The 565,890-nt window shown below is 41.1% G+C and overlaps 14 protein-coding genes and 5 long non-coding RNA genes across 52 annotated transcripts; 10 read left to right on the top strand and 9 right to left on the bottom strand.

The window, feature by feature from the left end:
* Positions 1-10,449: 10,449 nt before the first annotated feature.
* Positions 10,450-10,898, bottom strand: LOC148684422 (uncharacterized). The gene is made up of 2 exons (XR_015946228.1): positions 10,757-10,898; positions 10,450-10,658 (listed from the first exon to the last, which is right to left on the bottom strand). It is a non-coding gene; the product is annotated as an uncharacterized LOC148684422 (long non-coding RNA).
* Positions 10,899-11,084: 186 nt separating this feature from the next.
* MARVELD2 (MARVEL domain containing 2) lies at positions 11,085-18,595 on the bottom strand. 4 transcript variants are annotated; one of them, XM_035099552.3, is made up of 7 exons: positions 18,318-18,595; positions 16,220-17,392; positions 14,820-14,855; positions 14,446-14,579; positions 13,088-13,259; positions 12,523-12,573; positions 11,085-11,849 (listed from the first exon to the last, which is right to left on the bottom strand). In XM_035099552.3, the coding sequence occupies exons 2-7, from the start codon at positions 17,375-17,377 to the stop codon at positions 11,739-11,741; spliced, it is 1,662 nt and encodes a 553-aa protein (XP_034955443.2). In that variant the 5' UTR covers positions 17,378-17,392; positions 18,318-18,595; the 3' UTR covers positions 11,085-11,738. The 4 variants fall into 4 exon arrangements, with proteins under 4 accessions (XP_034955443.2, XP_034955444.2, XP_088509409.1 ...); XM_035099553.3 differs by having other exon boundaries at positions 18,035-18,543; XM_088653283.1 differs by having other exon boundaries at positions 17,974-18,540.
* A 379-nt stretch (positions 18,596-18,974) lies between these two features.
* On the bottom strand, positions 18,975-34,695 carry RAD17 (RAD17 checkpoint clamp loader component). 4 transcript variants are annotated; one of them, XM_088653281.1, is made up of 17 exons: positions 34,622-34,695; positions 32,999-33,100; positions 32,248-32,508; positions 31,281-31,364; positions 29,304-29,460; positions 28,527-28,663; positions 27,942-27,994; positions 27,538-27,663; positions 27,383-27,452; positions 26,690-26,801; positions 24,791-24,952; positions 24,228-24,337; positions 23,923-24,069; positions 22,774-22,920; positions 21,858-21,978; positions 20,597-20,654; positions 18,975-19,726 (listed from the first exon to the last, which is right to left on the bottom strand). In XM_088653281.1, the coding sequence occupies exons 2-17, from the start codon at positions 33,041-33,043 to the stop codon at positions 19,456-19,458; spliced, it is 2,061 nt and encodes a 686-aa protein (XP_088509407.1). In that variant the 5' UTR covers positions 33,044-33,100; positions 34,622-34,695; the 3' UTR covers positions 18,975-19,455. The 4 variants fall into 4 exon arrangements, with proteins under 4 accessions (XP_088509407.1, XP_088509408.1, XP_088509406.1 ...); XM_088653282.1 differs by having other exon boundaries at positions 24,228-24,313; positions 34,622-34,693; XM_088653280.1 differs by lacking the exon at positions 34,622-34,695 and adding an exon at positions 34,246-34,477.
* A 46-nt stretch (positions 34,696-34,741) lies between these two features.
* AK6 (adenylate kinase 6) lies at positions 34,742-37,552 on the top strand. The gene is made up of 5 exons (XM_035099556.3): positions 34,742-34,816; positions 35,416-35,508; positions 36,062-36,120; positions 36,214-36,359; positions 36,507-37,552. Exons 1-5 carry the CDS (start codon positions 34,789-34,791, stop codon positions 36,694-36,696), a joined length of 516 nt encoding a protein of 171 aa, XP_034955447.2. The 5' UTR covers positions 34,742-34,788; the 3' UTR covers positions 36,697-37,552.
* A 3,315-nt stretch (positions 37,553-40,867) lies between these two features.
* On the top strand, positions 40,868-54,237 carry CCDC125 (coiled-coil domain containing 125). 5 transcript variants are annotated; one of them, XM_088653288.1, is made up of 14 exons: positions 40,918-41,019; positions 41,338-41,419; positions 43,221-43,251; positions 43,616-43,848; positions 46,388-46,446; positions 47,236-47,322; positions 47,668-47,745; positions 48,644-48,729; positions 48,827-48,909; positions 49,584-49,699; positions 50,344-50,451; positions 51,893-52,067; positions 53,339-53,472; positions 53,579-54,237. In XM_088653288.1, the coding sequence occupies exons 4-14, from the start codon at positions 43,704-43,706 to the stop codon at positions 53,921-53,923; spliced, it is 1,416 nt and encodes a 471-aa protein (XP_088509414.1). In that variant the 5' UTR covers positions 40,918-41,019; positions 41,338-41,419; positions 43,221-43,251; positions 43,616-43,703; the 3' UTR covers positions 53,924-54,237. The 5 variants fall into 5 exon arrangements, with proteins under 5 accessions (XP_034955989.2, XP_088509413.1, XP_088509414.1 ...); XM_088653286.1 differs by having other exon boundaries at positions 43,616-44,025; XM_088653285.1 differs by lacking the exon at positions 43,221-43,251 and having other exon boundaries at positions 43,616-44,025.
* Positions 49,018-59,100, bottom strand: LOC148684421 (uncharacterized). The gene is made up of 2 exons (XR_015946229.1): positions 58,899-59,100; positions 49,018-52,017 (listed from the first exon to the last, which is right to left on the bottom strand). It is a non-coding gene; the product is annotated as an uncharacterized LOC148684421 (long non-coding RNA).
* Positions 59,101-59,168: 68 nt separating this feature from the next.
* On the top strand, positions 59,169-84,718 carry ZFYVE16 (zinc finger FYVE-type containing 16). Of its 4 annotated transcripts, none has more exons than XM_035099890.3 (18): positions 59,169-59,379; positions 61,599-61,704; positions 62,118-64,276; positions 67,126-67,222; positions 68,079-68,180; positions 69,638-69,759; positions 70,126-70,507; positions 71,248-71,364; positions 72,606-72,761; positions 73,803-74,027; positions 76,515-76,597; positions 78,816-78,920; positions 79,722-79,872; positions 80,086-80,166; positions 80,901-81,063; positions 82,280-82,385; positions 83,740-83,901; positions 84,156-84,718. In XM_035099890.3, the coding sequence occupies exons 2-18, from the start codon at positions 61,635-61,637 to the stop codon at positions 84,318-84,320; spliced, it is 4,446 nt and encodes a 1,481-aa protein (XP_034955781.2). In that variant the 5' UTR covers positions 59,169-59,379; positions 61,599-61,634; the 3' UTR covers positions 84,321-84,718. The 4 variants fall into 4 exon arrangements, with proteins under 4 accessions (XP_034955781.2, XP_034955780.2, XP_088509405.1 ...); XM_035099889.3 differs by having other exon boundaries at positions 62,055-64,276; XM_088653279.1 differs by lacking the exon at positions 68,079-68,180.
* Positions 68,506-90,292, bottom strand: LOC148684420 (uncharacterized). Its single transcript, XR_015946232.1, has 2 exons — positions 90,039-90,292; positions 68,506-68,875 (listed from the first exon to the last, which is right to left on the bottom strand). It is a non-coding gene; the product is annotated as an uncharacterized LOC148684420 (long non-coding RNA).
* On the top strand, positions 87,897-102,349 carry FAM151B (family with sequence similarity 151 member B). Of its 3 annotated transcripts, none has more exons than XM_035100081.3 (6): positions 87,897-88,106; positions 93,309-93,434; positions 96,057-96,219; positions 98,369-98,580; positions 99,257-99,392; positions 100,166-102,349. In XM_035100081.3, exons 1-6 carry the CDS (start codon positions 88,088-88,090, stop codon positions 100,323-100,325), a joined length of 816 nt encoding a protein of 271 aa, XP_034955972.2. In that variant the 5' UTR covers positions 87,897-88,087; the 3' UTR covers positions 100,326-102,349. The 3 variants fall into 3 exon arrangements, with proteins under 3 accessions (XP_034955972.2, XP_088509418.1, XP_034955971.2); XM_088653292.1 differs by having other exon boundaries at positions 88,034-88,111; XM_035100080.3 differs by lacking the exon at positions 87,897-88,106 and adding an exon at positions 88,561-89,346.
* Positions 102,350-103,130: 781 nt separating this feature from the next.
* On the top strand, positions 103,131-108,265 carry LOC148684419 (uncharacterized). The gene is made up of 2 exons (XR_015946230.1): positions 103,131-104,667; positions 107,757-108,265. It is a non-coding gene; the product is annotated as an uncharacterized LOC148684419 (long non-coding RNA).
* Positions 108,266-109,387: 1,122 nt separating this feature from the next.
* Positions 109,388-115,369, bottom strand: ANKRD34B (ankyrin repeat domain 34B). Its single transcript, XM_035100079.3, has 2 exons — positions 114,760-115,369; positions 109,388-112,516 (listed from the first exon to the last, which is right to left on the bottom strand). The coding sequence occupies exon 2, from the start codon at positions 112,474-112,476 to the stop codon at positions 110,938-110,940; it is 1,539 nt and encodes a 512-aa protein (XP_034955970.2). The 5' UTR covers positions 112,477-112,516; positions 114,760-115,369; the 3' UTR covers positions 109,388-110,937.
* A 13,203-nt stretch (positions 115,370-128,572) lies between these two features.
* Positions 128,573-145,264, bottom strand: DHFR (dihydrofolate reductase). Of its 2 annotated transcripts, XM_035099789.3 has the most exons (5): positions 144,981-145,264; positions 141,625-141,730; positions 140,595-140,721; positions 129,334-129,449; positions 128,573-129,103 (listed from the first exon to the last, which is right to left on the bottom strand). In XM_035099789.3, exons 2-5 carry the CDS (start codon positions 141,708-141,710, stop codon positions 129,025-129,027), a joined length of 408 nt encoding a protein of 135 aa, XP_034955680.2. In that variant the 5' UTR covers positions 141,711-141,730; positions 144,981-145,264; the 3' UTR covers positions 128,573-129,024. The 2 variants fall into 2 exon arrangements, with proteins under 2 accessions (XP_034955680.2, XP_060136201.1); XM_060280218.2 differs by lacking the exon at positions 141,625-141,730 and having other exon boundaries at positions 144,981-145,262.
* MSH3 (mutS homolog 3) lies at positions 145,264-198,270 on the top strand. The gene is made up of 24 exons (XM_088653272.1): positions 145,264-145,541; positions 148,497-148,620; positions 150,441-150,649; positions 152,225-152,437; positions 153,230-153,346; positions 154,481-154,600; positions 155,534-155,677; positions 155,807-155,973; positions 164,396-164,508; positions 165,862-165,976; positions 167,734-167,818; positions 169,651-169,760; positions 177,837-177,969; positions 179,059-179,246; positions 180,060-180,228; positions 181,912-181,976; positions 185,508-185,624; positions 189,791-189,898; positions 190,179-190,293; positions 191,322-191,479; positions 193,843-194,029; positions 194,677-194,806; positions 195,058-195,232; positions 196,815-198,270. The coding sequence occupies exons 1-24, from the start codon at positions 145,401-145,403 to the stop codon at positions 196,918-196,920; spliced, it is 3,309 nt and encodes a 1,102-aa protein (XP_088509398.1). The 5' UTR covers positions 145,264-145,400; the 3' UTR covers positions 196,921-198,270.
* Positions 198,271-223,144: 24,874 nt separating this feature from the next.
* RASGRF2 (Ras protein specific guanine nucleotide releasing factor 2) lies at positions 223,145-321,052 on the top strand. The gene is made up of 27 exons (XM_035099765.3): positions 223,145-224,530; positions 256,308-256,414; positions 259,111-259,258; positions 260,258-260,347; positions 261,694-261,947; positions 262,598-262,677; positions 263,029-263,222; positions 266,583-266,692; positions 267,800-267,918; positions 275,099-275,259; positions 276,132-276,198; positions 277,635-277,771; positions 279,312-279,394; positions 281,087-281,335; positions 282,179-282,567; positions 286,287-286,415; positions 288,166-288,255; positions 300,714-300,820; positions 310,824-310,936; positions 311,437-311,497; positions 313,095-313,198; positions 314,093-314,177; positions 314,654-314,851; positions 315,160-315,239; positions 316,597-316,714; positions 317,946-318,014; positions 320,694-321,052. The coding sequence occupies exons 1-27, from the start codon at positions 224,246-224,248 to the stop codon at positions 320,784-320,786; spliced, it is 3,720 nt and encodes a 1,239-aa protein (XP_034955656.2). The 5' UTR covers positions 223,145-224,245; the 3' UTR covers positions 320,787-321,052.
* Positions 321,053-325,403: 4,351 nt separating this feature from the next.
* On the top strand, positions 325,404-352,728 carry CKMT2 (creatine kinase, mitochondrial 2). 4 transcript variants are annotated; one of them, XM_035099772.3, is made up of 11 exons: positions 325,547-325,663; positions 337,552-337,727; positions 338,028-338,222; positions 341,234-341,432; positions 343,772-343,867; positions 344,268-344,489; positions 346,712-346,797; positions 349,102-349,225; positions 350,483-350,617; positions 350,794-350,919; positions 352,446-352,728. In XM_035099772.3, the coding sequence occupies exons 3-11, from the start codon at positions 338,071-338,073 to the stop codon at positions 352,563-352,565; spliced, it is 1,260 nt and encodes a 419-aa protein (XP_034955663.1). In that variant the 5' UTR covers positions 325,547-325,663; positions 337,552-337,727; positions 338,028-338,070; the 3' UTR covers positions 352,566-352,728. The 4 variants fall into 4 exon arrangements, with proteins under 4 accessions (XP_034955661.1, XP_034955665.1, XP_034955663.1 ...); XM_035099770.3 differs by lacking the exon at positions 337,552-337,727 and having other exon boundaries at positions 325,404-325,663; XM_035099774.3 differs by lacking the exon at positions 337,552-337,727 and having other exon boundaries at positions 325,544-325,663; positions 338,040-338,222.
* A 10,567-nt stretch (positions 352,729-363,295) lies between these two features.
* On the top strand, positions 363,296-370,467 carry ZCCHC9 (zinc finger CCHC-type containing 9). Of its 7 annotated transcripts, none has more exons than XM_088653277.1 (7): positions 363,296-363,364; positions 363,949-363,977; positions 364,872-365,237; positions 367,236-367,386; positions 367,580-367,672; positions 368,832-368,900; positions 369,732-370,467. In XM_088653277.1, exons 3-7 carry the CDS (start codon positions 364,878-364,880, stop codon positions 369,848-369,850), a joined length of 792 nt encoding a protein of 263 aa, XP_088509403.1. In that variant the 5' UTR covers positions 363,296-363,364; positions 363,949-363,977; positions 364,872-364,877; the 3' UTR covers positions 369,851-370,467. The 7 variants fall into 7 exon arrangements, with proteins under 7 accessions (XP_088509403.1, XP_088509401.1, XP_088509400.1 ...); XM_088653275.1 differs by having other exon boundaries at positions 363,949-364,178; XM_088653274.1 differs by having other exon boundaries at positions 363,949-364,178; positions 364,864-365,237.
* A 563-nt stretch (positions 370,468-371,030) lies between these two features.
* On the bottom strand, positions 371,031-402,769 carry ACOT12 (acyl-CoA thioesterase 12). 2 transcript variants are annotated; one of them, XM_035099974.3, is made up of 16 exons: positions 402,290-402,769; positions 397,278-397,347; positions 392,793-392,853; positions 390,687-390,788; positions 389,601-389,736; positions 386,478-386,634; positions 383,773-383,892; positions 382,724-382,874; positions 382,176-382,231; positions 380,078-380,141; positions 378,912-378,998; positions 377,659-377,790; positions 376,783-376,916; positions 374,932-375,060; positions 373,889-374,012; positions 371,031-372,054 (listed from the first exon to the last, which is right to left on the bottom strand). In XM_035099974.3, exons 1-16 carry the CDS (start codon positions 402,405-402,407, stop codon positions 371,911-371,913), a joined length of 1,785 nt encoding a protein of 594 aa, XP_034955865.1. In that variant the 5' UTR covers positions 402,408-402,769; the 3' UTR covers positions 371,031-371,910. The 2 variants fall into 2 exon arrangements, with proteins under 2 accessions (XP_034955865.1, XP_034955866.1); XM_035099975.3 differs by lacking the exon at positions 377,659-377,790 and having other exon boundaries at positions 402,290-402,555.
* Positions 402,770-409,721: 6,952 nt separating this feature from the next.
* Positions 409,722-416,009, top strand: LOC148684418 (uncharacterized). The gene is made up of 2 exons (XR_015946226.1): positions 409,722-411,520; positions 411,574-416,009. It is a non-coding gene; the product is annotated as an uncharacterized LOC148684418 (long non-coding RNA).
* Positions 416,010-421,151: 5,142 nt separating this feature from the next.
* Positions 421,152-543,157, bottom strand: SSBP2 (single stranded DNA binding protein 2). 8 transcript variants are annotated; one of them, XM_088653271.1, is made up of 18 exons: positions 543,093-543,157; positions 506,566-506,638; positions 504,263-504,324; positions 502,793-502,877; positions 470,653-470,742; positions 446,723-446,806; positions 443,789-443,848; positions 442,665-442,731; positions 441,593-441,663; positions 438,798-438,889; positions 437,041-437,089; positions 435,659-435,694; positions 433,778-433,832; positions 432,878-432,948; positions 432,361-432,439; positions 430,084-430,112; positions 429,285-429,383; positions 421,152-423,306 (listed from the first exon to the last, which is right to left on the bottom strand). In XM_088653271.1, exons 1-18 carry the CDS (start codon positions 543,149-543,151, stop codon positions 423,277-423,279), a joined length of 1,191 nt encoding a protein of 396 aa, XP_088509397.1. In that variant the 5' UTR covers positions 543,152-543,157; the 3' UTR covers positions 421,152-423,276. The 8 variants fall into 8 exon arrangements, with proteins under 8 accessions (XP_088509397.1, XP_088509392.1, XP_034956162.1 ...); XM_088653266.1 differs by lacking the exon at positions 446,723-446,806; XM_035100271.3 differs by lacking the exon at positions 446,723-446,806 and having other exon boundaries at positions 438,798-438,865.
* Between the last annotated feature and the right edge of the window lie 22,733 nt (positions 543,158-565,890).

The raw sequence follows: 565,890 nt of genomic DNA, 5'->3' as shown, positions 1-565,890 counted from the left end.
ACTAGGGTTTGGTTTCCTTGGAATGAGGGACAGTGGAGACTGTTGTTTTTATTATATATGTTTGTTTACACATATATACAACCTGAACCCATGATGGAGGGGTTCAAAGCATTAACACCGCAAGAAAGTCTTGCTTCTCCCAGCAGAGACCAGGCAAGTCTTCTTTCTCTTTCTCTTTCTCTCTCCCTTTCCAGTTTGCAGCTTTTCTTCCAGCTTCTAGCTCACATAACTCAACTCTCCACTTTGGGCTTTTTTCTTTCTAACTAATAGACAATTGAAGGAGGCACAGAGCCACTTCCTTTGTTCCCTTAAGGACCCATACTTAGCAGGTTTTCCCAAGAATTAGAAGAGGGGCCCAAGCAATAGAAGGGTCTCCATTTACAGCCCACCCCCACCCCAAACTCATAACATTATGTTGTTTTTCAGAACTTACAGAATCGACAGTGTGTGTGGTTAAATGAGCCCGAGTGTAGAAAGAGGAAGTTATGTATAATTGTTACCCAGTGATTCCATGAGATAAGTTATCAGTTAAAGTGTTCCTGTCTCAGCGATAGATGTAATATGTTTTGGGACTAGAGAACTACAGAGTTTTCTAGAGATGTTTATTTCCATGATGCGCCAAAGATGATGATGAGCCAGCCACTTATGTATATGTTGCTGAATGCCTTGCTTTGTTGACAGAAGTGTTGTTTTTCTCATTGAAAAGCACTCATACACTACGTAGTTGGTGGGAAGGGCTTGGCATACAACCACAAAACCAACATGCTAAAATGTTTAGAAAGTCTGCAGAATGAGAGAAATCTGCACATTTTGAAGATTCAGTACAAATCTGCTGGGGGTATAGAGAGGTAGAGAGATATAGAGAGGAACATGGGAAGCTCCATTGTGCACTCATACAGACCAAAGAGCCATCCCGTTCAATCTTGTTTACATAACTTTTCCCCATCCTGGAGGCTCCTGAAGTTTTGGACTCCAATTCCCTTCAGACACAGAGAGTGAAATACTTTTTGTTTTTGCCAAGCAGCCAAAACAAAGCAGCCAGGACACACAACAAGGGTAGCCACAGACACATACTGATAGCAGCAACTTTTAATGTTTCACTGAATGGGCATGAAGTTGGGGATCAGGAAATGGGAGTTTGAGCTCCACCAGGGAGACATGGGCAATATGGCTACACTCATCTTTTGCATGCCATGCCCATTAAAAAGTCCTGTCTATTATGCAAAATCTTCAGAAAAGCAATTTTTCTGGTGTTATAAAAATTATATGGGGGGGGCAGGACACCATTATTAATGAACAGAGAGGGGTGACAGAATTTGACAGCTGCAACTACCCAGAATCCTGTTCAATGCCATCTTCCCCGTCTCCTCACCCCTCCCGCTAGGACCCTGCCTGAAGGAACGCTTAAGGCAGTGTTTCTCAACCTTTTTTGGGCCACGGCACACTTGTTCCGTGAAAAAAATCACGAGGCACACCACCATTAAAAAAGTTTAAAAATTTAACTCTGTGCCGCCCTATATTATAATTATTACTGTAAGAAACACTTGCCAAATATTGCTTTCCGGCGGGTCAGTGTTGTTTATTGGCGGCTGCCAGGCTCGTTTGCACTGAGCTTTGGGAAAGAGGAGGAGAAATATTGCTTTCCGGTGGGTTAGTGTTGTGTATTGGCGGCCGCCAGGCACATGACAATGCAAATCGCCCTTCTCGTCGCCGCACGTCGCGGCACACCAGCCAGCATCTCGCGGCACACTAGTGTGCCGCGGAACAGTGGTTGAGAAACGCTGGCTTAAGGATCTGCATATGCACACATCTCAATGTTAGCAGAAGCTCACACATTTCCCTTCTCCACCTTCCCCTCCGCCCCAGACTCCTTTAGATTATCACTACAGAACCTTTTGCCTTAAGTTATGCTAGATTCTCTCTGTATTAGAATTGCTGTCTTATTCATGACGCATGCTAGGATCTCTCTGTATTAGAATTGCTGTTTTATGTCTCAGAACCTTTATATATCAGGACTACTGTACTACCTTTTGCATAGAATTCTCTGTATTAGATATGTCTCCTGTAAAAGGAAATGCTGCATAACCCGTGCATGACCCCAGCCCACCTGAACCTTGCCCCATCGCCTCCCTGATTCAAAAGACACCCATGGACAAAGATGGATTAACTGGGACAGTTTATTCAAACCTCCAGAAGTGTCACCTTTTACATAATCCCAGGGATCATCTTTGCTTGACCTGGGGGAAAACACCTGCCGGATGGACCCCAACCCCATGGCAATCGCCAGGAATGGCTCCACCTCAACTCCCATCTAGACTGATCAAACAAAGGGAAACCCATCAGCAACGGAGGAGAACAATTGACAATGAAGAAATAGTCGTATCAACACCCAGTGTGCATGCACACGAAAGCTCATACCAAAATAAAAACTTAGTTGGTCTTAAGGTGCTACTGAAGGAATTTTTTTATTTTTGTATCAACACCCAGTTAATCCCATCAGCACCCATTTTCCTTGTCTTTCCTGTCCCTCCCAGTCCAGAGAATTCCATGTGCGGCCAGAAAGGCATAAAAGGGAGATGCACCATTTCCCGGGGTTCCTTCCTACATTATTTGAGGCAGGGACCCTACAGCTGTAGTTCTTTCTATTCTGTAATAAAAGGATTAGTTTGTTTTTCCTGACAGCATCGTGAGGAGGGTGGTTTTATTTATCTATTTATTTAAATATATGCAATATTGTGTGTTGTAGCCAACATTGCTGTTCTGATCACTCACACACTGGAACTCTCCTCTCCTGTGCAGCCCTCTGCACATGCTCAAAATCTGCCCCAGAGAGTTGGGTGATCCTCCAGAGCAGATTTTGTAGACCTGTGAGGAGAGGAAAGGGAAGTTCCACTGCATGAGTTGGAAGGTTTGGATACAACCTTTACCCTAATGAAATCTAAACTTATCTTAGTTTTAACAGCATAAACAGTATTTTTTATGGCTTAATTAGCATGTATAATCATATTTTGCATATTTATAAACATTACAGAACAATCTGGTGCAAGCCTACTTCGAAGTAAAACACATTCTGTTTAGTAGAGTTTATTCCCAGTTCAGTAAACAGACTGTCAGTGCTTTCATTTAGAAGGGAGAGGAGAAAAGGTCAGCCTCAAGGGAGTGTCTCCAAACTAGATCAAAGGTCTCCAGAAGAAGGAAAAGTTTTTTTTAAATTAAAAAAAATTAAATACTTTTTATTGGGTTACAAAAGTATGTACGGCATCTCTGCTTTCAGTTCATTGAGTTATTTCTACAGATAATTCATATTCCGTGTGAGACACTGGTGTTAGACAGTACAGTATAAAGTTCGAGGAGAAGAGAGGTGGGGAGAGAGAACAGGGTGGGGGGAGAGCTTTCATTCTTCTACATAGTGTATGTGTAAGGTTTTTGTGTCAGTGTCACATGTGTAGGTTCTATTTCTATTCATTTATTTGTTTTTGTTGGCAATGAGAGACATTGGGGGGGGCAGGGCATGATTTGTTGCCTATACAGTAGTTGACTGCAGTGAGTTTTGTCTGAGTGTGTGATGGGGGAGGGGGTTGCTGGGTCAACTTAGCCATATTGATTCATATACTGTTGGTGGGTTCCTGTTGTTGTCTTGTTGGGCTGTGTATGTAATAAAGGGGAGCCACACTAGGGTGAAGTTGTCCTCTTTTGTTTGTTCCCTTGCTAAGAGGACAGCAAAGCTGAGGTTCACATTTAAATGTAGAAATGTATCTTGGATTGGTGTGTTATGCATATACAATATACATAGAAATTTGAATTCTGTATTGTCTCACACAAAAATCTTTAAACTACGCAGTTTGAGTTGGTTGAGTCAGCATTTCTCATATATATATATTCCAGTGGTTCCCCCCCCAATTTTCAATTTTCATGGGCCTTCACATCTCTAGTCAGGGGCTAAGGAGAGCGAGTTCCCAGAACTCAAACCTACACTGTAAATGTCACAGAGCAGGCTAGTTTCAGCAAGCCATTGTCATAACTATGGTCTGAAGGTGACTTGCTTTGAAACCAACCCTAATTCTGGGTTCCACAATTCTTGTGGACATCCCATGAAGCTGGATGTTGGAAGATTCAGGAGAGATAAAAGAAAGTACCATACTTCTACACACAAGCATAGTTAAAATGTGGAACTCACTTCCACAGGGGGCAGTGATGGCCATCAAACTTTGAGATCTTCAAGAGAGGATTAGACAAATTCATGGAGGAGAGTGACATTAGTGGCTACTAACCATAACCTCTGCCTCACTTCTGGAAATGGTGGTTCTTCTGAAAACCAGTGGCTGGAAACCACAAGACGGGATAATACCCTTGTGTTCATGTCCTGTCTGTGGTTTCCTACAAATATCTGGGTAGCCACAGTGAGAACAAGATACAGTACTGGACTAGATCGGCCATTGGCCTGATTCAACAGGCTCTTCTTATGTTCTTAGGTTCAGAAGCATAAAGACAAAAAGCTTCTAAGCTCCCATCTCCTCCCACCATGTGGCTGAAAAGAGAGGAGGGGGAAAGCACACAAGCCCAGGAAGGAGGCATGGATATATAATTCACATAGCAGCTAAACAATGGTTTGGTGTTACAACTAAAGGCAGCCAGAGACGATTCTGCAGTTTAGGTGATTGCATACATTCCACTTAAAATGCTTCGCTTCAGTGATGTATCATTGCAGGATAATGAATGAATTTGCTTCATTGTTGGGTTATTTATTTATTATTATATTTACTCATTACCTGCCCTTCACCCGAAGGTCCTAGGGTGTGTTACAGCAATATAAAATAAAACATTAAAACCAGTTTAAAACAAATTTAGTTACTTCTATTTTGGAATAGGAAATAAATCAATCCATCTGCTTTTGATGAAAACTAAACTGGCACGCTGTCCCTCAGCTGAAGAGTCTGGTAGCAAAATATTGAATAAAACATTGCTAGGAATACCTGGCCATGTGCTAAACTGATCACCTGCTGGAACAGTTTAACAAATTTCCTCGACATGGTTATAAATGAGTAGGCTTATTGCATAAATACATATGTATTTGTGTAGATTTAGCAATTAGGAAACTCTTTCGTTCATCTCATGATTCATGTGCTCACAAACAAGTAATTAAAGAGTTTGACAAATCCTAATGATTAAGCATGGATAAGTTCAGCTATAATAAGAGTTGCATCGTTCTATTGAAATATTTTCCCTTTACCTTAGGCTTTCATTTCCTCTTTCTTCCATAATGCTTTGAATCGTGACATAATAATTTCCCTGGCAGCCTTCTCTGACATAATTATATTGAAAAAGAGGATATGAAGCATTAAAGTGAATAGGGAATATACAGATTAAGTTTTGACAGATGTTGGATCCAAAGAGAAAGCTTCTACATGAGGATAAAAACCTCAAGGATGTGCAACACACAGTGGGATTAAAATGTATAGAAATGTTTAATTCAGCAGAAATTATTGCAATATAAGCATTTCTAAACACCTGCCACTTATTGACTTCCAAAGCAGCAAAGCATGGGTTCAGTATGATAAACAAACTGATATTGTTTATATATCATACTAATAAAAGGCAACACATTAAATACTTCCTTGCACAATGTACACTTAACACCAGGAAGTCACTGCCCCAATATTTATTTTATAGTATTTATATGCCGCCTTTCTGAATAAAAATTCATCTAGGCCAGATTATGTTTAATTATTTATCTATAAATTACCTGTCCTTTACCCTAAGGTCAAAGGGCGGGTTACAGCATTAAACACAATATTAACAACAAATTAAAACAAATTGCAACCATAAAAATAACATGGGTCAAAAAATAAAGCATTCACGAAAAGCTATATTGAAGATACCAGATGCAGTTCTGTGGAGAGGCTGTTCCACAGCTTAGGGCCATCACCCACCCATCCCCACCAGCTCTGAGGACAGAGGAACTACCAAGAGGGCCCCCACTGTGCTCCCTTACTTTAAAACAATAGTGTATTAACTAACATAATAAAATACCTTCCAGAAAACCTCCTAAAGAACAATAAAATAACAATTTCTAGTTCATAAATGCATGGTTCATAACAATATTGGTCAAAATCCAAAGAGCCATTTTAGGAGCTGTTAAGAGCTTCTCATGGCCACTGCCATTTTTGACTGCTTTCCCTTTGTCTAGCAAAACCTATCATTCCATACCGCAAACTTTTTCTAACAGGTTCAAAAGCACTTTGTCATGTGACATGAAGGACAATTGCTTCTGTCCAACAAACACTGGTTCAAACCTCCCAATGGAGTAAAAAGTAAGTTTCAGAGAGCTTTAGATCCTAACTATTGCATGTAGTCGCTTTTTCATCTCAACAGGAACAAAACAAAACAAAAAGCATGGAAACAAAAGGAAACACTAAACATTCTTCATGGTTGAAGTATTAAGACGCAAGTTTTTTTGTCTTTTTAAAATACCGTATTTTTCGGTGTATAAGATGCCCCCGTGTATAAGACTCCTATTTTGGGGGACTCAAAATTAAGAAAATGAACTATGCACTGTGTATAAGACGACCCCTTATTTTAAACTTCAAAAATTTAGGAAAAAATATAGTCTTATACATGGGAAAATACGGTACATTCATATGCATATTAGCAACTCTTCGCATTTGCAACATTAAAATAATAATGAAAATACGAGTTTCTACATTGTATCAATGCCATAAGTTTTTAACATGTTCTATATTTACTTCCCTACTGCCACTGTAAAAAAGAAGCTGAGCCATCTTATCCAGAAGCTTGTACTTCTTCCTTCTGTACATCTAATGCAATACTTTAGTTTCAAAATAATAAAGATTACCTTTTTATATTAGCTTTAAATATTATTCTGCAGACAGAAAAACAATCATTCCTAGATGTCCAAACTCTTTTCATTATGTCTAAAAGAACTATCATTGAATTGTATAACTCACCATGAATGACTTTCTTAATAGCATTCTTTAAAAAATACTACCACCACCACTGGGCATAGCCACCATGTGATCCTTTATGCAAGGGATTTTCCATCCTTCATAAAACTGGTCAAGTTAATGTTTGCTTTTCAAGAGAGGTCATAATGTATTGCTGAAGCCAAACAATTCAACATTGTGATTTATTTATTCCTCCCAAAACAATAATGGGTTGCTGAGTAACGCAATACAACAAAGGCTAATTAGGTGTCCCAGGCAATAGTTTTCCATTCTGAATGTGCCTATTCTTGCTCAAAAGCTGTTTCTCATACTTTAGGTGTTTATGCAAGTGTTCCTGGATGACACTGAATATCTGGAGCCACTTCAATCTGGGTTTAGACCTGCTTTCAGGACTGAATTGGACTTTGTCAGCCTAATGAATCATCGAGAGAGGGACAGGAGGAGTACAACCTTGTTACTCTTACTTGATTTATCATCAATTTTTGATACCACTTACCTGGTCATGGTATCCTTCTGGATCAAGTGATTAGAATGGGTACCAGAGGCACTGTACTACAATAGTTCTGTTCCTACCTGTATAGTTGAGTCCAGAGAGTAGTGTTTGGGGAGTGCTCTGGAGTTCGGCAGGGCATAATTTTGTCCCCAGTGTTATTTAACATCTATGTGAAGCTGCTGGGAGCCAGGGTGGATAAAAATCAATGATTAAAAAATATATTTTAAAAAATCAGATATATATATATATACCTGTACATATATTTTAATCAGTTTTTTTAAAATAAAAAAAGCTTTTGTAGGAAAAATCTTTCTAAAGATAGTTTTCTATTTAAGTTACATTATAGTCCAAAGGCTATTCATCAGGAAATAAGGATTTGTTTTAAGTTTTTCATGTGTGCTAAAACTCATGTCGATAAGTTTTTTATTAAAAAAAGTTTAACCAAATCAGTTAACAAACATGGATACATATGCTATAATGTTATTGTTTTAGTTAAATAGATTGTTTAAATTGTTATTAAGGAAATGTTTATTTTTCTCCTTCCAATAAAGTACAGCAGAAAAGTGGTCCAAATATAAACAGTTAAATTATTAAACCTGGCTGTATATGAATTGAGATAACAATGGGCTTATACCAAACCAAGCAATTATCTATAATTTATTCTCATGTTTTATACATAATTCTATATGAAATGTAATAAATTAAAATACAATCTATGGCAGGCATCCCCAAACTTCGGCTCTCCAGATGTTTTAGACTACAATTCCCATCATCCCTGACCACTGGTCCCGTTAGCTAGGGATCATGGGAGTTGTAGGCCAAAACGTCTGGAGGGCCGCAGTTTGGGGATGCCTGATCTATGGCCTTTTAAACTGTCTATGTGGGTTATTGTTTTTGTTCGCTTATTACGCTAAATATTTTTGTGTTTTTATATTGCAAACGACCCATTATCTTCGGATGAAGGGCGGTATAGAAATTTAATAACAATTTTTCACTGATGGGCTTCTCAGTTTCTCTTCTGCTACAGTTTCTGCAATGATCTGTGCCCCTCAGCAAGGTTTTAGGTGAGAAAAAAAGGAATTACTGCAGGAGAACCTGTAACTTTAAACAAGTCTGTATATGATGGGCAGCAACAGCATTGCTTTGTGAGAGAGAAATCATACTTACCACATAGCTGCCAAGTTTTCCCTTTTCTCACGAGGAAGCCTATTCAGCATAAGGGAAAATCCCTTTAAAAAAGGGATAACTTGGCAGCTATGACTTACCATGGTGGCTGTTTCTTAACTTTGTGTTATGCCACACTCTTCATGCAGGAATTTTGTGTTATGCCATGCCTCTCGTGGCCCATTCTGTGACTAGTGCCCCTAGCACACACTCAAAATTCCAAATGTGTACACTAGTCCAAAAGGTTGGTATTTCAATAAACTAATGAATTTTGTTCTAATTATTAACCGAAGTCCACATGCAGTCTTATTAGCTTATCATTGCAGAAATCATTAATATAGGCCAAAGGACAGAAGTATTTAAATGTTATATTTAGCATACAGCATATGACAATTGGTTGTTCTTAATTTTTGACACCTCACATTTTATAAAGTTCATATAATATAAGAAGAAGTAATGTGATACAAATGACACCATGGTTCTTTCTGGATGTTGGAAACAAAAACCTAGATTTATAAAATAAACAAGGAAAACTTATAAAAATATAGTTTCTGTCAAACAATTTGCTAACACCACAATGAGCTCTGCAATATGTACTATAATATGTTTCTATGTTGACATTTTATGGGATGTAAAAACATGTTTCAGAATAAAGATTGAACAGGGTTATTTTTTCAGCAAAGAAGAAAACTGTTTCACTGCCCTTTTTATTAGAAAAATATTTTGTAAAATCAGTACAAAAGATTAGAAGTTGATTGTCAACAGCTAGAAATTTTCTTTAAAGATCAGGATAATAGAGTGTATAAATACTAACGTTTGAAACATGCAAATGTTTGCCATAAGGCGCAGTGTAGACAGCCACACAATGTTTACCAAAGGATTCCCTCCTCCTGTTCAGGTGGGAACAGATGTTTCTATTTATAAATAGTCACCTTTATCCAGCAGCAGCAATTTATGCACTGAACACAATCTGCAACATATGGATCTGCTGTTACATTGGATAGTAAGCTGTTGTGTGAGCAATGAAAGATTGAAATGAACCCCCTTTCCACCTGAGATTATTAGTGTTATCAGCAGTTCAGTGCTAAATATTTGGTAAGGATACATTTCACCAAGAAAAAGATATCAGCACCAATTTTCAAACCAAAATAACAAACCTCAATGAAAACGTTGCTTCATTTGCATTAGCACTCCAGTTTCATGTCATACCTAGCCTGGCTGACTATAAACCTTTTAATGAGGCTGTAGCCACTTCCTTTCCCAAAGGTAAGGAAACTAATCTTTTTCTTCTACAATTAAGCACAAACAATGTAATATTTTGGGGAAAAGAAATGACTATTGTCTGAACAAGAGGTTATGGTGCACTTCAGCTTCTTCCTTTCATATATTCTGCATCACATTCATAAGGGCAGTTGTCACTATAAAAATCATTTCTGTGCTTGAGTGAGATAACTTGAGAGCTCCCCATAGCAGAGAACAGTGCTTTCTGAATTTAAGCATTATAAAATTGTAGAATTGTAGATTTGGAAGGGACCACAAAAGTTATCAGATCAATCCTCTGCAATGAATCTTTTGCCCAATGTTGGGTTCAAACCCATGGCCCTGAGATGAAGAGTCTCATGCTCTACCGACTGAGGTTTCCCAGCAGTCATTCATAAATTTTTGAAGGATGTGGCACAATTAGACAGGGGTTTGATCCATCAACTTTACTAATTCGATAATTTTGCTGCAAGGCAAAAGTAGGCCCTTGAATGACTGCTTCAATTATTTAAATGTTCCGTGATTAAGAGCTACAGAGAAAGTTTCTGAAAAAGGCAGTAGACAGAAAAGTTAGTATCTTTAAATCGGAAAAAATGTATTTACTGGTTTGTGAAACTGACCCAGAGGATTGTAACAACAGAAAGAACTGGGCAAGGAGGAGGAGCTGCTCAAACATGGAACCTGGCAAGCAGAACTTTGGGCAACAGGTTTCTGTTTCCAAATCCCATTGCACAAAAATGGTGCCCAATACAAAGGAATGAAAATTTCTCTACTTTGCACTTGGTGCTGAACATAGCTGCCAAGTTATCCCTTTTTTAAAGGGATTTTCCCTTATGCTGAATAGGCTTCCTCGCGAGAAAAGGGAAAACTTGGCCACTATGGTGCTGAATTTAAGAGTTGCCAGCACTTCACTGGGAACAATGTTCACAGAGAACTGGGAAATCAGCACTCTTAGCCTTAAGAGCATTACTTACTTGGGAAATAAGAGTGACTCTTCAGTCTTTCAAATGGGGAATCAGCCTAACCAACAGTACGGATAATTTGTTGGGCAGTTAGAAATGTGTGTGTTGTGTGCACACACAAGCAGGCAGGCAGGCTGTTACATAAACCTAATTATCACATACTTTCAGACACAACAGATTCACATTTACAAGAAACCAACATTCAAATTAAAAGCAAAAAATAATAATCCAGCAGCAAAAGGAAACACTCAAATTAAATTGTATTCATATATGATCAAGGAGCAGGAACATGAAGTACAAAATTTACATAAATGAAGTAAAACCTTAAAATTTGTTCAAGATAATGGCCTGTCTCACACATAACACTAAACCATGTGGAAAAAAGGAAGGAGTCCAAGCCTTGGGTTTAAGCACTCATTCTACCCTTCCTGTCCTATGGGGCTGAAAGAAGGAAATATGCTAGCATGTACCTTTCATTTCCATTAACCCAGGCTTGTTGTTAATAGCAAATGAGAAACTGTTGCTTAAAATGCTGGTTAAACATGCCAGCTTCATAATGGTTTGAAGATGGCTCATTTCGAAAACTTAGCATAGTTTGTTTTAATGCACAGTCTCTGGTTCCAAATGGCAAACCCAGATTAGCTGGAAACCAAAGTCCCCTCAGCTGCATGAGAAGGGGGGAGCACAAAAAGCCAAGGCTTTGCTCAGTCTTCTTCCAGCTTGTGCAGATAGCAGTAAACCATGGTTTAGCGTTATGCGCCAGTCAGCCCAGTATGTAAGGCATTTATAAAATTTCACAAGAGTTAAAATTTCATTTCACAGCAGAATGTTTATACAGTTATGGCAATAAATAAATATAAAAAACCACTGAACTGAAACCTTGCAAGTAAAGTCCCCCTAAGCATTCCAATTCATAACTTTGTCATAATCCTGAATTCTCTGTTTTATGTGAGAAAGCTTTTTCTTTAGATATTCACAACGTTCTTTTTTCTCAAGAAATGAGGGATCCTGCAACACAGAAAATAAACAGATCAGTAATTTATTTTGTGGAGGCCTGCAGAAGTAGGTGGGTCAAGTCACAAAGGGTAATTTCAATAAATCTAACGATGTATTATTTTGTTTTGCTGAGTTTCTTTTATATTTTGTCAGCAAACCTTAACATTTGAGGTGGGGAAGCAATACACTTAAATGTATACATGCAATGAATATTTTTTTTTAAAAAAACAAACAAATCCAATGCCAGAATAATGAAAACTTAAATCTAGGGTAAGTTCTTATCCTGGAAGGTCATGTTACCACATTTGAATGGAAACTCACTACTTATGCCTTTCAGCCTTATCAATGGAACTGCCTGCTAGAACTGAGTGATACCACCCCTTTTTCTTATGCCCCTTCTTCAAATTCTCTCTCAAAATCCACCTTTTATGTGAAGACTTTTAAGCAAAGTCCTCATCTCCAACCCAAACAAAGCTGAATACGTGCAACTAAAATGGAGACATGTTCTTCCTGTTGACCCTCCCCTTCATTCTTATTCCCTACCTCTCTGCCCTTTGCCTTCCGTGTGCCAAAATTTGCTATGTAAATCAACTCAGGGCAGGGGTATTTTTGTTACTGCTCTGTTAAAACATTATGCAACATTAACAATCAGTAATTACATAAATAAGTAGATATGAGAACTCACATTCTTTTTCTTTCTATACTGTTGCAAAACATTTGCAATTCTGTCATGTTCCTGTAGAGGGGGGGGGAAACAGCATTTCAAAATCTCATGTCTATTATATCCACAAATGATATATTAATTTTCTTCTGTCCTAATATTTTTAATGTAACCATAGTATAAGTTCAGAGTACCATTCCTAGAGAGGTCATCTGCTTTGCTAGGGTTGAAACTGCAGGGGCTGAACAACAGCAAAACCCTATTACAACTAAGCTATATTAATCCTGAATATTGCTACTTCAGTTCAAAAATTGGTGGTCCTTCTGGTTCTGAAGGGAATGGGAGAAAAGGGAGCATGTGGTAGTTACTAGTAATCTAATAATATCACAGCTAGGCAACTGACAGTAAACTACCAAGTGCTTTTCTGCTGCTACCTCAAGCAACAATTTTCTGCAGCAACTAAACTAAAATGTATTTGGCTTGCTAAATGTAAAGGTTAGTGGTGAGCCAATGTCTAGGTTGCCATGTGACTCCAGCCAAAACAGCTTATAAATGCCATTTTTAAATCCATGCTCAATTAAGTACTTACAAGAGTGTTTCCAGGCTGCTGAGGAAGCTTCTGCATCAAGGCATCTAGCTCATCAAATTTCTTTAAGACTGCATGAACCTCAGCAGAGAGCTCTTTATATTCAGAAAACTGATCGTTAAACACAGCTTTATATCGGTCTCTTTCCTCATCTGTCCGAATTGCTGGGTATTTCCTATAAGAAACTATAATCAGTCCTACAGGATCAACCATCTATGTAAGCATCAAATGTATGCATTACGGATTTTCGAAAAGAAAAGAAAAACTTGTAAAAGTGTATTGCCACAGGAAAATTGTGACTCAAATTAGAAAAGACTACAACAATCTTAGATTACCTCCCACCCTCTGTAGAGTACAACTTGGTTTATTTAGTCAAATCAATTGTTTCCCAAACAATTTCATTGGTTATAACCTGGATGGCAGGCTACTTGGAGACTCTGCTTTAGAATAGAAGTTTGGGCTTGGCAATATGTCAACAATAAAATTGTCATTGGCACTTGATACTAAGTGATTCAAACTCAAAAGTTTAAAGAGAACATTTTTTAAATTAACAGAAATCAATATGGGAAGTCTCCTTTGCGTGATGTAATTTGAAATGCTTTATAGCTAAAAACTATGCACTCAAAATCATTATCTGTAGGAACAGAATGGAACCACTGCTGTGCAAGGCATTGATTTCCTGATATAGTTCTAATATGAAAATATAGTTAGGTGATTAAAAGTCAGCAATAATATAGAAACAAACCCTTTTCCACCAAGCACAAAGCCACCTGGTTTAAGCCATGGTTAAACCAAAAAGTCCCTAATTATACATGATTTCCTGTTTCATCCAAACTGGAAAATGATGGTTACCAGCTTCAGAACAACAACAACAACAACAACAACAACAACAACAACTTATTATTATTATTTGTACCCTGCCCATCCGACTGGGTTTCCCCAGCCACTCTGGGCGGCTTCCAACAAAGATTAAAATACATTAAAATGTCACAAATTAAAAACTTCCCTAAACAGGGCTGCCTTCAGATATTTTCTAAATGTCAGGTAGTTGTTTATCTCTTTGATATCTGATGGGAGAGCGTTCCACAAGCCATGTTATCACACCAACTTCAAACCAATGTTTAATATCGTGACTTGTTCCAAAGTAAGTAAATGTAATTCTCTAGTTTGGATGAAATGAGAAATTATGACTAGCTGAAGACTTCATGGTTTGTTTGCTAATGCTGTGAAGGTAGGAGCAAAAGGCTCACATCTCCATTCATTCATATATTATTAAGTCAAGATGTGATCATCTGTAGTCGGTCACTGGGATTTATCACTCCAAGAGAAAGCTTCAAAAGGAAAGTAGCAGAGACACTCACGCTAAGTAGTCTGGCATCACTATAGGTTTCGGAATATGTCCTGCAGGTATATGGCCATTGAGTAGTTCAGGTTTCAGTTCCACAGACTTGAATTTCTTTGCATTTGTTGCTACTTTGGGACTGCCGTCTTCATACTATGTAAAATTGATATTAACAGTCAATAACAGTCAGTAAATCTATAATAGTGCAATTCTATCACATACACCTCACCCCCATGTTGTTGGGAGAGGATTATGATAGGTGGCCTCTGGTGGCCTCTGTTGTCAATGTGTCTCAACCTTTACCTATTTTATCCCAATACTTGTTGAAACTAAAGTAGTCCAGGCCCTGCAAGTACTCAGCATTTGAATATAGAAAAAAAATGTTGTTCTTACCATCCTTTTTGGTACAAAAGATTGTGTCGTTGTCATCTAATAAAAAACCAAAACATCATCATTAAGTGTGCAAATGTAGACAATAAAAGCCTTAACATGCAGACAACATCTGGGGCAAAAAAACAGCAAAAAGAGATTGCGCTTCTCCCTAAATCCTTGGAACCTCACTGGTAGTATCTGCTGATATAGTTCCTCTTCATCTTTCTTTGAAAATGTCCCAGCTATTCTGGATTTTCAGGAAAAAGGAAGGAGAAGCAGCTCTGTCCTGCTCTTATTTCCCCTCTGACAGAATTAGGGAAGGAGAAAGGACCAAAGGATTCCCCTGTTTTTTGGTGCTAGGCCATCTGGAAGCAGCAATGGTATATTTGGACTCTTCTCTGAAAGTAGGAAGCAGAGAAACTTGGGAGGAGGAGGTGCTCTCAGATGCTGGAATGTTGCAAGGCAGCACAGTTTAATCTCTGGTCAAAAGCACTAATATGTGTCTCCCCAAGACAATGTAGTATCAGTGTAGTTAACATTGCTGAAGGTATGCCAACAAGTATTGATTTTTATTAGGTGCATTCGCAAGCAAACTCCACCTATTATACTGGCATTCTGTGGTCACATACACAAAACCTCAACAAAGTATATATTACTTGAACTCAATTCTGTTTAGGCAAAATTCTTCATAGACTCACAGAATTGTAGAGTTGGAAGGGACCAGGAGGGTCATCTAGTCCAACACCCTGCAGGGATCTTTTTGCCTATGGGGCTTAAACCTACAACCCTGAGATTAAGAGTCTCATGTTCTACCAAGTGAGGCTCATCCTTGCATGAAAAATATTCACTTCAGAATTATATGCAAACCTAATCTATAAGACTCCAAAGGCCTCAAATCAGGTCCTTAGTTTAGTGATGCAACTGTTACAGAAGCAAGTACAACAGTTAAGAGACATAACATCTACATAGTGGGCTGGCTCAGATGTATTTATCTTAGCTGATTAAGCCAAATTCTGCACAAGCCTTGTGCCTGGGTGCTCTGTTTCATGTTGCCCCTTCCTTCCTCCTTTTTTTGGCATGCCATAATTCAACACTCCCTGGATTAATGAACTATGGTTTCCTTTGCTTTCCAATGGTTATTGAGATTAGAAGCAGGCAGTTTATTTCAGTCCTAGTTATCGAAGTTTCCTGCTTATAATGAGTTTTTTTTGTTAATTAACCAAGGATATGAATAACTGGTTACTTACACGAAGGAGGGATGGGGTAGCAAGGGGACAAAAGACACAAGCACATGGTTTTAGGACACATTGGCTTTAGTAAATTGAGATTTATATGTCTGATCCAGGCCAGTGAATAAATGACAGCAACTATTTTACAAAACTAAATTTATGGTAGGAACAACTGTTTTCTACAGAACTTACCTCTTGTTGCATAAGCTCTCGCTGTTTCCGTGCACTTTCATGCCTCCACAGTTTTAGGCAAACGATTGCACCAATAAGATAGATCATCATTGTTACAAACAAGAAGATAATTCCAGCTGTCTGCCCCCCTTCTATACGGCAAAATGATGCATTCATTGGTGTATTAAATAATGGGTAGTAGCAAAGTCCTCCTCTGTTAGCATCATTCACATAGACTATAGCAGCTGACATATACAAAATAAACAAGGCAACATTAATTCCAAACTCGGTTAAAGGCCACCAGTGGGAATCTAGAAGAATTGTCCTGTAATACATGGACATACCAAGTACTAGAATTATAATAGTCACTATCCAAACAAGTGCTGCAATAACAAGAACAAAAGGGGTTTTAGGCCCACTGTAGTAATAGCCTCCATACATGCTTCCCCCTCCATACATGCCGCTTGCCCCATAACCATGTGGCTGAGAGTAGCCATACATGTTGTACCACTCATTGTCCTTGTGAATGTAAGCTGTAATACAGGCAAACACAACTGCACCCAACAGCAATTCGGCAACTCCCAGGATCCTGAGCAAGCCGGCCCAAGATTTCATGTAAGAGTATCTCAAATTAAAGGCTTCTACTTTCTCACTGTATGCTAGAACAGTTTGTGTATGCCTGTCTAGGGAGCCATAGGGATCCTGTGGGAGCATGGCTTCAGCTTCTTTCCGTGAATTGTAGGTTCCCCCAGATCCTCCATAAGGATCCTGGTAAGAGCTTGGAACTGAAATATTGCCTGGCTTCACCGGAGTAAGTGTTGGAGATGATGGTGGAGAGCATTCAGCTCCACCAGAAATCGCAGCTACTGGCTTATTCCATTCAGGGCCGTCTCTTTTCCCTTTGAAGAAGTTTTTCCATGAGTCTGGAATGAATTTTCTCACTGGTTTGAGATCGGAGGCTCCAGCAGTTTCTTCACTGTCACTTGGATAAAATTCAGGCCCAAAGGGTGGCTGTAGTGGAAGAGGTGGTGGCAAGGGATCTGTGTTAAGTATCTGTCCAGCATCTTGCAAATCCCTTTCAGCATCTTCTGAAAAAGAATCCACATTCACTTCATCATAATGGACTGACCGACTGTGTTGTCCTGGTTTGCGCTCTGATGATGCATTCCTTGAAGACATTTGTGGTCCTTTATCCTGTTTCAGAAATCAAAAGAGTGAAAATATTACTTTTCCTTTCCTGGTTTCACATATACTGTGCTTGACAAAAGGAAAAGCAAATTGAATTCCTGCTTTGAGAGTCTGCAAACAAACAAACATCTTCTAAAGTCCTAAAATCTTCTAAAGAAAACATTTTTCTTCTATCATTCCAATTTTTAAAAAACAAACCAAGCCTTTTAATCAGTTTTTGACAGGACTTCTGAACCAAGACAAAGGCATGTGAATCTATTAGCAGAGTACATTTGAATATATGAAGAATGCTGGCACTGTACACGGGATTAAGAGTTAAGGCTTCCCGAGCAGAGGGTAAAACGTTAACTATACTCACAGCTCTACCATTTTACAGAAAATCATAAATATGTGTGCACAGGAAACAAGAGTCAGGCACATAACGGGTATCAGTGTCAAGCCACCTAAGAAAACAATGGCTAGCTAGTCGGTTACACCATCACCCCACCCCTTTCCCTTGTTTTCCCTCTACACAAGGAGGCCCAGCTTCGCCAGAAACTTTGCTACGTGCAGTCTAGAGAAAACTACGCCCCGCGTTTCTCACCTACGTTTATTAGGGTCGCAGTCTTAAAGCTGCGCTTCCGCGATTGCAGTTCGGCGCCCACTTACTTGGGAGTAAGTCTCAGCGGCTTCAACAAGGGGACTTCTTTCTGAGAGCGCACTGGATGCCTCTCAGAAATGGGAACTCCCGGACTCTTCCAGTGCCTCTTTTCGCCCGGGCACTTTTCTCCCAAGGCTCAACAACCACAACCACAGCACCTTCCTTCCTTCCTGCCGCCGCCGCCTCACTCGCGACCACACCTCGCGGGCGCCCTGCGCTCCCACAACCACCGGGAGCGGAACCAAGCAAGCGCCTTTCCTTTCTCGCGCAGCGCAGCCTCACCACGCTCACCCTTTCTCGACGCAGCTTTCCTGCTCACTGGAAGCTCGCTTCAGGCGGGGAGGGAATGCACAAAAATCCCGGGAATGACGAGGTTCCTTCTTCCGCCTTCCCGGCGAGGTTTCTTTCCCTCAGCGGCTCTGCCAAAGAGAACCGTCCCCTCCCGCGCGTCATGCGCTCATGTCCTCGCAGTGAGGCGCAGCCTACCTGCCCGCCCGCCCGCTCCAGGTAGAGTGGCTCTCCTGCTAGGCTGCCCCCACCGGCTGAAAGGGTTGCTGCTTCCGCTTGACGAAGATTTTGATCCACGCGAGAGGCGCCTCCCCCCTCATATTTTTTTGTATCCCCCACTCACCGCATGGAAGGTGAGTGGGCCCTCAACGCAAGTCTCCAACCTGTTAACCCGTACAAAGTTGAAGTCAATTCATTGACCAGCTGGGCGAATTTATGGGAGAGTAAATACCACAGTTTTGTTTAGACTTGCAGATTATGCAAGTGGGCAAAGAAGCAGGCATTATATGGTGGGGGCAGGGAGACAGCCTTTTAAAGGTCATTTGGGCCAGTTGCACTTTTTAGATGCAGTTGAAATGACATGTGGCCCAAAGGCAAGATTATCTAACACAAGCTGTACCTGCTTCGGTTTTATAAACATCTATCTAAAATCACAAAGCATACAAGGAATCCAGAAATTTATTTACATCTTAAATAATACACAGCCCAGAACTTAAATGCTTTATACAAGTTTTCTATCACCGCGGGTAAGGGTTACGTTTGTGAAATTTTAACAAAACTATTGACACTGTCCCTCCAAGAGGCATGTAAATCGATGCATTTGTCTCATAAAACTGATTTCCATACCACCTCTCGGACTGGAGCCAAAATTTTGAACTGAGGTGCACACCGTTGAAGCTTTACAGTGTAGAGTCAAATAGTACTGGGGAAAGCCAGTACTCATATATCTTGTGTAGCATTTGTCTCTCTGGAAATAAAGCTGTGTGAAACTGTGGCAAAGTAATAATAGCCCAAAGAAATAAGTTGAGGTTATCAGTAGTAGCACTCTCAGTACAGTTGGCTAAGATTGCTTATAGAATATTAAACCTAAAATTATTATGTTAAACACTATCACAGCTTTGGAGTTGCCATTTCACACCTTCTAGTCACTATCATATTCCTCTATGATTAGTTCATTTTCCTCCATGATTGCTTGTGCTACAATAGGCTGAGATTGACTGGCTGGTAGTTCATTTCCACTAGATTGGCTGGAAGGAAGAGGACTTTCATATGGTTCATTTTTCTCACTGGTTTTGTTTTTCTCCATTTGGGTAAGCACATTTGTGGACTGCATCTCAGCAAAATCCCCTTCATCGTCACTGTCTAGGTCCTGTATTGCTGAGTCTTTATCAGTAAGAGTTTCAAGCTTCAACCTGTTGTGGAACGACAGTAATAAAAGTTCAGAAGCATTTTATGCTCTTGCAGAGAACTACTGAGGAATTCAGATATGCAAATAACAGATAAAAGTAGCATCTATATCTCCTTTTCTCTCATTGACTTTCAAAGTTAAGCTTATAAAGCTGCATTCTTAAAGTGGGCAACAGGTAGGTGTGTGGACACACACGAGAAGAAAATAGTTTTGTATGCCTAGTTTGTAATACGCCTAAAAACCTTTACAGTCCAGATTTCCAAACTGTGTGTATTGGCAGCAGATTACATGATTTGCTGTACCACTTTCCAACCGTTGAATTTCACCACTGATTGTGACCCCTTAAAAACTACTGAAAAGGAGAAGAGATTGCAAATGCCTAGTTGTCATTAGCCCAGTTTTTGCATTTAAACACAGAAAGCACAGTTAGCTGCTTTCAGCCTTATATGACAAATCTCGCAGTGTATAACTGTAAATTTAAAACTAACATGAGATTTTACATTTCTTAGTGATATCTTATATATGTAGACTATTCCCTCTCCCAACTTATCCCAGGGCATGGTCCTGAAGACGTATGAGGCCTCCACTTTGCTGAAGGCAAGCAGGTCTGGGCAGTGTATGGATGGGAGACTGCCTGAGAACCATACATACTCTGGCTTGGGTTCCATGTAGAAAGGTAGGATATAAATACAAGAATAAATAATAAAACACAGAGTCCTTGATATGGTCAGAGTGGCATATCAAGTTGATTGTTACTTTCCCCACCTTACAGACTGAGAATTAACCAATGTAGTCAAAGTGCTATATGAAAGTATATACTGATATTCAGAGCAAACATATTCCAATTTGCAAAAGAACCACAGCAGGTGTTTACCTTCCAAAGTGTTTCTTTAAAGGAAGCCTTCCAACGTCCTGAATAAAAGTAATCTGAGCTGAGAAAGCACACACAAAAATTATTGCTCAGAATTGTGTTGGAACTTGAATTTGTTGTGTATCCGGTGTACACAGTCCCATTTTAAGCTAAGAATGTTTTGCAATACTTCCTCCACTCCTGATTTAGACCAGATAACTGTATTTATATATTTTAAAATCCAATACTGCAATAAGTGACAATAAATAATTCATATATACGTACAAGTGGCTTTGTCATGCTGGCCACATGACCTGGAAGCTATACGCCAACTCCCTCGGCCAATAATGCGAGAGGAGCATGCAACCCCAGAGTCGGTCACGACTGGACCTAATGGTCAGGGGTCCCTTTACCTTTATATATATATATATTTAACATACCATCTAGGGGTTGGTTATCATTACATTATTTTCCATGGCCAAGGGCTTTTCTGCTCTAAAGCTTCACCCTCCATATCCCAATCAATACATTTGTCATGCTGCTATAGGAAAAATAGAATAAGTGCAATTTTAGCAACTGCTCTTGCTCCTAAAAATGAGCATCTATAGAAACCCTTTGGCCCAAGCTACAGGCAGCACAATGAGAAAACAAACAATGTTGCAGCAATAGGGGAAACCATCAGATGCAGATGTGCTGACACAAACGCTTAGAGAATTCACTTTTCAGAGCACAATCAACATTTCCCAAGTGGTGTTAAAACCAAGGTTAAGAATAATAGAATCATAGAGTTGGAAGAGACCACAAGGGCCATCCAGTCCAACCCCCTGCCAAGCAGGAAACACCATCAACGCATTCCTGACAGGTGGCTGTCAAGCCTCCGCTTAAAGACCTCCAAAGAAGGAGACTCCACCACACTCCTTGGCAGCAAATTCCACTGTCGACAGCTCTTACTGTCAGGAAGTTCTTCCTAATGTTTAGGTGGAATCTTCTTTCTTGTAGTTTGAATCCATTGCTCCATGTCTGCTTCTCTGGAGCAGCAAAAAACAACCTTTCTCCCTCCTCTATATGGCATCCTTTAATATATTTGAACATGGCTATCATATCACCCCTTAACCTTCTCTTCTCCAGGCTAAATCCCAGCTCCCTAAGCCGTTCCTCATAAGGCATCGTAAGAGTAAATTACCAGTTACTAATTTCAATACTAACTGCTTACTATCAGAGTTTGACTAAGAACTTCCAAGACATTTTCTGAGAAAAGGGTTTTTGTTTTGTTTTTAAAAAGTACCTTGGTTTCTCATTGGATTTGTCAGCATGGCAAGATAAGGTAACAGCTGGGTCTGAAGGCACAGCGGTGGTAAACAGAAACTTGAAAAGAGGGATTTTGCAGCAATGCAGTTTTCCTGATACTATAAGGAGGCAGAACAAAGGAGTCTAATAGTAAAATATATTATCTACAGTTAAACCACAAAATTTCTCTTCTGACTCTCTACCAATTATAAATATTAGGAGGTTATTTTGCCAGAACTTCCATGCCTTAGAAACCCAACATTAAAACAAGCATACAACACTATCCAGAAAATAACTATTGAGACGTGGTGTGATACGTCGCCTAGACAGCTGCAGGAGCTTAAAGCATCAAGTTATTTCTTTCCATTTTGATTTTCCTATTTAATTTTTCTGGAGATAGCATAACTTGAAGGTTCCAAAATAGGCCTGTCCATTTTTACTCGAAGCTGCCACACTAACAATCCAAGAGGTACACTTCGTTATTCCTAACCATGTTACAGAGTATGTTGAAATGTATTTCCCCCCAGACCAAATGCTATTTTGTGGTAGCCTCTAAATATATTTCTTCTTGGGTTGTTTGTGTAGTCAAGCTAGTCCTAGATTACACTGCAGGAATGATTCATCTAAAATATTTTCCTTGGCTAGATGGCACAAGGCAATCCTTTAATTAAAACTTAAACTGAAACCTAAATCTTACTAAATAACTCTTTAATCTTGTAATGAATATGCTTATCACAAACATGCGAGCTAAGGCAGTCTTACAGCATTATTAACCTACATCACATATCAGATGAGAATGATAGTAAGAAAGCTGAACTTAATTTACTGTTTCTATTTTAGGTTATGATTTGCAATAAATGTAAAACGTTTTACAATAAATGTTGAAATAAAGAATATCATTTCAAAATAATTACCTTTTTGTTTATTAGGAACCACTGTGGTTTATGAAGGGGTCGAAAGCCCATTCCTCCTTTGCTTTGAGCAGAGGCTCTGGATCTGTTTGAATGCATTACACCCCTTGTGGCTATGGATGCACTATATTCCCGGAGTGTAGGTCTAGCCTATAGGAGATGATAAAAACAAGATCAAAGTGAAAGGAGGAACATTTCTGGCAGTCAATTTTTCACCTATTTGCAACTGAGCATTTGTTTGAGGTAAGTATTTTAAATTCCCAGGTTTTTCTGGATTGGTAGCAATGCACCCTCTCACACTTGCAACAGCTGGTATTTTTCCCATAGCTGCCAAGTTATCCCTTTTTTTCAGGGATTTTCCATTATGCTGAATAGGCTTCCTCGCGAGAAAAGGGAAAACTTAGCAGCTATGATTTTTCCATGCCATGTAGTCTGTTGGTTCAAACACATGAGAGCAAATTTAAAAGCTGTCTGTTGAATTGTGTCATGCATATCCATTACTGCTTCCTCTCCTCCACCCATAGCCACTCACAACTCCAAGACAGACTCTAGGCGTCCCCCATTCTTTGGGATGTGCATGGGAGGCAATAGGGATGAGGAAAGGGAGTCCAGCTGGGTGTAATCTTAAAAAAAAGTATCTGAGACATGACAACTTTATCCAGACTATAGAAAGACTAGCTAGAAAATGGCACATGCTTTCTTCAGAACAATTGTTTGATAAGGCAAAACATGAACAGTAAGCTTTAAAGTTACATAAAACACACTGTCATACAAGAAAACAAGTCTAAGGGAGTAGACTAGGTAAATCCTGAGGTCTGTTACAATTCTAAGCAGGGAGGGGGATTATTGGTTTGTCTTTATTTTATTATGCATTTTGTTTTCATTTTGCGTTTTTATGTTGTGAACTGCCCCATGACCTTCAGATGAAGGGCGGTATACAAATTTAATTAATAATAAATAATAATAAGCAGAAACAGTTATGTTAATATATAAAATACAGAACCTACAAATTTAGCACACCCACTGGGGAATGGTGAAGCCATTCACTTTCCTTGGTTCAAAATGTTTATTTTCCTCCTCTGACACTTATTCTGAAGCCTTCATATTTCTATGTTTTGTTACTTTAAGCTATTGTTACATTTTAAAACTTACATCCCAGTTACTGCAAAGGAAGTCAGCAGTACTCAAATATTCACTGGCTCTCACAAGATCATCTATATCAGAGAAAAAGTCAATGTAGTTTTGATGAAGGTATAAATTAAATAAGTCCCCAGGCATGTGTGACTTTTCTATGACATCCTAAATAAAGGAGAATATACATAATTAATGTTATGCATCGGGAGGAAATGAGTTAGCATTATGACATATTAAGAATATCACTCTTACATCTACCACTTACATAAGATAACTAGCAATAAATTTTCACTCAATTAATAGTAAACAGTAAATGTATTTACCTCAGGATGAACAAGCAAGGGATTTCGTTCATATTCTGTTAAATGAACAGGTAATCGAGGAAACTCCAAGTCTGTTGCTGGTTCTCCTGTAAGAATAACACACTCTACAGCTACATAGAAGTTTGCATTAAATATGAGAAGCATAGAGTATTTGGATATGGAGACAGGTTACTGACCAGAGATGAGGGGATTGTCTACAACTCAAACTTGGCTAGTACTGGTTCACACGGCTTACAGCACACATAGACTTCCATGTGGCCAAGGCTCCTGGTAGTAGGTGCAGGTTTTAATTGCATGGAAGCCTGCGCATGAATTGATACTCGTGTTCAGTTTATGCCAAGGCATGCATCTATAGGACAGGGCTTGCTCCCAGTAATTGTGAAGGGGGCTACAGTGACAGATTCCAGTTAGGAAAAACAATAGCTACCGATTCTTTATATCGTCTTAAAAGAGTGAGAAAAGTAAATCAGTTGTAGGCAAATATAGAAGCTGTCAATAATTGACATGATAATTCATCCCCTCACACAAATAGAATTAAGAATAATAGGTTAACGTGTTCTTACTTTTGCAGTAAAGTATTTTCCCCAAGGCATGGAACAGAAAGATGGAGGAATCTTTGGCACCAACAGCTTGTAACTCCTGGTTACCAAATTTCTCTTTCTTCTTTACTTTAGATAATGTATCATATTTTAATGTGGAATTCCCCTTTTTCTGCGATGAGTAGTCTGGTAAGCAAAAAGCAAAAAAGAACAAAGTGGTAGACTGTAAAACATGAACTCCAGAATTTTTTATTCAATAGAAAAATAAGGTATGCTCATCAGGTCAAAGATTATCTAATTATAAACAAGCTTTATAATTTTATTGCATTCAATAAAATGGGGAAATACACATTACTCTTCAGGCCAAAAAGACAAACTAGTCAGAAGGTAGCAAACATTAAGCACAATATAAAAGTTTTAAAGTGCTGGTATTAAAATCTGTAGAGAGGAACTGACTCAGACCTGAATTTTTGCCCTTATTCACAAAAAGCTTAAAATTAGGTTCTTTGTTCCTGTTCACAAAATTTGTTTGATGATTTTGATGGAATAAGGGTCTTGCAATAAAACATGAGTTCATAACTTTCTGTACACATATAGTGAGGAATGGAGCATTTACAATGCTCAAAGTGAATAAAAAAACAATGTCAATATATTTTTGTAGTAGTTTGCCACCATTAGTATCTGGTCTATGTCCCCCCGGTTCCAATACTGGAAATTCAGAACAAGTCTATAACAAACCATAGCCATCCATATTTCAGCCGGCAAATGTTAAGCAGCATAATGTTGGGAACATTCTGGAAGCCCACAGTGAAGGAATTTGATTTAAAAATACTGTAAATAACAGAATAAAACAAAAACTTTCTTTCCAGATTCTCAAGGAAGCTTTTTTGTCAAGAATAAGAAAGGAGGGTTATCCTGCTCTAAATACTCATCTAGTATCAGTAAAATATGTTATAAATACACTTGGTTGGATCCAGACAAAGTTAGATCTGATTGAAATGAACATGAAAAGTTAGTACAGTGGTGCCTCGCTAGAGTCTAGACTAATGCCCTGCTAGACGAAAATTCCGCTTAACGAAAGGATTTTCTGATCGGAGGTTGCCTCACTGTACGACGAGATTTTCTATGGCCACTGCTTCGTCTTGCGAAGCGTGGCCATAAAAACCTCTGATCAGAAAATAAGGGCATTCATCTAGCGAAAGGGGAACCATCTGTAGCAAGGGAAGAAGGCAAAGGAAGCTCAGCTGAGAGGCGCTGACAGCTGTCACCGCCTCTCAGCTGATCTCCCTTTGCCTTCTTTCCCTGCTGCAGCTGGTTCCCCTTTGTGTAATTGACTTTTAATGCATTCCTATGGGAAACGGTGCCTCGCTAGACGAAATTTTCGTAGGACGAATTGAGTCCTGGAACGAATTAATTTTGTCTAGCGAGGCACCACTGTAATAACTAATTTAAGTCCCATTAATTTAAATGGGAACTAAGTATGGCTAGTTCAACCCCCCAATACTGCACAAACTCAAGGAATAGATCCACATCATACATTTAAAGCACATGATTTCCCCCAAATAATCCTGGTAACTCTAGTTTTTCACACACAGAGCTACAGACTTGCTCCAACATTTTGTGCACACTATGAAAATAATTTCACTATTGTCCTTTCTGGCAATGCTGATGTCCTGTGGAGGGGAAGAACGGCACTGCTAGCTGTGAAAGGACTGAGGATCTATTTCACAAGCGGAGAGTTGTCTTTGCTTGTTCATCTTTGGATCAGTGCCACAGTATAAAAGTCCCATTTAACAACCAAGAGACATTCAGTTCCTGCCTCGCATTGATAAGAGTTTCCGCAAGGCTACCCCAAGAGTGTTAAAATAAAAATGATTTTCAAAAACCACAAACTTATTTAAGCAGAAGTTGTTCCATACTTACCCCTTAAAGAAGAAAACTGAAGGTTATTTATTGCACTCCTAATATCACCTGAACATCCTTTGCAAATCAAGTCTAATGAAGATATGTCAGGGACATCGGTTTTTTCTCCATTCTGCAAAGAAAAGCAAAAGTATCTGTAAGGTCTTTAGTCTGCACAACAAAACAAGACTGCTGTTAGTTTGTAGATAAACACTGGCCATAAGCTTTATATGATTTTATTGAACTGATGTTTGCAGCATCAAGTAACCTAAGAGTGTACCTAAGAGTATTAGTGATACTCTGAACACATTCACGGGTTTCCCTACTCAATGGTGGAACAATGCTGCATATGATATTTTTATTTACATTTCCAAGTCACCTATTAACTGAGCATAAACACATATTCATACACTGCTAAACACCTACAGCTCCTCTGATAGTGAAATAAATTACAAGTGCTATGTGTGTGGAAGCCATTTGTATACATCCATGCATTTCTGAGTCTCTTTTTGTTTTATTTTACCTGTACTTCCTCGAATGCTGACAGACCTCAGTCATTTGGCAGCCACTTCTCAAATAAAAGCCACTTGTTAAAAATTATTCTATTTTTTTAGGAAGGAGCAGACTAAATAACTCTCTCAATTGATACATTCAGCTAACTTTCACAATATGACCATATTGCAACGGTCCCAGCGCTGCTTTAATTTGACCTACCGTCTTGAACTCTGCTCCAGCTATTCGATTTAGAACTTTCATCATCATCGTTGGAGCCACGGGGTTAAAACTGAGAAAATTAATGAGGCAGATGGTCAATATACATTTAATAATGAATCCTCGGTTGTGACCAATGCACTTAATGATCCTTTTACCTAATATTATCTATATGTAGCTCTTCCTGAATCTCCTTTGGAAATAGAGACCTTTGGTTGCTGGCTCCACTGAAGGCATCTGATATTATAAACACAAGAGGACATCTGCTTGTCCGCACAAACCTTCTAAAATGAAAAATGAAGAGAGAAAGTCCCAAGTTTAAAGGCAAGTGTTATCAATCTGTAGGAGTCTATACTAGCAATAAGCAACTAGAAGCCTCTGGCCCAAGAATGCCTCCCACCTCAAAATGTTTACATTCCACCCCCACACACCAAAAATTCAGAATAAATTGAATAATGTGAAGGTTTCCATTTGTATTCATGGAATTTTATAGCACATCAGCCGTATTCCTCAAAGTGGCCCTTTGATAAAAACAAATTGCTAACCATGGCTTTATACTCACCTCAAGATTTCATGTAAACAGCTATGGTCACGGTAAAAATAGTTTGGCATATCCTATAAAAACCAAATATAATACTGTTATTCCAGCTTTTTTCCCATTATCATTGGAGCTACACTGTTCAAACAGAGAAAATTGTCAAGAGATGGTCAAGAGAAGTCTTATGTCACGACAAATGCAGTTAATCATCTCCTTGCCTAATATTAGCTCTTCACAATATTCTTATTTTAGCATCTCTGTAGCATTAATATTGTGGATGGCCATTAAGACTATAATATGAGTCATCTGCTTATTTTACTTGACATTTATAATAACAAACTGTTTAGATTCAAAGTGCTACTTTAGATAAACCCAAATGTTCCCGTGCTCTTAGTAGGCTCACTGTGACAAAATTTTCAAATCATCCCGGGAATCACCCCTTACGATTATGGTAACTCCTATCTTGCATTATTTACATATTTATTATATTTATACACTGCTTAACATTCAAAATCCCTAAGCAGTTTACATAAAAGTGTCCTTTAAAATATAAGAAAAAAGAATATAAGATTTTAACTTGAATTAGTTAACTACTGTATTTTTACTTACTTCCACAAGAATAAGTCTTTTGTCAGTTTCCATGGATTGTCCAACCATCTGAAGACTGGCATATTTGTTTGCTCTTAATAGAAACTCTTGAAAGAGAGCTGTCTGGCTCTGATAAGGAAGTATCTGAAAATCAGACTCTGAACAGGAGAGTTTATTTTACAGTGTATACCTTATAAATAACAATAACATGAACATGAAGATTCAGTATCCTAGGACCCATCTGCTTTGAATTTGGTGTTTTAGAGCAAAAAGCCATTTTTTGCCTGCTGCCAAATAGCACAGGCTAAAATCCACCAAAGGTGTAGATTATGGGAACTGGATGGGTGGTACAAGTATATCACATCTTTGAAGAAAAGGAATGCAGATACTATCTTTATAGTTTCTACTTTCCATCAGCAGATAAAGATATCTGCCTTAACTTAGAAATCCCATCCACCTTCATTTTAAGAGCTTTAGTTGTTGTACAAACCAGTATACTTAAGAACCAATTTATTTGGGGGGGGGGGTGCCGGCCTCACTGTTCCCTTCCCATTACTGCAAAACATATCAGTTTTGAAATGTGAAAATGTTTGAAACCATGGGGTGAAAAGAGGGTCTACTAGTAAAGATCTGAGTATGAATCTAAAGTATCACACTATTAAGTAGAAGTGAGTCTCGTTAATTCCAATGAAACTTTCAACAATTTGATGGGCATCAGATTGGGATATTATGACAAATACACAAACCTACCAAATATATTCTAACTGCTTGACTCAAAGTCTTCAATTAAATGCTTACCATAGCTCAAAGAATCTATGACATCATCTTTCTTGAAGTCTAGTGATACAGGATTTATCCATTCTTGCACTTGAATGCCAAGATCTTTGGCTAATATTTCCACAGTTGCAGACTTGCCACATCCAGGAGGACCAGTTAATAATAAAATAGAACCTTCCTACAAGACATCATATAATAAACCAACTCGCTATATTAGAAGGAAAGAGCATGATAAAAATTTAATGGACTTTTATTAATTTCCCCCCCTTCTCCCCACACTTTCTGTTAGCACAATTTCTGTTGTTAAATTACAAATTACAATCCCAATGATTCAATATTTCACCACACTTATACAAGTGTAAAATTAATTGCTTATTAGGTAATCATATATATTACAAGGAATTGGAAAATGAAGCAGCAATAAAATGCTGCCAAAACAAAATATTTGACAAATTCTGTTACTACCCTAATACTAATTATTATTTGAATTAGGATGGCAAAAAAAAGCTCCCATCCATATCCGCCACACACACACACACACACACACACACACACACACACACACACACAAACTGTGTGGAAGAGAACTTGCCAGCAATGCTCTTCTAAAAACACTTGTGCAAGAGGAAGAATATATGCATACTTTTCTCATGCAATGATTTAGCTCCAAGTATAACACTGCAGTTCGAAAGCACATCAAAGTGCAAGTACTGTAGATAAATAGGTACTGCTCCAGTGGGAAGGTAAACGGCGTTTCCGTGCGCTGCTCTGGTTCGCCAGAAGTAACTTAGTCATGCTGGCCACATGACCCAGAAGCTGTACGCCGGCTCCCTCGGCCAATAAAGCGAGATGAGCGCCACAACCCCAGAGTCGGTCACGACTGGACCTAATGGTCAAGGGTCCCTTTACCTTTACCTTTATAGCACTGCAAACATCAGCACCTTTTAATTCATCCCTGTATGCCCCTCTGTTAACATACCACAGCATTTCTCGGGTCACAATGCAGCAACGTTCACCAGGCAATATGGAAAAACTTAACATGCATGCAGAAGAACTTTTTTGAGTGACATGCAACTAGTTTTCATTTGGAGCAGACCCATTTAAATTATTGAACATGGCTAAGTTACATCCAAAATTTTCAGTGGGCCTGCTCTGAGCCAAGCTTACTCGTTGCCATTTACTCCTCTCAGAAGAAGTTGTAGCTCAGTGGTAAAGCATTGGCTTTGCATGAAGCAGCTCCCAGGTTCAATAACCGGCATCTCCAGGTAGAGCTGGGAATATCAGCTCCCTCAAAATCAGGAGAACTGCTGCCAACAGACAGTACTGAGCTACATGGAAAACCAATTGTCTGATTGGTATAAAAGATCTTCCTATGTTCCTCTCCCCAGGTTGCAAAGAAGCAAACAGTGAAATGCATATCTACCGTGTTTCTCCAAAAATAAGACACCATATTATATTTATTTTTCCTCCAAAAAAAAAAAAAACACCACAGTGGCTTATTTTCAGGGGATGTCTTTTTTTTATTTTTTATTAAGTATGGTACAGTTTAACCTACAAGGTTAAACTGCCTATCACTATGGCTTATTTTCGGAGTATGGCTTATTTTCGGAGAAACACGGCAGCAGTTCAGAAAAGGAAGGGGAAATGCAATCAAATGATGCCTATTTCCCTATGGTATGTCAGTCCAGGTGTCAAAAAGCTACAGTTTATGTTAACTTTATTTTCAAGTGAACCGTATTATTTTTCCTAAGAATTTATTTTGCTGCTACAAACTTCTAGAAAATTACTGTGCCAAATGTCAAAAGCAGATTACTGCATGAAATACTGTAACAAATACTGCTGCAAAATGAAATATCATGCAGGATTTGTGTTGCTTTCTCACCTCATTTCTGATGAAAATATAATCTGCTGAACATTTCCCAGAAGGTGTCTTAAGTTACACAAAGCCTTCAAAACAAACTTAGTGACAGGTAAAGCTACTAGGTAAATATATGCTACCTGTCTGGGTGGCCTTTGAAATGTGTGATCTTTTAACCATGCTTCAACTTCTTCAATTTTCTTCTTGTGTATGGCAAGCTCATTCTAATGAGAAAAATAATTAATAATATATAGTTCAGGCAAATAATTTTACAGTAGAATTAAATACTGCGAAAGAACACTGTTGTAGCATATTCTCTTGGTACCTGTAACAAGTTAATTATTAGTGTAAGCAAAATATAAATAGTTCTATTTTTACTGTGTTTCCGTAACTGGCCTGGCTCAGTTCGTCTGGGATCCATTTTGGCCAGAATTCAGGCCATTAGGGTTCCAACTATCTGGTATCCATCTCCAAGCCCCAAAGTGTGGAGATTACATCACACACAGCAGAGTTCAGGGCCTGAGATTCAGCAGCAGCCTTCAGACTGCAAATAGTTCCACAGCGTACTAAACTAGCTAAAATAAGGGGCATCTGCATGAAGGCTCCATTTACAGTCTGAAAGCTACCACAAGACCTCTGTCCTAATGAACTGGAATGTGATTACATAATGCCACACACCAGAGCCAAGGGACTAGATTTGCATTAATTTTCAAGGCATTCAAAGGACATCCAACATATTTCTAGAAATGACTATACATGGACAGAAGTCTTCCTCACATCTTTGTTTATTAAGCTGAAAGATGATCATCTAGAGGACATAGTTAATATCATTACTCAATAACAAGTGCAAACATATTCCATTGCTAGTGCATAATATTCCAAACACTTGCTGACCATTTAAAAATATATATTTAAAATGAACAAATTTCCAAATGCACTTCAAATCAAAACATATATCTTATACTTTTCTGTTAACCAAGTATACCTATGTTCTATCAACGTAATAAATCTATGAAACACTGTAACTACTTTTCCTTTTGGGCACACCACTTCAACAACACACAAAGCTATTTGTTGTTTTTAAAGGAATTTTAAACTAAACTTTACCTGAGTTTTCGGTTTGTATTTATCCACCCAAGATTTGTTTTGGCTATGGTTTTGTTTTGAGAGTTTATATTTATATTGCTCATCTGTAGAAGGTGGCTTTCTTTTTTTCCCTTCAGTCTTACAACTTTCTATCGGAGAGCAACACTCTTTTTTCTTCCGACTGTGTTTGGTATCTGTTGATGGCTTCTTATGAAGAATGTCAGATGATAGAATTGTATCCTTACAGAAATCACTAAAAGATGGCTCCACCCAATCAGTCACCTGACAAAATATAAGTAAACAAAAGTTATTGCATGGTAGAAATGATTAATTCTTAAACCAACTACTATTTTACAGTAGAATAGTCAAAGGTCTTAATAACAACAACTTTGTCATACTATTGGAAAGCCCCCTTTCAACTTTTAAGCTCTACTTAATTGAACATTCAGTAACTTTGTTTTAATACAAGAAAGGGAGTCTGAAATCAGCATGAAATTATGAAAATACTATGTCTTAAGTATATATATATATATATATATATATATATATATATATATATATAAGCATTTAGCCACGGTGTGTCCAACAGTTCTTATTTCCAGTAATTATACTTGGTCTGGAACATTTAACTGTGATTTCCAAACTACTATTGGCTGATGTTGTGAAAAGCGATAATAAAGGAAGCAATCCTTCTCTACATGAGTATAACAACTGTGCATTAAAGAATAATACAATCCAAAGTCTTTAATATCTTAAAGTTGTAATCACTCACTTTGACTGCAGCAATCTTTCTTTTTGAATGTTTTTTTGACATCATCAACCTTTGTAGTTTCCATCCGAAGCATATGACCAGTAGCCCTTTAAATTATATGACCTAAAAAAGTGTAAAATACTTATGTAAACAAACTTTGCACAGATAGAATTTTAAAACGTCCAGCTAGGCAAAACATCCAACCAGGCCTGCCTTGCAAATAATTAGATGAAGGGATAGCCCCAGGGAAGGGAGAAATCACACTCCAGCTGCTATTTTCTTCCAAATGTGCTGTTTTTCCAAGTAAAGGTTCATTCCTAACCCTGGCTGTATGGAATGCCAGGCTTCACACAGGGCCTTTTTGGTCTTCCAGCTGGATTTCACTGGCAGAGATCCTACCGGCGGCATACCGTACCCACTCACCATTTGGTGATCTGAACAGGGAGGTTCATACCAATGAAGTAATGTTGGCATCACTCTGCAGGCAGTGGGCAGGGTGGAGAGACTTCCACTTTATCCACCACCTTTCCATAGTGGTGCAAAAGGGGTTGGGATTGTTTCTACCAACTCATGGTTGTGGAGAAAAACCTCCACAGAAACTATTTAGCAGCATGATTGTGTAACATATTCCTGAAATAATTTTTAAATACTGTATACTAGTACATCAGGCAGTAGTAGGCAGAATTCAGTAACCTGTCACAGACAACTATAGGTTTCATCTATACAGCAGGCGAAAACTTCAGAACTGGATATTCAGTTACAAATTTAAGTTGTCATACCACCCCGTCACAAATGTCAGTAGTTGTCATACCATCCCCAAAGGCTAGGCAATATAAAGAGTACACTCACAGACTGAGACAGTTGTCCAAAAATATAAGCACGGTGGTGTTTGAGTTAAAACTATGCTCAAGGCGGCTTATGACATGACAAGATTTGCATAATTACAAACATAACGAAAGTCATAAATAATGTACACAACCAAATTAAAACAATTCCCACATGAATCATAACATGATCTAGAAATAAATATTAAAAAATCAGCATCCGTATTATTATTATTATTATTTATTCAACTTATACAGTACGAGCAACCAAAGAAACCTCCAAACACTACCCCAGCCGAAGAGTCTGTTCAGCAACTTTTGTAGCTGGGATCAGTCAGGGACCCGCCCACGCAGGCCAGGTGGGAAAATATCGGCCAACAAGGCAGGGAGGCAGATCTTCCAGGGCGAAGGGAAGGCAGCCCAGCCGAACTCAGCGGGACTTACTTCTGACCGGACATGCTTCGTTCAGTTATGCCCGTGCGGGGGTCCACCCGCCCGAGGGACTTGCGGAGCGGCTCTGCCCGCCTGTGTTGCGCTGACCCTTCTCCGCCGCTTCTGTAGCCCAGGCAGCGCCTTACTCGCTCTTCTCCATCACCATAGAGATCTGCCGCTGTCTCGTAATACCCGCCGGAGGCGCCTTTCTCCTCATGGCACCTAGGCTGCCTCCATTCAGGCTGGGGGCTTCCCACGCAGCTGGGCGCCCAGCTGATGGCGAAACGCTAAGGCGTCACCCTCTGGCCCTAGACTGCAGGGAAAAGCCAAACGCTCGCCGAAACCGTTATATGTTTGTTTGTTTGTATGTATGTGAGGTGGTTCTTACCTTACAGCGTCCCTTTTCTATCTACCAGGAGACGGGCGGAAGAATGGGGCCGCTGTGACGCTGTTATTATGCGCTGACTCGGGCAGGGTTGGGAAAGGTCCCTGCGAAGGATGAACACGTGTCTTCGTGACGTGTTTCAAGGCACTTGGATCGTCAGCCAAGCGAACATGAGGAGACCAAATATTCTTCTCACGGGTAAGAGCAAAACGGGTTGAAGAGGGGGGTTGTGTCTGTATCTCATGAAAGTGCTTTAGAAACATAAGGTCCCGGATCCAGTTTCTAGTGTCCTCAGATGAAGGCAACCCAACAACAAGGCTGGGAAGGAAATAGTCTGAAATGCTATCCTGGAAAGCAGTGTGTTTGGTCGACTCGGTGCGAGGCAGCTTCATTGGTTTTACCTGATTGTGTGCCTCGGTAAATGTCACTTTCACCCTCCTATTTGTACTTCAAAAATGAGGCCTGGGCTAACGTGCAAGCAAACTATGTGATCGAATGGGTTATAACATTGTTTTGAATGCTGCTCCGTGTTTGTTTTATATAACATGCAAATACAAAACTTACTCTTTGCCATATGCCATACAAGCTGATTGTAGACAATTTTTAATACAGAGAAACATTCAAAGTGTGATGCACACGCCTGCAGGGTTTTTTTTTTTTAATGGAAAGTCTTTGGCTGTCTTTGCTTGAACTAGGCCTGTCTGGGCCTTTAGTAGCAGTTTTCATGTGGAGTTTATTATGTGTTATTATTTGCTACTATTGATTACTGTTTTGTTATGACATATGCTGCTTTGTAGGTACGCCTGGTGTTGGGAAAACTACCCTAGGCAAAGAGATCGCTGCAAGAACAGATTTTACTTACATTAATGTGGGTGATGTGGCCAAAGAAGGTGAGTTTTTATTTTACAGAACTTAACACTTGAAAGTTAATGTAGAATTCGTATTTAAGTGATATAGTGGTAAGTAGGTACAGTACTGTAGTTTAGATATATGTGGTGGAGTTCAATGTTGCGCTATTATGAACATTCTGCCTATTTCAGCTCATCATGGGAAACCCCCCCCCCCGACTCTCCCTGCCCCCTCCTGCCCAAACCAATTCTGGGAGGCGTCCAGTGGGAGGAGAGGGAGAAAGCTCCATTGCATAAGCAGTACTCCTCGCACAGAGTTTCTGCTGACAGGATGCCTAGATGAATCCCATCCATAGTTATAATGCTAAAAGGAATAAAATCTGTTTATAGACATGCTTGTTAAAAAAGCTTTTAAACATATGTCTAAAATGCATAGTGTAAGCCTCATTGGACTTATGGAACTTATTTCTGAATAGAAACCCATAATATTGGGCTGTGCAAAGGTTTTTGAGAGACATATCTTAAAAAAGCAATTGATAGCAAACTATTGGAAACATTTTTTTTGTATTGTTACCATTTCTTCCTCATTAAACAGGGGAGCTATACGAAGGATTTAATGAGGAATATGAATGTCCAGTTTTAGATGAAGACAGGGTAAGTTTACATTTAAAAACTAGCACAGTTGTGGGTTTTATTTTGTTACTAAGAATACATTTATAAAATTATTTTGTATGAATTCTCTTTTAGGTAGTTGATGAACTGGAAGAGAAGATGAGTGATGGTGGTGTAATAGTTGATTATCACAGCTGTGACTTCTTTCCTGAACGATGGTTTAATATAGTATTTGTGCTTCGAACTGAAAACTCAGTCTTGTATAACAGATTGGAAAACAGGTAAAATCAGTGCTACAAAATAAATGCAGTACCAGATTTGGCTTAGGATGAAGCCTCTTGTTAGTACATAGTCTTGTCTCTGTTTTTTAACCTAAAATATGCTCCCAAATTATCTTGTGTTTTTGTCTTATCTTAATTTTTTTAAAGAGGATACAAAGGAAAAAAGCTTCAAGACAACCTTCAATGTGAAATTTTTCAGATCATTTATGAAGAAGCCATGTCATCGTATAAGGAAGACATTGTCCATCAGTTGCCCAGCAACATTCCAGAGGACATGGAGAAAAACTTAGATCAGATTATACAATGGATCGAACAGTGGATGAAAGACAATAACTAGCATTTTAATATACAGTATAATATTAATAGACAAAACAGTCATATAAATAACTTAATTCAGCAGCACTGGCTGACTGGTTCTTGTATAGTAAGTTAAACTTGCTGTTTCTTTCATTGAGGAAACAGTAACAGTTACTTTTCTGAGAAAATGAAAATGGAGATAAATGAAATTCAGCATACATCAAGCACTGATGTTTTCTTTTCTGGAACTAAGAAGGTTTAAAGATACGGTATTCTTGAATAGGAGCCGCCTTCTTTAAGAATAGGAGACTTCTACTGAATTTAAGCATATAGTAACTTAAATGTAGTATCAGTACTTAAGATACTCCTAGCTGCCCATTCTATGGTATAATGTAAATTACACAGTCATTCAGTGTATATAGTACGACTAACACTTCTTATGGGGGATACCCATTGTCATGGCATTGTCATCCTCTGCACACTTGCAAAATCTATTCCAGAGGGTTCCCCAATTGTCCAAAGTAGATTTGGGGGGGCATCAGTGTACAGGACAGGGGAAAACTCCCATTGCACAAGTGGCTGTCACTGTTGGATGTTGCCCTATCCATGGAGCATTTGACTTGTGCCTCTTATAACGTCAGTGTGTGTGTGTTTTGTATATATGAAAATGAAAATCCTCCAGTTTGCCATTTTCCTAGCTAAGCTACTTTGTTTTGAAACTTTTATTATTTACTAATTAACTATTGGAAATGACTTTGTACTTAATATAATTTTGATTTATGGGGAAATGGGTCTATAGTTTTGTAAGTTTCTTAATAAAGAGGAGTGCATTTAATGGTAAACATTTAGCTTTGCATTTATATACAAGTATGTCTAATAAAGTGCCTTCTATGATATGCTGTTAGTAATTTCTTTTAATGAATGTTTAAATACGATGTTTCTATTCAACTTTTGTAGTAGCTCTTGCTGTGTTCAATAAATTTGCTTGTATTGATGACCAGTTAAGAAAACCATTTAACTTCAGACCTGTATTGCAGCTAAATCTATATCTCACTCATCCTTTCCTGTTTGTCAAATCTTAATAATCCTGTAGTGCAATAGAGGATTTTGACATGTACGGTAGTAGCTACCTATGTATGTGGGAAGACCCTTCATGAAGTGGTAGAGCTCATACTTCGTTTAAGGTCAGAGGTTTAATAAAAAGGTTCCACGGTTGTAGCATCCCTGTGGGTGGCAGGTCATCTTAAAGGTAAAGGGACCCCTGACCATTAGGTCCAGTCGTGACCGACTCTGGGGTTGCGCGCTCATCTCGCATTATTGGCCGAGGGAGCCGGCGTATAGCTTCCAGGTCATGTGGCCAGCATGACAAAGCCGCTTCTGGCAAACCAGAGCAGCACATGGAAATGCCGTTTACCTTCCCGCTATAGCGGTTCCTATTTATCTACTTGCATTTTGATGTGCTTTCGAACTGCTAGGTTGGCAGGAGCTGGGACCAAGCAACGGGAGCTCACCCCGTCACAGGGATTCGAACCGCCAACCTTCTGATCAGCAAGCCCTAGGCTCAGTGGTTTAGCCCACAGCGCCACCTGGGTCCCTGGCAGGTCATCTATCTATAAATTTATACTTTTTCTAAGAAAATAAAAATAATTGTACAACATTTTCCAATTAACATTCAATTACTGTAGTACCGGTATTAGACTTCCCCTCCACCACTCCATTGTTTTCCCAAGTTTTGTAATATTGATGCATATTCTAATTATTCTATACCTTATCTCCTCCATAATATTCTCCTATATGTATTTTACTGCTGTTATTACTCCAAACCTACTTACATTTTAACATGTTTACAATAATTATTTTAATAAGCTGCAAACATGTTCCAATCCTTTAAAAACTCATCTTGATCTCTAATTTTACTAGTTAAGCTTGCTAGTTGATTATATTCCTTCAGTTTCAACTGCCAATCTTCTAGGTCGTTTATAAAATCTTGACCTGTTGTCACTATGTACTGATCTAGATAATGACCTAATAGTGTAAGGCAGCTTCATACGATTAGTTGCCTGAATTTAGATAATCTCCCTTAATTTTTTTTGCATGAGACTGCATTGTATGCACCTTTCAAATGCTTATTCGGAACCACGTTCAACGCACAACGTGCAGATGAAAATGCCTGATAAAAAGCTCTTGGGGTGCACTCTAGATATTGAAGCCTCTGACTCCCATCAGCCCCAGCTAGCATTTCCTGTAAGGGATGCTAAGAATTGCAGGATTGCACTGTACAGTGGTACCTCTGGTTATGAACTTAATTCGTTCCGGAGGTCCATTCTTAACTTGTAACCGTTCTTAACTTGCGCTTTCGCTAATGGGGCCTCCCGCTGCGTATGCGCCTCGTACACGATTTCCGTTCGCATCCTGGGGTAAAGTTCGCAACCAGGGGCAGCTATTTCTGGGTTAGCAGCACTTGTAACCCAGGGGTAGGCAACCTAAGGCCCATGGGCCACAAGCAGCCCACGAAGGTGATTTAACCGGCCCATGAGCCGCCCTGAACTGAGCTGCCCACTTGGCGAGTCCCCGCATGCTGCGCTAAAGTGGCGCAACGCAGTGTGGGGACTCGCTTCTGCAGCACCAGAAATCGCATCTGCGCAGGCGCTGGAAATTGCAGTCGCGCGCACTCATGCACACCTGCAATCCAGCCCACGGAGGGATCTCCACTGGACTGAACCAGCCCAGGTGTCAGGGGGGGGCCCTGGGGGGAGGGGGCGAGGCGGAGGGAAACTCAACTACAAAATGGATCACCTTTGGATGGTCACCTCTCATGGGTATCCCTAGTGGCAGGAGGGGGCCTGTGGGGAGGGGGCACGAAAAAGGTGGAAATTGTTGGATAATTTGATTAAAGAATAAGATTTGAATTTAAGAGTAAGAAACCCGCTAGGATTAATATTAGGAAATTATGAAAACCAGGAAGAAGGGATTTGAGGAAGTAATTAAAATAATGTTTAACAATGTAAGAGATTGAAAAATGAGATATTTTAATTGCTTGTTTGTTTTTCCTTTTTGTGTTTTATGTTTTTCTTTTTTCTTTTTCTTCTTCTTTTTTATATAAATAGCTGGGGGGACACCAACCCGTATCTCTCCTTGTCATCCTAGGGCTTCTTGGTGGCAGGGGGAGGCTCTGGGGGAAAGGAGGGGGGGTGAGGACAAACCCATCTATAAAATGGACTACATTCGACTCTCATCGTCCACGGGATTCTCTTGTGGCAGAAGGGGACTTGTGGAGGGAGGGAGAGAAGCTGGATGGATATGTTCTGTATGCTTTTGTTTTTTTGTGTTATTATATAAAACCAATAAAAAAATTTTTTAAAAAAAAGAACCAGCCCAGGTGAGGTAAAGCGTTCATAACCACAGGTACCACTGTATTGGCACCAGTGCCAGATTTATGTATAAGCTAAACAAGCTATAGCTTAGGGTCCCACTCTCTTGGGGGGCCCCCAAAAAATTAAAGGAAAAAACCTGGATGTACCAGTACATTTCCAAAATATAAGATAAAAAACTAAACTAAAACCTACACACAGCAACAGTGTTTTGTGTTGTGTAGGTCCATAAATTACCATATAGCATATATTCAGCACAAAAACAGCAACAATTTGTTGTTGACAAAGGACAGTGGGACATATTAAGGACCCCATTACCTTCAGTAGCTTAGGGCCTCATCAAACCTAAATTTGACCCTGATTGGCACTGTATTTGGACAGGAACATAGACACCAAATATATTCCATTAGAGCCTTCCAGGTAAACCACTTGCTGTTGGACTATGACCTGGGAGGCTGGGGTTCAAATCCCCACTCAGCCATGAAGCCCACTAGGGCTGACCTTGGGCCAGTCGCTGTCTCTCAGCCTAACCTATTTCACAGGGTGTTGTGAGTATAAAATGGGGAGAACCTCGTATGCCCTCTTGAGCTCCTTGTAGGAAAAAAGTATATAAATGCAAAGAAATAAATAATCCACACACACACACACCCAAAAAAACACCACTGCCTTGCAGCAGACCGGTATGGTAGTATCAGGTACCTTCCCATTTCTTCCTGCTGCAACGACACAGAGGCTTGTGGGTGGCAGCTTAGAAACTAATGGGCCAGTTAGATTTATATTTGCAACAAGCTTTTTATATTACCGTGCCCACTCTTGACTCTGCAGGTTCCTCCTCTAGCTGCGGGGAAGGGAGGGCTCGGGGTAGGCGGGCAGGTGAAGCCCTGCCCTGGAGGGAGGGACGGAGGCCGGGAGGAACAGAGGGGCGGACCGGGAAGGGCGACGGACGGCTGGACTGGAGGGAAGGAGGAAGCCCTGCTCGCCTCGCCTGCCAGGTGGGTCTGCGGCGGGCTTGGCTTGCGCGCGGAGACCCGCAGCTCCGGAAAGCTCGGCCCCTGGGGGGGGGGGAGAGGGAAAGGGGGTCCGAGGAGGGACCGAGCCGTGGGGCGTCGGGGTTCTGTGCACGTGGCGCGGAGGGAAGCCCGGGAGGCTCGTGCGCGTTCTTTCGTGAAAGTGGAAATAAATAAATAAAACCTAAAAAAAATTGTCCAGTAGGCAGTAGCTCCTTAGAGATAAACTAGGTTTGTTCTGGGTATAAGCTTTCGTGTGCATGCACACTTCTTCCTAAAATTGCTTCGCGTTCTCTTTTTTAGCCAGAATTCGCGTGCGCTCAGCTCACACGCTCTCTGAGATTTTGCGTTGCCCGTGCAACGAGGACGGGGAGCTTTCCTTGCCGTACGTACCGTACTTTCCTGTACCTTTTAATACAGTATTGGTGGCAAAGGGAGACATTCAGCAGACAGACCACAGTTTTGCCCTGTATGGAGACGCCAGTAGTGCTCCAAGCTGCACCTGTTGAATGTTGGTTGGACATGCAGCTTTTTAAAGAAATTGGGGGGGGGGGGCAGAAGAGAAAGCCCTGCTTAAGGTGCTGTCATAATTGATAGATAGAATCACAGAGTTGCAAGGGACCCTGAGGATCATCTAGTTCTAGTCTAACCCCCTGCAATGCAGAAATATGCAGCTTTCCCTTGGGACCCGCAACCTTGACATTGTCAGCATCACACTCTAGTCAGCTGAGCTACCCATGAAAGAGATAATTAGAGGATAAGTTCTTTATTCTGGGAAGCCCTTAAATAAGTAAAAGGGACCGATTGTATGATTCTGCAGCGATAAGGTATGTTCTGTAATCTCGGGTCAATGCATTTTTTGTTTTTATGCCAGCTACACCTGTACATAAATATGAAGAATCTTATAACTGTGTACATTATAAATATAAAATGCTTGTTGCTGTATAGTTATGCAGCAATAAGGGATGTTTTGTAATACTGGATCCACCGTGGAATGTTAAGACATCAGGAAACTGCCTTATAGTGAGTCAGACCATGGGTCCATCTAGCTCAGGCATCCCCAAACTTCGGCCCTCCAGATATTTTGGGCTACAATTCCCATCTTCCCCAACCACTGGTCCTGTTAGCTAGGAATCATGGGAGTTGTAGGCCAAAACATCTGGAGGGGCGCAGTTTGGGGGTGCCTGATCTAGCTCAACATTGTCTGCACTGAGTGGGAGCAGTTCAGGATTTCAAACAAGCCTCTCTCCCAGCCCTACGTAGAGATGCTGGGAATGGAGCCTGGGATCTTTTGCATGGAAAGCAGATGCTCTATCACTGAGCTACAGCCACTCACCTGCTAGCTATACCTGCAGATAAATATGTTTTTGCTCATTGTATACTTGATAAATATAAAATGCTTGTTGTTTCAAATATACTGTAAAACTAAAAGTGTGTCATTCTAATGAGAAATGAGCAGTGGGTAATGCTTCTTGTTGATACAAGTGTGGTGCTGATAACCCCAAGGTTGCAGGTTTGATCCCTGTATGGGACAGCTGCATATTCCAGCACTGCAGGGGGTTGGACTGGATGATCCTCTAGGTCCCTTCCAACTCTATGGTTCTATGTTTCTAGATTCAGGTAGGTAGCTGTGTTGGTCTGAGGCAGGCAAAATAAATTAATTTTTTTTAAAAAAACAACATGTCCAGTAGCACCTTAGAGACCAACTAAGACTACATGTTAACGAAGCAGCCTCCTCCCCTGGCACCCCAATTAAGCGTGCCTAAATTGTAAACATTATGGGAGAATGTATACACAATGTTACTCATGACCTTGGTTCATATTTACATGGACGTGCAGAAGACAAGCTCTTCCCGTTACTGTATTTAGGTCTAAATCAGTCTCTAAAGGGTAGGTGAACAGAAGTTCCATTTTATTTTCTTAAAAACAAGCAGCACACATTCAAAATGGTTTACTAAAATTAAAATATCTGTGTGCAAAAACAGCATAAGAAGACATTTTGAATGAAGAGAGGGTTTTCTATAAATGCTTCCTCTTAACATTATCTGCTTTAAAAAAATATCAGCCAAGTATTCAGAGTTCCTTTGTGAGGATGTTATAAATGGGTGGATTCTATTAAAGAGAACTAGGAAAGCAACAACATAGTGTAATATGCACGTCTCATACAATAACTCTATTCCACATAGGTCTTGATGTGACTTTTGCAGTTGTTGGATTGTAAGTTAAACAATGCTTTCTTTTTTTAATTACATTTTAAAGTAAACAAAGTGGCTGGGTGTGTTTATGGTCCTGCCAGCACGGCATAAGATTACACTGATATGCTTTTAAGTTCTTGGAATCTTATTTTGCAGTCGTGCTTAGAAATCAGTAGTAACAAAACATGTGTTTAATTTGCAGGAAATGCTTCCTGTAATTAATAATCTTTTTGACAAGAAGCATGGGTTATTTAGGAAAATCTTAGTACAGTGTAAAAAAAATATTTGCTGCCATCTAGAAATGCCAGAAGTGCCTGTTAAAGAAACGGAGACATCTTTAGTTTTGTTATAACATAATTATTCGTTTTTATTAATTTATTTTCCAGCACAACTTTCCCTGACGTGTTTAAACAAAGCTTTTGTATTTGAACAAAGGCACCTCTAGCTTGAAATAAGAAGCTATTTGTGTTGCCAATGAGTGAAGCAGTGTCATTGCAGAACAAACTGGATATGACCTCAGAAGGTGAAGATGATGACATGGCATGTGGAGACTTGGGAAATGGACTCATTAGAAGACAAAGTGATATGTATGAACCTGAAAGCTTCAGCGTACACCCAGGTATGCCTAGAAGAGGTTCAGGAAGGAAAATCTTCAGTCCATTTATGCTGCCAAAAAAAGGAGAAGAATGTGATGCAACAGTTTTTCGTTGCTCAAGGTGTAACAGCTTGAATGACACGTCGGTCAAAAAAATGGGAATCAATGCATTTCGTAGCTGCAACCGACAAAACAGCTCTGGTAAGGTTTTAGTTCAATCCAAACTTTTGGACCTTGTATACCTGTATACCTGAAGGAGCGTCTCCATCCCCATCATCCAGCCCGGACACTGAGGTCCAGTGCCGTGGGCCTTCTGGCGGTTCCCTCACTGCGAGAAGTCAGGTTACAGGGAACCAGCAGAGGGCCTTCTTGGTAGTGGCACCTGCCCTGTGGAATGCCCTCCCAGCAGATGTCAAGGCAATAAGCAACTATTTTACTTTTAAGAGACAACTGAAGGCGGCCCTGTTTAGGGAAGTTTTTAATGTTTGATGCTGTATTGTTTTTAATATTCAGTTGGAAGCTGCCCAGAGTGGCTGGGGAAACCCAGCCAGATGGGTGGGGTATAAATAATAAATTATTATTATTATTCATACAGCTAGTAAATGTTGCTATTAAGATACTTAATTCATAAACATCTCCAAAAGCAGAAGTTTTTTTAGCCATGTGAGTACCACAGAACAACAAATATAGAGCAGCAGGTGAAACAGTTTATTGCACCACCTAAAATGCTGGCTTCAAATTTTCAGTTATACTGAGCTTTTCACCTCTGCAGGTGAAACTCGGAAAATTAGAATATCGTCGAAAAGTGCATTTATTTCAGTAACGCAACTTAAAAGGTAAAACCAATATATGAGATAGATGCATGACATGCAAAACAAGATATGTCAAGCCTTTATTTGTTGTAATTGTAATTATTTGTTGTTAGGTGGGTCAATTATAAATGGAATGTAATTAATGAAATGTAATAGCGATGCTTGTTTTTGTTTGTTTTTGTATTATTGTAATTATTTGTTCTATTACTGTGGAATTTCCAAAAGAAAGCATTTGTAAAAATTAAAATTAAAATAAAAAAATAATAAGTTGCATTACTGAAATAAATGCACTTTTTGACGATATTCTAATTTTCCGAGTGTGACCTGTAGGTGTTCAAAACAAAAATAAGGAATGTAAGATATATGTATGATGGATAGTGTTGACCCAGTGGTGTGTGCTTAAGCATGTTGACTTAAATAGAAGCTATAATAACTGAATTTAGAATGTTAGACCTTGCATCAGTTAAGACATACTGTTTTACAAGTTTTCCTGTAAAAAATTAAGGTTCCAATGGAACACAAGAGAGGAGAGGGGGCAGTATTTAAGGGTTTATATAAGTTGTAAACAATGCTGTACAGGGGACTGGCATATCAGTCAGCACACTAAGCCCTTATTTGTTGACTCAGCCATTTGGGTGCTAGGCTTCTAATGATGTAGCCCAGCTTGTAGATTCCAAGCATGAAAGAGATTAATGTAGTCTCATTTATCTCTGAGGCCACAGTGTAGGCCTACAGTAGTGTCTCAGTGTATAGTAACATGAGTGAGAGTCCATTTTGGGGACATCGACTCATTTTTCAAATATTCAAAACAATAACTGGATGTTGCTGAGGAAATACAATTTCCTTCTCGCAGAAAACTATTGCTTCCAGCGCAAGTTGGAGTTCTGTATGGATTGTGACTGTGGCAAGTGTTGCAGGCAGTTATTTTGAAATTTGTTCTTTGAGTATTGCATCCCTCCCCCCTTGTTCCTTTTTAAAAGAGAGCAGCTGCTCTCTGATGTTTCACTTTCTTGCTTTGCCTTTTGGAGAACTCAGTTTTACTTCTTTCTTTTTAAGGAATCTCCAGTAGAGTTCCACGTGTCCCAAGTTTTTATTTTATTTATACTTCTCTTGAGACATAGCTCCATACATGCATGGAGACATGGGTGGCCCATTCCTTTTTGCCACCTGAGGTAAACCGGGAATTGCTGCCTCCTGCCCCATCTGCCGCTGTGCTCAGCACTCATCACTTCTGCTGCCAGAACACTGCAGCTCTCACTAAAGTTGGTGGGAGCCAGACCGTTCCGCAAAGCATTCTCTGCACACCAGAATGCCTCCCTCTTGCCAGCGGGGTGTGTGTGTGTTCTGGAAGCAGTAGTGTGGACAGAGTGCCATCTCTTTTATCTCCATTGCCTGAGTCGGGTGCTGGACCTCATGTGCTGGACAGCTCAGCATGGAGACAAACAAATTTGTGGTTAGCCATTAAATAAGTTAGTGTTGATTTAACTTTACCTTTTGATCTAAAGATCTTTTGCATCTCCCCCCCCTCCACCATTGGGATACGCCCAATGTGTCCCCCCCCCTCTTTTCCAAAAATCAGATGCTATTTATTGAAACTTAAGAAGTGGTGTATTAAATGCTTAAAAGTGCGAGGGGAGGGCAAATGATCAAACACAGTTTTGAGAAACAGCTGATGCATTTTAAGTTAGAAATATGCGTGCCATCCTATTAGTTTCAAACCAGGACGCTTTTTCTATTATGAATGCACACAGAATCTAACTCGGAGGCCTCAAATGAAGAATTAATACAACACCTTCAAGAAGCTGAAGAGGTAAGTGCCTATCTTGGTAAGACTTAATTTGGAACCTTATTTTTCTCACTAATAGGGTGTCCCTAGAACCAGAAGCGCAGGTGGTGCTGTGGTCTAAACCACAGAGCCTAGGGCTTGCCGAGCAGAAGGTTGGTGGTTCGAATCCCTGCGACGGGGTGAGCTCCCGTTGCTCGGTCCCAGCTCCTGCCCACCTAGCAGTTTGAAAGTATGTCAAAGTGCAAGTAGATAAATAGGTACCGCTCCGGCGGGAAGGTAAACGGCGTTTCCGTGCGCTGCTCTGGTTCACCAGAAGCGGCTTAGTCATGCTGGCCACATGACCCGGAAGTTGTCTGTGGACAAATGTCGACTCCCTCGGCCTATAGAGCGAGATGAGCGCCACAACCCCAGAGTCATTCGCAACTGGACCTAACGGTCAGGGGTTCCTTTACCCTTTACCTAGACCCAGAAGCAATAGCAAATATGGGGCAAGGTGTTGAGAGAGTAGTAGAAGTCCAGCTTCACCCATATTTGAAGGAAGTGGATTTTCTGGATCCATTTCGGTCTGGCTTTAGGCCAAGTTATGGCACTGAAGACGACTTGGTTGCCTTGGTTGATGGTTTAAGCAGGAGCCTCTCCTGCTGGCCAGGGAACCCTCCAGAACAGTGTGGGATATGGTGTGGAGATGGGGCTGCAGCCTGAGGGAGAAATTCTTCCAATCGCACAAGCAGGTGTACCATCCACTCATAACAGGAAGTCTCTGTGTGATGCCCAATATTTTTGTTTACTCAACATGACTTTATTTGTACCCAGGAAATAGAAGTTTTAAGAGTTGAATTGGAAGCATCTCAAAGACAACTTGAAGGCAAAGAGCAAGCACTAAAAATTCTGCAGAGCATGGTAACTTACTAATACATATGAATTTACATGAAATTTGTAATGTAGCATTTTTCAAATTGTACATATACTGTTATGCAAATGAGACAGCTGTTCTTCACTGTTATGGTTTTATTACTTATGTTGGTGACCAGTTCCTTAATTGATGCAGAGGCAGTTTTAGGGTAGCGCGACAAGTTCAGATGCTGCAGGGGGCGCCATAACAATGTTGTAGAACAGTGTGAGAGGCAGGTGGGAGCCTCTGAAATTTGAGAGTTCAAAGTCTGCCACTGATTGATGCATATGTTTTCACTTTTAGTATGATCTGCGAGACATAATAGTTCAGCTTTTTAAATTTTTATTTCACAGGCTGTGCTGGATAAAGCCACTTGTCATACTAAAGCGGTATTTAAAAAAACAGAGCAGCAGAAGAGAGCTTTGGAAAAGGTAAGACTATACCTTATTCTTTCTCTGAAGAGGGGCAAAAATAGCTGAGGTGTGTATGGGATTGCAGCCCTAAAGCAAAAATCTGAAACATGCTTCAACTAATTCATTTCAATAGACTAAGCATACTTAAGACTGCAATCCTTACTGGGCAAAAAGATCCACTGAACACTGCAATTTACTTCTCAGTGAATATTCATGGTGCTGCACTGCACATCTTTGTTGATTTGTCTTTTATTTACAATATTTTATTTAGTACAGTTGTAATAGTTTGCTGGAATACTTATTGGAAAAAATGAGTCTGGATAATTAGGAGATTTCAGACCACAGAGTTTTTATTCCATGGGAAGAACTGTTTGATTCTTATCTTTTAGCGAACACTGTGCCCACAGATTTTCAAGTTTTTCTCCACAATAGTGAAAACTAGAAAATTGATTTTCAAATTAATGCAGTAGACTGATTGTATGAATGTGTGGATACCTAGAACATTCCTAGAGATTTTGTCTTTCTTCAGTAGTTATCTAAAGTTGCTGACTCAGTATTTTTAGGCAAACAATTGACTGTAATCCTAGATTTCAACAGGAAAAGTGAACAGGAGAGCAGTAAGTGCACAGTCAGAGGTGTTTAGAATGTACTTACTGCCCAGCAGAACAGGCAAGCTGGCTTGTGGTTGGCTTTTTGAACCAGGTGATTACTTGTAATAAATTATTTCCAAACATTGCCAGTTGTGCACTGGCTGCTTCTTGCCAAGCTAAGGCAAAATTTTATGAATAAATCTGAGCAGTGTGGTTATGGGATGGAGGAGGGAATTTGATCCATCTTCACTACACTAAGAGTATAATGTTCAACTTATGGAATATTGTCCCGCTTTCTTCTAATATTAACATTTTACTGTTTATAGGAAATAAATGTTCTACAGTGGGAAATCAAAATTAATCAGGAGAAATTTAAAAATACAGAAGAGTCTTGGGCAGAAAAATATGACAGGTATACATACCAAAGTAATACCTCAGTTTTACAATATATAGAAGCATATGTTTGAGGTATGATTTAAAAACATGTCATTTGTTGCCATTGCCAACAGAATTTATTGTGAAAATGCTGCACTTAAGGAAACACTGAAATTGAAAACTGATGAAGTTAAAACACTCAAGTCTGAAAATGAATGTAAGTATGCTCCACCTTTTTCAGTTCTTTGCCTTTTAAAGAAATTGTGTTTCTCACCTTCATCTTAGATGCAAAAAACCAAAGACTAATCTTTTTTGAAAAGTGTACTGTGTTCAGTTTAACTTTCTATGATGCAGAATATAGAGTCACAATTCAAGAATAGAGTCACAATACAAGAGTGAGTTAAACTAATTCCAAGAGTAAGTTAAACAAAGGTATTTTCAAAAATGCAAGTTGTTAAAACATATAATTGTAAAGTTCATCAAATCATTTAGGCATAATGTCTTAGTCTTAAACTTTTGTTTAAGTGTCTGGCAACACTTATTGACACATAATTTCAGCATAGTTTAGTAAACCACAGCTTCAAACTTGCTTCAGATGCAGAGTTTTCAGTCCATAATATATGACATAATAAAACTAGTGCTGTGTAAAGAGCCTTTTCCTCCCAAGTGTGTGATCTCAACCGATTCCACAAAATCTGAGACTAGGGAAGCTTCCAACACAAACTTGTAGGCGAAATTAAGCTCCTTTATTTTGTGTATACCCCCCAAAAAAAGGTAAATGAAGAATCAAACCCTATTAAATTTGAAAACTACATAAGCGAGGATTTGAAGCAGCAGAAGCCGATTGGAAATTTCGCAAACTGTTTCCTTGCTCAATATTGAATTTTACAGTTTTGGAACGACAGCACTTGGAGATTCTCGCTGTCCTAGATGTCAAACAGCGGAAGATTGTTCAGGAGAACATGTCCCTTAGCAAGAGTGGTTTTACAGAGATAACAGGACTTGAGGTGAGTATATTAAAATTGCTTTGTTTGAGTCTTTTGCTGATACCAGTTGCTTTGAGAATGAAGTGGAAGGGCAGAAGCTTCAGTTCTTTTGGCTACTATATTCCCTCCTCCATTGGGACTTGGGATCTTATCCAGTTCATGAAACACCATTGCTCGCTCCCTCTTTCTTCCTAGACCAGTCTGCCCCAAGTTGATCTTTTACAACTCTTTTTGAGCTGTGAAATGGAGAAATTAAAAATAGAAAAGCCCAAGAGTTCATAATGAGTTTGATACTGATTCTAGTTACAGTAATGGAATGTTGGGGGTGGGTGGGGGATAGGTGAGAGGTGATTTTTCGTTGATCACCCCTACACTACTTGAATATCTTCCCATGAGAGTTGAAGGGTACTCTGGAACAAGGTGCATGAGGCAGAAGGGGAATCAGAGAAAGTCGTCTCTACCTTTCATGAGTGGGAGCTTCTATTAGATTGCAGTAACTTCTGGAAATGGAAGCTGCCCTTCTGTTCTAAAGGGCCACTCTGGATCCAACTAGTAATATAACTTGAATGAAGATGTATAAGTCCACCCTTATTCTGGGTTTTTTAAAAAAATAAAAAAACAAAACAAAAAAATCAATAATGGATGGTGTGCATTTGAATTTAAAGCTGGCAGTACTTGGAGCTTGCACTTGCAGTGGTCTTGACGGAGAGCCATGCTCCTGTGCAAAAATGTCAGCGGTGACTCGAAAACAACTGCTTCAGCTCAAACAAGAGGTATTTATGCTTGGACTGAAATGCTTGTTGTCCCTTTTAATGAAGATGTGTAGAAGGCACTTGCCATGTGTGAAATTGTTCAAAATGATGTAAGCTTAAAAATACAGTGTTTAGGCAGCTGATATGTCAATGCTGATGACAGATATCTAAAACTTGTATTATTATATTATATTATATTATATTATTATATATACCGTATGTACAGTATACATATTAGCAGCCCAATGCATAAGAGTATATTTAGACAAGGGTAGCCTATGAAAACAACTGGGATGGATCCAAAGATGAATCTTTCTTGCTATAATGCAGGGGTCAGCAAACTTTTTCAGCAGGGAGCCGGTCCACTGTCCCTCAGACCTTGTGGGGGCGCAGACTACATTTTTTTGAGGGGGGGAATGATGCAAGAACACCACGAGCCCTGGTAGCTGCTTACCTGTGTCTTGCAAGTGGCAGGGGCTTGCGGCGGCGGCAGAGGGACGATGAGCGGCATGTGAAAGGGCTTTGGAGAGGGACTGCGTAAAATGGCAGCCGCTCAACTGCTGCTGCTGCTGGTGGTGGTGGTGGCACCAACATAGCCCAGCCCCCTTCCTCCTCTAGGCAGGGTGGGGAGAAGCCAGGAGGAGGGAGGGAGGGAGGAGGCGGAGGCGCCGTGTGAGGGAGAGGGAAGGAGAGTGAAAGAACGGCGCACGCTGGCGATCCATGCAGCAATTCCCGGACCATCCACGGGCTGGATCCTGAAGGCAATTGGGCCTGATCTGGCCTGCAGGCCTTAGTTTGCCTATCCATGCTCTAATGGAAGAAGTTTCTTCTGAATCAATGCCATTTTCTTGTAGGCACATCTCATTATCTTTGTGCAGCCCTCTTTAGGCTAAATGATGAAATCCATTCATGCAACTAGGAGAGCAGATTCTGGATGAGTCCCAAAAAGTTTCCTAGGTTTGGTAGCTAATAATTGTTTCTAGAAGTCTGTCTGTCTCTGCTTTCTTGGTTGCTGTTCCACACAAAGAAAAATGTGGGGGTGTTTGCTGCCTAAACAGGATGATTTTATAGGGAGCAGTAGTAGGTGATACTTATTTTTGTAGCAACTCTAACACTCTTTACCATTGATTCTGCGTCCTAGCACAAGGCGTAGCCCAGTTCCATGATAAACGAAGAACAAAGTGCCTCCCTGTGTGGACAGCCACTTTTATTATTGTTTTTGTTGTTGAATGTCAATCCTGTGGCAGAGTATACTAGAGGTTTTCCCAGTCAATTGTTAGAATTAAATTTCCTGGTCACCTAGTGACTGTGTGTGTGTATAGCTCTACTTCATTTGGGGAAGCAGTTGCCATACCAATGTACTGGGACTGAATGACTAAAAAAGCTCCAAAATGTGGATTCATTCACTCTTTTTTTGAACGTCATCTGAACCTTCTCTCAATCTTAAAAAACAACAACATAGTTTGAGCTTCTGAAGAAGAGTAAAGAAGAAGCATATATTATGGCAGATGCCTTCAGAATTGCATTTGAGCAACAGCTGATGCGGAGGAAGGACCAGGCTCTGGGACTCACACAGATGAATAAGATCTGCAGAAAAGAAAAGAAACGATTCAACTGGAAAAACATAAAAGACGATGGTAATTTTATCCATGCTGCATGATTTTCAGTGGTACTGAAAGTAGCCCAGAATTTGCAGTTTTTGTTTTGTATAAAACCTATTCGAATAAACCTAAAACCTACTGTTTGACATCATACATTTGCTGACCTGAATATCATAGCAGCTAACAGAGTAGCAAAGCAGTCCCTACCAAGAGAATTTAAGGCTGGTTCATGCATGTTAATTGCTTGATTACTGCTCATCTCAGGAAGAGCAGTATATCAGTGAGCCATCACAGATAACATCATCAAAGAGAGAACTTTTATATATTACCTCAAAACACAATGGTCTTGTTCAAACATCACAGCCAAAGTTCAGGATATCTTATTTGAAACCTTCTGAATCTCACTTATTCATTATCTGGGAAAAGGTGTTTACATGGAGACAGCTATGAGAAATTATGGAATAATCTCTCCATACTGGTGGCATTATATATGCTGGATTATGTCCAATAATATAAATGTCAAGTTAAAAGACCATAGGAAGCATTTTTCTGGCACATGTATAATTTGCATGTGGGTGATAATATGATAAAAGTGTGATCCTGTGATTGCAATCTGCTTTTAAAAAAATATATGTGTATTTGGAATGATGGGAGAGGATTCATCCACCAGCGAGTGAACTAAAGTAATAAACAGTTCATATCCGTTTTGGAGTTCACATAATTTTACTCCCAAATTATTGCAATTTCTCCTCCCTCTTTCAAGCACCTGCATACATTTCTTCTTTTCTCACCCCTGTATTATTGCCTTTCTGGTGCTGATAGGATATTGGAGCTTAATAGAAGAGCAGGGATAGCCAACCTTTGGCCTTTGGTTTTACCAACTGGAATTGATGGGAGTCCGAGCCCAACAACGTTTGGAGGGCACTGCATTGGCTATTCCTGTAATAGACTATGAATAACTACTTTATTTTAAAATGAGGATTCAAAACACGTTATCTAAGATCAGCATATTTTGGCCTCCATTACTAGCACTTTATTCACTTTAACGGCAGAACATTTTGCTCTATTCTTTTTGTTCTATCTGTGCTGGTTATTATTTTGTCTGTGTAGCAGTCACCACCAAAAGCATGTGTACTTTTGGAAGCTGGATTAGATGTATGCAGTTTATTTTCATTTGGTAACAGCCTGAGTTTTCCAGTTGTATATTTGTTTTAGGCTTAATTTTATTTGGACTTTAAAAAGGTGATTGTTGTTTAGAATATCTCAAAGATCAGGACTTAAATGTGAATGTTATTTTTTCCCCTCAGGTGCTTTCACATTTCAAGGGAATAGGAAAAGCTTGGGGCGAAAGTTGATGGGCATGCTTGTTTCTGGCGCCGACAGCAAGAAAATAGAAGAATTGGATAATCCACAAGAAATCATTAGGATGCTGATAGACTCGGTTGGTAACTTGTATGGCTTCATAGAGGGCATATTAATGGTGTTCTTTTATCTCTGTAAAAATAAATATACACTGTTTATTTTTATTTTTTTATTGATTTTTACAGCTGAATGATAAGGAGGAAGCTTTGGCCCATCAAAGAAAAGTTAGTTATATGCTTGCTCGTGCCCTGGAAGAGAAAGAAGATAGTTTGCAGCAGAATAAGGAAAGCAAATTTTCAGAAGAAGAGCTTGCTCTTAGCAGTAATCAGTGCAAAGATGATTCAGAGCCCCCAAAGTCAGCTCTTCCTGTGTGTTTGAGTTGCCAGACGTGCAGTGCTCAAGATTGCGCCTGCTCTGTTTCCCACACATCTCCCACTAGAATGCTGAACTGTACGTCTAAAAGTTCTTGTTCCCCAACACCTGAAGAAAATTATGTGCATTCAACAGAGGAAACAGCTGATCAAAACTGAAAATACTGACTGCTCTGTAGGGGAGGGTAGAGCCTAGAAAGGAGGGGGGTGACAGAGGCAATGCACCTCTTTAATGCTCAAGGAGACTGATTTAAGATTCATATGTGCTTGCGTGTGTGGGCTTTCTATTGACTTCCAGGTCTTTCATCACTGTGATACATAGAAGTCAACATGCAGAAGTTATTGCATGCCAACAGAGCCCCTGGTTTGGGCTGTAGTCCTGTCATCATACTTCAGGGAACCTTTTTATTAGAGTGATTTTAAGCATTTTTCACCAATTTAATTAAAATAATTAAAATAACTGCAGAAAACAACTGAATGTGTTTTATTTTTTAGACACTTAATGTAGATATTTGTAAATAGTTTGCTTGTACGTGATGCCTGTGCATTTTATGCTATGATGGAATTGGGGGCAGATGTATTTTTGAAAGCACTATTTCACGATCAAATGAACGAACGTCTATGCTATGGGAATAGTTAACTTTAAGATAAAGAGATTCTGAGTTGTGTATCCACACATTTAGGGACTAGATCCTCTAAAACCAGTAGACTTTTAAGTCCATTAATTTCAGTGGGTCAGTTCTGATGTATGATTTAGCAAGTTGGGTACAACTTTTTTCTCTGCTGATCATAAATTAATGGATTCTCTGCTGTTTTAAAAATTAAGTAATGTCATTTATAATTTAACAGTGTGTCAAAACTATGGGCAGTATTCAACTAAATAAAAATGCAAATGCAAGGATTAGCACTAGTGTAAGGAGACGACTCCCTTCATGTACATCCCACTGCCCCCCAAATTTACTTTGGAGGCTTGGGGAACCTTCAGAACAGATTGGGGGGCAGAGGAGGGGGGAAATTTTGTTGTACAAGGATACATCCTGTGCTGACGGAAGTCTCCTTAGCGTTCATACATCCCTCATTTTGACATAGTCACATGTATTAGGGTTACCAAATCCCTCCCCCAATTGGGGAAGGGTAACAGTTTTGCATGCCAGGGACTTTAAAGTTGCCTTAATTTAAGATATTGGCTACAATGTTAAATCAACCACACATTTAGATAACAAAACACATTTAGCATTTCAGAATGGATAAACCCACAGCTTTTGGCAGTTGTACCAATCAGGTTTTTTAAGCCAATTTTCACCATAAAAGCTGCTGCATGCTCCCTTAATTTTGAAGCTAGATTCCTGTAAGACCAATTGAAGTCGTTAACAGTCGTCAACAGGTTTACCACACCTATCAGCCAATCACCCATTCCCACCACCCTTCTGAGTAATACCCCTCCCCACCCTCTCACTATATACTGTACAGTATAAGGGTCTGGTGACTTCTGTTTCAGTGTATCTGAAGAAGTGTGCTTGCACATGAAAGCTCATACCAATGACAAACTTAGTGGGTCTCTAAGGTGCTACTGGAAGGATTTTTTTTTTTATTTTTTTTCAAGCACATTAAGATGTAATTAGAGCAGCTGTAGATCTTAAAGGCAAGGACCGGTTCCAATTTGTCCCTGTAACTGTGACAAATAAACCACAGGGAAAGCTCTTCAGCAGCAGCCAAATGTTGTGAACTAAACAAAATGTCTTGTTTGTCTTCACTCATTATTTGTATGTGCTGAGAAGATATAAAGGGGGGGAGAATACTCTTCTTATTGCTGGCGAGTGTGAAAACTTATAGAGGATTTCTCAAAAAATAGCAGGTGTCTGCATAAATTACTTGTATAATGAAAAGCGAATGGTGATGCTCTCCCTTTCAGGGCCCATCTGCTGCAAACTGTGATGCAACAACAGAAACAAAGGCCACGTTCTTACAAACAGGAGCAACCTGTTCCTCCACTTAATCACTTCAGGCTGGGGGGGGGAGGGAGGGGCCCATAATAACTTAACTGTTCTGCAATGTTTCTAAGGAGGGACAATCAGCCATATGCATCTGTAGAGGCACAGGGTGCTGCCAGAATATTAGTATTTCGCAGAAGGGATTTAAGTGCAGACTTGGTTACCATTCAAAATTCATAGAATCGTGGAGTTGGAAGGGACCCTGGGGGTCATCTAGTCTCCCTTGCAGTGCAGGAATGCCAGCTAAATGACAGATGGCCATCTAACGTCTTATTAAAAACCTCCAAGGAAGGAGAGTCCACCACCTCTTCTGGGAGTCTGTTTCCACTGCTAAACAGCTCTTACTGTCAGAAAGTTCTTTCAGCTCTCAAGTGGGGCAATTCCACTTTCTCCTAAATCATTTGGCTTTAAAATAAAAAAATTGTTTAAAAATCCCTGCTCTGCAGTCCCTGTTGCCTTAGATAGGCACTCTAGTAATCTAAACCCCCTAATTTTCAGCTCCTGTACTTTATTACAATCTTCAGACTCCATGGCCTAACACCTTCAGTTTATCAATATGTATTGATTTGCACTCTACTGTACCCACTTAAACATTTTTATTTAGGCAAGCCTATCCAAATGTTGATGTGTTTTACTGTTAATTTTAATTATTTTTAAATGTTTTAAATTGTTTACATGTATTATTTATAATTTTAATATTTATTGTCTTTACGGCAATCAAACTATATATTTTTTGTTAAATAAATAAATAAGTAAATTTGAATTATTAACATATATATTAACATATATTTTCTGGCAATTAAAACTAATGATGACCTTGAAATACTGCACTGTGCATCTTAAAAACAAAATATTGCACATGAGTGTAACCTGCAAACAGATGGTTTCTTCATTGTCTGATGTTATTTTACCAAAAGCCATTAAAAGCAAATAAATATTTTCACAAGCTTTGACATGATTCTAACTATTAGATTATATTATCAAGCCTGAAGGCTTAGGATGTGCTCCTGTAAACAAAAACAATTATTTGGGAGAAGTGATTAAGTAATTAGGCATGACTCCCTTTCAACACTTCAGTCACATAGAAGTGCAAACAATTAAAGCCAAATATTAATGAATTATATTTACACTCCCAAGCTGAGAGTTTGCCTAAATATTTTGTAACACTTTGGTATGTTGAAGAAGTAATATTTGCTATAGTTTGTTCAGAACACAATGCATTTATTTATAATTATGTTTTGCAGCACTGAACATAAGAGCCTGCTGGATCAGGCCAATGGCCCATCTAGTGCAGCATCCTGTTCTCAAAGTGGCCAACCATATGCCTATGGGAAACCCACAAAGACCCAAGTTTAACAGGATTCTGCCTACTTGTGGTTCTTATCACCTGCTACTACTGTATTGAGACATAGTTTCCCCCCCCCCCAAAGTGGATGCAGAACATAGTCATCATGGCTAGTAGCTCTTGATAACCTTATTCTCTGTGCATTTTTCTAATCCTATTTTTGTGGGAGCAAATTCCATAGTGCTATGTCCCAAATCTTCCAACATTCAGCTTAACATGGGTGATCAAGGTAATTAATGGGGTGTGTCTTCAGCATAGGAGGACACCTATACAACAAAGATGCCAGGAATACCGATGTGAGGAGGAAATATAATAAGCCTGCAACTTATGTGCATTTAACTTGTGCACATTAAGCTCCAATACTTTGGCCACCTCATGAGAAGAGAAGAATCCTTGGAAAAGACCCTGATGTTGGGAAAGATTGAGGACACTAGGAGAAGGGGACGACAGAGGACGAGATGGTTGGACACTGTTCTCGAAGCTATGAACATGAGTTTGACCAAACTGCGGGAGGCAGTGCAAGACAGGAGTGCCTGGTGTGCTATGGTCCATGGCAGGCTTCCCCAAACTTCGGCCCTCCAGATGTTTTGGACTACAATTCCCATCTTCCCCGACCACTGGTCCTGTTAGCTAGGGAACATGGGAGTTGTAGGCCAAAACATATGGAGGGCCGCAGTTTGAGGATGCCTGGTCCATGGGGTCACGAAGAGTCGGACACGACTAAATGACTAAACAACAACAACATTAAGCCTTATGTGTGTAGCCAAAAATAAAAAGGGGGCGGGGTTCCAAGAAAAATGACTGTCAATTTCACCCACCATTGAACCCAATGTGTTTTGACTATGCACGGTTTTGGCTTTAGGCGTGGCATGCAAGCCCCACGAAAGTTGCAAGCTTACTTTACCTCCTCAGTTTAGTGGCTGCCTCAGAAAAAGTCCACTCCTTAGCTATCAGGCTTATGCTGATATGAGGATAGTGATTATGTTGCTTATATATATTTAAGAGGACACAGGGAAATGATGCATTTTGATTGACAGCTAATAAATGTAGTTATAAAACAAATATATGTCTATAGCTCAGCAGCCACTTAAATTAAAGTCCAACTCTAATTTGCAAGAACGGCTGGAGTTTTTGAGTGGTCAGCTACGTGTAGTACTACTCTGCACATTCTCAAAGGAACTTTCCCCTTTAAAATAGCTCCATGCAATCCCGGGCGTCCAAAGGACCTTCAAATCCGCACTTTCTGATCGCTCCTGCTTCTCTTAAGAGCTCGACGTTTCACCGCCGGATACCAAAGTCCATTTAAAAGATTAAAAAGGATCACAACAGGGAAGGGCAAGGACCTTGAAGGGAGGACAGTAGACGGAGGCGCCCTGTACTACTGCTTTAATTATAGTAACGTTCCCCAAATTTGGCATCTCTACATAAAAATGAAGCCTATTCAAACGTTATAGGGACCCAGGTGGCGCTGTGGTTAAACCACTGAGCCTAGGGCTTGCTGATCATAAGGTTGGCGGTTCGAATCCCTGTGACGGGGTGAGCTCCCGTTGCTTGGTCCCAGCTCCTGCCAACCTAGCAGTTCGAAAGCACGTCAAAATGCAAGTAGATAAATAGGAACCGCTACAGCGGGAAGGTAAACGGCGTTTCCATGTGCTGCTCTGGTTTGCCAGAAGCGGCTTTGTCATGCTGGCCACATGACCTGGAAGCTATACGCCGGCTCCCTCGGCCAATAATGCGAGATGAGCGCGCAACCCCAGAGTCGGTCACGACTGGACCTAATGGTCAGGGGTCCCTTTACCTTTTTATTCAAACGTTATGTAAAAACCAAGCGTCCTCTTCCCTTCTCCTTTTTCGGTGCAACTTTACCTCCCAAGCAGAGGAAATGCAAGCGGCTACTCCCTCAATCAGGATGATCCTGATTGAGGGGATGCCTAACCACCACTTTTGACGCACCGATCCGCCGCCCGGGTCTGGGGAATCACCCGAACCTTTTGACTTGACCTCCGAAGCGCGAAGGAGGAGGAGGGAAGAAAAACAGCCTAGCAACTGCGCAAGCGCACTTGGCTCCATCCCGGAGATTGGTAGCCGAAGACTTGAGGGAAGGCGGAGAGGGGGAGAGAGAAGCAGAGCGCGAGGTCGGCGCATGCGCACGTAGACCTGAAGAAGAAGAAGAAAGAGGAGACCCCCCTTTCTCGGGGAAAGGCAAAAAAAAAAAGTCTGCACAAAAGTCCCGCCGCGCTTCGCGGGGCTCGTATTAAGCTGGCGGGAGCGCCCATGAGGTGAGCGGTGTGTGTGTGTAGGGGGGGTGTTGTTGCTTCCTGGTGTGGGGGCGTGTCTGCTCCGGGTTTCGGCCTCAAGAGAGGGTCCGGCGCCCAATTTTTTTTTTTGTCCCTCAGATGTGGGGGCGCCTGTGGTGTAAAGGCCTCCATTTCTCTCAGGTATTCTGTGACGAGGGACACTGTTTGGGTTCCGGTGTGGACGAGGCATCTCTTCAAGTAATGCTCTGGCTGCTCGCCACCCCACACATTTCCCCCTCTCCCCGTTTAGGGGTCGGTGGAGGGCAGGAGCGAGGGGGGCTGAAGCGGTGGGTAGGAAAGACCCGCCTGCTCTACTATCTTATAAAGGGAAGGACCGGCACCCCGGGGTGTCCTGCCTTCCCTGGGGCGAGCGAGTTGGTTCCTCTCTCCTCCTGCAAACCTCCCACCCCCTTCCTTGCTTGACATCTTCACGATTTGTTGCCTCTCAAAAGAGTTTCAGGCTCCAGTTTCCGTCTGGCGCCTGGAGAGATCGGAAACCTCAACATCAAACACCCCACCCCCATGCTTTCTCCCCCGCCCCGGTCTTGGTTGGAATAATCCCGTGCGATTATAATAAATCTCCAGAAGTTTTGTCCGCCCCGGTGTGCTTTTTATGGTTTGTGGAGCCATTGTAGTAAACAAAACGGCGCAGGAGGTTGAAACTGGCTCAAGGTTGAAATGCCAATATAATGCAATAGAATTCGCATGTGTGTGTTTCTTTCCCCGCTGCTATATCTGAAGGAAGATAATCATGTGAGAAGTCAAGCTGATATGACGACACCATAGCGAGCGAGGGTGGGTTTGTTGCACCAAAATCTGTGTTTTTCCGTGTGCAGGGACGTTCTCAGAGCACAAGCAAGTGAAGCTCCTGGGTGTCTCCCTAGCTTGTCTGTGCACTTAAAGAGTTAGGAACGTTTTCTTCCCAGTTCAAAAATGATTTGACTTCTTGCAACTAAGTCTATACAAGCTGCAGCATTTTTACCCCATGCTTTAAGTTTAGCTGACATGAGATCAGCAACAAGACAGAAATATTTAGATCGGGTCAGCAAACTTTTTCAGCAGGGGGCCGGTCCACTGTCCCTCAGGCCTTGTGGGGGGCCGGACTATATTTTGAAAAAAAATATGAACGAATTCCTGTGCCCCACAAATAACCCAGAGATGCATTTTAAATAAAAGGATACATTCTACTCATGTAAAAACACCAGGCAGGCCCCACGAATAACCCAGGGATGCATTTTAAATAAAAGGACACATTCTACTCATGTAAAAACATGCTGATTCCCGGACTGTCCACGGGCCGGATTTAGAAGGTGATTGGGCCTCATCTGGCCCCCGGGCCTTAGTTTGGGAACCCCTGATTTAGAATGTTAATGATCTTTATGTGCTGTATACTTGGCAGTTTTGTCATAGGTTGCTTTAGGATTAGCTATCTTATCAAGAATTTCAAAGTGCTTACCAGGTACTTGGTTTGCAAGTCATGGTTTGTCTTATGATTTTGAGTGATCAAATTGACAGTGTTGGTCCACAGCTTGTTTTTCATTACTGTTCATGTCTTAATGAACCATCTTAAAAGACTTTTTTGGGTTAGATACTGACTAATTATGTTATCAGGCTGAGCTCTTTTGGCCTTCCCTCAATGTTTGTAGCATCGGGGTTCAGGAAGCCAAGTGTGTCTTTCCTGGCCAGCTCATTCTCCTCCTGTTGTAGAAGGCTGCTGAGTGCTTCTCATGAAACATCATGTGACATTGCCGTTGCACACATGACACACACCTAGTCTTAGGCACAAGCTGGCACCTTTGCTTGGGATTGTGACTTTATGCAAGTTTTTAATGTGGGTAGTCAGATACACCATGGTTAAGGAAGAGTGCTCAGTTCACCTATAATGCCAAGCCATAGTTAAAACAAGTTTATAAGCAAAAAAAACCCTATGGCTTCAGATAATAGTTTGTTAGCAGTAAAAGCAAACCAAAACATAGTTAAGCTGTTGGACTCGCACAACTCTAAGCCACAGTTTAATTAATCATCGGTTTAATCAGGCCTTGACTTCTTCTTTTTCAGCAGCCTAATTTGATAGAAGCATACAACTTTTTAGTGTTGCTATTTCAAAGAATTGTTAGTCAGAAATTTCTTACAATCTACTACAAATTGTTCAAGATCTACCGGTAGACCTGCCCTTGCTTAATTCAGTGTATTCTACATAGGCGCAAGAGGAGAATCTTACCAGATTCAGCCTTAGAATGGACAGTTACTTCAAAGCAGCAGTCTCAGACTTGGACAAGCTACTTGATGAATTTGAGCAGAATGCAGGTTAGTTTTTACTTCATGCTTCTATTTTGTGTGAGAGAACAGCATGCTTAAAGTGGATTATAATGAAGGACACCTCCAGTGTATATGGTGCTTTCCAGGGCCTCATTCACCTTATTACTGTGTTCCTGCTCCCAAGGAGGTTACAATCTAAAACAGACAATGGGGAGGCATGGGGAGACAAAGGACAGGAATAATGTGGGCAAAAAATAGCCTTTTATTAATATTTGTTTTTGATGCCATAGGAATGAGTGAGCTTGTGTTTGTATCTGTATGTGTGTGTGAGAAAGAGAGGGGGGGAGAGAGGGTGTGTGTGTGTAATGAATTTCTAACAATTTTTATTTTAATTTCAGATGAACTTGAAAACAACAAAATTGTAAATCCACATGATTCCAAATCTCACTTTCTTTCTTCAGAATTAGGTTACCAGCAACCAAAATTCCTGGGACCAAATGTGCAAGAAAATATTGGTAGTTGTACCACATCAACTGAGCTCTCATTGTCTAGTCAGACTACAAATGTAGCAAACTTTGAACTGAACACTGAACAGAATGAGAAAAATGTCACTGGGTTAGATCTTCTGTCTATGGTGGATGGTGGTTCTTCAGATAAAAATCAATCTTCTTGCCTTGGGCGATGTAGCATACCCATCTGTGATCTTATCAGTGACACAGGTAATTTGAGCCATGTGAAAAGTAATTTGGAGTGCATTCAAAAGTTGCAACCAGGTGACTTTCAGACCAATACAAACTCTCTTACTGGTTTTGATTTATCATTGGTAACAGCCACTGCTTGTAACTTGTCTGTTAATTATAGTGTGGGTTCTGGCACACATCAACAGACTGATGAAGATACAGCACTGTATAATAAGGAAGATAGCACAACTGAAAAACAGAGCCAAGTGGCACTAAAGACAGACAGCCTTTCTGAAGCAAGTGAAGTGGAATCTTGTGGGGCTCAAGAAAAGACGGAAACTTTGGATAACAATGAAGTAGTTGATCAGATAGAACAAACTACAGGCCTGGAGAGGATATCAGCTTTAATATCCCAACTAACGCCAACTGTACAAAGTTCCAAAGATGAGCTAATGTGTGAAAAACTGCCTTGTGAGTTGTTAGTAGATGAAAATAGTGCAGAAAGTGAAACGATACATGGAGAAAGTGGCAAGCAAGCTATTTCAAAAGAAGATAAGATTGAATCTGAAGCCTCTAACCTGCCAAAGACACGTGGGTTGAATAACACCAGCTTAATATTGCCTAAAGAAGAGACTTTATGTGCCTCCTCACTTCAAATTGATAATACGTTGGTATTGGATAAAACACCCACCCCTGAGGAAAATATCTCTAGTGCAGAAGAGAAAACCAATGCAACTGCAAAGATAGTTTCAACATCGGAGGCCTCTGAAGATGTACAGACTTCATTGTCCTGTCTTCCACTTGCTGTTTCTATATGTGGATCACTAGTTTCAACTGATGACACAAGTGGAAAAACTGCTCAGAGTGAAGCAGCAGATGTCATTAGTGATGTAACTGTGCACACAGAAAAATATAACAATGGCCTTCCTAAAGAAGAATTGTTTAACAGAATAGAAGCTTCTGAACAAGATGGAAATCTAAACAAACCCATCCAGTGCTGCCTAGAGAAGCCTTTCTTTACAGATAGCGAGAATGTGGGTTTTGACAACATTACTAGTAAATGTGATCTTTTCCAATACCAAGATTCTGCTGCTACTTCTAGTAGTTCTTTGGTTACTGAAACATGCAGCAATGTTTTGCCCACTGACATTGGTGATAGAGCTTCAATTGATCTAGCTATAGAAGAAGACATTATTGGAAGTGATATGCTAATTAGTGATGCTGAACTTGATGCCTTCTTAACTGAGCATTGTTCTGAAGTGATCCATTCAAAGCCTCTGGAAGAAGATACTGATGATGGACTGTCGGAATCTGATGTGATTTATGATAACTTAATAGATGCTAACAAACTGAATGTCAGAAGTGATAGATTACAAGTAGAAACGGAATTTAAGAAGAGGGAAGCTTCCGTTGATAACAATTGTATAGTTTCCAATTCTGAACCTAGATTGGGGATTCTGGGGGGGAAAGGAACACGGCAGGTTCAACAAGAGACTTCAGATCACATAAGTGAAACTGCAAATGAAATTTCAGACCTCGCAAGCAGCCAACAGATGGTGCACAGTGGAGGTGCAAGGCCAAAACAGTTGCAAAACTTTTCACCAAAATCCAAACTCTCTTCTGAGCTTAGTAGTCCAAATAAACTTGAGAGTGAGCCCCAAGTGATAAATTCCACAATCTCAAATACCTCTCTCTCAGATACTAAAATCAGTTCTGATTCAAACTTCAGATTTAATAATGGTGACACACAAAGCTGCTTGGAAAACAAAGGTAGTGTCTCACCTGTGATCTCAGAACCTGTTCAAGTAGTAGAACAAGCTGTAGTCCCAGGGGACAAGCAGCCATCCTGGGTTCCTGATTCAGAAGCACCAAACTGCATGAATTGTCAAGCCAAGTTCACATTTACAAAAAGAAGACACCATTGCCGTGCTTGTGGGAAAGTAAGTAATCTAAACCCATTTTAAAATATCTATCATAGTCCATATGTCTCCTCATCATAGAAGTTAGGAAGAAGTATTTATCCTTCTATTTCTTAAGGTTAGCGTTTGCTTTTATTAACACCATTCCCACCCTCCCCCAAAGCTGGCTTAGTTGGGATGGAAACAGGCAGTATTAAGTGTTATCAGCCTAAAGTTTTACTGATTGAAAATGCAGTCAAACAGGCTTCAGATCCTGGTAACTGAACAAATAATATATATCGTGGATTCTGGAAGGAAAGAAAGACACAATCTGTATTCTAGATAAAATAAAAAAATTCCTTCAGTAGCACCTTAAAGACCAACTAAGTTTATATTTTGGTATGAGCTTTCGTGTGCATGCACACTTCTTATGTATTCTAGATAATCATTAAGTTTTGCACACAATCTTCAGTTTGCTAGTAAAAGTGGGAAATGTTGATCAAAAGCAGGATATAAATGTCCCAGTACTTGCTACCCAGTGCAGTATTGAAAATCCAGCCTGTGCTGGGGAGAGAAAAAGCTATGTTATCTGAGCACAGCTTGCCCTGCCATATATTAAAAGCTAAATGCGGAGGGAGACCATAGATTGGTGAAAACATAAGAAGATCCCTGCTGGATCAGGCCAAGTGCCCCATCTAGTCCAACACACTGTTCTCACAGTGGCCAACCAGTGGTCTGGTATCCAAGATTCTGTAGGATTTCAAGACTTCTGTCTCTTATGACTTCTGTCTCTTATGTAATCTTTGACCACCACCTCCAGTACTCCCTTCAATATCCTTCCTATAAAGTTTGCATCCAGAAATGAGTGTCTCATTGGTTGTTTTCATTCCACCAAGTTTCTGTTATACCCAGTATATCTGTCCTCTCAAACCAAGCACAGTTTCTCTCCCAACATTATCTGTGGCACTTGCATTTTAGTCTGTGTTCCTTTGTGCTCTCTGAATTGCTGTTAGGTGCCCCTACACTCTTGATCCCTAGTTCTATACTCCTCCATTTAAATGATCACAAACCTTTTCACCTTCATCCTGGGGGAAAGTTGGTTCCGAACCTGACCCTCCTTGGCTCCTGTCAGTTTCACCCCACAATCAGTTTGAAAACTGTTCTTGATTTTAACAGCTTGGTTGCATCCTGGTTAAGTGGAGCCCGTCCAGGTTTGATTTGTCCCAAAAGTTCCCTACTGTTTAACAAATCCAAACCCCTCCTCCTGACACTACTGTCTCATTCATGCATTGAGATTACACACAACGGTGCCTGTCTAGCTGCCCCTGTGTGTGGCACAGGTATTCTTTCAGACAAAACTACTTTGAAGTTCCTGGCTTTCAGCATTCTACCTACCAACTTCAATTTTGCTTCCAGGACCTGTCAACTACATTTCCCTATGTCATTGGTGCTAGCATGCAGCATTACTGCTGACCCCTCCCCAGCACTATATAGCAAGCTGACTAGATGACAATGACTGCTCTCCACATCAAAAGGGGGGCGCCCTGGGGACGCCCTTTGTGTGCCTGCATGCAGCACCCCCCCCCAATCCTACATGACTCCTGGCAGAGCGCTCCTGGACCATCTCCCCAAGTTGCGAACCTTGAGGTTCCCACCAAACCTCAGTTCAAATAACCAATCGCAACTGGGGAGGCGGAGCCAGGGGAGCGGACCAAGTAAGAGTAGGGCCAAGTAAGAGTAGGGTTCACTCTTTAAGCATAAAAGGGGGTGGAGCCTACCTGGGAGCTCTCAGTCTGCTCCATGCTTCCTGCATGCAATTCTCCCTATTGTCTGCATGCCCATCACAGACTCAGCTATGTTCTTAATGATTACATCACCCAGATCCAAAATCATTCTCACCCCAGCCCTCCAGGATGAGTGTCCTCAGCACAAGAAAACTTCTTAAAAAGTAATCCCCATTCATTCTTGGCCTGGCTTTTGAAAGTTGGATGAAAATGGAGCTGAGCTTTCAAAATGAAGTGTGACCAAGCCCATTGAATGACTTTCTCAGAGTTAGGAAATCCTATATTCTGACTACAGATGTATGAAATGCGGTGTAGTATTTGATAATGATTAGGCACTATGAACTTGCTCAAGGCAATTCATTATCTTTGAAAATATATTAGGAAGTTGAACCTAGGCAGATTTTAGGTAACTTGTTCATAGTACAGTACAGCATTCCTCTTGGTGCACTACAGTGATTCAAAATTCTTCACAGATCAGAATAAGGCAACTCATGCTTCAGTTTTTGTTTGTTTCTCCTATATTTTTCACACACACACGCACCCAGAAATAAATCAATTTTATTAGCAGTAATTGTGTGAGTTGGGCATAAATAGATTCTAGGTTTGTTGATTTTTTTTTAAAAAAAACCTTTTCTCCACTAGATGTCAGTATTGTACTATAGAGTTAATTTATTGTGATCTATGTTGCAAAAACTGCACTTTGGAAAACAGGTACAGTACTAAAACTGCAAAATAAGATTGTTCATATAGTTTTAATTCCCCCACCTGTTTGTGTCTTGTCTAACTACCGTAGTAATACAGTGGTACCTCCATTTGCGCACGGGATCCATTCCAGTGCTCCAATTGGATCCTGAGGTGTGCGTATCCGGAGGCGCTGCTTCTGCACATGTGCGCGGCGTGGTTTAGCGCTTCTGCACATGCGTGTGGCTCTTAGAGCACTTCTGCACATGCTCGCGTGGCGAAACCCAGAAAAATACTTCCGGGTTTGCCGTGCACGTATCCTGAAGGATATGTAACCGGAGGTGAACGTAAGTAGAGGTACCACTGTATATTATTTTAACTATTTTTTAGATTCATAATATTAATTTAGCTGCCGTTCTAATCTAGGTTTTTTGTACAGCCTGTTGTAATCGGAAATGCAAACTTCAGTATCTGGATAAAGAAGCAAGAGTCTGCATAAGCTGCTATGAGTCCATTAACAAAGGTAAAAATGATTTAAGAGAATTAGGAGAAAGAGACTCCTAACTCCTGAGTATTGAAACAGTCTTCCCAATATGAACAATATTTCTATTATAAATTGTGCTCATAAACATTTGTAATACATCTGGACACTGCATGGGATGGATTTAACAGGAGTTGCATTCATATGTTATATTTAGAAACTTTTTAAAGAAATAATTTTTAAGAGTGATTAATATATTGGTCATACAGCCTCTTAGAACATAAGAATAATTATACTTGATGAGGCAGTTATCTATCTGGTTTGGTATTCTGACAATGGTCAACCAGGTGTCCTATGGAATTTCCCAAGGGGGAAATTCTGTTGCTTTTGTCTGGCTGCTGATAGTTGGAGAGAGAATGTGTCCATATACTTTTCTTTCCTTCTCTGTCCCCCCCCCCCAACCTCATACATTGCTGATACTGATGTCCTTGACTTTGCTTTCTATAGCAGTTTGCCACTGTATTGACTAGTCTGCATAGGTCTCATTCATGTGCTCTGTAGGCCTTATTGGAATGATCTATGCAATTTAACATGTTGGGCTGTACACATAGAGACCTCCCTATGTAAATATTTGAGTATAAGACACCAACATCAAGAAGGGTAGTTTGATACAAATAAATTCCTATGTGTGGTGAGGAAATAACCTATATAGAACTACTGGCTGTGCTTTTTCAAATCCAGTTTTTGTTATAGTCCTAGTTAAAATGAAACTGGGTGTGATCCTGAACTCACCTTGGGGTACCTCTCAGTACCCCTCAAGCCTGTGTGTGAGAAAAAGGGAGAAAGGAGAAATATCCTACATTTGTGACATTTAAACTTTTTAAATTTTGTTTGTTAGCACAGGCACTAGAAAGGATGATGAGCCCAACAGGTCTTGTGCCCAATTCTGGTACCTCTGAATATTCAACTGTTTCACCTCTGCAGGAAGCGCAGACAACCGGTACACCTAATTTTCCTTCTGTTTCATTACCCACGTCTGTATTTAAACAGCCAAATGGTGATGGTAACCTGAAGGACTAAATTTACTATCGGGGCCTCTCTAGACAATTATAGGATAGCACAACAAACTTGCAGGTGTTCACTTGTGTGGGATACGCATACTCTTGGTTTGGTTTTCATTTTCTCAACACTCAAACCATGATATGTTTGGGGCTGAGGGGCAGGAAGCAGGAAATGAAATTTCTTTATAGCAGTGTTGCTGCAATTTGGAGTGAAGTCAGCGAAGTGGTGACTAATATTGTAGATAAAGAGTGACCCATGCTATGTTTTAACCTGAACTTGCAGAGGAGAGAATTTTTATTTTGAGACAAAAATGTCAATAAACCCCTTGTTGGATTATCTCACATCTTTAACACAATGTCTCCAGACTTTGCCTTGAGACATAAGCTGGAAAAGGTGAAGAGAGCTCCTCTAGGCTAGTCTTGAGATAAGTCTTCCATGCAAGTCTCTTTATTTGCACACCTGTGTACATCTTTCTCTAGATAGTTTTGTGCATCAATAGTTAAATTTACTAACTGCAGAAACCTCATGTCTTGGTATATTTGTGTTGAGATGTACAACTATTCATCTGATCTTTTCTTCTTCTTCCTCCTCCTCTTCTTCTTCTTCATAATAATAACCAGAATAAAATGAAACCTAGAAGACACAAAGATCTCACTCAACCCACCTCACTAAAAATAAGCAAGGAAGATGCCACATATATACCTAATACCTTCCAAATTAAGTGTCACTTGCCTGGGTAAAAATAAACCTTCCTTCTTGCTAGCTAAAGTAGATAAAGGTGGTGCCAGGCATGCCTCTCTGGGGAGATGATTCCACAAGCAGGTAACCATCACTGAAACAGCCAGTACTTGTGTTCCTCCACTACACGTCTCCCTTGGAGTGGACATATGGAGAAGGACTTCAGATGGCAATTGCAGAGTCTGGCTTGCTTCATGTGGGGAGAGGCAGTCCTTGAGATACTGGGTGAAAACCAGCATCTTGAATTGAGCCCATAAACTAATTGGTAGCCAATGCAGTCATGGTAGCATTGGTTTTATATGTTCAGACTGTCTCATGGAAGGCACTTTGTGCTACTGAGGCCACTTGAGCCTCGCCTCAAGTGACAGTAATGGATCCAGAAGTACCCACAAGCTACACACCTCCTTCAGAGTGTACCCCTACCCAGAACAGGCCAGTTCCCATCCAACTGGTCTAGAAAACTGCCTGGATAAACTTTCAGTTTATTGACTTTCATTCAGTCTCCTTTCCATTATCGAGGAACGCTATGCGTTGTAGTAACACTTCTAAGTGGACTGCTATTGTGGGCAGGGCAAGGCTTTTTTGGAAGTGTTAGGTGGTTTTGTTTTAGAAAAAAATAAGTAAAGGATCCTCATTAATTTCTCCTCCTCCTTTTAGGGTTGTGCCCTAAAGAACAGAAAAGAGTTTGGTTTGCAGATGGTATTTTGCCTAATGGGGAAGTTGCTGACACAACAAAATTGTCATCTGGAGTCAGAAGATCCCCACAGGAACCATATCCTGTAAGCCACAATTTATCATAAATTGCTACTATGTGTTCTTAAAAATAAGAAGCGGACATTTTCCATCCTGGTTTCTGCATATTAGAATTCCCTTCCCTCTGCCCTATATGAAGTATCATCCGTCAATTGCTTCAAATGTCTTGTAAGAAGAATGCACCCTGTTATTACTGAATTCCTGTTTTATTATACTATTTTACTGATTTTCAAGATGATTCCCTGTTTCATAACACTTTTATTGTGATGTTTTATTGCTAAATGGCTATGTAACAATGCTTTTTTCATTTTTTTCTGTTTGAAATGCTTGTACAGATTTCACACTGTTGAATTAAGTGGATTTTAGATCTAATTGAATAACGTTTTTCATAGGTTGGAAGTTCAACAAATGACACTGTCTGTGCAACTGATATCAAACCAAAGGATGAAATGCATATTGCTGGACAAACTGAGAACTTCAGTTCTCCTACTTCTTTTGATCCAGAAGAAGATATCCTGTCCCCCGTAGGACAACCTGAGTTGTCATGTAATTCTGACTGTCCGATTCCTGCTATTGCTGAATTCCCCACTATTGTTGAACCAGTAAAGCATCTTGTTCCTGCCACAACTAATGAAGCTAGTGATGTAACTGCTAGTCCATTAGATTACAGGATGCTTTGTGGTATTGAAAACTGTGTTAGCAAGGAGATCAGCCTTATTCCTGAGGATAATGGGTTGCCTCCTCTTCTGCTTGCAAGAGGAGAAAAGGGAGAAGGTGAGTTTCCTCTGCCCAAGTAGAGTTTTTCTGGGAAACGTGTAAAAATGGGAATGTTTCTCAGTGTAATGTGCTACATTGCATTGATTTTGCAGTTCAGAAGTGTATAATGATATTGGGAATCATAAGATAAATCATTTAAAAGGTAAATGCATAACATTGAAATTAAAATATAAAGAAATAATATTGTCCTTATTGGCACATAATACTAAGCCAGATCATGGCTTAGTGAGAATGAGGAAAAGGTGGAGCTTTCTGGAGAGGAGATTGTAGCTGCTTTGCTGCTCTGTTGTTCCGCTGTTGTGCTGAGCTAAATCATGGTTTTAGCTTAGCATGTCATCAGAACCGGGGCTTGTTGCTTAGCTCTTCAGACAAATCACGAACTATAAAACATGGGACAAACTTTAGTCTGCAGCTCGTTTTACTGGAGAAAGCTAAGCCACAAGCCCAGACTAGGACAAACCATGGCTTCTCACAGCACAGCTGCAGGATGAATGGGGAGAAACAGAGAATCTGCAATCTCTTATTTGAGAGCTTGCATGGCTGCTTGTTTACAGTAAGCCGTTGTCTGTCTTGGCATTGTGTGCTGACGGTGCCATCAAATCCAAATATGCTCACATCTACTGCTGGACTGTTTTTCTGATTAAAGTGTTGTATTTTGCAATGAGAAATTGCTTTCCTCCTGCTCACTGTAAGAAAATATCCTCTATTGGACAAATAATGTTCTAAATTTTATTTAGAATCCTTAATAGAAGAACATCCTTCTCATAAGCAAGTCACTTTACTACTTGAAGAACCTAATCCACTAACATTCATCCTGAATGCAAATCTTCTTGTGAATGTCAAGATACTGCCTTGTAAGTAGTATACAAAGAAAATGGCATGTAAATGTGTTTGTTTGCTGCTATAAAATATGAACCAATCTGTAGGCTTTAATCTTTAGTTTTACTTGAGGTTTTTCTCCCTTTACCCTTGCCTTCTACCTTTTAAAGGAAATATGTATCACAAACCTCTTTCTTTTTTTCTTTTTTATGGGGGCATGACCTCTGGACATATTTTATTGTCCTGAAATGAATAACACTTGCACAGGGGCATCTCATGTATAATTCTGAAGTGTTCTAGGCATTATTGGTAGGAATACATTGAATTGGTAGTGATACATTGAATTAAACAAATATTGGTTGAAGTTGGAGTATACTACCTTTCAAATTCTTCATTAGGCTGAAGTAAGATTCTTAGGTGTATAGAAAGTCAGATGATGTCCAATAATGAATTACAATGTTCCCTATAATCCCTTAATTCTTAATTATCACATCAATAAAAGGTATCACCTTTTAAATTTTTAAAAATCTTATAAAAGTCAAGTAAATAGTGCAATAAAGATGGTGCTATACAACTGTCATACTCAGAAAAGACCCATTGAAATAAATGGAAATAGTTTAGTGAGTTTACACTTCCCTAACATTAAATATAGCCTTTACTTCCTAACGTTAATGTCTTAGTTTGTTGTTGTTTAGTCGTGTTCGACTCTTCGTAACCCCATGGACCATAGCACGCCAGGCACTCCTGTCTTCCACTGCCTCCCGCAGTTTGGTCAAACTCATGTTCATAGCTTCGAGAACACTGTCCAACCATCTCATCCTCTGTCGTCCCCTTCTCCTAGTGCCCTCCATCTTTCCCAACATCAGGGTCTTTTCCAGGGAGTCTTCTCTTCTCATGAGGAGGCCAAAGTATTGGAGCCTCAGCTTCGGGATCTGTCCTTCCAATGAGCACTCAGGGCTGATTTCTTTCAGAATGGATAGGTTTGATCTTGCAGTCCATGGGACTCTCAAGAGTCTCCTCCAGCACCATAATTCAAAAGCATCAATTCTTCAGCGATCAGCCTTCTTTATGGTCCAGCTCTCACTTCCATACATCACTACTGGGAAAACCATAGTTTTAACTATACGAACCTTTGTAGGCAAGGTGATGTCTCTGCTTTTTAAGATGCTGTCTAGGTTTGTCTTAGTTACTATGCAGAAATATATATGTATTTAATATCCTGCATTTAACAATAAAATATTCTACTGCTTAATTTTATTTTATTTTTCTCAATAAGATTCTTCAGAAAGGTGCTGGTACTTCTCAACTAATGGACTGCATGGTTTGGGGCAGGCAGAAATTATTATACTGTTACCTTGTTTGCCAAATGAAGATGATGTTCCTGAAGAAATATTCAAATTATTTATTAATATATATAAGGATGCCACGAAAGGTATGAAACTTTGCTATAATTTGAAAGCAGTACATACTTCATGAAATACTTCCTTTTCAGTACAGTCGTATTTTGGTTCTTGAATTTAATCCATTTGAGGAGTCCTTTCGACTCCTGAAATGTTTCGAAAACCGAAGCGTGGCTTCTGATTGGCTGTAGGAGCTTCCTGCAGCCAATCGGAAGCTGCGTCGGACGTTTTGGCTTCCAAAAAACATTCACAAACCAGAACACTCACTTCTGGATTTGTGATGTTCGGAAGCCGATTTGTTTGACAATTAAGGCGTTTGACTACCACTGTATTCATCTTAATGGTGTTATATTGTTCAAATAATAAGAACTGACTCAATGTTCTTTGCTGGGCTGCTCAAAAAATGACAGGCATTTCAGGGAAATTTTCCACCCTTAGTTGCTGATCTCATGTTGGGGAGTCTCTTTTCCCCCTCTCTATTTCCATTAATAATCCATTTCTGTTGCAGCCCCTGACAGCTGTTCAGGATGGTCCCCTAATTCTCATGAATGACTTGTTCAGATGTGTTATGTCATGGTGCTATAGGTGGTGGGGGCAGTAGTGTCAGGAATCCAAGCACAATCATGCTTATCGGGATTCACCATATGGTCCTTATAATAAGAAATTGATATTATTATTACCCACCTTTCACCATAATATTAATTACAGTCAAAATAACACAGGGTGAGTCCTGAAAATATGTATCTCGGGTGTCAAAGGCTAGGGTAAAGACATGTGACTCCAGCACACGACAGAAACTATATAATGAAGATGGCAGGCACATCTCGGGATGGAATTCCTCAACTGAGGAACAGCCATTGAGAGTGCCCCCTCCCAGGCCACCACCATCCCAGATTTCCGAGGCTGATGGAACTACAAAGAGCTCCCCTTCTGCTGATTTTAACGCCGTATGAAAGGAGGTGGCCAGAGTCATTTATCTTATTTTTTCCTAGAAGCTAGGATTATATCCATGGCTGCATGCATCAGGAGTGTGCTTTTATGATGATTTTGACTATATGTATTCTTTTAACCAGGAAAATTCATAGGAAATTTGGAAAATATTACTTTCACTGAAGGCTTTCTTGGAAGCAAGGAGAATGGTGGATTCCTATTTATTACACCAACTTTTCAGAAACTGGATGATCTTGTACTACCCAAAAATCCTTTTTTATGTGGTATTCTTATTCAGAAGCAAGAGGTGCCATGGGCAAAAGTGTTTCCAATTCGCTTAATGTTGAGATTAGGAGCAGAATATGGAGGTGAGTTTCATTCACATATTATTTCATATACTTAGATCAGTACTTTCATCTGATCCATTGTGTATTAACATCGTCTTTGACCTCAATGTGGTTGCAATTGTCAGTTTCATTTATTCGTCCTCTTATGGGTCTTTTTGGTAGCACATTTCAATATTATATGAGTAAAGATGTAAAGCAGGGGTCCCCAAACTACGGCCCCCGGGCCGGATGCGGCCCAATCGGCCTTCCAATCCGGCCCGCGACGACCCCCGCCGCCCGCTGCCGCCGCCCGCTCTCACAGCGCGCGGCGCAGCGACGATCTAAAAAATCGGCAAAAAATCGCCGAAAATCCTTTGTGCGCATGCGTACGGGCCTCTCCCGACCCGGAAGAGGTCATTTCTGGTGCACTTCCGGGTCGGGGGAGGCCCATACGCATGCGCACAAGCGATTTTCGGCGATTTTTTTTCCGCCCGTGTGCGCATGCGCACGGGCGCGCACTCCCCCGCCCTCCGGCCCGCTGCGCGCGCACTCCCCTGCCCTCCGGCCCGCCGCACGGTAAGTCTGGGGACCCCTGATGTAAAGGCTATCCCGGGGGGGGGGGGATTAAGAGGAAAATGCAAGGACTATTTTCCAGTGGAAAAACTGGAAATTTGAGGAACCACTGAAGAAACCTTATGAAGTACAGGAGTACAGGATCAGGTTTAAGGTGCTGGTTTTGACCTTTAAAGCCCTATGCGACTTGGGACCCTCGTACCTACGGGACCGCCTCTCCTGGTATGCCCCACGGAGGACCTTAAGGTCCACAAATAATAATATTCTGGAGATCCCGAGTCATAAGATGGCTAGATTGGCCTCTACTAGAGCCAGGGCCTTTTCAGTACTGGCCCCAACCTGGTGGAACGCTCTTTCCCAGGAGACCAGGGCCCTGCAGGATCTGTCATCTTTCCGCAGGGCCTGCAAGACAGAGCTGTTCCGCCTGGCCTTTGGGTTAGACTCAGCCTGACCCCTGTGTTTTCCTCCCTCATGGCTTGGATTTATGGCCTACTTGAAATGAGGCTGCACTTTAAATTTTAATACTGTATTTTAATCTGTATTTTAATTAATTGTTTTTATGTTTTATTGTAATTCTGTTGGTGTCAGCCGCCCTGAGCCCGGTTTTTGACTGGGGAGGGCGGGGTATAAATAAAAATTTATTATTATTATTATTATTATTATTATTATTATTATTATGAAATATTTTCTCTTTTGGAATGAATGAAGTGCTTTCCGCTCACTGAAAATGTGCGATATGAAAGTTTCTATGTAGTACAAATCTATAACATTGGTTAGTGATGACTGCTGTGTAATCCACAGACATACACAACACAATCTAAAATACACTTCTGCACCTAGAATGTGCTGCCATCTTCATAACAAGAATGTGCTGCTTGCCACCTCCCGGTGACTTTTGAATCTACTTCATAGATATTACATATAAATGTCCTGCATCTGCTATCTTGGTCATTCTATTATGTTCTTTGTTTTCTCTTTTGATATTTCTTCAGCTAATTCAGTACAGGATCTTATAGTTCTCTAAGAGAAGAGTATTAATGATATATGTCAGGGGTCAGCAAACCTTTTCAGCAGGGGGCCGGTCCACTGTCCCTCAGACCTTGTTGGGGGCCGGACTATATTTTGAAAAAAATATATGAACGAATTCCTATGCCCCACAAGTAACCCAGAGATGCATTTTAAATAAAAGGACACATTCTACTCATGTAAAAACACATTGATTTCCGGACTGTCTGCGGGCCGGATTGAGAAGGCGATTGGGCCGCATCCGGCCCCCGGGCCTTAGTTTGGAGACCCCTGATATATGTGATGTCAATTTCCATTTTAATGGGTTAAGTTTAAAAAGACATGCCAGAAAGATTGAGGCAATCTCTTTCTGAAACTAAAGAAATTCATTGCCAAGGCTTATAGTACAAATCTATATGCCCCTATTTATTATTTCTTTTACTAATTCTCTCCCGTCACCATTTTGCACTTCAGTTACATTTGGAAGTACATGTGAACTGCTGGGGGCAGTTATAGCTGTAAGCTTCATATATGAATCATTTATTTTTTAAATAGCATACTTTCCCTGCTCATAAATGCAACTTGGGAGTTCCACTGATCACCACCGCCGCATTGAGGGACTTGTCACATCCACCCCCGTCTTCATCTGTTTTGCAAACAATCCCAGGTAGAACACCTCCATGTTGTATTACAAACCAGTTTTGAAACTATCCTCAATTTCAAAATGGTTTGCTGTATAACATTAGAGGCTGCTGTTTGAAAACAAAAGACAAAACACCCATGAGTATATTGGACTACCTTTGCAGTGTTTTGGATCCCAGCAATTATATATATATAAATTATAAATACCTGTTCCAACAACCATAATGTGTCAACTTCTAAAGTGATTGGGTTGTTTAGAAATTATTCTGTTCTGCATGTTTCTTGCTTTTCCCCCTTTTCTCTTGCTAGTGTACCCAACTCCTTTGACAAGTATTAGACATAGGAAGTCATTGTTTGGAGAAATAGGACACACAGTCATGAATTTACTTGTTGTGAGTATATGCTTTGGCTTGTATTTCATTCTTGCCCTGTTGCTGATACTAAAATTGCATCGTCAGAAATGAAATCAAGATCTCTGTATTAATTAATGCTGCCTAAGTATCTGTTATGCGGATGGCGCTGTGGTCTAAACCACAGAGCCTAGGGCTTGCCGATAAGAAGGTCAGTGGTTTGAATCCCTGCGACGGGGTGAGCTCCCGTTGCTCAGTCCCTGCTCCTGCCAACCTAGCAGTTCGAAAGCACGAACTGCAAGTAGATAAACAGCGGGAAGGTAAACGGTGTTTCCGTGCGCTGCTCTGGTTCACCAGAAGCGGCTTAGTCATGCTGGCCACATGACCCGGAAGCTGTACGCCGGCTCCCTCAGCCAGTAAAGCGAGATGAGCGCCGCAACCTCAGAGTCGTCCGCGACTGGACCTAATGGTCAGGGGTCCTTTTACCTTTAAGTATCTGTTGAAAGTTAACTATAGGAAACTATCAGTAAGATAAATTTCAGAATCTAGAATTAGATGATACCTTTTTTAGAACAACCAAGATGTCAAAAAATAATGAGAAAATTATAATTCTCCCTAAGTTCATCAGGCTAAATGTTAAGTGAAGCAGTGGGGCAAGATTGGGAGAACTACAGCATTGTTATTAAAACTATAAAGTCTTCATTGGCTTAAGATGGAGTATTGGAAGATATAGCAGGCTTTTAACAGATTAAGCTCTTCTAGGCCACTAAGCTTTGCAGGTTTCAGGTTACACCTAAGAATGCTTGGATGAAGAAACATACAATGGTAGATTTTTCATTTTTGAAAATATAATCCAGCAGTTCACTAGGTCTGTCATTAGCCTTAATCAAAACAATCAAGTTCCTTGTTGTAGTGAACAGCAGTAAAGTTTAAAAAAGACCATTTGTATACTAGCTAACCACATTTTGGGTGGTTTGCTAGGTAAACAAACAAACAACAGTGAGGAGCTGAATTGAATAGATTTATTTGGTAGCCAAAGGAAATGTGCCTTCAAAGGATCAAATTCCTCCTTCAGATGGTCGTCTGTCAGTGTCAGCGAGATGAACAAGGCAAAACTGAAGTGTCACACACACACACACACACACACACACACACACACACTTCTCCCACTTGGAGTTCTGGGTCCATGTTCCCATGACAAATGTGTATCAGGAACTATTGCAGAGGCAATTGTTAATCACATTTCCTGTCCATCACTTACCCCTTGTGTTTAGTTCCTCCTGTCACTGTTTTCAGTGGAAATGGGGTCTACTGGCTTGAGCTGTAAACAGAATGTGTCATTCTGCCCTATGAAAGTTACATGTTAATTAAATGTTGGAAGTATAACATAGAAGGGTATCTGGTGGCTTTATTCACACTTGGTGGGCATGTGAGTATTAATTATTCTGTAACTTTACAAAAAGTGTAATTTTATGCATCTGCCTAGTTGTATACAAGTTGTATACTGCACAACTTGTATACAAAAATACAGAATGGGTTAAAAAGGTAAAGGTCCCCCTGACCATTAGGTCCAGTCGTGACCGACTCTGGAGTTGCGGCGCTCATCTCGCATTATTGGTTGGCAGGAGCTGGGACTGAGCAACGGGAGCTCACCCCGTCGCGGGGATTCGAACCGCCAACCTTCTGATCAGCAAGCCCTAGGCTCAGTGGTTTAGACCACAGCGTCAGCTGACTATAATTAGAAGATAATATGTTCTCTAACTTTGTTTTCTCAAACTGGTTCAATTTACCTTGTGAGTGACTGGTTATTGTAATAAGTGAGTCAAAGAAGATAATAGTTCACATTTAATATATTTTTTGGTATACAGTGGAACCTTGACTTACATCCGCATCTTTTCGCGGATGTTACAAGTTGCGACTGTGGCAAACCCAGAAGTAAACGCCAGGTTTGCCATGATTCGCGCATGCACGGAAGTGGCCTCTATCATCTGCACGTGCGCACAAGCGGCTGCCGCCATCTACGCATGTGCAGAAGTTGCTGCCGCTGAATGCACAATGGCGCCTCTACTAGCGTTCGGTTTCACCCAGGGGACGGGCCTCCAGAATGGATTATAAGTAGAGGTTGTACTGTATATATTTTATAGAGAGCTTGGTACTAGATTTTGGGTAATTCTTTTTTATTCTACAGTCAGTAGTCATGAGACATACATACCGTTGAAAATTAAATGTATAAATTAATCAACTTTCTATTGCGTTGCAGGATCTTCGGAATTATCAATATACATTGCATACAATAGATAATTTATTTATTCATATGGAAATGGGTAGAAGCTACATTAAAATACCTCTGAGGAGATATAATGAGGTAAGAACAATTTGTCGTAAGGGCTGGTGCAGATGTAATCAAAAATTGGCAAAAATTTATATACAGACTACATAGTACCAGTGTGGCATCATGACTAATGTTGGATTTAACTACAGAGGACCAGGTTCAAATCTCCACTTAGCCATGAAGGTTGCTGAGTGATTTTGGGGTAGTAATTAAATCCTAACTATAATGCATTGCCATCTTTAGGGAAAGGGCAGGATAAAATAGAGTAAAGCATGTAAATGTTTTGTCCTGCGAAGTTATTAACATCTTAATATGTAAGAATTAGTTGTTTGAATAAGAAACGTTTGTAGGCCCTGTAATAGGATTTTATCCATTTACATGTGTTGTACTCTGGGTCCTAAACAATATTTTTCCAGGTTTTGTGAGGCTAAACTAATGTGCTCTATAGCCAAACTCACAGCCATTGTAGGAAAAGGGGCTTGTGGGTAGGACATTATACAAAGTATTAAAGTGGCAGCTTTGGCCTTCTGAAGCAGCTGTAGTGTGCTAAGGAGGAAGTGCTGAGTTTGAGAGAGATGCAGAATGGTCAGGGTTATGTGAAGGTCGGTAACATCAGAATCTCACTTCTAGCCTGATCCTATCCATGTAAGTTCTATGGTGTTCAACTGGACTTATTCTAGATATGTGTCTATACTTAGGGACATAGCTTAAGCCTTGGAGTTAAAAGCATCAGCAATTATTCATACTCTCTCTCTCTCTCTCTCTCTCTCTCTCTCTCTCTCCCACACACACACACACACACACACACACTTAATGACATTTCTGTAATTACAGGTGATGAAAGTCATAAATACTTCTAATGAGCATGTCATTAGCATTGGAGCCAGTTTTAGTCCTGAAGCAGATTCTCATTTAGTTTGTATACAGAATGATGATGGAGCCTATCAGACACAAGCAAACAGTGCTACTGGACAGCCTAGGAAAAGTAAGTGTCTTCCACGGTATTGTGTCCATTGGAGCATGTGGTCAGTTTTTTTGGCTGGTATGTGAGTGTCGCGGACTGGCTGGCCACTGTTTTTCTAGAACTTCATAAGTTGTGTGCATTTCTAGTATAACACAGAATGTAATACCTACTCAAATTATGTTTAAAATGCTTGTAAGTTTGTATGAGCAATTGACGTATATGATGTTTGTTTAGTTACAGGTGCAAGCTTTGTTGTGTTCAATGGAGCCCTAAAAACATCTTCTGGATTCCTTGCTAAATCTAGTATTGTTGAAGGTACGTGGTGTTTGTTTGTTTGTTGGTTGGTTGGTTGGTTGGTTGGTTGATTGTTTTTTTGCAGTCATGTCAGAGGTGAAGGAGGAGTCTCTGAGACAGAGATGTATCAGCATTGTACTCATGTTCCCAAGAGTGTTGTATGGCTAAGTTGTTTTTTGCAAAAGTTCTGTAGCTCCATTGTATTTCTCACTAAAGTTGCCCTTGTGAGTTTAGTATGCATGACAAAAAACCAGAGTCCTATGCAGCATATTCTATCCTCTGCACTTTTTTTTTCTCCAATTCCCCTCTTCTGCTGAAGTTGTGGGGGAATTGTTTGTGCCAGGTGTCATGCTGGAGCAGAGATGCAGTGAGGGCACAATAGTGAATTATAATCCTAAAAGGTACTCCCAAAGGTCTAGTCCAGGCCTCCTTTGGATGCAGAAAAGCCACTACTATAGCAGTCCAGCCTCCTTGAATTGGTGTGGGATACAGCTGAAGTGTGCTCCTTCCCTGTGCCACTCACAACTCTGCTCCTTTTTCAGCTGTTCCACAGGTGTTTCTTGGCCAGCAGAATGGCTCTGCTGAAACATGTTCTGCAAGTGTACTGTATCATTATTGTGGTCGTGTATTTGGTGTCCGACCATCAGCTGAATCTTATACCATGATGGATCTCAGGCACAGGATTTTGCCCATTGCTGTAATAAAATAATTTGGTTTTGTCATGTGTTTATTAAAGTAATTGTTTTTCTTTATAGATGGAATAATGGTTCAAATAACTCCAGAGATTATGGATGGCTTGCGTCAAGCTTTAAGGGAAAAAAAGGACTTTAGAATTACGTGTGGCAAAGTTGACTCTGGAGATCTGAGGGAATATGTAGAAATTTGTTGGGTAGAAAATGAAGAAAAAACAAATGTGAGGTATGATATTTTTACCAAAGTCAAAATGTGTGTTAATATTTTTCTGCAAAATGTCATCAGTTTTTTAAAAATAAAAGGTCTGGTATTGACAACTATTTGCATAATCCTCCTATATTGTATACAGAATTTTTTCCTAACATCTTTTGGCCATGCTTTATTAAAAAAATTAATTTATCTGAAGGTCTGTAGATTAGTCAGCCTCTCAGAGCTGCGTTATGAACATTTTAAATATTTTATGAATTTAGATACCGGTATTATGGACATTTATTCTTTTTTGTGGAAGCAAACATAAATAAGGTGGAAGAGAAATATAGAGAATGTTAAGCTGCACAATGAGACTGCATGTTTAGCAAAAGTGCTGTGTAGGAAATTTGGGTGATGACACAGTACTATTGCAACAGCCCTAGAACATGCACACATAACTGGTCATGTGCTGCAGATCAGAGGAACCATCCAGGAATCCAGTTTGAACAAGGTGAATTCAGTACAGTGGTACCTCGACCTACGAGTGCCTCGACTTCCGAAGGTTTTGACTTCTGAAGTCCGCAAACCCGGATGTATTTTCGCCGCATGCGCGTTCTGCGCAAAATCACACTTTGCACATGCACAAAATGGACGCTTTGACTTCCGAAGTTTTCGACTTCCGAAGAGCGCCGTGGAACGGATCGCCTTCGTAAGTCGAAGTACCACTGTATTTGACGTTTTTCACTTGCAACATTTTGTGGATTCAGAATTGGTGGTAAACAGTGACTTGAATTAAGTTTATTATTAAATATATTTCTATGTTGCCGCAGAAATGAAGTTCTCTAGGTAGCCTACGTAAAAAATTGTAAAAAGCCTGAAAGAATAAAAAAAGACAATTGCCTTTGCTCTTGTGTATTTGGATCCTTCTTGCAAGTTTTCCATAGGTATCTGGTTGGCCACTGTGGGAACAGGATACTGGACTAGATGGGCCTTTGGCCTGAACCAGCAGCCTCTTCTGAATTCAACATTCCACTCAGCTAGTGCTTAAGCAGCTGCTTGGATTTCAGACTTACATTTTTGGTCCATCCAATCTCAAATTCAGGATGGTTGACAGTAATAGATACAATTCTATATAATGTGACATGCTACATTAATTTCTATTTGGGCTGGCTTCCAGTAACACATTATGTAGGGAAAGAAACTAGCAGAGTCTGACTAGCGCAATTAATGCATTATTAACCTTGCTTCATAGAGTTACAAGCCCAATAGATGGGAAATCAATGGAAGGAGTTCCAAGTGAAAAAATTGTCCAAGAAGAATATTTTGAAATGGACAATAAACTTGTAAAGTGTACAGAAGTAAGTTAATGCTGCTGTTCTCAAAATAACAGATATTTGCTACAATATTAAATGAAGCTTTTGAAACATTGAAAAGGTATCTGGGTGTGAGAGATACAAAATTGCTGAATTCTTCACACTACATTTCCTTACCCCCAGTTCCCACCAGTGTTTCAAATGTTGGTTATTTCTTTACTTTCGAAAGCTGTAAGAATATTTATGAAACATTGCTCTCTTTCGTACTTAGTCCAGTTAAGTTACAGTTTATTTTCTGTATAAAATACCCTTATTAATCTTTATTAAAATAGTAATACATTAGTTTACTAATACATGAGATTTGTTATGTTTTTGCAGTTACTCAGGAAAGCACCAGATTATTACTTGGCCATGAGACATGGAAGTTGAAACTTTTTTCAGCCACTAGTATTTTGACTCATGAAAGGCAGCACACCTGCCTTTTCACGTTGTTCTGGAAGAACATATGCAAGGGATCCCCCAGGCTTGTCTCACCAGGCACGAAGAGATCATTTTGTAGTGATCTCTACCTACCTCATATGGAAGTGGATACCCAGGCAGGTTCTTCAGTATGATAGAGTATGTGGTGTATGTAAAGAAAGACCAACTGTTATTGGTATTGCTTTTCTTTATGGTTGTAAATCAGAAAATTTATTTTAAAAAAGAAAAAAGATTCTACCATAAAACAACAGCTGTTGGAAGGATATTTTATCCATGCACTCCTTCAGAGACATTTTTACTTGTCTATTCTCAGGTTTGAGTACTTAAGAAGTGAGTAGAGGTTGGGTCTGGGATATTTTTTTAAAAAAACACCACTCTAGAATCTTCCATCTGCATCCTACTTTGTAGGATAAGGATCACTTAGGTTCAGACATTGAATTCTTTTAGACTTATATTCCCTTTCAGCCCAATACTTTGGTTTATACTGGCTTTGCATCTACTCCATTGTTAGGCAAACTCTTGCTATTAGCAGCATAAATGTCTGGGTTAGGGAATGGGACAGATAAGTCTGGGAATTAGGGGTTGGGAGGAAGTACGACTGAGAGCTAACAGTTGGAAGTGGCCTTTTGGGAAAGGCATTTGTTTCTGCTTCCATATTTCAGAATGTTAACCTGCATTTTGAATACATTTTTCTTCTCCAATAGTTGGATGATTTCACACATTTTGTTTTGTTTTGTTTTGTTTTTTAAATTCCTGCATCTATCTTGTCCCTTTGCAAATTCTAGCGAACACCATTGATCCAACATGCCTATCATTGAATGTTATCACTGCTGCAGTAGTCATTTTAATTTTAGCAAGAAAAAGTCTACTATTTAGGGAAGAAATCACTATAGCTAACTGTTCTTTAATTACCTTTCAGGTGTTCTATCTCTTAAAGGCCAGTGACGTATTCAGTCATGCTCAACAATTTGCTAAAGAAATTGCATTGGCTTCTTGTATGGCCCTTCGCCAACATCTCAAAACCCTGAAAAGTCATGGAATGAACAAGATAGGCCTGAGAGTCTCCATGGATACCGATAGGGTAACTTTTTAAAAGCTGCAGCTATATATCCATATGTGTGATGCTCATATAGACATTTGGGAACACTGTATTGAATATGCCGTATATGAACTTGGGGGAAATGGAACAAAAGTGGTAAAAAATGTCTTCATGTAATTTAATATCAGTTCTTATATACATAACTCACCAGCATTCATTTGGATGAGATTTAAAACAGTCAAGTTCTTGCTGTACAAAAACACTTGTTGCCTCAACACGTTTTTATTTTATTTTAGGTGGAATACCAGGCAGGATCTGGAGGCAAGCTTCTACCCCAGCATTACCTAAATGATCTGGATAGTGCTTTGATCCCAGTGATTCATGGTGGGACATCAAATGCTACAAATCTACCAATGGAAATGGAATTAATATTTTTCATCACTGAATCTCTTTTAATATAACAGGCGTGTATGTTATACTGCAGTGGACTGAATTGCTAGCACTGACCAATACCAAAGCAGTTAGATGGATGGAATATTCAGGTTTTATTTTTTTTAAAAGCCAATGATTTAGTAACATATCTTTAATAACATTTTACCTTTTTAAAATGTGAGCATGTTCCTCCTTAATGTCAACATGAAATATCATTTTAAAAACTTGACCATTATCTAACGTTCTGAAAGTTTACACTTAATACAGCCCAGTAAAAGGCAAGAAAGGATTAAAACTAGCTTGTGCGTGCAAAATACTGAAGGATATCCATCTATCATTTACAGATGTTTTAGGTGGTTTTTTAAATTAGATGCAAGTCTGATAGGCTATTCTTAAATAGTTTTGGGTTTGTTTGTTTGTTTTGTTTGTTTGTTTTAAAAAAGATAAGTGTAAGTGAAACAAAACAGTTTCCAGCTCTTAGTAGTTGAGATTCAAGTATAAAAAGCTATTACTGAAAGTGTTTGGGAGATGTTTGAACAGATCAATATTACCTAGAAACACAGCATGTTTCTTACCATTGCGATAATTTTATAAGACTCTTGATTTTTTTTTAATGGTATGTTTTTGAAGTGTATAATGATGCACTTTTGCAAAATTTGACAGCTCTCATGGAATTACTTTTTGAATGGCTAACTTTGTTATATGTTTATAATGGATTTATTGAACACAAAAGATGAATACCCTTTATATTAAATACCTAATATTTTTTCTTCTATGCTCAGATGTACAGTTTCTTGGTTTTTCCAAGAATGAGTAAGAAGCCAGATGACCCTTAAAGTAGTCATCCTGTAGCAGTAAATCAGGCATGAAGCCTGTCTGTGCTCCATTCTCTGATTTTTGAGACATCTTGGTATCCCTGTTTATTTTCAGGGAGAACAATGTATTAAGTGTGAATTTTCACGAACGGTTTCCTGTATACAGTACTTATTTTTATACTGGGGTATTTGCATTAAATAAGCATTTATATATGAGGATAATTGATATTAGTACCTGAGAACTCTAAATACATTTTGATAATGCCTGCATAATGTTCCTGTTTGTTATGCACAGAAGTAAATTGTGTGTGCCTATGTGTCTGTTTGATTAAAGTATTAGACTGAATTTATTGCATTCTAATTGTATCTAGATGCCTTCTTACATTCACTGGGGTATATTTATGTTTTATCAAAATACAGCTTATAAACGAAAATGTTTGCCAGTTTATGTTACGGTGGCATAGGATTTTTGGAGACGTTGAGAAATTGCTGGCCATTAGACTATTATCATTGGACCTATGCACTCCTTTCTATTCAGAATTAAAATTCTGTGGACAAGCTAAAGTTTACAGTAACATTCATTACAATACCATATCTAGGTTCTTGTATCGGTGAACAGAGGAAGACAGCTGCAGCAAAGAATGCTAAGTGTTTCAAATATTGACCCATCATATGTAACCATGGCTTGTACAACATTGTATTGTGTAAAAGCAATTGTAACCCATTTTGTCATAATAGCTTTATGTTCTCTTGGAAATCGATCCTTTCAGTTTATAGATAACAAGTAGCGTTTTATAAACACTTGTTTTAGAACAATATTATTAGGCCTTATAAAATGTATAAATATTATTAAAATCTTCATGAATGAAGCTGACAAGTACTTAACAAATGACACAATAACATTTTAAAAGCCATGAAACATTGCTTAAAGGTCCCCTTCTTTCTGTTGCTTACTTAAATTGAACTTTATCGGTTCCCAAATCTATTTGAGGTTCCTCAGAGTAACCATGAAGATTTCTGCCTCTGTTTTAAAAGTGAACATGTTAAGCTTATTGACTTTGGTACATTCTGGCCATAAAAATTGTCTCTGGTCTTATTTATAGTATTACAGACCATGTACTTAAGATACAACTCGCTAAATAACCTGCTATAAGAAACCTGATTTTCAGTGTTCTTAAACGCACAGTAGAGAAATAAAGACTGGGATTCCAAGAACTCATGTGTGCCTAACTACTACTATGTATGTGTTTCTCAGACAATATTCTCATGCTACATAGCAAGTTGCTTAGAGGCAAATTGTGGGGGTTGAAAAAAAGACAAGTAAAAATACCGCTGAGAATGCCAGGTGCTTGGATATGCACGAAGTAGTTCTTTAGATAACCGCAAAATATGTGTGTTTCACATATTGAACAAATTGTCAATTGAGAAGGAAACTGGAGGTTTTCTGGTCCTGTTAGTCTTTAAGGGTTATCTGTACAGTATTTCTAGAATAAAACACAGAAGTATTTTAAAATGTATGTTGTGACACTTTACTAAAATTAAGTTGAACTACTTGTCTTTTATGTTGAACTGCTTGTCTTTTATGGGACGCGGATGGCGCTGTGGTCTAAACCACAGAGCCTAGGGCTTGCCAATCAGAAGGTTGGCAGTTCAAATCCCCGTGATGGGGTGAGCTCCCATTGCTCGGTCCCTGCTCCTGCCCACCTAGCAGTTTGAAAGCACGTCAAAGTGCAAGTAGATAAATAGGTACCGCTCCAGTGGGAAGGTAAACAGCATTTCCGTGTGCTGCTCTGGTTCGCCAGAAGCGGCTTAGTCATGCTGGCCACATGACCTAGAAGCTGTATGCCGGCTCCCTCGGCCAGTAAAGCGAGATGAGCGCCGCAACCCCAGAGTCATCCACGACTGGACCTAACGCTCAGGGGTCCCTTTACCTTTACTTGTCTTTTTATTATAATATCCAGCCACAGACCTGAAGGGGAAACAATATATATATATGGTGAAGGTGCATGTGTATTATTCCCCACTTTTCTCCCAAAGCACTTACCCGATTGTCCTAAAATTTGGCCACAACCTCAAAGTCGTATGCGACTTTTGAGGTTGCTTAATTGTTCCATATAATTTGTTCAAAACCATTGGTTTTTCATGTAAATTATCAACATGTTTTACCTTAAATAAATATTGCGGAAAATAACAGTATGCAACTATTATTGCTCTATATAAAACCTAAAATTTATGTTTATTAGTTCACAATTTAACATACTGAGAATAAATGAGTCAAATTCCTATGTTTTCATCACTTGTAGTGAGGCAAAATTTCAATCTGTAGGAGCAGGGTCTAAATATTAACCGATTTGTCCCAAATTTGAAATTTGAATTTACTTACAGCTCTATGAGCAGCATTTTAAGGAGAAACATGGGATATATACTTTAAATACATTTGCTGCACCAAAGGTATTTGTGGGACACACTCATAGGTGCTTGCATGGGTGTAGCCAGGATTTTTGTTGGGGGTGGGGGTCATGCATTTTGTTAGGGGGGGGGTAACCTGTTTGCTATTGATTTTTATTCATTGGGGGGGGCAACTGCCCCTCCCTGCTCCCCCTTGGTGCTTTGGGCTCCAAATATAGTGTTATATTTGTTCCAGAGATCTTAACGTAGCACACAGCTTGCCCACTTAGAAAGACACCACACTTTGCCCCTTTTGTGCGCCCTACCCCCTCTGCACATATGGACCGCCCAACCTCCGTTCCAATGCATTATTAAAACCAAGAGGGGCAGTATCGAGGCGTCAGTGGAGCGCGAGATTGAAAGATTTAATCCCAAAGCGGCAGATTCAGAGGGCATCCTAAACTGGGACTCTCTCTCCCGTCCGCTCGGCGGAAGGATATGTTGGCGCTGCTTCGAACGGCGCGTGCTCGACGTAGGCGCGCTCGAGGCCTGGGAGTATCTTGGCAGCTTCCCTTCTCCCGCTTCGGCCGAACATGGAAGCGCGCGAGCCGGGTAAGGTCCGTTCGCCGCCCCTCGTGGAGAGTCTTCCGCGCTCGCTGGAGCTGAGTGGGGGGCGGGGGGCGGAGAGAGAGAGGCTCCAGCCCCTTCTTCCTTCCTCATAGCCGGGTTGGTTCCGCTCGGTTGAGCGCAGGCAGGCTGCCATCTGGCTCCCAATTATTTAATAACAACTAAAATCACCCTCCTTTCCATTTTACTGATGAAATTTTCTGGGGGAAAGCGCGGCCGAGGAAGGGAGGGGGAGGGGGCGTTGTAGCCAGAAACCTTTACTGTATTTCTGTATGGAAAAAACTCCCAAGGTCCTCAGTGGGAAGTGCAAGTATTTCGGATTTTGAGGGGGTTTCTAGTAGGGGGGGGGAAGCCAAAGGAGATTCCCAAAGGTCTGACCTCCGCACACCCATGATGTACAAAGTAAAGTAAAGCATTCGCATCCGGTACAAAAAGAAACAGCATGAAGCCCCTGAGAGAGAAGGGAAGCAACGGCTGATGGTGTCCATTTTGAAACATGAAAAAAGCCATAGTAATGAGGGTTGAACTAGGGCAGTCTTTCCTCCTGCTTGTTAACCTGCAGGTATTCTGGACGCAGATTTCCATTAGGCCCAGCAAACGTAAAATAGGTATATAGGGGAGGCAGTGTGGTATAGTTAGGTATATAGGGGAGACAGAGTGGTATAGTGGTTAGAGCGCTGGGCCAGGACCCAGGAGATCAGGGTTCAAATTCTGACTGGGCGATTGAAGTTCACTGGGCGACCTTGGGGCCACTCTGTCTGAGCCTGATAAAATGGGGAGGATAAGTATGTATGTCGCCTTGAGCTCCTTGGACAAAAGGTGGGATATAAATAAAGCCAAGGTCAGACACCTGATCTATCCAGTACTACTGACTGGTGCTCTAGGGTTTCAGACAGGACATTCCCAGGATTGAACCTGGAACTTGCCAGTGAGCTATGGCACTTCCCCAAAGTGATGTTGAGGGTTATAGTCCAATAACATTTGGAGGGCAGCAGATTGGGAAAGGCTGAAATAGAAACTTATAAATGTTTTTGAGTGAAGATTTCCTTCCAGCCACCATGCATTGTGGTTTCTCTTTCTCCTTTTTTTGCATGCACATGCTTGGTTGGTTGCTTCTTGGGTGCACCTGCTAGAATGACAAGCAGGGCAGGTGTGCTGGTGCAAATATTAACCTTTTGTTCTCCATACCTAAATCACTGCTCACCTCTGTGGTCAACTTGTGTGGGTAAGTGTAACATCTGTTGTGGAGATTTGACTGGAAGACTGAAAAAATGCTATTTCAATTATTAGAGAGGAATAAATCAAGAGGATGCTGTTTTTCTAATCAGAGAAGCAATTGCTGCAATGTTACATACAAGACCCCGTGTCAGATAGTTTAATTGAAACACAGGCAGAGAAAGAAATGGAGTGTCTTCAGAAATGAAACACATTACCACCTCTTAAAATTATTGACTTGTTTTGAGGGCTATGTTGCTAATGCTCTTGCAGCTTTTTTATTATATGAAACTGAAGAGCAGGTATGACTGAAGAGCAATTTTGTTTCAGAAAAAGAAATCCTTAAAGCAGATATTTTCAACCTTTTTGAGTCCACGGCTCCCTTGACCAACTACATACTTTCTGTGGTGTCCCTGTGGGGTTCAGAAGCCCAGTTACCGGTATGTCACCCCTTGCCTGCAGAGCTGGCAGCTCTGACACTTTTTCGAACACCCTCCTTTGTGGACTATTCCCTCAGCTTCCTCTCCTTGGGAGTCCTCTGGGCAGCCACTGCTGTCACCCCTGGTCTCTGAGCTGCCCCCCCCCCGTTCCGAAGAGAGGTGCCTCCTCACACTGTTCCACAGCAGCCTGGGAAGAGGATGCCCCCATCCTTAGTGGCCCAGTGGAGACTGGCCAAAGTTGAATATGAGATCAGCATCTTACCTTGGGAGGTAGCAGTGGCAGCAGCAGGCATTGCCAGGCATGCATGGTGGAAAGGCTCTCCTTCAGCACTGGATACTAAGCTCCCAGGTAGGCCTTGCACACGGCAAGCACAAAAAAGGCCAAACACACTGCCTGCTTGCCTGCCTGCCTGGCCTTCCACTGGTCTGTCCATTTCCAACAACAAGGGCTGGCAAACTGTCTGGCTGCTGTCCCTTGCTCGCTTGCTTGCTCACTCCAAGGCTGCCTCAGCTCCTGGCAACCAGCACCCCCTGGCCAGCTCCAGAGGCACCATTCACCTGTAGAGCTTGTAGCCAGGGCTGCTGTAACAAACAACTGTGCAAGCCTTTGGGAGGCAGAGACATGATAGGGCATCAGAGGAAGGAGGGAGAGAAATAAAGAAAAGAAAGAAAGAAAGAAAGAAAGAAAGAAAGAAAGAAAGAAAGAGGGGCAGAGGCCAGTGTTGCCCAGGGCACTCCTAATCATTCAAAGTACCCCAGGGTGCCACAGCACATGGGTTGAAAACCACTGCCTTAAAGCATAACCCGATTCCATTTGTTGACAAACCCATGCCTCTCTCCACAAAAGCAAAACCTACCACTTACTGGATTAGATTAATCTCTTACAACTTCTGATCTGGATGGCTGATGGATCTCTTGTTCCATGCACACATACCTCATGTAGTGCTACACTGGGCCTTCTAGGTAGTGGTGCCCACCAAGGGCGTACCCACCACGGGGCAAGTTAGGGCAGCTGCCCTACTCTAGAAGCAGGGCTGGTGGGCAGAGGCGGAGCACAGCCCGGCGGAGCGCGAGTTCGCCATTCCCGCCGCGCCGCACCCTCCCTCCAGCTCCCCAGCGCGCCCTCAGGCAAGGCCAAGCGCGGCGGGGAACCAGGGAGCGCGGCGCGGTGGGCGGGAACGCCGAACTCGGGCTCCGCTGGGCTGGGCTCCGCCTCTGCCCACCAGCCCTGCTTCTAGGGAGGGGCACAGCCCGGCGGAGCGCGAGTTCACCGTTCCCGCCCGCCGCGCTGCACCCTCCCTCCAGCTCCCCGTCGCGCCCTCAGGCAAGGCCAAGCGCGGCGGGGAACCAGAGAGCGTGGCGCGGCGGGCGGGAACGCTGAACTCGCGCTCCTCTGGGCTGGGCTCCGCCTCCGCCCACCAGCCCTGCTTCTAGGGAGGGGCACAGCCCGGCGGAGCGCGAGTTCGCCGTTCCCGCCCACTTTGTGGCCCCTCCCCTTCCGTGCCTTGGCCCCTCCCCTTGCCCCCCCTAGTTTTGATCCTGGGTACGCCCATGGTGCCCACCCTATGGAATGCTCTCCCATCAGATTTAAAGGAGTTAAATAACTATACAACTTTTAGAAGACATCTGAAGGCAACCCTGTAAAGTATAGGGAAGTTTTTATATCCCAGATGGAAGGGGTATAAATTTGATGATGATGATGTTTGATGTTTTATTATGCTTTTATATAGGTTGGAAGCCGCCCAGAGTGGTTGGGGAAACTCAGTAAGATGAGTGGGGTACAAATAATAACTACTTCTTGTTGTTGTTAATTTCCACACATTGGGACATCTCAGTATCATCTACACTGACTAGCATACGGTTACCAGTTTTATTTTGTTTTTTCAATTAATCCGGGGACACTTTAAACCAGGGTCCCCAAACTAAGGCCCGGGGGCCAGATGCGGCCCAATCACCTTCTAAATCTGACCCACGGATGGCCCGGGAATCAGCATGTTTTTACATGAGTAGAATGTGTCCTTTTATTGAAAATGCATCTCTGGGTTATTTGGGGGCATAGGAATTCATATATATTTTTCGAAATATAGTCCGGCCCCCTACAAGTTCTGAGGGACAGGGGACCGGCCCCCTGCTAAAAAAGTTTGCTGACCCCTGCTTTAAACAAACAAACAAATACACATTCGGACATTGATGCTGCAGCGATGGCGGTGGCAGAGGGTGGCCGCCGCCTTGACCTCAACCGCCACGTTTCCCCTTCCTCCGAGGCTTCTATCTCCTTTCTCCATGAGCCTGGGCAGCCCCTGAGATGTTGCTTCTTTGGTGGTGGGGAAGCAGTGGGCGGTGGGCAGCCCCAATCCCACTCCTACTTGCATGCAAGCAAGAAGGGGTGGGGATCCCTCAGATGGGAAGCGAGGTTTCACACTGCCTTTCAGAGCAGCCCCAATCCCATTCCTACTTGCGGGAGGGGACAGGGATCCCTCGGCTGGGAAGGGAGGCTTCCCGGTTGCCTAACTGAGAGATCCCTGCCTCCTCCTGCTTGCACACAAGCTCTGATAGGCAGCATGAAGCCTCCCTTCACAGCTGAGAGATCCCTGCCCCGCACCTGCTTGCACACAAGTAGGAGTTGGGAGGCTGCTCCGATAGGCAGCGTGAATCCTCCCTTCACAGCTTAGTTGCTGGGGTCAGGGAAGGTGGAGGCAGCCTGGAAGCTGCAGCTTAGAGCCCCTGCACCACCATCATATGGGGACTTCCGAGCAGCTCCTGAAGCCAGCCAGAGCCAACTGCTCTGGGCTGCTGAGACTGCCGCTGCTGCATTTCCTGGGGACATTAAATGAAATCTGAGGACATTCTGGGGATGGAATTTGTCCGGGGACTTATTCGCAAATCCAGGGACCATCCCCAGGAAACGGGGACATCTGCTAACCCTAGACTAGCAGTAACTCTCTAATACTTTAGGCATGGCACTCTACCTGGAGATGCCAAGGATTACACCTGGGACCTTCTGCATGCAAAGCAGATGCTGTGCACTGAGCTGTAGCCCTTCCCCTTCAGAAGTTCCACTTGACTGTGATTCCTAGAAGACCCTGCTCTCTGCCTTGCAGGTCTTTCCCCACTTGGCCTGGGAGGGCGAGGCCCTGACTGACTACAAAAGCTGCTGAATTCTTGGGCTGGCATAGTGTTTAGGGGCTTTCATTGAGGTGTGGGGTAGTTGCTGCTATTGATGTTATTTTTTATATTGTTTACAACTACTGTTGTTTGTAATTATGTGGTTTTTTAATATGTTGTAAGCAGCCTTGAGTGTGGTTTTAAGTTTGGAAAGGTGACATACAAATAAAATGAAGGACTGACTGATTAGCATTTGTGTTCAAATCTTCCCTGTATTGTCAGTAATAGCTTATTTTATTCCTACTTTAATGCTAGATATTATTTCTGTTTCACATTAGTTGTCTCTATTCCCACACACACATGGCTTAATAAGCTTTTGTAAGCTGTCTAACATTGACATTTATTCCCTCCAATGTTCTCAACATAGGGTCTTGGAGTGAAAATATATTGGATTATTTCCTGAATGCCAAACAAATTAAAACAAGAGATGGAGCTGAAATCATCTGGTACCATAGAGCAAATAATAAGTTACAAATGACAGAGGCGATGCAGAGTAAGTATTTGCTGGACAATACAGTATTTGAAAACAGACCAACTGTTAACTGAGAATATGATAAAAGCGGTTTATTTTAGTTTTACAATGTAACATGGAAGCACTTCTGAGGCCAGAGTTGAACTACCAGAGCATTGCATGTGGTTTGTTAGAAGAATAGTTTGTTTCTTTTGTAATCATCAAATCAGAGAGCTACTCAGTTGCCTGGTAGTCATGCCACTTCAGAAATGCATTTCTAGCCCTTACGTTTGGAGACAATATGTGAAAATATGAGTGCATCATAAGCTTTATGACACATTTCCCAAAGGCATTCCATTGTGGCTGCAATTATTTATTATATATCACCCTTTAAGCAAATTTCCAAGATGGGAAAGGCAGAGAACCTTATGGCATGAGCCCATCCTAAACAGCGAAGAAGAGACTGCATGGAGTGATAGTGGTAAAATATATGAACCCCCAGTCTAGGTATGTGACAGCAGTGGTGGAAAACTAATGTCCTTCAAGATGTTGCTAGAGTATACCTCTTGTCATCCCATTGGCCATGGTAACTGGGGCTGATGGGAGCTGAAGTCCAGCAACATTAAGAAGGGGCCACAGGTATCCTACCAGCTCGGCTATAGGTAGAGGCGTACCTAGGTTCCCTTGAGCCCTTGGCAAGGAGATATATTGGTGCCCCCATCTCCAGAAAGAAAGCATGATGTAATTAAATAATCACAATTATTAAACTGGGGGCTTAACAGCAAATCTTATAAATGTCTACTCACAAGTAGACTACCAAGTTCAATGGGGCTTACTCTGAGGAAACTGGGTACACAGGACTGCAGCCTAAATCTGGCACGCCAGAGGCAGGAACTTCTGAGAATACCTCACTTCCCTTTTCATTACTCTGACAAGGTGCCAGCAGAAAGTGTAACTTGGAGGTTACACACTTTACTCAGAAGTAAGCAGCACTTACGTCAATGGCTTTTGCTCTCTGGGATAAACATGCAGCAGCGCACACACTGGAAATTGGTTAAGGTGAGAAAGAAACCAGGGATATTAGATATTTGAAGATGGCTAGCATATCTTCTCTAAGTCCCTCTTTACCAGGCTAAACATACCAAATGGCCTCAACCATTTTTCATTATGCTTGGTTTCCAAGCACTTCAACATCTTGGTTGCCCTGATCTGGACATGTTCTAGCTTGTCAATATCCTCCTTAAATTGTGGCTCCAATAACTGGACACAGTACTCCAGGTGTGTGACCAAGGCAGAATAGAGCGGGACTATTACTTCCCTTGATCAGGACACTGTAACTGTTATTGCCAATAATAGCAATAGCTTTTTTGCTGCTACATCACACTGTGGACTCATGTTAAGTTTGGGGCCTACTAAAACCCCTAGATCATTTTCACATGCAAACCAGGTGCGCCCCATCTTATCTGGCTCTTCCTGCCCAAGTGTAGAACCTTGTATTTGTCCCTTAGTTTGGGCCAATCTGTTAAGCTCATTTTGAATCCTGATTCTGTCCTGCAACATTAGTTACCCCTCCCATTTTGGTGTTATCTGCATATTTGATTAGCATCCCCTCAATACCTTCATCCAAGTCATTTATAAAGATGTTGAAGAACAACGCACCCAGGACAGAACCCTGCAGCACCTCACTTGTCACTTTTCCCAGGATGTTGAGGAACCAGTAGTGAGCACTTTCTGGGTTTGGTCAGTCAACCAGCTCCAAGTCCACCTAGCAGTTACCTTGTCCAATCCACATTTTGCCACCTTCTCCACAATAATATAATGGGAGACTTTGTGCGAGAGATGAAATAAGTTTGGAATAGGTGCAAGTCTCTTCTTGTCCTGCCCTACTTCAGAACTCCCTTTTTGTGGGGACTTATACCATTTTAAATTACACCAGTTTAAGTTCTGGCTGAGTCCCAGTTGAGCAAGGTTGAGGGACTTGCTCCAGCATAGCCCCAGCTGCATTCAAGATTTGCCAAATCCAAATTTGTTCATTTTGGCAGATCCTGGGTTGGAATTGTACTGTAAGTCTATAACCCTAATCCCATTTACCTGGGACTAGGCCCCATTTATTCCAATGGGATTTGCTTCGGAGTAGATATTGATAGAACTGGAGCCTATGTTGTTTGCCTTAAAAAGCACAAACATGAGAAATTAATTAAGTAGCTTCTGTGGAGTACAAAATAAGGAGAAGAATGCAATTAGTGTGCCTTTCAATTTACTGCCCACTCACAAATTAACTTGTCAACTGTTCTTTAAAGCAAATATTCTTAAGCTTCATGTTTTAAGCTAGATACTTCTATTCCAGCAAACAACCCTGCTCTACAGTGTGATTAGGAAATATGTGTATTTATGAATATATTTAAAATAACACTGACAAGTCTATCTAGGTGAATGCAATAGTCCTGGTTTCCCCAAGCCTCCCAGATGAGCTTTGTGAGCAGAGATATGATGAATCTATGTTTCCACTGTCTGTGTCTAGTGATCTTCTTCAAGCGGATTAAACTGACTCTTAAGTGATCTAACATAAATGTTGGATAGCAATACAATTTATCCATGACAAATTTAAATGTCACAACACTTATTGTTTTACCTTTTTCTGTTCATATTTTTGTAAACAAACAGGTCCAGCTCACATGATAGAGGCTGATGTCCTTCTCTGTGAAGAAGAGGGAAGTGGTGAGCCCATCATGGCTCATCCACCTGAAACCAGTAGTGATAACACATTAAAGGAATGGCTGAATGAAATTAAAAACACTAGCAAGGGCATCAAGCTTGATTTTAAAAGGTATTTGGAATATATATAGATAAATGTTTGCAAGATTAAGGGTGCTGTCCTAAATGCACACATGCTTACTAAGAAGTAAGTTCCATTGAGCTTAGTGAGACTTAGTGAGACTGTCTTCCCAGTAAACTATGAGTACAATTCTACAGTTCTGTCTTAACAGTAATTACCGGTATAACATTAGATATAGGCAAGAGCAAACCTGTTATTATCTCTAAGTTTTAAAGCATTTTAGGATACAATAAAAGAAAGCATTTTGCTTAGGTTAAACATTTCCCCCTGAAAAATTCCTCAGTTCCCGCCTTTCCCACTTTCATGTGATCTACAACCTTAGGATTGTTGTTGTTGTTTAGTCGTTTAGTCGTGTCCGACTCTTCGTGACCCCATGGACCAGAGCACGCCTGTCTTGCACTGCCTCCCGCAGTTTGGTCAAACTCATGTTCGTAGTTTAGAGAACACTGTCCAACCATCTCGTCCTCTGTCGTCCCCTTCTCCTAGTGCCCTCAATCTTTCCCAACATCAGGGTCTTTTCCAGGGAGTCTTCTCTTCTCATGAGGTGGCCAAAGTATTGGAGCCTCAGCTTCACGATCTGTCCTTCCAGTGAGCACTCAGGGCTGATTTCCTTAAGAATGGATAGGTTTGATCTTCTTGCAGTCCATGGGACTCTCAAGAGTCTCCTCCAGCACCATAATTCAAAAGCATCAATTCTTCGGCGATCAGCCTTCTTTATGGTCCAGCTCTCACTTCCATACATCACTACTGGGAAAACCATAGCTTTAACTATACGGACCTTTGTAGGCAAGGTGATGTCTCTGCTTTTTAAGATGCTGTCTAGGTTTGTCATTGCTTTTCTCCCAAGAAGCAGGCGTCTTTTAATTTCGTGACTGCTGTCACCATCTGCAGTGATCAAGGAGCCCAAGAAAGTAAAATCTCTCACTGCCTCCATTTCTTCCCCTTCTATTTGCCAGGAGCTGATGGGACCAGTGGCCATGATCTTGGTTTTTTTGATGTTGAGCTTCAGACCATATTTTGCGCTCTCCTCTTTCACCCTCATTAAAAGGTTCTTTAATTCCTCCTCACTTTCTGCCATCAAGGTTGTGTCATCTGCATATCTGAGGTTGTTGATATTTCTTCCGGCAATCTTAATTCCTGCTTGGGATTCATCTAGTCCAGCCTTTCGCATGATGAATTCTGCGTATACAGTAAGTTAAATAAACAGGGAGACAATATACAACCTTGTCGTACTCCTTTCCCAATTTTAAACCAATCAGTTGTTCCATATCCAGTTCTAACTGTAGCTTCTTGTCCCCCATAGAGATTTCTCAGGAGACAGATGAGGTGATCAGGCACTCCCATTTCTGATCACAGATGAGGTGATCAGGCACTCCCATTTCCATAGTTTGCTGTGGTCGACACAGTCAAAGGCTTTTGCATAGCCAATGAAGCAGAAGTAGACGTTTTTCTGGAGCTCTCTAGCTTTCTCCATAATCCAGCGCATGTTTGCTATTTGGTCTCTGGTTCCTCTGCCCCTTCAAAATCCAGCTTGCACTTCTGGGAGTTCTCAGTCCACATACTGCCTAAGCCTGCCTTGTAGAATTTTAAGCATAACCTTGCTAGCGTGTGAAATGAATGCAATTGTGCGGTAGTTGCAGCATTCTTTGGCACTGCCCTTCTTTGGAATTGGGATATAGACTGATCTTCTCCAATCCTCTGGCCATTGCTGAGTTTTAGGATTAGTCCATTGCATTTTCTTTTAATATAATTTATACCTTATCCTGCTTCTTCAATACAGTACAACAAGGCAGCTTACAAAAACTAAAATTAGAGATAAAAGCAAGATCAACAAAACATTAAGAAATGGTCACATGCAGCTAAAATATATGATGTTGCAATGCAGCTGTTATAGATATTAGAATAGAGCTCGAACCATAAAGCATCACACTATTTAATGATGTTTAATTTAACATGTATGTGGTACAAAAGTATTAATCACTTTACAGTCTGTGTTATCATGGTTAATTTGCTGAGCTGGAATTTCATGGTGTAAGAATCTTTAGAAGCTGACAATAAAGAGCATTATATTAATCAATCCAAGTGTTACAGATAAGACTAGGAAGATGTTATCAGGTTACTTGTTGTTCTGTCTTTACAGCCTAGCAGCTGTTAATCCATCAATGAAGCTTCTTGGAGACATAAAACTCAGGCAACCGGTTTGGATTAATGCAGACATTCTTCTTGGACCAAATGGAAGTAATTGTGTAGTAGATGCAAAGGGGTTTCTAGACACTGTGATATCATTTTTTCCAGATGTAACTTTGTCATTAGGATGGACAACGGGGGGGATTAATCTAAAATGCAATAAAGGTAAGAATAAATATTGGAATGCTATGCAAGAATTAATCCACCTAATACTATTGCAAGATACAATATCATGCAGTTAATTTACCTAACAGTATGCATTCTAGGAAATTATGTCAAGCTGTTATCATTGCCATAGTTTATATTTTAAATTTAAATTTGTGTTTCTTTGTATTTGGTCATCCTAGTTGTCTATCTGCTTCTTTCAGGTTTGGGACCTCTGATGCTGTGATTCTTTTCCCCCATTAAATAAAATTAGGAAAGCTGCTCTGTGTGTACAAAAGAATGAGCATGCAGAGCTGCCCACTTCAATTAAGTGAAAGAAACTTATTGTGAATTACTGTAACATGTGAAGTGTGCCTGGGTCATGTTAAAATCCAGGACCCTTATCTTCCATATGCCTGTGCACACAGCACATTATGAAACCTGTTTTCCCAGCTATTTGAAAATAAATGTTCTAGGTTTGTATGCTCCAAAGCCAACAGGAATTTGAGTTTGACTTTAAGATTTCTGATCCCTTTCCACAGCTTGGTGCTCATTGTCTCTTCCCCTGGTGCCTAGTTCCTGAAAAATGATTTCTGATCATTAATATTTTGTGGTTGTAACTTTAAAAAACCCACACATGCTGCTGAGATGGCAGAATAAGTGCTTGAATGAATTATGTGTTTTGTTATTTTTTTAGGCTATAGTTTAGCAATGGTGCAAGAGATGGCCAAGATATGTAGAGATCTTACTCAGCCAATAACATTTCCTGTTCGAGCTGCTTTGGTTCGTCAGTCAATAACAGAACTACTGTGGTTATTACAGCAATCAAACAGGTATAGTTAACATCAGTCAGTTGATTTGGAGATTGGAGACCAACTGGTAGATTGGGATGGCATGTAACAGGATGTTCATTGTCCATTGAGCATTTCTCCATCATAGAACTGAATGGAAAGCCTCTGCACAACAATAGCTTAGCATTAATGCTAGTTAAGTACCCATTCATTTTTAAATCAGTGTGTCAGGTATATAGTCCAGCATTTAAGTATTAAAGAGAAGGGCCGTGGCTCAGTTGTAGAGCATCTGCTTTGCATGCAGAAGGTCTTGGGTTCAACCCCTGGTTTCTCAAGGTAGAGCTGAAAATTGCCCCCATCCGAAACCCTGGAGAGTGAGTGTAGACAGTAGGCTAGATGGACGAAGGGGCAGACTTGGCATAAGGCAGCTTCTTGTGTTGGTATTACTAAAGATGGACATACTTGAGAAAAAAGCAATGAGCTTGTGCACATATGCTTAAAAACTGTTGACAGAATGGAATGATTGTATAAGGCAACTTCAATAAATGCCAAAAAATACCTGGTATATTTTTCTGACATTGTTGGAATTCCCCAGTTTGGACATAAAAAGGAACTTGGACTTAATGCACGTCAACTAAGATGCTGGTGTGCTAGAGGAAGGAGCTGTGCAATGATGTTGAGAAAATATTAGCAGAGACACTTATATCATTTTAATGGATTCTGCCTATCTTAAATTTTAATATTAATGTTATTTGCTTAAGTTTTATGTAGACGTCTATAAAATTAAACTGAAGTTTTGTTGACTTTCATTCCAGATACACTCTGACAATTTGGACAGGAAAACATGATGACTATTCCGTAGAAGATCTGCTCTTCATCAGAGATAGCTTTGATAAAAGTAGAGTTTTTTATGATATCTTAGAACCACAAAAGTCTGAATTTAGAAAGGCCATAGGAATGCAAATTGTGACATAAAGAGAACAGACTGTGATCAGAGTTCATGTTTATGGAATGGGGCTTTTCCATATTCCGCTTCTCTTTGCAGTGCTCCTTGCTCACCCAATCTGCTTCTGGGGGTTGGGAATTCTTGGGATGGTATGGGAGTTGAGAGAGTTACACCTGAGCATTAAATAGAACTTTTACTATGTCTTTCCAAAAGTAGTTGTACTCTAACTCCCATATTACCTGACCACTGGTCATGCTTGCTGCGCTGAAGGGAATTGGAAATCAAACAAAATATTTGGAGGACCACAAGTTCCCCATCTCTGACCTAATCTATGCAAAAATGTTACCGTTCTGGATACCATAGTGCCACTATCCCATGGACACACGAAGGTGTAATATACTGGAAATCCACTGACTGCTATACTTCCCTTCATGTTAACTCTCATTGTATATATGATCCATTGCCTAAAGTGGAACGCTATAATATACCCATGTAGGTTCTCACCCATGGAAACACACCTGAAGGTCTTACAGCCAGCATTGTTAATTCTGCAATACTCACCTAGTGCACTGAAAAGAGTGATGGAGCAGGTAGAACTACTATAGTGCAAGCCTATTTCGTCAGATTAATAAAATTAACTGATGAATAAAACTCTTACTCACCCCATAAAAGCCCCTCTAAAGCAACATAAGGTAGTCTATTTGTCATTCAGTTTATCAAGCACATGTGGGAAATTATTGCCTGGTCTCCCTCGCCCCCGAAAGATACATTTTTCTTCCTAACTTTGCTGTTGGCTGCTGTCAGGAAAGGGGATAGTTACAGCATTGACTAACATTTAAGAAAGTGGATCTGTTCAGTTAAACAGAGAAATGATTCCTACCTCTCAAAAATAATTAAGATATCCAGGATTTTAGAGTAGCTATGATTGGGCAGTAGCATTTCTTACTCATAAAAGCAAAAGGTATATTTTTTTGACCTGAGTGCGGAAACATTTTAAAAATCACCCTGCGAGTGTCAATGCAAGTCTATCTGCATTTGAATCAAGAGTTGGCATACTTAATCTCTTACATACTAGGCTGCAGCATTTGATAAACATCATACAGTGGTACCTTGGTTTGTGACCGCAATCCGTTCCGTGGAGGCGGTCGCTCCCCGAATTGGTCGTTCGCCGAAGGCACGCTTCTGCGCATGTGCAGAGCACTTCTGCGCGCGCACACGCTGCGCAGATCGCTTCTGCGCATCCGAGCACCGTGGAACCCGGATGTAAACACTTCCAGGTCCGTGGTGGTCGGAAACCGAAGTGGTCGCAAACAGAGGTGGTCGCAAACTGAGGTTTGACTTAGCATTACAATGAAACTACAACAAGTATTTTTATTCATTCTATTATTTATTTCAGAGTTTTTGTACCCAGCTCTTCCGACTGGAGCAAAGGGCAGTTTACAGCACAACATACAGTATAAACAGTACTATAATCTAAAAACAAAACAAAATCATACATCCATTATAAAAACAGCAGCACTTAGCCTCAACTCCAACTAGCAGCAACATCATCTGGTTTTAGTTTGATTCTGCTTCAAATTATGTTTCATTGAAAGCAACTGCCACTTCAGTACATACGGTAATTCTTAAGTATGTATTCCCTTTTAGTCTTCAACGCTCAGGTTCCATGCTTTTTATATTTTTACAGAAGGCAAATTAACATCCATCCACTTAAAATGCCATATTTTTTTCTTACCTGGATGTTAAGCTTATTGTGTTTTCTTCATTATCCATCTATTTGTAATCACAGAGCCTTTGGTTACAGTTTGAGTAGATTTATTTCTGTACTTTCCATAAACCTACTTTATGTTATCTCAAAGAGCTCCCATACAAAGCTGGGCTGTTGTGCTTGGAAACTGAAGAATGTTATCCTTATGGGTGCATGTTATTTGCTTTATATTACTAGCATTTGTGTGCACTAGAAAATACATAAATGAAACTGTAATCGTTCTAAAATGATTTGATGTTGCAGAAATCTCTTTCCTCAGACTCAATAAAACTGTTTTTGAAATTACCAGTATGTCTTCGATACAGTTTCTCCTACATTGTTAAAAGACAGCTACTTATTTCTGTAATAACTTTATTAACATTTAAAGCAAAATTATACAAATAACTTGTGGGAGTTAGATTTAGAAAGTTTGGCTGTTACTTTGATAAGCTGACAAATGCAAGAAAGCTTCCCAACACAAGACTTTTAGAAGCTAAGTTCTGTGGAACTTCATAGACTAGTAAACTAATCATGGCATAAGCTTTGGAGGATAAGAGTTCACTTTATCAGAAGTAGATTCTAATTCATGAACATTTAAGGATCTTTAAGTAAAGAATAACCTTTCAAAATTCATATTAGGGCAATACCTTTTTTTAGGCTAACCAAAATGTCACCAAACAGTGTGCAAGCTTTCAAATTATTCTGACCTCTTTTTCAGGTCGTTGTAAACAAATGGAGATGGCTGAGAGAAATTGGCTGGTGGTGGAGCCATAGAATCTGTGTCCAGTCACAGACTCAAGACAGAATGCAGGCAGAACTGTGCCCAAGGAACGGTGCTGGGGTTTTTCCTTAGGGACAACCACCTAATGCCCCGCATTCCCCTCCCCCCACACCCAACACCTGCAACGATGGCCAGCAGCTCAGTTCCTGACTGGCCCTTCTAATTCCCACCCCAGAAAGCTCTCCACCTCCTTTCCTGGAGCATGGCAGGGAGGGTAAAGGTAAAGGGACCCCTGACCATTAGGTCCAGTCGTGACCGACTCTGGGGTTGCAGCGCTCATCTCGCGTTATTGGCCGAGGGAGCCAGTGCAGGTGCACAAAAAGAAAGAAAGAAATGAGCCAGTGAGGAGAGGAAGGGGAGAAGCTGTCACCACTAAAGCAGCAGCATAATGAGGAAAAGCCAGGGTGGTGGTGGTAGGAGGAGGGCCACCACGTCTATTGTCACATAGAGAAAGTGGGCAGAGACAGTGGGGAGATGAAGGCAATGGGATGGGGCGCACACTGATTTGGCCCAGGTCCCATTGGACAGCCGTGGTGGTTGGAGGAGGTAGCAGATATTATGATTAGGCTCTGCTAGGTGCAATGCAGGTTTTAGGTTGGCCCAAAGGCTTCTGGGAAGAATGAACATACAATGATCCCACCAAACTTGGGAAGATATTTTTAAAATATTACTGTAAGTAGGCAAATCACACCAGCTCTTTGGTAGGTGGAAAACGGGAAATTGTTTTTGTCACAGTCCGCTGTAAATAGAAAACTAAAATGTATCTCATGTCTGTAGAATATATCATTTCATAAAAAGTTACAAGTTACAACCTAAGGCATAGAGGAGTATAACAAAAGCTTAGAGAAATTGCCAGACTGCACAAAGAAATGGTTGTACAGTGGTACCTCGGTTTACGAACTTTATCCATTCCGGAATCCGTTCTTAAACCGAAACTGTTGTTAAATTGAGGCACGCTTTCCGTAACGAGTCCTCTCGCCACCAGTGCCCTTCCACCGTTCGGCTTCTGTTTGCAAACCAAGGTAAAGTTTGCAAACCAGGACACTACTGGTTTTGCGGAGTTCGTAAACCAAAAAGTTTGTAAACAAGGCTGTTCTTTAACCGAGTTACCACTGTAGTGGGAAATAGTTTTGCAGTGGAAGCAACACCACTGTTGCTTTGTTTTCAACCTATGAATTAATTCAGTGCATTTTGGATTCTATATTGGCAGGATTGCCAATACATCAGCTTCTGTGAGAAGTCATTACATTTTGCTTAAACTGGTATGACATCAACTATCTGATTCTATGAGGATAAAATCAGATAGATGATAGATTGATAGATAGATTATAGCTGTAACATGTATAGAACTAAATCTTGCCAGATTAGCATCATGCTCAGGTCATCAAGGAAAACCATTCCAAAAGATCTAGTTTTGAATCTTTGTTTGTCTCAATAGTCGCATTCTTTCCATATATTGCTCAGCTTGCCTGTATACAATGTAAGGAAATCCACAGTGTGAGCATTAAGGAATATGCTAAACTAATTCCCCATTACATTTTAAAATTCTGGATGGGTTTTGAAGCTTAGACTCAATCACAACTGAAAAGGGAACTCATACTGTTTCATTTTGAAATGCATTTGATAAATTCTGTGGCAATTTCCAAACTACATTTGCTTCACTGCAAGGTGAATTTCTCTTTCTTTCACTGTCTTTTTATGACAGTGGTTTTGATATTGGAAAACTCATTATTCCCTTAATCCTTTTTCTTGTAACCTGAAATGTCAAACCCTTGGATGACATTGAACTGCCCACATTTGCATTTGTTTACAGTGTTCAGGGAGCAGACTGGAATGAGTCAAGGTAAGCTCTTTTCTCTTAAACATATACCTATCCATTTGAAATGCACATACGTCTACATAAATGTGGGGGGCGGGGCGGTGGTTAGGCAGTAGAGAACCCATGTATGAATTCGTATTACCCTGTTTCTCCGAAAATAAGACGTAGCCATAAAATAAGCCATAGCAGGATTTTTAAGCATTCAAGGAATATAAGCCATTGTAGGTTAAACCTACAATAAGCCTTGTAGGTTAAACTGTACCATACTTAATTAAAAAAGATAAGACATCCCCTGAAAATAAGCCATAGTGGGGGCTTTTGAGGAAAAATAAATATAAGACGGTGTCTTATTTTCAGAGAAACACGGTAGATACATGATTTACATGTGGAATTACAGGTTTATCCCAAAACATCAAACAATTCAAAAGGATATACAATTTTCAATTTATAAAAAAATTAATTACATACTCATAAATAAAAGCATGAGAAGGTTTCCTGAAGGCTACTGGTACTACATTTCAGTCTCTGTAAGGAAGTTATTTTACAAAATTTATCAGATACAAGTATATAAATATTGTACAATATGGGGGGGACCGACCAAAGAGATGTTTACTTCAAGCACTCTATGATACGTTCATGAAGGGGAAAGGTAAAGTTGCCCCATTGTCCACACATTCAGCAGACCATTTTAAAAGGAGCCCATGTGCTGTAGTTGTACACATGTCAGGTCCTTGCTCAAATAAAACCCTAATCAGGTAGTCTCCGTTGCAACAATCTACTCAACATGTGGACACCAGGGGTAAGATTGCCTATCTACACATATTGTGCATCTGGAGAACTTGCAGGATAGCAGCCCTCAAATGAGGCAACTGGTATGACATGAAAACATTTACTTATCATGATTAGATCAACGTGATCTATTCTATTAGTGAGAGAAAAAACACAAACTACAAATGGAGTAATTATTTAAGACTGCTTCACATATAAAATAACTTCCCAAACAAAAATAAATTTCTGTGCATATGTTCCTACCTTGATTATGAAAAATATAGATTATAACAAAGATGTTCATTTTGAGGAGGGTACTGTTTTGTGTGTTTGCAAGGCAACTTAGGGGGCCTGGTCAATATTTTCTCAGAATCCTGTTTCTTGGAAAGCTTGGGCTGCATATTCCAAAACCAAGTAGGTGCAACAGAAATGATCTCAAGTCTATATTCATCTTTCTGAGATGTAATATGGAACTTACCAGGTGAATGTAAAAATTAAGTTGCTAAATTTTAAGAGGGGTTATGAGACTCTACTGAGTTTTCCTCCCAGACCAAATGCTTTTATTTGGGTTGGGCACCGGGTTTGGTGGTACACCCCTTATGGAAAATTCTTGCTCAATGTCAGAAGTTTCACTAGCTTCCTAGTACAGTACCATTCTTATTCTATCTGCTCATGGTAGCTACCGCTTTTATCTATTACTTACTGATTTTCAACTGTGGGTGCCATGCACTAGGGCAGGCATGTCAAACCTGTGGCCCTCCAGATGTTTTGGCCTACAACTCCCTTGATCCCTAGCTAGCAGGACCAGTGGTTGGGGAAGATGGGAATTGTAGTCCAAAACATCTGGAGGGCCGCAGGTTTGACATGCCTGCACTAGGGTGTCCTTATAAATGTTGGTGGCAAATGCAGGTATCTATGAGGTCTGGCATTATTTGTATGTTTTTGTGCTGTGAGTAGCTTCTCAAGCCCAGCATGCAAACAGCTATACAAGTGTGTCATCAGCAGTCATAGGGCTGCCTCAGCCCATGACACCCACAGCTGGAAGTCAAGACAGATTGACTCACATCTGTGGCTGCATAATGGGGCAAATGTCAGTGAACAAATATTAACGCACCATGGAAGAACAGTCAGCCTAACTGAAATTAATGGCTGTGGGTGTCATTTTCCAATCTCAGTAGTTTCCAAAAAATACCCGTTGAAGCTTATGATTTGCATATGTCATTTCATAATATATCAGGAGTCAACAGTTATTTTAATATACCCAATTTCATCTTTTTTATAAAAAAGGGGGGGCATTATTGAGCCGTGATATCTGTTATAACCTTGTTTTCAAAGTAAGAACACAGAATGCAGTGTTTTAAAAAGTGCACACAGTAACTAGACATCTTAGCTACACTCAAGTCTTGCTATGTTTTGGGTCATATGGATGCAGTGGAAGGGTTGTCAGAGGTAATCCAGTGCTTCCACTGTTACACCCGCACCATCCCAGCTCAGCCCTAGTCCCATGTAGCAGCACTAATGATGGTGTCAGGAGGACAGCTCCCCCCCCCATCACACACGCTGCTACGGCTTTTATTTACGCTGAACCCATATTGTTTAATTGGTTGTTATTATTTAAATTAAATTTCTGACACACCCTTCCTTCTAAACGAACCTAGGGCAGCAAAGTAGCAAAGCAATACATTTACAGATAATTTTAAAAAAAATTTAAACAATTAAAACTGTCTTAATTAGTGCAATAAAGGCTCAAATTAGAATTTGCAGCCCTATCTCTGACAGCTGCTTTGCTTTAAAATTTGCCTCAAATACTTAGGAAAGTTAATACAATTTTTACTATCTTCTATTTGGGTAGTACCAGTTGATATTTGACGGTTCAACTCCCCTTTATTGCTTAGCCAAAGGCAATTGCCAATCATTCAGGAGTACAATGGGGGGAGGGCAGAACCCTGCTCAAAATATTATAAACATCACAATGCATTGCACTATCACATCTTTTCCAATAATAAAAAACTATTAAACTCATTAGAGAAACGAGTAATAATTATAAATGCTCATTTATAATTCATTCAGCACTACTATCTGGAATGCTTTACTCTACTTTATTAGGAAGGAAAGGAAGCAGATTTGTCTGGGATAAGAAGCCCCACTAACCTTACAACCTCCCCCATTTTGTTTAATAGTGCTGTTGTTTTCTGCTATGGGTTCTATGGAGACCAGGGGTGGAGGTTCATTCATGGCTTCCCTCCTCAGATCACCCTGTTCTTCTTGAGGTGGCAGACATGGGGGAAAATATATACCTGAACCTTTTTTGAATATTAATTCCCACAATAACTCCTCGTCTACAGGAAGTAAGAAAACAGAATGGTGGTGAGGTTGGAAGACAAGAACATGAAATAGCATGGGATTCTGGGTAAAGCACCGTTTTGGAGATACCCTTGGAGTTGGTGGAAATAACAGGTGAAGAGTCTAAGTGAGAACCTGGATACTGATGAGAATCTGCTTGTAACAGAAACATTGTATAGCTGCATATTAATTAGTATAGAATAGCTGTCTTATTTACTATGGATCTACTGTCTTAGTATAAGCGAGTAAGCCAAAGCACTACTAGCTACCCTGAACAGAATATTGTTAATTATTCAGGGCCTTCAGTCAATAACATTTGTTTTCTGATTAGATCAGAAATAACCGAAAGATTAAAGCTACAAAACATTTTAAAGTAACAACATAGTGCCAGTTATCAGCGATCACAGAAATCTGATAAATGTTTCACAGGAGCTGTTCCAGTACAAAACACTAATGCTGACATTTACAATATCAGCACTCATTCCCACTCCAATAAAATGCAAGTAAACAACAGAGCTGCTTTTCATAGCAAATGTCTGTAGGACGTGAAAGATGTGGAGCAAATATAAAAAAACACTTGCCCCAATTTAGCAAGGTCTATGCTGCACGAGGAGGAAGAAGAGGAAGAGGAAGAGGAAGAGGAAGAGGAAGAGGAAGAGGAAGAGGAAGAGGAAGAAGAAGAAGAAGAAGAAGAAGAAGAAGAAGAAGAAGAAGAAGAAGAAGAAGAAGAAGAAGACGACTTTATTACTTATACCCCACCCTTCTGGCTGGGCACCTCCTCCCAACATAACATAAAAAAACACAGTGTGACATCAAACACTAAAAACTTCCCAATACAGGGCCATCTTCAGAAAGCCATGTAATTATTTCTTAGACATCTGATGGGAGGGTGTTCACAGGGCAGGTGCCACTACCAAGAAGACCCTCTGTCTGGTTCCCTGTAACTTTACTGCAGTGAGGGAACCACCAGAAGGCCCTCAGAACTGGACCTCAGTGTCCAGGCTGAATGATGGGGGTGGAGACACTCTTTTAGGTATGTTGAATTGGATTTGTATTTTAATGCACATCCCCATTTAGAGGCACCAGAAGCTACATAAACCAGAACTGGGGGCAGGCGGGCTGTGTAACTGCATTCAAAGGGGAGAGAAGTGAGATTATTATGCTTTTATCAGACTTGAATGGTAACAGTAACTACTGGAGGTCTATAGCCAGTGTTTTTGCTAGTTTTTTCTAACACACTCCCATCCCCAAAGCCAGTCCACCCATGAGGCAAGGTGAGGCAACCACCTCGATGGTAGGATCCAGAAGTGATGTAGTTCTTTATTCTCCACTTGTTCCTGATGTTGATCCTCACTTCCCTCTTCTTCCCTGGCAGGGAGGGGAAGCGCCATTTAACGATTTGCCTCAGGTGCCAAAATGTCTTGGACGAGCCCTCCCTGCCCCACAATGGATCGTGGGAGGAATCTCTCCCACAGCCTCAAACAAATACTGCCTCTCTCACCATTTTTCTATTACCTTCTGACTCGTCTCTACCCTAGCTGACATTTTGGTGGCAGCTTTTTCATAATCCCAGAGTACATAAGTCCCTGCCAATGTGCACATCAAAGAAACTTGTCTGCCAGGCACTCCATGATAAGGCCCAATTTTGCCAAGATCCTGTTTTAATTATCCATACATGCACACACAAATACACACAGTTGGAGAGAAGTCACATGAGAATTGATTGCATACAATCAGTTGTCATTGCAAAGAGCAGCTTGCTAGGTAATTCGGAGGAGGTAGACGACAGCAGCAAAGGTAATGGGGAGGGGACTCACCTTCCCTCCTTTGTCTCATGCTGTTGCTGCTTCTCTCTGTCTTCCCCAGTGCCTTTGAGACTTTAAGGGAGAAAAGAAAGGACAGAACAAATGCAAGACTTGGTGGAGGAGATACCTCTAAGTGCACAAAACAATACATTTAACAGGCTCAATATGTTTTGATTAAAATCTGTGTAAGGGATACAGTAAAACAATAATGCTTTATGTTCTCAAAAAACACTTTGAGAACACTTTCTGATTGCAGCACCCTGAAAAAGATTTTAATGGAAACATATTAAGTATAATGAATTACTGTTTGGTGCACGTAGAGTTCCCTTTCTTCCCACTTTCCTTCTCATAGTGAATCCTCACCCTAACAACTATATTATTTAAGCATCTATCACAAAAGATTCCCACAATCCATCGAATCCTATACAGTAAATTCAAGAATGTGGCCAGAGGGAAAGAAAGTGTTTGGGGATTTAAAAAACCAAAAAAGCAGCAAAAGCTAGAGTTTAATGCAGTAAAATTACACCAGTATATCTTCATTACTTCCATGGTTGCTCCTCTGCCCCAAAATGTATTCAATAAATACTCAAGAGGGACAAACAACAAAAGCTTCCAAAATTTAAACAGAAAAATATTCACTCTACAAAACTGGAGACGTTTGTTGGATTTTACAGCAGCTCTTCCATCTGTTATAAATTGGATACAATACTTTTCTAAAATGTTGTGTTTTCTATTGTCCGTACGTGTCCTGCCTCCCCCGCTAGTTGTTGCTAAAGCTTTATATTTTTCCTTAATTCAATTCATTCACTTCACATTAGATGTTTGCAACCTTTCAAGAGAGGATAAATTAATGTAAGAATAATAGACACTAGACATAATCCAGCACAGAATTTGGCATGACAAAACCTATTGAAATCAATGGGCTTGAACACATTCCTACTATGTACCGGGTTGTTTTCCATTGTATAGCTGAACTGTCTGTTGCACAATATAGGATTTAATTCTGTAACAGCTGTTTAAAAATAGTCACACACTGTAGATAAGGCATTACTAAACTTGCTGTAAGAGACTGGGCCTAGTATTTGCGAACCCTAGAAGGCCTCATCTGAAAATTCTGGTTTGTATTATCTATGCAGACAATGGAGAACCATATTCATTGTTTTCTTTTATTATAGAGCTACAATGAAGGTAACAATATTTTGCAATTGCTGTATTCCTCTGCAACTAACCAGAAAATTTTTTGCAGCTCAACCTCAAGGCTGATGTTCAATGAAGAGTTGGGGGTGGTGTTGCTACAGTCCAGTCCAGCCACTCTCACATTCCAAAATAATACTTGTTAGTGTGTACAGGTTGTATGCCACTGTTCCCCAGTAATCAACTAAAAATTTACCAGCTGTTTGATCTGTTCGGTTTGTAATGATTGCCTCCTTGTCAAGAGTGTTCTACTTTTGAAGTCTTTGGGGTAAATGGGTGCTGTTGGAATTAGGGTTTTTTGTCCACAAGAAACCACTGTATTAATCTTACAGATATCAGGGATTGTGGGCTGAGGGTTCACATTTAAAGGGGGAAGAAAACAGGGTCTGGTCAGGGCAGTGTGATCTGAACCCCGCCTCTCTAAAATGGCATGATTTCTCCTGCTCAAGAAACTGGGAGGCATGTTTTCTATCAGTTCTCTGGAACTCAGTGACAACGATGGAGATGGGGAGAGAAGCTTTTTCTTCCCTAGAAGTGATTTGCTGTCTTCAGTAAGAGGGCTTAAGCTAGTTGTTAGCTGTGAATCGGAACTGTAGTGATTTGCCCCCAGATTTCTTCTTTGAACAATGTTTTTCAAGGTGGAAACAAAGGTCATTTGGGCGGAATCTGGACTCTGGTCTACAGGAGCTTCACTCTGATCTGCTGCAGCTTCACTCCTATTATGGTAAGTCTCACCAAAGAGTGACTGAGAATTTATCTCATCATACGACATTTTTCTTGAGGCAGTTTGCTCAAAGTTTTTCAAGAAATTAAGAGTATCCTTTATATCAATGCTGTGGTGTCTGGTGATAAATCTCTTGGACAGGGCCAGGCTGTTGATTTTAAAACACAATTCTTCCTCTGGAGTTATGTCCTGAAGCTCTTCTTGTAAAGGGGATATTTGATTCTGATCGAAAAGTGAGGAGGAAGGCTTTGTCCAAGGTTCAGAATATACGTGCTGCATCTGAGGTCCTGTGTGTGCCAAGTTGGGTTTTCTTGAAGGAGAATGTGGTTCAGGGGCATCTTCCTTTCTTCCAGGATGATTAGGTTCTTTAAAGTTAAAGAGACCCTTTTCTGTCTCCTTTGAGTTTGACTGTGGTGAGGGAGATGTTTTGATTTCTACATCTGATGGGGAAGTGCAAGAACTTGAAGAATGAGCTTCATCAGTGTCAGGAGGAACATTTAAGTACTGCTTAATTCTCTGCCTCCCAGATGGAGACCTGTCTTTCGTAATGATTATGACTTCTTTCCCTCTTGCTTTGCAAGCATCTAGGAGAACTTTGAGGGTTTCCTTGTCCTCTGAATTCACCGAGTAAACAAGAACTGAATTGCCAGAATGGTCTTGCAGACTTATGTCTGCTCCACTTTTAAGCAGTAAAGAAACCACTTCAGGGCCAGCCTTCTGCAAGCAAGCATGCATTAAGGCTGTCTTCCCAGTTTTGTCCTGTATGTTTGGATCTGCCTTATTCTCCAGGAGGTACTTCACCATTTTGACTTTGCTAACACTCTGGTGGTCCACATGCTTTGTCTTGCAAGCAATCATTAAAGGGGTTTCACCACGGTCATTACTTTCATTAATGTAGGCCCCACCTTCTAACAAAAGCCTTGTGAGACGAAGTCTGCTTTGATAGACCGCTTTTATCAGAGAGTTTCCATCAGGTGAAAGCTCTATGACTTCTTCCATCTTCTCTGTTTTTGAAGACTGCAGCTGTTGGAAATGTTGCCTAATTTGGAGACAAACAGGAAAGATAATTAAGAATCTAATATATATTTTCATTTAGTAACAGGAAGATGAAAAATGGGAGCCTCTATTAAACAGAACATTCTAATTTTGCAATATATACACGCACACACACACACCTGTCTGCATGAAACAGTGCATTCCTCAAGTTGACCTGGCACTAAAGGCTGAAATAATGCATTTTATGTACTTAACAAAACTTTGGCAGCTTAGGAATATATTTATTTATTTAGACTGGACAAGTATCAGGAAGGAGGTCGCTTAAATCTCTCTCTACCTGATACTTTCCCATTGCAACTCCAGCTCTCATACTAAAAAATGAATATATAAATTAGTACTTCACTTTGGCCTGAGTCATACCCAGAGTTTGCTTTCTTATCTGATAATTGTTTCCATAAGTCTCATGAATTATGTTAAAATTGACAGGAAGGCACAGAAGAATAAGGAACTCAGAGAGGATGCATTGAGTGTTTATAGAATGTTTGTTAATGGCCAGCAAGTTGCCTACTAGAGGACCACCTACCAGTTCTTGAACAACAGGTTCTCATTGTAATTACTACCACATACCTCTTGGTTGGCAACTAGAAAGCAGCCTAGGATGCATCCTTACTGTTTTGTGAGGCTTCAGTCCTATCTAAGAGTAAGCCCAACTGAAACCAGAGAACATACTTCTGTAAAGCATAGGTTGAGAGAAGCTGAGTAGTGGTCAGTGTTGGACTAGGACTTGGGAGACCACTCAGCCATAGGTGTTCATAGGAATATAAGAAACCACCTTATACCCAGTCAGCTCATTTGTCTATTGAGCTCGGCATCATCTCACTGACTAGCTGCTCTCCAGCATTTCCAACCCTTCCTGGAGATTGGAGCTGGGACCTTTGTTATGTGAAGCAGGTGCTCTCCCACCGAACTACAGCCCTTCCTAAGCTCATTGGGTTACCTTGGGTCAGTCATTGCCTCTCTGCCTGGCCTATGCCACATGCAGGGTTGTTATGAGGATAAAATGAGGAGGGAGAACTTTGAGCTCCTTGGAGGAAAGGTGGGACAGAAATGTAATAAATAAATATGCCCAGTGTGCTCTAAGGCACACATACCAGGGAGTAAGTCCCATCAAATATGCAGCCCAAATCTATGCATACTTACAGTGGTGCCAACATGAATAAAATATTGAGGAGGGGGCAGGTAAGCCCTGTCCTGCATAATCGACACAGCACATGGTGAGTGACCCCCTCTAATATTTTATTGGGCAGCTGAAGGGACCTCCTATCTAAGTGGGGCTTACTCCCAGGTGAGTGTGCATAATATTGCAGCCTTCCTGGAGCTTCCTTATCAATACTGTAAATACATATCACTACTATGCTGTGTGCACCATACAATGTTTTTTTTAAATAGCACTGATCTTTCTATTTTATTAGGAAATAAAAATTCAGAGGCACTCTTTTACAGAAAATTAATTCTCCACTCCACCCAATTTGTAACCTGGAAAACAGTCAACCCTGCTCAGTACCACACAACAGTCTGCTCCATTTCACCGCTGCATCCCATAGCAATTAAAAGTAATAAAAGTAATTTCGTTTTAAACTGCTAATTGGAACACTGCAATTTGTATGTTCTTCTGCATGTCAGTGTGACCGCAGTCGCGCGGTACAAAAAACAACCACCCAGCAACACTCCGAAGTAACTCCATTCGTTTTAGTACAGTACAGAGTATTTGCGATTTTTAAATATTTCGGAAGTGCGTGGTTGCAAAAACGGAACTGGGAACCCGAACACGGCTACTAAAGAAACGGTGTCGGGCTGCACACTTTTGCAAGCCAGCAGCGAGCTTATTCCAGACTATGTCTATATGCCTATTTAGGAGCCAGCACTACTGAAGTCAATGGGTGGTGCTTCCAAATAAGTGAGCCTAGGTGAACAGCCCGCAGGCAATATACGAAGACACGGATTGCACCCACTACTCCCTGTTGCCTGCCCCCTTTGCACGCCCTCGGGAGACCCCTCACTCTCGCGCACGGCCGTCCAAACGCGAAGACTCTCGAAGGGCGCGTCGCTGGCGGGAAAAATTCGCCCGGGGCGACATCGCTGTGCGGAGTCGCCAGGAGCGCTCGCCATAACGCAGCAGCGGCGCCACCATGCCAAGGTGAGGCAAGTTGTTCTGCCCTCAGGTAGGAAGGCAAGCGGCCCGGGATCCACCCACCGCTCTCCAAGTCTCCCCTCCGCCCGCTTTACCTGCTTGAGGAGCCGGCAGTTGAGGGACGCCGAGTGAGAGAGAGAGCTGCCTTCTCTTGCGCGGGGCTCCTCTCTGCGCAGGAATTCAGGTCTTCTTAGTTCTCCAGTAGCGGCGGCTGCTGGAGGCAACAGCGGGGAGTGAGGGGGAAGAAATGCCTCCGCTCGGCTGGCAGGCAGGCAGCGCCCCTGCTCTGGAGAGGCGGCTGTCAGCAGCGCTGGGGCGGCTTCACCCACCTCTTGGGCGCGCCACCCACGCGCTGCTGAGCTCGGGCTCTAAGGTCCCGCTTCCTCGCTGCTCTCTCTGGTTGGGCAAGGGCGTCTGTTGCCTGCTCGCCAGGGCGGAACTAGCCAACTGCCGGGCTGCAAGGTGGGCTTGCTCGTTGCTCTTGCAGAAGGCGGGAAGCCAGCGGAGGCGGCGGTAGCGCGCGCGCGCTCTGTCCCTCCGCAGGGAAGCTCGCGAGGCAGAGTCTACTCCACGCATCCAGTCGGATTTGCGGCGTGCAGCAGCCAACGCCTACGTTTGCTGGAAAGCGGGTCTCCCTGGAGTCAGTGGAGAGCGCACTCCCGAGGAAACGTGTATAATAAGACTGCGGTTTGACATCTCCCTTCCCCACCCCCGGCCCCAGAGGTCCTTTAAGAGCTGCGCGCCAGGCAGAAGTTCAACAGGTGCAGACTTCCCCTCCTACGCAGAGATGGCGAGAAGATACAGTAGTTGCATCTGTTGAATTGCTGCAGGGCAGAAAACTATCAAAGGCATCTTCTCCCACTTTGGATGTCTTTGCCTTTTTAGTTTGTAAGGTTGGTGGCAGGTCCTGTCTCCTTCCTTTTCCCCATTGTTGTGAGACAGTTTGAGAGACAACCTTTGTTTGGAAAGTGGGATAAAACACATAGATAATAAAGTACTACCAATAAAGCTTTCGTCAAGAAAAAGCTGGCCATTGTGCTCTGCTTTGGACCACTTGCCCAAACATTAAAAGTCATGGGTTAGATCAGAACATGGAGACAGACCTCTGCTGAAATCATCACTTTACCGACACACACACACCAACCACGAGCCCAGCATTTGTAAATGGATGGGGTTTTGTGTATGAGACAGGGTGGGTGGGTGGGTACTTTTCTTACCATTTGTATGCTGCAGCCAGCACTCCCCCCCCCCAAGAATAAGGTTTTCACCCCATGCTAGAAGTGCAGCTGCCTAGTGATATTTCGTCCAGTCTTCCATTAAGTGGTTATAAGATTGACAGGTGCATAATGCAGTCCTCTCACAGGAGGGATAACTACTTCGGAATGCATGGTTGGGTGGGAAACACTTGTTGGAAAAGTGTCCTCATGGCAAAATCCCTCTGTGTATGTAAAGCTATCATATTTGGTAAAGGTGACACATCTTGCCAGTATGTGATATCCCTGCATTGATCGTTACAGTACAATCTTCTCCTTTCCTTGCTTATTGAAATGTCTGAATCATTCTTGAAATATACAAGAGAGATGAAAGGTTACTCAGCAGATGCTCACAAGCTGCCTGGTGTGCAGGCAATAGGATAGTTACAGATATCTGTGTCTGTACAAAAAAGGGCTCCGACCTGACTTGAAAACCACCTTTCTAAATTAAGGATCATTAATGTGGTTGCCTGTCTCCCCTGTCCTGTCTATGGTGTTTGTGGATATGGTGTAATCTTTTAAGCTTCCAGCTAGAGACTCTTTGTTTAGTAGTTTCTGCTTTTGCTGCTGGGGACAGACTATCACCAGCATATAACTTCCATGTTTAAAAGCCTGCACTGACTGTCCACACACGACTGGTCTAGGTTCAAGTTTACTGTATTAATTTACAAGGTTCTTAAAAACTTGGGGTCCAGGATAGCTTAGCAACTGCCTGATGCCTTATATCTCTACCCGATCACTGAGGTCTTTGGGGAAGTTGCTGTAGTAGCCTCTCATGGCTTGGATGCATGATTTGCATCCACCAAGGGATGTGTGTTCAGTATTGTGGGCCCAATTTCATGGAACTCCCATCCAGCTGAGATCAGACCCCCACTCTGTTGGATGTCTGGTGCCTATTGAAGACTGTTTTATTGCAGCAGACTTTCAAAGTCATTTCTGATTGCATAGTTAAGTTTTTAACTGATTTTATCTATATTGTATTTGCTGAGCTATCACTTAAGGGACAGTTTTAATTAAGTGGCATATAAATTGTCTAAATATCCCCTCTTGTCTCTTATTCTGCTCTCCGACCTGCAGAATAAGGTGGCCGGATTTGCAAAACAATTTCTTGTGTACAAAGAAGCATAAAGTACTCACGTTGAATTGCCAACCCAAGCTCTTCCTAAAGCCCAAAATCAGATAGGCATACCATTTCAGTAGGCTTATTTATTAGTAATCACCTGAGTAAACAAGAGTTGTGCCTGCAACCTCCAGGAAATCAGAATCAGGGAAACATCAGGCATGACTCAAGGAGGCCTAGAGATAATAGAGAACGGCCAATTATAGCAGAGCTTAATATTCCAAGTCACTATGTATGCTACTGTATTTCTCCGAAAATAAGACACCATCTTATAATTATTTTCTCTAAAAAACACACACGGTGGCTTATTTTCAGGGGATGTCTTATTTTCGGGGTGCCAATGCTTAGAAATCCTGTTATGGCTTATTTTATGGGTATGACTTATTTTAGAAGAAACAGGGTAAGAGGAAGGAGCCTCCAGGTCTGGTCTTCACCGGATGGATACTGGAATCAGCAAGGGATACCCACACAACCTGAAGGTACTGCTGTGCAATGCCAGGTCAATGATTCATAAGACCACTGCCATCCATGACTTGACCGTGGATGGAGGACTTGACCTGGCATGTGTGACAGAGACTTGGTTGGATGAGGCAGATGGGCCTGTATTAGCTGCTGCTTGTCCACCAGGTTTCTCTTACGCACAGCAACCCAGGCCTTGTGGGCGGGGAGGGGGGGTTGCAGTGATTTTTAGGAAGTCATTAGTTTGCACCAGGCGTCCTATTGGGAAGACCCAGTTCTCTGAGTGCATGTTCTGAAAGTTGGGCAATAGGGGCAGTACAGGATTCCTTCTGGTGTACCGACCTCCTCGCTGCACCAAGGATTCCCTGCCCGAGCTGCTTCAGGTCGTGGAGGACGTTCTCCTGGAGACACCTAGTTTGGTTGTCCTAGGGGATTTTAATATCCATGCCGACACAACCTTACAAGGGGCCGCTCGGGACTTTGTGGAAAGCATGGCCTCCATGGGGCTGTCCCTGAATAAGTCTGGCCCAACTCATAGCCGCGGACATGCCTTGGACTTGGTGTTTACCTCTATGGATGTTGGTGATCTGACACTAAGTAAAAGTGAAACTAAATAAGTGCCATGGTCAGATCACTACCTGATGCAACTGGACTTCTCCGCAACCCTTCCCCTCTGCAGGGAGGTGGGACCAATTCGGATGGTCCGCCCCTGCCACTTAATGGATCCAAATGGTTTCCAGAGAGTGGTAGGGGATGTTTTATCCCATGTTGATGGCCTTTCAGCCGATTCCCTGGTGGCCCGCTGGAATGTGGAGTTAACCAGGGCTACTGACTGTTTGGCTCCGAAGCGCCCTCTCTGATTGCATGGAGCCCGGACAGCCCCATGGTTTTCCACGGATCTGAGGGCAATGAAACAATCGTTGAGACGGCTGGAGCGCCGGTGGCGGAGAACTCATTCTGAAGCTGACCGGACACGGGTTAGAGCTCAATGTCTAGCCTACCAAGTGGCGGTAGCGACGGCGAAAAAGTCTTTCTTCACCGCCTCTATTGCATCTGCAGAAAACAGAAGCAGGAGACTTTTTCAGGTGGTTTGCAGTTTAGTGGAACCACCTGCTCCATCGGGGCCCAGTATTGGCCGCATGATCTCCTGCAACGATTTTGCAAAGTTTTTTTGCAGATAAAGTCACTCAGCTTCGGGAAGAGGTAGACTCCACCATGGGAGCAGGGCCAGGGTGGGAGAGTGCTAGAGTCCTGTCTAGTCCAGTTGTGTGGGATCAATTCCAATCTGTTACCTCTGAGGATGTGGACAGGCTGCTTGGACGAGTGAAACCAACAACCTGTCTCCTTGATCCTTGCCCATCCTGGCTTATAAAAGCTAGCCGGGAAGGGCTGGGCGATGGGCTTCGCGGGTTGGTGAATGCTTCGCTCTGTGAGGGAGCCTTCCCAGACCCGCTGAAAGAGGCAGTTATTAAACCGCTTCTTAAAAAACCATCTTTAGATGCGGCCAATATGGCCAACTATTGCCCAGTCTCAAATCTTCCATTCTTGGGCAAGGTGATTGAGCGGGTGGTTGCTGAACAACTCCAGGCATGCCTGGAAGAAGCGGACCATTTGGATCCCTTCCAGTCGGGATTCAGGCCTCATCATGGGACTGAAACTGCCTTGGTCGCACTGGTTGATGATCTCCGGCAGGCTAGGGACAAAGGTGAGAGCTGTTTCCTAGTTCTGTGACTTTTGACACCATCGACCATAACATCCTTCTGGACCGTCTAGAGGGGTTGGGAGCTGGGGGCACTGGGGGCACTCTCACTTGTGGGATGCCTCATGGTTCTGTCCTCTCCCCCATGCTTTTTAACATCTACATGCAGCCGCTGGGAGAGATCATCAGGGGGTTTAGGCTGGGTGTTCATCAGTATGCGGATGATACCCAGCTCTACCTCTCTTTCAAATCAGAGCCAGTGAAGGCGGTGAAGGTCCTGTGTGAGTGCCTGGAGGCTGTTGGAGGATGGATGGCGGCTAACAGATTGAGGTTGAATCCTGACAAGACAGAAGTACTGTTTGTGGGGGGACAGGAGGCAGGCAGGTGTGGAGGACTCCCTGGTCCTGAATGGGGTAACTGTGCCCCTGAAGGACCAGGTGCGCAGCCTGGGAGTCATTCTGGACTCACAGCTGTCCATGAAGGCACAGGTCAATTCTGTGTCCAGGGCAGCTGTCTATCAGCTCCAGCTGGTACGCAGGCTGAGACCCTACCTGCCTGCAGATTGTCTCGCCAGAGTGGTGCATGCTCTAGTTATCTCCCGCCTGGACTGCTGCAATGCGCTCTACGTAGGGCTACCTTTGAAGGTGACCCGGAAACCACAACTAATCCAGAATGCAGCTAGAGTGGTGACTGGGAGCGGCCGCCAAGACCACGTAACACCGGTCTTGAAAGATCTACATTGGCTCCCAGTACGTTTTCGAGCACAGTTCAAAGTGTTGGTGCTGACCTTTAAAGCCCTAAACAGCCTCGGTCCAGTATACCTAAAGGAGAGTCTCCACCCCCATCGTTCTGCCCGGACACTGAGGTCCAGCTCCGAGGGCCTTCTGGCAGTTCCCTCATTGCGAGAAGCCAAGTTGCAGGGAACCAGGCAGAGGGCCTTCTCGGTGGTGGCGCCTGCCCTATGGAACGCCCTCCCATCAGATGTCAAAAAGGAAAACAGCTACCAGATTTTTAGAAGACATCTGAAGGCAGCCCTGTTTAGGGAGGCTTTTAATGTTTGAGAAATTAGTATATTTTAATGTTTCTGTTGGAAGCCGCTCAGAGTGGCTGGGGAAACCCAGCCAGATGGGCGGGGTATAGATAATAATTATTATTATTATTATTATTATTATTATTATTATTATTATTATTATTATTATTATCATCCCAGCTGCTGGATGAAGCAGGCAATTTTCTCAACTGTTCAGAGTAATCCCTGTTCTGTATGCTTTGCCTGGGTCTTTAGAATCTCCACAACTAACAGTATTCTCTGATTTACTATTCTTGCACTGTGGTGATTGATTCCAATAAAATCTGTTGGAGAGTGAGGCAATATGAGGTGCTACTGTGTTGGACTAACAGTGGGTGAGCGCCACTGAAATAAATCACTACTCCCCTTTGCCCACACTGCAGAGCACCATGCATGCAAAAGAGAGCTTGCCCTCTAATAAACATCTCTTGTTATTTTCATCTATCTTCTCCAATTCCTCAGTATTCTTTTTTTCTCTAGTGCTGCCACTGGGCCTTGATGCAGAAGCTGATAATTTCTGTTTGGAACGGTGTGTCATTATTAGTCATCTGTTTCCTGCAATGAAAGAAGTTAGCTTGCCCCTCAGCATGATGTTGCATGATCAATGTAACAAAATAAGTCTTCACTTCCAACTTGCCCATCTACCCAGAGAATCTTCATTATTTAACCCTATCCAGCTATAGTTTATTTCACCTACCAATGACAATTCACCGTTTACTATGGCCTGTGCAACCACATTTCTCTTGCAACATACTGAACTACTGTGGAACAATGATATGCACCAGCTCATGCTCTATTTACCGGTGTGGCTTACTAGGTTACTCTGTGTGTGCCTCTCACTGGCTGTCAGGGACTGGACAGAGGAGGAGTGGTAGAGACCGCCTTCCCAGCCTGAACCTTCCAGAAAAGAGGAAGACAATATAGATTTACAACAGTGGTTTGCGGGAGGTTGTAGCTCAGAGGCAGATGAAGAACAAAGTTGGGAAATAATGGGTGAGGAGGAGGAGGAGGCAGAGCCGGAGTAGCTGGCTGACACTTTATCACTCCAACCCCCCCCCTTCTCCCACAACCTGGTGGGCATTGAAAGTAGGAGAGCAAAGGGCTCGGAGACAAATGACCCTAAGCGGCCATCATAAGGTGAGTGGTGCTGTTGATGATTTAGGAAGTGGAGCGGGGGGTGGAGATTTACTCGGAGCAACACCATTACTCCAAGAGGCTGCATTTCTAAGTCTCTCTCTGTGAATATTGAATAAAAGACATTGGTAAGAACTTTCCTTGTCTCATCTATTCCTGGCACCTACCATGGGGGGATCGGATTCCCTGATGCCTGACACTGGCTGGAGAAACAGTGGAATCTCTTTTCTTGTAACTTGAAGCCACTGTTTAGTGTCCTGCCTTCCAGAGCAGAAGAAAACAAGCCTGCTCCATCTTGCACGTGGCAGCCCTTAAGATATTTGAAGATGGCTATCATATCTCCTCTCAGTCTCCTCTTTACCAGGCTAAATATACACAGCTCCTTCACCCATTCCTCACAAGGCTTGGCTTCCAGACTGTCTACCATATTGGTTGCCCTCCTCTGCACACATCCCAGCTTGTCAACACCCTTCTTAAATTGTGGGCTTCCCACAGGCATCTGGTCAGCCACTGTGAGAACAGGATGCTGGATTAGTTGGGCCACTGGCCTGATCTAGGAGGGCTTTTCCTATCTTATCAGTAATTTTAAAGGTGTCTGACATTTTCTGCATACTTTTATCCAAAAACCCAGTTTCTCAGGACCCTAATTCTGTAGCTTGTGAATATAATGCTTAACTCAGCCCTAACAGTTCAATAATTGTTACAAAAAAAAATAGTTTGAAGGCAAATCATACCATGTTACCATGACTCTGAGCTCACTACCTGAATAAGGCAGATATAAACAAAGATAACAAAGAAGTCCACAGTATGAAAACATCCAAGGACACTTATGCCATCTCATCCTCTGTCTCGCTTCCTCCTTTCTTCACATACCACCCACATTACTAATACTGTTTCTTTATTGAACAGCCTGGGAAATGAATACGCAATACACCCACTCTTTTGGAAAGGTTACCACTCTTCTTTGGCCTGTTGTTGCTGGGATTATGTAAGGCATGTAGGTGGCATATACACTTCTGGATATTTTATCAAGGTTGCTGGTGGGGACAGCATTGCTACCATGGAATAAAGTAGCTCTCCTACACATTTGCTTAATCTGCCTGCCATATTTATGCCACACTAATTAAATAATGGGAGAAGCTTCAGAGAAGCTGACGAGAAGGTTTTTGTATGAAGGAGACATCTGTGAAACAATGCCTTAATATGCTGCAGATTCCCAATTTTAAAAGTGATGGGAGCAACTGATTGCTCAGATTGAAAATGCCAGTCATTCTCTCTCTTTGAGCATTTTGGCAGTACCAGTAGTTCTGCATTGCCACCCAGGCTTAGTTATTGGTAAAGTCGTCCTTAAAAACCAGAAAGTGTTCAACATGACAGAATAGCTAGACTCGCAGGGGTCAGCAAACATTTTCAGCAGGGGTCCGGTCCACTGTCCCTCAGACCTTGTGGGGGGCCGGACTATTTTTTTTGGGGGGGGGGGAATGAACAAATTCTTATGCCCTACAAATAACCCAGAGATGCATTTTAAATAAAAGGACACATTCTACTCATGTAAAAACACGCTGATTCCTGGACCGTCCGTGGGCCGGATTTAGAAGATGATTGGGCCAGATCCAGCCCCTGGGCCTTAGTTTGCCTACCCATGAGCTAGAGGGCATCATGCTACACAAACAGTTGCCCATGTTGCCATCACATATTTGTGTGCTTACATGGAACAGGACTATAGTGAAATTGGTCCTTTAGTGCTACCCATTTAGAAAATATACTGTACATGCACAGAATAAGTTATAAAGCTTCTTTTTAATTGCAGAAGTGAATGCAATGCCAATATTAAGATGTTTTAACTGCCTATAGCAAACCCCTCCTATAGGCAGAAATAATCTATTCAGATTTCCTACCTTCAACAATGGGTTCAAATCGTGGCTGACACATAGCAGTGTGCATATTTAACGTAACAGAAAAGTTAAGAAGTTGGAAGGTGTTTTCATTAGTATTTCATCTTGGATGGACAGACATTTTAAGTGTTTTATTTTTATTAGCCTCACTTTATCCTTTTGGACTGTGTGCACTGTAGTACTGCTACTAAATAATGTTGAAGACTAAAATATTAGATACCACAGCACTGGGCAGCTCATTTTAATCAATGATAGGAGAAAATGCTGCGCCACGTTACAAAACACCCCACTCTGTGTGATTGCTTGTCCTTTTAGTTTTTTAAGTTAAAGATAAAACTACACATGTGTCAATACTTTTAAGATTACCATCTGTTTTGAGAGGCTTGTATTTTAAACCCACCTAAGAGCATATGCTCAAGTTTTAATGCCAGAAATGTTTTTACAGCAGTATTCAATCAGAGAAGCCATGGTCTGGAACAGTAAACAAGGAACAATTATTTCTTTTATCTGCAGGAATATGAAATACTGAATTTAGGAACGAGATAGCAAATGTGTTGTTGTCTCTACTTATGGTATGTAGCCAGAGAGTTTAAAGGAAATTTGATCTACAATACTTTATGTTCTCAGTTATTTATGTTCTCAGTGAGAAGTTCAGATAAACTTTTTATACCACAATTTTAAACTCACATTAGGCTTGGACCAAAGACATTTCCACCAGTACACTAGCAGAACAGGCACCGTATCCAGTGCATGATCAGTCAAGGAGAGGAGGAGAAAAACAAAGCACAGAGCCAGAAACTACAGTGTAAAACAGTGTAAAAATAGTAGACATGCCCCCAGCATCCTTGAAAACTGCCAGTGCACACCAGTCACAAGACTGCTGGACCACAGATAGGATGTTCATACATGTATGCGGTCAAATGAACTCGTAGCAATGGAGACATCCCCTAGCACCTACTACTGCATCACCATGGACACAACATGCAAGGCAATGCCACAGAACCCCATTCCATCCCAGCCAGCATAACCCAATTATGTTAAGTCCCCAAATGCACTAACAGGCAGGAGTTCAAATTCCCTTACGTTCCTTACAGCCCGTTTTGGAGCACAGCACACAAAGGGGAGGAAGGAGAGCCTACACCACACAGCAGAGTTTGAAAAGGAAATACATGCATGCAAAGGCTGCCAGCTCACTGGGGCTCCTATGCCTTGGACTTTGTAAATAGCAGGGTAGCATGTGTAGTGAACATTGTGGCACCAAATCCATGTTAGGAACACCTTTACCTGTTACATAGCTGTCTCTCTCTTGGAGCTTGCTAGGGTACAGGGAACTGATTGGAAAAAGGTCAACAACTCCACGGGGGGGGGGGGAGAGACCAGGAGCATGGATGAGTGATGAATCCTGTATTTGTGGGAGATAAGCTTGGGGAAAGCGAAGAGACACATCCAGCAAGAATAAATAGTTAGCTAGAGCACATAGTTGTTACCATCTCTGTGTTATCATATCATCTGCACATATATAATAAAGGTGCACCCAAATGACACGTTGATATTTAACCAAGGGTCATGGTGTGGCATGGCAAATGTATGGTTTTCCAACAGAAGGAATTGGGAACAAGAGAAACTTTAGAGAATTAAAATATGTGGTTTATTACAGAAATAGGTTGATTAACTACAGAGGAAACGTTCGGTTTGAACCACTAATAATAAAGCCAAATAATAAACACTTAGTACATACCTGGGTTGAAGAAACGCTGCAGATGGCTTTCTACAGAAAGGAATTGTGCCCTCCTTCAGTATGCTTTTCTAATTGATCTTGATATGCCTGTAAGACTAGTGGCAACCAGCTTGGAGTGAATCACACCCCCTGTGATTACCCCCCCCCCTTTTCACTGAATATGCACTTAGCTGCTTAGTGACCTCTTTCTGGATCTGAGATGGGATCGATCCCTCAAAAGCGCATGCCACAAATATTTGTCGGTTTACAATGTTACGTTTTCTCGAACCATAAATCTATCACTCCTTCATCTAGGCTACACTTATCCATTATGTCGAGTTGGTATGTCATGCTACTTAGTGGTGGTGGTGCAATGTGTGATACCTAATAATAATAATAATAATAATTTATTATTTATACCCTGCCCATCTAGCTGGGTTTCCCCAACCACTCTGGCCAGCTTCCAGCAAAATATTAAAATACAATGAATTTCTTGCATGTTTTCAGAAGCTGTAGGATTTCAGATAAATATACATTTACTGTTTATGTCTTCCACTTGCGGCCTGGAAGTCCCCCATCCCCAATGGAGCTGTAGCCATTCCTGTCGGGTGTAGATGTAGCGGTTTTAACTATAGCAGCAAACTCTCTTGTTTTGCTGATTATGTTGGTATTGTTAAAACACTGCACCTAACCTATGGAGAGTCACTTCACCCAAATGGAACACTTTTTAAAGAGCAACAGTTCTACACAGAGCAAAAAAACAGTAAAAACAACAACCCTGTTAAGTAAAATGTACAAGTTAGTGGAGAATAGTCAAAAATTAATACTCCTAATACATCAGAACACAAATGAAGTTTTCCAAAACACTTAAAAATATATTCACTTGTTCTATATACAGTACCTCAATTTGAGGAAATGGGAAATTATTCATCTTCAGAATGTTGCCCTTTTTTTTCTCACAAGTAGCCCCACGGGCATCAGTTAGATACTTCAAAAGTAGCTTTGAGTCAGCTTCTTGTTGTAGAACAGGAAAAATAAAACCATTTCCCCAGTTCTCTGTGCAGCTAAGTGCAGTGAATAGCATGCCACAATGAGTGACAATATAATCACCAGTCACTAAGTATAATACAGATATAATTTAATCCCCCTCATTCATGATTCCCTGGGAACAAAGTGTTCTAAACAACTTAAAAATTAAATATTGTTTAATTGTAGAAATAGCAAGAAAGCTGAAACCAGCTGGTCTGCATTACAGTTCCAAAAGTAGACTGGTGATTCAACTAAAATATGCCAGCCTTCAGCAAAATTTTGGGGAGTTTAATTAGCACATTGCTTTTCCCTATGCACAGTGGTGGCCGTTTAATAGGTAACTGTAGCCTCCCCCCCCCGATGTTGCCACTGTCATACCTTCATGCACACATATAACAGGCTTTCTCTTGTGTCTATATATGAAATCAAATAACTGATCACCCCTACCTCGAATATCCCTAACAAGAATAGCAGTTCAATGGCTGGGAAAGGTTGGAACAGCAGCAGTAGTGAGTGTAAAGGTAAAGGGACCCCTGACCATTAGGTCCAGTTGTGACCAACTCTGGGGTTGCGCACTCATCTCGCATTATTGGCCGAGGGAGCCGGCGTACAGCTTCCAGGTCATGTGGCCAGCATGACAAAGCCGCTTCTGGCAAACCAGAGCAGCACATGGAAACGCCGTTTACCTTCCCGCTGTAGCGGTTCCTATTTATCTACTTGCATTTTGACGTGCTTTCGAACTGCTAGGTTGGCAGGAGCTGGGACCAAGCAACGGGAACTCACCCCGTCACAGGGATTCGAACCGCCGACCTTCTGATAAGCAAGTCCTAGGCTCAGTGGTTTAACCCACAGCGCCACCTGCGTCCCAGGTAGTGAGTGTAGTAAAGAGCTAATTTAGGTCCCTATAAAATATATTCCTGTTCCTAAAAGCAGCCCACATAAAGTGCATTGCATTCTTGAACAATGTACAGGAGCTGAAACAATTCATTGTGCCATAATGCCATTGTGCCATTCTTTTCGTGTCATGTAGTTGGGAGTCTTAGAGGAAATGGTAATAGGGATTGTGCATACATTCCTTAGCGATGCGGGTGCCGCTGTGGGTTAAACCACTGAGCCTAGGGCTTGCCGATCAGGAGGTTGGTGGTTTGAATCCCCGTGATGGGGTGAGCTCCCATTGTTCGGTCCCTGCTCCTTCCAACCTAGCAATTCAAAAGCACAAAGTGCAAGTAGATAAATAGGTACTGCTCCGGTGGGAAGGTAAATGGTGTTTCCATGTGCTGCTCTGGTTTGCCAGAAGTGGCTGTTATGCTGGCTGTACGCCGGTTCCCTCAGCCAGTAAAGCGAGATGAGCGCCACAACCCGAGTCATCCATGACTGGACCTAACGGTCAGGGGTCCCTTTACCTTTATACATTCCTTACATTGCTATGGCATGTACTTTAGAAAGCTACTAGTTTTGTAATAGCTTCAGGCCTATAGGCATTATTATTCAATGTGATGTATACAGAACAATGAGAGGCCAGGCTCATCCATGATATGATCAAACCAGCTGTTTAGCTCACCAGGAACAGAGGCAGATTTGGGGGCTGCCACAACTATGATTTAGAATGGAGCACCATAGGCAGAGGGGCACTGGATTTTACTGTTGCACAGGGTGTCACTGAAATTTGAGACCCCAAGATCCACCACTGCAAGGAAAAGTGACAGTGGAGCAGAAGTGGAGTCAATGGCTTCTAGAACGTCTTAGTTGGGAGAGATTAACACCAAAGGAAAAACTTTTACTCTCAGGCAAAATGCATTTATTTACTTTATTTATCCAAGACATTTCTATATCACCACCTTTGGACTCTGAAGTAAATTGGGATGTTATGGTTGAGTGTAACAAAACACATTTTGTACAACTGGGGATTACACACACACACACACACACACTTTTACATGTTGATATAAGCTCAGCAGCAAACTGAACAAGGGCTTGCTCTAAAATTACAAAAAGAGCACTAAATGGAAGGTGGTACCAGGGTGGAGGAGTAAAAACGTTATAGAAAATAATTTGACTACAGTGTTCTGTTTGAGCAGCTGAGGGGGGGGAAAGACCATGTATCAGATAGTATTATCCAGGGAATGTTTAATACAATTTCACTAATTGCCATTTCCCCCCTATTCTGTAGGATTCTGTGGAGAGATTGACCGACACAAGTTGATCGTAAATTACTCACTTTTAAAATTCTTAATGGAGATTATAGTAACTTCTTAGCACTGGTAATTACTCCAGGCAGTGATTCATAAGCAAAGTGACTGCTGCCTAGCAACATATTTTTTTTCTTGGTTTTCATAAAAAAACTATCAACAGCAGAAAAAAAGCCTCCACTTCAATTTTAAGCATGAAATTGATGAGACCTAAAGTTTGAGCCGTTGCCAGAAAATGGAAATTTTATGTGAGTTAATGGCTGGAAACTAAAACTTATGCATTGATCAGTGGCTGGTTGGGGGCTGATGGGAGTTGTAGTCCAAGAGAGTATTCATACAAAAAATGAAATTCAAAACACACCTTTTTATTTATGAAACAAAAACAAACCCATGATTTATTCTGTAAGCCATAAACATGGAATGCATTTTTCAGTGAACTTATGGAAGTCTCACATACATAAGAGACAACTTTTTCATTGTAGCTTCTACACTGTATTGTGCTTGTTGTGAGGAAGCCTCTCCACCAAATAACTTGCATTAGCCTGAAGAGAGTGAGCCAGAGATGAATACTACATGAAAGAGACGTGGTTCATTTATCAGTGGAGCTTACTCCCATGTAATTTTGGTCTCTGGGAGGGCAAAGGAGAGCCTGGTGTTCCCTGTCTGATTCTCAGCATCTGCAGTTGTCGGGGGGAAGCAACGTGGAGAGCACATGAGGGAGGAGAGCATTTATTCTGCAAAATGGATTAAATTAAGAAGCTTGTTTTGAGCAAAGAGTTGTCACATCATGTGAAGTCTAGATGCTCTTTTCATACACTTCAAATTTGTACTGAATGCCATTCTCTTCTTGAATATCAGCAGGTACACCTGGGAAACTATGTAGAGAGAAAACATTGCTTGTAGTTTGATAAAAAACAATAATTACATATTTGACTAAGCTGAAAGGAACACGAAGAGATTTTTTTTTGTCCTTCACATATTGTTGGTTCTAATATTTCTTTTCAGGTTTTGCATTAGCATAAATTAACTTGGGAAGTATTTTGTTATGCCACTAATAGTAAAGCTTCAGATGAATATGAGAGATTACTGTTCATAGAATACTTACCTAGGTAGAAGCCTGTATTTTTCTAAATCAATTTCTGGAAAGAATGTATCACTTTCAAAGTAATGCAGGATTCTTGTTACAAACAATCGTTGATGAACTGGCTTGTCCATTGCTGCCTTAAAAACCCAGATAAAATGAATGAATATGTGTTTTCTTAATTAGCAAATACTGGGCAGTACATAATTTTTACAGGCAATTTTAATGATATATCATCAATCAATTTACAGACAGTAATAGGGCTCCCATATTCTGAAGAGCAAAAACCCAGGACACCCCACCCCCATCTCTGTGCAAGGCTTGCTGGCCGCTGGGAATGATTCAGGGCTTAGCACGGGTCTGGGAAGGCCGTGCAAGGCTGCCTGATGCGGTGCTTCCTGTTCCAGGGCACAGAGCCTTCTGAGTATGCTCATGCCCCACAAAATAACAATAATAAAAATTTAAAGCCCCCAAACCCAGACAATCCATGAAAAATGCAAAAATCTGCACAGACGGGTGCGCTGGCCTGCCCCAAAAGGACATGTCCAGGAAATCCCGGACATATGGCAACCCTAGACAGTAAGACATTTACTGAACTGTAAACATCTTTAGAAATATTGGAGTTTTGGGAAACCAAAAGGAGCAGACAGATTCTCAAAGGACATCACATGATCACGAGTTACTATTGTTTAATTTGTATCCCAATTCTCCACAAAAAACTGCACCCAAAGTGGTTTGCAGCACAGCAAAACAGAAACTACACACTGTGCCACATAGCAGTGACACTGACATATTAAACAATTTATTAAACAACAAATATTTCAAGAATATTTCATTTCAATAGTGTGTCAAAGAATAAACAATAAAGCCAAAAGCTCAAGACAGTTGCAGAGTGCAAAGATGTAAAGAGTAAATTACATTAGCAAAGCCCTAAATATGGCAGCAATAATATAGTACATAAATATCAAAGTGTAGCTATACAAAAATTCAATTCTGCTAAACATGGGAGCAGCAGAATATTTCCTCAGATCCTCTACCCATTCATATACTGTAATTCATACCAAGAGTTTCCCAACACTTAACATGCAGTGCCCTGTAGCCTGCCTCTTACAAGGGTGGTCCCGTCCCCCGTCCCCCAGCTCTCACACAGGGCATTCTTCTCAATGGTCTCCTCCTCTCATTGATGACTGTGGTAATTATGGTCGTGTTTCTGTGTCTTCTGCTGGATTTTTTTTTTTAAAAGAACTGAAGCTACTTGTGGTTTTCCTTTATATCATCTTAACATAGAAATCAGGTCTGAAAACAAAACTTGGGGCATTACCCACTTGAAAGGACACTACAAGAATCCCTGTGAATACAATAACTGCAGGGCAGAAAGATTATCACAACCATCCCGTTGTTTATTTCCAGACCATAGATATAAAGCAGATATGAAGTAGCAGACAATTTTCACAACTTGCAAACAAATCCAAAACCATTCCTCATAAACACATCTATAGAAACATATGTCACACAAAGATAATTTGACCCAAGAAGATAAAAAGATTTATGTGGGGATTAAAAATTGTGCAAGCTTTTTCAGTAAAATAAAAAATACAATATATTGGCTGCATTTGGACATCATGCTAAACTATAGTTTAGCAAGACATGAATAAACATAGCCTTTTCCTGGTTTCATGCACTCCACCTACTTTCCCCCTGAACACTCAGGAAGAGAAGTTTGATATATTTTCCTTCTGTTTTGATTATCATACCTTGTTGTGCCTTCTAAACCTTACAGACTGTAGTTAATCTTAATTATGGTTAATTTTAAACAAGCCATGTTTAAAAAATGGTTTCTGAAGTTGGCTTGTTAAACTTAACCATAATTAAGATTAACCACAATTATTGAGAAGACAATAAACAGTGGTTAACCTAAAGTTGATGTGAAAGCTTCTAAATTCCTCCTCTCAGGCATCTGAGAGGAGAAGGGAAGACTGAGAGTGTGGGAGGAGGTTAGGTTATGCCAAACCATAGTTTAGAGTGACATCTGAACACAGCCATCCACAACTGTATTAATTTAGCCTGGAATGTGGCAGCCATTTGATTATTATTATTAAAGGACACATAAGGAGAAGCAATCAGTTTTGAAATATTGTGCATTCTGATAAGTGTGGCCTCTTTCTTTAATTTACAGATGCAGGAAACCGCCCCCAGGCCTGCTTATGAAAAGTGCACAACCAGCTACAGCTGTATTGTTACCAACAAAAAGATTTCAAATTCTCTTTCCACTTTTCTCCCACAGAACACTTAATCTTCTAAAGATGATTCACTTAACATTGAGTTGGTAACTGTTGCTTTGACAAACGTCTGTTCATGCAGATCTAATCCAACAATTTAAGTCAGCAGGTGCTGAGGCCACAAATTTATAAAGAAACTGGTTCAGTTTGAATACTTTCAGGTAAAAAGGAGAACACATCAGCGAGATAGAATTCTTTTGGCATTTAGTGACCAAGAAAAGCCAAATTTTTATTTCATTTCTTTATAAGGGGTGCACAGGAATAAAATTATACTATCCGTTGATTGTAATCCTCTCTGTTCCCATTGCCTGGTACCAACTTTTGCAATGTACCCACCACTAAGACCAAATCCATACAAAGGAATGATCAAAACCAGAAACAGATTATAAAGTACTTGGGGCTACATCATTGATGCGGAATCTCTGGGCTAGGGGCCTCCAGGCTTCTCCAGCTGGCCTTCAAAACTCTCACCAGGACACACCCTTCACTGGCCCTGTTTCACAGCCCATGTGTTTTTGCCAGGCTACAATGTGCCCTTGAATTCTGATAATGCTTTTTGGTTGTCTGGGTGGAAGGTACAAAGGTTATGAATGAGTTTTTCAAATTTACAAAGGTAAATTTCACATTAGTTTACTTTGCTCACTTTTATGTCTTTCCCCCACCCACCTCGGGCATATGTACTTCTATTTCCGTGTAAATTCTGCAACAAAAAGTCCACCATTTTGGGTAAGGAGAATTTTTTTGCCAATTAAGCAGTGAAGTTGCTGCCACATGTGGAAAGTAACTTCCAAACTGCATTGTATCCTGCTAGAAAAAAAAGTTTCATATGGAATCTAATACCTAGTGTTTGCTTTAGAATCATCTGTGTACATACTGCAGAGTTTTCAGAGAGGATTCATTCTGCTGATTATATAAAACAAATTTCAAGGAAAAGGAAATACTAAGAAACCACTAAGGATTAGCTCTTGAATTAATCCTTCCATTCTTGCAGTGCCAAATCTTCCCTTGCTAAGCACTTGCAGCTTATCAAAATGAGGGGGGGGGGGAAGAGAAAACCCCACAGTGAATCCCACATACTTCCATCTACTGACACAGGACAGTGGGCAATGTTCAGCTACTAATCTCACACAGTTCTTGTACACAAAAGGAAGGGAAAAGATTCCACTGCAACATTATAAATGTTGTCGGATTTTTAAAGTCACATTGTCAGTTGACATCAACTCTAATATAGTTAAGACATTGCTAAATTTCTTTCAACTAAGTCCTTCCCCCACACCTCTTATTCAGAGCAGAAGTTCAAATCCTCCCACTTCAATCTTAGCAAGCACTTCTAAAAAGGCACTTAAAATACAGAACTGGGATTTAAGTGACTTATGACTCCATCAATGAGTCATGCTCCAACCTTTCTTCAACCCGTCCCCCATTTTATAATTTTCCAAGGAGATGTCAAATCAGCATGTTTCTTTTATATGAATAAGAGTTGACTGCTAATTTTGGATAAATAATTTCGCATTTGTTTTCTATATTAGAACTGTGCACTGCTTCTAGAAAGTGCCAGATCATGTACTACAGTCCTGATGTGGCTGCACTGCCACCATTTGTGATGTTTCCATGATACTAGAGAACCATTCTGCCCTCAGTGTTGATACAGTCCTTGCAATAGCTTTGTACCAACGAGACTATGAGAGCTTACATAGCCCTTTGCTGAATCTTCTCCACAAGCTATGATAGCTTGGTTTTGAATCTTCTTATAGGTTTTTTACCTTTGGATTTAAGCAAAATTGGACTTTTTATTTTGGGTAATTTACCCCTTACTGCCTGGGAGCTTTCAGGTTTCCTTAAGGTTCATAAATCCTCCCCTTATTTTGAATTGTTGAGACGTGACCTTGAGTCTTTACGAATGCAATACATTTCTTTTTCCTTCTGAGGAAACTGATAGATCATTTACAGTGAAACAAGATTTTTAGCCGGCAACTCGTTAATGTTTCTTTGAGTTATTTAAAGGTTTCTTTGAGTTATTTATGTTTCTTTGAGTATTTAATTATGGTTATACATTAGTTAGTTTAACTTCACTATATTTTTCACTTTAATTCTAGATATCTCGTTTTTGGGATCTTTCACGGTGTAGACTCGTTCTGTGCTCAGTGTTAATACAGCAGCCTCCATCATCAACACTACTGAACTGGCAATTGCCTGCAAGCATAGTGTAGATTAGCAAACTCAATTAAGCAGAGCAGTACTGTATAAAGGTAACAATGGGGTTGCAGTGCTCATCTTGCTTTTCAGGCCAAGGGAGCCAGCTTTTGTCCAGAGACAGCTTTCTGGGTCATGTGGCCAGCATGACTAAACTGCTTCTGGCACAACAGGACACTGTGATGGAAGCCAGAGCACACGGAAATGCCATTTACTGTCCCGCTGCAGCAGTACCTATTTATCTACTTGCAGTGGCATGCTTTTGAACTGCTAGGTTGGCAGGAGCTGAGACAGAGTAATGGGAGCTCATCCCGTCATGCGGATTCGAACCGCCAACCTTCCAATCAGCAAGCCCAAGGGGCTCTGTGGTTTAGACCACAGCGCCACTCACTCCCATAAGTACTGTATAAGTATTAGTATATATTATAACATTATTACATTATACTAGCTGGCCCGGGCACACATTGCTGTGCCTGACGCAGGGTCCTTGTTTCCCAGGAAAGGGGAGGATGTGTCCTCCCCCCCTGGACTATGTGGTTCCCCCCCGTGATTACTCCCATCCTGTAGAGACCCATGATGAGGTATCCCGTCCTCCCCTTCCCCCACCCCTGGGTCATCCCTGTGACTCCCCCCACCCTGGGTCAGCCCATGACCTATTCGGGCCCCTCCTCCCCCCACCCAGGGCTCCACTTGGGCTAGTCTGTAAAGTAGAGCCGAGGCCTAGTCTGTAGGCTGTAAAGTGGAGCCAAGGCCTAGTCTGTCGGCCTTGGCTCGGGCTAATATGTATCTTCATTCCTTGGCCCTGGCCTGACTCTGTGGTTTTTTGCGGCTGAGGGTTTGGGCTAGTTGCGTTGATTGTTGTGGGAGCGTTTGCGGGGGAATGTGTTTTTGGGTTGCGGCCTGTGGCTGTGGCTCTGGGTTTGGCCGTTTGCCTTTGTCTGGTAATGGCCGTCTTGGTGGTTTCAGTTGCTCGGGTGATGATGTCATTTTGTGGCTCCACCTTCGTAACCTCAGCTTGTGTCTTCTATTACCCAGCTTCCCCGGCTGTGTGATCTGAGAGTTCCAAATGACCTTGTTTTGGGGGCTTTACGTTGTGGGGGTGCCACATCTGTCTTCGCAATGGGTATGGTGTTACTCAGGCATTCACATTTGACGTCTTGTCCAAATTTGAATGTAATCGGTCAAGCGGTTTTGGCGAAAGGTCAACACACACACGCAGGCCCCCTTTACACACACACACACACACACACACACACATATATATATATATATATATATATATATATATATATATATATTACACATTATTGCATTAGTACTGTATAAGGGTTGTTCCTAGGGAGTCAAGCGAAATGCAAGAAAGCAAAGTGGCTGTCCAATGAGGCCTTACAAACAGAGGGTGAGAGAAGGCAAGCAAAATGTGAGGGGGATAGTGAAAGATACAGGAAATTGAATGCAGACTCAGGGTGGTACTCAACTACATTTTACTCAGAGCAGACCTATTGAAATAAGTGGACCTAACTTCTTGTTGTTGTTTAGTTGTTTCCGACTCTTCGTGACCCCATGGACCAGAGCATGCCAGGCACTCCTGTCTTCCACTGCCTCCCGCAGTTTGGTCAGACTCATGTTGGTGGCTTCGAGAACACTGTCCAACTATCTCGTCCTTTGTCGTCCCCTTCTCCTTGTGCCCTCAATCTTTCCCAACATCAGGGTCTTTTCCAGGGAGTCTTCTCTTCTCATTAGGTGGCCAAAGTATTGGAGCCTAAGCTTCTGGATCTGGGACCTAACTTAGTTATGTTAATTAATTTCAAAGGTCTTCATCACACAAACCCTCTCAAGTAAACCTGAGTAAATAGGAATGTTGCAGTCTCAGAATAACTGGCAAACAGGAAGTGAAAGGTATGCTTCCTCCTGGTTTCTTCCCACTTGCTTGCCCAGGTCCAAGGGTTTGTCTACTTCCCCAATGTAGATTCACTTACTGTCCTAGCACAATGTGTGCACGTGCATGCACCAGCATCACAACATCTTAAACAAACTTTTTAATGAATCCTTTTAGAAAAAAAGAGCTTATTAAACTATTGTGATAACCAACAAGAGTGAGGTATGGGCTGTTAGGGTTAAGGACATACCAGACTTCTTCCCTGTATTGTTTTCACACACATAAAAAAAGTATTCGTAACTTTTTAGCCTACAGAAAAAAGGAAAAACATCCAAGTATTGGTCTACCAAATTACACAGTAATAATATATAAAGCTACTTCCCCCAGAGTTCCGGATAAGTACTTGGCATTTATTTTATTAAAATTAAACTTTTATTATTAAAATGATTTCATAAATGAAATCATGCAAAACATATTGGACTACCTATATTTAGATCTTTGCTGTTTTGTACAACATACTATGTCGTACTCTCACTCCCCCGACATTCTGGCTCTGGGCATCCATTCAATGTGAAGCTTACAGAGTAGCATTTTTAGCAAATCGGTGAGTATGCTGACTGCTTTTGTTGGGAAGTACTCTATTAAAGAGACAGTTTATCTTTTAAACAGATATTTGCTACAGTAATAAAGCGCAAATAAATGATTCTTAATTAATGCAAGGAAAGTAATTGGAAAAAGCTGAAAGCCATGCTAAATACAACAGAATAAAATATGTTCTTTTAAACACTCTGACATTAAATATGGAGCAAAGTATTTTATGAGAGTGCACTGCAAAGGGCTTTCATTTTCCATTGTTCAGTGACTGATAAGCTTAACATTGCCTCCTGTCCTTTTGCCAAATGAGTAATTCTTTACACAATGCTTTAATCAAAAAGCATTCAGGTGACACTGTCCATTCGTGTATAAAACAGCCTCGACTAACAATTTGTTTGCCACTGAAAACTGTTTATGAATCATGGCTCAGAAAATATATTTAAATCTACCAAACAACGGGCACATTTAACTCAGTGCCATTTGCACGTCTGTATAAAATCTGTAGTGGCTATATAAAATTTATCAGTGAGGTGGATTACAGTTGTTGCCAGAACAAACAGAGCACCCTGTTTTCACAGTAGCCAATCAGATACCTGTGGGAAGCCTGCAAGCACATGAGGGCTACAGCACACTCCCAACTCAGCTACAACAGGTAGCACACAGGCACCATATTTCAATCATGGTCTGTAACTCTGATTTTGAAAGTTTGCACTACTAGTATTGACTCTACCATGTTCTTAGTCCATACACCAGATAGCCTGCTGAATATGAAACTTCATGCTGCACTATACCAGTTTCTCTCTAAGGGGCAAACTGTGTGATCCTCAATGTATCATGAAGAATTACATCAATATGTTTAGACAGACAAACAGCACATTTCCCAGTTTTATTAGGACCACGGTACCCAAGGAGGGGAGGTTTATTTCCCTGCACAGTCCTGACAAAAATAGCAACACCAAAGCATTACTATTAGCTTCAGAAAAAGGCTCCCATCAACAGTAATGAGAACAACCTTCCCCCACTCAGATTAATATTGAGTGTGTATTTCAGAAGGACTGCAGCAAAATAGAAATGGTTAAACCTCTTCTGAATGTTGCAGTGCAATGAAAATCAAACTCCCATGCCTGCTGCTGCTGCTGTTTTCTAATGCACTTTGAGGGTCCTTCTAATGACATACTTAGCATCACATGAATAGTTTGGCCCTATGTGGTCTGTTTGAAGGAACAGTACAAGCAGCAGGAAAGAGGAAAGACTAGGACAAATCATATTCAGCATTGAGGATTCAGTATTTGTTTCCCCCCCTCCTGTAGGTATGTACGGTAATAGTTGCACTTACGAAAATCTTTAGCTAGTGCTCCTCTTTGATACTGCCATCTTGTTGAGTAAAATAGAAGGATGAAGACATGCAGAATGACTAGTACTTTGTATTATCCGCATTATCACTCCTCCTGTAATGTAGCTGTAATGGCAAATTTTGTTCCAAAGAGTTCATTATGCCCCGGGCAACACTCTTGGAACCCATACAGAAAGCTTTATGACAATACAGTGGTGCCTCGCTTAACGAATGCCCTGCTTAACAAAATTTCCGCTTAACGAAAGGATTTTTCGAGCAGAGGTTACCTCGCTAGACGAATGCGTTTTATGAAAAATTTGTCTAGCGAATCGCGGTTTCCCATAGGAATGCATTGAAATTCAATTAATGCGTTCCTATGGGCAAAAAAAAAAAAAAATCGAAAAAAATTCAATGCGTTCCTATGGGATTCGCTAGACGAATTTTTCGCTATAAGAAAAGACCCGTGGAATGAATTAATTTCGTCTAGCGAGGCACCACTGTATTCAACACATGAGAAAGGAAGGTGTTTGGAAGAGGATCCAAACGTTGTCAGAAAGCTATGTACAATGGGCAAGAGCCAATGTTAGTCATCCTCAGAGAAGACCCATCGAAATCAGCAGACTTAGTTTGATATCACCCTACGTGCCTTCTTCATTAAAGGTATTTCTGTACAATCACCATGTAGCAATGCTAAGTGTATTCAGTATAATTCACTACATGTGCGCTCACTCTGCTGGGGCGCCCTGCTCCCATCCCCCTCCCATTAGCCCTTTATAACTTTCCTTTCCCACCCTAGGCAACTATGAACTTGCTCTTCACGTTCCCATGCCCCCGCTTGTACACAACCCCACCATCCTGTAACCTCCTGCATCTTCCTCCTCACCCACACGTTGCAACTACGAAGCACCCTTTTCACTTTCTGTCCAGTTATGTGTAGACCACCCCTCATTTACCCAGGGGTTACGTTTTGAGGCAGCACACGCCTCAGTGAAAAGACGTATATTTGAAACACCACTGAGAATGTCTGCAAACACTCAATTCTGCCCCACCCTGCCCCTCTTGGTGACATAAAGTAACATATTTATTATTAATCACAATTCTAACCCCATCATTCTTCCAAGGGGTTTGAGACAGGCATTCTCCTGCCGCTTCAGAGTGCTTCCACAGGTATGTGGAAATTTCAACTCCTCAATCCAAGTCCAACAGTATGATACTTTTAATGGATTTTCATACATACCCTAGAAGTAAAATGATATTTTGAACTGACTAGGATAAAGTGGCAATTTTAATGTATATACTTTCATCCCAAACTTGTATGGCCAGAGTTCTTTGGATTGGGTGAGGCTACAAATTAAACCAAACTAACCTTTCATTGGTAAAGTTATATACCCCACTGCCCCCAACACTGGCTTTGCCTAATGATGTGGTGCAAAAGCTGTTACATTAAAACATGTAACACGGTAATGTCAAAAACAAAGCTTTCAAAAGCAAATTCATGCAACTAATGGATTACATAAAATAAAATGATTCATTTCAATTACCAGCAGATATTCAGTACCCATAGAAAATTTTCTACCCACACACCTGTTCTTATCATTCAGCATACTACATCCCTGATAAATGCACTCAATACTTTGAATTTTTATTGGTGTTCATGTTAATTTAGTCCATTTAAGTAAAACCATAATATCAGCTCAAAAATAAAGCTTTCTCTAGAACCACTTTACTTTCTCCTTGCAGGCTACTTTCTCCTTGTGGCTTTATTACTAGAACTTGAAGTTATAGACAGAATTTACATAAAAATGTTACATTGACTAGTAGAGTAGCATACTCTCTTGAGAAAGACAGCCTGTGGCTATGAAGTTTGCACTATCTTAAATTATATTAACCCACCCACACAAGGAACAATAATAAAAAACAAACAATTAATGCCTGAGTGTTGCAACACTGAATAGCACTACTCTCTTTTAAGTAACAGGAAGTGAAGCAGAAGGCATAACACTTAACTAGGTTAGATATGAAGAATATAAATTATTAACTGAAGTATACATTTTTGGAACACTACAAAAGCAGCTTTATGAAGCGTGCATTTTGACTGTTCAGTTCAATTCAATTGGCTTTTTCTTCTAAATGGAAGATAAACATTACACTCCAGTAGGAGGTAGGTTATTTTAAAATGTATTTCAGGTTCTCCTAATTCTTTAGGTCAGTTCACAACATCCGTTGAAAATGAATGTTATATAATAAACAAACTAAAATGCATAATAATAAAACACTAAATGTCCATATGAGGTTAGAGGCCAAAAGCACAAAAAAGCTTCACTATAGTAACCAGGATAACATATGTATATATTTTATATAAAAAATATCAGTAGAAACTGAGAAGGTAAGAAATGTGGTGAAAATGTGCACCCTTCTTTTTAACAATTCACAAAGGATTGCACTTGTTTAGGCTGCATTTATTTTAATGTGGCTTGCTGGGAAATCCCATCTAAGGACCATTAAAATAAATAAGTAAAAACTGTACTGTTTCTTGGTGGATTGCACCTAGCTGCTCCCTTCCCACTGGTGTGAGATGGAGAGGGAGTGACTGTGCACCCCAGGCGGGAGAATTCTGAGGCTGTGTGAGTTTTTATTTTGCACTGTTGTACAATGTGACTGGCTGGCATTTTGCACCAGCCACTATGGATGGGTGAGTACTATTGGTCGAACAGTATGTATTTTTTTTAATTTATACTTGATTATTAATATATTGTAGTAAATTTCTGTTTTGTATATCACTTTGCAATTCTTTTGAATAGAATTAATAATTTTCTAAAATAAATGTTACTTTGTTACATGAAAAGTACAGCTACATTTGGAGAAAAACCCACTATGCTTTAAATGAGCTGTCTACTTCAATGATTTGAAAATTGTCAGAATGTGAAAATGCCATGCTAAAAGTAGCTATTGTCCATCTTTGATTATTATATTATATTAGAATATTAATCTTGTGTTTGACCCTTACCTTATAAACTGAAGTGCCTCCAACTATCCAAATCATGTCTATTTTACTTGCCAACTCTGGTGATTCCAGAAGATCTAATGCCTGATCTAGACTTTTGGCCAGGTAATGGGCTCCTTCAGGAATTTTCCTAGAACAAATGTCACTGCTTAATATCCAAGCACATTACCCATCCACCCCCTTTATAAAACCATCCCTTGATCATTAGATCTTGTGGTTGATATACAATTAGAATTACAGTGTAAAACCACTTCTGAGAGAAGGTAAAACTACATCCTCATAAGCCAACAGTTTGTACAGGACATTATTTTTTGAACTGCCCTGAGACCCCCAGGGCGGTATATAAATTCAATAAATAAATAAATAAATAAAGGAAATGAAAATAAATTATTACTTTTGCTGTCCTTGAGCGATTTCTACAATTTTAGAAATCAGGCGACATGCTACAGTTCACATACATACATGCATACAGTATATCCATCCTTGAGTATTCCTATCACATTTTCGTAAGCATGCTTCATTGACCATGGTGTAGTGGTTAGTGTTGGAATAGGACTAGGGAGATCCAGGTTCAAGTCCCCACTTAGTTATCAATGTCACTGGGTGACCCTGGAACAGTCATTATCCTCAAGTCTAACTGACTTCATAGGGTTGCTGTCAGGGCAAAAATCAGGGAGAACCATTTCTAACCACTTTGAGCTCTGCGGAGGAAATGTGGAATCTAAAATAGAAGCTATATTTGAGACAAATTGGCAATTTGGAGCCAAAATACCAGTAACCATGCAGGAATTAAAGTTACAGAACAGAAAATGTGTCCTGACGTGGCCCCCAGGTTTTAAAGAGCACATGGAAAAGTCAACACTTTCTACTGGATAGGCATTTTTAGCACTGGGCAGGAGATTAGTTTTAAAAGGTACTATTGCTAACACAGAAACTTTTAAAATGTCACTATAAAACTAATCCCACTGAGCCAGTTAAGTTCAGTAACTGATTTTATATCATCTTCCAATTTTACAAAAAAATGGGTACTTACACCAGTTCCTTGCTAAGTACTATATTAATTCTGCCTTTTAAAGGGCGATTCTTCTCAGGAATGGAAAACCAAGTCCTTTTACCCATTATTACTACATTTTGTTTTCCTGTAAAATATAAAGAACATGCTTGATGTTATTATCTAGTGACATCTAGTGGTGGTGGTATGTCCATGCAACATCTATTTAAGCAGTAGTGCCACAATAAAGGTAAAGGTAAAGCGACTCCTGACCATTAGGTCCAGTCGTGACCGACTCTAGGGTTGCGGCGCTCATCTCACATTATTGGCCGAGGGAGCCAACGTACAGCTTCCAGGTCATGTGGCCAGCATGACTAAGCAGCTTCTGGCGAACCAGAGCAGCACACGGAAATGTAGTTTACCTTCCCGCTGTAGCAGTACCTATTTATCTACTTGCACTTTGACATGCTTTCGAACTCCTAGGTTGGCAAGAGCTGGGACCAAGCAACGGGAGCTCACCCCGTCACGGGGATTCGAACTGCTGACCTTCTGATCGGCAAGCCCTAGGCTGTGATTTAACCCACAGCGCCACCTGCGTCCCATATTTGACTTAATACCATTTGAATTCATAGAATTACAGAATTGTAGAGTTGGAAGGGTCATCTAGTCCAACCCCCTGCAATGCAGGAATATGCAGCTGGCCTGTATGGGGATCAAACCTGCGACCTTGGTATTATCAGCACCATGCTCAAACCAACTGAGTTAACTGAGACAATTTATACCATTTATTTTTACTATTAATATGCCTTGAATTTAAGTCAATGGACCTAGGTTATACCGGTAAGCAGAGTTATGGAAGAAAAAAGACAACATATTTAATTCCAGATTTTAACAGGCAAATAATTCAAGAGTTATTCTCAGTTTTGTCCTTGCAGAACCCAGCAAGAGGATTGGGACAAAATTAGAGTTAGTTGGCTCTGCCTGTCATTGGCTCTGGATCCACGTACTGCTGGTCTTTCTACCTTTCACCCTACCAGTCCTAATGCACACCAGTCATCACAGATTTGCAATACTAGAACAACAACGCTGAAATATCTTGCAGGGTTGTTTTATGGCTCTACCAAGAGCTGTGTGTGGAGAATGAACACTCTAACTTGCTAAATAAATGTACTATTAGTAAATCACCTGTTTAGGATGCAGACTTAGTCTACAATCTTCCATGGAAGGTTTGTGCCACCAACCTCAACTGAACCAGGACTGCAGTCATATAGCACTGCTAGTGATGTTAAATTCTTGAGAATAATCTTTTGGAGAATATTCTCAAGAATATTCTCGATTAATGAGGTGTGTACATTTAAAGCAGCTGTGTAGATGACACAGAATTTACAGTTTGTGGAGAATATTCTCCGGAGAATTTTCTAGCAGAGAATATTCTCACATCACTAAGCACTGCCATAGACTAGAATCATAGAGTTGGAAGAGAACACAAGGGCCATCCAGTCCAACCCCCTGCCAAGCAGGAAACACCATCAAAGCATTCCTGACAGATGGCTGTCAAGCCTCCGCTTAAAGACCTGCAAAAAAGGAGACTCCACCACACGCCTTGGCAGCAAATTCCACTGTCAAACAGCTCTTACTGTCAGGAAGTTCTTCCTAATGTTTAGGTGGAATCTTCTTTCTTGTAGTTTGAATCCATTGCTCCCTGTCCGCTTCTCTGGAGCAGTAGAAAACAACCTTTCACCCTCTTCTATATGACATAATTTTATATATTTGAGCATGGCTATCATATCACCCCTTAACCTTCTCTTCTCCAGGCTAAACATACCCAGCTCCTTAAGCTGTTCCTCATAAGGCATTGTTTCCAGGCCTTTGACCATTTTGGTTGCCCTCCTCTGGACTAAGACACAAGACACCTCTCTTTCTCAGCAACTTGCAGACTTATGGCATGATAACTAGCATTTAGGATCACGAACTTCATTTGTTTAAAATTCTGAAATATGCTTAGATTTGAAGGTCCTTTCACCTGAAAAAATTAATCTGAACCAGAGACACACATTTCCCAAAGTATATAAATGAGAGCTCGTGGTTGAAACAAACAAAACAAGATTATTTAGAAAGACAAGGTTCTAATGTAAACATTTGGCTGTGTCTAGAATGACCTCGTGAATGGAAAAGGGGAAACATATATCTATCTATCAAGATGAAAATAATAATAATAATGAAATACAGATAAAATATGAAATGTGAAAGTGAAGTGCGAGAGTGATGGAAGTCTATTACTACGTATTATTATTTTGTAAAATGGTGTTTATTGTCTTGAAATACAGTATTATACTTTTCTTCGCATTTTCTTTCTTTTCTTCTCCCCTCTTTTTCTTTATATTATTCTTTATGTATGGCTTGGTATTGATGTATTTACTTTGCAATAAAAATTCTTAAAGAAAAAGAAAAAAGGGAAAAAACAAGACCCATGGAAAGTTAACTAACATTACCTTCTTGCGTAGGTGTCACTGTCATTTTCTGAAAATACTTAAACTCATTCCTGTTCAAAAACAAATGAACAATGTTGTAATCATGTCATCCTTGCGATGGCTATCTTTATTCCTGACCTCAAGACTTCAGCAGTTCTTTTGTTAAACCCTAACTTTGTAGCTAACACAACTGTGGATTGGCTTGATTTCACACACCCCTATTTAGGTTATTTGTTTATTTATTTGTGCATGCTGTTGAGCCACCATTACTGTCTCAAAGGCATTGGGATAAAGATTCCCTGATAAATGGTGAGAATGAATGTGATGGGAGTGGTAAGGAAAGAGATTTCCATAGTAAGCCTAAAATTGCTCATTAAAGCAAAACTTGTACCAATCCAGACTTACAGGTATTATTCCTTTATGTGATGCCAATACTTGTTTTTATCACCATCTATTTTCAATGAAGTTGGGTTGTAGACTCAGAAGGTTGCCATTTATGTTTTATGCTATATTTTTGATGGGTTGCTGGCCTGGTTCGGAGCTAGTTCTATGCTGCTGCTTTAGCTTTTAATATTATATATTGTTAGGAGTTTGGTATGCTTTATATTTTTTACACTGATTTTTATAGCATTTCCACCGGCAGCCTTGGAAACGGTTTTCTGTCCTGAAGGGTGCTATAAAAATATCCGGGGGTGGGGGTAGGGAGGAGAGGCTGAATAAGTATGTAAAAGGTAAAGGTATGTATAATTAAACGATTACAATCACTGCCCCTATGACTAGAATACCGTTTCAGAAAAGACACCAACTCCCAGCCTGCTTTGCTCGTCCTCAGCACAATCACCCGTCGTGCAAAGGCAGCAGTGCATGCTGGGATTTGTATTCCGTTTAAAAGCGCGGGATAAAAGATAAGCGAACAAGCATTTTTACCTGAGCGGGGGCCAAGGAAGATTCCCGTTCTTCCCGATGCCCATGTTCAGGGATACAGCAGCAATGGAATTTAATGAGAGAACCATAATGCCTCCCGTGCCTGTGCTGAATCTGCGTTCGATACCGAAGCGCCCTCTGTTAGACTTTGGAATTAAACAGCCCACGTGTCCAGCGAAGGGGCAGGGTGGAGCTCTGCTCCCCTTACGCATGCGTAATGCGGACACACCTCCTCCCACGAGGCTCCGCGACTTAAATAAAACAGCGCCCTCCCCCCCTCCTGTGACGAAATCCAACGTATTCCGCCCCCTTCTATAATCTCCACAATAGGCTTTTTGGCGCGGGAGAGGGGCGGGGCCGAGGAACGGCGCGAGGCCGGTCGCGTGGCTCTCCGAACGGCAACTGCTCAGTCTCGAGCCCGGGATGCCGCGGGGGCGAAGCAGGCCCGGCCCAAGCGGAGGGGCCCGCGGGCAGCCGGTGCTAAGCAAGTTCTTCCAGGCGGCGGGATCCCTCCGGGCAACAGCTTCCTCCTCGGCTGCTGCCTCCGCCTCCGCCGCTGAAGAGGTGCGCGCCTTGACTGTAGTGGGATGGGAAGTGGGTTTGGAAGCGGGTGGCGGTATTTGGGTGCCTGAGCCTGACATGACGTAAAACCTCCTCGAAGCACGTGTCTTTTCTTCGGCTGCTCCTCCACCCCCGCCTTCTAATCTTTCAATCCTATTTCGCGGTGCAGGAAAAAGCGACCCTACAGGCAGCCGCAGTTCGAGCAGGGGCCTCTTCAGTACTTCCAGAACTAGGGTTCCCTCTCAGCCTTGTTCTTTGGGCAGGGCTTGGTTCTCTAGGGTGCTCTGCATTCATGCCCTTGGTGTAGACTTGTAGGCTGATGCAGCTTGACTTGCTCAGAGGGCAGCTAGAAGAAATTCACTGAATGTATTGAAAAGAGTTGCTCGTTTTCCTCGACAATCTGTTAAAGGTTGATGCATTTGTATGCCCCCCCCCAATATAAAATACAGTAGATGGTGTGTGTTGCTATGATTACTTTGTATCCCCTCAGCTCTGTGCTCTGTATAGGGGAACCGGCGCTGGTTGGGAGCATGTAGTAATGAAATTTACACAGCAAACGGATTAAACAAACTCAACAGTTACATTGAAGACTTTTAGCCACGATTGTTAAAAGAAACCTCCAGGTTCAGAGGCAGTATGCTACTGAATACTAGGGAGCAAAAGATGGAATGTGCCTTCAAGCCCTGTTTGTGGTCTTGCCAGAAGCAGCTAGTTGACGCTGCTAAATGTAACTTTGATTTGATCAATTAGGGCTGTTATGTTCCATTAAGGAACTCATAGAGGAAGAAATCCTTTTCTGGTAGCTAATAAGATATGTGTATTAAGCTGTGAATATGTGTGATTGGACAAATGAACTTGATAGTGCCGCAGGGATTTGAACCCAGCTGTTTTGTTCTGATGCAAAACAGGGAGTGTAGGTTGACATCACACTTTTTAGCCCTGTGACTGTTTGAGTCTGGAATACCCAATGTGCCCTGCAGTTACTGTAGAATCATATAATTGCAGTCGGAAGGGACGCAGAGGGTCATCAAGTCCACCTCCTGCAATGCAGAAAGCATCCATGACAGATGGTCATCTAACCTCTGCTTGAAAATCTCCAAGGAAGGAGAGTCTGTGGTGTGGCTACTCTCCAGTGCAGGAGAAAATTAGCTTGCTCCATCTTCCATGTGACAGCCCTTTAGATATTTGAAGATGGTTATCATATAACCTTTCAGCCTTCTCTTTTCCAGGCTAAACATACCCAACTCCCTCAACCATCCCTCAAAAGGCTTGGTTTTCATACCTTTGATCATCTTGGTCACCTGCCTCTGCACATGTTCCAGAACTGGACACAATATTCCAGGTGTGATCTGACCAAGGCAGAATAGAGTGGTACTATTACTTCTCTTGATCTGGAATGAGTAGTATCCACAATTCCTGTATTTCAAGATAATTCGGAGGTCACTACATTGGCTATCTTGGGTTTATGTGATTTTGGCACATCAGGTCTCTTATTTGTAACCAGTCTCAGAGGGTTCTTGAGAATGAATACAAATGAGAAAAACTGCAAACATAAGCATGCTTGTTGAATTAAGTGAGGTTTAAATTAAAGTAAATGTGTTTTTAAGATAGGAACGACAAATTGAAACACATTTTGCACATATAAAATGCTGTAGGAATTATTGTTATATGATCCTTGTGGAATTTGAAGACATTTTTATTTCTCCAGGCCTGTGAAAGGGGACTGATATATTTAGGCACTGTAGTCTTTATAGTTGTCATTTTAGTTATTGTATTTTGTGTATGGTTTTATTTAATTTCATTTTATTACGGCATCCTGGCCACTCTTTGAGGAGGAACGGCAAGATGTATTTTGATAAAACCAATAAAAGTGAAGCTTCAGTTTACTGCTATTTGTCAGGAAGACTGCAGATGTTACTGTTTATTTAGTACATTCCTCTGGCGAGAGGGTGTAAATGTGAGTTTAAGGCTCACTCCTAATAGCATTCTGGATAGACTGTCCCATTCAAAAAAATTCTTGCTTTTTAGTGGTATGATAAAATTAGCTTGGATTTTCATACTGTATCATTGATTTCTGTCATTTTATATGACAATGAAAGATAAAAATCTAATGATTAACATATCTTAGTTGGTAAATAACTATTGTACTGGGGCACACATTGCACTCCAAAGTTAAATAAAATGTGTAGGGTGTAATGGATTGTGTGGTTACTGCATTGAAACCTACCTAACTTTTCATTTCGCCTTGTGGTCTTATCAGAGAGATTTTATTACTACATTTTATTTATATCTCCTTTTTCCCAAGATGCCCAAGAACCCCCTTTTATTCTTACTGCAACCCTGTGAGGTAGGTTAGGCTGATAAACTAATGAGCTTCATTGCTGGGTATGGATTTGAACCTTGGTCTCTTGGGTCCTAATCCAGTACTAACTGTTGCACCACCCTGTCTCTCATAACTGTGACCAGGCTTTTGTCTCAATTACTGACATTTGGGGGTGAGGGCAAAAAGGACTGCCAGTTATGTCCTGGCAGCTGACTATCAGATACAGCCTGCTAGACCTTGATAAACCTTGCACGTTCAACTTTTAAAAGTTTTGGACTCCATTCTATCTTTTGTAAAAAGAAGAAGTGATGATAAAAACTTTAAAAACTTTTAGTTTTAAATGAAAACTAAAATCCATGACTTGTGGGAAAGACTTGTGCATCTTTCACCAGTCAAGTTGTAGAGATACATTGGGTTGTAGCCAACATTAGTCATACTCAGACCTATTGAAATCAAGTTTCAGTGGACCTTCATGAGTATGACTAATGTTGGATTGATTTCATTGGGTCTAATTTCAAATAAATACAGTAAAGAGCTCTTCATGATAGTTTGTTCTGAATCTTTGATTGTTCTCTATCTTCAAACTGATTCCAGAGTCCAAGGAGACTGAAACTATTTGAAATAACATTTTGCAGACTCATGAACCTGATGGGAAAAAGAGAAGAGTTGTTAGAAACCAAGAACATGTGGACAAATGTTCAAAACTTCTGCAGAGTAAAAGAAAAGAAGAGGTCAATAGAGTGAGTACTCTGAACACTGGTAAGTTTTCAGTAAAGTAGCTGATTATAATTAAAAGCAAGAATTAAATAAAGGTAAAGGACCCCTGACAGTTAAGTCCAGTTGCAGACGACTGGGATTGCGGCGCTCATCTCACTTTACAGGCTGAGGGAGCTGGCGTTTGTCCGCAGACAGTTTTTCCGGGTCATGTGGCCAGCATGACTAAGCTACATCTGGCGCAACGGAACACTGAAACCAGAGCAGTGCACAGAAACACCATTTACCTTCCCGCTGGAGTGGTACCTGTTTATCTACTTGCACTTTTTTGGCGTGCTTTCAAACTGCTAGGTTGGCAGGAGCTGGGGCCGAGCAATGGGAGCTCACCCCGTTGCGGGGATTTGAACTGCCGACCTTCTGATTGGCAAGCCCAAGACGCTCAGTGGTTTAGACCACAGTGCCACCCGTGTTCCTTTTTTAATTTTTTAAGAATTAAATAGTGACACATTAAAAAAGCTATTTGAGTGGGATCAGGGACTGAGCTTTTATGTCTTATTCAAGACTACTGAGGCTCTTCCATTCTGTTTGAGCCTTTGTTCCTCATCAAGTAACTGGTGCAGAAGCTAAGGCAGGGTGGATGGCTGGGAACATCTGGAGCTTTAACCACTTCTTTCACTGGGCAATTTAGGAGCAGTACAGGATTAAGTTGCACTGTTAGACTATGTTCTCTTTTAGGGAGAGGAGATCCCCCTAAATGGCAAATTTATTTATTTGTTTAGGAGTCTTAATACCCTTCCTACCCACCAAAGTTCTCAAGTTGTGTGTGTTTTGTCAAATTCTAGTGAGATCATTGTCAAAAGTGGAAGTACTTACGGTAACTATCTGTTCGCAAGGATCACCCTGATGTGCATAAATATGTACACACGTTCCGCTTCATGTGAGCATATACATGATTAAATGCTTGATTTTCATTTATTTATTTGTGTTATCTATGTCCCATACCTTCAACATCATTTTACAATTGGCTAGCCATCTTGGGAACATAAACAAAAGAGTATAATCTAGTAATAAATAAAGCACACAGACTAACATAACAAATGAAAAACAATAGACTGTTCATTAAGATAGTTAAACTGCTTTAAGTTTGAAAATGCTAACATTAGCAGTTCTTAAAAGCCTGGGAAAACCAATGGTTGCTGCCTTGTACCTACGGTAATTGATAATAGCAAGGACTCCATGTGGCTTTGAGGACAACATTCTAGAGGCAAAGATGCAGCACAGAAATCTCTCCCCCACACATTTTTACCTGCTGTATACTTCAGACAGCAGGTTTTTAGATACAGTCATACCTCATGTTGCATCCGCTTCAGGTTATATCTTTTCAAGTTGTGTCCTGCAGCAACCCAGAAGTACCGGAATGGTTACTTCCGGGTTTTGCCGCTTGAGCGTGCGCAGAATAACGCTTCGCACGTGTGCAGACTCGGCACTTCTGAATGCGAACGCTTCGAGTTGTGGATGTGCCTCCAGGACGGATTCCGCAACTCGAGGTTCCACTGTAGTGCATTTGCATCATTCTTGGATACAAAAGAATCTTGCAGTGTTATAAAGGACCATGTATTAGCAATGCTGTAAAGGGAGAAGTGATGCAGCTTCACTGCAGACTGAATATGGAGAACAAGTAAGAGAGAGGAGCCACAGATAATGCCATCTTGTGTGCCTTTTAAACACAGTGGATGGTAATACAGTCCTTAGATAAGGAACACTTATGTGGGGAAGAAGACTTGAGAGGGAATATAAGAAATTTGACCTTGGGCATGTTGAGTTTAAGGTGAAAATCATTTGTTTGTTTATATTTCCTGACAAAGGAGAGCCAAACAAATCTACCAGTTCCCAAATATGTTCAGAAACCTTAGATAAACTGCGAAAGTTCTCTTTCAATTCGGAGCGTCCAAGAAAAAGAATTCATTCAGAGGCTCTTCATGGAAGTCACTCTGTGGATTTAAGCAAGTACCAGCATTCTATGGTTGGAAACAATGGTATAAGTGGCTCTCAACATTCTCATGACATTAACAAGGCAAGTATCCCCACCCTGCCCCACAGTACCTTTACATTCAGTTATTTAAAATATGTTGTTTGTGTGTTTCTTCATGGATTTGGCCACCAGCCCTTCCAAATGCAAGCAGAGGTGAATACTGGCAGCATAATATTTCTAAATCTGGAGACAGGCTGTTCTTTGTTTCAAGTTAGAGGTCAGCAGAAAATATTGAATGGGATGAGACTGGTCACAATACAGAGGAGTCGGTAAGAGAGAGAGAGAGAGAAAGAAAGTTTTGTTTCAACATTCACTCACTTGATCTCAAATTGCTTTTAAGCTCTCCATTTAAAAATATGGGTATGATGGATTAATAAGGAAAATTGCTGATAAAAAAACCCGTGTGTGTGATTTTACATTAACTTTCCTGTTAATTGATTCTGTGGCTGATGGTTCACTAGAGAAGACAATGAGCTGAAAGCCAGTTATTAATGAAGACATTTTAAAGTACATTGCTAGTGGAAAGATAATGCCCTTGTATATTTATCACAATTTATTAATGTGCCAAAAAGCATTATTATAAATCATATAATTGTTAATCATAAAGGTATGTGGTGATTTTCAAATTCAGTTTATGTGGTTGTTAATCCTTCTTGATAGCGGCAGAGTTTCCTTGAAAACAAAGCGAAGGGTAGGCAACCTTTTTCCACCCAGGGGCCACATTTCTTATTGGACAACCTTCTGAGGTCCACATGCCAGTTATGCAAGGGCATAATAAAGCCATATAAAAACATTTAAAGAAATTGCAGAATATGACTGGTGAGGCAAATAGCTTAGGGAGAAGGGGTGTGGCCTAGGGAGAATCGTGAGGACCAGACAGAGGGACCTATAAAGCCACATTCAGGCTCTGGGCCTAAAGTTTTCCACCCCTAGATTAAGCCATTAGTTTTCCAGATTTATAGATTCAGACTGGTAATGTATCAGTTGCATAACTGGTTTTTCTTCTGCTCCTTTATAGAACATCTAACAGACTTTGGGTTGTTCAAATATTTTTTACTTGCAACAGACCCATTAAAATTAATAAACAGGACTAACTTAAGGCTATGAATTTCAGTGGGTCTGCTCTGAATAAAAGTTAGCTTAATACAACCCTTTATGTTGCAATATTTTCACTACACATCTGAAAAATTGCATATTTCAGTCCTCAGGTGATTTCTGAAAATAACCATTTAGGGGACCAGCTTTCATAAACTGGAAAAAGAGTTTTTTGATGTACCAGCATTGAATAACAAAGATACAATATGCAAGCAATGAAGCTGGTAAAAAATGTGTTGTGGGCGAGAACATTTTGTTGAAGTATTTACTGCCTTGTCAAACTTTCTATTTCTGATCTCGTGTTGGAGCCAGACTTGCCACCTTATCACTGTTTATGGCCTGGGAAGGAAGGAAGTTTTGAAGTTAAAATGTTTGTTGGAATTCAAACTTGGGTGGAATTCTAGATTCACTTCTTATTTCTTGCTGGAAAATGTGACATCTAATGAAGTGAATCATACTGTTTTTATTAACTGTGTGTAATTGTGCCTTTCTTCATTCTTGCTTGATCTCTTCTGCTCACAGGAAGAAATGTGTCTAGATAAAAGCCAATTTTCTGCCTCTGATATGAGTTTGGAAAACACTCAATATGCAACTGATACTAGTCTAAAAAGAAGAAGCAAAAGTGTGTATACACCCCTTGAGCTCCAGTTCCTAGAAATTAAAAATAAGTATAAGGATGCTATTTTGTGTGTTGAGTGTGGTTACAAGTACAGATTTTTCGGAGAAGATGCAGAGGTAAAGGACTTCTATCAACCACATTGTTTTACAGTTATACACTGTTGCTATTGCACTGGTACCTTGCTTTAAGTACACAATTGGTTCCAGAAGTCTGTACTTAACCTGAAGTGAACTTTCCCATTGAAAGTAATGGAAAGTGGATTAATCCGTTCCAAACGGGTCCGCGGAGTACTTAAACTGAAAGTACTCAAACCGAAGCGTACTTAAACCGAGGTATGACTGTAACATATTGTGCATGATCTCTGTAAAGTATATGCAGAAGGTGCAATGTGAAGTCAAAAAGCATCCAAACATACTTAAACCTAAGTAGGAACAGCCATGCAAATCTGTTGGAAGAGGGGGAGGTGTGACCACAGCAATTGCATGTGGATTTCAGGGGCCTGGAGGAACTCTGCTGTGCCTAATGCTATGTAAAAGGCTATTTATTGAACAGTATGTCTGTAGTCCAGATCTTTGCAAGTTAGAATGCTGGTACTTCTGCATAATCTTTTAGTTAAAAAAATCACAAAAAATTGCCTAGAACAGAATTTACAAATCATTAAAATTGATTTTAAATTTAGCATGTTTGCCTCCTTTGATCTCATATCTCTCTAAATAAAACTTAATATTGTTAATAGCTAGTAATATGTTAACCAGGTCACATTTTTCTTTCTGTTTTTGGGAGACTTAAAAAAAAAAGTTGACCTGTTAATTTTATGGGTAGCTGCTCATTAAATGCTAAATAGACACAAGTTCAGTGGTAACTATAGGCTGTCATAATAAATTGCTAATAATTGTCATGTTTTATAGATTGCTGCTAAGGAGCTGAACATCTTTTGCCATAAAAATCACAACCTTATGACTGCCAGCATACCAACTCACAGATTATTTGTTCATGTTCGGCGTCTTGTAGCAAAGGGTTATAAGGTTTGGCTCTATAATAATTTATCTAATGCTTTATTTTTATCTGAGCTTTTGTTTCACAGCTATATAATTTCACTTTATTAGTAGAAAAGAAAAAATAGTTTCCAAAATAATTTTCTTCGCCCATTCCATTTTTTTCTATTTCTGTTTTCTTTGTTTGTTTATTTGTGCCTGGGAGTCACAAAGCTGAACCAAACCTGCATGCCTAGTTTTATATGTGTTCTTGAAAACATCAGTATGTGCCTCTCATTTTCATTGATTTTTTATTTTATTTTTGAACCTATGGTCGTTTGGGGGCCCTTTTGTTCTCTTGCTGTTTTTGCTTTTAACATTTTTCACGGTTATGTCCTTGGTCTTGTTTGCCGTTACTTCTCTTTAATTTGATTGGCTGTAACAATCAGTGCCACATGTTTATGGATGTCTATGGCATCTTCACATAAGGTTTCCAGGCAGCTCTGGGGGATTTTCTGGCTGCTATGACTTACACTTCTGTCAAAGCTCTAGCCAACCTCTGCAACATCCAAATACCTAGGGCTGTTGACACAATTGCATCTGAGTGGCCTCTCCCATTTTGTGGAGCATGCTTGGCTTTAATAAGGCCTGGAAACAAGCTGAGAGATAGCTTGAAGGGCTTTATTTTTGTTAAATAAATCATGACTTGGTGTAATATGTCATGTGTTGTTATTCACCTGAGATTTATTCACCTAATTTTAAGATCTGCTAAGGAACAGATTATTGTTATTATGTCCTGATACGAAAAACTACAGAATTCAAAGGTGTACGCTCTTTTTCGCATGACTGTATGTGAGTTTCAGTAACTAGTTCAACTACATGATACGTCCTGATTTTGGATGGCGCATTAAAATTAAAGAATAATTCATTCAGCTGTACTGTATAATTGTGCTGTTTTAGTAGTCTTTTCATATATTCTTACTTTATTCCTCTTTTGATCCTTCTGCATTGAATGTTGAACTGTGTTACTTGAAAAGAGAATTAATCATTGTTCCTTCACTTAAATATGTCATATGTCTTTGTATATTGCATTTCCATACCCATCCACAATGTAACAAAGTTAAAATTTTATGCTTATTTTACTTTCATATTATTTGTTGCTTTAGGTATTTGTTTTTTGTGCAGGTAGGAGTTATAAAACAAATGGAAACAGCTGCTTTGAAGGCTGTTGGAGAAAACAGAAGCTCTCTCTTTAGCAGACAACTAACTGCACTGTATACAAAATCTACAGTTCTTGGAGAAGATATCCTTGTAATTCATAAATCAGGTTGCAATCCAGTACTCACTCACCTGGGAAATAAGGCCCATTGAACTTAATGAAACTTGCTTTCTAGTAGACATGTATAGAATTGTGCAGTAATTCTAATACTCCCTTGGCAGTAGACAATTGATTCTATATTAATGTGCACACTCTTTCTCTTTGCGCCCAAGGTTTCTTGAGTGTTCTCAAATGGCATTGCATTCAATCCACAGTGACACACATTATATAGCTCTGTGATGTGGCCACTTTTGTAATACATTATTATTTATCCATCTCAAAAAGACTGTCATAAAACTAGAGTGAGATAACTAAAATTATCAAAGGGGTGGGGGTTTGAAGTCTTTGTGAAAAGGTTAAAACGTTTGGACCTCTTTAGTTTAGAAAAAAGACAGCCAAAAGAGAGATGTTTATAAAGCAAATTGTGTGGCTAGATAGGTTTTCTCTCTCTTGAACTTTTAGAATTCAGGATAACCCAATGACCTTTATTGAAGTGAAAGCCATGCGCTACAATTTTAAACTTGCTTACCTGGGAGTAACTCGCATTTAATTCAGTAGGTGTTACATGGTTAGGCTTGCACTGCTAGGCATGCTTAGAGTAGACCCACTGAAATCAGTGGACTAACTTAAGTCCCATTAATGTTAGTGCGTATGCTGTAAGCATTGACTATGCCTGGCTTCAATCCAAAAGCATGCTTCACACAGTGAACTAACTCTTAACTAACTATTGTTAAAAAAAGAAGCAAAACTCTGTGTACACCCCTTGAGCTCCAGTTCCTAGAAATTAAAAATCAGTATAAGGATACTATTTTGTGTGTTGAGTGTGGTTACAAGTCCTAGTGTTTTTATTCCTCCTTGGGGTCCTGACACACAACTCCGTGGGGTCTTGACACACTAGATTTCCTTAAGATTTTTTAAATGTGAATCCTCTGCTGATGTTCAACAATGATATGGAAGCTGAAGAAATACCATCTGATGTCTGTGATAATTATCTCCTGTGTGTGTCTGAAAGCAAGGACAGTTTAAGAAATAAGAGCCCGGAAAGTGTTGTCATAGGCATAGTGGTAAGTAACCTTGAATATTTTCTGTAGCCTTTTATACTCTTTGAGACGCATGGGCTTCTGCTTTAATAGCAGTTCAGCTCCATATGTCCAAATAAGTATTTAGTTTTTATTATCTTTACTTTCTTTTAGGCGGCTCAGCCTACTACAGGAGAAGTTATTTATGACAGTTTTCAAGATTCTGTAGGCCGTATAGAGTTGGAAAGTCTAATTTTACGCCTGCAGCCTGTTGAGATTATTCTTCCTGCAGATGTGTCAGATCAAACTGAAAAACTTATCAATACTGTGACTTCTGTAAGGTACGCTTCTATATAACAGATATATTTGATATTTTTATTTGGACACTGGTACCAGGCCTTGAGCTAGACCAAGGCAACAATGGGAAGACAATACAAAAACTTTTTATGCTTATGAAGTATATTATTGGAAGATACATTAAAGCATGCGTGCACCTGAATAATTTGTGGAGACCACTATGGGAATGCGTACACTATGAATTTGAGTCAGTTTTCTAATCTGCTACAGGCATAGGTACTAAATCTATTAAAGAATTTTAAAAGTCATTGTTTATTTTTTTCTAATAGCTGTGAATAATTTGATACTAACAGATGGTGGCCTGCTGTTTAAAAATTACGGTAGTCTGTTGCATTCCGACATGCCAGTCAATGTAGGTGTGAGATGAAATCCACTTTCCCCTGTTTTTCACTTTTCCCTGGTTTTAGCAGTTAGGAGCACCCAAGCATTCACTGTTCTGTGTTTGGTAATCACTGTTTGCATCATGTTCTAACCTTAAATACCTTTTCTAAAAGAAATTAATGTTTTAAAATAATTGTTTTAAATTAAAATGTAAGAATAAATTTTGACATCTCCTTTCTGCCTTTGAGATGACTTCCATATACATTTAGATGGGTTCCTAGAGGAGGAAGTGCAGTAGCAGAGGCAGAGCATGATGTGTGACTGTATGGGTTCACTTCAAGCATATAGTTAATGTTCAATGAATACTCATACTGTACTAATCAATGAATGAAACTGATTTTTATAATCAGTTGTCTGATGTTTATAAACTGATGGCTTCTGTTAAATTATGTTAAAGTTTTATTCAGGGGAATAACATTACAAACCTGTGTTATTTGATAAGCTCCTTACTTATAGTAGCTAGATTTTTTTCACCTCTAGTAGCCCGTAGGAAGGAGTATTAATAGACCAACTTTCAAGGCTAAATGGATGTAATTAATCAGGAATTCAAAATCAGCACCCAAATGCTTTAGTGTTTTGAACAGAAAAGTTACATAACAAACGGGTTTACCATGATAAACTCTTTGCCACTAGAGGGTCCTGTAGGGTTTCATATTCATCAATGCACTCCATAACCCTTGTTCTTTTTCTTTGGAATATTTTCTATAAGAACAATCCCTTCAAAATTAATACATTATTAAGTCACTGGTTTCAACCGAGGAAATGTAAGCATTTATTTATATACAGTAAGGATTACTAGCTTACCCTTTGAAAACTTTCCAGAATGTCTTACACAACATAATAAAACACACACACACACAGTATTATAAAAATATGCAAATAAAAGTAGTTTCAAAATAGCATACAGCTAAAGAGATAAAACTCCCATTTAAAATGCTAGTATATTACACAATTAATTAATTATTTTTACACCCCACCTTTCCTCTGAGGATTCCAAGGTTATGAACATGATTACGTATACCCACCCCCACAACAAGTCTAGGAGGTAGGTTTGACTGAGAGGTGGTGAATGGCTCAAGGTCACCCAATGAATTTCATGGCTGAAGAGATTTTAATACTGGTCTTCCATGTCCTAGTCTGACACTCTGTTATACCACATTGGCTCTTTGTATGCAAAGTTCCATATCTTGAGGATAAAATCATAAAATTGTACAGCTGGAAGGAACCACAAGAGTCATCTAGTTTTGGTCAAATCTTGATGTAGAACTGCTTGGAGCAATGGAAGTGGGATTGCAATCAGTGGCTTATTCATGGGTCATTCTTTTGATGATATAAACATACCTTCTTTTATGTGTCTGGGGCATTAACTTTCTTAGGGGGTTGCTTCCCCAGGTTATTATCCTTTGCTGATCTTCTTTTCTAACTCTGGTAACACAACTAAATGTATGATGATTCCAACTTACTCTTCCATAAGTCAACGACTAGGTTATTGTAATTAAAATGGTTAAAGTAACTTAATGATTTTTATCTCAGTGAATCTTCTAGGTCAGATGATAAACCATAATTTTAGTGCCAGAGAAATTAACCTCCTAAACTTGCTCCTTCTAGAGAGCTACTTTCAAAAGTATTTCTTGTTTTTGTGTGAATGTGCTTCACCATACCTAGTTGGGAATAACTTCAATATGTTCTGAGTGCAAGAAGCCTACACGATTTAAAGTTAGTAGAAGGTTCTTTTGCTCAATCTAAGGTTTATCCCCTTTTTAATCCATTTCAAACTATTTCCTCTAAATTGCCTTTCCTCTTAAGTGCTGACAGTGACTACTCTCACCGCCCTTTTTGTTACTTTTGTGTCCAAGGCCTGTCTTGCTGCAGCATATCCACGATGATTGGATGTCAGTGAATCTCAACATCAATTATTTGTCTGAGAGTCTCTTAATTTGGTTTGCATTTGCACATTCTGCTGTAACCCTGTTTGAGCCTTCAGGGCAGCCCTGTGTTAACGACAGCATTCTTTATTGCAGTGACCTGAAATTGTCTAGCTTCCTCAAGATCTGTTTTTTATACTGTAGGTACAATGCTACAGTTGACATGAGCATCAGGCCATTCAGCATGGCTACAAGCACTGCATATTAAATGTTAGGTATATGTCTTTCCTTTTGCTCTAAAATGTAGGAAATGTTCTAATGCAACTCACTTGCAGTAATTATCTGTGGTCCATGCTTGCCTGTGTAATGTTCTGCAAGTATTTAGGTATCACCCATACTCAAGCAAGGATTGACGTGCTAAGAGCAGGCTGTATGTGTGTGTGTGAGAGGGAATGTATCCTGTAGGGTGGAGCATTTTCTACTATGTTTTTCCATGGAAACAACCATTGTTTTGTAAAATTAGTAAAAGTATAATGAATGCCAGTTAAATTGGGAACTTTCAAAATTGTAATTACCTTTCTTTAGCTGTCTGTCTCTTGGAAGCATGCATGTATTTCTAGTAAAAAATATGTACATAGTTTAGGGGGAATTGTTAAAATCAGTATATTAGCAGTTTTCAGTCCCTTCCTTTTTCTCAGGATTTTAACAGTATTATTTGTATTAGTATTATTTCTTCAATTTATTACACACTCTTCACCATCAGGTCCCAGGGTGGGTTATAACAATTAACATTCAATAGTAAAAACAGTTGAAACATCTTGTAGTTAAAGGAATTGGTTTGGATCTGAAAACACACATTTCAGGTGTAAAAGGCTATGGAAAAGAGTTGTGTCTTCACCTTATGGTGAAAACTGTATAATGAAGGTATCATACACACATCTGTGGAGATGAAATTCCATAACTTAGGAAAATGTTCTCTTCCTGGGCCCCACTCTCTGAACCTCTGAGGATGGTGGAACTGCTAAGAGGCCCCCCTCTGTTGCTTTTAACATGTGAGAGATTCTGTGGACAAGGAGGTAGTCTTATGTGGGGCCTAAGTCATATAGAGTTTTAAGTCATTTGGGGCCCCAGAAGCAAATATAGTTGCTCAAAACAGGTTATATAATGAAGTGGATACTATTGAGTAGTCATTTATTAAAATATTGACAGGTGTTCCTATGAAAAAATATAGCTTTGGAGTACAAGTTACTGATTTCCTTCTAAAACCAACTATTTCAGTTCAACATCCAACTACTTTTGGCTATTGGGAAAAATTTAGAGTGGAGATATACAATGTTGTGCCCTCCCAGATGTAATGGGGGCTACAGCTCCCCTTATCCCTAACTGTTTGCCCCTCCGGCGAAAGTGGAGAGCACCATGTTAGATACTACTGCTTTAAAGACATTGATAGTGCATGTAAAATTGATATGGCAAATAAGGATATACGAGTGTATTACTGGCAGTTGGATAACTCTGTTCTACCTGTGTCAGGAGATAACATCGCTCAAACTAGCAAACTTTCAGTTTGTGTGTGGCTGCCCTATGTGATGAGCAACTGAACTTCATGTTAAGGCATCTGCCTAAGGTGTATCTTCAAGTCCAAAGCTGATCCTGCCCTCCGAGGCTGGTTATTAGATGCTGTGGAACAGGAAAGACTACTGTATAAGAATACTTTCTGCTTGAATTAAATTTTGCCCAAGCAATCACCTAATCATGGTTGGACAGGGCTATGCATTTACCAAGCCCAATTGTTAAGAATATAAGAGCCCCGCTGGATGTGACTGATGGCCCATTTATCCCAGCATCCTTTTCTCACAGTGATCAAACAGATGCCTATGAAAAAGTTCAAGGAGCACATCAGTGCAAAAGCACTCTTTCCACTCGTGATGAAGCTGTATCTCAGTTTCCCAGCACGGGTACACAGAGACATACTGAAGGTGGACCATTACTATCATGCTTGTGTTTTGTCTGTGACTGTCAAGCGCCCCTTGATCCATTTTTCAGAATTTATTAAAATAACTTATTAGCAGTGTGTACACAGTAATTCTTCTAACCCTTAATATAGGAAATGAGGTGACTTAAAGAAAAGCTCTTTAATAAGAGAAGAGTCTGATCAGTTATTTAAATACCTAAAATCCAGATTTGGAGCCTTAATTGATGTGAATTTAACTTTTAATTTTCTAGAGGACTGGAAAAGTTTGGCCTCCTACCAGAGGGAGTTATTTAACAAGCTATAGCAATTTAAACACATGGTAATGTAGGGTGGAGAACTGCATCTGGCTGGTGGAGAACTGCATCTGGCTGATTGTTATTTCCCCCACCCCTGCCAAGTTTGACAGGGAGATCTTTTTTGCCTGCATGGGTCTCCAGAATACCCTTGGAAAGTGCTTTGCAAGGTAGCACTTTTCAGGAGACTTAGCAAGACACAACAACTAGATGATCACCAGATGTTGAGAAGCCCCTTGCAAAATGCTATGTTGCCTTTGGGTTTTGCAGGCACCGCTGATCAGCAGTGCCAGAGAAAAATCCTTTTGGCCGAGCCAAGTTTTTACCTGCCCCACACCTGATACTAAATATGCTATAAGGTGTAAGATAGGTGGGCTTGGCTTAAATGGCCTTACATGCCCAAAGGGAAGGCCTGGTGGGCCTAATTTCCTGCACCTTTTGTAAAGTGTAATATATACAGTATGCAGACTGTGCACAAGAAGAGAAATTGCTATGACCGACTAATTTCATGGTTCACTCTTGGTGTATTTTGCAGTTTTCTTAATGTGTGCTTTGCTGGTCTGGAGTATGCCCTATCCAAATTTAATGGGCTATTTACATTCATCTGGTCTATCATACAGTGTGGTTAGACAATATGTATGTGCTGGACTGGATATTTCTCATGCAGTGTTTTCCCCACCCTTTAAGAACGCTAGCAGTGGAAATATTATTGCTGTAACTGCTGGATGTTTCTGTTTCTTTCTTTCTCATTCCCTATTAAATTCCACTGACGATGCAAACATGTGCTTCCTATATCCTTGCCCTGGCTTCATCTGAACATACGCAACTCCTGGCACTTCACTAGTTGTGACTAGATTAGGCTTCAGAGTTGCTGATACTGGCATTGAAAGAGCTGCTTCGAGGAGCCCATGATGCTGAACTTGCTTCCAGATTCAGAATTGATAGTTATGCATGTATGACTATAAAACAAGAATGGAAAGTGTGATCTGTTATTTGGCTTCACAGAAAACTGAAGAAATAAATAGAGATGAGCTTAAAAATTTTTTTAAGCTGACTTTGATTTCATTGAAACATCATTTACCTCTACTTCTGTTTGAAACAATTGTTACCGGGGGGGGGGGTATAGAAAACAAAAAGCAATACTGACAGCTAGCAACTTTTATTTATGGTCTGCAGTCCTCACATTTTTTTTTAATGAAACCTCCATTCATATATGAATGTAGTAGCTGGGACTGAAATTGTTTCAGAACTACTTCTGAAGCAGGTAGGCACACAGTAAATATGTTAAGTAAGAGATAGTGTTTCCCCATTGAATATGATGCGGTATAGCATTCATAAGACACTTTAAATCATCTTCACTTAAAAACATTCTCGTGCTAACTGTCAGTCTTGGTCAGCAGACAGCCATGCATGGTCCCAGGTAGATTGGGATCATGTTTAGATGAAGAATTGGGGCATATTCAAAGGAGAGTTGTTGCAGAGTCAGAGTTATTGCAGGCCAAGATCTGAGCCAATAGACATTCTTACCAGGCTAAGGTGGGCAGAGAAACAGGAGGAAGAGACATTGTGACAGAAACATGGCGAGAGTTGCCTTGTTGCACATGCAAATACTTATTGCAAGCTAGGAGCATTTATGATCTGTCCAGGAAGAACCAATGGACTGTTTAGGGGTGGAACCATTCTGCAACCTAGGAAGGCAATATTTGTATTTTCTTCCTACACTCTTAAATCCCCATTGTTTGCCATCAAGGGCAATAGGAGACCAAGGAGGAGCTCTCTATTTCAAGTTTTAGTTGAACCTTACACTAAGTTTTTATATGGTTGAAGGTTTTAAAGGAGTTGATGGTAGAAGGGATAATAGGGGTTCATTCCATTGGCCATATACTTTCTTTGAGATGTACATGTTTTTATAATCTGGGTAAGATTTAGTCTGATTTAGTTAGGACTGTTTTATTTTTCCACTTGTAGAGAACAACTTTAGGTAGTAGTTTTGTTAGGATTTGGAATTATATTAGTAGTCTGACTCCCTCAGGAGGTTGCTGACTCTTCTTTGGAGTTTTTAAAGCAGAGGTTGGATGGCCATCTGTCTTGTATGATCTAGTTGAGATTCTTGCATTGCAGGGGGTTTACATGATGACCCTTGGGGTCCCTGACAACTCTACAATTCTATGTTTCTATATGAATGACAAACTAGGTTTAAAATTTCATTTTAAAATACACTGTTTGGAGTGACATGAAACATGTAAACAAAACCACCTTGCAGTGCATAAAGATCATTTTATTGCACTCATAAAATCATAAAATCTCATTTTCACTCTCACACAATGTGTTTTTAGATAAACAGAATAATTGAATATGCTTTCTATGACTTCTGATACAGAAAATGTAAGACACATATAACATTTTCATAAATTGCCAGGAAAGCTTAACATAATTAATTGAAAAATAGAGCAGGGCATTTCCCTTACCCTAATGGCTTCTTAAATCCACACCAGCTTATCAAAGAAAGCATTAATTAGAAGAGTAATTGCAGAGCCAGCTGTCCATTCCTTGCTGTCCAGTACCTTCTGTTGAGGAAACTGTAAGGTATTTTTTGGGGAACTAATTAAAACTCTTGTGTGTTGCAAACTCATAATGTAACATTTTGGGTTACATTACACATCCTACTCTGGATGCATATTTGAAAGTTCACACATGGGTTTTTCCTATGCAGAATGGGGAGTGGTTACATTGCTAGTGTGATGCTTTAAAACATGTTACCAGTTGATTCATGGTGCAAGTTCATGTCCAATACATGATGTTGTTACATCATGCAGAAATAAGGTGTGGTAAAGCTAGAGTGAAGTTGCCAGGAGAAAGGGTAATCACTTGCTTTCTCCCCTCTTTTTTTTTTGGGGGGGGGGTATGGATAGCACCAGTACTGTATTTGGTTGGCTGTATGGAATAGGGCCATAAATATTTACAGCATCCTCAGTTTAAACACTGGACACATCATGATTCCTAAGTCGCCCTTCTGGTCTCAGCAAGTAGGAGGCCATAGCTAAGGTGAGGTACTTCAAGGATCACATGACTTCAGTATTATAAACTGCATACTCGTTTTAAGAAAGGGGCAGGTCTTTTATGGCAGGGCAGAGGAGCTTAATGTCAGAGCCACAAATGCTCCAAGATAGCCCTGGTTGCTAATTAGTCCTTCAGCTAGGTTTATGCATAGCTCCTGTGTTCTAGATGGAATAGTATTTTGAACTCCAGGATCACACATGTTTCAGATGTTGTTGTATGTCCCTGGATTCCCTTACCATGTTTTAATTGGATTTTTGGCACTTACTGCCAAAACTGTGTATTTGTGTGTGTGTGTGTGCTGCTTAGCATGGGAAAACTCCTCCCCCTTCAACTGAGTGAGCACACCCAACTCCCTAAAATGTAGGATTAGAATCAGTGCTGTCCGGAAGGCAGTGGTGTCCTTTCATCACAATGCTGTGAGAATGAATTAGGTAGCAAAATGCTAAACCTGTCCTGAACCTAGAAAGATCCAGGTTATCTATCCAACTAAATAAAGGGCACAATTAATGTAATTAAGGATTTATTAATGCTTCAGGGCTTAGCTAGGGAAAACACAGTAGCAAATAAAATTGGAAGACAGAGCTTTGAAACTACTCTAGAATCTAATTTGTTGAGTTACAAAGTGATTTGATCAATGTGTGCAATGAGAAAAGGGCACACTTTAAAAATCAAATTTCTTTTCAAAGTTTCACTTAATGAAATAGTCTTGTGTCTTGATGTGTTTGCAAACAGTGAAGTAAGACAAATAGATTTTCTGATATTGTGAGTTTTCTTTCAGTTATTTTTGTAAAAATACAGCAAGATTAAACATACGTACTGTACTTCTTATTTCCAGTTTACAGGATGACAGAATTCGGGTAGAGAGGATGGAAAACAAGCATTTTGAGTACAGCAATGCTTTCCAACTGATTACAGACTTCTATGGAGATCGAGTACTTGATAGTAAAGGTAACTGATTCAGAAACTTATTGAAATTTGTCTGAATAGTTTGCATTTGTATTAAATATGATTTTATTATTTTGTAAAAGTTACTTCACGGCATCATATTTTCCTTAATTTACAAGTAAATTTTAATATTCTGAGATTGTGCTTGTTAATATATACTCTAAGGATAATTCAAGAACTAAACTCTTTACTAGTCAATTGAGCAGCAAGTTGGGCCTGGTTTGCTTTTGGAAAGGGAGCCACACAAGGAATCTAGGCAGTGCCTTAGAATATTTGTCTCAGAGGAGATTTGACAAAGTTACAGTTTCCTAATTGATTTCTTGCAATGCAATCCTATACAGTCATACCTCTGGATACGAATGCTGTGGGTTGCGTACAACATGGGTTATGAATGCGCCGAACCCGGAATTAATGGAACGGGTTACTACCGAGTTCGGCGGTTCACGCATGCACAGAAGCGCAGAAGCGCGAACTGTGTGTGTGCAGAAGCACAAACACGGGTTGCGTACTGCTCATGTTGTGAACGGGGCTCTGGAACAGATCCCGTTCGCAACCAGAGGTACCACTGTACATGTCTATTCTTAAGTAAGCTATTCAGAGTTCATTGCTACTTGCTTCTAAGAAATTTTGTATAGATTTTCAGACTTAGGCTGTTTCCATGCAATCAGTTTTTCAAGTAACAAATGCTTAGTTAACTTGTTTCTGTTAAGAAAGGTTTTGATATTATATATGATGATGATGTTAATAATATAAATAATATAATATACTTGCAATGTGTCCTAACCAGGTCATACTCAGTAACTCAACATTTTTTTGGATTCTCATTTTCCTAGTAATAAATTGTTGCTGTGAAAAATATGGTTCTTTTTCTAGCTAGTTTGCGCCATTGCAATGGTAACATAAGCCCCTATTACATAGTACAGTATACAGAACCTTGTAGACTTTCCATTCCTCCTCCTCTCCTCTCCATCTCTGGAATACACAGCCACTATTTCCCGTGCAGCAAAGCTTCTTCCCTTGCCTGAATCCACTATGTCATGCAAAATTTGATAATGCTTTTTGCCCAGTAAGGCATCACAGTTTCCCCCTGTTCCAAGATGCACAAACAAATACAAGCCATTAAATGTGTAGATTGTAAAAATACCACAAATAACCCACTGAAGGAGATATCATTGCTGACAGTCCATAAAAATGAGATAGGCAAAAGAAATATTTGTTGTAGTGATTAGGATGCCAGTTTGGAGTGAGAGCTAAAATATAGTGCAGAACAGGAGCTCCTACACACTGGATTTTATATGTTGCTGTAATAAAAGCTGGTTGTAATACAACTACACAAATTACAATTGTATTTTTAAGGTTCCCAAGCATTGTCAATGGTTTTAAACTTGGATAAGTCAGTGCTATGCTCCCTGGCTGCTGTAATCATGTATCTTAAAGAATTTAATTTAGAAAAGATACTCTACAACCCAAGGTAAGTACTTTTAATTTCAGAAAACCACAATCCTGAAGAAAGAATACTGTGGGGATATTATTTTGCATCTGACCAATTTCCTTTCATAAAATATGTGTACCGTACTTTTTGTGTTATTCCACTTGTAAACATAATGTTCTATAACTAGGCATTGAAAGCTAACAAATGTGGAAAAACTTTAGAAATGTAAAAGTATATGCATGTAGGGTTTGTAAAATTGCTTACCTGGTTATTATACAGCCTAGTTCAGTGATGGCCAAACCTGGCCCTCCAGCTGTTTTGGGACTACAATTCCCATCATCCCTGATCACTGGGTCCTGTTAGCTGTTTGTAGTAATGAACTACTCTAATGCTGAATGCAGAACTACTATGAGAAGAATTTTAAAGCAAATCCTTATTCTATCAAACCACCACTTCTGTTCTGTTTTGTGGGCTAGAGAAATTGTTATAAATGTGTATGTTTGCCATATTTTACAGAATCAATATATTCTCGGGTTATTGTTTATTTGTGAAGCATGTACAGTACAGTGTGGCTACCCTGAACTGTCATTGCTTACCACGGCTGGCTTTTCAATTCTCCTGAACAGGAAGGACTATAAAAGGACTTCCTGTTCCAGTTAAGTCTCGCTTAAGCAAAAATTGATCTCTGGGTCAATTTTCATAAAGCCCTGATTTCTGACTTGCTTTTTAATCTGGGTTTCTACCTTGGTGCTGACTTGTTCTTCAGTCTTGACTACTGACTTGGTCCCAACGATCCTGGTCCCTGGCTTCTATCTTATTGTAGAATGCTTATCTAGCTCTGACAGTGGTTTAGGATTAATTCACTATCAACACCTCTACAGGAAGTAAATCAGATTAATCTGCTCCGCCGGCCGGCGGGGAGGAGTTGCGGTGGATCACGTGACCGCCCCTCCCCTTTACCTTTACAGTGGGCGTGGATGTTGTTCTGTGCCGCCCGGGTGGCCATGTCATTCATCATCGGCCAGTGGCTGGGCCCTGTTTAAGCTGCCACGCAAGCCGAGAGGGGTGTGAATCTTGTCCGAAGTCCGGGGCGGGGCTAGGGCCATGCCACGACCCTTCGGGAACCCAGGGCTGAGCTTGAGTTGGTTTGCATTGACGGGGCTCCCCCTACCAGTGGTTTACCCTACCAGACTACCTGCACAACGGGCAGGAGTCAGATATAGCCTGGTCTATTCAATGCCTAAGCCAATACCACTCACATTCTGTAACCAATAAAGTTGTGGCCTAAATTTGCCTAATAACATTAACCTTATACCCTGTGCCCTAGTGTTTTTATTCCTTCTTGAGGGGATGGTTGCAGGGTCTTGACACGCAAATACTTTGCACTAGCAGACTACTTAAAATTGCAAGGGTAATTTAGTCTAAAAAACATGACAAAATGAGTCGCTAAGCATGAAATCTGTATTGAGGTGCACCTTCCTTCCAACAAAATCAAGCATGGTGAAATAGTCACTATTTTTGTATAATTAATAATAATTTATTATTTATACCCCGCCCATCTAGACTTAAACATAATCTTCTTCTGAGAGAGACAAACATTCGTAGTTGGTTTTAAGTTAGCTTTTGGTAAATGTGAATCATTTTACTATTTCTCCTTCATATGTTTTAAGGTTCTTTCCCCAACAATATACAAAGCCATGATTTTGTTTTAAAGCTTAATAAGCAACTATTTTGTGCCTATGGAACTATTGTGTTCCATAAAAAACTATTCATGGAATAATGTTTTTTTATTTCAGTAATTTTAAGAAGTTTTCAAGTGAAGCTGAATATATGATACTTAATGGGTCTACAGTAAATAATCTTGAAATCTTACAGAATCAGGTAAGAAAGTATGCTTCATCCTGCACATTTCTTTGCTTGGGAAGCAGGTCTTGGCCTAATGCGCATGTCCTTCATCCACTAGTTCTCCCCTAGCTTCCTATGTTTGGTCAGATTTTTCCCAGCTAGGCTCTAACAATGGAAGTAAGTTGAAACAGGAGATCTATGATTCTGTTATTCTTTCTAAGGAATGTATTCAGGGGGGAATAAGCAGTTAGGATTTAGCAGCTAGTCTCCAGTCTCTTGATTTCCCTCTGGGCCTATGTTCACAGTACTTTAGTAAATGCAGTTTTGGGGTACTGGTAATGCATTTACCAAGGTGACATTGTGTTCAGTTCAGTTCAGTTTTACAGTATTACAGCAAAAGCCAGAAATACAAAGTACCATAATTCCAAACAAAAGATCAGCAATAACATCACCAGAAGCAGAACAGTTACACAAAAGGAATATGCAATGTATTATTCAATAGAAGAGATTTATGTTTCTTAATAGCTAAAGTGAAGAATTTGGCCACATCATATGATACTGGACTTGAGGAATCTTCCAGAAGGAATTTTCGTAAGATTTCGGGGGAGAATTCTAAATAATATTGAAAGGGTATAAATTTTGATAAAAGGGGTAAAATAAGTTGAGCTCGTTCTTCACTATAAAATTCACAGCATAAAAGGATGTGAGTGACAGATTCTACCTTATTGGACATGCAAGGGCAAAGGCGCTCATGAATTGGTACCCGCATAAATTTGCCGTATAGCACAGCTTAGGGCATTGCCTCAAAACGGGCTCTAGAAAAGGCCCATCTATAGGCTTTGTTAGTGATGTTATATAAGTAAGGACCAGCTGCAAAGTTAGGGTGGCATTGTATTCATTTATTTGTACCCTGTATTTTTATCAGATAATGTACAATTCTAGAAGGATGCCAGCATAATTTAATACCAATCAAGAAGAAGAACATGATGCAGGGCATGCATGTTCTGAGGGCATATGATGCAGCCAGCTTGTTGAAGTTAAGCAGGTCCAGGTCTAGTCATCTTTAGTTCTATGATGAATGAAAGGCCAGATATAAGACTTCCTTTTAAAAAGTAAAGCTCTTGCCCAACTGAGGAACATAAAAGGCACAAACACTTGGAACACAACTGTACATGGAAAATAAGCCAATGAGAGAAGGAATTTACTGAAGATAAAAAACACCTAGCCACAAAGATCACTGAAGGAGTTATAGAAAGTAAAAGAAAAACTAAACCCCCCCCAGAAGTTCAAGAGATTCATATCTAGATCATTGCATTGATGTTATTAGTATGTATAATGTGGGAAATAAGTTGTAGAACAAACAGACAAAACACAAAGTAATTGGCCACTAGAACCAAATGTTATTTATCAAAGAGTATTAAACAATTTAAATGTGAAATCAAGAGTCATTTTTTAAGAAGTGTAGATATTATTAACATTGATCTTTTTATGGGACAGTTGTGGTAGCCAGTGTAACACCACTTTTCAAAAAAGGGACCCACAGACATTCAAGGAAATGCGAGTTTCTGAGGAAAGTTGTAAACTTATTTTGTTGTGCATTTTTATCATACTTCATTTTATGTTGATGAATTTCTGTATTTTAATGTTTTGTTGGAAGCCGCCCAGAGTGGCTGGGGGAACCTGGCCAGATGGGCGGGGTATAAATAATAAATTATTATTATTATTATTATTATTATTATTATTATTATTATTATTATGAAAAACAGAATATGTTTAAAGACCTAAGATTCTTAAAGTTCAGATTTCCCATATTTTCTTTTGAATTTGTTTTAATTGATTGCATAAAACACACACTGTCATTACTGTAGACTGATAAGAAAAGAAAAGGCAGCCTGTTTTGGGTCTTGGATCATACAAAAACTTCATTTGGCCAACGAAGACTAAAGAAATGGGTGACACAGCCTCTCTTGAAATCCAGGTATTCATTACCAAATAACTTTGCTACCCAATAACTGAGCTGGATATTGATTATTTTAAAGGTATAATTCTTCTGTCTTTCCTTATTTTCCTTTCTGCAGCTTATTTTCTTCTTAGGCTAAATTGAACACTGCTAGCTTGGAAGAATAATTACCAACTTTCAGATCAGCTCTGCTATTAGCTCTTATTCGCCATATAAAATTTAGTGTGTTTTTAGGTTTTGGCTGTTATTCGTTTGCCTGTTTCTGCATCCTTTAAACATGCTGGCAGTGTCATAGCATTACTTGCTATATTTAATGGAACTCCTTCCTGAATAATATACATATAGTTGTCCTTGACTTCTGTCATACTTAGGTATAAAATAAAAACTTTTCATTGGCTAGACGTTGGGATGTAACAGATAGTTTTGTTGATTTTAGCGTTGCTGCTTTGTTCTGATTCTATTTTTAGATTTGATGCAGTGTTTTAACAATATTTTATTTGTTACGATTGTGGTGTTCTGTATTGCTAGCCACCCCGTGCTTCCATTGGGAGGAAGTCCAGAGCAGAAACATAAGGACTACATAACACTAGTCTTACTTACATGTTCATCATAGGAACTATTTTCAGCTATGCAGTGAATGTGACAATTATAGAAGAGTCAGCGTTTGCCCTTGGCAGTACAGTTTGATACAGTTGGAAACAATGGGAGAGACAGTCCCCTGTTATAGAACTTGTGGGGAGTGATCACTGGTAGGCGACAAAATTCTGCTAGCTGGAAGTATGCGGTTGTTTGTTGTTGTCATTTGACTGAATTTCAGAATTTAGAATTTTATGTAAAATCCTCACCAGTCAGCAGTTTTTTTCTTTGCAGTAATATATGAATGGAAGCTGAGAAAACTGATACCGGCTCATGTGCCTCTTTATCTTTTTTCCTAATCAGTTTGCATTCAGAAGCTTCCTCTCCTGACTTACCATGATGAGAGACTGTTGTTGCAATAAAATGTGCTGTAATTGTAGATCACAATTATTTATGATGATTGCAGCTTTTCATTACAGATGCATTCTGCTCAATGGCTCATCTCTCCCTAAGGATGGAATGTGTATGACAAAAGCCTAATTTAGACCCAGTAGTAATTCTGCTTAGAATTGGATTAACATACAGTAAATACTTTGGAACGAAAACTTTATTTTTGAAAATATGGGAGTGGGACATGAGAGAGAGACAGGGACCATTGTATCAGAGATAGAAGTCCTGTGTGAAATGATCTAGCTTGATGTCCCAATATTCGGCTAATTGCTGATAAATTGTTGTTGTTGTTTAGTCGTTTAGTCGTGTCCGACTCTTCGTGACCCCATGGACCATAGCACGCCAGGCACTCCTGTCTTGCACTGCCTCCCGCAGTTTGGTCAAACTCATGTTCGTAGCTTCGAGAACACTGTCCAACCATCTCGTCCTCTGTCGTCCCCTTCTCCTAGTGCCCTCAATCTTTCCCAACATCAGGGTCTTTTCCAAGGATTCTTCTCTTCTCATGAGGTGGCCAAAGTATTGGAGCCTCAGCTTCACGATCTGTCCTTCCAGGGAGCACTCAGGGCTGATTTCCTTAAGAATGGATAGGTTTGATCTTCTAGCAGTCCATGGGACTCTCAAGAGTCTCCTCCAGCACCATAATTCAAAAGCATCAATTCTTCGGCGATCAGCCTTCTTTATGGTCCAGCTCTCACTTCCATACATCACTACTGGGAAAACCATAGCTTTAACTATACGGACCTTTGTCGGTAAGGTGATGTCTCTGCTTTTTAAGATGCTGTCTAGGTTTGTCATTGCTTTTCTCCCAAGAAGCAGGCGTTTTTAATTTCGTGACTGCTGTCACCATCTGCAGTGATCAAGGAGCCCAAGAAAGTAAAATCTCTCACTGCCTCCATTTCTTCCCCTTCTATTTGCCAGGAGGTGATGGGACCAGTGGCCATGATCTTGGTTTTTTTGATGTTGAGCTTCAGACCATATTTTGCGCTCTCCTCTTTCACCCTCATTAAAAGGTTCTTTAATTCCTCCTCGCTTTCTGCCATCAAGGTTGTGTCATCTGCATATCTGAGGTTGTTGATATTTCTTCCGGCAATCTTAATTCCGGCTTGGGATTCATCTAGTCCAGCCTTTCACATGATGAATTCTGCATATAAGTTAAATAAGCAGGGAGACAATATACAACCTTGTCGTACTCCTTTTCCAATTTTGAACCAATCAGTTGTTCCATATCCAGTTCTAACTGTAGCTTCTTGTCCCACATAGAGATTTCTCAGGAGACAGATGAGGTGATCAGGCACTCCCATTTCTTTAAGAACTTGCCATAGTTTGCTGTGGTCGACACAGTCAAAGGCTTTTGCATAGTCAATGAAGCAGAAGTAGACGTTTTTCTGGAACTCTCTAGCTTTCTCCATAATCCAGCGCATGTTTGCTATTTGGTCTCTGGTTCCTCTGCCCTTTCGAAATCCAGCTTGCACTTCTGGGAGTTCTCGGTTCACATACTGCCTAAGCCTGCCTTGTAGAATTTTAAGCATAACCTTGCTAGCATGTGAAATGAGCGCAATTGTGCGGTAGTTGGAGCATTCTTTGGCACTGCCCTTCTTTGGAATTGGGATGTAGACTGATCTTCTCCAATCATCTGGCCATTGCTGAGTTTTCCAAACTTGCTGGCATATTGGGTGTAGCACCTTAACAGCATCATCTTTTAAAATTTTAAATAGTTCAGCTGGAATATCATCACTTCCACTGGCCTTGTTATTAGCAGTGCTTTCTAAGGCCCATTTGACTTCACTCTCCAAGATGTCTGGCTCAACGTCAGCAACCACACTACCTGGGGTGTACGAGACCTCCATATCTTTCTGGTATAATTCCTCTGTGTATTCTTGCCACCTCTTCTTGATGTCTTCTGCTTCTGTTAGGTCCTTACCACTTTTGTCCTTGATTATGGTAATCTTTGTACGAAATGTTCCTTTCATATCTCCAATTTTCTTGAACAGATCTCTGGTTTTCCCCATTCTAATGTTTTCCTCTATTTCTTTGCATTGCTCATTTAAGAAGACCCTCTTGTGTCTCCTTGCTGTTTTTTGGAAATCTGCATTCAGTTTCCTGTATCTTTCCCTATCTCCCTTGCATTTTGCTTGCCTCCTCTCCTCCGCTATTTGTAAGGCCTCGTTGGACAGCCATTTTGCTTTCTTGCATTTCCTTTTCCTTGGGATGGTTTTCGTTGCTGCCTCCTGTATAATGTTACGAGCCTCCATCCATAGTTCTTCAGGCACTCTGTCCACCAAATCTAAATCCTTAAACCTGTTCCTCACTTCCACTGTGTATTCATAAGGGATTTGATTCAGATTGTATCTTACTGGCCTAGTGGTTTTTCCTACTTTCTTCAGTTTAAGCTGGAATTTTGCTATAAGAAGCCGATGATCTGAGTTACAGTCAGCTCCAGGTCTTGTTTTTGCTGACTGTATAGAGCTTCTCCATCTTTGGCTGCAGAGAATATAATCAATCTGATTTCGATGCTGCCCATTTGGTGATATCCATGTGTAGAGTCATCTCTTGTGTTGTTGGAAGAGAGTGTTTGTGATGACCAGCTTGTTCTCTTGACAGAACTCTATTAGCCTTTGCCCTGCTTCATTTTGAACTCCAAGGCCAAACTTGCCAGTTGTTCCTTTTATCTCTTGATTCCCTACTTTAGCATTCCAATCCCCTGTAATGAGAAGAACATCCTTCTTTGGTGTTATTTCTAGAAGGTGTTGTAGGTCTTCATAGAATTGGTCAATTTCACTTTCTTCAGCACCGGTAGTTGGTGCATAAACTTGGATTACTGTGATGTTAAAAGGTCTGCCTTGGATTCGTATCGAGATCATTCTGTCATTTTTGAGATTGCATCCCATTACAGCTTTTGCCACTCTTTTGTTGACTATGAGGGCCACTCCATTTCTTCTACAGGATTCTTGCCCACAGTAGTAGATATGATAGTCACCCGAACTGAATTCGCCCATTCCCTTCCATTTTAGTTCACTGATGCCCAGGATGTCGATATTTATTCTTGTCATCTCATTTTTGACCACATCCAGCTTACCTCCATTCATGGTTCTTACATTCCAGGTTCCTATGCAATATTTTTCTTTACAGCATCGGACTTTCCTTTCGCTTTCATAATGCTATAGAGAATGGCTCCTCTCCTACTACAATTGAGGTATGAATACAACTTTGTATGAAAAAATGATCCTGTCTCTTATGCTAGACACTTAAAGATTATCCACAGCTGCAACTGTTTAATGTGGCAGAGAAAGAGTAAACATATTCCCAGTTGTAGAGAAATGATCTGATTTCAAAGTTTGGACACCCCCCCCCCAGCACCTCTTTGAACTATCGGTCAATCCCCCTTATTCTCATATTATCATATTATCCTGAAGTATCATCCAGTGAGGAAAAAGCGGAGGAAGACTAAGAGCTGCATTTATCCCTCATGGGTAATTGCAACAATTTTAAAAAAAATCCTAATACTTTACACAATTTTGCTTATACAGTCATACCTCATGTTACATCCGCTTCAGGATGCGCCTTTTCGGGATATGGATGTGCTGAACCCGGAAGTCCCGGAATGGGTTACTTCTGGGTTCGGCGTGCGTGCATGCACAGAAATGCTAAATTGTGCTTTGTGCATAAGCGCCAAATTACGTCACATGCCTGCACAGACGTGGCGCTTCAGGATGTGACCTTTTCAGGTTGCAAACGGTCCTCTGGAATGGATCCCGTTTGCAACAAGAGGTACCACTGTACGCTCTATAGCCAGGAACATAACCCTTGCATAAGATTACCTGTATTTGGCAAACATTTAAATCCTTCATTTGTATAAATTTGGTTGTTTCCTTTTTCAAGGTGATTGTTGCTGAAGTTGCATTTTACTTGTGGAAAGCAAAAGCCCTTGATTGCCATTTAACAGATGTGGAGATAGTAGTATGCAGATCTAGTCATCCCTCTATGCATTCATGAATATTTTCACTATTGTTTAGCAAATATGAAGAGAGCTGTGCCATTACACAAAACAAAACAAAACCCCAAAAGGAGCCATTCTAAAACTGCTAGAAATGGGCTATGGGATATGTAGTATGTTTCAAGATGTTTCAAGTTTTTAATGTTTTACTTAGAAAGTTGGGAGAAGAAAAGAAAACTTCATCCTAGTAATAGTTCTGCAGTTCCTTGAAGAGTCAGTCAGGCTCAAAACTTGATGGGTTTTTTGCATGGATTTTTGTTTAACTTTCTCTCACACATTTAGCATGGCCCGTATTGTCCCATCCCCCCTCCACATTGTTGTTCATACTCAGGGGCTTCCTGACAGAAAAAAGACTGTTGCGGCTTTTATGCTAAAAGTATATAGAAAGTTTGATCCATCTATCTCAATTACTATAAATCTAAATAATCTTGTAGCACAATTTGTGTTTGCATAAAATGTTGACAATATACATGATGCAAGTCCTAGTATAGATATAAAAACTAAAAGTCAGATAATACAATCTGAATATTTAGTTTCTCATAATATTTGTTGTACTGTATTTACAACAGATTGTAGTAGAAGCAAAAATGTTTTAAATGGCCCTTTTACAGTGGCATATTTATCCCATACATAATCCTCTATGGAGTCTTATATTTTATTATTCTTGGGAAAGTGTTTAAAAAACGTAGTGAGGTGAAATAAAATAGGTCACTTGATATTGGATGATGTTCTCTTGACCCACTTTTTAAATATTGAGGATTACAGCAGGCAAAGTGTATGCATGCTTCTTTTGTGTTAGATTACTGGAGCTATAGTAGCATAGCCATATGTGAAAATGATTTAAAGTGCAGATTAACCTTTTGAGGGTAGTGTTTCATCTTTCCTGTGTCGTAGTATGTTTACACTTACTGGTTCATGTTGGTATATTATGTATTCATAAATAGAGTTCATAAACATGTTTTTCCAGTCCCAATGTGATATATAGTTATCCCAATGTGATATATAGTTTTAGATGTATTTATGTTCTCTTTTAAATACCCATACAAAAACTAGGAAAAAAATGTTTGAAGCCTTTTGACTCAGAGAATGGTCCTCCATTTGAATCATAACAGTCATAGCTTTTTGAAAAGGCTAGCTCAGGTGGCATGCTATCCATAAATGTAATGTTAGATCCTTCAATTTAGAGAGGCATGTGTGTGTCTTGTATGTTGAATTGGCTCTCCTAATTTCTAGACTGGTACTAAGCTAGCCCCTGATTGCTGGTTTATCCAGACAGATTAGTATAATCAGCTTGACATGGGAGCAAGAAGGGAGAAAAAATGAGAGGGGAAAAGTGTTGGCATAAAAGAGTGCCAGAAATTTGAATAAGGGTGGGGGGAGAGATAAAGAGGAAAACATAGCAGCACAGATTTTAGTAAAGCAGGGATGAAGACACAGAGGAAAATGGTACATAGTTTTAAACAACAACAGAGGTTTGAATAGAGCAGGAGTGGAGTAAATCTGAAGGGGAAAGTGGCAATTTTAAACATGACAGAGCTTTCAGTGGAGCGAGCAGGGGTGACTCTGGGGGTTGGGGAAATGACTGTTTAAAAACAAAGTCTGAGTACCCCAATAAGGGAGTGGGAAAAGGTGTTAGCTGCTGCATTGTACCCATCTCTGCTATTTCTTCTTGTTAAAATTGGTTTGTTTTTAAAAAAACTCTTGAGTGTCTCTACATCCCTGAAGAGAAGAATAGGGCAGGGGGGAAGGAGAGACTGTTTTAATCTCCACCCTCTTCCATTCCCCAGCTGCCTCATGTGTGAGAAATAAAGGATGTGGAGCCCTCAGATATTCCATAATACTGTGCTACAGTATGTTTCACTTCTGGTATCATGTGTTGTCTTCAACATGAGGTTCCAGATTCAGTGTGGGAATTTAGAAGATGTGCATATATGGGTGTTTGCTTGTTAATAAAGTATAACACTCACCAACTGAAAAGTTCTCTAACTAAACAAGATAACTGGCAGGATTGCTCTTCAGAGTCTATTCATCTTAAAGTAACTTATATCATCATGGCATGTGTGCACGCAAAGGGAGCTGCAGAATAGAAGACAGGGCATTGCATGGAAATAGGGGTGCTCTGTGTGCACCCTCTTTCTTTCCCTGATGTTGGGGAAGATTGAGGGCACTAGGAGAAGGGGACGACAGAGGATGAGATGGTTGGACAGTGTTCTCAAAGCTACCACCATGAGTCTGACCAAAATGCAGGAGGCAGTGGAAGACAGGAGTGCCTGGCGTGCTCTGGTCCATGGGGTCACGAAGAGTCGGACACGACTAAGCAACAACAACATGTGCAAAGGAGAGTTGAGAAAAGAGTGTGAAGGTGCAAATGGGTGTGCAAGGGAGGTTGCAAAAAAGGAGAAGGAGGTATGGGGTTGGGGTTAAAGATGAAAGCAGGGCCATGAAAGAATCTGAAGAACAGGAAGGGATGGCCGCTTAAGAATTGGGCAGAAGGTGAAAACAATGCTTCATGGATGCAATGTGATGGAGGAGAAAGATGCAGTAGGCTACCAGTGTGGGTGGGTGGTGGGTGTGCGCAGGGAGGGTGCACAAAAGGAGGAGGAGGCATGGACATGGGGGTGAAGATGGAAATGGGCACAAAGGGGGATTGCAGACTAGAAGAGAGAAGCGGCTTCAGAAATGGGGTTGGGAAAGTGAAATGCAAGCTTAATAGTTGCATGTTATTTTAACGGGAAGCTCTAGGGGTTTAATGCAATTCTCTAGGGGAATTGCAGGGGTGTTGGCAGGCAGAATAAGCAGTGGTACAGCCCCTAGTTAAATAAGGAAGAGTGTCTGTGCTGTGCCCAGTGGGGAATATAAATCCACAGAATAAGCAAAGGCTACTCTGGGTTAAATCTTTTCAATGTAAACTGTTTTCTGATGGTGGTGGTAAAGATCTTTTAAGAAACTTGCCGCTTAATGTAAGTTTGCCTTCTATCTACCCAGCCCACTTAAGAGATCCAGACAGAGATCCTGAAATTCTTATACTGTAGAGAACATTCAATCTGTAGTAAACTTTAATCCTTTTTTAACAGTGAAATTAATTCTCGACTTGATGCTGTGTCTGAGGTTCTCCTATCAGAATCGAGTGTCTTTGGCCAAATAAAGCACCTTCTATATAAGATGCCAGATGTTGAACGAGGACTCTGTAGTATTTATCACAAAAAGGTAAAAAATAAAAAAGTGAGCTACAAATGATTAATACTATATTCTATTATATTAAAATATGGTTTTCAAAAGGCATTTTTTTCTTGAAATTTAGGTTTAAGATTCATACATTGAAAGGAAGGAGATAATTTAACCCTACATTAGTAGAAAAATTAACACTGTAAATCTAGTCCCAGGTTCAAATATATACCTGGAATAAAATACCTGGTGAAAGTTACTAAGCATAATACTACCTGCAAGTAAAAAAAAATGCCTTTATTGAGACCCTCCCTTTTCCAGTAAAAAAGAAGCTACAAACAAGTCATTGGGGTGAAGGAGTACACAACATCTGTTTTCATTTAATTCAGACAAGATGACCCTGAAACTGCATGGTAATTCACACTTCACCGTGGCTGATACGGCTGACTGACCCAAGGTTTTCATTACCCCCCCCCCTGCAGTATGTTTGAATTCCACCATTAAGTGGAGGGTTAAATCATTTTCAATATTAGCAGTGTCTTGAGAAAAGTATTTTGTTCATGTGATTAATGCAAAATATGGATTTCCTTCAGTCTTTGCTGAGTAAGTTGCCTCATAATGCTGTAGGGTAGTAGGCCTACAGTTTCAGGCTATGCATTAAAATATAAATTAAATTATTATTGATATTCTAATTTAAACATTATTAAAACGGCACCAATTTGATTGCAATTTGAGAGCCAGTGTGGTGTAGTGGTTAAGAGCGGTAGACGCGTAATCTGGGGAACCGGGTTCGTGTCTCCATTCCTCCACATACAGCTGCTGCTGGGTGACCTTGGGCTAGTCACACTTCTTTGGAGTCTCTCAGCCTCACTCACCTCACAGAGCGTTTGTTGTGCGGGAGGAAGGGAGAGGAGAATGTTAGCCGCTTTGAGACTCCTTAGGGTAGTGATAAAGCGGGATATCAAATCCAAACTCTTCTTCTTCTTCTTCATCCCAAATATGAAAGTTCCCTTCGCATTGTGATACCAGCAGCAAGTATAATTTCAATGAATGTCCAAAATTGGGAGGAAACTAAGGAACATTAATTTTTAAAAATATTAGCCTTGAAGTTACAATTGTTTCTAATTTCAGTGTTCCATTCAAGAGTTCTATCTGGTAGTCAGCACACTCTCTCGGTTGGAAACAGCAATCACAGCACTGGTTCCAGCTATACGTACTCAGGTTCAAACACCTTTATTACAGAAGAGTCTTTTGGAAATTCCAGAATTGCTTTGTTCAACAAAGAAGTATATAAGCATGCTTAATGAAGCAGCAGCAAAGTAAGTAACAGCACAATCTTTCCATGTTTACTCAAAAATAAGCTGGACTGAATTCAATTGGGCTTATTTCCAGGTTAGGATTGCAGCCTTAATTGTTATATAAGCATGGTACAATATCCTTATGTAATATTAACGAATGGCTCTTACAAAGGTCTTGTAATCCTCTGAGCTGGCCATGCTACCTGGACACCACTACTGCTACCCTGTTGCCCCATGACTTACCCTCAGGCAAAGGTCTTTGAACGCACTAGTTTTGACAGTAGCCACCTACCACAGACACTTAATGTGCAGTTAGTATGGAAAGTGAATACTGTATAGAATAAATTCTGCTGAACTGAAAGATTGTTCAGTTTCTAAGCTGTCCATTCATTTTTAACCTTGAGCACTTAGTTTCCTTGAGTGTTTCTTAATAAGATTTCTTAATCTTCACCATAAGTTCCTGTAGCACGGAACAATAGTTATGCTACCGTAATTGGTTTCTATTTATTATTACATTCTGTACATCAAATGCTATATATCCCAGTTTACAGCATTGCTTTGAAATGTCCTAAAGTTACTTTGACTACAATCCCTGCAAGTGAAACAAAATTGTTTATTTCTTTAGTTTGGTTTATTTATGCACTTAAAATATTGTTCTTAATCTGAAAGGTAATGGAGTTTCTTTTTTTTTACTAACGTGTGTGTTAGTATTACACATATTTGGTAACATAATATTATTATTGTTATGAATATAAATACTTTTTTGTTAGTATTAAGGAATGTGTGTACTTTTTTGGGGGGGTCTATCTTAAATGTTGGATTCTGTATACTTAGAAGTGGAGACAAAACCCAACTGTTCAAGGATCTTGAAGAATTTCCCTTAATAAGAAAGAGGAAGGATGAGATTCAGGAAGTGCACTATCAGATCCAGTTACACCTTCAGGATATACGAAGAATGCTAAATTGTCCCTCTAAGGATTATGTGACAGTGTCAGGACAAGCAGTAAGTTAAATATAAGCTTCATATTTTTTCTTGTTGCCTTTGCCAGCATTTTATGTGTTTCATTGGTCATATTTTGTTGTTCAAGTGTTCATTTGTCAGCAGGCAAAGCTTTAAAGACTAGAACCACCTAAGCTGCTGGGGAATTTGCATTTGTTCCCATTGACCTGGGTTAATCAAAAGGGCCTCCCAAGCACTGCATGAAGAGGCAGATTACCCACAAGTAGAGAGACCAGTTTATATTAAATTGGGATATTACTGCTGCCTCCTTTCAGTCAGAAAGTATACTCCCCTCCAACAATATTGTCCAGTGATCTGACAAATCCAGCCAATCTCTGCCATGTAGCTGTTACCAACTTTCCCAGATAATGGTTGAGAGGGTATTCTCCAAGAATCTTGTTTGCTTCTTCAAGAGAAATTCATTAGACCAATGTAAGAGTAGCATATTGATTACCCAATTAAAGCTTGCTTGAGCACAGATGATAATAAATTATAGTGCAACTGAATTGGTTAATTAGTGAGCCCATACAATATAATAAAGTTTAAAGTTTTGTTGAATAAAGGATTCGGAGACAATAAAAAGACAAAACAAGGGTAAGACTGCCAACCCATCTTCAAAAGTGAGAAAATGATCCTCTTACTCATCTTTAGGTAGGCAGGTTATATGCTATCAGAATAAATAATGCTTCTGCAAGCTAAACAGCTTCGAAGTGTTTTTCCCTGATGTTGTATTGATATGCTATTAAACGAAATGAAGTGCATTTTTTGTGAAAGATCTTTTCGATTTCTTGCTAGTAGAAAGGTTAATCCGTACCACTGTTTATGCTGCTTAAATGTTTTGAATGGAATGCAGATAGAAGCACAGCAGCTAAATAGTTGATACACAATCCTTTTTTTGTCAATTTGACAAAAGATGTGTGATTTGTATGATGACTACCAAATGCCAAATTATAGATAATATTGAATTGGCATATCACTTTGCCAAATTGATTTTCCTAGCTCCATTTCTGAGCCGGACACCTGTTTTCCAACCAATGGGCCGACTTGCAACCAATAGAGCTACATTAACTCAAAATCATTTTTCCTGCTACTGTCATTCTAATCCGAGATATTAGATAAAGTCATATATAAAGAGATTATCTTCTGTTGATAAAGCTTTTTTTCAAGGGTAAGCAAATAACAAGTGAGATAGATATAAGCTCAGCCTCTGGTTTTTGCATTGAGAATCATTTTAAAAAGTAGGTAACAGTTGATACCCACTTTGGTGCCCTGGGCTCCTTTGGAAGGAAGGGTGGGCTATAAATCCAATAAATAAATACACTTTTAGCTATACAACCTGACATTAAAACAGGTAAGTTAAACTATAACATAAGTAGTAACGAGGTATCATGGGAAGAAACTTGACTAGGATACTTTACATAACAATTTGTTGGGCCATCTATTGATGGGTGCAATAATCTCAGTGGCAAGATTTTGGTATTTTGCTGTAAAATATTAGGACTGTGGAAAGTTGTAGTTCAAACAAGAGGGTTTGTAGAATTTAATTTTTCTTTATGTGAATGCATTATATGTTTGTATTTCGCTTTTCCTCCCAGGAGCCCATGGATTGTAAATTGATGAAGGGTGGGATAGAATGGAATAAATAATAACAATGATAACAATAATAGTAATGCAGAGATATTTTAGTTTCAGATTGAAGTCAAGAATTCACTTTTATCTTCTGTACCATATGATTGGATTAAAGTTAGCAGGTATGTAAAGATAATGTAATTCGCAATATGATTACCATTAATTTTATATATGTTAATGATGCAGATAATTTGCATGAAAGCACCTTAAAGTTCTGCATGGCGGAGTTGGATGAATGTTTTTAAATATAACTTTGCAAACTATAAATCAGTATCTAATACTCTTAGGTACAGTAATCAGTCTTGGCATCAGCACATGGCAAAGGGGGCATTTCCAGGTTTCTACACATGCCAGTACAGCCCACCAGGGATGTTGCTTTACCTGGTCCTATGGACACAGAGGTCCCCAGCAGCGGCCAGTCACCACTTCAAGCTAACTTCTTGGTTTGCCTGGCGGTGGTCACTTCACTTGTGGTCACTGTGAGTCAGCCTCATTCCTGCTTGCCTGCTGGCTTACTTGGTGGCAGCAGCCCGTTACAGGATCACCACCATCAGGAAAATCTCTTCTCTGCCCAGTAAGCACTGCATCACAGGGAAGTGGTGAGACAGTTGTCAGCCCCCTGCCATGCTTGGTTTGTGGCCCAGTCAGCACTATAGTGGAGTGCTGCCATGAGGAAGGGTGTAAGATGCAGGAGCCATGGGGAGTCTGTTAAGGACCGCTCAAAAGCTGTAGTCAGGCCTACCAGTAATATATCTTTAGGTGCAGGAATTCCATGTATGTCTGCAGTACTTTACTCAGTCACATAATGTAGTCAGATTCCTTACTAAATTCAGGGCTATTTTCTCATCAAAAGAATCTGACATTTATTTGGACAGCTGTGTTCTCATCATTTATATATAATCTTAGTTAATACATTTTTCTACTTTCGTGGAGCTTCCATTTATAATGTGTGGATGTTCATAATGTAACATAAAGTTTGAGGTCGATAAACTGATTTCCTGCTTCCTTCTATTTTTTATATTGAGAATGCAGTCCTGTCATCTGTTATGTGCAGGTACATCCCATTGACTTTAGTGTGACTTTGCTCACACTAATTCACAGCGAGGAATTAAAATCTTTTATTACTACTTAAATATTTTCCCTTTAAAAATAATATGTACATCTCATAACAAGTTAAACTTTGTAAGCTGAAATGGATCTGATGTTAAAGCAAAAGGTAAATATTATAACATACATGATACCTATTCTTCTGGCTAGTAATTTAATCTAGGACTGAATTAAAGCCTGAGGTATTTCACCCAGTCAAACTATCCTCTGGAATTTTATTCTTGAAATGTTATGCTAGATCACAAGGGCTTTGTTTACTAATGTCATTGGACTTCTTTGCTTAATCAGGGTTACCAAAGAAGGGAAGGAATATGTGTTTTACACAGTGAGCAGTAGAAGCCTATTTCTAAATAATTTTGATTTCTCTAAAGGTCTCAGCATAGAAGTAATTAAATATTTTATTTTTTTAAAAAAAAATGAATCTAGCAGCATGTGCTCATATCAAAAGCTCATCAAAATGATGAGTACTAATCAAGAAACTATCATGAAAAACAAAAAGGTTCTTGATCCATGTGCTGCATGCATTGGGCAATCTTCCCGTTTTGTTTCAGTGTCTTGTGTTTGCTGGTTTTGTGTTTCAGAAGCATATATGTAAGTGTAAGCAGATATAAAGAACTCTTTCAGAAGGAGCCTGGTGAATTGTCTGGGAACACCAAATGCTGTAATTTTAGTGAAGATAAACAAGTGTAGTCTGGATGAGAAACTGCTGCCCATGTAAGAGCAGGGTATACATGTCACAATTAAATAATGGGGGCAGGGAGGGAGCTGTCTCAGGTTCATAACATGCCAGCAATGTGAATATCTGCATTGAGTATTCAAGGCCTGGGTGCCTTGTCACAAGAAATAGGAAATCACTACCTAGTTACTTTCTGTGTCAGTTAGATTTTAGTGCTGTAGAAAGACAGCTCAGTTGGTTAGAGTGTGGTGCTGATAAGACCAAGGTTGCAGGTTTGATCCCCGTATGGGACAGCTGCATATTCTTGCGTTGCAGGGGGTTGGACTAGATGATCCTCAGGGTCTCTTCCAACTCTAGAATTCTATTCTAAGATTCTATGTTGTGTGTTCTGTTACATGTCAACTTGCTAGGACACAGATTGGAGCATTTTTTCGGGGGGGGGGGAATGAGTAGGAACTCATTTCCCTCATACTGATTCAAAATCTAATACATAAGAACAGTTTTTAGCGGTAGCATAATTATTATTTTTCTCAAATAGAACTGTAACTTGGATTAGAGAATCTGTGGAAATAAAAGTAAATGCAAGCTATCTAAATTGCAGCGAGAGACACTATCTTTGGCCTAAAAACAGGTAGATAAAGGTTTAAGTTGTTAGTTTAGAAATACTTGAGATGTCTGAAGGGCCTCACTAAACATTACATACAGATCTGTGCAACTGAACTGGAACAGCTGCTCCTTTTTCATTTTGTTTTTGAAAAAGCAGTTTTTTAAAAGCAACAAGAAATAGAGAAATAGTTGAAGAATGATTATCCTTTCTTTTTTGGGAAGTATTGAAACATATGCAGCACTTACTTTCTTAGCAAAACTAAGCTTGTTTAACTGCTTTTACAACATAAAATGTACATTTTATAGTTTATTTAGAATTTGAGATTGTACTATTTGTACAATTAAGAGGCCATAAAATTACTGAGTCACACTTCTGAAGCAAAAATGTTTTCAGTAGTTGCCTAAATATCAAGAGACTAGGCAGTTGTCTAAATTCAGGCGATAACTGATTCCAGAGGACTGGAAAAGCCCAGATTCTAATACATGCTAAATGCACCCCTGGGGAGTATATGGTACTCTCAGCAGTGCCCAATCTGAGGACCCAAGGCTACATTTACTTGGGCTTACACACTACAGAACTTGGAATTACTTCCATGTAAAAATGTGAAGATTGGGGGGGAGAGGTTCACTTTTTTTCAAGGACTTAAAAAGCAACAACCACCCAAATGAAAACTTGAAAATTTTGGTGATCACTGAAAAAGCGATAATCTAATATTTGGTCATTCTAAATATTGTAGAATGAGTGAAATGCTTTTAATAAGCTCTTATGTAAGAGATTCTACATATGCCTAACCAGGTAGGTAAACAAGATGGACCAATGCTACATCTTTGTCCAGCATCTCTCTCCATGCAGCCTTCAATACGCATTCCTCTTCATTTCTTTTTATCCTGCTTTCCTGAAAACTGTTAATGTACAATTACATTGTGTTTCACAATAGGGAATTGTGACTGCTTCTCACGTTACATTTCGACCATATGAAGGGAACCTCCATGAAGTAAAAGTGTGGTTTTTTGTTGTTGTTTGATGCACAATGGTATGTTTACTGCAAGTAAAGTATTTGAGCAGATATGAGCAGCAGCTGCTTCGTCAAGAACATTTCCCCTTCAGATAGTATGGATCACTCTTTCTTTCTTTCTTTACCTCTGTGCAGAAATTTTTTAATTTGTGTACTGGTCCTAAAAAAAGAACTGGTCTGATTTTTACATATTGCTGCATGACTGATTGCTTAGTAACCTTGATTTCCTATTTGGTTTTCTCTTATAGCACAAAAGCAGTCAGCCGCTTCCACACTCCTTTTATTGTAGAAAATTACAGACATTTGAATCAGCTACGTGAGCAGCTAGTCCTTGACTGCAGTGCTGAATGGCTACGCTTTTTAGAGTGAGTTTACAAATTCAGTTTTTTCTGTTGAAATAAGATTATAAAATATGTTACAAAATATAACTACAGTATAAAGCTTATATTTCATATTATTATTATTATAGAAGCGTCTGATGTGTAGTTTGCCTTGCTTATAGGCTTGCCTGAACTTCGAAAGGTGGTTATATTTAAAATAAAGGCAGTACTTTAGAACTGCCATGACCTATTTGAGTACTTCCATCACATTTTACAGTTTTTATAAAGTAAGTAAAGGGTAGCCTAATTGGTCATAGGAACACCAGAAGCTGCCTTATATGTCAGAGCATTGGTTCATCTAGCCTAGTATTGTCTACATTGACTGACGTATCACCCCTCTAGAATTTCAGGTAGATGATGGAGTTTGAACCTGGAAACTTCTGTATGTGTGAGCTACAGCCCTTCTCCAGATGATCCACCTGAAATAGATGCCAGTGTGCCTCTAGTTATAGCAGTACACTCTAGTATCCTAAGATAATCAACAGAATTACACCAAAATAGGACTCTCCCTAAGGAGTCCAGGATCCAGGGCAAATCACACTATGTGTCCCCCTTCACGTTCTTCTTGTCTCTGCTGTCGTTCTTCTTCATAGTAGTGGGGGATCTCTTCCTCTCCCCAGCTTACTTTTTGCTGATAGTGGAGAGGGTTTGCCACTACTTTAGCAGAGGTGATCTCCCCCTACCCCTTTACATTCTTTTCTCTTGTTGTTGCTGTTGCAGTGGTAGTGCTGGCAAAGCCTTCCACCTCCCCACTTCCTGCTTTGCTTTAGAACGGGCAGAGATGGAGAGCCTTTCCAGGCAGATGGGGGGCAGTGGCACTGTTGGCCATGGGCACTAATTGTAAGGCCAAGAGCAGTTGTCCCTCTTTGCCTCCTGATGAACAACACAATTGTTGTTGTTGTTGTTGTTGTTTAGTCGTTTAGTCGTGTCCGACTCTTCGTGACCCCATGGGCCACAGCACGCCAGGCACTCCTGTCTTGCACCGCCTCCCGCAGCTTGGTCAAACTCATGTTCATAGCTTCGAGAACACTGTCCAACCATCTTGTCCTCTGACGTCCCCTTCTCCTAGTGCCCTCAATCTTTCCCAACATCAGGGTCTTTTCCAAGGATTATTCTCTTCTCATGAGATGGCCAAAGTATTGGAGCCTCAGCTTCACGATCTGTCCTTCCAGGGAGCACTCAGGGCTGATTTCCTTAAGAATGGATAGGTTTGATCTTCTAGCAGTCCATGGGACTCTCAAGAGTCTCCTCCAGCACCATAATTCAAAAGCATCAATTCTTCAGCGATCAGCCTTCTTTATGGTCCAGCTCTCACTTCCATACATCACTACTGGGAAAACCATAGCTTTAACTATACGGACCTTTGTCGGCAAGGTGATGTCTCTGCTTTTTAAGATGCTGTCTAGGTTTGTCATTGCTTTTCTCCCAAGAAGCAGGCGTCTTTTAATTTCGTGACTGCTGTCACCATCTGCAGTGATCAGTGAACAACACAATAGCAAAGTCAAAAGAACTTTCAGCTTAAGAATGTGACATTTCTCTAGCAAAAGACTTTTAGAATGTAATTAAGAAATTAATTATAGTGACAGACTGTTCACCTCTTTCCACCAATGGCAATGTTGTACCCAGACAACTTCTACAACAGTTTAAGAAAAACAGCAGCTATGCCTCAGGACCATCACTCCTGCATTGCTGGTACTGTAACACTTAACATATTCTTCCTCCCTAATGGCAGAGAGGAGTTGCCAGAAGAGCTGGGTAACACAGCTCTACCTTAGCACAGAGTGCTGCAGATCAATATGAGGTAGGTTTTGCTCTTGCACAAAGTCTGCAATGGTACAGAGTCTGTTAGAGAAGAAGCATGAGGCACTGGTATGGTGAGGTGGTACCATTCCAACTGCAGTGTTGCTCCTGCTTACCTGGATTGGGCAAGGTGTGTGTGTCAAGGCTGCAGCTAAGCTAGGGCTGTGTGGGTGTACTGGCAAGAGTGCAGGATTGGCTCCACTGGTGCACCCACACAGCCCTGGCTCAGCCACTGCTTTTGCCAGGTATTCCTACTCCTGCTTTCTTGCCTAACAAATGGAAAGTTTAGGCAATCTTTAGGATGTAAGTCTGCAGGCAGGGCCTGTTGTTACTTTTAGTTTGTGTATAGCGTCTACCACCAATCACTTGGCTTGACATGCTACAGAAGAATGTGTCACCTGATATCACTAATGTCTTGCCGTAGTCTATATATATAAAAATGTAAAAATCGTGAAACTGCGTTCTCCACTTTTCTCCATAACCGCTTGACCGATCGTCCTGAAATTTTGACACAACGATCCAGGCTACACACCTGGGCAGGTACAGACCTGGATTTCCACCAAGTCAAACAGCGCCCTCAAGTGGCGTTATACCCTCCTCCACCCCCTCCCTTCCGGTGAAATCTAAGCCACACCCACAAACCAAATGACATCATCAACCAAGCAACTGAAACCACCAAGTCGGCCATTATCACAGGCCGCAGCATGGCCTCTGTTTTATGTAGGCCCCTGACAGGCCCCCGGGGGGGATAACCCACAGCAACACACTTGGGGCAAGGGGTTTTTACTTTATCATTTAGCACCACTACCCCCCCCCAAAAAAACCACCAGGGTGGCAGAGACCGCAGCACGGCCTTTGATTTATGTAGGATCCTGCACGGCAAGGGGTTTTTACTTTACAATTTAGCACCACTCCCCCCCCCCAAATCCATAATACAAAAATAAATACCATCCTTTAAAACGTCATGAGATATGCCGGTCATGGAGGGGGGGGGAAGACAAACTGAATAGATCATGTATCGGGACACGTGGGGGCAGTCACAGGAATTAGCCACAACAATGTGCCACACCCACAAACCCCACCTCCGCACTTTCTCTCCCCAGATATTTGCAGTGGCCACCCCCCACCCCATTTACAATTCCCTACCTTCCCCTTGCCACTTCCTGGGTTTTTTATGGAACTGAACAACTCGGGTGCTTCAGAATGCGCCTTCTGTTGCCAGGCCCCTGCAGGGCCCGTTCCAGGTAGATAATGTGGCCCTGTTTTTAACCCTTTTGTTACTTTTTTCATTTTAATGATTGTGAATATGCTGACTGAGGCCCCCTTTAGAGTCGGAGGCCCGCGCCAAGTGGCCCATATGACCCCCCTCCTTCTGTCTGGGCCTGTCTGTTGCTACAGGGCTATGGGGCTTCACTATTTGACACCCCCCCCCCCCGGGTTGGGATTCTTTAAGTAGTTCTCTGGGTCCCAGGGCGCATCATCACCCCCGATAGAAATGTTCACGATGCGTGTGCAGGGGCCAATATATGAAGATACAGGGGGGAGGGGACAACAGAGGGCTCAGACAAAAGTAAATACTGGGAAATGGAACCCAGAAACTGACAGCTCCTTCTCCAAGGCTGGGGGCCAAGGTATGGAGATACAGGGGGGAGGGTCCAACACTCCCCAGGGACAACAGAGGGAAGGGTATCCTACCGAAACACAGGGATGAGCCGGGGTGGAGGGAGGAGGGGCAGGATACGTCATGGATCGGGACAGGGTGGGGTGGGGGATCACAGGAAAGAACCACAGCAACGCGTGGCCGGGTCAGCTAGTAATTCATAAAAGGAAAGGAAATACTTATTTTAATGAAATAAATTCTACATCTTTTCAAAGTCCTCATTGCACTGTTAATATACCCTTTCCAGATGGTCTAATTTAGTTTTGTTTGTTCTTTAAAGAATAGTCCCAACTAGGATGTTCTCTCTCTCTCTCTCTCTCTCTCTCTCTCTCTCTCTCTCTCTCTCTCTCTCTCTCTCTCTCTCCCCCTCCCTCCCCCTCTCCCCCCCTCTCTCTGTGTGTGTGTGACACAGGCAGACAGGCAGACAGGCAGGCACAGACAGAGACACACACACATGAGCACTTCTTCGTACAGAGTACCAGCACCTTTTTTCCTCTGCCCATGGCAGCCATTTTTTGCTGACACCCACTGCACATATATGATCACCTCTTTTTTATTTTCAGTTTTTACCAAAAAAGGTGATGGTCCAAACCTTTATATAGGAACTTTATATATGCTGCCACAGAGTTCAACATTTTATTCATATTAATGTTTTATTCATGTCGTTCTCCCCCCCTTTACCTCTGTATAGTGATTTTAACGACCATTACTACACAATATCTAAAGCTGTGGGTCACCTAGCAACCGTGGACTGTATCTTTTCCCTGGTTGAGGTTGCCAAACAAGGAGACTACTGCAGGTAATCACTGTCTAAACAATGGTAGAATATTAAGGTTAGCTTTGTTGATTTTTTTACCAGACTACAAAACGAGTACTGTCAAACATATGTTTGTCATATTTGAGGACACATAGTAATGCTTCAAAAGATTAGACAGTGTAGTTCCTAGCTAGGATAGATTGAATTACATTTCCTGTAGATTGTGGCCTGATCGATTCAGTTTCAAAAAAATCAAGAGTCTTGTTTCAGATGCCTCACCTTGAACTCCATCTAACATGCTGTAACATAATTTTCTTTTCAGACCTGTCATAAAAGATGGAAGGTCAGAGATAATGATAAAAAATGGGAAGCACCCTGTGATTGATGTGTTATTGGGAGAGCAAGAGCAGTATGTTCCAAATGATACACATTTATCAGTAAGTATGGTATATAGGGAATCAAAATGTATCATGACACCATGTTTTTGGTGTGGATTAGCCCCCCCCCCAGTAGACTAAAAAGACCCTGAATGTGGTTTCTTATGTTCATACTATACCTGAACTTTCAAAAAGCTTTTGACAGGGTACCTTACGAAAGACTGCCAAGCAAGCTTAATTGTCATGGAATAAGAGGAGGGGTCCTCCTGTGGGCCAGGAATTGGTTAAGTAGCAGGAAGCAGAGAGTAGGAATAACTGGGCTACAGGCAGCCCGCTGCTTATGCAGGGGTTATGTTCTGAGGCACCACGTGTGTTGGTGAAATTCTGTATAATTGAAACCTATTGAAAAAGCAGATAGTGGATAGCTCAATGAATGCCAGTGTGTGGCAGCTATGAATAAAGCAAATTTCATGCTAGGGATCATTGGGAAAGGAATTAAAAATACAGTAAAGCTGCCAATATCAAAATGCCATTATACAAATTTTGGTGTGGCTGCATTTGGAATACTGTGCACAGTTCTCTAGAGTTGACCATTTACAGTGTGAGAAACTGGAAGTGGCCTGCAGTGATGTGAGAGATAAGTTGCATCATGTCCCTACAGTGAGAATCCAACTTAGCATGGAACTGAACCCTTCCTGGGTGGAGAGGAGGAAGTCATTTTAGTCTCAGGTGGCAGCTGAGGTGTGGGTTGTGCCTGATATTTTTATGCCATAATATGTATGTCTCTCCCAGTTTGCTATCTTTTGACATTGATTGCCAGAAGACCTATTGGTACTACATTATTATGACTGAACAGCTGATCTTGTGTGGAGTGTCTTTATGTCTTCAATATGTATCTGGGATATGTGGAATGGGGATGCCAGGGGTAGCTTGACCACAGTTGTCCATGCATTGGAACGTCAAGGTTGGATTACTGTAGTGTGCTCTGGGTGGGTCTACCCTTGACGTTGGTCCAGAGGTGGCAGTCCTGGAACTGTTAAATTACCTGATTCTGAAAAGTATTTTAATGATAGTTTTCCTTTCTCCAGGAAGACGGTCAAAGGGTAATGATAATTACCGGCCCTAACATGGGTGGAAAGAGCTCTTATATAAAGCAGGTTGCATTGATCACAGTCATGGCACAAATTGGTTCCTATGTACCAGCTGAGGAAGCAAGAATCGGTATTGTGACTGGTATATTTACTAGGTGAGATGTCAAAGCTTCATGTTTTAAAGATAAGTAATCATGTAAATTATAATTTCACTTCATAAGATATTTCTTTTAAAATATCATTTGTGTGTGCTGATTGGCTCAGTGTATAGCTTCATTCTTGAAAAGAAGAGCAAGTTTCTAGCTCTCAAGGTCACTGGAAAAGTTTGGAAATATGAAGGGTTATGCTTAAAGGCTCAGATTCCACATATAAGTTGGGCTGTATATCCTCTACCTACTTAGGGAACACGTTTATTTACTTACTTTGTAATAATGTGTATTACTTTGTAATAATGTGGAAAATCAGCTTGCAGCCAACTTAATTCATTGTTAGAAATTAATTTAACAGTGACAGCTAAAGTGATGTACTTGACACAACTGCCCACCTCATCAGATTCCAGGATGTTTTAATTACATGACATTTCTGTCTGTAATGATCTTAAGGAGTATGCGGGTTCTCTCATGACCAGTGTGCTAAGCAATGCAGACCTGCTTACATTCCCTGCTGTATGATGTAGCAATTTGCTTTGCCACTAGGATTTCCTTAAATGTTGTTTGTTTTCAGAGTTTCAGTTTATGAAGTTGCTCTCATAGAAAATTCATATTAATAATTTAGGGTTATAGCAAGTAATCATTTTCCCCCTTTGTGCTTTGATGTGTCTGTTGAGTGTATTATCTTGTACAGGCTATCTAATCTAAATGTAGAAGTCAATTAAACAATGCTGCCCCTGTTGCACATCATCTAATAGGATCAAAAACATTCTGGAAGCAGTGATATATCTCTTTTGTAACCTTAATAAAAACAAAACACATTTTTATGTCTGATATGTTCAAATAAAAAAATCTGAAAGAATGTGTTTGATTTTTTAAATTGTCTATTGAATTTAAAGTTTGAGAATTGTACAAAATGCTTTATTCTCTGGAATGTGATTTAGTTGGCTCAGGAGTTATTGAATTGTTTCCAGATAGAATTTGCTCTGTGCAGATGAGTCTCTTATCAACACTTGAAATAAGTAATTACATTGGATCTCTTTGCACAATTTGCAATGTGCAACTGTATTGCTGCATGCGTAAGAGTGGGGAGAGATGAATAATTATAATAATTTGGGTGACAAGGGACCTCATCTGCTACATTTATCACTAATTATTGACTAGAGACCTGGAAGAACAACCATAATCTAGGAAAACATACATTATTTTGAAGTAAATTAATACTAGAAAATTCTACTTTTTTTACTTCTTTGGAATTAACTAAAAGAAAAACTATGAAGTACTAACAAATTTGTTGTAGTTGAGTAGCATCCTAACTGAAGACATGCCTGGAATTTGCTGGGGATTGACTTCCTGTGCCTTGTGGTGGTGGAAAATTGGTTTTGTCTTAGCAGCAGTGAACTAACACATGCATCATTTCTGAAGTACCTTTGCCAGCAAAGTTATTTTCAAGTGCTGAGTTTTTTAATGCTTTTAAACACAGAGCAAGTAATAAGAGTAACATTAGTGGATGGCTTAATAGTTTCCTTTTTACATTTTTGATGAGGATTAAATGTATTTATTCTAAATAATATTGTACCTTGGTGTTATATACAATAGATGCCAAAAGCAAGTTCATTTCTTATCTAATGGTTTTTGTGTATCATTTGTACCACTTATCACTGTTGGACCAGAGAGAGTAGAATTGCTATTTATCATGGACAAAAGAGATTTGTTTTTACAGCTGCTCCTGAAAATAGCTAAAAGATAAAGGCCACTTCTGCTAAGGAAGTCCTGGGAAAAAACTTTCCATGAATGTACTGTAATTAGTTTAACAAATGGTTAGGGTGCAACACATACGGCAGTATACATCTGTATTGTTGTCTAGATGTTCATATAGTTTCCAGTGAAGTATCAAGCATAACTAAATATTTTAAACCTTCAGTACGAAAAGTTTGTCAAAACTTATCCTGGCTCAAAAAAGTATTTATTTAACAAAATTTATATGATTGTAAGAAAACTTCCAGGTTGTTTGCAAAAATATAAAATAAAATATTAAAATTAATTGCAGGAAGACAGCATACATCTTGTTTTCTTGCAATAAATATTTGAAGACCATGGGATGATATTCAACTAAATTTTACTCAGAGTAGACCCATTGAAATTAATAAACACTTTTATATTTTGGAGTTCTTTTTTGTGTACTTCAGTAACCAGATATTATTCTTATGTACAGCAGATGCAGCAAAATTACGTAAAAGAAGTTCAGATGATTTTTACTCATCCTTTTTGCATTTTCTTATTTAAAAAAACTGAATAGTGTGTGCTTCCTAGTTTTCTAATTTGTATTATTTTCTAATAATATTGATCAATTTTGTTTTATTTTGCAGAATGGGTGCCACAGACAACATATTCAAAGGTCAAAGCACATTTATGGAAGAACTGACAGAAACAGCTGATATAATTACTAAAGCAACTTCTAATTCACTAGTAATTTTGGATGAACTGGGGAGAGGAACTAGCACACATGATGGAATTGCAATTGCTTATGCTACCCTGGAATACTTTATTAGAGATGTAAGTGCATTATTTGTCCCTTTGAATGATCTTTTCAAACTGTGTGTCGTGACACGTTAGTGTGTAGTGTGAACGCTCCCCATTATCCCCTGGGGCTGGAAAGGGGTTAGTTTAACCTCTGGTTTCCTAGTAAAACTGAATTAATGTGTTGCGAAATGATGCATGTCTACAACATGTGTCACCAACATTAAAAGTTTGGAAAGCTTTAAGCCGGGCATCCCCAAACTACGGCTCTCCAGATGTTTTGGACTACAATTCCCATCTTCCCCGACCACTGGTCCTGCTAGCTAGGAATCATGGGAGTTGTAGGCCAAAACATCTGGAGGGCCGCAGTTTGGGGATGCCGGCTTTAAGCTGTGAAAATGATTTGTCCCCAGATGATTATCTTAGTGCACTTTCCCTTGAAACAGATTCCATGGAACTGGTCCAGGATACAATTGTCAGCAGTAACAAAAGCCACAGAGCGATTGAGAAGGAGCAGGGTTCACACCCCTTGTCCCATTCTTGATAAAGACCACCTGTCAAGACAACTAGGGCTGATTCAGTCAAATGACTAGGACTGAACCCAGTTGCCTCTTCCGCTCCTTCACCTTCTCTAAATAGGAAGTATGCATATTTTAAAGCCTTAATATATTTTATTTCTCTAGGTTGGTTCATTGACACTGTTTGTCACCCATTATCCTCCAGTGTGTGAATTAGAAAGGGCCTACCTGAGACAAGTTGGGAATTACCATATGGCTTTTCTGGTGAATGAAGAGGATCGTGAACAAGAAAGGGGTATGATATATTAAAAAAATTCTCTCTCTCTCTCACTATATATATTATCCTCACCACAACCATGTGGGGTTGGTTAGGCTGTGAAAGGTCATCCAGCGAATGTGACTAGAACGATTGAAAAGCTGGCGCAGTGTGGTGGTTGACTGGAAATAAGATTTCCAGGTTATTGAGATGAATAAAATATAAACCATATTGAACTCAATTATGACATCTTCATACAAATGTTTGTTTTTGTTTTTTTGTTTTCCTAGGATCTGAAGGTGAAGAAAACCCTGAATTTGTCACTTTCCTTTATCAAATAACAAGGGGAGTTGCCACAAAGAGTTATGGGCTAAACGTTGCTAAACTAGCAGATGTTCCTGATGAAATTCTTAAAAAGGCAGCTCGCAAATCAAAAGAACTAGAGAGATTAGAGAATATGAAAAGGTTAGAGAATGGATTGATTGATATCTTAGTAATAAAACTTTCATATATATCATGTGGGAGAGCCATAAGAAGTAGATTTAAAAGATTTTCAAGAGGTGCCTAAATGTTTAATTACATTAACGTCATTACAACCTACAGTCCTAAGGAGCAAAACATGAATTTTATTAATGAAAAAACTTCTTTAGGGAACTGTGTCTTTTTCTTTAACAATTGTGATGACTGCTCATTAATTATAATGGCCTGATGTAGCAAAAATGACCTGATACAACCAAAACCAGTCACGGCATGCCTCAGGGTCCATGCTATCCATGTCAACATGTCACTTTTTCAGCCCTTTAGCACATGACTCAAACAGCTATAGGGGTGTAATATGGAAGTCTGACTTTAAATATAATATTTATATTTTGGATTGAGGATTCAGAAATGTAAATGAAATATTTCTGGGACTGAGGACTCTTCCAGATCTTGTTCATTAAACAGTGATGTGGTATAACCTCCCTGTAAATGTTTGCAAACAATCAAGGTGTGTGCTCCTAGAAGACTTCTAAAAAGTAATGAAAAATAAATTACTAGTGCACCTTAAAAAAGGTCCCAACTGTTCATTACTGCTTTAAAGGGCTAGGGCAAGATGGAACTGTTAAACACATGCTTCATTCGTTCTTTCATACATTTGAAACACTATTTAAATTTGGTCAATGCTTTCTTGACACCCTAAATAACTTGATAGTTTTGGTAATATTTCACTAAAAAAAAGAAGATTAAAATGTTTACCATTTGCAAACTTGAATGGGGTAGAAAATTTAGAATCACAATTTTTATGGCCCTAATGCAGGGGTTGCCAGTTGGGTGCTTATGGGCACATATGTACTCCCGCAAATGCCTTCCCGATTGCCCACATGGCCCCCTCTTTTTGCTGAAATGACGACTTAAAAGAAGCATGCTTTCTAGCCAGTACAATGGGTCGCAGTGTGTGCTTGGTTGTGGGCCAACAGCAGTTTGTTCAGTTTGCAAATGTGTCCATGCATCCAAAAATATTGGCATCTCCTACCATAATGTTTTCAAAAATTTGCTTTTGTCTTCTGAATAACCCCAGGGTAGCATATTGCACTTTATTTTTTTATTGTAGGAATTAGATATTCTAGTATCTTATGTGTGAAAATTCGAAACAAAAAGTGAACATTTAGACCTAAAGACATCATTTCACACAATAGTAGGAAGTGAGGTTAAAATAAATATTTGTCTGGTGTGGGGGATTCCACATTGGCACACATGTATGGGACAGGCTGGATTATGCTTTCACTTTTAGTAATAATACTTTCTGCAGTAAAAAATACAGATACGTGTTTTTAACATAGCTTTCATTTCAGTTAAAGTATTCTAGTGGATTTCCCCCATGTTCTTTTCTTTCCACACCACCATTGTGACATCAAATGTAAATGCATTCATAATGCTTTGTCTAGTTAGAAAAATCGGTCTTGTCATTCTTCTTTATCTAATTCTTCTTTACTGAGATATTTAAATACTAATGAACTGAGCATTTAATGAAGTTCTAACACTGAACTTGGTGTTTGTTTGCTTTTAGAAAAAGGCTGATGACCTTTGTTAAAATATGGAATACTAACGATTCTGGAGAACTGCAAAGATGGAAAAGTATGTGCGAAACAGATAATGATTTCAGCCAACTTTAAAGATTCCTTAAAACCTGCCAACGGAAAATGGAAATAGCCTAAAAGATTTAAATTTATTATACAAAGCTATATATTCATGCAGTGAAATTTCAAATCATAGGTGTGTATACTGAAGAATGTGTGGTTCACATGGTCATTTTTGTCATTTCATTCATGCAAACTGTCTCCAGTGATGTAGTTATGTGGAGCAGGATACTATGTGCCAGATAAGCAGAAGACATCAGGAGATCCATGATTACAACTTCTGTGGTGGTGGTAGCAACTACAGGGCTCAAGAAAGTTAAGTCCGTCTCCACCACGTTCCCAAATTACTCCTCTAAAGTTAGTATTTGTCCAGTGCAGAGAAATAGACAGGTAACCACATAGTACCTGTATGTTTCTTTCCCATGGGATAAAAAAGTATGGCAGGAATTTAGTTTTAGAAAACGCACCTGAGTGGGTGGGTATTAAGCATCATTCTGTGATGCTGTGGCCAGATTCAGTTTGGGATGTGCCTGTAGTTGCTTTTCACTTTAAAATGAAATAACAAAAAAAGCATGGGACATCACTTCATGGGTTTCCTGCCACATTGCCTAGAGATGTGAACTAGCATAGTTCCTGCAGCTGTGAAAATCACTACAAAATGAACCATTTACATGGTTCCTTCTTGACATGATCATGGGCACATAACACGGCCAAAATCATGTAAAGAAAAATCTAGCAGAAATGGGCCATGTGAAATGGTTCATTGATTTAAATCCAGTTGACATTTTGTAAGCTCCAATTGTTTTTTCAAACTGCTGTCTGGTGGGTTTTTCCACTGAAGATGCAAGTTTTTTTTGTTACATTTGCCCATATTATGTTTCCCAAATTTTATCACCATCATCTCCAAACTGTACTTTATTTAAAATACTGAAAAATGCTTTTTATAGTTTGATGATGTTAACTAATTTCAGATGGAAAACATGAAAATCATGTTTATAAATTACAGGAAAACACATTTGTATTAAATAAAATGATGATTTTAAAAGGATACATTGATTTCTATTAATGTTACAATGACTGAACAGTATGATTTAACAGATGTAGAATAATTTTGTTTACTATCAATTCAGTAATACAGAATAATATTTCATGATGCTTATTTTTTTATTGATGTGAGTAGTTTCTTGCTGACATTCGTCCTGACTCATTCCATAGAATATACTGAAAATATTCAATGTATGCGCTTCTTTCTTTATGCTCTTGAAATACCCATGAAATCTTGATAAAAATAGTATTGCTACTACTGCAGATGAGTTTGCAAGCCCAAACAAAACAAGTACATGTCAGTTTGCCAAGCACTCAGTAAGAATAAATTCTCTAACTACAGTGTTGTATTTGTTAACTTCCATTAAGTATACAAAATGAAAACGGACACAGTCGAAAATGCTATGGTAATTCTTTCTGCTTGAAGCTCTTTGATGCTGGTATTGATAGAGTTTAACACTTACTGATGGCATATGATGTTTTGTATGGAGAATATTAGTTTAACCTCCTTGGTTATATAGTTTCAAAATTAATGAATTGGCTCCAAATAATCATTAGTGAAACTTCTGTACATGGAAATCTCTAGCAGAGGCTCTGCTTTTGACTTCTGATACTTTCTCTCTCTCTGCTGCAACTTTAAAAAAGCAATCCAAAAGCAATCCAGAAATTTGGAGAGACTCATCAGAATGCTTCCCATTGCAGCATTAGTTGCTGCAACTAGGCAGAGAAACTTTGAGGAGGATGCCTAAAGTGTTTGGATGCACCAAAGGCTCTCTTTAGTTCACAGGAGCCAACTCCAAGGGGCCGGGGGGTCCTTTGGCCCTCCCAATAAAATATTTGAGGGGCTGCCCCCCAAGTTGATGAACATTGTCATTCAAATGGTGTGCATGCACTGTGTTATGTGATCAATTATGTGGGACGGCGCTTACCTTCCCCCCCCCCCAATATTTTAATCAAGTTGGCACACCTGCTTCAGATACTAGGCTTTATTATATTTGTATATACTTGTCAGCATCAGGGGAGCATCCCAATTTAAACTTTGTAGCATTTTTGAAGCCTTGTCAAAATTAAACATCCTGCAGTGTCTCATAATTATTGACAATTAATGGAAAGGAGCATACACTTGTTGGCATTTTATTTATGCAAACGACTGATATTATTTGCATGTTTATCCAAAACAATGGTGGTTCTTCGTAGTCTCCATGAAGTCTCACATACTGCATCCCTGCACAAAGCATCATTTGCAGTTTTCTAAAGGTAGGTGAAAGTTTTGGAGGAGAGCCCACATCTCAGCCCACACACTCAAAGCGACATGGCTCCTGCTTTCCCACTCAGTTCTTCCTTAACCTCCATAGCTTCAGGAGGAACTTTTGCCATTTTTCATTGAGAAAGCATTTCCTTTTCCTTTATTCCTACAGTGCTCTTCTTTTGTATATTTGTGTTTTGTTGCAGTCCAGTCTGTGCTGGTGGGCATTTCCTCGCTTCTAAATGTGGCACAACAGGCACCTTTTGGGAAGTGTTCTGCTTTGGTATCCAGTTACAACCTTCCTGTTACCTGTTGTTTTCCAGACCACTGGAAATCATAGGACCAGCTTTATTCCATGCAGTAAATTACTAGTTGTTTCCAACTCGGTGCCCACTTCTCCCAGTGCCCACTCATCAGTATCTAGCTACCAGTCCTCGGTATCCTGCCAATCCCTGCTTCATATCTGTGTAGTCATTACTTGGCTTAGTAATTACCATTAATTACTTGTCAGGTTTTGCTATGTTACTTTAAAATTAGAATAGGGAGGAAAATCCTCCCAAGAAGGCATGAAAAACTAAACAATACAAGTTCTTGCTTGGTGTTCAAACACAAAATTAAATTAAAAAGAATTAATATGTCTATCTAAAAATTTTCCATCAGCAGGATCTTCATCTATACATCTTTAGTGGCAAGTCCCAATCTTTGCAGCAGGTACTGTAGTTCATTATGGGTCTCTACTGGAAGTGACCAAAGCAACAACTGTTGCTGCTGTCTTGTCCATTTTAAGGTAAGTCTGGGCACTTTTAGTTCTGCTTCTAAATAGGTAATTGCTGGCAGCCATTTACACTTGGATTGCATGGAAAACAATAGTTTGGAATGTGGGGAGATGCATAAACACCATGAGCCATTTTCCAAATGGCCACTGGCCAGCCTGCAGCACCTATTTCATGAAGTCTGTTTGCCCCTTCTCAGACGGGCGGCTTTGCAGGTGGGCCCTTGGGCTTCCTCTGTGACCCAGCTTATTGCAGGCTGGATCATACTCCTGCCACCAAATTGGTCAATGGCAGCAGGAATTAGAGGGTGTTTCCCTGGGCATGGGACCAACTGACCAATGGTAGCACTTGGCCCCACATCCAGGGCAGGGATAAATTCCTGGCCTGGGCCCTTTGGCCTCTCAGCTCTGGTTCTAAAACATGTTACCTAAATTCACAAACGTTGTCTTAAGTTTAGGGGTGTTTCAATGATTTCAATTATAATACAATATTTTGTGTTATCCAGGTGACTCCCCACTAAGAGGGGGGTTATGATCTGAGGGCTCCCCACACATAAGCTAAATGTGTGTATGTAGGGAGCCTGCAGCAATACAGCTTCCCACCCAATACAGCTGTTCAGTAGGATAATGCAGCAGCAGGGAGCACTCCTGCATGCCATTTTTTTAAAAAAAAGCCTTTTAAACCTTTCTTCCTGGATTTTTAGCTGACCAACGTCCTCTTTGGGCTCTGGGAGGGGTCTCCTTGCGAGCCACGAAAACTTTCCAGCTCTCTGCCATTTCAGGTTTGAATTGAATTAGTGTATTTATTCCCCAGCGCTGCATGTATACATGTGTTGCAGGCGAGTCAACTGCGCGTAAGTGGGTGTGGGTGTGCCTGTATTATACTAATGTCAGTCACAGTCAAAATATCTGTAAATGCATAAGGGACTGGTGGCATGTGCCTCTACAGTAATCCTTGGGCCAGGTATTCTATTTATTTGTCTGATCATCTGCTGGTTTTCATAAAATTATACAAAAAGTAATGTGATAAATAAAATGCTTGGGGGGGGGACCTGCAAAGATTTCTATATATTTTTATCTCCTGGGCTTATGTAACACAAACTAAAGTTTCAGAGTACAGATACTTTTTTCCTGCCTGCATATTAAAATAGATTTTTCTTCCCTAAATATGGAAACTTAAAATTCAGCTATTGTCCAGAAACTGCAAAGCTTCTGAATGTTGAAAAGTGCTTATTTATAGTACCTAGCATGCTGGTAAAATTACATTGCCATGTTATTCTAATAATTGAAGAAAAGGCAAGTAATTTGATCGACATTAAATCAGAATAGTAACTCCTTCAGATGATTTACACCTCTTTTCTCTTTGAAGCAAGTTCCATTGCTTTCAATGTAAATTAGTTCCAAGGAAACCCAAGATATTCTGCATGTAAATCAGTGCTCAGATACTGGTAAAATGATTGCCTATTATTTGGTTGGATCAGATGGTCCAGTGCATCAAGAATAGCCTTGTATAAGTGACCCCCTCCCTTGTGTGAATAAAAGCAATGGCAAAAGTGAAGGTCACTTACTCCCCTGAGACCAACCATGGGGTGGCAGTTTACTAGGGACCAGAGATCAAGGAAGACCAGGCTTCAACCCAGATTTATGAAAGCCCATATCCCTGTCTTTATGTACCAGATCTTGTGAGATTTGTTAGGTGGATTTGTAGCTGGTTGAATCGGTGGTTCTGACTGGCTCTAAATGGCGGGTGGATTGGATTCCATGTGATCTCATAGTATGGCTTCTGAAAACAACAGGAGTTCTTTGAAGAAGGAACTACTTTTTTCAATTGAGTGTAATCATCATCGTTCTTTGTTACTGCTCTAATAAAATCAGTGCTTTAAATGCTTCACTATATTTGACAAACTTTCACCTGTCAGATGAAAAGGTTATGTTTTGGTTTTTACATGTCAAATGGCAGCTCTAAAGCTGACATATGGATGCAGGTGGGTGATGGACACACCACACACAGCTGCAAGAAGCAGATTGCTGGAAGAGAACTGGAAAGTCTCTGGAGACTGGTCCACAGAACACCAACAGCATTTTGTTGAAGCCAAATGAATAATTATCAGTACATGGATTGTATGCTAGATTTTTTACCCCACCATTAGATAACTAATGCTAGGAGGGATCTGTTGTATCGTCTAGTATACTTCTAACATTAAGGAAATCAAATAAAATCTTGGCTATGTCATTTCAATTTCACTTTTTACTTGGGATAGCACAGTGAACCTGTTGCACCAAATGGGAGGTAGGTAAGCTATCATATTTTTGATATTGATGTTACGTAGCTTGTGAAATCTCCATCAAATTTTTAAATAGGAAAAAAGGATACAAAATTCAGTGAGTAGTCTGGGTCACTCAACCCAGCACTTTGAATAAAGCTAACATCTAAACTAACATACTTTCTTACGTACCGTATTGGCCCGAATATAAAAATGGAGGGGGGGGGAGAAAAAAATACTGGAATGTAAGCCACTCCATTCCTCATTGCTCCTGCTGCATACGGGGCGGGGGGCGGGGCGGGGGGAGCCATACTGTGTTGCTGGCAGCTTTCCCCCTTCCTCGCTCTTTCCTTCTTAGTCTTGAGGGGGAGGATGGGGAACTACGTGCGGTGCAGGCGTCACTTTGCCGTGCTCCTGGTGCTGTTTGCCCTGGCTGCATAGCATAAGGTTGCGAACATAAGCCACACTTTAACTTTTCACAGTCGGAATTTGGGGGAAAAGTGAGGCTTATATTCAGGCCAATATGGTATTTTATAAAATTCAATATAGGGAGGAATTCATTTTCTGAATGTAAAAGGCATTTTATTCTAGAAAACTCCAGAAAAGCATTGTTTTAGTGTGTCTTGCATCAGTCAGAATTGGGGAAGTTTTAGAGGCTTGCCTTCATTGAAGCATATTGGAATCATGTCTGAAGCACAAGTGTCTTTTATACTTGGCATCCGCCAGTTAACCAAATTGTCAGATTAACTTTGTCCCTGTCCATTTAAAAGACAAAAGTGAATGCCTATACAATACAGAGATGCACAGTATTTTTTTTCCATATCAAGGCTGTTAGTTTGAAGTGCTGTTATAGACAATATCTTTTCCGGAGCTCAAGGTCTCTGCAGCATCTTGAATGGAACTAGCGATAATACCCATGAAGAGGTGGTTAGTTTGATTGTTGCCAAGGCTGCAGTATTATTATTTTTTTACTCATTCATCAAAAGTCTGATTTGTGCTATAAATTAAATGCATTTCATGAATCTTCTGCTCTGAACTGCCGGTGACCTGCTGCTAGGCTCACAAATAAAGCTTTTATGGAAGCACTGTGCACCGTATCCTTTGCCAAAGTAGAACATTTGTGACACTCACTTGCAATGGGGAGGATGTTATTGCTTCGGTACTGTATGCTCTAGCTTTATAAAAGAAATGCAAGCAGAATCCTTCACCTTGCTTACATGTGGTACAGATACGGTACATCTGTTAATTACCATAGTTATGTTTTAGAAACAGCAGCAATTTCAACTGCAGTGGCGAAAAACTAGAGAGATGCATATTTGTTACAGCATTATATGCATCTTGCCTTTGCATAATGCAGATTTTGATTACCAGATTAATATCCACACCTAAGTGTTGGCGGTGATCTAACACCATGTTGTTCTAGAACAGGAAAGCAGACACGAATGGGTTTGGCACCAGCTTGGCTACAGGAAGGAGGTGTACAAAATGCCATCCAACAGCCTTAGGATCTGTGTAGGGTCTATTCCTTAGCCCTTTCAACTGAAGATATCTGGCAAGGCAGCAGAGACTTAGGATCAGAGTTTTCCTTCTCCTTGATGGGCTGCCTTCCCAGCCTCATCGGCCCTTCACTTCCCTCTACAGCACATATAGAAACTACCTTCTTGACTGTTGGACCCATCTCATCTTCTCAATCTGCCAGAGCCTGTCGTAGCATGCAGGGAAAGTCCCCTAACTTATTGAGAGTTTGAGACCCATTGGTTACAATCACCTGATTTAGGCAGCCAGTCAAAGCCGGGGGACCAAAGGTAGACAAACTACCCCAGAAGGAGCACGACATGTAGATGTACATTAATGAATGGCATCTATATGCTCCCATGGGGAAAGCTATATGGGAAGCTTGCAATAAATATGTAATACGTAAGTATAATGGCAAAGCTCTGGAAATTAGTCTACAGGATTTTTGCTTTCTGACATAAAAGTTCATTAACTTTCAGTATTGCTAGAGGTGAAAGTATGCTGTAACACATATGGCACACCAATGTACATGGGGTTGCCTAATCAGTTCAACAGAGACAACAGTTCACCATATGTATCTGTGAAAGAACCGGAGTGTTTATCAAAGAAACAAAATTACTATATATCGTTTTGTTTGGAATTTTAGGGTTCCTGGAGCCTATGTTGTCTGACAGGTAAAACCTTCAGAAGGTGTTAAAAAAATTAGGTAATGTGTGGATTGCTAGCAGCCTGGTCTAGCTGGAATTAAGACAAATGTATGTAATGTTAGGGACGCGGGTGGCGCTGTGGGTTAAACCACAGAGCCTAGGGCTTGCCGATCAGAAGGTCGGTGGTTTGAATCCCCGTGACGGGGTGTGCTCTCGTTGCTCGGTCCCAGAAAGGAGCCCCGCGATGTAGATCTACTAGAGCTCCTCCTGTGGCCACCGAAGGGGCGTGCCCTACGGCCCAGGCAACTCCAGGCTCAGGACCAAGCGACGCCCCCGGAATCCTTTAACGGAATTACCTCTCCAAATTTGGGCAGCCGTTGACGTAATCTGCCCCTCCTCCTTCTATTGTTATGCAAATTTCCAACGCCTAACCGCCTAAACTAAGTTGTGACGACATGCTACGGGGTAGGCGAAAAACCCATCATGGCTAGCCCAGTATGGGAAAAGTCCTACCCGGCCCGCTGACTAACCAGGCAACCGACTCCCGTCCATAGCAGCGTCCCCTTACCTCTTTTTAAGGGGTGGGTGGGCGGGTGAACTGTTCGCTCCGGCGAACAAAGGAGTAAAGAGGTCGGCTTCCCGCCTGCGGGGAGCTTTAAATCTGCCGGCTCCGCCCCGACCGTTCTGATTGGCTGGTCGGGGATGACGCAGGCGGGAAGCCACCATCGCGTAGGGGCTGAACTCGCAGCCCCTACGCGGTGGTGCAGTCGGTCGGCCCACAACGCCACTTCCGTCGCAGGCGCGGAAGTGGCTTTGTGTGGCAATGTCCCTCCTTCCCACATAATTAAGACTCGTGACACAGAGATTAAGATTTAATTGGGTGGTTAAGGCCACAACTTTATTGATAAGCATGTTGAGCGGAATTGGCTTAGGCGTTGGAACCTAACAGACTATATCCGACTCCAACCCGTGTGTTGGAGTCCTTGAGAAGTTAACCACCAGAAAGGAGCCCCGCGATGTAGATCTACTAGAGCTCCTCCTGTGGCCACCGAAGGGGCGTGCCCTACGGCCCAGGCAACTCCAGGCTCAGGACCAAGCGACGCCCCCGGAATCCTTTAACGGAATTACCTCTCCAAATTTGGGCAGCCGTTGACGTAATCTGCCCCTCCTCCTTCTATTGTTATGCAAATTTCCAACGCCTAACCGCCACTCGAGCCCCCCTAGGCTCGCCGCCAATCCGCTCGCATGCCTTAACCAATAATTTAAGAATAATTGGATTATTTAGGGACTTCCTATACTGTTTTAGGGGCCGTGATCCTCCTCTCTTATTCACCTAATTAAATTCTCTAACACGTAACCAATCTTTGATTCCCATTATAACGTTCCCGAGCCAAACATCATTCCCCCTGGGCGACAGATGAACACCATCGTAACGATAAAGGGCTGCTTCGCTCTGTTTTAAAGTTGGATGCGAAATGGCACGTCCATTCAAAGACAGGACTCTGCGAATCACGAAGGAATTCAGGAGCCGTCTGGCTCTGTTCAGGGCGATAGGGCAACGTCCATCGCGCCAACTGCGCCTCTCGAGCAAGGAGGACCAAAGCAGCGTCATCCTCGGGCAGGCGTCCAAAAGGGTATCAAAGTCTCTGAATATTTGCAATTTTAAGTCCACGGCATTGCGATAGGCAAGGTCATTCTCTCCAAGCTGGACCACCAGTAGGTCAGGGTAGCCGAGCGAAGCAGCCCGATTTTGTATTGCCGGCAGAAACTCGTCCCACAGCATGCCTCTCCTCGCAATCCAAGACACCTGGACGAATTCTGGGAGGCCCAGCCCGTTCCCCAGGCCCACCTCGATGGCCCTTTCCCGAGCCCAATGGACTATGCTATGCCCAGCTATCCAGACCCGCACGATCCGAGAACCTGAAAATAAAGAATGACAACCGGGGATCAGCCAGGCCACCCCGTCGATGCTATGTACGAATATACCTTTTGTACGCATTTGATTTCCACCTCCCCAAGTCCTGAATTCTCTCGGATGAAAGGCCCAAATGCATGGCTGATGTAGCTGCGCCAATCCTAAAAGAGTGAGCAGAGAATTGATTGGGACTATAGCCGCAGGAGGCAATGGCCTTGCGCAGAACCCTGGTAAATTGGTGGCGGGTGAGCCTGGCGCCATCCTGGTGGATAAGCAATGGGCCTGGGCCGGGGGGCCGGAGATAAAGAAACCGTCTGGTATCTTTCACCGGACATGGACCTGGGGAACCAGTGGCGGGGAGCTTAATAGTCGCGCCCCTTCCCCTCTGGTCCGTTTTGGAGCAGCGTATGAGCACCTGCATTTGGGAGTCAGCCAGTGACACGTCCTGCATGAGTATGCCGCGTGTGATGCCCAGTGGGGAGTCCTCGCATACTACCTCGCCCACTCTGAGCGCTCCAAAGTACGCTATAGAAAAAGCTGCGGAGAATAGGCGCGCCTCAAATTTGGACCAACAGAGGGACCTCAACTGCCTGTGTACCTGAGCCAACATGTCAAAGGTAATGGGTCGCCTAGGGTCGCTGGCAGGCGGCTGGAGCCTGCGCCAGCCCTCCATCGCTCTACGCAAATGGAAATTGTCACACGGGTCTGCAAAATAGAGTGATTTTGAAAAGAATGTGATGGCTGCTGTGTGAATGTTGAGGGTCTTTGGTGCGCGCCCCAGGTTCCTCAAGTGCACTACATACTGCATGACCTCCTCCGGGGTCGGTGGGCCCAGAAGGGAAGCAGTGGACTCTTTCTGCCTGAACTTAGTGAAGTCTGACCAAGCCCGTTTATACGAGCTCAGTGTAGACGGGGCAACGGAAGCTAATACTCCCTTTAGGATCTCTCGCTCCCAAGGTTCCATAGGTGTTCCGGGAACGGCTCCGGCGACTGGCTTGCCTCCGGTGCCAACGATCGGAAGCGATCCATCTGGAAGCGAGACAGAGCATCTGCGATGTTATTATTGACCCCTGGCACAAATTTGGCAGAAAAATGCATATTCAACTGCAAACTGAGTAATACGAAGTGGCGTAGGAGGGAAGACACCCTCATCGACCGCGTGGATTGCCGAGTTAGGACGCTGACCACCGCTTGGTTGTCGGTTCTGAAGCAGACCCGTCGGTTCCTGAATTCTTCGGACCATAAGTGCACGGCTACTACTATAGGAAAAAATTCTAAGAATGTTAGGTCGCGTGTGATGTCCGTACCCTGCCACCTGGCCGGCCAACGCTGCGAGCACCATTTACCTCTGAAGTAGACCCCGAAACCTAAAGCACCTGCCGCGTCGGATTGTACTTGGAAATCAGCCCGCAGCAACATGGTGTCCTGCCATAATGACACCCCATTGTAGTTCTCAAGAAACACCAGCCAGGATTCAAGGTCGGCCTTGACCCCGCGGGGGAGTCGCTTCCTATGAAAAGGTTTGGTTAGGCCTACCGTGAGCCTAGCTAAGCGCCGGCAGAATGGGCGACCAGGTGAAATAACCCTGCAGGCAAAGTTGAGGTGTCCTAGCAGTGATTGCATTTGCCTAAGGGTAAGTTTTTTAAGGGGAATGAGTTGCCTGATGGTCTCCTTGAGGGCAAGTAGTTTTTCTGACGGCAGGCGTGAGGTTTGTGCAACCGTGTCCAGTTCTATGCCTAAGTACGTAAGGCATGAGACGGGACCTTCGGTTTTTTCAGCAGCCAATGGTACCCCTAATTCCTCTGCGAGAGCTGAGAAGGCCCGCATAAGGCCTGCACAGTCGGAACTGCGAGCCCCAGCCACGAAGAGAAAGTCATCCAGATAATGCGAGACACCTGGAAGACCTGTCCTAAAGCGCAGGGCCCAGTCCAGGAATGTGCTAAAGGCCTCAAACGCGGCGCATGCCACGGAGCAACCCATCGGCATGGCCTTGTCGATGAAATATGCCTCATTGAATCTGAAACCCAACCATTTATAGTCCCGCGGGTGAACTGGGAGTAAGCGAAATGCTGATTCAATGTCACATTTAGCCATTAACGCCCCTTTGCCAAATTGCCTTACTAACTTCACCGCCTGATCGAATGAGGCATATTTTACCGTGCACAGCTCCTGGGGTATTCCATCATTGACTGACCTGCCTATCGGGTGGGAAAGATTGTGTATGAGCCTGAATTCCCCGGGCGCCTTCTTAGGGACTATTCCCAATGGGGAGATGTGGAGATCAGGTATCGGTGGCGACGCGAACGGGCCAGCCACACGTCCTGCTAAGATTTCCTTGTTAATTTTCTTAATGGCTATATCTGGCCTTTCCCTAATGGATTTTTGATTGGGGGGTTCGCCCGTGCTAGGTGGGGTACGCACAGGAATACGGAAACCTGTTGAAAACCCTTCCCAAAGGTATTTTGCTGCATCTCTATTGGGGTAACAGTCAAGCAATAATTTCAGAGGGTGAAGCTTTACAGGAGAGTGGGCCAGAGCAAGTGATCTATTAATATTTATTAGTCCCCGAGATTGATCCCTGGGGGGCACCTGAGGTATTTCTGGGGCCCTGGTGCGAGTTGCCCCTGGCGCCCCGAAAGGACTGCCTCCCTTTAAAACACGAAACTCCCGGGTGCTGACCCAAACACTTTTCGCATTCGTGGGAGTACTTACAGTTGGGTCGCTGGCAAAGGCCCTTATTATATTCCCAGCAAACCCTGCGTCGCGGGTCTCTCTTGGGTTCAAACCTGGCGGACCTAGGTGGATCCGTCTGCTTCCTTTCTACATATGGGACTACGTGATTGCTCCAAAAATGCTGGTGGCGCTGATCCCACCTGGTTTTTGGGTTCTGCGAAGCATTCCTACGGAAGTCTTCATCGTAATTCAGCGCAGCCGCCTCCCCAGCCATCCTGTAGGCCATCCTAACATCAGCTATGTAGGCCATAAGGTGCATTGCCCTTTTTGGATAAGCAGCTGTTATCACTGCGATCCAAATATGCATTCCATCCAGCCAATTTTCGAAGGTGCGGTCAGCCCGTGGTGTCCTATGTCTGCGCCTGCCATACTCCTTTCTCTTTTCGCCCTTTCCCAGTGTATGGGACAATGGTAAAAGGGTGAAAATGTCTATAAAATCGCCATTCAAGATTTTTTCCCTTGTTTTATTTGATAAATGGGATCCTAGAATGATATCTGTGTCTGAATTGGTAGAATACTTTGAGTCTGGTATCAAGGCACCGTCCCTCCATTCTAACGTCCCCTTGAATCCCTTACGATGGGTGCTGGCTCTCCTCTTATGCACCCACAAAGGAAGACCCATCTGATCCTCCGCAATCCCCCAATAATCTTCCATTGGGATCTCACCATCTGAGTCGGACGTACCTGAGTCATCGGAGTCGTCATCCCTAGTTCTCTTACGCTTGTCGGTTTTCTTCTTCGCCTTTCCGCTCCGATGACGCCCTTCTTCGTCCCGCGACGCCGCTTCGCCACTTCTCGCCGGCCTGGAGTTGTCATCGTCCCCTGATGTATCGGAACCCCCAGCTTCCCGTTGCACCACCGGTTGCGCGGGCTGGGCCCCTTGGAGACCTGTAATAGACTGTGAGGACTGCCCGGGCGAGCCTGCTGCTTGAGCCCCGGCCCCAAGGCTTTGGACGTTGGGGGCATTGGAGCGCGCCTTCTGCCCCCGTGTCCGTGGGGCCTGGCTCGCATAGCTTCCACGCTCGGAGCTAGAGCTGGCAAATAAGGAAGCCGAGGTGCCCGGCGACCCGCCCTCTGAAAAACAAGTGTCTAGGATACAATCCTGAGACTCAGCAGGCTCGACCTGCGACTCACGAGGATCATCCTGTGTGGCCTCAGCGGCGGGGGCCAGAGATTTTGCAATGGCCGCCAGCTGCTTGCAAACATCCAGCTGGGTCTTCTGAAGAGTGGAGACAACACGTACCAAGGCCTCAGTCTTGTCCTGAGCTGCAGGACTCTTGGAGGGGGCCGAACCTCGCACACGCTTGGGTGCCATTATCAGATTGCAGCTAAACCAAGTTATGTATTTAGCTTATCACCTGTACTCTGGGTTATTTATTCCTTTATTATTATTATTATTATTATTATTATTATTATTATTATTATTTGTAATTTGCTTATTTATTTTATTATTATTTCCCTATTTATATATATATATTATTAATTATAATTATTTATTTATTTACTTATTTATTTATTTGTTTGTTTTAAGGCTATATATATATATATATACGGGCTTATAATTGTAAAGTTACCGGTTTATTGCTATTATAGTATATAATTGCTATGCCTCACCACAGTGGGACGAATGAGCTATTTATATAACCAGAAAGTTAAGACCCAAAGCAACTCAGCTCAGCAAAACTTTCAGCCTTCAGCTGAACAGATCACCTCTAATGTCCCAGCACTCAGCTAATGCTTGGCAGCGGGTTGGACTGGATGACCCTTGTGGTCTCTTCCAACTCTATGATTCTATGATCCTAATTAGTTGTTTCTAGATACGCCACTGGCCAGCACTCAGCTAAAGCTTGGTGGGGGGTTGGACTGGATGGCCCCTGTGGTCTCCTCCAACTCTATGATTCTAATTACGCGTTGGCTTGTCCCAGCAGGAGGAACAAAAGAGTTTAGTTATAAACCGCAAATTAATTCCCCACGTAACTCAGGTCACTATAAATTTATCCTGTAATCAACAGCACAATGTAGTTGCAATGACAAATCCCCCTTATTACAGTAAAGCAAGGAAAAAACTTTGGCAAAGCAAACCCTTTTGCAAATGCAGAATGAAATGTCTTTAAAGCAGGAACCCGGGTCTATTTTTATTTTTTATTTTTTATTTTATCTATTATTAATAACTGTGGCGAGTTATTTTTACGTTAAACTGTGACTGTAAGGAAACCTTGGCAAAAGAGACACTTAAACTACAGCAAATAAGAGGCAACGTTTTCAAACAAAGCAAAGCAAACAAAAACAACTGACCTACACAAGATGGCGGCCGCCAGCGGACGCACGTGGCCACACTCAAAATGGCCGCCTGGTAATGTCCCCTCACAAAATGGCCGCCTGGATAATGACGCCAATCAAAAGACCCACTCAAGATGGCCGACGAGGCCACGTGATCAAAACAAACCTCCCCAAAAAGAGCTCTTTACGGCAGAGCAATAAGCAAGGGGGCAGCAATCTAGAATTCTAAGCGGCCGCCGCTAAATTAAGGCACCCAGTGCAAGGAGTTCGAGAACTGCCGCTGAAAAGGCCGAAAACCTTGTTAAGAACACCACCGGGAAGAGGGGGGATGAAATCGGAGGTCGCTCACCCGGTTCTTGCATCGCTCCCTTATCCACAGCTGACTGGCGCTCTTCTCCCGCAAGCGCTCGATGGCCGATATGCTGCTGGGCACCGCTGTGGCCTCGTAAGCGCCGCGGTGGCCTTGGAACCGGCGGCAAAAAACAGCTGGGGGCGGTAGCAGGACACCACGCTATGGCGGAGGTGCTGCTAGTACGTTGCCGAGGCCCTGGAACCGCCGCGGGAGCCTTGGGATCTCCGGCGAAAAAACAGCTGGTGGGCGGTAGGCAGGAACAGCTGATGAGCGGTATCGCTGCTGGCTTCCGCTGCCTCTAATCGAGCGCCCCAAGCCCCGAGAAATTCAGCCAAGTATCCAAGGTACAGCGCTAATAAACGGTGCCCGATTGCTCCTAGCAGGAAAAACAAAGGAAAAGACCCAAAAAACAAAAGGGAACCGCGTTGAAGCTGCAGTGAACTGTTCGCTCCGGCGAACAAAGGAGTAAAGAGGTCGGCTTCCCGCCTGCGGGGAGCTTTAAATCTGCCGGCTCCGCCCCGACCGTTCTGATTGGCTGGTCGGGGATGACGCAGGCGGGAAGCCACCATCGCGTAGGGGCTGAACTCGCAGCCCCTACGCGGTGGTGCAGTCGGTCGGCCCACAACGCCACTTCCGTCGCAGGCGCGGAAGTGGCTTTGTCATGCTGGCCACATGACCTGGAAGCTGTACGCCGGCTCCCTCGGCCAATAACGTGAGATGAGCGCCGCAACCCCAGAGTCGGTCACGACTGGACCTAATGGTCAGGGGTCCCTTTACCTTTTTGTAATGTTAGGGAATACAGATAGGGAGCTGCTTGCATAAATCATGAGGATACACAAGATCTGACCACGAATTTCAAAATTTTGATTTCCCTCCAAACCTGAGCCAAGCTGTTGCAATTGTTTTGCAATGTTGCAAACCCCACATTTGACAGTGCCCCCAAAAGCACAGCAAGTAATACATCAAACCAGAGTCCCAAGTTAATGCCACTGTACCGTAGTTAACAGCACTCAAATTCCCACATTGTCTTATTTAAGTTTTGCAATCGTTTTGCAGTGAAAACCCCATGTTTTGCATCACTTCCCTGAACTGTGACTGACTTGCCCCAGGTGAGGCTCTACTGGTCATCCCAAATCTGATACAAGACGACGACACAGTTTTGGAATGTAATTGTCTTTCAGCATTTTACAGTTCTCCCCCACAAAATACAGAGATAAGTTATACATTGATGTGAGGGTTCCAGTTAATACTATCCAAAATCCACCATTGTCTTATTTACTGCAAACCATTGCCAAAGTTTTGCAATCATTTTGCAGCAACCCAAAAATTGACCTACCATGTGCCTGTAGGAGATTGCTGGACTGGGATACAACTTAGCAAAAAATCTATGCAGAAAAAATGCATATTCAACCGAACCCCATTCAGTTTTTTGGATTATGGAACGATGTGGCTGAATCTACCAAAGTATTTTAAGGGTACCGTATATAGTCATCATGAACAGAATTTAGGTGTCTGTTTATAAATGATCTATTACAACAGTGATGATAAAACCAATTCCTCAGTTCACTGCAATTCATTTTTTGTTTAAAAGCCAACATATCTCTGAATTTTTCCAACAACTTCCCCAACTTGCTCAATCTGAGGTAGAATCCAGAAAATGGCATTGGCAAATGAGCTGCATAAAGTTTGGTTCACTGAAATACCCCCCCCCCCAAAAAAAACCCCACTTCTCTATGCCTTCCACAAACACAACCATTTCCCTCTCTTCACCAAAGAGAGGACCAGCTCTACCGGCTCCCCTTAATAAAATTACAGCTGAATTAGTGTGATTATGAAGGAAAAGATTATAATTTAACAAAATCAGTTAAAATGTGTCAGGCTGATACATTGCAGAAGCCGCTGTCAAAATGCTGAGTTCTGATGTTGCTGCCAAGTTCTAGGCAAAAATAAATCAAAGCCAACACTTTCCTCCCTTGCAATTAACCAAATGAAAACTGCAGCATGTGGCATGGAGACAGACTGTCCCTTTTGCTTATGCAAACAGAGGGAATTCTGTTCTGGCTACTATTGTAACAAGTTATCCCCCCCCCCAAAAAAAACCGCTGACCCATACCCACCTCATAATTATTGACTGCTTTAATGCACTGATCTGGATCAATATCTCATAATTTCCATAGGTGATGCACACATGTAACTCCCTTTTACTTGGGCATTGATGGGTGTTTAAATGGGTCTTTCCAGCATTAGAGCCATTTATAATTGCCAAGAGAGAGAGAGAAAACCTCAGTTTGTGAAAACAACCTTAATTCAGGATAAATCAAATCACACAAACATCACACCAGGAGGAAGAGCATTGCAGGTGACCAAGTACCGTAAGTCCTGGGATCATGTGTAATCACTTTCATGTGCTTGGTCCATAACAGAAAAAAAACAACTCCAAAAGTAGTCCAATATGTTTATTGTGACCAGCCTAACAGGAAGTAACCCAAAAAGTAAAATAGGGAAACCCTCTAAATTAAAAATTAGCCTGGATGTTGAAGATTTCAAATCTGTATTAAGATTCAGTCTGGAGGTATAAATTGCAAATTGAATTTCTGGTAGGTACTACAGCTATGGTTTCAAAAATGCTTGCTTCTAAACATATGGAGGGGAAATACAGTACATTTAGCGGGAAAGAAATGTACCCCAATTCCCTCTCCCTGATTATATTGCTTACAGTCTTTGAGGATTTTGCAGCTTCAGCAGCCCATGCCCATTTGGGTTGATTTCTTCCCGAGAACAGTGAAATTCTCATACAGCCTCTCAGCTTGACACTGATGACATCACTGAGAACAAATGAAGCCAATTCAGATGGAAGGTAATGTTTATGGAATCACATTACCAGCACTCTTACCAATCAGGGATCATGTGCTAAGCATTATAATATCATAGCACTATGAAGCCAATCTGATTGGAGAGCAAATAACTCAATTCAGGGAACACTTTCCGCAAGAAACAGATGTGTGCATGTTGTACGTAAGTTTCAACCCACTCCCATCCAGTCACTAAACAAGGGGTGCTTTTTCCAGGGGCAGAACTGTAAAACAACATAAGTTCAACGTTTAATAGTCCAACTGGGTATTATTATTTTTTACTGTGGACATAACAGTTGAATTGATAGTTGTGCACTACTTCAGCTGTGAAGCACACAATTCTCTTCTCTCTCCCTTTCCCACTGCTGTTTACAACCATTTTTACATTCCTGATAAGTTAGAGTAAAAAAACCACACCTCTCTTAAGAAATAAATACCCTGGGCACATGCACTTTTGTGTTTTAAACTCACTTAAATCATAGCACCATCAACACTATAGAAACAAAAGTGCTGTTTCCTTAGGCTGCTCTTTCCATTTACTTGGAAAGGAGCACCATTTTGTTGTAGAAAAGGATAATACAGTTTTAAAGAAAAATAATGGAATGAGCATCAGTAACCACACACATTTTTGACCATCCCAGACTATTAAATGTGGTTGTTTTAGGATGCTGTGGTAACCAGTCCCAGCAGGCTCATTCATGTCTGCTAAGATGCTGACACTGAGCCTGTTTGTTACTGCTCTCTAAGTGGTCAATTAGGCTCCCTAAGGCTATGGCACACAGGCTCCCAAATCTGTGACCCCAGACATGTTTAATGCCTTGCAATTTGTGAGTGCTAGTTCAAGATATATCTGCTGACACCAATTTATGGTAAGCATAAATGGGTGATAGAAACTTATTTTCCTAACTCAGATTGCAATCCTGAATAGTGAACACACTAACTTGGAAGCAAGCCTTTTCCCTTTGCTGTGCAGCACTGATAAACAGGAGGGAACTATTACTACAGCAATTCTGAAGATGACCTTAATGTAACTGTTGCTTTTTATCATGATGGAATTGAGATGGATTGAACCACAGTGCTCTTAATGAAGTTTCAACAGGTAAACTTAAAATTGAGCCTATTCTGAAATCTGGGGTTCTTATATCTTATCTAAAATACTTGTTTTTTCAGAAAAAGCCTTTTGCTTAAGCACCAATAGTGACATTTTAGAGTTCATTTTCCTTCCTGTGCTAAAACATTTTGCAAAAGTCCAGGGTAAGTGTAAAATATACCCAAATTAAAAATTGTGGAGATTGCCGCCAGGAAAGGAAGCCGGCCGCCAGGCACGTGACAATGCAAATCGCCCTTCTCGTCGCTGCATGACATGGCAAAATTTAGAGTCGGCATCCAGCCGGAGGCCAGAGAGGGCGCCGCCGCCTGGGGAGGAGGAGGCAGGCAGGGAAGGCTGCGCAGGGTTTCCCTTCGCCGGGCCAGAGCGGCGGCGGCGGCCTGGGGCGGCTGGGAGGGAGGCGGCGGCAGCTGCGCGCCCGTGTCTGCCCGCCTGGGGTCTGTGCGTGCCGTCTTTTACGTCTCCCCTCCAAACTAAACTAAATATAGGGCGGCACAGAGTTGGTGTGCCGCGGGATTTTTTTTCATAGAACAAGTGTGCCGTGGCCCCAAAAAGGTTGAGAAACACTGTCTAAGAGCATGACAAGAGTTGAATCCAGGGTGACAGGGTGTTTCTCCCAGGAACACACACACACACACACACACACGTTTATAATTTAGAAATAAATTAATCTTGAGTAATGTTTCCATTTTTAAAAGATAAAAATAGCCCTGATAGAAGGATTCCTATTGAGATTTTCCCAGTGCAACCTCTTTCTACACAATAGCAACCTTTAATCCAGACCCCTCATTTTCCTTCCTCTCAGTTATAGTGCTTGTCAACTTGCATTACAGATGAATAACAGAGAAACATAAAGACATACCCTTGGGTAGAACACTTGCTCAGCTTTGCAGGATGGGAAAGCTTCATCATACAAAATAATTACAGTAGTAAGTGATAATAACTGTAACATTTTACAATCCTGACTGAGCACCATGAGGGTATTTTTTAAAAAATAAAACAATGAACACCGTAGAACTATAATAATGCCCATTTAAAACAAAGAAACTAGAACTATGTGAATTGGTCAAAATTTCTCTGAAGACATCATCCCTTCTGGATAAACACTGCCCAATTCCAGAAACACTGTGCAGCTCACAGACACAGAAGTGCAATTACTGCTAACTATAGTTTATGTCAAGTGAAGAGAACCCTTTCCAGCCCAAGAGCCTTTTTGGGGTCATGTGCTGTTGCTAGACCAGGCCAGAGGCAAAGGTGAGTGTAAAAGTTGATGTGAACTTTATCATTGTACAACAGGTTATCTATCCCTCTAGCAAGTAGCATTGTCAGGGTTCAAGGATGCAGTCCAGCCAGGCAAAAGCACCGAAGGAGGGCCCCAAGCAGGTCTGCTAAGGAGTGTGGCAAGGAAAAAGCTATGGGCTGGGGAGAGTCCCAGGGGTCAGATACAGAAGCCTAGGGCCTCCACTGCCGTAGTCTCATTGCTAAGCAAAAACATGCAGAGCTTAGTGGAGTAGGAGGCCAGCCAACCAAGACACACTGATGTGTACTTGCCTGAATACAGAGTCGGCATCCGAAGTTGGGTCCAGTCCTAGGGTCGAATAAACTGCAATCCATGTGGTCAAATGGACCAGGGGTCAGGGAGTCCAGTGATCAGGCAGCCAAGACAAGCAGGGAACACAAAGGTAGGGCCAGGAACTACAAGCATTCTTACCAGCATCTGACTACTGCTGGAAGCTCTGCTTAAGATGGCTGAAGCCAGATGGTTCTCATCAGTGTCTTATTCTCTGTGTTCTTGAAGGCTGATAGCTGAAGGTGGAGTCACTCAGTTTTCTCCCCCTTCAGGCTGCTATTCCACAGGCCAAGCTGCTACAGCTGTGCCGGTAGCGAAGGCCTGGTGGCAAACAAGTAGGCCCCCCGCCCTCAACTTGCTGATAGTTAGAAAAGGTAAAGGTCAGAGCTGAGTTGCGTGTGTAAGCTGGAGGCTGAAGCTTGCCTTCATGAAGTAGAGAAATGCCTGGTTTCTGCTTGTATACAAGGCTGTGGCTATGGGTGAAGCAATACCTTACTAGAGTGTTAATGTTGTGAACCCCTCCATCATAGACTCAAGTTGTATATATGTGTAAATAAACCATTTGCCACAAAGACACGGCAGTCTTCACTGTACAGTCATACCTCGGTTTAAGTACGCTTCGGTTTGAGTACTTTCCGTTTAAGTACTCCGTGGACCGTCTGGAACAGATTAATCCAATTTCCATTACTTTCAATGGGAAAGTTCACTTCAGGTTAAGTACAGACTTCCGGAACCAATTGTGTACTTAAACCGAGGTACCACTGTACCTCATTCTGAAGGAAACTTGAACTCTGAGTAAGTGCCTGGAACTCCTGGAATCTCACACTGCTCAGAGAGAGGGGTAGCGTGCAACAATATGTAACACTAAGCTGTTTATTTACTATCTTGCTTTCCAGGCAAAGATTGTCTCCCTAAGCAGCTCACGTCAAAAAGAAAAAAAAAATAGACAGGCACTGCCCTGAGGCTTATAAACTAGAAAGTGAAAGACACAAGGAAAAGGAGGTTGAGGTGAATGGTGCAGGAGGGAGATCAGTTTGACATTGCCAGAACAAAGTCGTAAACAGTAAAAAAATCCACATGGATCTTGCTGCTTGTCTTGCTAGAGGTGCTGAAACTGACCCAGCAATCCATGTCCCTCTGGGTAGTGGCAGAGGCTTCCTCTCACTCCTGAAGCCCAAGGGCAAGTGGTAATTGGAGTAAAAGGTGGCAGGAGGTGAGGGAAGTGAGCTACCTGCAGTATCCTCATTCTCATCCTCTGGCAGATGTATGGGGCTAGGTTGGCCTTATTTTTTGACAAGATGTTCATGCTAGAAGGCAGGGGATGCAACCTGCCAGAGATTTTTCTCTCCACAAGATAGTGGAGACCAGAGTGTTTCCCCAGTTCAAGCTATGGTTTAGTAGTGTTACATGAGAATGAAACCACAAGCTCACTATGTGAAGCAATCTTCATGGTGTTTGTTTGTTTTCTAAGTACTGCAACACTTTAAAGTTCAAGGAATAGCAGTAGTAATACTACTAGCAACACTGAAAATGACAAGGACATTGAATAGGATTTCAAATACAATAAAATAGTACATAGAAAATATTTAAATATAGTAGTTTTGAATTAAATCCAGAATTGTACAGTTCCCATATTCTTATCTAAAGTAAAGCCTTCCAGAGATCTTTACAATCAATTATTATTCATCAATTATTTAGTTGACTGCCTCTCAGTGAAGTCACACTTAAAGCTTAAAATAGGGTTAGTTTGAAGTGGATTATACTAGGAAAATACATAAACTTCCACAAGCTATATAAGCCAGTGGAAAATAGTTCCCTGCTATATTTTGGAGAGGTTCAGAACTGCATAACAGATTAAATGTTTATATTCAGGGGACTATAGGGAATGATAGCTACATCTGGTTTATGAACCGTTTCTATTGAAATGATTTTTCAAACTTCTGTAGCAGATGTTTGCAGGCTTTCTAAGAGAATTCATCTGTATTTGTCTCATGGGGTGTTGTGCATTGGCAGTGCATCTACAATGCTTTCTTGCCTTTTCTGTATAACGCCGGCTGTATCAGTTGACAACAGGTCTGTGCGCTTTTCCTTTCTAATGAAGTAAAATTGCCGAGAACATGCTTTCAGAGTATAGTGCTAAAGCGAGCCTTTCTAAATTTTTGAACACTATTTCTTAGTGATGCAGATGTTTTGAATGTCTGCTCTTGGGCAACATTCAAGCTGAATATAAACTATTAGTGGTGAAATTCCACCCTGATATAACATGTTGCTTTAGTGCTAATTTTGTTGCCATAGTTACCAAGTTCCTTTTGATACATTTAGCAATGCCAAACATTTTGCTTGTTGAGTTCTCCTATCAGAACATCTCAGTTGACTCATGTTGGAGAATAATCTGGGTGTTTAAGAATTATGCAATCTCCATCATGATGTACCAGTATCTTTTCCATCATGGAGAGTGAACTTTCTTCCCAAATGTTCTTTGGGAAACACACTGTGGCAAGACCTTTGATGTGCTTAATTGATGAAGATAGGAACATAGGAAGCTACCCAGGAGTTGGGTAAGTTAATATATGATAGCCATCTTCAAATATCTAAAGGGCTGTCACAAAGATGATGGACCTGTTGCTCCAAAGTAGGACTCAGACTATTGGGTTCAAATTTAAAGATCAGAAGGAAGGGTATTTTCACAAAACATTGGGAAGAATGACCTGGTGTTACAAGCTGTTCAACAATGGAACAGACATTATTGGAAGATAAGAGTACCCTATCATAGAATTGTAGAGTTGGACAGGACCCCGAGGGTCATGTAGTCCTACCCCCTGCAATGCAGGAATATGAACTAAGGTATCCATGACAGATGGCCACCCAATCTCTGCTTAAAATCTTCCAATGAAGAAGAGTCCTTTGTTAGACATTTTAAAGTAGATACAGGGTTTCCTGCATCTGGAGGCAGCTGTACTAGTTGACCTCTGAGGTGCCTTTCAATTCTACAAAAAAGCACAAGGCAGGCTCAATAGCACTTTTCAGGGTCATGTAAGAGTCAATACAACATACTGTAGTATGCTTGTAAAACAGGAGTAGAATTCACCTGCAAGTAATGGATCTATGAACACCGTTTACTGGAAATAGAGGATACAAGAATAAATACTACATGTAGCCTCTAAGTGCAATTTCATAGCAAACCAAAATTAAGGTGGGAACGGGAAATATCTGTAGCTACCACCAACTAATTGCTAAAACTCTACAGTTTTGTTGTAGTGGAAATGTGACACTGGCATCTACATGGACTTGCATCTTCTAGTCCAAAAAGCTCCTTATGCAACATCCTGGCTGGATCAGGACACGTAGGCATAGAGTGGGAGTACATTAAGCATGATTTTAAGGGACCCAGGTGGCGCTGTGGTTAAACCACTGAGCCTAGGGCTTGCTGACCAGAAGGTCTGCGGTTCGAATCCCTGTGACGGGGTGAGCTCCCGTTGCTTGGTCCCAGCTCCTGCCAACCTAGCAGTTCGAAAGCACGTCAAAATGCAAGTAGATAAATAGGAACCGCTACAGCGGGAAGGTAAACGGCGTTTCCATGTGCTGCTCTGGTTTGCCAGAAGCGGCTTTGTCATGCTGGCCACATGACCTGGAAGCTATACGCCGGCTCCCTCGGCCAATAATGCGAGATGAGCGCGCAACCCCAGAGTCGGTCACGACTGGACCTAATGGTCAGGGGTCCCTTTACCTTTACCTTTTACAGCAGTTTCAGTGTACAGTACTAGAAATATTTGTGCTTAACTTGCTGATTAATTTACCCCCTTTTTTACTGTAAAAATATTTTGAATACCAGGTTGTTCTTGTTTTTTGAAATGTGTACCATTAGGAAATGCACGAGGTTGCAATAACTTTTAAAAAAAAATAGCTGGAAAACACTCATAAAATAAGATTTTAAGTATTTAGACTACATGGTCATTACTGTATAACCCAACATAAGCCATCTTATGGGTATCGTGCCCCCTTCCACATACACAATTGACTGAACTGCAGTGAGAGATTTTACAGAGAGGGTTTTGTGATATGTTAAGCTGAAAAAGAAGATTCATAAATGTGAAATTATACCATTGTGTATACAGAAAAAGAATTAAATTAATAGAAACCTCCTGTTATAACTTAGTTAGTATATCCTGTTTGCTTTTAAAATGTAGCTATGGTTTTATTGTAGCTGGAAATCCTTTACGGTGATTAGTGCAGAGGGATGTCAATTCTACAGAGATTCTAATGGCAAACAGCTGGAACAGCTGGTCAATTCGGATTTTGCCAATTTGTTTGATCTTGTGGGAGATATCTTGCAAGTTTGAGTGACCTTGCAGCTGAGCTGCTATTGCAGCAAGAGAATATGTCAGCCTTACTTTCACTGAGTTTGATTTTTAGCTCAGCTTGCTGCTCAACGCAAATTAATAATTGCAATAACCTGCTTCTGTATAAATAGTAGAGGGTGGTTACTTTTTAAAAATCTCACCAGGATCAAGTTCATCTGAGCACTATAAATCACTCTAAAGTAGTCTAGGGGAATGAGAAAAATGTCCAGATCACTGCAGAATGGCTTTCATTTCTATTTTATTAAAATGGCCGGAAACAAAGAAAGCATGTTATTCTTTGTAACAGGACTTGGCTTTATGCACATACAAATCTAATTGATGAATTAATTAATAAAGTGATTAACAGTGCAATCCTGCCTACCCAAAAGTAAATCCTTGGAGCTCAATGAGACATCCCTATGAGCAAGTGTCTAAAGTAAATGACTAAAGTAATAAGGTTTTAGTCTTAAACTTATGGGCCAATTGACTGATATTTCATTAATCAAGCAGCTCGTATTTAAATTTAGAAGAACACAGGCATCTAAGCTTTTGTGTTTAGGTGGAAAATGTGTTGTGTTTAGGTGGAAAATGAACTAATGCAGACATCCTGAGAAGCAGGGGTAGGGGAGTGTGAGTGTGGGGAAAGCATATTCACAATAAATTTCTTATTGTAATATTTAACTTCCCTTTCTGGCTACTAGCAGAGTTGAGGAAAGCAACTATATGGCGAGAATAGTGGTCAAGAGGTAATGCCTACTTGAAAGTCACACCTTGCCTTCTTATCCTTCCAAACTGTGTGTGGGCACAGAAAGGCTGCCCCTTTTTTTCTGGCAGGGCTCTAGTGTTTTCAACAACTGCATAACAAGCTTGAAAACACTGGATGCTAGCCAGAAGCTTCTCCTGCTACTACATTTCCAAGCCAGGAAAAAAGGCTTCAGTTGTTTAATTTGTGCCTGCCCTATATTTATTTTCAAAACTTGTACCCTGCCCTTAATCACAAGACACCAGGGTGGGTTACAACAATAAATACTTAGAACAATAAACATAAAACACAGTAAAATATCAGCAATCTGTCAATTTCCTCACATACAGACGAAATCCTCATTGTTAAAAGGAGTGAAGAAAAATGCAGGTACCGGTATTTGGCTGGCATCTAAAGCTAAATGTTAGTGTCAGCTGAACCTTCAAGGGCAGTTTGTTTTACAAGCAGTATGCTATTTCAGACTTCACTCAGCACTGCAAATATCAGCAGGCACTGCCTAGGTTGTTGTTTGTCCCTCATTGCGTCCAGTCACTTGAAGGGATGTAACTCAGCATTAAAAAACATACTCTGCATGCAAAAGGTCCCATGTTCAATTCCTGGTGTCCCCAGGTAAGACAGGGAAAGATTCCTGCCTAAATCCCTGGAGAGCTGCAAGCCTGTCAGTGCAAACAATGCTAAGCCACCAACTCTGAATAAGGAAGGCAGCTTGCTGTGTTCCACGCCTCTGCACTCCTTCATCTTACTCAGATGACAAGGAGAAACTGAGCTGGGTGTCATCAGCGCACTGGAAACACCTTATCCCAAATTCCCTGGTGACCAGCTACTAGTGATGTCAATTCTAAAACAAAGGATTCCTGTTAAGAAGGAAAAGTAGACTGCCTTTATGAACTGGGTGTGGAAAATAGTCTCACTATTATTATTTGCATGCTTGACACCAGGCCTGAACCTTGGCACTAGAAAGGGGTTCTGGAGCTGAACGTTTGCTAAGCCCTGCCGCGTGCCCTGTGAGTATCTGAAGGCATTTTATGATCGCTCTATGCTAGTCTCTCCGTCCAGAAAGCAACGCTAGAGAGCCTAGGAGCGCCCTGAGCCGTTCACTTAACTTCGCCAAGCGTTTTTTTGTTTGTTTCGCGGCTATACCACAGACGTGGACGCGCTGCAGTCTCCCTCTCCCTCTCTCCAGCCGTGGAAATCTGTGCCTGTCTTACTCCTCTCGGCTTCCTTTTTTCACGCTCCCTTCGGCCAGCTCGACTGGCTGGAGATAAACCCCCTGGAGGCGGTGGGGGAGGAGAGAGAGAGAGGGAGCTCAGCTCCGTTCGCGCAGCGAGAGAGGGAGCGAGGTGGAAGCGCGCGCAGTCCCAGGGAGGGGTCGTGCGCTCTGGCAGCGGCGGCGACTTTGCTCTTTAAATTGGTCTCAAAGCCGATTACAGCTGATCTCCCACGTGATATTTCCCCTTCTGGCTCCTGGCGGAGTTTGGGGCGGGGAGGGGGGGGGTTGACACAGCAGCAGGAAGAGGAGCAAGAAGGAGCCGGGGAGCCAGCTCGTGCTGGGAAGAACCCGCGAAAAAGCGCGCCTCGCAGAACTTTTTTTTTTCTGGGCGAAAGGCGCGTAAGGGAAAGTCCTTCGCCAGCAGCTAGGGATGCGTAGGAAGCCCAGGGACAGACCGAGGAACCGGCAGCAGCAGCTCAGGGTCGAAGTGGAGGAGCAATAGCGCCCGGGAAGGAGGCGGAGGCTGCACCACCTGAAGCAGCAGCAGCAGCAGCAGCAGCGCCGGCGCGAGGGTCCTCATTGGCGCGCCACGACGGAGCGTGGCTGGCTCGGGTTGCCCCGCCCCGCCTTGGCCGTCGAGAGAAGCCGCGCTCAGGATGAGACGCTTTCGCTGCTGCTCGATGCCGGGCTCGCTCTGAGGGGGAAGGTTGACCAGGAGGCGCCCGGGACCCGGCGGCGGGTGGAGGCAATATGCAGAAGAGCGTGCGCTACAACGAGGGGCACGCCCTGTACCTGGCGGTGCTGGCTCGCAAGGAGGGCACCAAGCGCGGCTACCTGAGCAAGAAGACGGCGGAGACGAGCCGCTGGCACGACAAGTGGTTCGCGCTCTACCAGAACGTGCTCTTCTACTTCGAGAGCGAGCAGAGCGCCCGGCCCGCGGGCATGTACATGCTGGAAGGCTGCACCTGCGAGAGGGCGCCGGCCCCCAAGGGCGCCTCCGCCGTCAGCGCCAAGGAGGCCGCGCTGGACAAGCAGGTAGCTGCCCTTTCCCCGCCCGAGCCCCGTCCGACGGGGCGCCCTCCGCTCCCACACCTTCGGCTTCCTTCGCGCGCTTCTTCCTCCGGCGTCGCCTTTCAGAGTGTCAGCAAAGGAAGCGGCTCCTCCGGGCAGGGTGGGCTGGGGGTTGCCTGCCCAGAGCGAGGACCCCGGAAAGGGCACTGAATGGGGCAAGCTGGGGCTGGGCGGGTCGGCTATGGACGGCACGCTGTAGCGGAAGTTCTGAACAGGCCGGTGTCCGTCGACCGTCGATGAAGCGTGTGGAGGAGAGGGAGGGAGAGCTCCGTGGGGCTGCCCGCTTTGCAAGCCGCTGGTCCCCAAGCGTGCATGCTCCGAGGTCCCTAGGACAGGGCTAGTGTGCGCCATCCCCTTTGCCTCTTCTGTGTGTGTCCTATGGGGATACAGGTGAGGATGCCATTCTGCACATCGACCCGCGTGTGCAGTAAGGGATGGGATGGGTTTTGTCTGGGTAACTTCGTCTGTGGTGTCGGAAATCCAGCCGTCACCAACACGATGTTGCCATTTTGCCTTCTTTTTAAAGAGGTGGTCAGTTTCTACAAGATTTTGGGCTTTCCAAGTGGAAATTGCACTTGTGAGCCCTTCCCCAGATTTGAGTGACATGAATAAGGGGGAACTGGAATGAGGGATAGTATGTTGCTCCACTTAGCTAATTACGGTAGTCTACCTGTATGGTTGAGCTGCTCCAGCCCTGCCCTTCTGCCATGCTAGATGTGTGTGGGCAAGCTGCAGTTCAATACACTCCAAACGTATTTTGAACCATCTTGTTCTTTATTATTTTTGCTATTGGCACCTTTCTAGGGCAGATACTTGATAAAAAACAGATCCAGATGCTGCTCAAATAGAGTTCCTAGACTTAATATATCAAAAATAGAAATAAAAATTCAGTAGCTCCTTAGAGACCAACTAAGTTTGTCATTGGTATGAGCTTTCGTGTGCATGCACACTTTTTCAATAGTAACTACCGGGTATACATATCCTTAGCTGCTTTGGAGAATTTGTAAGAAGCCACAGTGATATTGATGGGTTCATTACTTTTATTTTTTTTTCTTGCTACTATTTCTTTCTCCACGAGAGACCAAATATTCGACACTACAGGACAGGGGGAAGTGGTGATTAGAAATTCAGCAAGCATAATTCCATATTTGTTAGAAAGGATTTGAAATACTATCCTGTTTTGTTCCTACAGTATAAAGTATTGTGCCTTATGTATGATTTTTTGTTGTTGATGGTGAGCAAATATAGCCTGTGGTACCCACTTCTTGGAAAAAACACACCGTCTGGAATTATCCTAAACAAGCTGGAGTTTCTTGATTGCTTAGAGTGAGATTTTATAAAATATGGTAGTTGGAATATATATACCTTTAAATATTCAGTTTATGGCTTGGCAACAGCTAGTTCTGGTGCTTCTAAGCACTTTAATCCTGAATAAAACAAAAGAGGGTTTTGTTTTGTTTTACGAAAGCATTTATATGCTAACTTATAAAATCTGCTCATAAGCTAAACTAAATGGGTTTAATTTGGTACAAATTGCAAGTAAAACTTGTTTTAGTTTAGTTTCTTTAAACGTAACTCTAATATAAATTGTATATGTGAACTGCAGGTCCAAATTCTCCAGCTGTTTACACAATCATATATAGACCCAAATACTTGAGCAGTAATACTTACGAGAGGCACTACAGCCTCTGAATACAAGGATTCGAAGAATCTAGTCATTACAGTAGGATAGGAGCCACAAGAAAGTCAGGGATTAGCACTGGTTTTAGTTTCTAGTCATTTGGAGATAGAATTGGTAGCCTTAAAGTTCAGTAATGCATGTGCAAATGTATTTTTTCAATTGGTATCTGGAAGCAGGGATATTTTAGACCTACAGATGGATCTGTAAAGTTGAGTGGTGGAACTTGGTTACTGAATTATGTTGTAAATTGCTATGGACTCCTTTCTTGATAAGCTTACAAAATGAGGACAAATTATATTACCCAGATACGTGTGATATGTGTTGGAAAATAATATGAAGAGGCAGTACTAATGGAACAGATATTTGATCCAAGCTTCTTAGGCTGTGTACACATTATTTGCTTAAACAGCAGCTAGGTTTTTCCTTTTCACAGTTTGGATTGAAGTTGGTTTGGGGGCTGGGGGGAAACACATCAAAATGCAGTCTTGCATAAGAAACAGCAGGTTAGATATGAATTGTGGCTAATGTTGTGTGTACACCACACAACCCAAACCAGTGGTGGGAACACATTGGATGTAGACTAAAGGATACTGTTTACAGAGTTTTGGTAAAGCTGTTCTTATTTTATCTACAGGTGGTGTTGGTCTGCCGTAGTAAAATAATAATAATAATAAAAATCCTTCCAGTAGCACCTTAGAGACCAACTAAGTTTGTCATTGGTATGAGCTTTCGTGTGCATGCACACTTCTTCAGATACTTTATTTTATCTGTAAGCCATCTTGAGTCCCTGTCAGGGGTAAAAGTAGGGTGTAAATAAATACATAATAACAAAAATGTTAAAAAGAATTTTTAAAGTTTCTTCTTTTTGTTGTATTTGCTGCAACAGTGTAACATTGCTATATCCCTCTGGAATTTATTGGCCTTGTTATTGCTTTGTTAGAATCAGGAGTTAGATTTGCACCTGGTAGGTATTGACTCACCTGTTTCTGACTTCTGTAATCAAACAGGTGTCAGTTGTTTTGGAAGTGTTTCCCCTCCCCCAAAAAGAGAGAGAGAAAGAGAGAAACCCTTCTCGAACTGTAAGCTTTTGACTTCTTTGTTTTTTACAAGATAAGAATACATTGTTGAACAGCTTCAAAAATCTTCCCATCAATTTAAACAGTAATGGAAAAACAAACGCTTCTAGGAGAGCTACATTGGTAAAGCATCTCACCTGGTTTGACATGTGATTCAGCAACAATCATGTAAGTGCACTTATTGGAAGTTCCACTGAAATCAAGTGGACCTTCAAGTGAATGTTCTTTGGTATTTGTTTTTCTACTTTTGTAACTGTGTTGGGCATAATGATTCCAGATTTAGCTAGCAAGATCTAACAAAAAATAAATAAATCCTTTGGTGGTGCATACTTCATTTTAGTGAGCTGCCAGTCTACACCCACAAGTAAAATTATATCTAATTTTAGGCGTTAATGCTTGCACATTGGGACAGCCAATGCAGAGAGGGAGGTGGCTTTCCTTCTTTCTCAGACAGAACAAACCTTTTACATGCTCTTGATGTGTTCTGCTTTTGCTTAGGAAATAAGGTAGTCCTGAAACATTACTAAAAGATAAATTTGTTCTACATCTTAATCTGAATCGTGATTCATTAGAAATAAGTCCCATGGATTTAAATGGAATGCATTTCTCTATAGCTAGTCCTGCAGGGCAGTTTTATGCATGTTTACCCAGAAATGGCACTGTGGACCCAGGTGGCGCTGTGGGTTAAACCACTGAGCCTAGGGCTTGCTGATCAGAAGGTCGGCGGTTCGAATCCCTGCAACGGGGTGAGCTTCTGTTGCTTGGTCCCAGCTCCTGCCCACCTAGCAGTTCGAAAGCACATCAAAGTGCAAGTAGATAAATAGGGACCGCTCCGGCGGGAAGGTAAACGGCGTTTCCGTGCACTGCTCTGGTTCGCCAGAAGCAGCTTTGTCATGCTGGCCACATGACCCGGAAGCTGTCTGCGGACAAACGCCGGCTCCCTCGGCCTATAGAGCAAGATGAGCGCCACAACCCCAGAGTCGGACACGACTGGACCTGATGGTCAGGGGCCCCTTTACCTTTACCTTTACCCAGAAATAATTCCATTAAGGCTGGTGGAACTTGCTTACATTTAAGTATGCATAGGATTACAGCTTTGGAGACCCAACTCTTTGTCCCCATGCTGCATTCTAGAATGATGTATGGTTTGGAACAGTCCCTATACTGGTTTGAAACCACAATTCATGGCATTGTGCTGGCACCAAAAGCGGTCTACTGACTTTTGCTATAGTTCTGCATCTGCATCTTGTGCGCATCACAGATTAGGATGCTTACACAATAACCCCAGGCTGTTTGGATCCATGGCGGGTCCTCATTGGCCCATAGGTCTTCTGCAACATTGGGCCTGTCACTGCCTTTCATCCCAACCTACTTCACAGGGATGATGTGAGCATAAAATGAACAGGGGAGAGCCATGCTATGCTTCTTTGAGCTCCTTGGACGAAAGGTGGGATATAAATGTAATACTGTAAACATTAAGTAATAATTCACACATTTGACTCTAGTCCACAAAAGCTTATGCCATAATCAATTTACTATCCACAAGGCTCTGCAATAAGTAGATTCTATTGAAATTAAGTAAAGTTCCATTTGAATTAGTAACCCAATTTACTAAATTAGCAAACGTCAGTAAAGTATATCTTTGTGGAGTAGATAGGCATATTTGCTTCTTTATAGAATAGTTAGAATATCAGATTAATTGCATAACATATGTGTTTGTTTGTGTGTGTGTACCTCCCTTTTACCAGTCTCAGTTTGAACTGTTTAATGTAGGGCTTTTAAAAATAGATAAATAAATTATCACTTCCATCACTGAAAGCTGTAGGATGAGAGAGGCAAAATCGCATTGTGATGTACAAACATTTGTTCCCCCTGGCACAAGTTGCTGTCTAGAAACTGAATGTCAGCAAAGCACCATGAGATGTGTGTACCAGATACTAGTACACTAACTACTTAACATTGACATTTTAGTGGTGCCATCAAATGCCCTAAACAGGCAGTGAAGTGGGCACAACTGCATACTTATTTCTTCCTTTCTTAAGAGTTTATTCCTCTTTCAGAATTTATTTTATATGGTGTTTGAGATCGAAAACGTGTAGCTGTAATACACTGAAAAAGAAAGGATTAGAAACTGCCACCAGAGCTGCAATTTGCATCCCACTTACTTCCTAGATATGCTCCCATAAGCACAAACATACAGTGCAGGCCTATACAAATTTTATTGGAAGTTGAGTCCAACTCACACAGTTGGAATTACTCTTGTGCAGACGTGCAGGTAAGTGCAGTCTCACATCACAATCATATTTTTTTCCTTTGGTTGCGATAATTTCTTTTTTTAGAGATGTATTTGCAGACAGCGTAAGAAAGCAATCAATGCAGCCAACCAATGCTGTCTGTCATATTAACCAAGAAATTTAAAACATAGCACTGTATGTTGGTGCCTAAAGGAGTTAGCACTGAGTTTCACTTCTTCACAGAGGATCTCCAAGTGAATTTAAAATCGTTACATTGACATCTAGGCAGTAGGCATTATTTAAAAACAGAAAAATGTAACCCCTGTGGTTCATTGATTGTACCAGGAAAAAATGAACATTTTATGTATTTTTGTAACAGCGAGAATATCAAGTCCTCTGACTAAAAATTTTCTGATTGAGAAAAGAGAGGGATGGAGACCCCGTTTCCCCCTGGATTTTGTTGGACTAAAACTCTGTTGATCCCTGGCTATTGCCTATGTTGGCTGAGGTTGATGGCAGCTGAAGTCCAACAGCACTTGAAGGGCCACAGATTCCTAGACTCAGATTAAGTCAATTCATTAGGGGAGTGTTGCTTGTTAACTGAAACTGTTCTTCTGGGTTTTGTTTTGTTTTTGTATAAAATGAATACATTTGTGAAAATGACATTAAAATGCATTATATTAGTAAAGTTTGATTGCCAGAATATGTACATTAGTCACAACTGCAGACCAAAATTAGGAGAAATTCGCATTAAAATGTTGAAGAATTTTCATGAGGATTTTTTTTAAAAAAGCAAATCACTGCAGAAACATTCAGAACTGAATTTATGACTGGAAAAATTGGAAGCACGATGAAGCAGATCCTTTCATCCCTGGAAGAGGGGGGGGGAAAACCTTTTGCCCTTTATCCCTTTTTAGCTGTAGGAGCTAGTTCTTCATAGACCTAATGGTTTTTATGTTTGTGCTGCTGCAAACATTGCAAATGAAAATTGGAAGGCCTGGGGGAGGGAAGAAGGGAGGCTTATCAAGCTGGTGTCCATCATTGTGGCCCAATAGGTGCAGTGAACTGAGAGAGCTTTTTGATAAGCAATCTCAAAATTACTCCCAAACAATGAAACTATGAAGGTCGCACAACATTTAGTCATATTAAAGCATTTTGTAGACAAATGTTCTTTCCCTAATGCTGTGTTCTCTACTTTGCAGCTTAGTGGCAGCTACCTTGGCTATAGGCCAGAACAAGTAATGGCATAAGTGTGTTTTTATAATAATTTAAAGGACCAATAGAAGAATTAAAATGGAAAGGAAACAGTGTGGACCTTATTAACGGTCTTTTGTCTTGTAAAACAATTGCCTTTGTCCTCGAAGCTTTGCTGAAAGGCAACAGGTAAATAACTTAATTAGTTGTTAAATAAACAAATCTCTGGTTTTTTTAAAAAAGCTCTAATGCAAAACAATTTCAGTTTGTTGGCATTCGGGAAATTGTAATGATGTAAGGAAAGACATTCAATTGCATGCATATCTGATCACTGTTGCTCTGTAAACCTTCTGCTGTCTTGCGCCGAGGTCCAGCGCCGAGGGCCTTCTGGCTGTTTCCTCGCTACGAGAAGCCAAGTTGCAGGGAACCAGGCAGAGGGCCTTCTCGGTAGTGGCACCCACCCTGTGGAATGCCCTCCCACCAGAGGTCAAAGAGAACAACAACTACCAGACCTTTAGAAGGCATCTCAAGGCAGCCCTGTTTAGGGAAGCTTTTAATGTGTGATGGATTTCTGTATGTTAATATTTTGTTGGAAGCCGCCCAGAGTGGCTGGGGGAACCCGGCCAGATGGGCGGGGTATAAATAATAAATTATTATTATTATTATTATTATTATTATTATTATTATTATTGCTTGGTGCAAATTGTAGTCTGAACTGCACAGACTGATCTCCTTTCAGAGCAGCAGAGGTGACCAGTACCATTTCACTGCCTGAGGCAAAACCGCCTGAGGTGCCAACACCACCCTGCCCAAACCTTGTTTACTGGGGTTGCAAGATCTCTCCAGAAGCAATCACTGCAGCCACACAACCCTTGCAGTGGCAGGGGTGGGTGGGGCCCCTGTAGCAGCACTGCCCTGCGGAATTTTGCCTTGTGAGGTGGGCTGCTTCATGGGCAGCCCAGCCATGCAGAACAGGACTCTACACAGGTATTAAGGCACTAGAGGAGGCTTCAGGTTGAGCAGAGGGTGGTGGGAAAGAGGAGATATTCCCCTTTCCAGAATTTCATCTACTAAAAATTGCGCCTCCCCCCCCCATGTGCATTATTCATGAAGCATAAACAAACTATGCAGACCCTCATATAGTTTGGGAAGAAAAGTAGGTTATGAAGGGGCAGTTTTGAACAGTGAAGCAGCTAGGGAGGGGAAAGGAAGAAAACATCACCCACTCCAGTTTTGTCTGATATAAGAAATATTTATATAAGAAAGATGGGGAGGGAACGAAAAAGAGTCTTAATGTGTAGTTTTATCTCCAGCTCTGTAATTCTGTGATTTCCTCACTTCTGGGTGTTCTGCCTTTTGACCAAAGAAGGCTTTGAAAAACCTTTCTTTATACAGTCACAAAACTGGTTTCAGGTTTTATTTATCTTGGAATATATGTATACTTCTTTCTGTACACCTTGAGGGGAAGATCATAACATCTAAGAAACAGGTGGAGAAGCCACATATCAGGAAAAGCCCAATTTCATACACGATGTTAGGAGATGTTGAGTTTGTGCCTCACTTTCTTGGAGTAAATTTCACTACATATCATTTGATTATCATAGTCTCATGCATTCATTGATTGCACATACTGTTAACCTTATCCTAGAATGTTTAGGTTTGATCAGTATTGCGCGGACTATATTCATTTTTCTTTATTTAACAAAATTTATATGCAGCTAGATTGTAAAAACAAAACAGAACCATCTCTAATAGGTTTGCATGAAGTATGAAGGCATTTAATCATCCCCACAAACTTCCTTCATTCTTTGAAATCTTAGCTTTCCTCCCCCCCCCCTGTGTTTTGGTAAGTGTAACCTTCATTGTGGTTTTCTAAACAGTGTTATGGGCAATTAAAGTAAATTGCTGAGCTGAGATTGCTAGACCACTTGGCAATGGACACAGCTCATTTGCAAGCTAATTCATGTAACTTTATTACAGTTGAGCTATAAGATCATTCCAGTCACTCAAATGTTGCTCTCTCTTTCATAATAAGCAACACCTAATTAGTTTTTTTTTTTGCAGAAGGAGATGTGTAGGCTAGAATTTATCAGGCAGAATAATGCCAATTTGTTGTAGTGGTTGACATGTTGTCTCAGGGGAGAGCTGGATTCAGATCCTTGTACATCTATAAAGCATGCTAGGTAGTCACTCTCTTTCCTAGCTTCTGCTACATCACAGTTTTTGAGGATAAAAGGGCAAGGAGGGGAAATAATTATTGCTACCCTAATTTGCTTAGAAGACAGATGGGAGGAAAAACAAATAGTATTAATAATAAATACCATTTACACTTTAAGGACCGTAATATCTGAAGGACCTCTTCTCCCTATATAAACCATTCCAGACTCTGCGTTCATCATCACTGGCCCTTCTTCACGTGCCTCTTCCATGGGAGGTCCGCCCCCCATCTGTACTGGCTCCCCATTTGTGGCATGCTCTCCCCAGAGAGGTTCGTATGGAACCTTCATTATATATTTTTAGATGCCATTCCTCTTCAACCAGGCCTTTGGCTGATTAATATTCTACAGATTTTTAAATGGGTATTGTTTTTCTGCTTTGTTTTACTTATTTTCTTGTTTTTATCCTGTACTTTATTCTGAGATCTTACTATAAAGGTGGCTTCTTCTTCTTCTTCTTGTTATAGCTACTCTAGCTTTTCTCTGGAGAGCAGTTCAAAAGCATGTCAAAGTGCAAGTAGATAAATAGGTATCGCTACAGCGGGAAGGTAAACAGCGTTTCCATGTGCTGCTCTGGTTCGCCAGAAGCGGCTTTGTCATGCTGGCCACATGACCTGGAAGCTATACGCTGGCTCCCTCGGCCAATAATGCGAGATGAGCGTCACAACCCCAGAGTCAGTCACGACTGGACCTAATGGTCAGGGGTCCCTTTACCTTTACTATAGTGTAGATTGAGACTTGGACCTTCTGTACTTAGGGCATGTTTTCAGAGCTGTAGTTGGTCCCCTTCCTAAGAGAACTCCCTGAGATTTGCTCACTGGATTATGGCACCTAAATGAATGTAAAAACTTCATTTTCCTATGGGATACATAATGGAGATTTTAAAGTCAAGGGTCATTGATTTTAAAGTCATTGATTTTAAAGTCAATGGAGATTTTAAAGTCACAAGGGTGCAATTAACTGAGAAGGTTGCCTGTATGGGTTCAGTTGAATGAATAAGCCACTCGCACATGAGATCTGGTTCATGGTGCTCTAAAACTCTCTTTTCAGCGTTTAAAAGTCTAGTGTGAGCAAAGGAGTATTCCTTTGATGTTACACAAGTTTTCCAAAAGAATATTCATTTACAAACTATTTTGGTAAAAACTGGAGTGCAGGTTAGAGGCATGTAGGGATGGGAAATTGCAGGTACAGACTTGTAATATCATGCACACACAGATTGAGGCTGTAGACCTAACTCTGCTTACTTGGAAGTATGGTAGCCCTGGTTGACATACTTCTGAGTAGCCATGGTTAGGATTGCACTGTAAAAAGTTTGTGGTGTTTCCATATTCTGAGTGGTACTGGAAATAATTGTTTTTCTTTTAGTCCATGTGCCTGAACTGCAAGTGCACCTAGCATTTTCATATACATGCCCTGAAGTTTTATCTGACTTCAAGGCTATTTTTATTTGATCCCGAACAGGAAGGATATGGTCAGGGTGGAGTACTGTGAGAAATTTTGCCAGTAAGTGGAGGGAAAACAATGTGAAAGATAGGCAAACAATTCTAAAACAATTTTGCTAAGTGTAACATTTTTGGAAATCATCCCAAAATTTGTTCCTTTGGGTTTTTTTAACGAATATTTTAATGCAATAGATAAGAAAACCAAGAACATGTAAGGAAAAAAACATGCTGCGGTGTATATCAGGAAAAACAGTTAGTGATGTTAATGAGGGTGTACCTTACAAGATTTGTCCCCTGAGATAAATTCTATAATGTGGTGCTCCTAGTTCAAATCGGAGCTTTAGTTCATACATTGGTATGTCCATATTACCGCATTTATTTGTTGTATTAATAGGCATCCAGTAGTGTTCTCTCTCACACACACTCTTTCAGGGTATTGAACAAAGGAGGAGAGGGGAGGAAAGTGATGGTAAAAACAAAAACAAAGAAAGCAGAGTCCAATCAGGTGTGGCTGGGTGCATGCTGAGATGTGGTGTACAACCAGCAGCACTATGTTGACATCATACCTTATTGAAAAAAGAAAATGGAGGAAGAAGAGGGGGAAAGTTAGGAAGCAAAGAAGAGAGTATCTGATGAAGCTGCGGACTTGAGAAAGAAGAAGGAGGCCCCACTGAAGCTGGATAATTTGAGCTTTGTCGAGGTTGTTAATTCGAAGATCTTTGTGATGAGGTGCAACCAAGCTGGTCAAATTCCTAAGGCAAAGGTAATAATGAGTCTTAAGTGAATTTAGGTGGTGATGAAAAACATGGCTCCTGTTCTTGTTCAGCCACTGACAATTAGCTGTGTGCTAATTTTGGAATGGATGAAAACTTGAATGAAAGGGGAATCATTCAGTTTATTTCCCATTCATTTCAAAAACAGTGCATTTTGTAGTCAACTGGTATGAATAGGTTTGATGTTTCATTACATTCATGCAATTTAAGGATGGGAATGGCTTCCTCCAGCAGCAGTGGCTCTTCTTCACCTGTTGGCTTTGTTCTGGCAGCCAATATCTTATTTAGCTGGAATACAGTATTGCATTGTTCTGGACCATTGTAGAGAAATATGACAGGCAGCAGATACATGTATGCATCTGTCAACATGAGCAAGTTCGTGCAAGTTGCAAGGCTTTAAAAGGGGATTTTAAATACACGGAGGGTAAAGCTATCAGTGGCTACTAGCTATGATGTCTATGTTTTACCTCCATTTTCCAGATACCAGTTGCTGGAAACTACAGTGGGAAGAGGGCTCTTGTGCTTGAATCCTGCTTGCAGGTTTCCCACAGGCATCTCATTGGTCTCTGAGAACAGGATACTGAACTAGATGAGCCATTGGCCTGATCCAGCAGGCTCTTCCTATGTTCTTATGCAGTAGTCCCCAACACAATCACCTTGTGTTCATGGAAGCCAGATTTATGCTTCAGACAGGGCTGCAGAGAGGCACTAGGTAAAGGGACCCCTGACCATTAGGTCCAGTCGTGACCGACTCTGGGGTTGCGACGCTCATCTCGCGTTATTGGCCGAGGGAGCCGGCATACAGCTTCCAGGTCATGTGGCCAGCATGACAAAGCCACTTCTGGCGAACCAGAGCAGCACACGGAAACACCGTTTACCTTCCCGCTGTAGCGGTACCTATTTATCTACAGTACTTGCACGTAGACATGTTTTCGAACTGCTAGGTTGGCAGGAGCTGGGACCGAGCAACAGAAGCTCACCCCGTCACAGGGATTCAAACCGCCAACCTTCTGATCAGCAAGCCCTAGGCTCTGTGGTTTAACCCACAGCGCCACCCGTTTCCCACAGAGAGGCATTATTTATACTCAAAATTCAAGAAATGAAGCTTTTTCAAGTGTGGAGATGCAGCAATAGCTTAAAGTCATTACCAAGGAGGCAGGTTTAGTCGTTGTTTGAGGAATATCCCTGCCTCCGGGTCTGGTCTTGACCGGATGGATACTGGAATCAGCAAGGAATACCCACATGAGCTGATGGTGCTGCTGTGCAATGCCAGGTAAATGATTCATAAGACCGCTGGCATCCATGACTTGATCATGGATGGAGGACTTGACCTGGCATGTGTAACACAGACTTGGTTGGATGGAGCAGATGTGCCTGTCCTTGCTGCTGCTTGTCCACCAGGTTTCTCTTACGCACAGCAACCCAGGCCTTGTGGGCGGGGAGGGGGGGTTGCAGTGATTTTTAGGAAGTCATTACAATAGTTTGCACCAGGCGTCATATTGGGAAGACCCAGTTCTCTCAGTGCATGTTCTGGAAGTTGGGCAATTGGGGCAGTACAGGATTCCTTTTGGTATACCGACCTCCCAGCTACACCAAGGATTCCCTGCCTGAGCTGCTTCAGGTCATGGTGGATGTTCTCCTGAAGACACCTAGTTTGGTTGTCCTAGGGGGATTTTCACATCCATGCCGACACGACCTTACATGGGGCTGCTTGAGACGTCGTGAAAAGCATGGCTTACATGGGGCTGTCCCTGAATAAGTCTGGCCCAACTCATAGCCGTGGACATGCCTTAGACCTGGTGTTCACCTCTATGGATATTGGTGATCTGACACTAAGTAAAAGTGAAACTAAAGAAGTGCCATGGGCAGATCATCTCCTGGTGCAACTGGACTTCTCCGCAACCCTTCCCCTCTGCAGGGAGGTAGGACCAATTTGGATGATCTGCCCCCGCCACTTAATGGATCCAAATGGTTTCCAGAGAGCGGTAGGGGATGGATTATCCCATGTTGATGGCCTTTCAGCTGATTCCCTGGTGGCCTGCTGGAATGTGTAGTAGTTAACCAGGGCTATTGACTGTTTGGCTCCGAAGTGCCCCCTCCGATTGCATGGAGCCCGGACAGCCCCATGGTTTTCCATGGATCTGAGGGCAGTGAAACAATCACTGAGACAGCTAGAGCGCTGGTAGTGGATAACTCATTCTGAAGCTGACCGGACACGGGTTAGAGCTCAATGTCAAGCCTGGAAATCAACACTGCAGCAATTGTCTTCATGTGTGTGTATTTGCTTCCCACCTTTAGGTTTTCTGGGGCTTGTTTCATGTGGAGGTAAATTATGTTTAACCGGATGCTTTCTGCGAATAAAGAAAGCCTCTCATTAACAGAAAGTGTACACTTTTCTCTGACCTGTGCAGCCTGGGTGATTTGGAATATGTTTAGAAATTCAGTTAGAATCAAATTAAACATTATGAATTATTGGTTGAGAAACATTATTGCAAGTATTTTGCCAAAAGTCACTAGCAACTTTACCATTGTATTGTTTTCATAAAAAAGGTTGCAATGGTATATAAATTCAGTTTGATAAGGGGGATGCTATTTATTTCTGTAAATGTGCTACTAAGGAATGTTTGGGTTTTGATGGGAGATCTTTTGATCAGTTACCATTGTGTTTACTTGTAATGTTCATATTTATGCCAGATGCAGAGAGATCCAACCAGAAAACCGCCATTAAAATAAATGGTAAGAGAGAAATGAGCAGGGCAGTCTCGAGCAGGTCGGGCGCCCTGGCGCTGAGGCACGGAGATCGCTCCGGCGCCTCCACCCTCGCAGCGCGCAGCATGGCTTCCGTGCGGCTTCGCCGCGCAGCGCCCTGCCTGCTGGCCCAGCACCCTGGCGCCCCGCGCCACCGGGACTATACCTAGAGCCAGCCCTGGAAATGAGACATCTGATTACTAAGCCTCTTTGCTTGCCTAACTCTGGTTTCTCTCATTCCTGAAAATCAGGGGTGGCAGCATGTAATCAAAGGGGTCAGTTTATCCTGGAGAATCTGGGCCATGGACCAGGAATGGTTAACTTCATAATAAGTTGGCACCATAGTATTGCATTAATAAAGTGGAGAAAGTTGGGTTGTTGTTTTTTTACTAGATACTACTCTTTGTCCATTTAGCCCTTTATTGTCTACTCTGGCTGGTAATAGCTTTCTCAGGCATAGTATTTTCCATTAGTTAGCACCTGATCCTTTTAACGGAAGAAGTCAGAGTTTATGAACAAGAGCCCTGCTGGATCAGGCAATAGACTCATCTAGTGCAGCATCCTGTTCTCAGAGAGGCCAACCTGGTTCCTATGGGAAACCTGCAGGCAGGAACTAAATGTTCCCCTCTCTCTTAAAATCATTACAACAAATGACTCCCTGCAAGTAGGAAATCAGCACCACCTATTAAAGCCTCAGTCTGTAATGTGCACCCTGCACCCTTCTGAAGTGGTGCAGCCCATTCTGCCACTTCAGACCCCCCTCAGTGTGCTATATGTGTACAGCAGACATAACTCTGAACTTTTAAAAAACTGAACATGCCATAACTATGTAAAAGTGGGCAAATCACTATCTTTCAGACATGCAATGAGGAAATACACTATTGTAAGCTGCCCTGTACTCTTATGGCAAGGTGAATAATAAATATAAATAAATATCCCAATTCTGCTTCGGTGGTCACCTCTCATAATACTAGAACTCAGGGTCACCAAGTGAAATTAATTGGTAATAGGTTCAAGACAGACAAAGGGAAGCTTTAAACCGCACCTTAACTAACATGAATTTACTGCCACAAGGTACTGTGGTGGCCACTAGCTTATATAAGGTGTGTGTGTGTTTTAAGGATTTGATAAGTCCATTAAAGAGTGATCTAGCCTGCCAGCCATGATAACTAAATCGAATGTCCATATTAGTCAACATAGCTCCAAATAAGCATATGCCAGGGTGACTGACAGCCAAGGGTTGTTGGCAGAAAGAGAATGCTAGATGAGACAGATCTTTGCTCCGATCCAGTAGATTAGTTCTTAAGATAGCACGTGATAGCAGTGTGGAGGCTTCCAGAAACATGGTTTATGCTACAGTTGCTCCACAGAGTGGTTGGATCTCATAGAGTGCCATATCACACATTTGTTGACATGGTGGTATGAGCAGAGGCGTAGCAAGGGGAGGCGGACCACCCCAGGTGTTATTGCTGTGGGGGGTTGCATTTGGTGCCCGCCCGCGACTCCCAAGCCTACCCTGAGCTGTCGATGGGGCTGTCGAAAAGCGGCGTGGCGGGGGTGTGACAAAAAAAATCTGCCCCGGGTACCACCTGGGCTTGCTACGCCTCTGGAACACCCTCCTACCAGATGTCAAAGAGAAAAGCAACTACCAGACTTTTAGAGGACATCTGAAGGCAGCCCTGTTTAGGGAAGCATTTAATGTTTGACAGACTGTATTTTAATATTTTGTTGGAAGCCGCCTAGAGTGACTGGGGAAACCCAGCCAGATGGGCGGGGTATAAATAAAATATTATTATTAATTTATTATTATTATTATTATTATTATTATTATTATTATTATTATTACAACTTTTAGAAGACATTTGAAGACAGCCCTGTATAGGGAAGTTTTTTTAAAATATTTAATGTTTTATTATGTTTTTATGTATGTTGGAAGCTGCCTAGAGTGACTGGGGCAACCCAGTCAGATGAGTGGGGTACAAATATAATGATGATGATGTCGGAAATCCCACAATTTTAAGTCCAGGGGAGATGGTGGCTGCAGGAAATGACCATTTAGCTTTGCAAAGAATTGGTCATCCAGGAAGAAAAGAAAATCCTGATGGAGAAAGAAGCAGAAGAATGAGAGGAAAGAACTGGATACTAAAGGAAGCTGAGGGAGCAAAGTGGAATAAGAAATGGCAGGAATAATCCTGGAGCAATATTAAACCATCACCACCACCATAAAGCTGTTTATTCCCAGGGCATGGTGTAGAACAGGCATCCCCAAACTGCAGCCCTCCAGTTGTTTTGGCCTACAACTCCCATGATCCCTAGCTAACTGGACCAGTGGTCAGGGAAGATGGGAATTGTAGTCCAAAACATCTGGAGGGCCGAGGTTTGGGGATGCCTGGTGTAGAAGAACATGAAGCTGTCACCCAGCAAAAGTTCAGCTGGTCTAGGTCCAGCAGTCCATGGATAGGAGGCCACCTGGTCACCCTGTGGATGCCAGATTGAATTATATTATGGGAAGGCAGGTGGGATATAAATGAATGAAATTAACTGAAGATAAGCACAGAGCCTTTGGGAAGTGTAGATATCACCCCATAACCCCAACTGCATTTGAACCAAGACAGAAAGGGGGATCATTGGATGTGCTGAAAGAATGTATGCGAGTGTCATGCTCTTTAGCCCAGCCATGAATCCAGTTTCCTAGGTCAAAATATGATGCTTTTTATATGCTTTTTATGGTAGTGTTTGGTGGAAGCTTGCATTGCAAGATTACTTTTCAGGGATTCTGAAAAGAATTCTGTTTACCATTAAACAGTAAATGGAATTTGAGCACATCCTATCCTTTAAAATCACAGCAATTATAGGTTTCCCAGTTTTACAGCACACTTGACTTTCAGTTCTTGTTCCTGATGTAAAATGTTATGGCTGTGGCATATTTCCCAGTGTGAGATTCCCGTTTGAGTGCATTTATTTACTGTTATTGTACATTTAGAAAATTACTTCCGAAATGGTAATATAATGAAACTGCTATAAATTCTTACCAGATGTATCAATGCACTCTGTGCAGGTGCAGTTATGCTGCTGGTTAACATTTAGCACACAGTAAAATATTTGCTTTATTTCAATATAACATAATAGAATCATTTATATTAAGAGCATTTAAACTTGATAGAATTATTAAACCAATTGGGGCAGATTTGAGGATGTTATAGTGAGAAACACTATTTCATCCATAAAGATTAAAGGCTTCAGTTCCGTCCACTGCAAGTGTAGCAGCCATGTCAAGAAGGGCCGTCACAGGACAAGGGTGGAGAATCTGTGGCCCACCAGATTTTGTTGGACTCCCATGTCCCATCTGCCCCAGCCAGTCAATGGTTTTGATGGGATTTGTAGTCCTCCAACAACTGGAGGGCCACAGGTTCATCACCCCTGACATATGGCATAATGGGACCCTCCTCCCGTCCCTCACCCACAATGTGTGCAGATAGCTATATGGACAGGCACTGCACCCATGTGCTATTGGGAATGATCAGCCTATTTATGCAAGCCATATTCCTAACTAGCTTGGCCTCTCCACTTGATCAAGGAAGTGAGCATTCATGTTAATAGCCAGTTGGCTGGATGCATGCCCAGCTGCATGGACTGAGGGGCTGGAAGAAGGGGAAAGACCTCCATGGGGTTCTGTGATGATCCCTCTGTGTAGATTTAATCAAAGCTTTGTTCTCTCTCTCCCCTTCCCCATAGGAGCTGGGCACTCGTGTTTCATGTGGTCTTTTGCCAATTATGATGAATTTCCCCTTCTCACATTTAATTGGCAAACTGAAGTTAATTAAGATGATGTTGAGCTAAGCAGTGACTGTATATTGAGAAAGTAATTGGATTCATGACATGTTTGTACAAATAATTAATTTGACATCTGCAAGGCCAAGCTGACCATTGTTAGAAAGGGGAAACGAACACTAAAATTTCATTCTTTTGATAGGATCCGTAATGATTCAGATATATTATAGATCAGGGGTGTCAAACTCAAATTCATCGGGGGCCGCATCAGCAGTTTGGTCACCCTCAAAGGGCCGGTTGTATCTGTAGGACTATGTGTCCACTCTTTATTATCATAAATTATTGTCACTGCATTCAATTATTACTGTTTTTTTGTAATAATGTAAGTAATAACTAGCTCTGAAAGCAGAAACATAGTCAGAATAATGGCAAGTAGATATTCAAATGTACAATTATTGTACAATTTATTGAAAAATGATTTTTGGTAACTGCACTGGGTGGTGGAGGCTCGCTAGGGTTTCATGCAGGACCTTTGCAGAGCTACTAGTACCTGGAGATGCTGGGGTCCTTCTGCATGCAGGACAGATGTTCTGCCAGTGAGCCACCACCCTTCACCAAAGGGACTGGCTGAGGTTGACTCACTGGAGCTGCTCTCCTGGTTCCACGGTTTAAGGGCCAGAAGTATAAAGCAGAATCCTATGTTTCTGAGGAGAGGGAGAGGGAGAGGGAGAGGGAGGGGAGGGGAGGGGAGGGAGTGAGGAAGGAAGGAGGGAGTGGGAGGGAGAGAGGAAGGAAGGAAGGAAAGAGGGGAGAGAAAGAAGAGTAGGAAATAAGGAAGAGAATAAAGAAGGAAAGAAAAAGAAAGAGGGAGAGAAGACAGAAATGGAGAAAGAAGGAAGGAAGTAGAGGGAAAGAAAGAATAAGAATGAGGGAGAGGAAGAAAGTTGGGAAGGACGGAAGGAAGGAAGGAAGGAAGGAAGGAAGGAAAGAGGGAGCAGGAGGGAGAGAGGAAGGAAAGAGGTGAGAGAAAGAAGAGTAGGAAAGAAGGAATAAAGAAGGAAAGAAAAAGAAAGAGGGAGAGAAGACAGAGATAAAGAAGGAAGGAAGGGGAGGGAAAGAAAGAATAAGAACGAGAGAGAGGAAGAAAGAAAGGGAAGGGGGGGGTCGCCGCCTTGATTCAGCGCCAGAAAAGAGCGCGAAGGGACCCAGGGGCAAAAAGCATTTCCCCGGCCCCAGCTGTTTGTCGGCACTTTGTTGGCGCGGCGCTTCAGCAGCAAGGTCCCGCTGGCTGGGGCGCTCGGCGGGCCACATGATGAGGTCTGGCGGGCCGGATTTGGCCCCCGGGCCTTGTGTTTGACACCCGTGTTATAGATGGTAGATAATCAATTCAGAATACAAATTTGTATCATTCATGTTGCACCCACAAAGACAATTTTGTTCTCATGGTTGATTGGCCCAAGTGCAAGCTCCTTCCATGTCCCTCTCCTAGACATGCACTTGCTTGCACTCCTTACTTATTAAACCATAGTTTCCTGTGACATCCAAACTGTTAAACTGACTTCATCACTGCTTTATAATTGATAATCTCCTGGTTTGTAAGCAGCTATAAACCAGTGATTCCTGTTTCAGACGTCATGAGAAACAGTGGTTTAATAAGCCAGGATAGAAGCACTGAAGCTAGAAGTGAGGAGAGAGAATGTAGCCACACAGCTTCTTCAGTCAATAAAATCATGGTTTATTGACTTAAGATTATTATGAAGCAGATCATAGGCTGAAATCTAAAAAGGTAAGACAAATAAATGCAGACTGGCTTTTTCAGTTTTGAAACAGATGACAATAAACATAAGAGTATGGTTGATATTACCAGTGTCAAATAAAAGGATAGGATTTTAACAGATGTTAAAGAACCACAGATTTTTTGTGTACACATCCTGATGCATAAACCAATTTTATGGCTTAAACAAGCAAACCTTCCCCTCCAGCATAGCTTGCATGGAGCAGGAGAAGCTAAGGAATGGCAACAGGGTGCTGGATCATGCAGAGCTCCCTAGGCAGCTGGTATTTGGAAGCACATGATTATTATGTAATACTGGAGGATGCATTTCTGTATACAACTACTAATATCATCAGGAAACCAACTCACCAGTTAGAAAACTCACCAGTTAATTAGGTATTTCCTTTCTTAGTTCATAGTCTTAAACATAATTCTGTCATTCTTCCTATTGTAAGGTTGTCATCCTATGGATGCTTACCAGTGAGGCTGTTTTCTTGATAATAAAGCTAACCTAATGGGCTAATAAATTAAGGCTGAATCATTATAAGGTAGAAGTGCTGGACTTCCGCTTGAGGCGACATGGAAGATGGCTGAAAATCCCATCGCCCTGGCTCCCATGGGGTAATTAGAGGCTGAGATGGGGGTAATCAGCCTCCCAAAATCTTCCTGGGGGGTACGGGAAGACAGTCTCCTCCGCAGATGCCCAACAACCCAGCCCCAAATTCGGAAGGAAGGAGGGGCTGGGGGGCACTGGATGGAAAGCCCCTGAGAGAGTCTGGCTCTCCTGGATGCGTCTCCACAAGCGAATCAAATTCCATTTCTTAAGATGAAAAAATGGATTTAAGTTTTGGACATGCTCTGAGTGAGGAGGGAGGAATTACTCTGCTAATTAACCGAGCCACTGAGGTGCCAAAAGTGACTTGAGTGAAAGAAGGATTAACATCTAAGTTAGTATGTTGGAACGGAATGGAAAGGCGGGGGGGGGGGGAAGCCTCTCTTATTATTGTACTTTGCTTTATTATATTACTTTTTTTTATGCTTAAAATTCTACAAGGCAGGTGTCACAGATGGGGTGTTGGCTACTCCCGAGTAAGCACTCCACACATCCTCTGGATTTTCATAGTTTTATTGTGCATGCTATATACAGTGGTGAGATGTCTCAAATCATGTCTGCTCTGCATGGGGCAGAAGCCCACAATGGCGTCTCGTGGGCTCTGACCCCCCCTTTTAAGACTCCAAACGCCCCTCCTCCTTGCTCTATGGGTCCTCCGTGGTCCCAAACCAGGCTCCTGAGGTGCCGTTCTCTCTCCTCCCTCCTTTCCAGCCCCTGCTGAAGCTAGCTCCTCCCCTGCTTCCCTGCTACCAACCTGGAGCTGAGCCACCAGGACTCTGCAGAGCCCTGGACCCGTCTTAACCCTTCCTGTTCCTGATTTGAACTCCCAGACTTGCTGCTGCTCTCCCATCTGGTGGAAGTAAGCAGAGTGGGCTGCTCTCTGCAAGCCCTCTCTCTTACATCCACCCCCCCTCCAGGCTCCCCCCCCCTTCCTGAGGCCTGGTTTGCCTGGTCTGATGTCTGTAAAGAGGGCTGGAAGCCTGACAGGTCTTCCTCCTCTGTAGTGTGTGTAAAATCCTGTTCCCCGTCGGTGCTGGGTGGCTGGTCCGTGTAGTTCCTTCCGTTGTCATCCTCCTCCTCCCTCTGGAAAATTGCTTCCGATTCCCGGAGGGCTCCTTGGGTCTGCGTCTCCCCTGCTCCCCACCTGGGATCGCCCTCCCCCTCTGTGTTCCCTGTGCTACTGACGTGTGGTGGTTTGGGTCTGTGGGAGAAAGGAGCGTGCAGTTCCAGTGTGCGGTCCTCCCCTTGCATGGTGTGCGTGGTTGCCTCCGCGTTTTGGGAAGCAGGAGTGCCCTGCCTGGCCATCAGACATTTTAACCCCCCCTCCCCCCACCGGGAGCCCGGGCTCGCTGTGGCACTGTAGACCTCCTCCTCTTCCTTTCTTTCTGGAACCTCTTGGCTGCCTTCTCCCTCCACCCTTCTGTCTAGTGTCTTTTGTGTGATTTCCTCCCCCTCCCTCCTGTCAGCGTCTTGTGTTGGATGTGTGTCACGTCCTCTGAACCTTGGGCTTTCCCTAAAGTGTGAGAGCGAAGACCTGTGACCCACGGGATGGACCTTTCTCGCTGTAGGTGCTTCCCCCCTGAAGGTGACAGGGTTGATCTGTGTCAGAACCTTGAAGGGCCCCAGCCTTCTGGGTGCCAGCTTCTTCCCCCTTCCCCCCATGGGAAGGCCTTCTGACCACAGCCAGACCCTGTCCCCTCCGTGGAAGACCTTCTCCATTCCCCTGTGATGGTCTGCCCCCTCCTTGTAAGCCTCATTGCCCCTTGCCACGTCTCCATCCAGTTGTTGGTGTACTGTCTCCCTCCTCTCACCCCATGCCTCAATAGGAGGTCCCCCAATCTCCCCCTCCCCCTGCTCTGGGAAGGCTCTGGGGTTTCGCCCAAGACTGGCCTTACTGGGTGTGAGCCTCGTGAAGACATGTACTGCATGCCCCTCCGTGGGGTTGTCATGATATTGCTTGAGAATCTTCCCTCTGAGGGAGTCCTGGGGCATATACCGGGCATCATTGCTAAAGAGTAACCCCTCTTTCTCGGCAAGCCCTTCCCCTGCCCCCTTTTTCTCCCTCAAGTCCCTCCGTATGTTCTGGGTAAAAGTGTCCTCTTTGGTGAGTTGGCTCAGTTTCTCTTCCTGCATCCCCGCCTCTGCGTCGTTCCATCCGCCTGGGGAGCTGATGTGGTGCGATCCTGAGGATTCTCCTTCTTTCCTGCAGTGCTCCTTGCCGTCTGCATCTCCAAAGGTGAGATCTCCCCGGCGCTGGCTGCCCACAGGGTCATTGTCCATTAAGTCCAAAGCTAGCACTTCTGCGTGCTTGTTCACTGTCATCTTCCGAGAGGGGGTCTGTTGCGTGACCTCACCCTCCTGCAATTCCCGGCCGCCTACGGTCAAGACGCTCATGGGCAGCTCCCTTGGGAAAATGGGAATCTGATCCTGCTTAGCCAAGTCCACCGATAGGAAATCGTCGCTGCTGCCCCTGCGGAGAAGCCCGACTGTCTCCTGGGTCTGGCCTCTTGGCAGCTGCAGACTCACTTCCATCTCTTTGTCGTGCTGTGGGGTGTTACAGGAGGGCTCAGTTGTTGGTGCTCTGCCTGGCCCCTCCCCTCCTGATCTGGCATCCAGGCTTGTGTCTGTGCCTGCCTGCTCTCGCCATTCCTTCCTCTGGGGGCAGTGTTCCACCCAGTGGCTGGGTGCATTGTAAAGGCATCTCCCGCCTTTCTCTTCCCTCTGTTTTCCCGCGTCAGCGTTTGAAAGTACCCGCGCGCGGGCTTTGTCCCTCTGCATCACATCTGGCTGGAGGGGGCTGTGCTGTGCTGCAGCTGCCTCCCCGGGACTGTATGGGAACTTGTGGCCGCTGCCTTTCCCCTCCGTCTGTCCCCTCTGCCCGGACTCGCCTCTCAGCCTCCTGCACTTCCACGCCACCATGCCTCTCAGTCTTAGAGCCAGCTTGTGCTGAGGGTCGCCCTACGAAGTGCTGGCCCGTCCCGAGTGTCCTCTCTGCTTGTCCAGCCTCCGCTCCCCCGGCTTGGCTGTGTTCAGAGCTGCTCGGTTCACTAAGCTTGGCTTCCCCTGTGCCCGGGTGCCTACCTGGTGCTTGAGCCGTTCCATAGTTGCAGGGTGCTGGCAACTCATGCCAATCCTCCCTCGGCATCTCTCTCTTCTGCTTTAGATGCTGCCAACTTCATGCCGGCTGCTCCATTTGCAGCCCTCTTCCCTCGGGGTAGCCATCAAAAGATTGTGGGCTTGCTGTCACAGATGGGGTGTTGGCTACTCCCGAGTAAGCACTCCACACATCCTCTGGATTTTCATAGTTTTATTGTGCATGCTATATACAGTGGTGAGATGTCTCAAATCATGTCTGCTCTGCATGGGGCAGAAGCCCACAATGGCGTCTCGTGGGCTCTGACCCCCCTTTTAAGACTCCAAACGCCCCTCCTCCTTGCTCTATGGGTCCTCCGTGGTCCCAAACCAGGCTCCTGAGGTGCCGTTCTCTCTCCTCCCTCCTTTCCAGCCCCTGCTGAAGCTAGCTCCTCCCCTGCTTCCCTGCTACCAACCTGGAGCTGAGCCACCAGGACTCTGCAGAGCCCTGGACCCGTCTTAACCCTTCCTGTTCCTGATTTGAACTCCCAGACTTGCTGCTGCTCTCCCATCTGGTGGAAGTAAGCAGAGTGGGCTGCTCTCTGCAAGCCCTCTCTCTTACAGCAGGCTTAGGCAGTATGTGGATCGAGAACTCCCAGAAGTGCAAGCTGGATTTCGAAAGGGCAGAGGAACCAGAGACCAAATAGCAAACATGCGCTGGATTATGGAGAAAGCTAGAGAGTTCCAGAAAAACGTCTACTTCTGCTTCATTGACTATGCAAAAGCCTTTGACTGTGTCGACCACAGCAAACTATGGCAAGTTCTTAAAGAAATGGGAGTGCCTGATCACCTCATCTGTCTCCTGAGAAATCTCTATGTGGGACAAGAAGCTACAGTTAGAACTGGATATGGAACAACTGATTGGTTCAAAATTGGGAAAGGAGTACGACAAGGTTGTATATTGTCTCCCTGCTTATTTAACTTATATGCAGAATTCATCATGCGAAAGGCTGGACTAGATGAATCCCAAGCCGGAATTAAGATTGCCGGAAGAAATATCAACAACCTCAGATATGCAGATGACACAACCTTGATGGCAGAAAGTGAGGAGGAATTAAATAACCTTTTAATGAGGGTGAAAGAGGAGAGCGCAAAATATGGTCTGAAGCTCAACATCAAAAAAACCAAGATCATGGCCACTGGTCCCATCACCTCCTGGCAAATAGAAGGGGAAGAAATGGAGGCAGTGAGAGATTTTACTTTCTTGGGCTCCTTGATCACTGCAGATGGTGACAGCAGTCACGAAATTAAAAGATGCCTGCTTCTTGGGAGAAAAGCAATGACAAACCTATACAGCATCTTAAAAAGCAGAGACATCACCTTGCCGACAAAGGTCCGTATAGTTAAAGCTATGGTTTTCCCAGTAGTGATGTATGGAAGTGAGAGCTGGACCATAAAGAAGGCTGATCGCCGAAGAATTGATACTTTTGAATTATGGTGCTGGAGGAGACTCTTGAGAGTCCCATGGACTGCTAGAAGATCAAACCTATCCATTCTTAAGGAAATCAGCCCTGAGTGCTCCCTGGAAGGACAGATCGTGAGACTGAGGCTCCAATACTTTGGCCACCTCATGAGAAGAGAAGAATCCTTGGAAAAGACCCTGATGTTGGGAAAGATTGAGGGCACTAGGAGAAGGGGACGACAGAGGACAAGATGGTTGGACAGTGTTCTCGAAGCTACGAACATGAGTTTGACCAAACTGCGGGAGGCAGTGGAAGACAGGAGTGCCTGGCGTGCTATGGTCCATGGGGTCACGAAGAGTCGGACACGACTAAACGACTAAACAACAACAACAATTACTTGGCAAAAAAAAAAACCACCCCCAGAAGAACCGTTTACATTATCTATAACAAGCGAGACTGGAAAGTTTTGTATTTGTTGTCATAATATGGCTCTAAAATTACAAACTGTGTGGAAATAAAAATATTATATAATTAAGGCTTTTGATCTTTGGTTTGCTTGGAAGAGGATAAAAGATTCTCCAATTTGTTGACATCAGACAGAAGCAGGATCTCATTAGCCGCTTAAGAGTCATTAAAAAACTTTGGACAGTTTCCTGGAATCTATGTGGGAGCCGTGTCACACTTTTAATTTGGAAATCCGCCATATTGGAAGTCAAGATCGGGCTGCAGAATTATAAATAGTCATGGGGGAGGTGAGCCTTTAATATGTCATTACAGTGGTACCTCGGGTTGCGTACTCAATCCGTTTTGGGGTGCCATTCGCACCCCGAAAAGTACGCAGCCCAAGCGGTGATTTAGGACATGCGCAAAGCGTCGATAGAGCACTTCTGCGCACGCGCAAAGCACGCACGATGCTTCTGGGCATGCGTGCATGGCGGAACCTGGAAGTAAACACTTCCGGGTCTGCCACATTCTTAAGCCGAAAGTACGCAACCCACAGCGTACTCAATCTGAGGTATGACTGTATATTTGTATTTCCAGTTTGATTTGGTAAATCTCCCCTGGAAAGGCTAATGTTTGATGCAACCAGTCTGGGAAAATTCCTGAGCAGATGCTTAGACTTGATTTTATCAGAACTATGTGAAGATGGCGGCTGCCAGCAGTGAAAAGACTTTTGGATTGATTCGGCAGAAACACCAGTGTGTGAGGAGATACTGCGAACTTATAGAGGGGAATCATAGACATAAAATCCACACAGAAACACATCATTGTTTTAACTCGCTTGTGTAACAACTCAGAGGCTGTGAAAGAATGAAGGATAACAACAGAAAGAATTAGAGGAACCATCGGAAATGACTATGAAAGGCAGTAGAAGTATGAGATGATCAGAACCCTCCGAACTTGAAGCATGGGAAGGTGATTGGGCCGCATCTGGCCCCCGGGCCTTAGTTTGGGGTGCCCTGAGTTAGACTCTATATTTATATTCTTAAGATTTATTTTATTCTTATGAATATAATGAAAATATACATGTATATAGCTTGCTGGATCAGGCCAATGGCCCATCTGGTCCAGCATCTTGTTCTCACAGTGCCAACCATAATGGCAATTCATGATTAAGTCACATTTTTGTGGAACATGGAATGTCACTTTTAGGGTTTCCTGAGTTTGTTTTTGGTTACACCTTGTGATTAGTAATCTTTGAAACTTGGTTCATAAAACTAAATTGGGGAGGATTATTCTTAGAAAAAAGGTTTCTACATCCGAATAGTTACATGCACGCATTAAAAAATGAAAATAAATAAGAATATGCATCTAGCTGGTCCCATCCAAAGGCTGAGATGGGGGTAATCAGCCTCCCAAAATCTTCCTGGGGGGTACGGGAAGACAGTCTCCTCCGCAGATGCCCAACAACCCAGCCCCAAATTCGGAAGGAAGGAGGGGCTGGGGGGCACTGGATGGAAAGCCCCTGAGAGAGTCTGGCTCTCCTGGATGCGTCTCCACAAGCGAATCAAATTCCATTTCTTAAGATGAAAAAATGGATTTAAGTTTTGGACATGCTCTGAGTGAGGAGGGAGGAATTACTCTGCTAATTAACCGAGCCACTGAGGTGCCAAAAGTGACTTGAGTGAAAGAAGGATTAACATCTAAGTTGGTATGTTGGAACGGAATGGAAAGGCGGGGGGGGGGGGAAGCCTCTCTTATTATTGTACTTTGCTTTATTATATTACTTTTTTTTATGCTTAAAATTCTACAAGGCAGGCTTAGGCAGTATGTGGATCGAGAACTCCCAGAAGTGCAAGCTGGATTTCGAAAGGGCAGAGGAACCAGAGACCAAATAGCAAACATGCGCTGGATTATGGAGAAAGCTAGAGAGTTCCAGAAAAACGTCTACTTCTGCTTCATTGACTATGCAAAAGCCTTTGACTGTGTCGACCACAGCAAACTATGGCAAGTTCTTAAAGAAATGGGAGTGCCTGATCACCTCATCTGTCTCCTGAGAAATCTCTATGTGGGACAAGAAGCTACAGTTAGAACTGGATATGGAACAACTGATTGGTTCAAAATTGGGAAAGGAGTACGACAAGGTTGTATATTGTCTCCCTGCTTATTTAACTTATATGCAGAATTCATCATGCGAAAGGCTGGACTAGATGAATCCCAAGCCGGAATTAAGATTGCCGGAAGAAATATCAACAACCTCAGATATGCAGATGACACAACCTTGATGGCAGAAAGTGAGGAGGAATTAAATAACCTTTTAATGAGGGTGAAAGAGGAGAGCGCAAAATATGGTCTGAAGCTCAACATCAAAAAAACCAAGATCATGGCCACTGGTCCCATCACCTCCTGGCAAATAGAAGGGGAAGAAATGGAGGCAGTGAGAGATTTTACTTTCTTGGGCTCCTTGATCACTGCAGATGGTGACAGCAGTCACGAAATTAAAAGATGCCTGCTTCTTGGGAGAAAAGCAATGACAAACCTATACAGCATCTTAAAAAGCAGAGACATCACCTTGCCGACAAAGGTCCGTATAGTTAAAGCTATGGTTTTCCCAGTAGTGATGTATGGAAGTGAGAGCTGGACCATAAAGAAGGCTGATCGCCGAAGAATTGATACTTTTGAATTATGGTGCTGGAGGAGACTCTTGAGAGTCCCATGGACTGCTAGAAGATCAAACCTATCCATTCTTAAGGAAATCAGCCCTGAGTGCTCCCTGGAAGGACAGATCGTGAGACTGAGGCTCCAATACTTTGGCCACCTCATGAGAAGAGAAGAATCCTTGGAAAAGACCCTGATGTTGGGAAAGATTGAGGGCACTAGGAGAAGGGGACGACAGAGGACAAGATGGTTGGACAGTGTTCTCGAAGCTACGAACATGAGTTTGACCAAACTGCGGGAGGCAGTGGAAGACAGGAGTGCCTGGCGTGCTATGGTCCATGGGGTCACGAAGAGTCGGACACGACTAAACGACTAAACAACAACAACAATTACTTGGCAAAAAAAAAAACCACCCCCAGAAGAACCGTTTACATTATCTATAACAAGCGAGACTGGAAAGTTTTGTATTTGTTGTCATAATATGGCTCTAAAATTACAAACTGTGTGGAAATAAAAATATTATATAATTAAGGCTTTTGATCTTTGGTTTGCTTGGAAGAGGATAAAAGATTCTCCAATTTGTTGACATCAGACAGAAGCAGGATCTCATTAGCCGCTTAAGAGTCATTAAAAAACTTTGGACAGTTTCCTGGAATCTATGTGGGAGCCGTGTCACACTTTTAATTTGGAAATCCGCCATATTGGAAGTCAAGATCGGGCTGCAGAATTATAAATAGTCATGGGGGAGGTGAGCCTTTAATATGTCATTACAGTGGTACCTCGGGTTGCGTACTCAATCCGTTTTGGGGTGCCATTCGCACCCCGAAAAGTACGCAGCCCAAGCGGTGATTTAGGACATGCGCAAAGCGTCGATAGAGCACTTCTGCGCACGCGCAAAGCACGCACGATGCTTCTGGGCATGCGTGCATGGCGGAACCTGGAAGTAAACACTTCCGGGTCTGCCACATTCTTAAGCCGAAAGTACGCAACCCACAGCGTACTCAATCTGAGGTATGACTGTATATTTGTATTTCCAGTTTGATTTGGTAAATCTCCCCTGGAAAGGCTAATGTTTGATGCAACCAGTCTGGGAAAATTCCTGAGCAGATGCTTAGACTTGATTTTATCAGAACTATGTGAAGATGGCGGCTGCCAGCAGTGAAAAGACTTTTGGATTGATTCGGCAGAAACACCAGCGTGTGAGGAGATACTGCGAACTTATAGAGGGGAATCATAGACATAAAATCCACACAGAAACACATCATTGTTTTAACTCGCTTGTGTAACAACTCAGAGGCTGTGAAAGAATGAAGGATAACAACAGAAAGAATTAGAGGAACCATCGGAAATGACTATGAAAGGCAGTAGAAGTATGAGATGATCAGAACCCTCCGAACTTGAAGCATGGGAAGGTGATTGGGCCGCATCTGGCCCCCGGGCCTTAGTTTGGGGTGCCCTGAGTTAGACTCTATATTTATATTCTTAAGATTTATTTTATTCTTATGAATATAATGAAAATATACATGTATATAGCTTGCTGGATCAGGCCAATGGCCCATCTGGTCCAGCATCTTGTTCTCACAGTGCCAACCATAATGGCAATTCATGATTAAGTCACATTTTTGTGGAACATGGAATGTCACTTTTAGGGTTTCCTGAGTTTGTTTTTGGTTACACCTTGTGATTAGTAATCTTTGAAACTTGGTTCATAAAACTAAATTGGGGAGGATTATTCTTAGAAAAAAGGTTTCTACATCCGAATAGTTACATGCACGCATTAAAAAATGAAAATAAATAAGAATATGCATCTAGCTGGTCCCATCCAAATCGGTTCCTATGAGCTAAAATTCTGTTAAGCAAATGTCAGAGTCCTTAGGATCTTATGTTGGTTAGCAAGCTCTTTCTGGTTTTCAATGTACTACCTCAGGTCTGATATTCACTTTCTTCTGAGAACCTCCAATACTTTGTCTTTGCAAGTACCTCTCTAACTGTGACCTTGAGCTATCTTTATACCAAACCACAAACCAACCAACATTAAAAAGTACACTATTGCCTTAATCCCTTTTGCAGACCATGTGCTGAAGCGATTATCCATCAGCCAAGGTTGTGTCTAGGAAGCAAGTTAACCATGTAATTCGCAACCCAAACTTTATACAAGATCATTGTTTCTTTTTAAACAGTCCAATTCTTTCTCACAAGCCAACTTCAAACCATGAGTTATGAACCTGACTTCTTAAACTAAATGTTTGTTTTAAACAAGGATATCTAGTTTGTACATATTTATTTGAAAGCGAAGCTAAATTTGGCAGAAATTATCCCATTAGTCTTATTGGAGGAGCAGAGAGGAGTGAGAGTTGTGTGAGCCTCATTTTTTGCTTGACCTTATGGAGGCTTTGTTATGTACAGTATTCAGTGGTCTGTGTTTGCCTGAGCTTGAGTCTGCACTAAGGATTCTGAGCTCCTGTGTTCTCATTCGATACATGATATCCAATCACAGAACATATCAGGATTTGGGCCTCTGCCATTGGCCCTTAAACTCTGAGTCATGATTTGCAGCTTGGAAGTTTAGACAGCCAATTATGTCGGGAGTGGGAGTGGCCCAGGCCTTCAGGAATGTCTATAAGCAGTTGCTTTGCCCCTGTTCAGTTCTGTTCAATAAATATTATTGCTGTTAACACTGTGTTTAGCCTTGTGGGAACCAACCTACACTTCAGGCTTGTCCTTGTAGCACTAAACAATGGTTTAGCATTCAATGCAAGCCAGGCCATTCTGTTTCTGTGTTGAGGTTTTTAATGGTTTTTCTCCAGTGTTATACATGCTTTCTTTGATATTCTGTGATACAACCCTTTGAGTAATAAATCATTTTTAAAGTGGAGCTTTTATAATATTTTCATTCTTTCTTCCCTGCTCCCTTTCCCACACTTTCTTGAGTGAGCATTGGAGACTTAAGATGGTATCATTGTAATATTTGTTTTATGTACACAACTACTAAGACTGCATCATGCTTTCTAAAGGAAACAAGTGTGTCTCAAAGTGTTTCACCTTTAGTCAACTTTCAGATCTGTTTGCCACTCTATCCGAAGAACAACTGTTCATAACGCCATATCTCTGCATTTCTCACTAGCCATAGCTTGTTATGTTTCAATGGCAGGAGAGAGACAGTGTTTTGGTCATTAGTTCCCATAGAAGGAACATCAGCCGTGACTGTCAGAAAGCAATTAGGTTAATGAAAGATGGTTTCATAGTGGGGTGAATTTTGTCATCTAGGTTGGCATGCACAATTCATTTGGGGTTCACCTTTTAGCATTATAATGACAATATATGCCATTTTGGTTCGCTTTGAGATATGCTAGTTAAGCACCCTTTTAGCATAATTTAGGAAATAATAATTTCAGATACACATGAATCGCTTCATTTTAATACAGTTCATTCACAGAGTCTAATTGGTGTTTCTGATGTTCATTAAAATGTAATAATATAAAGGCAGTAACACAAAGACAGTTGCATATGAAGAACATATCTATTCTAAGCATAAATCTGCTGGTGCTTATGTTCCACTTTCACCCACACCAGCTTGCATGTAACCTCAAAGCTGACAGCCTGTTACAAAACAGTTTTCTTTAGTTTAGTAGTTTATAGATTTTTCAGGGAAACCATGATGTAACAAGAAGGACAGTCGCCGTTCGAAAATCTTCCTGCCTTTATGCTTGATGTGAGAGATGCTGGTGAAGTTTTTACCTTTTACTTTTAGAGAACTCTCTTAGATTGTATTGCTCTTTTTCTGCAATGGCCAGTTAAAGCATGTAAGACAACATAAATCTTTGCAGAAAAAGAGCTATACAATCTAAGAGAGTTCTCTAAAAGTAAAAAGTGAAAGAAAATTTAAAATGCCTTATTTAAGAGAAGGTGAACCAAAATAAATGGGTTTTTGAAAAGCCACTTAAATATTTATAGCACCAAGCACAAATGTACTTCTGTGGGGAAGGAATTTGACAATCTGGGAGCCACCACTGTTTGGGGGGGCAGGGAAAGGCAAGTAAGGAGTGGGCACATGATAGTGGCTTATAAAATTATAAAAAGGTGAGTGAAGGTGAGTGGTAGTGGAAGATTTCAGGGCAGACAAAAAGAAGTATTCACACAGCTTTTGGAATTAGTTACCGCAAGTGATGATGGCCACCAATTTCTGTAGCTTTAAAAATATGATTAGGCAAATTCATGGAGGACAAGTCAGATCACTGGCTACTAATCTTGATAGCTACCTCCCAATCATCAGAGGCACTATGCCTTTGAATACCAGCTGCTGAGAAACAACAGAAGAGAGGACTCTTCCCCTCATGCCCTGCTTGGGGGCTGCCCAAAGGCATCTGACTGGACATTGTAACAGACAGAATGCTCAACTGGTAGGCCTTTCATCTGATCCAGTAGGCCCCTTCCTTAATTTATAATGTTTTAATCCTGAACCAGTGTTCAGTTGTTTGTGTTGGTTAGGTTTTCCAAGTTATTTATTTAACAATAAAACTAAATGTTTATCACTCAGGCACTGTTGTATTTATGACATTCAAAGACTTTCTTTCACGATTCACAGTACTATTTTACCGTCCTCTTTGGTCATGAAGGACAGAAGCCACTTGAGCTCCGTTGTGAGGAGGAAGCAGATGGAGAAGAATGGGTAGAGGCTATTCACCAAGCCAGGTATGAAACCTCCGCTGACAGTCACTACCTAGTCAAGCACTCCTTTTGTTTACTGAGGAAAAATCTACTTCCTTCTCTCTTGTACTATTTGATTTTCTTCCTTCTCCTGATACAAAAAGTCTGGGCTTGTCCTGAGGGTCAAACTACACAGTACAGCCCATGCCTTGCAGGGCAGAGTTTTGTTTTGTTTTTTTACCACTTGCAGGAAGACTGTTCCAGATAGGGACTCTAGCATGGTGGGTTGGAGGATTGCCCCCCATAGCCCTAGTCCTGGCCTTGCAATCTCTTTCAGAAATAAGATCCCATTAAAGCTGATGATTCCCCCCCCCCAATACAAATTACAGGTGCATGGTGGGAGCAATGGGCTAATGCTCTCAACCCACATGGTAGGGCCCCAATCTAGTTCAGGCTTCCACTCTGGAAACCTTTGCTCTTAAAGGCACAGCTATGTAGAAAACGACATGCAGTTTCATCCTCTGGAGACTGTTTATTTCCACCATCACTTATCAGGAAGTATGCAAAACTCTCATTCCTCTGATACTTCTAAATTGCAAGTCACTATACCCTACATATAAGTCCGTAGACACTTACTTCCATACAGTAGTAATCTTCATTTTTTTGCCCCAGTATGATTCACTGCTCTGCCTGGCATGGTAGCTAACGACTTTTGGCTTGAGCTGTGGCACTAATGTGTTAGATGCTATATTAACAGCACATGATGCAAGTAAGATGGCAGGCCAAAGGAGAATGGACTATTTCAGAAGACGAGGTCTTGCCGGTAGTGGAGGGAACTTCTAATGCCTGTAGTGATTTGGAGAAGCATTCTTTATTAAAGAAGTGTGGGATTATTCTTTTAGATCATACTTGACTGGCAACATGATTCAAATGGCTGGAGTTGGAAAGCATTGCTTTGGTCAACATGATGCTTCCAGCCAATCAAATTGCGAGGGAAGAGAGTCTCTTGCACTCCTGAACTTTCAGTCAGGACATGAGAAATGCTGAAAGCATGGACTGTAGCCACTTCTTCCTCTGTAGGCCACTATGAGGTCTTGCTTTGATAGCACAGCCCTTTTGGTGGCCAGCATTTCTTTGAATCTCCTTATACCTCACTGATATCTGGCCATACTGTGGTTCATGTTTAGGTCTGTCTTTTCAGTAAGGGATTAACATGGTTACTGATTTCTCCTGTCCTCCTGTTCCTATACTGTTCTGGTAACATTACAACAATAAGATCATGTGAGAGTTACAGACAACATGGTTATGTGTCATGTCAATGCCTCTCTTCTCTGGGATGTAAAATAAAAGCTGTCTTCACTGAGGGGAAAGGATGTAAGCTCTGGGTTAAATGAGGAGATGATGGGTAGCCCACTGTTTTCATGAGCATGGAAACATAGTGTAGTTTATAAAATGTGGGTGGTGGTGATGATAAGAAATCTCAAGCCGTCCTCTGTTGTCTTCAAACAGCTCACAATGATCTCTTATAATTTAGGTTTAATCTAAGTTTCTTTTCCAAGCCAGCAACCAAATTTAATAGCTGTTCCCAGTTTCTGCCTTAGAGTAGATAGAATACTACTCTATATCATAATAAATAGCTTGTTCATAGTTTTAGAATTATATGGATAGGAATGAGTCAACCTTTTAAAGATCTCAAATCTTTATTATATATCTATAAAATCTATATTATAAAGACAAGCATAAGATTGTACTGTTAATTCGTTGCTTTATATTGCTTTTTCTGGAGCAGAGCTGTTCCTCTCAAGCAGGCAAAAGTGTGAGGAAGTGAAATAATCTGTTGATTGGAAAATAACCCATGCAGAAATAGAATGTATCTGGGCAGAAGGTGATATTGCTCCATCCTACAGTGTTCTGTGTGCACCTTGTCCAACTGCCAGACAAAGGATTTCAGCACTGATTCTACTGAATTGCTCATGTGCCTTAAGAGCACTGCCTTGCCTCAAGAGCAATGTCTTGCATCAGTTCTTAACAACTTGGTTGTGTTTTAGAGCCCCACATGCTAAAAGCCTTCCCATTATTTTCTGCAAGGGGAGCCACCTCACACTTTCACAGGCATTCATTATTGCATGTACTGATATTGTGCCAGTCTTTTAATTAGGAGTTTTGGAGGGAAAGAGAGGTTACCTAATCTATTATTAATTTAAATTAATAGGTGGGATCAGCTACACATACATAACTATTAGAATGAGAGAGTCCCATGAGTGAACTTGCCCCAACTCATGTTTAAAAGCTTGGCAAGAGGGGGTATCAACTGTTGGGACATCACTGTAGCTGCTATTTTGTTATAAACCTCTTGCCTAGGAATCTTGACTTCTGGCAGGACTCTGCTTCGCAGGGGGTTGGACTGGATGGCCCTTGTGGTCTCTTCCAGCTCTATGATTCTATGGACCTTGCTCCTGAGTCTGTTACTAGCTTGAATAAAATACTTCCCTTACTTTTAAGCACAAGTTGCTGTCATTGTGTTTAGTTACGGGAACTTGACACAGATAATCAATTTCCTCCAAGCACACTTTGCTAGAGTAGGAGAGATGTAGTCTGTTTTCCTCTCAGTTTAATGTAATATTTTCAGAAGTACTGTTTTCTTCTTCAATTTAAATGTGCTACCTACCATAATTGACGCACATTGTGACGGGCATTCCGCTAAATGAAACATCAACCCTCCCCCGTTTTCCTCTTCGCAGCTATTCAGATATCCTGATTGAGCGAGAAGTTTTAATGCAAAAATATATTCATCTAGTTCAGATTGTAGAGACAGAAAAGATTTCAGCCAATCAGTTACGACATCAGCTTGAAGATCAAGACACAGAAATTGAAAGGCTTAAATCAGAGGTATGTTCCCATATGATGTGAAGGTTACATTTTATCACTACCTTTATGAGCCAATTTATATATTAGGAATGCAATCTACTTCCCTTTTTAGTCAATGGTTCCCCCTCCAAAAAAACAGCAACCCTTAAATTATTATGTGAATGAATTGAACCCTAGGTTAATTGTGAGGTACAGTGGTACCTCGACTTACGAACGACTCGACAACCGAATTTTTCGACTTGCGAATGGGGTAAATGGCCGCACGCTTACAAATTTCTCAACATCCGAACGGAAACCGCGGCAGTTTTAGATAGGGTTTTTTTGACTTACGAATTATTAGATGGGGTTGCTTCGACTTACAATTTTTTTCGTTTCCAATGCATTCCTATGGGAAATCGTGTTTCAAATGGCGCTTTTCGACTTATGAATTTTTCGACCTACAAAGTTGTCTTCAGAACGGATTAAATTCGTAAGTCGAGGCACCACTGTAATCACCATCGAGTATGTATACTTAGATTTCCTTGCCTGATAATTTTCCTGACTTCATCTGTAATCTTCTTTAATGATGTAGACTTTTAAAACTGCAACAGAATAATGCAATTTTATTTTAGTCCTTGCCATTTTTTTTTTAAACAAATGTCGTGTAGCATGGTATTATATTTCATTTCCCTAAAGCAGGAATTTACATGTTCTTATCTACCAAGCTAAAATGCATCCTACTAGCCACCTGTTGTGGCCTGCTAAGTGCTAAGTCCCGTTTTTACACTCGCAGGCAATCAGAGACCACACACGTCCTGGTGACTGCTATGGTATGTGGGGCTTCGTAGATCACAGGTTGTGCACACCTACCCTAGAGTATACCTACTCTATATGTGATTATGTAACACAAGCCCAAGAAGCCTCAAAGATTTGGAAATTAAGGGTATTGAAGCCTCAAGTTAGATGCCGGAACTGAGAGTTCTGGGTGGAAAACCCTAACCGTTACAGGCTTTTCTTATTTTATGTTATTGCTTTTGACAGATTGTAGCTCTTAACAAAACAAAAGAACGAATGCGACCTTATCAAGGCAACCAAGAAGAAGAAGATCCTGATATTAAGAAAATCAAAAAGGTAAAATTTTGTTTAAATGGAGAAGAGTTTATAAAATAAGTTTATAAAATTGTCCACACTTTTCTTTGAATTAGAAGAAATAATTTATTATGTGTAAAACTCTTCCATTTAGCTCAGTATGTGTTGAATTTTAAAAACTGCAGCAAGATCACATAATATCTGAAGTATATTATTTAGTGAAGCGGGCAGATAATGGTGAATTGGGGTAGATGCATGTTCCTGCCAACCTAGCAGTTCGAAAGCACGTCAAAGTGCAAGTAGATAAATAGGTACCGCTCCGGCGGGAAGGTAAACAGCGTCTCTGTGTGTTGCTCTGGTTCGCTACATGACCTGGCCACATGACCTGGAAGCTGTACGCTGGCTCCCTCGGCCAATAACGCGAGATGAGCGCCGCAACCCCAGAGTAGGTCACAACTGGACCTAATGGTCAGGGGTCCCTTTACCTTTTTATGTACGGTGCATATCATGTTACCCAGTATAAACTGCTTGAAAAAGCTTTACTGACCATTGTGTTTTCAAGCCACTTTAATTAATATTTCTTTTCCTTATGATTTTACTTCATCTAGCCCAGTCCACAGATATGTGTGCATTGCTCTGTATTTGACACTGTAGCTCAGTGAAGAGTAAATGCTTTGCATATGCAAAAAATTCCCAGGTTCAGTCCAAGGAGGGACTGGAAAGGACTCCTGTCTGAACTGCTGGAATCAGTTATCATAGACAGTACTGAACTAAAAGGACTATTGGTTTGACTGTAAGGCAACCATGCCTGCACCAGCATACAGTGAACTGGGGCATATGGAAGCTCTCACAGCACTGCTTCTGTGCCTACTGCTGCTAGTACTCATGCTGGTCACTTGCCCACCCGTGATAATGGTGGTGGTACTCATTGGAGCCTAAGCTCTGCATGCTAATTAATGGCTGATCCCACCTCCCAATGGATGTACATCGGGGTGGGAATAGCATAATTAACCCATCAGCACCAGGGAATTTGTGGATATGCAGCCGATGAGCATTGCTCCTAGGCTGCTCTTTTCACATGGCCTTTTCACGGCTCTAATGAGTACTGCTTTACCCACGGGCCTACAATTACATTGATGGAGAGTTCTACCCAGGGTAGTCTGTCTAGGGCCGAAACTAGGCTTGAAGGTAGCTTCCAATGTTCCCTGTCTCAACAGAGGATGGTTTCACATATAAGCATTTTTTCCATACAAAGGTGTACATGTGTACAAAGTTTACTGCCCAGCTCACAGCAATGTCTGAAGATTGCGGAGGTGCCTTTTCTGCTTCACACACACACACATTTCAAAGGCCATTAAGAATGTGTTCTTCTTTTGTTGAATTATCAGGTTCAGAGTTTTATGCGAGGTTGGTTGTGTAGAAGAAAATGGAAGACAATTGTCCAGGATTACATTTGTTCTCCACATGCAGAAAGTATGCGAAAGAGAAATCAGATCGTTTTCAACATGGTTGAGGCTGAATCTGAATACGTACATCAGCTTTATATCCTTGTGAATTGTTTTCTAAGGCCGTTAAGAATGGCTGCAAGTTCAAAGAAACCACCAATTAGCCATGATGACGTCAGTAGTGTATTCCTCAACAGGTACCCCATGTGTTTATATATATATATATATTTATTTAATTACTTAATTAATTAAAATATGCCCAGACCTCTTTCATCTTCAGATGTGAACGTATACAAAGGGCAGTTTAAAAAAAATGGGTAAAGAGAAATAAAACAAATACAATAAAATTAAAGATAAAGCAGCAGTGTTATAGAATGTAATCACAGTGCAATTGGGTACATCTTTAGAATTGAGTTCAATGAGATTTACTCGCAGATAAGCATGGCTTGGATAAAACAAGTATTTGATATATTTTGTAAATCTTGTTCCATTATGATGGAATGAAGTAAATCCAGCTTTGGCAATTCCCCAAATTTCATCTTCAGAGTATTTCAGTCACAGCTCTTTTTTTTTTTAAGATTCAGGTAGAAGTGTAGATCTTTTGCCTTCTTGAAGGCAAAAAAAAATGTCTCCCCGTCCCCCGGAAATAAAATAGTAATAAATTATGCTACACAGATGAGGTCCAAAAGTTAGTCAGTAACATACTTTTGTTTATTTGATAAAAAATTATAACCCACTTCTTCCAAACGTTTTGAACTATAGCTATTTATGCAGTAATGTTCAAAGAATATCTTCTAATGACAGAGTCCAACTTTTGTTTATTGTTTCAACTTTTATTTCTTCGCAGTGAGACTATAATGTTTCTTCATGAAATATTTCATCAAGGATTAAAAGCAAGAATAGCAAACTGGCCTACTTTAATTTTAGGTAAGTGCTCTTCACTAGGGCCATTATTATTTTTGCATGGCCATGTGGGGATATTAGTAGGATTTGCTTCCTCTTTTTTTGCAGATGCCATGTGTGTTTTTCAGAAGATATAACCATTTTAGGAAGGTGTAGTATGTTTCATTATGCAGAGCGGCCTTTGTATATCAATTCCACTGTTTAAAGCATACAACTTCTGTCAAGAGAGGAAAGGTGGTAACACTATTCCTTGTTAGGATTTTGCAGTTCTGGATGTAGATAATTTGCACTTAATGTTCTATTTTATTTCTAAATGTGACCTATAAAAAAAGGTGGATGGCAGCAGCAATTTATTTTTCTCTTTGTTTTGTATAGCTGATTTATTTGATATCCTGCTACCAATGCTGAATATTTATCAAGAATTTGTTCGGAATCATCAATATAGTCTCCAGGTCCTTGCAAACTGCAAGCAGAACAGAGATTTTGACAAACTCTTGAAGCAGTATGAAGCCAACCCTGCCTGTGAGGGCAGAATGCTTGAGACATTCCTTACTTACCCCATGTTTCAGGTATTTTTGTTGTTATAGTGGTTTCGTGCATGTTATAAACACTATTTGTATCATTTGGTTAGTAATACTAATGGCTGTTGCTCTAGCAGATTGGTTGTTGGTTGTTGCTGGCATCCATCTGTCTTGGGAGACAAAGGAAGAGTGTGCCTTTGGGGGTAAAGTAAAACCATTGGAGAGTTACAGCACCTGCCGTGGCTGTAGAGGCTGATACAGAAGAGACATGTTTTGTTGCAAGTTGGGCCGATACAGAAGGTGTCCTGTTTTGCTGCTACAGGTGCACCATGGCGTTTCTTTTCTCTGCGCTTCTCCCAGCAGTCATTCCTCCTCTGGTTACTGCTGTGGACAACCTGACTGTCTTGTCTCCAGGTACTGTGATCGTCTGCAATGGTTATAACCATATGGCGGGGTTAAGGTTACCAGCCTTTATGTCACATTTGCAGACATTTTGTAACACAGAGTTGGTGTGCCAACAGGCCTAATGCCTGAAGCTTTTGGGGAACTTGCCATCTTCCATTCTGCGTATGTGACCAAACCAGTGTAGGCGTCGCTGAGTCAGGACTGTGAGCAAGATGGGAATGTGGGCTTGGGAGAGCACATCTTTGAGATGTGCTCATACAGCCACGTGATGCACAGAATCGTCCTGGCGCAGCACATGTGGAAAGGCATTGAGGTGGTTGTAAGTTGCCTACAACTCACTTCCATAAAGCAGAGTGCTCAACACATGCCTGATAGACCTTCACCTTGGTATTGGTCATTAGCATCACATTTTTCCTTACCTTTGGGTATGTCTGTCTTGCCAATTCACTTGTCTAGGTCAGATTTGATGGAATGGTTGCTTGTTATGGTGGAACCCAGATAAACAAAATCATCTGCTACTTCAAGTCTGTGGTCACCCGTGCTGATGTGTGGAGTGCTGACAATGTCCTGACCCAGAGTGTTGGTCTTTGTCAGGCTGATGGTGAGGCTGACTTCCATGCAGGCTTGGGCAAAGTGGTTGATGAGTCTCTATAGAGCTTCCTTGGAGTGGGCTGTCAAGGCTGAGTCATCTGCAAACAACATCTCTATAGCTGTATATTTTATCTGGTGGAAGGGCTTTGAGCATAACAACCTTTTATATTACAGTCACAATTTGAAAGTGTTTTTTAATACTTGTTCAATATATTTTTGAAGACATTTTGATTTTTTTAAATTATTGGTTCCCACATCCAGTGGTTGTGTGATCAATGAAATTTTCTGCTATCAAATTAAATTAAATTCTCTTAATTATAACACATACAGTCTAAACGCTGAAAGTGAAGGAAAGGAGTTCCTGCAAATTCAAGTCATGGTGTTTTTTTGAAACATGCACACACTTGTGTTCAACTCCTATCAAGACCTCTGAATCCACCTAGAAACTAGGCACTAGACATGCTCACTGCCCCTCATGCTGTCAATAAACCCTGGTAGCAGAGAGCAGCAGCAGACACAAGTCTTCAGTCTCTGTTGCAAACCATAACAACAACAACAACAACAACAACTTATTTATACCCTGCCCATGTGGCTGAGTTTCCCCAGCCACCCTGGGCAACTCCCAGTCGAGTGTTAAAAAGAATACAGCAATCAAGAAAAATAAGGTGCAAAGACAGGCTCTTCTTGGAGGAACGGAGAATTAGCCTGGGAGAAGGAGCCTGCTGGGTTTCCTGCAGAAATAAGTGTAGAATCAGGGAACTAAAGTGTTTCTTTTATGTTTGGAGGAATATAGGTTTCTATGCTACCTAGTCAGCTTTAAGCAGTAGCAGATGGTGGGGCAGAGCTGTGGGGCTCACCTGACCTCCAGCCAGTGGCATACCAAGATAGAGAGAAATGACGCAGGGGCAAGGTTGGCACAGTACCAGTGGAACAGACTTGATCAGCTCTGCTACTGCATTTGCACCTTGATCTTGTAGCTGCACACACACACACGGAAATGCAGCAGTGAATGTTTCAGTTTTTGAACGCCGAAAACCCGCAAGTAATTGCTTCCGTTTTCAAATGCACCCCGGAGGTCGAACGGCTTCTGAGGCGAGTCTCTTAGTTTTCTCCATTGAAATTGCCGACTGCCTATTGCGCCTTGGTTGTCGAACATTTTGGAAGTCAAAACGGTCTTCCGGAACAGATTATGTTTGACAACTGAGGTTCCACTGTACAGTGGTCCCTCGACTTGCGAATTTAATCCGTTCCGAATGCACATTTGTAAGTCGAAAAAAGCGGTTTCCCATAGGAATGCATTGGAAACTGAAAAATTCGTAAGTCGAGTAAACTGCATCTAAACCGCAATGGTTTTCCTTTCGGATGTCAAAAAAAAAACGTAAGCATGCGGCCATTTTTTTTCATTCGTAACTCGAAATTTCGTAAGTCGAGTACTTCGTAAGTCAAGGGACCACTGTATAAGAATGAACTCCAGTCTTACCTACTGCCCATCTCCTCCTCTAGTGTATCCCCAAGGAAGAGATGGAAGCTTTTTTTTATATTTCAAATTAATTGCAGTTTGTTGTGTCATTGAAATCCAGACAAACTGTGGTTAATCTTAACTATACTTTGCTGAAACAAGACAACTTCAGGCTATACCTTCTGGATCTGGCATGTTTCCATAAATTATTGTTCAGATTAATCACAGATTAGGGTCCAGAAAACATGATGTCTGAATTTAAAGTGAAAGCTTCCAGTCTTCTCCTCAGGGCAGGGAAACAGTGTACAAGCCCAAGGTGCACTGAGGCTTGTTTTCATGATTTAGTCTTCAGCATTAAATCCAAATGCAGCCATTATTTGTTCAACTGTTTAAAATATATGGTATATATTTTACCATTGCCAGCCTAATACAAACCCACACCAGGATTTTCATGTGATAAAGTGTTCTGGTAGCCTGAGATTGATGGGCTTCATGATAGACATATCAGTTTTGCATGTTAAACACATTTAAGACTAGTTCAACAACTGGAAAGGAAGGCCTCTAATCGGTTTGACATCCAGGCAACTAATTCTATGTAAAGACTAAGGGATCTCTAGATAGGACTATGCATCCACATGCACCTCGTGACCGTTAAAGAGGCCTAGGTGAACAGTATGATGTGGATTGGGTGCATCTGCATTCACTGCACATCTGGAAGACAGAATCTCTGCCACTGAATTGGGACCACTAATTGATTTTCAAGTTCCTTATTTAGCCTGAAGATTTCTTCTTAATGTAGAAAACATTTTAGTTGAGTGAGTTTATGCTGATAGAAGAAAATAAATGCAAGGAATTAAACAACAATTTTCTTTTTAAATGTTCATTTTTTTATTTCAAGACCAAGTGTGCTTTTGAATATAAACTTGCTGATAATCCCTTTCACCCATCTTTAGATTCCTAGATATATAATAACCCTCCATGAACTTCTGGCTCACACACCGCATGAGCACGTAGAAAGAAAAAGCCTTGAATTTGCTAAATCTAAGCTAGAAGAGCTTTCAAGGTGAGATTCCTTTTGTTCTATGAATATGAGGCTAAAACAGAAACTGTGGATTACAAAATCAATGTGTTATTTTCAAAAGATTGAATTATGGTATCTTTGGGCACAGCAAAAATAAACATGCAGTGTCTCCAGAGAGCCGAATTTAACTTTTAAGAGACCATTCAAAGGCTAGCATTGCATTGTGTAAACATAGTTGTGCCTAAATTATTGATAGGGATTTTATTTTATTTTATTATTTTGGTCTTGAGCTGAATTTAAATAGTCTTGAGTCTCCTCACATGATTTCCAGCAACTGGCATTCAGAAGCATATTACCTCCAGTGGTGGAAATAGAGCATTGCCTAAGACAATAATGCTATGCAATAAGTAATTCAACAATAAATCCGCCTAAAACACAGTAAGGGACGCGGGTGGCGCTGTGGTCTAAACCACTGAGCCTCTTGGGCTTGCCGATCAGAAGGTTGGCGGTTTGAATCCCCGCGACGGGGTGAGCTCCCATTGTTCTGTCCCAGCTCCTGCCAACCTAGCAGTTCAAAGCATGCCCAAAAGTGCAAGTAGATAAATAGGTACCGCTCCGGCGGGAAGGTAAATGGCGTTTCCGTGTGCTGCTCTGGTTTCGGTGTTCCGTTGCGCCAGAAGCGGCTTAGTCATGCTGGCCACATGACCCGGAAAAACTGTCTGCAGACAAACGCCAGCTCCCTCGGCCTGTAAAGCGAGATGAGCACCACAACCCCAGAGTCATCTGTGACTGGACTTAACTGTCAGGGGTCCTTTACCCTTTTAAAACACAGGAACATTACCAGGCATGCCAAACAAAATTAAACTAGGTGTACAGCATGCCGCAATACAAAGGAAATTTCTATTTTAAAAACCTTTGAGTGGTGCTAAAAGGACACTAGGCAAGCTTCTTTGGAGAAAGCATTTCACATGTAAGTTCCAATGCCAAAAAGACTTTCTAGCCATCACCTAGCTAGCCTCACATGGTGGTGGGACCTGGAAGAGAGTTGTTCATGCTGAAGGTACCTAATAAGGTATGGGTAAGCTATATTTGCTTTATGTATGCACTTCATTTCTTGAAGCTGAACATTCCCTTTTCTCTTTGCAACAGAGTGATGCATGATGAAGTGAGTGACACAGAAAACATACGGAAAAATCTGGCAATAGAAAGAATGATAGTAGAGGGTTGTGATATATTATTGGACACCAGCCAAACTTTTATACGACAAGGTAAGACCATTTTCTTTAGCATGCATTTCTACAGCATTACTGCATTTTACAGTATTAAGATAGCATAGCTGAAAACCAGAGTTAATGTTGGCATCATTGGGAAAAATAAGGGTGTGATTGTCCAGATACAATTCATGAATATTAACCCCACAGTTTGGGCTGCTGCTGAGCCCCACCTCTATGCTGTTTTTTTTCCAGGGGTCATGAAAAACAGCAGCACAATAATAGTAAACCACCCGTGGGAAAGTAACATACACAATAACCGGACTATCGTCTTCAGTGGATCAGAAATTATCTACAGCAACATGGAAAATAGGTCTGTCTGGCCAATAGATGTTGCAGTCCCAGATGATGCCAACATTCGGGCAAAAGCACAAGAGAAACTTGGAGTACTTGAAGCTTTGTCAAATAGTGGAGAGATTGTGAGAAATGAAAACAGCTGTCTTTTGTTTCCGTTCTTCATCTGTGCTTCAGGAACAGCTCAAAATGATACAGTCTGATAATTCCCCCCCCCTTCAGATTGTCTTTTCAGTGCCAGAGCAGGAGAAAAGTTATGAGAGTATTACATTATCTGGTGTACTTGAAATGCCCAGGGACATGCATGTCTTCTGGAAGACCTCTGCTGTGGAAGCTCAGAATTTATGCTACACAACTATGTGCAGTACAGGTTAACATAGTCATATATGTAGGGTATCCATTATCAACTAAATATCTGGCATGAGCCCCCTTTAAGAGAAGTAGCTGTGACCCAGGAAGCCAGCCACTGGAGAGCTAACTCAGAGGTGTTGCCTGGCTGGAGAAGCTTGTTACTCTGTGAAAATAAAGTTCGTTCTCCCATCCACTCAGCTTGTAGTGAGTCTCTACGTAAACAGAATATAATACAATGTACACCAGGGGTGTGTCACCTTCCAGATGTTATTGGATTCCAGTTCTATCAGCTGCAGCCAGCATGGCCCAGTGGTCAGTTATAGGGATGGAAGGATGTCTCCATTTAGGTTCTCATTTTCACCAGTCTAAAATTCAGCTCTCCACATTTGTGGATTAAAAAATTCTCATGAGAATTCATGTGAACTGAATCCAATTTCACCTGGAGGGACAGAGTTTCCTTACCTCTAATACACACTTTTATCAACCTCAGTTGCCCAAGTACCAGTTCTTCTGTAGCCAAAATTTCAAACAGCAGGTTCCAGGGGAACCCAAAGGTTTTCAGAAGTACAAACCAAATCCTTCCAGAACAACTTGATAGAAGGGGAACCTCAAGACAGCCCAGTGAAGTTGAACAGCAGCAGCATTTTGCCCTGCAGTGTTTTGTTGCAGGCGCAGTTTATGATCCATGAATGTTTCCAAGAAGAAAATGAAAAATGAAGCTACTGACACCGGTAGTTAAACACTATTAGGAAAGTCTGTAGCCACTTGCTCAGCTGTTTTCCAGCGACCACACTGAGCAAGCGTCATATACTCAATGAAGCTTACATTTTTGTTGTTGTATTGTTTACAAAAAGAGAGCAGGCAGTGTTTATCTTAAAATTTCACACTGTTCTGATTGAACACAATTCTCTGCTTCATAAGTTTTGAAAGTGAAAGTGTCACAGATTGAAATCATCATCTTGTGGAAGTCATATTGAAAAAGCAACACATGACAAAGAAATGGCAAATCGTTGATCTTGTTATAAATATTATTGATGGCTGGAAGAATTTCACACATCTACAAGTTGATGCTTACGCATTTTAAGTGCTCTTTTTAGCTCTCTGAACAGCTGATACAAAAACAAACAACAGAGACCTCATCTGGTCTCCTAGGAATTTAAAGTGTTCTCTCAGCTGTCAAAGGTTTTCCTCTGATCAGTATTTACCCCAGCATTATCTGCCAATGATCTGGATTTAAAATCTGGATCTGTGGAAGTGACAGGTGTAAGACTTGCCACCGGCACCAACAGTCAGTGTACCTGGCACTAACTCAACCCCTTTTTGATGGTCCTTTGGATCACTGATGCTGCAATTCTACACACAGGTACCAGGGAGAAAGCATCCTCAAAATCAATGGGACTTTCTTCAGCGTACAGTGGTACCTCGGTTTACGAACTTAATCCATTCCGGAAGTCTGTTCTTAAACCGAGACTGTTCTTAAACGGAGTAGCGCTTTCCCTAATGAGGCCTCCCACCGCCGGTGCCCTTCCACCGTTTGGCTTCCGTTCTTTATCATACTTTCCCCCCACAAGATTTATTGCTGCTTGATTGTCATAAAACCTCAAAGCGATTTACAGAAAGAATAGATAAGTATAGTTTTGTACGGTGAGCCTGAGAAACAGATTGTTCTGCAAAATGTACAACTATATAAATTTAAATATTTCTTGTTAGACATTGCATTGCTGGTCTTATAACGTCTCACTTTCATGGTAACACACAACTTTGCTGAAGCTAGGCAGTGTGTTTTTGAATGTATTGTTAAAATTATACTTGAAATGTATAAGACCAGAAAGTTTTACTTTCCTTGTGTGAATTTCCTTGTATGACTTAACTCCATGTTGTAAGCAGAGTGTAAAAACAAAACAAAAAGCAACCTCCATTCTTATGGAATTAATATGTTGTGTGTAAATTCTCTACGCTGTAAATTCTCTGTGTAGTATACCATTCACCTATACTTTTGTGTATTAAAATATTATCACTGAGTAACTGCTCATATCTGTGCCAAAATTGTGCAGAATTCAACACTGCATGAGTGGACTTCTGCTAATGCAGTGGGACATCCCTTCCTCAACCTTCCTGCAACCCCTGAAGCGGAGGAGTGGAAGATGGAATTAGAAGTCCTTTTTGCTCACTCGTGTGTGTGTGTGTGTGTGTGTGTGTGTGTGTGTGTGTAAAGTAGTCTTAAGCATCATATTTACTTGGAAGCAAGTTTCACTGCATTCATTTGGTTTACATTTTTATTTAAAAGAGCTTCTAGGCACATTTTTTTTTTAAAAAAACCAGTCACCTTTACAGAGTCTCATGTGACCTGATGTCATGCTTAAAGCATTTTTATTTGATTGAGTTAGCCTGTGTGTTTAGCCTTTGTGAGCCAGTGAAAGAAATAGCATTGGCATGTAAATCTAGCATGCATGGGTGTTGATGCACATATGATGAATCCATTGGTTGTGGGTCACGTGGAGCCCTGCATTGGGAAGTGCCTTTCGCAATACAGTACCCATCATCTTTAGGCACTTGCTTCCTCATATGTATGTATAGGAATTGAGCCTTAATGCCTCAGTAATGTTTGATTCTGCATTGTGTGTCTACCTAAAATTCTGTGCATTAATAAACTATAATATGACAACATTTTTAATAGTACCTTTTTATTATTATAAAATGAAATACTGCATTCTCAAAGGCACGTATTTTCAGGGCTCTGGACAATGTTATATAAAAAAAGTGAGGGAAAATCACTTCACAGCTACTTTAGAAAAACCAGCTGTTATAGTATTCCTTGTTCAAAACTTGTTTTGATTTCTTTCAAGCTCTTGAGTCCAAATACTAGAGAAAGCTGTTTTCACTCATGAGTTAAGACTGTTAATTTGGACGCAAGGGGTATGAATGAACTTTCCAATAAATATGTTTAAAAACATGCTTGTGCAGGTTCATCTCTGTGTTAATGGATATAGTTTAGGGTTGCAGGTGGCGCTGTGGTCTAAAGCACTGAGCCTCTTGGGCTTGCCGATCGGAAGGTTGGCAGTTCGAATCCCCACGACGGAGGTAACTCCCATTGCTCTGTCCCAGCTCCTGCCTACCTAGCAGTTTGAAAGCACGCCAGTGCAAGTAGATAAATAGGTACCGCTGCTACGGAAAGGTAAATGGTGTTTCCGTGCGCTCTGGTTTCTGTCACGGTGTTCCATTGCGCCAGAAGCGGTTTAGTCATATTGGCCACATGACCCAGAAAGCTGGCTGTGGACAAACCCTGGTTCCCTTGGCCTTTGTTGCCTTTGACTGGACTTCACCATCCAAGGGTCCTTTACCTTTACCTGTATATAGTTTTGGGCCTAAGACTTGATGAACCTTGGTTTAAACTTCCATTCTGCTATGGGACTTTAAGGTCTCTTCACGTTTTTTATTCCTTTGTGGGGTTTTTTAAATTATTTGGAAGATCGTTATCATACCTTTGCAATATATATATATAATCTCCAGTTGGCTTGTAAATTAAAAACAGTAATACAAATTACACATCATGGATAAAATTCTTTGGAGGGGAGGCAGACTTTGCCAGTTGGGCACCACTTTCTCCCTCCATGTTTTAGAGAGACTCCCAATATTATGGAGCAGATTTGCATAGGGCACAATCACTGTTAAGGGAAAGGGTGAGATCAGAAACTGGTAGGAGTGATCCAGCAGAAATGTGGGCCCCAAGTGGCAATCTGATGGTTGTATTAACAGCAGCAGGGTCTCATAAGAAGATCCTAAGCAATTTGCTAGCCTGTATATCAGTGCCATAAATGAGTAAAAAAATTGTTTTGGTACAATGTGGAGACTGTTTGGTGGCTGTTATTGTCCATTTGAACTAAAATAACACACCTTGGGCATATATTTTCAGGGTTCAGGGCAATGGAAGTAAGGTTTCTCATCCCACTGTTGTTGTTGTTGTTTTCTGTGTCTCAATATTGCAATATAATTGCTGTTGTCATGCAGGCTAAGCTGCCTTTCAGCTATTACAGTAGCTGATATTTCATCAAATGGCTCCTTTAAAATGGAAAACCTTTTAAGACCCAACCTGAAAAGGCAGCGGTCCCTGATCAGCGGTTTTCAACAGAATGATGCTGCAGTGGTCCTACCCCACCATAAGCCTTTTCAGCTTTTCAGAATGTACCTGTTTTGACAGAATGGCTGCCTCCATGCCAAACCTACTTATCCCATTATATAATCAAACTGTCACTCTTCTTTGTATTTTATCCCTCTACTTGAAGACATTATGGTTAAATTATTTTTATTCCAATAGCTATAGGAAAAAAGAAAAAGAAAAAAAAGAATCTGTTCAGGGCCCAGTCCTACCATTAAGGAAATGCGGGGATGCAGGGAGCAGCATCTCTGTGTCCTGCACCCCCTAAATCTAGCTTGCTGGCCTCAGGTGTGGCATAGAAAGCTGCTCCTTCACCAGTATTGAAGTAAGATTTAGATGCCACTTCTGTGCATACAAATGGGGAGAATAACTTGGATACCAAAAGATCTGTGTTGCATATTTACTAGGAACCATACCACACTCCATCCTGCTTGATTTTTTTTTAAAAAACTTTCATTGCATTATGAAAGCAGAATTAAAAATATATATAATATAATCCAGACTGCCCCATGTGACAGCTGAAAATGATTCCACTTAAAGAGAATGGATTTTCCCTTTGGTTTCCTACTTCAGCTTTTCTTGCCAGAGGCTCTTGTGCCCTTCAGGAGCAGCTTTTTAGGAGGTGCAAGATGTAAAGTGGGAAAAGTTCTGATACATGCAAATATAATAATAATATTTAGGGAGGCTTTTAATATTTAATAGATTATTTTATTTTATTTTTCTGTTGGAAAATTATTATTATTATATTATATTATATTCTACCTTTTTCTCTGACAGGGACTCGATGTGGCTTTCAGCTAAAACAGAAACAACTGAAAGCCTATATTTAAGAAAGCAATGATTTAAAAACAATTAAACATTAGTATGTATCTGCCAGCAAATTTGTTGATGCTACTATGCCAAACATTGCCAAGCTCTGATGCACCTTTACTTGCAGGCTGGAAAAGAAGGGAAAGCAATTGTAAATTCTCAGCACACACTTTTCAGATTACTGTTTAATGTGGTTTGCTTGTGTGGTTTTCCGGTTCTGTGCAAATCTGAGGGATCAAAATAAAAGGGGGGGAATCATTTTTCAGGAGTGCACCAGAAATAGTTAAGATCACAGCATTAAAGCAATGAGGAAGTAGTGAACACAGAAAGGAGAGCAGCAAATAGTCTGCAACCATCAGTGGAGCAGTTCGGATGGTAATTTTTCCCAATTTATCAGATGGTCCCTGTTATCGGGTAAATCCAAATCTACAGGGGAAAAGCATAAATACTGGTGCTGTCTGAGGGCAATGTCATATGGACTACACAAATAAAAAGGAGAATGTTAACAGCTGCAAACACACAGTAACCTCTGTTGAGGACAAGTCCACAGAATGAGAAAAAAATCCATTTACAAGACTTTGTTGAAAAACAAAGGACTTCAGTAGACATTAAAAAAAACAGTAGAGACATGTAATGGGAGGGACTTCCATTATCAATGTTTTGTCATTATTTTATTTTATTTTATTATTTTAATGTTTCCATTCTTCTGGAAAAGTTTTAGAGATGTATAAAACAAACTTTTAATAATCAGTCCCACTGGTGGTTGCTTTGGGATCAGTGGTTGGAATTACGTTACTTTGTTATCCTGAGTGAAAATAAGTACAGTAATTTTGAATAGCAAAGGCAGATTGAGTTTTGCTATTGCCCAGAGAGTCTAGTTATTGGGTGAATAAGAAATATGAATGAAGTGAATATTTTTTTATTGTTTGCTGAATTTTGTCCTACAGTTGATGATATTCTTTTTGTGTAATTGAAATGCTGTAGCCCTCTGCAGTTTGGTTGCTTAACTTCTGTTGACTTCAATCCTGTGCATAGGCCTTAATCCCTGCACAGGATTACAGTCAAACACTTTCCTGCAGGGTAACCCAGTGTAGTGTTTGTTGCACTACAACTTCTATCATGCCTGACTCCTGGCCATGCTGCCTGGACAAAGAAGGGAGCTGGCCACAACATCTAGAAAACACCACACTGGCTACTCCTGCTTTAGTAAAACCAGTGCAATTTGGATGGTCATCTCTACCAGTGTGGTGTAGTGGTTAAGAGCAGTAGACTTGTAATCTGGGGAACTGGGTTCGCGTCTCCGCTCCTCCACATGCAGCTGCTGGGTGACCTTGGGCTAGTCACACTTCTCTGAAGTCTCTCAGCCACACTCACCTCACAGAGTGTTTGTTGTGGGAGAGGAAGGGAAAGGAGAATGTTAGCCGCTTTGAGACTCCTTCTACTTGCCCCACATGGTGCGCTAAGAGAGATATACATAATATCAAATAGATAATGAGGTATATAATATCAAATAGATAATGAGGTATCTTATATTTACAATGTACCATTTGCTTTTGTAATCACTAGGTACTCTGATACAAGTACCTTCCGTTGAGAGGGGGAAACTTAGTAAAGTTCGCCTGGGATCATTGTCTTTGAAAAAAGAAGGAGAAAGGCAATGTTTTTTATTTACAAAACACTTTTTAATTTGTACAAGGAGCTCTGGAGGAAAGCTGCATCTACTTAAGGTACAGTGTTTTCATAGCTACATCATTTACATTTAGCATGGTGGAATGTAGGGCATAAAGTTCCTAATTCTGGTGTTTCTCACTACGTGTTACATTTCATTACTGCATGGTAGTTTCATTTAGGACATGAAGGATTTTTATGTATTTCAGTAAATTGAGCCACTGAGGCAATGCACAAGAATTGCCTGGAAATGATATCTCAGTACTGTATGGGCAAACTTACAATTTGAACAGAGTGTTAGCTTTTCTAAGCTAATTGTAATTGAAATTGAAATCTGGTCACGGAAATGTTACAGGAACAATTTTATTGCAAGGGACACACCATCCATTGCACGCCTTCATCAACCAGCTGGTTGCATGGTCGGACTGGCCCTGCATATATATATAATGCCGTTTCCAATGATATAGCCTTCTAGTATAACTTTACAGTAAAGTATTTTTCTTGAATTATTCCCCTACATGGATTGAAACTGTAATTTATTCAAATCTGAAAAAAATAGGTCTGCATTAATCTGTTTTTCTGTTTGGGATTCAGTTACCTTATTTATTATATTCACATATTTCTCCCATGGAGTTGCTAGGCTGGTATGAATGAGTGTGCCATGCCATTAATCCTATCAGTAAAATTGATTTTATTTGCTGTTGGTTAATACATTGCGGAATTATTTTAATTGGAAAAAGGAACACATGCAGCTTAAATTTATCTTCATTTTTTGGAATTAATAATGTTCCTGATTTTTGCAAATGTGTTCAGCTTTTGGAACAATCCTTTCTAGGAGACTGTGTAACATTAAATTGCATAATTTTGCATAATTTTAAGTGGGGGAGAGGATAAAATAGATTCCTGAAAAAAGTATTATTTATATCCCTAGGCAGGAGGTGTTCTCTCGTTAATAGAATGCACACTAATTGAGGAGGCTGATACGAGTGATGATGACTGTAAGTTATATCAAACTGTTTCATATAATTATAATGTTTACACAAACATTGGTGTATTTTTCTGTGTATAATGAATACAGTCCCCAGATAACGTGTCTGTCGCAGCTCCCAAGAAAACACAGGAGGGAAATCTACATACCACAAGCCTTTCCTGCCTCTCATAAGTTGGTCAACCTCTACTGCTGCTTCCACCAAACCACTCCCCTCAGTCCACCAGAGGAAGGCAGACTGGAATGATAATAACTGTGCTCCCCTCAACAGCTGTTTGGCAGTATGAGAGGGGTTTGATTGCCAGTGCCAATTGACTGGAGAGCAGGAAGGTGTGCAATAATAATAGTCATAATAATATATTTATACCCCGCCCATCTGGCTGTGCAATAGTATCTCCCCTCTCCCCTTCTCCAGCTGCTTGGTGCAGGGAAGAACGGAGGACTTGTACCCAGTGCCAATCACCTAGAGAATGAAGGGGAGCCCACAAGGGATCACTGAGATTGTATTGCACATCTCTCTGCATGTTTGTGGGTTCACTGTGTTGTGTGTGAGAAAGAGAGAGAGAAAAGAGAAATAAATGTGTATGTCTGAGTGGAACTCCAATACTTACCACTAAATGCAGCTAAAAAAAGGTTGTTCAGCCCTGCAATAAAAGGAATGGGTGTGTGCCTAGTTGTTTCATATGAATAGGTGATTTTTAACTGGGAAGTTGGATCAGTGGAATGTTGGGCAGATTGCGGATTTGGGGGGGGGGGCTGGGCATTGCATCATATCTGATTTGGACCACAATCCAGGGATCGCCAGGAACTAAGGCTGCAGTCTCAACACGTACACCTTCAAGTAGGCCCCATTGAACTCAGTGAGATTTAAACTCTAAGTAGGCATGTATAATATAAAAGATATAAAGGAATTATGCTCTCAGGTTCAAGTTGCAAAACAAGAAACCATATGAGGTTTGGGTGGCTTCCTGAATTGAGAGGAAACTACTTGGTATCTGGGGCAAAAACTGGGGCTCTAAGCTTTCCATTGCTGTAGGTTTTCCCAGTCGTTTCAGTGGAAGGTAGAATTCTCTATGGGTAGTGGGGATGCATCCATGAAAGTTCGTTAAACAAAAATGGGGTATTGAGGGACATGTGGACCAGAATTCGAAGCTGAAGAACATTTTAAACTTGTTTTTCTCAATCAGCAGCTTCCCATGGTACATGGCAAGCCATTTCTGAAATCATAAACATCATAAACAGTTTGTGATATGCCCTGGGAATCCAGTGTTCGAAGTAGAAAAAGTAACTGTGCTAATGAATAGCCCTGGCAGGGGCCTAAATCTTGCCACACTGTAGACAAACAGATGCTGCGTGCAGAACAAATTTATCTGGGTTGTGCCTCGAGTTTTTATGCGCCTCAGATTTCCATCTGTAATTGCTTTGTTCTTCGCTCCCTTTGTGAAGTGAAAGGTTCTGGGCAAGTGTTTGGACATCTTGACTTCAAGATTGTGGTTGAACCAGCAGATGCGCCTCCTTTTACCATTGTCCTGTTAGCCCCTTCACGGCAGGAAAAAGCAGCCTGGACAAGCGACATTAGTCAGGTAATTTCACTTTCTTGGAGATTACATGTTTTGCTCAGCACGTAATAATAATTTCAAGGCTTGACATGTAGGAAATATACTTACTTTGGTATCAGTAACAAAATAGTGCGACCTGGGTTCAAATTTTTTAAAAAAGGTAACTTGCCCATGTTGAACTGGTGCTAGTTCAACAATAAAATAAATAATAAATAAATAGACTTTGATAGTGACGGAGGAAGAAACAGTCAAGAAGAGATACAATGCAAGATTAGGCTACACCAACTGCACGAAATACGTGTACCTCTTCGAAGGGGTGGATGATTTTGGGTTAGGAATGCCATGAAGTGGAGTACGAACCCTTTTTCAAATGAGGGGCAGACCATGGCCCGTTCTCACATGAATACCAGCATCAGACTTCATGAAAAAATGCTAATTGCAAACACAATCAGTTACATTTAGAGTAACTCCTGTAAGGTTGCAAGCCTCATACTAGTTACTCGAGAAGAGTTCAGTTGTGATCTGTAAGCTGCTTGTGAAGCAAGCCAAAAGCAAACAAAGGGACATTCATTTCCCCTCTGCTTTGGTAATGTGATTGGTGCTGCAACCTTTAATCTATTTAACTGGTACATTAATCAACTAAAGCTTTAATCACAGATTAGCATTTTCCTCTGATTAATTGGTGGGACCGAAACTAAAAAGCAAAGTTCCTTCAGGATATGCAGATATACTGGTTTCCCCCTCCTCCTCTTTGTACTGAAATTGATGAGAATTAAACTTACTGATGGCTCCCTCCCACCTCAATTTTTATCATATTAACAAATATTTGGAGTGAATTTGAGTCATGAATTTGCCCTAGAAATAAATTTTTAAAAGCTCAGTATTCATAAAAGAGCAGAAAACTTAATAAATCCCCCCCACATGGTATGCCCTGAAGCAAATACCGGTACTTCACCTTTCTATTAATAAAAAATAAAAATCACTACTGGTTGTTATCACATGTTACAGATACTTGGAAATACAGAATATGTTGAAGAGTATGGCATATGTAGCAGAATGTAGGTTTTAACAAAGCAACAGTAGAATTATTTACCTTACTGAACTCAGCAAATAGCAGGAGAATAATAAATGATTATAACATCTCCAAAGTGCAAGAAAAAGGAACTAGTAACAGTTGTAATCATGGGATTTGGAATGGTAAATGGAGTTCACTGTTATGCCCACTATAAACCTGACCTGACCCAATCAGTCTGCTCAGTCTTCATGCCTGGCTCATAATAAGCTTTATTCAGCACCAGACCTTCTTGGAGAGTCTCCAACACCAGAGTACCCCTTAACATCAAGATCATGACAGGGAGGGAATAGCATTATGGTGGTTGTTAACATGTTCATTCAAAAGACATCCATTGCCAGGAACTCTGGGAGCTCTAGTTTTCTGTTCCTTCTGGCTCAACAGATAGAGCTTTTCATTTACTGTGAGTATTGCAGTTGAGATTTACCAAGATTTTTTTTATAAAAAAAATCACCCTGTATTTCCACCCCCCTTTGTTATTATCTTATACAGTGTGTTGACAACATACGGTGCAACGGTTTAATGACCATAGTATTTGAAGAAAACTCCAAAGTCACTGTGCCACATATGATCAAGTAAGTTTGCTGATTTTGACATGTAGCCATACTGTGGGACTTCTTGCATTATCCTTCAAATGCAAAATTGAAACCTTGCTGTTTTGTTTCACAGGGAAATGCTGCAATATTTGTGTGCCTACCTTGTTTGCTTTTCAAAATTTAGAAAACTATTAGTCTGAATAGGAATATACTAGTTTTTGTTCTTGAAATCATTGTTATAATTTTACATTTAATGTGTGTGCTACTTTATAAGTGTTTGTTTTAAGATTTTCTTTAGACTCTGGTGTTACCCTGGCAGACACAACCAACCTTAGACTCTGTGGGCAGTATCCAGTGAAGTACATCCATTAGCGCAAGGATTTCTGCTTGCACAGTGGAACTTCCCCTCCCTCCCCTCTCCTTGCATGCCCCTTGTGCCCTCCAGAGGGTTGAGGGAAACCCTAGAACAGATTTAGGATGAAGAGGAGGAAAGGGGGAACTTCTGTTGCATAACTAAAAGTCCTTGCACTAGGGTGATACAGTGGTAACTTGGTTCTCAAACTTAATCCATTCCAGAAGTCCATTCCAAAACCAAAGCGATCCAAAACCATGGCACACTTTCCCATAGAAAGTATAGTAATACCTTGGTTTAAGAACAGCTTACTTTATGAACAACTTGGATTAAGAATGCTGCAAACCCGGAAGTGGTGTTTTGGTTTGTGAACTTTGCCCTGGAATAAGAACATGTTTTGCTTCCTGTTGAGTGTTTTCCATTTGTAAATTAAGGCCCCCGCTGCTATGGGAAAGCACACCTTGGCTTAAACCAATGCTTTAGTTTAAGAACGGACTTCCGGAACAGATTAAGTTTGTAAACCAAGGTACCACTGTAATGCAAAATCCGTTCCAGACTTATAAAAACAACCCCTAAAACAGCAATTTAACATGAATTTTTACTATCTAACGAGACCATTGATCCATAAAATGAAAGGAATAAACAATGTACTGCAGTCACACAATCAATCAATCAATCAATCAATCAGTAGCTGAGCTGAGTTCCACACAGTCACAAAAACAAAACAAAAAGAGCCGCAGAAACAAAAACACAAAATAAATAGCAGAAACAGACAGATCTCAGCGTAACATTCAAAACGGAAGTGTGGCAATCAAATTGGAAGCTTAACACTCAAAATTGAGCACATGTGGCTTCCGAAAAAAGTTACTTACTTCCGGGTTTGCAGTGTTTGGGTTCCTAGTTGTTTGAGTACCAAGGCGTTTGAGAACCAAGGTACTGCGCTACCCTATGCCGCATGCAGCAGAATCCCTTTCACTACAAGCGTCTCCACTGCCCCATGTAGAGCTGCAATGCTGCTGAAAGGCCATATATGGTATAGTGGAGGCTGGAAAGTGACAAGCACATTTATTCCTGATTATAAAACCCACTTTGAGTACAGTAATACAAATTAAAAATGAAATACAAAAGCCCCAAGGATTTTGGGATACATCCTACTGCATTCTGCCAGAATAATCATTGGGGCTTTCCCACACATCCCACATTTAACTCTCTTTTTTTTGGGGGGGGGAGGTTTGCATAGGTATGAGTTGCATAAGAGTATAGAAAAGACTGTCTTTTATATTTTTAAAAATGACAGCATCTCTTAAAAAAACAAAAACCCTGAGTACGACTTGCAAAATGATGTTTAATTTTAGTCTTGAAATAATTATATTATGTAGATCTGATGCACGTCTTCACAAAGATGACATTGACATCTGCTTCAGCAAAACACTAAACTCCTGCAAAGTGCCCCAGATTCGTTATGCAAGCGTTGAACGCCTTTTGGAGAGATTAACAGACTTGCGATTTCTCAGTATTGATTTCCTTAATACATTCCTACATACTTATCGCATATTTACTACTGCAGCAGTTGTCTTGGAGAAACTGTCGGATATATACAAAAGGCCTTTCACCTCAATCCCTGTTAGGTGAGTTCCTTTCTACTCATTATGTTCTCGTGAGATCTCCTGTCATAATAAACCCTGCAAAATGCACTGGATAACAATTTTACATATGTTTGTTTTTATGCTTTACATACTGCTTACTCTTTCGGCCATGGGAGAAGGAATAAAATCCAGCTGGGCCTCAAACATCCATCCTGGACTTTGTAATGCCAATCAATTCATACCTCCTCGTATGGTAGATGTTCTATTTTGGAATTTGTCTCTTTTATTTTCCAATATGCACATAACCATATTTCAATATTATATACAGGTAGCTTGCATCTTACGCACATTTATTTATTTAATTTGTATATTGCTCTTCATCTTAAGATCTCGGGGCAGTTCACAGCATAAAAATAAAAACACAAAATACATAATAAAAACAAGAACAAAACAAACCCATAACCCACTCTCCCAACAATTCACACGTGCCATTTCAACTTTACGCGGTTGAATGCCAGCCAGTTGAAATCACACAAATTAAATGCTCCTTCCAAATCTCATTGCTCAAGCTCCAACTCTCCACAAAGTTTGATGCAAGGGCTCCTGGGTTTTCACTTGCAAAGGCTCATGGGATTGCTAGACACTGTTTTTGCACCATTTTTGCTGTTCTCTCACTCTTTTAGCGCCATTTTTGCACTTTTCGTGCCATTTCCAGGTTTGCGGCGATGTGCACGTGCTTTCAATATGCGTAAATGGGGAGTTGCCTGTACATGCCATCTCCAAAATGTTACCGCCACATAAAATACAAGTGACCTGTGTTCCTTTAAGAGTAGTTTTTAACATGCACTGTTCAAAGTCCATTCAGGCCTTTCCTTTCTCTCCTAGATCTTTGGAATTGTTTTTTGCTACTAATCAAAACAACAGAGGAGAACACCTGGCTGACGCAAAATCACCACACCTTTGCCGCAAATTCTCTTCCCCTCCACCTCTATCACTCTCTAGGACTTCCTCGCCTGTCAGAACCAGGAAACTGTCACTAAGTTCTCCACTAAATTCTAGGGTAGGGGCTTTAGATCTGTCTACGTCCTCTCTTGCCAGTAGCCCTACCTCAACATACAGCCCTGCCACTTCACCACCACCCACGCTATCTAAAGTACCATTGGACCTTAGCAAAGGCCCTTCATCTCCAGAACAAAGTCCTGGCTTTGCAGACGAAAACTCAGAGAATCCACGTATTGAGCTTTGCAACAAACTAAGGAGAAGCATCCGAAGAGGTATTATATATACAATATATTGTGTAATTAAAGGTTGTTATTTTGCAAAGAAATGTGGGTGTGCTGGTACAAGGGAGGTGGGCATGCTTATGTTTTGAAAATCATCCATTGCTCGAGTGCACAACTTGAAATCCTCTTACCTTTATGTGCACAAATGGGAAAGGAACAGTGGAGGAATAAAGTGGCCCCTCTTCTTCAAAAGATCAGTGCATAGCTGCCAAGTTATCCCTTTTTTTAAGGGATTTCCCCTTATGCTGAATAGGCTTCCTCGCGAGAAAAGGGAAAACTTGGCAGCTATGGATCAGTGTAAGAAATGTAGAAAGAGGATTTTCTAGAGCTGTAAGATGCAACCCCCCTTAATTTGTGTAGATCCCTTGAGCAATTATTTCAACAAATAATGGCTGGAATTTCTGGTCCTATTCTAGGGTAGCTATAGGACTCCTGCACCTTTAATATCTGCGTAGAAATAAGAATTCCAGCAGGTGTAGCTTACATGACAAGCTGCACCTGCAATTCCCTCTTCAGTGCAACTTTCAGAAAAAAATGTATTCGCAAATAAATCGGCACTAAACTTGTGCAATATTCCGCTATATTTCTGGAAGTCACTTTTATGTTGTGTGAAAATGCAGATATAATGCGGAAATCAACAGTTTGGGAAAAGTTGGGAAATGGAATAAAATGCCACATGAATGCAACCTTAGATGACTTTAAAAAGGGATTGGGCAAATACATGGAGCTTTAGTCTTACCCAGGCATCCCCAAACTGCGGCCCTCCAGATGTTTTGGCCTACAACTCCCATGATCCCTAGCTAACAGGACCAGTGGTCAGGGATGATGGCAATTGTAGTCCAAAACATCTGGAGGGCCGAAGTTTGGGGATGCCTGGTCTTACCCATGTCTATGAGTCGCGATGGCTGTCTACTGCCTCCAGGATACCAGTTTCTGGGAAAGAACAGTAGGAAAGGGCCATTGGCCTCACATCCCACTTGTGGGTTTCCCAGAGGCATCTGGGGAACAGGGTGCTGAACTAGATGGGCCTTGGGGACCTTCACACATCTCTGTGAGCTGTGATGAATGTCCTGGAATTGGACAAAGAGCAGAGAAACATATTTGATGTTTTTATGTAATTTGTTTATCTGTTCTACAAAGGTTTTCCTTGTTAAACATGCAAATTCTAACCAGGAAATTGGTGCTCATGAAAATTTCTATCAGCCTCAGTTTTCTTCTCTTTTTTTTTACTTATATGAGTTGTAGTCCTCCCCCCCCCCAAAAAAAGAGCATAGCCCCTTTTTATTTCTTTGGAGAAACCTGACAAGAATTACAGTAAAACTGAAGAAAGCATAATTCCCTTGAAAAAGATTTTTTTAAAAAAGCTCCCTGCTGAGACTCTTAATACAGTCTTCACCAAAGGATTTGTCACCATAGAAAGTAATATATTGTTTAACAAGAGATCTTTTAAAATGACATTAGTTATAATGTCAGTGGTAATTAGCCCATCATTAATTAAATAAGCTTAAGGAATGGTGTCAGAAATAATATTTCTAGCAAATAAGAAGTTAAGCAAGTTTAGTTCTCATTTGCAGATAAAAAATGCCTCGGTGGCAGATACTATGCCAAAAGTTAGTATCTATTATCATGCATAACAGTTACAGCTGGCTTCCTCTATTAGTCTCTGTTCATTTGTTTGGTACTGAAATGCAGACTACCCTATGTAATAAATTCTACTGTGTTAGCTAATAACTACCGTATGTATGGCCTGAGATAAAACATGTAGTTCAGTCCTCTGTTGACATAATTATTCAGTTTTACAGCAGAATCGCAGTTATATAATCTCAGCAGTGTAAACGGGCATTATGCAGAATGGAAAAGCATAATAATAATAATAATAATAATAATAATAATAATAATAATAAATTAAAATGACATAAGTTCTTCCTAATGCCTAAGCTAGTGACTTCTTGCCTGAATATGCATCAAGAATAAGGCAAATGGAAGGTTAACTGTGTAAATGAAAAGCACCAAAATAAACAGAATTATGCAAAACAAATAGAGACATGCAAGTACAATGAATTTCCATGATTTATTCTGCTGATTTTTATTTTCTTGGTTGACAGACAGAATATATGCAGCCTTAATATTTGTTAAGGTGTGTCTCCTGAGGCAGAAGCATCAGATACAGTGAGGATTTTGATAACACAAGTGAGAGAAGCTCTAAGGTGGAATTAAGAGTTTGATACAGTAGAGACGTACATTGGATAGATAGATATATATAGTTTGAAAACTCTATCCTTCATAATTAAATTCAACCCTCACCAACAAACTAGGAAAATGAATACATGTAAAAATAATTAAATATAATCTGCCTAGTTTTTAGGTGAAGAACTTTGATTTTTGTATGACACAAAAGAAGCTTTGGGTAAGAAAAGACCTTTGAAGCAGAAGTATCAAATCCTATGAGGATTTTGGTAACAAAAGTGAGAAAAACTCAGTAGTAGCATTAGGGTAATACACTGAGAGATTATGTTTTGCATGTAGTTTGACAAATTATGCTTCAGATTTAAACTCTCCAATAAAGGGAGCAAAGGCAACAGGAAAAATAACAGTTGAGAATACTTTTCAGTGCAGCATTTAAACAGGTCTGATACAGCAAACACATGTGAGGACAACATTGAACTGAGGGCAGTCTTGCAGCTAAGAACAACCCGAAATGATGTTGACAATTTTATTTTAAATAATGGCATATGGTACCTAATAGATGTCACCACTGCTTGAACTGTATGGAATTTTTACCACAACACAGAGAGTGGCCATTCATTCTCTTTCACCTCAGTTCTTTTTGAATCCATAAACTCTGCAGTGCTGTTTGTTTTAGATTCTGGTGAATCTAATAGTTGACTTGTTCGTTTCCTGTCTTTAATGTTGTTTCTGAGATTTAGTGTGTACCACTAGACATTGGTCTGAGTAGATGCAAAATCATGAAACGGCTATCTTCATTATTGATAGTACAGCCTATTTTGTTTTAAATTGGTGTCCTCTATTCCCTTATTTATAAGCTTTATACTTACTTGTGTCATTGGTTTCTGTCGGTGTCAACTACCCTGATATTTTATCATTACTATTATTTCCCAAATTTCCTAAAGGGTTGTCTCAGAACATGTTACATGAGCGGCGTAAACTAAAGTTCACTGACAGAACTATAAAATGATGTTGGCTGGTAGAATTAAGTGCTAGTATCCCAAACACCAGGAGCTCCCAATGTACACACAGAACTTCACATGAACATAGATTTTCAGTGATGAAAAAAGTGCATATAAAGCCATCCTTTTTCATGTGCAGAGCTTTCATCAACATTGAACAGAACAAGGAAGACCCCTTGACCAATGTCCTATGATCAATGTCTTAAGAACAATATTACTTTGTTCCGCATATATTTATATTAAAGGTGATTTTATAGTTGACCATTATACAGGGTCTCATTAATTTAAATACATTAGTGGGTTTTTGTTGTTTTCAAACCAAATGTTTCAATCATTTCTTTTAAAAAAATCATTTAAAATGCATCTGTTTTGTTCAGAATCTGCACACTGAAAAAAATAACCTTTTAGTTTTTAGAGTTTAAGAAGGTGTAACATAACTTCATACCAGATATGTGAAATGTTTTATGATTGAATTATAAAGATCACTTGCTATCTCTATATTAAAGTGCATACTTCTTAAAGCAGCGGTTCTGGAATCTGTATCAGTGGATCGCACTATCCCAGAAAGTGCCCCAACTGTGGAGACTCCTGAGCTCTCCCCGTGTAGATCCCCTTCGACTCCACGACATCTACGTTATCGACAGCCAGGGGGTAAGGTTAGAAAAAGCAAAACTTTAATACATTGCATGGTTATATCAGTTTAAGTGACTACAAAAGGACCTTGTAGTGACAATAAATTTCTAAACAATTTGTTTACTGTCTATTTCTGTTCTTTCTGCAAAATGTAAGAAAAGAAGATGTGAATAACACCATTCCAAATGATTAGCATTTGAGCAGCACGAGAACAAAAAGCGTATTTGCGTTAGGATGCGATGAAATGTTCTGCAATATTTTGAACTAGATGTACATTTGTTCGAGAAAAATATTGACTTGAGTCTTATAACTGACAGATTTTCATGAACCAAGCTGAGGGCACATATTGTGCACTGTGTATGGTGATGGGATGTATGATACTGATCACTGTTAGTGGGAAATAAGTCTATTTGTGTGGCACTGAAAATGTACAGATGGTATTCTAATTACTCATTGCAGGATGTGAATAAATTGCTTAACCAGGAGTGAAATTCTTTTGGTAGAGCTCCAGTAAATCGTTAGTCCCACTAACAGATGCTTAAAGGATGCAACATACTGACAACTTGGTCCTGAACCCAACACTTCCATTGCATGAGCCGGAAGTAACTTCTTTCTCCTCGACTCTTTTAATAATAATAATAATAATAATAATAATAATAATAATAATAATAATAATAATAATATATTTATACCCAGCCCATAGTGGAATTTCCATAGTGGAATTTTCACATCTCTCTTGGGAATCAGGCCATGCGGAAGTTAAGTATGATTAGAAATTGAGCGTGGAATCTGATTGGCTTCCCCTCATGGAAATGCTTTTTCATATTTTTTAAAAATAATTTTTCATTACCATGTCTCACATTTCATTGATTATAATCATACATTCAATCACTGACTCCCCTCCCCCCTTCCATGGTTCTATTTATTTATCCATTAAGACTGCATATTCTATTTTCCCCTTATGTTCATATTTCTCTCCCTCCCTATATATTTAATGCTTTATACTGCTGAATTTACATTAACCCTGCTGACATTTCAGCCTGATTAACATGATTCTTCAGATATTCTGCAAACATTTCCCACTCCTCCTTAAATACTCCATCTTCCTATTCTCTTATTCTGTTAGTTAAATTCCCCTCATGGAAATGTTTTTGATCCAACTGATGCCTCTGCCAACAGAAGGTGGGGAGAGGTGATTTTTGCCAGCCCCCTGTCCCAAATGCTGTCCCCTAAAAATGTCTTCTGGAGGGTTGGCTGCCCTTCTGGAACAGCATGGGAAGTGGTAATGGGAGTCTGCAGGGGGAGGTTGGAGTTGACCAAAATATATACAGTGGTACCACGGGTTACGAACATGATCTGTTCCAGGACGCAGTTCGTAACCTGAAATGGTCGTAACCTGAAGCGCCATTTTGCGCATGCGCAGAATGCGTGTGCAACGAAAATGCTTCCAGGTTTGCGGAGTTCAAGGTGTTCGTAACCCAAGGTGTTTGTAACCCGAGGTACGACTGTACAGTATTCCTTCCTCTTCCGTTAGCAGAGGCCTTTGCTGAATCAAAAACAATTTGGATACAACTGTTTAAAAAATTGACAAAACGTTCTGTTTGTTTTTCCAGCAAGATGGTTTGCTTGTATATATGCATGCTTAAACAATGTTTTTTCCTCTACCATAAAAGCATACATGGAGATAAGATATCCAAGCTTGTGGTTTTCATTTACAAAACAATGCTCGCTGTTGATGCTGTTTTATTTTTTGTTATTTACTTTGCAGTACAGGTGACTGACAACAGCCATTGTTCCGTTTCACCTGCTTCTGCTTTTGCTATTGCTACAGCTGCAGCTGGGCATGGGAGCCCACCAGGTGAGTCTTCTGGTACCAAAGGTTTTTTTGGGGGTGGGGGTTGAATTACTGAGCACTAGTAAGTAAAGGACCCAGGTGGCGCTGTGGGTTAAACCACAGTCTAGGGCTTGCTGATCAGAAGGTCGGCAGTTCGAATCCCTGCAACGGGGTGAGCTCCCGTTGCTCGGTCCCAGCTCCTGCCCACCTAGCAGTTCGAAAGCACATCAAAGTGCAAGTAGATAAATAGGAACCGCTCCGGCGGGAAGGTAAACGGCGTTTCCATGTGCTGCTCTGGTTCGCCAGAAGCAGCTTTGTCATGCTGGCCACATGACCCAGAAGCTGTCTGCGGACAAACGCCGGCTCCCACGGCCTATAGAATGAGATGAGCGCCGCAACCCCAGAGTAGGACACAACTGGACCTGATGGTCAGGGGCCCTTTACCTTTACCTTTAGTAAGTGAATGCAGTCAATATTTGCAATCGAATATTTGCAGGCTCCTCTGGGGGGCTTTGGTCCAAAAGGCAGCATAATACTATCCCAATTCAGAAGTAAATCCCATTGAATTCAATTGGGCTTGCTGCCACATAACGACGTACAGGATTTCAGGCTAAATGATTGACAAATATTTCTTTGAAATATTCATCACTGTGCTCATGGTGAATGAATGAATGAATGAATCTTTATTTGCGTCAGACATCGGCCATAGCAATAAAACAACAATATGATATACAAAGAATAGAAATAAAAAATCAGTTATATAAAATAACATTTTAGGGTTTTGAATCAGTAGTCAAATAGTGGATCTTATTCTAATTGCCCCAGCTAAAAACCTTGCAAGCTTTGCTGTCACCTGCTCATCTTGATCTGCCAAGAGAAAGGACACTGTGGCAGTGACTGGGCAACCCAGAGTGGACAATAAAAGAGGGGTGATAACCTCATTCCTCAAGTCTTTATAAAGAGTGCAAGCCAGAAGGGCATGCACCACCAATTTGGTATGGCCATCTCCACAGGGACATAAGCATTTTTCGTGTGGAATCTCTTTGAATCGTCCCTCAAATACAGCCAAGGGCAATACATTCAATATTGTGAGAGTAAAAGTGCACCTGTGTTTTAGAATTGCTAGGTTATGCAGATAGGGTGCCAGCGAGTCGAAATAGGTAGGTGGAAAATTGTCATACCATGGGCAAAATTTCCTTATTGTGGCCAAGTTGTTCTGACGCTCGATATCGTTTAGGTGCTGACAAATTAGACTGTTTGCTTTACTAAAACCCAAAGTGAGTAGCTGTTGTAGTGATAAACACAGGAGTGAAGTTTTCGATAGACAATTTTAGTCCAGGCGCTCTTGTTACAATCTTGCAGCACTAGGGATATTAGACTGGGGGGATTTAATTTTAGGCGGAGCCAATAGTTAAAGAGTCCTATGCCAAATCCGCAATTCTACCAAGGGAAGATTAGCCTCTATGCAATGATGCGTTTGGGACACAGGCTGGTACAGACATAATTTGCCTTAAGAACTTTGATTGGACAGCTTTTGTAGATCCAAGGTGAGTGCCTGTCTAAATCTGAGCCCCATATAATAACTGTGCTAGGGGTTTAGCTTGGAACACTTCCAGGACTGATGGTATATGTTTATCACCTTTTTTGCAGAAAAAGTGTGCCAGAATTTTGGGCCTTTGGGATGCTTTTTCCTTGCACATTTCTGGTGTGCTCCCCATGACCCCGTAGACTGGAAAATAAGGCCAAGATATTTGAAAACTTTGACCCATTCAATTCGCTGGTTGTCCATGTGCCATCTATGGGCCCTATAGTTTCTTGAGACAACCATGACTGTGGTCATGGTGTACATGGTGCCAGTCCTGTAGGCAGAAATTATGTGGTAAGCAGGCCAGGAATAAGTTGTAGAAGAGGGAGGTCATCCAATACACTTACATCAGTTAAATTATTTCTTAGAGAGCAATTCAGTAGAGACCAATTCCGTCTGCATGCTTTTCCTTGTATTGTCGCATTGAAAAGGACTAGAGACTTGCTTTTACAAATGAAAGCTGAAGGCTCAGAAAGGGTTCCCAGAAAATCACTGGCGGTTCAGCTGGCAGGGTGGTATGGGCAGGGCAGTGGGGCTCACCTCACTTTCCAGCACTGAGTATCTTTGCCAGTTACTGAGAGGGGGAGGGATGAGGAATGGGGAGCTCAGCACAGTGCAGGTGGGTTTCAGTCATCTGCCTTCAACCAAGTAACTGAATGATTTGCTCCAGCAGATTGCTGGTAGGTGGTTGATTGTGTATTTCTTTTGCTCTTGTGTTTAAATTTTTACTGTTGTTTTTATTTTTTCATTTTGTGTTATTGCACACTGCTAAGAAAATGTTCTACTGTTACAACACTGGGAAAAGCTACATTTGATGAAACTCTTCAATCTGTAGTTTTGAAAGGTGAAAGCATTCTCTCACGTCTGCCATCTAGCACACCTTATTGGTGCACAATATGTGCTGTTTTTGCTAGAATGAAGCATGGCAGTGTTTTTCACTGTATTCCCCATTGATTAAAATATTGGCCTTGGCATTTCCTCCCTAGTGTATTTCTACCTGGAATTTGCATATCTATCGTATTTCCTAAAGTTTGTCTTTAGACTGTCTGGGGTGTCAATAATAGGCAGAGAATTAACGTGCTTCAATCTATCCTTGAATTTTATACTCGGGAACATTAATCCTTTTTTCTTTCTTTTCAATTTTCACGAATTATGTGATCAGTTTGAATAGACTTCTATTTTTGTTCCAGAACCAAGAGCTGTTTTGAATCTAGAGAACTGTTGCTTAGCAATTTTATTAACTGGTTAGGCAAATGCTCTCCTTCAAACCGAGGGGAACTGCACCATGCAGCTTTTATTAATCAGCAAGCTTCTATTAAAATGGTAGTTATTGGAGGAAGAGAAAGAAAACCACACCTGTTAATAAATACATCTTCAACTGTAAAGGGAGGACTGAGGCCACTGGCACCTCTATGGCAGGTCATGGGGTCCTTCCTGAATTAAGCTGCATCCTGAGATTTAATTAATGCAGCCTGTCGTCAGAGAATAGAGCAAAAGAGAAGAAGACAGTGCATGGGCAGTGATGCTTTTGGCATGTGGTAGAAAGCTGCAAGAGAGGCCTAGTCTTGAGCTCTAAATTGGAACAAACAGCAATCCACAGAAAACCTAATTGCCCCTTGCTCCAATTAAGCGCTGAAGAGCAGTTTCCCCTGTGAGAAAGTAGTGCAACAAGAGGAAGTGTGGGTAAGCCCAAAGTCACTGGTGAGGATCCTGAAAACTTTGCATGTTAGTATATTCACTAAAGAATAGTATATTCATTAAAGAATATACAGTATATTCATTAAAGTATACAGTATATTCATTAAAGAACCTTTTAATGAGGGTGAAAGAAGAGAGCACAAAATATGGTCTGAAGCTCAACATCAAAAAAACCAAGATCATGGCCACTGGTCCCATCACCTCCTGGCAAATGGAAGGGGAAGAAATGGAGGCAGTGATAGATTTTACTTTCTTGGGCTCCTTGATCACTGCAGATGGTGACAGCAGTCACGAAATTAAAAGACGCCTGCTTCTTGGGAGAAAAGCAATGACAAACCTAGACAGCATCTTAAAAAGCAGAGACATCATCTTGCCTAAAAAGGTCCGTATAGTTAAAGCTATGGTTTTCCCAGTAGTGATGTATGGAAGTGAGAGCTGGACCATAAAGAAGGCTGCTCGCCAAAGAATTGATGCTTTTGAATTATGGTGCTGGAGGAGACTCTTGAGAGTCCCATGGACTGCAAGAAGATCAAACCTATCCATTCTTAAGGAAATCAGCCCTGAGTGCTCCCTGGAAGGACAGATCCTGAAGCTGAGGCTCCAATACTTTGGCCACCTCATGAGAAGAGAAGACTCCCTGGAAAAGACCCTGATGTTGGGAAAGATTGAGGGCACTAGGAGAAGGGGACGACAGAGGATGAGATGGTTGGACAGTGTCCTCGAAGCTACGAACATGAGTCTGACTAAACTGCGGGAGGCAGTGGAAGACAGGAGTGCCTGGCGTGCTATGGTCCATGGGGTCACGAAGAGTCGGACACGACTAAACAACAACAACATATTCACTGTATATAGAGCCGGACAAGACTAAACAACTAAACAACAAATATTCACTGTATATTGAGCAGCAAAAATTACTAGGCTACAATCTAGTGCACTGAAATATATAAGGGAACTATCTGTAAAGATATAAAGGACCCACTGGTACTTATATATTGTTGGCAATCAGGGACGGCTCTAGGTAGACCCCTGGTGGCGCGGTGTGTTAGGGCGCCGGGCCGGTAGGCAGGGGGCGCCGGAGCGATCTCCGCCCCTCAGAGCCAGGGCGGCCGACCTGCTCGAGACTGCATTTTGAAACTTGCTGATAGTCTTTTCTGCTGACATCCTTGGCCTGATTTTTTGTTTTACTAAAAGCACAGTTTCATGAGATTTGCATTGGGGGGGGGGGGGGTTCACATTGCTGCCTTAGAGCACAATGAAGTTGGTTTTTTTTAAGGTACATTCTAGAGCTCTCTACACCCTAGCTGTATGGTGTCATCAGTGTCAGATTTGTTTCTGTCTTTACTCCTATGCAATGGTGTTCACACATTACATAGATTTACATATTTGCTGGCGCTTTTTCCTTCTTTCCTTTACTTTCTGATTCTGCCTAAAGCTTGGGTACACTAAATTCATGTTTTCAGTGTTCTTTCCACTATGATTCCAAGATCTGTTTCCTATGATAGCCACTATGAATATAGACACCATCAATCTCAATGCATCGTTAAACTGTTTTTTTCATAAAATGCATCCTTTTGCACTTAATTGAGATTGTTGTTGCTAATTAGCACAGCCCTGATATTATCACATGTAATACTTGCTACTCTTCGTATTTATAACATTTTCATGCTTTTTTGTGCAAAAAGTACAATAACATCATTATTTCTTCACTGTAAAAAAGGTTCTTAGATGGCTGTTAATCATAGGATTGCAAAATCTCCGCTGCCTAAATGTCAGGAGAGTCCACTTGGGAAACCCCACCATTCAACTTGTGCATTATGTAATATGATGGATGTGAGGGACAGGGGATATCGCGAAGTCCCTCCCCTCCTGAGTTCAAGCCCAACACTGACCACAGGGGAAAGCAGAGGGAGCTCTGATTCCAGTGGGGAAGCAGGAAGTCGGGTCCGAGGCTCAGGCAAGGTAGCGGAGCCAGGGTCCCAGGTGGGACAGGAAGGGGCAAGTAAGGGGGGGAGACCCATCCCTCCAACGCCAGAATTACGCAGAAAGAGGAGGGGCAAGAGGATGGGTCTGCCGAGGCTTTTGTGCTGGGGAAAGACGCGCCAAAAGTCATTCGGAGGTTCTGATACCGACTGAACACATTACTCTGTGTAAATAGCAATGAACTTAGCACTGTAAATACGCAGCACCAATAAAAGAATAAAATGCAGAGCTGCGTAGCGTCGTTACTCTGAAGTAGCCTACTCAGGCCACTGTGACAGCAACCTCCGAATCTTTTTGGGCTACTTTGGAGTTGCCGGGATGAGCGTGCCAGAGGCGGAGAAATGGCGGCAGCTCGCTGAACAAGCACAAGAGGAGCTGCAGAAGCTGCATCTGCAGGCACAGGGAGAATTAAAGGCAGCAAAAGAAGAGACTAAGAAGGTCCAGGAAGACCGGCTACAACTTGCGGAACAGGTGAGAGCGCTTCAGGAAAGAGAGCAGCAATTAAGGGCGGTGGCGGTAGACCTCCAAAGCAAGCTAGATGCAGAGAAAGACAAGGCGGGAGGGGCTCCCCAAGTCCAAGTGCTGCCAGGAAGGAGAGCAGGGACCCTTGTAAGCAAGTTCAATGGAGACCCGAGGGAATATCATGGCTTTGAGACTGAGATCGTGTATGCTCTTGAGCTGCACCAGAATGAGTTCCCCGATGATGAGCACAGAGTAGCGTTTATTGTGGAACATCTTACCGGAGCAGCCAGGGAGTGGCTAAGACCATTAATCGCAACCAAGAATCCTTGCATGAAAAATGTTCAACAATTTCTAGAAGGTTTGAGGACGATGTATTCGTCAGATAGTCATTTGGACCAGACTAAGGAGGAACTGCATAATTTACGACAAGGAAATATGACAGTTCGCGCATATTGGGCGAAATTCACCATGCTGGTGCACAGACTGGGGTGGGTTTTGGAGTCGCCTCCTATGCAAGCTGCGTTTTACTTGGGTTTGAACGAGGACGTGAAGGATGAACTCTCGAGAGGTCCAAAGCCCAGTACTATGGATCAGCTGAGCAAAGCAGCTCTGGCGGTGGGGGTGAGGCAGGAATCCCGGTGGAACGACAAGCAAGCGACGCGCGCAAAGCGGGCTTGGTTCCCACGGTCGCAGGAGAAGCCACTCCCTCAACAACCCTTTCAAGCCACGCCTGGAGCCAGCCAGGACCAGGAGCCCATGCAGATTGATAGCGCGCGCGCGCGGGCTTTTCAAACCCCAGCGGCGCCAAGACGCAAGGAGGGAAGGGGCGGGAATTGCTTTCTCTGCAACTCACCCCAGCATCTCGTCAGAGACTGCCCACATCGCAGGGAGTGGCAAGGAAAGGCGGGAACGGTGGTGCCCTCCCCCACTGACGCAGCACCACAGCAGGGAAACGGGAAAGCCTGGCTGCAGGAGACAAGGGGCAGCAGCCAGGCACAGTCAGCAGACAACTGCCCCAGCCCGCCCACCCGCACAGAGAGGTGCAGAGCCAGCCCACCCCTCCCAGAGCAGGAGTGGTTCTAGAAGTGACGCTAACGCTCCCAAATGGCTATCCCCTGACGGTCCTCGCCCTAATTGACAGTGGGGCGTCCGCCAACTTCTTCTCGAGAAGCTTTGCAGAAGAGCACCAAATCCAGCTTTTGCAGTTGGATTTTCCTCTGCACGTGGCAACCATTGACGGCAGGGAGCTGCTGGGAGGGGCCATCACACATCAAACCCCCCCCATGAGAATGACGGTGGGAAGGCACTCAGAGACACTGGCGTTCAACGTCACCACCATCTCAGACCCCCCCATCGTCTTGGGCATGAGCTGGCTGGCGCGCCACGACCCCTCCATCAGTTGGCACCAGAGGTGCATCACGTTTGGGTCGGACTTTTGTCTGGAACATTGCATGCAGCACCAACCAGGGGAGGGGCCTCCGATAGCCACGGTGGCCACCATGCATATCAAAGGGGGTGAGGCAATACCCAAGCAGTACTGGGACCTGCAGGAGGTCTTCAGCGAAGCGGAGTCCGACCACCTACCCCCGCACAGGCCTTTTGACTGCCAGATCAACCTGGTGCCAGGGGCGACGATACCCCCAGCCAAGCTGTACGCCATGTCAGACCAGGAGCTGGAGGATCTGCGCGCTTTCATCGACAAGAACCTCAAGCGGGGGTTCATAAGGGAAAGCAAGGCAGCAGGGGGCAGCCCGGTCTTCTGGGTGGACAAGAAAGACACGCAACAGCGCCGTCTTGTGGTGGACTTTAGACGGCTGAATTCGGTGACAGAGCCAGTGGCTTTCCCCATGCCCAGAGTGGATGATCTCCTGACAGCGGCACGCAGGGGCAAGATTTTCACCAAGCTGGACCTAAGGGGGGCGTACAACTTGATCAGGATCCGGGAAGGAGATGAATGGAAAACCACGATGTTCACGCCTCTGGGCTCTTTTGAATATCTGGTGATGCCCTTCGGTTTGCAAGGGGGCTCAGCATGCTTCCAGGCCTTCATGCACCACGTCCTGGGGTCCCTCCTCTTCAGGAAATGCTTGGTCTTCCTAGATGACATCCTTATCTACTCGAATGACCCAGTGCAGCATGTGAAAGATGTCAGAGAGGTGTTGCAACGCCTGAAGGAGAACCACCTGTATGTGAAGCTGGAGAAGTGCAAGTTTCACACCAAAGAGGTGGACTTCCTGGGCTACAAGCTGTCAGACAAGGGGCTGGCGATGGACAAGGACAAGGTGCAGGCCATCCTGGACTGGCACAGCCCCAGGACGCGCAAAGATGCCCAACGCCTACTAGGCTTCGCTAACTTCTACAGGAAGTTCATCAAGAACTTCTCTCGCGTTACGGCTCCCATCACGGACTGCCTGAGAGGCAAGCAGAAGTTCAGGTGGACACCAGAGGCGCAAGCAGCGTTCGAAAGCCTCAAGAGAGTGTTCGCCTCAGACCAAAACCTGTTCCATGTGGTGCAGGACGCGCCCCTACGCATTGAGACAGATGCTTCTGAAAAAGCTGTGGGCGCGATTTTGTTGCAACTGGACGCCAACAGGGAGTGGAGACCCTGTGCCTTCTTCTCCAGGAAGCTGACACAGCCTGAACGCAACTACACAGTGTTTGATAGGGAACTTCTTGCGATCTACGCTGCGTTCCAGCACTGGCGACACTTCCTGGTGGGCGCCAAGCACCCCATCCAGGTGTGCACAGACCACAAGAACCTGGAGTTCTGGAGAACTGCCAGGGTGCTCAACCAGCGGCAGATACGGTGGGCAGAGTTCTTCTCGAACTTCAACTTCTCCATCCACTACATCCCGGGGGAGCAGAATGTCAGGGCGGATGCCCTCTCCCGCAAGCCAGAGTACATGGAGGAGGAGGCGCCACCAGCACCCAGGCACATCTTCCCCCCGTCAGCATGGTCCTGCGGAGCAGCAGTGGTGAGCGAGGCAGAACTCACAGCACTGACGGCAGCGGATGAATTTGCCAACCGCATCTTCAGAGAACTGAGAGGGGGGAGGGAGCAGGCAAAAGACTTTGCAGAACGCAGGGGGCTGCTTTTCTACAAGGGTGCACTCTACCTGCCCACCACCCAGCTGAGACGTACAGTCCTCAAGCAGATGCACGACAACCCAACGGCGGGTCATTTTGGAAGGGACAAAACCGCCCACCTAGTCATGAGACACTTCTGGTGGCCAGGGGTGCGGGAAGATGTTCGAGACTATGTACGGGGCTGTGACACCTGCCAGCGGGCAAAGGTGGTCAGAGCAGCGCCACCAGGCTTGCTGGAGCCCTTAGCCACCCCACACAGGCCGTGGGAAGTGGTGTCCATGGACTTCATCACAGATCTGCCTTCTTCCAGGGGCAAGACCGCAGTGTTGGTGGTGGTGGACCTCATGTCCAAAATGTGCCACTTTATACCGTGTGCCAGGGCGGTCTCGGCAGAAGAGACAGCCAAACTGTTTGTGGACCACGTGTTCAGACTGCATGGATTACCTTTAAGGGTTATTTCGGATAGAGGCCGCCAATTTGTTTCCAGGTTCTGGAGGCGGCTCATGAACCTCCTGCAGGTGGAGGTCAGCTTGTCGACAGCTAGACACCCGCAGACCAACGGACAGGCGGAGAGGGTCAACGCCATTCTGCAACAGTACCTGAGATGCTACGTCAGCCAGCGGCAAACAGACTGGGTGGATAGACTGCCACTGGCAGAATTTGCCTACAACAATGCGGTGCACGTCTCCACAGGGGTGTCGCCCTTTAAGGCCAATTACGGGCGCGACCTCAGATCTTTCCCAGAGAGGGAGGGGGAGGAGGAGGAGGAGGGCCCACAGGCTGAGGATTGGGCAGAGGAACTGGAGACGGTGCACCAGCAGCTCAGAGAACACTTGGAGAGGGCCAAGGAAGCGTACAAAAGGGGGGCAGATCGCCACAGGCGACAAGGGGAGGTCATCAGGGTGGGGGACAAGGTTTGGTTGTCCTCGGAGGGCCTGCCCACCAGAGGGAGGTGCAAAAAGCTGGCGCCCAGAAGGCTGGGTCCCTTCACAGTCACGCAACAGGTCAACCCGGTGGCATACAGGCTGGCACTGCCAGAGGACATGAGGGTGCATCCAGTGTTTCATAGATCGCTGCTGTCGCCGTACAGGGAAAGCAGCAGGCTCCGAGACAGCGAACACACCCCCGAGGGAGGGGGGGAGAGGGGAGGCAGGGAGCAACTCAATGAAGCCACGGCCATCCTTGATTCACGGAGGGGGGTGGGGGGACTGGAGTACCTCATGGCATGGGAGGACGCTCCGCCCTCCCAGAATGAATGGGTCCCCGCCACTCAGATACAGGAGGAATTCTTGGTGGAAGAATTTCACGCCCTCTTCCCCCACAGACCCAAGCCCTGGCACATGGAAAGGGAGGGGGAGGAGGAGGAGGCACGGGAGAGCAGCTCCCCATGGCGCTGGGAAGCGGAGTTTGAGGAATCGGGAGACGAGATATGGGTGTCACCAAGATCCACCCAGTCAGAGGCAGAAGCAGATTGGCAGCACATTTTTACCCCCACCAGCTCAGACGCCACGGACTTTTTGGGATTCCAGTCCTCCCAGGCGGAAGGGGGGGCCTCGCAGGACTGGGCGGAGGTGTTCACACCAACGGGCTCGGAAAGCACTGAGTTCCTAGGCTTCCAGTCGTCACCGACACCTGGGGGGGACCTGGGGAGGGGAGAAGGGGAGCTTGGAAGGGGGGTGGATGTGAGGGACAGGGGATATCGCGAAGTCCCTCCCCTCCTGAGTTCAAGCCCAACACTGACCACAGGGGAAAGCAGAGGGAGCTCTGATTCCAGTGGGGAAGCAGGAAGTCGGGTCCGAGGCTCAGGCAAGGTAGCGGAGCCAGGGTCCCAGGTGGGACAGGAAGGGGCAAGTAAGGGGGGGAGACCCATCCCTCCAACGCCAGAATTACGCAGAAAGAGGAGGGGCAAGAGGATGGGTCTGCCGAGGCTTTTGTGCTGGGGAAAGACGCGCCAAAAGTCATTCGGAGGTTCTGATACCGACTGAACACATTACTCTGTGTAAATAGCAATGAACTTAGCACTGTAAATACGCAGCACCAATAAAAGAATAAAATGCAGAGCTGCGTAGCGTCGTTACTCTGAAGTAGCCTACTCAGGCCACTGTGACAATATATAACAAGAACAGATTTCTACAAAGCAGATAGTTGCAGGTGACCAACCACAGCTAGTCAAACTGTGCTGCAAAGGAAACCAAAAATTATGCACAGCATTTAGTCTATTTTGCAGAATCATTATTTTCCAATCCCAAATAATTAGTCAGACCCCGAACAAGCAGAAAATGCATTTAGTAAATGTTCCAAATAAAAACAAAGAATAATTGCAAATGACATAAAAATGAGCAAGGAGAAAGATAATTGAATCTGCAGAACAGACAATGATAAATACAAAAACAATGGGGCTATTAAGTATGATAAACCTTACTGCCGAATAATGAGGGTAACTAAGTATAAGTGGGGCTGACAATGTTTAGCTAAGGACAATTAACAAATATATTGAATTAATTAGTGAGAGGCAGCCTCATACTTCAGTGAGGGAGATAAATATGCAGAAGCTTCCAAGACCATTTGTTCTGTGCAGTCAAACACTGTGCATAGAAAGAAAACTAGAAAAAGGAAGGTTACGACAAAACAGGAAGCTACCGGTATTCATGGTCAAATGATGCTGCGTGTCATGTAGAGGAGCCAATATTTGTTCAAATTTGTGCATATAATAAAGTGCATGTGCTGGGAAAACATAAATGCTGATGCAATAAAGACTTGACTCAAGTTATATTAGGTTTGCCAACAAAGGAAGTTAGAGAAGGTCTGCCAAAGGCAAATATCTCTGTGGTATAGATAATTGTTGTCAAACAATGATGAGATGGTCAGCTTCTTATTTTTGGACATACCTTATGTATTATGGGAATTGTTCAATTTCAGTAAAAAAAATGTTAAATAATCGGATAGGTACAAACTGCGGTGCATAGTCCTTTCCCTAATAGGCCAGTAAGTGCTGATATTACACATTTATGTTAAGGGTTAAGTCATAGTAGAATACTTAATCATACCAAAGGTCCACCATCATCCTGGTTCCCGCAGCAACCAATCAGAAGATCTCTAGGAGATCTTCACTGGGGTTTGAAGGCAATAGACCTTCACTGCAGTTGCACCTCCCAAGCATTTAGTGGCAAATCACCTCTGAACATGGGAGTTTTGATTAATATATGTGGATACACACTGATTCTTTGTGCATTTGTCTAATTTTGTTTTAAAGCCATCTAAGATCATGTCCATTGCCATACCTTGTGGCAATGAATTCCATGCATTAATTATCTCCGCTCCTCCACATGCAGCTGCTGGGTGACCTTGGGCTAGTCACACTTCTTTGAATTCTCTCAGCCCCACTCACCTCACAGAGTGTTTGTTGTGGGGGAGGAAGGGAAAGGAGAATGTTAGCTGCTTTGAGACTCCTTCGGGTAGTAATAAACCGGGATATCAAATCCAAACTCCTCCTCCTCCTCCTCCTCCTCCTCCTTAAATGTGTTAGCGTTTAAGGGAATTTTTAAAAGATATGCTCTGAGCCAATGGGCTATGTGTTGGGCGGGGGGGGGGGGAGAAATGATTCCCATAGATTTTCCTTTTCATCTAGCAGCATTTATTTCATCTTGAACTTTCCTTTTAAATTGTGTAGGGTTTAATAACTCTGAACGAACATGCGATAAGGAATTCATAATACGTCGAGCAGCTACTAATCGTGTCCTGAATGTCCTTCGCCACTGGGTCTCAAAGCATTCTCAGGTACTTTTTGTTACATTTCCCCAGCAAAATCTCCATTGTATCAAAGAATTTGTGCACACACACAACATATCATTGGTGCAGAATTACCAATTTGGGCTCTGTGTTAAGCATCACAATTGTCATATTACAAATTTAGGTTTGCAGTGCAGCCTCATTAGAATAGTTATATTGCTGTGGTATAATTACAAGGGAACAAGGTTAGCTTTTCTCATTACAGTCGTGTTTTACTCAACGAATGCATTGTTTGGAATAAGCTAATAAAGGTTTGTTTGTTCAGTTCTGAGACAGGCACAGTTGCCAAAAATCTACCGCTGGGGACTCAGCTACATTAGGTTTGTTTGTTTGTTTGTTTGTTTAAGTTATAAACATGTTGTAACACTGTGAAACCAGTTGGTGCTGTAGAGCTGAAATTGGAACTGAATGAAATTTTCCATTGTGAGCTTTACAACTGTTTTTTTCAGATCATTTTCAGAGTGGTTTTTAAATATATACTGTAGGTGTTTAGATGCAGCATGGATCAGCAAAATATGTATCCAGTATGATTAGCTATTGAAATATAATATTGAGTCATGGCTCTGTGTTGTTCTCCTATTACTTGGGCTTTCCCTCTTTCAAATAACAGCATAGTTACTCGTGGGTGATTTAAACATTACCTTACTGCATGTGGAAAGCAATGCTTCCATGTCGCATTACATAACAGAGAATAAAATTTTAATTGGGCTAACTGTAGAAATCATGGAACACCGCCATATCAGTGCCTCTTTCTGGCAGTGGCCAGAACGGGTATAAAATTGCTCTACTTCGTCAGGCTGCAGTGGATCCCATGCAATCCCATCATGCTCTGTGAAATGTCACATGAAAGGTTGTTTGTTTGTTTCTTGCTCGCATGGCTATTGGGGTGCCTCCCCTGCCGATTTGGCTTTGGCCTGCTTGAACAAGCAATCAGGGTGCCGGCAGGGCAGGGTAGGTGATGACCTGGCTTCAACTTGGTCCGCCCCCATAGTATAAAAGGAGGGCCGCACCTGGGCAGATCATTGTGGGATTCACTACCCAGCCAGTCTGTTTGTGTCTTTTCCAAAGGCGAGTGGGCAGGTCAGTGTGGGGACCTTGTTGTGGTATAGTCGGTCACTGTATTTGGGGCCAGGGAAGATTTTTTTTCCTGCAGACAAATTAACCGGTCTGCAGGTTTTTGCCTACCTCATATCAGAAGTCACAACTTTTGGCGGGTAAGGCATTGGGTTGGATCCTTAGCTGATCGACTATCCCATTAGCTGACCGAGGATCCAGGAGGGATGCCTCTGTCCACACAGGGGCCGGTAAGCTATAGCACCTTTCTAATGATGGCACAGCTCGGATCATATCATATCACCTGGTGCATGTCAGTAGCGACCCTACTTATCAAGCAGTCAGGCTGCTTGATGCCCAATGCCTTGGCCAAAACCTCCTTACATCTGTAATTAATAAAGTTAGAATCATAGAGTTGGAAGAGACCGCAAGGGCCATCCAGTCCAACCCCCTGCCAAGCAGGAAACACCATCAAAGCATTCCTGACAGATGGCTGTCAAGCCTCTGCTTAAAGACCTCCAAAGAAGGAGACTCCACCACACTCCTTGGCAGCAAATTCCACTGTTGAACAGCTCTTACTGTCAGGAAGTTCTTCTTAATGTTTAGGTGGAATCTTCTTTCTTGTAGTTTGAATCCATTGCTCCGCGTCCGCTTCTCTGGAGCAGCAGAAAACAACCTTTCTCCCTCCTCTATATGGCATCCTTTAATATATTTGAACATGGCTATCATATCACCCCTTAACCTTCTCTTCTCCAGGCTAAACATGCCCAGCTCCCTAAGCCGTTCCTCATAAGGCATCGTTTCCAGGCCTTTGACCATTTTGGTTGCCCTCCTCTGGACACGTTCCAGCTTGTCAGTATCCTTCTTGAACTGTGGTGCCCAGAATTGGACACATACTCCAGGTGAGGTCTGACCATAGCAGAATACAGTGGTACTATTACTTCCCTTGATCTAGATGCTGTTCTCCTATTGATGCAGCCCAGAATTGCATTGGCTTTTTTAGCTGCTACATCACACTGTTGACTCATGTCAAGTTTGTGGTCTACCAAGACTCCTAGATCCTTTTCACATGTACTGCTCTCAAGCCAGGTGTCTCCTATCCTGTATTTTGCCTTTCATTTTTTTTTGCCCAAGTGTAGTACTTTACATTTCTCCTTGTTAAAATTCATCTTGTTTGCTTTGGCCCAGTTGTCTAATCTGTTAAGGTCATTTTGACGTGTGATCCTGTCCTCTGGGGTATTAGCCACCCCTCCCAATTTGGTGTCATCTGCAAACTTGCTCAGGATCCCCTCAAGCCCATCATCCAAGTCATTGATAAAGATGTTGAATAAGACTGGGCCCAAGACAGAACCCTGTGGCACCCCACTAGTCACTACTCTCCAGGATGAGGAGCCATTGATGAGCACCCTTTGGATTTGGTCAGTCAGCCAGTTACAAATCCATTGAATGCGGGCATTGTCTAGCCCGCATTTTACTTGCTTCTTTACAAGAATATCATGGGGCACCTTGTCAAAGGCCTTGCTGAAATCAAGTTGTGGCTGATTTCAACCCAATAGAAATGCCCTGTGTTTTATTTCTATGGTTGGCCTCTCCCTGCGCTGCAGGCATCATGTGCCTGGGCATGAAATTCCACTGGTTTTGGAAAGACATGAAACTTACCCGTGGATGATGTCCAAGTGACTTTTCTTATGTGTCCAGTTATAATCACCAGGTATATTTTGTCAATGTGTATATAACTGATGTTATTTCGAATGTTTAATTCTTCATAGATTTTTCCTTCCATTCTCTAAAAAGCTGGGGCGTGTGTGTGTGTGTATGTGTTACAGTTATCTCAACATACAGTAGATTTCCATGGTGATACATCGGTTGTCTCATACTGTTCAAAGTGGCCCCTGGTGTGGGCTAATAAATATGGGTGTTTAGCACCCAGAGAGCACAGTGCTCCTACAATTTTCCTGGCAGAGTTTCTCAAAGGTGTTTTGCATTTCTTGCCTCTTCAAGGCACAGTATTATATAACAAGCTGTAATGTACACACTTTTTCTATATGTACGAGGCAGAGTTGTCAGATATGCCTCAAAGCAGTATTTCTTCTTATCTTCCTCCTCTCTTTCACATTTAAGTTAAAGGACCCTATTACAAGCCAGCCTGAAAACAGTTATGTGGCAAATGAAATGCTTAAGAGGTCTAAAGCAATATGGAGTGTTAATTGGCCCTATGTACATCATATACGTAAGCATATTGTGACAGGCTTGCTGTGTGAGTTCATGGCTCTATTAAGACAGTACTTTATTCTGTTTTGCAGAGCTTATCTTACCTGAGAATGTTTGCATTTTATGTGACCTTTCACACACATAAAAGCCACTTCTAGAAATCTAGTGGAAGTTTAGTGCTAATTTCCATGTTAGTTGTGTCCAGGAAAAGAATCTGCTTGCAACATGGAAAATCGTGGGGTTTTGCATTGTAATTTTCCTGCCATTTTCATAATCGTGCCAATTCCACTCACCATGATGAAATTTGGGTTAGCCTCCCAGCGTACAGTTCTTTCCTGCCATTTTAAAAGTTAGCATGATATGGCAGTAGGTGGCTCAAAAAGCCACAATTCCATAATGCAACAGGTACTGCAATATAAAAGGACTGTGCAAAATCAGGACAGAGCCGCTAGCTTTATATCCAGGAAAATGTAATGCAGTAAACCCTTGTCTGTAATGCAGACTGTTCGAAACCTTTTTTATAGTCCTCATTCTTGTTTTCTAGGTAAATTGGATTTCACTCATGGCCAAAGTACACATGATGCTCAGTCATGTGGAGTTTGTCCTGGTCTTCCCTTCCTCCACCCACCCCCCAAAGTCACTACAAAGGTTGCCAAGTAAAGCAGAAGACTACCCCATAAGGCAAGGTTGGGAGTTTCTTAACCCTTCCCCATCATGCTGCTTTATTCTTAAAATCCTATGCCTTTTCTTTCTTTTTACCTGACATGTAAAATGATACACGTACCAGAGAAGGCTGGTCTCAAGCTCCCTGGCTTTTCCTTTATTCTTTGCTTGTTTTATTTATCTATATAAAGCATGTATTATTCTATCCCCCCCCCTTTATCTTCAAGCCCTAAATGGCCTCGGTCTTGTATACCTGAAGAAGCGTCTCCACTCTCATAATTCAGCCCAGACACTGAGGTCCAGCACTGAGGGCCTTCTGGCGGATCCCTCGCTGCGAGAAGTGAGGTTACAGGGAACCAGGCAGAGGGCGTTCTCGGTACTGGTGCCTGCCCTGTGGAACGCCCTCCCATCAGATGTCAAGGAAATAAGCAACTATCCTTGTAGTGCAAGAGGGATTCTGGAAAAAGTTTAACTTTCGGCCCCTGTTCTGTTCAGCTTGGGGAGAGAAGCCAAGGTTGGTATTTTGGGAAGGTGCCTGGCTTTAGTGTCTGGCACTCCTTTAAGATAAGCTTTTCTCCTCTTCCCTTAATTGCCTTGGGAAGGTAGGGAGTGACCTAAACTCCTTGGATGGTTGTTAATCAGCCGTTGCCCAGCTGCAGTGAATAGTTGACAAGTGATTTATAGTTTTGGTCTTTAATCATTGGGTCTTTACTGATTAAAGTATCCCTTCAATTGGTTTAAAATCGCACTACCTCGTGGGGTTAAGAGGGATATATTCTCAGCGTCTAGAGGTGCAAGGGGCCTTTTTTGGCCACCTTTGTCGATGTAAATGCCTGTCATTGAGAAGATTGCTGGAATTCTGCCAGAGTGTTCGTCATGCCCTTGTTGGAATGCAGGGACCTGATGGAGAGACTTTGTGCTTTAATCTTAAGATTGAACTTTTATGTGTAAGTACATTAGATAGTAATGCCAATTTAGGTTTTGTTTTATTTGTATGCTTATATGAAACGTGCACCGTTTATAAGTATTTTAGTTACAATAAATACTGAAAAGTAATTATTGGTTGGTCTTACTTGCCTTAGAATGAGTGAAGCTGAATCCGCCAGACCTCTCAACCGCTACTAGATATTTTGTTGTTAATTGGGTTATAAATTGTGAGCTAAACCGTGCAACCCAGATAAGGGGCAGAAGGAGTCTCCCTAAACCTTCTAAGTAATAGCACGACTGGGAGTGGTGGCAGCCTACTGTAACTGTATTCCTAAGCTCTAAGCCAGCCCCTGGCTTTATTTAAGTTCCCGCTGGGGTAGAAGGGGTGGCTAAGGAGCTCTACAATCCTACTTTTAAAAGACATCTGAAGGCAGCCTTGTTTAGGGTAGTTTTTAATGTTTAATGCTGTATTGTGTTTTTAATATTCGATTGGAAGCCGCCCAGAGTGGCTGGGGAGACCCAGCCAGATGGGCGGGGTATAAATAATAAATTATCATTATCATTATTTGCAACAACCCAGTGAAGTAGATTAAGCTAAGAGATGTTAACAGGCCCAAAAGCTGCCAGTGGCTTTGTGAGGTGAGTGGAGATGTGAATCTTGATGGACTTGGTGCTAGTCCAGCAACTCAATCCACTCTACTCCACTGGCTCTCCCAGTGAGTAGTGAAAACTACAAAACAAGGAGGAATTAGGCAAGGCGTAGTTTGGGCTGGGGGAGAATATTTGATCCTGCAGAATATGGCTTTGTAAGCAGTGTCCTGCTGCAAGCAGGCTTCAGGATTGAGGTGATTCAGAAGGGACTGCAAGCAGCATTCATGCAAGAGCTGCTGCTTTGGGATGTTACAGGATGTTGATGTTGTTCATTAAAATAATAGTAACTGATGGTAGACTTTGCATCTAAAAATGATCTAATATAGTGCAGACTTAGACATGGTTGCTCAGAAGCAAGCACCATTGAATTTAATGGGACTTACTCCCAGGTGAGCATAGAATTTCATACTAAGGTACTAATGAAAAGTCCACGGTTTGAAACTTTTTTTAAAAAAAAATAATTTTTATTAATTTTACAGATTACAAAAAAAGATACTTGCATAAACATATTTTCCACCTTCTTTCCACCCCCCTCTCATGGGCCCTCCCCTGCCACAGGAGAATCCCATGCAGGCGAACAGTTGAAGGTGGTCCATTTTATGGTTGGGTTTATGTCCCACCTCCCCCACCCCCACCCCAGAGTCCCCTCCTGCCACCAGAGAGCTCTAGGGTATCGGGGCAGAAAGCAGGAAGACAACCACCCAACCATCCATTCTCATACCAAAAAGAAAAAATCTATACTAAAAAAAGAAAAGAAAAAATTTCAAAAGGAAAAATGGAAAAGAAAAAAGAACAGCAAAAAGAAAAATGTAAAGAAAATAAAAATAAGAATAATCTTTTTCAAATCTACGTTAATAAACCATGTTTTGTGGGCTTCCCCTACCTCCCCCCTTTCCCGGTTTTCATCCCTTTATTATCCTCTTTAACAGTTTCCTTATCTATAAAATAATTACTTTTCTTCCTCATAAAACTTTTAAACTTAACTAATACCATTTTCCCTAAATCTCTTAATCCCTATAATTCAAAATCCAATTTTTCTTCCCTCGCCTAATTTTCCCCCTCAATAGACTTCTTTGGTTTAAATTTTCCCAGAATCAAATCTTATTTACACTCTAACAAATCCCAATATAGCCTTTCTTCCCCAATTTCCGGCTACCTCCCTCCAATCCAGCAAGTTCCGTAGTCGACAGTCCTGTTTTAATCTTAATAATCCATCCTGATGGTTACACTCCCATTCTTCCTTCACCCCACCCCCTTTTTCCAATGTTTTGCCCTCCAGGCGTCCATAGGGCCCCCCTGAGTTTCTCCCCTTCTTAGATTGTTCTTGTCTTTCTCCTTGTGGGTAATCTGGAATTCCACTGGTTCCTGTCGCTCCCTCCTCAAAGGAGGGGTACTCCGCTTGTCTTTTTGTGAAACAGTGTCAACTTTTCCTTTGTGGTGAGCTTCATTTTGTGTTGTATTATCACAGTCATCATTATTATCTTTACACACCAAATCACAATCCGCATCATTGTCAAAATCTTCCAAATTGCTGTCGCTGTCATTGTCACTATCTTCCCCTTCAATTTCAGTACCTTCATCATCTGAAAAATCATATTTAGCAATCCCCATCTGGAATTGCTGCTTTAGCTCTTGCTGTTGAGTCTCATCTCGGCATAGTCCTATTCTTAGTTCCCACATGGCTGTCAAAACAATCCACTGGAACTCAGGCGAATACCTTTTTGTTGACATAGTTCCGTCTTGTCAAGGTCACTACTTATCATGTGGGGTGGAAAATGGTCGCTGCTTATTTTCCCAGTCACTTAGCAAACTGGCTGCATTTTCCAATTCATAGTTCACAAAGATCCAAACCAACATTTCAAAAGCATGTACACATAACTTCTAAAAAGTCTAGATAAAATAGAGTTCGTTTATAAATCCTCGTCAGCTCGCTGGGTTGTCTGGGCTGCCAGCTCCCGGGGAAACGAAAGGTTTTCCTCGTTCTTTTTCATCTTTCTGCAGGGAATCAGTAACCACTGTCCTTCTCCCCTTTTACCCTGCATCCAGGGGAGAACTTTTTTGTGTCTTTGAGGATACCTTTTAACCAAAATCTTCAATTCCCGGCTTTGGGTATTTATTTACTGTTTCTTAAACTACCGGTGGGAGGGGGTGGCTTCCGTTTTGTCTCCCTCTCTCCCGAATCCAAATTAATATCAAATCCAATTTTTGAAGGCTTACTTACAGTCTTAATTTCCAATTCTTTCTTTTGGAAAAATCCAGCGCTCTCCGCCTCCGGCTTCTCTCCGCTAGAGCAACGCTGGTGCTCAAAATGGCCCCCGCGACTTCGACCCTTCTCGCTCCGGCGCTCTTACTAGGGCAGCCGGAGAGTTGGGGAGTCTGGATTGGGGCTCCGCTGAGTGATTTTGCCCCCGGGACGCTCGACCCAAGGTTCTATGGGGTGCAGCGTTGCTCTCGCTGCCCTCCCTCCTCTAGCGAAGACGGGTTGTCTCGGAGCGAGACAAAAACCCCGCCGATCGGCGCTGGTGCTGGACCGGAAGCCCAAGTCCACGGTTTGAAACTTGCCTAGGCAAGCCTCAGTTTTTCTGTCTGCAAAATGGGGGATAATGCAATGGTCTTCAAGATTGTTGAAAGGAACAGATAATGCCCATGAAATGCTATACAAACATTAAGCATTACATACTTTTCCTATGCTGTTTTATAATTAATCTATTCAAATATGCATGTATCTCTCATGGCTGTTTTACCATTAATAATGGAAAACGAGTAAGGAGTATGCCTTTGGTTTCAAATGTCAGTTGTTGTTGTTGTTGTTTTTTTAAAAAAAAACCTTAAAAGATTGTGTACGTTATAAAAGGGGGTCAGAGACTTGAAAAGAGAATAGAAAAGAAATTATTGTCAATAAATGTGCAGAAGAAGGCTGCTATAGAGAAATTGCACACAAACAATAACCTGCTGCAAAGGAAGTGAAAAGCTTTTTAGCTGCATAGCAACAACTTAACATTCACTCGCTCTGCATGCCAGATACTTCTCTGGTTTGGTTACAGATTAAGCAGATTCTGCCTGGAAATAAAACACCTGTCTTGCTATGTGAGGAACATCATGTTTGACAAAGCATCACTGGGCAAATATATTATTTATTATTATTTATTTATGAGCAATGTATCTGAAAAGACAAATAGGTGAGGAGTGAACTTTACAGATTTCTTGAGTGTTCTATAGTGTTTCAATGATGATGATGAAGGAGAAGGAGTGTTGGAATACTTCTCATCATTCTCTCAGTAACAGAAAAGCAGTGGCCATAGATAGACAAAGTTTCAGCTATTTTGTATACAGCAAGATTTTTACCAACAGGCTTTGCTCATAGGATAATGTTTGTTTGGTAAGTCCTTGCAGAAGTCACTAGACATTGAAGCTAAAATATTGAGAAATATGTATAGGGCAATAGCATAGTATATCTTTCCTAATCACACATTCAAAATAAAATGTACAAGAATTGCAAGAACTTTGCTAGCGACTATTGTTTGGGTTTCTATGGAAACATGCTGAATTGCTACCCACATGGTAGCTAACAATCACTATAAAAGGAACTGTTACAAATATACTGGATTGATGAAGCTTTTAGTTTAAATCCTTTATCCAAACATCTGTACTAAGCTGAAATGCAAATGCCTGGAGTTAGTATTTATCAATGACTCCAAACATGAAGATATTTCAGTACATGCATTTTCTTGAATCCATCCCCCACCCTCCCAGTGTCTGATCTTTGGAAATATTCCTCACTGTTCTGGAGTGGGATGCACAAGTATTAAGTAAGAGAAAAAGTCAGATTTATTCTCAGAATTGATGTATGTTTTCCATCTAGGTTTGAGAAGGAGATACTATATGTTGCTTTTAAGCATAAGACATTGCTTGGGGACTGCATAGTACTAAATACTGCAGCTTCAGTTTGCCTAGCCTAATATCACCTTTTTTGAAAATAATCTCTAATTAAAATTTCATTTCTGAGCTGAGAAAAGTGCTGATTTTTACCTTGGAAGTCCTACAATTAATTATTTTTCTTTCGAGATTTGTGTACCACCCTTCATGAAAAATATTAACTGGTCAGTTTATAAAAACAAGGTGCTATAGAAACATAATATGGGGTATCTTTTAATGTTTGTTTAATGTTACTTTAATTAACTTCATAAAAATGACAAACCATCAGCTTCTAGATATATTGTATATGTTACTTTAAATGAACTTGATCTTGGATGAGAATAGGTAAGTATATTTGAGTGTTCAAAGTAATGTTGGTTAGGGTATTGCTATTTTGTAATTCAGAACTCATCAAGCAGATATATTTTAATAACTTCTTGGTTTTGTTCGTTTCAGAATCTTTAGTAGTGTTCAAATGCTTATTCTAAACAACAGAACTGTGAAAAACAAATGCTGAACGAAACCCCATATGTAGTATGATTACTTCATTCAGAAAAAAACTCTTTTACAGGATTTTGAGCTAAACAATGAACTGAAGATGAATGTTCTAAATCTGCTAGAAGAAGTTTTGAGAGATCCTGACCTTTTGCCACAAGAAAGAAAAGCTACAGCAAACATCTTGAGGTAATGCTGTTGAATTAGTTTAATCACAAAGTATTGTTAGGAGTTTGTGGGTGCCAGACTCCTCTAAATTCCTGCGTCCAGTAGATGTTAGAATTTAACCAAGGCTTGGGGGTTAAACTGGACGCCAGACTTCTAATCACTGGACCCAGTTTCCCGTGTTCAGGAGACTGGGGTGGCATTCAACAATATTGTAAGAAATGAAGAAATTGTGCTCTACATTATCCACACAGTGCTTATTTTCAAGGGATTACAAACAGAATCACAATGCACTCACTGTGGCAATAAAAATGTGCTCATTTCTTTCAAAAGATAAAAATTAAATCTGTTTTTCCCCTAATAGTTGGGAGATTTTCCCAAATTACAGGCTTATAACCACTGATTATCTGTGATAAAAGTTTTCCAGTTTGTTTCAAAAGTACAAAATGTCCTTGTTACTGAAATGTTGTCACTAGCCACAGAGATACACATTTTTATATGAAATATTCTGCCACCTATTTTAGAGCACTCTCTCAGGAGGATCAAGATGACACCCATTTAAAAATTGAGGATATAATGCAGATGGTGAGTTAATCTAGATAAGCTTATGTCAGTTTTATTCATATTTATGTAAATTGGGGTAAATGAAATCACTAGAAATGGTGTTTGGCTGCTTGCTTGTTGCAGTTTTTATAGCAAATTAATTACCATCCCTTTTATATTTGTACTTGACCACTCCCTGTTCAAATTGTTCAGCAACATTTGTTTGAAACAGGTGAAAGAGTAGCTGTTAGCTGTCCACAGGCTTAGTTGGAAGTTATGCAAAACACAGGCCTTCCATTTTAATATATACAATGGAGGTCTTTTAGAATGGGACACATCTGTGAATGGGCCTCTTAGCTCATTATGCAAATTATTGGAAATTGCAGTGTCTATTTGCAAGTACAAACAAGAATATATTAGAAAAAAGAGGATGTGCTGCCACAAACCACAGAAATATTATTTACATGAGGGAAGCATGAAATGAATTTGAATTTGAACCACAGAATAGCTTGGGGAAACAGATAGCTTTGCAGTTATAGTACTTGCTAATCAAGGTGCAAATTGTTTGTTGCAATAGTGACAGCAAACTTAATTCAGTGTTCAAAGTTTACTGGTTTTGGATACTAAATTTATCCGCCCACATTATGCACCCATGCTTTAAGTGGGCTTTGCTCTAAGTCCCTTTCACCTTACTCTTTGTGCATCCGAATATTTTAGTCTTTGTTAATGCACCAGTGCTATGAAGGCACATTAAAGAATCAAAATGACACAGCTCCATCACGAATGGCTTGTTCATATGGTTTACATTTTGAATAAGAAAACGTATTAATGGATAACCAGTGTAGGGAAAGAGAAAGAGAAATGTTAAGGGTTCTCCAAGAAGAGTTTCATTTACAAGAACCATGGGCCCTCTTTGCCCAGATGGATGACATAGAAAGGGAGAGGGACCTCCTCCTCAATCACTATGCCTCTTTTGATATCATTGGCAGTAGTATTCTCCTGGCCCAACTCTGTGGGCATGGGTATTGGGGCAGCATTTTTCTGTAGTTACATTGCATGTCAAGGCCCCCAAGCCACTCCAAAGAGAAAAAAAAAACACAAGGACACAGAATTTTAGGTTAATGTTAATGGGCAAAATTTAGGCCACAACTTTATTGGTTACAGAATGTGAGCAGTATTGGCTTAGGCATTGGCATCAACAGACTATATCGAACCCCTGCCCGCCTTGCAGGAAGATTGGTAAGGGTAAGTTCCAAATGTTCTTGAAGTGTGGGAGAACTTAATTTTTGCTGAATTGCACCTGAAGTTTCTATTCCTCTTCCATAGTAGAGACCTCTGTTCTGTTTGTTCTGTTAGTACAGGCATCCCCAAACTTCGGCCCTCCAGATGTTTTGGACTACAATTCCCATCATCCCTGACCACTGGCCCTCTTAGCTAGGGATCGTGGGAGTTGTAGGCCAAAACATCTGGAGGGCCGCAGTTTGGGGATGCCTGTGTTAGTACCTTTCCTCTTACTCAGGTTGTTTCCATAAATGAAGAACTGGGCAGTGAAATTGATACTGCCATCAGTTACCTAATGGGGCATGAAACAAACTAGAAGGATTGAAATAGCTGTTTTTGTGTGCTTCCTTGTTTACAGTTAGAGTGTCCAAAACCAGAGTGCTTTGAAACTTTATCGGCTATGGAACTCGCTGAACAAATCACTCTCTTAGATCACATTGTTTTCAGGAGCATACCCTATGAGTAAGTGGCTTTCTGATCATTATTATCAAGTGAAAATATTTTGTAAGTGAAGTTACAAACTGATTCACATTAGTGACAGGCCTATAAAAAGAATTTGAATGCAAAGCAGATAGTGCTGCTTAAAAACTATCATAGCATAATAAATGGACTATGAAAGACTTTAATCAAAGTGTTAATTAGCAGGCACATGTCTACTGCACTTCTTTGTGAGCAGAATGCAGTTCACTTCCTGAACAGACTTACACACGCTAGTTCCAAATAACATCTGACATTAATATTCCCTCACTAACTGCTAGTTCAGGAATTCTGTAGGCTTGAGACCAAGACCAGTGAATACTGAGCATATCAAATGCATACCGTTTCAGCTTCCTAAATTAGTCATCTCCTTTTAACCCAACGGATGGTGCTTTAAAATGAATAAGGGCTTTTAAAAATCCTATACATCTCTGGTTATTTAGCAGTGTTGGATAAAAATTGTATATATGACAAACAATATGACTCACACCTTTTTCCATGTGTATATTTATTGAATGTTGTAACCCACCCTGGGACCTTGAGTGAAGGGTAATAAATTAAAATAACACCACGGTCAACAGCAACAACTTTGGGGCTGCCACAGAGAATGCCTCCCCTTGATCACCCCCTCCCCAAAAAATAACTTCTGAGGGATTGGAACTACCAAGAAAGCCCCCTGTGCTGATCTTAACACTTGAGAGGGTCTGGGGGGGGGAATTGGTACAACACACTGAGGTCCTTGGAGGAAGCATGAGATATAATTCATTTTAAAAATAATAATTTTAAGTTAATAATATAAATAAATACAATTAATAATATTCTGGTCTGCCATTTCTATGACAGTTTCTTCTTTTGTTCTCTTCTTTCTGATTTTTCCAGAGAGTTCCTTGGACAGGGTTGGATGAAACTGGATAAAAATGAAAGAACACCTTATATAATGAAAACCAGCCAACACTTTAATGATGTAAGTTGATGCAAATGCTTTCCCTTCCAGACCCTTCATGACTGACTACAGAAAAAACCACCAGAGCATTCCATTTTCCTAAACTGCTAGCCAGCAATTGCACAGTAGCAGTTGACTGAAATCTGCAAGCACTAGCAGAAGGAATTAAACTATGCCTTTGTTTAATAAAAACAAAATACCAATCTTGTTTCACATTGCTTAGTTTATTGATTTCTGCTTAGATTACACCCCCTTAGCTCTTCCCATTGATTCACAATTGAGAGCCCACTGCCAAGGGCAACTTGCTGTATGGTGAAGATTCTTCTGCCTTTGCCATCTTCCTTAATTCACTTTTTCTTGTGCCATTGTCATTTATGCAATATATGCTTTCTTAGTGTTAAATGCTAAAAAACACACAACCATCATTGTGATTCCATTTATACTGTTAATAGCATGCTGTAAATAGAAATATTCTAAGAACCACTTCTTTGACCTAGATGAGCAACCTTGTGGCTTCCCAAATTATGAATTATGCTGACATTGGTTCACGTGCTAATGCAATTGAGAAATGGGTAGCAGTTGCAGACATCTGCCGATGTTTGCACAACTATAATGGTGTGCTTGAAATCACATCAGCCTTGAACAGAAGTGCAATCTACAGACTGAAGAAAACCTGGGCTAAGGTTTCTAAACAGGTGAGTAATCACAAAATGTGTTATCTGTGTAATGGGTATTGTTACTATAAATATTATAAGTAAATGGTTTGCAGTGGTTCAGAATGATGTAACCACATCACTAGAAAATCAATACTTTAACTATCAAGAACAGGACCAACCTCATCATGGGGCCACAGGGAGCATTACATTATCGTAATCCAGCATTAGAACCCCAAAGTGTTTGTCTTGCATTTGAACTCAAGTTTCAGCAGAATTTTCTTAACCTGAGTAGTATCATATTCCATTTTGCTATAAGGAGTGAATCTTCTAATTTGTTTTCTTTGTAGGCTAAAGCCCTTATGGATAAACTTCAGAAGACTGTATCATCTGAGGGAAGATTTAAGAATCTCAGAGAAACACTCAAGAAGTATGTTTCAAATTATTACATTTTGCTGTGAATGGTGGATAGTTATTAAGATAATGCTTCAACTAGCTTATCTTCTATGGGAGTAATGCTAAATAATTATGAAATTGTCTTTTTAATACAGGCTTCATGGAATTCAATTCCAATGTTTTGTTGAACATACTCCAAAGTCATTATCATGCATAGATTTTTACAGTATCTCTGGGTAGTGGCAGAACATATAAACCTATTACTCTGTATATAATGTGTCCTAATAGAATTGTAGAAACTTTTCCAATAAATGTATTGCCACATTAATTTTAAAAAACTGCTGGGAATATCCAACAACTGGGATAGCCAACCTTCATATGTTGTTGGACCACAACTCTCATCCTCCCTCATTGGTCATGCTGGCTAGAGCTGATAGGAGATTCTTAGTAAGTTGAACTGAGAGTAGACCCATTGAAATAAATAGACCTAATTTACTTATAGTCATTTCAATGGGTCTATTCTGAGCAAGACTAACGATAATCAGCAGAGTTCACAACAGACTGACAGCACAGTCCTATAACATTTCAATTCAGAAGTAAGTCCCACAGTGTTGAATGGGGCTTACTCCAAGGTGGAAAGTATGTACGTATACTTTACAGTCTCATTTCACTACTGCATGTTCAGTTTTATTATCTTCCTGAGTGATGCACACTTTCACCAAGGAGTATGACCTGTTCATACCTCAAGATCCAGAAACACTTTCTTTGCAGGTTTTGAAGACACAGTTGCACTTTTCTTCTGGCATTCACTTACTGCTTCTTTGCAATTTATGTAAGGTTTAAGAAAATATGTCAGATATGGAATGCATGAGAGTAAGTATAGCTCAGTTATAATTGCTTACATGAATTCAGGCTCAATGAGCTCAAAGTCGTCTTAAGACTATAGTCCCATGCATACATATCAGGAGGGTGAAATCCTAGTAGGCACAATGGACTGTGATTCCAGATTGGGCTGTATGCAGGGCCGGCCCTACGGCCAGGCTAGGTGGTGCAGGGCGCCACGGCGCCAGCCCGCCAGGGGGGCGCATCGCAGCTGCACCCGCCCACCGCTTTTTCGCGCAGCAGCGCCCTCTGTAGTAGCGCTGCGCGCTGAGCCTGCCCATCGTGCAGCAGTGCCCTTGGCAGCCAAGCTGCGCCTGCCCGCCTGCCCATCGCGCTGGGAAACGGGGCGGGGGGCGCCGGAGGGATCCGTCGCACCACGGCACCAGGGGTGCTTAAGACGGCCCTGGCTGTATGTAATTCAAAAGACTCAGGAGTTTATAGTGAAGAAAAGGTTAAAATGACCCATGTACAAGACATAAGAGTAAAACCTAACATTTCTTGTCATGCAGTTGTAATCCCCCTTCAGTGCCATATCTTGGGATGTACTTGACAGACCTGGCATTTATTGAAGAAGGAACACCCAACTTTACTGAAGAAGGCCTTGTAAATTTTTCCAAAATGCGAATGGTAATTCTTCTCTCTACACTTTTGTTTCAGTTTACCATGACTTACTATTGACCATATATTGATTGTCAAGGTGTATTATAGGTAGAAATGAAAACAAAATTGTTTATTTATGTATGCAGTGTGAATGTTCTATCACCACCTGCTGGTGAATTTTGGAGTGTCCATAATCCAGTTTATACGTACTGTATGTATACACATTTTCCCATTTGTACAAGAGTAAGTTGATGATGAACAGCTGAGTCAGCTGTTTTGCGTTCAATGAAATATATAGATAATGTACAGAACCTAGAACTATACTTCCTTAACCAGCATTAGTCGCCTATGAGGAGCATGTGTGTGTTTTCTGGGAAGCAGAACTGCGCAGAAGGGAATAATCAAGTGATATATATGCATTTTATGAAATAAATATTTATTTGTCATGCAAAAATAGCATGCTTTGATAAGGTAGTTTTCAGGAGATAATTAAGCTGCAATAGATGCATTTACAGTTGATTCATGAATGAAATATTAGGTGGATTTGTGTAAATGAGGGAAAGGGCAACAACAAAACAACAACAACAACAATTTATTATTTATACCCTGCCCATCTGGCTGGGTTTCCCCAGCCACTCTGGGCGGCTCCAACAGAAGAAAATAATCGATTAAAGATTAAAAGCTTCTCTAAACAATATGGCCCAAGTGAGGTTGAAATTGTAATTCAGAAGAAGATACATGTAAAAGTCTCCTGAAATGCCATTTGTTGCAGGATAGAATATTTTAAATTCTAGTGAAGTCATGTGGCTTGGACCCAAAGTTGCTCCTCCATTCATAACTTCCCCTCCACATAACCCCCCCCCCACATACTATTCCGAAGATTCTGTCAAGCACTAGGAGTAGGGTTTTTTTTAATAGCATGCAGGGGGCTGCAGAGGAAAAAAGGAGGCAAGAAAAAACCCATTACAGTGGTACCTCTGGTTACAAACTTAATTCGTTCCGGAGGTCCGTTCTTAACCTGAGGTACCACTTTAGCTAATGGGGCCTCCTGCTGCCGTCGCATGATTTCTGTTCTCATCCTGAGGTAAAGTTCTTAACCCGAGGTACTACTTCCAGGTTAGCGGAGTCTGTAACCTGAGGTACCACTGTACATGGTAATAAACCCTGTTCATTCATGGAAGGAAAGTTAGGATCCAAGCCAATATGTATGAAAGTAAACAAGGGACTCTTTATATATATATATTTGTTTCTTTAATAGATATCACATATTATCAGGGAGATACGACAGTTCCAACAGACTTCCTATCGCATAGAATACCAACAAAAGGTATTGTACTTTCATCTGTCCTAAGTTTCTGTGGTGCTCTAAGTGTACAACCACATTTTTCATTTAGTGGAAAAGGAGATGTTTGTGTCTCGTCGTTAAATCTAAAATATTGGCTAGATCATTTGTTTTCCTTGAACAGCACAAATCATGTCCTCCCTAAAAGAGGGCACATGTTGCGGTGGGACCTGGAGACCGACCTCCTGTGTTGTGGGTGGGTAAGATTGGTCAGCCACAACACCCGATTGGTAGGTCCCTCAATGTTGGGTTCATTCTGGCCAATGGGGCACAGTCTAAACAGATCGAGGGACCTATATATGCCCATGCACGTGACTCAGAGCTTCCTCTTTTGGTCAGTGCATCGGAACACCCGCCCACCTCTCCCTAATTTTAGGGCTTGACCTTGCTCTGCCGTCGTGTGTTGTCTGTCGTTGGGACAGGGGCACAGCAGGAATTTCCGCCACTTGGCTGATTGGCTGGTGCCATTTGGGTTTCGCCTGCTGTGCAGCAAATCATCACAACTTGTAAGGTTGCGGATAGGCACTGGTTCAGGTGATAGGGATGGGAGAACGCTCTCACCATCCCTATGTGAAGGGCATTCCGTTAAAGGAATCCAGGGACTCAAATGGTTTGTTCAACCCTGTGAGGGGGTTGTGCCCGTGCCTGAGTCCAGGGTTGACATCTGGGTGGCGGACATAGCCTGTTCCCGGCTTTCCTCCTATCCAGGTGTTCACCCTTGGCTGACCTATGCTGGTGCCCTGGGTCAGCGCTACCTGCAAGGGTGCAGGGAGCTATTTGAACCAGAGCCTATGCAACCAGTCACTTTCTGTAATCAAAGTTGTGGCCTAAATTCTGCCAAAAATCTAACTAAAATTTGAGTCAAGTGTGAATTTATTTAGGGGGGAGGTCTCTGGGTCTGAACACGCAATATTTACAGGGACAGCAAGATAGCCCTAAGTTTATAATTGTGGAATTCCACAGACAATGCAATTTATTGGAGACTCGGCATTTCTTACTTTACTAGACTTAAATTGGTGAAATAATGTAGATTAGGGGTGGGAGGAAGATTGTTTGGGATCAGTGGTGCCTCGCTAGACGAAATTAATTCGTTCCACGGGTCAATTCGTGAAACGAAATTTTCGTCTAGCGAGTACCGGTTTTCCATAGGAATGCATTGAAACTTAATCAATGCGTTCCTGTGGGCTCCGGGGGACTGGCGGCAGGGAAGACAGGCAGGCAGGTACTTGCTCTCTTGCCCCCTGCCTTCCCCACCGCCTGTCACACGAAGATCAGCAGGCGCTGCTTGCGGGGCTTGTCAACCCCGGCAAACAGCGCCCGCCGATCTTCAGCTCTGTCCCCCAATGCGCTATGGCTCAGGGAAGCAGGCAGGGAGACAGCAACAGCCCATAGCTTCCCGGGCTGTTGCCATCTCCCTGCCTGCTTCCCCAAGCTGATGCGCCCGGGCAAGCCCGACACAGCGGGGATCGTAGGGGCTTCTCAAGCCCCTACGATCCCCACTGTGTGTCGGACGGGATGTGGGGGGAACGCAGGAAAAATCCTGTGTTTCCCCCGCATCCCGCCTGTCACACAGCGGGTATCGTAGGGCGCTTGAGAAGCCCCTACGATCCCCGTTGTGTGTCGGACGGGATGTGGGGGGAACGCAGGATTTTTCCTACGTTCCCCCCCATCCCTCCTGTCACACAGTGGGGATCGTAGGGGCCTGCCTCCCCCCACATGGAGCACGGCTTCGGAGGTGTCCGGAACCGTGCTCCATGCTGGCTGTGCGCGGCAAGACGCAGTGGCGGGAAAATGTTCCCCTGCCGCCGCTTGCCTGCCTCCCCCGGCACTGAACGCAACTTCAGAGACCTCCAAAGTTGCGTTCAGTGCCGGCGGAACACAAAGGGGAACCAGCTGCAGCAGGAAAAGAAGGCAAAGGGAGATCAGCTGAGAGGCGGTGACAGCTGTCATCGCCTCTCAGCTGAGCTTCCTTTGCCTTCTTCCTTTGCTACAGCTGGTTCCCCTTTCGCTAGATGAATGCCCTGATTTTCTGATCGGATGTTTTTATGGCCACGCTTCGCAGGACGAAGCGGTGGCCATAGAAAATCTCGTCGTATAGCGAGGCAACCTCCGATCAGAAAATCCTTTTGTTAAGTGGAATTTTCGTCTAGCAGGGCATTCGTCTAGCGAGGCACCACTGTACTTGGGTATATTTGTGCATAGCTGTCAACCCTCCCGTTTTTCACCGGAAATCCCCTTATTTTAATCCGTTTCCCGGATTGTAGATATCCCGTAAATATCCCGGATTTCAAAGCAGCTCCTCTCCCTCCCTGCTGGCCAAGGAGGCTCCACTCGGCACCCCACCCGCGAGCGAGCGAGTAAAATGCCTCGCTCGGCGGCTAGCTGCTCGCTTACTTGCCAAGTGCTGCTGGAAATCGCGCAGAACCGATTTCCGGTGCCCAGACAGGCGGAAACGGGCAGCCCGGCACCGGAAGTCGCTTCTGCACATATCTGGACATGCGCAGAACCGATTTCCGGTGCAGCGCCACTGGGTAAGGCTGCTGGTCCCTTATTTTCCAATCTGTAAGTTGACAGCTATGAATTTATGTTATAAACCGCTTTGAGATTTGTTCTTAATACAGGCAATCCTCGTTTTGTGCGGGGGTTCCTTTTCCTTTCTTCTAGGTCACTCAGTACTTACTTGACAAGAGTCTCATCATAGATGAAGATACTTTGTATGAACTATCCCTAAAAATAGAACCTAGGCTGCCTGCCTGAAAAAAACCCAGTGCTTTCCTTCAGCCTACAGAGAACTTTAGAGTAATGGGGAAATTATGCATGATGTGCCCCCCTACAGAATGCAAGGGGGGAAAGCTGGAAGAAATTCAAATTCCCTTTTCGATTAAGGGACTCAGAGCCTCACAGAGATTCCTTTTTGGGCACAGAGAAGCAGTTGCTGGAAGTAAAAGACCAAACGCCAGAGATGTTGATTAAACAGCTGTTGTTTTGCAAACGTGACAGTTTAGTGAAACAGAGACCTAATGAAGAAGAAAGGAAATGGCTGTAATAACCACTCTGAATGAGGGAATAATGGGGCAAAGTTAAGTATGGATAACACATTCCATTAGACTTCAATGAATGAGGAAATACAAGTGTAAAGCGAGAGGCTTTGCCTACCCTCATTTGGACACAATGCAGGAGCCACAAAGAGCATGCAAGGAACTACGTATTTTGATCCAGTTTGCAATTCATCGTGTCCATTGTAAAGTAGTATTTTAATCCGCAGATGATAATATCATCAACTGCATTTGTTATTTAAACCATTCATTTTAATTGAAAGTATCTCATTCGTCAATAAATCCTGGTAACTCCTTTCCCCAAAAGGCTAGGGAGTAGAGATGCAGCTTATTAAAAGCTACCTTAATATTGTACATACATTTTTCCTTCTCTAGAAGTATGATTAGTTAATCTAGGGTACAAATGGATACACTACCTTACAATGTTGTCAGACATAACACACTTAGGTGGGACTCTTAAATTTGATATTTGAGTTCCATGGCAAAGACTGGCCCTATAGAACAGGAATGGGGAACTGATCAATTGTCATGCTGGCGGAGATTGTTATCGTAGGAATTGCAGTCTAGCAGCATCCGTAGGGCCACCAAACTCCCACCCCCTACTATAGTAGAGTAATTGCTTTGCTCTTGGTTTTGGCAGAGCTATTTCTATAACTTTTGTTTTAAAATATGTTTCCCAATACTGAGCATGCCATGTGTGCTCCTGTGCATATATGCACAGCACTTTACATTTGTGGGCTTCCTCCATCAACTTTGGAGAGCAGTTCCACTGCTATCACTAAGCTTTTCTCCCCACCCTCCTTCCATTAGTACCAAAGCCCTATCTCCCATCAGGAATAGGTCAACCAAAGTAATCATAATGACTGAATCGTATGGCTCTGAACTTCTGTTAGTCCCATGTACTTTAGAACCGGTTCTAAAGGTTTAGATCAGGCATCCCCAAACTGCGGCCCTCCAGGTGTTTTGGCCTACAACTCCCATGATCCCTAGCTAACAAGACCAGTGGTCGGGGAAGATGGGAATTGTAGTCCAAAACATCTGGAGGGCCGCAGTTTGGGGATGCCTGGTTTAGATGTTGGCAGTGTCAGACAGATCACACCCATGCATTGCTGCTACATGCCATTGCACTGTGATGTGCATTTAAACACCGCTGAGCCTCACATAATGGTTGCACGGATCTCCTTGCACACACTAGAACTCAATGGAGTCTTTGCAGCCTTGATCATATAGGAATTACTGATTTTTTTGCACTTAACAACATTGCTAAGAAAGGTTGATCTATATAAATTACACTCTGGCACCAGTAATTCTGGGGTGGGGGGGCAGGAGGAGTAGAAACATTATTATTAAATTAGAATTATTTTTTTAAAAAGCAGTAATTCGTCCACTCATTGGATAAATGAAAACATACTTTGTTCCCTTTTAAAATACTGCAAAGGATTCCACCTCCACTACCCCCCCTTCCCATATGCCATCCTTAAGAACCAAAACTTATGGGACACAATCTAGGGAAAATCAAGCAACTTTAGGTCATATTGAATTCAACAGGAAGAATGTACTTTTAATACTTATCAAATCAGTGTGATTTCTGGCTTGTGACCCCCTTAGTACTAGCTTTCCCCCCCTATGTATTCCCTGATTAAGTCATTTTATTTAAAATGCTTGTGATACTTCCTTTGGTTCTTTAATAAGATGTAGCCTCCTTTTTGTAGTTGCATGGAAAGTGAACACAAACACATCATTAAAAGCAGAATGCAGATACTAGCACTGTTGAATAACTAGGCTGGAAAAGTGCCCTTACTTTTCCAATGACTTAACAGCCAGTTGACAAAATAGGGCTAAATATCATTATTTACCTCCCTTAAACCCTCTCAGGGAGACAAGTGTTTTAAAAAAGATTGCCATCTAAGGCATATTTGAACTGATCTTTACCAGACTAAGCTGCTAAATGCTAACAATAGAAAATGGATCTGCCTAGCTTCTGTTTTGTTTGCGCATTTTTTCATCTTTATTTGCACTTTAATATATATTGTCGGCCCAGAGAAGAGCTGAACAATAAATTCCACTTATGTCTAACTGCAAATACTATTAGCATGTATTAAGTATCCGTGCAGTAATAAGTTTCTACCTGCTAGAGGCCTGGGTTTTACTATTATTAATAAACGCACGACTGGATGTCAAAGAAGTCTTGGGAAATTCTCAGAAATTTTTTGTTTTGTTTTTTTTAAAAAAACTAAGTAAAATTCCTAAGGCATGTTTTAAGTACAATGAATGTGGTAAACTTTAACTTGGGAAATTCTATTTATAGATGTGTATTTATTGCTTGTCCTTTCATTAGTGATCCAACAGGAAGAGCAGACAGCATCTTGATGCATGATAAACAGAAGCATGGGTTATTTGGACAAAACACTTATTTTACTGCATATTTTCAAAATATTTTTCAATCCATATGGCAGTTATTTAAGAAAGGTGCTCACATCTCAAAAGGAGGTACCTTTTTACTTGTCTGTGGGACCCCCCCTATTCTTTCTGTTCCACTCACCTACCCACCACAGAACCTATACAATGTAATACCTATAGTTCTTTATGGGCATTATCTGTGATGTACAGGGGTTGATCATTTATAACTTCATTTTCTTGTATTTCATTTTGCAATATCAGCTTTGTACTTGGGGAGGAGCCTTTGCATATCCTGGTGTGTAAGTGCAGCAGAAAGTGCATTTCTGTGTCTTTATCCTATTTATTTTACTCCTGTTATTAAAATATAAGTTAACCCTGTAGCTGTGGGGACCTTGTTGTCTATGTTTAACCTCTTTTAGTTTCACAGTTTCAAGCAAAGCTGAATTGATCACTGTCGCCCTAATCAGATGAATGAAATTAATGTGTGAAAATGGGCTTCTATGCACATTTCTGCCGTGACACAAATGCAAGTTAACTGCCAAGTTTAGGAATCTTGACTCTATCTACCTACTAGCATGCACAACTCTCTTGCACCATCTCGCAGAAGAGCACTTTCATTGCAAGTGTTCTGAAGTAGTGAAGGAGGCAATTAGACTGAATTTCAGCACTCCTTTGGCTATCCAAACCAGCCTGTAATTTCTGTGGCACATGGCATGGGGATGGTATCCACAATATACAAAATACTACTCCTACAAACCCACTCAGCTCAATGAAAAATAAATGGGAGAATTATATAGGTTACAAAATAAACCCTACTGGATGGACTGAACTGTGGTCCAAACCACCCTTTAAATCCATCTCAGCCAAAAGAAGGGAACTCACTTTGAAGTTAATCTATAGATGGTACCTAACACAGGTGGCGCTGTGGGTTAAACCACAGAGCCGAGGGCTTGCTGATCAGAAGGTCGGCGGTTCAAATCCCCGCAACGGGGTGAGCTCCCGTTGCTCGGTCCCAGCTCCCGCCAACCTAGCAGTTCGAAAGCACGTCAAAGTGCAAGTAGATAAATAGGTACTGCTACAGCGGGAAGGTAAACGGTGTTTCCGTGTGCTGCTCTGGTTTAGCAGAAGCGGTTTTGTCATGCTGACCACATGACCTGGAAGCTGTATGCCGGCTCCCTCGGCCAATAACACAAGATGAGCGCCGCAACCCCAGAGTCGGTCACGACTGGACCTAATGGTCAGGGGTCCCCTTACCTTTAACACCATGGAAGCAAGTGCTGATACACCCAGGAATCCCACCAAAATGCTGGTGAGGTTGGCACTCTATAGACACATATCTCCACGTGTGGTGGGATTGCCCCAAAATGCAATCCTTTTGGACATTAGTTATTTTGCATATTTCTTGCAGGACTAAACAGAAACTAGAAGCCACTCCAGAACTGGCCTTACTGAATATCTTCCAAGACAATAATGCACAGTCACACTACAAAGAACTCATAAGTCATCTACTCTCAGTAACCAGGAGCATCATAACTAGACACTGGAGGGACCTGTCGGGAGTAAACATGGGTCACTGGTACCAAACCATATGGGAAACAGCCCTTCTAGAAAAGCTAACCAACAAACTGAAACTAGCATGGGGACAAACAAAAGAGGATGCCTTCACCGCAGTGTAGCTCCCCTTTATTATATACACAGCCCAACAAGACAACAACAGGAACCCGCTGACAGCATATGAATTGATATGGCTAAGCTGACCCAACATCCCCCTCCCAACTGACACACACAAACAAAACTCACTGCAGTCAACTATAGGCAACCAACCATGCCCTGCCACCACCAACAGAAACTAATAAATACTTTTCCCATAGAGAAGTGAACAAAAATGCCAAGATTGAAAAATATTTATCAGTAGTTTGTGCACTGTGTGGAAGATGGAGGCAACCAGGTCACCCTCTTACTCCCTCAAGGACATGGCTGTGTAGCCAAATATTCTGAATAGACCTGAATGGAATGGGGTTGGCCAGTGCAATAAATACTTCTCCCTTTCTTCCCTCCCCTGCCATCATCTCATTTTGCTCCTCATATGACCTGTAATTTTGTCACAGCACTACTTGTCTGCTTCACACTTCTTTGCTCCCAGGCTCGTTGCAGGACGTGTCTGGCTTCAGCTTCAAGGTCAGTTGGACTTTGCCTCTGTTTATTCACCAATGGCAGTGACATTTCGAATGGGAGGGTTATTAAAAATGTTTTCAAAGTGCCATAGATTGTAGCCTTTTGGGAGATGCAGTTTGCTTATTTGCATAAATACTCAGAAAACGCCAACTGTGAGATTTGTCAGGCCACTGTGCTTCTGACCCAGATAGCGATACCGAAACAAACATGTTAAATGTATGAAAATAAAGCATTTTATGCAAATGGTAATGTTTCTGCAGGCAGCCTGCTGCGCAGACAACTTAAAAAATGTCAATACTGTCCATAAATGTGTTCCATTAACTATGGTAGAGAGACTGAAATGGTATTGTAGACGGGCGTTTTTAATTCGTATAACCGAACACTATACCCTAAGATTTGATCAGTATCGAGATTTATCTTTGTCTGAATTGCCAGCATCTCTCCAAATTGGCCGACTGATCTCAGTAAAGAATTTTGCTTCATTTACATGCCTTGTTTGGTTTCACATCTACTCAGTAGCAAGCCCCATCTAGTTCAATGAGGCTTACTCCAAAGGGATTACAGAATAACAGCCCAGATTAACAAGTACTGTCTTATTTTTGTGTAATAACAAAACATCAGATGCTGGGGTTTTGAACAATTTAAAATAAGCCCACTTCTAGGTCTATTCTCTTCTTTATGAAAGCAAATAGTCCTCCTTCATTGCTCCATATTTCATAAAATTGTACCGCAGAATTCCATAGAACCCTACAGTAACAATAAACTAAACACGCTTACTTGGAAGTGAGCTCCGCTGAACACACTGAGATCTCTTTCTAACTACATATGCATACGAATGCTCTGCTAGAGTGTTGCTTGTTTTTAAATTTTAGATCGGCAGGCCTGCAAACAGATCTCATCTGCCAGCAGAAGAACTTGAGAGATTAATTACTGTTGATTATAACCTTTCCCTGTCTGTTTTAGTCTAATTGGCAAACTAGCTATATTAGAATAGTTACATAATATAACCAGAGCTATAGACTGTTACCCTTATACTGTATAGAGTACAATCACTGTATATAGGAACTTAAGTAACCATGTCCATAGATTCTGTAGGTCTATTCTGCATATGATTTAGTTGGATCCCACCCATGGAACACATAATTTCTTTGAATGCAGCTTCTATCCAAGTGCTTAGGATCACACGCCACACCAGCTTAGATTGTGATAATATGGCATAAATGGTTCATCAGGTTGTGTAGTTTAACAGTTTGTGGACTAACTGTAGAGTACTTTGAACTATTCGTTACCATGCTGGTGTTAATAATTAAACTTCGTATGATATAAAACTACTAGTACCTTACGATAACCCACAGTGATACAATATCCTAGCCTGACACATGAAGTGCAGTTTCATTTGCTTACATAATTGAGCGGCACTGAATGTACACAAGTATTACGATTAAAATTAAGATTTACAGTGGTGCCTCGCAAGACGAAACTAATTTGTGCTGTGAGTCACTTCATCTAGCGATGATTTCGTCTTGCGAAGCGCGGGTTGCCGTGGCAAAAAACAAACAACAACAACAAACCGCCGAAAAACTTCGTCTTGCGAAGCGCGGCCATTGAAAACTTCGTCTTGCGAGTCACCAAACACATTGCAAGACGCTTTCGTCTAGCGAGTTTTTCGTTGCGCCAGGCATTCGTCTTGCGAGGTACCACTGTAATTAATTTTATGTATGTTTGTTCATCTGCTTACTTTCTGAATTTATTAACTCATTCTTCAGTACTGATTCCCAAGGCACTGCATCAGGAACTGATTAGCAAAACCTTGAAGGACATTTTTATATTTTAGAAACAGAGCAGCCATTATTGTTATTTGAGAACAGAGAGAGTTCTCAAATACAATGCACCAATGTATCTACCAAAACACTTTTATTTATTTTTTTAAAAAAATGATGTTTGGGTTTTGTTTTGTTTTGTTTTGTTTAAGCCAGTACAAGATGCAAATTTGTCCCTTTATCAGCTTTCTACTCTGTCTTGTTGTTTGTTTGCTATTTAAACTACATCTGTGCTGTATCTCAGCGGATGCATAACATTCAGTTGAAGCCGCAGCTTAAGGTGTCTTGAAAAAGTCAAGAGTCACAAGATACATATGATACTGTCCTAGTAGAATAGAAATGTGTTTTATCTACACCTATTTCTAAACAGCTGAGTTTCCTGCCAGTAGATTTTTTGCCTAAAAAGCAAAACAAAAAACCCAACCCCCATACGCTTCCTAATATTAATGAAAGAGGAAAAGAACTGAGCAAAGAGTGTTCCTGCCACAACAACCATTTCTCCTTTCGCAGCTCTAGCTTCAATGCTTTAACACGCAGTTTATAAAATCGCTGTGCCTAATCTGACACCGTTTGAACATGCAAGCCAAGGGGACAACTGTCCTGGAAAATGTTGCCGATATGGGAGGTGCTAACTTTAGGTCAGCTCTGAAACTCCTGCCAAAAGTAACACGAGGGGTCTTTGCTGTTCTTAAACTGAAACAAATAGGAAGTCCTGGAGCTCAGTGTAGTAAAAGACATATCCTCTGACCTGGAAGACCTTTCCCTAATTTAATTTGGGGGGGGGGGAGTTAATTGTGCTTAGTTAGTGATGAGGAAAATTCCTTTTTTGCACACAGCTAAATGTTGCAGTCCCAATTAACATGACACACAGGGCTCAGATTACAAGGCTTGGCACCTGCACTTAAAAGGAGCCCGAGGCCTGACTCTGGTGCTTCCTGGACCGAAATATAGTGCTGCAACTGGATTTCTGATTGTCCTAGTCGCAGTGGGCTTGCCACACTGACTCTGCTAGAGGATGCCATGTTCGTCTTTATGCAGATAAACCTATAGGGCAGAGCTTTCCAAACTGTATTTCGCAACACATTAGTGTGTCGGCTGCAGTGTGTAGGTGTGTCACACAAATGCTACCAGAGCTGGAAAGGGGTTCGTTTAACCTGCAGTTTGCTGGAGTATATTTCTGTCTTATTCTGTGCTCCCACTTCCCCCCAAGCAGTAAGATGCCCATGAGGAACGCTCCAGTGTTTAGGGTCCTTTGAGGAAGGTGGGGGGGAAACAAGCACACTGGAGAAGTACTGTTTTGGGGGGACAGGAGGCAGGCAGGTGTGGAGGACTCCCTGGTCTTGAATGGGGTAACTGTGCCCCTGAAGGACCAGGTGTGCAGCATGGGAGTCATTTTGGACTCACAGCTGTCCATGGAGGCACAGGTTAATTCTGTGTCCAGGGTGGTTGTCTACCACTTCCATCTGGTACGCAGGCTGAGACCCTACCTGCCTGCAGACTGTCTCGCCAGAGTGGTGCATACTCTGGTTATCTCCCGCTTGGACTACTGTAATGCACTCTACGTGGGGCTACCTTTGAAGGTGACCCGGAAACTGCAATTAAGCCAGAATGCGGCAGCTAGACTAGTGACTGGGAGTGGCCGCCGGGACCACATAACACCGGTCCTGAGAGATCTACACTGGCTCCCAGTACGTTTCCGAGCACAATTCAAAGTGTTGGTACTGACCTTTAAAGCCCTAAACGGCCTCGGTCCAGTATACCTGAAGGAGCGTCTCCACCCCCACCATTCAGCCCGGACACTGAGATCCAGCACTGAGGGCCTTCTGCAGTTCCCTCATTGTGAGAAGTGAGGTTACAGGGAACCAGACAGAGGGCCTTCTCGGTAGTGGCACCCGCCCTGTGGAACGCCCTCCCAGCAGATGTCAAGGCAATAAGTAACTATTTTACTTTTAGAAGACAACTGAAGGCGGCCCTGTTTAGGGAAATTTTTTAATGTTTGATGCTGTATTGTTTTTAATATTCGGTTGTAAGCTGCCCAGAGTGGCTGAGGAAACCCAGCCAGATGGGCGGGGTATAAATAATAAAATTATTACTACTACTACTACTACTACTGGAGACTCACAATATGCATGTATTTTGTGATATCTACATATTAACACATATAGAATCGAACCAGTTGGAAGTAAGCAGACTCCAAAAGCAGGCAGCACAACAGCTAATCCTGCATCAAATTCTACAAAGCCAACTACATCCTAAGATGCGTTATTTTGGAACTTTCCCCATGTCTGTGCCCAAATTCAAAGAGCAAAAAGAATCTCTTCCCTCTGCTTCTCTAGCTCACTGCAGATGCTGGGGTGCAGCAAGGTCATGTCTGCTAGCATGACCTCAGTGGCTGCATTTTCAACATTTATGAATGGCTACAGATGTGAGGGATGTGGGTGGCGCTGTGGTCTAAACCACAGAGCCTAGGGCTTGCCGATCAGAAGGTCGGCGGTTCGAATCCCTGTGATGGGGTGAGCTCCCGTCACTCGGTCCCAGCTCCTGCCAACCTAGCAGTTCGAAAGCATGTCAAAGTGCAAGTAGATAAATAGGTACTGCTCGGGTGGAAAGGTAAATAGCGTTTCTGTGTGCTGCTCTGGTTTCGCCAGAAGCGGCTTAGTCATGCTGGCCACATGACACGGAAGCTGTACGCCGGCTCCCTCGGCCAGTAAAGCGAGATGAGCGCCGCAACCCCAGAGTCGTCCGTGACTGGACCTAATGGTCAGGGGTCCCTTTACCTTTACAGATGTGTTGCATCTGGAGACATAGCTAGCAGGGGCAGTCCTGCCTTCCTCTCCATGTGTTCAGTGTATGTATTTGGGGCAGGGGTATCTGCACACTCCTCCTGCTTTGCAAATAAGGGAATGTTTTACTCACAGGGTTTCCAGAAGTTACAGCAAATAAGTCTCCATCTGCTGGCAGTAAAATGAAGATGAAACAGGTTCCAAATGACTTTTAAAAGAAAATAACGTTGTTTCATTTCAGAAAGCTCCATGCAATATTGGGATTAGTGAATATGCAGGCTTTAAAATCTCCTTTTAGAAAGATTGAACTCACTTGCAGAGAGCCATGACTGTATGACTTCTTGATTGTCCCAGGAAGCGAGAAAAGAAAGAATGGGAGGGAGGAAACAAAAGGCTGTAGGGAGGTTACTAGCTCCACCTCCACCGGCAACCTGAGCTCAGGTTAACCCTTTCTATGCATGCAAGTGTGAGTCAGTACAGTGGTACCTCGACTTACGAAGACGACCGCAGGCACAGAACGCACGCACGGCGACAAGACTTCCGGGTTTGCCAACTTCGAAAGTCGAAACCTTCGGAAGTCGAGTCATTCGGATGTTGAGGTACCACTGTAATTGTATATTACAACGGGTTGTGGGAAGTTGGGGAAATGCACTAAGGCAAGGGAAATAATCCAATCAAGAATTAAAGGGCTGTTTTTGGATATACTCAATATCAAATTGAAAGTAACACTTCCTATGGTTGCTTCCTTATATCTCATTTTAAGCAAATAGATAGATAGCAATCCTAAGGAATATGATGGTTTGAATCTCTCAGCAGAAGGGACTGAGGGGCACTTTTGTTAAGGTTCGTCCTTGATGAAATAAAAATACATTGGGAGCAATTAATAATAACTTGTGCAAGTTTTAGTGGCTAATTGGCAAACTATTGGATGAATTCTATTAAGTCGGCAACTAGTCTTCTGAGTATTTGATTTTCTTTTATTGAACGAACAAGTACCATCTGCTTTGAAAGCTTGGATCACAGCACAAATCTGCTTGAATAAATTCTGGAGAAAGGTGAAAGCTTTCAAGTGTGTGACCTTCTACATTGACTGCTCTCCAGTTCTTGAAGTTCACATATCAGGCTCAGGTTAAGAAATGTTGCTCTAGAAAAAGCAATTAAATTCGCTCCATGTTTGTGGCAGTCACCATTAGCTTGAAAGGTCAGTGACAACAAATTAGCAGCAAGGGCCGCTTTTGAAATCTGCACAAAATTAAAATGGTGTGCTTTGTTTAGTCACCAGTGCTTCTCTGTTAATTGCTCCCACACAAAATCAGCTGTCTCATCTTTCGAATTTGTCATGCATCGACCCCTCATAAAATGGAATCGGGGTGCCATACATGCACTTAGCAGCTGTCTCTGTCCTAGCTGATGTGAGTTTCTCCATTGTTGTAGCCAGACACCTTTTGGCATTTATTGCTAAAAGACCAAGACACCTTGACTACTATATTATTGGGGCAGGACAGTAACTCCCTGGTCATGCATGCACAAAACCCTGAGATCAATCCCTGGCATTTCCAGGTGGGCAAGTCTGTAAAGCACTACTTTCTGAAACCCAGGAGAAAGCCCAGTCAGAGTGGCAGGCAGCCCTCAGCTTGGTAGACCAACGGCAATGCAATAAAGCAGCTTTCCACCTTCCTAGCCACAACTTGCTTCATACTGGTTGCAAATGGAACTCTCACAACCTTTAACTATGACCCATTCAGAGACTCTTTGGGAAAGCTGAAGACTCTTGGATGCATGTTGTGTACTGAATTTATTTATGAATGCGTCAGCTCCAACAACCACATGATGTTTTAGGGAAGCCTCGGGGGAGCTTATAACACAAGTGTAAAATCTCAGATGAACCATATTAATATGGGTCCTTAGGGGTTTTTTTCCCCCAGGGGGAACTCACCGGACCTCAGTTCCGACACCTCTCAGGTGGGCGCCATTGGCATTCTAAGAGAAAGAGGGAGGTATTCATGGTGAGTTCCAGCACCTCTTTTTCTAGAAAAATAGCACTGTGGGTCCCTGTGAATTAGCTGAAAAGGTGGGAGAGGTTCATATGCTGGGAGAACTCACCCAGGTAGAACTTCCAGCTGCCCGTGATCACAGAGGTCTAAGAAATAGTCCTCTATCCAGAGTAGGATTGAACCATCTTCTAAAATAGGCAGCTTTCTGGTGCAACTCTTCCCATGTCTCTGCAGAAGTAAGTTCTGTTGAGTTCAGTGGGCTGCATTCCTAGATACAGGACAGCACCCTCTGTGTCTGGCAGGACTCAACCCCACAGCATGGCATCAGACAGGATTTCATTACTGTTACTGCCAAGCTCCAGCCAAAGAAAGTGTCTTATAGGGAAACCAGCCAGACCAGCAAATGTGCCTCTTAATGGCAGTAGTGCATGTCATACTGGCTGACTCCTATAAGTATTTCCAAGTCAGGCTTGTTCTGGTCAGAGCAATAACCAACAAGGCTGCTATGTTTTCCTGTAAGAGACCACCTTTGCTCCTCTAACCTGACTGGAGCATCTGGTTTTACCTAGTTTGGCAGAGCCATAACTTTGATAGATGTAGTAAGCTATCCATGCATCCCACAACTGGGTAAGAAGTCTAAATAGGATTGCCAGGTTCCAGGTTAGGGACAATAACATGATTTCAACCAGGGTTCTGCTCTTTATGCTTGGATTCAGACTTGGAATATGGAAAGGAGGAAGGAAGCTATTATTGCACGGAAGAATGTACAGAATTGCCTTGTCCCCAGCATCATGCTCACTGTGCTCTCGCTCAAATTCCTTGCATTCAGTGTTCCTCTGTGGGGAAAGGCTGCATGGAACGTGCAGGTTATACACATTAAGGGTCTCTCCATGTGTTCAGTGTACAAGTTCCTAGGCTGAGTGAAAAGCGGCATGAGCCATTTTCACACAGTAGGTCTTGGTGGAAAATCAAGGGCAATATGTCCTTTCCAATTTGCCCTTCCAGATGCTATGAGTATGGATAAAGACCAAGCTGTCTGTCTGAAAAAAAATATGCCATTGAGACATTGGGCATCGTTTTGTTATGATTTGAGGCATTAGTGCTAGGATGACACATCATTGCCCTCTGCTGTAGGGCATCAGGATATGTCACAGTAAGCAAACAAAACACATTCAGTTCAGCAATATTGTCTAGACTGCTCTCCAAGAGTAATGGGATTTAATATAATAACTTCCACTTGCAGTAAAATAAAGCAGGGAAGTAATAAAGGCACCAGCAATGTGAGGAATTATACTGCAGATTCACATTGCACCCAGTGGCGGGGGGAAATACAGCACATACAGACCCACAACTTTTCTGAAACCCAACAGACTACCAGGAAATAATTCCTGGGAAAAGTATGGACAGCACAGAGGCCCAGAAGTAAAACAGAATTGCACCAGCCAAAGAGTTGTGGCTGACACCTGCAGCACCCTTAACTAACCACAGTTCCCAGGATTCTTTGGGGGAAGACATGACTCTTTGAAGTGGCACTATACTGCTTCAAATGTGCATTGTCAATGGGGCCAGAGAGGGGGTTATTATTGTGGCTCCATACTTCGAATCATAGAACTGTAAAGTTGGAAGGGACCACTAAGAATATTTTGCCTAATGTGGGGCTCAAACCCATGACCCTGAGTCTTATGCTCTATCAACTGAGCTATCCCAGAACTGAGGAATGCATGCTCATTACAACACCTAAACAGAACCCTCATTGAATGGCGTTCTAATGAATGAGTATGGGTTGCAAAGCGGACCCTCAATCATGCTGCTGCCCTCCCAATATGCATTCATTCTAGACACACACATACACAACATCTGCAACAGATTTATGGCTCTGTGCATTCTGATGAAATAGTCATCATGCAGAAGTATTGAAAAAATACTGTGGTAACGTTATCACATCTGAAAGGAACTTTAGAATCAACCCTGTATGTTTTGTCCCCCACTTACACCCCTTCATTCCCCCGCCCCCTCATTCCCCACAAGCTTACCTACTCTCAGCCTTTGTGTTCTCCACCCACTCCTGTCGTTCTGTGCCTTCTGTTATGCATGCCTCACATATGGGAACATGTACTAATTTTAGATGCTAGTTAAGAGCCAAGGTTGATGCAACTAGCATAGGGGTGAGAGCAAAGGCAGCTCAGCTTGCTCCAGGATCAGGTGTTCTATCAGTTAATGTCAGTGGAGGTTAAGGGCACATGGAATAAGCCACTGGGAAAAGCAGGGCTGAAAGGGCTACCAGCTAGTAGCAATGTTTGAAAGTCTAAGGCGTGTGGATTAGATTTATGCACAGCAGATAAATGTCTTAAATAAGACCACATCTGCAAATGAATTTCCAAACCAGGTCATTGTAACACCAAATAACCTGAATAAGGGAATGAATCACACATTGTTTTCTAACACAGAAAAAATCCCCCTCTACTGAATTTAACCATATCTTCAAATTACCTGGTGGAGTCTTGGTGTGAAATGGTTTCTGTGAACTAGAGCCTTTTCCATGTAAACCACATCTGGACACGGAGTGAGGGGGTACAGCAATGACACCCAGTCAGGCTTTTTACAAATAATGTGATCCACTAACCTAATGTTCAGACTTTTAAAGCAAACATCTTGTTGGTATCATTGAGGCTTTTGCCATTTCCACATTGCCATTTTCTGATCTCTCCAGCTCATTGTATGAAAGGGCTTCAAGGTGTAAAAATAATAAGTCAGCCAGTCAATCAATCACTGCTAGTACAATGTACATGATGACTGTGTCACATTCCATTGCTTTAAGGAATGGGTGGGATATGAAAACAACTTTTCATGCAGTGCCTCCTTGCCAACAGAAATGATATGAGCTAGCTAAACATGACAGACCGTCTGATGCCATTAATGTTACCTGTGATTTGATGGAATATCCTGCATTCAACAGGGGCAATGCACGGGTTATTTTTATGAAGATCATTGTCTTGACCTATTTTCGTAATTTTGACAGATCACCAGTCTAAGAAAATACACTAGAAGGCACAATCCCTTGACAGAATAGAAATGCAATATATATCATTCAGAACAGAAGCAATTCCAGCAATTTCATACCCATTGGTATGACAGTATTTCTTGACCCTCATGGCTATTTTGAAGTCACAAGAAATGCTTCTATTAACTGCAGTAAGCATTTAGAGATGGGCTCCCCCAAGCTCAAAATGGCCTGAGATTTCAGTCAGCCTTTTGCTATGGAAAAGTGGACCTTAAAGGCTGGTGTTCAATTAACTAATTTAATTTTGAACGTGAAACTAGACACTGGTGTCCTGTCACCCTCTAGCATAAACCTTTTGAACTTTATAAAGATGCATGTGTTCGATGGTGGGAAGGGGGTTTCTGCTTGCTCTAAAGCAGGCCTCAGGATATGAGACTGAATATCCTCTTAAAAGGCTTTTATTTATCTACCACAGCAGTGGTTCTCAACCTGTGGGGGTGCTGTAGAAATATCCCAAAGGGTCCATGAAGCAGGTTACAGCAACCTGTGGCGGGCAACTTTTGAGTAAATTCTGAGTAAATTCCCATTGCCAACCTCTTGTTTTTATCACAGCCCAGCAGGTGAAGCAGCCATCACTTCTGCCTGGCCACAGCGCCACCACTGACTCAGCTGCCACACACAAATGTACACACAGAGAAAAAGATCAGTTGAACTAAAAGTGAAGGATGGGCTCCTTCCTTCATTACTAGCTGAGCCACCCACCCACCTCAATACAGACATTCTCAGCCTACTGATAGATAAATGCAAGCCAGGCAATGCAGTATTATAGGCAACGTACAACCGAACCCACATGCACGTTCAACACTTGAATATATTCGGATGCTGCTTCAGACTGCAAGGTTACAAATATGCAGGAGCAATACACTCATTAAGCCTACACATACCTTAGATCTAAAGTGTAAAAGAGCCCCTGACTACCCAAAAGCAATGTGCCACAGACCAAGCAAAAAAGAGCGCAAAAGAAAAGAAAGAGGAAGCATATTTGACCAAAAAGCCTAACACAAAGGATCAGAGATCTCTGCCTTCTGCAAGAGCTAAGCGTTTCTCTTAAAATCTTACACCAACCAACCAAACAATCTCTTAGTCTTTCCCATCTCTTAGTCTTTCCCATTCCTTAGCCCATGGTCCAGCAAAGCATAGGTCTGACATTTGAGAACACTGAGGAGCAAAGAGGTATCCCATTGGAGTTTGTGGACTTTCCAACTATTGAAAATCTGGGGTTTAACCACAGTTTGGAGCCAACTATTCTCTACTGAGAGCGGAGGGGGATGCTGGTTGAATGAATACTGTAATACAATTAATTATTTCCTGTATTTTTATCCTTTTGTTTATTCCAATAGGTTTGAAGTTGAAGGGACATGAACCTACTAGTCAGAAATGACTAACTGGTGTTTGTTGTTGCAGTGAATAAAAAGTGAATTCATTTAAAAGTGTCACTGAACTTCAGAGTAGTCCCCCCCCCCTCATTATTTATTGTCTTAATGAATGGAGCCTAAAATTACAACAATTAGTGATGGGTGTGTGTCCATGAATTATTTCAAGGTTAAAAGGGGGTTGTCATACTCCTAAAGCTTGGGAACCACTGGGCTATCGTAACTGCTGCTAAATGACATAGCTGCCAAGTTCTCCCTTTTTTTAAGGGAAATTCCCTTATGCTGAATAGGCTTCCTCACGAGAAAAGGGAAAACTTGGCAGCTATGCTAAATGATGAGGTTCACAGCACATGCATGCATTACCGCTTCTGTCACCTTGGAATGGGCTATACTGTAATGTACCCGGAATACATGGGTCTCTTACAAAATACAAGGCAGCTACTCTGTGATTACAGCAAAGGAACAAGAGGTGGGCAAAGTAGGATGATACTGTATTATTAATCCATCTTGACAACTGGGTTTCAGTCCTGAAAATTCAGTAATTAATTACTCCAGGTATGAAACATTTTATACCCCTCCCTCAAAGCACTCTAAAACTAGGCTACAAGAGGACAGTTTCTTTTTGCTTCTCCCTCCCTCCCTCCCTCTCTTTCTGTATACTTTTATGGTTTAGGGACCATAGCCACTTATTTAGTAGTTGCTTCAGAGATAACTGTAGATCAGAAAAAAAATCACAGTAGCTCAAAGCCATGAAAGAAAAGTTGAAGCATGGGGTTTGCTCCTACTGCCTGTGTTTTAAGCCAAACATTTCTACTGAACTGCAGGAATTATTGACGTGCTTTCTTTCCTTTGTTCAATAGGTCAGTGCTTCTTCTTAGTGATTAAACACCAATATGTGAATGTGCATGTCTGGAATGCAGAGATGAGTTTTTAAATGATATTTGCACTGAGGACTAATGGAAACTGGCATCTCCCACTGCACAGACCTATACAACAAAAGAAAGCCACTGATACTGAAACATATTTCAACAAATTGGTAAATTAAAAAAAACCTAACAATGAGGGGAATCAAAGGAGAAAGTGCTGAGATAGCCATGACGGACCCTGCTAATTTAAAGCCTTTAATGGACTGGGTCCTGGCTAACTTGGCACTTTCTTCTTTATGATCCCCACTATTCCAATATTTAAGTTCAAAACCAACAACTTGAGTTGGGCTTGTAAAAGACAAAACTAGGTTTGAAACATCTGAGACTTCTGCTAAATATGTGCCTGCCTCCATAAAACAATCAGCCAGTTGGCCCCATTGCCACCATTCACATATATGTACCCATTTCAGCTCTCATTGCAGATTTGTGTGCAAAACTAATAGGTGACAAAAGATGGCCAGTACCTTCTCACGTCTCCTGGCTGGTCGAAGAACTGTAGTTCTCTTTGCAACAGTTAGTACCGGGGCGTTGACCACTGGATACCTGCTGAATCAGCAAAATGTGAAAGCTGGATCCTATCACAGACAAAGACTATTTCCTCCAAGGTAAATACTTTGATTCAAATCATTGATGAACAAGTGTTGGGGCCTGTTGCTTGAAGGGCCTAGGTGTCTCCACTGAATACTATTTGGCAGTAAAGAGAAAAACAAGGCTGTTGAGTGGGAAGAGAGCCCAAGAAGCAAAGGTGTTGAGGAACAGCAGGTGAGAAGGTTGAAGAAGCAGGACAGAACTAGCAATGGACTTAGGTCACAGCTGCACCATACATTTAAGCAGTGCTTTTTTTCTTTAAAAATGTTTAGGGGTACTCTCATTTTGACTCAAGAAAATCACCATTCTATAGTTCAAATCAGGGAAGATAAATACAGTGAATGGACAAAAGTACAAAGATTCACAAAATGTTTATGAGTACAGTATGCTTATGTCTGCGTATAGGGTTGCCAGACTCAATAGAGGACAGGCCTTCTGTGCCTTTAATTGCCCTGCTCTCTTTTGAGTCTGGAAACCTTAAAGAGAAACCAGCAGACCCTTTGTTTAATTTCCAAGCAAAGGGTCTGCTGGTTTCTCTTTAAGGTTTCCAGACTCAAAAGAGAGCAGGGCAATTAAAGGTACAGAAGTCCTGTCCTCTATTGAGTCTGGCAGCCCTACCTGCGTACCCCCAGAAAAAGCACTGCATTTAAGGCACACAGGTATACCACCTTAACAGACATGGCTCTTTCCCCTTCCCCAAGAATCCTGAAGACTGCAGTTTACTGCTCGCAGAGCTACAGTTCCCAGCATCCTTAAGAAACTTTATTTCCCAAGATTCCTTGGAGAAAGTCATGTGCTTTAAATGTATGGCTCTGAGTTCTAGAAGACTTGCTCCCTGCTGTCTGGCATTTCCCCACTTGCCCAGGGAGCATGGGGCCCTGACTGACTCCAGCTACAAAAGCTGAGTTTGCTGAAGTGGCCAGAAACCATATTGGCTGTGTCTTAGTGCAGACCCTGGTCATCAAGCCTGAGCTTCCACAATGAACTACCATGGGCAGGATTTGCAGCAACAGCAGCAGATATGTTCTATGCTTGTGATAGTATTTTATTCTCTTGTTAATTATACTGTTTAAATGTGCTTTTTATATTTGACATGGGACTCAGCTAGACTGGGAAAGAAAAGGCGTTTTATATGATTTGTATGTGCATTTTAACACGATGACACCAGTTGAGGCTGTGGAGTTCCATTTTTGCCAACCCGATTTCTCATACAAAGTTTACAATGTGTTTAACTGAAACACTTCTTTAATGTGTCTAGATCCAGTCTTACTTTAGTAATGTTTTATTTTGAATTTTTTTAAGATAACATTTTAGTTTCCATTTAATTATGTTGCTTTGAATGTATACTTGATTTATTCAGTAATGTTTTATTTTGAACTGTTTTGTTTTATGTTTTTATGTATGTTGTAAACCAATGTCCCCACTGTGGAAGGACGTGTGGATCCAGAATTGGCCTCCACGGTCACTTACGGACTCATTGTTAAAACCCTGTTTATGGAAGTCAATCTTAGTCGGCTACGAGTGATTGCCAAAGAGAGAGAAGAGAAAACCGCTTAGAGGTTTCCCCCCTAAAAATATAATGCAGTATAATAATAATAATAATAAGTAGTAGTAGTAGTAGTAGTAGTAATAATAAAGGATAAAGTGATTTGAATGGGGCAATAGAGGCTGAACTTCCCAAACTGATTTGTGTTTGAAGAGCACACAGAACACAGCAAGCTAGAGTCATAGTAAAAAGGTAAAGGTACCCCTGACCGCTAGGTTGAGTCTCGGACGACTCTGGGGTTGCGGCACTCATCTCGCTTTACTGGCCAAGGGAGCCGGCGTTTGTCCGCAGACAGCTTCCGGGTCATGTGGCCAGCATGACTAAACCGCTTCTGGTGAACCAGGGCAGCGCACGGAAATGCCGTTTACCTTCCTGCCGTTTACCTATGTATCTACTTGCACTTTTGACGTGCTTTCAAACTGCTAGGTGGGCAGGAGCTGGGACCGAACAAAGGGAGCTGACCCAGTCATGGGGATTTGAACCGCCAACCTTCCAATTTAGACCACAGCGCCACCCGCTGCTCCTTATAATAAGCAGGTGTCATTTTAAAAATCTCCATTCCACAGAGATTCCTGTGGAACTAATTATAATAAATCTCCCTCTTCCTTATGAACGATATTATTTACTACATTTATCTCTCATTTTCCTTCCAATGAGTTCATCCCATTTTATAGGGAGGCAAGGCCATGATGGCTGGCCCATGATCGCTTAATGAGCTTCATGGTTGACCGGGGACTTGAATGAGATTCTTCCCCAGCCCTGATCCAACAGTCAACCCAGCCTTCACCAATCTAGTACCCCCTCCCCCTGATGGTTTGAACTACAACTTACATTGACCTCAACTAGCACTGGTTAGGGATGATGGGAGTTGTAGTCCAAAACATCTGGATGGCAATAAATTGACCAAGCTGCTCTAAACATTACAGCAAGCTGGTTCACTTCTGTAAAATCTGTAATAAGTATCAAAATAGTAATGAAAAAGTTCTGTAAATGTTGTGAGCAGATACACTTCCAGGAATTCTAGTGGAGCTACACTGATTAATACCAGCTGCAGATTCATCTCATTAAATTTAATTGCACTTTAATTTTGCAGATTAACACAAAATATAAATTCTGAAGGTCATATAAATTCTGAAGGTCATTTGTTTCTGCCGAAGTTCTTCCGTCCACTACTGAAACTCTCTGTGGTTTCAGCTGGAAGCCAGCATTCCCCTGCGGAAGCACAGTATGTTTGCTTCCCCTAGAGACTGTATAAGCCAACAAGCAGCCACACTTCCCAGTTCCCTGCCATTTCCTTCAAACCGTAACATATTCACAGTGTGCTTTCTTTTTTTCTTTTTCTTTTGCTAGAGGCATAAAAGCAGATAGGAAGTAGGATGCCGATTCTGCCCACCTTCCCTGATATGAACTTGAAAATGTAACCAAAGATTGCAGATCAATATGAATGCTTTACATTCCTTTTCTTTTTTATTCTTTTACCAGTGCAGACTTCCCTGATCTTCGTAAGCACAACAACTGCATGGCTGAATGCCTCACTCCAGCAATCTATGCCAAACTGAGGGACAAGATGACTCCTAATGGCTACACGCTGGATCAGTGCATCCAAACTGGTGTTGACAATCCTGGCCACCCTTTCATCAAAACGGTCGGCATGGTTGCAGGAGATGAAGAATCTTATGAGGTTAAGATTTTCTATTATATACTGCCATCCACTTGTTTAGTTTGTACATTTACTAGATGAAACCGTTAGATAAACAGATTCTTCACACAGGGTGTAGTTTTAAAGGAAAATAGGACACTAGAGTGTACAGAAAACACAAGGCATATGGATAATTATGGTAGTTGTTTCTCTTCCTTGTGGGATTGTTTCCCCCCTAAGTGGGAAGCTCAGTGAAGAGAAAACACCATTAAAGGCACCCTCTGTATAATAATATGCAGGATAATAAATGCAGGCACAGAAGACAATATTTTATTTGACTCCTGTAGCTGCCTTGTCTCTTGCTGGTAAATTCAGCTTGAGGTAAAAACATGGAACCGTTGTTCACTAAATTGAATGAAGCAGAAATTCTGCTGTAAAAATGTGTGTGCCATGCACACACACATTCCTATACATAGACCGCTATCAACATGGGCGTAACCAAGGAGGCGAAGGGGGACAGCTGCCCCCATCAAGTAAAACAATAGAAATACTTAACTAACTGACCAATCATGTCTGTTCTAACCCCCCCAAAAGAAAACAAAAAAATCCTAGCTACGCCCACTGCTATCATCAACAACAAAATTTACCTCACCAGGAAGCTAGCCTGGCTATTCCATGAATTGAATCCAGGAACTAGAAGGGTCTCAGGCATACAGTGTACCCCCCCCCCAAAAATCAACCAAATGAGCAAAACACAGGCAGGATTTTCTCCCTACATTTCTTATTTTTCCCTTTCTATTTTAGGCTAGTTTCTAAGGGGCTTTAAAAACTCTTTTCGAAGGGCATCCATGAAGTTCACAACAGTTGTTTGGGATATGTCACACTTGAAAACAGTCTCTTAACAATTGTCAGCACCCTTAACTTCCCAATATTCTTTGGAGGAAGTGGCAAAATAGTGCTTTAAATATATGTGAACTGAGGCATACTGATAACAGAATAAGTAGAATATTGTTATTGGGTGGGAGGTATATGGGGGGGGGGGGAACCTAGGTATAATTCTGGGGCACAATACAGCTCTTCTCCAGACTGTGACAGAACAGTCAGAGCAGATTTTAAATCCTACAAGAGGAAACAATAAAGGTTCTGGAGAAAACAGAGGCGATTGAGGCTGTGTCAGGTGTTCCCTAATATTTAAACTGCCACTGCCAGACATACTGGCTAATTAGTATAATCAGAAGGAGAAGTTAGTGATAGGAACTATAATTTTGTACAAGGCTGGAAAACATTTGCCCCACTATAGTGATAACAGTCTCTAGAAACTATTTATTAATTTCTTTCTCTCTTTACTTTTGATCTCAGCATTAGTGCTGTATATATTAAATGAAATTCAGGGTCTTTTCCTCTCTCTCACCCCCTCCCCACTCCTCGCACAAACAAGCTACACTAGTTCCATTCTTCCCAGATTTGAAGAGCAAATCATGAGGCCAACAAGCCCAGAAGCCAATTGGAAATTTTATTTTTATATATCATATTGAAAATGGATCACTCTTCAAGAGCAAATGTACTGGGAAGAAGGCTAAGCTACTGTCTAAGAGGGGGTGGAATTGAAAGTGCATGCATGGAAGTGATGTGGTTAGCCAACTCATTCAGCAACAGACGAAAGAGAGGTATTAATGCCTCTAAATTGTGTCACATTGTTAAATATGTATCTTGCCTTTTTAAAAGGTGAGTAACAATTAAAATAAAATCCTCCCAATGCAGTAGCATTAAAAAGAAAAGGCACAAAAATCAATTGCAGAACTGCAAACTCTACTAAAACAATAAAGTTAGTCTGGGATAAGTTTCACATCTCCCCAATGCCTGCCAGAACTATAAACCCTAAATAAGTGAATCTCCTGAACATCCCTATTTTGGGAGTTATATAAAAAGGATGCTACCACCACTAAGAATGTGCCAGCCAAACTTTTTACTGGACAATGTTGGCACCTGGATTTCAACAGGACTGTTGTTGAATTCAGTAGAAAGTAAGTATACTAATGACTGCAGCCTTAATTTTAGAAGACAATCTCTGTCCTGATCTTATCAGTACAGCCCTGCTTAAAACCCAAAGGAAAGAATAGGAACCCGATTTACTTGTCAGTTTCGTGCTTGACATATCAAAGTTCTGCCTTTCCCCCTAATATTCCTTTCCCATCACTTCCTTTATTTCTTTGTCTCTGTGTGGCTCTTTCCCTTTAGATAGGAGGTCTGGTTAGTGGATGGTTCAAAAAAGTGAGGAAAACTAAAATATATCAATTGCAAATACACAAAAGAGATGTAACCACCAAAGTGACTAGAAAATAATAATAATAATGAATAATTATATGCCATTGACTCTACAGGAATTTGCTGAAATTTTTGACCCAGTTATCAAAGTAAGACACAATGGCTATGATCCAAAAGTAATGAGGCATCACACTGACCTGGACTCTTCCAAGGTAGGTACAATTTAGGACCAATGTAAGAAATCTTATCTGCAGAGAAAAGGGGCTGAGAACAACTATAAAAGTATATTGTCATGGATAGAATTAGCATTTGTCTACTTGTTTCCCCCAAATAATATTTCTTACAACACATAGGACAGTGCTAGATGAAGATGTTCAGGTGCCTGCCTCAAATAACTGATTTTGGGTTAATGCCAAAGAACAGAAAATTATTTATTTCATGTGTTACTGTTGGTTTTTTACTTGCTTCTGGGAGTTTCTGCCTCGGGTACTAAAAATCCTTTGTCAGTCTTGGGTACTTAACTAGGGGATTGTTCTCAGGCAGAACAATGTATTTTGGCCAATCCTAGACAGCCCTTTCTGTGACATGAACTCCCTTTTGTGTGTGGATCAGATCACCCATGGGCAATTTGATGAACGCTACGTCTTATCATCCCGTGTACGCACTGGCCGCAGTATTCGGGGGCTGAGCCTACCGCCTGCCTGCTCCCGGGCAGAGAGGAGAGAAGTAGAGAACGTTGTAGTCACTGCTTTGGCTGGGCTGAAAGGAGATCTCTCTGGGAAGTATTATAGCCTGACCACAATGTCTGAGAAAGAACAGCAGCAACTTATCGATGTAAGTACAGTGCGGAGGTTTAAAGGGATCTTACGCCGCTTCCTTTTGCATACAGATGTTTTATGCACAGATAATTACCGGTAGGCTATTGTTAATGTTGCATTTGAATCCTAAACGCCTAAAAATAGGCTGGGAAAAGTCCCTGAGAGGGCCTGAAATATTGCAAAGGCTTAAGCTTAGGTATATCAAATGAAAGGGCTCTGTTTTGTTTGAACGATTATATTTAGGAGCAATTTAGATATTTAAATATAGTGACAGTCTGCATTTTTTATTTATTTAGTGCCAGTCTAGATATGTAAATGTGTATTGTTTTCCTTCATTTTTAAAATAAAAAGCCTGATATGCAGTGGAATAGTGAGGTGGGAAAATAGTTTAGCCCTTTTCTCAATTCAAATATCATTCTCTTGCTCCCCCACCCCCACCCTGCATATAACCTTTCCCCCTGTAGGTCAAAAAGAAGCTTGGGCAGACAACTGGCAGGAAATGGAAGGGTTAAGCACCACCCTCAATCTTCCACTCGCTTTTGAGGTTGCCTTTTAGTCAAAACCCCAAATTGGGGGCGGGGGCTGGTCCTTTGGGGCAAATGGGGCAGTGCTTCACCAACTGCAGTTTGCCCTCACTTGCCTGCCTTACCTCTTACAAGCAGTTCAGGGATGCCCTGGCCACCAACCCCCTCCCCCATAGTCTTCATTTTGCCCTTGTAGAACACAGCAGGGAAGATGCGGGCAAAACAAATAGTTGGCTCTTCCTATCCCTGGCTCTGACTCCACCTACTGTTGCCCTCTCTGCTTTCTGCCCCACCAATCCAAATGGGCACCAACCACCATGTGTTTATGGCAGTGAAACCCCGGAGCTATATTGCATCTAGTATCTCCCCAGCCCAATGAATGATTTCCCTTCCAGAAAGTAAAAATGTAGATTTTGCAAAAAGAGTTTTTGAGCTGTTTTTTTTTTAAATGAAATTCAGTACCAACATGGGCCACCATATGTCCGGAATTCCCTGGACATTTCAGCGATTTTCGCCCGGGTGCTGATTACATCAGAAATTCCAGGCATATGGCAACCCTATTAGATGGTGATGATTATATTCACCCATATTTGCAAGTAATAGGAATGCTTACAATATGGTGATGTGTAAAGCAACATTAAAAACCACATCCTTGATACTATTATCGTTCTGGGTGATATTCAATGAAGTCATACTCATTAAAAATAATGTACTTGCATTACTTGGAGTGACATTGGATCTCACCTATTATGTCCATAGTTCAGGGATCAACAAGTGCATTGGTGTTCCATTGGACACCCTTACCTTGATTCCGAGTAATCTGTATAGAAGTCGAAACATGCGTTTGTGCAAACCATGACATTTTCATCTAGCTGTCCACATGCCTCTAACTGTGGTATTTTTATTTTAAAGGTGATGGTACTGTAAATCAGGGAATACTGTAAAAAACAAACAGCACTGGATTTAATTTATAACTACAGTGTATTGTGTTCTCATGTACCATGGTAACCTGTACGGTGGAAAAATATGTACACCTAAAACTGCATTAAAGGATGTATGCATGAATGTCCTAATAAACTCTAGACACGCAAAACAAAAATATTACAGATATTTAACTTGCTGGTGGACTCTGAAAACAAGATCTATTAGCTTATTATACCACACAATAAATAAATAAATAAATAAATAAATAAATAAATAAATAAATAAATAAAGACTATAAATAAGGAACACTGCACAACTGAGCTGGGATTTATGCACGTGTAAATGAAAATTTGTTGGGGGAATAAATATTGGGGGGGGGGGTAATTCTGTTAAGAAATGAAGTGGAAAAACCTTATCTTTAAGGTTTTATTAAAGACTAGACACTGCCTGAAAACTTTTGGCATACAAGTTGGATTGGTATAAAAATTCACTTTAATCTTTATACAGTATGTACTGTACATTGTTTTGTACATTGTTTCTCCTTTATTTCTTTTTTCTCAGTGTGGTTACAACTCTCTAGAATCATTGCTCTTACAACAAAATAAAAACCTACCAAGTTATCTAGGGAGAGAATATTGTCATTTGCAGTGAAGAAGAACCCAGTGTGAATCTTTATTCGCTCAATGGTGGTGCTTGCATGTTCTTCCTTGCAATGACGATTATGAGACCCAAAATTCACTTCTTTCTTTCTTTCTTTCCTTCCCTCTGCCTTGCATATGCTGGTCTGCAGGACCATTTCCTATTTGATAAACCAGTGTCCCCTTTGCTAACATGTGCCGGGATGGCCCGTGACTGGCCAGATGCCAGAGGAATCTGGTATGGAATATGAATTGTGCACGCTTAAGCTATGAAAAAATGGCTTTATTAGTTCCTTCCTAACACAACAGCAGCTGCTATTCTTAAAACTGACTGCATGCTTTTGCACACACTCACTCTTATCTTCTTCCATTAATTAATTTTTAGGGGAAGTGCAGTAGCATACATAAAAAAGAAAGACAGGTGCTTGAGTCTATTATTCTACATCACCAGTGACAAAAAAGGTAGCAAATAACCCTAGTGACTGGATTGCTTTCTTCAGATCATAAGGAATTCGATTCATAGAGAAGTCTGTGGACAGGGTTCTTCTCCCTCAGCAGCTCTCTAAAAAGGCTCAAGGAGACCCTGTGGAATGGGGTGCACTTGAAGGGGGGAAGGCATTCTTCATAATAAATAATGGAGGCATTAACTATAATTATAGTACAGTGGGACCTTGGTTCCCAAATTTAATCCATTCCGGAAGTCCGTTCCAAAACTACGGCATACTTTCCCATAGAAAGTAATGCAAAATGGATCAATCCGTTCCAGACTTTTAAAAACAACCCTTAAAACAGCAATTTAACATGGATTTTACTATCTAACAAGACCATTGATCCATAAAATGAAAGCAATAAACAATGTACTGCAGTAACACAATCAATCAGTAGCTGAACTGGGTCCACAGAGTCACAAAAATAAAACAAAAAAGAGCCGGGGGGGGGGAAGCAAATACAGACAGACCTCAGCGTAACATTCAAAACGGAGTACGTTCGGCAAAAGTTACTTCCGGGTTTGCAGTGTTTGGGTTCCAAGTTGTTTGAATACCAAGGCGTTTGAGAACCAAGGAAGTATGAGCTTCTTATTTATACTAAAAGCAGTTTTGGATTGGTGGTATTATAGAAATTCAGTATGATAAAACCAATGTGATTTATCAGTAAATAATGGGATGAAAAGGAAGAGAACGAGAGAGAGATCTAAATGATTTGAAGGAAATATTAGTTCTGTCTCCCTGATATCCTGAATCATTTGTGAAGATTTATGATGCTCTGAAGGAATTTCTGTTCCTTTGGCATCAGTGATGTCTTACTACTTTGATAATGAATGAATGCTTAAGGACTGAAATGTGTAAGGTACTTTACATGAACGTTCAAACGTGACAGTGTATTCTTTTAATTGTCTTTGTTACTTTTTTTCAAAAGAGTTTATTGTTTTATCTTTGAATGTGTCAGCTGTTATCATGTGTCAGTGTGGGCCAACGTATATAAACAGAACTGAAACCTGCATGTGTGTTTGTATTTAAATATCTACAATAAAAAGTTGCATGGGAATCTTAGCATTGATACTTCGGTGAACAAAAACAATCTGAGTGCAAATGAGCGATAAAATAGCAAAATATCCATTTCTTTCAAGACCCAGGTTTCACACTCTGAATCTTCAGTTAAAAGATATCAGGCATTAGGACAGCTACAACTGTCAGAGTAAATTCCCCATAAAGCAACTCCTAACATCCTGAAATGTCAAGTGTTGTGCTACTTTATTAAGCAAGACTTGCAGTATCATACATAGGTGTTCGACGCAATGCAGAAACTGGTCAGGGAGCATCATGAATACACCATGCCCACACACTGTCCTGAATGCTTTCCAGTCACCAAGAAGCTTAAATGAAAGTAGGCAACACAGAACACACTTGGCTCAGAAAGCATGCTGCACTGGGGTACCGTTTGCAGTTCTGCATTTATGTGCTAATAGGGTGGGAAAGTATTTCACTGAGCATGTAATGGATTTTTGCATGCCAGTTCTGTTGTGGAACACTTGAAAAATGAACTAATTTTAAAGAAAAGTTGAATACGGTTTGGGCTTTAGACAGGATACACCTTCAAAAGTTCCTGTCTCAAACTACTATAAACTGGAGAGGCAGATTCCCTCTTTCCCAATTAAAAAGGAAGAGCACGCTTTCCCTTTCTCAGTTCCCATAGCAGCACATGCCACACGCTGCGTTCATTGCAGAGAACAAAACGTACTCTCTAGCGTAGCAGCAGTTGAGTACCAGTGGGATCAGGACTGAGCAGTGCTCTTTATATAACCCTAGAAATGGGAATGATTTTTATCATTGGTACTTGTTCAGTGGAATGAAATGGCGGAAATCTTCACTAACCCTTACCCTTAACCTTGCCACAGTAATATCACCACACAACGCTCAATTCTGCCCACAACAGAGACAGATAAGAAAGGGGAGAGGTGAAACGAAACAATCAGGCGCCTGTGAGAATTGTTGTTGAAGGCTTGTGTGACAGTAATACCAATGCCTTGCTCGCTTCCAACCAGGCACAACAATGACAAAACATTTCTCGTCTGGATCAATGAAGAGGATCACACCAGGGTGATCTCCATGGAAAAGGGAGGCAACATGAAACGGGTCTTTGAAAGATTTTGCCGTGGATTACTAGAGGTGGGCATTTTATTGTGTCATTTAAAAAAATGTTTCTGAGTTTTAAGCAGAAAAACTTTAAGTTTTAAGTTTTAACCCTCCTGGGGATTGGGGGCCCAGGGCATGACAGTCTTTGGGGCTCCTTAATGGTATGAGAGCAAGTCAGGCATAAACATTCACTTAACTCTATACACGAGGCTGCAATGAAAGTCATAATGCATTCTTGATGGTCAATTTTTATTACAACCTCCCACATGCTAATTGTTGTAATTTTAGGTTCCGTTCATTGATCTGCAGCCTCAGGAACTGCCCATCACCCTCAAAGGTGCCTAAGGGGTAGCTGATGTTACTAGTTTCCCTTCCTCTACCTTTCTACCCCCAAAGGAAGAGTCCCTCTTTCCCTCACTGCCTAGAACAATATATATAAAAAATTTGTCCAGCAACACCTTAGAGACCAACTAAGTTTGTTCTTGGTATAAGCTTTCATGTGCATGCACACTTCTTCAGGGTGTATCTGAAGAAGTGTGCATGCACACGAAAGCTTATACCAAGAACAAACTTAGTTGGTCTCTAAGGTGCTACTGGACAATTTTATATTATATATATATTTCCACTGTGTCAGACCAACACGGCTACCTACCTGCCTTAACAATATCTTGCAGGCACACCTGCAGCTCAGAGAGAAAAATGTTGCTACCTGCATCAGTCTGGTCAGTACAGCTCAAACCTAGGATGGATAATCTTCAGGTGCTGATACACAAAGCCTTTCCTCTCAAGAATGGCCAGTCAAATCTCCTGCCAAATGGTTTCCACATAAGCAAATTTACCCTGTTTTAATTGATTGGCTGCATTTTAGTCAATTAATCAAGTAAAATTAAAAGAAGTATTCCACTTCCTCAATAAATTCTGAGATACACTTCAATTTCAAAATGCAAAGATGCAATTTTCACTCCAGTTGCCCAGACGGAAGTCCCAATGAAAGTTAATAGGGCTGTATTTTCTTTAATACAAAAAAAAAATGGTATGGGGAATTAATACAGCGATCAATCTAACCTCCCAAGTTGAAGCTTCAATTTAGAGATAATATTCTGTTCTTGCTTTCACTTGTGGAACACTATTGATGTCGGCGATCTTTACTACAAGTCTCTGATGCCAAAGATGGTTCTTGTGCAATTATTATACAAGCTGCTAGGAGCTGTATTTTAACAGAAAGCCTGTACTGTTAACAGATGGCACTATCTGTACGCAGCAGTTCATTGCCTTTTATTTCCTCTGTAGGTTGAAAGGTTAATTAAAGAACGAGGGTGGGAGTTTATGTGGAACGAACGCTTAGGATATGTATTGACCTGTCCTTCCAATCTGGGAACAGGATTGCGTGCAGGAGTCCACGTTAAGCTTGCAAAGCTCAGCAAGGTGCGTAAACCAACTCAAATGGCCAAAAGTCAGTAAGAACAATTCATATATATCTGTAGTGCCTGCTTAGACACCTTTACACCTAGAAATGTAATGTGAAAAGTAGGCAACCCTGCATTTACAAACATCTTAAGGAGCAATCACTATTTTAGAAATAATATATTTCTTTATGGCAGGATCCTAGATTTGCAAAGATCCTGGAAAACTTGAGGCTTCAAAAACGTGGCACCGGTGGAGTAGACACAGCCGCTGTAGCAGATATATACGATATCTCCAATCTAGACCGCATGGGCCGATCAGAGGTAAGGTCCCCCCTCCCATTTTTAATTGGAGCAAAACTTGGGGACAGCTTCTTATGCAAGCTATAGATCAGGCATCCCCAAACTTCGGCCCTCCAGATGTTTTGGACTACAATTCCCATCATCCCTGACCACTGGTCCTATTAGCTAGGGATCATGGGAGTTGTAGGTCAAAACATCTGGAGGGCCGCAGTTTGGGGATGCCTGATTTAATGTCTTCACATACAAGCAAATATTGTTAACAGGAAACTCCATGGCACCAATTTGCATTTCCTTGACAAGCAAGACAATAACATGGAATGCATCTGATATGCCTAAAGTATTCTTCTTAAAAAAACATTTGTATAAATTAGATTATTTAGACTCATGTACTTCAGCACAGTGATTCCTTATGAGCAAAAGTAAAGGGACTTCACATAGGAATATTGGAAACTGTTTTATACTGAGTCAGACCACTGGTCCATCTAGCTCAGTATTGTCCACACTGACTGGCAGCTGCTCCCCAGAGTTTCAGGTAGGGGGCATTTCCAGCCCCACCTGGAGATGCCAGGGACTAAGCCGGGGACCACCTGCATGCAAAGCAAGTGTTCTACCGCCAAGGTATGCCCCTTCAGTGCCTGCATGCAGACTTAGGACACAGAAGGTCATTCTCATTTATTTTCCATGAAAGCATTAAGACGGTTGGATGGCATCTTGTACACCCCCCTTCTGGAAACTCCTGCAGCCAAGCTGGTACCAAATGTATTGCTCTGTTTTCGTGAGCCTGAGGGGGGGGGGCGTGTCTTGTCATCTGGGCAGCCTAGGACCTCCATACACTCTGCCCAGGCTTGGACCCTGGAGATGTCACTTTGCTGCTGCTAACGCACCCCAGAGGTGCTAACACAGCAAAAACAATACGAGAGGCAACAGTTAAGAGTCACAGGTATCTGCAGCCACAGCTGCAGTGGTTTGACTTCACCCTTGGAGGCACAATACATTGTCTCTCGAGACAGACAGATGCCAAGAACAACTCCTCTCCCAAATTGAAATGAACACAACAGACAACATGATAAATCAGGACAATGGCCTCATTGTATAAGCCTATGCCTATGTGTGTATTTTCAATGACTTCATTGAGACCTGCATAAAATCATGCTAGACTGGAATAGATCCTAAACTGGCATCTGATCAATCCCCTTATATTAAAGCATGGCTTATTGAGTCTAGGCCACCTTTATATTCTCATTTCTGTACTCAGATGACAAAGGATCAGTTACCTGAAAAGGGGAAAACCAATAAAACTGATACATTCATTATATCCAAAGTACTTTCAAACAAAGTAACTTAAGACACAGTCGCCTAAAAGGACGTCAAAGTTTCATTATTAGACATGTATCTTACAGTATATAACAAAATGATACTGTTCAGGGAGGATTCTACTACCTAGTTTTACTGAACATGCACCTATGTTCTGTGGTAGATAATTACCCACAGAAAAACCAAGGTTTTTAAAACATAACCTCGGCAAGCTTTTCTTCTTGTTGTTTAAGGTGGAACTTGTTCAGCTAGTCATTGATGGCGTCAATTACATGGTTGACTGCGAGAAGAAGTTGGAGAAAGGCCAAGACATCAAGATACCACCACCGCTGCCACAGTTTGGAAAGAAGTGAAGCTGCTTCCAATGAGTATCAACTGGCCTGCCATGTGTCTGTTGTGACAGACTTTTAACTCTGTATATTCAGTTCCTTAAATACTGTAACTTGTCAAATGGAAAAATGAATAAAAACAAGACCCTGTCACCATGTTCAATAAAATGCTACCTGGTGCCCCAGATATGGCACACCTATTTGACTGCTCTTTGAAACGACGTGACCAATCCTGTGGTCCTGCTATGGGAGTGTTAGGCCAGCACAACGTATCTGTGATACGCCAGCAATGGAATAGAAAGCAAAACAGCAGAAATGAAAGCCAAGGTATCAATGCCTCCATACTATATCCCCCTTGCCACCTCCGACCATTCACATTGCATGTCCCTGACACTCCCACAATGCCCATGCAGGTAGGCAGCAACCAATCTGCAGCAACAGCTGGAATGATGTGATGAGCTCTCCTTGGCTATGAACCAGTCAAGCTTGATCCTGATACCAGGAAATTTTCTAGAACAGATAATTAAATGTTTGGTCTGTGAGCAGTAGGGCTGGGCAATATCTGGTTTTCAACATCGTGATATATCATCAGCTAAACATTGCGATGTACTGATATATCCTGATGTCTGAAATAAGGATGGAACTACGGTATGTAGAGGCAAATTGGGTAATATCCTGGCAACTTCTACCTAGAAAGAGAGAGGTGGGGAGGCAGGGGGCTGAAGGTGGTGGTGGCTTCTTTAAACTGCTCTTCTGAGGGGCAGGTGGGTGCACAGCTGCCTGCACCTCGACAGAACAGTTTAATGAAGCCCCCTCTGGGGCCTTGATCTGCTAAGAGGTGGGTGGGGGGCTGCTGGGTCTTCAGCTGATCAACCCCCCATACCGCTCCTGCTCGTGGGAGCCAGATTGGAGGTTCATGCAAGCTCTGGTTCATGTAAGCAGGAGCAGTATTGGGGTAGGGCTGGGCAATTTCAGACATCATGATATATCAGCATATCAGAGAGTTTAGCTGCTGATATAATGCGGTGTTGAAAACCAGATATCACCTGTTGCTCTGCAGTGCAGTGGGAAGGAGCAGCATAATATAAAATCTAGACTAGCAGCCCAGCCATATGTTTACTTGGATGTGATAGCTACTGATTTCAGTGGGATTAATTTCCAATAGGAACATTAGAGTTCTGCAGGATCAGAACAAAAGTTTATCTAGTCTGGCACTCTGTTCTCCAGTGCCCAACCAGGCATCACCCAGTTGGATGCTCGCAAGCAAGATGTGAGCATGATCCTCAGCAATTTGTCTTCTGATGTATACTGTCTCTTATACTGGGAGGTAATAAATACATTATGACTTAGTAGCAATTGATATCTTTATCCTCCGTGAATTTGCCTAAGGCTGAGCTCCTAGTCTTAGTAATGCTGTTGTTTTTGAGTGATGCAGACCTGAAGTTACATTCAATGACTAACTAATTATGTAAGTGTAACTGGAGATGCTACATTACGCACAACTGCATACAACAAGCCACCAACTATTTATGCTAACATAATAATCAATATCACCTTCAGATGTCTTTTACATTTTATTTCTTGCCCGTATCCTTTTCCATGTTTACTCCGCTTTCCTTGCATGGCCTTTCCAGGCATTATAATAAGCAAATCAGATAGCAATGAGAGAACTCAAATCCCTGTAGCTCTTCACTTGGCATATCCCGGCAACGCTATGCTTTGTTGTTTGTATCAGCCATTGGTGCCACAGTCCCTTCGGCTAGTTTTCAATGAAGCTGGCTGTGTTTCTACCCCAGCCAAGTACATCCTGTTTTTGGCTCCTGCTGTAAATCATTACTTGGAGTGCCACAAGGGTGACAGCTCAAGTGTTTTGCAGAGAAAAGAATCTGGTGAAAATGTGCAGCAGGAGACAAACAGCGCAGAGAGCTTGCCAGAGATAAAAGGAGTGTGTTGATTATGATTTCATCCCCACTCGAGAGGGTGGGGGTGGGGGAGAGATTTTAAGCATTTTTAAATCCTCCAAAGTGTATGACAATTTTGTATAATTTGCCTCTTTCGTTCATTCCTGTTTCAAATGTCCTACACACCAAGGACATCCTACACATCAATAATGGGTACATCTCAGATTGTAAGGGGTTGGATTAAAACATATATGCGCAATAACAGGTGTGATTTCAACTAAATCACAATGAAGAGGATGCATCAGAGACAAATTGGCAGACGTGAATGTTTGTGGAAGCCTTCCATGACTTATCAAGTCAACTAAAGGAAATCAATATAATAGAAAAAGCTGTTGGTGAAGAATAAAGGTTAGGCAAGTAGAGAGCGCAGAGAGGCAAGAGCAGAAGGCAAATGACACAGATGCTGTCTGCAGTTAATCTGTTGCTGCTGCTCTACAAGCCCCAGAGAAGAGGGGGAAATAGGGGCCTAGGCAGAGAGAAGAGTCTCCTGGATTGAGTCTTATGCACAATGCATTTCACACTCAGTTATATTCACATCATACATTTAAAGAAGCATTTCCCAATCTTGGGTCTCCAAATGTTGTTGGACTACAACTGCCATCATCCCTGGTTGCCTGGTTGGACTACAATTGCCATCATGCTGGCTAGGGCTGATGGGAGCTGTAGTCCGCCAACAACTTGTGACCCAAGGTTGTGAAAGACTGGCTTAAAGCCCTCTTATAGCACTCCAACCATCATGGCTTCCCCAAAAGAATACTGGGAACTGTAGTTTGTTACAGGTGCAGAGAGTTGGTAAGGGACACTCTAAGAAAGCTACAGTTCCCAGCACCCTTAAACTATAGTTTCGAGTATCCTTTGGGGGAAGCCATGACTGTTAAAGTGATATACGAATGCTCTAAATGTATGGTATGGATGTGACCAAAGTTATCCTACAGCGTCTTTGGGATAAAGGAGAACGAGGCCATGCATTTTCAGAAAGATTACATGTAAATGTAGCGAATGTAAGGAAGAAAGATTGATAAAACTCCATCCACATGGTGAGAAAACTGAAATGTGATTAGGATGCTCACTAGAGACACAATCAGATTGCTGAATTAATAAATGCAAACTCCATTGCCCAGTACTATATTATAATATATCACACACACACACACACACACACACACACACACACACACGAAGCTATTGACCTTTCATTCAGATAAAACTAGTGCAGATAAAAGGTTATCAAAAGCTGTGGTGCTAGACTGATGAACAAAAGGAATATATATGCATTCTACCCTCACAAAAGTGTGTGGAAGAAGATAATAAAAAACACACAGTACCATTAAAAAAAATCTTGAAATAAATGATCCAATTCATTTCTCTCTGCCATAGAATCACATTCTATTATTGATCATCTTGGTCGTTGTCCTCTGCATCACACCTTTAACAACACTAAAAGGTCACCTTGGTAATGCAAGTAATTGCTAACTCTTGAAACCTCTCATTTTATTTGCAGTTGGGGAACTACCGTAATTCTTGTGCTTTTCCAAACTTTCCCAAGAGTCTCCCAGCAGCAAGAAACCCCCTTGCTAACTTGCACTCTGCCCCCCAAAAAAACTTCACCAATGCTAGAGAGGTTCGAAAAAACAGCAAGAAGAGACCAGGTACCGATTGATTCCCTGCTCCATTAAATCAGAATTGCACACAAGTAAATAAGTTTCAAACAAATACCAAACACCAAGGAAATGAGAGTTTAATTCTGTAAACTAACTGAAGTGAAAAGACAAAAACTTATACCAACGATATTTTCTGCCAAGCTCTGTCTAGTGATGGAAGCAGCAGAATAGCAGCTTTCCTGGTATAGCAACCATTCAGGTACTTGTGAAGGGAGCAGGGATTCATGCCAGGCCATACAAATTCTCATCTGGATGCTTCACCCCATAAAAAGGTAAAGGTAAAAGACCCCTGACCATTAGGTCCAGTCACAGATGACTCTGGGGTTGCTGCACTCATCTCGCTCTATAGGCCAAGTGAACTGGCGTTTGTCTGCAGACAGCTTCTGGGTCATGTGGCCAGCATGACTAAGCTGCTTCTGGTGAACCAGAGCAGCGCATGGAAACGTCGTTTACCTTCCCGCCGGAGCGGTACCTATTTATCTACTTGCACTTTGACGTGCTTTTGAACTAAGGTGGGCAGGGGCAGGGACTGAACAACGGGAGCTCACCCCATCGCAGGGATTCGAACCACCGACCTTCTGATCAGCAAGCCCTAGGCTCTGTGGTTTGGACCACAGCGCCACCCGATAGTTTATACCAATTCTAAGCCTGTTTAATTGAAAGTTAGACCCTTTGGGCTTAATTAAAATTAGACCCTTTGGTGCAATGCTGTCATGCTCTGGAAGGGCTTTTTAGATCCAGTCACTTCCTAATAGAAAAGAGGGAAAGACGATTTTTGCCCATTCCCCTTTCCCTCCATGCCACTTTCTACCTTGTTCTGGAGGATCCTATAACTACCTGGAGCCGATTTTCGGGGGGGGGGGACAGAATGGAGGGGGTAACTATTAGCAGATGCCTCCACTGGATCAGAAGCCTTTCGAAGCACAAGGCCACCATTGGCTTAGACCTTCTGAACTTGACTGCATTTATAGGTGAACCTACCTAATCCATGCTTTCAGAAACAAAACATACAAAGGACAAACAAGCAAACAGTCATCCTTCAAAATTTGCACTTTTGCAATACAGTCCTTCAGCTAAGCTATGTGTACTAAAATGCATATATTGAAGTAAAAGTGTTCATAAAAAACATACATTCATGAAAATAGCATACAGAAATTCATTATATAAAGGAAAATTGCTTTGCAAAAATGTGTACCTATCTTAGACAAAATTACATATAAAGATGTGTATGTTGGGGGGGGGATCTCACTAAAATGCTGAATTTTCATGACTTTTTAAAAACATCACTCACAGGTTTAGAAATATGGGAAACTGCCTTGCACTGAATCAGACCATTGATCAATCTAGCTCAGAATTACCTACTCACTCCCACTCCTATTCACACTGTATCCAGTCTGCTGCTATTGCTGGTTTGAGTGCTGTGTACACATGGTTTGCCACAATCCTGTATTTATCCTGTCATTGCTTATGGCATACTGCATTTTGATGCATTGTCCCCTGCAAAAAACCCAACAGTTTCAATTCGAAGAGAACAATAATTACCTTGCTATGTTTCAGCTGGTAATATACACACCGTCTGACTAAGCTTTCAGAAAGGGATATTCCCAGTCTTACCTGGAGATGTTGAAAATTGAACCTAGGACCTTCCAGAAGAACAGGTGTCCTGCTGCTCAGTTTTGGCCCTTTTCCATCTTGACTGTGAGTTCTGGAAGACTTGCTCCCTGCCTTGCAGCCTTTTCCCACCTGGCCTGGGAGGGTGGGGCCCTGACTGACTCCAGCTGCAGAAGCTGAAGCTGATGAAAGTCTATTGAGCTGGGTTTTTTGTTCAGGGTTTTTTTTTGTTGGGGGTGGGGTTGTTGCTGTTTTCTATATTAATTTTTTTGTATCTTTATTTTAGATCTTATTATGGTTTATGTGGAAACGGTTTAATTTGGTTTTGTACTTTTTAATGTTTCGCTAATTGTTTATGGCTGTTTTTGTTATGCTTGTAACAAAATGTGTTTTTATGCTACAAGCCACCTTGAGCATGGTTTGAATGATGGAAAGGTGGCATACAAATAAAATTATGTATGCATGCATGTATCTCTTGCTTAGTCTGTAGGTTGATCTGAAAAGCATTAGAAATTCAAAGTGTTCTTAAAAAAAGAAAAATAGCTCTAATGAATCAGTGATAACCATAGTCAAATGGTTAAATTTTATCAATACAGTTATTATTGGACTTCCATCTGTAGGAAATACTATTGTTGCAGTCAAATATACATTTTAGATAGTTTACAGTCTTGGAGGCTTGGAGGAAAAATATCTGTTGGAATGTGTATTGTACCCACACGTTATTCATGCCACAGATGAGCTGCGGTGGAAACCAGTTATTTCACTAAACTCTAAAGTACTGTGGCAGGAAGTCAGTATTTATTTTGCAGTTTATTAAAATCCATTTCAAAATGTCATTCACTGATTATTCTTTTCTCTACTAAATGCACTCTAATGATTTTTAAATCAAGGCTAGTTCTTTCTGTAGGGAAGGAAGCATTTAATAGTAAAACAAACTGTTTCTTTGTACATATCTCCATCTACTGGTAAAACTCTGTAAAGTGGAAAGGAACATTTCAGCAAAAAAAAGGAAATATAATTGATAAGATTGTTGATAAGATAATACATAGTATTTTATCAGGAATTTTTAACAGGAAGTACAGTATTTGACTCACTCAGTAACAAGGACAGAGTATATCTATTGCACAGGTGTATAACTAAAAAGGGAGGGGGGATTACCGTATTAGTATGCACAGCAAATTGAATGAGGATATATTACTCCATAGGTTGTTCCTTTATATTAATTTTTGCCTTAAGGCCACATTAAATGATATCAACTTCCGACAGAGAAGCAATAGCTAAACTCAGATTTATGAGGATGGAATCAGCAGGTTGGACATGTGCCCAAACAGGGTTATTTTGAAGCGGTACAATGAATCTTATAAATATATTATTCCCCATTTTATTGAAAACTTTATTATACAAAATTTAAGGGGGAAGTAACTTCATGTTCATAAACATAAATTCTTATGTTTAAATTTTTCATTTTAACTTTTCAAGTAGGAAATGATAAAACAAAGCAAGTAAAATATGTACCGGTAAATAAAGTAGGATTTCTTCAGGAAGAGAAATGAAAATAACAAAACAGAAGCCTTCCCCTACTTTCAAAAAAGTGGGAAGGAAATAGATCAGGACCACATCAGAGTGATAATAAGTTCTCAATAAATCTAAGGTGGGATATTTAATGGGCCTGTGATATATCATACTAAGAACCTCGGTGAACTCCAGGAATTGATTATTTGCTTTTCTTAAGTATTTAAGAGTTTTTATTTCTACAACAGATATGTGCCACTTAACCAGGGGTAGGGAACCTGTGACCCTCCAGGTGTTACTGGATGACAACCCCCATCATCCTGGAGCACCAGCAATGCTAACCTGGGCTGAAGGAAGGTGGGACTGACAACACCTGGAGGGCTACAGGTTCCTTGTCCCCTCCCCTCCCATCTCAGGGAATGGAACTTCCACATTCTATGTGTGTGTGAGTAACGTAGGCAGGAAAGTTCATGAACAGTTATTAAATGAAATAATTTCAGTGTCTCTACAGATGCACTCTTTTCATTGGTAATGGTTCTATCAATAATACCTGCCTCTCAACCAGTTTTGATGGAGCTGAGTACCAGGCACCAAACACTGTCTCAGTGTCGCCTAGTAACTTTCCTGCATTTCCAATGGCAGCTCTGTAAGATGGGTATATATAAGTATAAGCAGCCTGGTTTTTACGGAGAAATCTTAATCCGCTGAAAATCAATAGCACACCTACCCCTATACATAGAAGCAGACTATAAAGCTTAACTTTTGAAGTTAGAAACTCCCAAACATTCACATTACTGTACAGTACTTGTAAATAACTGTCAACTGTAGGAGCATGCTCCCTCTAGTGGAAAATTTAGTAATAGCGTCAAATAATTCATCAGCTGGCCATCTGTCCTAAACATTTGAACCAGTGCCTAGGAGATTCCTGGGGCATCATATTCTGCACCCCTAACTAATGACAATTTTTGTGATGTGGTCATGTTAGAACACAGCTTTGTATCCTACTCTAACCAACTATTTTGGCACAGGCAATATGTTTACTTGGAACTAAAACTCATTGAATTCAATTACTCCAAAGTAAATATAAATAAGAGTGAACTGGCCATATTCAGGCATTATACTATACCCTAGGTTAGTTCTAAAAAATGTGCCATGTCAAGTCTTTGGCTTGTGTGCTCCTGCTTCCTTGCCCCACTTCCTCCAAACATGAGGAGAGTTAAAAGTTTCCAATTTGATCTGGAACAAACCTCCTTTCCTATCTAAACACAAGAACTTGTGGATTTTACCAATTAAATTTAGTTAACAAATCAGGATATCAAACCATGGTTTGATGCTGCTTGAATTATAATTTATACTAACTGCAGTTTTCTACACTCAGATAAAATACTGCAACTGGGACTTTTGTCACTTCATACCGTGTAAGGGAGGAGACAAGAGAAAGAAAAAGGGTGTTGTGCCTTTTCATCAGAGCAAATAATGGTTTATCGCAACATCTAAATGTGGCCAATGAGCCAGAGAATAAATATAAGAGTCAGGTGCTATTTAGAAAGTGCAAGTTTTTTTACTTTTTGTACAGTATGGACTGCTATCATATATTAACCAATCATAAACATAAGAAAATAAAAACAAATATTTTACCTTGGCAGAGTTTTTGAGGCTGTGGAGTTTGTTAGGGCATACATGTTCATGAACTTCCCTATTTTCCCCAACAATAACCATCTACCCACCTGGTAAATGACACCAACTGTTTCTGAGTTGCAGTTGTCCTAAGTACAACCCAACTCACAGTGAGATTAAACCTGCTATTCAACAATCATTGGTTTCAGCAGCCTTAAAACCTAGATGGCTGGAAAGTGAGGTGTCAATGTCAAAATAAAAACAAGGTTGTTTACAGTCTGCCTCCCAACAAGTCCGTTTAAGAAGCCAAAGCAGGGGGGCAGGAGGGTAGGGTGGGGTGGGGTGAGGGATGGGTGGGGAGAGAGTGACAGACATCCCGGCAGTGACTCTTGATGAGAACAAGGATGTTCCCGTAATTGCACAAGTACCCCTATTTCGTGTGTGAACGTCTGGCATCTATAGTAATGGGAAACAGAAAGTGCACCCTCTTTGAATTCTGTGGTTTTACATTATCAGGACATAATAGTCATCATCTGTTCCTTAGCAGGTCTTAAAATTAGGTAAATACAACCTCAGATGAACAACGACACATGACATATTACACCGTGTCGCAATCTATTTAACAGAAATAAAGCCAAAATGGAGAAATCATCTGTGGGAAACAAAGTACACCCTTACTGCTTCCATAGGAATTAAGTGGATAAACAGCAAACAGGAGCTGCTAATCAAATCCCCTTGCAAGTGTGCCCACTTGCTGAAGTTTTATCAGTTTGCTGGTCTGGAGCATTCACGTGAGTTTAACACAATGCCAAGGAGGAAAGATGACACAATGCTCTTAGAGTAGCAAGTGCTGCCACCCATGAAACTGAGAAGGGTTCTAAGGTCATTTCCAACTAATTTTAAGGCCATCATTCTACAGTGAGAAAGATTATGCAAAAGTGAAAAACATTCAAACCGGTTGCCAGACTTCTCAGGAGTCGACGTCCCAGCAAATTCACCCCAAGGTCAGAACATGCAATGCTCAGAGAAACTGCAAAAAAACCAAGAGTTACATCTCAGGGTCTATAGGCCTCAGTTAGCATATTAAATGTTAAAGGTCATGACTGTACAATTAGAAAAAGACTGAACAAGTATGGTTTGTTTGAAAGGGTTTCCAGGAGAAAGCCTTGTCTCTCTAAAAAGAACTTGGCAGCACGGCTTTGGTTTGCAAAGTTGCAGCTGAACAAACCACAAGACTTCTGGAACAATGTCCTTTGGACAGACAAGACCCAAGTGGAAATGTTTGGCCATAATGCACAGCACCATGTTTAGCAAAAAACCAAACACAGCATATCAGCACAAGTACCTCATACCAACTGTTTAGCACGGTGGTGGAGGGGTGATGATTTGGGCTTGTTTTGCAGCCACAGGACCTGGGATCCTTCAGCCACTGAGTTGACCATGAACTCCTCTGTATACCACAGTACTCTAGAGTCAAATGTGGGGCCATCTGCCCGACAGCTGAAACTTGGCTGAAATTGAGTCATGCAACAGGACAAGGATGCCAAGCACACCAGCAAATCTACAACAGAATGGCTGAAAAAGAACAGAACCAAGGTGTTGCAATGGCCCAGTCAAAATCCAGACGTCCATCCAATTGAAATACTGTGTGGGACCTTCAGAGAGCTGTGCATAAACAAACGCCAGCAGACCTCAATGAACTGAAGCAACACTGTGAAGAAGGAGGGGCCAAAATTCCTCCACAATGATGTGAGAGGCTAATAAAAGTCCTGTAGAAAACAATTACTTCATGTTATTGCTGCTCAACGTGGTTCTACAAGCTATTGAATCATAAGATGTACAAATGCTTTTTCACACACAGCTTTTGGCTTTATTTCTGTTAAATACATCAATGAGACGGTGTAATACATCATGTGTTGCCCTTCATCTGAGGTTATATTTACCTAACTCAAAGACCTGCTATGAAACAGATGAGTTAGTTATTATGACTTCATATGCAAGACCACAGAATTCAAAGAGGGTGCCCTTTCTTTTCCCCATGACTTTATGTGCTTACCTACAGCTACAGACATTCATCGGAAACCAAGAAATGAGGGGAATGCATGGTGGCTTTCTTTTGCCGCCGCCCACTCCGCCTAAACCTGCAATCCTATACAGAGCCCGGTTCTTTTCAGCCCATTGAGGCTCAATGTGTTACGCGCGCCTAACCCTCCACAGCGTCAGGCTGAGCCAGCCAGGCTGCCTTGAACTGCAACACATAACATCGCGCTTCCCGCCTGTTGCTTCAGCTTCCGCCTGCGCCTGGTCCCATAGCAACCGCTCCGCCTCCACCCACCCACCTACCTACAGGAAGTGCAGCAGTTCGGGCTCCGGACGTTTCCGGTGCCGCTCTCTCCCTCCCGGGCTGTGAGTTTCGACTGCGCTGGAGGCTTTGCGTGGCGCTTCTCGCCTCCTGACACCGGTGAGTGAGGGACCTCTTGCTCGGGAGGCGGCGAAGGCGAAGTGGCGCCTGCAGCCGCTGGGCACTTGCTTCAGGAGGGCACCCGGGGCTCGGCTGCTGTCCCGGAAGGCCTGAGTGCCGGGGGCTCCTCCGTTCCCTCGGTAGCTGCTCCGCACGTGTCCGCGGAAGTGAACATGCTCAAGTCCGGGTTGGGAAAGATCCCGGCATAGCTGCCAAGTTTTCCCTTTTCTCGCGAGGAAGCCTATTCAGCATAAGGGAAAATCCCTTTAAAAAAGGGATAACTTGGCAGCTATGGATCCCGGGCGGGGACTCTGCAGACTTCAGGCTTGTTGTCGGATCTATTTCGGGTTTATTATTATTACTACCCTGGGGTGCTTCTGAGCCTATGCTGAGTCCCCGGAATCTTTGGTCAATGCCAGAACCAGGTTCGCAAGTCATAAATCATTGTGGTCGTTTCCCACCCTATCGCTTTAAAGCAGTCTTATTTAGGGTAGGGAGAAGGATGCTAAGCCACTGCTGCCTTGCAGCTTTAACTCGTTCCTTGAGAAAACCCCGAGGATAAATCTGTACCCGCTGTCTTGCAGGACATCTTTGGGAGAAGAGAAGGCTAAGGGTACAAAAATCCCCGAATGGTGTCCCTAAACAGTTGGATGGCGCTTTGTACGCCTGCTTACGGCAACTCCTGCAGCCAAGCTGGTGCCAAATGTATTGCTCTGCTTTCCTTTGGACCACATCAGTGAGGCCAAGAGGGTGATTTGTTGCCTGGGCAGCCCAGGACCTCCATACACGCTGCCAAAGCTTGCGCTCCAGAGAGGTCAGTTCGGTGCTGCTAATGCAGCAAAAACAATGCGGGAGGCAGCCATAACAAGTTACCTATCTCCACAGCCACAGCAGGCACTGTGATTCTCCAGCAGTTTAATTTCAGCCTTGGAAGTGCACTCCACTGTCTCTAGACAGACAGATGCCAACAATTTAGGGTAGGATCTGTGGGTTAGCCTTTTCTAGCTGCTGTCCTTTGACTTACGGGTGGGCACCAGCAACCCTTGCCTGTCTGTTTCAAGTCATCCAGATCTACCTGCCAGTAGATCTCACTCTTAATTTCTGCCCATCACTTTGTCTCCAGTTGGTCTCCAATTGGTCTCCAGTTCCCCTCAGACTGGGAGCTGAAAGGGTAAAGGTTGGATCTGAGGCACTGCCCAGAGGGGAATAAAAGGAGGCCTGATTCTGTTCTCTGCTTCTCTCCCCACCCCCGATGTTGTGGACTACAACTCCTTTCAGCCGCAGCTAGCACTGTTGTGCTGGTCTAAACAAATAGAAATGCTTATTCAGTTCTGGGTCTTGGGCAGGGATAAGAAACCGGTGGTCCTGTATTTGTTGTTGCACTCCAGTTCTCATCACAGTCAGTGGTCAGGTATGATAAGAGCTGTAGTCCACCTCATTAATCACGGCTGTACTATAAATAGCAGTAATCCAGTAATGTGAACCTAACATCTTTTAAGTCTCATAGGACGTCATGACCAGGTGGGCACGAGCAAATGTCACCCACAACAAGAAGGCTCTGGATGCAACACCATGGGAACATATGAAAAATGATGCCACCGGAAGCGCAACAACAAATAGAAAGCAAAGCTCTTCAAACAACTTTCCCTTGAGAAGTACTCAAGGGAAGAAGAAAAATAAGAAGAAAAAAGACTATACGAATGAAGATGTCAACGGTTTTATGGAATATTTAAAACAGAACTCTCAGACATTGCATAAAGGAGAGCTGATCAACAGCCGTGAAGCAAAGGATGAAATAGCAACAGCTTTGAAAAAGGACCGGCGGCGAGAGGGGAGAAGAGTGAAAAGGCAGGAAACGAAAAAGAACACAATGGTAAGGTGATGTTCCATTGTTATTTCTTTCTTTTGTTGCCTGTTACTTTTTCTTTTCGTAGTGCAAATGACACTACTCACTCACATAAGTGAGATCACAATAATTTGTCTCAGTCCAGATAACCGTTAGTGAACACTTTTGTGTCTTGGCTTCCATTTATTATTGAGCATGCTTTAGCACAGGGATGGGGAACATGGCCCTACAGATATAGATGGACCCAAACTCCCATCAGCCTCAGCCAGTCATCTGAAGGGTCACAGGTTCCCCACTTTAGCCTGAAAATAGGTTTTCTCCTCATGTTGCAGTCTTTTGTGTACACAGCACTTTATCTACTTGTAAAAAGCTTGTTTCTGAATTAGATTGACGGTTTATGGATCTGCATGTATGTTTAATGCTCAGATATTCTTTAATGTTTTAACAGACTTTGTTTTGCTTTGAATATTCAAAATTATTAAAGCTGAACTAGAAATTTATGTTTGTTCTGCTATATTTAAATGTTTTGTTATACTTAAGTGTTCATGAGCCAAGGAAGTTTGTATTTCTATTACTGTATTCAGCACTCTTGATTTTTGTTGTGTCTTTATTCTCTCTTTTATAGCAGAGTGATAATTCAGTCATGCTACAGATTGTAGGGATGGGAAATTAAATACTGATAAATGAAAGTTATGGGTTTTATGCACAATAGTAATGTTTTCTATGGCAGTTTTCACCTGCAGGTTGCATTACAACTGATACAAAAGCAGAATCAATTTATGCACTTCAGATCACAGTAAGAGAGCTGTAAAAGCAGCTGTCTATAGAGAAAAACACTCATGAGGACTTCCAGAAGTCATGCACAACAGGGGGGAAAAAATTCTTTATTTTATGTTTCTTTACAGCCCGTTTGTTAGGTTAGGTTTACAAAGAGTGATGGCACTCATAATCCAATAGTTTAGTTATGCTACTTCACTGGGCATGATTATATTATGGAGCAATATCACCTTTCCAGAATTCACAAAGCATTTAGGGGATGATTGTGATGTAGAATTTGGTACTCTTGGCATCAGTTTATAGAGTTATTTAATGGGCACGTATACTTTGGGCTACTTGAGTTACCCATTTCAGTGTAATTTTCTGGAGTGATGAATCCATAAACTACTGTAGCTCCTAAAAAAGGTAAAGGTAAAGGACCCCTGACAGTTAAGTCCAGTCGCGAACAACTCTGGGGTTGCGGCACTCATCTCTTTACTGGCCGAGGGAGCCGATATTTGTCTGCAGAGTTTTTCTGTGTCATGTGGCCAGCATGCCTAAGCCGCTTCTGGCAAAACCAGAGCAGTGCATGGAAACGCCATTTACCTTCCCGCCAGAGCGGTACTTATTTATCTACTTGCACTTTGACATGCTTTCGAACTGCTAGGTTGGCAGGAGCTGGGACCGAGCAACAGGAGCTCACCCCATCGCAGGGATTTCAACCGCTGATTGGCAAGCCCTAGGCTCAGTGGTTTAGACCACAGTGCCACCCAGATCTCCTAGCTAGCTCCTACTCAAGGTTAAATAGATAAATATGTGGAATTTGTTGTGCTTAAGTACGGTTTGTGGAACTGCTTTCAAATGCGGTTCCATGGGTGTCTCAGGTTATACTTAGTGCTAGAAAAAGGGTGATGTCATTGAATGTTTAGGATCCTAATCAAGCCTTTGGCTTTTCTCTGAATGGTATTTTCTCAAATACCATTGTTAAATGAGAGGCTTGGTGAGAAGAATGGCTTTGCTCTTCAGGAATCTTAACTTCAGATTAATGGCCAAATTAGTCATGATGCTAAAGATATCGTGCAGTTCTTTAAAAATCTAAAACACTGTGGCTGTGTTACTCTAACTATGCATCACTGGCTCCTACTTCATCAGATCTCATTGGTTGGGGCAGGGGTAAGATTCATTTGAAATGTGGCTAGCAGAAAAAGAGATTGCTTTCAGTTCATATCTCTTTCTGCTCACTTAGTAATTCACCTTGTATCGCCAAAGGTGTGCTTCCACTGCAGAAAGCCAGGACACGGTGTGGCGGATTGCCCAGCTGTACTTGAAAGCCAAGATATGGGAACTGGAATTTGTTACCGCTGTGGATCTACAGAGCATGAAATCAACAAATGCAGAGCAAAAATAGATCCTGCTCTTGGTACGTGTAATATCTACAACCCGATTGAATGTTGGGCATGGTAAAAGTTACATGCCTGTCTTAATATTTTTCAACAATTCACATAGTATTAATGATTTTAACCATTCTAGATTACGGTAATGCTGCCTCACTGCAGTGTCTTATATAATTTTAGTGTGGATATTTCAATTGTAACGTGATTGAATTCTTACAGGTGAATTTCCATATGCAAAATGCTTCATTTGTGGTGAGATGGGACATCTCTCAAGGTCATGTCCTGATAATCCTAAAGGACTCTATGCTGAAGGTGAGTGCAACTGTTGCATACCCCCCTCCCCTGCCAAAAAAATAACTACGGTAAGTTAATGGACATGAGGGTACTCCCCCTTTCTTAGTTCAAGAAGTGAAAAGAGACAGCTTTATCACTGGCAACCTTGTATGCTTCTCACCACTGTTTGGGAATTTTGGCTCATTGTCAAAGACATTGTTTGCCCCTTATCACGAGTATTTTTGTACTGGTTACTTGAGAAGCAGCTCTAAAATTCCAAATGGATTCCCATAAAGGTTTTTTCAAAGTATTTACATTTAATTGGGGGGGGGACCCACTTAATTTTAGAGATACAGCAGAGTAGTATTCCATTATTCTCTTTAAATGTCGGCCATATTGAAAACCCATAACACACCTATCTGTTCATGTACATACAGCATAGATTGTTATCCATTCCCCACCACATGCACACAAATCATAGCAACTGCAGTATCACATGCTACACCATGAAATGCATTAAAAAAATAACTTGCTAAATTCTTGAATGTCGGTTCAATCAAGTGTTTATGATAGTTGATCAATCAACGAAGTATAAAATATCAATATAATATATATCTGGAAAGCTTAAGATAACCAAAATTACCATTTGCAAGAGCAGTAACCATGAATATCAAAATAAGGAATCATTGGGTCGTGATCTGTAGAACAATAGGAACCAATTGTCTCAATAGAATCAAACTTCTTGATAGGATCTCATTTTGTTGCTAATCAAGAAATTTGATTCTGTTTAGCTTAAATTGAAACAATGGACTCCTGTCACAGATTGTATTGGCTTGCCATTTGGACTCTCTGTGTATATTATATATATATAACTGCCAACTGAAACAACATTTGTGCATAAAAGTGTATGCTACAACAAATCTTGTTAGCAAAAACAGTGAGGAACCTTGTGGTCCCTTAAAACTAACACAGCTGCCCATCTGAATCAGCCTTGTAGTTTTGATGCGATGGAGCACAAAAATATGAACAGTGAGTTTTGCTTCCTTGTGTTTAGGAATTGTAAACTTGCTCTGTATTAATTAATAATAAAAATTATTTGGAAAAAAGTAAACTTGCTCTGTACACTTGACATCTGGCATTTGTTAATTCATATATTGTGGCTAAATACTTTTGTGTGGGTGTCTTTTATCTTCTACAGGAGGTGCTTGCAGGATCTGTGGATCTGTGGAGCACTTTAAAAAAGATTGTCCAGAAAATCAAAATGCAGGTGAGGGATGAAATAACTTCTGTTTATCCTAAAGTGTAGTTATATACCTGTGAACCATTCTATATAAATAGTGAACTCTGACTACTGATTATGAATTATAAAACAAGTGGTACAACCCTCAATTTCACCTTATTGACCACATCTTGTTCTGCCCGGACACTGAGGTCCAGCGCCGAGGGCCTTCTGGCGATTCGCTCACTACGAGAAGCCAAGTTACAGGGAACCAGGCAGAGGGCCTTCTTGGTAGTGGCACCCACCCTGTGGAACGCCCTCCCACCAGAGGTCAAAGAGAACAATTACCAGACCTTTAGAAGGCATCTTAAGGCAGCTCTGTTTAGGGAAGCTTTTAATGTTTGATGGATTTCTGTATTTTAATGTTTTGTTGGAAGCCACCCAGAGTGGCTGGGGGAAACCCAGCCAGATGGGCGGGTATAAATAAATTATTCTTGTTGTTGTTGTTGTTGTTGTTATTATTATCTTTAAACAGGCCATTAACTGGGGGTGTGATGCTAACTCTACATAGTGCATCAACTTGCAGGTAGAGATTGCATTCATTTTGATACCCATAATTTCTGTATGGCTGATACAAAGCAAGTGACATCAGTGTCAATGTTATACTGCATTGGAATTTGCAACTTGTTGCTGTCAGAAAGTCTTGTTCAAAAATGTACAAGACTTAGGAGTAATCTCCATTGGTTTCATTAAGACTTATTTTGGAGTAAAGAGCACAAAGTAGGCTGTAAAACTGCAATGCTGAATTACGTATGTGTTCCTCAGCACTTGGATCAGAAAGCTGATTTCTTACACATTCATTTATTTTTCCTTTCCTAGATCGAGTGGCAACTGTTGGTCGATGGCTCAAAGGAATGAGTGCAGATTACCAAGAGGTTTTAGACAGCCCTAAACCGCAAAAACCAAAACCAAAAATAGCTAAAGTTGTTAACTTCTGACAACTGCTGTCTGGCATCATTCTTTACAACAATTCTCGGTGTTTGGCTTAAAGTTATACTACTAAAAATGGACTGTGGACTGTAGTTCCAGAATAAGCCATAACTGCAGTCTGCTAAGTGATGATCACTTAATAAAACCCTAACTTGAATGGAAGCTTCCTAGAGAGGAGAGGAAATGCCTTGCCAGAAGATAAATTGCAGCAAGTGACTGCATGACAGTATATCTCTGAACAGAAAGTTAAACTATGCAATTGCTGGTTTTCCAACCAGCGTGTCAGTGGGTAATATAACATGTTACTCAGTGGAGAGTAGTCATACCAATAAACAAATGGGAAGGAGAGCTAATAGGTCAATCTGCTTTTTGTAAATGAAACGTGCTACGACAGAAGGTATCTCAAAATGAAACTGAGTCCTATTTTAGTGTTGAAGTTCTTGACCTCACCATGAACATGGGAATGAGACAACAGTTGAATAGCCAAAAGCAAAGTTAAAACATTGCTGGTAGCAGGGTTGATCTTGCAGCATGAATAACAATGAAATGATTGTGTTTTTAGTTGAATTAAATACTTGATGAAGTCATTTCCCTCCCCCACAAATAAACCAGTGTAATAAAACCACATGTATCAAGTTCTTGTGTTTTCTGAATAATTGTATTCTTTGCAGTGTTATGGTTTGCAATTTCATTTATGTTGACTACTTGCTGTCTGCTGTGACATCTGGATAATCACAGATTTAGTCTTTAACTACCATTCTCTCCTTACAAATTACTTACACTTCAACAGTTTCAAAGTGTATTTCCTGGATGATCTGTTAATGGCACTGCCCATGTGGCTTCTGGAAGAACTTTTCTCAGCTATATCAGTTTTCTTTTACTTTGGAGGAGCAGGGATGGTTAGCGAGTGGAGAGTGGCCATTTGCAAAAGGAGCATCACATTTTGAGAAACAGCTGTAGCTCAGGTTAGAGCACATAGTTGCGTGCAAGATTCAGTGATAGAACAGCACTGAAGGAAGATTGCACTTCTTGGAATGTTGTCTTTGGGCACCTGATTCAGTTCCTACTAAAATCTACTGGAATTCTGTCAGTTTTAGTTATTCATTGCTTTCCTGGTAAGTTCAATAACAAAAATACCATCTAAAACCCAAAATATAATAAATAACGAGATAATTATACAGCCTTAAATTAAATTAGCATAACACTCATAGTTTTAATTATTTAATTCAAAGGTGTGTGTTGATATGACTAAAATGTATACAGTAACTCATTCTGAAAGCAGTATCAAGTAGTTTAAAATAGCATAGGACACCTATATATTCACATGCTGCCCCATTGCTACTCCCTTTGTGCAAGCAGGAAAACAATCTGGGCAGCAGCAGTAAATCGTTATGGTTAATGCCTTCCAAACAAGTCAGGATCGATAAGCCAAGTTTTAACTATGGCATCCTACTCTTGTGTAGAGGGAAGAGCAAAGGAGCTGCATGAAAGCACATGGAGATCATTCATGCCCTTACTAAGCCAGGACTTAATTGTTCAAATACAGCCTTGGCCTATGCACAGTATCTGTTTTTGCAACTACAAGAAATAGGAAACACAACCTGACATTCTCAGGATTCTGAAATCGGTGCCTATTACCGAATGTCATACGTGCACTATGTAACTGCAAAATCATGAATAACAAATACGGCTGTTAGCTGAGATTAACAATAGACTAGGAAAATTATTTACAATAGAAATTAAAATTTACATACAATGATATTTTTAAATAAATAAAAAATCAGTATTTTAAATTGTGTGCAGTAATACGTATTGCTTTGACAAGTTTTCTGAGGACTCCAAAAGAACAATGAAATGTTGATGAAAGATGACTTAACTTAGTTACTGAATTTATCATTAAATAGCTCCATCGTATGATGATGTAGAACATTGTGATGATTTAGATATACAGGTCCTGAACATAAAAGTAGGTAGCAACTGACTTGCCAGCTTGATAAATATTGGTGTTAATGACAACTTGTGTATAAGATGTAAAGAATGGTAAAGTTATTTACACAGTATTGCTTAACTAAATGCAGTCCATTGTGCTACTCTGTAACTCCAAGAACCGAATGCACCCAGAAGCTGTATCCTCAATTGATTTTGATGAGCCATCAAGAGTTGCAGCAACATAAGGCATAACACCAGGTGTTCCTTGGATGCAGTAGGAAACCTTTAAACATATATAAGGTTAACATGAGTTATGTGAAATAACCACTAAAAACATCTTGTTCTACTTCATACTCAACAACTTGGGCTTCATTCTTAAGACCATTTCAGTGCATCACTTCTTGCTGGTCAGAGCAGTATGAATATGCAAGAACGTTTCAATTGCTTTCTGTGTTGGCCTACCAGATAGCATAGGAAAAACCTAAGTTGGTGCTTTAAGCCACCAGAAAAGTGCAGATAGCACTGGCAGGCATAACACTGCCATCTTCTGGATTAACAGGGAAAGATTATTGAAGTGACCTTGCATCCAAAGGTAAGCCCTGAAGCCCTGTGGAAGCTTAGTTGGTCTGGGTCTCGTCGGTGCTTGGATGGGTGACTCGATGGCAGTGATGTGAGGCAGCGGCAATAGCAGTGGTGGTCTGCAAGGACTCACATCAGTGATGGGAGTTGGCAGCAGTGGTGGCAGCCTGCAAGGCTTGTAGCGGCGATGAAAAGTGGTGGCAGTAACTGCAGCGGCCTGCAAGGCCGTGATAGGGAGTGATGGCAGTGGCAGCAGTAACAGCACTGGCCTGCGAGGCCTCACAGTGGCAACAAGATTTGGCAGCAGAAGTGGCGGTGGTCTGTGAGTCCTCGTGGCAGAGGCCTGTGGAGACTTGCAGCAGTGACAGAAAGTGATGGCAGAAGCAGCATCCTGCAAGGCATTGTGGCGGCAACGGAAAGTGGTAGCAATAGAATCCAACCCCCTGCCAAGCAGGAAACACCATCAAAGCATTCTTGACATATGCCTGTCAAGTCTCTGCTTAAAGACCTCCAAAGAAGGAGACTCCACCACACTCCTTGGTAGCAAATTCCACTCCCGAACAGCTCTTACTGTCAGGAAGTTCTTCCTAATGTTTAGGTGGAATCTTCTTTCTTATAGCTTGAATCCATTGCTCCCTGTCTGCTTCTCTGGAGCAGCAGAAAACAACCTTTCTCCCTCCTCTATATGACATCCTTTTATATATTTGAACATGGCTATCATATCACCCCTTAACCTTCTCTTCTCCAGGCTAAACATACTCAGCTCCCTAAGCTGTTCCTCATAAGGCATCATTTCCAGGCCTTTGACCATTTTGGTTGCCCTCTTCTGGACACGTTCCAGCTTGTTAGTATCCTTCTTGAATTGTGGTGCCCAGGACTGGACACAGTACTCCAGGTGAGGTCTGACCAGAGCAGAATACAGTGGTACTATTACTTCCCTTGATCTAGATGCTATACTCCTATTGATGCAGCCCATAATTGCATTGGCTTTTTTAGCTGCTGCATTACACTGTTGACTCATGTCAAGTTTGTCAAGTAATTTGTCAAGTAATTCTCAGAAGGTGAAACAGATGTCATAGTAGTGGCAGCCTGCAAGGCCTCGTAGCAGCACAAGCAGTGGAGCTTGCGAGACCTCACAGTGGTGGGAAGAAGTGGCGGCGGCCTGCAAGTCCTGGTGGTAGTGGGAGGCAGTGGCAGAAGCTGCGGCAGCCTGCTGAGCCCTACTGCTACCACCTAGCAAGCCTGCTAGCAGTCTGGCAGTCCCAGATTACTTGTATTCACTATGACTCATCACCAGACGTACTTTGGATTGTCCTGAATGCCACCATTTGGTAGCCAAGCCCAACCCTTAACTAGTAGCAGTTGCAAGGACACTGTCCTGTTCACCTCTGCGTAGTTCCTTTTTTCAGATACCATGATATATATTGCGATGTTTTGCTGGTGAAAACCAGTTATCATCCAGCCCTACATATCACAGAGGCAGGGAGCAAGAGAGTAAAGCACATAAAATAACTGTATTTAATTACAATGCTGCTTACAAAAGAGGAGTTTCCATCAGGGTAGATCAGGAATCCCGCACACTGGATTTCACGCCTGCAGTAATTCTCAGAAGGTGGAACAGATGTCAAGGCAACTGACCTCACAGCTATTATGTAAGGGTCTCTAAATTTAATAAGAGTAGTGTTATCAACAAGCTACAACTAAAATCTAAGCCGTCAAAAATGCTGCTGCTGCTGCTGTTTTTTTAAATATATATGCTGACTTGCATTTATAGCTACTGTATTGGCCACAAGACAGTAGTTGCTCAGTTTTGAATTTTTCTGTGCAAGGGAGGATTGTTAAAACCTCATGCCTTAACCCTGCACTGCACGGGAGGTTATTACATTTCTTTGTTTATGTAGCACACAATATAGTAAAGAAGTAGTGATATGCAATAATTTATGGTAAGTGGAATGGGCTGGGGAAGATGGGAAGTAGGAAGATGGCTCTCTCCACCTGTCCCTTCACCCTTGCATTGCTTTTCTTCTCTCTATGTCTACATGCCTTTCACAGTAGGACCCCTTGCAAACTGGTTCCCAGAAGCAGCGGCAGACTTTGGGCTTTAAAATTTCAGCGGCGACCTGTGCAATACCAAATCCAGTCCCCCTTGTCTCTTGCCTTCAGTGGTTCATCACTGTTGCAGTGCCCCCTGCGGCGACCTCTCCACTTGGCGCCCAGTCACTGCAGTTCTATGCTAGCAGGCCCCACTGATCAGCTGATTCTCCACACAGGCAAAAGTGGGTTACTTGTTAAGATTGTGACACTTAAGCCATAGGGACAGAGGGACCAGTTCTTCACTCCAGTGTAGGGGGTGTTGCACAAATGGCCTTTCACACATGCACCTTTGCCTTCAGTCTTTACAAAGCAGTTTTTGCTACGTCCAGGGTTTCTGAGCAATCAAGACACCCCACATTTTGCAAGAAATAATTATTTCATCCAAACTCATAGCATATAATTATTGTTAGGTGTGTGGGTCCTGTTAGTTTATTGTAGAAAGCTTTTAATTTACCTGCCACTAAATGGGTTGCTTTCAACTACTTACCCAGTCTTGCAAGGCTTTCTTTGAGACACAAGAATTAAAAAATCATCTGGCTTATTTCCATTAATTGATATGGATGTAATGTGATATATTTTGTCCTCTCCAGTCACATTCTGGATAACCTTACATGTTCTGTAAGAACATGAGCCATACATTAGTGAAGTTTAGTAGCAGAGGTATTACGTAAAACACGAATTAAAGGATATGTCCTTTATAATCTAAATTGTGACTAGGAATGTGCAGCTTTCATTTCAGATTAAATAACTGTTACACGTGACTTCATTTTTCCTCCAGTAAACATTTAAACCAAACAGAATGGCAAAAAGAAGCCACATGGGAACAGTGATTGCTCACTTCAAGTTCAACTTAAACCTGCATCTATTAAACTGTATCTAACCAGCTCTGTATCTAACCAGTCTTCTTCCTCCCTTGCTCCACTTTCAAATGCTGTGCTGACAAAACTTTTGAAGATAAAAATAATATGCTTTATTAATGCAGTAAAACGAGAAAGTCAATATTTACCATTTCTGCCTTAAAAGGTAAAGTAAAGGGACCCCTGACCATTAGGTCCAGTCGTGACCGACTCTGGGGTTGCGGCACTCATCTCGCATTACTGGCTAAGGGAGCCGGTGTACAGCTTCCGGGTCCTGTGGCCAGCATGACAAAGCCACTTCTGGCGAACCAGAGCAGCACACAGAAACGCCATTTACCTTCCCGCTTGGAGTGGTAGCTATTTATCTACTTGCACTTTGACGTGCTTTTGAACTGCTAGGTTGGCAGGAGCTGGGACCGAGCAATGGGAGCTCACCCCGTCGCAGGGATTCGAACCGCCGACCTTCTGATCGGCAAGCCCAAGAGGCTCAGTGGTTTAAACCACAGCGCCACCTGTGTCCCGTTTCTGCCTTACTAATTACATAATTCTTCACCTGCTTCCCAATGCAGCTTGATTAGGGCTGCAGCCCGTTACTTTTCAACATTCAACACTATGCAAAATAGGAGCACATTTAATCATTTTGAAATCTAAGAGGTAGGATATATTTGGGCCAGTTCAACACTTTCATTGCTGACAAGACATATCTTTATTAAAAAGCATATCTTTACAGAACTATTTCCTTGTTCAACTAACATGGTTTTAGATATTTGCCAAAGTACCTTTTTTCTAAAGACAATGGCCACATCTGTACTGTACATTATAGATCTATGATACCAGTTTAATAGTCATGTCTTCTCCAAAAGAGTTGTTAGGAGATCCCATCACAGAGCAACCATACCCAGAGTTCCCTGGGAAGAGGGACTGAGTGTTAAACCACTCTGAGAATGTCGAGCTATACTCCTCCCTAGTTGTTTTGCTGCTGGCCATGCTGAGCTAAACCTTGGCTTGGCTTAGCACCATGGTTTCCAACGTAGGGCACATGCCCCACAGGGGGGCAATCTGATTTTTAAGGGGGGCAATTTGAGAATGAGTTAATGGCCTTTTAGGCTTCCTCCACATGAATAGGATTTCACTTTTTGAATAATAAGAATTATATGCCACAGGGAGGGGGGGTTTCAGGATTTTAGAGATGTTTAGATGGGGCATGGCCAAAAAAAGGTTAGGAACCACTGGCTTAGCATGTCATCTGTATCCAGGCTCGTGCTTTAGCTCTCTGCAGACTAAGTATGAATTGTAACAAACCTTGGCTACCAAAGCTTATAAAAGCCATTGTGTATTTTACTTGAAACTTCCTCATTGTCCTACTGAATACTGTATTACGGAAATCATTTTAACAGGTCACTTTGGTCTATGAAGGCAGAATCTACTTCAACCAGATCATGAAAGTGGATACGGACTTTAAAAGGGGGGGAAATGCTTACGAATAGTGTTTAGCCCACTGCACATGATGTCTGAAGTCAGATAAGAGGGAGAATGCTAGTTCTGAAGATATCCGCACTTGCATTTCAACCTTGACTGACAAAGCATCTGTCTCTTCAAGAGTAAACATTTTTATCTAAAAAAAAGTATTTTTTTATTATATGGGGGACAGAGAGAGAGAGAGAGAGAATTATGGATTAAGATTAACAATGTTGGTAGGTCCTTTAGCTTTTAAAAGCAAATACTCAGGGAAATATGGGTCATAACTTTAAACAGTATCAGCCATACAGCATTATAAAAGTTTCTAGGAGAATCCTGCTTACTTCAATGGAATACAACAGTAGTTCCCAATTAGCTACGTGCTGCACACACACACACACACACACACACACACACACACACACACACCGTTTTTCAAAATCCCATTCATGGACCCCTTACTTTAGAAAATATTGGTATCTCTATGGTAGTTTTCGTTATGTGAATGGTGCCACAGACCCCCCTGGGTAGGTTACACGGACCACCAATTGGGAACCACTGGAATAGAACAATATAAGACAATATTGCTATAATTTTACAGTGCAATCCTACTCCTTCAAAGTTGATGGCTGGAAGGGATGGGGGCAGGATGCTCCATAGGTGGAGAAGCATGTGGCTGGTTGGTGGTGGTGGGGGTTCTCCTTCACAATGGAAGTCCCATTGCACCCTGTAGGGTAGGAAACCAGCTGCTGCCAGTAGCAAGCCCCAAAATGGACTGTTTTAGCACATGTTGCCAGCAATTTTTGATCAGATATGTTAACTCCAAAGCCTCTTGGATCACCTAAGAGGCCCAGCTGGAGATGGCACAGCAAATATTTTAGGAAAAATGGCCCCCCAACCTTCTTCGCTGGCCAGTGTGAGCTGGCAGGGTTTGGGATGTGGCGATCCACTCCGATCCATTTTGCTTTTCGCAGGCTGGGGTTAAGATTGCTATGCCCATTAAGTTTCAGCGATGAACAGAGTGAATATAGCTAGAGATAGAAAGAATAAAGGCAAATAGGAGCTAAATTATGCAAGGAAAAAGAGACAAACTGGACTTGGGAGCTGTGACAGTAGATTTGATCTATCAGTTTGGCCGTAGGTAGAAGGAGCATAATAGTGGCTGGACTATTGATATAAGTGGGTCTAGATGTGATCATCTGAAGGAGTATCTCAAAAATATTTTGACCCATATTAATCTGTCTGATCCTTGAGAAACCTGTTCTGTGTTGCCCAGACATCTGAAGTATCTGGATTGGGCATGACAGACAGGACCTTTCATCTGGGGTAGGCAAAAAAATGCAAAGGATGCCTGCCTGAGTCCACTACTGCTCACATTTTGATGAGAAATTAAAACGTATTTTTTGCAACAGGCTTTTTGGGGTACTGCTTCTTCTTCTTTTAATGACTGCTGGCTTAATTTATACAATGTTTGAAACATTTTTAATTCCTTTTTTGCTGCCTTGCTTTTTTTTGTATAGTTGCAAGTAAATGCTGAAAGTATTGTTATTATTCATTTACTTGAAGGGGGAAAAATTGGGACTCATGTTTTATATCAATACTGCATACTGTTATTTCCAGTTGATTTATAAAAATACTATATACTGTTTATCTACTCCAAGCAGAGGTCAGACATCAGTTATCCAAAAGCAAAAATCATTTCAGGTTAGTCTTACTGGGAAACTGCCACAACTGAGAATATGTGTTTCTTTCTTAACCGACCAGACATAGAACTCAAAATCTTCAGGAGAAAAAAAAACAGTGTCACGTGAATAGTCACATGATCCATGTGAACAATTTGACATTCAAAGCCTGTCTTCTAGCAGCATACTAATTAGCAGTCATAGAAAGGGGGAGAAGGGAGTTAGTTAAAAATGTACATTTTGATTTCAAAGACGAAGCAGACAAATAATTTTAACAGTTTTAGAAAATACCTTAACAGCTGCAGCTTTTAAATTGCAGAAACGTAGAGGACAGTGTCTGAGATAAAATTAATGACACATAATTACTTTGTAGTCTAAAAGGTCTCATTGTACTGGGACTTTCCATTCATATTAATTATTTGAATTGGTAGGGAAATGTGTGTGTGTCTCCTGCACAATTGAGTACTTACACAGTCCAGGCTAGTGCTAATCATTTCCCATCCAGGCTTTGCTGCCAGAACAGTCAATGCTGTAACATTGCTTTTGATTTTGTCTGCCTGAAACATAAAGCAAGGTAGTAACCAATGAGGGAAAATGTACAAGGCACAGAAATTCTTATAATTTCTGGAATTTGGTTGCAAAACAAATATTTTGTTCTCTCTCTCTCTCTCCTCTTGAAAAAGACAATGTCTGAACTGAACCTTTTCAACAGCAGGAGTATAACTCTCATGATGATCTCATGGTGATTCTGTTTAAAAGGAGACTAATTTGTGGCTGTGTACACATGGTATGTGTAAAAAGCATATGCCTTCTCTCAAAGAATTCTGGGAACTGTAGTTGGTTAAGGGTGCTGGGAATCGTACTTATTTAAGTACGATCGTGAGATTTAAACTACAGTTCCCAGAATTATATGTGTGTGCTTTAAATGTATTGTACTGCTACATTTCACTGACCAATTAAATCAGGGGTAGACAGTCTATGTTCCTTGGCCTAATTCCCATGTGTGGCGAGGAAAGGAGAGATGAAGAGGAAGGGTTGTGGCGGCAGAAAAAGAGAAAGAGAAGGAGTGGTCCAGTCCCACTTAATGCCAGTATATGGCCGAATTTCTGTTACTTGTTATAGGGGTGACAGATGTCGCAGCCAGATCGCCCTCACATCCATATTCTCCTGTAATTCTGATTATAATTAAATATTAGGAGACAGTAAATAAAGATAAAAATACCATCATTTTACACCCAATCAATCAATCGATCAATATTGATTATGGTCAATGACCAGCACACACAAAACATAAAAAGGAAAACATTCAGATACAATCTAAAATATATTCTAGAATTATAGACTAATAAAATTTACCATCCTTAAACCATTATATAGAAATGATTGAATAAAAATAGCACTACATCAGAGGATGAACTATAACAAATAATGACTCTGATTCTTCTTTGGCTCTATCATATAATAATATGGATGCTATTAAATAAGGCGGACCGAATCTTGATGACTTTAGTGCAGAATTTAGCTACCTTGGCTGTCACATTTGAGTTAGAGTCGGAGAGAAGCCAATTTTTGACATTTAGGGCCATGTACTTAATGCCTTAATGTACATTACATATGCAAATGTTACTGATGTTACCTGATTGCCTCTGTCCCAGAAATCAACTGTGCAATTGTCTTCCTGCTTCAAAAGAATGTATTTCCTGTAGTTGATACAATGTGGAAAGAAGGCCAAAAGTAAGCTTAGGAAATCCTCAGGGGGGAATTCATTGCTGAGTGATTTGATTGTCAGCGGCAAGCATTTCTGCTTACCACTTGGAACCACCTCCCCCATGTGCTGTTCTGGGGTTTGTCCTGAACCCCAAGTCAATTAGGAAAACCCAGTTGCATTAACAGGATTCGTTGCACAGGCTCCTACTAGTGCAACTGTTTTAAACTTCTTAAAATTCCTCAAGTTATATAAAAATGACAAATTGCTACAGCATTCACTCTTCTAAATATGCTGCGACTAGCAAATGCTTAATTCTTATAATTTGCAACAATCAGAACTAGGATTGCCAGGTCCTTGTCTGGAGATTTGCCAGGTGCAGCTAACTAAAATTCAAGGATAACCATTGTGCGGATGACAGAGGGGATGGGAACAGGTTCAATAAACTAGCCCTGCCCTTGACCTTGTGATGCCTGGCTCTTTTGTACCTATAAGCTATAAATGCATAGACTCCACATATGTGATGTGATACAACTAGGGTTGTATCAAATTTAATTATACTCAGAATCTTCTTCTTTGGCGATCACTTGTAGCTGAGTAAGATTGTCTTCCATGAACAGTGAGTCCGTCTTAACAGTGAGTCCGTAAATGACTGTGGAGTCCAATTCTGGATCCATACGTCCTTCCACAGTGGGGGCATAGGTTTCCGGGTGAGAGTTGATCAAGGTGAGGATTTGCCAACCGTACCATCCTCATAGTATGTTTTTCGCTTTCATTCTGAGTTTGAGCATCTTCAAAGTCCATGACACCTTTGGTAAAGGCTGTTCTCCAATTAGAACGCTCGCAGACCAATGTTTCCCAATTGTCGGTGTTTATACTACATTTTTTTAGATTTGCCTTGAGAGAGTCTTTAAACCTTTGTTGACCACCAGCATTATGCTTTCCATTTTTAAGTTCAGAATAGAGTAGTTGCTTTGGAAGACTATAATCAGGTATCTGAACAACATGACCAGTCCAACGAAGTTGATGTTGAAGAATCATTGCTTCAACACCGGTGATCTTTGCTTCTTCCAGTACACTGACATTAGTTCACCTGTCTTCCCAAGTGATATGTAATTTCCCCCCCGGAGACGCCACTGATGGAATCTTTTGAGGAGATGGAGAAGGCGTTTATAAGTGCTCCATGTTTCACAAACATACAGTAAGGTTGGTAGTGCAATAGCTTTGTAAACATGCATTTTGGTTTCCCTGTGAATGTCCTGATCCTCAAACACTCTGCACTTCAGTCAGGAGAAAGCTGCACTTACAGAGCTCAGGCAATGCTGGATTTCGGCATCAATGTCGGCTCTTGTGGAAAGATAACTGCCCAGGTAGGAGAAGTGATCAACAAACAGACCCACTGGAATGAATGGACTTAAATTGGTCATGAGTACGGTTGATGTTGGTTACAACCCTAGTTATCTACAAAAGGTTCTTAAATGCTCTAAGGCACTGAGATAGGACACAGGCACTTTACATCCTAATTTTTCCTCCACCAGCATGGAAAAAGATTACCCAGCATAACACTTAAGGTAGGAGGCAAGAGTTCCACCTGCTACTTTCTGTTATATTGCCTTGGAACATTAAAGCTGTCATCTCCAGACAAGGTGCAACAATCCTGCTCAAACATCAAATTGTTCATTAAAATAGACTTCTTTACCAAAGCTTATTAAATGCAACATGTTATGGACATGCATGTCTGGAAAAAGTTAGGAAAAATCCTAACTATACCCCCACTCCCATAACAATCCCATATGGAGGAAGAGATTCCATAATCTGTTGTGTTTAAGCTGGATTTATATCACATTACTGTACACCGAAATGATTTTGTGTACAATCTATGAGGAACGTCTCATGCACTGATGTTTTCTGTTGATGTTTCACAAACCAAACATGATCAGCTCTACACTAGCAGCTGAGAAATAACATCAGCTGTACTGTTAATGGCATTTTAAACATTTATGCTGTCTTTGGGGCTTACTTACTGTACCTGGCTAATCTAATTTTCTTCCGTGCGATAGCTCCATGGTATCGCCTTAAACCATCCTTTGCAATGAACAAAGCAAGAAAAAATAATAATTAGTTATAAATTTTACATTGTAGTTTTGCTAATTTTCAGAATAGTCGACAGATTGAATATAACAAGCTTTTTTTAAAAAAAGAGCATAACACAGACTTTACTGTGAAGCCAACCATCTAAATAAAATGTGTAAGTTAACTACAATACTGTCTGAAAAGTACAATTCTGGTTTGTCTTAGGATCACAAAACTACGGCAAGCCCTTTTACCTGAGACTGGCAGAGTATTTCAGTCCTTGGCTATAAGTTCAATAATCATCTTTTAGATGAAATATTAATCCAAAGCACTTTAGAATTAGTGCCCCTTATGGGACAAATATGATTTATATATTTTTCATCTTACATAACTCAAATAAATCTTCACTTCTCCTACTGATCTATTTCATAATTTCTAAATTAATAATCTGATTATCTTGTTTATGTACACAGTTGTTCTCTCCCTATTTTTTTAAGGGTTCACCTTTGTAATAGATTTGACTCTGGGGACGGTAATAAGTTCTCCATGTTCATTTACAGCATTAAAAATTAAAAAGGCACTGTTGATATGCCGAGCTTGGCCTTTGGCCCATTCTTCACAATTGAAGGCCTCAACACGAACTCCAACTTCAATGCTGAAAAAGAAGAGCTTTCAGTTAATTTAGCAGCTGGGGTGCAACAGATGCAGCACCAAATTATACAGAGAAGCTACAAGCTTTTTTTTTTAAAAAAAGAAGGAAATAAATTATTATACCTGCCATCTTATACAGGTGAGCCTAAGCTCTATTGATCTAAACAGGTCGTTTCTGTGTAGACATGCATGGGATTGGACTGCAAGGATCCAACCCTATGTATACTTTTATATTTCTTGATCTCTAAAGTATATCAGATGTTAGTTAGGCTCTCACACCAAATGTTATGACCAGACATACAACTTCCTATTCTGTGGTGAGATTTACTGATTTGCTAGGGTCTGTTTAATACTGGGCTAGGATAGCACATAATAACTGGTCAAAGGGAATGCGTATGAATAATGGAGCATACATACAAGAAACTACAATCTCCAGTTGTTGTACAATAAATAGAGGGAAAATATCTGAATATGAATTTTTTATACTTATGTTCTTGCTAGTGCAACAAAGAATGGTATAATTTCAAACTACCAGGGCTTTTTCCCCCACTTGGAACTCACTGGAACTGAGTCTTGGCATCTCTCAGGTGGGCGCCGCTGCCATTATAAAAGAACAAGTGAGGCATTTGTGGTGAGTTCTGGCACCTATTTTTTCTAGAAAAATAGCACTGCAAACTACATTTTAATTCTTATATTATTTATGCAAATTGAAACTGAAGCACAGGCATCCCCAAACTGCAGCCTTCCAGATGTTTTGGCCTACAACTCCCATGACTAACAGGATCAGTGGTTGGGCAAGATGGGAATTGTAGTCCGAAACATCTGGAGGGCCGAAGTTTGGGGATGCCTGCTGAAGCATTTTAGACCATACAGTAGCATTAAGATAGAGACAAGCTTATTACCTTTTCTGAAAAGTATTGTTAACTATAGCATTGAAAACCAGGCGGTCACCAACAGTTGATGGTCCCCGGAATTTAAACATATCTACAGATTTCAAAGTTGGATGCAGCCTACACAGGCGACTGAAAGAGGAAAAAGGAAAGCAAATTAAAATACATACCGGTATTTTATCGTGCTATTTTTTTCATATCAATGCAACATTTCAGTATTTCTATGCAACAAATGGAAATTCCAAGTTTAAAGCTAATACTGGTTTTAATATAGGTTTGGGAGTAGAAACATTCTCTTCAGTTGGAACTTGAAGCATTTGAGAATTGTGGTTTCCAGTACTGTATATCTATTATTTAAAGGGGGGAGGGGGGACTGTTTGGCTTAGCTCTTCCATACATTAAGTGCTATTTTTCTTCATTCATTCATTCATTTAATGAATCATTTCCCATGAAAGATCTCAAATCGATTTAAAGTATAATGAGGTATATAAAACAGTTACATATATAAAAATAGTTAAAAACAATTGAGTACAGAAACAATATTTTTTTAAAAAAAAATTATAAACACTTTGGTATTTCTTTGCCTGTTTTGGCTGCCTCTCAATATATCGCTGCCAAACACATCACAGGTGGGGGGGATGAGGGTCTGTGCCAATGTTTGGGCGCCAGGTGCCATTTTGAATCAAGGGGGCAGACCCAAATGTGACTTTAGTGTGACTGCACCCATTTGGGGGCATAGGTCTGGCCACCTCTCAAGGTATTGTTGCTGAACTCTGCGCAAAAGGTTCTTGAGGTTGGTATCTTCATTGAAGTTTGGACACTAAGTGCAATTTTGAATCGAGATGGCGAAATGAAACATGACTTTGTAGTGACTTCGCTTGATTTTTGATGTGATGGGTCCAAACTCACAAACAACACTATCAATTTAAAACAAACAAACATACAAACAGTTTTTTTAGTTTCTAAAACAATCCCAGACACTGCTAGGCATTTCCCACTAGACCCTATATATGCTGCAATAGCAATAATAATAATAATAATAATAATAATAATAATAATAATAATAATAATAATAATTCCTCATGCGAGTTTGTTTTAACAGCATGAATCTTTTTAAAAGAATTTGCTGAGAATTAGGTATTGTTTTGTTTGTTGTGGTGGTGTTGTAGGGCTTAAATTTCTTCCTAACCTTTGCTTAGCTTAGACTAATACTGTTTTGCACCATTATTTATCTTTAGCCTTAACTCAATTACCCTTTATGATGTACCAGAATTGTTAAGCGTGCACAATTATCTGTTTCTAATTAATTGAATTGTGCATCTTTATAATGCATTCAAATTACTTTGGTTTTCATTAGGAATAATTTGCTCCTCCTATTTAAATTGCTAAATATCTCATTTGCAATACAACAATAAACATAGAAGCAGATTAATGTCAAGAACAGAGGTGTAAATGTGTAGATGAAGTTTGCAATCTTTTTTCACTGTTAGGCCTAAAAACATGATATTATTTTGCTAGAAAGGTAAGCCTTCCATATTTTTACAGACATGGTGTATCTGAAAGACCAAATCTAATTCTAGTGGATTTCTGTTGAATTCAGCATTGACACTGCTTGGTTAGTATCACAATTATTTACCGTGTTTCTCATATTATAAGACATGTCTTATATTTATTTTTTCCTCAAAAAAACACACTATGGCTTATTTTCAAGGGATGTCTTATTTTTTTCCTCCTCCTCCTGCTGCGGCCGGCATTGCTGCTGCGCCTATCACTATGTCTTATTTTCGGGGTATGGCTTATATTCCTTGAATGCTTAAAAATCCTGCTATGGCTTATTTTATGGGTATGTCTTAAAATATGAGAAACAGGGTAAAAGGGGGTATTAAAAAAACAAAAACCTGTCTGAGCATATATTCAGTTTGTTCTTTGAGTACTGCTTGCTTTTATAAATCTCATTCTCATTCCTTGTAAGCCTGTGGTCATAGCAACTCTAACTGGCACCTTCAAAGGTCAAATCTAATTGTAAGTTGTTTTACAAAAGCTTTGCAGCAAGGTCAGCTATTTGTCAAACAAAATAGACAGCTCTCTGTCACTGTTTAGCACTGTTTCTCCTACATTTCGGCTCATCACTTTCAAGTGCAAAAAAAGAAATGTTTTCAGCGTCTGATGTGTTATTTTCCTGCAGCTAAGCCCAATCTCCATTCTTCTGGACCAGATTTATTGCAGAGTTATTTGGGAACCATTTATAGATACAGATATATAAATGAGGTTGTGTGCTTACATATAAATGCCGCTCACTCGGGTCATTGGTGTTATGACCGTGTAAAACCTGTGACAGATTTGCAATTTTAATAAAAATGAGCTGTTTATCCAGTAACAAAGGAAAGCCAGTTATTATTGGTATAACTTCAGGTTACAAATCAGAGCTACATGAATAATGAATGGGAATGACACATCCAGCACCCTGGCAATGAATCAGGCCCACTGGTGTGTGAAGGGAATTCTAATAGAAATTCTTGTCTCACACACACACAAAGAGAGAGAGAGCTACATGTACCAAGCAACAGGGGGATGATGGAATTCTCTGCGTGATTAGATGAACATTAAACTAGTAGACAAAAAGAAAGAAAGACAGGCAGAAAGAAACCTTGCATTCCTCACTAGGCCTGCCCAGTAACGTGTAACACAGAAGGATGCTGAATTTAAAAAAATGGTACCTTGCTGAAATAACGGCCACTGTCTCCATCCAAGCCATAATTTGGCCACCAAATGTATTTCCTTGATGATTGGCATGAGGAGGCAAGACAAGTTCAGTGCTCTGCACATGGGTGAGATCTGTGGAAATTGCACCTTCTTCTTGATTGCAAAATTGTTCTAAAATGTATGAAATGAATAGCCAAGGATGTTAGTGAAATTACAGACCAGTCCAATTATACTGTGGCTGCCATTGTCCTATGTCTTAGAAATCGTGTCCTCCCTTAAAGAGGGCACGCGTTGCGGTGAGACCTGGCAACCAAACCCTTGTGTTGTGGGTGGGAAGGATTGGAGAGGCACAACACCCTATTGGAAGGTCCCTTGATGCTGGGTTCCATCAGGCCAATGGGACGCGAGTTAAACGGATCAAGGGACCTATATATGCCCATGCACGTGACCCAGAGCTCCCTCTTTTGGTGCGTGCATTGGAACACACACACACACACACACCACTCCCTGATTTTAGGGCTTTTGCGCTTGACCTTGCTATGCCATCGTGTGTCGTCTGTCGTTGGGACAGGGGCACGGCAGGAATTTTCCCCACTTGGCTGATTGGCTGGTGCCACATGGGTTTCACCTGCCGCATAGCAAATCGTCACAACTTGTAAGATTGCAGATTGGCTCTGGTTCAGGTGATAGGGATGGGAGAACGCTCTCGCTATCCCTATGTGAAAGGTATTCTGTTAAAGGAATCCAGGCACTCAATGGTTGGGTCAACCCTGAGAGGGGTTGTGCCCGTGCCTGAGTCCAGGGGGACATCTGGGTCGTGAACATAGCATGTCCCCGGCTTTCCGCCTATCTGGGTGTTCACCCTTGGGCTGACCTATGCTGGAACCCTGGATCAGCACTACCTGCATGGCAGGGAGCTAGTCGAACCAGAGCCTATGCAACCACTCACTTGCTGTAATCAATAAAGTTGAGGCCTAAATTCTGCCAAAAACCAAACCAAAATTATGAGTCTTGTGTGAATTTATTTAAGGGGGAGGTTTAAAGGTCTGAACACACAAATAAAGCAGCTTCACTGAAATCAGCAAGGTGACTGCACTTTGTGAGGTCTGTATCCCATAAGACAATTCCAAAAGAGTTTATGGCGGTTATGAGAGCATAGAATACATGTAATGTAGGGCTAGTTGGTTGACCCTGTTCTCTAATACTGTCAGACTAAAATTCACAGTACGTGAGCTTATTAGAATTTGAATCATATAAATGTATGTTTTAAAGACAGAGAGAAATTGGACTACAGGTCTATTTGAGACCCATAATTCAACAGGGGAAGGAGGGATCTGTCTTCCAGGATGAAGAGATCTCTAACAAAGCAAGATCTTTATATTTCAAAAAATGCCAATCATGCTAATCTGTCACATGATCCCACTTGACCTGAATTAAGCGTTTGGCATCTGCCCCACTTACATCTGTTTTATAACCCCTGTGTTGTAGCTTGGATTCATCTGAGCGCTTTGCACTTTGGACCTACTTATCAAGTTGTACAATTTGTATTTAGAAGACAAATTCCACCTTGCTTTGTGCACTTTGTAGATGTTTCATGGAAAGTAATCTTAGCACAAAATAATTTAACACTTTACTTTTCTTGCTCTTTATCACTGTTAAGCCAGTGCTAGCTATGGTAGTGAGTTTTAAGGAGAAAAACTGCTTTATAGTGTCACAGTGTGCTGCTGCTTCTTTTCTTTTTTTAAACATGAGCATGTGCCAGTTCCATAGGTTGAAATGTCCTATACTGATTTCATCTGGTCCAGGGCTTTCCAATCTTGGGTCTCCAGCTGCTTTTGGATTACAGTTCCCATCATCCCTGACCACTGTTTCTGCTAGCTAGGTATGATGGGAGTTGTAGTCCCAAAACAGCTGGAGACCCAAGTTTGGGTACCCCTGATCTAATCTAAGATAATTGCTAAAACTATGCATCCTGCAGAAAAGGACTTTGTAAGTTTTAAAGGTTATGAGTGCAAAACATTTTCCAACATGGATAGTTTAAGTTTATGGAAACAACAATAAATGCAGCCACGTTGGTCCATTAACAAATTAGCATAATACCAAATGGATTCACCATTTGTGCCATATCCACCTCCTGCTACTAGTAAACAACAGTGACCCATGCACTGGGAAGCTAGTGTTGTAGATCTACGCCACCTTCTGACCAACATGAGGAGGCAGATGGTAGGGGAGGGGTGTGAACAACAGAAGCAGACTGAGAATACACACAAACAAAAATGTGCGTATGAGTGATGAGCTCAAGGCACTTTGTATGTGTAGCTAACATTTATGGGGATCTAATATGGAACAGAGGGACGCGGGTGGCGCTGTGGGTTAAACCACAAAGCCTAGGGCTTGCCGATCAGAAGGTCGGCGGTTCGAATCCCCGTGATGGGGTGAGCTACCGTTGCTCGGTCCCAACTCTTGCCAACCTAGCAGTTCAAAAGCACATCAAGTGCAAGTAGATAAATAGGTACCGCTACAGCAGAAATGTAAACGGCGTTTCTGTGTGCTGCTCTGGTTCGCCAGAAGCGGCTTCGTCATGCTGGCCACATGACCTGGAAGCTCCCTCGGCCAATAATGCGAGATGAGCGCTGCAACCCCAGAGTCGGACACGACTGGACCTAATGGTCAGGGGTCCCTTTACCTTTACATTTAATGTGGAACAGGATATATGTATGCCTCTACTTTGTGCTCTATTTGTCAATAAACTAAATATTATAAAATGCCTTAATTTTCCAGAGATAGGAAATTCCATAGGAACCCAATCTGGATAATGCTTCCCTGAAAATCCTCACCACTTGGAAATGGAAAGCATACAGCAATGTGTCTGTTTTAGCTGTCCCCCATGTCATTATCTTCCAGGATCTAATTTAAGACATACTTATTTGTTCCATTGGCACATAGCTGGACTGGTGTTCAATAGACCCAAGTGTTGTAGTCTGCTGCACTGTGTTTCACTGCTGATATTGGTTTGAATTATACAGTTTGAATTATATTTTATGCTGACTTCATTTTAATGGTTATTGTAAGGCCCCCTGGATACCTATGGGAGGAAGGGTGGGATACAAGAATAATAATAAATTATAATGACTGACCACTATTCATGCCACATTCTTCCACCAGGTTCTTACAGACGCGTTCATGATCCAGTCGGATTTTTCTTCTCTCAGCAGCCAGGGTGTGCTCGAGAAAATCCTGCGCAGTGACGAACTCCACTGGTTTTAAATCAACCTGAACAAATTAAGATTTTTAAAAAAGGATTGTAAAAGTAAAGCCTACTTTGAATATTTTTTACTTTATTTTATTCTATATTACCCACCCTTTACCCTAAGTTCTCAGGGTGAGTTGTTTACAAGTGAAAATACAGCACGCTTTTAAACTTACAATGACAATACAACCACAAACAACATTGTGGGTCCTGAAAACATCCTGAAAATACAGTATACATTTCAGGTGTCAAAGGCCTGGGTAAAAAGGTACATCTTCATTATCTGAACAACAGCAAAGTCCGCACCTCATTCTGTCACTTTTGTATTAAGCTGCATTAATAATTGGTAAGAAGAGATAACATACCAACAGTATCTTGACATGCATTTGCTCACATTCCAGATTTACCAAATGTTGGTTACTTATTTACACACTGGCAGAGGAAGAGGAGTGCGGGGGGAGCACACCGCCCCTGGCAGCGCAATCCCGGTGGGGTGCCATTGCGCATTGCGGCTGTTCCCCCACCCGTGGGTGGCATGCCACGCCATGCCCCCAGGACACATGCCTTGCCCCTGTGGGTGGCGCACCACGCCCTGCCTGCTATCTTCCCACTGGTGCCGGAGCATGAAGCTCCGCCACTGTATTTGCACACACAGATACACACATCTTAAAATCAACCTAAGCTAAAATTTGTCTCAGAAAAGAGAACTAGAAATGCAATGCATAGCAGGCACTGAATGCAATGAAATTGTGGCACTTCCCCTTAGCTAACCCACTGTCAAATTACTGCAGTAAAAGCTTCTGATGCATATTTGCCCACTACAATTCTTCTGTGGTGCTACTACTCTGCTGTCAGACAAACAACATTAGTACAAATTACGTAAGCCTAAACTGCCATGAACAACACAACTTGGTTTACAGACCATTCTGCAATCCACGTAAACTAAGGGCCATTTTTGAACAAAATATATCACCTTGCCATTATGTACTGGTTTTGCCACGTATGTAGAGAAAGCCACACAAATCAGTTTTTGGAAGGTGGTAAGATGATCTTGCAATGTAACTTTGACACCGACCTACATGCAAATGGAAACAACACACCGGATTACTAGGAGTTATATAATTTGGAACTGGTTTATGTAATAATCAGCACTCCCTTCATCTTAATAAATAGCTGACCTCACCAACTGGTTTCATAATTAGGTTATTATCTCTATTGCTTCTTGAGTGTCTTAACAGTGCAATCCTATGTTACATCTACTCAGAATAATAATAAATAATAATAAAAATAAATAAATTTATTATTTGTACCCCGCCCATCTGGCTGGGTTTCCCCAGCCACTCTGGGTGACTTGGCTCCCAACAGAATATTAAAAAGAAAATAAAACATCAAACATTAAAAACTTTCCTAAACAGGGCTGCCGTCAGACGTCAGATAGTTGTTTACTTCCTTGACATCTGACGGGAGGGCATTCCACAGGGTGGGCACCACTACCAAGAAGGCCCTCTGCCTGGTTCCCTGTAACATGGCTTCTCGCAGTGAGGGAACCGCCAGAAGGCCCTTAGAGCTGGACCTCAGTGTCCAGGCTGAATGATGGGGGTTGAGACGCTCCTTCAGGTAAACTGGAGTTCAGTTTGGATGCTCAGAGATACCGACTGAGTTCAGTGGGACCCATTCTCTGCTAAGTGCATGCAGTACTGTAAGCCTAAGTAGAAATGCTGATTCTATAAAATGTTGATTGGTGGCTAATTTTAAAGGGGTGGGGTGCTGAAAGGAGGGAGGAAACACTTGAGCCATTTTCAGCCAATGGGCTTGAAGGATATTTATTGATTTATTAAATTTATGTCCTGCCTTTCTTCCAAGGAGCTCAAGAAGAAGACATGGTTCTCCAGATTCTCACAGCATCCCCTGAGGTTGGTTAGACTGAGACTGGTGCAAGGTCTTCCATCAAGCTTTGAATTGACTGAGGATTTGAATCAAGGTCTCTTCAGTCCTAGTCCAACCCTCTAAACATTACACCACACTGGCGCTCTTCTTTATAGCTTTTATAGTCTTTGCCGTGCATGACTAAACCCCATAAAGACTAATGTAGACTTGAGGACACATTTTGAACTGATAAGCCTGCAGATGTTCTGTATTTATGAACTTTTTCATTCAGTTTCAGTGCTCAACTCTTTAACAAACTGTTGGAACAAAATGTTTTGAGTGAGAAGAATGTAAACATTTAAAAATTTGCAGTATACTGTGGCAGATACCGGTTCATTTGAAAGAGAAGCCAGAGGTAGTTCTGCAAAAAGAGTACAAGTGTTTGGTGACCACAACAGTTGTCAAGAGAGCTGATTTTGCGGGAGTGGATCTACTGAAACTGAAACAGTACCATGGTAAATGGAAGCACAGGGGACATAGCCTCTGAGAAAGTCAATAGCTCTGGGCAGCTAAGGGGCACTGGGGTATGTTTTGAACCTGTATCCCAGGGGTAGAAGACAAGAGTCATGTTGTGGCAAATAATAATAATAATAATAATAATAATAATAATAATAATAATAATAATTTATTTGTACCCCGGCCATCTGGCTGGGTTTCCCCAGCCACTCTGGGCAGCTTCCAACAAAAATTTAAAATACATTAAAATGTCACACATTAAAAACTTCCCTGAACTGGGATGCCTTCAGATGTCTTCTAAATGTCAGGTAGTTATTTATCTCTTTGACATCTGATGGGAAGGAGTTCCGCAGGGTGGGTGCCACTACTGAGAAGGCCCTCTGCCTGGTTCCCTGTAGCTTTGCTTCTTGCAGTGAGGGAACTGCCAGAAGGCCCTTGGCGCTGGACCTCAGTGTCCGGGCAGAACAATGGGGGTGGAGATGCTCCTTCAGGTATACTGGGCTTGAAGGATAATGATTATGATTATGAAATGTAGAGAAGGGGATAAAAACTAGTGAGAGAGATTTGAGTCCCCGCTCAATACATCCTACTGGCGATGGCCATTTACTTAACATGAATTCGTTCCTTCATTTGTTTCATTCTGGCTATATAACACCATCTTAAAAACAGACCAAGACAAACAAATGCAGTCTCTTACCTCCATACTCGTAGTGAATGCCCGGTTTACCTTAGCATTAATGCTGATAATCTGTCCGACTCTATTAACAGAAAAAAGCACCATAATCTCATTGTACAAAAACAGAATATTATAAGCTGTTCCAGGCCTTTACTGGCCCCGATACAGCAATGGCAACATGACACTGCTGGCTACTGCATGGCCAGCCATCAATACCAGAGGGAGAGAGGGGTATTGGCAGAAATAAAGCATTTTGGCTCCACAGGGCAATGGCAAGGAAGGTGATTTGCTGATTGGTCAGCCTCTGCCCACAGGCAAGCTGCTGAACACTTATCATAGAATCATAGAACCACAGAATTGTAGAATATTTGGAAGGGTCCCCAAGAATCATTTAGTCCAACTCCCCCCTGCAATGCAGGAATCTCAGCTAAATCATCCATCGCAGATGGCCACCTAGCCTCTGCTTAAAAAAAACCTCCAAGGAAGGAGAGAGCATAACCTGATTTGGACTTTAAAGTGAAGAGGAAGCTACATATTTTGAAGGGGTTCTTCCTCTAGATGCGATTGCAATGCAGGCTGATGCTGTTCTGCTGTTTCCAAGGAGCAAGGACAGAAAGAGTAGCAAGTCTTAATTAGAGCCTATATAACCCTGGACCTGGAATCTGGTTTTCATTGCCAGGATCCACACATGTGAAGTACCGACAAAGAAAGGCTATCTCAGCCTTGGATCAGGCACTCTCGCCTGATTGCAAATGGTAACAGGAAATTCCATTAGGTATGTGGGAGGTCTGGCCAATCAGAGGTTGAACATTCTGTCCTTCCTCTGCACCTAGCATGGAAACCGAGTGAGCTGTCCTGCTCTGGTTTGCCGTAGGAGGGGCAGAACTCTCTGTTCCTCCTCTAGCAGCACTTCATCATGCTAGAAGATTTTCTTTAATTTATTTTTTTGCAGCTTAGAAACTTTTGTGGACATAAAAACATAAGAGCCTGGCTGGTCAGGTCCCATGGCCCATCTAGTCCAGTATCCTATTTTGACAGTGGCCAACAAGATGCCTATGAGGAACCAGCAAGCAGGACACTTACACAAGAGAGCCCCCCCTCCTGCAGTTTGCCACAAACAGCATTCAGAAGCATTACTGCCTCCAACTCTGCAGGCAAAGCAGAACCATCATGGTTAGCAGCCTCCACTTCCATTAGTTTACCTAATCCTCTTTTAAAGTTATATTTTTCTGGCCACCACCGTGGCCAGTTTTAACTATGCGCTGCATAAAGAGGTGCTTTCATTTATCTTATTTTGCAAGGCTGGGACCACTTCCACACATTATGTTGCTGGTGCTGCTTGGAGCCAAAACCACATGGTTACTTTTCTTTTCTTTAGTCCCTTAGGAGCGTAAGAAGCTATCTTTTACCAGGTAAAAGTATTTATTTTGTCCAGTATTGTCTGCTTTAACTAGCCTTGGTTCTATAGGGCCTCTAGTAGAGGTCTTTCATATCACTTGCTACCCATTTCTTTTAACTGGTGATGCCAGGGGCCAAACATGCTATCACCAAGCTAAGTTCCTCTCACCTTGAATTTTTTACAACTATGTGGTTCTGGCTTATTCTTATATTTATGCCTTTATTTTCAGAGTATCTCCCTGAAATGCTTAGAATCTAATCTCATTCTCTAGAACCCAGAGCTCCTGAAGTCTGGCGTGTGAACACTATCTAAACATTCTTTAAAAAGTCATTGTAAGGCCAGGGGCATCCCATCTATAGTTAATAATTCTGTTTATATATACAGTATAGGAAGTTCCATTGTCACTGTTGAAAAGTACCCCGAAAGCCACTTGCTCTAAACAGAGGCTCTGGGAATTGGAATTCAGGGAACATTGTGGTGTCACAGACCATTGCATTCTCATTTGTAAGTGATGGGGACCTTTTGAAGTGTAGCAGGCTGAATGCTCTCAGTAAGGGTACACAAAGAAAATGCAAAAAGAGAGGGAAATCTAAAATACAAACTTATATAAAATAGACACTGCTGATGAATTCACACGGTGTACGAACACAAACAACAATGTTTATTCTTTAATGGGGGGGGGGGGAGAGCTGTTTTCCCTGTAGGCAGGTTAAGTGAGGGGGACCATATATAAGTAGCAGATTTTACTCAAACAGGATGGATATTCGAAAATTCTAACCATCTCAAAGACAAAGCAAGGAGCATAAAAACCTGGCAACGTTACAGTTTGTCTATGCAGGGGGGGATGGATACCTAAACCAGCTGGGGGGGGCATTTGCAGGGAGAATTGGCAGGGAGGGAAGAGTTAAGGTTTCTCTTGCCCCCCAATTCTCCCGTGATTGCCTTTCTGCCATCACATTCATCTTACAACAGAAACATGGGGTTGGGCACCTCCTATTTCTCTTTTGATTTCTAGTCCTTTGGTGCTTTAGGAGTTGACAGGCCAAAAGATAGTTGTAGGAGTAATAATTACAACAACCACAATAACAACTACAACTCTGATTTGGAGTGCAAGAGCTGAAGGAATAAGGTGCATTGCTCTTAATTCGTTGTGCAAAAATCACATTGTTACAAGTAATTTTCTCCTGCATTTCAGGAGTAGCCAACATGGCACACTCCAGATATTGTTGGAGTCCAACTCAAAGCCAGCAGAACCGCCGATCAGGAATTATGGGACTTGGAATCCAACAACACGTAGCGGCACCATGCTGGCTACCACTACTATATCCCTTGTGGATTAAAGAAACACAGCTAATTTCTTGGGAAATGGGAATGTAGAAGACTTGGGGACATCTTGTTTTCAGCTTAGAAACAACATACAGTCCAAGCATATCCCTGTTTACCCAGAAATAAGCTTCACTGCATTCCACAGGACTTGGCTGCGTGCATGCTTGTTTACTCAGCATCCAATGCACTCCTCTATCTTGTCATTTCTTCTGAAATACTGTGTTTTGAGGCTTCTCTACCCCAATACCAGCTTGAATTGAGAAAAAGAATGACCTAGCTGCATTTTAAGCCACTAATGAGTACACATGAATCTCATTGGGGGGGGGGGGGAAGCATGATATTAAACATCCGTGTGAAAAGTGATTCACGCAACACTATAACTGGAGAATCACTGTAGATATATTATTGTTTCTTTTGTTTCTTCATACCAGAGGTAACTGCTGTAATATGACCTTCCTGTGCATGGATATGGCACCTACATATGTATTTGTGCTCACAAAGTTGTGCCATTTAGTAAATACTGCATGAACCCATCATGCCCTGCTCCTCAGGAAAACACAGACTTGTAGTCTAAAATCCAGCAGAAGTTAATAATTGCATTTGCCATCATTTCATGCTTTTACAACACAGCAGAAAGAAATGTTATCTTAGTTTTCAAAATTAATGAACATTAACATTAATTATAAATGCTTTTAAAGTTAATTAACACTCAGGTGGAAGGTTAAACTTCATCAAACTGCCAGACTTCTCCCACATTAACAATCGAGACAAACAGTTGACTGGCAAAAATTGCTTGCTATTAGCTTCAGAGGGGAAACACCCCTCCCTTATTTCTGGAAGTTGAAGAGCAAGATCTATTTCTTGAGTTGCATGCGTTTTTATGAATCCATTAAATACATAATCTTTGAAAATGGGGAAAATGCCAATTTATGTCTTTTTATGCATGAATGCCATTCATTGTCATATCAAGAAAAACACTGCAAGATTTTAAAAAAATGGTTTCCTTTCTCAGTAAATGGTTGTATTTATCTCATGGTAGACAAACTTATATCTCTAGCAGGCACTGCTATCTGAACTCCGCCCCCATAAGTCACACACCCCTATCTTGGGCCCCTCCCCCATGCCCTCCTTGAGAGTTTTTGTCTTTGTCTCCATGTTTATTTGAACTATGATCATAATACTTGCATAGCTGAATGCACTGGCGGAGGAAAGGGGGTGTGGAGGGAGTGGACCGCCCCTGGCACCACTTTCCGGTAGGGTGCCATTGCGGCGGGCCCCCCCCCCGGACACACACCACACCCCCACAGGTGGTGCGTCATGCCCCCAGAACGCACGCCACGCCCCTGCGGACGGCGCACCACACCCTCATAGGCAGCGTACCACGCCCCCTGGAAGTGCAGCACGCCCCCCACTGGCAACGTGCCATGCCCCCCCAGGATGCGCGGCACACCCCCAGTAGCGGAGCATGCAGCTTCGCCACTGGCTGAATATAGAATTGAGGAATGTGTGTGTTGGATTTCAACATGGCTGGAATGTAACCTACTGTACAAAGGCAAGAGCCTCATACATTCCTCCACCTCCTTCTGCATCTGGCCCTTGTCCACTATTGTCATGAGGCCCCTTGACAGAACATGGTCTTCAGGCTGAGAGACGCTGGCCACCCTTCAGAGGATCATCTCCTATGTTCACTGGACCAATTTTTAATGTTCTGGTTAATCTCTGTTACACAGAAAATAAAGAAGGCTGTGAAAAGTGTTGATAATAACTATTTAAATCTGTACCTGGCAGTCTCTTCAAACTGAATGTCATCCACCGATGCTGTCACACAGGGCATGCCAGCGTGTTTCTCAGCTTGGAAGAAAAGGCAATAATAAACAGGTAAGCAATTATAAGTTTCCTCTCAACATGCCTTTGCCCTTAAGCATGGTTAATTTGGTTGTCTTTTAAGGGCCACTTTACACATACTGTACGATGCTTTCCTTCCAAAGATGCACATTGTTAATCATAGAATTGTAGAGCTAGAAGGGACTCCCAGATGGTCATTCAACCTCTGCTTAAAAACTTCCAATAAAGGAGAGTCCACCACCTCCCTAAGGAATCGGTCCCAATCTCCTTTCTTGTAGCTTGAATCCATTGGTTCAGTTCCTACCCTTCAGAGCAGGAGAAAACAAGCTTGTTTCCATCCTCCATGTCACAGCCCTTTAGCTATTTGAAGATGGCTATCATATCTCCTCCCAGCCTCCTCTTTACTAGGCTAAATGTACCCAAATCCCTCAAGCATTCCTTATAAGGTTTCTGGACCCATGATCATCTTGGTTGCCCTCCTCTGCACACTTTCTAGCTTGTCAACATCCTTCTTAAATTGTGGTGTCCAGAACTGGACACAGTGCTCCAGGTGTGGTCTGACCAAAGCAGAATAGAGGGGTACTATTACTTCCCTTCATCAGGACACTATACTTCTGTTGATGCAGCCTAGAATAGCATTTGCTTTTTTGTTGTTGCTGCATCCCACTGGTGACTCACATTATGCTTGTAGTCCATTAAGTCCCCTAGATCCTTCTCACGTGTACTACTAGCAATCCAGGTGTCCTCCATCTTATATTTGTGCTTCTGGTTCTTCCTGCCTAAGTGCAGAACCTTACATTTGTCCCTACTGAAATTCATCTTCTTAGTTGGGCCTAGTTAAGGTCATATTGAATCCCGGTTTTGTCTTCTGTGGCACTGGCTACCCCATCTGGTTTTGTTATCCTGCATCTATTTTATCGCATTTACCAGTTCCAACTGCGGCTTCCCAACAAGCATACACGTTCTCCCATCCCCCCACCCCCAAAAATCTATAAATTCTATTCATTTGTTAATTATAGATTGCTTCATGACAACACTCCCTAAATGGCTTACATAGCAAGATTATCAACAAAACACAACTGAAATCCACAAAAGTGCTTTCTTAAAAATTATATGTGAGGAAATTAGTCCAGCAGCCTAATTACTGTGGTCAACTGGAGGCCTGCGGGAAGCCCACAAGCAGCTCCTGAATCCAACAGCACCCTCACCACTAGCGATTCCTCGCAAATGATATTCAGAGGCAGTATATGCCTCTGACAACTGAAGTAGAACACTGTCGTCATCATCTCTAATAGCCAGAGAGCCAGAATCTGTCTAATAAGAACACGAAACTGGGCCTTCTGTGAACTAGATATAAGGGTACTGGTGAGATAGTGCTTGAAATAATTTACAACCTCCTGAGTAATGCTTAACTTCCGAAGGAAAAGATGGAAAACTCCCCCCCCCATTTATCTGTTAACATTTGTAGCCTACTGTTCCTCCAAGGAGTTTAGGATATTTATAGAATTTTCTCCATTTCATCCTCATAATTACCCTGTGAGGTCCATCAGGGTAGCCAGGCTTCAGATTTCTCAGAAGTTTGTTTTTTAATTATCTGAACCCTAAGATCTACCAGGTAGAGCCAGGTGCAAAAGAAGAAGAGCTTGGATTTGATATCTCGCTTTATCACTACCCGAAGGAGTCTCAAAGTGGCTAACATTCTCCTTTCCCTTCCTCCCCCACAACAAACACTTTGTGAGGTGAGTGGGGCTGAGAGACTTCAAAGATGTGTGACTAGCCCAAGGTCACCCAGCAGCTGCATGTGGAGGAGCGGGGACACGAACCCAGTTCCCCAGATTACGAGTCTACCACTCTTAACCACTACACCACACTGGCTCTCACTTGCAGGATGCCTCTGGGCCTAGGGATTTGTTTTCATTTAATGCACATTTTAAGCACATGGCTTTTCCCCCAAAGAATTCTGGAAGTTGTAGTTTGCCAATTAGAACTGTAGCACTCTCTGTGGGGGTGGTAAAGTATAGTTCCCAGACTTCCCTGAAGAAAGCCATGTGCTTTAAATGTGCATTAAATATGCTTTCACACAGAAGTCTAGGCTTACTCCTTTCAGCAGCCTAATTTAAGGAAGGAAATGTTCATTTTGTTATCGCCATTGTTAAACAATTCGGAGGCCGAAACCTGCTGCCTGATCTACCTTCTGTATACCTGTGAAGTAGATAACTAAAGTGGGGCTTGAACTTAAGTCCCCCACAACAAAGTCCAGCTCTCTACCTCCTAAAACATGCTGGCCCATCCTTTAAACAAAGTGTGCTTCTCTGAACTTTACTGTTAAATGATCCCCACTCCAATCACACATCCCCATGAGAGGTCATGGGGCATAGCTGCTTCGTTTTAATTTCCTTTGGTTGAGAGAATGCTGTGAACTTTCCTTACAAATAGATAAGCAAAGAATATTGGGAACAGGCAGTACAGATGCTAATCCTGTATTGGGTTTCCCAGTACTGTATACAGCATCTGCACCATCTCTCGTTTTTTAGCCAGCTCACCTTCAATACTCTCCACTTTCTCCCATGAGTGGCTCAGATTCAAATAGCCATTTCTGTTACACACACTCTCTGCCACAACAGTGGTATCGGATCTAACCTCACAGGCAAACTGGTCATTCAGGAAAACATTTCCAATCCTATGTTACCACTGAGAGAACACCAACCAATAATTCCCGACTATTAGCAAGCAATTGGCTTAACTAAGGAATGTCATCCAACAGCTGTAACCATATACCAGGGGTGGCCAACTCCCAAGAGACTGCGATCTACTCACAGAGTTAAAAACTGGCAGTGATCTACCCCCTTTTTTGGGGGGTTCAGGTCGTTGAGCTTTTTTAGGGGAGCCACGGTTGTTCAGCTTCTTTAGGGGGAGCCAATGATCTACCAGTGATCTACCACAGACGTCCAGTGATCTGCCTGTAGATCACGATCTACCTGATGGACATGCCTGCCATATACCAATCTTCATGGAGAGAGTGCATGTGTTCAGTAGCTGTCTTGTGCAAGTTCAGACAAAACAGTACAAGCAAAAGCAGGATGCAGAACATGGGTTTCTGTTGAATGCTGTTTAATTCTACTGCCAGCGTTGTATACAAATGTGTGAAAAATATGGCTTGCTTAGTGTGGTGCCCATAGCCACAATAGCGGTCTTGAGGACTTTTCCTGGTGCCCAAGAAGCCCCTGAGTCTTCTTTCTGGATCCTCATAATTTTTACAAGAGATTCCCTCAAAACAACCAACAATTCAAAAGTCAACTCTCTATCAACAGAGGGTGTTCTGTGATTTGTTGGTGGGTTGTTGCCATCTTTAGTAAAAATTTTGTGTGTGTGTGTGTGTGTGTGTGTGTGTTGGCAAGCACTGGATCTGTGTAGTTGAATGTAAAATATACCACTGTAAGGTTGGGGGGGGGTTCTTTGTAAAATCATACAAGTTCAAGAGAATGCATTTTAATTCTACTGCTTCCAACTTTTGTCCAGAGGCCATAAAGGCGTACATGCACAAACACACACACACACACACACACACACAGATTCTCTTTTTGCCTTTTGTGGGGAATGGCCCAGGGGAGAGAACCTACTTGAAGGGTGGTGAACATGCACTCTCTCAAAATTCCAAATTTGTCCATGGTGACCCCTAGCTTAATAACGCTTTCCTACCTCATAGGAGGGGAAGTAGGTGACGCTGTGAGTTAAACCACAGAGCCTAGAGCTTGGCGATCAGAAGGTCGGCGGTTCAAATCCCCCCGGCGGGGTGAGCTCCCGTTGCTCGGTCCCAGCTCCTGCCAACCTTGCAGTTCGAAAGCACATCAAAGTGCAAGTAGATAAATAGGTACCGCTACAGCGGGAAGGTAAACAACATTTCCGTGTGCTGCTCTGGTTCGCCAGAAGCGGCTTTGTCATGCTGGCCACATGACCTGGAAGCTGTACGCTGGCTCCCTCGGCCAATAACGCGAGATGAGCGCCGCAACCCCAGAGTAGGTCACAACTGGACCTAATGGTCAGGGGTCCCTTTACCTTTACCTCATAGGAGAGTTGTGACAAAAAAGATAAAATCATTCAGTAACGGGGGTTATATAAAAGAGAAAAATTAACCTGTTTTAATTTTTAAAGCTGTGAAATCCTTAAATACTGACAAAGTGAGTATTGTAATTAAGCTAGTTTGCATTACAAATGCTCCAGTATACCTCACATCCTTATTGAAGGATAAAAAAACCTCTGGAAATTGCAAGCGCCAGCATAATAATCATATAATTCTAGAATGATACCATGCAGAGTGAGAGAAATAACAATTTACTAATATTTTTGTGCTCCTTAGTATCTGCTAATGAACACAATTGGATTTATGCTGGCACTATGCAATCCTAAACCCACTCACCTGGAGGTAAGCCTCAATGAATTCAATAGGACTTACCTCTGAGTAGATATACTTAGAATTGCAGTGTAAGGAGTTGGCAGCACCATTCTACCCATGTCTCCTCAGAAATAAGTCCCATTGAGTTCCACAGGGTTCCCTCCGGGAAGAAGTTGGCACCTGGCCTTACTGCAAAACCTCTCTTCCCAATCTGAGGACACTGTGCAAAGGAGGAAGTCACAGCATCATGAAGATGAGGATTGGGCTTGCTGCCTCTTATTACTTGCGAGACAAGTAAAAAAAAAATCCATCAAGTTTGCGCCCTATCTCCACCTGTTAGGTGGATAAGAGCTGCACCAGCAGACTTTCTGCCTGTGCCATGCAACTCTTAGAAGGCCTGGAAGAGGTGCTGAACAGCCAGGCACCTCGCCAAAGAGACGAGGGGGCTAGAAGCACCCGCTGCTGCGCGTCCCACCCACCCCCACCCCCCGTCCTGAGGCCACCCTGAGCGCCTGGAGCAGGTGGTGGGTGGGTGAAGGGGGCGCTCGCGCTTACCCGCCAGGCAGGCCGTGGTGTCGATCCATTTGAGCAGCTGCCCCGCGCCCAACTCCCCGCGGTAGTTCGTGTGCGCGGGAAAGATGGTCTGGCACATGTGCACTTGCGCGGCCGCCATGGAGCCAGCGGTGCCGCCGCCTCCTGCGCTGCGCCTCGCTCGCTCGAGTCTGTGGCGGCGCCTGCTGCAGATTCAGCTCGGACCTTCGCATGCCCGCCCGCCCGCCCTGCTCTTGCTGCTGCGCTGCCGGGCTAATGTGTAATTAGGCGCAAGGCTCGCTTTCCTGGGCGTCGAAGGGAAACTGGCGGTGCCCTTATTTTGGCGGCGAACCAGCTCCCTCCTTCGGCGGCCGCGTCCTCGGCCCACGCGGGGCAGGTTCCTCGAAGTTGCTTAGTAGCTAAGGAAGGAGGGGAACTTCACCTTCCCGCCCTTAATGGGTTGCTGCGTGCTTCCCGTCCTTTCCACCTTCTTCCAGCTGCTATGGAAAATAAAATTTAAACTGCGTGCGATAATCACAAAAAGCGCCCCGGTTGGATATATCATGCATTGTTAAAATTAAGCTCGCGGGAGACACCGATTAAGGCAGTGGGACGGACCCGAAAGTGGGCACGTTGCGCAGCGCGGGAGCCGACCTCCATAAAAGGGTTAAGGGGTCGCCCTTTGTCACAAGCGACCATTATCTTTCCTCAACCTTAAACGGATATAATCGGTCGTCTTGCTAAGCAGTTTCACGTTGAAACTTCTCCGACAGGGAGAATGGCCAGCAGTGGAGGCCTCTGGGAAATCGAAATGACCCTTTGATTAGGGGGTTGCATATTTCACGAGTTCTCAACAGTTGAGTTGCTTTTAAAAAAAATCTATTACCTTTGCAAAAACTACATATCAAAAGGAATGAAGGAAGTGAACCTCCAATTGCACAATAATTTTAAAATTATTATTTGAGCCCATCACATTATTATTGGGGTCCAGGCTTGAACCCACCACCAGCACCCGCAAATAAGAATTCTGCTTAAATCAAGTTCTGTCCAGTCATCCCCACCCCTTTTTTCCTGCAATTGGTTGCCTTCCCATTTTTTCTTCTAGATTGTAAATTTTATGCTATACCTGCTGGGGATCCGTGCAGGGTCAGCCCACCCATGAGGCCAGGTGGGGAAACTGCTTCAGGCGGCAGGATCTACAGGGGCAGCAAATCACAATGTACAACATCTTCCCACCCCACCCCACTCCACTTGTTCCTAATGTAGAACTTCACTCAACACTTTGCCCCAGAAAATGAAATGACATGGGCTGGCCCTGCATCCATGCTTACTGAAGAATAAATGGCATCATTTTTTTAAAAAAAGTTTTATTTACCAGATCTTTGTGCAAGATAAATTAGAAGAACAGGCTTATACTAAGGGAACACAGATCTGCAGAGTTGGGAAAAGTTGAGATGGTTACGCTGACAGGTGTCTTGCCTAGAGTTTCCCCATATGACATCTTGTGGTAGTATCTGGGAAGTACAACTTTTTCAACAGTAAGGAGGCAATAAGATGATGGGGGAGGTGGGTGGGTGGGGGTTAGAAAAATCTCATGGAGATCTAGCAAATTCACATTACAGCCTCTCTGGGATTTTTCTCACAGGTAGCTGTGTGTTATATAGCATTTACTGCCTCATTTGTCCTTTGGTCTTTCAACAGCATGTAGAGGATTTCGTAGGATGAACCTGCAATGTCAAAGCTACGTGGAAAGTAAATAAATTGAATTGCTCAGTGGTTGTGTTGGTTCCTGGTGGAAAAAGGAGGTGTCAGATTCAGGGCCGTAGCTAGGGGGGTGGGGTAGGGGGTGATGAGGTGGGCCCCCGCCAGGGGAGCAGGTGAGGGGTGTGTGTGTGCAAAATCGGCTTAAAATATGTCCATAAATATAAATATTGATTATTGCCTCATAATGGTTTTTTTAATAGAGGGTGAATTGAATGGGTGGGGGAGAGGGTTGGAGGAGAAGCAGAAAGAAGAGCTAATTTGTCCGTGGCTAGGGGGCACAATCTGAATGGTTCTGCCAGGGGTGCAAGATCACCTACCTACAGCTCTGGTCAGATTGGAGACTTTTCTGAAGGGAGTGGATTCAGACTCAAAAAGATATAGGGAACAAAGCTAGTGTATTTTGAATCTGGATGACATGGCTATGCTGACCTTACAAGTGGAAATCATGGCATGTAATGCTTACAGTGGAATTACAGACCCCAAGTGATTCTTGCATTATGATCCAGTATGAACCAGTCTTACAAGCAGGGTGTAAACATCTCCACAGGAAGAGAATGTGAGGTAGGGGCTGAGAAATAAGCGGTGCCATGGCAACAGGGTTGCATCTTATAAAAGAATATGGTGGTGTATCTTTTAAAATTATATGAGTAGGTGTGATAAAAAAAAAAACCCAGCCAGAGTAGCAGGAAAAGGAAGGTAAACCTCGTTCTCCAAAGAACAAGCTAACCACGTCTATTGCTGTTACTACTTGATATGTTTTAATGTTTTGTGGTATTATAAATTATTTATACTATCAGCATAATATTCTTTTCTGAGTGTTCCTATATTTTAATATGTATGAATTATCTTGTCCTGGGGCCTTTGGGTGAAGGGCGAATTATTTGTTAAATAAAAATAAATAAGATTTATCGGGGAGGTATCTAACAACCCTTTACCCTCATAGTTTACAGCCATACAAATTCGAATCCCACCCCCCCACCCCCTGCTGGTGTCCTATTCAACAGAATAAACACCTTATTGTCCCTAGGAATTTTCTCAGACTCACTTTTTTTCCCCTACTCTGTTACTCAGTCACCCATATAATTTTCTCAAGGGGGCTGCTTCTTAGCCATTTGTCTTGCTTTTTTTCTGGTTCCCAGCCATCCTTCTTGATTGTCCATCATACTTGCTTCTCCATTCACTCCCTTCCTGCCAGAAACATACTTTTGCACGCCACCCCAATCTCTGAGAGGTGCAAGATTTAAGGGAGTGTGGCATAGTGGTGTCCCACACGTTACTGGTTTATTTACACACATATACAACCTGAGCCTGCGATGGAGGGGTTCGCAGCATAGACACAACCTTGTTATTCCAGCAGAAATCTCTCTGCCTTTCCATCCTTTCTGCTTTTTGCATCCAGCTTCTAGCTCATACAACACAACCCTCAACTCTGGCCTTTTGTCTTTCTGATTAACAGAGTTGGGGAACGGGAGGCCCACCAGTTTTGCCTCTGGCACAGAGCCACTGCTTTGTTTTCCTTAATGGCCCATTACCCACATTGGCCTGGCTATTCCAGCACTTGAATCCATGCTGGATCCAGGAATTAGAAGCCAGACATTCAGGCAACTCCACCCCACAAAGACTGATCACAATACACACTTCCTGCAAGCTTCTTATACAACCTCCTTTTTCTCAAGGGGGTTATCTCCATCTTCTCTTCCCTGAGATTTCAACTTATTGCCTTCTGCCCAGCCCTCTCACTTCCTCTTGAGGGGATACATACATACATACATACATACATACATACATACATACATACATACGGTACATACATACATACATACATACATACATACATACGGTACATACATACATACAGACATACATAATTTCATTTGTATGCTGCCTTTCCACAGTTCAAACCATGCTCAAAGTAGCTTACAACATGAATAACTATGCAACTACATAACAAAAGTAGGTATAAACAATAACTAAAACATTTAAAAACACACAACCAGCCTGAACAATTTCTACACCAATCAAAAAATATATAAAGGTGCAAAAAAAAGAAACCCAACAGCAACAAACCTCTCAACAACACCCTCCCAACACCCCAGTTGCAATTCTAACCCCATTTACCTGGGAGTAAGCCCTATTTAAGTCAATAAGATTTACTTCTGACTATAGTAAGGATTTTTAGTCCTCAGTTTTTTTACTCACCTGCACACATCTTCATGTCTCTAGGCACATGTGCGAGCTTTGAATTCTGGTCAACCTGACCTTCTGCTTCCAGGAGAGAAGCTGGACAGTAGTGAAACATTCTGTTGTTCAGTTTGAGCTCCACAGCAAGCAGAATGTTTGCACACTCTGTTATATCGGAGCTTCTGGTATGTCTTGCCAGAAGATTTGGTATTTTAAAATATCAATGTTCCTTGGGTTACAATGTATGTATTCTATGCAGAGTTTTGTTCTTAGTTGTATTTAAAAGCTGTTTTAAATACGTGCTGTGGTCCATGGGGTCACGAAGAGTCGGACACGACTAAACGACTAAACAACAACAACAAAAGCTGTTTTGAGTGGTTTTGTAGTTGGATTATGGTCTATACCCTGTTTCTCATATTTTAAGACATACCCATAAAATAAGCCATAGCAGGATTTTTAAGCATTCAAGGAATATAAGCCATACCCCGAAAATAAGACATAGTGATAGGCGCAGCAGCAATGCCGGCCGCGGCAGGAGGAGGAGGAAAAAAATAAGACATCCCTTGAAAATAAGCCATAGTGGTTTTTTTGAGGAAAAAATAAATATAAGACATGTCTTATAATATGAGAAACACGGTACATTTCTGACCTGATTATCTCCAGCTGAATTTTCCCCTCAAATTAGGAGATTTATATTTTGGCAGGACTTTAAATTATTGTTTTGAAAGCAAGGTGTTAAGTAACAATGCCAATCCATTTCCCCTTTGGAACCCATGATGCAAAATATAATTTCTCATATAATCCAGCATTGCAGATGCATAGGTGTGTTTACAAATCATTAGGCAGAACCCAACACTGAGTTTATTTCCATTGCCTGTTGTTTTTAAGAGTGAAATTTACACTCAATTATCATTGGCCAGGTGTTCTTCAGTGAGGACTCTTGAAAGCTCTGCTCGGGAAAACTGGCTCCAGCAGCTTTAGAAATTGCTGTATAATAATGTGTGTATAAACTAAGTGTAGTGGCCATTATTTTCTCCCCCTTGCCTTTTCCATAGTCTATAGACTCTCTTCTCTATGAATGTTTGTAACTCAAAAAAGAAGCTCTAACCTCAACAAAACACTGGTATATTTTCAAAGCTAAACATGCTCAAATTTGGCTTCAATCACTAAATTAGGGTCCAAATGTACAGTGTCATATTTGAATTGCTTAAGTTTTCACAAAAAAATGCTCTTTAAAATAAACTCTTCTTTTATGTTCAAGACTCATCTAAGCTGAGTTTGACCCAGCTGACCAGAGTTTCTGCCCATAGTGTATCTGTTGTTTGCTATAAGATTAGTAACTGCAAAGCTGTTGGCATCCCAGAGCAAGGCAAAGTCTAAATCTGCTCACGTATAAGCCTTCTTGAATTCCCTGGAGCTGTCTGTGCTCAGCCTGGATAATGAGATCTCTTTTAGGCAGCATAGAGGGATTCTGGAATTAAAAAGAAAGCGGGTGAAGGGGGAGCAGCCCTTCTAGTTACTGCAGAGAAGGAAGGCTGCTATTTTAAACTTCTCTGCAATAACTAGTTTCTGAGGAGGAGATTGTGCAGTTAAATTGTGAGGGGGGGGGAATCAAGAGTCCATTTCAAGGTTATAGGGACCAACTTCAAGATCTGTACTGCATGTACCGTATGCTTAGCTGCTAAATATTTTGTATATTTATACAAAGGAAAAATATATAATCTGAAGGGATATGTAAGGAGACGACACCAAAACATAGCTGTCAACTTTCGGATTTGAAAATAAGGGATCAGCAGCCTCACCTGTCCTAGGGACAGTCTACGGTATATCTAACAATCCAGGATAGCAGCGGGAAACGGCGCTGGAATAAGGGAATTTCCAGCAAAAAAAGGGAAGGTTGACAGCTGTGGCTTGGAATAAGGGAGTTTCCCGCAAAAAAGGGAGGGTTGACAGCTATGCGCCAAAAAGGGAGAGCTGCTAGAATCCAAGCTAATGTGTTAAAACATCTAAGTACAGTATGTGTTTTTTCAGAAATAAAGAGCCATTCTGAATGTGGATACCAATGAATACATTAATGTGTGAATATGTACTATATGTGCAAGTTTCTTCTTTGCAAACTGTGCATTCTAGGATTCTCTCCAATTACAGAATCCACAGCCGAAGAAAACCATTCTAGCTTTGTCCTCCCCCACCCCCACCACTGAGTTCTTCAGGGACAAGACAGTGCCATCCCCTGGACTGGATGTATGTATAGAAGCAGGTAGGTGGTGGCTGGGCGAAGGCAGACTGTTATTGGTGGGGCAGTGACCAAGGGCGTACCTAGGAGTTGGTCAGGTTGGCCCCCACCAAGGGCACAGGCCCAGGGGGTGAAAAAGTGTGCCTCTCCAAGGGCGCAAGGGACGGGGGTGGGTGCCAATACAGCTCCTTGTTGTATTGGGTGCAAGCCTAGGTACGCCTCTGGCAGTGGCTCCACTGCCCACTTCTTTGGCCTCCTGCAGCGCATTTTATTTTGCTTCAATCTAGGCCTTGCATGAGAACTACACCGCCCTCTCTTTCTAGGTAGAAGATCTCCCAGTTTCAAACATTTGTATTGAGCCTTTCCCCGTAGTTCTTGAATATTCTGTAAACCAGCAGCAGTTTGACCATGGAGAAGAGGGGAGAGAAACCACTATAAACAGGCAGTAGCTAGTTAAATTCTTTGACTAAGATTAATGCATGGTGAACTCTGGGGCTTTTCTAATTAACAATATGTAGGATGTTTGAAATGAATGCAAATAAAGTTTTATAACATGCAGTTGCAACTTAAGAAAATCTCAAACGGCAAAGCAGATAGCAAAATCTTCAAGTAATTTGATGTTCACACATGCAATATAAATCCATTCTAGAATAGTTTTGTTTAAATAACAAGGATCTTCTGTCGTTGTTTTAAGTAATAATATATGGGCGCATGCACACACATACCTGAATTGGCTTTTCCTGAAGGTTTTGCTCCGTGTTGTTAATAACTCTAGACAGCGAATCTTGACAAGGAGTTAATTCTACATCACATTTCTTTCTCTCTTTGTGTACACATACACATAGCACATGGTACATCAGGCAGCTAACTAAAAAGGATGAGCAAAACCCTGGTCAGCTGAAAGTCTGGCTTTTTGGAGCTCCATAGGGCCCCTTCCTGATCTCATTTCAGAAGTCAGAGGTCAGCATGACACAAAGTCTTTCTCGTGTTTTTCAGGCAGGTACTTGTGGCACATGGCAAAACTCATTTAAAAACAGAGAGGACTTAAAAAAACCACAATTGGATACAGTATGGAATGATTCAGAAGAAAGGAAGGAAAGACATAACTCACTAAACATGTCAGAAGCCTTAGATGCACCTAGAGTAGTTCTATGGATTCCGGCCAGAATGCTTAAATTACTCATCCATCTTGGAACAGTTCTAAGAATAACAAGTGGAGTTATCAAGGGCAATGCCTGGATCATGATAACGACATAGCTTTTAAAGTACAACTTATTTTTTGTAAAATGAAACTTTATTCTAAAATGTATCCAAAATTGCAAGACACAACACCATTAAAACAGATAAATACATATTTATGTACAGAGAGCATCAAAACACAAAACAATTGTTAATATAATTTTATACCATTTTAATGAGTTTCCATCAACAAAATTTTACAATTTAAAGAAGACTTTTCAGTTGCAAAACAGTTTTTAAATCATATGTATAAATTATGTCTACTACAACTCCAATACAGGTAAAGTAAAATACAAAAATAACCAATACTGAAATTCAAATACAAAACCCCCAAAAATGTTGCACAGGTACATATGTACACTTGATGAATTCATGCAGTTACACAGTGCAACAAAATTAACTGCTTTAGTTTAAAACTATCACAAAATGGAACAACCATATCTGCAAGCAGAAGAAAATATATTTTTGTAATAAATCATAGTGCATTTAGAAGTTAAACTTTATAAAATGATTGCTGAGTGATTTATTTCTAAAACTCCCCAGTTTGTTCTGACATTCCACTTAATTCTAAATTATACTTCCACTAAATAAAATTTTTGAACAGTTTAAAAAGATTTGATGCCAAAACAGTCCTGCCTGTTCAGTTCTTGGTCTTCAGTTTTGATATCAAATCTACTAAGCAAGGTATTTGTATCACTTATTTTCAAAGGAAATGTTTGTATTTTATTTATTTATTTAAAAAGTGTCTAGTTTCTAGAGCACAGTAGGTGGAATTCAAAGAGATACCTCGCTTCAAAAAAGACATCAGACTTGCTGTTATCTGTGTATATGGGCACCCAAGCACTCATACACACAAACCGTATATAGAAAGCCATCTTTACACCTAAGGCATCAAACCCAACAGCCTTGATTGCACAAACACAAAATATCTCAAAGGAATTTATGGCTTGAATGACATTTCAGACAATTAGGTGGGCAGGTGCAAAGTAGGCTATTCAATGGTTTGGTTGCTTTGCACAAAGTGCAGGTCACTTTGTAGAAAGTTCACGTTCAAGGAACTGCAGTAAAATATTGAATATGCTAAAATTGTTAAATGGCCGAAATACCCCAACCAATCTCATTTAAAAAAAGTATTTGTTATAGTTTTCTCCACCTGTTACTTTTCAGGCTAGCTGCTGTTTGGTTTACCAAAATCCAAGTGTGTAGAGTCCACTGGGATTCAGGTTTCATAAAATATCAGATGAAACTTTGATAAGATGCATCTACACAGTATGATATTTCCATCTTGGAATTCTGTTGAAGTGCCAAGCATACACAGTGTTTTCAATTAGAGTCAGTGAAACACTACCTGTCTTTCATCGTGGAAAATACATACAATGTGCTGATAAAGTGTGATAAGGAAGGAAGCTTTCTAACAGTTGACACTAATGCATGATCCAGACACTAATGCATGAACCAGAATGTGTATATGAATACGTTGCATTCTGAATAATGTTTCCTATTCTGTACATGAGGTCACTTGGACAAAGATTGCTAGGAAAATTAGGCGTGTGTGTGTGTGTGTGTGTGTGTGCACTTTATAATCTTATGGCACTTTAAAAAGGGAATCGGCTACCCATGATGGGATATAGAATGAGATGTCAGCTGTACCCATAGTCAATAAAGTTTTTTGAAGAAAAGAAAGCAGGGAACTACTACTAAAAATCAATTGTTTTGGTTATCAACATACACTAAGAGACACAGGAAGGGAAGACAATGAAAGGTAAACAGTAATGTTGGGTACAGTTACATAATCTGTCCCAAACTCCCCTAAACCAATCATACAAAATGTATAGGTGCACTGAAAAGTATCATAAACTCCCCTAAACCAATTATACAATATGTATAGGTGCACTGAAAAGTATCAATAAAACAAATAGATGCTAGATAACTTATTCACAACATTTGCACTGCTGAGCAAACTATTCCTACTCTCTCTCGTTGGGTAGTAAAGCACTTAATGAAATCTCGTGTGTGTTTTCTGAAAGAGCTGTTATTCTTGAGTTAATATTCAAAAGGGTCATAATAGGGCTTTGGTGTTGCTAAAATGTATTCCGGTCTTACTATGGTAAGTTCTCCAAATTGCAACCTGCTACTCTCCCAATAAAGAACTATCTATGAGTAAAAGAAATTCAAGATTTGAGATAGCTGGTGCCGAAGTACAAGGCATATATCAGAAGCATAGGGCAAATTTACAACCTTTGCTACTCCTTGGACCCAACTCGCATTAGCCTAGCATTTGCAGCAGGCATTGGTGATTTCCATGCTGTGGAGAAACAGATGGCCTGGAGTAAGGGAAACTTCTTCTCCATGGTTCAAAGTTTTTCACTTTAACGTGAATATGTGAAGGAGTAGCAGTGATCCCTAAGTACCGGGCCCCCGTGTCTAAGTAAGTCACTAGGTAGGTTAACAGTAAGAATTATAGTCAACAGTGGTGCAGTTCTTATGGTAGAATGAAGGTTGCAAGATCAGTGCATCATCTATCATCTTCCTATAGCTATTTTATACGTGAAACGAGGTTAAACTGAAGTGAGGATATCAATGGTATTTTAGAACAGATATCCATCAAACTCGCTTTAGGGTGCTCAAATGTGTGCCCCATAATATCATACTTTCTAGGGGGAAAATAATCTCAGACAGACATAAATTGCTTCATGGAGATGAATATGTAAACAGAATATTTTCAATTTACTAAGCCATAATAAGCACTAATATAAGAGTCAGCATTGTTAGAAACTTCTGTATTTGGAAGCACATTCTACTTAAGTCGTAAGACGGCTAAATAAAGGTTCTTTAGAATCAGGATATAAATTCTACGTATTGTAAGCAATGCATTGTCTAAGCGTTTTTGTTAAAATGTTTTTACGCAGTTCAGATTCACAAAGATTAGTAAATAGTATAATATTTGCTATGTTAATGCAGTGAATGTTTACTATATAAATTATTCAAATGTACAGTACAGTAGAATTTCACCCCAACATAGTCTTAATTTAATGAAACCCCACTGGTATACAAATGGGTTTAGGAGTGTATCATCAAATAATCTGGATAAAATTATGTTTTGGTATCTGTACAAACACAACACTCAACCAACATACATGATAGCTTACTACAAAGGGACTCTGGCTGACCTTGATTATTTATCAAGTCAGTGGAATCCATTTGTGCTTAGCTATCTGGTGCACAAAATTAGACCCTCATTCATTCTAGAGGTCTATCAAACAGTGATCCAGGTCTCTGAGTTCTAAACCAAAGGATGCTGCTGTTGATGAGTGTGTGTGCTTTCTAATGTATCTACTATTTTAAGTCCTTGAAATATTACTTGATAATTTAAAAAATTTGCACAGCAAGTAAAGAACAGCACTTTGATAGGCATATGCATAGCTGCAGAATTTCTAATCACACACAAAAGATTGCCTTGCTTCTTTAATTACTTAAGAGGTTACTCTTAGATAGTCTCATTAAGAAGCTGGGTTGGGGAGAAAATATTATGTTGGTGCTGAACCCGTATTTTAGAACGGCCTTCCAAACACAGATATCCAGGAGACTAATTTTGGGAAGTTTTGTATTATGAGAGACACTAAGGTGGAAGAGAGTGCTCATATTTACCATGCGTCGGTATTTAGGATTAAATACTGTTGGATTAGGGCAATTACCGGTATGCCTGAAGCATGTTGCATTTTAATTTAATTTAAAAAATAATAATAAAAATTGTCTAGTAGCACCTTAGAGACCAACTAAGTTTGTTCTTGGTATAAGCTTTCACATGCCAAGAACAAACTGAGTTGGTCTCTAAGATGCTACTGGACAATTTTTAAAAATATTTTATATATTTCGACTGCGTAAGACCAACATGGCTACCTACCTGAATTTAATTTAATTGTCATTTTATAGCATTTTGACAAGGTTTGCTATACTGCATTCTATTTCAGTAATGCTTTTTGATGTTTTATTTAAGCACATTTAGATCCTGTATACAGGACTACACAGGAGCCGCAAGAATAAACTTGCTAGGTTTTCTAGATGATCTGGAAGGGGCTTTGAAAAATATGGGACTTCTTTTTTTGATACTGCTATTAAAATTCTAAATGGATTGTCTCCCTGAAAGCTGTTTGTGTGGATTTTTTCACCTGGCAGTCTGAACTCTAGGTCTACCAGTCTCCATACCTTTATTTCAATAGCTAGTTTTCCACTAGATTCATACATGCCCCAAACAAACATATTGTAGGCTGCAATCCTGTACACATTTACTTGGGAGTAAGTCTCACTGAACTCTGTGAAACTTATTTCTGAGTAAACAGGCAGGAGATTGCACTGAAATAAGTTACAATGCAGTTTAATTGTATTAGTTAGAGTCTGTAAGCTGCTACTATAACTTACATGAAGTGGACTGGTTGGACTATTGCATTAGAATTGTATGTTGTCAGTGATTGCTGCATGGGCTATATGAAATAAAATGAGAAACTACTAAGCATGCTTATTAAGTGTTTAAAAATATAGGAAAAGGAGGTTTTGATGGCAGAACAGGTATATAAGACATGTGGCTATACAATCAAAAACCAAGAATCTACAGTAGTAATGTGGTGAAAGGTTTTCTTACACAAAACCAACAATAATTTACAGCATACCCATAGTTATGAATGTTTATAATGCCAGTCTTAAAGGAAAAGTAAATTATCTACATAGAATAACTTGTGCAAATGTTAGCAAATTGACAATAGTTTACTGATGGATTAGACAACTGAAACAGACCTAACCCCAGATGTCCCTTTTCCTTTAAAAGAAACACTTTCAAGGCAGAAAACAATCTGTGTAACAAAAGATTTTGTCTTTTAACAGTAGGCACTATAAAAAAACAGATGCCACAATAAATTATTTTCAAGGGAATAATCACAAGAAATAAAAATCAGTTAACTAAAAATGTACCTAATTATCCCTTTTAATATGTTTTGGTAAAGATCTCATCTTTTCTGAAATAAAAGATATAACTGAATCATAGTCTGCAGAGAACACTTTATTCCTTGTGGGTTTTACCATTATTTAAAGCCAATACTCTGGTTTTGATTCCTAATCTTTTACTAAATAAATTAAAACACAATTTAAAATGGTTCATTACTTTTTTACGAACATCTTTTGTTAGGAGGGAGGGAACACTATCTGTTTTGAATGTTTTAAAATACAATGATAGTCATGGTAATGTATGGTTTTCTGAATTGCATTTTTAAATCTTTCCATCCCATCCATAGATCTGTAGATCCACTTCCCCCGATAAACTAGCATGCACAAGTATTAAGCAGATCTCTGGGTTACAGTCCCTCTGAATAGATTCTGGATGAAAGGATTTTGTATTCTTGCAGCAGTCTATTGAACCCATGACAGGGACAATTTATACATGGAATTGCATTTCTGTTTGTGGATCACCCCTGTAGATTCAGAATTCTGTCTTAAGTCAAGAGCAGTCAGAAGCTTTATTGGTTACAAATCTTATAATGCAGGGATTTTCCACAGAAAGATCCTTCTACTAGCACATATCAGCTCAACAATAGCACTTCTAAATCAATGGGATAATCTTGGATTATTAGCTTGTTGGTGTCTGTTTCAGTGTGAACCAGCTTTCCTATTGACAATGTTGACTTTCTGTGTATATTCAAGGGACAGTTTAATTATTGGACATGTGTAATTTTATGTATGCCAAGCAGCAATATTCAGACTCCTGCCTGCTTGAATGGATGCTGTTTTGCACATCGTTAGATGCTCTACTCTCTTGTAAACTTCACACTGTACAAGATGAAACCCCAGTAGGATGATGAATTCATGGCTACAGCTGAAAATACATTTTAACTGCCTGCAGCATGAGGTAAACTTCTATTGTGAATTATGATGCTAGGAAAACATATACAGCAACAGCAAAAGGGGTCATTACTTACTAAATCATACGTTTATGCACTAATATGCATAATTTACAAGATGAGTTAGCATTTCTGAATTACAGACCCTTGGGAAGCTCCACGCCTGTGTTTCTTGCATGAAACAAAGTGTGGGATGACAAGATCCATTTGAAAGTGTATCTTTAAGTCCACACTTCACAAGCTTGCTGCACAAAACACCGAGGTACATAAAGCAAACATGTTTGTCTTGCTTACTATGGCCAAAGAAATATGGGGTTTAATGCACAAACATATTGTACCCCACTGCACTTTATCCTTTGTTTGATGCACATACACACACTTGTTCATATGTATGTATCTTCAGTAATGTATGGCGCTATTTGCCATGCATTAAGGGGTGATGGACTGAAAAAGGGCTTGATGTAGAGATACCTATATTACCAATTTCACCTCCATTTTTTAATATTAAAAAGTCTAGCTATATGTGCATTCCAGTGGAGCAGAAAAGGAAATGGACAACCACCACAGAATTTAAAAAGCCACCATCACAAAAAACCCTAAACCAGCAGCTCACAAACTTGTGCTGGGCAGGGATGGGGAACCTCTGTCCTTCGGGTGTTGATGGACTCTACCTTTCATTAGCTCCAGCATGGTCAACAGACAGGGGGGGATCAGTTGTTGCAGTCCAACAACATATGGAGAAAAACAGGTTCTTCATTCCTGCATTAGGGGGTGGGAACAGAACTGTGTTGCTTATTACTAAATTATCTCACAAAGCTGTTCAGTAGCTATCTGGCACTCACACCACCACATTCCTCCACAACAATAATGAATGTGCTATCAAGGGTAAGAAGTGCATATTTCCAAGGGACAAAATATTGTGCTTTGAATGCTAGGAATTGCAATCCTGAGGTAAGACGTGTAGAATAGAGTATGTCTTGCGAACGAGAAATAAACCCCACAATAAACTAAGCTCATTAACGGGATACCAAAATATAAGAAATTCAGATTTGCTGAAAAATGCTTAGGAGTTTGATTTTCTGTGGGGGATGGAGGATTAGCGAAAGGAAAAATGGGTGGAAAGGCAAGGTAGCTGTTATGCCCATATGCCCGTAAGCCTTGGTCACCCATTGGTAAGTATTACAATAAAAGTGAACGGAGAAGGATTTGCAGAACAGGATGATGGATCTGGCAAGGAAGGGTTGAAAGGAACTAGGAGTGAAGGTTATACACATGGAAAGAGGTGCCTGAGAAAGTTGCAAGAAGTAACAGAAAAAGTGAGGAAAGTTGCCTAGGATGAAATGGATGAACTACGCTGGGGGGGGTGTGACAAAATGATGAGTCGAGATGACTTGTGCTCAGGGGAATTGGGAATTGGGGTGGGCAAAGGAAGCTGAAGAAGAGAGGGGAAATGGTTGGACAACTGCTTTATTGTGAGATACTCCAATCACAGGCAAAGGCTTTTTGCTATAAATAACCTTTTCACTCTATGTATGCAATTTCCGCCATAAAAAATGGTGATGGCCACTAACTTGAAAGCATTTCAAAGATTATAATGCCCCTAGCTTAGATGGAGCTTAGATGGTTGAAAATATGACATCATAAAAGGTATCCATTTACTTTTATTAGCCATTATTAATTAATGGAACATTGACATTAACTGAAGCAGATGCCAGATGTTGCGAAAACATCATGGGGGAAGGGGTTGCCTTCCTGCTTGTGCACTTTTTGGAAGCACATGACAATTCTTCGCTTTCTGAGACTGGCATAACTCTTGTGTTGTTTGGACAGGAAAGCCCAAGAATTCAAAATAAGCCATTTTTGTGGACGACCGCTTGTATGAATTGGATTATTTCTGTTGATAGTAGTTTGCTCGATAAAAAGTAATTAGAAGCATTACAATACTCTTGTAAACAGGGCATGCATTGGCTTCCATGCAAGATTTTGCAAATGATTTTTGTGTAAAGTACTTATAAAAATAATTTTTATTGTGGTTGTCTCGATACTGTTTATTCAGTAATAATAAAAAAGCCAAAATGATATAAAGACTGTGAAAATACAGAACCTTTAATAAAAGTTTCTGCACTTCATGTGAGGAACTGCTGGACTATAGAATAGGGGAAAGTGAAATTCTATTAACTTTTTGGTCTATAAACAACAAGAAGGAATTTGTGTCTTTATATATATATATAAGTGTGTAGAGGAACTGATCAGCAAGCAGCATCTATCTCATAATTCATTAGATATATACATCTACAACTTGGAGAATACTACATGCATATCATGTCCATATTCGCTGGTTCAGGTCCAAAGTTAAGCACTTCTATGTCCCATTCATTTTAATGAGAGAAATCCAAACATGATCAATTATCTCATGGAAGCTGTGGTATTTAAAAGTGTGCAATATGGGCTGAATCATGCTCATTCTAATTATTGTCTGTGGTATAATCTAGAACAAACAGGATTATTGACTGAAAATTCAATATACTACGTCTAAGCAAGGACTTCAGAAGTCCCAATTGCATAAGGAAAGCACTCTTCTCCATAGCTACAACTCCCACATCATATAATACACTGTTCTGAAGAGTCTTCAGAACATCAGCAGCAGCAGCTGAGAAAACGGGAAATGCCCTAGTGCAGGCACACAACTCTGGATGCAACCCTTTAGATTATGGACCAAACATAATGATGCTAAAGTAGAAAAAAAAATGTGACAATGAATTCCATTGTTTCTGTCTACCAGCTTACATGTTTGATTTTAGGCATAATAATTTTTGAAAGTAAGATAGCAACGTCCAATTTAATAATGCAAAGTGAAGATGCTGAGGATAATGTCTTCCTACCATCAAATCATTGGAAAGTATCTGACTGCTGTGAATTTCAAAAAACTTCTTTAAACCCCCCCCCCAAAAAACCCCACAAATGTGTCTAGAAAATGGGTGGTATCAAGTTATAAATAAAACTTCCATGTTGGTCAAAAGTAGTATAACAAAAATACATCTGACAACATCAATGGCAAATTCTCGCATTGCATGAGAAGCTTCCTTGCATATCTTACATTTAAATAACAAAATAAATCTGGATAAAAGTTATTATTTTGGTGATAAAATATGATTATGTATTCATATGAATGCATACCTTAAGCACAAAGTAAGTAAAACATGTTTCAAATGGGACTACTCAAATCTAAAGTGGGGTGGGAGGGAACCAAATTCTTTCCAAGAAACTATATATAGGCATACATAGGTTTCTGCATTATTATTTTTAAAGCATGGGCCACTGTTGTGCAAAGGCTCAAAATACCAATGTTGCAGGTATTTGTGTGCCTCACAACTGACTCAAGTTGTTCATCTGAACTGAACAAGTTTATTTATGCTCAGAATTCTAGTTCTTTGAAATCAAATTGAGACACTTTGTAAAATTTAGAGCTGTGTATATTTGCCCTGAATTTCAGCTTATTTAAAGGAAAGTGATATATTACACCACAAGACTCTGCATAATACATAGCATTTGAGGGGAGCAGGTGGTGCTGTGTTCTAATCCACTGAGCCTCTTGGGCTTAGTCAATCAGAAGGTCAGCAATTTAAATTCACATGACGGGGTGAGCTCCTGTTGCTCTATCCTAGCTTCTGCCAACCTAGCAGTTTGAAAGCACACCAGTGCAAGTAGATAAATAGGTACTGTACTGCTATGGCGGCAAGGTAAACAGCATTTCCGTGCACTCTGGGTTCTGCCACAGTGTTCTGTTGGGGGCCAGAAGTGGTTTAGTCATGCTGGCCACATGATCTGGAAAGCTTTCTGTGGACAAATGCCAGCTCCCTCAGCCTGAAAAGCGATATGAGCACAACCCCATAATCACCTTTGACTGGACCTTTACCTTTTACCCAGTATTTATCAAAGTCACCCTTAACAATTCAGACTATATTTAAGCCGCTACTGAAGTTGTATTGTGACTGTCAATGAATTAAATCAAGACAGCTTTCTGAAGCATTAAGCATGAGCTTGGTGGTATTCTTGAATGTTGCATGCCAAATCCCCTCATAAACATTTGTGCATTTCTTGAAAATAGCAGTCAGGGTACAAATTTACAATACTTGAGTTATTTAAAGGACTCGGGAAGAGTCAGTGCAATAGTTATTGGCTAAAACTTGTGATACCAAGGTGAAGTGAGGGCACAAATGAAAGGTGCAACTTAACAGTAACTACTCCCTCATCAAATCCATCTAACTCCATAGCCTCACTTACACCCAACATATTGGCAGATAATCACAGTGATTATAGACTTTTAATCAACTTTTCTTTTCGATGCAAAGATTCTAGGTTGTTATCCATAAGGATACAAAACACCTAATTTGATCTTACAAATAGCCTCAAACTTGCTTTAGCCAATAACTAATTTAATCCCTGTTGCTTTCAATGGGGTCATTTCACACGCAACACCAAACATGGTTTGATGTTTCTGTGCTTACTCCTCCCTCTCTGCCTTCTTCTGCATGTTCTGCTTGATGAGTTATTTCCTGGTTTGCAGGAAACCGTAGCTGGCCATTACATTCAAACTGGCAGACTATGGTTTGCCAACCAGGATTTTACATGAGGGGTTCAAAGGGGTGCTGAGCATAAGGCTCATTCCCAAAATGTCAAACCCATTATTTGGTGTTTGGTGTCCTTAATGACCAACTGTAGCAGGATTTTGATCCATATGTTTAAATAATTTTCCACTTATTTATTTATTTAAAAACCTCAATTGGGAAATGCTGTGTCCATTATGGATGTTAAATGACATCTAAATAAGGTGCCTATAGGATGCCAGTTATGCTGGCAACAAAACTTTCAGAAGGAATTTGGGGTATGTACCAAATCAGCCAGGAAAGTAGCAAGAAAATGTTCAGCTGATAACAACAACAAAACAAAAAAACCAGATGAAAATGAACAGGCTTCCTGATATAAGTTTGGCAAATGTGACACAGAAACAAAAGCTTGAAGGAACTGTGCTAGGGGTTTACTCTTATGTAACAGTCTATCCAGATTTGGCTGAGACATATTACTTGGCAAGTGCTGGCAGAAGAAGCAATGTAAATTACAACAACTCATTTTATGAACATTAAAGATACGGTAGTTCAGCAATAAATGTGGGGGGGGGGAGAGAGAATGTTCACCTTCAGACCATCCTCATGCCAATTACAAAGAAAATATTTTAAACTCATATTTGAGCCCACCCAAAATGAATAACTTGTCTACTTCTGCTATTCTGTCTCCATTACCTGATACTCTGTCTGCATCTGGCATTTTAAAAGCCTGCAAATAATTAAGATCTGGATTAGAAAAAGCTCTATTATAAACATTTATCGCTGTTTTCAAAAGGGAGACTATATTTCATTACAAGTGTAGCTAGAACTCTACAGCTTTTTTTGAAGGATACCTAGAGAGGCACAGACATGAATTCATATGAGTTTATTCAGGAACGATTTACATGTATAAGCAGGATGCAAAAAAGGAAGGTGCTCTTTTAACTACCCACCTTTCTCTGTTTTTTTAAAAAAAATCCATATCATTGATCTGTTACTGTGTGAAAAATTTCCATATGTAGACCTGTGCTAAAACAATTCTATCGGCATTCCCATAGAAGGAAGTATTCGTGTCTTAATTAGCCTAAACATACATTTACTTTTCTGGGGCGAAGGCAGGGTGGGGGCTTGGCTTTAAGGCTTGCATATGACTATAAGACACAGTATAACTGGATGCTTAGCATGTTAGAAAGAAAACAATATTTGGAAAACAATGTCCTATTTCAATTTTGTCTTCTATATTACCAGCCTCTATAAAGACTTAATAGGGAGTAGAAAACAATTCAGACAAAAACACAAATTTATAGATAGCAGTGTCTTTAGATGTTTTATACAGCATTATTAGTTCTTAATTTATGTGGTTTACTGGGGAAGTGTGCAAATAGAAGTGGAAAAATTAGGCACAGAGTAGATGAAAACATGACGTACTTGGGATCTATGTTCTCCTTCCATTCATGGAAGATGATATGATCCAAAGGAGGCTTCCAGGGGATAGAAAGGGATGGAAACAATTCTCACAACTTCCCTTTACATTTGCTCTCTCTTCCTGTACGTTGCATGTTGCAATTCCTCTGTCATTTGGGCCTTAATGATAGTCGAAGGAATCTGACTTGCATTCCAAAGGGGTAACCAAGTTGTTTGTTTGTTTTTGTCCTGAAAAACACTAGAGACTTAACAAATTTATTATGGCATAAACTTTTTCTAGTCTAGAAAAGCTTATTGCATAATAAATTTATTAGTATTTAGGATGCTACATTTAGGATGCTACTCTTTAAGATGCTACATTTAAATGAAGTCATCTGAATATTTGTATAGTCTCAGAAACATTGGAAGAAGTCTGATGAGATTATAGATAACAGGAAAATGCAGGTAGTGGGTAAGGAAGAAGAGAGATTGAAGGGCCACTGAAGAAGGGCAAGAAACTTTCCTCCCCTCCCAACACAAGGTTAATAGGCCTTTAACTTCTAACAGGTAATTGGGAGTTAGGGTGTCAGTCATCCCACCAGACAATTGTGGACTGTTAGAAAAAGCATGCCTTAGAATAGAATCTATAACTTTAAAAAAAAATCTATTACTACATCTATGGAAGATCATACTAAATAGATTTTATTTTTTCAAAAGGCAGAAAGTCAAAACCTGCCACTTTTATTGCTGGATGCTACAGCAATCAAACCAGAGCCCAACACAGTAATGTTGTATTTCTCTGCATAGATAAAGAAGTTGAGATATCCTCAGACTTCCCTTGAAAACAAATATTGAAGGATTTGCACCCTGATCCTCAACATTACCAGAAGTAAATCTGACTTTTCAGTGGAGCTTATTACCATGCAAATATGTTTAGGGTCGCAGTATTAGGCTTGTACGAAGAAACAAGAAAAGAACCCCTTCCATTTTCTTTTTTCTCACTTTGTAGGCAAAGGACAAGTTTTACTTGTTAAGCAAGATTAATGTGTTTCTTCAGTTTCTTGAGATAGTGTAGTTTTCAATTCACATGTTATTGGTATCAAACACAACTTTATGAGAGAGAGCCCTCTTAAAAGCAGTTTTATTCCTATCCATGATGGCAGACATTGACAAAAAACAGAACTTATCCGAGATCTTCTTAAAAAAATAACTTACAAAGCAGTGATATAAACAGCACGGAACAGTTCAGATGGGGGAGAGGGAAGCAGTTATTTTAGTAGTTAAAATGTAAACATGAAAAAAGATGGAATAAAAGTCCCTATTTCTTATTTCTACTTAAGATGTCATGTGATAATATTTTACAACGTCCTGCAGGTCTATATATGTATGTGCGCATATCTATGTTTCTGTAACACACATACATAATACACCTATCCCTACATATACATACACAGATAACTGTTTGCAGTTCAGTCTTGGGCAGCTCTGATGTGCCACACAGTTGCTGAAACCAGATCAGGACCCACTTTCTTCACAAAACTGGAAAGATGGCTGGGGTGGGGGGAATGGTGGGTCCAACTGTGGCTGAGATTGTTTCTGTTAAACTGTACACAGGGATGAGTAATTTTTCTTCTTTAGTAGCTCTCTGGAGAGGGCCAACTCAGTGCAGCCGTCATGAAGAGACTTGGTAATGGATCACACACTCATTGTCATGCTGGGGGAATACTGAAAAATAGGAATTCACATTTTAGCAGCAACTCAATTCACCAATCCACTAATAGTGAGACTTTAATGCAAGTTTCTCATGACCCCAGTCATGATTTCATGCGGTGCTCATGTGCATACTTCTAGCTTCCTAATTAACAGAGATATAGATATCTTAACTACCATAGTATCAGAAGCCATATAAGTAGTCTCTGGTAAGACAAAACACTCTGCTACCATAAGAGCAACTATCAAGGTCACAAATCTGTAATTGGGTGAATTCCTTAAAGAAAAAAACAAGAACTTGCAGACTAGCAAGATAGCATTTGCGTGAATGAGGGCTGGTGATCTCTATAAACTTTATGGAAAATTGTGTTCAGCACTTCACAAAACACGTTTGGCACATAGTGTTGTTTTCTTTCTCTGTGACAAGAAGAGCTGATGTGGTACCTGCCCCCCAATGTTTTGGACTGTAACTTCCATCATCCCTAACCGTTAGCCAAGCCGGCTGGGGCTGATCAGAGTTGTTTCCACAACATATAGAGAGGGCACCAGCTGTCCATGTATTAGGGCACCAGTTGATAATGATTAACCTTATTCATTTGGCATTATTTCAGAAACATACTTTGGCTTTTGTATACACACATACTTCACCACAGAACCTGGACTAGCACACAAGCTTTGCAGCACAGTATTTATTCATAGCACTTGGCTAAGATCCTTAAAATCAGCCAAGTAGAAAGTCAGTGGGTAGCAGTATCAGGGCAACTTATAATAGTAGGCAAAATAATGTATCCAATTAAATAACTTCACATGCCAATACATTTAGCTCCCTTCCCCATTTTTCAAAACTGATTTTGTTCCATCCAATTTCTAAGTGAATTATGCTGAATTGTGAGGTAAGGACAACTACATTTATTTTAGTTTTATTGGATTAAATCTAAAAGAGCTATATCTTTTAGCAACACCCTTAGTGTTGCTCAGCGTACAGTAAGTCTTCTGTGCATGGAATGGGGAAGGAAGCCATTTTTGGCAATCCCCCTTATACCCCTTCCCCCCTCTACCCAACTTGCTCTGCCGGGACTTGCAATCCTCTAGAACAGATTTGGGGAGGGGAGGGCTGCAGTGGAGTCGGGGATATGCACAACAACAATAACAACAACAGTTCCCCTTCCCATCCAGCTGGTGGAAACTTTACCATACGCTTGAGTGGCACTGCTGGATACAACTCATATTTTACATTAAATCGTTTTTATTCATTTTTGAATAATTACACCTTGTAAAAAATAATAATTGTAGCGATATTTTTCTCACTGTTAATGCATACAATGGCATATTTGTGACAGACACCCAATGAAAAAGCATACAATAGTTCTAGAAATATGAAACTTTGCTTGAATTAGGGCAAATTTAGGTCTCTTGATTCAAACAAAGTAGCAAGTATATCAAATGCGTCTTCAGCAAAAATAGTTCAAATTGGTGGTTCCGGCACCTTTTAATTCCAATTGGAGCAAAACCATTAACTGGGTCAGCATAAATGATTTTTTTTTAAAATATAGGATTCATTTTGAGTTCAAAATCTAACCTTAAAGAATGAAGTATGAGCATATTTTGAAGACTCATGAAAACATCTACCTTCCGTGCAATAGGTAAAAAAAAATTATTTGTGAATGAACACTAGAGGGCATTATTGTTTATCATTATCTTAAAAGGCTAACACAAATGTACTCAGGAACGTATTTTAATTCAACCATTTCAGAATGACTTTTTTTCATTGGATTTAGGTAGCCAATAGCCATGACATCCATTGGCTAAAAGTTAGTTTCTAGTGTTGGGATGCATTTCAAAGAACAGACCTAAACAAAAAAATTATATCATGTTGTTTGAAGAGTTTGGAATATACCAGTAACTCATAATTTTTGCCATACAGTGGTAGCTCGACCTACGAACGACTCGACAACCGAATTTTTTGACTTATGAATGGGGCAAATGGCCACACACTTACGAATTTCTTGACATCCGAACAGAAACCGCGGCGGTTTTAGATAGGGTTTTTTCAACTTACGAATTTTTAGATGGGGTTGCTTCGACTTACGAATTTTTCTGTTTCCAATGCAATCCTATGGGAAATCACGTTTCCAATGGCGCTTTTCGACTTACGAATTTTTAAACCTACAAAGGTGCCTTCGGAACGGATTAAATTCGTAAGTCGAGGCACCGCTGTATTTAGGGGCCAAGAAGGTTTTAAATGTTTGGAAGAGATCCACCATGAAATAGAAAAGCTAGTGGAAGCATCATGCAAGAAACAAAATAAAACAGGTGTAGCCTATGGATAAAATAATTTATGAATTTTATCTACAATTCTCCTTATTACACACTGTTTAGCTAATCAGTCAAATCTGCATTGAGTTAATGTTTATTTGGCAAAGCATTATGCACCCCTGTTGCCTATCAGTACTAGCATCCAATTCTTTATTTAGGTTAATTTGTATAATGTTAACTCAAAAATAATTTTATCTAAACAATAAAATCACATAAGCAAATATTAAATTCAGAACATTAAAAACAATTCAGCAATCAGCAGTAATAATGTAGAAGTATTTGTGGTTCTTTGCAGATATGTAGTCCGCTTTTTTCTCCACTAATAGTAGAAAGTAAACAAATGCATATTTGAAAATATTGTTTATAATAAGTGACAACTGCCTATGTTCTCATGGGAAAATAGCATTACTTGGCAATGTGGTAATGTTAAGAGAGAGAAAATGGAACAGCACACTCAGAGCATGTACAAAAATAACACACACAACAAGGTTACAGTTCATGTTTTAGTGTCTCAAGGGAAGTTTATTTTAATTTGCAACAAAATAGGAACAGGAAGAAACATGAAAAGCTAATTATCCAAGGATATCACTATGGCATTCTACCAGTGTACAACTATTTAATAATTAGGTCTAAAGGAAAATACATACCCCCCCACCCTATTGTGTTAGATTTTTTTATTATTGTAAGCTGCTTTGGGATAAAGAAGAAGAGAAGAAGAAGTGTTTGGATTTGATATCCCGCTTTATCACTACCCGAAGGAGTCTCAAAGCGGCTAACAATCTCCTTTCCCTTCCTCCCCCACAACAGACACCCTGTGAGGTGAGTGGGGCAGAGAGGCTTCGAAGAAGTGTGACTAGCCCAAGGTCACCCAGCAGCTGCATGTGGAGGAGCGGAGACGCAAACCCGGTTCCCCAGATTACGAGTCTACCACTCTTAACCACTACACCACACTGGCTCCCACTTTCTGAAAAGTGGGATAAAAATGGAATAAAGTGTTTATTACAGTTAATTCCATTCTTAAATTATAGTTATATATTTATATCCCACCTTTTCCCCTTGCAACTCAAAACAGCCAGGCAGTATCCTATCCAAGCCCGTGCCCATTTCTTTGCTGCATCGTGCGTCTGCTCTCCAATCCAAAGGGTTGATCAGCTACAGCAATTTTCCAACATGAATGAAGTGCTCCCAGGAATATAATATGCCCAGGAATACATATTTACCTGTTTACCTATTTAAAACTCAAACCATCCTAACCCAACTATCAAATATATTTCATTCTGAATTATAGTTTTATCTACCTCTGTCAATGACATTTTCATGACTCTGTGGAACAGTGGAATGACAATAGAAGAACAGCTCACTGTTTAAGAGTTAATCTGCTCGGTGCTATAGTGCGCTGCCTTCATGTTCCTATCATGTACTAAAGACTACTAATCCGAGCAGTAGCAAGTCTATTTTCTTCATATCCAGCATGCCCACTATGGGAAAGAACACTCATCCTGCCCATCAAAGTGTGCTTCATCATAGTAGCCTAATAATTTGTGGGGTGGAAGAGCAAGGACCACAACCCTGGTGCCCCCTAGATGGTGAGCTACAACTTCCATTATCTGTGATCAGAGGCCATGATGGCTGGGACTGATGCGAGTGTGGCCAAGCATGCTGACTACAGAGTATTATGGGTTGGCATTGTCTGCTTAGGGTTGTAAAGACTGCAGAGAGAATAATTGGGTGCACTCTTCCAACCTTGGATCAAATCTATGCTTCCAGGTGTCATACGAAAGCTGCAGAGATAGCGCAGGATAGTGCGCACCCTGGAAATGATCTCTTTCAGATTCTGCCTTCTGGAAGAAGGTACAGGGTTATGATGACTAGGACTAGCCGCCTGAGAAACAGTTTCTATCCAAATGCGATTTTGGTTTTAAATGCAGTGTAAGGTAATCTTTATGGGAGTACTGTATATTGTATTTAATTATGGGGTACCAGAGTCTGTGGGAGGCTAATCAGGATGGGATAGCAGGCTTGTTGGTTTTGAATGTCTGCATGGGCGTAGGCAGGGGGGCAGTTGCCCCCCCTAGATGCAGGGCCGCTGGCCAGCCTGCCCCGCTGCCCATCGTCGCCCGGGCTGGGTGGCACCAGGGCACCTGGCTACCAGGGCCGCTATGGGAAGGAGGACGCAGGAGGCGATCCTCCTCTGAGGCCGCTGCTGCTGCACGTGTCTTCCTGGAGCCGTGCGATGCAGCACGGCTTCCGATTGTCTGCAGGAAGGTCCTGCAGCCAATCAGAAGCTGCGGGTGCCTCTGGGCGCTGCCCCTTCCTTCCCGCTGAGGTGGCCAAGCGTGAGGAAGCGGCCGAGAGCGGGAAGGAAGCGGCAGCGGCACGGAGACTGCCTCCGTCGCCCAGGCCAGCAGCATGGGCTCTGCACCCCGCCGAGACAGAGGACGCCAGTGCTGCCGAATATGAGGCGGCGGCAGCGGTGTGAGTGGGCTTTTAGGAGGGGGGGTGCTTTTGCCCCAGAAACGGAGAGGGAAGTTTGTTGTCTTTGAGAGGCTCAGTGTGTCCCATCACCCATATCCGTACATAACACAATTCGGAGGGTTCCTATTCCGATCCATGTACAGTAGATCGGTTTGAGTAAGTAAGTTCAGAGTTTTGGCGTGCGCGTGTGTGCTGGGTCCAAGCAAGGCGAAGGAAACAACCCAATCCACAACATATTCAATTTGATGCCTTTAGACAAGCAGTTGTTTCCACTGGCATGGCATCAAAGGAAAGGGAATGGATTTAAGGCTGCAGTCTTGTGTTCCCTGAGCTTTTGGGGCTGTGGGGTGCAGGGGGGGGACATGCGTTTTGGGTTTGCTGAAAACAAGGTATCAAACAGGTCCATATATACCTCACTATGAATTCAGCCCTCTTCAATAAATTCTGTACACAAGTTCAGAAAAATGTTGAAGAAACACATTGGAACTTTTTGAGAACAGCCATGCCAGCATTATACCATTTTCTGCAAAATCATCAAGACAATCTCTACTTGTGGAAAGAAGGAAGTAAAAAAACAGCTAATTTGTCAGAATTGCCAAAGTATGGTGATCCTAGCACAATACCTGATAACAGGCTAAAAATTGGTGCGTGGGTGTACAATAGATAGATCTATATTTTAAGCTTCATTTTATCCATAAGCAGAGTCTATACTACAATCTTCACACATTATATACATTTTTCATGTTCCTGTGTATGCCATTTGCATGATGCTTTCACTATTTCAGTATATTATGGATCTTTTCTAGTCATCTTTAGCCTTCATATCCCAAATAAACTAGTCCAACTGTGTGAAAGTTATAGACTCAAACATCTAAATGGACGGGTTGCAAAAATCCATTTTCAATCTTTTCTTTAAATGCATCACAACAATAAACTGCAGGAAAATGTGCAAAAAAAACACCAAAAAACATTTTGCTCAAGTAGATGGTATAACAACAATGGCCAGGAAATAACAAGCTTTTAAAAGAAAAAGGTTGTAACAGCCAAACTCTCGATTCTCTTCTGAAAAATATCTGATGCGCGCTATGTTCAAATTTGTTTGATTGCCATGATTGTAAGCTTTCTAAAGGACTGAAAGTAATATAAACATGTGAAAGTTATTCAGTAGCAACCAAAAAATAAAAATAAAATAAAATACTTACACTCTCACTCTGAAAAGGGTTTAGAAAGTTTCCGCCCATTTCACCATCATCTCGAGGGGTCCCAGGCTGATTGCTCATGCTCATATTACTGGGAGAGTTCTATTTGAGGAACACAACAGGAGAGCCAATGTGTGAATTCATTCTTGTTTTATGTAAATGAAAGAATTCAAGGACGAAAATATAAAACCCATAGCACTGCCACATTGTATTCTTACCTCAATTCTCACGAGTGATTGACATATATTCTATATTTGCCATGTGAGGTCCAAAGAAGAGCTCTTCCTCTAACACCCACATATATGTATACTCTCACATAGTTCACCACCAATAGATAGCTAGATTCTCTTAGAACCCCTGTTAAAGACACCTCTGGCTACAAACCAAAAATCAAAAGGTGTCCCCAAAAGGTGTTAACTTCTGGTTTGTGAGGTGGCATATTGATGGGGGTTATACTTAGTAGTTTCAGGATGGCAAGAGGGAAAGCTTTGAACATACTTAATGCAGCTGTCTGGACTGTACATGCAGTTTAATACATTGATCACAAATAGGATAAGTGATTAGAGATCATCAGGAAAATGATCCCTTATATTCCGGAAAATCAATAGGCTAAATCCATTAAATGGAACACGTTTCAACCTTCTATAAATGATAATCTTGTTTGCATAATGCCCTCAAAGTGTTGATAATCCAATAACAACTACTACATTTTAAACAAGGTGTTCGTTTGTTTTTAAGTGTTTAACCACCATAATAAATCTGCTTAGAGAAAAACAGTGCCAAACATCAAATATATACTTACTTTGGAGATACTGTCCATGTCTCCTGAGCCTAAAATTAAAATGAAGATTCAGTTTAGTTGTGGATTTCATCACTGAGTCTTTTCCAAACGCGAATACCTTTAATTTTGCCACAATTACGAGCCTTTTAATTTCAATGGGTCCACTAAATCAGTATCAATAGCATGACGCTGCAAGTTTAGGCATAAAATCAGTTATCAGCTATGGCTTAGGCACATAAAGGTTGAAATGGGAGGTGTGGGTGTTTCATAGTAGTAAGAAGCTAGGTGTATGGTACCAGGAAATATAGCAAGATTTCAGGTTGGCTAGAGCGTGAATTGGAAAAGTGAATACAGGACCCAGACACCAGGAGTTTCAGCTAAGGTCATTCCTTCTAGTAGCACCTTAGAGACCAACTAAGTTTGTCATAGGTATGACCTTTCGTGTGCCTCTGAAGAAGTGTGCATGCACACGAAAGCTCATACCTATGACAAACTTAGTTGGTCTCTAAGGTGCTACTGCAAGGAATTTTTTTTATTTTTTGTTTTGACTACGTCAGACCAACACGGCTACCTACCTGTAACTAGCTAAAGTCATTGTTAAAGCAAAAGGGTAAGCTTGGGGAGCCTATCAAGGAATCCTTCAGATACCATTCTATCAGGAGGCCCATTCCACATGATGTTAGAATCAGTCCTTTAGAGCTGGGACACCTAACCTTTGGAACTCCCTCCCACCATATCAGGCAGGATATCTGACCTGGATTTGAACTGATTTTATGTATGTGTTGCTGCTTTCAACTGTTTTTCTATTTATAGTTTTTCCCCAAAAATGTTTCTGCATGCAATTGTTTTTAACTTTATATATGCAACTGTTTCACAGATGTCATTATATTGTAAATCAGTTGTCACATGGGAAATGACTCATAAAATAGAATAAATAAGCAATTACAGTGCTAGAGTACAAACAACTGCATATAAAGGGTGGGTGAATGTTTTGACCTGGACCAGTAGACTACTTTTTGAAATTATTTTGGTGCTTTGCAATATTGGATTATTTCTGTGTTGGATTATCCCCTGGAAGACCACTTCTAGTAAGTAGACTGTGCAATTAGAAGTATATATAAGAAACCTTTTGTTGGTCTTTTCTTTATATAGTTGTGTGAAGTCTGTGTGAGGCAGTGTATGTGTTCTCAATAAAGAGTCTGTTGAACTTTAAACATACCTGCTTGAGCTGAACCAACTTGAGCTCAGTGGGTGGATTCCCAGGGACTAGAGAAAGGTACGGCAGGAAGGAGGTTGTAGGATACCTCCAGCTCAAGTCCCAGTACCCAGTTAATAATTCCACAAACATCTAAATCCTACAGTCTACTCAAAGCTTAGCTGAATATATCATCCAATATTTTACATTTTAAAAATCAATTTTTTTCTACTTAGTATTTAACTTTTTCCTTTTAGGTTATGATATACTGCATGAGAATATACAGTATGCTCTTTTTTTTACCTATTGTGTTTCTGTGTTAAGTTGCTACAGCTCAAGCTGGCACAGCCGAGATGAGTAAATTTAAACAAGGTGTATGCCATTTTTCTGCATTCTGCTTGACTTTTTTTTTTTTTTTTTGCAAATTCACACCCAGAGCATGCTACCACCAGCAGAGGAGTTGTTGTTTTGATATCCTTGCTCATGGTAAATGAACAAAAGTCACAGTTGTTTACCGTCTGTCTGCTGTATTGTGGCAACATCTCTGTATGAAACAAGTTGCATTATCATGGATGAGGAAGAAGTGGTCAACCCAAGTAAAACAGTCCTGTGCAAATACCCCACCAGTTGCTAAATGAGCAAAAGCTCCCCCCCTCCGCATATACAGACTTTCCCACTCTGCCCTTGTTCTTTCAGTATTTTGATTTTGTATCTCAACCCTCAGTTGTTTTTTTATCTTATTTTCACCTTAGCTTTAAAGAGAGAACTTCCAGGACTTTTAAATTTCCTGGCATGTTATCATGAAACCTTACTGCAGAATCATAGCATGTTGGGGCTTTCCACCTGTGCAGTTTTATTCTAACTTCTAAAACACATGCAACTTAATTTATAAAGCACGATAGGAATCCCAAGTAGACCATATATATTTTGTATGCCCCTCAGGTTGTTTTTTTGCTAGAAACCTGAGAATTGCCATTTAGAAATCAACTTACCTGGCTGCAAAGAAAAATTTGAAAACGTAATGGAAGTAATTCAAAAGAAGACATTCTGATATGAACAAATTCTCAGCACAGAGTTAAGAAGTCAAGATGTATTACTCTTACCTAATGATCCATTCATATGATGTGAATCCATTCCACCCAGTCCACCCATAGGGCCATCGGACCCTGGTCCCATTGGAAACTGTAGAAAGTTAAAATACATCATACTACATGCTATTCAGTAACTTTCACCACTTAATAAATCTATGGTAAAGAATAAAGCACATGGTAAAAATTGGAATATAAATAACAATCTTGTTTCTATTTCTGTCAATATTGTATTTAAACAGTAAACATAATTATCTCCAGAAATAGCTAGAAAAAGAGCTAGGAAATTACCTAAACCACTAGAGATACTCACATAAGTAATATTTATGTTAACATCATTACATCAGAGTATGGCCTTGCAGCCGCAACTGCAAACACTTCTATATTAATGAAAATTTAGTGGAGCAATGTTGGCATGTATATAAGTCCTTTTCTTTCACATAAAGGGAGATAAGACATACAAGAATAATGTTTCATACACTAGTGTTTAAGCTGCACAATTTAAATATGTGTTTTCATTTCTGATATTTACATTAGGTCTGTTGGGTCCAGGAGGAACTGCATTCATTAAAGTGTACATATTGTCTCCAGAGTTGGTTGAATCTGAAACAAAAATATATTTAGGAGGTCACGCATCTTCAATAAGAAACAGGCAGTGAACACAATGAACTATTAATTCAAGGCATGCTTACTGTGCCACGGAAGAACACATTTCAGAACTGTTCTCAAATTGGACGTACAGTACACATTATTGTTAACATCAACTGTAATGTATTTTGCTTATAAGCAGCATTTGGCTAGACTGTGAGCAAATGCTTGATAAGGGATTTGTTGCAGATGTTAAAAGGAAAACAGGAGCAAATATTGCATAGGCATGGACCAGCAGCAGTTTCCTTCTTTTAAATAACTGAACCCAGATGAGAATCCACTAGTATTCAAACTGAAGGGCACCAATATCCAATCTGCTTTACTTGCTCCATTAATGGTTCACGAGAAGGCACTTCCCTAATGTTTGTGCAAGAAGCAATGACAATGAGAAGAGGAGAACCAGCTATGATTTAACAAGCATCCAGATTTGGCTCTGGGCCAAAGGCAAACAGTTCCTGCCTTCTCGATAATTCGTGCCTGTTGTGGATGCTCTACCAAAGGAACGTATTCAGATTTAAAAAAAGAATGATTCATAAAGCTGTGTTAGTCTTCCATAATGAATAAAATTATAATTTGCATCCATGTATAGGAAGATGGAAGGGATTCAGAATCTTAAAGTGATTGTTGAAATGTTAAACAAAATTACATACATTTCTCTTACCTGGGTATGGGTTTTAATTATTTGTTGCCTAAATCATGTATTTCCAGTATTTATCAAAATGAAGTACATTTTTTAAAAATTATTTTGCATTGCTTTGACATTTTCTGGTTAAAATTGGGATACCTGCTGGACTAGGCATGATGGGTGTTCCCGGTGGCCCCCCGCCTCCTGGTGGACCCTAAAAACCAAACCAAACCATTTGATTAATAAACACACAAAAGAGCAGTCAGGATCACTGAAGAGACTGAAGTAAACAATATGCTTTTGAAGGGTTTCCCCACGTGACAGAATTGACATATTTTATCTCATCATTCATTCACTCAGATAGTTGGGTGCTTATCAATTTGGAAGTGAAACAAGGCTATCCAAAAATAAGAGAGCAATTTCTACATACACGTGGAACTCCCCAGTTATGTGAAAATATATCTCTATATTGCTTTTAAAGTAACAGCAAAGATCTCCCAAACAGTAGTCAAACAAGGATTGAGCTTACTTGAACCATGACTGGTAGAAGCACCAAGGGCACCATAGCCAAGTTGGGAGGGGAGGATGTGAGTGTCAGGGGTGTAAGTTTTGTGCCTTCCTTATGCCAATCAGTTAAGGACCCCAAGTGCATTAGCCACATGGTAGCTAAAACAGCAAGCAAGGGGGATAAGAAGGCAACCATAATATTTGGTTTTAGTTTAGCCAGCAAGGTCAGCCAAGAAATGTGGATCCTTCCTTATCAGATTCCACCTGGGGATCAAATTACACTACTGACTACTAGGGGGAGAAACAGTAAGACAGACTTTTACATCTTAATTGGTAATTTCTCTCACATGTCCAATTTGTCACCACTTTGTAATTGTGAATTCAGGTTCAAATTTGTACACTCTATAAGTCTATATAGAGCACACCTGCACACCTAAATATTCTAGTACATTTGACAAGCTTGATAACCACATATTTCCCACACAAGCATATTAAGGTTTCACAGCAGGTTCTTAACACATTTGCTACCTCCAGTTATCTAGACCAGGGGTGGCTAACCTCTTTTAGCCCAAATACCTCATCCCAGGGTGTGTGTGATGCAAATGGTGGGCATGGTCACGTCTCTCTTTTACACACACACACACACACACACACACACACACACACATTCATCTGGCCCCCTTCGTGCTCAAATGATTGACTTGATGAGCACACAAGGGGAAATATGCAGGGTACTGGGCTTGGTAAAGAGCTTTAACCACAGCAGGCTTCTCTCTCTCCCCCTCTCTTTTCTGTCCTACTGGATTCTACTTTTAAAGATGAGACTGGTGGCAATTGTGGATGTCAGATGTACAACCAAGTCACGCTATCCAATCTATGCCAGTATGGCTATCTGCTATGTGTATCGTTATGACATGGTTCTAATAATCCTCTAAAATCACTGGTTGTAAATATTTAGTAACAAAAGTTTTAGATAACAAACCCAGCTACATTCCCTAAACCAATTATTCTCATGATTACAATGGTGATTCTGCCACTTAAGATCAGGTTTTCAAGTCCCACTCAGTTTTAGTGAAGAAAATAAAATACGGTAAGTCAAAACAGAACAGAAAAAGTGTGAAACATGTTCTCATATTTCACAAAATTTTATACTGTTAGATACTTTTTAGACCCTTCAATACAAATGTAATTTCTTAAATTCAAGCTCATAATTGTGTTCCTCAAAACAGCTGCTTTTACTTTTTCATTATTGAAGACTATGCATTGTACCAGTTAGAGAACATATGCTGAAGTAAAACCCAGCATTCAGGGCAATTTTGGCAAGACTGTTAACTGTTTTACTAATGAACATCAACATATGTACTACAAATATATAGCAGACACAATGATACAAAACAGATCAGCTGTTCGCTTCTCAACCAATACACATGGGTTTTCCTCAACATCTGGACAACCATTTCTTAACCCAAATGAAACGTAGCATTTATGCTAATGACTGCACATATATAAGCGGACACACACAAGCATACTCACTACATAATTCCCAGGTGATGCAGAAGAGTATGGTATCTGAAAAAGAAAAGAAAAGAAAACTGAGCTTTATTCCCTTTGAGATATAATTTTTTTATTTTTAAAAATCCTTCATTTTGAAATTTAAAAATAGTTTCTAGAAAGAACAAGTCAGCAAATCACTGCTTAAAAAATACCAGTGATCAAGTGATCTATAAATGTCCTAAAAATAAATATAAATAAATGAATAAATGCCACTTTACTACTGCCATTTCCACTGTTTAAATCATATTAAGTAAAGCTGAAGATGGACATTTTATTATGGTTTTTCCATGCAGCAATTGTCAGAAAGCATTTTGTGGTTTTAAATGTTCTGTATAAATCAGCAGGGAACACAGTTGGTGCTGTGGTGTAAACCACAGAGCCTAGGGCAGGCTTCCTCAAACCCGGCCCTCCAGAAGTTTTGAGACTACAATTCCCATAATCCCTGACCACTGGTCCTGCTAGCTAGGGATCATGGGAGTTGTAGGCCAAAAACAAATGGAGGGCAGAGTTTGAAGAAGCCTGGCCTAGGGCTTGCCGATTGGAAGGTCGGCAGTTCAAATCCCCGCGATGGGGTGAGTTCCCATTGTTCAGTCCCAGCTCCTGCCAACCTAGCAGTTCAAAAGCACGTCAAAGTGCAAGTATATAAATAGGCAGGAATGGCATTTCCGTGCGCTGCTCTGGTTTGCCAGAAGCGGGTTAGTCATGCTGGCCACATGACCCAGAAGCTGTCTGCAGACAAACACCAGCTCCCTCGGCCTATAGAGCGAGATGAGCGCCACAATCCCAGAGTCATCTGTGACTGGACCTAACAGTCAGGGGTCCCTTTACCTTTACCTTTTTATAAATCAGCAGAATCAAGAATAGAAGAATCTTTGTTAAACAAAACAGCTGAGTTCATACTATGAGGAGTAGCAACTTATTTTATATCACCTTTCTGTAAAAAAACCCAAAGGCAGCTAACAAAATAAAAAACAACCACCAAACAATTAAGGTATCAAAACATAATAAACTTAACACGGCAGCATAACAGGCTATTTTTAAAGTAGTGGTAATTATAAGATAAGGAATGGCCAAACAGGTAATCCAACTGCCTCGTCACCAAAAGCCACCTGAAACAGAAATAGAAAAGCCAAATGCAAGGAAGATGAAAATAGACCTACAACAGGTACTGAATTCAGCTTATGAAAAGGCCCTCGGATGTGTATCTTCAGGAAGCAGAATGCTACATATAGTATTCTTGAGCCAGAAGGTATCCATGTTGATAAAGTAATGAACAACTTAACAGCAAGTTTTTCTTTTTTCTTTTTTTAAAAGGCACAAAACAGGGTTACAAATTCTAGTACATTTTGATATATACTTACAGAATTGGCATTTGTGGGGTTTGGCCAAGGTCTACCACCTCCCGGACCCCTAAAATATAAAAGTTCACAAGATAATTTGAGCTGCAGAAGAGTTAAGAGGAAGGTGAAATACAATCCTGAGAGTGGAAGTCTTTTTGTGCAGTGTTGGATCCCGCTCTTAATATAGAGGCCAGTAGCATCCTCTAATCCAGGCATCCCCAAACTCGGCCCTCCAGCTATTTTGGGACTACAACTCCCATCATCCCTAGCTAACAGGACCAGTGGTCAGGGATGATGGAAACTGTAGTCCCAAAACAGCTGGAGGGCCGAGTTTGGGGGTGCCTGCTCTAATCTAATATAAACTTCCCCAGAAATATAATATAGAGACAACCTTACACCATCTAATTGAAAGATAGACAAAGAATATTTTGGGGGGGGGGGCTGGGGGGGGAAATGCTACAGTTTCCGGACAGTTAGATTCTTAAACCACCTAATCTAATACCATCCACCACTCCCCTTTGCATCCTTTGCCACTCCTGTGCTTTGTTGGAAGTCCTTCAGCTTTCTCCCAATGGAAGTGTAGAGTGTTTGAGGACCGGGACATTTACAGGGAAACCAAAATGCTTGTTTATATGTTTGCGAAACATGGACCACTTATAAATGCCATCTCCAACTCCTCAAAAGATTCCAACAACCATGTCTCTATATCTCACTTGGGAAGACAGGAAAACTATTGTCAGTGTACTGTAAGAAGCAAAGATCACTAGTGTTGAAGCAATGATTCTTCAACATTAACTTACTAGACTGGTCATGTTGTTCGGATGCCTGATTATCATCTTCCAAAGCAACTACTCTATTGCCAACTTAATGGAAAGCGTAATGCAACAAAACAGGTTAAAGCTCCCAAGACAAATCTAAGAAAAATGTAGTAAAAACACTGACAACTGGGAAACTCTGGCCTGTGAGTGCTCCAATTGGAGAATAGCCTCTACCCAAGGTGTAATGGACTTTGAAGAAGCACAAACTCAGGACGAAAGGGAGAAACGAGGTAAGAGGAAGGCACCTTTGGCAAATCCTCACCCTGATCAACTCCCACCCGGAAACTTATGTCTCCGCTGTGGAAGGATGTGCGGATCCAGAATTGGCCTCTGTTAAGACCATATTCATGGAAAACAATTTTGCTTAGCTACAAATGATCACCAAAGAAGAAGAAGCTGTTTCTGGTAACTAATGAGCAAGTAACTATATGTCTGACAGGTAGCATATTATTACAATGTTACTGTCTTGCTTCCTTAATTTGACAGTACAGTAACTATTTACATCTTTAATTCCATTTACTTCCAGAAACATGTAATACTGACAGACACCAATTGCCCCATCTTTACCACACCGCTAACATTCTGCATATCCAATGCCTTCCTTTCTTTATCCATACTAGGGTGTAGTACCATTGGCACAAACATAATGAAGATACAGGTTGCTTTCAGAGCAACCCAGTTATTGTTCTGTTGTAATCTACAAGCAGAACTGCAATTGACTTTCAATATAGTCAAGATGTCCTGCTATGTTTTATCCATACTAGAGAACATGACATATCTGCTGTGAGAGGGGCCACCAGAAGTTCAGCACACATTCATTATAACCCTTGTGATGGATGTCAATTTGACTCTGGTTTGTTTTTTTAAAGTTGATCTTTTAACTATATGTTATAAGCTTTGATGTAAAACAAGATTGTCCCTTTTTGTAAATGTTTTAGCAGCATTTTTCTTTTTACTTACATATTCATTCCAGGCATTCCGGGGCCACCTAAAGCATTCAGTGGGGGTCTCATTGCACCTCCATAGTTCTGCAATGATAACCAAGGGTCAGACTACCACAAAACAAAAAAACAAAACCAAAGAGGAGGGGGGAAAGAAAGGACAGCAGGTTAATGACTTCCCTACACATCTGATTATTGGATAGGCCAGTGCCATTCATTTTCAGGATTTGAGTTGCTTGACTAAAAACAATTATTGTTTCTACACTCTCCCTAATTTTAATAAAACTATTTAGCATTTCTTAAGAGTCTTATTATCTTAACAATGGAAGGATATGGGACTCATTTACAAATGTTAATTGATTCATGGAGATTGTAACATTTATGATAGATAACACAACTGTCTGTGAGGGACAGATTTAATATCTATTTAACGAAAGTTGACTTTGTGTTCCACAGATATTTTGAGGGATTCAAATGGATTTTTTTTTAAAGTAAACTGCCTATTTAGTGTTAGTATTTAACATTAGAAGTATATACTTATACTGAATAAGATGACTGCTAAGTTTACTTAATAAGCAATATACAGCAAAGAGCAGGGAAATTATTCAGAAGGCACGGTTGTGTGTATTAGACTGTGTGTATTCTCAGCTATAAGAATTGTACTATTCAAAGAGAAAGCATGTCAATCTGTTGTGAGAAGGGAAGTCAGGCTTGAGTTCTTAAAAGTGGCCAATACTATTTACTTAGGTCTTAGGAGAACACTTCCATCTCCCAGGACATTCTATACAAGAACTCAAAGGAGCTGTCTTATTACAAAAGAATTTCAGAAATAGACTGGAAAGAGAAGTTGCTGAATTGCAACTTATTACCAAACTTAAAACCACGGAGAGACCTGGTCTGAATAGAGACATTGGATTCTTATCACATTATACACAATAAAGCTATTTTTAGCCATCTCACCCCTTGCTTTTTCCTGTAAGTCCAACTGCAGTCATTAACAGTTGTCAACAGGTTTACCACACCTATCAGCCAATCACCTATTCCCACCACCCTTTTAAGTAATACCCCTCCCCACCCTCTCACTATATATAAGGGTCTGGTGACTTCTGTTTCTGAAGAAGTGTGCATGCACACAAAAGCTCATACCAATGACAAACTTAGTTGGTCTCTAAGGTGCTACTTTTTTATTTTGTTTCGACTATGTCAGACCAACATGGCTACCTACCTGTAACTACAACTATTTACTGTACTCTGTAAGTGTACTCATATAACACTTTATAATTATAACAAAAATTAAAACAAAGAGCCCTAGATGAGTCTAGTCAACAAACCCATGTTGTAGGACATGTGCTCCAGTCATGCTGATGTATAACAACATGGTTCTGCAGCTATGTCATATTTTATTGAAGTCTTCCAGAAAAAGGGGTCATCAAAATGAATGCACACATACTGACATATAAAAACTGTCTCTTTTTAAAACTTTCAGCAAAAGCTTGACTGATTTTCATGCTATTCAGTTCAATTTTCTCTGATTAAGAATCTGAGGATTCACACTAGTTTCCACCTTGTGAAACTAAGGTGTTTATTGAATACTGAAGCTAAATAAACTAGATCAGTTTCTATGCTAAAACTGTTATACGAAAGGATTTGGATATTATTGATTCAATTTCAGTTAAGTGAAAGAAAAATGAATGTTGCAACAAATTGCACATTTTTACAGCTACAGTCAGGGACTGTATACAATTTCTGTGAAAGTATACAATTTCTGTGAAAGTATACAATTTTGCCAAATGGTTTAAAAATATTTAAAAAGGCAAATCTGATTAAGTCTTGGTTGAATGATTCAGTATTATGAGGGACATATGAAGAGATGTACAGTGGAACCTCGGTTTTCGAATGTAATCTGTTCCAGAAGACTGTTCCGACTTCCGAAATGTTAGAAAATTGAGGCGCAAAGGGCGGCCTGCCAATTCAATAGAGACAATTGTGAAAAACAACAGATACATGCAGCAGAAACTGTTTGACTTCTGAGATGTGTTTCAAAACAGAAGCATTTACTTCCGGGTTTTCGGCGTTCAAAAACTGAAACTTTCGGCAATGGAGATGTCCGAAAACCAAGGTACCACTGTATATGGATAGGTTCAAAAAGACGGTGAATGGCCAACAATTAGAAAGTTTAATTAATTTTTCTTTCTTTCATGTTTTCTGTCTTTTAAAAACATTGTTTTGCATTTCTCCAAGAAATAGCTAATGTAGCTATTAAACAAGTGAGAAATACCAAAGGCTTTATTCTGAATGCAATTTCAGTTAAATGGAAGAAAAATGAATGTTGCAACAAATTGCACATTTTTACAACTACAGTCAGTGAACACAGATATGCAAAACAAACTATGGTTACAGCTCCCTTACCAATGCAACACCACTATTTAATACTCAGAAATATGCTGCTTCTATACCTGATGATTCATGGAATTAATAGGTAAATGAATCATCCATGTGTAGAATAATTTCTAAGCAGAGGGTGGTGAGAACAAACAAACAAACAAACAAACAAACAAACAAACAAACAGAAAATGTGATCTTCTTTATGATCTATTTTTAAGCTTCCAGGCGCCACTGTCGGAAGCAGAAAGCTGAGCTAGGTGGATTTTGGTCTAACCAAGCAAGGAATGGTTTCAGGGATGTAGCATAGGTGTTCTGCAGGAAGTCATGCCTTTACACATAGCAACTACAAATAGTTGCATTATAAATTTCACATGAAAAGTGGAAATTTTGATATACATGGCCATGTGAACTGCAACACAAGCAACATACCTGAGGTCCTAAGGGCACCATTCCTCTAGGAGGAGTCATTCTCTGCATTGGCCCACCCATATTTGGATGTCCTGGAAAAGACATGTATTAGGGTACAACCTTTAGTTCAATAATCAGGTTAGCTGATTAAAATGTCTTTACTGTATATTCAGAGGCACATTCTTAAATCAGATTTCCCCCCACCAACAAATTGTTAATCATAGTTAATGCAAATATTTATCATACACACACTCATATGGCAGGCACCATCATAGATTATTGTTCTTCCTTTAACACAGAGGCACAGTCTCTTCTAAGATGGTGCTTGCCACAACAGTGGCTGCATTAGCTAAAAAAATAAATAAACCATTTTCTTCAAAACTTTAGCTTAACTCATATGCAGACTTAATAAGTCATTCAGCCTCAACAGCCAGTTCACTGTAGACAAGTTATGGAATGAACCTCCACTTTTATGTTTAGACAAAAAAGAAGGCTGGAAGTAATAATGGAACTGTATAATTTTAAAACAACTAATACAATTTACTAAGCATTCTTTAACTGACAGTGCTAAATAATATATAACTACATTACATATTTCAATTATTCAAAAGGAAAACAGCTAGGAACTCGGGGTAGCTGCTGAATATAGTGCAAGATTCTGGGCAGAATGCAATAGCTTCTTGGGTAATCCCTAAGCAACGGTGACTTAGGAAAAGGAAATGCTATGATAGGTAAGATATTTGAATCATCAGAGGCCTTTAGGTAAAAAACAACAACTTATTTATCCCCATCAAGTCTGACCTCAATATGAAGAATGTCATTATTCAATTTATACTGCAGAAGTAAAATGATTTAAACTCCAGATTTAGGCATAGAAGCTGTTCCCTTTGCATTAAGAGATGATTAACTACAAAGGTTTTTTCCCTTGTATGCTATGCCACGGGACATCCATGAGAAGAACAACAGAACCATCCCACCTGCAGTGCCACAACTGTGTTCATTTTTGCCTGTCACTCAGATCGCTTAACATTCTAAGAAGTGAGAGTAAGATTTCTGAACCAACATGCTGTTATCTATTGATGATACAGATTACCTTGTTGCCGTGTTGGATCCATTCCACTAGGCAATAATGGCTGACTTCCTGGGACACCTCCAAGTGCCTATAAATAAAAACACCAACATATAAAAGTTCAATTATATATGAACAGAAAGAGCTTTTTTATATATATAAAAAATGCAATGTGTTTCAAATGCCAAGCAATATTAAATATTTTAAAATATTTTAATATTATTAAAATATTAAAACAATACTTTATTGAGTTAGGTTTTTAAGATAAGCTACCTCTGACTTTCCTTACATTTTCACAAACTACAATGATTTCCAGTTCCAAACGTGCCTATCATTTTGATTGTAATTAACTTTGTTCACCCAGTTATTAGATGCCTTTTGTTAACCAAAAATTGCTGGAAACCTCAATAGGAACACTTAATAAATTCCACTGATTTCAATGGAACATTGGTTGAACGACTACATGAAAATGAAGCACATATTTAACCATGCTAATTTTGGTTAAGTTTTATAACATAACACAATCCGTGCTGTAACCGTGCCTTATATTAAGCAGTGATTTTTAAAATCCTGATATATGGTAAAATGAAAGAATCCACCCACAGACAGGGGAAATCTTCCAGATGAGGCTTTTTGCTGTGCACTTGCTCTATAAACTGAAATTTTCAGAGGGTCCAATTCGTAAACTGCTGTCATTCTTTAAATGGAGGCTGTCTTTGTCTTGCCTCAAATAAAAAGTGCAATCCCCCCCAAAAAAAATATTGGGGCGGGTGGGCAGTGAAGCACAGTGTGTGCGATGTATTTATTTGCCCACCATGGCCGAAGGCTGTGAAGAAAGTTAGTGTCACATTAAACAACACTGTTTCTTCACTTCTGCAGGTCTTCTTTCTTTTCTTTTTTGTTCTGCTGCTACAGACTGATAAAAGTACAAGAGACAAAACCCCTCAGACTCTTGACCTAGACTCCTGGGAATCAAGAGGCTGATATGGTGCATTTCCAATAAAATTTGATTTGCATTGTCAAATACCTGTATAATGTTTGGAGTTTGCTGAAATTATTGTTCTCAAAAAAGAAAGTATGCACAGTTTTGACTTTTCTGGTTCAGTTTTCTCTTGCCCCTTGCATTTCATTAATAAAGGGACTGTTACCTGATTGGGTATCCTTAAAGGTGGCCTTGGGCCTCCTGGGTATCGGGGGGACATGAAAGGCTGCAAAAGAAAATAACTACATTAAGAACACAGATACACCCATTTTAAATTAAACCCTAGAAAAACTTTGATACTAATTCTCACAACTAACAAGAACGTTAAGTGATTTGAGCAGTGACAGATGTTACTGTACTTCTTAACTGACATTTATTGATTCCTGTAATCTGGGACTATCAACATTCTGGGGCCACTAGGCATCACCACTTCTGTTCTCAGAAAAGCAAGAACGCCAACCCTGTTCCTGTAGAGCAGAAAGAAAACAGTGCCTACACTCATTGGAATCTTGTAATACAAGTTGGGAATGTAGGAACAGTCCCTTTATACATACTGTGTTAGCACTTTTCTAGGCCACGTGACTGTAAGCAGGGCTGGGGATGAGGTTAAGCCAAGAGCATATAAAAGGACTGTGTCTAAGCTTTAGCAAAGTCAGGCCAGGAGCTTTCCTGAGCTTGTTCAGAGGCTTAGACTATTCCTCCTGGCCTTAAAAACCAAACTTGGGGTGATTCTGTACAGTTCTGCTTGAGTTATGATTAATGTCAAGAACTTGGATGAGAAGCAGGATTCAGAAAAGACTTTGAATTTTCATGCAGCTTGCTTTGCTGTTTAACAAAAGGTTCTCCCTTATCAAATACCCACATTTTGACATAAAAACTTAAAATATTTTGGTTTAGCTCTACTTGCAATTCAAACAACAATTTCTTGTCTTTTGTAAGGAGAGTTTCTATGAAAATGTGAGTCTAGTACCTATATCTGCCTCTTTGAAAATGTTCCAGTTTCAGGGATTCACATTATAACGGTAACTAGACATAGAACATTATTCTCTGGAACTTTGTTTACATGACACACAGAGAAGAGAATTAAAATAAAGATTACTGTCAGGGGATTGTTGCAGCTACTCTCGAGTAAATACGCTCCAGTCCGCACTGTCTTTAAGAGTTTTATTGTGCATGCTATTTACAGTGCAGAGATAACAGAAAACATGACCGCCTAGTCCGATTCAGAACCTGGCAATGGCTGCCGCCTGCTTTTCAGCCAGCATAAAAGCCTGGGCACCCCAAAACGCTGCCCCTTCACCCTACGTGTGGACACGCGCCTCAATTCGGGTGCCGGAAGGAGAGGTTTCCCCTCTTGCTGGCTGGGGCAGCGCCTGGGCTCCGACATCTCGCTGAGTCCCTCATCTGCTGACCCTCGACCAGAGCAATGCCAGGGCTCTGACTTGTCTCTGAGCCCTTCCTGCACGCTCTGTTCTCCATAGCGTTGCCGGGGTTCAGACACCTCACTGAGCCCTCTCTCCAAACCGCTCCATTCCTCATTCCCGCCTCCTGACTCGCTGCTTGTGCTGTCGCTGGTCGAAGTGCTGGTAAGGATGACCGGGGGGGGAGGCTCCCTGTAGGGAGTCCCCCTGACAATTACCATCTAAGTTTACAAACCCAATATACTGACAGTGCAAATAAAAACTTGTAAATATACATATAATATAAAAAAATGAGCTCTGTACCTTAGCCACTGATACAACCTGCATGCAAGACCTAGATAGATTTTCATTTCCAAACTCTTACATTAATACAGCAGATGTTTGCTGCTAGGTTACTACGGTGCTAAATTCAATTATTTAAACTGTTCATTAACTGCATGCTAAACTCACAACAGCCTCTCTGCTAACATTCAATGGAATCTCATTTTGTAGGCAGCTAGATATAGAGGTTTTAGGCCAGTATGCTGCCTTTTGGATCCAAATAATTATAAAGAAGAGGTGTTTAGTTGAAGGAATGATCAAGAATAACCCAGATATCACTTGAACACGTGCTACTTATATGGAATGCCCTTGGTTGACTGCTGTTTTCCTAAACAGCTGGCAACCTCTAAGCCGGAACTTTAAACAGAAAGAAATATAACCTAAAACATTTTCTGAACATTACATAGATCAAAATTATATAATGTTACACACAACACGCAGAAATAATACCTGATATCAAAATACTAAGAGATACTGATGAAAAAGGAAATTAGCCGTATTGTTGAACTTGATTTGTACTTGATTTAAATATTACTGGTGTACCACAATGCCTATAAGTCAAGTTGTAGTTAGACAACACAGAACTCTGAATTGTGTAGCTTGTGAAATGCTATGATCTATTAAATGATGGATACAGATTTCATAGCTCCCAAATCCCCCCTCCCCAAATTTTGGAAATGTTTACACTGCAAAGTAGGCACTATTTTGAAATACTCATTTGCTTAGTTCCCAATGGCCTCACATAAGAAGCCTAACTTTCCCCTCAGAATAAGAAACCACAACTAAAGATCACTGGTATGTGCTCAAGAACTGAAAAAACAAAGCCAGGTTCTAGGCCTATTTGAAAGAAAGTAAATGGTGCCATAAGAATAAATCAGTATATGAAAACATTCCAAATGATTTACCAACATTTTGGCATCAAAGGGTTTGGCAAGCGTAACGAACAATAGTTGAAACCTTCAATTTCCAAACTATTATTACATTTGTGCCAATCAAATAATGGTTTAAAATAATCAATTCTTGGTCCAAAACATATGAAAAATGCTACAGTCAGGAATTTCACAAAACCAGAGAAGTAATAAGAATTCACATGTGTGAATATTATTGCAGAAAATTTGCCGGCCCACATTGTATGCCAAAATTGCTGTTACGAAGTACATGGGTATTGGGAAAGTAACTAAGCAGAGAGACAGACAAACATTACCACACAATTTATTAAGTAGATGGTGAGATTTATGGGGACCACTTTAGGTGGACAAGAGAAAAGTTAAATGATAAATCTGAAATGAGCAAACTATCGTTGTAATGGCAGTTGCAAGTGAAGTGTTTCATATGGGTGCTTTTGTATACCCTCCTACCTGACCATGAGGTCCCATCGTGGGATTGCTGGGGTTGTGAGTGGGGGGCTGTGCATGGGGTGAAGGCTGTGAACCTGCAGGTCCCTATGGATTAATAAAATTGGGGGGAAAGATTAGAAACATTCTTTCCCTAGGCTATTTATCCCATTTTATTCCTTATTTAATTTTAATTTTTTTTATTTTCCCCCAATTTCATTCCAAACTTCCAACACTTTTCAGAATGGAACATGACCTGAATTTGGGTGGCAGTTCCACTGAGGGTCTCAACTCGCTACTTGCTCCAGTGCAGCATACAAGCACTATTTTGAGTACTTTACAAATGGGGATGAAAAATATTAGCCTACTAAAAACCATTTAGCAGGACCACACATATCAGACACCCATTAGCAGTGTACTTGCACTAGGAAAGACTTGTACCAGTGACTGGTCTAGAACAAACTACAAGAGACAAAACAATTTGGAATACTTCCGCTGCAAAAATTAAACAGTGGTGCTAGATGCAAAAATATAGAATTTCACTGGCTGAAGGCAAAAACTTTTGTTTACTTATCAAATCTACTGTATGTGCTTCATAACAGAGAAAAAAAAGTTTAATCCAAGCATGTGAAATATATTGAAATGTCAATAAGATGTGGGATGGGGAGGAAGATTATTATTATTTTAATTTGAACACTTGTTTTGTTAGTTTAGGTACCTGTAAATTACCCTTAACTAAATTAATACAGCGAAGGATTTAAACCAATTTGCCATACTGTGCATAATAAATAAAATAAAAGTTTTATATATATAAAAAAACTATTAGCTTCATTTTGAAGTTCAAATGTTAGCCCTGCAAAAAAAAGCAATCCAAAAAGAACTGCAACTGTACCAACCTCATTTTTATTTTTATTTTACTCAAATATTCCATGGGATGAACTAACATCTATATGAGGTCTCGTTGCAAAACACAATGTTATTCTACCACAGACACACAACACAACACAACACAACACATTTAGGACCAGAACCTATAGAAAACAGAAAACAGTTTCCTATATTTAAAAACTGACTTTCAGGTAGTGTTTTGGCAGAAGCAACAGAGCTTTGGGAGGCTGACATACAAATCCAAGATTAGTAAAACAACAGCAGGCAGCAGGAAGTTACAAATGTCACAAAAGTAATCAAGCTGCCTACACCGGGACTCTGAAAACTGTGAGCAAAGAAGGAGGACAGAAGTCAAGACGCACAGCTCCACACAAATGAATCCTAGGATTGTAGAGTTGGAAGGGACCACCAGGGTCATCTAGTCCAACCCCCTCCAATGCAGGAATCTTTAACCTAATGTGGGGCTCAAACCATGCCCCTGAGATTAACAATCTCATGCTCTACTGACTGAGCTATTTGTGTGGGGAAAATACTTGTACATTTTCCATGACAGAATAGCGTAAAGGAAAGGAAGTAGAAGGGTAAGGACTACATCTCATCAGTGCTGGCCAGATGTGAGAAAAAGCAGGTTGAGCACTCAATCTGTAAGGTTTGTACTACTCTGATAGCACTAACTCTACAGCAGGGATTGAAAGTATTCTAGTATAACATATATGGGCTTTTAGCTCACTCATTAACAATAAGAAATCAGTTTTACTTATGACACTCTACTTCAAAACACATGGCTGCAGCAGCGTGCCACGAAAAATTATTTCCAAGATTTTATTATAGGATGCAAATTTGCTTTAACAATTCTGCGAACTCTACTACAGGAGAGGAGAATATCTTCTTTGGTGTGGAAACTGTGAAAACGTGATTCCAAAAATAATATTGATATTAGATATTGCAGACACTGACAGTGTGATGTTATCTTCTTCGTTATTGTTGCCGCTAAAGCAGGGGTAATAAGAAATAAGTAAAAATAAATTATGTCTAATTACTAAAAAAGCATTTTTTTTACTACGTTATGATGATGGTAAAATAGTAAATTGTGATAGCTTCCTTGGGTATCTTAGTAACAGAAGGTAGAGAAAAATGCTGTAGTAAATTGCAGTGGCTAGGAACAGTGAGGAGGAAAAGGTTTAAATCAAAGCCAAGAGATCAAACAATGCAAGAGATACCTATAAGTGTGCAGGTCACAACCACACTGACAGGACTTCAATTGCATCACACATTCATTTGTGCTCTGAATAGTACTGAGCAGGGTGGATAAAAATCAATGATTTTTTTTTAAAAAAAAATCGTATTTTTTTATTTAAATCGATTTTTTTATTTAAATCTGATTTTTTAAAATAGAATGCTTTTTCAGGAAAATATATTATCATCCAAAGGTTATTCCATCATGAAATAAAGATTAGTTTTTTAATTATGTAGAATAAGGTTGTATATGTTTAATTTTTGGGGTAAATAAATGCCATTAATCCATTCACAATGTCATGCTCTTCCAGAGGTTTTTGTAAGATTATTGGGCAGTTTCTCTGCCTACAAGATATTATCACAGATGCTTGGTTTACTTTTGCAGTTCTCAAAACTGAATTTGACTCAACAGAGATCACATGCCTCTTCTTCACAGCAAAAACGTTATAACATGAACAGAGTTGAGAAAAAGACCTTAATCCTATTGTTCTACAAACCTATGAATACAGAAAGAACCCCTTCAGTGCTAAGTTTCAAGAAGTTCAGTGAATAGAATAGAAACAATATTTTTCTGATTGTTTGGAGTGGACAGTATTAAAGTTTTTCATGTGTAGGCTGGGCTGACAGTCTATAAGTTTCTTAAAATATATATATTTTGGTTTTGTTTAGCCAAATTAGTTAACAAACATGGATGTTTGTTTAAGCAAATAACATATGCTGTAATGTTATTGTTTCAGTTGAATAAATCTATTTAAATTGTTATTGTTAAGGTAATGATTATTTTTCTCCTTCCTAAATACAACAGTAATGTTGTCCAAATATGAATGATTAACCTATTAAACTGGGGATAAAAAACTAATATGAAATGTTAGTGTGTACAAAAGAGCATACAGTGGTGCCTCGACTTACGAATTTAATCCGTTCCGAAGGCACCTTCATAAGTCGAAAAATTCGTAAGTCGAAAAATGCCATTGGAAACGCGATTTCCCATAGGAATGCATTGGAAATGGAAAAATTCATAAGTCGAAGCAACCCTATCTAAAACTTCATAAGTCGAAAAATCCCTATCTAAAACCGCCGCAGGTTTTTTTTTTTCAGATGTCGAGACATTCGTAAGCGCGCGGCTATTACCCCATTTGTAAGGAAAAATTCGGTTGTCGAGTCTTTCGTAAGTCGAGGTACCACTGTAGAGAACTCCTGTGGCAACGGACCTTCCTGCTAATAAGAATGTCACATGAACATTCTGGAAGGAGCACACAGTGTTCACATCAAGGAGCGAACCACTGCTTATGCAAGATGACTCTGGATTAGGTACATTATATAAACATGTTTTTAAATTTTCTGAATTTTTTCCCATGAAATCGATGTATTCTGTCCTTTTACACCAGATGTCTCTTGAGTGTTTGTGAACTGGCTAGCCTATGTTGAAAAAGTACAATATATTATAACAACACAAGTTACACTAGCGATTGCAAAAAAGAAAGTCCATGAGTAATCCCATAACCAGCAGGACCACTTCCATGACAAAGCTAGCATCAGAATATGTTTATGTTCCTAAATTCTGAAACTAGAAAACTGAAATCCTGAGGTTCTTGTTACTAACACCTTAAAAGGAAATTGTACATAAGAGGCTGCATTTATATATTGATGCTTAAATTAATAGCTTATGTATCATAATAGGATTCTTTTACTAGGAAATATCCAACAAGAATACAATGCAAATCCACAAAAACATATTTAAACAGGAAATTATATTATATACATTTGCCCAATTTAAATAATTACCTGTTTTGAAAGCACATAGAAACAGGCTAGAATTGTTTGATGCAACTACATTCGCTAAAGAACTTTCTAAGCGAAACAATGGAGAATACAACAGCATGTTAAGGCCAATTTAAGCACTACTACCACCACTTATCCTCTATAAGCTTCAGAAAATCAGCCTGTCATCACTACAAGTCTTTACTTTATTCAATGATACTGATAAGTGAAGTAGAACTGATCTGCTTGAATTTTCCACAAGCCACAGAAGGACCACCATTTGTGCACGTGGGTTTGCCCCCAACACTGACACCAGTGGGGGCATCCACTAACACTAGAGCTATTTTTGTGTTACTCAGAAATGTGGCTTAGTTTATATCTGCACACATGTGCTTCATTAAAATGCACCTCTAATAGACAGTGAGCTTGTTTGCACATCATGGTAAATTATTAGTTGGCATCCATCTGTCTTGGAGACAATGGAAGAGTGCACCTTCGAAGGTGAAGTGTGAAGGAAAGTGTGAAATAGGAAAGTGGCTGTGGTTCCAGCGGCACATAATAATCTGTTATGCATTTTAACAAGTTCATGTACAGCGGGGAACTAATAAATGGCTCATTAGAGTGTTGGCCTATATTATTATGTACTGTTAACTTTGGAACACAGCAGGATGAATGAATAAAACAATCTAGGAATTTATTAGTTTGTGTTTCCTAAGGGGTAGTAAACCTAAAAGAGAAAGTGCCAAACATGGATGGATTCACTATGAATTGAACTATCCTACAATTACTATGCAGTTTTTCTCCAATATGCCTTTGCTGGCCATGAAAGGTCTGGAAATCCACTACTGTCCATATACATAGCTCACTTTAAAGGAATCCAGCTCTGCCACAATATATATTTAGATGAAAATAGAGACAACTCTTTCTTACAGCAAGACTATTCAGAAGTACTTCTTCCCAAAATATTCCCAACGTGGTTTTTTATGAATTTCAGGTCTTCTCACACTAACTCATACAGCAAACAAATGCAAAACCCAAAAGTCTCCTAAGACTTGTGAATCAAGTTACAAAGCACTTGTATAATTTGTCTGCCTCAGGCACAATAATCTTGACAAAATCATGCTTTAACACATACCATACAAATAATTTGTGAACTTCTTAATATGATCTTATGTCATCTCCCTGTCTAAAAAGTATAACAGCATCTCTTCATCTCCATATAATTTTACTCATAATGGTTCAAACACCACCTTCCCATTCTCCACAGGGCAGAACACAACACCTGGTATTCATATCACTGATTTTTTTTTTCAGACATATGCTGATTAATGCAAAGCGGAAACAAGTGTCTTTCCAGATGAGAAAAAGGATTGCTTCATTTGTTTTGTTTTGTTTTAAAAAATATTCAATAAACCCCAGCAAATGGGAACAGCAGCATTTGGAAACTGTTTAATGTTACCCGTAGTTTGTCTCCTGTAACATTTGGATTCCATAACTTCAGGACACTTCACAAGCTTTCCAGAACTTCCCAGGTATGGAGTTGAAGGAAAGAACTCTGGTCACTGAGACAAATGCGGATGTGAGGGTCTCTGCGTGAACCACATAGAAAATACCAGGAATATATACTTCGCTGACCCTGAAGAGGACAGCATTCGAGATAGACAAATATATCTTTTCTGAAATAATTCCACTCTATATGTAAGTTGCGAAAGCTATTAACATCAATAGCACAAGGTAACTTACAATACATGCAACTTCAAGATCCTTTGTAGACTAGAATCTAAAGAAAAGCTAATCATTTTAAAGCTACTCATTAATATTTAAGATTATTTTATTAATATATTCTATTCAACCCATTTTAATCAGAAAGAAAATTGAACTGGTAATAAGTCTTGCATTTAGTAATTTTTATCAACGACAATAATGTGGCAATAGGCCTATTGTAACTTACTGTACTCAATATGCCATAGAAAAATGGAAAATCTCGCATTGTCTTTATGGTGTTTTGAAATCTTTCCTTAACATGTATTTGTATCTTACATACACTACGACTATAAACTAGATAAACCACACTTCAATCCCAATACCTTACAACCGTTAAGTGAAAATGCAGGGAATACAGTAACCACTAGATGGCAAGATAATCTTATATACTTCATATACTCATTTCCACAAGCTTTTACATAAGAACAGCATATAAAATGTGACTTTGAAACTACCCATCAACAAATTTTCTCATCACTGTACTATCATATAAGAATGGCACTGGTAACAACACCTCATAATTCGGCAATTTTAAATTCTGTTAATATGCCCCATAATACACCAAGAAACTCTCCACATAACAATCATGCAGCGATTACTGTTTTCACATTTCTTATATGCTCTAGCTATCACACCAACATTAATTTTCATCAGTCACTAGCAGAAGTTTAGCCACTGATTATTTGCCTCTGAGTATCTGAGAAAATCTTTCTCTCAGAGCTTCAAGAGTTAACATCCTTACAGCATCTCCCTGGTGAGTTAAATATGAACTGTGTTCTATTCTCTGCATGACTTGACTTGGGGAGGGGGGTGGAAATCTATGTGCTGGCTTCAGAGCACCACAGGCAGTGTTCAGCTCATGTACAGGAGCCTTTCAGTTCTCCCTTCCAGTAGCAGCCCCCTGTATCTCCAAAATGCACCCACAGGCTGAGGCTCTCTACCGGGTGGCACCACAGAAGGCAGAAGAACTGTCACCAGATAAATATTGCCTTCTCCCCTATCCATTTTCCAGTCATGCATCACTGAGGGTTGGGCCAAATAAAGATAGGTCAGGAGTTTGAGGCTCAAGTACTGCAATAAGCATTATCAGCAAACATCATGAACAATAGTAATTACATATACAAATGTATGACTGCTTTAACACCAGATTTGGACTAATGCTTGGAAGGCAGACAGGGTCCAGTAGCAGACACATCCGGGAGCAAATGAAATCTATTTAAACCCAGTCCTAATCACTAACAGGTAAATTTTCTAAAACAGGAAGCTATCGGCCTTTTCAATATTCTGTTTTAAAGTGGCTAAAATCTGATTCTCGGAAATCTTTAGAAGGAATGCACAACTGGCTATTACATGGGAGTATTTTCTATTCATTTTTACTCATTCATTCCCATTTCTATTTCACGATCCCAGAGAGAGACAACGTAAAATAACAACAACAAGTAAAACATTGTGCTATCTTCTTAAAAGGGCAGGCAGACTATCCATTAACCTCCAGCCAGCTAAATTGTATCAAACCCCTGTAAAAGACAGTGGAAAGAGGTATGTTCCACTGCCTCTGAAAAATAAATAATGTGGGTATCAGTTTCACCCCAGAAGGCAGGGCAAGGATAATCTATAATTGGGGAGCTACTACATCGGAAATGATATGTTGTGTCATCATACCGTGTGCTTCACCTAGTGGTGCCAATTTGCCATCTTTCGGTTTCATTAATTGCAACTATTCCCATTCTACCTAGTACTGCTCAGAATTTAGTGGTCTTCCTCATCAATATTGCAGTAGGCCTATCACAGGTATTTTCAAGAGTTCTTTTTGAGAAAGTCCTTTGTTTAAAGGAAATTCCTCAAATGGCAAGGAGTTGACAATTTTGCTCAGCAGTGACGAGCCGTTGCCCCCGCTGCTGCCTCCAATGTCGCTGTGACTAGCAATGACTTCTATTAATAACATTATGTGTTATTATGTAACCAATAAAGTTCTATACTGGAAGCATTGTGGCATCGCCTCCTGACACATGATGAGGTTATATCACTACCTGTCGTAAGCATAAGCAAATCCACATGTACCAAAAGAGCAAATCAGGAGACATGCACACAGCATGCAATGAGGCACAATTCCACTGCAGCACCTCAAACACCAATTTCAAAAGGAACTTTTCTAGCATTTCAGGAGCGACCTCTCCCACCCCCAAACTCAAATAATGGAAATGGGTTTTGAAATTGAGATAAATAGATGGATGGGTAGTTTTTGTTTAGCCCTTTTCTGCCTTATTTCTATTTGTTTCTCCTTAAAAAAAATGTACAGAGCAATCCTACTCAGAAATAAAACCCATTGTGTTTAATGGGGCTTACTCCTGACTGTGTTTAGAATTATAACCCAAATCTATTGAATAACCCATGAAACAGGCCTTATACTGCTAAGCATATATAATGAACAACAACAAGAAGAAGAGTTTGGATTTGATATCCCGCTTTATCACTACCCTAAGGAGTCTCAAAGCGGCTAGCATTCTCCTTTCCCTTCCTCCCCCACAACAAACACTCTGTGAGAATTTGGAGTTAAAAATGGACCCAGTGCGAGGGGAATCGAGGAAGTCTACAATGTTAATTAAAATGTTAGAATTGATATGTTTTTCTTTCTAATGTTTTTATTCTTGTTTATTTTTGTTTTTGTGAATTTTTGTAATTTGTAATGTTTGAAAATCAATAAATATTATTTGAAGAAAAAAAACCACTCTGTGAGGTGAGTGGGGCTGAGAGACTCCAGAGAAGTGTGACTACCCCAAGGTCACCCAGCAGCTGCATGTGGAGGAGCGGAGACGCGAACCAAGTTCCCCAGATTACGAGTCTACCGCTCTTAACCACTAAACCACACTGTGGTAAGTAAGTACAGCTACAATTTCCACAGGTGAAATTTAAGCAGTTTACACCATTTGGTATTGAAATGGAAGCTGCCAATATTCCCAGCCCCTGCCCTCCAGCACATACCTGTCAACATGAGGCTTGGAAGCACCAGGAAAGCACTAAATATAGAACCACTAGGTAGGGCAGCCATGTGGCAACATCACATATTGATTACACTTGATGCTCATTCACATATTACACATTAGCCACAACTGAAAGCTATCTGTTTTGGTGATGCCTGCTGTGCAGAATGATATTTAGATTCTGTACTGCATCCTATGGTCCAAAGTGTAGCATTCGCACATTGGCACAGGCTGCCCCTCATGGCACAAATCACAGAGGCACTGCAACAGGAAATGGCTTTTTTGTGACAGCCACAGAAAACAAACATGGAAACCGATTTCAGTATTTTTGCTCCACACATACTAGTTCACAACGTCCTAGACTCAAAGCCAACAGCATGTATAGCAGGAGACTGCAATCCCTAATGCCTGAAAATGTTTCCTTCAATGATTCTTCCCCCCCCCCCTCATGTGTTGAGCATCAGTACTATGAACTGCTTGTGCAAGCTCAGCATCTCTAAAAATGATGGCCCCAGATGTCTCGCTTCTCCTGTGGCTCATTCCAGCTCATTTCTTCCTCTGCTTTCCCCTCTCTTATAAATGCAGTTGCAATGCAACACAAAGGTTCTCAATGGAACAGTCTCACTCCCTTCCCCCATGAGTTTATGCTCTTGTGTATTAAGGTGGGAGGGAACCCTGCACACAGGAAAAAATCTTCCTGCTACTGGTTGGTAAGAAGCAAGCTTCTTGGCTATGTGATCTTTATGTGGGAGGGAAAGGGTAGATGAATGCTATCACTACTTTAAAGCCAGCACTATGTGTGTGGCTGCTTGTTCTTTGCTACCTATATATTTGTCACTATAGTCACATACTGAGACTTCAATAACTTCCTTCAGAAAGAAACCTAGTATGTCTTACTATTCAAGAAAGTAAAGAACATGGAAGTTGCAGTAAGTGGTTAGAAGAGTCTGTTAAGTGCCTAACACTTCAAGCTAGTAATAAAAATAATAGCAATTAAGGATATGCAGTCTAAAAGTATTTGGCCAATTCTGTCCAACAGTTGGGTGTCATGTTTCAAAGGTCACTTGTACAGCTCTGTATGCAAATATGCAAGCAATACACAAAGCAATGAGCACAGCTAGTTACGTGAAATAGGAATCCACATGCAGAATAGCTATTTTCTTTGCATATGTTTGTGGAAATATCAAACTGCACTCAAAATTAGCTCTGTATGCAGAAACCTGATGAGAATGTGTGCCACAGAAACCTAAGGTGCTGCCAAGATTTCTGCTACACACCTACAATTTAGGGCACAGTACAGACAGCACCGGTGAGACCAGTGCAAATTGAGAGGGAAGTTTAAAGAACATCCAACACTTCTGCAGCAACACATCACCAGGGAAGGTTGATAACTGTGAGGTAGCTGCCACTCCAAAAAGTTTGTCCACCTTCTTATCAAACTTCTAAGGAATCCTAGGGTTCCCTGGAATACATTTCTGAAACCTACTGTTCTATTACAAAAAATCATGAGGTATTGCATTTTGTCAGTCAGGAAGCTCACAATAATTTCCTACATATACATCATCATTATTATTATTATTATTATTATTATTATTATTATTATTATTATTTACTCATACCCTGCCCATCTGGGTTTCCCCAGCCACTCTGGCCGGCTTCCAACAGGAGATTAAAAATACATTAAAATCAAATAAATGGTGACATCTCTCCTTGAACTATGCTGGAAACATTGTTTTTGAACTAGCCTACTATTAAAATTGACTATCATAAGAGACCCATTGCGCCCTCCTGGTGACCAATACTTTACTCATCTTTAGATAACCCATCTGTTATTTTATGTACCTTTCAGTGCAATTGGCATCTACTAGTTTCTTCAAAGTGCATATGTTGGTATTTTCTGGTGAAAACTACTCTTTTTTTTGCTGTCTGTTAGGTTTCCCCAAGCAGAATGAGTGCATAATTTTATGGTCTTAACTGGTATATCGATCAATATAATAAGAAAAGAAAAGGTAAACTTATTTAGACAATAGATCCCTATAATATGGCAATGTCCCTTTAGATTCATTTGTTTTCAAAAATGATCGTTTTGAAATATGCAGATTAAAAAAAATAATCTGTATTAGTTTTCAATTACAATCCAATAATAGTCTCATTATAACAATACCAATTTATAATACAATTATTAATACCAATCGTTCAAATATCAAATTATACAATTTAGATAAAGTCGCCTCCTGGATGCTAGAACTGATGGCTTGATTATTTGCTTTATTTCTGCATTCCAAAATCTTATTAATTTCCATTACATTCCAGTCATACTAATAATCCCTTATACAACAACTGCAATATTAATAACTTCTATTTGTGTTGACATATTAAATGATTTATAAAACTACAAGTGAGGAACTCAAACTCAATCCTTGTTCTTCCTGTATGTGGCAATTATTCTGTTCGTGGTGTTTCTTCCTGTCCTTGTAAGATGTTATGTCTTTCTTTCCCCTGGTTGTTGCTGTTATCCATCATGCCTTGGGTGGAGCTGATATCCCATTGTTGTTCCAGAAATTTCTCCATTGCTCTGTCCTGTGCTTCATTGTTTTGCAACTTTAACAGCAGCTGCAAAAGTCACTTTGCCCCAATTTCCCCCTCAGCCTAGGAAGAAGAGCAGTCTGTCAAACTGTAGATCACTCAGTAATGAACCCTATCAGTTCCTTGGCAAGTTCACAGACTCCTTTCATCTTTCCTTCCAGCTGAAGATATATAAGCAATTACACTACCAATTAAATGGAATTTCAAGTCCTCTTAGTGTTATTCAGTTCACTCCATAAATAATAAAGGATGGGGAAGAGTCAGTACTAAGTTTCTACTGTAAACCTTTTGCAAAATAGTGTTTTCCTCTCCTTTTCCTTACACACACAGTTCCATTTAATGCTATATTCCGTATCTATAATTCAATTTCTTCCATCCTCATGTGTACAAATGTAATTTGAACACTCGGAGGAGGGTTGCCAAATCATAAATGTAGAGAAAATAAAGAAACCGTAGGCTCCCCCCCTCCATGTCTTTTGCAACGAATGAAGTCTTATTCAAGTTCAGAACTTAAAGTCTTCGCAGTTGGTTTTGTTCCGCAGTTTGTGATCTCATCTCTTCTAGCACCCACCTGTACTTTAGTCCAATTAAGCTTTAATTAACAGGAGAACCTCTGCTTCTTAATGGTGGTGTTGGAGGGTTTTCGGCAGGCAAAGTGCATCTGCACACAGTGCCTCCCTGCCCCCTGCATTCCATGTCAGAGTGAGAGCCAAGTACCGAGATGAACTGTGAGTGAACCCCATTCTCCTCTGTCCCTGGGGGGAATTTTCAAGGATAATTACCCTCAATCATCCTTGTTTTTCCTTCGCCAGTGATCTTCCGCTGTCATGGGGTCCCCCTCCATTAAGGCAGAGTGGAACCGGAAGCCTTGAAATATGCAGATCAAATCACAGAATTGTAAAATTGGAAGGGAACCCAAGGATCATCAACCCCCTGCAATGCAGGAATCCCAAGTTGTCCTCCATCCAATTTGAAACCATATTGGACCCTGCTTAGCTTTGCAAGTGTGCTAGCCATTTTATTGTTGCACCGCTAGCAGTGATAGAACTTTGTAGAACTGTGTTTAGACAGTGAGTCAAATCTAATATGAAAACAGTTCCAATTTTGTTCTGGGTGGCAGGAGAGAAGATTTTCCTAAGACAATTTGGAACAATTCCAATAAGTCCTTCAAGTGTGTCTACAGCTTTATTATTGTTGTTGTGTATATTGCTCTGCATAGAGGACCTATGCCGCTCATTATTTTATATGTGTGGGAAAGGGAGAGTGGTGTGTCTGTCATGCTAGCTCATTAACTGCAGCTAAGCACTGAACAGTGCTAGAACAATTCTGTGTTCAATGAAAAGGGGTTAAACTACACCAGGGAGTGACAATGTTCTAGCAAAATATCACAGGCTGAGGTAGAGCAAATGGTTTGCATGCAGAAGGTCACTGCTTCAGTCCCCAGCATCTTCCAGGAAAGACTCCTGTCTGAAACCCTTGTGCCATGTATAGTAAAAAGCTCACACTACTACCATGGCTGCATTCACTTACCCATACCACACTGAATGTTTTAATGTGACACAACACAAGCAATAGTAAGCATCCAGTTTGTATGGTCTGCATCCCATTGTCTACCCACATGGCCAGAAGAATTTTTGAAGCTCTGTTTTTGCTCATCTGTGGCTTGTCATGTCATCTGGACCAATAAATTATTGTTATTATTAACTATGTTAAGCTTAAAACAAACAAGGAATAGAAGACCAGAGGGTTGGTGAACCCAAGGTTCACCGCCAGTCATTCCTGCTCTTGTACATTACGCCAAACCATGGTTGCGTGTGATGTGTGAACCAGACCCATCTTCTGCATTGCATTTAGTTATGACACTTTGCCTAAGGTAAGATACTTTCTTCAATGGAAAAAAGGAGTGATGATTCAGTTTCAAAAGCATTTAAGTGTAGTCTTCAATATGTTTGAATTAAATTCCAATTTGCTTTTAAAATCAGATCATTTAAAAATAATAAGGAGGGAGGTGTTAACACCAAAGCAACACAGACAGACGCCTACAAGGTGCACTGAAAAAAGTGCCTCGTGCATTTTGAGTGGCATGGGCATTACTAAAAAATTTAAATGCTATATATCTAGTTGAATAACTCCCATAAAACACTTTTAAAAGAATTGAAATCATCAAAATATATAATTAAACAATGCTAAAATCCACCCAACAGTGCAACTTTAAGTAAAAATAGCATAACCAATACTGTATAAAGATTAACTCTATTACCCAGAAAGGCCACCAACCACAATCAACAACACAATTTTATAAACAAACTTCAAACAACACCACTGAGACACTGAAAAAGTCACCAAAAAGGCAGCTGAAACCTCAAAACTATAATCCTTGCCATTTATCTCATACAAATTGCACTGGTAGAAACATAACCTACTGCTGTTAAATTTCAACAATCTGTATCTAATAGAGAAAAGCTCCCTTCTATGTTAGCTTTGTTCTTTGTTGCAATGTAATTCCCAAGAATAAACCCAGAGTAGGTTTTTTTACTCCTGGGTAAGTGACCAACAATTTCATTGGTCTGTGTAACCAAATGCGGAAAAGTGGAGACAAAGGAACTGCTCTCAAATGGACAATATAATCCTCAAATCACTACAGTTTTTATACAAGGATGGAATTAATCCTTTTGCTTCAGTAAAAAAACCTCAAGGGTCATAGGTTGTGGTTAAATGAACTGGATGGTATTATCAAGGATCTGAAGCATCACACAGAAAGGAAATCCCAAGGGGTAGACACAGGTGGAAAAAGAACAGAGGACAAACCTTTAAAAGACATGAGTCCAAATAACACAGTTCTTTCCAGAGTACTGCAATTTTACTTATGATAACTAGACTATTTTTAGAAAACCTGCAGAGTAGTCCAAACTTGTATTTATATTAATTTTTGATATTTTAAAAATGGTCTATCACTGAATATTTTCAAATGGATATATAAGATCTGGTTTTTATAGTTCCCCGATAAACTGTCCACTTGAAACATCTAATAAAGCACACAGATTCAGCCCACTCCGGTGGCAGCATTTTCGTTATTTTCACTTTTAGAAAAGAGATGGCATTTACCAGAATTGATGTTTTAATAGAAAATACTATTTAATTTTTTTAAAAAAATCGTTCAATCATTTTTATCTATCCTGGGAACAGTACACCACAGTTGTGGGTAGTTTCACAACTCCATCACTGCTTGAAAAGGCTACAGGCCAATCAGCAGACTCTTTCTCAATATATGTTAGTGGTGCTTCTCTCTGTACTCATCAGACTGTTACAATAAGTAAACCAACACCTCTCTCCGACTTATACAATAGAACATAATATATATTATGGTGTACCCTGAATTATTATTGTGCTCTATCCCTGAAGTCAGCAATAGTCAATGAAGGCAGTACATTCCCATTAACTTGGTTTTCTAGTCTCTCTTTCAGAGAAGAAGCTTTCTGTAACTTGCTTCCTAACCTAATGTTTTCTCACTTATCTTAACATAACTAATTAGTAGCAGGACTGCTGATATGAGAGCAGACCAAAAAGACACCTATACACAGATTTACATAGCTACCTGTTAAAGAGTAGAAACAGCTTCCTAGAGTTTCTGAACTTCAAACTGCTAGTTTGAATTTGCATTATTCTACTGTTCTTCCAAAACACTGCTAACTTGTAATGTATAAGAATAATGCTATTTCAGTTAGATGGATTCTAATTAGAAGAAAATATTAAGTAACCAGTTCCGGATGACTTCCGGGAGGCAAGATGGCGTGCGGCACGGATTCGCAAAGCTCCTGAGAGCGAGCAACGTGTCCGCGCCATCCGACCAGCCCCCGGACCACCGGAGCCGCCGAAACTGCTGCCGCCGTGTCGCGGGCGCCGAGAGAGCCCGGTGGACCAACCGGGGAGCCGCTGGAAGCCCCCCGACGACCTCACCGGGCTAGGGACGAGGGCGCCCGGCCAGCGGCCGGCAAAAGTCCAAGGCCTCGAAGTCCGGGATCACCCTCCGCGTCGCGGTAGCCGCGCGGGTGTCAGAGGCTCCCAGCGGACCAGGCGGGGAGCCGCTGAGGCCCCCCGCGGGCCCGCCGGACCGAAGCCGACGCCACCGGACCGACGACCTGCCGGAGCTACGAGGCCCAGCTGAGACCGCTCACCTCGTGGCGATCCGGAGAAGGCCGGCCTTGAAACAACAGCTGCCGCCGCCATCCCAGCAAGGGAGAAGAGGGGGAAGGAAACCCCCCGAAAAGAAGGACGGGCCCGATCCCACCGCTCCTGCTCCGCCGCCGCCGCCGCTGCAGCCACCCCCAAGGACTCGGGGGGTCGGGAGACTCAGGTGCGAAAGCTGGGTGCGGAGGGGCAAGGGTAGGGTCGCAACCGAGGCCGCGAGCGAACACGCGGCCGAGCCTAGGCCCGGCCTGAGCCCACTCCACCTTAGCCTAGTGTGCCAGAAGCAGGCCCGGAGGGAGGCCCACTGGAAAAGACCTCTTTTATTATTAATGTTTTTAAACATTTTTAAATATTTTTAAAGTATTTTTTACAACTTCCTTTTTCAATTTTTTTTTTCTTCCCTCTTCAATTTTAACATATATAATTCCAACTCCTTTTTTCCCCCCCCAACATATTCTCTCATATTTTTTCCTTTTTTTTTTCTTTTTTCAAACATATTTTTTCTCTTTTTAAAATTTTTTTTTTCACTATCATTCATATATATCCCTCTTCCCCCCCTTTTTAAGGAAGGATACAGCCATTCACTGCCCACAACCTCGCTCTTTAAACCTCCTCTTCTCTCTCTCCCCCCCTTTTTTTTTCCTTTTCTTCTTTTCCTCTTTCCCCTTCCCTTGTCTCATTTCCAGTTCCACCTCCATTTCTCCTTTATAAAGGGAGAACAATAAACCTTGCACCCTTCCCTACTCTATCTTATTTTAATTCACTCTTGCTAGCCTGCTCTTGCCTGTTTGCCTATTTTTTGTTTTTTTTGTTATCTATTCTGTTATCATTACTACTGTTACCTCTACCTCCATCTTCACCCTTACCCTTCTACTTTCATCTCTCTAATCCCCCTTTGAGCGAGCACGCGGTTGAGCCCTGGCCCAGCCTGAGCCCACCTCACCACAGTCCAGTGAGCCAGAAGCAGGCCGGAGCCCAGAGGGAGGCCCTCTGAAAAAGACCTCTTTCAGTATTTTTAAAATATTTTTCATAATTTTTCCCCCCCTCTTAGCACGTACAATTTTTTTTTTCTCAAACATATTCACACACACACACACACACACACATATATATATACACACACACACACATACATACACTAACAAAAATATATTCTTCCTCTTTTTAAAATATATTTTTTTCCCACTATTTTTTCGCTAATTTTTTGCTACCTGCTCTATTATCACTACTACTGCTACTTCTACCCCCATTTTCACCCTTACCCTTCTGTTCTCACTTCTCTAATTCCCCTTGGTTCTTCCCCCCTCCCCAAAGCAACACCTTTACACCACTAATATCACATCACCCCCCACTTCGTTACAAGTACCCAACCCTCCCCCTTTACTCAGCTCTTCCTTAGCACACCCACCCACCCCACTTCTCACCCCCATGCAGATTTGACCATTTTATTTTACTTAATTGTTTAAAGCCACCCCATACCTACCCCTACCACCTTACTTTTTAAAAGGGGACCACTGCCGCTGAAACCTCCCCTCACTTGATCTACGGCTATCACCCCTACCCCCTCCACATACCTTTAAATACACTGTTCTCCGCCCCAGCCCCAACTCCTCAACTTGTACCCCATTTTAAGTTTGTTTGTTTCCCACTCCCTCCCCTTAACCCCTAAATCTACACACCCATACCTCCCCACCCCCTTCAATAACAACCCCCCTGCAAACCCTACCTCGTACCAAACCAAAAATCACCAACAAAAGATATTATCAGTGCGACTACTCCACCTCCTCCCTCTCTCTCCCCCCTTCCTTCTTTTCACTCCCTCTTTCCCTCCCTCTCCCTCCTTCTCACCCCCTATCCCCCCTCCCCTCCACCCCCTAGCTACTCTCCAACCCCCCAACCCCTGTTTTTCTTTCTTGCTCCTAAACCCCTTCCTCCCTCATCCCTCCCACCCCTGACCACTATACTACCGCGCCTGATTTGCCCTAAAACAGTACTCTGCCAGCCTTAATTCTTTTAAGCACAACCCAGACAAGACACAAATGACCGCCTAATCCAGACGCTCTGAACCGCCACCGACCAATAACGCCTGAACAATCCAGCAACAAACAGCAATCAGGAACCACCAACACCAACACCACTACCTCTAACCACAACACACCATACCTCAAGAGGTCACCAAGCAGACCTTGAATCAAAGCCACAAGGGAGAACGAGACGACACCAGCCAGGGAAATGGCGAACAGCACTGAGACCATAACACCCCCTCAAGGTGACGACCACCCAACAACAAATCCAGAGCCGAGGGAAATGGAAGCAAAACTAACAGAGAGAATAACAAAAAGACTAACAAAACAATTAGCAAAACAACTGGAGGAAACAGTAGCCCCCCTACGGGCACTTATCGACGAACTAACCTCCAAGATGGTAGCCTTAGAGAATAAAAACCAAATACAGGAAAAAATAATTGAGCAACAACAGGAGGAAAACGCACACTTGAAAAAGAAACTGGTCGAACTGGAGACAGAAAACGAAGAATTGAGAATCAAACAAGCGGACCTTGAAGATCGCAGTAGACGCTGCAATATCCGCTTCCGCAACTTCCCCGAAAGAGCAGAGGAAAGAGGTCCAACAGAACTAATTGTTAACTGGTTGAAGGACACTATCCCAAATCTACAACTTGAGGCAAACGACCTGGAGAGGGCCCACAGAGCCCTAAAACCCATGCCGAATCCCGACGCCCCCCCAAGGGACATCATCGTGCGCTTCGCACGTTACAAAAAGAAAGAGGAGATATGGAATTACCTCAAAACCTCAACTAACCTCCAATACAAAAACAACCACATATTGGCCTTACAAGACCTGTCCCAGGACACCCTGAATCGGAGAAAAATGCTACGCCCATGCACCCGAAGTCTCCAAGAAGCAGAGATCAGATACCGATGGGGCTTCCCCTTCCGCCTCATTGTAACAAACAAGACAACACAGTACACAGCTACTAACAAAACTGAAGCCCAGCAACTACTGAAGAACCTCGGACTCAACACCCCACCGGAATGGCTTCAAGATGACCCACCAAGCGACAGCCAAGACCAAGACAACGAAACGACAGCAAATAACTGGACGAAAGTACAGAACAACAGGAAGAAAAAGAAGATACAAAGGCAACACAACGCACGCCAAAACAACGCACGCCAGTTCAACCAAACACCGTCACGCACAGAACTATTCGGCCGAGCATATGACACAAGAAGCAGGGTCAACGAAACCAACACGACACAGAGGAACGACCATACTACCACAACAACCACAACTAAGTGAAGCAACCGGAAAACATCCCAAACTGAAGGACTGGTGATTCCCCCCCTTCCCCCACCCCCTCCCCCCACCCCCATAAGGCCATAAACATAGCTAACACCAGCTACTCCACCCCCCCAGCCCCACACCCTCACGGAAACTGCCACTCCAACACCAGTCCTAACACCCTCAACCACAACCCACACCCCTACCATCCTCCCCAATCCACACTAAGGAAAAATAACAACCGTAACATTCATAACACAACTTACAATCAGGCTAAAAGATGACACATAACCAGCACAATGGTGGCACCAGAGCGTACCAACACCCGCACCCACACCCCAACATAACAACAATGTTGCTATTAACATTAGCAACATTGTTCCTAACTCTTACACCCAACATGCATGCCACAAGGATGCTTTACACAGTCTCGCTGATCACCCCCCATCGTAAACGACAAGGGGGAAGGCCTGTCTCTGAACATGGCCCCCCACGTCAGCCGAGACCCAGGGCCAACTGGCCAAAGGCCGGATGGCCCAAAATACCCCGAACGAACACCTATATAAATACATATAGGGAATTCTCTACAACCTCCCCCCTACTCTTTAACCCAAATCTAACTCCAACCCCATTAGCCCCCCACCCACCACCCCCTAGGTCAGTGCAACCTCAACGGTTCAGTAAACAGCACGAAGTGAGAGACACAGGACAACCCGAATGGGTTGGCAAGGAATCGCTCCATATAATAGACAAACATGACGGATAGCTTAAAAGCAATTACACTAAATGTAAGGGGGCTGGGAAATCCCATCAAAAGAAAGCGCATCACCTCATACATAAATACCATGAAACCACACATCGCCTTCCTACAAGAAATACACAACCCCCCCAAAAGGAACAGACTACTGAGCGACCCCCGCTTCAGCCAACAGTGGGTGGCACAGGGCTCAGGTAAGGCCCGCGGAGTAGCCGTAATACTTCATAGAGACCTAAACTTCAAAGCCACAACAGTCCTAAAGGACAAAAGAGGCAGATTCATCTTCATCAAAGGAACAATAGATGGCAAAACTAAACTGACAATTGGCTCTATATATGCCCCAAACTCGAAACAACTAGAATTCTTCCAGAAGACACTGAACAAGTTCCTCTCCTTCTCGGAAGGGGAAGCAATCCTAGGAGGTGACCTCAACCTAAATATAAAAGGCATATCCCTGAAAAACACTCAACCCACAACCCCAGGGGCAACCTTCCTTCATGGGAAACCCCCAACAACGAGGGACCCTTACAAGTTACTAAAACTATTAAAAAACAGAGGCCTCTATGACATTTGGAGTGAGCTGCACCCAGGAGACACCACCCACACATTCCAATCTGGACGTCACGGCACAACGTCCAGATTGGACAGCATTCTACTCTCACAGAGCCTGATTCCCCTGGTGGAATCATCTAACATAGGCAACATTAAAATAACAGACCACGCCCCAGTAGAAGTCACCATTAAAATAGGAGAGAGAACACACAGTACTCCATCATGGTCCTTCAGCCCCATCCTAACCACAAACAAACAAACCAGAGAAAATCTTACAAAGACCCTCCAAAACTATTTCAAAGAAAATGATGTAGACAACACAGCGACCCCCCTCCTATGGGACGCAATGAAAGCGGTCACCAGAGGAGCATGCATAAAAGAGAAAACATTCCTCAAAAAACAAACCTCCACACAGATTAGTAAAATGGAACAAGACATTACCGCCCTCACATCACGCTACAAACAAACAGGAGCCAAAAAACTCCTTAAACTTATAGAACAAAAAAGAAGAGAAATAGACTCCCTAGAAATTAACAAAACAATGATCAGTATTCTATATTCTAAACAACGCTTCTATGAACACGGAGGGAAGAACTCCAGACTATTAGCAAATAGATGTAGGAAACGAACACTCAAAACAAAAATACACTGCATCACCAAAAAGGACGGCAACATAACATTCTCCCCCAGAGAAATAACCTCAGAATTTGCAGAATTCTACTCCAACCTATACACTTCCTGTAATCCACCCGAGAAGGAAATCCAAAAATTCCTAGCAGGACTGACCATGCCTAACCTAACAGATGAGGAACGGGAATTCATGGACAGTCCTATCACCCCAGTGGAAATAGACACGGTCCTGAAAAACTTGAAACCACACAAAGCCCCGGGCCCAGACGGCTTCACTGCAGAATTCTATAAAAAATTCAAAGAACCCCTGCTGCCCTACATGACACGCCTGTTTAACGACATCATGAAAGGGGGGCCCATCCCCAAAACATGGAACCATTCCAAAATAGTATCCATCCCAAAACCTTTGAAGGACAATCTCAAAGTAGAATCATACCGCCCGATTTCACTAATAAACCAAGACTACAAAATATTCACAACAATCCTGGCCAATCGCCTAAAAACTTTCTTAGGTAAGTTAATAGCCCCAGACCAGACCGGCTTTGTCCCCGGTCGCAATATCACGGACCCCATCAGGAAACTACTGAACCTAATTGAACACAGCAAGGCAACCAAACTCCCATTGACAATTATGTCCTTAGACATCCTCAAAGCCTTTGATTGCCTAGAATGGAAATACCTATTAGCAGTACTAACTAACATGAAATTTGGCCCCAACTTCCTACAAACCCTCAAACAAATATACTCCCAAGCCTCGGCTAAATGCAGAATTAATAACATGGACTCGAACACCATAGCAATCCAAAGAGGCACAAAGCAAGGATGCCCATTATCTCCCTTCCTATTCATTCTGGCTCTAGAGCCCCTAGCAATCCGAATGCGAGCGTCCACAGACATCAAGGGAGTGGAAATAAAAGGCAGAACATACAAACTAGGGCTCTTCGCAGACGACCTAATGATCACAACATCAGACCCCTTAAACACAGCGATCTCCCTAATCAGAGAACTCAACACATTTGCAGTGGTGTCTGGCCTACAAGTAAACTTTGCAAAATCAGAAGCCATGTGCTTCCACACCCCTCCTCACACCCAGAAAGAACTCACTAATATCACTAAGATAAAACTCTGTCATACCAAGTTCAGATACCTAGGGGTACAAATAACCAAAAACCTCAACAAATTATACCTGCACAACTATAAACCCCTGTGGCAGCAAATAAACAAAGACCTAAAGAGATGGAGCAATATGAACTTCACCCTCTCAGATAAAATGGCCATGATCAAAATGATCACTCTCCCAATATTAACCTACTTATTCCAAACCCTCCCAATCTGGATCCCCCCAACCCAACTTCGCAGATGGCAGAAAAAACTATACTCTTTTATCTTCTCGCATAAAAAACCAAGAATAAGCACCAAATACCTGCACCTTCCCACCTCACAAGGAGGATGGGGAATCCCCAACATAGAAACATATTATAGAGCCAACCAAATACGACATATAATCCCATATATACTGGAAGATGAAACAAAACAATGGATACACTTAGAAAGGGACACGATTGATAGTATTTGCACCTCAGCATACCCACTCCTCCAAAACAAACTAAGGAAGATTCCCGCAACACTAAACAGGTACACACAAACCATGTTCAAAGCATGGAAAACAGAGACAGACAAATTATCCCCAACCTCATCCCCACTAATCCCCCTGGCTTACCATCCGCTATTCCACCATGCAGCACAAAACCTCCAGATAAAAACCTGGCAGACCAAAGGCTTATATCGCCTAATAGACTTTTATAAAAACAACCAACCTATGACAACACAAGAAATACAGGACAAACTAGAAGACATCCAAATATCCTGGTTAGCACAACACCAACTACATGCCCTCTTAAACAATCCAGTTGTAAAATCAGCAGCGACCAGACCCCTAACTACCTTTGAAAACCTCATCCTGACGACGAAGGGACAGGGCAAAGGGATGGTATCTGCAATATATAAAATACTGCTCCAAAACCCCACGAGCCCCCTAGACACAATCAAAAGACAATGGGAAGACGACATAGGCTATGAAATTAACCCCGCCCAATGGACCAAAATGTGGTCTAAACCCCCCTTTAAATCCATATCAGCAAAAAGAAAAGAACTCACTCTGAAAATCATCTACAGGTGGTACCTAACACCACGGAAACTAGCGATAATACGCCCAGGAACATCACCAAAATGCTGGAGAGGATGCACCTCAACAGGCACATACTTCCACATGTGGTGGGAGTGCCCCAAAATCCAACTATTCTGGAAAACAACCATAAGAGAAATAGGTAAAATAACCCAACAAACTTTAGAATTCACCCCAGAACTGGCCTTGCTAAACATCTTCCAGGACAAAGAACTACATCACAAAGAACTCATAACCCACTTACTCTCAGCAACCAGAAGCACCATAACCAGACACTGGAAAGACCTGTCAGGAATAAACATGGACCATTGGTACCAAATAGTATGGGAAACAGCCCTACTAGAAAAATTAACCAATAAGTTGAAACTGACACGGGGACAAATAGAAGAGGATGGCTTCACCCCGGTATGGTTCCCCTTTATCACATACACAGCCCAACAAGATAACGACAAAAACCCACCAACAGCATACAAATCCATATGGTTAACCTGACCCACAACACTCACCCCCTTGCTCACAAACAAAACAAAGACCACCACAGCTAACCACAAAGGAACAACCATATCCTAGGCCAACCCCAGCATCTCTCACCAACAAAGGAAAACAAGCGAACAACAGAGAACCTATGCAAATGTCGCTGACAAGAAAAAACCCACCCCACCCACCCTCCCCCCACCCACTATCCTTCCCCTCCCCTCACCAATGTCTCAACAAACAAAACTGAAATTGTAACAATCTTAAGAGAGACATTGCTCTCATCTCTGTAAACCAAGAAAATCCTTAATAAAAATGATTAAAAAAAAAAAAAAAGTAACCAGTTCCTTAGTATAGAAAATACCTCCCCTATTACAATAGTTCCTTTTAGACTAAGGAACTATTGCACATCTAATATTCTATAACAATGACTATTACTGCACTGTTTCACAATTCCAACTCCTGACATAAAACAGATTAAAGTTTGCCTTTTATTGATCATTGAACCTGTTCTAATTCCCCATCCCACCTGCTATTGTTCTTAAATACTATGCATTTTATACAGAATTTGAAGTGATACTCTTTTCTGGCAGTGCCAAATAATGCTACCGACCCATTTCTAAGTCCTAAAATTCATAATTTGTCTGAATACCTGAAAAAACCCCGGTGGTACAGGACCTACTGGCATGCCATCTCCTGGGGGAATGTTTCCTAGCACTGGACTGGGAGCTGCTGCAGCGCTCTGAAAAGAACAAAGGGAAAATAAACCTTTGTCATTGCACAATAGGCATAAAACCAAAATACGGTACTACTTTGACCACAGTGTGGCAAGGCAGAAAGGAATTCTCTGCATGACATTTTTCATAGGTTTCCTCCATTTTTAATCATTAGCCCTCATTTTCAAAATACACAAGTGAAACTGTTAAGCTCAAACTTAAATTCCTTGACTAAATGGCTGCCTTACACTTGCACATGGAATAAGCTTCAGATTTTTAAATCTTAATACTAATTTAGCTTAACTGCAGCCCAGTTCAACCATCTGTTTGTATTGTATATGCTTTTACTACAACTCTGCCCAAAACTAAGCTTCTGTACAAAACAAGGAACAAGCATGTGTTAGCCGAAGCAGTCAATATTCAATGTTGGGCATGGCATTATGGGCAAGACCCAAACACAATTAAGAACATTTGCAGATTGAACTAGACATGATCTCTTTACATCCTGCTCTTTGCTTAAAAGCAACTGCAATATGAGCTTGGTACCCATGTTGTACCAGTCTTTTCCCTACTCCCTTCTGTGGTTTAAAATAGCTTCAGGGGGGTTAGCCTTTTGTGTCCGCCAAGCATTATGGCCCTGATCTACCTCAAGAGTCATTGTGGCTATTTTTAGGCTAATTTAAAAGATCCAGTGACCCAACTGAACTTGGATCATGCTGAATTTTGGTAAAGCAAGAACTAGGGTGGGGGAAATTAACACGCTGCATGGAAAAGAGAAAATGTTTTCCACAGGCATTGCAAAGCATTTTCACTATGTGAAAAACTTGAAATTCTGTCAGAATGAACATTTCTACACTTCTGTGCTGTATTTGTGGAGTATTCTGTTCTATTGGTAATAATGTTGTAAATATAACCTAATGATGTTGAAAGTTTACCAAAAGCTTTAAAATAAGATTAGCTTACAAACAGATCAATATTTTGCCCATGCTTTTTGGTGAAAAAAAGATGTTAATTTTTGAAACAAACAAAAGAAATTAGGTTTCGTAAGTGAAACAGAGGATGAAATTAGCTACCTTTAGACAACCTTCAAACTGAGCAAATAGGAAATAAAGTTCCTGATGAAGAACAAGCAGGGATCCACTAAAAAAATTATTATGCCTCCTGTTAGATTTAATTTCTAAAGTCTTCATCTGAACAGAACATTTTGTAATTGTGTGAAACTGAAGCAATGCAAAGACATCTGACAGCACAATCCTATGAGCATAAAATTTAAGGAGATTTACTTTCATTTTATTAATGAATTGCTAAAATCTGCCCTATGGAATAAAACTTACTCTAATTAATGTAATTGGCCACTGGATGTCACTTTTGCACCCTGTATGTAGAAGAACATTGTGAATTACATTTCCAAGTTTTTGACATAATGTCCAGTTTAAAAAGTGTGCAGTGAAATTCCGAAAACATAAAATAAATTTGATTAGGCTGGCATAAAGCATTTCTCCCCCCCCCCCCAGGTTAAAAAAAATGGGGCGGGGCAGGACAATAAGCTCGGGTTATACAATGCTTGTTTATTTTAGAAGTTGAAAAATTGTCTACTGATTAGCAATCCAATCATTAAATTCTGCAACTCTTGCCAACTAAGTGGTATGACAAGAAAAAGCACAGGTGAAACTGAATGCTATCTTTTGGCGTACAATTTATTTTAAACACTCATTGAATGCATTATAGTGGGTTCCTTAAAGAAATTTCGATACCAAAGCTTGCAAAATAGGCTGCAATATAATCATACATACCCAGATCAAGAAATACGAACTAAAAACGGTTTTGAACGTGCCTCAACAATACCTCCCGAAGTGGGGTTTTTTCCTGAACTATCATGTTCAGAGCTCATGGAAATACCTTTCTAAATAGATCAGAGGTAAAGCTCCACGCAGATGCATTATGTGGCAACTGCAACACTTTCTGTAACCCAGAGCTTAGATATGTTAGGTCCAGTTTATGGTTACAGCTTTGGGAAATCTGTGTGATACTGATTTCCATGGGCAGACATTTTACATGACTAGTTTAAGAAGTTAAACCAACCTACAAGAAAGTGAAAGTAAGAGACTCTTCTGATATATGGTTAATGAAACATTTCATATCAATCTTAATACAGCAGCACCTATTTGTAATCAGTAAGCCATTAAAACGCTCTTGCGTTTCACAAAGGAAAATCTGAATGCAAGTGCCAACATTTCTTAACCTATCATAATCTTAGATTGAAAGATTGTCTGGTCAATGCTCTTCTTTTTGTGCTAAACACATACAAAACAAACATCATATGCCTCAAAGCCTTCTACTATGAGCAGCAGTACGAAACAACTTAAGCTTCTATTTGAAGTTTTATGAGTTTCAAGGGGAAGGGGAGATAGTCATCTTAGTACAAAATCAATAATTGCAAAAAGAGCCCTAATTTTTATTGCTCAATGATTGTTTTGAACATTAAAGGCAGACGTTGCTGAGCTCATCACGATTCCCGAGAAAGCCACAGCTGTAATACAAAGGTCCTTAGAGAACAAGCTTCCTGAACTGCATTATGGAAGAAGGCAACATGAATTAAAGCAAACACAATCCATAGGTTGCAGGATGAAAATAAACTTAAATGACTGAGGGGGACAATTAACAAATGGTTTACTGTGGAAGCGAGGGTTAGGTCTTGTTGGTTCTAGAAATATTTAAAGGTCTGCATCTGAGGTCTTGGCTGTGACTGCATTGGAAGATTGCATTATTCCCATTTTCAGGGAGAATAGACGCAGCTGGAGGGGTGGGATTAATATCTCCTTTCACACTAATAAATACCATCCTTTGCTTTAAACTTGCCGCACTCTTAGTGATAACATAAACCTGACACAGGTACCATCACATGGCTCTCAGTAGCAGATAATGCTGAGATCCGAGAAAATTTAGGAGGAAATAATAATTTAGGGCTTAGGAAAAATGAATATGGGGAGCTTGAACCCTTCCCACTCCACAGAGGTGGTTTTAGGGTAGTGCGACCCATGTGGCCGCACTGAGCACCACATTGCAGGGGGCGCCACAGCAGTTCTGGAGAACGGAGTGCAAGATGCAAGGAAGAACTGAACTTTAGTGTCACACAGGGCGCCGCTGAAATTTGAGAGCCCAGAGTCGTCCACTGCACTCCAGTGCCTGCTTTCTCATCAAAACTGTGTTTACCTACCCTCACAAGTGGGTATTATCTAGTTAGAGGAAAAATTGGAATGGTGCAGGTATCTTTCACAGGTGAGAGTTTAAAGATTGTCCCAATCAGGGAGAAGGAATTGTAACTGTGTCTTAGCCTACATGAAGAAACCTAAAGTGAAATTGCTGATTGAATATAAAAACTGATGAGTGGAGTGCTGGCGATGTCCTGACCCAGGATGTTAACTCTTTGCTCAAATCCGCGCAATGGGGTGAACTCCCGTTGATTTGTCCCAGTTCCTGCCAAACTAGCAGTTCAAAAGCATAGCAGCAAGAGGAGATAAATTGATGCCGCTGTGATGGGAAGGCAAACAGCATTTTTGTGCGCTCTGGCTTCCGTCACGGTGTTCCATTGCACCAGAAGCGGTTTAGTCACGCTGGCCATGTGACCCGGCAAAGCTGCCTGCGGACAAACGCAGGCTCCCTCAGCCTCAAAGCGGAGGCGAGTGCCGCACCCCATAGTCACATTCGACTGGACTTAACAGTCCAGGAGTCCTTTACCTTTTTACCTTCTTTGTCAGGCTGGTGTCAAGGCCAGAACTCCTTGCAGGCTTGGGCAAAACAGTTGATGAGCTTCTGCAGAGCTACCTCAGTGTCTGCAGCTCTGACGAAGACCAACATTCTGGGTCAGTACATCACTAGCACTCCATGCATCAGCATTGGTAGTCACACGCTTGAGGTGGTAGACAATTTTGTCTACTTGGGTTCCACCACAACCAGCAACCTCTCCATTAACACGGAGCTAGACAAATGGAGCTAGGGACCCAGGTGCCGCTGTGGTTAAACCACAGAGTCTAGGGCTTGCTGATCAGAAGGTCGGCGGTTCGAATCCCTGTGACGGGGTGAGCTCCCGTTGCTTGGTCCCAGCTCCTGCCAACCTAGCAGTTCGAAAGCACATCAAAATGCAAGTAGATAAATAGGAACCGCTACAGCGGGAAGGTAAACGGCGTTTCCATGTGCTGCTCTGGTTTGCCAGAAGCGGCTTTGTCATGCTGGCCACATGACCTGGAAGCTGTACGCCGGCTCCCTCGGCCAATAATGCGAGATGAGCGCGCAACCCCAGAGTCGGTCACGACTGGACCTAATGGTCAGGGGTCCCTTTACCCTTTACCTAGACAAACATATTGGCAAGGCAGCTATGGCAATGGCTTGCCTCTCCAAGAGAGTATGGGAGAATATGATCCAATGTCCAATACCAAGGTGAAGTTCTTCCAGGCTTCATGGAAGTGAGTCGTGGGTAACTCACAGCTGTCAGGAGCGATGCCTCAACGCCTTCCATATGCGCTACGTCAGGACAGAGTCTCAAAGTCACCCTACATGAGAGGAGGCATGGCTATGCTATTTGTATGCAATAGATTCTAGGTATGGCGGAGGTATCCATGCCAATGAAAAACAAGTGGGGAAAGTATAATCCTTTGGAATGCCTTCCTGGACGGGAGGAGCACATTTCTTTTATCCTGGCTACTTCCTTAAGGTGAGCAAAACCGAACAGCAGCACCACAATAGGCTATCAACAGAGCAGAGTTTCTAAGCCAGGGGTCAGCAAACATTTTCAGCAGGGGGCTGGTCCACTGTCCCTCAGACCTTGTGGGGGGCTGGGCTATATTTTGAAAAAAAAATATGAACGAAATCCTATGCCCCACAAATAACCCAGAGATGCATTTTATATAAAAGGACACATTCTACTCATGTAAAAACATGCTGATTCCCAGACCGTCCGCGGGCCAGATTTAGAAGGCGATTGGGCTGCATCTGTCCCCCGGGCCTTAGTTTGGGGACCCCTGTTCTAAGCCATAAGCTACCACTTTTTTAATACAGTACGTTATAACAGTAGAGAAAGCCAAATAAGAGATGAAGAAAATAACTACCAGTAAGTAAGTATAAACCTATGCAGAAACATGGAACAAAAACGAGCCCTATCATATACTGAATCTGATCTAGTGGCTTCAGGAACTCGGCCTATCGGCTAGCTGAGAATCAATTATTTGCTTTGTGCTTTTAAATGCAAGCTTAATTACTTTAATTAACAAATGTAATTAAGTTAATTAATGTATTAAAGTTGCTATAATCCATGATTTGATTATGGACCAAGAAGTGTTGATTTTAATCTAGAAGCCCTACAAAGCTTTGGAACCTTGCATCTGAAAGGGATTCAGTTTTCTGCCACAGTGACCACATCAGTTTAAGTTGTGGAGACATTTGCCGATGTATTATTCAGTTGATGAAAGAGCTGAATAGCTAAGGTCCACCTAAGTGTTTCTTTGCATTTCTGAGAAAGTCGATTCCCATAGGAATGGGAGTAATTTGGGAGAAAAAAATTCGTAAGTAGGAGCAACCCTATCTAAAAATTCGTAAGTAGAAATAATCCTATCTAAACCGCATCCAAGATGGCGGATGGAGCTCCATTTGTAAGTAGAAACATTTGTAAGTAGAGTTATTCGTAAGTAGAGGTACCACTGTAGTTGAAACCACACTTACACTCAGTGGAGTTTCAGCTGTGCTGGAGTTAGAGGGAGGGGCCTCCCAAAAAATCTCTCCTTTCCCCTGCAGCCTTTTGACAAGCTGTTTTTATCAGTTGGAGGACCCTGCAGAGCAGCATGTGGACGATGCTGGAGGCTGGGGGGGGGGGGGCAAAATAGCCACGCTACTAGTTCCTTGAACTGGGGCTTGGTAACATGCATGCAGTCAGTGCAGTTCTTTCAAAACTGGTGTAGTGTGTCCTGAGCAGGCTGTTCCACATCACATCTTAGCCACAACATTCTGCACCTGCTGCAGCTTCCATACCAATTTTAGCCTACACAGTGCATTGCAGTAATCCAACCCCGAGGTTACCATTGCATGGATCAATGTGGCCAGACTATGCCTGTCCAGGAATGGCTGTTGCATACCTGCCAGAATTGGTAAAAGGTGCTGCTCAATAGGAAGGACACTTTTGCCTCCCTCAACAATACTGGATCTAAGAGCTTCCCAAACTACCTGTCTCTTTATCAGGTGTAACCGTACCACAAACCTGTCTAGTTCCCAGTGCCGTCTTAAGCGCCCCTGGCGCCGTGGTGCGCCGGATCCTTCCGGCGCCCTCCCGCCCCGTTTCCCAGCACAGTGGGCGGGTGGGCGCAGCTCGCGGCGCCCTCCTGGCGGGCCGGCGCCGTGGTGCCCTGCGCCACCCAGCCTGCACGTAGGGCCGGCCATGCTAGTTCCCAGCACCATAATTCAAAAGCATCAATTCTTCGGCGATCAGCCTTCTTTATGGTCCAGCTCTCACTTCCATACATCACTACTGGGAAAATCATAGCTTTAACTATACGGACCTTTGTCGGCAAGGTGATGTTTCTGTTTTTTAAGATGCTGTCTAATGATGCCTAAACTGACAGTTACTTGTTCTTTTAGACCTTGTAGACAAATGTGAAAGATGCAAGACTGTGTAGAAAAAAATCCTGATATATGTCCTTAACAACATCATAATACGAAATATCATAAATATGAGAAACTGCAGGATTTAAATGTAGTGTACCTTGCCATTCCATATAAAATAGTAAGCTGACTGAAATATACCGTAATTCATTCCTCAGGTTCCAGGAGTGCAGTATAAAAAGAACTGGCATTTAAGATTGTAGAATAGTTATTATTTTATTTAGAAATGACTTATGGAAAATACTCCCCTATTATCTATGTAGATGCCTTTCTTAACCTTGACACATGAAGCATCACTGGGGGAGAGAAAAAACACTGTGGAAATAATCAGCAGTAACTAATACATATGCCAGTTGTATTGTCCAACAGGAATGGAGTACTCCTCACAATGAGATCTCACCATAGTAAAGTAAGTTTACATATATATCTGGATCTGTTTGCTGGCGTTGTCTCAACCCAATTTTAAGATATTCCTTTCTCCCACATTCCTCCAGATTCTGCAGGGTATACCACTGCTCACTATAGTATCTTGTGGGGGTTGGGAGGGGCTGCCATAGCGAGGAGGGAGCAGGTAGGTTGGCTTACACAAACCTCACTAGATGTGAACTCTGGATCCAAACCATTGACTGCAGTGTCTAAAGTAGCATTAAATGTTTCAGCACAACTTGAAATATTATGCTAATGCATCCCATCTTCAGACATTGGTGTTAAGAACTTAAATCAGTGGCCGTCAGGGATATCCCCAACAAATACTGTAAGAGAGTAGGCATAGCTGCCAAGTTTTCCCTTTTCTCGCGAGGAAGCCTATTCAGCATAAGGGAATTTCCCTTAAAAAAAGGGAGAACTTGGCAGCTATGGAGAGTAGGGGTTCCTCAGCATTTGTGTGCCCCCCCCTCAGCAATGGATTTCTCATGTAAAAAATTAGGAACAGGCCAGAGCATCTTTCCTGCATTTCTCAGTACGAGATGTGGCGAGATGTGGCTTAAGCTTTTTCAGTGCTGCTACAGTTTCTGTTGTGGCAGCTACAGCAGATTTACAGAATCAGTGTGGTACTCTTTAATATTAAGATGCCATTACTTAGAGCAATGTAGTGAGCAGAAGTAAAGTATTTCATTTGCATTGAAATATCACATAGGTCCAATTCACACAGCTAAATCCACCATGCCATTATAAACTGTGTATAACAGGAGTAAGTGAGCATAGGATTGCAGCCTGGGAGTACTACACTTGTCAAGTTTACGGCACTGATATGTTAAAGTATTTAAAGACCTTTAGTGCTACAGTTTAAAAATGAGGTACAGTTACACTACAAATAAATACGTCCTTCCCAGAATTAACACTTAACTTCCTGCCCTCTAGTTCTTTTGAGATCAAAATTGCTTCTGTCTGCTGGAAACTACAATACTCACGGCAATATTTTCCTCCATGCTTGTACCTCTACAACCTAACTACTGAATAGCTTCCATTTAACTTACAATGACCTTCTATTGAAGTCACTGGAAGGAAGGACTCCCCTCAATATTGCGCTGAATGGCTTTCATTTTGAACATTATAATATTCTTTTTGATATATTTTATGAAAAATGCTTAAAAAAAGAGTTGTGGCTAAACATAAAACACCTTACCTGTTAAGAAACAAAAATGCATTCAGATATATAGCTTGCACTGTTCGTAGGAAGAATTTAACATTTAGTAACATTCTAGAAAAAGAGTAGGTGGGAAAACAGAATTCAGTTCCTTTTGCTGCAAGAGAGGGTAATCAGGCTTACACAAGTTATAGAAGCCTCGGGCAGGGAGATGGAACCAAGCTCGTCGTAGTAACTCTTTCTTGCTTGTAGCAGTTTCATTTATTCATTTTAAAGGCTTCATTACTAGCACACTGATGTACATGGAGGGGGGGGGATAAATCACATGTAAAAAATTTATTTATTTTTTGCTTACCTGTAAATTCCTATTTTCTGATGAGGCGGTCATCATATCAGAGTAGTATCTGCTCCTAGAGACAGAGTCAGATTTCCAGGCACCCTACTCCCCAGGCTAAGCCCAGCAAGCCAGGGTCCAAAAATCAGATTGAATTTACGGTTATGTTTTTGAAATAAACACTCAGGAGAAAGTAAGAGGACATATTGGGAATTCATATTTACTAGTAACCTAGATCTCAGAATTACGCTGTCTGGTTCAGAAGGCTTGGAGGGCTTTCATTGCTACCTTAGAGAATGGGGATTTACAGAAGAACACCCCCCCCCACACACACACACAAGGCACCAGGAACCAGCAGCAATAATATATGGGGTCACAAAATGCAATTTCAGCCATACGGAGCAGTGACAGACTGCAATATACTGGATCATGCCCTACTTTATTAAGCTGCATTGATATAAAATGCTGATAACAATGAAATATCTTAAAATTATCATAGTTAAATGTAAATATTTGACTTTTCATGTTCTAATGGTGTTTCATCTTTTTATTCTATGTCATAGAAGCTATCATACTAACTTCTAAAATTATAAAATTATGAGATCAAGGAAAAGCTTCTCCATGTTATATCCACCTTGCTCCTAAGATCAAAAGGTAAGATGATCAGAATTAATAGGCTAGTTTTAAATCTGAAAGTTAAACAAAAAGTCTCACAATCCTAATGAAAAAAAATCAGGAACTTTAGCAATATCCATGAACATCAAGGAACATACCAGATTTAAGCACCAAAGTTGCATTTTAGTTTTCAGAAAACCTGCTTGTCTGTGAAGTTACAGGGAACCAGACAGAGGGCCTTCTCGGTAGTGGTGCCTGCCCTGTGGAATGCTCTCCCATCAGATGTCAAGGAAATAAGCAACTATCTTACTTTTAAAAGACATCTGTAGGCAGCCCTATTTAGGGAAGTTTTTAATATTTAATGCTGTATTGTGTTTTTAACATTCTGTTGGGAGCTGCCCAGAGTGGCTGGGAAACCCAGACAGATGGGCAGGGTATAATATATCATTATCATCATCATCATCATCATCTTCATGGGCAGCCAGCCTAACTGACAAATTTCTTAGTAATATGCTCTAATGGTTTTCTTTACCTGAGGGTGCCTACATAGGTTTTGCCCAACAACAACTAGAGCTACATTTAAAAACTTGATTCAGTAGCAGCATATATATGACAAAAACAGGGTGCACCAACAGTGCAACATAACAGAATGCCCATATTTGAACCCGTCATAGGCATTTGTCATAATTCTGTGGGTGATGAATAAACAGACTTTCCTCATGTTCCCTTGTGATGGGATACTTTCAAAAATCCTTAAAAACAAATATAGAAGATTAAGTCCCTGGAAATTGATGGCCACTAGGAAGTCTTCTCCAAGTTATGAAATATATATACTAATATGCTATTCTACAGAAATATAATAACTAAGATAATTACTCTTACTTAAAATAATAATTTAGGTATTCACCACCCATCATGTCAGACTCAGGATGACCAGCAGAAAGGAACTTGGTAGCCCAGTAAGATTACTCAAAATCCCACTCATATACATTTGTTAGAGAAGTTTACTAATTTAACTTCCAAACAATCATGTCATTTGCTTAATACTATATCCCAAGAGTGGTTATCTGTAGGGGTTCATTTTCCTTAGAGAATTAATTATTATCACAGGTTTTGTAACACTATGCACATTCCAGCCATAATTAGAACTTCCAAATTTTATGCACCAACATTTTTACATTTTTAACTGCCACATCTTATGAGGTAGTTTCATTATTTATTTCAAGCAACAATTTCTTAAGAGAAGATGAAGTGCTCAAGAACCTATTTAGCTTTGGAATCGTATTATATCATTTAAAGTTTAATTGATTTCCAGGTTTCATTAGATGAAAAAAACACTTTTATCACCATATATTAAGGACCAAAAGCACCATAGTATAACTAAGATCTTATATGGGAAAAGAAAAGTAAGATCCAATGTGGCAGAGTGTTACAGTGTGTTGGGAATTTGAGACTAAATCAAGAGACCTGGGCTGAAGTTAACAACCATAAAACTCACTGGGTAATCTAGGGCCAGTCACTATCTCTCAGTCTAATCTACCACACAAGGGTATTGCATCGATAAAAATGATTAGGGTGTGGGGAGACCACATTCCATGCCATCCTGAACTCCTTAGAATAAGGGCAGAATCAAAATAAAATAATAATTACATATAAAAATCATTGCTCCATTTGCTTTAAAGCCAATGGCATACTCAATATGCATGCACCATTAAGACAAAAAGATTAACTGAACCTTCAGTAGGATATCCCACCCTTCTTCTCAAAGTAGCCCAGGGCAGCAGACAGGTGACAAGCAAGCAAGAAAGCAAGCAAGCAAGCAAACATACCTATCCTAAAAACAATTCTAATACAGATGCAGATTGGGAAAGCTCTTGTCTTAAAAGGTTTGCTGAAAGAAGAAAGTCTTTAGTAGGGCTGAAAGGACAACAGAAACAGTGCTTACCTATTATTCAAGGGGAGGAAATTACAAATGATAGCTGCCACAACATTAAAGATCTTAGTCCTATATTAGTCCTATATTAAGCAAAATGGAACTCCTGCAGATAAGGTGTCTACAGGAGGCCCTCACCTATAGAGAACAGTGATCAATTAGGTATATAAGGGATAAGGTATTCTTATATATGATTCTAACTGTAGGATTCAAGTAGAAGGGAGCTGGTTCATCTACAAGTGAGCACAAAGTATAGGTCACCATTCTACTTTGTTAACTCTGACAGATGTCAGCACCAAGAATTATGCTCATATTAGACAAAGCAGATTGGCGTTATATACTACAGAAATAGTTTGTAGTTACCACAACTGCCTTGTCTCAGCTACGCAAACATATATGGTTCACTCTGCAAGGCTGAAAGTGGATCTAACAGTTGTCTGTTGCCAGGGCAGTCTCGAGCAGGTCGGGCGCCCTGGCGCTGAGGGGCAGAGATCGCTCCGGCGCCCCCGCCCTCGCAGGGCGTGGCATGGTTTCCGCGCAGCTTTGCCGCGTGGCGCCCTGGCACACCGCACCACCGGGGCTCTACCTAGAGCCGGCCCTGTCTGTTGCAATAACATAATGTGCTGAATCAAGACTGCATGAGTACACTAAGGCAAGAATAGAAAACCCTGTGTGAGATGCAAGTCCCCAGAAACAAGGATCTAGTATGGCATAAAGCGTCAGCTCTGCTGCTGCAGATCTTTTATCCCATGTGATGGGCATTCCCAGAAAGTTATCGCCGCACAAAAGTTTAGGACTGTGCTCTTTATTGATTTGCACCACATATTTCTATACAGGGATTCTGTCTAATATAAATTAAGTCTCCATTGACAGAAGCAACTTTATCAGACAGCATTCAACGTGAGACTCGTAATCTCAGGGTCATGGCTTTGAGCCCTACGTTGGGCATCAGAGTCCTCATTGTAGAAGGTTGGACTAAATGACCCAACTCTACAGTTCTATGATTCTATTATTCTCCGTGTCAATCAACTACTTTCCTTTGGTTTCCATGCCTTTAAATATACACCCCGAATGTCTAGAATCTCTAGTCATTAGGGAGTCAAGTTGTTTTCTCTGAAAAAAATCAGAAGGTTCCAAAGGGATAACACTACATTCCCAGAAGAGGAATATTCTGTTTTGAAGCACAGAGGAGATGGCAACATAGTGAACATCAGGTAACATTTGTTGATTTCAAGTTATGTAAGAAAAAAATGTTACAGCTGACATCAATAACTTTTACTTTTGGATCAACTGGAAGCTTGAACACTTCTAAGTGTTACTTTTTGAATACGCAGCCTTCAAATTAAAGATGCACAAATGACCTAATTACTTTACTTTTGTTACCTTCCTGAACCTTAGCAGCAGCAAGGATTTATTTATGCTACTGACCAATATGGTCCACCATTAAAGGACCTTTAAAAAGAAGCAATGGACCTGATTTTAAAGAAGCATGAATACAATCCATGTAAGCAGGCCATCAAGATCCATGTATGTATTCTTCTGGAGTAGTTTTCAATTTTTTCAATTTTCAATTTTTAGATTTTTTTGGGTGGTGTTTAACTACGTTTTACTCAGAGTAGACACACTGAAATTAATGATGTAGTGTGAGGGGAATTCTGGGGAAGGATTAAACCTTTGGTTTTGACCCTGCGTAGCTTAACAGGGGGTAGAATCCTGGTAGGTGGAGAAGGGAGTGTGTGTTGGTTCCCCTTTAAAGAGAAACGTTCCCCTCTTGGTTTTCCTTAATTGCTTGGATGTGATTTATTGCTGCCTGGAAGAAAGATGTTATCTGGGAGTATGGTGCTAAAAGCTAAATCCCCTACAGCTGGAGAAATTTGGGAGGGGCTCCTATCCCAGGGTCTTTGTGAATTAACATTCTCACAGCTGTATTACCTTGTTTTGCTATGCCAAATTAGGAGCTAGGTCTTTAATCATTGGATCTTGACTGATTAAAGTATTCCTTTCATTGGCTTAAAATTGCAATACCTCGAGGGGTTAATGAGGATATATACACGTTTAGAGGTGCAAATGGCCCTCCCTTGACGACCTTTGTCAAAGCAAATGCCTGACGCCTGAAGATCGTTGAAAGTGTTTGCCATGCCCCTTGTGGGAGTGCAGGGACAGAGGGAGAGACTTTGTGATTTAATTTTAAGGCGGCACTTTATGTGTGAGTATGTTAGATAGTAATATCAATTAAGTTTTTTTGTTTTTATTTGTATGCTTTGTAAGAAACGTGCACCCTCTTTATAAGTAATTTTAGTTACAATAAATACTGAAAAGTGTTTCTTGGTTGGTCTTACTTGCCTTTGAATGAGTGAAGCTGAATCCAGAGCCAGACCATTCGACCACTGCTAGATATTTTGTTGTTAATTGGGTTATAATTTGTGAGTTAAACTGTGCAACCCAGATATGGGCATAAGGAGTCTCCCTAAACCTTCTAAGTAATAGCACGACTGGGAGTGGTGGCAGCCTACTGTAACTGTATTGCTAAGCCCTAAGCCAGCCCCTGGCTTTATTTAAGTTCCTGCTGGGGTAGAAGGGGCTTCAAAGAATCGCTACAAATGAGCATGACTAAGTTAGGTTTCCCCTTCTCCACACCCTCCCCCCCCCCATATGATGGCTACTGACGCATCCCTCAGTCAAGATGGCAGATCAGGGATAGGAAACAAGTGACCCTCTAGCTGCTGCTGGGCTCCGCTCCCACCATCCATGACTACTGCCCACATTGTCTGGGGCTGACAAGAGCTGAAGTCCAACCACACTGGTAAAGCTACAGGTTCTCCATTCTTACCTTAGGTTATAAAAATGGGATTTTGCAAGGTATGTGCAAATCATTGTTTTCTCTGCATTGAACACAAATAAAAAACATATACCCCACAATTTCAGATGAGTACTACTGTTTTATGTTACCATACAGCATTTAACAAATGATATTATTGTCTGAAAAGAGAAGGCTAAGAACAGATGTTTCTCTTTGAGTTTACAATTTGCCTAATCATAGTATTTGTATCTAATACTTTACTTCATGACCTAAGTAAAAATTGAGCAAATGACATGAATTTTCAGTCAGTTTTAAAGCAATATTGTTAGCACACAACAAAAAGAGATACCAAATATTTTATCTTTTCTGGACATGTTCTGCATGTGATATGCACAGAAGATACAAGTTTCAGGTCTCGTTTAATTGGTTTAATTCAGTGTTTTTCCCCCAGCTCTGTGATATTACATAGCTGCCAAGTTTTCCCTTTTCTCGCGAGGAAGCCTATTCAGCATAATGGAATATCCCTTTAAAAAAGGGATAACTTGGCAGCTATGGATATTAACGCAACTTTAGCAAAGTATACTGTCAAGTTACCACTGAATTCAATCTGTGAAAAATTCTAAGTAGAGGACCAATTCTCTAAACCTGTAGCTGTTTTTTGTTTTCTTTTTTCCAGTTTGCTCTAGTTTTTGCTTACCTGCCACAGTTATCTTTGACAGCACAGAGATATTGAATGAAACCATTATTTTGTCCGCCATGGAACCTAAAGCACCCTGGCCTGATCACTGGAAAATCCCCTCCCCCTCCCTTTATTTTAATCTTAGCTGACAGCCTAACATAGCAAGAAAGGTTCTGAGGTCAGCCAAGGAAAGAGTAAGGTGCCAGTCTTGAATCTGTATCTTCCTTATTGATGGAAATGAGTGATAAAAATAACACATAATATTGAATTATCTAGCTTGACAAAGCTGAAACAAAAAGATACCCAAGAAAAATGAACAAAAAAAAGAAAACCCCACTAAAAGATGTGGTTAAAAAATAAATGACTATCCACAATTTTTAATATAATGTATTTCTGATCAAATGAGCAACTGTTTTGTACACGTTGGTGCTTTCTGTTCTCATTGTTGATTTTGGCTGAGGCCACAGTTACAACAGGAAATAAAAATTACATTAGCCAGGAAGGAAGCTAATGAGTTTTCCCTCCCTCAAATACCATTAGACACTTCCTAAATAAAGGGGAAGCACATTAGTGTAACGACTGTGGGACATAAGAATCAGAAGATGCTGCTGCTGTTAGATTAAAATTATGAAAAATAGTGTTAGTAATGGCAGCTAACCCATAATATAATGATTTGTTACACCGCTCTCAGATGTTTCAGCTATTAAGGCTTTATGTTTCAAGTAACATATCCTATGGGGCAACATTGCCAATCTGAGTATCTTGTTAATTTTCTGGATTTTTATACTACTATCGTTTAAACTAAAAGTATATAGTGATATAGTTTAAACTAAAAGTATTTATAAGAACCACAATTTTCTTAATTGAATCTGGGTTTTAAAAGATTGTAGAAGTGAAACATTTCCTTTCATTGCCATTAACAGTTTGTACTGTAAACATAAAAACTTGATTAGCTAATTGCATAATCTATATAGCAAGTTATTTCCTGTCATTGTACGTACCCACAGCATCTCTGCTCCTATCCCCAATCTGTTTACCACATATGATTTTCAAATCTAATTGCTTCTACCCTGAAATCATACTATGATCAAAGTTGAGTAGGTTTTTACATCAGAGATCTCTTAAAACAATGAAGCTCATATAAAACACTGTGGGACTGACCTCAGCTTGTCAATTCCAAGCAGAAATGGGGGTAGAATTAATCTGGTTTGCTTTTTTCAGTGAACCATCAGGCACTCCTGAACTTTGCAGATTGGAATGCAACTCCCAGTTAGATTACACTTTTCTCTCATTTTTGTGTTGCAGTTTGTGTGCAGAAAGTGCACACAAAAATAGGTATTATTTATGTAAGAGATGCATTTAAAATAAATATTTTATGGATGAAGGCATTGAAAGAGGTGCAGCTGTTGTTGTTTTTAAGGGGGGGCATTTTAAGTGAAAACTACATACAAAATGTGCACAATTAAAATTCAGACTTTCCATGGATTCTTTAAAAAAATAATTACCACAAAATGAACCTATGATTGAGCACCAATGAGACTTAAGTGGGATGGAATTAGGCTGTTCAGTGCATCCCTAATTCCAAGCAGTATATTTAATATTTTCAATATAGTAACATGCTTCTAAAAAATGCACACTTGTCATATTGTGCATGAGGGTAATATACACTATTATTATTTATTATAGTCAGCAGTAAACTGTACATTTTTTTTAATAGACTAGGGCCACATCCAAACCATACATTCAAAACCACTGTAAGAGAATCCTGGGAACTGTATAGTTTGTTAAGGGTATTGGACTCACAGACATGCAGTTTCAAAACCCTTAACAAACTAAAGTTCCCAGGATTTTCCATGACTGTTAAACTGGTATAAGAGTGCTTTAATTGTTATGATGTGGATGTGATTAAAGACAAACAAGATGATTTAGCAAATGGAGAGAGGATGGTTGTTTATAGTGAGGCTATTCATTTTAAATGGTTACAAATCCTACAAATTGAGATTTGATATTAAATTGGACTGGAGATCAAGTTGCAGCATTTTGTTAACTTGTAAGTAAATACAAGCAATATTTTTACCTACAAACAGAAGAATTTAAAAGTTGAAAGCAGAAGCTCAGTATGGCAGGAATTGGAGCTTTAAGAATAAGCAATGCAAACAGGTTTACATGCCATGCTAAACCAAACTATGGCTTAGCAAGCATGCAGCATCCTGGAAAGGAGTTTAAAGCCAACGTGCTGCTACGCCTTTGCCTTTTTTTCAACAAAGAAGAGAGAAAGATTCAACGGTTTCCGCGTGCCAAAGGGTATGATTTTGGTTTTGGAGTAATTGATTTTCAAGGAGTTTTCCTCACAATATTGCATAAGCCCTTTCAACATGTTAAGTCCTAACTGTGTTAACGAGAGGACTGCCATATCGTCCGCATAGAGTAAGATGGGGACTTTAGCCTGATTCAAAGACGGGGCAGGTTGGTTAAGGGCTTTTATAGCTGGTACAATATCGTTTATATAAAAAATTGAACAAAAAGGGAGCCAAAAGGCAGCCTTGTTTGACATAAACGATATTGTACCAGCCTTGTTTGACACCTCTTATATGATGTTAGCCACCCTGAGCCCGGCTCCAGCTGGGGAGAGCGGGGTACAAATAAATTATTATTATTATTATTATTATTATTATTATTATTCCTATGGTGGAGTCTTTAAATGACACTGAAATCAGCACAGTAAAATTTATGTGGATCCCAATGTAGCACATATATGTTGTCCTTCTATTGTTGTAGTAATGAATGACACATAGCCCATAAATATTTATAGCAATTTGTCATAACTTTTATTAAGATCACAAGAACATTTATTAACAGAAAACATAATTTAACAATTTACTCCTGATGTGGGGGAATTGTTTGCACAAGTCACAGAAATGTCTAAAATGTAATACTAGAAATATCTTACTCATTAGCTTAATTATTGCTAACATTAAGTACGCATTTCAAGTGAAAAACATGACACATACTCAACTTCCATAGAACTGTTGCTTCTGCAAATAGAGCTGGATCCAAACTTTGCTTTCAGTGGGCTGGGGCACCAATCTATTTTCTCCCTCCTGCAGCCCCTAGTGCCCCCTCACTTATTGTTTCAATGGGTTCCCCAAATGGCAAGGGAAAGAATTGGCAAGGGAAAAAATTCACTCTCTGCCAGCAGGATCCCTCCAATGATTCAAAAGCCTTTTTCATTCAGAAGGAATCTTTCTATCCAAGGAAGACAAATAGATTGAACCATGAACGTATCTACCTTTGCTCTGACCAACAATTTAAACAGGATTTTCAGAGTCAGTGCAGGTTTAGAGAGAAGGATTATCATATTTGAAGGGCATTTCCTTTACTGTGTATCAACTGCTTCATAAAGCATAAATGGGATATTTATGCAGCACTAAATCACAGCTCCATGTTCTAATGAATCAGCAAAAATCCAACCAACAAACAAAAAGTCCTACAATTCCATACTTTCCCATCTAAGATGCTAAGATTTCTGTAAGATTTCAAAGCTGAGTGTATGTAGGCAAGGTTAAAGGGATTCCTTTATTGTTAAAGCCACAGATTTTATAAGTAAAAATAAAACTGACATCAACTAAAAAATCTAGCTTAATAAAAAACAATATGTGAGAAGCTTTTTAAAACATAGTATATTCATTATTGCATTTCAGCTAAGAGGTTTTGTGCAACAATATCTTACAGAACAAATCTTGCTATTAAGTGCACAGAAAAGCTTTTCCAATTACAAAGCAATAGTTTCCTTCAAAAGCAGTTAGGGGGTGCCTGTTCTAACCTATTTGTTTCCTTTAAGATTCTTTAAGTATTTTTCCACTATTATTTTGATTCTCGAATGACATATATCCTCAGGATCTTGCAAGACATGAGAGATATCTAGGGACTGAAAGGTTGCCCATTTCATCATAGCTTGTAAACAGGGTGGTGGAGATAATTGTATCACACATATAGTCACTCTGCAATGTGTACAGTACATATCCCTTTGGCAGTTGGCAGCACCCTATCAGTGCAGGAGCTAACTACTGTATTGGTAACCATATTCCACAGACACCAGCAAACCGCCATGTAGCTATGAAACTCAACACCTCTATGAATATATGAACAAAAAGGTTGGATTTATGCCTACACAAATCTTGCTTTACACTGTAGCTGTATATCTGTTGATACCGGTATATCTTGTTTTACACCAGACATCCCCAGACTTCAGCCCTCCAGATGTTTTGGACTACAATTCCCATCATCCCTGACCACTGGTCCTCTTAGCTAGGAATCATGGGAGTTGTAGACCAAAACATCTGGAGGGCCGCAGTTTGGGGATGCCTGTTTTACACTGTTACACACACACACACACACCATCATTGTTCTGTGGTAGGGCTCATGCTTTGCAAGTAAAAAGGTTTGAGGTTCAGGTGCCAACACCTCTAAAGGATCAGGCAGAAAATATTTTTAAGTGTTACAATCTTAAACAGTAAGAAGGGCTTTGGGGGATTAAATGGCAAGACGTCTGATGCTTATGGGCTCTTCTATCCCTAAAAATCATTGGTTGCTTTTGGGATGCAGAGAGAGAGAGAGAGAGAGAGAGAGAGAGAGAGAGAGAGAGAGAGAGAGAGAGAGAGAGAGAGAGGAGAATAACAAGCAGCTGACTTTTGTATGGCGTTGTAAATTGACCTGAGGTAAAAACACAGCCTCAGCATATTTATGTTCATGTCAGGCAAGAAATTGAGATAATTACTTCCATCTCTGAAGCTTGATACTAATTAGGAGATAAAATGATGATTTTAAGAGCCACGTATATTAGTTAAACAAAAAAAGAGTAGAATTTCAAAAGGGAGCCGGTGAAGATGAGCTCATATTCAACTTTAACAAGCAGTGGCACGTTACTTTGTCGGCATGGAATGAAAAGCTATTGCTGCAAAGAAATAAATGCTGAGGAGGTACAATGTATTTCCAGATACAGCATACTTTTATTTGGGAAAAAGGAATATACACCTGTATGAGTAATGATTTCCTCTATTTCTTTGCATTGCTCGTTTAAGGCAGCCCTCTTGTCTCTCCTTGTTATTTTTTGGAAATCTGCATTCAATTTCCTGTACCTTTCACTATCCCCCTCGCATTTTGCCTGCCTTCTCTCCCCCGTTATTAGCAGTCTGTGTTTACAACAAATAAATAAGAGCAACAGAGTAATTTCTACACATGATCTCAGGAAATCTTGCTTTCCCATAAGTTTGTTCAAAAATTTCTTATGAACATTATTGATCTTTTCATTTTTTTTTTATTACTCTGAATCAAGAGCCACCTGATCATGAACGACAGTGATGTGTCTCAAGCATATTAGTCTGTGCCTGACATGGCCTCAGATAAACTTTACTGAAAATTGAATTCAAAAGTTATTTCAGAATGCATTTATTTCACAAGTGCTAGAGAGCATGCACTGGCCAAATTGGGGCAATAATTGAAGAGCGATTTCAGAAACGCTTAAGAACCGAAGAACTGCCTTGTTGGATTATTATTTATATACCCAGGACTGTTACTACCTAGTCTATCTAGTCAAGTGCCTTGTCTCAAACATTAGCTAGCAAAATAAGAAAAGGATTAACGGTACCATGAATAATAAGTGCTGCTTAATCTGTATTAATTTATTTGGACAATGAACAAAACGTCTGATTATACAAATGCACAAAAACCAGACAATATTGTGTCCTCCAAGACAGTCAGAACAACATTCATGACCCCCAATATATTATATTCATAAGACCCTGTAAAGTGGTAGATTAGACAGAGAGTACATCCCTGACCCAACCACCTAGTGATAGGTATGGTTGAGCAGCAATTTCAGTGTCATTGGGCCACCAATATTCTATTCCACTACATCACACTGGCTCAAAAAGGTCTGAAGACTGTAGGGATGGTGTGCTGCCAGTATCATTGAGTGTTATGTCTTAAAACACCTGTAGCCACTTAACAGCTCTCATCAGCTCTATAGGACTGAGAGCATTACACTGTTCTATTGATTCAGCTTATGAAGGCATAAAATAGTGCTCATCAGCTATCAATTACACTATAAATGCAACTGCTAATTCAACTTATGCATTTTCCCCTAATTATAATTCTAACCAAACATGGCTTTGCCCATGTGAATACATATGACAAATCATTATTACTTTGCTATAGTCCACCACCAGTCAAACAACAGTGCCACACCATTCAAAATTATTAAAATTATTAATAGCATCCTCGTTGCAACTTCCAATATATTTTGTAACAACAACCAACTGTAATGTTCATTACAAATAAAAAATAAAAAATGCAACATCCTACTCATTTATAATTTAACTCAACACTTTCAAAGTTGACAGTCTCCTGCTATCTGACCTTCTTCATCTATTGTTCTAAATTGTGCTGGCAGTCAATCATATGGGATTCAGTCCATTGTTTTTTAATAAAGAAAACTACAAGCAGAAAGCTACCTAGATCAAATAGGATCCTATGTGTCTTTGTCAGGGAAGTAAGACCAACACATCCTCTCCTATCTAATCCCTTTGTTGTCATCCCCAACCAGTTTGCTATACTGTACATTCCTGTCTAGTGCAAGGTTTGATGACCTGCAGTCCTTGGACCCCTGGGGGATTCATGGATTGGCTTCAGGAGGATCCATGAACTGGACACAAACAAAATGACTTCTCCAATGCAATAAATTGTGTGCTTGTGTTTATATGTATTTTTCTGGGGAGTGGGTCCATAGCTTGCATCAGATTCTCTGGAGTCTGTGATCCAAAAAAGGTAAAGAACCGTTGGTCTAGGGCAGGTATAGGCAACCTTGGCTCTCCAGATGTTTTGGAACTACAACTCCCATGATCCCTAGCTAACGGGGCCAGTGGTCAGGGATCATGGGAGTTGTAGTTCCAAAACATCTGGAGAGCCAAGGTTGCCTATGCCTGGTCTAGGGCAACCACATAGACTGCACTGCAATGTTCCACCACTGGTTGACCATACTGATGCCTGTGGTCCTCCAGAAGAAACCCTGTAAACCAACCTTCCTACACCTAGAGAGCAGAAACTATGCAATCTTGGCAAAGTATCTTCAATACTTTGGGTATGTACGTTTTGTTAAATATGGAGGCAGGGAGCTCTCTAAATCTTTATAACTTCTCCCTTCTACCCAATACAGAGCGTTGGGAGCTTCCTTCAACCATATATAGCAAAACTTACATATACAAATTATAAATAAAAGATATACTGCCTCATCGAAGTCCAAAACTTTCATTAAAAAAATCAGATGGAAACGCTATCATAGCTGTCAGCTTAGTGACTGGTATAACTCAAAGTCACTGCCATGGATATTAATCAGGTCTAACTCTGGGAGTTTTTGACTATTTCCGTATTTCCAGGAGGTTACCATCCTTTTCTTAAAGATACCAACTTTAGTAGATTAGCTTAATTTTTACAGAAATGAGAGTGGCCCACTGTAGGTACCTAGAATATTGTCCTTAGATATTGGTTCTGAATGGATTCAAAGTAACTGAAACCAAGTTTTGAGTATAAAATTTTAAGACATTCAAACGTGATTTATGGTGAATCCAAACACCACTGTATTACCTTCTAAAAAGTACTGTTTGGAATTGCACAGATGCAAGTATTTCAAAGCTTACAGTAAATACATTTTGCCAAATAAAATTAGCATAATATCTTTTAGATTGTACAAATGCTTAGCTACATTTTACACACTTGTGTCTACAAACGCAATCCAGTAACATGCAAATTGAACATGTAATCACATGGCTTGATCGTAGCAATGTAGAGAAAAGGGGTGAGATCTTGTAAATCCATAATCTTTAATTCAATAAACAGATGACTGACCTAATGATCACTGCATAACACCATTTCTACTTATTGCCAGACTTAACTATTTTAGAGAACGTCGTCATGGAAACAAGTTTATCTTCAAGCTATGTGTTATATTGTTCAATCTATTATATTTTTTACCATATTTCCTATGATAACATACATAAAGCCTCTACTAGAGATCAGAGCAAGTAGCTACTTTTTCAAATGAGGAGAACAGTGGCGCTAATAGCAAGAACTCATGAGAAAGAATAAAAAAGTGCCACATCATCAAGAATTTGGATGAAGCAAGCTGTATAATTTTAAGCACTTCAACTTGGAAAAATATCAAACAAATGTCAAAGTCAAATTGCAAGAGGACAGAATTCACATATAGGGAATGGTCTTAGGTCTTGCCAAGTGGATCCACTGTGATCCACTTGTCAAGTGGATCCATGAGCCCTCATTAGTTCTTAGGAACAGTTCCATTTTTCTTTTAGGATCACTTTAGCTGTCCTGGGATCCTTCTCATAAGAGAATGTGCTTACAACATTGTCTACCTGGCTCTGTGCCTAGTTTGCTTCGTTTTTAATTATACTTATGAGGGCTCAAATTATTTACTACTATGTGTCTGGAGGAGGCTCTTGCTGTGACATGAGAAGGTTTTAGAACTGTAGGCATAAATACTTTACACATTGTGCTACAGATCACTAGGTATAATTAAAGTAGGAGGCGACAGGGTGGGAGTGGGAAGTGTAACTCAATTGACCAGAGGCATGTAGAATTCCCATCCTTAGAAGTTTATCTTCAGGATCTTTCAATCATCCCTTTGTTTACTGGCTAACAAAACTTGATGAAGTCCAAGTTACTTTAAAATACAGAAATAAATCAATCTGTTTGTAGCACATTAATAGTAAGATATTTAAGTGATTAACATTTAGTACAGACTTTCATTACCATTATTTTCAAGTTACAGGTAGGTAGCCGTGTTGGTCTGGATCGAAGTAAAATAAAAAAATTCCTTCAGTAGCACCTTAACACATGGACAACAGACCCTGGAAACCTTCCACCAGACATTCAATGACTTTCACCCCACCATCAACCTAACAATGAACCAATCTATGCAAGAAATACATTTTTTGGACACTACTATAAAAATACAGGATGGACGTATAGACACCACCTTATACAGAAAACCAACTGACCGACAAACATATCTACATGCTTCTAGCTACCATCCCAAACATACCAAACAATCCATCGTATACAGCCAGGCCCTACGTTACAACCGTATCTGTTCCAACCCTACAGACAGAGAATCTCACCTAAGAGATCTACAGCAAACCTTTTTAGAACTAAAATATCCACCTGATGAAGTTAAACAACAGATCAACAGAGCCAGACAGATACCTAGAGAGAACCTGCTGCAAGACAGACCCAAAAAAGAAAATAACAGAACACCACTAGTCATCACATACAGCTCCCAAGCTAAAACAGTACAACGCATCATCAGAGATCTACAGCCTCTCCTGGACAATGACCGCTCCCTTTCTCAAGCTCTGGGAGGAAGACCTTTCATTGCCTACAGACAGCCACCCAATCTTAAACAACTCCTCACCCACAATAATACAACCACCAGACTTAACATGGACACTGGTACCAGAGCCTGCAATAAACCCAGATGCCAACTTTGCTGCCACATACACCCAGACAACACCATTACTGGCCCCAACAACATCCAACATACCATCTCAGGACTATTTAATTGCTCATCCTCTAACATTGTGTATGCCATCAAATGCCAACAGTGCCCTTCAGCTCTCTATATTGGACAAACAGGCCAAACCCTACGCCAAAGGATAAATGGACATAAATCTGACATCAGGAACCAGAAGACAGAAAAACCAGTAGGAGAACACTTCAATCTCCCAGGACATTCTATACAAGATCTCAAAGTAGCTGTCTTACTACAAAAGAATTTCAGAAATAGACTGGAAAGAGAAGTTGCTGAATTGCAACTTATCACCAAGCTCAAAACCATGGAGGGACCTGGTTTGAACAGAGATATCGGGTTCTTATCTCATTATACATGATAAGCGATCTTCAGCCATCTCAACCCTTGCTTTTTCATGCAAAACCATTTGCAGTCGTTTGCGGTCATCAACAGCTATCAGTCAGTCAATCACCCATTTCCACCACCCTTCTGAGTGATCCCCCCTCCCCATCCCCACCCCTCCCCACCCCTTCTCTACATAAGTGCCTGGAAACTTCCATTTCACTGTATCTGAAGAAGTGTGCATGCACACGAAAGCTCATACCAAAATAAAAACTTAGTTGGTCTTTAAGGTGCTACTGAAGGAATTTTTTCATTATTTTCAAGTTAGTGGACAAACAGAAACTGCATTGTACCTACAGATGCATAACCTAAGTATAAAAAAGGAAGGCAATTTACCCAGTTTCAAATAATGAGTCATAATGAACAAATTTAGGACAGGGCCTAAAAGAGCCAAAGTGCAGCTACAATTGAGAAAAAAATGCATGTTGCAATGCACTGCAATAAATTAGGTATGTATCACTACTACACTTTGTGTTGCCCCCATGTGTAGTGGTTTTATTTTTCTTGCGTTTCTCTTGGCTTGCTTCTTCAAACTGATGCTCTCCTTTGGATAGCCAACCACTGTTTCGACGGTTCCGTGTCCAGCAATTATGCAGACGCGTTCCCTACACCACGTGCGGCCTTTTCCAGTCCAAGTTGTGCTTCCGAGTTAAAGCCCATCCCAATAGAAACAACAACAACACCCCAACCACCTCCTGTTTCCAAGCTGCCTACAGTCTCCCTGGGAAAGGCAGGGAACACCGCACAACCTGACGCTAGCAGTCAATGGCCTTTAAAAGAGAGCGAGAGAGCAAGAGAGAGAGAATTTATTAACTGAAAGCATAGGCATTTTTGCAATTCGGACAGGGCATGCTTCTACATTGGAATGTTGGTTTTTTGTGTGTGTGTGCTCGCGCGCTTGCAATGGTTGATCTGCAAATTTAAACTCCAAACAGGGCTTCAGAAGCACTTGTGTGTTATATGGAGGGAAGAAAAGAACTCTCTGGGACTCCGAGTGGGGCAGCTCTCCACCATCTTGCCCTCACACCACCCTGTAATTTCTAACTGGCAAATGGCACCTGTTCTGCAGGAGGGAGCAGGCAGCTTTTGCTGCTGAGAGCAACAGGAAAGGGCGGGCTGGGCTGCCCCAAGTGGCGCGATGCCTCTACTTGTAGCTCGGAGCTTGAAGTTCGGGCTCTTCCACTTGTCCTCATTTGGCACCAGAATACAATATGGGGTAAGGTAAGCCCCATCCCACATAAGCTAAGCCCCATCCCACATAACCATCACATGACACAGTGCACACACACCATTTGAATGGCAATGCCCATTAACTTCGGAGGCGGTCCCCTAAAAATTTTTATTGCGGGGGCTGAAGTCCCCAACAGCCCCTAGGAGTTGACTCCTATGTTGGCACTGTGGGTCCAGCGCAGATTCCCCACCCCTCATTCCCCCAGCGGAGCTGCCTTTCTTCATCACCTTTCTGAAGGTGATCGCCCTTGCTCGGGCTGCTCTGCTCTTGCCTAGGCCGGGGGTGGTGTGAGGAGGTAGAAATCTGGTGGGGAGCTGGTCCTGGTTCTGAGCTCTGGGGCCTCACATCAGGTGGAAAGAAGGGTGAAGAAGCCGTCACTGCCCAAGTGTGTATCATGGCCCTTCACTGAGGAGGTTGGCTAATTCCTGGATCCTCCTCCTCTCTTCCATTTTCCCCAAGCCAGAAGGAGGAAGATGAGAGGACGCAGCTGGCTTTCCCATTGCTTCTGGCACCTGAGCTTTGCACATATCACTGGCCCACTGGGTAAGGGTGGGTCAGCCCCCCTCAATGCAGGGGGCAAATCAGCGCCCCTGACACAAAGGTAGGCTTATTTTGACTACTGTTATTGTACTGAGCCAAAATGTCTAAGAAAACCATAACCATTTTAATTTATTGAGCTCAAATACCATATTGATGAATGGCTACATGGAAATGTATTTCTTCATTTATGCTAATATGGGACTCTTTCTGTTCCTTCAGGAAGGCAGTTGGTGCAATTAAAAACAAACAAACAAAAACCTCTGAACAATATTAAACATAAAACTGCTGAGCAACTGCAACAAATAATATTGACAACACTGTTTAGGTCCCAAAAGAGTACATTTAGAAACCAAGTAACTGGAAATGAATGCTGAACTAATTCCATGGTTCATCAAACATTTGCAGTAATATGTTGATTCTAGTATAGTTACAGGCAGTGCATCTGAATGCCCGGCAAGTCAGGATTAAAAATTAAAGCAGAGGTCTTGCAAAGTCAGAAATGGAAGCTGTTCTCTGAAGCAGGAACAGCCATCAATGTCCCTCCTACGTATGGTACCAAAGCTTAATTACAAGTAACAAAAAGTAAAGGCTATTTACCAATATCCAATACTCTGCAGTAGCTCAGAGTCACAAACAATCAGCTATTGAGTTGTATATCTCTGCCTCTTCCCCCACCCCCCACCCCCACCCCAATCATACAGGTTCTGGTGTCTCCGAGACTTGAGTCCAAATTGTTAATTTTTTTACCTATCTGTTCTACTTAATGCTAGACAGGTCTGAGGATCTGATATGAACAGACCACAATACACAGTCATTATTTGAAAGTGCTTTTTATAGAGGCCTTAATATTTTAAAATACTCAAAGCAGACAATGGATATTGAGTTTTAAAGCCAATAAGATGCAATGCACATGCCCATTTGCAACAACCATTTTTTCTTAATCGCATTCTGTAATTGTTCACAGTTCTGAAATTGTAAGGAAATTGTTTTCGTGGCATATGTGCAATTGCCAGTTGTGTGTCCATTCATCAAAGAAGGGAGGATGCACTAGCTACTGCATTTACTGGGCCTATGGCCATATAATAAAAGTTGCTGTTGTTTCTACAAGGTACTGCACAGGATTAAATCTACTATAGCGTGCTTCCACCAACCTAGGCTTCCCCTCATCACAGCTTGAGTCTGGATTGTCTATGACCCCCAGATGGGGATGTCCGTTTGCAGCCTTACTGCAGGAACATTAGGGATCTCTTTTAGTCACTTCCAGATGCTTCAAGACTGCTGAATATGGGGAAGAACATGATAACACACACACACACACCAAGAAGCAAAGGAGGAGAGATTGCAGGGAACAACTAAGCGATTTTCACGTACTACTCCAGCAACACCACTGGATTTAGTTGAGTAAGAGAAGAGTATTGTCAAGTGACAGCAGTTATCAAGCAAAGACTAAAAACCACCTTAAGTTACAGGTTAGGAGCAAAAGAATTTCCCAGGTAGATAAAATGAAAGGAATAAGTAGCCATTTCTCTCAACTCTAAACCACACAAAGGAAACAAACTATAAGACAAAGAAGCACCCACTGTAGCTAAAAACAAAACACTAGATATTTTTTTTTTAAGTATCCAGTTTTGTTTACATGCTCAATATCCAAGCAACTCTTATTTCAGCAAATCAAGGCAAAATACCACATAGGTGTCTGACTGAATAAACTGCAATCTTCTAATTTTATACTAATGTGAAAAGCACATTTCTGCTCCAACAGAGGTTTGGGGGGGGGGGGAGGTTCGGGATCTAAATTCACATTAAATTACAAGCTTGTCCTACAGGGTCAGACAGCTATGAATACACAATTCCTCTTGGTTTCATGCAGCATCTCCAGAAAATGTTCTGCTTCCAAACAGCAGAAACCACATTTTGCAGCACATCAGTTCATGGAGTTTACACCCCTTAAAATATTTTAACACATTAACACCTTAGAATACAGTGGTACAGACACTTTAGGTTACAAACTCCACTAACCAGGAAGTAGTTGCTCCAGGATAAGAACCGGAAATTGTGTGTGGCGGCAGCAGGAGGCCCCATTAGCAAAAGCATGCCTCAGGTTAAGAATGGTTTCAGGTTAAGAACGGACCTCCGGAACAAATTAAGTTCTTAACCCAAGGTACCACTGTATGTGAATAATGATTATATAGAACGCCCCCCCCCCCCAAAAAAAAAATTGCATACCACACAGAATTGCTTCAGATTTATTTCAAACTATAAAAATCTGACAACTTGCAGAAGCATGCATCTTATTTTCAAGAAAGTACTGGCTTAATTTTACTTAACATGCTTATATGTGCTATAATATATTTATGTTAATTTTTGAGTAGATGCAGATTTTTAATTTCTCATGATTAACACTATTATTGGGATATTGACATTGACATCATGTAAGGAAATAGACTGGAAAAATGCAAAGAAGCACCAGGTGCACAGACAAATACATCCAAGGTATAAAGTAATATGTACCCAATGAATGGATATATGAAGATGGATATATGGACCCCACTTTTGATGTATAAACCAGGACAATGGAGAGTAGAGTACTAGGTAATTGAGAGCTTTAAGAAACTGCAGAACATACCAGAGAGAGTCATGCCCCCCTATTTCTTATTGGAAATGAGTGGCCTGGTCTGGAAATGGGGGGGGGGGCACTGAGAGCTTTAAGCGAAACATGCTAGATTTTGCTTGGGGGGGGGGTTAGCTGGATGGATTTTATAAGCCAGATTTGATATTGCTGTGGAACCAACAATGCCTGTGCTTGCTTCTGCCCTGCCCCCGAACTATTTGTACTTCTTCTTATTATTATTTATTGAATTTGTAAACCACCCTATACCCGGAAGTCTCAGCTTTGTAACCAGAGTTGTAAACTATAACACTAAGTCTCCAAACCTGTCTTCTCACAAAACTCACTCTGTAAAGGCTTTACACTGCCTGGGAAACACAGAACACAAGTTGGAGACTTCTCATTAATAAGCATAAGGTAACTAGAATAAGGAATCTTATATGTGAATTAGGAACATAGGCAGCTGTTTTTAGACTGAAATAGGCCATTGCTTCATCTAGCTCAGTACTATCTACATTTGGGGTCTCAGGCAGGGTTCTATCCCGGCTCAACCTGGAGTTATCAGGAATTGAAGCAGGGACATTCTGCATGCAAAGCAGATGTTCTACACCACTAAGTAATGGACCTTCCCTAAGCTTTTCTCATACAATTTTTAAAGTATTAATTTAAACCTTTCCCCACAGATTATCTGTCCCATACCAGTTCAGGTTACGTACACATTAGGGCACTTGAGTATCTGTCAAACAAATAGGCAGCATGTTTGGATTTGGGGGGAGAGAACTCTGTGATTTCATGCTGCTGCCAAGACTTCCCTTTGGCAGTTTTCTTTTCAGACATAACCCACTTCCAGCACATTTTTAAAATTTGTATTGAAGTCAGCATCCACTTATCCAAACATGCAACCTGTTAATAAAGCAGAGAGACTCCTTTGCAGTCACCCAGGAGTATGCAAATGTGGAGAGCAACCTCACCAAAGTTAAGCACTGTAAAATTATCTCATGTCTGAGCATATGCTCGCTTACAAAAAATCCAAAAGGACTAAGATCACGTCCTTTATATTTCTGATTTATTGCTAACCTAGAAGAATTAGGAAAATGCTGACAAATGAAAAAGTGAACAGGTGAAGCCAGAGTGTGGCTTGTGCCAGCCAAACCCAGGCTCATGGCTTGTTTCACTCCAAAACACCCCACAAGCAGCAAACCAAGAACAAATATTGGTTACACTTCACTGTGTGTTTGGTTGGAGGGATGCAAACCATGAACCCTAGTAGTATGATAAGAAAGACTCTGGATTGTTTCATTTGTGCCATTGCAGTAGGAACAGGAAAGATGCACTGTGGGAACTGTTGAAAAGTGTGTGCCATCATGCGGCTTATTCACATGAAACCATAGTTTGTTTTCAAATACAGTGGTACCTCTGGTTAAGAACTTAATTCGTTCTGGGGGTCTGTTCTTAACCCGAAACTGTTCTTAACCTGAAGAACCACTTTAGCTAATGGGGCCTCCTGCTGCCGCTGCACCACCAAAGCACGATTTCTGTTCTCATCCTGAAGCAAAGTTCTTAACCTGAGGTACTATTTCTGGGTTAGTGGAATTTGTAACCTGAAGCGTTTGTAACCCGAGGTACCATTGTGTGTTTAATGTGACATGTGACCCAGGCCATTTGTGGGTAAAACCATGGTCCTATAAAGCACATATTCTTCAGTAAACACATATTGATACAGCTCTCTCTCTCTCTTTTTTCATTGAGTCAACAGCACAGTAGACTCTTTCAGAAGATAATGGCCCAGCTTGGACATTTTGCTAAACCATATTTTAGCATGATGAGAACTAAGTGCAAGAATCTGCTGAGAGCAGTTATCCAGAGTTTCACAGTATGTTGTCAGCAATCTGTGGATGACACACAGCTCCACTTCTCCTTACATCTGCAGATGTGGCAGTGCATGTGCTCGACTTCACCCACTCATGGCCTGGCTGACATGTTGCTATGGCAGGGGTGGATTTAGGGGAGTACCTGCACAGGGAGCTGAACCAAGAATGGTTCGGCACCGCAACAGTGACTTAGAACGAAGTGCGGGGGGGGGCACCAAATTTTGGAGTCATATGGGGCACGGCTGAATTTGAAAGCCCAAAGACTGCCACTGCACTATAGTTTAGTGTGCCATCTGAAAGTGGCTATTATCATGGCTAGTACAGGAAGCAGAGAAGAGAAGAGGCAAGTACAAGGCATGATAAAATTAGTTTTGTGAATTAGTATTTAGTTTATACAATTAACTAGTCCTTTTACTGATCAAATCCTCCAACTTTGAACATATAAACTATATCAAATCAGTATTTATATTTTCTATGCATTATCACAGCTGAAACCAATTTACAACATGACAATGACATTTTCAGAGATAAATAAAAGCCTAAGCATACTTGCTTACAACCACACCTATCAAAATAATACTTTACTTTAATAATGTATTCTAGACTACCACCAAGTCTAAGATAAAGGAATCACCCAACAGCCTCATCTTTAAGCTAGGAGGCAATATCTTGGGGGTGTCTTGTGCTAAAGTCCTGTTTACTAGCATCCATCCATTTTAAAACATCCATTTAAAAACTATGCTCAAGTTGCTAGCTAGTAGCACCCAAACCATTTCTTAAAGCTTGCATACGTAGACCACTAACAGATTTGCATATGCTTCTATTTATTGCTTTTGGCTTTCCCCCATAAACTATTTTTTCCTCGTTAGCTACTTTCAGGCAATAGTGATGTTGGTTAATAATTTATAGCCTTAGATAGTTTTGCTCTTGCCTATAGATCTGTTCTTGCTTACGCTTCCCATTCCTCTCGACCGATGCCAAACATATTCAATTTAGGAAGGTATGACCACTTTGACTTTAACCATAGGGCTGATATCTGGAAGGTTTTTTGTAAGGATGAACTCTTGCTAACCTACATAAAATAAACTCTTTCACAGCAAAGGTAAGTTTCCCTTCCTCTTTGTATCACAGGAACTGAAGAACTTGGCAAAAGAAACCTCTCCTAAACACTGGGAAAGTGCCACATAATTGCAGATTCTACCTGTCAACAAGCCAACAGGCAAAACAGAGTCAATAAGCATAAAACTTACATAGTCATGAAAGGCTTTAGCTTCACTTGAGTGCTCACATGTTTCACGTCTTTCTGGAGCTGCGCAATAGAGATCCCAAAAAACACTAAAAATGGGGGGGGGGGCGACAAAAAAAGCATTGTAAAACTTTACATGTATTTCAGGTGTATGATCCCAAACATATGCACAAATTATTATGGTAATTACAGTACTGATTACCATCTCTCTTCATGCTTTCCAACTATGTTTTGTGCAGCATCAGCATTTTGGCATTACAAACTGCTGAAGTTCTGCAAACTTAAGAGCACTAAAGACTAAACTGACTATTACACAGACTAAACAACATCTATACATTTTACTTATTATTTTTGGTGTGCTGCGTGAAGAATATCCAAATTATATATTTTGTGATTTAAGGATGGAGAAAAGATTTCAGAACTCTCATGGCTAACAAGAAAATCTAACAAGTGAAGTTGTTTTTGCTGCTTTTTTTAAGGAGCACCTATCCTAAAAGCAAACAATCAACCCAGAGCTTAAAACAATATCAGAAAAAGCTTTAAATACATTTAAAAGCTCATTAACAATTATCCAGCCTGAACCTCCAGGGTGCAGCACGTATTCTCTTGCAAAACTTTCATATAAGGGACAGAAAGGGAGAAGAGTGAGCTGGCGGAGCAGGACGGATAAAAATCTATTACTTTACTCCAATGTTTATTTACACTGAAAATATTATAGATTGTAAACATTTAAAATTATATTTTCATTTAAAAAACAAAATAAAAGGAGGACTATGTAAACCAAGCTAACATATACAAATGCATGCAATTATTTTAAATTCTGCAGTGTTAAAGGAAACACAGTCTGATCGGTGCCATCAGTAACGGGACCAAGGCCTCTGGGAGCAGGCCCATGCAGAGCTCATCAGAACTGGGGCAGGAGTCTTGCTAAAATAAAGTTATAAACTAAAACAGAAAAGCAGCCGGTACCAGGTGGGTCCCGGAGCCAGCCTAGCCTTCCGAGGCTCGGGGCAAGTGTATCCAGCTGCCTGTTCCCCCAACACAGGCCGCTGCATGGACCTGTGTTGGAAGTTGCTCCTCCTGCCTTCCAGGGAGAACATCATGGCAAGGGGGAGACCTACCCAAGCCCAGCCAGCAGACAGAGAACTAGCAGCTGCAGGGGCCTTCCTCCACACACACCCCAGTCAGAAAAAAAACACTCTGCAAGTTACCCATGGACTTCAGAATTGTACAAACAACTAGGAACCAAGTAAAGGTGGGATTTTTTCTAGCTTGGTGGGGCAGGTGGGGAAACCCAGAGAAAGAGACACCATATTGGAAAACCTGAACATTACCGGTAGTCTTTCCGAAAAAGAAACCAAGGGATTAACAGTAGATTCTAGTTATTTTTAATAAAAATAAGATTTCGTACATTAACACTTTAATAAACACAAAACAAACAAAGTAGTATTTTTGCAAAGCTTGAAATACTTACCACCACCAAGAGTGTAAGAATCCTGGGGGCTCGCCCAATGTGATATTTTTTTCCCATCTTATCTAAAACCAGCATAAATAGTGATTAGAATTTTTTTCATCTAGACAAAATATAAACAACAGAATACAGCAAAATTAATCAAAAATTCCGAGACAAATAGGCTGGTCTTCACCTGGTGCCAAAAAGCTTATAATGTTGGCACCAGTTGTGCCTCCTTAGGGAAGGCATCACTGCAGAAAAGGCCCTCTTCTTTGTGAAAGCCCAATGCACCTCTCCTAAAGAGGGTCTTTGAAGCAAGGATTCTACAGACGATCTTAAGGCACTATTATGCATTGTACAAAATATGATTTTCTTTTGTTTGTTTTGTACCTACTAGTGATCAATGACATTGCAAGAACAAGAGATTCTCAATAACCTATCTATCCGTGCTAGTCATTATCAGTCACCTGAAGCTTGAATTAAAGACCAAATGTCACCTGAACCACGAAATGAATGAGGAAAGCCAAAGCTGGAAGTAAAAACATCTTGCTGATCACACAGATTAGCCACTTTTCTTCTTACTGTGGTACATATTAGTTAAAAAGACCTCTTTCCCTTCTGACTAGAAGCAGATAATTTTTCTTCTAGAAAAAAGATCCACATGCTGATGTTCATGGTCCCTAGCTTAAACTCAATGCCAATTTGTCTCTTTCATGGTACTGGTGTTTTGGGATAATTTATTGAAACCATTGCTGCTCTTTAATGTATTTTTCTGTCTGCTATGCTGGATAGCCACATTATTGAAAAGAAAATATTGAAAGATGTGCCCTAAATATTCAACTTACACAAAAAAATCATTCTCCATTATCCTTAAAATAAAATCTATATTCAATGTTTTAATCAAATTCAAGTTTAATTAATTGATAGAAAGTTGAATCAGCTGACAGCCATAGCTACTATGGATAATTTTTCTAAAAGTTTACTGAAAGGTGCCAAAACAGACACCTACAAAAGGTCTATTGTTCCCAATGGCCAATGATGTCAAGTATCAGGTACAGGAAATTTACACTACAATACATGAGCCAAAGTGCTTCTATCCTTCAAAATTTACACTTCTCTTAATTTTGCAATGCAGCTTTCCAACCCAAGACTTGTACATTATTTTCAATAATATACCTAAGGAAATGCACTATATTAGAGAAAATTCCATTCATAAATGTGTATATTAAGAGAAGCATACACAAAATGTTTTAATATTTTCATGTGGGGTTTTTTAAAAAAAATTGCCAACTGATATTGAAATGGAACAAACTGAACTGAAGGCTGAAAAAGTGAGAAAGTGAAACAGACACATTTGTTTACCCCCCAGCAGGGGCTCCAGAGGAAAAAGAAAATATTCATAGAAATAAATGGACCACTCCAATAAAGAACTGCATAATTAGTTAACTTATATGCACAGATATTAATGTTGAAAACCTGTGTTATTCTGTTATGTTACTTGTGTTATTCATGAATTTTATGAACAGAAGCAGAGAGCCATTTCCTTCAAAGGTTGAAATTTTATAAATGTATACATTGCTTCTCTCTTCAAAAAGTCTTGAAGCAATTCACAATACTGTGAAGTTTATGCTACTGAGGGCATAGCAAGAAAAGCATAGGAAAATCTTATCCAGCTGTTAATGTGGCTATACAATATTTGAATCTTTTTTAAAAAAAACAACAACCTTTTTTGCTTCAAACCAACTCATTTAAATTAAGCGATCACCTATGGCAAGTAAAGTTTGCCTCCAGGAAATGGTCCTAGTACCAAATAAGAGGGAAGAGAAGCAAGCAACAACCGCACACAGCTGCTTTTTTCCAGCTGAAAAAGAATAACTGTGGCTGCTGCATGGATGTACTCTTTCACCCTCACCTTCATGATAGTTGTCCTTAAAGAGTGAAGGAGTACACACCAGACATGAGTGGTACACAGAGACATGGAGTAAACTCACAGAAGTGGACAAAATCACAGTTCATAATACAGTGGTACCTCGGGTTACAAACACTTCGGGCTACACAGACTCCGCTAACCTGGAAGTAGTACCTCGGGTTAAGAACTTTGCCCCAAGATGAGAACAGAAATCACGCGGCAGCGGTGCAACTAAAGTTACCACCCGGAAGTAGTACCTCAGGTTAAGAATGGTTTCAGGTTGAGAACAGACCTCCGGAACGAATTAAGTTTGTAACCAGAGGTACCACTGTATACTGAATAGCCTGAATCCTATCCATCAAGTGAAACTGGCTATCTAGAATTCTGGAAGACATAAAAATTATAGGAAACATACCTCTGATAAAAATGTCTGCGCTGATTTTTGTGCTCCTACATGGAGCAGATATTCATATACATACAGTGCTAACCTGAAAGGGAAAAAACAACAACATTCACTATTGAAACAAAACTCTAAACTGCAAGATCATGCAAAAACTCTAAACTGCAACATCATGCACAACTTTCTAGTTGGTGCATTAAATCATAAAAAGAAATGAACTAAAAAGTAGTTTTCTTGATCTACATTTCCAACTTTTCCCAACTATATATGTGAGCCTCATCACAGCAAAGTTAAAAATGTTACTATACAAAAAACTGAGTCTGTCAATATTTTATTATCTTGGACATATGCCCAGTCAGCTCATAACAGTTCAGCTACTATTAATCTATATTTATCCACACACACTATGCTTACAGTAAACAATACAATGCATCTATAATTATACCAGTACTGAACCTTGCTAAACAAAATGCCTAAACATTAAATATTCTGAATTTTTTAACACTTTTCACTCCGTGTTTCAGCTTGCAACATGAACAACCCAGAGTTATTAAGAACTAACCAACCTGCGCTCTTCTTCAGTAATGAAGCACCAGGAAAAAAAGGAGTAGGGGGCAAAATATAGTGTGAGCAGAGTTCTCTCACACAGGCCCGGCTCTAGGTGCACTCCCGGTGGCGCGGGGCGCCAGGGCACCGGGCCGGGCGCTGCGCAACAAAGCCGTGCGGAAGCCGTGCTGCAAGGGTGGGGGCGCCGGAGCGATCTCCACGCTTCTGCGCCAGGGCACCCGACCTGCTCAAGACGGCCCTGCTCTCACATAGTAGAATCAGCCCCCAAAAGAAAACTCTCTATGTTGCACCTCCTCGGTTCCCTACTTAAAAGCTTTGCCAAAGTACACAGCAGTGGGTCAGCTGATTTGGCTCAGTGGCAGAGTTCATACACAACAATGTACAGTATTAGAAATACAAGCTGGTATGAGCCTCAGACTCACTTGCAACACGAGAATAAAAGGTTTCACTCCTGGTTTTTGCTCTAAGCTGATAGGTCCATTTGATTACAAGCCTCCCAGCAACCTGCCGTGGCCAAAGGAGGATGTAATGTCATTTCCCAACCTATTGTACAGAACCAGAATTTTGCCCTGGGCTGGAACTTCAGTCACACCATGCCACAATCAGCACTCACTATCATCCAAAAATAAGCAGCCCTTATGTTCAATCCAGAGTTTCAGACAAATCAGACGAAACAGGAAACTGCAGTTTAGAACCAACAGGAATTAAATCTTTAAAATATTTTCTCATGCATGAGACAAGTCTCCTGTTTGTTATAACAAACCATGGTCTACCATTATATCTGAACCAGGTTGTCGGATGTAAAGACATTTTTGTATGCTGTTCATTATTCCTAAGCGTGTTTATTCTGAAGTAGGCTCCATTAATTTTGGTTTCCCCCCCCCCAAAAAAAAGTGATAAAAGTTTACAACCCCACAGTGCACTATAATAATTTTTACAATTTTGCAGTCAGCAAACAGGAAAAATAAATAGCATGAAGTAAGGTATATAATGTGATAGCAGAAAAAATAATCATAACCATAGCCATTCGTATCAGTAAACCGAATTATGTAAAATAGAATGAATAAAAGAAATTGGCTAATCAATAAAGAATATTGTTGATCCTGTATCCTAGCATTCCATTAACAAATGAACACGCTCCATTTCTGTATAAATTGATCATTTTATTGTTTTCCCTCTCTAGCTTTTATCACAATTGTGAGTTTGCCCATATTAGCCATATTCTTATACACCACTCACTGATAGAGGGTGGATTAATCTTCTTCCATCTGTAATTATCAACTATATGGGTTACTTACCATCTGTACATCATCTGGTAGAGATTTCAGAAGAATGCATGTCCAAGTATTTGCACGAAGTATGCAGTATTCTAGTTTAAGTTATAATACAGTCAACTTGCAACTTGTGTTCCAGGGATTGCACGTAAAACCTAAATCACATATAGTCAAAACAACCCCAGAACCCTCCCCCCATGTGAGCATCCATACCTTTCTTAATTCAGCTAATTGAGCAAGCCTTGCCCCCCATGCAAATCAGCCAGATGGGCGGAGTACAAATAAATTATTATTATTATTATTATTATTATTATTATTATTATTATTAAGTTCTCACGGGGCCATTCAACATCTCATTAGAGTATACCAGAGCCTAGAAAGCAAGGCGGAGAGCTTAAAAGCTCTTTCTGCACTGGGAGAACTTGACATGGAAAGAGCTTTAAAGCTCTCCGCTTTGTGAGCACTTAATTTGTGCAATTTCAGCTGGTCAGCCACCAAGCACGTAAAGCTGAGATCGTGCAAGTTAAATGTGCATAAGTTGGGGGTCGACTGTATGTCGACCAGATTATTACAAACTGCACACTCTTTTCCATTGGGGGGGAAAGGAATTGCTATGAAACAAGATCTCTGATCCTAACAGATGTAGCTTAGCTTACTTCGTTCTACATAGTCACTTTGAATGAGTGAGCAACAATCTACAAAAGGAAATTAGGCCTGATGAAAAAGTTGACATCTTTCCTTGGCAGAATGTCATTTATCCCTATTCACAACTTCTTGGCAGATATCAAGGAATCTGTTTTTCCTTTAACATGGCGGTGCACGTCTTAACTTGTCATGGAATGAAGTAACTGAGTTGTAGTCAGAGGGTAAACTGCAGACAGGTAACATACAATATAGGGCTAAAATGGAACTTAAAAGACCACACAAGGGTGGCACTTGACAAGCATTGTTGCTTCCTAGGCTGATAAAATAAAATACCAACACAGTTTTAGCATTTTTTGAATTTAAAGTGTCACATGGGAAAGCAAGACAAAAGTTCTTGCCCAGTGAAATGATGAGCAGTTAAAGTAGCCAAATAAAAGACACACACAATCATTATCCTATTAAGAATGATCTGGGAGGAAAAAGACTAAAAGTAAAAAGTATTTCTGCTGATTTTTACAGAAGAACCAGGGTGAAAAGGTGTTGCAGGACATGGGAGAGATTTCTGGGCAAGGAAAGGTTAAAAACTGCCTCCTTTCCTGGCAAAAAGTTCCAAAATGTTAAGCTGCAAAATGTTTTAAACTTCTGGTTTTATCCATTTTAAACGTCAGTCTCAACCTAATGAACCCCATCAGTGGAAGCCCTGTGAAAGAAGCAAAATTGCCTTTTCTCCCTCTAAGCCCCCAAAATTGGTTCTGGGGGTATCAGGAGAACCCACAGAACAGCACAAAAGAGGAGGGAGATCAATCCACCTGTTAATGGGAGATCAGCCACCAGCTGATGGCTTGCGCAGATGGAAAATTTGTAATAGCACAATGCTGAATACTGGTATATGAAGTTATTGAATATATACAAAAGTAACTTCGTGTCCATAAATAGGTTCTTCTTGGTGTTTTTTTTAATGCAGATCTACACATAGACTTGCAGACCAACAAATCTGAGTTAATTACATCCGCTTATGCTAGCAAATGTTTCAACAAGTTCACCAACTGATAGCAAACATTTCAAGGCAGCTATCAAGGCATTTCCATTTTAAGCATTTGCTGCAGGAATTATTTGTACATTATTTGTATTTATTATTTTCTTAAGTCAAGTGTGAAAAACATGGTCTTTTAGCTGCCTACTTTTTATTATTTCCAGTAGTGGAGGTTGGGTGGTGTATTTGGGCAAAAGGGGCACTGCCCCTTCAACCTCAGTCTGATCTCAAATTGCCCCTGCCCTACCACCACCAACAACAACCACCACCACCTGTCTAATTCAAGACGTAGATCCGACAAAACTAAAACTAGTTGACTCTGCCCTCACCTGTCATTGACTCTGGCTCCACCTATTATTTATTAGTTTATTTCATCACAACAGTGGCCCATAGTGGCTTACCAATCCCAATGGGCAACAGCCACCCCTGCTTTCCAATCAATTTACAAAACTACAGACTACCTAGCAGTATGAGAGCAGATGGTTGATGCAATTATTCAAACAAAAAAACAAAACAAAACTAGTTTTTCCAGCTATACAGCTACTAGAATCTTGCTACATTTGTGCATTTCTTCTTGCCTCCTTCAGCTTTAAATTTTGTTCTCACAAAACAAAGACACAGTTTCATGCAGTTTTTTTTAAAGAGGGATAAAACTTTGGTGATTCAGGTCTCTCTATTACTCAACACCTAAAAATACTACAATACAAATATATTTTCAAGGATTGATTTACTGAATAAGAGATGCTCATCAGGCAACATTAAGTAAGAGGCATTAGCTGAAAGCCAGGAAGAGCAACATACATACCTAAGGTTGTGAATACAAATACTGTAAGGGCATGGGATGCTGCAATGAATCCAGCCTGAAAACTGATTCTGATAAAGGATATTGCTAGTGCGCTCAAGCCAACACTGGGAAGGACACCAAAGAGCTTCAAACACTAACAAAGAATAAACCACTTTAGTTAATAGTGCCATAAATTAAAATTAAATAGGATACAGCATCATCAAATAAAGGGATAAGAAATACTGAGAATGCTCTGTATTTCTAAAAAAAAAAGAATCCACAAGTATCTGAAAACTGCAGATGTTTATGATGGAGGCAGAGTTGACCTGGCCTGTTCACTTTCCAATCTAGCCAGAGGTGCCTTCGCGGGAATGGAGAGCACTTCAATGACAGGATGCAGTGCCATTGTCAAGTCAGGTGGCTCTAATATGGTGGTTGGGGCATCCGAGGCAGGTATCTCCCCAGACAATCCATTAGGACGCTTCTAGATCAGCAGCTTCAAGACTGCTGGGCTCCTCCCCATGATCCAATTCTGCACCCTTGTCCCATTTCTCCATCCCCTCTGACTAGATATCACCACCGAGCTTATAACACACATAGATATACCACATCTCTTAGTTCAGTACCAATTCAACTGAACTATATTGGTATGTGCTTTAGAGGAAGTCACTTTCACACCTCTTAACTTGCCCAATTAACAGGCTGATAAATCAGGCATGTCAGTTGCCTATTCCCTCCTCCATGCTTTGCAAGTGTGCAAGTGACAAGTGAGTAACCCATTCCCCTTTGGCTATGCTTCATCTTCCTTCCTCTTCTATCACTCCCCTCACCCTGCCAGGGGATTTGAGACTGGGGGAATGTAGTCTTTGAGCCTCCCCCCCCCTTTACAATCAAGCAGTATATAAATTGTATAGGGGGGAAACAGAATAAATAATAGTTTGGCATGCTTACATGACATGATTGGGAGGGGTGAGCAAGAATAGACACGACATAAAAGAATAAAGAGCCTACTACTTCCTTGGGCAGGTCTCTAGAGACGAGCGGGAGAGTGACCTACATTTATCCAGAGCCAACAATCACCACTGGCTACAACACAAAAGGCTTTACCCCCTTTTCTGAGTTATCAAGCAAACACAATGTGCAGCTTGATCAAACAACGTCAGTGGGACTGCAGATTGGGTGGTACTGGCATATACCAGTAGCTAATTCGACTCAGAGTAGACCCATTGAAATTAATGAGCATAATCAATCATGCTGAAATTCTTATTGTCGGAGCCCTAGTTTTGCTGCTCATCTGAAAGAGTGAGGAAACAATATTTTTCTAATGTTTATTTATGTTTTTATTAAAGTGGGATGTGCCTAAAACTGACTATGAAATGAAGGAATTATATTCAGGGTGAAACCAGCTACATCTTGGTTTAATTTCTTTTGATGTACCAATCATTTTGACCTTTCTTACTATCTTCCCTGCGAACATACACTCTTCACCATCAAGTTTTTAAAAACTGCATTTGTTTAGTACATTTATATCCAAGGTTGTATGCATGGAGTTCCTAAATGGGTTTGATCCATGAATTTCAGTGGGTTTACTCTGAGTAAAAGTTAGTTGAAACCACCCAGCATATCTATGGGCAACTGCTACAAAGTGGCTTCCCACTTTGGGGCACTTTTTGCTTTTTAATGAGCATGTCTTTCTCATTAAAGAATAAACTTCTGTCTCAATAACTGTGACATATGTTCACTAGGGGCTCAGGAACTGGCAGTCTTACAACTGCCAACTACTCTCCTGAAAATGATCGGAGAAAATGAAATAAGGAATGATAGTAATATCCACAATCTCCTTTACATATTCTACTAACCCCAACCTGCACTTCCTCAATCCCATCATGGCTTAAAGCAGGAATGGGGAACCCTTTGGCCCCGAGGGACACAAGCAGTGGTGGACAGTGGGTCAATAGCTACAGGCAGGCACACATGATCTCCACACCATCTCACTACATTTTAACATTTCCTCCCACACACAGCCAAGATTGCTGTAAACTACCCCCTCCAACACTCTCAATGTCCCAAATATTGCTATCCCCTTATCTGTTCTGCATGCACTTTTTTACTTAACTCTAGTGACACTGTTGTAGAGGGACTGTGTTAGATTGATCTCTAATGATCATGTATTATGTGTTGACTAGGGCAAGGCACGTTTAAGCAATAGCTGTACACTAATTTAAAAGCATTTTCGAGAGATTGTGCCCTATTCTGTGAAGCTCCATCCCCTGACCTCATCCTGCCTTTTTATGACCGATTCTGGCAGATATATGAATTATCATATATGGCTGAAGTCTGCCTTCTCCAATCTACGCCTAGTGAAAAATGTGGAAGGACACCAAATGTCATTCGGCACCAAACAACCATATCAACACACATAGTAACAAAAACCAGGGTCCCAATTGAACCTTGATCTGTGCATATAAATGTGGGAAGAATCCAAAGCGTGAATGTTTAGTTATGAGACACTGAAGTCAAAAACAGTCAGAAATTGAAAGGCCTATCCAGTATGATAGCAAGTAGCCCTTGACACTTCAGAAGTCCATTGGGCTTTAGAGGAAGGCATCCTCAAGAGAAAAAACTAAACTGCAATTGGTCTCTGGCAACATCACAGTTTAAGCTTCTAGAAACTGGCATTAAAGTTCCCTGTTCCATAAACAGACATCAACATTACACAACTATGAACATAGCTGACTGAATTCACACCTGAGCTCAGTTACAGAAACGCATGAGAAAGCACTGATGTACAAATAGTGGCACAGGAAAAACCAATAAATTAGGCAGCTAGAGATATGCCAGCACCTAGAAATAAAAATAAAATCCAAGAACTATTAAGAGAATCTGGGCTGGTGAGTAACAATGGGGAAGGGAAGAAAACATAAAAGTAAAGACATAGCCACATGCTTTGCCATAGGTGGCAATGTTGACACAATCAGGTTTGAGGAGTTCCATAATTTCTGCTGATATATTTTGGCTTAGCAAACTAATCCTTAGGTTCCCACATAACAGAAAGAGGAGCAAGCTGAATATAATACCAATAAACTAGTTTCGGTCAATAAACTGAAACGGTCGCTTGCCGAAGGCACGCTTCTGCACGTGCACAAAGCGCCAATAGAGCACTTCTGCACGCACACACGCTGCACAGATCGCTTCTGCACATCCGAGCACCACGGAACCCGGATGTAAACACTTCTGGGTCCGCGGTGGTCGGAAACCGAAGCGGTCGCAAATGGAGGTGGTTGCAAACCGAGGTCTGACTATACTAGGGGCTGAGCCTCTGCTTGCTTTGCTTGCTAACTGCACTAGTCAACAACCCCGTTCACCTAAGCCACCCCTCCCCTTACACCCCATGGCCACCCCCTCCTCGCCAAAGCCACTCCTCCCTTCTCCGAGGCCTCATCAAGCCTCTACAGTAAGCCTAGGCTGCCTGCCTGCATATCCCTCTCACGCACCAGCCTCTCTCCCCCTCGTCCTTGGTCTCCGACATTGCCAGCAGCTCAACCCACTTTGTGATCATGCTTCTGTGGCATACACTGGCTTGAGCCAAAGCTGATATTGCTGAGTGGCTCAGAAACTGACTGAACAAATATGTTATGATATCAATACAATGTCAGTTTCTTTCTTGAAGATGTTTCAAATTCAAACAGAATAGCGACAGGAAAAACATGATAACTTTTAATTTCTTATAATTTTTATTCCACCTTTTTTGCAGTACACTCAAAAATGGCAGACTAAGGTGGGATCAGGGACAAAATTCATGCCGAGGCCACTCCTAGAAAACTCTCTGGATTGTCATAAGGAAAGTCACCCGTTGTTCTGAGAATTGTGGTAATCTCCACGTGGATGTCTGGTCCTTGTACTGTCTAAACTGATTATTAGGGAACACAAAACATTTTCTCCTCTGAAGGCAGATCTCTAAAGCCACAGCTATTCGCATTATGAGATGGTAGAGGCTTGAGGAATGTTTTAGCTTCCTCTTTCTATTTTAAGCCAGCACAATTTCTTACACTGGGATTAATCCCTGTGTAGGAGAAATCATGCATTACACAGAGTATGAAGCAGACAATACACTTATACAAAACTAATTTATTATTTCTAACATACTCATGCTAATACTATGTGACCTCCACATATTAGGTCAGCCTATTTAGGATAGCCTAAACAAAACAGATCACAGCACTTTCGGTGAAATGATCAGGGTCTGACCTTGAGGAGTCTTGGTGCAAAATAGTTCCACAGTTGTGGGACAGCCACCAAGTCTATGGGTTCTTATGATAAGGACTTGGGTCCAAATAATGGTTTGTGCAGTTCTGAGAACATCAAATTGAAAGAAGACAGCAACTTCTAGTCTATCGATCCTGGAAAAAGGCTTTTGTGCAATAGCATGGTTTGTTCCCTACAACTCACTGCTATCAGAAGGTGCTTCATCACATTCTACATTAAGTAAAGTTTTTGAAAAGGAGAACACTACGTAAATGCAGTAGTCTAGATTCAAGCCAAAAAGCAAACCACTACTGGATATGCATCTGTCAGAAAAAGATGCAACCTTCTCACATGCTGAAAATGATGGGCGTATTCCTGGCCCTATTGCACAAAAGCAATAGCATGGTTTGTTCTCTACTTCACACACCAATGGAGTACCAGATGGCTAAAATACTGCTGTATTTTAGTGGCCAGAACAGCATGATGTTCCAGTGAATTAACCAAATAAAAGCAAACCAAGAATCTGAAAACAAGTCCAGGTAACAAAAAAAAACCACACACAAGCAAAACAAGGATATGATCTATTAGTTCTGATATTATAAAAATAGCAAAATAAACAAAACAAAGCCCATTAATTGGGTAAATGTCCAACGGTAGTTAAGACGTGATCCATAAGCAATATCAGATATGAAAGTCATTCCATGATGAGAAATCTTAACACAACCACCTTAGAAATCACAATACTGTATATCAAAAGGAAAGGTTTAAAGGAATTGATTTTGTATCTTGTATTCATATTCAGAAATCTGCCAAAGTTTGAATGAGAAATCAATTAGAAATTGGTTGTGAAATCCCTTTTCCAAGGGACAGGGTGTTGTCCCTAACTTTGTCTTAAAACTTAAATGCAGAAGGTCAAGCGAAATCTTCTCTAGAGCCTAGAGCTGGGGAGGAGGTTCAGAAAACAAGCCCTAACTCAGAGCTGGAGGGTGAAGAAACTAAGTGCACTTTCTGGTTGCAGAGCGAAGCCCACATGCCTCTGAAGGAGGAGTATTAGCCTGTCTCTGCCTGTAGTTCCAGGTCTGGATTCATTTCTCACACACACCCCCCCAAGAGTCTGACTCCTTTCTTGCAATGACAAGCACAATGATTACACACTGCTACTGTGTACTGTATCTGCTGCCAATACTCACAAATGCTACAAAGCACTATGACATGGCAATCAGATATTGTTGCTCTCAGAAACCAAAAATCAGTGCGCAATTTAATGCATACAAAAATATATTTTGAGAATATCCAGAAAATATTTGGGCTTCAAATTTCAACAGAAGTTTTTATGAGAAATTTCAGTTTTGGTACTTTTCAACTATCTATCAGCATGCCTAAGAAGCTATACAACCACACCTTACAAGTTCTGACGGTATGCTCCCAGCTCTAACCATACCATCTATTTGGCTAAAGATTAGGTCTCTTTAAAACCATATCCTTTTCTTATGATGCCATATGCACCAAACACTTTAAGCTATTTTTTAAGCAATCATTTGATAATTGAGCATGAGGTAAAGGAATATAAGCAGAAAAATGAACTCAGCAACAAATACAGTGGTACCTCAGGTTACAGACGCTTCAGGTTACAGACTCCGCTAACCCAGAAATAGTACCTCGGGTTAAGAACTTTGCTTCAGGATGAGAACAGAAATTGTGCGGCGGCGCAGCAGCAGCGGGAGGCCCCACTAGCTAAAGTGGTATCTCAGGTTAAGAACAGTTTCAGGTTAAGAACGAACCTCCAGAACAAATTAAGTTCTTAACCAGAGGTACCGTACCACTGTAACTGAATAACTGTAAATTAGCCACTGCATCAAGGCCTGTATCATTCTATACCAGGCTTCCTCAACCTCAGCCCTCCAGATGTTTTGAGACTACAATTCCCAGCATTCCTGACCAGTGGTCCTGCTACCGTGTTTCTCATATTTTAAGGCATCCCCAAAAAATAAGCCATGACAGGATTTCAAAGGGTTGGTGAAAAATAAGACATACCCCGAAAATGAGCACTATCGCAAAGCCCCGACTGAGCGAGAGGCGAAGCCGCGGGACCCAGCAGGAGCTCCCTGCCTGCTTCCCCGAGCCGTAGCGCATCGGGGGACAGAGCCGAAGATCGGCGGGCGCTCCTTGCTGGGCTTGACAAGCCCGGGAAACAGCGCCCGCCGATCTTCGGACCTGTGCTGTGTGACAGGCGGGGGTGGGGGGGAAGCGGAGATCGTTCTCCGCTCTCCCCCCACCCCCGCCTGTCACCGAAGATCGGCGGGCGCTGTTTGCTGGGCTTGACAAGCCCGGCAAACAGCGCCCGCCGATCTTCGGACCTGTGCTGTGTGACAGGCGGGGTGGGGGGGAAGCGGAGATCGTTCTCCGCTCTCCCCCCACCCCCGCCTGTCACCGAAGATCGGCGGGCGCTCCTTGCTGGGCTTGACAAGCCCGGGAAACAGCGCCTGCCGATCTTCGGACCTGTGCTGTGTGACAGGCGGGGGTGGGGGGGAAGCGGAGATCGTTCTCTGCTCTCCCCCCACCCCCGCCTGTCACCGAAGATCGGCGGGCGCTCCTTGCTGGGCTTGATAAGCCCGGGAAACAGCGCCCGCCGATCTTCGGACCTGTGCTGTGTGACAGGCGGGGTGGGGGGGAAGCGGAGATCGTTCTCCGCTCTCCCCCCACCCCTGCCTGTCACCGAAGATCGGCGGGCGCTCCTTGCTGGGCTTGACAAGCCCGGCAAACAGCGCCCACGTGCACTTTATTAAAAAATAAGACATCCCTTGAAAATAAGCCATGTTGTGTTTTTTTGAGGAAAAAATTAATATAAGACATGTCTTATAATATGAGAAACACGGTAGCTAGGGATCATGGGAGTTGTACGCCAAAAACATCTGGAGGGTTGAGGTTGAGGAAGCCTGTTTTATACAATACTGGGCACACAAAGATGTATTTATGTAGGCAGTAGAAGTACAAATACCCAAGAGAGCTTTGTTGGCCAAGCAGACAGGCTGATAAGTATTATTATTCCCCATCTACTGTATATAACATTAGTAAGGTACTATACACTTTATATTATATAAACTGATTGGTAGTGGCACACAATAACATAGAAAAAAGGTCCCCTCCCTCAAAGAGAATATAATTGCTTTCAATAGTTGAGGGGGGGTTACATCTACTTTGCGGTTGTTTATCTGCAACTAAAACAATACCTGTTTGTTTCTTTGGCAGAAGGGAGTGCTGCACCAAAGTGCATATAAATGTGGGAAGAATCCAAAGCATGAACGTTTTAGTTATGAGATGTTGAAGTCAGAAATTGAATGAATTTAAGTTACTTAAGGCCACTGATTTTCAATGGGTCCACTCTGAGTATTACTAAGATTTAATACGGGTGATATCAAATCATAGCTGCCAAGTTATCCTTTTCTCGCGAGGAAGCCTATTCAGCATAAGGGAAAATCCCTTAAAAAAAGGGATAACTTGGCAGCTATGTATCAAATACCTCTGGCCAAATAAGTCTAGACTGTTTTTTAAACAAAATTAAAAAAAGTTTTCTGCTCAAAACACTTCAATTTCTATTACTTGACTTCTAGAAGCAAAAATAGGAAAGCCACAGAACTCTAGAAATTAAATGTTGCTATAACAGAACCGCAGAAACCCATATTTAAATTCCATCTCCAAGGGGAAGGATTCTGTCTGTATGCCCAGATGGGGGGCAGGCAATGAGCCATAAAACTCCCCAATGGCATCCTGGAGGAGTCACCTGTATTTGATGTGCATCATATCTTGATCCTTAACCCAGGTTTCACCCTGATGAAGTCATCAGCCAGCAATCAGCATGGTTGGGATACATACCCAATCCCTATGCCTACTTACATCTGTACTCAATAAAACTGTGGCCACTCCAAAGTAAAAAATGCCATGTCGCTTATTGCTTCCTGTGCCCCCACCCCAACAACCTCAGACTCATTGTGACTGGGCCCACAAATCAAATTTTAAATTGCAAGCTGCACCTAAACAAAATTTAAAAATTAATTCCAGTAGCACCTTGTTGTTGTTGTTTAGTCATTTAGTCGTGTCCGACTCTTCCTGACCCCATGGACCAGAGCACGCCAGGCACTCCTGGCACCTTAGAGATCAACTAAGTTTGTCATTGGTATGAGCTTTCGTGTGCATGCACACTTCTTCAGATACACTGAAACAGAAGTCACCAGACCCTTATATATAGTGAGAGGGTGGGGAGGGGTATTACTCAGAAGGGTGGTGGGAATGGGTGATTGGCTGATAGGTGTGGTAAACCTGTTGACAACTGTTAATGGACAACTGTTAATGGTTTGATGGATTTTTGTATTTTAGAATTTCTGTTTTTTTGGAAGCCGCCCAGAGTGGCTGGGGGAACCCGGCCAGATGGGTGGGGTATAAATAAATTATTATTATTATTATTATTATTATTATTATTATTATTATTAATGACTGCCATTGGTCTTACAGGAAAAAGCAAGGGGTGAGATGGCTAAAAATAGCTTTACCATGTATAATGAGATTACAAAAGAATTTAAGAAATAGACTGGAAAGAGAAGTTGCTGAATTGCAACTTATTACAGAGGGACCCAAGTGGTGCTGTGGGTTAAACCACAGAGTCAAGGGCTTGCTGATCAGAAGGTTGGCGGTTCGAATCCCTGCAATGGGGTGAGCTCCCGTTGCTCGGTCCCAGCTCATGCCCACCTAGCAGTTCGAAAGCACATCAAAGTGCAAGTAGATAAATAGGGACCGCTCCGGCGGGAAGGTAAACGGCGTTTCCGTGCACTGCTCTGGTTCGCCAGAAGCAGCTTGTCATGCTGGCCACATGACCCGGAAGCTGTCTGCAGACAAACGCCGGCTCCCTCGGCCTATAGAGCGAGATGAGCGCTGCAACACCAGAGTCGGACACGACTGGACCTGATGGTCAGGGGCCCCTTTACCTTTTTACTAGACTTAAAACCATGGAGAGACCTGGTCTGAATAGAGATATTGGATTCTTATCTCATTATACATGATATATAAGGGTCTGGTGACTTCTGTTTCAGTGTACAGTATCTGAAGAAGTGTGCATGCACACGAAAGCTCATACCAATGACAAACATAGTTGATCTCTAAGGTGCTACTGGAAGGAATTTTTTAATTTTGTTTCGACTACGGTAGACCAACACGGCTACCTACCTGTAAGCTTAACCTATGAAAGCATGCTTCAAAATGCATGCAAACCACCAGCTTTTATGTTCAGTTTGCCAGCTGCTTTATCTTGCCATGTCTTTAAACTCCACTGCATGTAATATTTAGTTGTTACATTCCAGAAGGTAACTAGATACATTAGTTTTTTCACAGCAACACCAACAATTATGTCTTGTGTCATCTGACAGACTGTCCAATATATTTTGGCATAAATCTACCTTTTGTCTTTTGACTTTACATAGTAAACAACTATTTCCCTTACTTCTCTGTATTCAGGGTATATACAGTACCCGACTATCACAGTCATCATGTGCTCAAGCACTTAAAATAATATGCCCCGTTATGGCTGTGTTTGGGTGTCAGGTTGAAAAATACATTATGGTCACAGGAATCAGACTTTGCAACTAACTCTGGGCTTACATGCCCCCCTCCCTCGCCTCGTTCCTTTTTTCTGGTGCAATCATAAGGAGTTGGGAAGCTTTCACTTCCATTTTTTAAAAATTAACCACAGCTTGTCATGTTATTCAAGTCCTACAAACTGTGGCTAATCTTAACTATGGTTTGTTCAAAACTATTCAACTTCAAACCATGGGTTTAAAATCTGCATGGATTACAGCCTGTATGACTGTGTCCTAGCCCTTTATCAATAGACAAGTTAATAGCCTAGGCACCAATGTAATGAATTTACTTTTGTGATCTTATTTAGCAATCTTTGATGGTATTAAATACCATCAGTATATTAATTTATTTTAAATCCATACAATCCATATACTTGCCCATATTTCATCTTCTATGCTTGCCCATATTTCATCTTCTACGCTTGTCCAAAGTTTTTTTTCCAGTTCATAAATCTTTGTCACATTTTTGCAGTTAACTCCAACAGATGTTTCTATATATTTCTGATATATACTTCATATATCCCAATTAAATAGTCACGAGTTCTGCAACCTTTGGCTTGTAACAGTTTGTGTATTTTCAAAATGAAAATCAAGGAGATAATTGATAAGTAAATCAATTAAAAAGAAAATTGCTACTAGGTTAGTTTTTATGGTACTGTATTATTTTATTTTGGAAATTGCAATGGCCCTGGGGCATCTCTCTCGTTTCTAGTTTCCTTACAATTAGAAAGAAAACTATTGGAAAAATAGCATTTTAACGTTTGTTTGTTCTGTAACAGTAAGCCACCAGAACCAAACAGGTATTAAAAAAAAACACATACTTCTAACAATCCCATCATTCACCACTACTGACTGATGTAGTCTCCGACTGAAAGGTTAACAACAAAAGTTGTATGTGCTTAAAGAAGCTTGTACCAATTCAAATATAGGCAATTTACACCTTTTTAAAGTAGAACACCAAGGATCACATTTATATATCTGATCCATCATATCACTTTAAACAGTCATGTTTTCCCTGAAAGAATACAGGGAACTGTAGCTTGCTAACAACAGTACAGTACAGTATAGTACAGTACAGTGGTACCTCAGTTTAAGTATACAATTGGTTCTGGAAGTCTGTACTTAACCTGAAGCATACTTAACCTGAAGCGAACTTTCCCATTGAAAGTAGTGGAAAATGGATTAATCCGTTCCAGACGGGTCCGCGGAGTACTTAAACTGAAAGTACTCAAACCGAAGCGTACTTAAACCGAGGTATGACTGTACTGTGAGTTATTGGGAGACCTCCATTCCCCCACAAAGACCTACAATTTCCAGAGTGGTTTAACAGTCAATCCCTTTTCACAAGGAACTATGTGAACTGTAGTTCTTGTGATGCTGTATGATGCTGCTTTAAATGTATGGTGTGGTGGGAAACCCTCTCAGCAAAAACAACAACAAAAAAACCATAATAAAGCAGCTGAGGACCTCCTAGAATGGATCGTGGCTATGGCAGTCACGAAAGATGGGAGTTTCAACTCATTCTCCTGCCCATTAACCCAATTTAAATGATCGTGCAGTACCACCATGTGTCCCACCACAAGGCAAATAGCAGTTTCTGGAAAGGGGAAAGGAAAAAAGGAATGTGAGTGGGTGAGCTGGCAAAATAGTGACGTAGGAATCCCTCTTTCCTGGCTAGTGTGAAAGAAGGAAGTTTTTCTTACTAGCTTGCCAAGAGGCCACTAAACAAATCTTCAGACTAGTAACTTTTGTGGGCTCATTTACAAGGCTGAGTTATATACATAAGTTTCCCAAACTACTGTTGAAAACATAAACTATTACAGAAAACAGCAAGTTTCTAGACACTTAAAACTACTTGCTAATAACAATTTTACCTCTTGATACAATACATTTCCCAGAATTTATTTACTGTACATTGAGCTAGATATTCACTATCATATGTGGCTGTTTTTCCGGTGGCCTACTGATACGTCTTTGGTTATGGTATATAGCAAGGTTAGATTTCGTTGCTGCTCCAGTTATTTCTCTCCCTAAGGCTTCCAAGAATACAAATAAAACCACAAGGGCTGATCTTGTCAGATCTCATAAGCAAAACGAAAAAAAGGTTGGCCTGGTCAGTACCTGGGTAGAAGTCTTCTGAATTTTATTTAGAACAATGGAGGTTATTCAGTGTACACAGACTGGATTATTTCACATCCAGCAGAATGGCCTCCCCTTCACCTAACTTCTGGATTTAGTTATGGGGCGGGGGGGGGGAAGCACTCTACATACCGTGTTTCTCCGAAAATAAGCCATACCCCGAAAATAAGCCATAGTGATAGGCAGTTTAACCTTGTACCATACTTAATTTTAAAAAAAAAGACATCCCCTGAAAATAAGCCACCGTTTGTTTGTTTTTGAGGAAAAATAAATAAAAGACGGTGTCTTATTTTTGGAGAAACACGGTATATAATGAATAAATAATTCACCCTAAACTGAACTGCTTTTCCTGGTCACATACCTTTCAACATCAATTTCTCATGAGCTTTATAAGAGAATTACCTGGTTCACTCTGTACTAGGAATGGGGTGCAGTCCTCTATACCTTTTTGAACTGAACTCCAATCTTTCCTGACCAATGCTTGCTGAACAAGATGGGAGTCCAACATTGTCTGAAGAGCCATAGGTTCCCCATCCCTAGTATATATAAAGCCTGTATTTGGAGTCTAGATGATTAATATCTATTCCACTTTGGGTCTACATGAAACTCAGAAACTGACAAAACCTCAAGCTGAATTTGCACCATACTACCACATCAGTTCCTACCCCTTTCAGGAATGCACTCATATGAATAAAGACGACTTGCATAATGGAATGACATGGACATAGTTTGCAGCAACTGTTGTGAACAGGACAGTATGTTTCCTAGAGGCTGAAAGGGGTCATACATCTTTCACTTCATACAATGTAATCATAGGCTTTGGTGACATTTGCTCTACCACATCCCTCAAAGCAATTGGTTCAGCAATCATTTCCCACAGCAACAAGAAAACATTGGCATTCAGTAATGAAAAAATGGCATATCCTGCTAAAAGGCAGACCTCCTGGGCAAGATGCTTCATTTTCCTGGAGAAAGAGGCAACATCACTTTTATTGTGTAAAAATAATTGTGTAGAAAGACCTTACTCATATTCCCCCAATAGTCTGCCATCATGTATACAAATAGATGAATTTGGATTTGCCACTGTACAAAGTTCTCATTCACAGCATAAACACAGATCTACAGGCTGGCTCTGGGAGCTAGGATAAGGAGCAGAAATGGAAAATTAGAACTGGCACTACATCAGACACTCAAGCCATTTTCTGTACATAATATAATGCAAGAGATCTGAGCAAAAACCTTATATCCTTATAAAAGGTCAAGAACTGTAGTAATTCAATAATTTCTCCTTAACACTACCCTTTCTGGTAGCAGACAAGAGTATGAGACAATCCAGAAACCGGTACATGTGAGTTTCCCCCATTCTATCCTATTAAATGACATGCAAGTATTCCCCATCCTATCCTATTAAATGGTATACTAGACTGGATGCCATACTCCCAGTTTAATTTCAATGGGTCTATCTAAGACGATAAGAAAATGCACACAAGTGAACTACAGTATATGAACACAGACATTTTCCTCACTGTGTTCCTTGCATTGCCATTGGCTCTTGCTCACATGCTAGAACAGAAGTAACAGTGGACAGTTTTCTAGCTCTCTTTCGCTAGCAGCACTGGGAGCATGTAGTGCAGTTGAGGTACATTAGATTTGGATGCAGCAAATCTAGGCTTACATTTATTCCAAGTTACACTGCTCGCAAGTTGGCCTTGGACATATCAGCTTCTCTCAGACTAACTGGCATAGAGGGTTGCTGAGAGTGTCCAAAGAACTGCTCTAAGTTCATTAGATTAAGGGGAAGATACATATATGATAGGAATCTACTTCTGCTTAGAAAGTTCAAGAACATAAGCTCATCTTGTTCCCGTAGACCTGGGAATTACCCAGCACCAATCAAAGTCTCTCTGCAGCTCTCTCAATGCAAAGCTTATTCTGATGCTAAATGACCTCTCTCTTAAATGAGATATTCTAAGCAGTTGCTATTCATTTCAGCCACTTGCAAATAGATTTCATCAGTAGAGTTGGAAAAGTTGAGTTTTTAGCAAATCAGGTTAGAAAGCCTGTAATTACTTAATGCTCACATTTTGTCATAACCAACGAAATGTTAAGACTCTTACCTAAAATGTACATATGTTGCAAATATCTCAAAAGACCATTTAAGAGATTTAAAACCACAAAGGTCATGAACAGACATAAATGTGACTTGTGAACTTGAGAAAAATAATGATCTTTAATTAATGCGAAGCATGGCAAAGGCCAGCTATCAGTACAATATAAAAGAGAAGTAAGTTTGTTTTTCATTTATTGAACTTTTAGACTGTCCTTCACACATTTCAGATCCCAGGATGGTATGCAAATGATATTTAAAAAACAAAACAATGGATCCCCCAATGCAGTGGTTCCCAACAGGTGGTCCGGGGACCCCCAGGGGTCCGCGAGCTATGCCAGAGGGGTCCGCAAGATGCTATTAGAATAAAAAATATATTAAATATATTTCGTATGATAACAGATTTTTTGTTTTGGCCGCTCCCTGCATGAGCAGAGTCTAGTGCAGAGTCTGTTTTGCAAAGAGGCAGCGCGCGCATTCTACTAATGCTCAGCGTCGGCTTCATTTGTGCGCTACTGCGCAGGTACCCTGTCTTCTCCATTCCCCTCCCTCCTCCCTGGCGTGCGCTGCCTCTTTGCAAAACAGTAGTGTTTGTAAACAAAGCATTGTTTTTCGCAGAAGCTACAGTTCGCATAGTTAAAAATGGACCGTTGGTTAAAAAGTGGTTCGTTAAAACGACAAAGGCCTACAGATGAAGAGGAAGATAATGCATTTGATGTTCAAGCAAGTAAGTCAGTGACTCTCGAACCGATCTTGTCAGTGTCCATTGAACCTAAATCGTCGGCGTCCCTTGAACCTAACCCTTCCAAGATCAGTGTTAAGCTTACTGAAAAAATTGGATTAGGAATTAGGAATTAGATTTAAGATTAGGAATTAATGGGGGTCCTTGTCACAATAGCGGCTCGATGAGGGGTCCTCGAGAAAATTTTGTTGGGAACCCCTGCCCCAATGAACAGAAACACCATTAAAAAATAAAGACCACTACCAGAGATGTCAAGCTTTTATTTAAAAAAAAAATCATACAAGTTTGCAGCAGTCAGTATTTACACTAAGACCATGTACAAACAGATACTTCCAAATACCTGGTGAATAAGTAAGTTTTTACCTGGTGCTGCAAGCAATTTGGAATCAATTTGTTTATTAGGTTACACTTTATGAACATAGCATTGAACTTCTTAACAACATATCACCAGCACAATTTTGTGCACATATACTTGGAAGGAAGCCTCATAAGAACTCCATGGGAGTTGAAGCTCACCCTATGCACCTTTTTAGTAACCAGTATCCATAGTAACTGTTGTGAAAATTGGTTATCCTAGAACCATATTTACTGTATATCATACTCCTTCTCAGTATACACTTTTTTGAAAATACTAGCATCTCAGATTTCTCTTTATCAGTGTCTGAAAGATTCATAATGCCTGATATTCATTTGAGCTTTGTGGACTTCATTAAACTGAATGTTTCCATAAAGTGGAATATTCTGCTCAATTGCTTACTACCAACATGTACAAAAACTAAGATTTTGTATATGCACTTTCAACCATTCATCAGATTATTTCCCATGATTCAACTCCTGCACCAAATGCCTGAATATCTTCTGTAACATTTGAACAGAGTTTCCATCCGTGGCCCAGTAAATACTATGATCTCTGCTTATTAAGCCCATTCAAACAAGCTGTGATTTAAAGCAATACTGCATGTCACTAACTAACAAGTTTCCCATTCCATCTGAACTAGGAAACCATGCTTACCAGCTTTGGAGCAAACAAGGAAGTTAAACCAACTTCAAATTATAGTTTAATATCTCGTTTTGTTCTAAAATTAGTAACCATAGTTAACCAATTTGGATGAAATGGCAACCTATGGTTAATTAGAGACTTCTAGGTTTAATCATAGTTCATGGCAAGCATGCGGAGTGCGCAGGCAAAAGACCTGTGCATATTACTGCTCTCAATTAGTATACTTTGAGTATGACTAACACTGGATATAGCCTTTAATATCTTGGATACAAGTTATTTGCTGCAGCATAAATTAGCTGTGCAATAATATTATTTAAACATGCTGAATCAGAAATAAGTTAACTGAGAAAACGCATCAGCATACTCTCCAACATTCCTCAGATGAAAATAGGGACATTTCTCATTCTCCAATTGACCCTCTTCAACCTCCCATTTTTGGTGCCTCCCCCAGGTCATTTCCTATCAGGGCGAATGCTGCCACCACTACACCAATGGGGCACACACACCCTCCGCCATCCTGAGAAAACCCCTTAATCCCAATTTTATTTAATTTTCTTGTTTGGTAGATTTACAAAAAGAAAAAAACACACCAATAAATAAATTTTTGGGGGGCAGGATTAGAAGCAGATACACAAAACACTAAAAATAAAAATCAAGACTTGACTCTGTTCCCGCTTTCTTCCTGCCCAGGCCAGGCCTGCCCTCTGCCTGCCCTGCAGAGCCAGTGCATCACGTGAGGTTGGGGGCTTGGCAGCAGAAGCCTCTCCTCTTCTGCTCTTTGGAAGCTGCTACAAGCTGCCCAAGGGAGGAGGCCGGCAGCGGCAGCCATGGAGAGGCAACAGGATGCTCCTTTGCCGCCACAGCTGCTGCCATAGTCATCGCTTGGGACAAGCGCCAGCTCATTCTCCTCCCCAAGCTTGGTGGCAGCGCTGGTGGTGGTGGTGGGAATAGGGACATTCCAGGATCAAATTAGAAGCCAGAATAGTTTTCATAATTCCCTGAGTCTCTCTAGAAAATTGGGACATTGGAAGGTAAGGATGATATTTTTGAAGGTTTCCAATCTCTCCACTTAAAAAATAAGGGGGATATCAATAAGAAAGAAAACTAGTTTAGCAAAATTTTAAACACTCCCTCCCCTAAACTATTACATCTCTACAACTAGATCAAGCAGTTGCAGATTATGAGCCTCTTCGGTTAATATTTTGCAAGGCTTGAAAAATAGGATATACTATTACAACCAATACAACTGACTGGAGATACACACTGGCTTTTATTCTGTCTTTTAATCAATTTAGCAATAAATTTTAAGGTGTCACTTCCTAATTATGCCGTTTTTCTAACTTACTAAAATTGCATGCCTCTTACCATTTTTACTGTGTTGTCACTTTCTTTCAAGAACTGTATGAAATTAAAACTGAATTCAAACCAAAATCAAAACATCCTTTAAAAAACACAATCTTAACAAATGCATTTAAGGTTATGAGTGATGCAAAACTATTTCATACTTTATTTCGAATTAAAAAGTAACAGTACTTTAGGAACACTTTTGTATCCTAGCACAATTCTCCTTCTACTGTCCTCCTTCTCTAATCTCCGTTATGCTGTTACTGTTACTTCATCTCTTCCAGATATTGCACTCTAGCTCTTTAAAGTTACTTCTATGGCATGTCTGTATAATGCATTTGTTTTTCATTTGTGCAGTGTGCATGTATCTTCCCCTCAAGCTTGCACTTCTGTTGCAGGGACAAGCCATTTCCCCAGCATAAGAAAGCACAATGGGTTGGAGCCAGAGAATTATAGCCACTAGCACTCTTCCACAAATGCTTATGCGAGTGCTAGCAGATGAGTTTCTTCATTGCCACAATATATAGATACTATAGTTTTCCTTCAGATGATACAGATCTTTTACCTTTTAATATACAGATTCTATCCCTGTTTCCACACAGGTAGGAAAACATATTTTGATTACTTTCATTGTTTTCTACAAAACTATAGCACAAGGTCAAACAAATGAGTGGAAGACACCTTGTGTATACATGAGGGCCCCTTTGTATCTCATGCTGAATAAAAAAGGCAATACTTTTCCTAGTTGTGACTGCCAAATCTCTGTATAGTTTATCTTTCAGTTTGTCCACAGAACTGTAAATTAGGTTAAGGACTGTTTGTATAAATTTAACATCAACCAGCAGCAGGACTAATCCCCAACAGCAATTTTATATCTCGTATTAGCTTTTTCCTCTGTTTCTTTTTATTGTTTGGAGACCTACCCCAAACTGGAATACACTGACCAGTAACTTGCAGGATTATCACTGAAACTCTGAATGTGATTTGAGAAGACAGATCAATTGTTCAGAAAGTCCCATCCTTTGTTTCTTTTCATATCCCATTGGATTATTTTAAAAATCCAGACAGAATATCTAATATTAGGTTTACAAACTGCCACATTTATATTGCTTAATATTTTTATGAATATCATTATTAAGAGAAAGAGAGACAATATTTAGGTATGAGAATTCTTCTAACATGCCATTGCTATTTCTGGTGGAAGTCACTGGAGAATCAAATCAATACATGTCACTGAACAGCAATTCAGCAAATCTGGAACACTCATAGAAGATACAGGAAAGTTAAGACACTCAAAAAATCCTTATTTCACACTTTTTTTTGTTTCAAAGCATATACAATATGCAAGATGTCAGTTTGTTTAAATAAGCAATGACAAAAGCACACAATTGAAACTAGGTTCTTCTGGATATCTATAATTAAATTCAGAGTCTCTCATACCTAGGTAAGGCACATTTGCACAGGCAATTTACCCCTGGTTCACTGCAGAATGCATTCTTCCAGCTGTATACTTCACACTTGAGCAGAAGTAGTTACCCCTTAGTTCACTGTTATTCCCCCTTGTAGATTTGGAAAGGAAAGAGTGGCCAGGATCCAAGGAGCTGTTTGGGCTCACCAGGATCCAAAGTCCCACCGGAGCTCATAGGCCTCCCCCCACTATTATATTACACACTACTTTTGACTTTTCCTTCAGTTCCAAAAGCAATTTAACATGTGAAATGTGAGTGGAGGTATTTAGGGAGACCCCACTCAGATATCGTCTTTGGGTTCGCTGGGTTTTTTCACAATTCTTTGTATCCTGTCCATGATGAGCAGTTTGAGAGTAGTGCATTGTTAATTTTGTCCAAATACTTAAGTACAGTAGTGTGCACTTCTGAAAGGCAGATTCTCTTATCCTTCCATACTTATTGTGGTGGTCTATGGAACACCACCATTTCCCCCCTCTCAGCCTGAGCACAAAAGCACAGGGCCTTCAACCGTTAAACAATCTATTGCCTTTTAAATGCATGAATGGTTACCAGAGGAAACAGAACTAGTAACAGAAAAATGGAGGGCTTACCTAGGTATTCTTTAGACCAGGCATCCCCAAACTGCAGCCCTCCAGATGTTTTGGCCTAAAACTCCCATGATCCCTAGCTAACAGGACCAGTGGTCAGGGAAGATGGGAATTGTAGTCCAAAACATCTGGAGGGCCAAAGTTTGGGGATGCCTGCTTTAGACTGTGCTTGTAGTATCACGTAATACAAAGTTTTTATTTATTCTACCTATATAACAGTATACAGAACTGAACCTCAATATTGCAAAGACTTGCATGGCTACATAAAACTAATCCTGGGCAATCTCAATGTAATGTTTTAATTGGGTCTATGCAGATTTTTCCCGTGTATTTTGTCTCTCATGTATTTGTACACCTTTTGGGGTGGCGTGGGGAGTCTGTAATATGTGACTGAATGATATGTTGCAGACACCATTAATGATAAACAGGTAGGATTATTTGTTGATGGTGTGGGATGGGTAATTTTAAAGCAACGTAAGTGGTTGGGTTAGGATCTTGATTGTTTCTGATACAGAGAAATAACATCAGACACAAACTTTAAATTTAAAAAGCATCAAATGTAAATAGTATGCAAATATGCTGTCAACAGTAGGGATGTCATACGTCTGGGTTTTTACAGACATTAACGAGGTTTCAAAGGTGGAATTGACCTCCATGGGGAATTTCCAAAAGGCAATGCTTTGTCCTGGATCTTAGGCAAGTCAATCCAAAAATCACAATTTTTGGTGTCTTAAAAAAGTGTCCTGGTTTTTACTTTTTTAAATACGGCAAACCTAGCAGTCATGAGTCATGTTAGCCAAATGCTACCTCAATGTTGGAGGCAATATTCCTCTGAATACCAGTTGCTGGGAACCACATGTGGGAAGAGTGCAATTCTGCCCATGTCCTGCTTCTGAGCTTTCCAAAGGCATCTGTTTGGCCACCCTGAGAACAGGATGCTGGACCATATAGGCCTTTTGTTTGAACTGATCCAGCAGGGTTATGGTATTCTTATCATGCCATATATACCAGAATTTAAAATTACAGTAGAGTCTATTATCTACTGTAACTAAGACTAAATAAGTACAGGTGAATAAACCCATTCTTTCCTTCTTGACCCTGCTTCTACTTCCCAGCCTCGACTGTCTCCCCACCGATTCTAACCTCTCTGGGCAGGGACCTGTCCTCTTGTGTTCTGTGAGATGCCATGCACAGTAATGGCTCTCTTTAAATTAGAATGGCTGGGCATTCGTGGAAATAGGATATGAGCTTTTGGTGGAAAGCTTCCACCAAACTGAGGATGCCATGTTAATTGTATGTGCAAATTGTTATTCGGTCATTATTCTACCCAAACTATGTTACACTTTTTAACTTCTTCATCCACTTTAAGTACTTGCGGCTATCAACATGAAAAATGGGAATTCAGAAGGTCAAACACAGGATTTATATATAAGTTCCTGGTAATATGGTAGACACTGTGGTTTAAAACATTGACTCCTTGCTAGAAAATTAATGGGGACTGTAGTAAGCGGCAGCGATTCTCCCCCAAAGGGACAGGGATAGTGAACACATTAAAAGTGAATATAAACCCTAGAGTATTATATAGTCAGAACTCTTTTCCTATTCCAATTAATTTATTCTACTTCACTGAAATTAATTCCTCATTTAAATCAGTTCTTCAGGGTTGGGAAATGGGGGGAAAGCTTTGTGGAAGAGCCGGGGTCAGAGTGGCAAGAGGGAGCATTTACTGGAAGCTCAAGCTTCAACACACAATCCTCTGGGGATGCCTAACAGAGTGCACATCCCATCAGAAGGCCTAAACTAATGTTTCTGAACACATTCTGCCTGGATAAGTGACTGAAGACATGACTTCTGAATCTTCCATATTAGGTGCATTTATATTTAATACTCTGAAGCCACTGAAAACCTAGTTAGTATAATATACACTTTAAAACTAGATATATCAAGAGCAACGGTTCTCAACCATGAGACAAAATCCCCTACTGAGACACAATTACCAAGGGGAGACAAGTTCATTCTTGACCCTTACCTCCTTGCATCTTACCTAGGTCAAAATGTCATTGTAGCTCCTCCAATTAGTGTAATACAAGAGGACTATGTGCTCCCCACAATCTACATGCAAACCAATACAATGCTGTTTCCCACAAGAATTTCTTATGGTCCTCCTGTCCCTTCCACCTGCCATTAAAACACACCACAGGTGCCCTAAAGTCATGTTTTTCCTTTGATGTGCCCTTAACATTACAATTCAAACTGTCTGTTCTCCAAAAAACCCAATTCTGATCACACTTGCTTCAATCCATTAGATTGGACAGTACTCTACTGTTGCCTGTGGCCAAGTGAATACATTCCTAATTCCCAAAGCAAGTCTTTGGCAAGAGTCAACTGTGTGAGATAGCAGATTCAAACAGGGACTAACCAACAAAGAGGCGCTACAAACATCCATCCCTTTTTAATTCTGCCAATAAACCTCAAGAGCTAATTTGGGATTCCCTACACACTGACCGTTATATGAAATCTGAGGGGTATGCTTCCAAGATGATTGCAATATAATCCCATGATTCTGTTTCTTTTTAAAGATTCTGAAGCAGCTTTTGGGAAACTAACCATAGGAATTATTACAAACCATAGGAATTACTACTATATTTGCATTAGACAAATATAGGAAATGATAGAAGAGGGAGAAAGCTAACACCATTATAAAATGGATATCCAATTTATTACAAATGTTTCCCAAATTCTTTTTGTCGTTGTTGTTTCAATGTGGAAATGAGGGCCAACTACACATGACACTAAATGCTTCATTGGCAATCATATCAGCTTTGTTTTAAGAGCAAGAGTGAGAGGCCCTAAGGAGGCATATAGGGAGGACAGATATAACCTTTCCCGCCCCAGCCATGATCCCAATAAATACCCTCACAACTCTCATACCCTGGAATTAAGGATAGGAATTAAGCTCCCATTAGCACCAAAGGGAGCTTTTTCCTATTCCTAATTGTGGAGCTCAGGGGAAAATTTTCTTCAGGAACTTGGCTGGTGAGAGAAAGGATAAGTCTCTCCTCCCAGCATGCTGCATTCCTAATGTGAGGGTCTCCATCCTTACAGTGACCATTAGGATCTACACAGCATGCACAACGGCAAGCAATAACATCCCCATTTAATAATAGGGACACTAGCATTACTTTTCCCAGAATGAAGTGGTGTGTACAAATTTCCCACTGTGTTAACACGCAGAACCATTCATGAGCATGTCCAATCTAAATGGAAAAACAATTCATGGTGAACTAAAAGAATGCTGCAGCAACAGCAAATGATGCATGCACTGTTTCCTAAATCAAATTACATAAATTTTCCATATAAAAAATCACAAAGAGGAACATGGACAGAGCCAACACATAGAATTACAAATCTATCGTTGTCCTAAACCTGAGCTTACAAAATAAAAAGACATTCAAGTAAATTTATCTACAATTAAGTTTCTGCCTTTAAAAATGGTATAGAGGCACTCTCACTGGCACACAAAACTATAAAAAGATGACAAATCTCTGGGAAGATTTTTATGCAGTTAAGTTTGTCCAGAATTCCATGCTGTTATTTTAAAGAATTAAGCGATGTTTTGGGCACATTTGGGACCCTGTGTACAGTTCTAGTCAATTACTTTCAAGACGCATATTGTAGAGCTCAACAAAAAAGGATGTATAAAGGGGAGTGGAGCACCTTACCTGTGAAGCAAAGCTATTAAAGAAAGGATTTTTATTAAGGAAAAACACTCTCCATTTACTGAACATTATGGAAGGGGAATCTGTGGCCCTCCAGATGTTATTCAACTCCAGCTGCCATAAATGATTGATCATTTGACATGGTGTCTGGGGATTCAAATGTCTAGAGGGTCACAGGTTCCCCATATCTCTTCTGTACACTTTTCTTACATATATCCAACGACGTTGCTGTAGTTCTTTGACTGCTCTCTCACCTTTGTTCCCCCAAATTCAGTCTGGATCCAAGGAGTATCGCTTCTCCCCTTGCAGCACTGCAAAAATACAGCCCTTGCTCTCTCCCTTCAGCAAAATGTCTGGTTTATGTCTTGACCGCCACTCAATTATTCTACTACTGTACAATCTTCTCCTCTTTGGTCTTACAGTCTCACACCTTTGTCCCCTTTCTAGCACTCCAATGCCAGAATCATATGTTGTATGAATAATACCAAAAAACAAGGGATGGAATATGATAGAGGTTTATAAAATGATAGAGATTTCTAAAATGTTGTGTGGTGTAATTCTACTGGAAGTCAGGGCTGACCAATGATAGATTGACAGATGATTCAGTAAGTACTTCCTCACACAGCATGTGATTTAAAGAAACCAGTGCCACATATTGCGTGGAGTGACACTGGCTTAGATGGCTTTAAAAAGATGGATAAATTCAGGTAGCATAGGTCTATCAAGTGTTATTAATTATGACTATATGGACTCTGCAGGTTCAGAGGGAGTTTGCCACTGAATACCAGTCATTGGGGGGCAAGAGCAAATGATTACTGCTTTCATGTCCCGAATATGAGCTGCTAGCTGGCCACTGAGGGAAGAAAGGTGGTAGACTAGGCAGAGCTTTAGACTGATACGACAGGGATGATCTTTATGTTCGGGAAACAGCATGCAGGACAGCAGCATGCTGCTTTAAGTATGAATCCACTGTAATAAATTGAAGGTCAATTCAACAGGCTAGAAGAGAACGTGTTCTGCATTTGTCACAATGCTGAGCTTCTTCCCCATGGGGCAGTACTTGGTCAGTCTCTGCAGATGGTTGCTTAAAGCCTTCCTTTCTAACCTTTGAACCAAGGATCACTATACACAGAAGCTTATTAAGAAGCAAAATCCCTTAGAAGCTGCTTCTTTAAGCCTGGAGGGTCTCACACAACCCAGACAGCATTGCTCTGTTCACGCTCTGAGACAGGTAGCTATAAGGAAAAGGAAAAGCAGGGGGGGGGGAAACATGTGGGTGGATAATGTGCATGATAATGGAAGTTTAACTTGGGAACAACTCCCCCATCATCTCAAATTGTTCCTTTCCTATTTCCATTTCCCCAGTTCCAAAATCCTGTAAGAATTGTTTTTTTTCTGTCTTGACTAAGGCTTCTCTGCATTGTATGTTTAACCCTGAGTATCAAGACTAAATAACATTATGCATGATGACATCAACTGACCTCAATGTACATACAAATCAGTGTAGTGTCAATAATGTCCACATTTCCCAATGGGAACTAAAAACTGAGCTGGTTGAAATATAGCAAACTTGTAACTAAACTGTATTGGCCTGAACCAAAACTGGAACAACTTCAGTTAGAACTGAACTGGGAAAGTATCAAAAACACCAACAGTTTGCTCCCTGTTGTCATAATAAAATATGCACATACAGAAAGAAACAATGTTGAAATAGTAGTGAGGTTTGAATAGCATAAGGGTGCTCTTTCCCACTAGCGTGGAAAATGTAAACGTTATGAAGGGAAGAATGGAGACAAAAGAGCAAACAACTTAAGGCGTTTGCACATAAACTGGTTTGACTCATGGATCACAGCTCAAATCTGAGGAAAAAGCATGCTAGCAGGAACAAATCTACAACCTGTGGTTCATGCTGCAAGACACGCTCATTTGATTATAGTGAGCCAATTCACCGTTTAAGGGTTTTTTTTTATGCAGAGTTGGTTTTATGGGTAAAGCAGCTGTGAAAATGGGGAGGGGTGCTTCTAAGGGCCGTTGCAAAATAGGGGAGAATGTTTTTCTTTCACAGTTACATAGAAGAGAGGTATTGTTGCCCTTTCAAGCAAATAAACCTGCTTACATTAAGACATGACTAGTAAGAGATATTTTAGAACAGAAATGCTTCCATATTTCCCCCATCCCTGAGTGGGCTTGAACCACAACTTTCTAGTTAACAGCAAGATGTGCTGACCCAATGGAGATACATGACCATGGATACAATACGTTCTATCTTAGTACTGCACTTTTACAACAAAATTCTAATCTTGTTTACCTGTATTGCAACAAGGCTTACCCTGAAGTATGCATACTTAGGATTTCAGCCTTATTATTTCCAGGAACATGTGCACAGATTATCAAATTTAAGCAAACGGTTTCCTTATTAGCATCACAGTCATTTCCAAAGAAAGGTATCTCATCTTGGCTACCTTGACTGAGTATATTCCAATTGAAAACCATGCTTTTAGTTTCCAGCTTCAGGTATGGTGGCAAGAAATAGTTTAAAAGTCAGCAGTCCTGGTGCACACCATTGAGTCCCCCATATACAGAGCCCTGCTTATGAAGAAGTTGCCTTGTTAATGAGTCATTGATTCTGTATCAGAACATAAAAAGGTAAAGGGGCCCCTGACCATCAGGTCCAGTCGTGTCCGACTCTGGGGTTGCGGCGCTCATCTCGCTCTATAGGTCGAGGGAGCCGGCATTTGTCCGCAGACAGCTTCCGGGTCATGTGGCCAGCATGACAAAACTGCTTCTGGCGAACCAGAGCAGCGCACGGAAACACCGTTTACCTTCCCGTCGGAGCGGTCCCTATTTATCTACTTGCACTTTGATGTGCTTTCAAACTGCTAGGTGGGCAGGAGCTGGGACCGAGCAATGGGAGCTCACCCCGTTGCAGGGATTCGAACCACCGACCTTCTGATCAGGAAGCCCTAGACTCTGTGGTTTAACCCACAGTGCCACCTGGGTATCAGAACATATACCAACTCAAAAGAGCCTGCACACAGAGGGCTGTGTAGGTAATTTGGCAAGTTATTCATGTTCATAAATAATGCTCTAACCTACTGTTTTATTATCTTACATGGCTGGTATCAAGTGAAGATAGGCAAAAGTGTTATAGCATATTGCGTATTTTAAATTTATTTAATTTTGGCTTTGTAAGACACTTTGGGACTCCATACACTAAAATATAGGTTTGATTACAAAGAAGGCTAGTAACAAGTTAAAGGGCTTGCAGTCATTAAAAAAGTCAACAACAGTGAAGCAGATTGTCCCCAGTGTTTGCTCGTGTAAACACTCAAGTAGCCAGTACTATTGTTATAACAAGAGTAGTAACTACTTATGATTAAACAGCACCAATTGAACTGCACTGAAAAGGCATCTGTTGTGCTGGTCATAGATATAAACATCTGTGTAGTCTGGCTTCTGAAATCAAGAAAAGCCTTCCATCTTTGGGTTGTGCTCTATGAACTAACCAATGCAATATACTCCACATTCTGCTGTAGCTATGTTGTAAGGCTGCTCAGAGGCATGTTTCATACTTTGAACACTATTTACAAGTGGCTATAAGAAGGCTAAGAGAAACTGTCTGCTTACAATACAGTCAGAGCTAGTACACCTATATACTAGAGCCTACCGGTAGCAAATATGGATGGTACAGAAGTCAACCCATGTTATAAACATATATGAGTTCCCAAAACTTAAGTCAATTCAGAAGAGAGCCTCTTAGGCTGCTAACTAGAAACAGACTGTATGAAACCACTAGTTGCTGGTATTCTCTCACACATAAACTTTAAGCTTCACTGTATTCTCCGAGGAAAACATTCAGAGCCAAACTACACACAATCTCTGTAAATCCACAATCATTCTAAAAGAAGCAGGAACTCAAAACTACGTACAAATAATAAGTCCTAACTCACAGCAACAGTGCAAATTCTAAGTTCTCTGGGCAGGGACCACATCATGTTGTGTTCTGTACTGTGCCCTAGCTAAATACCTGTAACTGTTTAGCAACAGAAGCAGGAAACATTTTCCTGACAACCCTTTTCTAGAAGCTATATTTTAAGAAGTAGAAAAGCATTTTCTTTCATGACAGCAGAAGAACAGGCATCTCCAAAACAGGTCAAATTCCAGACATCATACTTGCATGTCAGGATGGTCCCTTATCAAAATGTGTACTGAGTCTCTCATTATATGATCCAACTTCATTTTGCCACAAAACAAGACAAAGTCACTTAGATGTTCATGGGGAAGAGGTTACTGGACTCCCCGTTTATTCTTTATTTCAGGTTTAGAGTGCCACTGTCAAAGCTCAATATGGTTTACATAAAAACATTAATAAAATTTTCATTAAAACCAAAATTACAACAAAGCCAGCACACCGGAGTTTTAGAGAATTCAGTTTTCAGAGGATTACACCTGGTTCAAACACACATATTTCAACTAAAATAAAAAAATTCCTTCAGTAGCACCTTAAAGACCAACTAAGTTTATATTTTGGTATGAGCTTTCGTGTGCATGCACACTTCTTCAACTAATATTTCAACTAATTAAGTCTTGATATGCATGAGCCTTCTGTCTGACCATCCCATCCTCACACGACCCCTTCTCCTCTTGAGGATGCTGCAATTGACTCAAGTATATCAACTATAGTTTCCTACAGCGTCTAAACTGGGAAACTATGTTTACCAGGATCAAAACAAGACAGAATCTTAAATCAAATTCAAACTAGAGTTAATGATCCTGATTTATTCAAATCCTGACAACCATAATTCCCAATTGAGTCCATATGGGAAATGATGGCTAACTCAGACTTCCTGGGCTAATCACAGCACACCAAGAAGGAAGGAGAAAAGGGACGGCAGGCACAAGGCTTGCCCATATCTTAGATCATTAAGGTGAGATACATGCATACAAAGCTGGCCTTTGTGTTCTCCTTGACAAGATTGGTATTCATTTGACTAGCAGTCATATAACCTATTCCAACATTGGACCAAATTTGGCAGCTTGCAATTGCTGACACACTCCTCTGAAATTACTTTAGAAGAAATGGAAGATTTTATTTTATTTTATTTCAGCAATGTCTTGTAGATTCTATCACCTCATTAAAATTAACCCATCTTTTGGGACACACAGGTTACAAATTACTATCAAAGCAGTTGAAAGAGAAATACTAAATTTAGAAAAAATGTCCACAGCCATTATTACAATAGTAGCTTTAGTCATCACAGTGAACCTTTTCTCCTTCAGCATAGCTATATACTTTCTCTTTCACAAAATGAATGTTCCTTCTATAGTCATAGTAGAACTACATACAGGATATGAAATTATATGCATATGTGACTCTTTAAAACAAATCAGAACATTCATATGGCACCCTTGCAATCACTTTTCTCTAGAGCCAGAAAGAATAAAAAGTTATCTACCACAAGAAAAACTTGTAAAAGCTGATAAATATACCTATAGTATTTTCCAACATAGAAATTCACCATCTGATGTCTTCAATACACTTACTTCCTGAAACAAAGTCAGCATAGGAAAAACAAATATTTCCCAAAAAGGAATTACTGGACAGAAACCCAAATCCATTGTTTCCAATCTAAAGACTACCAAAACATATGCAGTCTTGTCAACAGGCATATAAACCTTCACTTTCAGCAGGTTTATAGTGCCATAGGCTCACACTGTACAACAGGCATGGGAAACCTGTGTGTGGCCCTCCAGACATTATTGGTCTCCAACTCCCAGGAACTCCAGCCAGTATGATCTGTCATGAGGGATGGCAGCAACTGTAGTTCAGCAACATCTGAAAGATCACAGACTGCCCACTCCTGCTGTAGAACTTTGCTTGTGTATTTACACTGTATTTAACAGCACTGTAATATAAATGCTCTGAATACTATTTAAGAGAGGGTTTCAATAAATTTTCTTCCTGAACTGATGAAGTAAATAAATTGCAGTTTACAAGTATCTTGAAACATGATTTCCAGCACCCAAATATTCAAACTCCAAACCTAAACACAGCTTCTTGGGCGTAAGCCCCATTAAACAAAATTTCTGAGTCAACATGAATAGAATTTGACTTTCACCTTCTGTAATCCTGGACCCATTTAAGCATATATGTTCCATTTAGGTCAACTGACATTAAGCATGCAAAATTGGAACCTGGATTGAAGCCATGTGTAATGTTTACATACAGCCTGCAAATACTCATACAGAAAGATAAATGCATTCAAAGTATATAGCCACATCATATTCTTCCAGCAAAACATAGAACTATTTAAAAGAAATTGTTTCTAAACAAAATGTTTCAGGTCAATTTTTTAACCTCCAATCATGCTTGTGGTTCAGAACATCATTAGTGTATAAAAAGCTCAGAAAGATGTTTCTCTCTTCCCTCCCACCTCTATTTTGATATCACGACTACTGCTCTCAATAGAACCATATCCCTAGGGTTAAAATTGTACAGTGGTGGGAAAATACTCTAATAAAAAGCAACATTGCTTTATAGATTTATCAAAGAAAAAAATAGTACATATAATTGCATATATAGAAATATCCGAAAAAATCAAGCATCTAATGATCCCCCCTGCCAAATTCTAGACTATGATCCTTACCCAACAAAGAGGACATAGGATTTATTAGTTTAAAATATTGCATAGGACCAGGCAAACTGTACAAGAGGAATACAGATCCTTTGCTGCAAGCTGTAATGAATGGAGCGACAAACATATTTAGATCAAATAGCACCATCTAGCAGTTCCCTAAACTTCACTTCAAAGGTACTTATTACTTGGTGGCAGTTGAGTGTAGCTAGTTTGTCTTCTATAACTAAACAGTTATTCACGTAGTGTTCTATCTTAGACCATGCCTTTGTTAAGAGTAGAAAAAAATATGCATCTCAGATGCATACAAACTTTCCAAGAACCATCAACACAGCTAAGGTCTACACCAAGGCCCTATTTTACATTTGTTCCCACACAACCTACTCGGCAATACAGTTTACAAACTTGAAGCAATACAATAATCACAACTAAAAAATCCAGCTACTGTACATAACTTTGGCCAAGAAATGTAATGTTGTATTATGAACATAAAAGGGTGAAAGAGTTTCTAAATGCTTTGTTTTAACTGGTTCTCTGGTTTAAGTTTATGTAACTCATCCATTTGTTTAACATTTTAGTCACACTATTAGTTTTTGTGTCCTTTCTCCACACAGACTTAGACATGCAAAAATCAAGTATCTGACAAATGATTTAAGTTTCTGTGGCCTGCTTCGTTGTCTCTGGAATCAGGAAGTAACTCTCTTCTTCAAAAGGCTGCAACAAGGAAAACCTAGGTGAAGGTTCAGCACAAACTGCCTTGAGGGAAAACTTCCCAATCATGTTTAGCACATTAATTCTCATCCTGAGTAAAGCTTCAAAGTTATGCACAATGACATTTTTTAAATACAATGTATATCAAAACCTTTTCTGGCTGGGGGTCCCTGATCTCAGAAACCTCGCCATAAGCCTGTGAAGGTAATGAGTGCAATGACCAAGCCTCTGTACAGGAGTACTCCTGAGAATGATACTATTTATTATGTACTATATTTTCCTATCTGCAAAGGACCAAGCTTCATGACCAGCTCCCCTCTGTGTTCTACTACTTCCAATGAGGAAAACAAAAACTGTAACTAACTTCCAATGAGGAAAATGAAAACTTTAAATCACAAGCAAACTGACATAATAACCCCTATAAATTTTGGCTTACTTTGAATTTGTTAAGACTACTTTTCAATGTAGTCCATTTGACCAATTCTTTGGTAAAAATAATCACACAATATGAAGAGAATGAGATGTCTTATTACTAGAGAGCACAAAAATGTGTGTAGCATTGTTTACAATTTTGCAGATCAGGTAACCACTGTTTACAACAAGACTTTGTGTACTTTTTTTTAAGTTTTGGTGTCTTCATAACAGGTGACTCAAGGTACTGCAATGGAAGTAATAACTCTCCTGTAAGGGGGTGGAGTAGGGGGGGTCTTCCCTTCATTAACACTGTAACAGACTTAAAACACAGCAATGCACATCTATTCTTGCCCTCCACACCACTCCCCAACAAGAACTACCTGGTATGTCCCAATTCTTCTGGAAACCCAGGTCCAAGTTTTTCTTCTCATTTCAGAATGAGACAAACAACACGAATTCACCTTTCAGCCTCAGAACACTTCCTACCCCAGCCCTTTCTACACACATTTTTCTTTTTTGAAAAACAAAAGCCTGCAAACTATTGCAGTCGTTTTCTCATTTAAACGCATATAGTACCCTTTTACCCCCCAAACCTAGGCCAGAATGCACCAACTGAAACAGTTCCTGGCTGTATGAAATAATGAGGGGAAGAGGGGGGAAGAAAGATACTAGGTCTCGATTTAAATAACAACAACAACAATAATAATAATAAAGAGGGGGGAGCTTTGAGTGTTGTGGAGTTAGCAGGCAACGCAACGAGGCTTCTGTTTCTGCCTCCCCAGCGGAAGCTTTACACCAGCACACAACCCCAGACTCTTTTGTTACCAAAGTTACTCCAACACCATCTTCGTCCCCATCCCCCCCACAGCCGAGCCGACAGCCCGACCCGGGCAGGGCGAGAGAAAAGAAAAACACAAACACGGGGAAACGCTCCCGAGCCTAAATACTAATCCCTACCCTAAGCCTCCCGAGGCTTGAGGCACTACACCGCCGACTTGAGCCACTTTCTCCCCTCGCACAGCCCGAGCGCTACAACCTTCCGCCCGCCCGCCAGTCCTCCCGTCCGGGGCGTGCAGGGGCTTGGGCACATCCTGCCTCGCCTCGTCCTGCCTGCTCCCCCGCGGCCCGAGCGGAGGCAAAGCGCCCCGCGCCCCGGCCCCACCCCCCTCGCAAGAGGCTCCGCTACCCCCTGCCGCTGCATGAACCGGGAGGGTCTCGCGCACTTCACTTTTTTACCACACACGCGGCCGCGCGCGCGCGCAGCCGCCGCGCACACACACAAACGCACACTCACCCTCCTGCCTACACCCCTACTTGTGGCATCACACACCCCCACACCCTCCCGCCTCCTGTTTTTTCCCCGCGCCGGGGTTGTGCTCCCCCGCGAGCTCCTGCGAGGCCCCCCCTCTGCCACAAGCGGGAAAGTTACTTTGCGCGGGGTGTCCGCGCGCCCACCTCCCCCGCCCAGTCGGGCTGTGCGGTCCGGCGGGCTGTACTCACTTCTCCCTGGCCTGGCTGTCGGACGGGACGCTGCTGTTGCTCTTGCCTTTGCCGTACATGCCTGCAGAGAGCTCCGACTGTCACGCACCTGTCAACCCATCACAGCCTCCCCAGGAACAGCCCAGTCACCATGGAGACGCCGCCACACACACACGCCATTGGCCCGCCGCGAGCTCGGACACACCTCCCGCGCCGTGATTGACAGGCGGAGACCAGGACAGGCTGCTCTCTCCTCCCTCTCCGCTGGCTCCCTCCCCCCACCAGCCTCCGGCTCCTCCTCCCCCTCCCGCTCTCCCTTCCCCGGCGCAAGGGGGAATTAGAAACGGTTCTAGAAGGATTTTAAACAACTGGCTGTTCCGTGCGCTTGCCTCGCCGCCCTCCGCCGCTGCCAGAGACGGAGACTGCTGAGGAGAGACGGAAACTGCGGACTGGATTCAGCAGCCGGCACAATGCAGAGGGAGGCTCAGGCTTTCTTCACCCCACGCTTTGCCCCCTTCGCCGTCCATCCTGCAACCCGCTGAACTAGCGGAATAATGGCCTGGACGGCATCGCAGCCCCCCCCCATACACCCTCGCTGTTTTGGTCAGAGCAGAAACGTTACCCGCCTCTCGCAGCTGCTCCACTAGTCTCAACCTCTCTGCATGTCAACAGCCCACGTGTGGCAACGAGGAGGACCCGCCGCCGCCACCACCACTTCCTCACCCAGAGCCAGAGGCACGCAGAGCCCCCTCGGGTCCCCGCCCGCCAAACCCAGCAGTACAAACACCCAGCCCTCGTTTGCAGCAGAGCTTGCCTCAGGTTGCCCGCTCCCCACAACCCAGTCAGTCACGGGAGTCCCTGCAAAACCAACTTGCACGCAACCAGCAGCTTGCAAACAAAATCATGTTGCCACGATAGTCAAGTCAATAGGTGAATGCTCTCTCATTGTTGGTTAATGAGGAAACTCTTTTGTTTGGTTGGAATGGCCTGCCTCTGTCTCTGTGTCTGTCTGTCTCTCTCTCACACACAAACAAACACAAATATCCAGGGTTGGCCCTGCCCTTAGGCAAAGTGAGGTGCTTACCTCAGGCAGCAGATATAGAGGGGGAGCAGAAGTGAAGTGTTGAAGGTCAGGGGTTCGTGTATCACAAAGTCACCCCCCTAAGCTGGCCTGCTGACCTCAGGTATGTTGGAGGGTGCTAACCCTACACCAATGTTGAAAAATCAACTGGTGGTCTGGTTGGCTTTTGCACCCACCCCCGCCTGCAATTCCCTGTACAACTTGTCCCTCACCCCAGGCAGCAAAATGCCTTGACCTTGACTACTACCACAAGAATTCCAAGTGTTTTTCACACACACCCCGGAATTGACAATAATAATCAAATGACACAAAGCCATACTCCATCTAATACATTCAGGAGTAGTATTGCATCATACAAATTATGGATCCGAGGGAGCTCTGGCATGGGGTTACAGATCCTCCTAAAAACATGTTGTGTTAATATGAGAGCTCCGTGCATTCCATATCCACTGCTGAGTGCATCTCCAGGATCCACAACATTCCCTAGTGACATGTTGCTGTGAAATCCCAAATCCAGTACACAGATTCTAATAGTAATTGCATGCAGACTTTTGAAGTTCATTATACAAACACACCTCATGACTCCCTGCTGCCAACAGCAAAAATCAAGGGTGTTTCCAAGTCATCACAGAACCAACATTCAAGGCACAGCATTTTCTGGATCCATATCACAACTTTTACAATATAAATAAAGTGGTTCATGTGTGTTTTAAGCAGTGGTGGGAAGAAGGGTAGACCACTCTAGCCAGTTTCAGGTCGATTTCTCTAATGGACTTCCTAAAAATTCCTGGTAGCTGAGATTCTGGCAAAGTATGCTGGAACAGAGGAATCTGGGTCGTATTCTACAAGGTGGCTCCTGTGTTCTTAGGTAAGAGTTCATACAAAAGGATTGCATACCACAGATTAGTTATGCTTTAACAGTTAAGAGATTCTGACTTTGCACTCTTGCTTTGTAAATTTTAAATGCAGCAGTGGGCCATGGGGATTGCATCAAAAAGAGTAGGCCACACACGACTAAAATCAGCTCACTCCTACGTGGGGTTAGGAAATCAAGTTAGGAAAAGGATAGGGAAGTCTGTGCTATGTTTCTGAGTTTATTCATCACTATGATATATTTTACAACATAGCCAGTATGGATGTGTGATATGGGGATATAGTGAACTTACAATGTCAAAAATATATAAAAGTCATTAAAATTCACTAGCAGGTTGTGTGTGTGTGTGTGTGTGTGTGTGTGTGTGTGTATCAGCAGAACCATAATTTTCACAAATTACAAAAAAAGGAATTAGAATTAGGAGTCTATACATAAAGAAGAATAGAGGACAGGAAATTATAGTCCTGTCAGCCTAAGTTCTGCCTCAGATAAAATAAGAGAAAAGGCTATAACTGTTAAAAACAAACAAAGCAGCAAACAAGCAACCATGATGCTGCCTTTCTGAGTTCATAGGAATGCCTTCAAGAATTTTGAATCTTTTAGAATTATTTGAGAGTGTCAATAAACAACTAGACAGAAGTGAACTGACAGACATACCGGTAATATATTTGGATATTCAAAAGGTTTTTGACAAAGTACTTCCTTCACAGAAGGCTTCTATGAAAACTTAGCAGCGATGAAGTAAGAGAATGTTCCTCTTATGGCCGGATATGTAACAGGTTTTAAAAACAAGGTAATGTGGGGAAGGAACAAATGGGAAGTTTTTACAATGGAAGGAAGTAAGCAGTGGGATCCCTAAAGTCATGTGTTGAGACTGGTGCTGTTTTGCTTTCCTAAATGATTTCAAGGCAGGGGTGAACGGTGAAGTATATATGTTTGCAGATTATTCAGGATGATTAAATCCTGAACAGACTATGAAGAGCTCCAAAGGATCTGTTCAATTTGGGTTTTACAGGCAATAGCATAGCAGATGTGGGTGTCATTAGATACAGTAACTGTTTGGTGCTGCCACAATTAGAATACTGTGTACAATTCAGGTCACCCAATCTCTGAAAGGATATCACAGAGCTGCAGAAAGGTACAGAGGAGAGCAACTGAAAAGATCTGCGGGTTACAGGTGTTTTTTTTCCTGCAATGGAATTATAGAGGTTGGGGGTGTTAATATTTTCTTTTTGTTTATTTGGGGAAGGGGAAAAGTTGGCACAATCTAAACCTAAGATCCAGCAGGATGTCAGAGTTTGGATTTGGTAGAGCTTGGCCTTTCCAAGGGCTCAGCTGGGGCTGCACAGAGTTAGTCCTTACCTGCTCCCAAACAAAGTTTGGAATACAGGTAAATTACACTGTCATAATTTACCCCAGCTAGCCAGCTGCCTGTAGTTTGGATTCCTGTAATTTGGAAGTGGATGGCAAACAGTCAAAACAGATAAGAACAGGACCTGAAACTGCTGGTGGCGAGACAATGGCTACTGGTTAAATAAGGAAGTGGCAGAAAATGTTGATCAGACTGGAGGTTCTGCCTCCCTGGAGGGGCTACCCTCACCTTATCTTGTGACAGTCTTTGGCTGTTGCATAGCTGGGACACAATGGTTCTGCTCCACCATGGTGGCAGGCCATCCAACTGGAAGGGCCCCAAAGAAGGAACTTGTAGTTCTTACCTAGGGAAGTAGACTGATCCTCATCCAATTTCTCCATCACACATTGCAAGGTCTGCAGGTCATGGGTCATGACACACAAGTATGCATTAGCTCAATATAAATCAGGGGTCCCCAAACTAAGGCCCGGGGGCCAGATGCGGCCCAATCACCTTCTAAATCCGGCCCACAGACCGTCCGGGAATCAGCATGTTTTTACATGAGTAGAATGTGTCCTTTTATTTAAAATGCATCTCTGGGTTATTTGTGGGGCATAGGAATTCATTCATATTTTTTTTCAAAATATAGTCCGGCCCCCCACAATGTCTGAGGGACAGTGGACCGGCCCCTGCTGAAAAAGTTTGCTGACCCCTGATATAAATTGTCCTCTAAAGGCCAATGAAAAGAGAGAGGCCTTCAAAGCCAGTCAAAGGTATGGTGCCTGTCAGGCTCAATGTAACACTATGATTTTGTTACATATTGTAACAGGATGAGTGTCCCCTTTTCGTCTACAATTGTCTAGTGAACCCATGACTACATGGGACGTTATACAAAGGTACCCCTGACAGTTAAGTCCACTCACAGACAACTCTGGGGTAACTTGCGGCGCTCATCTCGCTTTACAGACCAAGGGAGCCAGCGTTTGTCCGCAGACAACTTCCGGGTCATGGCCAGCATGACTAAGCCACTTCTGGCGCAACGGAACACCGAAACCAGGTCAGCATATGGAAACGCCATTTACCTTCCCTCCAGAGCGGTACCTATTTATCTACTTGCACTTTTGGGCGTGCTTTCGAACTGCTAGGTTGGCAGAAGCTGGGACTGCGCAATGGGAGCTCACCCTGTCGCTGGGATTCAAACTGCCAACCTTCTGATCGGTAAGCCCAAGAGGCTCAGTGGTTTAGATGACAGCGCCACCTGTGTCCCCCATGGGACATTAACCTAACTGAATTTAGCTAAGAGGCTCACATTGCCCCTATATTCTACAAAGTATGATGTATCAAGAAATCCATTTTAGATTTGGAAGGGTGAAAGGGAAAATAGGGCTTATATCATAAAGCCAAATGGATTACTTAATACCTATACCACCCATTAAGTGAAAAATATAGGAAAGTGGGAGACAATGGTACTAGATTTCTTTTGATTGCCAGTTTGCCAAGGGAGAGGGTGTTACAAAGACTGGTTTATGGAAACCATCATTGGCAGCCCTCCTCTGATGCCCTCTTGTGTCCCTGCCTCCCCAAGGCTTGAATAGCTGTCTGTTGCAGCAACTCTGGCTACAAGCTCACCAGGTGAATGGTGCCTCTGGGACTAGCCAGGGGATGCTTCCCAGGCCCCTATGGGGCAGTGTGAGGAGGCACCTCTCTTTGGGGTGGGGTGGGGGGCAGCTCAGAGACCAGGGGTGGCAGCTGCAACTGCTCAGAGGACTCTGAAAGAGAAGAGAGAGGAGAGGAGGCTGAGGGAACACTCCACAATAGAGGGTGTTTGAAAAGGGGTGAGAGGCTCCCACAAGAGTTCTGCACAAGGGGTAACATAACTGGGCTCCTGAGCCCACACAGAAAGAATGTAGTTGGTCAAGGGAGCAGTGGAGTCAAAAATGTTGAAAACCTCTGATATAAACAATGAATAAAATTAGCTTTAGGATAAGGCTATCAGTGCTTACTGGCTCTGATGGCTATGTACTACCTCAAGTTTTGGAGGCAGTATGTCTCTGGAATACCAGTTCTAGGAAATCACAAGACAGGACACTGCATTCAGGTCCTCCTTCCAGGCTTCCCAGAGGTATATTGTTGGCCACCATGAGAACAAAATACTAGACCAGATGGGCCTTTATCTGATCCAGATGGGCTCTTCTTAGGTCTAAACTGTTTCTATCTAAACTAGGACATTAACACCAGCCCCCAAACCAAATTCCTACAGTGTACTCAGGTTTCTTCTATGGCAAGTCTTTGTTCGAAAAGAATTCTACTAGTTTTGGGGGTGGCTACTCAGATTTCACTGTGTCTCTTTGAAGTGGTGTGTGGTGCATGAATGGTACATTGAGTGGAAACGAGTGGTGAATGGATCTGGTGCAGGCTCAGCAACATGGGACCTGTGTCTGTGAGGTTTTTTCATTTGTAACACCTCCATATGGATGATTATAAAACATATAATGCCGACCCACAGAGCTGCTGCTGCTCTTGTCTTTGTTCAACAGTATCTGTGGAGGTGAACTTTTCCCCTTCAGTTTCAAGTTGCGTGACAACTCAGTTGTCCTTTTTTATAATAAGAGCACATCACTGTTACCAAATGGATGCATTTCTGCAAGTTATCATGTTCCAATTTGCTATCTCAATATTAGGCCCCTTACTGATGCTATTCCCTCAACTATTTTGAGGCCCCAGCAGTGATTTTTCCCACCAAAGCGATAAACGAACAAAAGATTCAGAAGAAAACTCAGAAAAGGCTTGCTAAGGTTCACATACCATTCCACTTCAGTGAGCCTGAACTAGTTTATGGTTCTACAACTGCAATTAAACTTTCTGGGTTTCAACCTGCTTCAATTTGAAATATCAGCCAGACCAGTATGTGATGTATCAAATAAGGAAAGAGCAAATTTAGACTACTACAAGCTATAGGGAAGATATTAGAATCTTTTATTCTGGTTGTCATTATTTGCTAAAGAAGAATGCATACAAAACACAAACCATGGAAAACATGAAAATACATTTCCCCACAACATAAAATTCTTTTGCAAATGGTTTTGTAACATCTGAAACAAAATACCTTGAAAGATCCCAGAAGCTGTGCAGCATAATCTCAGGCATGTTTAACAATAAATAAGCCCTGCTGGATCCAATGGATCTTAACTTGCTTAACTGAGCCCAATCAATGCATTTTATTTGGGAAGGAAGTGATTCTGAATTCAGAACAATTTTAAGGCAAGTGTGTAAATTGCCTTGTGATCCCTTGCACTTACTTGGGAGTAAGCCCAGCTAAATATAGAGGGATTTACTTCTGGTTGGAATGTTAAGAAACATTTATGGAAAGCATTCTATTTTTTTGTCTTCAGAAACATTAATAAACAAAGCAAGCATTTGAAACAGATTTCCATTTATTAGTAAAGACTTAAGACAGCCACTGCCTCCTGGGGGTTAGGAAGAAACTGCTCTAATACCGGTAGTAATGCACTGAATATTTCTAACTGCAGAATTTCTTATACATGGCTACCTCTTGTTAGCTGCTAAACTGAATGGATCAGAGGATTTTATTCTGAATAGAATGGGACAGGTCTGACCTGCAGGAAAAATACACACAAGGTAAGAGCTGTTTAACAATGGAACAGACCCTCAGGAGATGGTGGACATTCCTTCATTAGAGGTTTTTAAACAGAGGCTGGGTGGTCATCTGTCATGGATGCTTTAGTTGAGATTCCTGGATTGCAGAGGGTTGCACTAGATAACCCTAGGAGTCCCTTTCAACTCTACAATTCTATGATTCTGTTACTGTATTCTAAATTCATATTAATCAGCACATTACCATAAATCTAAAACTTAAGTTTAGGAAGACAAAAATCCATTCCGATAAGTAGGCAAAGAAATGGTTTGGTTAACTATGATTAGACTGCATAAAAATGGGGGAGGAAAACCACGCCAAGGAGACTTTTTATTCTCATGAGAAGACACTGAACATTAGCATCTAATTACTCAAGGAAATAAGTAATGTTTCGTTGGATTTGGCAACTAATCCACATAACCCTGCATCTACTGGTTGTATAAAAAAGAATGTGCAAGAAACAGATCTATTGCAGGTCATTCTGAACTTGTGACAATATTAAGCAAGGAATGCCCTAATGATGACAGGGCATTCCCTGATCACTTCTGCCTGGTAGTCATGGAGGGATCTATATTCCTTGGATTTGTATAATACTGGTATAGACTCATAGGCCAATAATCAAATAATTGTATGACTAGTTCAGTGCCCTTGGGAGGACTTGTGGATCTACATTTCAATAATAGCCCCACCTGTCACAGTGAAAATTGTTGTTGTTTTAAAAAAATCAGGGCAGGGAAATCAAAAGCTGTTTATGAGATGCTGTAGGATGGCCAACACTTAAAATAATAAGAATACAACAAGCACCCACAAGCCCTTGAGAACACCTAATGTGCTTCTCTCAGCCTGCGAAGCTGCAATGAGGAACAGGATAAATTTTCTTTATACATAGCCCTTGGCTGTGGATGCAGAAATGTGCCTATTTCACATGAAGGTTAAAGTTTCGAGTGCTGCAGGGGGTTAGACCAGCTGACGCTTGGGGTCCCTTCCAGCACTAAAATTCTATGATTTACCCAAGAAATGATGACAGGAGCATTTAACAAGTGTTACTTGAATTATAGTATAACAGCTGATAATCTTCTGTTCAAAATAGAATACTAGGCTCTACTGCATTATTGGGGGAGGGAGACCTTCCCTCTTACAGAAACAAATATGGATGTATGATACAGGATGACCTCTGATAACCTCAGTTGACTCATATAATAGGTGAGGTATTGTGTTGGTTTTGTGCTTGGGATAGTTCCAAACGTGGCTGGATTTCCAAATGAAGCTGCTTATGATTGGATGCAAGACTGGGGTTGCCCAGGTGTATCAGAATGTAGAATTTGGACTGTACCCAGTAATATATCATTACTAGGATAACTAATCTCTTCACTGAGCCTGCAGTTTTTAAAATCTATTAATCTGTGTTTGCATAAAAGATTCTGAAACAAGCAGCAGGATTTGAAGTGGAAAAAGTAAATGGCCAAAGCAACCATACGGTGAGAGCTTGAAAAACCTTTATTCAGTTTTCTAAAACAAACGTTGGGTGAGTTTTCTGTTCCCCAGGGAGTCTTTTACCATTAAGTGTCCATACTAAATATTAGAGATGAGCAAAATGGTTCTAGTTATTCTCTTATTTATTTAGCTCACATTTGTGAATTAAATACCATGACAATGGTATGCCATTTCAGTCATGCTGAACCAACACGCTTAAACATACAGGTGACATTTTTGTCCTGCTTGATGTGACAATTTTTTAAAGAAGCTGTGAGAAGTGGTGAGAATAAATTTGAAATCATCTCAGTCTTGTGTTTTAGATTCACAGACTGATTCTGTTATACCAGTGGTTGGTACGCAGGGCTATGCCAGGGTCACACGCTAGCCTAATTTAATTGCAATCGTGTGCACTCCCAGCAGCAAAGCAGAAAGCAAAACAATACGTACAAGTAAAAACAAGAGATAACATAGCAATACTAACAGGCACTTCTGCCGCGTTCCTGGCATCTCTTCCTCCACCCATCACCAACCATGGGGCTTAAACCAGTGATATGTATGATTGACATAACAGAATCACAATGCATAATTTGACAGTCAATGTTGTTGGACATTCCACCAGTGTAACGGAATTCAGTAGTGATTTTATCTCCTGCCCAGCAAACATGATTCCAGGATGGAATTGTTAATTCTCCAAGGAACAGAGTTTTTCAGACTTCAAAATGTTAACATCTTCTGGATTTAGAGATCCCAAAACATACTTTTAAATAATTTTCTTTTTCTCCCCCCCCCCATTATTTGATAAATTCAAAAAGAAACATAATGTAGAATTTGCATTACAAGTTGATAGAAACAATAAAGACCACCAAAGGAAAAAAACACCAATAATTTTCCAGTTAACTACAACATCAATCATCTTCCATTCTATTATTCTACAATTCTACAATTATTCTACAATTCATATCTTCCCATCTACACCTAATGTATTTACCCAATAATTTTCATGGACAATCTATGTTAGCATAAAACTTGTTACTTAACCTCACCTATTTTGCATCACTTACATTTAATTATTTATATTAAATTTTATATTTAGCCTTTTTTGCTGGTCTTTGACCATATTAAAGTTTACTTACTTATGTACCATTTAGCCTTTAAATTACCTTTACATCTTCATCACAGTGTGTGGTGCTGGAAAAAAATCAAGCCAGTTCAATATTCTCTGTTACCCTGAAATAGTACCTTTACATATACATAATGGGTAGAAAGTATTTTAATTGATATATATATACAATTGAAAATGAGGAAAACATTGTACCAAAATATACTTTCTATTTACTATTCATGTTTCATACTAACAGGTTCCACTTTCAAACAAGTCAAGCAAAAAATTAATATGCAATCAAATTCTCACACCATAGCTTTGTTTTGTAGGTGAAGATATCACATTGCCTTTGGATCCCAACTTCTGCTAATATTTGTGTCCATTCTTTGGGCCAATCTGCACATGCAGAAAAGTTCTGCAATCCTTCGTCCAAATTTTTTAAAATGAAAACACTGAAGAGATGATTGATAGGGAAAGAGGCTGTTTAACTGTTTCCTGGCCATTTGTCTTCTGAAAGTTGGCCTCTTCCATGGCCCAACTGTTTTTCCATCTGTGGAGAAAAAGATGTGAACTCATATCTTCTCCATCATAAGAAATGCCCTGGTTGATCAGACCAGGCCTATCTATTCCAGCATCCTGTTCTCTCAGTGGCCAACCAGATACCTATGGGAAGACCACAAGCAGGACATGAGCGCAACAGCACTCGCCACACTTTTGATTCCTTGCAGCTAGCATTCAGAAGCATATTGCCTCCAACACAGTCACCGTGGCTTGTAGCCACTGATAGCCTTGTCCTCCATGAAAGACAGAAGCATCTAATAGGGTCAAGTTTGAGCAGACAAATAACAGGAAGACAATTACTAGCCCATTTCGTCCACTGCCCCAAATTTCAGCCCTTCGTGGCAGCTTTTCATTTTCATTTTTGTTAAAAGGAGATGAATCCTAGAGCTGCCCTTCATGTACAATCCAGCCACCTGGCATGATCAGAAGGTAACACTGATATCCCATGAGGATCACAGATGCCAGCACAGCGTAAGGCCAGGCACCAGGGGCCTGCTGCCAATATAACTGCAATGGGGTAACTGGCAGCGTTGTGCCACTGCTAAAATCTAACCCATGACACCTCTGCTGTGGCTATCAGTGCTCCTGCGGTTGCAGCTGCCCACTGCCTTGGAGCAGAAATACGTCATCAAGACACTTTGCTGTAGTGCTGGGAGGGAACACCACCAATGTGGCTTTTGTCTTCCTTGCTGAGTCACTCCACCAGTCTATCCTCTTGTGTGTGAAGTGCTAGCTAGATTATGGCTGTTGACTTGCAAGGAAGTGTGTGGAGAGGAATAATTAGAACTGAGATAAATTGTGATGAACTATTAACTGTGAATGCTACCCATTTGGTGAAAAAAGGACACATTATGCAGTCAAGAATCTAACCTGTAACTTTCTGGATCTCCACTGAGCATGGCATATTTCTTAACTTACTATATTCCACTTTTGTTTCATGATACTCCTGGCAGCAGCAGAGAGAGAGGGGTCCCAGGCAGCCTCTCATCCAAGCACTGATCAGACCTAGACTAGCTTACCTTTAGAAAGTTTGCTGCATTTGCACCATGCAGAATCCCCCCCCCCAACTCTGCTTAAAAGGAGAAAATCATCATAGGAGGTTTTGTGGTGTTGTTACTGGAAACAATGCCAACTGCTCAATGTGGTTATCCACATACAGTTTTTCCCATGATAGCTGCATGTCCTTTAAAACAGCTCTCGGTTTGATTCAGCATGACTGTGGTTAACCACTTCCAATGCAGACACGGCCTTTTAAATTGTCCGTATTAAAGATTACAATAATACGAAGGGCACTGTTAGCTCTGTTATGAACAAAGAAAAAATGTTCACTGTTTAATTGATTGATTTTAAGAGCTGCTTGTCTCATTTCTCCCTTTCAGGCATATTTTGATTATACATTTTCTACCGTATGTATTTTCCCATTCCCTGTACTTTTCTCTCTCAAGGGGAAATTCTGGATTTTTGAAAGCAGATATAACGTGTGCTGGATTATAGCGTTGCATGCTTCTGTGCACATATGCCCTTCTGAAGGTTAGAGAGGCTGTTTGCCAGAAGAGAGCAGAGGGTATCATGAAGCAAACCTAATGGAATGTCTGACCCTCTGACCACTTTCCTTGGACTGTCAAAGTAATACTGGAGTCTGTTGCCATAAGGGCAGTCTCCATGCAGAGAATTTGGATTTCCAAAAAATCCAAATGATCTAGTCAGAGCCTGGCGCTACTTAACTTTTTCCAGCTCTGTGACAAGCCCGTACCTTCATTATCATCACTTAGCAGCTGTCATTTTTCTAAGTACAGTACTGTAGAGATATTAAAGAATAACCCTGCCTGCAGGCTCACAATCAAATAGATTCAAAAGGAAGAAGAAATGATGAGGGAAGAGGAAAGCAAGCACATTCCCTAGCTGATGCATAGGGCCAGATTGGCCCCTTGCTATGCTGTTCTTTTTGGAAAGCAGGTCATGCAGGCTCCCAGTCCTGGCATATGCCAGTAGGTTCTTCCTTTCAGATCTGCAGTGCCAGGGCAACAGACTCCTTTCAGAGCTTCTTATGAGCCTGCAAGATCAGACCAAAAGTCCATCTAGTCTAGCAGCCTGCTTCCTACTGGGGCAAATGAGGTTCACGGACAGGGCATGAAAACAATATTATTGTGAGTTTGTGGGGGAAGGTTAGGCTGTATGTCTGAGTCTTTTCCAATTCCTGGATTCAGCTGCTGAAGTAACCAGGCAAAGGCCACAATGGCCCCCTAAGTATGGGTTGTTATGTATGGGTTCTGTACAAGAAAGCAAATGGGTGGGCCCCCTCCCTCAAAGCCAGAGTGGTGTGTTTGAGCTAGAAGTTAGAAGCATGCTACAGGCTGGCAGCTGAGAGAAAGAGCCATGCTTGATTTCTCCTGGAATCCAAGGCTGTGGCTATGGGGAAAGCAGTAATTATCTTTAAAAGTGAGAGAAGAACTGTGGCTCTTACACAGCGAATGCCCATTGTGAAAAAGGCCTAAGAACCTTTAACAGACTTACTTTCCATTAAATTTTCTCTACATGTCTTTAAAAAAAACCTCTAACCCAGTGGTTATTACCACGCCATGTAGCAGTGGATAAAGTACTTTTGTCTGACTTGAGCCTACTGTCGATTAATTACATTAGGTGTCTCTGAACCCTGAATTCTATAAAGATCTCTATCCATTTTGTCCAGGTCATCCATAATTTTATGGTCCTCTACGTTGTCCCTCCGTTACCTTTTTTACTAAACTAAAAAGCCAAGTTAAGTTGTCATCCTCAAAGGAATGTTGTTTCAGTCCTTCAATAATTATTCTTTACTTTTTCCAGCTCTTCGATATCCTTTCTGAGATGGGGGTGACCAGAACTGTACACAATATTCCAAGAATGGAGCACTTTAACAAGATCTCAAAGCAGGGAGGTGAATCTGCAGCAAATATGTGGGTGCAGAGCAGGTTCCCAAGCAACTGTATTTTAACAGGTTGTGTTAACAGCGACACTTGACCATTATTCCAAAGCCAGACAATAAAATCATTAGATAAATATCTCCCTCATGATAATAATTGTTAGTCATTTCCCCATGACATGCCAGGGAGGTTCTAGGACAGCAAAAACTTCAATACTCAGGGGCAAAGAATGTTTAAACTAACTTGGGGAGTTGAAGTGCAATAAGAAGGTGGAAGGGGAAACAGCCTGCAATGCACACTGGCAGTTGGAGAGACAAGAGAGGGGAAGGCAGAAGCTTGCGTGACAGGCTGTCTTCCTAAAGTAGGAGGGGAAAAGGAGGGGGAGGAGAAGCTTGGTATTTTCCCAGAAAAGCTGATAGCGGGTAAAACAGAAAGGAAGAGCTGAACACTGAGAAGGGTGGAACAATGAGTGGGGCTGGATTGGTTTCCTATATACTGTACCCATTTGTAGCTGGGATGACCAGCAGGCAAACTTGCAGGAATACAGACAATGCCGGTTCCAGGATTTAGGAGGAATTTCTAGTGAGTCTCTCTAACCTAGAAGAGAAGGGCCATGCAAGCTGAGAATTTCCTTAGCTGATTTTGTTGGATAATTTGTGAAAAGTGGAAGTGGTATCACAGTTAGGTTGCTGGGCCCTCTGTCTGTTTTGGGACCCTGGGAAATGTCCAGTCCTGCCACCCTCTGGAACTGACCCTGAAAACTGAGACGAGAGGGCTGAAACCTTGTAATCTGCTGGATTCCAGAGTTCCTGAATAGTAGAAACATCTGTGCTCCAATAAGGTTTTAGGAAAGGGGAAGTATTTTCAATTTGGTGCTGTAGCAAAAACACTATGCATAGTGTTGTGGTCGTGTCTGTGTATTGGGGTGGAGTTGACTGTTGCTAAAGACAGCCCTGTGCACATTTCAAACATAGACTCTCTTATTTAGAAATATTGTTACATGCCACCCATAACAATCTACTTTGGTTTTCGCTGCATGAAAACATAATTTGATTTATAAAATATTTTGTAAGGCAGATTTCGGAAGCATGCTTCTAGTTTCCAGGATCTGAAGTAAAGAATTAAATGTGGATTCATCCTCTGCTTGTGTGTGTTTTTTTAGTGTGGTGACTGCCTAGGAATTTAATGTGCTTTACTCATAATAAAAGAATCTCTAGCATACTATTGGGCTATGAAGTATTTCAGTACTTGCCTGTAGGCCTATTCATTTTGAAGTCTAGTCACTCTTCTGCTCAGCTAACAACATTGTTTACCACAAAAGGTTCAGCAAAAACTATTGCTAAAATTACTCAGTGGTCAGTCATGTTTCTTCAAATTAATTTTCACACTGAGTAAGCTGCCTACTGTGAGAAGATTTGAACAAAATGTTGCAGAAAGTCTGTACTGCTTGACACGTTTCTAAGGACCTTTTAATAAACAAATGATACATTAACATATCTTTTCCTTTATGTACCAAATGATTTAAAGTTACATAGTTTGCTTCTTTTTACCTGGAGCTTGTTGCAATATTTTAGCAAATAGCTCTAGTGGATAAATTATTATGCAACTAGAAAGAGATAGCAGTCAAATAAATTTGCCTCATGGTAAGTAATGCAAGCAGCTCTTCATTACAGAAGATGTTGTTATTAGCAAATATTAACAATCCTATGAATATTTTTGACTGTCCCCTCTCTATGCAAAAGCCAGATATTCATTTTTATGGGTCGATATACTGGACACAGCATCAGGGTTGAGATTGTTGTCGTCAGACCCACACAAAAAAGCAATGACTGGGTGCTCAGGCTTCTGTGTAATTGGGATAATTATTTCTGTGATATGCAACAATTATTCCAATCTGCATTATATTGCTTACTGAGATGTCTGTGTTGTATGAATGGGGAACAGAATGCACAATTAGCCTAATTGCACCTAATATGCATCCAGTGGGCAACAATGATTGAGATCTGCATTGTGAAAATCATATATTGACTCCTATGAACAATGTCCTGAACACTGTTAGGGGGGGGGGGAGAGAATGAAGGTTTTTGACATTGTTAGGAAAAAGTCAATAGGTGCATATTAAATGCTACTAAATGCAAATTAGCTAATAGTTAATTAACCCCTCCCCCCGAACTTACAAATGTGGTTAATGGGGCACCATATCACTGTTAAGATAACAGCTTCTATTCTGTATAAGTTGTTATAAGCTATGGTTCTGGTTAATATAAAGCAGTATGATCTTGTGCATGCATTTATTACCAGCCTTATGAAAGATGGCTTGGAGTTCACAGGTTGGTACAGAACAGTCTGTATATGTACAGTAATAATATATATTATAATATTCACGAATGTAAAAGAGTTGCCAGTTCTCCAGACAGGAGACTTTTAAGATCCCTAAATTAGATTTGTGTTCAACTTTGTTTTTTATTATTTGTATTTTCCTGTCTCTAGTGTGCTTTACTTCCAAAATTAGAATTTAGCTTGCAAACCACTACACAAAAGACTTCTACTGTATATGCAAGCACTCTTCAGTTTCTCATACCCTGCCCATCACACTGCTGAGAGCTCTGCTATAGACATCACAGACCCCGATCATCCTGACACTGTTTCCTCCGGCTGAGAGCTTGCTCACTCTCTGATGTGCTATAAAGGGAAATCAGTGGGTAGCCCTCTGTCATTGTCAGGGCTGGGTTGTAGGCAGCAGTCTGAGGGGAGCCAGGAACCAGTAGCTGTGTGGGATGGAGCCAGTAACCAAGACTGAAGACTAAGTCAGAACCAAAGGATGAAACAGGAGGCAGGATCAAGAAGCGAGCTAGGAGTCAGGAATGAATCAGGAGGTGGGAATGAAAAGCAGTCCAGAATTCAGGGCTGAAGGACAGTCATAGGATACATGAATGCCACAGAATCCGGGAAGAATTTGTTGACCAAGCAAAGCTTAACCAGAACAGGAAAGCCTTTTATACTCCTCCTTCTCCAGGTGGATCCTAAAGTCAGTCAGAGTGGGTCCGAGGATCCTAAATTGCCTGTGCAGAAGCTGCAACATGCAGTTCAGTAGCTCATCAACACACTGGTGGAGCTTCATGCTCTGGCACCGGGGGGGGGGCGGGGCAGCCGCTATGGCACCCTCGGGATTGCGCCGCCCGGGGCAGAGCGCCCCCATCACCCCTCCCTTCCTACGCCCATGCATCAACATGATAAAGTTTCCTATTTTGAGCTCCAGCAGTTCATGAAGCTGGGTTGTCCAGTGCCCTTTACTGACTGTATTCAAGCAGTCTGCAACCATAAAAGTGCCAAGGCCAAGCTGTAGTACTGAAATCTGATATATTCTTTATAGTCAGTGGCTGAAGGGGAGAAGGGTGATCTTAACATTCAACAAGCCAAAGGTGCTGCTCTGTTGGCCAGACAAAGGCAGGAGGCCAGATTCCTTCTATTTTTACCAGGCCTGACCAAACCAGAGAGACTTTGTGTACTGCCTACCAGGTGCAGTAACTAATCTTGAACATCCCTGCTCCCTTCAACACCTGGAGGAGGGCTCTGAGGCACGAGATTAGCAGAGCTTGGGCTAGGATGCAGCTTGAGATCCTGTGAGTCTCAAAACCCCTGACGATAAGAATATGTGCAAGCTAAGCTGTATTGATTAGAAAGCATGTTTGTCTTTAGGGACATTCCTCAACATGTAGCACAATCTATTCAGATGCTGTTCCAGATAAAGGAGTCACCGTGCCTCTAGTTACTTGGATTGTCCTATATTGATAGAGTGATCTCTAGAGGCCGTGGAATGCAATATGCTTTGTGCAGTTTCTCCATACAGTACTTGTGAAGCTCAGCTTCCTGCTGTGAGTGTGTTTAACTGAGGTGCTGGGAAATAAAGATGTTGATTTGTAAACTAAATCCAGATTTGTTTTTATTTATTTTTGAAGCCAATGCTGAAGCCCAGATATTGCTGGCTAAAATCAGTGTTTGCCCAAAATTTATAGAGCGGTTATGTCAAATATATGAAAGGATGTCATATAGAGGAGGGAGAAAGGTTGTTTTCTGCTGCTCCAGAGAAGCGGACACGGAGCAATGGATTCAAACTACAAGAAAGAAGATTCCACCTAAACATTAGGAAGAACTTCCTGACAGTAAGAGCTGTTCGGCAGTGGAATTTGCTGCCAAGAAGTGTGTGGAGTCTCCTTCTTTGGAGGTCTTTAAGCAGAGGCTTGACAGCCATATGTCAGGAATGCTTTGATGGTGTTTCCTGCTTGGCAGGGGGTTGGACTGGATGGCCCTTGTGGTCTCTTCCAACTCTATGATTCTATTATTCTATGTCATAGCTTCATTAACTATGATGGGCAAAAGAGAGGATCTAACTGGAGTGCAGGAGCTCACCATGGTTTTCTTTAAGGTGACTCTTGTTTCATCCTCTAATATTGATAATACTTTTGTATTACTTGTTGTGCCACCATACCATAGGGAAAAAAACTATGTTTTCCAGGATTTTAGCTCTATTTTCTCTGAAGTACTGAAGTCTTAACAATAATTAATATGTCATTTTATTTACTGGTTCCTTCTCTATCTTCTGGCAAAGGTACTGGAGTATACTGCAGCATAACAATTAAAGCAAGCCTAATCAATTTCATTTTTTTTAAAAAAGTTAGGGATTCAGAAACATCCCAAAATTTTAACTCTAAAGGTCATGTGAGCTGGCCTTTATGCATCTCACCCTTCCTTTTCAGGTCATAATGTTCCTCACCCTTCTTTGATATTCCCTGATACACTGAGTGGTTCAATAACTTGTCCTTAAGTGATACTCAGCTTGACCATGCAAATCTTGGGGGTAAGAGTGAGGGAGAGGCTGAAGAAGGCCTCAGATAAAGACTATGTACACTCTAAGCTGTTTGCAACAGAAAAATGTAGGGGCTTTTCCGCCAGTACGGAACTGTTCATGCTAGTTCTCAGAATGCTTTCAATCTAGATTGCTTCTAGATCCTGCCACCCACAAAGGGGTGTGTGGTTATTTGATACCCATTTGAAAAACAAACAAACTCCCCTTTATTAGGTTATTCATGCTGTTTTGTCCCCATACATGAAGAAGGAAGTGTTAATTGTGATATTGGTGTACACTCACTCACTCAACATCACTGAGTGAGTGTGGATACACCTGGCCCCAATTGCCAGGGCCTCTTAACATCTGTTTTCAAATGGACACACTGCAGGGTAATGCAGACTCAACCTGCCTAGAGTTTTTATTTTTGTAATGAAACCATTTTCTCAAGAAGTGCTTTTCAGGAGTAAAAAAGATGCAGTAAATTTAGATTGTGTGTGGACTACATAGAGGGGGGGGGCACACCAAGTAGTCATTCTCCATTGATTCTAGAACAAAATGTTGTGTCTGCACAGCCAGTCATGTGCAGCTAGTTAAATTCTGGCCAGGAAATTATTTTCTATTACTGTCATTTAAGGGGGGGGGGTTTCACTTTAAGAAAACTCAGTTGTTGTGAATGTAGTTTGCTTTACCAAGCTTTAACCAAATCCAGACTTTTGTGGGGACGGAAGAACTTGGCTTAACTCTTAATGAATAGCTGAAAAATCTTATGCATGTCCCCATCCCACCCCCCTATCTGCCCTGCCATTGAGGCCCAGTGTAGAAAAGCTGAAATCCTGAACAGAAACCATTTCTTCCTGTCCCGTTCCATTAGAAAAGTAAATAAGTGACACAATGCTGTTTATTCTCACAAGACCTCCAGTCCATTCTGTTGTGCAAACGTGTTTGGATAACGCTGATGAGCTGTCTACAGGACTGACCCACTTTTCACCCTCCAGAAGTGGATAAATTAATATTGTGGGGTTTATAAAGGATAAAGTGCCAGAGAAACCCGATTGCTATTTTAAACATATGAAATTGCAGAAATTAGCAAATGATGACAATGGATGCAATATCTCTGAATTGCAGCAAAACATTTTATATTTAGTCTCTTACTTGGGGGGGGGGAACTCAGTTTGGTTAAACAAGTAACATTTTGATTTGGATTGAAAACTAGCTTGATATATTATAAGTGGGAAAAATCATGACTTAAAAATAACAACCCAAACTTTGTAGCCTTCCTTCATTGGCATAATAACATCATCTCAAGGCCATATTCAATCTATTTGAAGGTCTTCTTTCTTTTCTCCTGGAAGCAAATCCTGCTGGGAGTCAACAGAGACAACTTCCACTTAAATGCATTGATGCCTGTTAAACATCTTAAAGCATCCATGGTACAACAGTTTTCATCTATAAATTAACTATTTTTTAGCAAAGTTTACCCAATTATGAGTGGAGAATTATTCTGCATTTTAAAAGCCTTTGGCAAAATATTTTATAAACTGCTATTACTTTTGTGAGGTTTGTTGAGTAGAAAAGGAGTACAATCTAATAATTTACTTTATTACTGAAACTCAGGCAATGCAAATGAGAGCAGTAGGATTTTTGTCAGATTTTAGAATCTCAAAGGACACCCTGTTCCCTTTTTATGTATTGCCCCCATTACACCCAGTTGGCATCCTGTTCACACTATCAGTTTTAATCAATACATATAAGGTATGCTTTAAAAAAGAAACCATTGTAGTTGATGGGTGCCAGGAGATTTTAACAGCAGCAGCAAGAAACGCATAAAATGTAATCCATGGAAATTTAGGGATATCTAAATCCATTGAAATATGTGGGACCTGGGTGGCTATTTCCATATTACTTCACTGAGACTTTTCAAGCATGCTTACCTTTCTCCAGATTGCATCCACAGTATGTAAATCTTCAACAATATTTAGTTGAACCAACAATATTTAGTGAACCTCAACTGAAATCACTGGGGCTTATTTCCAAGTAGGCATGTTCAATTTAGGGTAGCAAAATGCACAAAGTGGAGGGCAACAGGTACAAAGAGGAGTGTTTTGCCTACACAAGCCTTTTAGGTCACTTCCAGATGTTCTGTTTATTGAGCATTCATCCTGATTTGTTTGCAGGGTGGTTATATGAAATTGCATCAAGCAATTGTTACCCTCCTCCTTTTTACAATGCATTTAGAGGGGATGTGGGGAGGGGGGTTGTTGGGAAAGAGCACGAGAACAACTTTTATCACACAAACTGAATTTGCTAGAATGTGATGGAATCCCACCTGAAAACAGCATCAGTTACTAGGTCTACCAGTTGATGGTATTCTCTCTCCATCCCAACATTGCAGAGGCTTCCTCTTAGCTACTACCGGTATGTTGTAGCTCAATGGCAGAGCATCTCCTTTGCTTGCAGAAGGTCCCAGGTTCAATCCCTGGCATCTCCAAGTAGGCCTGAGAAGGACCCCTGCATAAATCCCTGAAGAGACAATGCCAGTGAATGTAGATAGTGTTGAGTTAGATCAGGGGTTCCCAACAAAATTTTCTCGAGGACCCCTCATCGAGCCGCTATTGTGACAAGGACCCCCATTAATTCCTAATCCTAAAATTAAAAAGTGAGAGCCAAATTAAGAGTCTTTTTATATTTTATATTTATACGTTTTTTACAGTTACAACAGAGTACTCCATCAGTATACAGTTAGTTTTAATTTTCAGTTCTTAATGAGTTAAATCTGTCCTTTGAGTCCATTATTTCTGAAATATTAGGTTCCAAACTTGAAACTTTCACTCTGAAATCCGACCGCATGTTGAGCCGATTCCTATATTTGTTTTTCATGAAACACATGGAAGAAAATGCTTGCTCACACCGATATGTGGTTGCAAATGGAAGGATCTTTTTCATTGCCTTATCTCCAAGTTTCTTGTAGTCCTTGCGGCATACAGCAGAACTACTGCCTCTATCTAATTCTAGTTTTGCGCTAGACTCTGCTCATGCAGGAAGCGGCCAAAACAAAAAATCTGTTATCATACGAAATATATTTAATATATTTTTTATTCTAATAGGATCTTGAGGACCCCTCTGGCATAGCTTGCGGACCCCTGGGGGTCCCCGGACCACCTGTTGGGAACCACTGAGTTAGATAGACCAGTGCTCTGATTCAGTTTAAGGCAGCTTCTGGTGTACTTACATAACAAAAAAGTGCACATTCATTACACTCATGCAATTGAAGTTGCATGGTCCTAATGAGTCATAGAGTGTAGACCAGTCAGAGAAAATCACTCAGCCCTGTGCTATTGTATGTATGTATGTATGTATGTATGTATGTATGTACCACTGTATATGTTTACCACTGTAAAGGTACCCCTGTATATGTTTGTCTCTTTTGCAGAAAAGGCGAATGGAAGCCACTCACCAACAGCAGAAAAGAATGTGGATTATATCCAATGTTAACGCTACTCAGGGTAGACCCTTTGAAATTCATAGACATGACTAACTTAGATGCATCAATTTAAATGGATCTACTTTTGTTAAGACTAGCACCTGCATGTTTGCACCTGAGTGTTCCCATAAATCCTTTTTTGAACAGTTTTGATCAGTTCTTTAAACAGCACAGAAGCTGGTTTAAAAGCAGCATCTTCCTCAGATAGCACAAACTGCCAGAGTTCCAAAATGATGTCACCCTGCTTGGATTAGTCACTGCCTGCAGCAAGCTCAGAAGTGCCAACTGCTATTAAGAATATTGGGTTGACCCTCTTTTCCATCCTTATGCTAGCAAGATCGTCATTGAAAACAATGGGCGTTCTGAGGGTGGGGGGGGGGACACAGAAGGAGTAGTCTCTTTATTTTAAATAACTGTCACTGTGGCTTCTATGAATAGCAGCTTACCTTTCACTTCTCAAGGCTAGCCATTGATAACTTCCAGGTGTTACAGTCTGCAGTGGCAAAATAGAAATAGAAAAAAAGTCGAGTAACTGGGTACAGAGGCAGGGGGTGGGGAGAATACATCAAATGTGCTGCCTTCCAGAAGTTATCGATGTACAACTCCAATCAGCCCTAGGCATCATGGCCAATGGTCAGGGGTGATGGGAGTTGTAGTCAAATAACATCTGGAGGGCACTACGTTGGCCATCCCTGTAATAGAGTCGTCCTTCTGACACATACCAGTCAAACTTTCTCTTCCTGTACTTGCTACTTTTTATCCAACATGGGCCTTTCTTTTCCTGCCTGTGTTATTGAGATTGCAAGCAAGGTTCAGTACAGAGACTTGCAGACTCCTGGTACTGAATAAATGTTTAAGAACAGCAGCAAGACACAGATGGGGCAGGTATACCAGGCTAGAGAGCGATGAAGATGCTGTTTCTTTAACGACACTGTTTTGTGCCTTAGGCATGTTCCAGTCAAAAACCCATTGAATGTTGCTGGAATGACAAACATCACTGAAGTGAATGTGGCTGCAACAGGAGCAGGGCTTAGCAGCTGGAAATCAAAAACGAAGGTGAATTCTAATGGTTATTTTTTTCACTGCAACATATTGCAGTCCCGGATTATACCAATATCACAGATATCTTCCATCCATGTGTGTTGACCGAGACTAGTTGTCCCAAGGTAGATAAGCTCTAGCTGTCTGAATCTGCTGTTAGCTGCAAAACATGGGATTTGGCTTTTTAAAAGGAAAATGAGATGTTTCTTCACTGTTTTTTGGATGGTGTGAAGTAAAAAAATGGGCAGGAGAAAACAATGAAAGAGCATGGTAATCAGACCCCATTATATCATATAAAAGTTAGCAAACAATAAAAGGGAGAAAGGTGTTTAAAAAGCAACAGCAAGAAAGCTAGAGCCATTCACTGTGTATATTTGAAAGAGTTTCAGTGTATCTGGAAAGTAACAGAATTTCTTTATCTGGAAAGTAACAGAATTTCTAGTTTTTG

This window comes from Zootoca vivipara, chromosome 10, assembly GCF_965207765.1.
Source record: "Zootoca vivipara chromosome 10, rZooViv2.hap1.1, whole genome shotgun sequence".
Taxonomy (NCBI): Eukaryota; Metazoa; Chordata; class Lepidosauria; order Squamata; family Lacertidae; genus Zootoca; species Zootoca vivipara.
This window is presented reverse-complemented; position numbering and strand designations above follow the sequence as displayed.

Excerpts from the sequence above, each read along its gene's own strand:
- MARVELD2 (XM_035099552.3), bottom strand. The coding sequence starts at position 17,377 with ATGTCTTCAAGGAATGCATCATCAGAGCGCAAACCAGGACAACACAGT. Across the intron at positions 14,580-14,819 it reads CTTTTGTACCAAAAAGGATG|TATGAAGACGGCAGTCCCAA; the intron begins GTAAGAACAACA and ends AATTTTACATAG. Across the intron at positions 12,574-13,087 it reads AGCAGCCTGGAAACACTCTT|GAACATGACAGAATTGCAAA; the intron begins GTAAGTACTTAA and ends CCCCCTCTACAG.
- RAD17 (XM_088653281.1), bottom strand. The coding sequence starts at position 33,043 with ATGATGTCAAAAAAACATTCAAAAAGAAAGATTGCTGCAGTCAAA. Across the intron at positions 29,461-31,280 it reads TTCAAAGGCCACCCAGACAG|GAAGGTTCTATTTTATTATT; the intron begins GTAGCATATATT and ends GATGTCTTGTAG. Across the intron at positions 27,995-28,526 it reads AAAGACTTATTCTTGTGGAA|GATATGCCAAACTATTTTTA; the intron begins GTAAGTAAAAAT and ends TGGTTTTTATAG.
- AK6 (XM_035099556.3), top strand. The coding sequence starts at position 34,789 with ATGAGGAGACCAAATATTCTTCTCACGG. Across the intron at positions 34,817-35,415 it reads ACCAAATATTCTTCTCACGG|GTACGCCTGGTGTTGGGAAA; the intron begins GTAAGAGCAAAA and ends GCTGCTTTGTAG. Across the intron at positions 36,360-36,506 it reads TATAACAGATTGGAAAACAG|AGGATACAAAGGAAAAAAGC; the intron begins GTAAAATCAGTG and ends ATTTTTTTAAAG.
- CCDC125 (XM_035100098.3), top strand. The coding sequence starts at position 43,704 with ATGAGTGAAGCAGTGTCATTGCAGAACAAACTGGATATGACCTCAGAA. Across the intron at positions 48,910-49,583 it reads ACTCAAGTCTGAAAATGAAT|TTTTGGAACGACAGCACTTG; the intron begins GTAAGTATGCTC and ends TGAATTTTACAG. Across the intron at positions 49,700-50,343 it reads CAGAGATAACAGGACTTGAG|CTGGCAGTACTTGGAGCTTG; the intron begins GTGAGTATATTA and ends TTGAATTTAAAG.
- ZFYVE16 (XM_035099889.3), top strand. The coding sequence starts at position 61,635 with ATGGACAGTTACTTCAAAGCAGCAGTCTCAGACTTGGACAAGCTACTT. Across the intron at positions 67,223-68,078 it reads CTATGAGTCCATTAACAAAG|CACAGGCACTAGAAAGGATG; the intron begins GTAAAAATGATT and ends TTTGTTTGTTAG. Across the intron at positions 76,598-78,815 it reads CAGTCATGAATTTACTTGTT|GATCTTCGGAATTATCAATA; the intron begins GTGAGTATATGC and ends ATTGCGTTGCAG.
- FAM151B (XM_035100080.3), top strand. The coding sequence starts at position 89,256 with ATGACAAGCAGGGCAGGTGTGCTGGTGCAAATATTAACCTTTTGTTCT. Across the intron at positions 93,435-96,056 it reads AATGACAGAGGCGATGCAGA|GTCCAGCTCACATGATAGAG; the intron begins GTAAGTATTTGC and ends GTAAACAAACAG. Across the intron at positions 98,581-99,256 it reads TAATCTAAAATGCAATAAAG|GCTATAGTTTAGCAATGGTG; the intron begins GTAAGAATAAAT and ends TTATTTTTTTAG.
- ANKRD34B (XM_035100079.3), bottom strand. The coding sequence starts at position 112,476 with ATGGAAGAAGTCATAGAGCTTTCACCTGATGGAAACTCTCTGATAAAA.
- DHFR (XM_060280218.2), bottom strand. The coding sequence starts at position 145,189 with ATGCGTAAGGGGAGCAGAGCTCCACCCTGCCCCTTCGCTGGACACGTG. Across the intron at positions 129,450-140,594 it reads GAGGCACTTCAGTTTATAAG|GCAGCAATGGACAAGCCAGT; the intron begins GTAAGGGTCAAA and ends TGGGTTTTTAAG. Across the intron at positions 129,104-129,333 it reads AAATACAGGCTTCTACCTAG|TTTCCCAGGTGTACCTGCTG; the intron begins GTAAGTATTCTA and ends CTCTCTACATAG.
- MSH3 (XM_088653272.1), top strand. The coding sequence starts at position 145,401 with ATGCCGCGGGGGCGAAGCAGGCCCGGCCCAAGCGGAGGGGCCCGCGGG. Across the intron at positions 145,542-148,496 it reads CCGCCTCCGCCGCTGAAGAG|ACTCATGAACCTGATGGGAA; the intron begins GTGCGCGCCTTG and ends AACATTTTGCAG. Across the intron at positions 179,247-180,059 it reads CTTAATGAAGCAGCAGCAAA|AAGTGGAGACAAAACCCAAC; the intron begins GTAAGTAACAGC and ends CTGTATACTTAG.
- RASGRF2 (XM_035099765.3), top strand. The coding sequence starts at position 224,246 with ATGCAGAAGAGCGTGCGCTACAACGAGGGGCACGCCCTGTACCTGGCG. Across the intron at positions 300,821-310,823 it reads GGGTCTCAAAGCATTCTCAG|GATTTTGAGCTAAACAATGA; the intron begins GTACTTTTTGTT and ends ACTCTTTTACAG. Across the intron at positions 313,199-314,092 it reads TTCAGGAGCATACCCTATGA|AGAGTTCCTTGGACAGGGTT; the intron begins GTAAGTGGCTTT and ends TGATTTTTCCAG.
- CKMT2 (XM_035099770.3), top strand. The coding sequence starts at position 338,071 with ATGGCCAGTACCTTCTCACGTCTCCTGGCTGGTCGAAGAACTGTAGTT. Across the intron at positions 343,868-344,267 it reads CTGACCTGGACTCTTCCAAG|ATCACCCATGGGCAATTTGA; the intron begins GTAGGTACAATT and ends TGTGTGGATCAG. Across the intron at positions 344,490-346,711 it reads AACAGCAGCAACTTATCGAT|GACCATTTCCTATTTGATAA; the intron begins GTAAGTACAGTG and ends GCTGGTCTGCAG.
- ZCCHC9 (XM_035099977.3), top strand. The coding sequence starts at position 364,878 with ATGACCAGGTGGGCACGAGCAAATGTCACCCACAACAAGAAGGCTCTG. Across the intron at positions 365,238-367,235 it reads AAACGAAAAAGAACACAATG|GTGTGCTTCCACTGCAGAAA; the intron begins GTAAGGTGATGT and ends GTATCGCCAAAG. Across the intron at positions 367,673-368,831 it reads TAAAGGACTCTATGCTGAAG|GAGGTGCTTGCAGGATCTGT; the intron begins GTGAGTGCAACT and ends TATCTTCTACAG.
- ACOT12 (XM_035099974.3), bottom strand. The coding sequence starts at position 402,407 with ATGGCGGCCGCGCAAGTGCACATGTGCCAGACCATCTTTCCCGCGCAC. Across the intron at positions 386,635-389,600 it reads AGAATGTGGCATGAATAGTG|AACAATTTTGCAATCAAGAA; the intron begins GTCAGTCATTAT and ends CATACATTTTAG. Across the intron at positions 375,061-376,782 it reads CAGTGGGCTAAACACTATTC|AACATGTAAGGTTATCCAGA; the intron begins GTAAGCATTTCC and ends ATGTTCTTACAG.
- SSBP2 (XM_088653271.1), bottom strand. The coding sequence starts at position 543,151 with ATGTACGGCAAAGGCAAGAGCAACAGCAGCGTCCCGTCCGACAGCCAG. Across the intron at positions 435,695-437,040 it reads ACCCCACAAATGCCAATTCT|ATACCATACTCTTCTGCATC; the intron begins GTAAGTATATAT and ends TTTCTTTTTCAG. Across the intron at positions 433,833-435,658 it reads CATCACCTGGGAATTATGTA|GGTCCACCAGGAGGCGGGGG; the intron begins GTGAGTATGCTT and ends TTTGGTTTTTAG.